Source organism: Ranitomeya variabilis, chromosome 3, assembly GCF_051348905.1.
Source record: "Ranitomeya variabilis isolate aRanVar5 chromosome 3, aRanVar5.hap1, whole genome shotgun sequence".
Lineage (NCBI taxonomy): Eukaryota > Metazoa > Chordata > Amphibia > Anura > Dendrobatidae > Ranitomeya > Ranitomeya variabilis.
The window spans coordinates 116291306-116750132 of record NC_135234.1 but is presented as its reverse complement, the minus strand read 5'-3'; the positions used below and the strand labels follow the sequence as shown (position 1 = coordinate 116750132).

The following is a 458827-nucleotide window of genomic DNA, read 5'->3' as shown; positions in this document are numbered from 1 at the left end:
TGCCTTATGAATGGGGTTGGGACCATCAGTTGTGTTGTGAAGAAGTCTGGTGGATACACAGCTGATAGTCCTACTGAATAGACTGTTAGAATTTGTATTATGGCAAGAAAAAAGCACCTAAGTAAAGAAAAACGAGTGGCCATCATTACTTTAAGAAATAAAGGTCAGTCAGTCTGAAAAATTGAGAAAACTTTGAAAGTGTCCCCAAGTGTAGTTGCAAAAACCATCAAGCGCTACAAAGAAACTGGCTCACATGAGGACCGCCCCAGGAAAGGAAGATCCAGAGTCACCTCTGCTTCTGAGGATAAGTTTATCCGAGTCACCAGCCTCAGAAATCGCAGGTTAACAGCAGCTCAGATTAGAGACCAGGTCAATGCCACACAGAGTTCTAGCAGCAGACACATCTCTACAACAACTGTTAAGAGGAGACTTTGTGCAGCAGGCCTTCATGGTAAAATAGCTGATAGGAAACCACTGCTAAGGACAGGAAACAAGCAGAAGAGACTTGTTTGGGCTAAAGAACACAAGAAATGGACATTAGTCCAGTGGAAATCTGTGCTTTGGTCTGATGAGTCCAAATTTGAGATCTTTGGTTCCAACCACCGTGTCTTTGTGTGATGCAGAAAAGGTGAACGGATGGACTCTACATGCCTGGTTCCCACCGAGAAGCATGGAGGAGGAGGTGTGATGGTGTGGTGGTGCTTTGCTGGTGACACTGTTGGGGATTTATTCAAAATTGAAGGCATACTGAACCAGCATTGCTACCACAACATCTTGCAGTGGCATGCTATTCCATCCAGTTTGCGTTTAGTTGGACCATCATTTATTTTTCAACAGGACAATGACCCCAAATGCACCTCCAGGCTGTGTAAGGGCTATTTGACCAAGAAGGAGAGTGAAGGGGTGCTACGCCAGACCTGAACCCAATCGAGATGGTTTGGGGTGAGCTGGACCGCAGAGTGAAGGCAAAAGAGCCAACAAGTGCTAAGCATCTCTGGGGACTCCTTCAAAATTGTTGGAAGACCATTTCTGGTGACTACCTCTTGAAGCTCATCAAGAGAATGCTAAGGGTGTGCAAAGCAGTCATCAAAGCAAAAGGTGGCTACTTTGAATAACCTAGAATATAAGACATATTTTCAGTTGTTTCACACTTTTTTGTTAGGTATATAATTCCACATGTGTTGATTCATAGTTTTGATGCCTTCAGTGTGAATGTACTATTTTCATAGTCATGAAAATACAGAAAAATCTTTAAATGAGAAGGTGTGTCCAAACTTTTGGTCTGTACTGTATATATATGCAAGTAAATTTTTATTAGTTTTGAAACATTTTTGAGAAAGGAAGAACAAGATATCCAGATCAGAACATTTGAACCCCAACATTCCCCCCCAACATCCAACCACCCTTTCAAACACAAGTAGTACTCGACCAGAATCCAACTTACAGTACACATAGGAAAATCCATAAAGTCCAAAATCCATACATGTGTTTTGACACTGTGGCAGGCAGTCCGGACACATAGAGTATCTTTTAAGGCTCTTCAGCACAACTTTAAACAACAATAATTAATAGCTACGTCCCTCCAAGGAGACCAAAGTTTGTCAAAATATGCACTTCTTTTCCTTTTGGAATATACTCCCTTTTCATCCATGATGAGATATTTTACATGTTTGATGTATTCCCTGCGGGATGGAGGTCTCTCTGACACTCAATTTTTAGCAATTAGTTTCCTGGCTGCGAACAGCAGGTGTGCAATAGAAATGTTCACCACTTCTTCCACACGCAGCTCATCAATGTATCCCAGAATACAAATCTGGCACTGTACATTCATAAGCCAATTCTATAAGGTTAAGAACCACAATCCAAAATGTATATAATTGCAGGCAAGACCATAACATGTAACATTCCTGCTTCCGCCCAGAACAGCATGGCGTTTAGAGTTGGGTCTGATGCCCATTGGTGATCTGTATGCTCTATGTATGACATACAACTGTGAATGTTTACCAGGTTCACTCTGTGACAGACTGGGGGCATTTTCTAAGGCTAGGTTCACATTGCGTTAGGGCAATCCGTTTAGCGCTAGCGGATTGCGCTAACGCAATGTTTTTGTAGGGGCTGCGTTTAGGGGTCGCGCTAACGTCCCCGCTCTCGCAGATCCCCGATCTGCGAGAGCGGGGAACGGACCTCGGGCGCGCCGCGGACGCTGCAAGCAGCGTCCGAGGCTCGCTACAAAAGAACGGCACATCGCTAGCGCGAGCCGAAAACGGCACGCGCTATGCGCTACAGGCAAAATTTACATTGCTGTCAATGGGTGCGCTAACGGACCCGTTGCACAGCGTTAATTGCGACATTTTCGCCGTGCAACGCTGTCCGTTAGCGATCACCCACTAACGCAATGTGAACCTAGCCTAAGATAGAGGAGCACTTGTCCTCAGAAATGACCCCCAACTCTAATTCCCACTTTTGTGTACCCAGCAAAGCAACTGTTTTCAGAAAAATAAATTGCAAGTCATTCTATATGCAGGAAATTAGTCCTTTAGTGGCCCCTTTTGAGCATCTAGTGTCTAAAGTAATATACAGTTAGGTCCATATATATTTGGACAGAGACAAAATTTTTTTTAATTTTGGTTATAGACATTACCACAATGAATTTTAAACAAAACAATTCAGATGCAGTTGAGGTTTAGACTTTCAGCTTTCATTTGAGGGTATCCACATTAAAATTGGATGAAGGATTTAGGAGTTTCAGCTCCTTAACATGTGCCACCCTGTTTTTAAAGGGACCAAAAGTAATTGGACAATTGACTCCAAGGCTATTTCATGGACGGTTGTGGGCAATCCCTTCGTTATGTCATTCTCAATTAAGCAGATAAAAGGCCTGGAGTTGATTTGAGGTATGGTGCTTGCATTTGGAAGGCTTTGCTGTGAAGTAAACATGCGGTCAAAGGAGCTCTCCATGCAGGTGAAACAAGCCATCCTTAAACTGCGAAAACAGAAAAAAACCATCTGAGAAATTGCTACAATATTAGGAGTGGCAAAATCTACAGTTTGGTACATCCTGAGAAAGAAAGAAAGCACTGGTGAACTCATCAATGCAAAAAGACCTGGGCACCCACGGAAGACAACAGTGGTGGATGATCACAGAATAATCTCCATGGTGAAGAGAAACCCCTTCACAACAGCCAACCAAGTGAACAACACTCTCCAGGAGGTCGGCGTATCAATATCCAAATCTACCATAAAGAGAAGACTGCATGAAAGTAAATACAGAGGGTTCACTGCACGGTGCAAGCCACTCATAAGCATCAAGAATAAAAAGGCTAGACTGGACTTTGCTAAAAAACATCTAAAAAAGCCAGCACAGTTCTAGAAGAAGATTCTTTGGACAGATGAAACCAAGATCAACCTCTACCAGAATGATGGAAAGAGAAAAGTATGGCAAAGGCGTGGTACAGGTCATGATCCAAAGCATACCACATCATCTGTAAAACACGGCGGAGGCGGTGTGATGGCTTGGGCATGCATGGCTGCCAGTGGCACTGGGTCACTAGTGTTTATTGATGATGTGACACAGGACAGAAGCAGCCGAATGAATTCTGAGGTATTAAGAGCCGTACTGTGTGCTCAGATCCAGCCAAATGCAGCAAAACTGATTGGTCGTCGTTTCATACTACAGATGGACAATGACCCAAAACATGAAGCCAAAGCAACCTAGGAGTTTATTAAAGCAAAGAAGTGGAATATTCTTGAATGGCCAAGTCAGTCACCTGATCTCAACCCAATTGAGCATGCATTTCACTTGTGAAAGACTAAACTTCAGACAGAAAGGCCCGCAAACAAACAGCAACTGCAAACCACTGCAGTGAAGGCCTGGCAGAGCATCAAAAAGGAGGAAACACAGCGTCTGGTGATGTCCATGAGTTCAAGACTTCAGGCAGTCATTGCCAACAAAGGGTTTTCAACCAAGTACTAGAAATGAACATTTTATTTAAAATTATTGAATCTGTCCAATTACTTTTGGTCCCTTTAAAAACAGGGTGGCACATGTTAAGGAGCTGAAACTCCTAAACCCTTCATCCAATTTTAATGTGGATACCCTCAAATGAAAGCTGAAAGTCTGAACTTCAACTGCATCTGAATTGTTTTGTTTAAAATTCATTGTGGTAATGTCTATAACCAAAATTAGAAAAATATTGACTCTGTCCAAATATATATGGACCTAACTGTATTCCTGCAACTGTCCGGAGCACAGGTATTAGTCCATCTGTGTAGGGGACCGTCCATCAATGTGGAAGAGAAGACTACGTGTCACCGGACAATATAATATACAGTATATACATATGTATGGCATATATTATTATCTATCTACTAACCTACCAACCTATGTTATATCTATATATCTATACAGTATATGTATACTTTTCTATTTCATAATCATCATATATCTATAATGTATCCTCCTACTTTGTATCTATATATTTGTGTATTTAATCTAATATCTATCATCAATTATCTATCTATCATCTATTATCTATCTATCATCTAACTATCAATGGCCCCATCACTCAACTGAGACAGCCCTGACCAAAATTACTAACGACCTACTTACAGCCAAAGCTAACGGACAATACTCTGTACTCCTCCTTCTAGACCTGTCCTCTGTTTTCGACACAGTTGACCACTGCCTCCTACTACAGATACTCTCCTCCTTTGGCATCAAAGACCTCGCCCTATCCTGGATCTCCTCATACCTTTCCAACCGCACATTCAGCGTCTCCCACTCCCACACTACCTCCTCATCCCGCCCTCTCTCTGTTGGAGTCCCCCAAGGCTCTGTCCTAGGACCCCCTACTCTTCTCAATCTATACACTTGGCAACTCATAAAGTCTCATGGATTCCAGTACCACCTTTATGCTAATGACACTCAGATCTACCTCTCTGGCCCAGACGTCACCTCCCTGCTGTCCAGAATATTGGAGTGTCTATCAGCCATATCCTCCTTCTTCTCCTCTTGCTTCCTAAAACTCAATGTGGACAAATCTGAACTCATCATCTTTCCTCCATCCCACAGATTTTCCTTACCTGACCAATCTATCGCAATTAACAACATCACACTTTCCCCCGTACCGGAAGTCCGCTGTCTCGGAGTAACCCTTGACTCTGCCCTGTCCTTCAAACTGCACATTCAAGCTCTGTCCACCTCCTGTCGCCTCCAGCTCAAAAATATCTCCATAATCCGTCCTTTCACAACCGTCAATCTACTAAAATGCTTGTGCATGCCCTCATCATCTCCCGCCTTGACTACTGCAACATCTTTTGAATGTGGCCTCCCTGCTAACACCCTTGCACCTCTCCAGTTTCTCCTTAACTCTGCTGCCTGACTAACTCATCTCTTTCCTCGTTACTCCTCCACTTCCCCCCTCTGCAAATCTCTTCACTGGCTCCCATTCCCTCAGCGTATCCAGTTCAAATTACTAAAACTAACCTACAAAGCCATCCATAACCTTTCTCCTCCATAAATTTCTGAACTAATCTCCCAATATCTTCCCTCACGTAATCTCCAGTCCTCCCAAGACCTCCTTCTCTCCTCCACACTTATTCGGTCCTCACCCAACCGCCTCCAAGACTTCTCCAGAATATCCCCCATCCTCTGGAATTCAGTGCCGCAGCACCTCCGACTATCAACCACATTCGGATCCTTCAGACGGAACCTGAAAACTCATCTCTTCAGGAAAGCCTACAGCCTGCACTGACACCGCTGTCTCCTCATCACTACCGAAGCTACCGCCTCACCAACACCAACAGCTCCTACAACCCTCAACCTATTGTCTCCTTCCCCATAATCCTGCAGAATGTAAGCCCGCAAGGGCAGGGTCCTCGCCCCTCTGTATCAGTCTGTCATTGTTAGTTTGATTACTGTAAGTGATATCTGTAATTTGTATGTAACCCCCTCTCATGTACAGCACCATGGAATCGCGTATCATCCATACAAAAGAGGACCACCTGTTGGACCTATTTCAAACAGACGTGATAATAAGGTAATAAATCTCAGTGATCATGAACTCACTGCATCTGATTTGTCTCTCTTGGGTAGGGGTCTTTCTTTCTCTCCCACGCCGGGGTTCGACACTTTTGGAGCCATCAAGGATTTGCATATTTTTGCTAGGTCATTGCTGTTTAAAAGACATTTTTATAATGATGATTTTCACAAATTGTTTCCAACAGAGGAGGAACAAGAGGCTGTGAGAATCCTGGAGGAGTTATCTGAGGAACATGCTAACCCAGGAGGTAAGATTCCCCCATCCATCCGTCCGCATTCGACTAGATTTCCCCCATTTTCCTCTTGTCCCAGCATTGATCTATTTGTCCGGGTGGTGTCCAGTGAGTTCTTGGGTATTCCTAAATTTTCTAAAATAGATAATCTAACGAGGGAGGAGAGGATTCGACTGGAATTCCTTCAAGAATTGCCAGATGTAGTGCTGAAGCCGGCAGATAAAGGTGGTAACATCGTTGTCTGGCCTAAACAAATGTATGAGAGGGAGGCATTTAAGCAGCTTAACAACACTGCCTGTTATAGGAAATTAACTTATAACCCCCTCTCTGCATTTACGGCAAAATTAGATTCTATTATAAAAAAGGCCTTGGACAACGAGGTTATCACTAAGGACCTGGCTTCAGCGCTACTAGTAAAAGAGCCTACTATCCCTACCCTGTACCTCTTACCTAAAATACACAAGAACTCATTGGTGCCACCCGGTCGACCTATTGTATCTGGGAGGGGAAATTTTCTCGAGCATGTTAACGCATGGATCGACTACTACTTACAGCCACTTGTTTCCTCCTTGCCTTCTTTCTTGAAGGATACTGGTGATTTTTTGCGTGGGATCGACGGACTGTGTTTCGAGAGGGATACTCTTTTGGCTTCCGTTGATGTTGAATCCCTCTATACCAACATCAAACACCGTGATGGCATTAAGGCGGTCCGGTTCTTTCTGGATTCTTCCACACTTGCCTTACCTCTGAGGGATCTCATCATGGAGCTATTGGAGTTTACTCTCACGCACAACTTTTTTGTCTTCAAAGGTTCCTTTTACCTACAGATCCAGGGGACAGCCATGGGGGCGGCCTTTGCGCCCTCCTATGCCAATCTGTTCCTGGGTCTGTGGGAGAGGGACCTATTCCTGTCCGACGAACAGGGGTCGATTGAGCGTGTCCTGTTTTGGGTACGCTACATCGACGATATCTTCTTCGTTTGGCAGGGCACCTCCGCCGACCTTACGCAATTTATCTCCGGTTTAAACAGTAATGACCTAAACATACGTCTCACCCCGGTGTGGGATATGAGGAAGATTGATTTCCTGGATGTTACCATTTGCAAGGATGCGGAGGGGATGCTTCAAACTGACATCTTCAGGAAGCCTACTGCTACTAATTCCCTCCTGCATGCCTCATCCTGTCATCCCTCCCATATGATTAGGTCTATCCCTGTTGGTCAATTCCTACGTTTAAGACGTATTTGCTCTAATGAACAGGATTTTGAGGCTCGGGCAAAAGAGTTAAGATTGCGTTTCCTCTCTAGAGGATATAGTGGACGCAGCCTGAAAAAAGCCTATCATAGAGCTAAACATTCCGACAGGGATGACCTTCTTTATGGGAGGAACAAGGATAAACCAATGAGAGACAGTCAGATCAGATTTATTACATCTTTTCATCCCCAACATAATTCCATGAGGGCAGCCATGAGGAGAGCATGGCCCTTTCTGCAGGCTGATTCGATTTTAAATAAAATTCTCCCGGCCCGTCCGTTACTTACGTTCCGGAGGGCCAGAAATCTCAAAGATCAGCTCACTCGCAGTCACTATTGTGGGCAGCCGGCGACTACATTCCTCAGCAGTGGTGCCTCGCGGAGTGGGTGTTCCCCCTGTGGTAAGTGTGTTGCCTGCCCCAACATCGAGCGGTGCTCCTCGTTCTCTAACTCCGATGGCACTAAGATCTACACTATTAAGAAATATATATCATGTACCTCTAGGTACGTGATATATTATGCTAAGTGTCCTTGTGGCCTTATATATATTGGCTTAACTACACGTCAGTTAAAAGTTAGAGTGAGGGAGCACGTTCTTGGTATATTGGCGGCGGCAGAATGTGAAGATATTACCACTCTTAAAACACTACCCAGGCATTTCAGGGACGTCCACTCCTGCGATGCAACACTGCTGAAGGTCAGAGGCATTGACCTCCTTAATATTAATATTAGGGGTGGTGCCCTTTCTAAACGCCTTGCCCAACTAGAAACGAGGTGGATGTGGACTCTACGGACCATCCATCCTGATGGTCTGAATGAGAACATCTCGTTTGCCCCATTTCTGTGATCCACTACCCTGTTGTGCACTTTGTGACGTCCTGGGTCATGTCCCGGTCATTTTATATTACTTGTTTTTACTCTCCTTGTATAATGTTTTTATTTTCAGTGTGTGCTTTGTCTTTGGTGCTCATTTTTTTGTTATTACTTCGTTTAGTATTTGAATATTATGAACATTGGAATATCAATGGATCCCTCTATCAAGAATTGTTCTGCAGCTACGTGTCAACTTTATTATTATTTTTATTTATTGTGTTTGTGTCCATGTTTTATGTGTATGTAAATGTATGTATATGAGCGTGTAGATATATGTGTAGATGTATATATGTATATATATATATACATATATATGTGTATATATGTGTATCCTTTTTTGTCTGTATATTTCTGAATCTCTTGTTTGTATTGGTGGTTATACATTTCTTATTGTTAATCTTTGGCTGCTGTTATTATCTGTAATATAACATCCTGTGCATTTTGTTTTGGGTTCCTTTGGGGTTCCTTTGTATCATATGGATGTATATACTGCAACATATGGTGTGTATTGTTAGTGATCTTCTTTATCCTGTATAGACGGTATATTGGTTGTATTTGCCCATAGTGGTATGTCTGCAGGATCTCGTCGCCTATAGCACAATACTGTATTGCGGTTGTACATTGGTGATTTCTGTTTTGCATCCCTTCTCCCCCCTCCCCCTTCTTTTTCATCAATTGTGTTCATTTTTTCATTTTGTTATGCATTACTGCTTGTATATTTCCCCTTATCATTTCCCTCTTTCAATATGGCACCCGTACTATTCTGTTGCCATGTGCGCATGCGCCTACCTCTCTGCGGTGTGAGCGCTCCTGCTTGCCGTCCTGGCACATAGTCACGTGGGGCCCTGCGTGTTCTTGCTGCCGGCGGACATGTTGGATTCGTCTGTACCGCTGATACGCAGGTGCAGCGTGTTTGCACCTTTATGACTTTTTTACTATGATATATAAAGCACACTTTTCTGATGATTCCTTACCCCCTGAGGAAGGAGCGCTTGTACCGGCTCCGAAACGTGCGTTGGGTTCGGTCCAGCTGTCCCACCAGCATACTGGTCCTGCAGTGTTAGGTATGTAAACCATGCTGATCTGGTAATAATCTTTTGATATGATGTGCAGCATATACCCAGGATGGAAATATCCACTAAATTAGCATTGCCTTGTATTACCATGGGTATTTATGTTATGGTACTCTGTATTATATTGTATCCCTGCTAGTGACTTGTTTGCTGGTGAGCACCTGGTCCCAAATTGTACTTGGTCGTGTCCCAGCGGCTGTACCCTTCTTTCATACCAATTGTTTGTTCCTGTCTGGTGTTTTAATGGCTATCTAATAAAATCATTTTTAGGATCTTTATGGCTGCTTCTTTTCCTTTGTTCTTGCCTGTCCTTCAAACTGCACATTCAAGCTCTGTCCACCTCCTGTCGCCTCCAGCTCAAAAATATCTCCATAATCCGTCCTTTCACAACCGTCAATCTACTAAAATGCTTGTGCATGCCCTCATCATCTCCCGCCTTGACTACTGCAACATCTTTTGAATGTGGACTCCCTGCTAACACCCTTGCACCTCTCCAGTTTCTCCTTAACTCTGCTGCCTGACTAACTCATCTCTTTCCTCGTTACTCCTCCACTTCCCCCCTCTGCAAATCTCTTCACTGGCTCCCATTCCCTCAGCGTATCCAGTTCAAATTACTAAAACTAACCTACAAAGCCATCCATAACCTTTCTCCTCCATAAATTTCTGAACTAATCTCCCAATATCTTCCCTCACGTAATCTCCAGTCCTCCCAAGACCTCCTTCTCTCCTCCACACTTATTCGGTCCTCACCCAACCGCCTCCAAGACTTCTCCAGAATATCCCCCATCCTCTGGAATTCAGTGCCGCAGCACCTCCGACTATCAACCACATTCGGATCCTTCAGACGGAACCTGAAAACTCATCTCTTCAGGAAAGCCTACAGCCTGCACTGACACCGCTGTCTCCTCATCACTACCGAAGCTACCGCCTCACCAACACCAACAGCTCCTACAACCCTCAACCTATTGTCTCCTTCCCCATAATCCTGCAGAATGTAAGCCCGCAAGGGCAGGGTCCTCGCCCCTCTGTATCAGTCTGTCATTGTTAGTTTGATTACTGTAAGTGATATCTGTAATTTGTATGTAACCCCCTCTCATGTACAGCACCATGGAATCAATGGTGCTATATAAATAAATAATAATAATAACTACAAAATTATGTAACTTGCACTGAGCTTTAAATGCATTGTTTAAATTGGAATTATTGAAATAAACTACTTTCAGGGGGGTGAAATTTCTCTGGTAAAGGTTCAAAGGTTTTGAGTACATCATTACTGATTAACTGGTTAACATAAAATTACCATAGACCTCCAATTTCCAAATTCAGATAATTTCGCAAATTTTGAGAGATATTCGTTATTCCTTATGGATGAATAGATCGTAAAGAATTCTATCTATCTAATTTGTTTAACCTTAGACCAAACTTTACTAATAAGGTCCGACGTAGGGAATTTCGTGAGGCCTTTAAAATTCCCAAACTGCTCTCCAGAGGTCTCCCATCTACCCCATTTTGAATAATGTTGCTTATTGTGTCTTTTGGTAACGCCTCGTTCCCAAATCTTAGGTGCTGGCACTGGGCCGCTACAAAATATATAACAAAAGACTGACTGTCACTTCCAAATAGAAAGTTTGTATCTGTACACAACAGTTATTAGTAGCCATCAAGTAAAAAATATAACCACGTGTTGGGTAACCCAAGGCCTCCTTCATCCTTGGGTCTCTGTAGAGTCTCTAAGCTGAGTTTGGATTGTCCCCGTGCGCCAAAGTAGGTCTACATAGAAAAAGTATGTTTATCTTGTGAGATCGATTTGGGGGTAACCAGCCAGGTGCATTGTGAAGTATCTCCAGTGCTGAGACATCAGTACTAGTTTAATATGATTAATTCTTCCTATCATCCATAGTTGCAATTTGTACCATGCCACTATTTCATTTTTTTTTTCCATTAAGGGGAGTAAGTTATTTTTCCATAATCTATAAGAGAGGGTGAAATTATAATTCCCAAATGTTGGAATTGGGAAACCAACTTCACCTGCGTTCGCCATTTTGGAATGAGCAACCGGGCAATCTAGTGGACATAGCACTATTTTTTCCCAATTGATGTTAAGACCTGATAAATGACCAAAGTTTTTAAGAATGTTCATAACATTAAACAGTGAGCTATCACAGTCCCCAAAGAAAAGTAAGATATCATCTGCATATAATATGATTTTCTCATTTATCTGCCCATGTCTAAACCCCGCTACTTTTGGAGAATTCCTTATCGTTGCTGCCAAAGGTTCAATGCGAATATTAGCGGTAACAGAGGGCACCCCTGCCTTGTACCTCTGTGTAGACTAAATCGCTGAGATAATGCTCCATTTGCTTTAATTTTATCTGTAGGAGAAGACTATAACAATTGTACCCAGGATATAAAAATAAGCCCAAATCCCATTTTTTTGAAAATCCACCCATAAGAACCTTCATTCTACACTGTTGAATGCTTTGGCAGCGTCTAAAGATAACACTGCCGTTTGTTCCTTACTGTCAGCTGAAAGTTGCATATTTAGGAATAAGCGATGGAGGTTAATTGCAGTGGATTTATTAGCCATGAAACCTGTCTGGTCTGGGTGGAATATTGTGGCTGGGATTCCAGAGAGTCTGGTAGATAAAATTTTGGCTAACATTATACTGTCTGCTGTTAATAATGAAATAGGCCTGTAAGACTCAGATAATTGATGGTCTTTGCCTTTTTTGGGAAGTAGAGTAATTATCGCCTCTTGCATAGAAGGCGGAAGGGAACCCTCTGATAAGGAATGGTGAAATACTTATAGTAAGTTAGGAAACAATATATTAATGTAGCTTTTATAGATCTCAGCTGGAATCCCATCTGCTCCATTAGCTTTATCTCCTGGCATATCTTAGAAGACTTTCTAATTCGTCCAAAAGTCAAGATCTATCCAGAAAACATTTATTTTCTTCAGTCAATGAGGGCAATTTGGCTATATCCAGAAATTTCTGAATATCTCCTTCTGTAGATTGAGTATTTAAGGAGTTTAAAGATTAATAGAATGAAAATAAAACTTCTAAAATCTTACCTGTAGAATTTACCAAGACACCATTATCTGAATATCGACTATAAATATGAGATAATAAATGCCCCAATCTTTTCTTGTCCTCAAAAAAAGGCTACTTTATGAAAAACCCTTTTTCCTTTCCATTTTTTTGTAAAAGTGTCTGATTACCAAGTGTTTGGGCTTCTTTTAACCAGTTTTATGAGGAGGATGAAGGACTTTCTACCTAATGAATTTCAGAATTTCTAAGTTCTTGAAAAACCGCCTGATGTGCATTTTTGTTTTGTAAAATTTTAATTTTACTCAAATAAGCTTAGGACAATAAAAAGACTAGTGACCCAATTGATAAACAAAGTATCAGGTATACCCAAAAATTGGGTTAATAAAATATAACTTTTCATACATCATTAAAAATTTAAACAAAGTGTGAGGTGCTAATAAAAAAAGGTGAACAATAAAGTAGCCGGCTATCAATGTACAAAACCAGTACCAATATTCCCATCACATGCAGAATACAGACATAGAAGGGGTAAAGTGTATAAATCGAGGGTAGAAGAAAGCTTATTGCAAACAACCAATGACGTATTGATGCATTTACCAGCCCTAATATTTCACCCTTTGAGGTGATGTACAAGGCCTTCCATATACCATAGGGGCACAATGCCTTATAACCACACAGGTAACTAATGTCCAATTGCCCAGTCTCAGTTTATGTCTGTTAGTTTGACCAGGACAAAGGATTAACAGGGTGGTCATAAGTCAAAAAGAATGAATTGACTTTAAGCCTCCATTATCCAATAGTCCAATCCCAATGCATAACCATTTAAAAGTACAAAAAGGAAAAATAGTTATGCTCAGACCTCAGTGTCTTCGGGACCATCTGGGTAATATAATGAAAAACACAAATATATGCATGAGGTGAGATAATGTTCTTTTCACTTTCTTATTATTGCCCCAATAGTGCTCACTAGAACCTTCAGTAGTAAAGAAATTCTTGCGTAACCAATGCCATCAGTATGTTTTGCAACAATAAGGTTGGGAAGGTCTTGAGACAGCTCATTGGTTTTATCCATAATGAGATGTTTCTTGTGTGGCACCTTTGTAATGAGGCAGCTTTTTATAGGTCATAAATTGAACTAGCTGATATTATTGTTCACTAAGTGGCAAGATTGCTTTCTAATTACTGATAGATTTCAGCTGGTGTCATGACTTTCCATGACTTTTTACACCTCTCTTTCTTCATGTGTTCGATACTTTTCCTTTGTCATTTCTCATTATTACATCTAACTTAATTTTTGGACATCTATGGTTTGATTTCTTTGCTTGTGTGGATTAGATGGGTTGTTACCGACATCTGATGAGAATTTCAAGTTAATAGCACCTTTAGAAATATATTTACCGTATTTTTCGGACTATAAGACGCTTTTTTCCTCCCAAAATGTGGAGGAAAATGGGGGTGCGTCTTATAGTCCAGATATATTGGCTCTGGCTGTGGTGGGGAGGTGGGGGAGCGGTATCGGAGGAGCAGCGGGTCACAGAGGCAGGAGCCGGCAGCTACAGCTAACTCCTGTTCCCGCTGCTACAGAGAAATGAATATGCACTGCATTCCACGCCCATGGGCGTGGAGGGCAATGAATATTCATTTCTTCTTGGCATCCTGGTATGATTGATTGGCCCCATCCCCTTCCTGGTATGATTGGCCCTATCCCAGTCCTGGTAACCATGGCCCCATCAGAAAAGATTAAAAAAAACAAACCTTTACTCTTACCTTCCTCCGCTTCCTCGCAGTCGCAGCACCCTGCTCCAGTGCCAACAGCTGCTTAATGCTTGTAAGCAGCGCATGGCAGGGACATCATGCGCTGCTCACAAGCAGAGCACAGCTGCCGGAATACTCAGCAGACTTTCATCTCAAATCTGGACGCACCCTTTAATTATAAAAAGAAGCCCTGCAGCCAATCCTAACAGCCTTAAATATACTCACTGTCAGGATTGAGCTCTGCTTGCACAGCTGCCCCTTTAATATCCCTAACATAAATAAAAATATGAGAATTAGTCAGTATAACAAAAACATTTACATCCAGGTACCTTATGATGATGTCGTCTTTGGAGTCGTTCTCATTCTTTTCTTCGTCATCTTGTCCAGACTCCATGAGTTTTCTCATCCACAGCTGTCTCTGCAGACTTCCATCTTCTCCGATCTGATGCAGCACATCCCCACACGATACCCTTAAAGATAGCAATGTCATTATAATGCTCCTGAATAAAAATATCTGCCTTACCCTGAGCCCCTGAATAAATAATTGCCCCTCTCTATATTCCCTGCACAAAATATGACCCCATACTGTCCCTCTTATGGTACATGCTCTCCACACTGCCCCCTCCTTTCCATACTTCATGCTGTTCTCTCACACTGGGTCACCCCTATAGGGCCCAGTCTCTATACTGTGCCCCCTTATCACACTCCCCTTTCTTGGTATATTGTTGCCTCCTGGCTATGCCCTTACACTGTTCCCCCATGCTACACCACCCCACACTACTCAGTTTCTATTCTGTGCCCACTCATACATTTTCCCACCATACTGTCTCCTTGCACGTTTCCTCCTCCCTCATACATTTACCTTCTCTCTTGCCATACTGCCTCCTCACACATCCCTCTGACTTCCCATACTGTGTCCGCACCCATCCCATAACCCTCACTTCCCATACTGTGTCCTCATACATTTTTCCCTCGCTCCTCATACTGTATCCACACCCATACAACTACTCACCATACTGTGTCTGCACCCATCCACCCATACATGCCCCCCTCCCCCTAGATACACCTCTGACTGTTGCTGTGCGGGAGGAATCTCCTGTACTGCAACATGGTGTCGGGTGCCTCTGACCTTCTGGACCCCTGACCCGCCAGGCCTGGTCACAGCGGCGACCACTGCAAATGTGGTAATTACGCCCCTGGGGCCAATCAATCATACCAGGAACTGGATAGGGCCAATCAATCATTCCAGGAACTGGTTGGGGCCAATCAATCATACCAGCAAGGGGATGGGGCCAATCAATCATACCAGGAACTGAACTCTAGGGCCACCTATTAGAAGCAGTGATCCTAAAAGTCAATATTGACTTTTTAACAAGCCTTACCATATGACTCAGGATAAAAGTCAAACCAGAATTTCAATTTGCAGACAAAGTGTTTCAAGGTGTTGCCGATCATCAGTGCAAAGTATGAGATCTGATTTGGCTAGGTGAGAGGCTCTGGACTGTGGTCTAAGGGGTAACGTTTAGACTTCTAATCCTCTTCCTCTCTAAACAAAATTAAAAGTTTTTCACAACTGCAGACATCCCGGTTAGGGAAAATTCTTCTTTATAAAATTATCTCACTAGCCAAGATACAATACATCTTCACAAACATTCCCTTGCTTATTCCAATAATGCAAAACGTGCATTGGGGCTGACAGCATTTGACCCTTAGTGGAGTTCATGGGCAAGACCTGTGTTACATAGCATGTTCCTCACTGATTATGCTCTATTAAAAAGATATATACCCTTTAAACTTGGTTTATTAATATATATTTTTCCATTGCTGACTTTTCACTTGTACCTCCCAATTATGGTTGCTGACTTAGCATTATCGCTATATAAATCTGTATCTGAGGCATCAAGTGGTTATATCACTAGGGAGAAATATATTGGTTAGGCATGAACCATATGAGAACTGGCACTTTATAGAAATTGCTGCTATTCTACTGGTCTTCCCATCCACTTAAATACTTTGGGTCTTTTTGCTTTACACTCATGTTCCAAACTGTCTATTTTGTCATTATGTCTATTATTTTATCACTAGATGGTAGCCCGATTCTAACGTATCAGGTATTCTAGAATATGTATGTAGTTTATTTATGAAGATTTTAGAATAATACATTGAATACACAGGATTCGGCTGGCCGTGACCAATTAGCGAAGCGTGGTTCAAATCCCGCGCCAATTCGGACTGCGCCTGTCGCTGATTGTTCGTGGCCGGCCATGTAGTATATAGCACAGCCATGTAGTATATAACAGCCCGCGTAGTAAATAGCACAGCCACGTGGTATATTGCACTGCCACATAGTATATAGCACAGCCAGGTAGTATATTGCACAGCCCACGCAGTATATAGCACAGCCCACGCAGTATATAGCACAGCCCATGCAGTATATTGCACAGCCCACGTAGTATATTGCACAGCCCATGTAGTATATTGCACAGCCCACGTAGTATATAGCACAGCCCACGCAGTATATTGCACAGCCCACGTAGTATATTGCACTGCCCACGTGGTATATTGCAAAGCCACGTAGTATATTGCCCAGCCCACGTAGTATATAGCACAGCCCACGTAGTATATAGCACAGCCCACGTAGTATATTGCCCAGCCCACGTAGTATATAGCACAGCCCACGTAGTATATTGTACAGCCCACGTAGTATATTGCACAGCCCACGTAGTATATTACACAGCCACGCAGTACATTGCACAGCCCACGTAGTATATTGCACAGCCCACGCAGTATATAGCAATGCGGGCATCATATCCCTGTTAAAAAAAAGAATTAAAATAAAAAAGTTATATACTCACCTTCCGTTGGCCCCGGTTCCAGGCGAAGCATTTACCGATGCTCCTCGCGCGCTCCGGTCCCAAGAGTGCATTGCGGTCTCCCGAGATGATGACGTAGCGGTCTCGCGGTGTAATGCTGCTATTAACCCTGTGTGACCAACTTTTTACTATTGATGCTGCCTATGCGGCATCAATAGTAAAAAGAGCTAATGTTAAAAATAATAAAAAAAATAAAAAATGGTTATATACTCACCATCCGTCGGCCCCTCGGATCCAGAACCGGCCTTTCCCGCTCCTTGCGACATTCAGGTGACCGCTCCATACATTGCGGTCTCGCGAGATGATGAAAAAATCATAAAAAAGCCAGACTGGAATTTGCTAAACTACATGTTGACAAGCCACAACGCTTCTGGGAGAATGTCCTATGGACAGATGAGACAAAAATGGAACTTTCTGGCAAGGCACATCAGCTCTATGTTCACAGATGGAAAAATTAAGCATATCAAGAAAAGAACACTGTCCCTTCTGTGAAACATGGAGGAGGCTCTGTTATGTTCTGGGGCTGCATCTGGCACAGAGTGTCTAGAATCTGTGCAGGGTACAATGAAATCTCAAGACTATCAAGGGATTCTAGAGAGAAATGTACTGCCCAGTGTCAGAAAGCTTGGTCTCAGTCGCAGGTCATGGGTCTTGCAACAGGATAATGACCCAAGACACACAGCTAAAAACACCCAAGAATGGCTGAGAGGAAAACATTGGACTATTCTGAAGTGGTCTTCTATGAGCCCTGACCTAAATCCTATTCAGCATCTTTGGAAAGAACTGAAACATGCAGTCTGGAAAAGGCAACCTTCAAACACAAGACAACTGGAGCAGTTTCCTCTTGAGGAATGGTGCGGAAGTCTCATTGACAGTTAAAGGAATTGTTTGATTGCAGTGATTGCCTCAAAAGGTTGTGCAACAAAATATTAAGTTAAGGGTACCATCATTTCTGTCCAGGCCTATTTCATGAGTTTTATTTTTATTTTTAATTCTGTGGAAGCATGGTTGAAATGCAATGTCTGACTTTCATTTGTTCATTTTCATAGATTTTTTTATTATTACTTTTGTTAGATTCAAGTTATTTCTGTGACCATTGTGGGTTTTTCTGTCATTAAACGAGGGATACCAACAATTTTGACCATATATATATAGTTCATGCCAGTTTCACTATGAAGCTGTTTTAATAAGAATGTCCAACAAAACAGACGTGTTCTGTATAACTGAAATACAAAGCTGACTTGGTTATCAGTATGAGAATATGTGACCTATCCAGCACAGTCTGATTTTGAAAGGCTAACCTTGTTTTGCAAACTTGACGTTATGTAATGTGCATAACTATTTTGGTTTAGGCGTGTGTAGAGGCCTCATGGCTGAGTGACACACTTTTGACTTAAATACGACATCCTTTGGTGGAACGGGCAAAGGCAGATGCCATCACTTTATTATGGTGCCTATGAACCCATATTTCTTTATCACTTTTTAATTCCAAAGTTTTACTTTAAATAAGTTTCTTATTCAAATCACATGTGATGATCAAATCTTTGCTAGGAGAGCATGTTTCCATATCATATTCCCTTGCCTCATTCAACAGCAAGTCCTTTGCAGAATATTTTAAAAAACAAATAAGGTTCTAAAAAATATTATCAAGATTGTTAACAATATTAGAGCTCATTCTCTTACTGAAAGGGTTATCCAAGAGTTGATGGAAGAGTTAGATGTGTAGCCGGACTACTCCTGCATACAGAGGCTCTTTGGCTTTCAAGCAACTTCTGACAGCCACTGAACCATTTTTGAAAGATCAAGGTGAAGAAACATTTGTGGAAATCCTACAAGATTCTCAGTGGTTGGAAGATGTTGCCTCTTTTGGTTGATATGACATAAACATGTAATAACTAACATTTCACGTTCCAGGGCAAAGTGAGCATCTATTGAAAATAATTTGGAAATAAAGTAAAATTACTATAAAATGGAATTTTAAGAGAACAATTTGAGGAAATGAAATGAGAACTGACACATTTTTTTTATTTTGAAAGCACAAATAGAATCAGGAACACACACAGCCTGCAAAGTGAAGTGGCATATGAACATCACCTTGACTGTAAAGGAAGAATTTTGAAAAATTGTCTGTCTTTCAATTGTTAGATTTCCATTTTCAGAATGTTGAGGTTGAAGAACTCTTATTTACAATGATACTAATTTCCTTATAGAACAACCTCGACCTGAAATAAAACGTTGACACAAAAATTATAGTCTTCCTCACCAAAAGTATCCCCATACTAAAAATTGATGGAAATTCCAACTGCATTCTTTTTTTTCAGTTATTCTTTTTCGGCATTAAACACAATAAAAAAAATAAATAAAGAATATTGACAAAATTAAAAATAATGTAATCTTTCAAAAATAAATACATTCGATATCGCTGTCAGACTTTCCTTTTGATTGTCCCTTTATACAGCGACTTCTTGAAGCTTTCACACCATTCACTTATATACTTGTGTCAAAATATGGTAACAAGTAGTTGTTCAGTCCCTGCCAATTTACAATAGTAGATCTGCTTGCTTTGGACAAGGGCTATCCCTGGACCTGTGCATGTATAATAAATTAACATAGATAAGAGAAAATGGTGATAAATACTAAGTTATTGTTGAAGAACATTACTTTAGGATATGTGGAAGTATTGATGTGACTGAGAGAAGTTTTACAAGCAATCTCAAGTACGGAAAATAATATATTGCATATCTGTGCCTTTGGAGTTTTATAAATAAACTTTCTTTATATGCTATTATATTAATAGACCTTGATTTTGTTTGTCTAAGTCTATTACCAACAGGATTTGTTAATTTTGCTGGGATGATAATATTGAGCATGCATCTGTAATATACTCTAATATCTCAATATTAGGTATGATGACTTACGCTGCTGTAAAATACTATGTAAAAAAAGAACATGTTACTGCCCATAAATGTTTAAAAGACCTTGTGTAATTCTGAAACTGAAGTCCTATTTTTACCTTTGATTATATTGTGCTCAATTAGCGTTATCTTGGCTCCATCTCTAGTGCTAGCATTTGTTATCTTTAAGGTACCGTTACACTAAACGACTTACCAACGATCACGACCAGCGATACGACCTGGCCGTGATCGTTAGTAAGTCGTTGTGTGGTCGCTGGGGAGCTGTCACACAGACCGCTCTCTCCAGCGACCAACGATCAGGGGAATGACTTTGGCATCGTTGAAACTGTCTTCAACGATGCCGAAGTCCCCCTGCAGCACCCGGGTAACCAGGGTAAACATCGGGTTACTAAGTGCAGGGCCGCGCTTAGTAACCCGATATTTACCCTGGTTACCATTGTAAAAGTTAAAAAAAAAAACAGTACATACTCACATTCTGATGTCGGTCACGTCCCCCGCCGTGAGCTTCCCGCACTGACTGTGTCAGCGCCGGCCGTAAAGCAGAGCACAGTGGTGACGTCACCGCTGTGCTCTGCTTTATGGCCGGCGCTGACACAGTCAACCCTGTGGACGCCGGGGGACGTGACAGACATCAGAATGTGAGTATGTACTGTTTTTTTTTTTAACTTTTACAATGGTAACCAGGGTAAATATCGGGTTACTAAGCGCGGCCCTGCACTTAGTAACCCGATATTTACCCTGGTTACAAGTGAACACATTGCTGGATCGGCGTCATACACGCCGATCCAGCGATGACAGCGGGTGATCAGCGACCAAGAAAAGGTCCTGATCATTCCCATCGACCAACGATCTCCCAGCAGGGGCCTGATCGTTGGTTGCTGTCACACATAACGAGATCGTTAGCGGGATCGTTGCTTACGTCACCAAAAGCGTGACGTTGCAACGATATCGTTAACGATATCGTTAACGATATCGTTATGTGTGACTCAGCCTTTACAACCAAACCTCAATTAAAGCGTAATCCAACCAAGATAGTTTTGTACGACTGTGGGGAGAACTTTTTTGGTTGGGAAAGATTGACATAACTTGTAGAACTCCTTAAACAGCTTGGCTGACATACACATGTCCCATATTTCCCAAATCATCTGTTTTCTAACAATAAAAACCTGAGAAAAATGTTGATGTGTTTAAAAAAATACTAATATGTAATAAAGGAGAGCAATGATTAGGATGCAATAATTAGGGAAACATTACACACCTTAAAAAGACAAAGATGATACTGCATTATCTCTGAAATGAGTAACAGAAAACACCAAAATTATCTATATTCAAGCACTGGTTTGAAAGGGTTTATTGACCAACACACTTATTCTTGGCATGTGGTATATACACTGTGGGAACGATTATTAGGCAAATTGTATTTTTGATTATTAATTTTATTATTAAACAACTACAGTGCCATCAGTCAATCCAAAAAGTTAATACACCTGAATATTTAAAACAATAAAAGTGAGCTTGTAGCTAATATTTATATGTGCATAATGATTGGGCAAATATTAGTGTGCAGAATTATTATGTAAATAAATGAAAAATGTAAATTTTCTCATCTCAAGTATTTATTTTCATCTGCTAAAGTGAGAATGATACCCAAACTCAAAATGTACAAAAATATATTTGGGCATTTAAAAAAAAATATCAGTGACCAATATAGCCCCCCTTATTTTCAATAACAGTCATAAGTCTTCCAGCCTATTAGTTTTGTAATCCATTTACAATCAACCTTTTGGGCAGCACCAACGAAAGCCTCTCACACACTGTTCAGAGAGGTGACTGTTTTAGAAGGGACTACAAGTTCTCACCAGGGTTTAGATTGGCTGTGATTATATCTTATCTAATAATGAGGGAAATGAAAGAGGGGATAGTGTGTGAATAAAATCTAACTTATTATTTCATTTAAAATAGATATAATTTTATTAGTAAGTGGTTGACTAAGTGTATAATGGATCACTGTCATAGTTACATAGGTTGAAAAAAAGACCTAGGTCCATCAAGTTCAACCTTTCTCCACTAATTATACATTTTATCACTAAATTAACTCTAACCTACAATGTTATGTGTACAGAGGAAGTCATGTAGCCCTTTTTAAAAAGCTGTTATAGTTTCTGCAATTGCTACCTCTTGTGGTCAGCATTTTAGTCTGACTGCTCTAACTGTAAAGAACCCTTTCCTCTTTAACTGCCGAAATTGCCTCCCTTCCCCCCGTAATGAATACCCCCTGGTCCCAAGTTTGGTCCTTGGAAGGAATAAGTTATGTGCCAGTCTTTTTATGGACCACCCATGTATTAATACATATAAATCAGATCGTTTCTAAGCTAAAAAAGCCCAACTTTTCCAACCTCTCATCATGAGAGCCCTTCCATCCCTTATAAAAATCTACTTGCCTGTCTTTGAACTGACTCTCACTTCTGAATATTCTTTATAAAATGTGGATACCAAAACTGGATCCCATGTGCTAGATGTGGTCTTACAAGTGATTTATAGAGCCTAACAATACATTGGGATCAAGGGATTTTATTTTTTTGCTTTTGCAGCTGCTGCTTGACATTGAGTACTGCTGCTTAGATAACTTGTAACCAGAATATCCAAGTACTTTTCCTGTTCTGTAGTCCCGAGTACACTACCATTTAATGTATATGCAGCAATAGGATTACTGGTCCTAAGTGCATTACTCTAGATTTATCAACATTAACCCCTTAGTGAAAGAGCCAATTTTGACCTTAATGACCAGGCCAATTTTTGCAATTCTGACCACTGTCACTTTCTGAGGTTATACCTCTGGAACGCTTCAACGTATCCCACTGATTCAGAGACTGTTTTTTGTGACATATTGCACTACATGTTAGTGGTAAAAGTTATTCGATAAGATTTGCGTTTATTTATAAAAAAAATGGCAATTTTCAAACTTTTATTTTTTTGTGCCCTTAAATCAGAGAATCATGTCACACAGAATAGTTAATAAATAACATTTCCCACATGTCTACTTTACGTCACTACAATTTTGGAAACATATTTTTTTTGTTAGGAAGTTACACGGGTTAAAAGTTGACCAGCGTTTTGTCATTTTTCCAACAAAATGTACAAAACCAATTTTTGTATGACCACATCACATTTGAAGTGACTTTGAGGGGTCAATATGACAGAAAAGTCTCAAAATTGACACCATTCTAAAAACTGCACCCCTCAAGGTGCTCAAAACCACATTCAAGAAGTTTATTAACCCTTCAGGTGCTTCACGAGAACTAAAGCAATGTGGGAGGAAAAAAATCTTTAACCTTTTTCACAAAAAATGTACTTTAGACCCAAACTTTTTTATTTTCACAATTGTATCAGGAGAAAATGGACCACAAAATTTGTTGTCCAATATCTCCTGAGTACACCGATACCCCATATGTTGAGGAATTCCAATGTTTGGGCGCATGGCAGGGCTCTATAGAGAGGGAGCACCGTGTGACTTTTTGAATGCAAAATTGGCTGGAATCGATGGCGGGCATCATGTCGCGTTCCAAGACCCCCCTGATGTGTCTAAACAATGGAAACCCCCAAATTCTAACTCCATCCCTTAAACAGCCCGAAACTCAACCTTAACCCCAACACACCCCTAACCACAACCCTAACCACAACTCTGACCCCAACACAACCCTAAACCCAACAGAACCCTAAACCCAACACAACCCTAACCTCAACACAACCCCGACCCTAACTCCAACCCAACCTTAACCCCAACACAACCCTAAACCTAACACAACCCTAACCACAGCTCTAACCCCAACCCTAACTGTAACCACAACCCTAATTGCAAATAATGAAAAAATAATAATTTTTTACATTTTATTATTTTTATGTAACTAAGGGGTGACAAAGGGGAGATTGAATTACAATTTTTTTTTATTTTGATCACTGTGATCGGGTCAATCACAGTGATCAAAAAGAACCAATAGGAAAAATCTATTGTTGCGGGGTACCAGCCGGCAGATCTTGGCGGGCACACTGCGCATGCGGCCGCCATTTTCTTCCAGAAATATGACGCAGAGGAGTGGGGGACAGAGCAGGAGGATCAGGGGATGGTGGAGGTACCGGGGGGTCTCGGGGGACCCCATTTCTCTATCCTATGGTATATGCTAGATCGTATCAGAGGAGAGAGAATTGAATGGAACACCAGACTTTTTTTTTGTAATTGCTGTTATTCAGTGAATAATAGTGCTAATAGTTTTAAATGTCTGCTGGCAAATGCAGGAAGTCTTGCAAACAAAATTAATGAATTGGAGACTTATGTCTGTCACAGATTACGATTTGGTGGGCTTTACGGATTCCTGGCTTGACAAAAACCATGACTCGGTGACAAATGCAGCGCCCCAGGGTCCTGGTCGTTGCAGTAATACCATTCTCCTCTAGGGGGGAGTGATGTTACGTTTGGAGGCAAAGAAGGACAACTGCATCCAGGTATCACAAACATGCAACACATTTCGCACTCCAGGCCACCAGGGGGAGCTATGTTCCTATTTATTAGGGCACTCTTCACACTTAGGTAAAACTGGTTGCCTGGGGAGGAATTTAGTTAGTTGCTGGCTGAGCTTCGCTCAGGTAGTTGGCCCCTGACAGGGGTGGGAGCCTGTCAGAGATCGAGACAGAAGGACACGGAGCTGTGCCTGCCCTAAGTGCGGCAGCTTCTAGAAAGAGACACTGAAGGAGAACTGTATTGAGAGGGTGAAGAAGTCGTAGCAAAGGAGTGGAAACCAGGAGGAGTTCTGCCCTACACAGGCTGCCTCCTTCTGAGGCGCAGGATCCCGGTAGCCGGAATACAGAGGGAGCAACGATCCTTTACATCTTGCTCCAGAGATTGGTAGGTCAGCTAATTTCACGTTACCTGTTCGCCACTACACCCAGGAGGCAAGGTGGCACCCCTTAGAGGCTGGGGCATGATAGAGTCCCTGTAAAACGCCTCAAGCCACCAGTCATACGGGTTTGTCCTATCCATCTGGGGGACAGAGAGAGAGACATAACATCTACAACATCTGTGAGGACCTTATGAGAAGCTTAGCAGTAAGGGACTACAACACCATGGCGCTAGAGGAAGGCTACTGATTTCTACCTGGATAAGGGAACTCTGGACTTGCCTCCAAACCGGCCGGACTCTGTCTGCCCTGTGATCTGGTGCTCTGGACTGTGGATGCTGAAGCCTTCAGTAATAAAGGTAAAGAGACTGCAACCTTGTGTCCTCGTTCTTCTCTGCGCCTCTCACCATCCACCATCTACACACTGGGAAGCCCTGGGGACATACTTCACCTGTGGGAAGGTATACCATCTAGCTGCCATAACATCACCCCAGCGGACCCCTTAAAGCAGCGTCGGTCACCCTGACCGAATACCACAGGTGGCGTCATGAACATTTCCCCTTTAAAGACCTTTCCCTTTTACAACGGACATCCCAGGGCCACAGACTGGGTCAGCCACCGTGACATCCCCCTGTGAACCGAAGGACCCGGTACCGAATACCCCCGCTGCCCTTGGGGGCGCTCCACAAAAAAAGAGGATTGCAATACATTTAGAAAGTACAGGAAAAACAAAAAATGTGGAGGGGTATGAATTTTTGTTAAATTCAAATTAAGACCTGTGCTCAGTGACAACATTGCGGGAACTGCGACAATGTAGAGTCACTATGGGTAAACGTACATGGGGATGGCAATAATGGAAACTGTTATTTGGAGTTTGCTGCAAGCCTCCTAATGTAGCTGAACAAGTAGAGGATTGAATTAAAAAGGCAGCATATAATTCATTCTAGATGTGGCTTCACAAGTGATTTATAAAGGGGTAATAATACGTTGGAATCGTGGGATTTTCTCTTTCTTTTTATGCATCTTCTTAAATTCTTGTTTGCTTTTGTGGCTGCTGCTTGACATTGAGTAGTGCTACTCAGCTTAATTGTAACCAGAATACCCAGGTCCTTCTCCTGTTCTGTAGTCCCAAGTATGGTCCCATTTAATGTATACGCAGCAACAGGATTACTCCATCCTTGGTGCATTAATCTACATTTATCAAGATTAAATCTAATTTGCCAAGTGTTTCACCATTCAGCCATGTATATCGTTTTGCAATATTGAAATATCAAGGTCAGATTTTAATATCCTACATAGTTTGCTGTAGTCAGCAAAGGCTGACACTTTACTCTCAATCCCATCCACTAGGTCAATAATAAAGAGGTTAAAAAGAATCAGTCCTATCAAAGATCCCTGCGGACCCCACTGCTGACTATATCCCATTTAGAGAAAGTACCATTTATGACAACTTTGTTTTCTGTCATTTATCCAATTCCTTACCCATCTACATATAGTCTCTGTCAGTCCTTGCTTCTCTGTATTCAGTATAAGGCTGTTATGTGGTACAGCATCAAATGCCTTTGCAAAGTCCAGATAAATCACATGAGCCACATTATCAACATCTAGATTTGCACTTACCTCCAAACAGAAACCGAACATGTTGATCAGACACGACTTATCCTTCATGAATCCATGCTGGTTGTCAGTTATTATATTATTCTCTGCAACATATCTCTGCAGGTCATCTCTTATAATGCACTCAAAAACTTTGCACACTACTGATTTCAGAATTACCAGACATAATTGCCTGTATCCACCTTCTTACCTTTCTTAAATATCGATACCACATTAGCCATCCTCCAATCCTGTGGCACCACCCCTGTTACAAGAGAGTCTAAGAATATGCGATACAATGATCAATCAATTACTGAGCTCAATTCCCTCAGTATCCATGGATGAATGCCATCTGGGCCGGGGGATTTCTCATTGTTTAATTTTCTCAGACGCAAGCATACTTCCTTTTGTGTTAAACTACCATATTTTTCCAACCATAAGATGCACTTTTTTTCCTCCAAATTTGGGAGGAAAGTGTGGATGCATCTTATGGTAGGGATGTAACATGTGTGGAGGGGGGGCAGCGGCTAGTGGAATCGCACTAGGATCCCACTTTCAGGAGGCAGAAAAATGTCCCCGCTGCCAGGAATCCAGCACTGGGGAAACCACATGGTCCCGATGATTAAGTGCAGTGAATATTCATTAGCCTCTTCCCCACCCACCTGTCAGCTTGAGCAGTGAGCGGGGAGCAGCAAATGAATACTCCACTTAAGCAGCGGACACACATGGTTTCCCCCCGCTGGATTCCTGCAGCAGCTGGGGAGATCTGTATCCAGTGGAGGAGGGGGCAGCAGCAGGGGCCAGAGGGGACAAGATCGCCGCATACCTGCCTGGGCTGGATGCTGAGTGCTGGGCATAAGGACCTGTGTGATGTCATGAAGTGGGCGGGCTGGAGCATCACATGATGGCACAGAGCCCTCCCTCTTCTGATGTCATCACAGGTCCTTCAGACTCCCCACTAGAATCTGCAGGCTTCCTCTTATGACCTGTGCTGTGGAGAGGCAACAAGAGGGAGGGCAGTCATGGGATGCTCCAGCTCTTTACCTCACCACAACGTGCCTGGCTGGCTGCCACAATTAAGGGTACTTTCACACTAGCGTTTTTGGCTGTATGTCGCAATGCGTCGTTTAGGAGAAAAAACGCATCCTGCAAAGTTGTCTGCTTTGTAACTAAGTTAAATGTAACTTTTTTTATGCCGAGGGTCCGCCAAAACACGACGCAACCGTCGCACGACGGTTGCGACGTGTGGCTATACGTCGCAATGCGTCGCTAATGTTAGTCTATGGGGAAAAAACGCATCCTGCAGACAACTTTGCAGGATGCGTTTTTTCCCCATAGACTAATATTAGCGACGCATTGCGACGTATAGCCACACGTTGCAACCGTCGTGCGACGGTTGCGTCAATGTTTTGGCGGACCCTCGGCACAAAAAAGTTACATGTAACGTTTTTTTGTGCGTCATGTCCGCCATTTTCAACCGCGCATGCGCGGCCGAAACGCTGCCCCCTCCTCCCCGGACATTACAATGGGGCAGCGGAAGCGTCGTAAGACTGCTTCCGCTGCCCACGTCGGGCATTTTTTTCACAGTATGCGTCGGGCCGACGCAGCGCGACGGCCCCGTACCGACGCTAGTGTGAAAGTAGCCTTAGAGGTTAGTCTTTACAACACACAATAAAGCACTCTGCCACTCCTTTGGTGAACTATAACTCCCAGCATGCCATAGGATCTGCAGGACATGCTGGGAGTTATAGTTCTCCCATGGGATTTTAAAGCAGCACTCCAGTGTTATTTTGCAGTGCTGGATTGGGGCTTTCAATATAAGCCCTGTGCCCCCATTCTTATACTCACCCTCCAGCGTCTTCATATAGTACTTCACAGACACCACACTGGTCCCGCAGCTTCCAACATAATAACATACAATAACACCACATATAATAGTGTCAAGGTGAAAATATACTTTTTGTACTTTTATATTTTTTTATACTGTGAAACAATAAGTTTTCCCTTGCTAATGCAAATGTAACTGTATTAAAGATGGCTGCCAGTGTTTATTCTTCACTTCAGTTTAGAATCTGAAATGTTGAGTTTCATTTCTTTTGAAATCGAAACTTGGAAATAGAAAGAAGAGGAGGAATCCACCAGAAGACGTCCGACGAATCAGAAAGGGATTGAATACTAGATGTATACTGCTTAAACCCCGCCTATTGCATTCCTTTTTAGTACCGTGTATTTGGAAAATAAAGTTCAGTTGCTATGATCGTGGCTGACACATATAGTCACATGAGCATGCACTGAGATTGAACCAGCTACCTGTCTGACTCATTCTTACCCGGTACCACATGCTTATAGTTTAATTTGGAATGACTGGTGAATGAAGGTTATTATTGTCGTTACGACCCCGACAATTTGGAGCCCAACGGGGGGCGTGGCCAGCGATCCGAGACCCCCTGGACCCATGCCTGGATGTCTGTGGATGATACCCGTAGTGGCTGACCTCGAGGACTGATCACCCTCCGCACACGGTAAGTGGCGATCATGTACACTGTATATGTCACACTTGCTAGTGTCTCAGCCGTTATTGGTTTGTCTGTGGTCTCCTTGGGTCTGGGAGGTGACCGGTCGAGTGGTGAGACCGAGCGCGATCCTGTGCCACGCTCTGAACCAGCAACTGAGAGACATCGCATCCGGCGCATCCTCATGTACACCACACCTCCTCCACCGGTCATTGTACTCCGTTCAACCACCCTACCCATGACTATTGTTTAGTAGTGAAGTGGACTGAAAAATTGAGCCAGTTGTAGATTGTGGGGCAGCTTAGAGAAAGGGATAGGAGACGCAGCCTCTGTGATATTGTGCTGACAGGTAACTAAGGCATTCCGAGAGGGGACCACCTGTCCAGATAGGTAACTAAGGCGTTCCGAGAGGGGACCACCTGTGCTGATAGGTAACTTAAGATGTTCCGTGAGGGGACCACCTATATTTTTGTGGAGGGGTCTCATTAGGAGGCTGCCTCCCAACGGTTGGAATATCGTGGCAGGATAGTCTGTAATCACTGTTGTTCAGGTTAGGGACAGACAGGAAACATTGAGCGTGAGGCTCTTTTCCTAGTACGTCGAACGTGAGGCTCCGTACTATATATATATATATATATATATATAGAACACAGTGTTGACATTGCTGCCAGTGGTTTACTGCAGAAAACCATAGTATTCTGTAAGAGTCATGTTGCGTCTCTTAAAGCAGAAGAAGTCAGTGCCCCACAAGTTAGATGAGGATGCTGTGGAAGTCAAGGCAATAGTAGAGTCACGGGAGGGAAAGAAGGCAGTCAAGAAGCTTATCTGCGAGTTGCGCGAAGCTTAAAGAACAAAGGATGAAAAATAGGTTGATGGAGAGGGAGGATCAGACAATGTAGAACCCGTGTTTGGTTATAAAGTGCCTTTGAACTGTGAACTTACAGATTGTAAAATGGCCGCCGTGCCACTAATGATGAAAACGCAGTCCCAGCCACCGCCCTGTAATGGTGGCGGGACGAGCTCTCCAGAAGCGTAGGTGTGTCCTGTTTGTGTTGTGCAGAATCCAACCTGGGTGGAAACCTGCCGTGTGTGTGCGTACGGACCGTCCTTGGGGCTCCGCCCAGACCACGGAGGATCATAGGAAAGTTTTGTAGAAATTAAGTCTGAAAACTGCTGCAATTTGTTACTTTGTAGAAGAAACGGAGCTTTTTATCAGTGCTGTGTAGGAGAGGGGAGGGGCGTGTGAGCCCCTGCGCGACCTGCTTGAAATTTCTCCCTTCGGTGCTGTGGGCTAGAGAAAGGGGGGCCATGTATTGCATTCTAAGTTTTCTCTGTCCTTGGTTTAGTACACGCTGAGAGATTTATGTTTAAAGCAATAAGTACTGTATGAAATTGGAAGTGAAATAGACCTGTGCTTAGTCTTAGAGGAAAACTTGTAAGTAATTGAAAGATTGGTAAAAGATTTACCTGCTTATATATAGCAAATTGAAGATCAACAGGGGGGCTCCCTGTTGGATAATATGGTCCCTCCCCAGCTTCGTTATGTCAATTTTCAGACCAAGAGCTTGTTTTAATCGGTGTAAATGGCAGACCTCCCAGCCCGAAAAGGCCCCTACATCTCCTCTTCCCGTGAAACCTTCACACTTACAAGGCCAGACTTTCCAGGAATCTGAAGTTTGGTTCCCTGTCATTCACGTTACTACATCACACCTCAGGAATCCCAGGTTCTTTTCTCAGTAGGGTATGGGGACATAATTACCCACCAGATAGGAGCTATAGTGAACCCAGCTAACTCTACCCTGTCACATAGAGGTTGTTTGGCCCAACAGATAGCTAAAAAGGGAGGCCCAGTCATAGCCCAAGAGTGTCAGGCCTACCTTGCCACTTATGACCCCTTGCATCTAGGAGACGCTAGGTCCACCCAAAGAGGGAATTTGCCCTGTGATATAGTGTTACACACTGCAGGCCCCGTATATGATTACAAGACACCCGAGCACTGCCGTACAGTATTGCAGACTGCCTTGCAGACAGAGCTCACCTATGCAGGACATGCTACAGGTGTGCTGGCTCAGCTTCATGGAGACAAACAGAGACCTGTTGCTTATTACAGCGGCCGCCTGGATACGGTGGCAAGAGGAAGTCCCTTATGTGTTTGGGCTGTGTTGTCTGTCCAGCTGTTGCTACACATCTTCAGAGATTGTTTTGGATTACCCACTGATGGTCCACACCCCACACGATGTATATAGTATCCTTAACCAAGTACAACCTGGCCACATGTCCATGGCTGGACAGCTGCGACTTCAGTGTGCTATTCTCATGCCTACTAATGTGATTTTGAAAAGGTGCACTGTCCTGAACCCCGCTACTCTTCTCCTAGTTCCTATGGATCCAAAGGGGGGAGGAGTAGGTGACATGAGCAAGGACACTCTTTTTCTTTCTAGAATGGATCCAGAGGAACAAGATTAGGTTTCCAAACCACATGATTGTCTAGAATTGATGTCTCAGGAAACGGCTGGTCTCTAGTGTGCCTATTCTAATGCTGATTTTGAGCTTTTTGTAGATGGATCCCGTTACCAAGATGACCAAGGATGCTACTGTACCAGATATGCTGTGGTCTCAGAACATGAGGTAATCAAGGCAGAGTCAATGCCAGCTCATATGTCTGCACAAGAAGCAGAGCTCAAGGCGCTTACAGAAGCGTGCAAACTAGCAGAAGGTAAGACTGTAAATATCTACACTGATTCCAGGTATGCTTTTGGCATTGCACACGGTTATGGGCCTATCTGGAGAGCCAGGGCTTTCCTGACAGCAAATGGCCACCCCTTTGAACATGCTGAGGCAGTCCAGCAACTTATGAATGCACTACAGCTTCCCACCCAAGCAGGCATCATAAAGGTAAAGGCACATACCAAAGGCACTGATGGATGGACAAAAAGTAACGCACTGGCAGACCAGGCTGCCAAGAAAGCAGCAAGCACTCCTGTAGCCTCTAAAGTACATCACCTTGACACCCCACCATCTCCACGTGTTTAAAGACATCTTAGCCCGGTTACAAGAACAGGCAAGTAAGGAGGAGAAAAATAGGTGGCAAAAGATAGGGGCTTGCTCTGATACCATCACTGGACTATGGGGGAGGGGTGAAAAGGTCTGCCTACCACAGGTACTGTACCCAATGATGGCACAGGTTCTGCACGAGAATGTGCACCACTCGAGGACGGCCATGTGTGACACCCTACAGAAACAATGGATTGCCCCCGGGTTTTCCACCTGCACAGAAAGGCAGGTACAGATCTGCATGATATGTGCCACACATAATCAGGGTAGGACAGTGAAAACCCCATCCAAACACACTCCCCGGCCCCTTTAACCAATTCCAGAGACTGCAGATTGATTATGTTCAGTTGCCCAGGGTAGTGACGTATGAGTATGTGTTGGTCTGCATTGATTTATTTTCAGGTTGGCCAGAAGCCTACCCAGTTGCCAAAGCTACGGCTAAGACAATGGTGAAGAAACTGATGGCTGAGATCATATGCAGGTATGGAGTTCCTGAAGTCATTGAAAGCGATCGGAGTTCCTATTTTACTGGAGAGATCATGTCAGAGGTAATGGCAGCACTGGGGGTAAGTCAAGCATTGCATACTCCATACCATCCACAGAGTAGTGGAAAGTGGAGAGACTAAACGGAACTCTTAAGCTTAAAAATTCAGAAGGCAATGACAGAGACTGGTAAACCATGGACAGAATGCCTTCCTCTAGCTTTGTTTTCAGTAAGATATACCCCAAACAGGAAGACAGGACTGTTACCGTATGAGATTCTGTTTGACAGGAGCCCCAGTCTTGAATGTTTCTTTCCACAACAGTTGCAGCTCAAGTACCAGGAGTTGACTAGCTATGTGCAGGCCTTACATGGATACCTTGCCAAAGTGCATTTAACTGTCTTCAGTTCTCTTCCAGACTCAGACAAGGTTCATGGACACCATCCCTTTGTGCCAGGAGACCTGGTGTATGTGAAAAAGTTTGAGCGCAGAGATTGTCTCCAGACAAGATTTGAAGGACCACACACGGTGATCCTGGTCACCCCCCACTGCAGTAAAACTTGAAGGAAAGAGCACCTGGATTCACGCTTCACACTGTAAAAGAGACCGAACCAGTGTTTAGTCACAGAAGTGACTGAAGGGAAATGTTGCTGTTGTTTTTGATCCTGGAAATGGAAACCATCCTCGCCCCTACCTCTTCGGCCTCTATTGTCAATAAGAATTCTGGCCCCACTATTCTCTGGGTAAACCTGACAGCCCCGGTGAATATCTGGCGATTTGATTTCTGTGATGTAGTCAAGTGCCTCGAGACTGAACGGGTGGTAGAGGGGATCATCCAGTTTTATATGTGTGTTACCAGAAATGACAACAATAACTTATTATTGGACAGATGCTGCCTGGAATACAGGAGATGATTGGGGATATAAACCTAGCGAAGCCACGTTCCCTAAGGATGGGACGGTAGGAGTCTTTGTGAGAGAATGCATCTAACAGCCCTTCTGCAACCACCTAGAAGCTGTAAATGGGGTAAAAGCTGTCACCCCCTCCTCCTAAATCTTGAAAGCCCCCAATCTGCTGATCTGCAGACGTTTGTACTGGGAAGGCATTATAATTATGTATTTAGTAGTGGATATTATGGGAATTTAGGCCATATACAGCTCCAGGATATTAGCTTCAGACCAACCAAGGCCCCTGTTACCAGTACGGTTAAAGCAAGCCCAGGTGAGCGTTTGCAAAATGTAGTTAATGAAGTGATCCCCATTCCAGGTCTCAGTTGGCGAGAAGTTTTCTCCGTAGAAACACAAACAGCCCCAAGGAAAAAACCTATGGTTAGAATGGGTGAGATACAATGTAAGAGTCCAGAATACCTCTGTAGGATGTATTGCTTGTGCTGCTGCGAATACACACCTATACACACATGCATTGCTTTTTCCTGATGACAACACCACTGCCTGTGTCATGAATCTGTTGAAAGGTTTGAAGCCCACTGATTGCCCAGATTACGTCCCACTAATTCATAAGGAACCCAGACTAAAGGTCCCAGGAGAAGTAACCGTATTAGCTGACAATTACACCTGCTATAATTCCCACGACACCACAGGTACACCAGTAGAGAACTCCGAGACAGGTTTCTGCAAAGAGAACAGTCCTCTAGATACTGATTTGCTAATCAAACATACACAATATATGTACGACATTTATTGGTTATGTGGAAATGGTAAGCTCCGTCCTAGGTTGCCTAATGCCTGGACAGGCCAATGCACCCTTGTTAAACTAGCCATGCAGTTCAAGATTTTACCTTGGGATCCAGAGGTACCTGATGAACCTACCAGAAAGAGGAGAAGTCTCAATCAGCTCCACATGAGTTATGAAGAAGATCCACTAGTATATATTGATGCCATTGGAGTGCCAAGGGGGGTGCCTGACCAGTTTAAAGCCCAGAACCAGATTTATGCCGGCTTTGCTTCTATAGTACCACAGATGCAGATTAATAAAAATGTTGAATGGATCAATAATATATATATATTACTGAGAACAAAGATTTGTTAATTATAGCTGTGATGCCTTTCAGGATATAGTTGAGGACATGGGCCCTAACGCTTGTATGACCCGTGCTGCAACCCGACCTAAGAGAATTACACTGAATCCTGTCCAGACAAGATCACATGTAGTGATATAAGAAGCCGACACAGGATTGTGGTTGGTGGATAGTGGGGATATTAACTTTTAGGAGTAGGCTGACAGTAATCCTTTTGGGAAGGAGCTGTAGACCAGCATGTCATGTCACTCCCACCACCAGAGAACCAACCACATCAGGTAGGGTAAGACAGATACAGGAGTATTATCCCTGGAGGCCCTCTGACTAGCTAGCTACGCAAAACAATTGGCTGACCCTGAGAACCAACCTTTCTCATTCTACAGACAAATAATGATCATATGATGGACGTATAAGTGCACCTAGGCAGGCCTAGGTAGTTAGTGAGCACAAAAACAGGTGACGTGCTAGGACGCAAATTAAGACTTTCTACAGATGTGACAAAGGAGAGAGTGTAGAGCTATACTTTGGACGGTTACAGCTGAAATGGGAAGATATGGAGTACAGTCCCATAAACCCATTTGATGTTAGAGTATTGGTAAATACATTCATTGACGGTATGACCAAAGACTTACGAGACAAAACATAGACAGCCAGACCTGAATGGCGAAATGTAGATCCAAGAGACCTGAAGGTTGCAAAAAGATGTTGAACAAATTAGGACAATAAGACAACGTGTCATGTATGCTGGAGCAGACACATCTTTCTTCTCCAGTTGGTTAGGTGGGATCTAGGGATTCCTTCAATAAGTTTGTTTGATACTAATTGCCCTCCTTATAATTGAATTGATAATCCTCTGTTGTGTTATTCCCTTCTATAAAAAGGTTATTGCCAAAGCAACTCCGACTGGCACCTTCCTCTCAAGAGAGTAGACAAAACCCCCCATTCTCAGATGATGCTAAGAGATTTAGTTTAGGGACAGTGGGAGAACTCCATGTGAGGTTAGTGAAGGGTTCAGCTGCCTGGAGGCCTCTCGCTAGGGGAGAGTTTCTGAGGTATCTGGATGAAGAAATCCACCTCCCCTTTTCCCATCACATGGACAGTCTCGAAGGATCTTTCTTTAAGGGAAAAACTTAGTGTTTAGGGGGGATTGTCAAGGTGAAAATATACTTTTTGTACTTTTATATTTTTTTATACTGTGAAACAATAAGTTTTCCCTTGCTAATGCAAATGTAACTGTATTAAAGATGGCTGCCAGTGTTTATTCTTCACTTCAGTTTAGAATCTGAAATGTTGAGTTTCATTTCTTTTGAAATCGAAACTTGGAAATAGAAGAGGAGGAATCCACCAGAAGACGTCCGACAAATCAGAAAGGGATTGAATACTAGATGTATACTGCTTAAACCCCGACTATTGCATTCCTTTTTAGTACCGTGTATTTGGAAAATAAAGTTCAGTTGCTATGACCGTGGCTGACACATATAGTCACATGAGCATGCACTGAGATTGAACCAGCTACCTGTCTGACTCATTCTTACCCGGTACCACATGCTTATAGTTTAATTTGGAATGACTGGTGAATGAAGGTTATTATTGTCGTTACGACCCCGACAATAGTATGTTATTTATGTTATTAAGTATTTTACCACATTTTTTTTGCTTAAAATATTTTTTTCCCTATTTTCCACCTCTAAAACCTGGGTGCGTCTTATAGTCCGAAAAAATACAGTAGTTACATTAGGTGGGGAACTTTGATTTTTGACTTGTTGAAAGATCTCTGTAACAGACCATTCATTGGTGAACATTAGAGATGTGCGAACTTGTTTGGAAAACATTCGTCAACCTCAAATTTGGCACAAACATAGCACATTCGGATTTGTGTTCAGATTCCTGAGCATTTTTCCTCAAAGTCTAATGATTTTGTTAAGACTTTGGCTAGGATAGTGGTGCTGTATGAAGAGCAGGGAAGACTTGTTTTATGAGGGGAGGGGTAGTGTATAGGTTTTTAAACTAACTTAATGTGTGTACATTCTGGCAGGAAATCAGGGCACAGAAACCATCCACAACGTCCAGACACAAGGGCTTCTGTAATTGTCTGCCAAAGTCACATGTTCCTCTCCATATAAAAAGCGGACGTGTTCTGCTGGCGCCATTTTCTCAGTGTAACAGTGCAGAGAGGCTGCTCCTGCTGCAAGTTGTCATATAGTTAAATAGGATCCTGCCCTGTGTGAAATTGACCTTCCAGCATCTAAGGGTACCGTCACACATTGAAATTTTCATCGCTGCGACGGCACGATCCGTGACGTCGCAGCGATCGTATGAATATCGCTCCAGCGTCGTAGACTGCGGTCACACGTTGCAATCACGGCGCTGGAGCGATGCCGAAGTCCCCGGGTAACCAGGGTAAACATCGGGTAACTAAGCGCAGGGCCGCGCTTAGTAACCCGATGTTTACCCTGGTTACCAGCGTAAACGTAAAAAAACAAACAGTACATACTCACCCGTCGGTGTCCTTCAGGTCCCTTGCCGTCTGCTTCCTGCTCTGAGTGCAGCCGTACAGTGAGAGCAGATCGCAGCACCGCTGTGATCTGCTCTCACTTTCCGGCCGGCACTCAGAGCAGGAAGCAGACGGCAAGGGACCTGAAGGACACCGACGGGTGAGCATGTACGGTTTGTTTTTTTTACGTTTACGCTTGTAACCAGGGTAAACATCGGGTTACTAAGCGCGGCCCTGCGCTTAGTTACCCGATGTTTACCCTGGTTACAAGCGAAGACATCGCTGGATCGCTGTCACACACAACGATCCAGCGATGTCAGCGGGTGATCAAGCGACGAAAGAAAGTTCCATACGATCTGCTACGACGTACGATTCTCAGCAGGATCCCTGATCGCTGCTGCGTGTCAGACACTGCGATATCGTAACGATATCGCTAGAACGTCACGAATCGTAACGTCGTAACGATGGAAATTTCAATGTGTGACGGTACCCTAACTAGTTTGTGCTAATAGTGTTGTGCGGAGGAAGATATGATGTGCACACTGTAGAGTTCAGGAAGGGAGGTGCTGGCTGGACATCCAAAGTCAAATATACACGAAAAACAGCCGCACTCAAGTCTTTGCGTCTATGTAGAAAATTTTAGTTGCTTTTATTCATGTGCACAGGCACCACCAAATAATTTCTAAAGAAAAAGGCGGGTGATTGCGGACAACAAGGTTAGGTACAGTTCAGGGGTAAGGTGTCCGTCTCATTGGTGATGCATCCCCTGGTATGTAGCGTTGTAGTTCTCCAACCCTAGGTGTTTAGTAGTTTAGTTGTCCAACCCCTGTTGTCTAGTAGTTTAGTTCTCCATCCTCTGCTGTGTAGGGGTTTAGTTCTCCATCCCCAAGCACCCTGCAAGCTTTGGGGATTCCAAGACTTGTGGAGCTGCCCCTTCCCCACAGCCACTCAGCGCCCAGTCTCCGAGATTTAACGCCCCTGGCCATGCTTGTTTGTCTAGGAGTCAGTGGTGAAATGCACCCTGGCATAGATTTTTTTCAAAGAACGGGTGATGTCTGCATCATGCTTGTGTAGCGCCGGCACAGATTTCTTAGATAAGTAATGGTGACTGGGCAACAGGTACTGGAGGACTGCGACACGCATCAGCTTTTGGAAATCATCAAAATATACCAGGCAGAAAAGCAGCATTTCCGTTGGCAACAGATTGGAGATGGCAAAGTTCAAGCTCTTACCTCTGCCATGTGTAGGAAGAAAAAATCTTTTGCATGACCACAACTGCAGAACCGAGGGCACTGCTGGACTGTGAATGTGGTAACAAAGGGAGTCTTTTACCAGCTCGTCATATCCTGTATTTGTAGTGTCCAGCACGCACGGAACAACATTATGACCAAACGTGAAGTCCAAGGAAACGTAGAAAAAATTTCTCAATCTGTGCAATGATATTATGTGCCATTACTAGGCTCCTTTTTCCTCCATATATTTTTATATTTTGTTCATATTGATTACACAGGTCAACAAAAAAAAATTTTTTTTCTGGTGTCCAAAATATTTTAATGAATTTGGGGTATTTTTGGGGTGCTGATTCTGAATATGCTATCAGTTTTGCCAGATTGGCTCAAGTTTTTGACATTTTTGGTATCTTATTTATAGCACTTGTTGGTAAATGCGACGCATCATCTCATTAATTTCTTTGGATTAGTACTTGAACTGAGCAGTTCTCAATATAGTTTTGTGTTAATTAGTGTTCTAAAAGTTTGTTCATAGCTTGATTTTTGCACTAACTTTATGTTGTTGTCTGTTTTCCAGTGAAAAGCATGAACTCATCAAGAAGAACTTGTCTTAACGATCCAGACTCATTCTGTTACATTTGTGGTGAATACACACTGCCAAAACATAGAAGAAACATAACAGACTTCGTAAAAAAAGTGTATTTTGCCTATTTTGGGGTTATGCTTGGGGACCAAGACAAGTTTTGGGCACCACACATAGTGTGCAAAGCATGTATCGAATTATTACGAAAATGGAGCAAAGGACAAAGAAAAAGCTTCAAATTTGGTGTTCCAATGGTGTGGAGAGAGCCAAAAAATCATCATGATGACTGTTATTTCTGTGCAGTGCAAGTGCAAGGATTCAATAAGCATAAGAAACGAAAATGGGAGTAACATGGAATCTGCAAGAAGGCCTGTCCCTCATTGTGAAGATGTGCCTGTACCTGTGTTTACCATAAATAACAGTCATCATGATGATTTTTTGGCTCTCTCCACACCATTGGAACACCAAATTTGAAGCTTTTTCTTTGTCCTTTGCTCCATTTTCGTAATAATTCGATACATGCTTTGCACACTATGTGTGGTGCCCAAAACTTGTCTTGGTCCCCAAGCATAACCCCAAAATAGGCAAAATACACTTTTTTTTACGAAGTCTGTTATGTTTCTTCTATGTTTTGGCAGTGTGTATTCACCACAAATGTAACAGAATGAGTCTGGATCGTTAAGACAACTTCTTCTTGATGAGTTCATGCTTTTCACTGGAAAACAGACAACAACATAAAGTTAGTGCAAAAATCAAGCTATGAACAAACTTTTAGAACACTAATTAACACAAAACTATATTGAGAACTGCTCAGTTCAAGTACTAATCCAAAGAAATTAATGAGATGATGCGTCGCATTTACCAACAAGTGCTATAAATAAGATACCAAAAATCTCAAAAACTTGAGCCAATCTGGCAAAACTGATGACATATTCAGAATCAGCACCCCAAAAATACCCTAAATTCGATGAAATATCTTTGGCACCAAAAATGCTGTTGACCAGTGTTATCGATTGTTTTTTTTTTTTTACATATATTTTGTTGTGCTTTTTCTGTTTTGTATTCGAAACGCGTTGCCAAGTTGTTTCCTGTCCCACACCAATTGCTATGAACTTTGGAGCCATGTTGTCTTCTGCTCCTTGCTACAGGTTATGGATTTTTTATGTCTCCAATAAAGTATTTTTATATTTTTATAAATTGTTGCCAGAAACTGGAATTTTTTCTACTTTTATTGTGAATGAGGTGCAGGCAGAGATGTTATGGTGATTGAGAAAGGTGTGACATTCTTGTGTCTAAGATCTAAGAGGATGAAGAGGCAGCAGATGCGATTGATGGGGTGGCTGGTGGGCAGCTAGGCCGCATTTTGCACAGTTAGATTCCCAGATTAACGCATGTTGGTCACGCATGTAGTAGTCAAATTATTGCAATTTTGCCTCTACAGATTCTTTTTTTTTTTTTTTTTTTTACAAAGTTGGCAGATAACATGAGTTAGGTCATCGTTTTTGGTCTCAAAAAGGCCCAGGCTAGGCAACCCTTGGGTCCCATGCGAACTGCAGACCCGCGACTGTTGCTGGCCAGTCAGAGTTCTGGCTGAGGAAGCAGTGCTTGTCGTGGTTGCATCACTCTGTGTCTGTTTGGCAAGCCGCAACTTAACCTCCTCTGCTGAGCTACTCCACTACGTGCCTCTGAGTTTACAACAAGTGGGATCTACAACCTCATTATCCTCTCTATTCTCCCACCTCTCACCCTGAAAGTCACCCTCCTCCTCTTCCTGCCCTGACAGTACAGTACAGTCCGTGTGCACCTCAGGTATCTGACTCTCATCAGTATCACCTCCACCCCCAGGGTAAACATCTGGTGACTAGGGTCTGGATTCTGCTTGGACCCTACTTCGTACGGCCCCAGATTCAACTAAAAAAAATTTTGTGGACATCGGTGCAGATGCTTTTCTCCTCTGAGAATCTTTGGAGCAGACTTCTGATGCCCTTGGAATAAAATCTGTGAACATCTCTGCAGACAAACCCATTTGTGGTTCCCCACAGTCAGTTGGGTGGTTGGAGAGTTGTGACACGGGGGGAAACAAGGGTAATTGGGTTGGCTCCTCTGAGGACTGTAATGTGTGTGATGTTAAGGTAGAAGAGGATTGGCCACTCGATGCAGTGCTTGCACATGCTCTTTCTGGCCCTCATATACAAGGCGTAGATGAGGGAGTCCCACAAGCTCGCTGCCAAGGGTGATCCCTAGACTCCGATCTCTACTTCAAAACACATATCCATGCCATTTCCACTTCCTGACAACTATAACTCAAAAATATTTCCCGGATCCAATCATTTCTTAATCAGGAACATGTAAAAACCCTAGTCCATGCACTCCATCTCTCACCTCGACTACTGCAAGCTCATGCCCTCCCGTCTAACAATCTCGCACCCATCCAATCTATCCTAAATTGTGCTGCCTGACTAATCCACATATCTCCCTGCTATTCCCCGGCCTCTCCTCTCTATCAATCCCTTCACTGGCTCTCCATTACCCAGAGACTCCAGTTCTAATCCCGTAACCTTGACATACAAAGTCATCCACAATCTGTCTCCTCCATACAGCTGTGACCTATTCTCCCAGTACTTACCTTCACGCAACCTCCAATCTTCACAAGATCTCCTGTTCCCACAATCGCATACTAGATTTCTGCCATACATTCCCTCTACTCTGGAACTCTCTACCCCAAAATATCATACTCTTGCTTACCATGGGAACCTTTCAAAAGGAACCTAGTAGGCTGTAAGTCCTCACGGGCAGGGTTCTCTCTCCTACAGTACCATACGATGACTTGTATTAAGATTATTGTACTGATTTTCATTATGTATACCCCTTTTCACATGTAAAGAGCCATGGAGTAAATGGCACTATAACAACAAATCATAATACCGCTGTGCAGCTGCCAAAGAAAGGGAAAAAAAGCTGTTAATTATACTATTTCTACTCTGGGGAAATTGATGCCACGTTAGTGGTGTGTGGCAATAATTTGGGAAAATGTTTGTATTCCAAGTTGGGTCTCCATGTGTGTTGCTTGTAGCAGTAGGGCTCCCAGACCGGGAGCCTGCACTTACATTCAGTCAAATACCTGTTACAATCCTTAAATGTTTCTAACCATAGTAGTTGGTAACGAAATTGATATTTGTGCCACCTGAGTGTGGCTGAGCAGAAAAGCAGTTTGAGCTGTTGCATAAGATATCTGGGCTCACAGCAAAGCAGGCTTGTACTGGTCCCGCACCCACCTCTTCTTCATTGAAACAAATTCAAAGCTCTAAATGCTGTCACAGACCCTATTACCACATACATAGCCCATGGCTGACTGTGGGTCAATTGATGCCACTTTTACATCGGGTCTGCGCCTAATTTTTGGAAATGTTTGGACTCCAAGTTGGATCTCCAGGTGTGTTGCCTGTATTTGGCAAATCTCTCAGAGCAACAGGCCTACACCTGTCACTCTTCTGCCTGTTACTGATCAATGTTTCAGCTAGAAATGCTGGTCCAAGTCCTGTCCCATGCATCCATGCTGTGTAATTATACTATTGGTACTGAGTCAATTGATGACACTTTTCCTGGTGTTTGCCCCTAATTTGAGCTGTTTGGGAACATTATTTGGTCAGCCTAAAGGAATGTCTATGCGTTTGGTTTTGCCTTCCATTGAATTCAATGGGGTTCGGGTATATTCGGAGAACCATTCGGTGAACATCGGGACGTTCACCGAACCGAACCATGAAATATTCGCCCATCTCTAGTGAACACAGATGAAAAGTGCCTGTTTAATATCTTAGCCTTTTCTTTGTCCTCTATAATTATCGTATCATCGTGGCCGATACCATCTAGTTTTTTTTTGGAATTGATGTATTTATAATTTGAGATTTATTTTAACCCTTTAATGACCGGAGCTTTTTTCGGTTTTGCGTTTTTATTTTTGCTCCCTTCCTTCCCAGAGCCATAACTTTTTAATTTTTCTGTCAATATGGTCATATGAGGGCTTATTGTTTGCGGGACGAGTTGTACTTTTGAACAACACCATTGGTTTTACCATGTCGTGTACTAGGAAACAAGAAAAAAATTCCAAGTGCGGTGAAATTGCAAAAAAAGGGGCAATCCCACACTTGTTTTTTGCTTGGCTTTTTGCTAGGTTCACTAAATGCTAAAATTGACCTGCCATTATGATTCTCCAGGTCATTACGAGTTCATAGACACCAAACATGTCTAGGTTCATTTTTAACTAAGTAGTGAAAAAAAATTCCAAACTTTGCTAAAAAAAAAAATAAATTGAGAAATTTGCAGAGACCCGTAGCGTCTCCATTTTTCGTGATCTCAGGTTGGGTGAGGGCTTATTTTTGGAGTGCCGAGCTGGCGTTTTTAACCCCTTTCTGACATTAGACGTACTATCCCGTCGAGGTGGGGTGGGCCTGTATGACCACCGACGGGATAGTACGTCATATGCGATCGGCCGCGCTCACGGGGGTAGCACGGACGATCGCGGCTGGGTGTCAGCTGACTATCACAGCTGACATCCGGCACTATGTGCCAGGAGCAGTCAAGGACTGCTCCAGGAACATTAACCCCCGAAACACTGCGATCAAACATGATCGCAGCGTTCCTGCGGCATAGGGAAGCATCGCACAGGGAGGGGGGCTCCCTGCGTGCTTCCCTGAGACCCTTGGAGCAACGCGATGTGATCGCGTTGCTCCGAGGGTCTCCTACCTCCTTCTCTCTGCAGGCCCCGGATCCAAAATGGCCACGGGGGGGGCCTTCCGGGTCCTGCAGGGAGGTGGCTTACAAGCGCCTATATATATTTACATGTGTAAAAAGAAATATTTACATGTGTAAAAAAAAAATAAAAAAAATTCCTAAATAAAGAAAAAAAATATTGTTCCAATAAATACATTTAAATACAATAATTAAATACAAATACAATACAAAAAAACAAAACAATAAAAGTACACATATTTAGTATCGCCGAGTCCGAAACGACCCGACCTATAAAACTGTCCCACTAGTTAACCCCTTCAGTGAACACCGTCACAAAAAAACGAGGCAAAAAACAACGCTTTATTATCATACAGCCGAACAAAAAGTGGAATAACACGCAATCAAAAAAAAGGATATAAATATCCATGGTACCGCTGAAAACGTCATCTTCTCCCTCAAAAAACGAGCTGCCACACAGCGTCATCAACGAAAAAATAAAAAGTTATAGTCCTCAGAATAAAGCGATGCAAAAATATATATTTTTTATATAAAATAGTTTTTATCGTATAAAAGCGGCAAAACATTAAAAAAATGATATAAATGAGGTATCACTGTAATCATACTGACCCGAAGAATAAAACTGCTTTATCAAGTTTACCAAACGCGGAACGGTATTAATGCCCTCCCCCCAAAAAATTCATGAATAGCTGGTTTTTGGTTATTCTGCCTCACAAAAATCGGAATAAAAAGCGATCAAAAAATGTCACGTGCCCGAAAATGGTTCCAATAAAAACGTCAACTCGTCCCACAAAAAACAAGACCTCACATGACTGTGTGGACCAAAATCTGGAAAAATTATAGCCCTCAAAATGTGGAGACGTAAAAACTATTTTTTTTCAATAAAAAGCATCTTTTAGTGTGTGACAGCTGCCAATCATAAAAATCCGCTAAAAAACCCGCTATAAAAGTAAATCAAACCCCCTTCATCACCCCCTTAGTTAGGGAAAAATAATAAAATGTAAAAATGTATTTATTTCCATTTTCCCATTAGGGTTGGGGCTAGGGCTACAGTTAAGGTTAGGGTTGGGGCTAAAGTTAGGGTTTGGATTACATTTATGGTTGGGATTAGGGTTACCGTTGGGATTAGGGTTTCAGTTAGAATTGGGGGGTTTTTAGGCAAATCAGGGGCTCTCCAAACGCGACATGGCGTCCGATCTAAATTCCAGCCAATTCTGCGTTGAAAAAGTAAAACAGTGCTCCTTCCATTCTGAGCTCTGCCGTGCGCCCAAACGGTGGTTCCCCCCACATATGGGGTACCCTTGGGAAAATACAAAACTGGGGGCTAAAAAATCATTTTTGTGGAAAAAATAATAATTTTTATTTTCCCGGCTCTGCGTTATAAACTTCTGCGAAGCATTTGGTGGGTCAAAGTGCTCACCACACATCTAGATAAGTTCTTTAGGGGGTCTACTTTCCAAAATGGTGTCACTTGTGGGGGGTTTCAATGTTTAGGCACATCAGGGGCTCTCCAAACGTGACATGGCGTCCGATCTCAATTCCAGTCAATTTTGCATTGAAAAGTCAAATGGCGCTCCTTCCCTTCCAAGCTCTACCATGCGCATAAACAGTGGTTTACCCCCACATATGGGGTATCAGCGTACTCAGGACAAATTGCACAACAACTGTTGGGGTCCAAATTCTTCTGTTACCCTTGGGAAAATAAAAAATCGGGGGCGAAAAGATCATTTTTGTGAAATATGATTTTTTATTTTTACGGCTCTGCATTATAAACTTCTGGGAAGCACTTGGTGGGTCAAAGTGCTCACCACACATCTAGATAAGTTCCTTAGGGGGTTTACTTTCCAAAATGGTGTCACTTGTGGGGGGTTTCAATGTTTAGGCACATCAGGGGCTCTCCAAACGCGACATGGTGTCCTATCTCAATTCCAGACAATTTTGCATTAGAAAGTCAAATGGCGCTCCTTCCCTTCCGAGCTCTGGTGTTCGCCCAAACAGTGGTTTACCCCCACATATGGGGTATCAGCATACTCAGTACAAATTGCACAACAACTTTTGGGGTCCAATTTCTTCTGTTACCCTTGGGAAAATAAAAAATTGGGGGCGAAAAGATAATTTTTATGAAAAAATATGATTTTTTATTTTTACAGCTCTGCATTATAAACTTCTGTGAAGCACTTGGTGGGTCAAAGTGCTCACCACACATCTAGATAAGTTCTTTAGGGGGTCTACTTTCCAAAATGGTGTCACTTGTGGGGGGGTTTCAATGTTTAGGCACATCAAGGGCTCTCTAAACGCGACATGGCGCCCTATCTCAATTCCAGTCAATTTGTCAAGTCAAATGGCGCTCCTTCCCTTACGAGCTCTGCTGTGCACCCAAACAGTGGTTTACCCCCACATATGGAGTATCAGCGTACTCAGGACAAATTGCACAACAACTTTTGGGGTCCAATTTCTCCTGTTACCCTTGATAAAATAAAACAAATTGGAGCTGAAGTAAATTTTGTGTGAAAAAAAATTAAATGTTCATTTTTTTTTAAACATTCCAAAAATTCCTGTGAAACACCTGAAGGGTTAAGTTAATAATCTTCTTGAATGTGGTTTTGAGCACCTTGAGGGTGCAGTTTTTAGAATGGTGTCACATTTGGGTATTTTCTATCATATAGACCCCTCAAAGTGACTTCAAATGTAATGTAGTCCCTAAAAAAAATGGTGTTGTAAAAATGAGAAATTGCTGGTCAACTTTTAACCCTTATAACTCCGTAACAAAAAAAATTTTGGTTCCAAAATTGTGCTGATGTAATGTAGACATGTGGGAAATGTTACTTATTAAGTATTTTGTGTCGCATATCTCTGTGATTTAAGGGCATACAAATTCAAAGTTGGAAAATTGCGAAATTTTCAAAATTTTCGCCAAATGTCCGTTTTTTTTTTCACAAATAAACGCAGGGAATATCAAAGAAATTTTACCACTATCATGAAGTACAATATGTCACGAGAAAACAAAGTCAGAATCATCAGGATACGTTGAAGCATTCCAGAGTTATAACCTCATAAAGGGACAGTGGTCAGAATTGTAAAAATTGGCCCGGTCATTGACGTGCAAACCACCCTTAGGGGTAAAGGGGTTAATGATACTATTTTGGTGCAGATTCGTTCTTTTCATCGCCTGTTATTGCATTTTAATGCAATGTCGCGGCGACCAAAAAACCTTAATTCTGGTGGTTTTAATTTTTTTCTCACTACGTCATTTAGCGATCAGGTTAATTCTTTTTTTTTTATTGATACATCGGGTGATACTGAACGAGGTGATGCCAAATATGTGCAGGTTTGTTTTTTTTTGTTTTATTTTGAATGGGGCGAAAGGGGGGCGATTTGAACTTTTAGGGTTTTTTTTTTTTTTTTTACTTTTGTCATGCTTCAATAGCCTCCATGGGAGGCTAAAAGCTGGCATAGCCTGATCGGCTCTGCTACATAGCGGCGATGTTCAGACAGCTCCTATGTAGCTGAATTACAGCATTGCTATGAGCGCTGACCACAGGGTGGCGCTCACAGCAATCTGGCATCAACAACAGAGGTCTGCAGGAGACCTCTGGTTGTTATGCCGACACACTGCTGACCCCAGATCACATTTACGGCCGGAAGCGCTTGTTAAATGCCGCTGTCAGAGTTTGACAGTGGCATTTAACTAGTTAATAGGCGCGGGCGGATCACGATTCCGCTCGCGCCTATTGCGGGCACTGGCAATTTCTCTGTAGATAACATTTATTACTCCTTCTCACTTCCCTAATTTCCTTGCACGTCCCAGCCCACCCGAAATCCTCATTAACTCCTATTGTCTCACTTTCTCTTTTTATCCTCTTATTTGTACAACTTCCCTCATCCTAGATCCTAGTTTATAAGCTTCTCCATCCATCTGAAATGTTGTTTCCCCAGGACAGCTGCACCCTCCCAAATGAGGTGAAGCCCAACCTAACCGCAGAGCCTGTAGCTGACGGATAAGTAGGCCCAGTTCTCTATGAACCCAAACCCTTCCTTCCTGCACCAATTTCTAAGCCACTTATTTCCATAAGCTCACACTCTCTTTCTAGTGACACTTGTTGCACAGACAGTATTTCTGAAAACACCACCTTGGAGGTCCTGGCCTTCAGCCTCTCTCCTAGTTCCCTGTAATCATTTTTAAGGACTTTCCACCTTCTTCTAACTTAGTCATTGGTACCAATGTGCACCATGACTGCTGGGTTTTCTCCAGCCCCACTCAGAAATCTTTCTGTCTCATATGCAATATTTTCCCGAACCAGAGCACTCATTCGACAACAAACTGTTCGGAATAAACAGTCCTGACAGCATATGACATAAGAAGACATACACAGGATTTATTACCAAAAAAACAATTAGGGCGCTTTGTTTTTTTTCTTGTTGCTCCGATCTCATTAATTTACTTTATATGTTGATACATCAGACATTTCTGAACGCAACGACATTAATTGTGTATTTTTTTGTTTTATTTTTAATGGGGCAGAAGGGGGGTGATTTGTTTTTTTTTAGTGTGTTCAATAGTCCGTTTAGGAGACTTGGAGCTGCGATCTTCCAACCACGGGCTGGCGATCACAGAAGTATTGTGATGAGAGGCATAGGAGTCTTCTGCAGACCCCCAGCTGTCATGACAACCCAAGGGCGTGTGTTAAATGCCACTGTCGGTGATTCACAACTGCATTTAATTAGTTAACAGCCGTGGGTGGATCTCTGATCCACTCGCAGCTGTTAGGGTATGTGCACATGTAGGTGGGATGTCTGCGGATTTTTCCGCACCTGTTTTTGTAAATCCGCAGGTAAACCGCACTGCGGATTACCTGCGGATTTACTGCAGAATTACCGCGGTTTTTGTGCGGATTCCACCTGCAGATTCCTATTATGGAGCAGGTGTAAACCGCTGCGGAATCCGCACAAAGAATGAACATGCTGCGGAATAAACAATGCAGCGTTTCTGCGCGTTTTTTTCCGCAGCATGTGCACTGTGGATTTTGTTTTCCATAGGTTTACATGGTACTGTAAACTCATGGAAAACAGCTGCGAATCCGCAACGTCAAAACCGCTGCGGATCCACAGCAAAATCCGCTATTAAGTGGAGGGAAAGATGTGGGCTTAGCGGCAGAGCACGCATCAAAAGGTAGGGACATTGCCAATGACTAATATACGTCATTGGTCACAAAGGAGTTAATTCTATCCTGGACTTCACAAAGTGACTCTTGCCTCACCATTTTTCTAAGGGCTAAACAACTCAAGATGTATAAATATACATTTTTGGCATTTGAAAAATATAGTCACCCTTCTTTTCAAGTCATAAGCCTCCCATTCATGGAGTGTATTAGTTTCTTAAACTGTTGACGATCAATTTTTTTTTGGACAGAAGCAACTATAGTCTCCCAACTTTAGGAGCGGTGTACGGTTTTCTTTCACCATAAATCTTGTGTTTAAGAAGGGCCTACAGGTTCTCAATAGGGTTTAGGTAGTCAGTGATTATGGATATCTTACATTTGTGTTTAACAGCAGGTTTAATAGGGATCTATTTCGGATCCAAAAAAGTCTGTTATATTGAGGAGCAATGCCAAATGACACAGCGCACGAAAAAGAGCAGGACTGCTTATCAACACACTGAATGACCCATCTTGTCCTGTACTACACATTACACACAGACCACAAATACAATTAAATCAACTGAAAAATTGCCCAATTTCCTTTAAGGTGGGGTTACAGGAAAACTAAACACATCTCTTCACTTTTTTTTTTTCATCAGCTTGCTGTCAAAAGACCCTTCTAATATGTAGTAATTTTCTAAAGTAGACAAATAGAGAAGTAAACATGAAAATTAGCTTTATGTGCCATTTACATGTGGCCTAGTTTCGCTTGTCACTGTAGTTATACTTGTAAATGTGATTGCCTCTAAGGCCATTTGCACATGTTGAGCATTTGGTGAGTTTTTTACCTCCAGTATTTGTAAGTCAAAAAAGGTAAAAAAAAAAAAACAAACAAAAAAACCTCACCAAATATTCAACATGTGCACGTGGCCTAATGTGTCTTTTTTCTAAGGGTACCGTCTCACAGGGGCACTTTGGTCGCTACGACGGCACGATCCGTGACGTTCCAGCGATATACATACGATATCGCTGTGTCTGACACGCTACTGTGATCAGGGACCCCGCTGAGAATCGTACGTCGTAGCAGATCATTTGAAACTTTATTTCGTCGCTGGATCACCCGCTGTCATTGCTGGATCGGTGTGTGTGACACCGATCCAGCGATGTGTTCGCTTGTAACCAGGGTAAACATCGGGTTACTAAGCGCAGGGCCGCGATTAGTAACCCGATGTTTACCCTGGTTACCATTGTAAATGTAAAAAAAAAAAAAAAACACTACATACTCACATTCCGGTGACTGTCACGTCCCTCGCCGTCAGCTTCCCGCACTGACTGTGAGTGCCGGCCGTAAAGTAAAAGCAGAGCACAGCGGTGACGTCACCGCTGTGCTGTGCTTTACGGCCGGCACTGACACAGTCAGTGCGGGAAGCTGACGGCGAGGGACATGACAGTCACCGGAATGTGAGTATGTAGTGTTTTTTTTTTTTTTACATTTACAATGGTAACCAGGGTAAACATCGGGTTACTAAGCGAGGCCCTGCGCTTAGTAACCCGATGTTTACCCTGGTTACCCGGGGACTTCGGCATCGTTGGTCGCTGGAGAGCTGTCTGTGTGACAGCTCTCCAGCAACCACACAATGACTTACCAACGATCACGGCCAGGTCGTATCACTGGTCGTGATCGTTGGTAAATCGTTTAGTGTAACGGTACCCTAAGGGTACGTTCCGATGATCAGTGTTTGTTCAGGCTTTCACACAGCTGAATTTCTGCATGAATCCCACACCTCACCTCAGCTCACATTTTTTTTGTCTCTCTTTGGTATGTTAGATTAGATGTGCAAAGATATAGATATATAGATATGGGGTAAATAGATACCTGTGAGATATATAATTAGTGCAGTGTGTGTAGGTTACTGTACCTAATAAATTTTAAAAATTACATGGGCCCCCCTTATTTTTGAGAACCAGCCAAAGTAAAGCAAGTATGGGCTTATATTATCAGGATGGGGAGGTCCATGGTTGTTGGGCCTTTCCCAGCCGAAAAAAAATACAAGCCCGCAGTCATTCCATATCACAACTGTCATCACCCCCAAATACCATTATCTCTATTGCCACTGCATCAGGGCAATCGGGAAAAACCTGGCAAAGCACTAGAATTGGTGCATCTCATGTGATGTGCCAATTCTGGGACAGCTGCAGGCTTGTATTTTACAATGGGAAGGGCCCAGTAACCAGGGACCTTCCCCAGCTGATAATCTAAGCCCTCAGCTATCTGCTTTACCTTGGCTGGTTATCAAAAATAGGGGGGACCCCACGTCATCTTTTAAAATTATTTATTAGGTTATTCCAAGCTAAAAACACCTGCGTAAACGCACTTACAATGCATGTGCTTTTTTTGTAAAGTGTGGATTTACTGCATCTAATGCAAGTATATAGGGAAATTCCACACAGAAAACTGAACATTCCTGCAAGAGAAATTGACATGATGCGCCTCGGAAACCCACATTGCAGGTGATTTTACGCAGCGTAAAAAATAAGCACAGATGGCATGAGATTTCTATTAATCCCATCCACTGTGTTTGTACTGTACAATGCAGTGAAAATATGCTGCGTCTAGAACGCTAGTATTACTCATTGTGGACACAGCCTATCTTCTCAATATCCTTTTTGGGATACCAGTGTAAGACATGTAATGACTGACAGTCTGCTCTCCTGATGTACATGTTGCAAACTAGCTACTCCTCCTTTCATTTAAAATAATCACTGGAGGTAGATTCTCAGGGAGATCTATGTCCAGCCCATAGATTTTAACAGCTCATTTGCATATTAAGAAAAATGTCGATTTCTCAGGAATAAAACATTGGCTCACAGATTAAGATATTTTATTAAACTTTCTATGACCTACATGCCTATATAGATGGCTTTGGATGGTTGACAGATTCCCTTTAAAAGTATAGTTACAGAATCTAGTGGAACATAGCCACTTCGCTTTTTGTTTGTATCTCATGGTTTATTCTGCCTCTGACCCCATCTGATCAGTATTCTATTTTGCAAAGTCTGCATTGTGGAGATAATCTGCAGACCTCCTGTCATTGGATTTAGTTTCAGCTAAGTCAGACCTGCATTCCCCAAAAAAACACATGAGTCCTGGGAAACAAAGTTCACGTCAATGAACCCATGATGCTTTGTGTAAGCGTCACTATGAGATGCGTTTACATTTTTCAGTTGCACCCCTAATTATTTATAGGGCATCATAGTAGTTCTATGGTCAATCATCTCCTTTTTTTAAACATGGACCCATTATTACAATTGCTCAAAAAGGAGAGAATCAATATTATAATTGATTTTAAAGCAAAACCAATATGGTTACAACGAAGGAAAAAATACAGAGAAAAGGCCAAAATTGTGAAAATATACTTTATTATATTAAAATGTATTTGCGTTTGTAAACAATGAACATGTTGCAACACCGATGGGCGTCACTTAAAATTTCCAAACAATTCATAGGCGTTAACCCAACCTTCCAAAACAATTTTACTTATTTTCTCCTTCAAACATGCAAAAAAAAATAAAAAATAAAAATAACATTAACACAGAAAGCATCAAAATGCTGGCCTTGTGGTACAAAATGCTGGTCACAAGTACAAGTAATGGCTCTGATGTCAGGAGAGACAAATAACGACAGTGGGGATGGAATCGGGTGCTCTCCGGCGGGCTACATATATATCACTCTGGCTTTACACCAACACGGTCTTTTTCTGCTCCACACAGATAGGATTTTTTGTAAACAAGTAAAAGTTCAACCATTAAAATAAGGCAAAGGAACATTCAGTTTTTCCAACATGCACACAACATAACAAAGCTATTTTCCTTGAAAATGAGTAAGCGCTATCAAGTCTCGCCGAGGTCGCTATTTTGGCGTTTATTCTTTCTTTTATTGGGTTGAGCAGTTATAGCAAAAATATTACTTTCTGCACAGCACTTCCCAAGACGTGGCATAAAACACAGTGCAAACATTCCTTGTTGTCCTAAAAGACATGGCCACCTATCAAGTGCACAAGTTGACGGGTCCAGGGATCCACCTAAGTAAATAGCATGGAAAAACTTCCAGAATCCAGGCTTTCAGTTCCCCTTTGTAGTACAATCTGTTTCCTGTTCTCACAATGAATTCAGATGCCATCCATGTACATTCATAGTGATCTCTTGCTGTCACAGACATCAAGAAACTTCTCATAAGCCATTTAACAATAATACTATTTAGAAGCGGCAATGCTGACCAATACCAGACAGGCCAGCGGATGGACAGAAAGACAAATGCTCATCACCACTTCCACATCATGAAGGGGTATTATTGCTGTATGACAGCTTGGACACACCAGGCCATATTTACAAGTTCTTTCCAGAGGAACCTAACTTTTTAAAGAGTTTTCTCCCTTTAGAGAAGAAGCTTTTTTTTTTCTTTGTGGAGGCGATCTCTTGATGCAAATCATCTTTTTCACAGTTCTCCTTAATTTCGACCACTTGCTCATTTGGTTCACCAGGAAGTGAATTTGGCTGCTCAATGTCTCCGTCAAAACTAAACTACATGGACAAGATGCAAAAGGATAAAAATTATAGAGGAAATTGTCAAAAAGTATTAAAAAGACACTGCAGTTACTATATGTATGCAGGACGTTTCTCATACACAATTTGATAGTATTCTCTAATGCCAGGTGGAGAGAAATATCAAGAGGAATTATACCAGCATTAAAACACTTTGTTGCTTTTAGTTATCTTATTTAACGATTATATTGATCACGTAAGTTAAATCTTATAACACAAACACCAAAACATAAAAAATGATATATCTCCAAGCAATATTGCCAAGAAGAATTACAATGGCCACATAGTCACTATTCTTCATCAGTTGATACAATGGTCATGTAGGCACTATTCTCCATCAATTGAGACGTTAAGAAGACCTTTGTGTTTTTTTTTTTAACTAGGACTTGATCCAGTAACAACCATTGAACATACGCTGATTAAATACATTATTATTTTTACATCTACTGTGCTATAATAATTAGGTCAACGGACAGTCTGGGTAACACAGGTGTGACTACGTCATCTACAGAAAAGAAAGGAAAGGAGAGGAGAGCAAAACAGGTTTATTCTACGTGTTCTCACTTACATGTCTGTCTGTCCCTTTCTGTCTAAATCTATCACTTGCTTCTTCTTTTCAACCTCTGTGGATCCCAAGAATGACACATACAGGCACAGACAAAAAGATAATATCAATTATAGTGAAAGCAGCAGGATGATAAGACCAAATGGTGCAGATCTATACCACGTATTACTGTGGTGAATCCGCCCTATTTGTGCTTGAAATATGAGCATTTTAACTTTCTAGTTTGCATTATAGATTATTGCTATTTTTATTAGAAAAATAAAGGTAAGGCCCTGTCTAGCACATTTCCCGGGCAGTGTATAAGTATGTACACTTTTTGGCCACCCACTGTTTTGCTGCATTACATAACCTAACTGCATTATGAGACATAAGCTATTAATCTGATACAGGTCATCTCACCTCTTTTACGCCTTTTTTATGGACTTTTCTTGGACACTTTGATTCTGTAGTCTGAGTGTGTGAGATTTCCAAGTAATTGGATGGCACGAGTCCCTGTTGTCCATTTAATTCCCCCTGTTTATTTTAAATGTAAAATTAAAAATTATTATCAGACACATATAATTAATCAAAACAAATGTTCTCAACCAAGCTTAGTTACTGAACAAGACAGGTTTACAATGTAGCCTGTAAAAAAAAGCATGGGGAACCCACAGGAGCCCAGTACTTTTCCATTCAGGGTCGGTTTTAGACAAATTGGGGCTGTAGGTAAAATTCAAAGTAGGGTCCTCAAACCTGAAATATTCCACCAGCCACATTGTCCGTAAAAGAACAGAAAACATTGGCATAATTGCTGTCTTTTTGTTCATCCAACCTCACAAACACGATAACAGTGGGCTCATTGTGTAGGGAGCAGTGACTAACAGCCGCCTGAACTGCCCCGGTTACTGCGACTTATCAGCTCCCTGCACCACCCCAATAACTGGAAGAGAGCGACGGCAGGGAGAATATAACCTTATTTTCTCACTACAGCCAATTCTCCAGTAAGGTGGCCAGTTATGAGTTAAACACTGTTTACTTGCAGATTACCACTATATTTGCTAGTAAGTAGCATTTTTTTCATGGTGAAAGCTTCCTTTCAAAACTTGAAACCTCCCTTATCGCCTCCACCCATCTGTTTCATTATTCAATTTTATTTCCTTTTCTTTGTTCTAGAAGAAAGTGCACCTCTTTTCTTTTACATTAATCTAAACAATAAAGGGGTCAACATACATTTTAGCAACATAATTATTCATATAGAAGCATAGGAAATATAGCTCACATAATAAAATCCATCTTCATCCATTGGTCCAAACACTGTGATAACATCTCCTGCAGTAAAGCTCAGCTCTGCCTGAAAAAAAAAAAATAAAATTAGACCATCAATCTATATATATAATTGTCTATGGGTCACTTCCGTCTGTCTGTCCTGGAAATCCCACATCTCTGATTGGTCGAGGCCGCTAGGCCTCGACTAATCAGCGACGAGCACAGTCTGGCCAAGAATTAGTCCATCCCTACTTCCGTCCAGTCAGTACCCGGCGCCCCGCTCCATACTCCCCTCCAGTCAGCGCTCACACAGGGTTAATGGCAGCGTTAACGGACCGCGTTATGCCACGGGTAACGCACTCCGTTAACGCTGCTATTAACCCTGTGTGACCAACTTTTTACTATTGATGCTGCCTATGCAGCATCAATAGTAAAAAAAAATCTAATGTTAAAAATAATAAAAAAACAAAAAACCTGCTATTCTCGCCTTCCGTTGTCCGCCGAAGTGCGCGCGGCTGCCGCCAGCTTCCGTTCACAGAGATGCATTGCGAAATTACCCAGAAGACTTAGCAGTCTCGCGAGACCGCTAAGTCATCTGGGTAATTTTGCAATGCATCTCTGTGAACGGAAGCTGGCGGCAGCGGCTCGCGCATCGGGACAGCTTCGCTGGACGACGGAGGGTGAGTATATAACTTTTTTTTTTTTTTTTTAACAGGGATATCGTGCTCACACTGCTATATACTACATGGGCTGTGTTATATACTATGTGGCTCATACATGCCTGTCCTTCTGTCTGTCTGTCACGGATATTCATTGGTCGCGGCCTCTGTCTGTCATGGAATCCAAGTCGCTGATTGGTCGTAGCAAAACAGCCACGACCAATCAGCGACGGCCACAGTCCGGCGGAAAAATGGCCGCTCCTTCCTCCCCGCAGTCAGTGCCCGCTCCTTACTCTCCTCCAGTCTGCTCTCACACAGGGTTAAATGGCAGCGGTAACGGACCGTGTTATACCGCGGTGTAATGCAGTCCGTTACCGCTGCTATTAACCCTGTGTGACCAACTTTTTACTATTCATACTGCCTATGCAGCATGAATAGTAAAATGATCTAATGTTAAAAATAATTTAAAAAAATAAAAAATCGTTATATACTCACCGTCCGTCGGCCCCCGGAGATCGACAACAGGCCTTTCCCGCTCGCGACGCTCCGGTAACCGGTCCATGCTGCGATCTCGCGAGATGATGACGTGGCGGTCTCGCGAGACCGCTACGTCATCATCTCGCGAGACCGCAATGCACTCTTGGGACCGGAGCACACGAGCAGCGTCGGTAACCGCTTCGCTTGGATCCGGGGGCTCCGGAAGGTGAGTATATAACTATTTTTTATTTTATTTTTATTTTTTTATAACAGGGATATGATGCCCACATTGCTATATACTACGTGGGCTGTGCTATATACTACGTGACTATACAACGTGGGCTGCGCAATGTACTGCGTGGGCTGCGCAATGTACTGCGTGGGCTGCGCAATGTACTGCGTGGGCTGCGCAATGTACTGCGTGGGCTGTGCTATACACTACACATACATATTCTAGAATACCAGATGCGTTAGAATCGGGCCACCATCTAGTCTACTATATAATTGTCTAAGGGGTACTTCCGTCTGTCACGGATATTCATTGGTCGCGGCCTCTGTCTGTCTTGGAAATCCAAGTCGCTGATTGGTCGTGGCAAAACGCCCACGACCAATCAGAGACGGCCATAGTCTGGCAGCGAAATGGCTGCTGCTTTACTGCCCGGCAGTCAGCGCTGATCGCTCACACAGGGTTAATGCCAGCGTTAACGGACCGCGGTGTAACGCACTCCGTTAACGCAGCTATTAACCCTGTGTGACCAACTTTTTACTATTGATGCTGCATATGCAGCATCAATAGTAAAAAGATCTAATGTTACAAATAATAATAATTAAAAAAAAGAGGTTATTCTCACCTTCCGACGTGGCGCGCTGTCCTCGGCAGTGCAAGCGGCAGGTTCCGGTGCCAAGGATGCTATGCGAGAAGGACCTGCCATGACATCACGGTCATGTGACCGCGACGTCATCACAGGTCCTGGGACCGGAAGCTGCCGCGTGCACAGGCGCCAGGACTTCAAGGGGCCTTCGGAAGGCGAGTATATGTTTATTTTTTATTTTAAGTCTTTTTTATCCACACATATAGTGCCCACATTGCTATATACTACGTGGGCTGTGTTACATACTGCGTGGGCTCTGTTATATACTACATCTCTGTGCTATTGTAGCTGTGCGATATACAACGTGACTGTGTTATATACTATGTGGCTGTGCAATATACTACGTGCCTGTGCAATATACTATGTGGCTCTACAATATACTACGTGGCTATGTTATATACTACGTGGCTCTGCTATATACTACGTCTACGTAGCTCTGTTATATACTACGTAGCTATGTTATATACTACGTCGGTTGTGTTATATACTACATCACTGTGCAATATAGTACGTAGCCTGTGCTATATACTACCTACATATTCTAGAATACCCAATACGTTAGAATCGGGCCACCATCTAGTATGAAATAATCACATATATTATAGATCTTGTGTTTTCTCTAAATGCAATGCATAATGTGTAAAACAATGGTTCACTATACAAATTATCTACACAATGATATTAAAATAATAGTTAAATATTAGTAATATTTGCATAGTACAAAAAACATACCGCAGCACTTTACAAGTCAGAGGGTACAAGCATTAGCAGAACAAAACAAATAAACATAGGAGTAAGGGGGCTCATCATAACATCTCATCCACATAAACTGCCTTTAAGACCTATACATGCCTTACCTCAGCATCAAGATTGGGAGAGTTTTCTTTTGGATTGTAATCAAATATTGCCACCATTGTGATAGCGATGCTCAGATTGGACCTGCAGGTCTTTGGTTGTAAGCCTAATGACAACAGACAAATCTAGTAGTTAACAGGCGACCAAGACTAAAGAAGACAAACAAAGTTACACATTCTGGGGAATTCTGCTATCCCTTTTGCCACAAAACTGGAGCAGAAAATCACACATTTTTGCATAATACACAGTTATGCAAAAATTTTGCAACTTTTATGCTAGTTTTGCCAACTTTTTGGGAAGTGGATAGAGCTTGTAAGAGGGCTTCACTTTAATTTAATGGCCAATAAATTGACTATAATGTAATGCGTAATGTGTAAATTATAGCAGAAAGGTACTGCAGTACATTTCGGACTCTGGTGCAAGGCAGCTGAAAGAACTGGGAAACAAGGACTAACCAGTACAATACCCAGGTGAATCGAGAGCGATTGCAGTACTATCTACTCCTATATTTAGAATTGGGGATTTATCAGGGTTGACCTATAGTAAGATATCCAAAGGCAAAAAGATGGGGTCTCTATCATAGTTATAAATTAAGGGAAGTGACAAGAATAGTACAGGCCAACTGTGTGGACAACAGACTCCACCATCATGAGGATCAGTATAAACACTGACACCTATATGCATTAATACACTGCTAGGTGCAAGTAAAGGCCCAAACCACTGAGTGTATATCACAGTGTATGGCTATATAAATCTTAACAGTGCTAAATCAGCATCTGATCTCCCCACTGTTTCTCATCATATTATCCTGCCGGAAAGGAGCAGAACCTCCATGTTTTTCAGAAGGACGTGTGAGTTTCAGCTCACTTTCTAATCCAAAACCTCTTATAAAAACCCTCTGCACATAGTCTGCACATTCTGGTATTTTGAAGATTGTTTGGTCCTATTTTTTGGGGGGCATCAGATCAATGTTATTACACAGAAATGGTCTTTTTTTTGTTTTTTAATTAGAACAGCAGCCTACTGCTATTGTAAACAAAATAAGTGCGATGAACATATAATTGTGCTGTAAACAGGAGAGGAGACGGAGAGCTTGATTTTAATTTAATGGGCCTCTGAGTATTAACCCCTTCACCCCAGAGTCAGTTTTCAACCAGGCCAAAGTTTACCATTCTAATCAGTGCCACTTTTGTGGTAATAACTTTGGAACGCCTCAACGTATACCACGGATTCTGAGACTGTTTTTTGTGACATATTGTACTTCATGATAATGGTAAAATGTGTTCAATATGATTTGTGTTTATTTGTGGAAAAAAAAACAATGGAAATTTGCAGAAAATGTAGCAATTTTCAAAATTTAAATTTTTGTGCCCTTTAACCAGAAAGTTACACAAAACAGTTAACATTTCCCGCATGTCTGCTTTACATCAGCACAATTTTTGAAATACTTTTTTGTTAGGAAGTTAGAAGGAATAAAAGTTGATTAGCGATGTTTCATTTTTCCAAGAAAATTTACAAAACCATTTTTTAGTAACCAGATCACATTTGAAGTGACTGGGGGGCCTATAAAACAAAAAATACCAACAAGTGACACCATTCTAAAAACTGAAAGTCCTCAAAACCACATTCATTAAGTTTGTTAACCCTTCAGGTGCTTTTTTACAGGAATGAATACATTGTGGAAGGAAAATATTATCCTTTTTTTTTTTTTTTTTTTACTTTTTCACAAAAAGTTTACTTTAGTCCTTTTATTTTCACAAGGGTAACAGGAGAAATTGCACAAGTTTTGGTGTCCATTTTCTCCTGAGTACGCCAATACCCCCCATATGTGTGGGAAAACTACTATTTAGATGCATGGCAGGGCTCGTAAAGGAAGGAGCACTGTTTGAACGCATAAATAGCTGGAATCGAGAGCAGACACTATGTTGCATTTGAAGAGCCCCTGATGTGCCTAAACAGTAGAAACCCCCAATATTTTGGAAACTAGACCCCTCAAAGAATGTATCTAGATGTGTGGTGAGCAACTTGAACTCCCAGGTTCTTCACAGAAGTTTTTTTATGTAGAGCTGTGAAATAAATAATAAAAAAAAATAAATCACATTTTCAGACAAAAATGTCCTATTAGCCCAAATTTAGCATTTTCATAAGGGCAATAGGAGAAAATGCACCATAGAATTTGCTGTGCAATTTCTCCGAGTACGGCGATACCAAATACGTGGAGGAAAACTAGTTTTGATGCACAGTGCAAAGCTCAGAATGGAAGAAGCGCCATATTGGAGTTCAGATTTTGCGGGAATAGCTTGAGTGTGCCAGGTCACATTGGCAGAGCCCCTGATGTGCCAGAACAGCAGAAACTCCCCATAAGTGACATCATTTTACAAACTACACCTCTTAAAGATTTCATCTAGATATGCTGTGAGCAGAAATTTATACCATTTTGGCTGTGAAGAAAGAATAATTCTATTTTTACAGCTAAAACTTTTTTTTTAGCATTTTCAGATTTTACATTTTCACAAGGAGAAATGTGTGAAAAATTTTGGTGCCATTTTTACCCAACTTCTGCTGAACGTAGGAATTCCCCATATGTGGCTGTGTAGTACTGCTTAGCCATATGGCGAAACTCCTGGAGCACAGATTTTCCTAGAATAACTTGCAAACTCCATATACAGAGCCCTTAAGTGCTAGAAGAGCAGAACCCACCCCTCAAGTGACCCCATTTTGGAAATTATGCTCCTTTGGTAATTTATCTACAAGTATCGTGATGATTTGACTCCATGGGTCAGTAGTGTAGCTACCGGGGGGGGGGCAGAGGCTGCGCGCGCCGATACAGTTGCCTTCTGCGGCAGAGCAGGGAGAATCGATCTCCCTGCTCTGCCGCTATGGGGCCTCTGAGCAGGCGGGGGCCCTGGTGCCAGCAGTGGGCCCCCCACCTGTCATCGCAGGGTCAGCTGTACCGGCATTTAGCAGATACAACTGACCGCAATGATGAGGGAAGGAGCGCTACGCTACGCTCCTTCCCGCATCATCCCCCTGTCAGCGTCTGACGCTGACAGGGCGCGATGAGTCACTGCCCGGTGCCGAGACGAGTGGGAGCTCAGAGCAGAGCAGGAACTAGGAAGAAGAGAGGTGAGTATTTAATTTTTTTAAGGGGTGCTGCCTTATAGAACAGGGCCTGCCTATGGGGGGGTCTGCCTAATACTACAGGGTCTGCCTATGGGGGGGGTCTGCCTAATACTACAGGGTCTGCCTATGGGGGGTCTGCCTAATACTACAGCGTCTGCCTATGGGGTGGGTCTGCCTAATACTACAGGGTCTGCCTATGGGGGGTCTGCCTAATACTACAGGGTCTGCCTATGGGGGTCTGCCTAATACTACAGCGTCTGCCTATGGGGTGGGTCTGCCTAATACTACAGAGTCTGCCTATGGGGGGTCTGCCTTATACTATAGGGTCTGCCTAATGCTACAGGGTCTGTCTATGGGGGGGTCTGCCTTATACTACAGGGTCTGCCTTTGGGGGTCTGCATTATACTACAGGGTCTGACTATGGGGGGTCTGCCTAATGCTACAGGGTCTGCCTAGGGGGGTCTGCTAAATGCTACAGGTTCTGCCTTTGGGGGTCTGCATTATACTACAGGGTCTGCCTATGGGGGGTCTACCTTATAGTACAGGGTCTGCCTATAGGGGGCTGCTTTATACTACAGGGTCTGCCTGCGGGTGCTACCTTATACTACAGGGTCTGCCTATGGGGTGCTGCCTTATACTACAGAGTCTGCCTATGGGTGCTGCCTTGTGCTATACAGTCTGCCTATGGGGGGTGCATTATACAATATAGAGTAGGCCTATGGGGAGTGCATTATACTATACTGAGGACTATCTGGTGCATTATACTATATTGAGGACTATCTGGTGCATTATACTATATGGAGGCTATCTAGAGGGGCATCATACAGTGTGGGGATTACAGTGTTGGAGCCATCAGTTTGGAGGCTACTAAGGGGTCAGTATACTGTGTATAAGAGAGCATCATGCTGTGTATAGGGGAGCTATACAGGAGGCAGACTCGGGACATTATTAAATGTAAAGTGGGCACTTATTGTTATAGGGGAACTCAGTTTACTGTGAGTATCAAAGGGGCACACAGGACAATATTACTTTCTAGGGGGCAAAATATGGGCACTGTTTTCTAGGTCACTTGCACCTGGCATTGCTATATTATAGAGGGGTGCCTTAGAATTTAGAGGGCACACAGAACCACACAGCAGGGGCAGTAATAAGGACACATACGGCAGCAGCGGCTCAGTATTGGGGTATCAGGTGCAGTAATAGGGACACATACGGCAGCAGCGGCTCAGTATTGGGATATCAGGTGTAGTAATAGGGACACATACAGCAGCAGCGGCACAGTATTGGGGTATCAGGGGCAGTAATAAGGACACATATGGCAGCGGCGGCTCAGTATTGGGGTATCAGCAGGATGAGGAGTTTGTGCAGGTTGTGAATAGATGGTGATGGGGCTGGAATATGAGAAGTGAAATGTGTCTTTGTTGTATTCTCTGCAGCCGAGTCATTGCTGGATGAAGTTGTCATGTCGGTCTGGGCCAGATGGAAAAGACGGGAAAAGTGACGACTCCATCAAAAGAACGTCAGCAGTAAGTCATTATCTGTAACTGTGCTGTGATCTATGTTCTGTAGGGCAGGTATCTACCACTGACCATATGGCGGTAATATCAATGTTGGTCGTTATATAGAGATTATCTTCAGTAACAGTGCGGTCATCTGCTGAGGTTCTCCTCCACTATTAGGGCGCATCACCGAGTTGTAATCAAGGTTACCTGGTTAGGGGCCCACTCAGAAGCTTCGCCCCCCCCTGAGCCAAAACCCTAGCTACGCCTCTGCCATGGGTGTTTTCCAGAAACAAGCAGCAGCGGAGGTTGCTGAATGAAAATTGCAAACCTGCTATTGTAATGCCCCTACATTGTAGTGCCCAGCTCCTGCTTCTAAGGACATACACCTGTAAATTAGGCAGGATCTCATAGCTACAGAAATGCTGAACATGTGGACGCTAAATGTGGTTTAGGCCCACTGTTTGACTCAGAACAGAGGGGGCACTTGGAAATGCAGAATTTTCTGGATTTCTTTTGGAGGGCGAGGAGCCAAAGCGCTTTTCCAGAGTCTTTGTACTAAAAGTAATGAAGAAGCACTGTATATTTTGGTTAACAGATGATGCACCTGAGTGGAGACTTTTTTTGTGGATTGAGTTAAAACTTATTGGGAACATTTTACATAACATTTGGGATCACATTAATCTGGCGCTTTACACTGAGCACTTATATTAGGGTTTCGATCTAAAACTCTGAATGATGCGATTCAGATGAAACCCCCAAGGGATCTATCCACTATAATGAGGCAGCAGAGTTCATCTTGACTCTGTTCAGCGGTGTAGAACCAGAGTGGGAGACTGCACTTTTACACACGCCTAAAAAGATGGACACTAGTGACGAGCGAGTATACTCGTTGCTCGGGTTTTCCCGAGCACGCTCGGGTGGTCTCCGAGTATTTGTTAGTGCTATTTCGTTTTTGTCGCCGCAGATGCATGATTTACAGCTGCTAGACAGGCTGAACACATGTGAGGAATGCCTGTTTGTTAGGGTATTCCCACATGTATTCAGGCTGTCCAGAAGCCATAAATCATGCAGCTGAGGCGACAAAAACTAAATCTCCGAGAACTAACAAATACTCGGAGATCACCCGAGCAACGAGTATAGTCGCTCATCACTAATGGACACCGGCAGGACACAGTGCCTCCATCTGCCTCATTATAGGGAATCTTCCACCTGGGGTTCTGTCTGAATCACAGATTTCAAAGATTTACATGGAAAACCAGGTGTAAGCACAGAGCGCAGGATAAATGTCTGTTGGTGGTTCAATAAAAGTATTGCCACGCTGTTTTACCATCACTCTGTGTTGTCCGAATAGTATTCTGCCCACAGGAAAGGAATACTTGTGTTCAGTGGGATGAGCCTTGGTCCATGCAGTCTTTCTAAAGTCAACTAGGCCAGCAGATGAGAGCACCCACTAACGTTCATGTCTCGAAACTTGGTGGCAGCGTCGGGATACTACTTAGCCCTGCAGATCTGCAGGGGACTGGTGTTTGTAGACACTGTCCAAAGGCTCCTAAACCATGAAGGTAGATAGACAGTCCCAGGAGACAATCGGTGAGGCATACATAGCAGGTTTTGGCGCTACCATGTTCAACCCCACTAGTTTAGCTTTGGGAGGAGCAACTGAAATGATATGCAGCCGCAACAAGAAACGGAGAGTACATGAGCTGTGCCAGCTTCAGCGGATTGAATACTGGGCCACCGATACTTGGTCAGATTTGATACAGGAATTGGTTCATTAGGTGCCCAGAATGACGTGGCGGTCGATGAAAACTCCACTAAGGTTGACCCAGAGGAATTAAACTGTTTCCCAAGTCCAGAATCCAGTGGTAGTCTGGAATCAAATACCCAGTCTCAATCATCCCGAATCCAGGAATTGTTGATCACATTGAAACCCGGAGCCCAAACCAAGGAGAGGGCTTGTGTTATAGAAATGGTTTGGGGAATTTCAGTACCCCTACCGCCAGCACCAGACCCTACTTCCATGATGGCCCACCACCAAGGAAATCATCTTCGCTACAGAGACATGCCAGTGTTTAATGAGTACAACACAGAAATTGATGAACATCTGGAAAGCTTTAAGATCCTGACGATCATGCACCAGGTGCCCACTGTTGATTGGAGAAAATACCTGTGGACTAGTTTGACTGGCCGGGCATAGAATGCTGTCCGATAGCTTGGGCCTCAGGACCACCTGGACTATTAAGGACACCCTGTTGGCCCTTTTTGCCATCACCCAAGAGTGATATTGCACCAAGTTCTGGGCTTTGTCTTGCCAGGGGGCATCCTATGTAGAATTTGGCAGTCAACTCCAATGGCACTGCAACCAATGGCTTGAGAGTCTGGCTGCCCACTCTGCTGATGTCCTCAGTGACGTGATCATGCTTGAGCAACTTATGGAGAAAATGACCCCAGAAATACGAGAGTGGATAGCCGACCGGAAGCTTGACACTCCAGAGCAAGAAGCCCGATTGGCCGACGAGTTTACACCCAATTGACCCCATTGGAGACCAGATATGCCCACTGATCCCAGGAGACACCTTAACAAAGAATTTGAGCAACCAAAGCCGTTCGAGCAAGACTATCCTGCTACTCAGCAGAAACCCCACCAGGACAAAGGTTTACAAACAGGACCTCTTATTTGCCCAACCCATGGCATTGTTGTTATACGTGTGGTCACCTTGGGCACATGGCCAAGGATAGTCTACAGGGTCAGGGCCCCGGCCTGGAGCCTGTCTGCCAACACAGCTGGTCAACGACTGCCAAGAAGAACCATAAGGGTCTGAGGGATGTTACCCCTGAGATACACCAGCAGTGGATGAAGTGATATACCCTGTCCACACTGTATGGCAGATTGACCACCCTAAACCAGCTAATCTCCATCACCGCATCCAGCCGAAAAAGAATAATGATAGCCAAGCCCAAGGACTTCAGAACACTGGGACTCCTATCAGCCTGGTCAACCAAAATACTGCCCCCCCAGAATGCCATTTGCCAGGTCGCCAAGTGTCCATCTCCTGGACTGGGGATCAGCACTCAGGGAATGGGTGCATTTACGTGGGCAATTTAAGGGCCCTTATGTGGGAAAAGGAGTTGTAGGATTTGCTTCACTGGTACAGGCAGATCCGTATCATCAAGCAGAAGAATCGTGGGGGAGGTGGTGTCACATAATTTGCCTTCATCAGCTTCCAGGATCCGCAGGATGCGGAAGACGCTGTGTTTGGATGCAATGGACGCGAGTTTGTTTCTCGTTGGTTACGTGTGGAGTTTCCCAGGTCAAGCCGGAGACCAATAAGAGGATTTGGAGGGCCCTGCAGGAGGAACAAACCCCTGTTCCAGCGAACTGAATAAAGAGTCCTCTTCTTAGAGCTTCCCCCATCAGGGAGCTGGCAGGCTCTGAAAGATCATATGAGAAAAAGCTGGAAATGTCTGGTATGCTGATGTACACAAGGACGGAATGGGAATTGTGTCGTTTATTCGCAAAGAAGACATGGAAAATGCTTTGAGGAAACTGGATGATACAAAGTGTCATTCCCATGAAGGTGAAACCACTTGTCTATGTTGAAAGAAATGATGATGCACTGTCTCCAACAAATGGAGACAGTTGATCAGAAGTCTATCACGTCTGGCTAATTAAGAAGGCGGAGGAATGTGACAACACAGCATTTATTTGTAGCTATGCCAGACGTATAATTTCAGTAGGCCCATATATATGAGCTATTGTTCATACGAGTCTGAACACGGACTCTTGTTGTAGATTAATTTGATGTTTGTTAATTGTTGAATGGCTGCTGTTTACCTATTGAATCAGTCCTTGCAGCTTATTGCCCCATTATCCTTGGGGGACCCTTGCAGGGTTATTGAACAATCAATGTTTTCTGATATGTTGATTACTAGTGATGAGAAAGTGTACTCTATGCTCGAGTTTTCCCGAGCATGCTCGGGTGGTCTCCGAGTATTTGTAACTGCTCGGAGATTTAGTTTTTGTTGACACAACTGCATGATTTACGGCTGCTAGCCAGCCTGAGTACATGTGGGGGTTACCTGGTTGCTAGGGAATCCCCACATGTATTCAAGCTGTCTATCAGCTGTAAATCATGCAGCTGAGGCAACGAAAACGAAATCTCTGAGCACTTACAAATACTCGGAGATCACCCAAGCAACGATTACACTCGCTCATCACTATTGATTACCCTATGTACCAGTTCATGCAGCTTGTTGACCTGCAAACATTGAAGAATTATCTAAACGGATTAATTGAATACTCGACTAATGAGAGGTGACCTCATCCCACCTTCCCCCCTGACATGTGGATGATAGCCTGAAGGACAGATGTGGGTATAAAAAGAGACTCATATCCTTCTAGAGGGAGACTTTACAGAACAGCAGCCAGGCATCAACTGGAGGAATACAGATTTGATCCACTGCCCATCACTGAGCCCATGGAGACGTTTGGAGCACCCAAGTTGGGACAATCAGGTCACTTGGCCACATACCTCACTGACCTGTCCGATTCCTAAGCTTGACGTTAACTTCTCTGTTTGGCTTCCCATCAAATGAGGGGTGCCACTGGTGGGGGTAGTCAGCCCTCGAAGCCCCAAAGTCACAGCTGCTCTAATCCCGGTGAGCCAGCGGTAGGGTGATGCTCCAATTTGCACCATCTTGTGGATTTGCTGGGACAGTTCTATAACTTAGTTGGTGGTTCAATAATGTATTGCCACACCCTCACCTTGTGTTGTTCGAGTAGTATTGGGGCCATGGGAAAGGCATACGGGCATTTAGTGGGATGAGCCCTGGTCCATGTGCTCTTTCTAAACACAGCAAGACCAGTGGTTCAGAGCACCCACTGACCCTCATATGTCTCAAGCATCCTGTCAGGCATCTTGACTGTGCAATCCTCTGTGCAGTCAAACTGACAGGACTCTGGGTGGAGCCAGACTAAAGAAGAAGATAAATATGAACATTCATCTCAAGTCAGCCTAACAGTTTGAATGCGTCTGTCTCAGATGCAGTCCGTCCTACTGAATGTCCTGGCAGCTGCCATGTTTAAAATCCTGACAGAGTGCAGTAGATAAAGCACACCTTTTTGCTATATGAAAAGGTATTTAGAAAAATGCTCTGCTTTACGCTACACAGTAGATGCCAGTAGTGAGATCATGGAGGAGAGCAGGGCTCTGTGTCATGTGTCTCACAGATGAAAGCCTGTTCTTACCTTTTCTGGGGAGTGTACTTTTTTTTCCCCTCTATGACACCCCCTGTTTATAAAATAACCGCCTCCAGAGAAGAATCTCTGCTAACGCCCACTTGGAGTTAGCTTGTAGAGTCTAGATCCTAATTTATGGCAACATCTCTGCAACTGCTATGGATCAGAATGCATGTATGGTTTTATCGTTTCTAGAGAGCAAACATGAGCAAAAGAGAATCCTCATTTTAAAGGTCAGTTAGTGCTCTAACTTTCATATATGTGACACACAAGGCATTTATTTACAATTTTATAAATGTCCCATATGTTAATGCCCCTTTAGGTTTCTTTGCGGCCCTTGTAATTGATTCAAACTGACACTGTGGTCCTTGGACCAGAAAATACTGTGCACCTAAACCCCTGTGGAATGTGCATACCTTCTCTGCGTCCAGGCAAAGAGCTGAAACGGTGTTCAAAGTCTGATTTGCATGGGGGGCGTGGCTATGTAGTCCAGGAGAAAGGACGCACCTCTGGAGAGCTCCGGTCATCCTGAATAATCCTGCCATAAATTCCCCTGTTTCACCGGCTCCACCGGCTGGAGAGGAGCCCTTAAGATCACAGGAGACCGGTGACCCCTGAAAACGGCGGTTTTGGAGCCCGGAGACGCCGGGAAATGAAGTGGCCTGGACGGGCAGTGTGATCCCCAGGCTGCGGCGGCCATCTTGGGCGCGTGTTCCACTTCACAGGGACGCGGCGCCGGCGGTTGCTGAAGCCGGACATATCTCCCTTGGAGAGAGCGGGCACCTGCGCTGGGACGGGAGCGCTGTGGAACACTGAAATACAGGTGCTGGGTCCGGAGCGGCGGGCGGCACCCGGGAGGCGGCGGCCATTACTGCAGCGTGCTCTCCAGCAGCAAGGAGAGTGACGCTCCATGATAAGACAGCGGCACAATCTGGGAGGTGAGCGCATTATAGTAACAATAAAGGGGTAGTGCGGTATGTGCCCTGGAAAATTGGGCTCTGCACCCCCCTTGTCTGACAAGCCCCTATTTGTGCCATAAACTTTGGAGGGATTAACCCCTCCCTATCTGCTGTGCTGCCTGTGGAGGCTGTGGGCTGCTCTGGGACGTTGTGCCTATTAAACCCTGTGCTGCTGTTTCTGTGAGCATCTGAAAGGTCCCTTGCCTAGCCGATGATCTTCCTGGGAGCCATCTCAGTATTTAATATTGGCAGATCAGTTGTTGAAGAATAGATCAGCTATAACTATATGTGTGATCCTTCTGTGGGGTCCTTCTGCTAACCACCATGCAACATTCTAAAGGAGCGGGGGCTGCTGTGAAATTAAAGAAATATTCCAGAGAAAGCACCCCTGATAATGTGCGCACTCTCAGAAATAATCCCACGCAGCACCAACGCAAAAATTGTCCGCCTGACAGTAATGAGGAGGGAGAACAGGACGAACTAACTCTCAAACAAGCCTCTGAGCAACTGATGCAGGCCATTTCCCTCACTAGATCCTCTCTTACTGAGAAAATAGAGGACGTACATACTGAAGTTGGTCGCTTGCGACATGATATGCAGGCTATGAGAGGGCGCATCTCGGAGGTTGAAACAAGAGTGTCTCAGATAGAGGACACCATTACCCCTATGGAAGCTAAGTTATCAAAGGCCACCGGGTCCGTGAACGCCTGGAAACAAAAGGCAGATGACTTGGAAAACAGACTGCGCCGTAATAATATTCGAATAATTGGCTTGCCGGAGCGCACGGAGGGTCAGCAGCCTGAACAATTTCTTGAAGACTGGCTGAAAACCTCCCTGGGAGATGGATTCTCCTCAACGTTTTCGGTGGAGAGGGCCCATAGAGTACCAACGAGGCCTCTCCCCGCTGGAGCCCCACCCCGGCCTTTCTTGGCGCGTCTTCTCAACTGCAGGGACAGAGATGCGATACTCCGCCTGGCGAGGCAGAAGGGCCCTATTAAATTCAATAACGCCACTATATCAATTTTCCCGGATTTCTCTATGGAGCTCCAAAAGCAGCGAGTTCGATTTGTGGAAGTTAAGAAGCGGCTCAGGGATAAAAGCATCCTCTATTCCATGCTCTACCCGGCTCGGCTCCGTGTTGTCCATGAAGGCTCTTCCCTGTTTTTTACAGATCCGGCGGAGGTAACCGAATGGTTACGTACATACAAGGTGTCTAATGTGCCGGACTCCTGAGCAATCTCTCTTATCCAATGGCAATATAATTGGAGCTCTCCGTACAGGGTGTTGAGTTTACCAACAATACCGAACGCTGATTCCAGTGAGGGTATCCCCTTTTCTGATTGACTGTAGGAGTGAAAGATTAAACTCCTCTACTGTTCAAGTTTTATTTTATTTGGGTTTTTATACCAGTTTTGATTTTTTGATGTGTTTAATAGTCGCCATTGATAATTCTGTGCTCTGCGTGGTGTTCCTGATCTCTACACAAGCTATGGTGTATAATATTCTTTTTCTCAAGTGTAGCTATGGGATCTGAGATTGTGTATATGACTTGGAATGTGCGGGGAATTAAGACTCCCCGTAAAAAAATCAAGGTATTTTCACAAATTAAGCGATATCACCCCCATGTTGTAGCACTTGTCGAGACACATCTGACCAGGGACACAGCTAAGTGTACACAAAAGCCGTGGGTGCAGTGGTCCCTCCATGCATTTCATACCAGTTACTCAAGAGGGGTCTCTCTGCTAATCCATAGAAGTGTTAGATGGGAGGCCAGGGAGGCAAGACGAGATCCCGAAGGTCGCTTCGTTTTTGTACATGCTTTTATTAATACTCGGGAATACGTGATACTGTGTATCTATAACCCACCCCCAGCTAATATATCGGTTCTCCGTATGGCAATGGGATTCTCCCTAAATTATCCTGACGCTAGTATTATTTGTATGGGAGATTTTAACTTAGTCATGGATAGTTCCTTGGATAGATTGAGACTGGGGGATGGGATATCTGGAGGCCCTTCTGTTCAATCTTCTTCTCCGTTGGCACTGTTTATGGGTGGTAGCGGATGGCTGGACTTATGGAGAATTCGTCACCCTGGGATAAAGGATTACACTTGCCATTCATCAACTAGGCGGTCTCTGTCTCGTATAGACTACATATTTGGGTCTAGCGATGTGGCGTTGTGGGTAGATAGTATTGAGCATGGCAATAGGGGGATATCGGACCACAGTCCAGTTATTCTTAAACTTAAATATGGTCAATCAAATAATTTTATACCTTGGAAATTGAATCCCTTCTGGTTGAAATTAATAGATTCTAGCGATAGAACGGTAGATCAGTTGAACTGTTTTATCCTCACCCACCCAGATCCCTCAAATCTTGGTCTGTTCTGGGATACTTTAAAAGCATATCTAAGGGGATGTCTGTCCTCCACTATTTCCTATATTAAAAGAATAACGGCGGGAAGGGATGATGAGATGGAGCGACAGTTGAAGGAATCCGAGGCCGCCTATGTAGCCAACCAAACTAGTGGCAACAGGGTAGCTTGGCTCACTTCCCAAAGGCTATATACCCAACATATAGACACAAAATCCAAACGTAAATTGTTTTTTACCCGTCAATCATATTTCGAATTGGGGAATCAAGCCAGTAAACTATTGGCCTTTTTAGTACGCCAACATAACACATCCAATACAGTATTGCAGATTCGGGCACCTGATGGTTCATTGGTATCTTCTACTGAGGAGATCCTCCAGTGTTTTCATGATTATTATAAATCTTTATACAAGTCTAATAGTGGTTTGGGTGTTCCTGAATGTGTAGACTATTTATCGGACATAGCATTCCCTTCATTAAGTTCAATTCAGCAAGCCTTTATGGAGGCTGAGTTTACTTTGGAGGAGGTTGAGCAAGCTATAATGGACATGGCCACCGGGAAGGCCCCTGGACCTGATGGGTTCCCTATTGAACTGTATAAGAAGTATCGAGGTCAATTGGCACCACTTTTATTGAAAGTACTCAGGAATATATGGGAGGGAGAGACGATGCCCGAAACATTCTATGATGCAAACATTATTGTACTTAAAAAAGAAGGGAAGGATCCTCTGGAATGTGGATCGTATCGCCCCATATCACTAGTAAACGTAGATTACAAAATTTTCACTAAAATATTGGCCACTAGACTAAATACGCTCATATTGGACCTTATACACCCAGATCAAACTGGCTTTATGCCCGGGAAAAGTACTTCTATCAATATCAGGCGAGTCCAATCGGTGATTCAGTACAGCTCTCTAGAGCCAGACAATAGTTGGGCGCTGGCATCGCTGGATACGGCCAAGGCATTTGACTCCCTCGAGTGGCCTTTCCTCTCCGCGTGTCTGCAGAAGTATGGTTTTGGAGAGAAATTTATTAGGGGGATAGACACGCTGTATAAGAATCCCAGGGCGCGTGTAATCGTGAATAATTCCATCTCTGAATCTTTTGCATTACACAGGGGAACCCGGCAGGGGTGCCCTCTATCCCCAGCTCTCTTCGCCCTTGCGATAGAGGCTTTAGCAATACGCATAAGATCCTTCCCGGATATTAAGGGAATAAATATTGCAGATCGTACGGATACCATTGGCCTATATGCTGATGATATGATAATATTTATGGATAAAGCAGAAGAAACCCTACCACAAGTGATAACAACCATAGATAAATTTAGCAAATTTTCCGGCCTATATATAAATTGGGATAAATCTGCCCTGATGCCTCTATCTCATACTTCGGCTCCCTGCCTCGGGATTCCCACTTCGCTACCTGTGGCTTCCAACTTCAAATATCTGGGTATTCATATGTCTCAGTACAGTCGGTTAGACCTACAACAAAACATTTACCCATTGCTGGATTTGGTCAAGTCTAAATTTATAACCTGGGGTAGACTCCCCCTCTCTGTCGCAGGCCGCATTAATCTAATTAAGATGATACTGCTTCCCAAACTTAATTACTGCTTTCAACATAGTGCTGTACCAATACCCAAATCATTTTTTGCAAAATTAAACTCCTTAATCACGTCCTTTATATGGGGAAAGGCCAGACCCAAACTCAAATTATCTATTTTACAGAGACCAAAAAAGGGGGGTGGGGCGGCTTTACCAGACCTCTATTTGTACTACCTTGCCGGACAGGCTAAGGCGATAAGTAAATGGATGCCTGATAGCTCCTTGCCTAATTCTGAGAGTCATTTAATTCATTCTGCCCGGATTGATTGCCCGCTGGGATTTCTAGAGATGGAGAAAGTTGGTACTTGTCGTCTGTTACCTATGCTCCGGCTGGCGAGATTGATATGGAGACAAATAAAAAGAATTATTAAATTTACGGATGTCATAGCCGAGATGCCACTGTGGAACAATGGTTATATACCTGAATTACTAAATCACCCATCCACTGATTTCTGGGTCTCCCATGGTGTTCTCTCGGTGGGCGATATACATAACCAGGGGATTTTTGTAACCTTTGAACAATTACGAAATAATTACAACATTCCTAGGTCCCAATTCTTTAGGTATTTGCAGCTGAGGTCAGCTTTTCAATCATATATACGAAATGTGGGTACGGGTCGGGCGATCTCTTCTTTGCCTTTAATAGGTATCCTCAAATCACAGGGTCCTCAAGGACTTATATCCTCTCTATATACATATCTATTATCCATGGGAGATGGGTCGGTCATCAACTCTGTCAAGGGGAAATGGGAGGAACTCCTTCCCGATGTACTGGGAGAGGATTGGGAGGATATTCTTGAATCTTCAACTAAAGTTTCCCCTTCAATCAATAATAGAATGACCCAATTATATATCATATATCAGGCCTATTTAACCCCGGCACGTCTCTTTAAAATGGGCCGCTTGCATTCGTCAGATTGTTTGCGATGTCATGTGCCCGATGCTGATTTTGTTCATATGATTTGGAGGTGCCCTGTAGTCCTTCATTATTGGAGAGAGGTGACGACATTATTAACATCGTTATTGTCGATCCCTGTCCCACTTGAACCGTTAACCTGTCTGTTCGGGGTGTGGGATACGGAGACCTGGGATCATCACACTGGGATCTTTCTCCGAGAGACGCTCTTTTTGGCAAGGAAGGTATTGGCGTTAAGATGGATGGGTGGCTCCCCCCGACCCTTAGAGTTTGGATCGATCTGGTGAATTCAATTATCCCATATGAAAAAACAATGTATCAAAATAGAGGATGTCCAGGTAAATTTGAGAAGATATGGGGCAAATGGAACTCCTCTTGTCATACTCTATAGTCTGCACTGACTAGACATCTACATAGGAGGGTGGGCTTGTGGTTTTTGGGGACATTGCCCATAGAGCAGGATTTAAATCTGTTTTCTCTTGGCGACTTACTGTTACTGTTAGTGGTTAAAGTTGTTAAGTTGTATAATAGGTATTTTTCTTATAAGAATCTAATGATTTACCATGCACATTTCATTATCTTTGTAACTTCTGATATGATGTTGTTCTACAACTATTTGTATGTCATGGTATAATTGATGATAATTGCAAATGTGTGCATTGTTTGTTTATACTGAATTAATAAACGAATTTAAAAAAAAAAAAGTCTGATTTGCATGTTGCATTAGGTTGAAAAACACTAGATGCAACCTAGTGCTGGTCTATAGGCCACAAAACTAGGTCTACATGAAAGAACTTTGACATACTCTGATACTTGTGTTGAATAGAGAAAGGATTAGGACTGAAGTTAGTGGGGTTACCGGATTCCATCCTGCATTTAACAAGAGTAACTATATTTGGTGTGAGCATATTTATTTATCGAAGGACACTTTAAATATTAAAGATATAGGTAGGGAAAGAGCACAAAATGGTGCTGTATCTTTTATAATAATTGTTGGCAAAGTCATCTGGATAATTCATTATAATTTATATTTTATAGTATGTATTAAATGATCAGGTTACTTTTGATTATTCTCACAAAATGGCGACATGCTCTACAAATACAAGGATATTATTTTTGGAGACCGTGTTGATGTGTGAGGCTATGTGAACATCATCTATTGGTTAGCTATAAGGGAAGCCCACTGGATATTGACCTTGGATACCAAATATGCCCGATGTATGAATTTCAAAAATAATTTTCATTTATTAGTTATTATGTTTCAAAAAGAATTTTCTGATACGTGCAGAGGTTGATATTTTGTGAAGTATTATTGTCATTCTATTTGTTTTAAGAATTATTTTGATATAGTTATATGGTGGTAATATGTGCATTGTTTTTGAAAATATAAAAAAATATATTTTCTTTTTTCTTTTTGGTATGTTTATAGGTTAACTATTGTACCACATTCATTGTCTTATGGTTGACACCTGTATTGTTTGCAACTTCCTCTGCAGCATTGATTTGAGCTCCACCTATTGTTTTTGCTCATTCACTGCAAGCCGAGTATAAAATTTGTTTTGTTACATGTTATCTCAGTTGTCCTATGAATAAGGACTGGTATACACCAGAAACGCGTCAGGTTTCATTTTTTATCATGTTTTAAAGTTTTTTCTAATAAATAGTAACTTTTATTCTCCTGTTGGACGTGCCGGTGGATTTCCCTTTTCTCTTTTTTACCTTTGCTTGTGATCACCAATGGGTGCGGCACCCCTCAGGATGGATCCCGGCTGACATATGGACTTGAAATTGGCAACGTGGTGAGCTTTCTACACTTCCCCTCCCTCCTATGTTATTGGCTATTTTAATAGTATGACACATTTACCTTCTGCAATATTCTCTTCGGAACCAGATGAACGTTGTACTGAGAAAAAAGAAGAAAAAATGGCAATTAATTTATACAAGATCACTGAAATATAATGTCCGACTATGGCAAGTTTATTTCAAACGAGACTATGGTCAAATATTCCCTGTGTGTAATTGCAACTAACAACCCCCCCCCTCCCCAAACTACCAAATAGAAACTGAAAAAAGCACCTGCAAGTTCTCGTGTGTTCACTGGTCAGCTTGATATACTGCACAACTCCTCAGAAACAGGAGATGTCAGGACAGGAATAGTGATGAGCGACTACACTCGTTACTCAAGATTTCCCGAGCATGCTCAGGGGTCCTCTGAGTATTTTTTAGTGCTCGGAGATTTAGGTTTTATTGCCGCAGCTGAATGATTTACATCTGTTAGCCAGCATAAGTACATTCGCTAGCAACCAGGCAACCCCCACATGTACTTATGCTGGCAATCAGATGTTAATCATTCAGCTGCGGCAAGAAAAACTAAACATCCGAGCACTAAAAAATACTCGGAGGACACCCGAGCGTGCTCGAGAAATCTCGAGTAACGAGTATATTGGCTCATCACTAGTCAGGAACTTTCTATCGGGACACCCTGGAGGCTGATTTCTTTCAGGAACCTTTATATTTATAGGTTTGTTATAATGCCCGTGACCATGGCCATTTTCAAATCCGTGCCCCTTTTTATGTAAAACAAACTGTTGCTGATAAGTCAGATACTTACAACCGTATTTATGGTTCGTATATTTTTGCCTTTATTTTTCTTACAAAAACCGTGGATTATCAAAAAGGTGCATAAGCCTTAAAGGAAGAAAATTCACCCTACCCCTTCCCCCCAGATATATACCAGGGGCGGACATACCATTGATGCAACCTGTGCAGTCAGTCAAGGGCCCGACAGGTAAGGGGGCACCCACAAAGCGGTGAGCAGCTACTGTCATAGACAAGTTAATAGACTGAAAGGGGCCCATATACTGTCCTTGCACAGAGGCCCTTTTCTATCTGTGTCTGCCCCTGATATAAACAAAAAACAAGAAACTAACAACCCTGTACTGTACTGGCAGATGGATGATTTAATGACACCATATTTTGGTCAATAGCCAAGTAGTCGCAATTCTACTTGAAGCATTTACAACATGCACAGCACAATGACGCACAGACCTTTCTTGGAGCGCCGGGGCTTTGGAGGAGGAATAGCGAAGCGGCCTGAAGGAGGAGCATGAGGAGGAGGAGGAGAAGGAGAAGCAGAGAAAGCGCCGATAGCTTAAAGAAATAAAATAAAAAAAAGCAGCACAGACAAGCAGTAGACTGTAAGCAAAGGTCTTACAGGAACAGCAAAAATACATAAAAAACAGGCAAAATACACAACTAAGCATATAAAGCATTTAATGAAATAGCGATCCAACACTTTGCGTAAAAAAAACAGAAACAAAATCTTCTTGCAGGACACATTGTAAAAGGCAAGCCCTAAGCATATTTAATAAATTGCCGGTTTATAGCGTAAGCCTGTTAATCTGGCTTCCCCAACCCACAGGCACTGATGGACCACTTCATTGTATGAAGTATCACAGCAAGAGGACCCTCCAATAGAGAAAAAGAAGGAAAGAGGGGATGCTATTTAAGTGTAGCAGGTGTTGAAAGGGAATGTAGGGGCTATCCGCTCACATTAGCGTGTTGTGCAGATGAATGAGCACAACTCCTTAAGAAGCCTTGAATAAGACTTGTGGATATACCTTAGCAGCAGGCCCCTTGGTCTGGAAACCGTATCCTCATGTCTGGACTCCAAGATTCCCAAAATTATTTAACCCCTTAATGACAGCCAATGCGTCTTTTAACTGACCTGAGATATAAGAGAATAGCCTCCCCATACAGGTGACAACCCAGCAGCTATTGGCTGTACACTATAGCTGACAACTTGCTGCATCAGCCACAATCAGTGTTTGCACCGTAAAAATCTGTTTAACCCCTTAGATGCTGCTGTCAATAAAGACTACATCATTATAAATGGTTAACAGAGTGTGGTGGCTTCCTCTTTATCCCAATTGGTGCTCTCGGATCATGATTGTGTGGTCCTGATGTTTGCCATGGCAATTCATGACCAAATAGCGGCCTTAGAGTCTGACCGCTGTTGTAACCTGTTCAGAAGTTAGAGATATTTAGGTGGTAAAAATACACATTTTAATTTCTGTTATGTCACTTTGCATTAACTCCTGAAAAGCAACTGAAGGGTTAATAAACTACCTGACAGCAGTTTTCAATATGTCAGGGGGTGTTTTTAAAATGGTATCACTATTGGGGGTTTCCAATATATAGGACGCCTAAAGTCACTTCAAACATGGATAGGTCCCTAAAAAAATAAATTTTGTACATTTCCTTGAAAAAATGAAAAATTACTGCTACATTTTTAAACCTCCTAAAATACTAACAAAAAGAACACTTTACAAACGGTGCAGATGTAAAGTCGACATGTGGGAAATATTATTTATTAATGTTTTTCTATGGTATGACTATCTGGATTAAAGGGATAATCATTTAAAGTTAGAAAATTGCTAATTTGTAAACATTTTTCTCAAATTTCTGATATTTTTTTATAAATAAACACAAAACATATTGACCTAAATTTACCATTATCATAAACTATAATGTGTCATGAAAAAACAATCTCAAAATCACTGGGATATGTTGAATCATTCCAGAGTTATTACCACATAAAGTGACATTGATCAGATTTCAAAAATTTGGCTCCGTCACTAAGGGGTTAATAATAGTAGACTAGGTCCAAAGAGTTAGACTGGCATCAGCACTGCCGAGCAGATGTGATGACAAGAATCACAATGTGTGTACAATAGCCTGAAGGGTACAAGAATGCCATACTTTGTTCCCAATAGACGCATAATGAGTTTTGGCTGAGGATTTCAGCCTTCATCAGGTCCTCAGCCTAAATGCGCACTACATCTTTTAAGAATAAAGGATAGCATTCGTTTATCCATGAGTACCTCATTTCATCACATATACTCATCAGTGACCATCGTGGTCTAACTTATAAATTCGTGAGGGCGGAGGGCACTGCTGAATATATAACTGTTGGGGCTCACCGTGGACTTGGAAACATAATGTTTGTATCCGTTTTTCTGTGTGATGTATCTTTTTGTGTGTTGCATTATTTTTTGTAAAAGCTTACTAATAAAAGATTTTGTATTTTTTACATATGGTTGTGGTGCTCCCTTCCGTGTGGACTTGATCTTTTTCTATGGGTTAAGTCATCGTGGTCTAACTTGGTACACTTGTTCCACCATATTCCTGTACATCTGTACACAGTGGGTGTGGGAGGTGTGACTCTCAAACTCCCTCTGACTAAACCTGAAAGTTATATTTTTGCAGTTAAATACTTGGACAGATATCATCATGGCACCCTATTTCCTGCACTGGCTTATCCGACAGCTGCTGACAGATTCCCTTTATACAATGAATTGCGTAGCACACTAATCATATGTCCCAGACAATATGCAAAGATTTTTGGGCCCATGGCTGGTGCACGGTGAGAACTGACGGACTGTTACCGTGAAGGGCTGCTTTGCTCGACTGAATAAGCCTTACAATTTAATTTCAATCACTTGTGAAAAAAAATAACTAGTGAGAATGTAAAAAACTAAATTCATAGTTTATCATTGATCCAAAATGATAATCTCACGGTAAAAATATGATGACCAGTTCTATATTTCTCACATTAAGGCCATGTTCACACTTTGCGGGTTTTACCGCGGATCCGCGGCGATTTTGATGCTGAGGGTCCGCAGCAGTTTCCATAGCGTTTCCATTTACATGCAAACCCTATGGAAACAGCAATCCGCTGTGCACATGCTGCGGGAAAAACCGCGCAGAAACGCAGCGGTTTACATTCCGCAGCATGTCACTTCTTTGTGCAGAATCGCTGTGATTCTGCACCCATAGGAATGCATTGATCTGCTAACTTCCCGCATGTGGCTGTGCCCACGATGTGGGAAGTAAGCGGATAATGTGCAGATGGTACCTGGGGTGGAGGAGAGGAGACTCTCCTCCAGGCCCTGGGAACCATATTAGTGTAAAAAAAAAGAATTAAAATAAAAAATAATGCTATACTCACCTCTCAGCGCTGCACGCGGCTGTCCGGTCTCAGGGTTGCTGTGCGAGCAGGACCTGCGGTGACGTCGCGGTCACATGACCGTGATGACGCCGCGGTCACATGACCGTGACGTCACGAAGGTCCTTCTCGCACAGCATCTTTGGAGCCGGACCGCCGCGTGCAGCGCCGAGGAGATCAGAGGGTGAGTATAACCATTTTTTATTATTTTTAACATTACTATTGATGCTGCATATTGCTGCATATGCAGCATCAATAGTATAGGAGTAAACCCGCAGCGGAAACCGCAAAACTAACCGCGATAAATCTGCAGGGATAACCGCAGCGGTTTTGCAATGCAGATTTATCAAATCCGCTGTGGGAGAACCCGCAGAGGTCACATGCAAAGTGTGCACATAGCCTAAGAATGCCTGCCGAGATTCATATACTGCTCTGAACGGCGTGACATTGCCAGGTATTTCTTGGTACAGCTTAGCCCAGTGATGTTAGCTGATTCACGGATGTTCCAGCAGATGAACTAGTGGGGAAATAGTCCACACAACTTGCTCTGGAAATGGGAGTTACCTAGTTGGGTAATCTACACAGACTGAACTCTTACCATTTATATAAACTGCTACAAAGACAAAAATAATGTCGGAATACATTTATCACAGAAAGTAGCACTGACGGGATGATGCAGAAAACTTGCTATGCAAGGTTACTGTATCCATCCTTACACTGCACATTATTTTGATTAAACATTTGTACATTGATGGATGTAAGTACATTAGGGTATGACTGAATGGACTGTATTCTTTGGTCAATTCTGACAAGTGAGATTAGTTGATTAACTCTTTCTTACCCATGGCCAATTTAAGCTTAGTTTCGTTTTCCATTGCCGAATAATGGCTTGTTTGTTTTTGTGAGAGAAGATTTCATTTCATTGGCAGCATTTACATTTACCATAAAATGCATTAGAAGATTAAAAAAAAGTCTCTGTTGTGGGTCATTCACTCTGCAGTAAAAATTACATTTTTACTTTATATAATTAAAATATAAATTTAACAAAGTCAGTGTTGGCCATTGAAATTAAGGGGTTACTATTGGGATCAGAGCTGGTGCCTATCGCGGCAGCTATCTAACCACCGTCATCTGGTCCACAGCTCCAAAGCCTCCTCCATATAACTCATTGCCACTTTCGGTATACATATATGGTGGATGTTAGGAAGGGGTTAAAAATAAGATGAACATTATGTGTCCTACTGTTAAGCCCATCAGCGATCAGCTAGCAGTAAAGAAGCACAGAAACCTTAGAAAGTTGACCAGCAATAGGGGCCAGATCACTATAAAAGGAATTCAAACCCTCCCCCACCCTAGCATTTTTCGTGTTTTGATACCTTACAATCTGGAATATCACAGGTTGTTTTTTAGGGTTTGTATCAGTTCATGTAAAGAACATGCCTACAACTGTGAACATTTGGTTTTCTTTTTATTGTGAAGCAAACAACAAATAGGACAAAAAAAGTGAAAACTTCAATGCGCATATTTATGTATCCCCCATAAAGTCAGTACTTTGTAAAGCCTCCTTTTGCTGCAATTACAGCTGCAAGTCGCTTTGGATAAGTCTCTGAGCTTTCCACTGGGAATTTTGCCCTTTGCAAGGGAAAACTGCTAGAGCTCCTACACGTTAGATGGCTTCCTCTGGTGAACAGCAATCTTCACGTCTCACCACAGATCCTCAATTATATTAACCCCTTAATCCCATATGACGTACTATCCCGTCGAGGTGACCTGGGACTTAATTCCCAGGGACGGGATAGTACGTCATATGCGATCGGCCGCGCTCACGGGGGGAGCGCGGTCAATCGCGGCCGGGTGTCAGCTGACTATCGCAGCTGACATCCGGCACTATGTTAGCAAAAGAAGTATGGAGCGCACTCACCGGAGTAGAATTTTCATGCTTTTATTCGGACATAAAAAAAACTAGGCAGGAAGAGATGTGGAGACAAACAGACGACGGCCGTTTCGTGCAGACGGCACTTCAACGGGTCCTGACATTAACAGAAGTAGGGAGGGTTCTTTTACCTGTGTGATTCTAGTCACTCCTCCCACTCCCTCACGTATTGCAGCAGTGCGGAGGTGTCTTGTTTTTGATTTATTACTATTGTGGACTCTTTTTTCACCCCGGGCACGCTGTATTAGATCTCTAGTTTGGTATAATTAAGTCTCACCCTATTCATTGGTGATTAATCACCTGCTGCGATTCCGAAGCATGGAATCTGATGCCGGTGAGCGCGCTCCATACTTCTTTTGCTATCGTTGTGTACTGTGAACTATTTTTTTGGATGCAGCACCCAGGTGTATATGGGGTTATATCATTACGGCCATAAGCAGCTAAGAAGGGTTAGAGACATTAGGGTCTAACGTATTGCAGCAGTGCGGAGGTGTCTTGTTTTTGATTTTATTACTATCCGGCACTATGTGCCAGGAGCGGTCCCGATCAAACATGATCGCAGCGTTTCGGGGGCATAGGGAAGCATCGCGCAGGGAGGGAGCTCCCTGAGACCCTTGGTACAAGGCGAGGTGCTCACCTTGTACCGAGCGTCTCCTCCCTGCAGGCCCCGGATCCAAAATGGCCGTGGGGCTGCATCCGGGTCCTGCAGGGAGGTGGCTTACCAAGCGCCTGCCCAGAGCAGGCGCTGGTAAGCCAGGAGCAGTGCACGTCAGATCGCTGATCTGACATAGTGCATTGCAAAGTGTCAGATCAGCGATCTGACCTTATAACATGATGCCCCCCCCCGGGGGCAATGTTATAGAGTAAGAAAAAAAAATTTGGTGTGTAAAAAAAAATAATTCCTAAATAAAGAAAAAAAAAATATTGTTCCCATAAATACATTCCTTTATCTAAATAAAAAAAACCAAAAACAATAAAAGTACACATATTTAGTATCGCCGCGTCCGTAACAACCTGACCTATAAAACTGTCCCACTAGTTAACCCCTTCAGTGAACACCGTAAAAAAAAAACAAAAAAAAACGAGGCAAAACACAACGCTTTATTATCATACCGCCGAACAAAAAGTGGAATAACACACAATCAAAAACACAGATATAAATAACCATGCTACTGCTGAAAACGTCATCTTGTCCCGCAAGAAACGAGCTGCCATACAGCGTCATCAGCGAAAAAATAAAAAAGTTATAGTCCTCAGAATAAAGCGATGCAAAAATAAAAACTATTTTATAAAAAAGAATTATCGTATAAAAGCTCCAAAACATAAAAAAATTATATAAATGAGGTATCACTGTAATTATACTGACCCGAAAAATAAAACTGCTTTATCCATTTTACCAAACGTGGAACGGTATAAACGCCTCCCCCAAAAAAAGAAATTCATGAATAGCTGGTTTGTGGTCATACTGCCTCACAAAAATCGTAATAAAAAGCGATCAAAAAATGTCACATGCCCAAAAATGTTACCAAAAAAACGTCAACTCGTCCCACAAAAAACAAGACCTCACATGACTCTGTGGACCAAAATATGGAAAAATTATAGCTCTCAAAATGTGGTAACGCAAAAAATATTTTTTGCAATAAAAAGCGTCTTTTAGTGTGTGACAGCTGCCAATCATAAAAATCCGCTAAAAAACCCGCTATAAATAGTAAATCAAACCCCCCCTTCATCACCCCCTTAGTTAGGGGAAAAAAAAAAGTATTTATTTCCATTTTCCCATTAGGGTTAGGGCTAGGGTTAGGGTTGGGGCTAGGGTTAGGGTTGGGGCTAGAGTAAGGATTACACTTACGGTTGGGATTAGGGTTAGGGGTGTGTCAGGATTAGGGGTGTGGTTAGGGTTATGGTTAGGATTAGGGGTGTGTTGGAGTTATGGGTGTGGTTAGGGTTGGGGTTAGGGGTGTGGTTGGGATTAGGGGTGTGTTTGGGTTAGGGTTTCAGTTAGAATTGGAGGTTTCCACTGTTTAGGCACATCAGGGCTCTCCAAACGCGACATGGCGTCCGATCTCAATTCCAGCCAATTCTGCGTTGAAAAAGTAAAACAGTGCTCCTTCCCTTCCAAGCTCTCCCGTGCGCCCAAACACGGGTTTACCCAGACATGTGGGGTGTCAGCGTACTCAGGACAAATTGGACAACAACTTCTGAGGTCCAATTTCTCTTATTACCCTTAGGAAAATAAAAATTTGGGGGGCTAAAAAACCATTTTTGTGGGAAAAAATTATTTTTTATTTTCACGGCTCTGCGTTATATACTGTAGTGAAACACTTGGGGGTTCAAAGCTCTCACAACACATCTAGATAAGATCCTTAGGGGGTCTACTTTCCAAAATGGTGTCACTTATGGGGGGTTTCAATGTTTAGGCACATCAGGGGCTCTCCAAACGCAACATGGTGTCCCATTTCAATTCCAGCCAATTTTGCACTGAAAAGTCAAACGGCGCTCCTTTCCTTCCAAGCTCTGCCATGCACCCAAACAGTGGTTTACCCCCACATATGAGGTATCAGCGTACTCAGGACAAATTGCACAAGAACGTTTGGGGTCCAATTTCTTCAGGTACCCTTGGGAAAAAAAATTGGGGGCGAAAAGTTCATTTTTGTGAAAAAATATTTTTTTATTTTTACGGCTCTACATTATAAACTTCTGTGAAGCACTTGATGAGTCAAATTGCTCACCACACATCTAGATAAGTTCCTTACGGGGTCTACTTTCCAAAATGGTGTCACTTGTGGGGGGTTTCAATGTTTAGTCACATCAGGGGCTCCCCAACGCAACAAGGCGTCCCATCTCAATTCCAGCCAATATTTCATTGAAAAGTCAAATGGCGCTCCTTCCCTTCCGAGCTCTGCCATGCGCCCAAACAGTGGTTTACCCCCACATATGGGGTATCGGGGTACTCAGGACAAATTGTACAACTTTTGGGGTCCATTTTCTCCTGTTACCCTTGGTAAAATAAAACAAATTGGAGCTGAAGTAAATTTTTTGTGAAAAAAAAATTAAATGTTCATTTGTTTTTAAACATTCAAAAAATTCCTGTGAAACACCTGAAGGGTTAATAAACTTCTTGAATGTGGTTTTGAGCACCTTGAGGGGTGCAGTTTTAAGAATGGTATCACACTTGGTTATTTTATATCATATAGACCCCTCAAAATGACTTCAAATGTGATGTGGTCCCTAAAAAAAAATGGTGTTGTAAAAATGAGAAATTTCTGGTCAGCTTTTAACCCTTATAACTTTCTAACAAAAAAAAAAAATTTGTTTCCAAAATTGTGCTGATGTAAAGTAGACATGTGGGAAATGTTACTTATTAAGTATTTTGTGTGACATATCTCTGTGATTTAAGGGCATAAAAATTCAAAGTTGGAAAATTGCGAAATTTTCAAAATTTTCGCCAAATTTCCGTTTTTTTTTCACAAATAAACGCAGGAAATATCAAATTTTTTTACCACTATCATGAAGTACAATATGTCTCGAGAAAACAATGTCAGAATCATCAGGATCCGTTGAAGCGTTCCAGAGTTACAACCTCAAAGGGACAGTGGTCAGAATTGTAAAAATTGGCCCGTCATTAACGTACAAACCACCCTCGGGGCTTAAGGTCTGCGCTTTGACTAGGCCACTCCAAAACATTTACACGTTTCCCCTTAAACCACTTCAGTGTTGCTTTGGGTCATTGCCTTGTTGGAAGGTGAACTCCGGTCCCAGTCTCAAATCACTGACTAACAGGTTTTGCTCAAGAATATCCCTGTGTTTCGCACCATCCATTTTCCCCTCGACAGGGACTATCTTCCTTGTCCCTGCTGCCAAAAAACAAACCCACAGCATGATGCTGCCACAACATTTCACAAAGTGGATGGTGTTATTGGAGTGATGAGCGGTAGTGGTTTGACGCCAGACATAGCATTTACCATGGTGGCCAAAAAGTTCAAGTTTGGTCTCATCTGACCACAGCACCTTCCTCCACACATTTGGCAAACTCAAACCGAGCCTTACAATTTTTGTGTGTAACTAAAGGCTTTTTTCTGCCCACTCTTCCATAAAGGCCACTTCTATTGAGTGTACGGCTTATTGTGGTCATGAACAGATTCTCCAATCTCTGCTCGGGAACTCTGCAGCTCCTTTAGGGTTACTTTTGGTCTCTGTGCTGCCTCTCTGATTAATACCCTCCTAACCGTGGCTGAGAGTTTTGGGGGGCGGCTCTCGTAGCAGGTTTGCTGTGGCACCATGTTCTTTCCATTTGATGATAATGGATTTGATGGTTCTCCAGGGGATCATCAGAGATCAGGGATATTTTTTATAACCCAACCTTGACTTGTACTTCTCAACAACTTTGTCCCTAACTTGTTTGGAGATTTCAATGGTCTTCATTGTGTATAGTTAGTGGTAGAGATGAGAGAACTTATTTGAAAAACCTTCTCCAATCTCAAATTTGGCACGAATATAGCAAATTGGGATTCGTGTTCTGTTTCCCGAGCATTTTTACTCAGAGTCGGAAAAATTTGATCACAATTCGTTAAATCATGGCGTTTCAGCTAATGCTTTTATTATGACTTTGGTTAGGATAGTGGTGTCCTATGATGAGCGGGGGGGAAGACGTGTTTGATGAGGGGAGGTGATGTGTCTAGGTTAGAGGAGCTGCAGAGTGTAATCATTTTTTTTCTTAAATAACTTAATGTGTGTATGTTCCGGCAGCCATGGTGCTCTGGGGATCATCAGAAATTGGGATATTTTTTTTTTTTTTTAATAACCCAAACCAGACTTGTACTCCTTAGGAACTTTGTCCCTGACTTGTTTGGAGATCTCCTTGGTCTTGATTGGTCTCTTGCTTAATGGTGTTGCAGCCTCTAATGCCTTTCGGAAAAGGTGTCTATATACTGACAGACCATGTGACACTTAGATTGCACACAGAAGGACTTCCTTCACTAATCATGTGACTTATGAAGGCAATTGCTTTCACCGGAAATTTTTAGGGGCTTCATTGCAAAAGGGGTGAATATATATGCATGTGCCAATTTTTAGCTATTTGATCCTATAAATTTAATTTATGCCTATATTTTTCTCTCTTCACCAACTTAAGACTATTTAGTGCTGATGCATCACACGCAAATTGGAATACAAAAATATTTAAACACAGGTTGTAATGAAACAAAATGGGTTAAAAGCCAAGGGGGAAGAGCGGTTATTCACTCTTTACTGTGATCTGAACCGAGGGGAGGACCCTCTCTACCCTATATTAACTCAAAATTCTCTAATAAGGTACAGCTTGTAAATCTGGGAAGTTCCTTTAAAAATAAAAACTAATTTACCTTTATTTCAGCTTTGGGAGGTAACAAAATAACATTCATTGCATTTAATGACTTGTCCCTATTTTGCCCTGAGATAGGAAACAGCAGCATTGAAAGTACAAGGTAATAATCTTTATTTTTATATTGCGCTATCATGTTCTGCAGCGCTTTAACATACATCATCACTGTCCCCAATGGGGCTCACAAGCTAAATTCCCCATCGGTATGTCTTTGGAGTGTGGGAGGAAACCGGAGAACCCGGAGGAAACCCACCAAACACGGGGAGAACATACTAACCCCTTGCAGATGTTGTCCTTGGTGGGATTTGAACCCAGGACCCCAGCTATGCAAGGGTGCAGTTGTAACCACTGAACCACCGTGCTGCCCATAATATCATGTAATGTGAAAGTAATATTAAAGGGGTATTCCCAACTCCAAGATCCTAACCCAATATGTAGTAGGTGCAATAATAATAATATCAGCAGCACATAACTCCAATTATAAATGTAGCATAGTTCTTCTGATTCGCTATGTCTCTTTCCTGATGTGCAGGCATTGCTGGACCTTCGGTATCCATGGTTACGACCACTGATATAATGTCAGTTATCTAGTAACTAGTGATGAGCGAATATACTCGGTACTCGAGATTTCCCGAGCACGCTCGGGTGTCCTCCGAGTATTTGTAAGTACTCGGAGATTTACTTTTCGTTGCCGCAGCTGAATGATTTACATCTGATAGCCAGCTTGATTACATGTGGGGATTCCCTAGCAACCAGGCAACCCCCACATGTACTTATGCTGGCTAACAGATGTAAATCATTCAGCTGCGGCGATGAAAACTAAATCTCCGAGTACTTACAAATTCTCAGAGGACACCCAAGCGTGCTCGAGAAATCTCAAGTTCCGAGTATATTCGCTCATCACTACTAGTAACCTATTCAGGAGACTTAGGGAATCAAAAAAACTATACTACATTTCTAATTGGAGATAGTAGCTAATATTATTATTATACTTACTACACTGTGTGCAAAATTATTAGGCAAGTTGTATTTTGATCACATGATACTTTTTATACATGTTGTCCTACTCCAAGCTGCTCAGACTTGAGAGCCAACTACCAATTAAGTAAATCCGGTGATGTGCATCTCTGTAATGAGGAGGGGTGTTGTCTAATGACATCATAACCCTATGTAAGGTGTGCTTAATTATTAGGCAACTTCTTTTCCTTTGGCAAAATGGGTCAGAAGAGAGATTTGACGGGCTCTGAAAAGCCCAAAATTGTGAGATGTCCTGCAGAGGGATGCAGCAGTCTTGAAATTGCCAAACTTTTGAAGCGTGATCACCGAACAATCAAAACAAGAGTTTCATGGCAAATAGCCAACAGGGACGCAAGAAGCGTGTTGGGCAAAAAAGGCACAAAATAACTGCCCATGAATTGAGGAAAATCAAGCGTGAAGCTGCCAAGATGCCATTTGCCACCAGTTTTGCCATAGTTCAGAGCTGCGACGTTACTGGAGTAACAAAAAGCACAAGGTGTGCGATACTCAGGGACATGGCCAAGGTAAGGAAGGCTGAAAAACGACCACCTTTGAACAAGAAACATAAGATAAAACGTCAAGACTGGGCCAAAAAATATCTTAAGACTGACTTTTCAAAGGTTTTATGGACTGATGAAATGAGAGTGACTCTTGATGGGCCAGTGTGGGTTTTCCCAGACTTTTTGTTAGGCTTTGATTGAGACATAGTGTAGCCTTGAGGAGAGCGCTTACTAGCAGGGGAAAGGTTAAGCTATGTTTCTGCAGCTTACCAAGGTCGTGTGTCTTGTGTCCCCGGGGGAGGTCCGCAATGTCCACAGAAATCACTCCCTGAAGCTGTGATTCAAAACGCTGGAGCAGCGCTGCAGCATCAGCCTGTGTGGTGTCCAAATGTCCAAAGATGGCCGCCGAGATCAGGAAGAGAAGGCGCTTCTCGCAGAACGTGAAGTGCCAGAGAGAGTGTGCGGCGGTAACTGCCGGTGGGCGGAGTCAACGTTCCAGCCTGGAAGAGGGAAAAACCGGGGGCTAAATTTTAAGCTTGCGGCCTATAGCGCCGCTACCGCTATTTGTGCGACGTGACCCATGGACTCGGGCTTTAAGGTATCTGCGGACCTCCCTTATCCCAGGCACCAGGACCGACCAGCACCTCGGCCCCGCAGGTGTACTCACGGTAGATGCGGTGGGCCGGTGCTCAATCCACCGTCGCCATAGTCAGGGAGGGGGTGGAGAGCTTCTGCCGCCTTCCATCATCCGTTATAACAGTGGTGATGCAGTGGGGGGCTGCACGGACGCCATAAACATCATGTCCGGCTATGCACCTGGCGGCTCCAGGAGAGGTAAATGGAGGGTTACTCCATGTGGTCGCCTGCTATGGTGGGGGGAGATCGGAACGCAAAGGAAGTGTCACCCGTAAAGTGAGCTCAGGGCTGGCATCCAACGGTGCAGGAAAGGGTACGGGGAGGGACGCTCCGCGTTCTTGCCTGCTGATGGTTCGGGGGAGATCGAAACCTAGAAAGGGTCCATCGCCCCCATTCGCTCCGTTAAGGGAAAAACAGAATAAAATAAAAATAAAAACGGTGGGGTCTGAAAGCAGACCCAAGTGCCTCCTACAGACACTAAGCAAGAACTGGTTCACTTGGAGCCAGCAGGAGGGTGTATACTGCAGGGGAGGAGCTATTCTTTCTGTATTACTTCGTGTCCTCCTAGTGGCAGCAGCATTACACCCCATGGTCCTGTGTCCCCTAATGAGGCGTAGGAGAAATTTAAATGTTGAAATGCTCCCAATGTTATAAAATCATCAGATATCGGGGGTTTGGAGCAGGAAAAAAAGGTACGATAACATAAAAATTATGTCTGAATTAGGCCTGAACAGCCAAGAGAGGAAAAAAGCTTAAATCTATTTTAACGGCATGTACTAAAAAAAAAAAAAGACTGGTTATGTTTTATAACAATGGCCAGGTCATGAACTGGAAACTGAAACAAATTGTGTCACAAGTTAAAGTTAATTCCGGGAAAGATTCTGCCAGTCTAAGAGGACCTCGACAGTAATAAAAATAAATCCGAATGTAATGGTAGATAATGTTTGGACAGTCAATGCCGATATTTACATCTACATCTAGAAACTTAAATATCATCACATCAATCCAAGAGATAGTTGCCCTCGGAAAATAATAAAGGCCTCGTATGCGCACAAGATGAATGAACGTTTCACTAAACAGCACTGACGAAAAAGGCGGATAGGAGGCTGGAACAAGTCCCACTTTTGTCTTGGATGCACTGATAGCCGGCAAGTAGTCTGAGAAGTGGATTACACAACAGAACATGACGTGTGTCCCAGAAGCAGTTTTTCAACAGTACAAAGCCAGGCAACATATATTGCTTATGCTACTGTGAGCAGCAGCAAGACCTAGACATGCTACCATGGTCTGCTCTGTGTCCTGACTTGTTTCCCCATCGAGCACGTCTGGGACAACACTGGATGGCAATTGCAAAAGGGGCTGCCAGGAACAGATGCTGAGGATTTGCCTGCCCAAGTGCATTCTGCCTGGCAGAACACTCCTCAGACAACCATTAATAACCTCACTGATGGCAGCCAAACCGTTTAACTGGGTGTATGTCTGTGTGCACCTCAGCATGAGGCGAGAGGTTTTGAAAAATGTGTTTCCATTATTTCATCAATTGCATATCATTACCATGCCTATGTGAAGGAGAGAATGGCTAATGAAATCAATTATTAAACCTTATATAAGTCAGTTCAGATATGGTGTAGCAAGATGGCGATTGTGTCCTGGAAACACCCTGGAAGGAATCCTTGGAATGCAGGAGTGAAGACACTGAAATACACCAAGACACCATATTTGGAAATGAAGTTGGAATGGACCAATCATAGAGTGACACTAGCTGATCAGAAGTTGTGCAACACCCATATCCTGCCTGTAGCAAGGTTCTTTGTCCTGAAAATAAAGTTTCAGTTGTGTGCCATCTTTGGCTGAGACAGGAGTGTGTATGTATCTCAGTATCTGATACATTCTTGGCCTCTAAGCGCACACGCAGCTTATATTTGGTGAGGTACGAGCAATCATATAGATCTCACTTTAAGGGATCACCCTTACACCTATACATGCCGTGATTTCCATAATTCCATGACTTTCCTCTTGGCGTTACAATTTGAATGTTGAGGAGTGTATGTATATAGAACATATAAGTACACCCATAAATATATACACACACAAAAAAAACCCTGTAAACAATAATTTAATCAGCATGATTACAAGATTAATGGGCCAAAAAAACAACACCATACTGTGAATTACAGACAAACTGCACCTTATGCAATATGAATGAGACCATGAAGGAGAGAACTTACCCATGTCATTGAGTGGAGAGGCTGCTGTCAGGTGACCCTGCTTCAATAGCTGCATTCTGGCTTCTTCACTCTCAATATGCAATTCAGAGACCATGTTACAAGGGATGTATCCAGTCCTTTCCTCACATTTTCCTTGATAGAAGCCATCTGAATCTTTATCCCCAAACACCTGCAAACAATACAACTATTTATTTTTTTATTAAGTTGAAGCTGGCTGTAATTTTGTATTGATTTGCAGGAATGACTGTGAGCCAATACAGGAGTTTTAGAGACTTTAAAAACGTTACATAAAATTCACTTTTGCAATACCTGTAAAATCTGTCCCTCTTTAAAGGGAAGTTCTTCCATATAAGCCTCAGGATTTGGGGACATCGTCGCTGGATGGTAATCAAAAAGGGCAACAAATAGCCTTGCGGAAGCTGCATCCAGGTCACTAGAGGGGCAGTTTCTATCTTCTAACATTTTTTCTTGAAAATACTCCGGCTGTGTAGAATGTATGACATCTGACCAAGAGAAAACAACATTGCTAAAGCCCCCACACAAAACCACTTACAATAACCGATACCAAAGAAGAATCCTGAAAAATATACCTGACTCGGAGTCTGAAGTCAGGTGGCTTGTAGTTTTTCTGTCTGATGCCATGTGCCTGGTAGGACTGAGATGTAATTGCATTTTCGTGTCTTCAGGCAAATCCTCCTATAGACAAAGCAATAGAATAAACAAACAAGTTGTGTTCTCTACATAAGATTACAATTTGGATGAGGCTGAGCTGAGAGCAGCACAAACAACCAAAATGTACTTCAAGGAACTAGGATTTCATACAATACTCCTCCATGAAAATTGACATCAATCTTGCTTTATGAATTACTGGGGGATCAGAAAAACAAAGGATTTCTATTGACGGTAGATCTTTTTGAAATAAAACAACTTATTTATAGTAAAGAAAGACTTTGTCCTATTAGTCACATATTGACTTGTTCTGATATCAATACAAAAGCTGAGATCTGTAATGATCAGTGACCAGTACAGGAGACTGAACACTATTTTAATTGTGTTTTTTTATTTTTTTTTGTATGAGAAACATAGTTATAGTCACAGGGAAAAACAGTCTTACTAAATTTTGTCTCTCTGTGTATTGGAGTTTGACATCCAGGACAAAAACTCTGATTCCAGCAAGGACTCGCTTATAATGAGGCTGTGCGTTGTGATTTCAATAAAATCAGTGTTCTCAGCACTGGAAAATATCACTACATGACAAGCTGCCTCATGCCTCCTAGTCATGCTGCTCTGTGTAACCCCGCCACCAGCACTGATTGGCAGCTGTGTACACTCTACATTGCCAAAAACCGGCCAATCAGTGGTGTGGGCGGGGTTATAGTGAGCTCTGCATTCAGTGATTGCATCAAAATGACAGCATGCAGGCCAATAAGTGACACATCACTGGAATCAGGGCCTCAGCCCCTACATCATACTGCTATCAGATTACATAACAAAAAGCTGCTTTAACCTTCAGGAGGAATAACTGAGGGATGGCATAAAGCAGAGTTGTAAGACATGATGCTGCAGGATTGTTATTCATGAACAAACACGTCAGAAGTGGCTTAGGTTCTTTTTAAGACTACAATCTACATATACGAACGATAGAAGTTGATTATGTAAATTTTTCAATAAGGAATATTGTACGCTTAATGGTTTTTAATACATCGCTCTACAAAGCACTTAAAGCAAAGCAGACAAGATCACACAGCAGAAGCCCCAAAATGCTTTATTTTCCCAGGTCGCTGGCTTTTCATAGCATATAAAAAGCAAACTAGGCAGAGATGGAACGAATAAAGCTGCAGCCACTACATAACGCATCTAGACACCGGGAATAAAGAAAGCCGCTGAGCACATCACTGTAAGCACTGGGGATACAAACGTCACCTTTCCATCACTTTCCCATCGAATTGAACGCACACTTCTACTTGCTGCTCTGGACATGGGATCATCTTTATTGCAGCTTGGTGAAGCTAGTCCAGCCTTGGGAATGGAGGGGGTTTTCTTAACATATTGCCCTGCGCTCTGTTCTTTAACTGGTTTCTTCACATCATTTTTCCTTCTGGTGTACTGGATAGGCTCAGAATAACCAGAGCTTTCACTCCAACCTTCTCTGTCAGTCTGAGAGCCATCTTCCCACAGGTCAGCTTTGGCCCTGTTAGTAATATGGACTGGGACTGATGGCTCATCCTCGTCTTCCGTATCATATTCAACATCAATTTCTAAATGCTTACTGCTGAAAGAACTGGGAGCTTTTGGTTTATAATTAGTGGACCCGGGCAGGCGACGCCGTCGAGAAGGTTTATTTTTCAGGCCTTTGTGGTTGATTTGGACAGAGTCCCGTGCTGTACCACCAGATACCGGCTCCTTCAGTTTGCAGGATCTGGAGTTGTAAAATACACCTTGACTAGAATTTGTGGCCATTCGGCTGCAGTGCTCCCGGCTATCATTCTGCTTTTTTCGGTTCGGCTCTGTGAAATAACAAGCTTTATCAATATCATAGCTGGTCCTTCTAGGTTTCCACATTTGGGCTTCAGAGACCGGAGGCCTTGTGTCTGATGAAGACTGATAAACACAATTCTTTGATTTCAGACAACAATCGTCATCAAGAAAGACACTGTCGTCCCCGCATTCCATTTTCATGTTGTTCGTGACACTCATTTTAATGGCAGTCTCAGTGGGTACATTTACACAGCTTAAAGTTCCTGGTTTTGGGGAGAAGGCTCTATGGGAGTTTCCATATGGATACTTCTGGGGCTCCATGGTAAGGTGCAAGTTCTTAGAAACACTGCGAGGAGAAAGATCGTCATCTTCGTCTTCTTCTTCTGTCACCTCCGGGATGCTAAATAATTTTTTACTGCAATGTTTCTGTAAAGGTATATCCAAAATCCTTTCAAGAATTTCCTCATCGCTGTCTGTCTCACAATAGTCGAACTGCATAAAGTTTCAAAAGGGAATCACAAAGCAAAATTATGTAATGTAAAAGCGGTGAACACAGTAGAAATTTACAAATAAAAAAAAATCTGGGTACGGGTACTGGTGGCAACACTTATTATAGTATGTTGTCAGACTAAAGAAAACTCGGCCATGTAGGATTTCTGTATGCACAATACTTTTGTTCTTCAGGGAAGCAATTCCCTCTTATTGTGGCAAACACCTCACCCTTGGGCAACCGTTCATGTGTATTATGGGGTCATGAAGAACAGCTAATGGCCAAATAAGTATGGCTAGCCCTATAGAAGTCACAGTCCTCGTGTGAAAAGACAATTTGCTAGACTGTCTGCATTGTACATTGAATGGAATATGTCAGTAGGATTTCTTAAAACATATCTCTTATGGATGCCATGGCATCGAGGGTAATATGTCAGCCTATGTGCTCATGTTCTTTAAAAAGAAAAAATACCGGGGTATATTATATATAGTGCTGTATGCGTATAATATATGTGATCAAACCCCTACATCAACAGTATTAAAAGGGGTTGCCAGGATTCAAAAAACAAGGCTTCCTTTTCCTAATCCCAGTGCCACTCCTCTGTACTGATTTGTATTCTGGTATTGTAGTTTTGTAACCTTCTTATTAAATACAGCAGAGCTGCAATGCCAAGGGGAATCTTTTTGGTAGTCGGCAGCCATGTTTTTATAATTATAGAGAACCCTAAATAACGTGGTCAAAATGCATTTACAAATATCTGCTTGTAAAAGATCAAGATTTTATGCTTCTATTGATAAACCGCATACCTTTCCAGAACTGGCTCCACCTGTGCTGGTTGGTGTTGATCCCAATTTTTTGGCACTAGGAACAACAATGCAATCTTCTTCCACCTCCTCCTCTTCCTCCAGGATATCAGAGAGGTTAGAACTACGGCTGTGATCATGAAGTACACTCGGATGTGGGTCCAACTGTAATTTCAGTGGGAAAAATAAAAATAGGTGATCCGCACTTCTCTTGGCAATGCTATGCAAGTAGTAAATGCTCTGCAATAGTCACGTTAACCCGAAACTGTGAAAGATTTAAATCACAATACTGTTCCTTTTTTAAGATAAAATAGCGCTGATACGTTTAACATTAAAGTGTCAATAAGCTTTAAAAGATAAAAAAAAAAGATCCAAAGCAGATATTTTAGGGGACACCATGTAAGGCGAGCAAGTCTAACAATACTATAGTAAAGGGGTGGTCCAAAGGCAAGTTATTTTCATTCTAAATCTCTATTTAGTGCCAGAATCTAAACTATTTTTTCATTTACTTGCATTAAAAATAATCTCTCCCTTCCTAACTACACTAGAACTGCTTTTCTATTTTTCTCCAATTTCTTCTTTGATGAAACTTCATTTGAAAATCCCAGAGAAAACTGGGATACTCAAACGAAGCGTCATCAGGGGTAGAGCCCATTGCCGCATCTCCTGTCCCTCCCGGAAACAAAGCGTCATTAGAGCGTGCGCTGTCATTGTGCGCATCGCACAGTGTACATAGACTAGCCCAGCCCCTGAAACAAGCATCACTGATGCACTGGAATTCTCAAACAAAGTGTCATCAGAGTGCGTGTGGTCATTGTGTACAGTGTGCAGGGACTACCCCAGCCACCGAGATGAATATTACAGATGCACTGGGATTCTCAAACAACACGTCACCAGAGCATGCACTGTCATTGTGCACATCGCACAGTGTGCATGGACTAGCCCAGCCCCCGAGACGAACATTACTGATGCAATGGGATTCTCAAACGAAGCGTCATCAAAGAGGAAATAGGGGGAAAAATAGAAAAGCAGTTTGATAGGGTAGTTAGTAAACAGTAGGGAATTTGTAATGCAAGTGTATTAGAAAATAAATTAAATTATGGCACTAAATAGGGATTTCGAATGCAAATTACTTTGCCTTCGGACCACCCTTTTTAGGTTTGCCACTCATATAATTTTTTAATATGTGAGTGAAGACTCAGAATTTTTCAATATTTCAACCACAGTTTAAAAATTTGTCCTATACTTTCCATGGCTACTAACCTCTGCTTCATAACTTGACTCCTTATTCTCATCTCTATTTATGTCAAGAAAGTCTGCAATGGAAACTCCTCGGCAGTTTAAGTTGGACGTTTCCACTTCTTCGTGTAACCCAGTCTCTGGACTCGAGCATTCCTCTTTGGCAGCTATGTTTATCTCCAAACTGTTCTCGTTGCACCAAGCTATACCCATCGGCAGGCCACTCATATTTCCTTTGTCACTTAGTTCAGGTTCTTTGGTGTTTGGAAGTATTTTCTAAAGGGGTTTACACATGGTATTTAATAGAACTGTGAAAATGAAACGTGTTTAACCCAAATAAAAAAATATTTGTTATGCTTTGCTTATATAGCACCATCATATTCCAAAACGCTTTACAGACATTATTTTCACTATCATAATTCATTGGGGCTCACAATCTAAATCTGTCAGTATGTCTTTTGCATGTGGGAGAAAACCAGAGAACTCGGAGGAAATCCACACAAACACTAGGAGAACATACAGACTCATTGCAGATGTTGTCCATTGTAGAATTTGAAGCCAGGACCCCAGAGCTGCAAGGATGCAGTGCTAACAACTGAACCACCATGCTGTACGCATTCTTTGACGGGAATAACGCAGAGTGCTTAGAGATTTCGCACCTGTGCAGTGAAATGGGATCTTGCGCATGCGCAGTATGCTTTGCCCAACTGCGGGCAAAGCTGAAAAGCAGTAGATCGCCTGTGTTTAGCAGGGGCGATCGGATAATCGTAGCTTCTAGTCTCCCATGGAGACTATTGAAGCAAGTGAAAAGTAACACATGGCGATACCAATTTTGTAATATATATATATATATATATATATATATATATATATATATATATATATATATATATATATATATACATACATACACATATATATATATATATACACATATATATATATACACATTTGGTATCGCCACGTTCAGGATCGCCCGATCTATCAAGCTATGAAAAAAAGAATTAATCCGATCAGTAAACGGTGTAGCAAAAAAAAAAGTCAAAACGCCATAATTACGTTTTTTGTTCAATGCAACATTGTATTAAAATGCAATAGAAAAAAAAGAAAAATATTTCAGCTCACCCAATAGAAGCATTCGTGGTAATCCACTTAACGTCCAAGCATGGAAAAACGTCTCTGTCCGACGTTGAGGCTTGTATACAGGAGAAAAAAGGGATCCAGCTCCAGCAACTGAAGTTTTAGAGCACCGCTAGTGCTCGAAACGCGTCCAGCAGCTACATGGTAGCCTTCATGCGAATGGTGTAATTGATCGCCTGTAAGCAGTTTTCCAAATTGTAACATGTTGAAATAAATTTTGATATTTTTACTTCTGGAGCTGGATCCCTTTTTTCTCCTGTATTAAAATGCAATAACAGACGATCAAAAGGTCTCATCCACACCAACATGGTATCATTAAAAACATCAGCTTGGCTCGCAAAAAAACAAGTCCTCACCAAGCCCCAGATCACAAAAAATGGAGATGTTACGGGTCTCGTAAAATGACGCAATTTAAAAAAAAAAAAAACATTGGAATTTTTTTCACCATTTAAATAAAAAACAATCTATACAGGTTTGGTATCTACATACTCGTAATGACCTGGAGAATCATAATGGCAGGTCAGTTTTAGCATGTGATAATTATGGTAAAAGAAAAAAAAAATAGTTGTGGAATTGCACTTTTTTGCAACTTCCCCGAACTTGGAATTTTTTTTCCCAGTTTAGAATACATGACATGGTAAAACCAATGGTGCAGTTCAAAAATACAACTCATCCAGCAAAAAACAAGCCCTCACGTGGCCATATTGATGGAAAACTAAAAAAAGTTATAGCTTTGGGAAGAAGGGGAGTGAAAAACAAACACAAAAACAAAAAAGTGCTGCAGTGTGAAGGGATTAAACCAGATCATTATATCACACAAATAGTTAATAAATAATATTTACCATACTTTACATCAACAACAATTTTTAAACTTTTTTTTCTTAGGAAATTAGAAGGGTTGAAAATTTATCTTCAATTTCTCATTTTTTCAACATTTACAAAACCAATTTTCTTTTTTAGAAACCACATCATGTGAAGTGACTGAGGGGATTTATATGACAGAAAATACCCAAACGTGACACCATTCTAAAAACTGCACCCTTCAAAGAGCTCAAAACAACACTCAAGAAGTTTATTAACCCTTCAGGCGCTTCACAGGAATTAAGGCAATATGGAAGGAAAAAAATAGGCGTTAGACCTACCGGTAGAGTCCATCCTGACAGCACCCTGGAGGACGTCCTCCTCCCCTTTGCTGGGACAGGAAACACACGAGAGTTTAAAAGGTCATGTCCCACCCCCAATCCTCAGTGTTGTAACAAGAACAGCCTCATGGAATGCAAGAAAATACTTTAATGATAAATAGAACATATTACATCATATGTCAGAAACACCTTACACATAGCTCCCAACCGTCCCTCATTGTGCGGGACTGTCCCAGATTTGATGCTTTGCCCCGCTGTCCAGCGCGGGACGCTCTGATCCCGGAGACAGCAGGAGAAACTGCCGTCACACCCCCTTTTGTTAGGCCACGCCCCTCGTATGTTCCCGAGTCTCCCAGTGTGCATCACTGTTCAGAGAGGGAGAGAGAGGGGACACTTCTAGTTTGAGCATAGCTCCTTTGAGGTACGTAACAGCCGAACACAGCCTGGGTGCCGGCGGCAATGTAAGCAGCAGACCAGCAGTGGACTGGAGCTAGTAATAATGTCTGGCTAGTAATCGTGCGTGGAATGAGTGGGGCTGAGCAGGGAGGGATGGACACACTCACAGCCTCCCTGTTTGCCTCGGCTGCTCAGTGCTCACTGCTGTTATTGCAGAGCGACAGATGCAGATCAGTGAGTGAGTAGTCGATGTCACAGATCGATGACTCACTGACACTCCAGTCAGTGCATTTCAGAGGAGGAGCAGCTGCAGCTCCCTGGGAGAGGGTGACGACGCTATTGTGGCTCCTTTTTTTCCCCACGCAAAAAAGGGCTAAGCCAAAGCCCCTGTGACAGTCTGACACTGTATCATCATGTGCTATAATGAGACAGCAAATCATGGCACAATTAAGGTGGGTGTATGGAGCGGAGCCGTGTGTGCGCGCGAGGTGTATGGAGCGGAGCCGTGTGTGCGCGCGAGGTGTATGGAGCGGAGCCGTGTGTGCGCGCGAGGTGTATGGAGCGGAGCCGTGTGTGCGCGCGAGGTGTATGGAGCGGAGCCGTGTGTGCGCGCGAGGTGTATGGAGCGGAGCCGTGTGTGCGCACGAGGTGTATGGAGCGGAGCCGTGTGTGTGTGTGCGAGGTGTATGGAGCGGAGCCGTGTGTGTGCGAGGTGTATGGAGCGGAGCCGTGTGTGCGCGAGGTGTATGGAGCGGAGCCGTGTGTGTGCGAGGTGTATGGAGCGGAGCCGTGTGTGTACGAGGTGTATGGAGCGGAGCCGTGTGTGTACGAGGTGTATGGAGCGGAGCCGTGTGTGTATGAGGTGTATGGAGCGGAGCTAAATGTGTACGAGGTGTACGGAGCAGAGCTGTGTGTGTATGAGGTGTATGGAGCGGAGCCGTGTGTGCAAAGTGTAAGGAACGCAGCCGCGTGTGTAGGAGTAGCTATGTGTGGCCATTATATGTTACGAAGTATGTGCGGCCAATATACAGTATGGAGCATCATGTGCGGTCATTATACAGTATGGAGCATCATGTGCGGTCATTATACAGTATGGAGCATCATGTGCGGTCATTATACAGTATGGAGCATCATGTGCGGTCATTATACAGTATGGAGCATCATGTGCGGTCACTATACAGTATTGAGCATCATGTGGGGCCATTATACAGTATGGAGCATCATGTGCAGCCAATATACAGTATGGAGCATCATGTGCAGCCATTATACAGTATGGAGCATCATGTGCGGTCATTATACAGTATGGAGCATCATGTGCGGTCATTATACAGTATTGAGCATCATGTGGGGTCATTATACAGTATGGAGCATCATGTGCAGCCAATATACAGTATGGAGCATCATGTGCAGCCAATATACAGTATGGAGAATCATGTGCAGTCATTATACAGTATGGAGCATCATGTGCGGTCATTATACAGTATGGAGCATCATGTGCGGCCAATATACAGTATGGAGCATCATGTGCAGTCATTATACAGTATGGAGCATCATGTGCGGTAATTATACAGTATTGAGCATCATGTGGGGTCATTATACAGTATGGAGCATCATGTGCGGTCATTATACAGTATGGAGCATCATGTGCGGTCATTATACAGTATGGAGCATCATGTGCGGCCATTATACAGTATGGAGCATCCTGTGCGGTCATCATACAGTATGGCGCATCATGTGCGGTCATTATATAGTATGGAGCATCATGTGCGGCCATTATACAGTATGGAGCATCATGTGCGGTCATTATACAGTATGGAGCATCATGTGCGGTCATTATACAGTATTGAGCATCATGTGGGGTCATTATACAGTATGGAGCATCATGTGCGGCCAATATACAGTATGGAGCATCATGTGCGGCCAATATACAGTATGGAGCATCATGTGCAGTCATTATACAGTATGGAGCATCATGTGCGGTAATTATACAGTATTGAGCATCATGTGGGGTCATTATACAGTATGGAGCATCATGTGTGGTCATTATACAGTATGGAGCATCATGTGGGGTCATTATACAGTATGGAGCATCATGTGCGGTCATTATACAGTATGGAGCATCATGTGCGGCCATTATACAGTATGGAGCATCATGTGCGGCCATTATACAGTATGGAGCATCATGTGCGGCCATTATACAGTATTGAGCATCCTGTGTGGTCATTATACAGTATGGCGCATCATGTGCGGTCATTATATAGTATGGAGCATCATGTGCGGCCATTATACAGTATGGAGCATCATGTGTGGTCATCATACAGTATGGAGCATCATGTGTGGTCATCATACAGTATGGAGCATCATGTGGGGTCATTATACAGTATGGAGCATCATGTGCGGTCATTATACAGTATGGAGCATCATGTGCGGCCATTATACAGTATGGAGCATCATGTGTGGTCATCATACAGTATGGAGCATCATGTGTGGCCATTATATAGTACTAGATTGTGGCCCGATTCTAACGCATCGGGTATTCTAGAATATGCATTTCCCCGTAGTATATGGACAATGATGATTCCAGAATTCGCGGCAGACTGTGCCCGTCGCTGATTGGTCGAGGCAACCTTTATGACATCATCGTCGCCATGCTGTGCCCGTCGCTGGCGGCCTCGACCAATCAGAGACGCGGGATTTCCAGGACAGACAGACAGACAGAAAAACCCTTAGACAATTATATATATATAGATGGAGCACTGTGTGGCCATATTTTTTTGTTTATAATTATTGTATATGAAACAGTGTGATCAGCAGTGCTAAATGGGTGTGACTAATTATGAATGGGTGTGGTCATAGGTGTGGCCTAAAATTTGCCGCACCGCACGTTGCGCACCGCAAACTTTGTCCCTCTTTCCCATCTTCAAAAGTTGGGAGGTATGATTACATCATGCATATAAATACCAAATCAGGGAGGGAACAACCAGTGCTGTCAGGATGGACTCCTGGAAACATAATTACCGGTAGGTCTAATGCCTATTTTCCAGGACGTCCCTCCTGACAGCACCCTGGAGAGTACCAAAGCACCTCCTCAGGGTGGGATTACCGCTTGGAGAACCTTTCTCCCAAATGCAGTATGTTGACCAGACAAAACATCAAGTTTATAATGTTTACAAAAGGTATTGGCACTAGCCCATGTTGCTGCCTTACAAATCTGCTCAAGAGAGGCGCCTGCCCACTCGGCCCAAGAAGTAGCTATCCCTCATGTAGAGTGTGCATGAAGACCCTCCGGAGGTGGGACTCCTTCGGACTGGTAGGCCTCAGAGATCACAGACGTGATCCAACGAGCGATAGAGGCCTTCTTTCCCTTATTCTTTCCCCAAACAGAATGAACAAATTTGGGTCTATCCGCCATGAGCTGGTGGCTGCTAGGTAATCTAAGACTGCCTGTCTGACATCAAGGGAATGAAGGGCTTTTTCTTTTGCGTTAGCGGGGTTATTACAAAATGAAGGTAACACAATTTCCTGATTTCTGTTGTTTGCCGATCCTACTTTTGGAATAAATGAGGGATCTAGTTTAAGGATTAAACGGTCCTCTCTAATCTGTAGGTATGGGTCCCTTGTACACAGGGCCTGAATTTCCCCCACTCTTTTGGCCGTGGTGACTGCCACTAAAAATGCTGTTTTACGTGTGAGGGTTGATATGGGCATATTATCAGCCGAGGCGTATGCGTTTTTACATAGGAATCTGAGGACCAAGTTGAGGTCCCAGGGAGGCGTCAATTGCCTAATGTTGGGGCGCAACCTCTGAATAGCTCGTATAAATCTGACCACCCACGGGTGAGATGCTAAGGGATAGTCAAAGAAATTGCTAAGTGCCGAGATCTGCACTTTCAAGGTGATTGGTTTAAGACCGTTGTTGAACCCAGCCTGCAGGAAATTTAGGATTCTAGGTATGTCAGGAGTGTCTGCCGCAACCTCAGACCTGCCACCCTCCAGACAAACGCTTCCAGATCTTTAAATATATTGCCGATGTGACTGGCTTCCTGCTGGATTTAATAGTGGCTATCACTTGATCTGATAAGCCTCTTGCCTTCAGGATGTCCCCTTCAGGATCCATGCTGAGAGATGGAGTTTCTCTGGATTCGGGTGATAAACTGGACCCTGGTGGATTACATCCTCCCTGAGAGGATTACATCCTCCCTGAGAGGAAGCTCTATTGGGTTCTCGATCGCCAAGTCCGCTAGCAGAGGGAACCAGCTCCTTCTTGGCCAGTATGGAACAATCAAGATAACCTGAGCTCGATCCTCCTTGATCTTTCAGAGAACAGCTGGGATCAGTGCCAGAGGTGGAAACGCATATAAGAGGGGTTCCGTCCAGTCCTGGCTCAGGCCGTCTACCCCTTCCGGGAGGTCCAGTGGGTTCAGAGAGAAGAATCTTGAGACCTTCGAGTTTCTTCTGTTTGCAAACAGGTCTATACTGGGAGTTCCCCAACGAAGACATAAATCCTGGAAGATATCCTGGTTGAGTTCCCACTCTGTTGCGAACACCCGCCTTCTGCTCAGGTAGTCTGCTATGACGTTTTGAGAGCCCTCCAGGTGAATTGCAGAAATACACTCACCGGCCACTTTATTAGGTACACCTGTCCAACTTCTTGTTAACACTTAATTTCTAATCAGCCAATCACATGGCGGCAACTCAGTGCATTTAGGCATGTAGACATGGTCAAGACCATCTCCTGCAGTTCAAACCGAGCATCAGTATGGGGAAGAAAGGTGATTTGAGTGCCTTTGAACGTGGCATGGTTGTTGGTGCCAGAAGGGCTGGTCTGAGTATTTCAGAAACTGCTGATCTACTGGGATTTTCACGCACAACCATCTCTAGGGTTTACAGAGAATGGTCCGAAAAAGAAAAAAAATCCAGTGAGCGGCAGTTCTGTGGGCGGAAATGCCTTGTTGATGCCAGAGGTCAGAGGAGAATGGGCAGACTGGTTCGAGCTGATAGAAAGGCAACAGTGACTCAAATCGCCACCCGTTACAACCAAGGTAGGCCTAAGAGCATCTCTGAACGCACAGTGCGTCGAACTTTGAGGCAGATGGGCTACAGCAGCAGAAGACCACACCGGGTACCACTCCTTTCAGCTAAGAACAGGAAACTGAGGCTACAATTTGTACAAGCTCATCGAAATTGGACAGTAGAAGATTGGAAAAACGTTGCTTGGTCTGATGAGTCTCGATTTCTGCTGCGACATTCGGATGGTAGGGTCAGAATTTGGCGTAAACAACATGAAAGCATGGATCCATCCTGCCTTGTATGGAGCATCTTTGGGATGTGCAGCCGACAAATCTGCGGCAACTGTGTGATGCCATCATGTCAATATGGACCAAAATCTCTGAGGAATGCTTCCAGCACCTTGTTGAATCTATGCCACGAAGAATTGAGGCAGTTCTGAAGGCAAAAGGGGGTCCAACCCGTTACTAGCATGGTGTACCTAATAAAGTGGCCGGTGAGTGTAGATGGGACCGAATTTGCCGCCCAGCGAAATATTCTTCCTGCTAGATCCTGGAGCAGATGGTGTCTTGAGCCCCCCTGATGTTTCAGGAAAGAGACCGTTGTCACATTGTCGGATAGTATCCTGACATGACAATTCGCAAGAGTGTATCGATTTCTTCTCAAGGCCTCCAACACCGCATACAGCTCCTTGAAGTTGGAGGAGCTGTGAATGACATGTGCTGGCCACCTTCCTTGTAGGATCTTGCCCTTTAGATGGGCTCCCCAGCCCCATGCACTGGCATTTGTAGTGACTACCACGTAGGGGGAGGTAGACCATAGTACTCCCACTCTTAGGTTCTCTGGTTGTGTCCACCAGAGGAGAGACCTTCGTACTGGATTTGTTAGCTTCAAAATACTGTCCAGTGAATACTGGCGACGATCCCATTTGGAGAGGATTAACCTCTGCAGAGGTCTTGAATGAGACTGTGCCCATCTGACGCATGGTATACAGGCCGTCATTAGACCTAGTATTCTCATAGCCATCCTTATTGAGGCTCTGTGCTCCAGTAGGAGCCTGATCTGGGTCTGGATTGCCTCCAGTTTGTTTTCGGGCAGTAGGGATATCCTGCTTCTGGAGTCTAGACACACTCCCAAGAAGGTCTTCCTGTGTTCCGTAGTCAGGTCGGACTTCTGCCAGTTTATGACCCATTCTAATTGTTCCATTACCAATACAGTCCGTCTCCTGTGGGCTGATAGTGTCTCTGGCGATCTTGCTACAAGGAGAAAGTCGTCGAGATATGGAACTATTATGATTCCCTGGTTTCTCAGGAAGGCGACGATCTCCGACACCAACTTTGTGAATATACAAGGTGCTGAGGCAAGCCCGAAGGGAAGGCATTGAAACTGGTAGTGACAGGTCTGGGACGGCAGAGCTACAGCAAACCTCAGAAGCCTCTGAGATAAGGGGTGGACGGGAACCTGATAATAGGCACTCTTCAGGTCGAGAGTGCACATCACAGCGTCCTGGTCTATGAGGTGAATTGCTGATCGTATGGACTCCATACGGAACCTTTTGTACCTGACCCAGACATTTAAAGGTTTCAGATTTATTATCGTGCGGGAGTCGCTGGATGGCTTTGTTATGGAGAATAGGCCTACTTCTAGTGGCGGGACCGGAATTATGACTTTTGAAGAGAGCATCTCTTGCAAGTCTAACAGAATGGCAGAGCCCCGCGTGACCACCGTAGGTGCGCTGTATCTTTCTGGAGGAGGGGAATAAAGCTCGATACTGTATCCCTCCGCCACAGTCCGAAGGACCCACTGATTCTGGGTGATTTGGGCCCAACTCTCTGCAAAGTGGCGGAGCCTTCCCCCGATATATGTGGCGTCATTGTGTTTTGGACTTAGAGGAGGGGCTGAAGAAGAAACTCTTGTTCTTATTGCCCTGGCTACAGGAACCCCTATAAGATCCTCTATTGGATCTACCCCCTCTGAAATCATACTGTCTCCTGAAGGGGAATCCTTTCCGAAAGGACTGAGACCTCTTAGGTTTGTCCTCTGGAAAACCCTTCTTTTTATCTGAGGCAGACTCTAGAATAGTATCTAGAGACGGACCAAATACTCTTGACCCTGAAAAGGGGATTGAGCAGAGCTTGGTCTTAGAGGCATTATCTCCTGACCAGGATCTTTGTCAAACCGCCCTTCTAGCTGCGTTAGATAACAAGCCGCTTCTAGCTGAGAATCTAACCGACTCTGCTGTCATATCGGACAGAAAGGCATTGGCAGATTTCATAATAGGAAGGGAGCTCAATATGTCAGACCTCGGGGTTTTATTGGACAGATGCTCTTCCAATTGCCCCATCCATAGGTACTTAGATCTGGACACCGAAGTGGCTGCTATGTTAGTCTTAATTAGGGCCGCAGAAGATTCCCAGGCCCTTTTTAGAAGTATGTCAGCTTTTCTGTCCATGGGATCGCGCAAATTTGATGAGTCCTCAAAGGGTATGGCTGTCTTTTTGGCAACCTTTGCCACCGGAACGTCTATTTTGGGTATCTCTTCCCATAGCTTGACTTCCTCAGGCTCGTATGGTAAGCGAGCCTTAAAGTCACGAGACAGTACCAGCCGACATTCAGCCTTTTTCCACTCTTCCAGTATCATAGCTTTAATATGCTCGCTAACAGGAAAGACTTTGTCGACGTGACATAAGTCCCCCAAACATCAGGTCCTATCTGGATTGTGGCTTAGATGTCTCTTCTATCTGCATTGTGCTTCGCACTGCCTGCACAAGTTCATTCGTCTCCTCCGCCTGGAAGAGGTATTTCCTATGGTAGTCCTGGCTCCCTGAGGGGAGCTCCCCCTCTTCTTCTGAGACTGAGTCCTCTGGGTCAGACCTGTCCTCAGAACTAAACTCCGGCTCTTTCAAGTCTCGCTCCCGTCTGGCTCTCTTGCAGCCAGGGATGGGGCTGGACTGCCCTGTAATACTGGACAAGGAAGCCTGAACTTCTTCCCGGATTAGGGACCTCATCTCAGATAAAAGCGAAGATTGTTCATCCCTCATAACCTTAGATGTGCAAGATGCACACAAGGATTTGCCATAGGATTCCGTGGCATATAGCTTCACGTGGCATATAGGGCACCTGCTGGACTTTGCAGAGACCTTGCTGGGTTTCTTAGCTGGAGCTGGAGCGGGGGGGACAGCGAGGGTTCCTTATCCTTAAATGACATAAGATAGGGAGTAAATAGGATAGGCCTGCTTGGGCGTGCAGTGAGGGAAGTCTGCGCTATGCGCACTTACCCCTTCCTCGCCTGGCATGTCTCCTTCCATCCTTACAGTAGGTAGAGTAGTCTCCGTGCTCCGGACACTTGGATAGGAGTGCCTCTGCTGCTATGCGTTCCAGCGCTGGAGCGCACGCACTTCCCCGCTTAATGACGCCACCGGAAGTGATGTTGCCGGATGCTGTGATATCGGAAGTGAAACGGTTCCCTCGGAGTTCCCGGAAGACGCCGTGCAGGGCGAGACGCCGCTCTGAATGCCGTGACTCCCTGCCACCTGGAACCGCATCCGCAGCCGAGAGCCTCCCTCTGGGAGGAGCGGCTGCCACCAGGAGCATCGTCCCACTCCTGGTCTTTGGAGCAGAGTGACTCCCCACCTGGAGAGTTTCTACCCTGAGCCACTTGACAGGGGGGAAGGGTATTGGCAAGCCGCACTATGCCCCTGAGCTCCGGTAAGTCTGCGCAGCTTCTCTCGTGCGTCCCTCCTTGCAGGGACAGGAAAAACACTAAGGATTGGGGGTGGGACATGACCTTTTAAACTCTCGTGTGTTTCCTGTACCAGCAAAGGGGTGGAGGACGTCCTCCAGGGTGCTGTCAGGAGGGACGTCCTGGAAAATGTAAATTTTACTTTTTCACACAAAAATGTTATTTTAGCCCCAAATATTTGGCATTTTTACAAAGGTAACAATAGAAAATGGACTGTACAATTTGTTGTGCAATTTATCCTGCGTACACAGAAACCCCATATGGGGTGGAAAACTGCTGTTTGGAAGATTATTTGACTTTTGGGGCGTAAAATTGTCTGTTAGCGAAAATGGACGTCTAGGTGAATAGTGTGTATTTTTAACCCTAAGGCTATTCATAGAATAGTATAACATTAGGCTGAGTAAATGAATGTTTGCTTTGGCTCCAATTTTGTACTTTTAAGAGGGATAATAGAAGGAAATGAACATTACAATTTGTTATGCAATTTCTCCCGAGAACGCCAATACCCAGTAAGTAGTCGAAAACTACTTTTGAGGCACAGTGCAAAGCTCAGAAGGGAAGGAACGCCATATTATAGCGCAGATTTTACTGTTATGGTTTGTGGCTACCTTGTCACATGGGCAGAGCCCCTGAGGTCCCCAAAAAACAGAACCCTCCATAAGTGACCTCATTTTACAAACTACACCTCAATTAATTTATTTATGGGTGCAGTGATCATATTGACACCACAGGAGTGTCATAGGGCCTTATACCATTGTGCGGTGAAGAAAAAATAATTACAATTTTTCTTACAAGAAAAATGTGTTTTAACAGCAGATTTTACATTTTCACAAAGGGAAATGGGTAAAAATGGCACTAAAATTTGTCACAAAGTTTCAGCTGAACTTGGCCATACCCCTTATGTGGCTGTACTCTACAGTACTGCTTAGACTTTGTTTGACTCCTGGAGCACAGATTTTCATAGAATAGTTTGCTTGATTCCATATACAGAGCCTCCAAATGCTAGAAGAGCAGAATCCCCCCTCAACTGACCCCATTTTGGAATTTGCACCCCTGTGGGAACTTATCTACAGGTGTAGTGACCATTTTGACTCCATGGGCATTTTCCAGATACAAGCAGCGATGGATGTTGCTTAGTGAAAATTACAAATCTGTCATTGTAGTGACCAGTACATTGTAGTGCCCATACATTGTGCCCAGCTTGTGCTTCTGGAGACATGAACCTCATAAATTAGGCGGGCTCTCACCACTACAGAAGTGGCAAACGAGGACGCTAAATGTGATTTAGGCACACTGGGGCTCAGAAGGGAGGGGGCAATTGTATTTGGGAGAGCAGAATTTGCTGGACTTAATTTTTTTCTTTAGGTGGCGGTGAGGAGGCATTTCACTTTTCCAGAGCCGTTGAGCTACCAATAACATGGAAGCCCCCTATATTTCCATTAACAGGTGACAGACCTGAGTGGGGACTTTTTTGTGGCTTGAGTTGAAGCTTTTACTGGAAACATTATCCATAACATTTAGGATCACATTTATTCTTGATACCAGATTTATATTCGGTTTGGCTGCTGTTACACACTAAAAAAATACTTTTATACAAAAAATAGTTTTTGCATCATTATATTTTGAGAAAGATAATTTTTCTATATTTCTGCAGGCATGTGCCAGTTTGTTTTTGCGGAACGAGTTTACTTTTTATTGGTTCCATTTTTGAGTACATATTTCTTGATCGCTTTCTATTCAGAATTTAGAGAGGCAGAATGAACAAAAACAGCAATTCAGGAATTGTTTTTTGAGAATTTTTTTTTAATGCTGCTCATCCTGTGTTAAATCTGATAAGATAGCTGTATACTACGGGTATGATTACAGCAATACTACATTTATATAATTTTTTTATGTTTTGCTACTTTTACACAAAAACTATTTTATAGAAAAATAATTGATTTTGCTTTATTCTGGGAGGTATAACCTTTTTATTTTCCATTGATAGAGCAGTATGGTGGCTTGTGTTTTTGGGGGGATAAGAGGTCTTTTTAAGGGATACTATTTTTATTTACATTTGTCTTTTTAATTGCGTTTTATTCAATTTTTTTGTTTGGTGATATGATATGATATGATATGATGGTGATTTGCCTCTTTTTTATTCATCTTTTTAATGGTGTTCACTGAAGGGGTTAAGTAGTGGGACAGTTTTATATAGTTCTGGACATGGCAACACCATATTTGTTATATATGTGTACTTTTTTAATTTAAGTAAATACAAGTAATTATTGGTTTACAAATGTGTTCATTTTTTGTGATTTTTTTTTTTAAATGGTTTAAAAAAAAAAACAACCTTTTTTTACTTTGTTACTTAGTCCCTGTATGGGACTACAACTTTTATTTATCTGATCGCTGGTCAGTTTTAGACTGACAGATCACCTGTTAGACTCAGTCAGCAGCAGGGATTACCAGGCCACTGTTGTTGGCAGACCCGGATTTGACCTCAGGCTGCCATGATAACCCATAGCTGCCCAACGCCCTCCCCCTTTGACAGTGAAATGGCAAAGGTTTAATGTGGATAAATGTAAGGTTATGCATTTGAGACAAGGAAACAAAATGCCACTGAAAAAGAGTTGAGTGTATTGGTTGACAACAAACTCAACTTTAGCGACCAGTGCTACACAGCTTTTGCCTATGCAAATACAATAATGCATTACCAGAGGCTCATGACAAGAACATAGTTTTGCCTGTACATGTAAGTCATTAGTGCGGCCACTTTTTTTTTTTTCTTTTCTTACACTGGAGCACAAAACTGCACACAGTATTGTAAGATGGAAAAAGCTGAACTAGAGTGGGAACAGAGAAGAGTGACCAAGGTTTTTAAGGGAATAGGTGAACTGCAATACCAAGACAGGTTATCAATCTTGAGGTTATTCAGTTTGGAAAAACGAAGGCTTAGAGGGCAATCTTATTAAAATGTACAAATATATGAAGGGAAAGTACACAAAATATCTTTCTAATTATCTTTTTAGGCTAAGTACACACGTTGCCGAATTCTGCAACTCCTGCAACGGGTATATCGGATGCGGAATTGGCATGCGTTTTCCCGCTAAACACTAGCGTTTTACAAGCGTAATTAGCTTGCAGAATGCTAGCGCTTTCCAAGCAATCTGTAGCATCGCTTGGAAAACTGACCGACAGGTTGGTCACACTTGTCAAACAGTGTTTGACAAGTGTGACCAACTTTTTACTATTGATGCTGCCTATGCAGCATCAATAGTAAAAAGATCTAATGTTAAAAATAATAAAAAAAATGATTATTCTCACCTTCCGACGTCACCCGATCTCCTCAGCGGTGCACGCGGCGGCTTTCATTGCCAGGGATGCTGTGTGCGAAGGACCTGGGATGACGTCACAGTCACATGACCACGACATCATCCCAGGTCCAAAGCACAAGAAAAAGAGCCACCAAAGCATATGCACACCACCAAAATTATAATGAAAAAATACATACGCTTTATTGGTAACATAATTAAAAACAATTAAAAACCATAAATAACGCTAATTAGCTCATGAAGGAGGCCATGAAGCCACCAGGGGGAGTGGTTCTATCTAGTAGGCCACTCCTCACACTCTGGTAAAACTGGGGGTTGGACAGGAAGACAGGCAGAAGTAGCTGGGAAGAGCTAGTGAGAGGACCTGTCAGGGATGGGATCCTGGCAGACTCCTAAGAATAGCACAAACCAGTGACAAACGGGGATACAGCAAAGAAGTGATAGAACCAGAAGGAGTCGTGCTGTAAGATCGAGGCAACATCCTTCTGAGGGGCAATAGTCGGTGACCGGAACGCCGAGCAAGTAAGAGACTACAAGCATTACTTCAAACCACGGCCGGACAGCCAATTATAGGTTGTCTGTCTCACTAAAACACCTAAGCAAACAACGGAGGCAGCTGTGGGAGAGGGGCGACTCTAGAGTCCCGGAAGAACTCCAGGCCTACCCCGTCATACGGGTGCGTCCTAGCCATATCATCTGGGGGACGGAGAGAACGAGCATCAGAGACAGACAGAAGCAGTTGTGAGGACTATCCCGGGGTGCTCAGGGGAAGTGACTTTGGAAGTGACGAAGCTGTCTTTGAACAGCGATACGCGTTAGGCTTTCCCTCTGATGTAACTTGCTCCTTGGTTGCACAGCTTCATGGCCTCCTTCATGAGCTAATTAGCCTTGATGCCCTGAGCAGCGTTTGACTGCTTCTACATGGTCCCTCATTTTAACAGCGCAGGTGATATTTGTCCATGTTTCAGACATTTTCCTTTGCTTGTTCTGGGGCACTTTCTGGCCACATGCTTTATACCTGTCTATATTGATACTTTTTGGAGGTCATATGACATATTTGGGCTGTTAGTACTACTGGGCTTTGAGTACACTCATTTATGCATTTATTAGCTGCTACTTTCTTGAATACGACCTGCTGAGCATCACACGGACTACTAGTAGTCAAATTGCTATCATTGTGTGCACAACACTGGTTTATTGTTACAAATCATGTACATGCTCCATTATTTGATGTGAGTTTTTTGTGACACAGGTTTGTCTTAGGAGTATGTTCACAGAGGGAGTTATTTATGGTTTTTAATTGTTTTTAATTATGTTACCAATAAAGCTTATGTATTTTTTCATTATAATTTTGGTGGTGTGCATATGCTTTGGTGGCTCTTTTTCTTGTGCTTTGAATTATTCCATGTATTAGCCACTATTTTTGCACCCCCACATTTGATTCATTATATCATTGTGGTGCGCCAGCTATCCAAATTGTATCATCCCAGGTCCTTCGCACACAGCATCCCATCCCTGGGAACGGCACCGCTGAGAGGCAGGAGGACTCCGGGGGCCATCGGAAGGTGAGTATAACACTATTTTTTATTTTAATTCTTTTTTTTTTTTTTTTTTTAACAGTGATATGGTGCCCAGTCCGTGGAGGAGAGTCTCTTCTCCTCCACCCTGGGTACCATCCGCACATGAACCGCTTACTTCCCGCATGGTGGGCATAGCCCCATGCGGGAAGTATGCGGATCAATGCATTTATATGTATGCGGAATCCCTGTGATTCCGCAAAATTAATGAACATGCTGCATTTTTTTCCGGAATGCGTTTCCGCTCAGGAAAAAAACGCAGCATGTGCATACAAAATGCGGACTGCATTCTTTTAATAGGATGCTAACTGTGAGCGTTTTTTTCACGGTTTTATCGCGTTTGGATAGTGAAAAAACGCGAAAAAAGCGCAAAAACCCCGGAACGTGTGCACACAGCCTTAAATCTAGGAATGCAAGTACGATACAGAATCTTTACTATACAAGCAGTGAGAATATAGAACGCTCAGCCATATGATGTCGTGATGGTGGATTCACTTATAAAGTTTAAGGAGGGCCCGAATGACTATGTGACGGGACACTGATCCAGGGAACAAGTCTGATTGCACGGTGGCTCAGTAGTTACCCCTGCAGCCTTGCAGCGCTGGGGTCCTGGGTTCAAATCCCACCAAGGACAACATCTGCAAGGAGTTTGTATGTTCTCCCCATGTTTGCATGGGTTTCCTCTGGGTTCTCAATTTCCTCCCACATTTCAAAGACATACTGATAGGGAATTTAGATTGTGTGCCCCTTTGGGGACAGCGATGATAATGTATAAGCAAAACATAATAATATTGATTGCCATATGTGGAGTTAGGAAGGAATGTTTCCTCTAATATGGGGCAATTACCATCTACGAGGGGCGTTCATTAAAGATTTCTCCTGACCCATTTCTATTTATCACAGGACACTGAACCTGCACATGTGTAATGATATACGTCTCTATAGGTTATGTGCCAGTTTGCAACTCAGAACTATTAACGGTCCTGATTCTACAGGAGTTGAAGTGGTGTGAGGTTTGATAATGGACCCAGTGGAATACAGTAAAGTCATCAAGTTTCTTTACTTGAAAGGCCGCACACCAAAGGAGACGTTTGAAGAGATAAAAGGTTTATGGCGATGATTTCCCATCATATGACGTAGTCAAGAAGAGGCATCATCAATTCAAATGTGGTCAGACTTCGGTGCAAACAGCTCCAATTCCAGGGTGACCCCACTCTGCTATTGATGAACACACCATCCACCAAGTGGAGGTCTCCATTTTGGAAATCGCCACCTAGCCCAAAATGTCAAGATTATTGTGGGGTCCATAGTAAAAAATCATCCAAGACCATCTTCACATGCATAAGGTATCCGCTCGCTGGGTTCCCCCCGGCCGCTCACACCTTTTTAGAAGCAGGAACAAGTCGAATGCACTCAGGCTCTATTGACGATGTGCCACGGAAACCAGGAGGACACAACAGACTGATCACAGGATGAAAGCTCGGTCCATCACTATGATCCTAAGACTAAAGTCCAGTGGCCACAATGGAAGCATCATGACTCACCGCTTCCAAAGAAGGCACGTGTCCAGTCCTCGGCAGGCAAGCTCATGCTCACAGTATTTTGGGACCAGCAAGGAGTAGTATTGATGGATTTCCTAGCAAAGGGTACCATGATAACTGGGGCATACTATGCCTCACTGCTGCGGAAATTGCGGGAGGCCATCAAAACCAAGAGACGTGGCATGCTCACCAAAGGTGTCCGCCTTCTGCAAGACAATGCACCACTTCACAATGTTGCCCAAATGGAAGCATGATCCTGTGGCTTTGAAATTCTACCGCATTCTCCTTACTCACTCGCACCATCAGACTTTCACCTCTTTCCAACAATGACTTTTTTTTTTTTTTTTTTTAAGGGAAAGCATTTTCCAGATGATCAGACTCTGATTTCTGAAGAAGTCACAACATGGCTTTCGGAGCAACCTGTTGAATTCTACAAGCGAGCTGTTTACAGTTGCTTAAAGAGATGGGAGAAGTGCATGTCCCTAGGTGGCACCTATGTAGAGGTGACTAACAACTGTGCCAAGTTTCATTGCTCTCAGTCCACAGGAAGTGGGTCAGGGGACCCACTTTAATGAACGCCCCACGTACCTCATGGGGTTTTTGCCTTCCTCTGGATCAAGATGTTAAGCTATAGTTTGAAATTGATTGATTTGTGTCTTCCTTCAGCCTTAAAACTATAAAACTATTCATGCCAATTGGATCCACTATGATACAGATAACTGCAAACAGAGAGACAACACAAGGAGATGGCTATGGATTGTTCACCAAATCTAACAAATGAAGGCACTTGTAGAGGAGGAGAAACAAGACAGTCTTGGCTCCTCCATTTAAGTGATCAGCAGGGTCTTGGTAACAAATCCAAACTGATTGACATGTTCCTAGCGCCTCAGAAGTTTGCTAAAATGATAGGTACCCACTAAGGATATGGACAACTTTGAAGGCATTTGTTTTTATTTAAATGCATGTAATTTGGGCTACAAATCATTTTTACAATTGAGTTTCATAAAACATTTGCAATGTTTGCTATATAACCATTTATCTTTTTTGTTGTACTATTAATGGCTGCAAAAGAGACAAATAAGAATTTGTCAGTCAGATCTTCTGCCAAAGATTTTGTAACTCTTATGTGTCCTTGCGGAACCCTCTGTCAGCTGATTTATAGACCCATAAAAGCAGACAGGTGTACTGTATGTGTCCATATTTTATGTCCATGTGACATCCGTGTTTATGCATCAGCAGTTTAAAATGTAGATGATCAAATACAGTTTCCTAGGTCAATAATGGAAATTTATCTGTAAAAGTCAGATGCAATCTTTCATATGGGATCCGATTTGTTTTGTGCACCCAAAGACTTGAATGGGCACGTCTCATTGGATATACAGAAGAGAATCGTGCGTGTTGCGACTTTTTTCACATGGACACTCTGTCATCTGAACAGCCCTATTGAATTACACCAGTCAGTGTGCGGTTTGGTCTAATTTCTTACTCAGACTGCACATGACCATATAATACACTCTTTTGAAAGAGCCCTTAATGTGCCCATATATCAGCTTGGAGGAGAGGAGAAAAGAGTTACAGCACTAAAAGCCAAAAGGTGCAAAATGCAAATATTTTTAGCCTAAAATACATGCTTTTAAGTCCAAATAAAATGACCCCTATAGTGTCCATATCATTTAAATGTATGTCAATACATTCAATGGATTTATAGCTGTATATGAGAAAAAATAAAGCTCCAATTACTAAACACATATAGGGAGAGCTTAATCACCACACAATTATGAGCCAATATGGCAATAAAAGGTGAAGCGTTACTTAAACTGCTTGTAACATGAGTGGACTTTCAGATTGTAGCATGATGCGTACCTGACTGTGTTCTTGTGGTGCGGTGGCTCCAGGCTGTAGTGTGTGTTCAGGTCTGGCAGCTTCAGGACCATTGCTAGTGACTTTGTCCTGTGTACCTCGACATGTTACTTGTAACTCAGCAGGTTCTGAACTGGAACAAGGTCCTTGGCAGTAACCTGGGGAAGAGCTGAGTGCCGGGACCCGCACTGGCAGAGCGTCTACACAGTCATCTCTAATACAGTTTATAGGGATGGAGAAATCAGCTTGGGAAGCAGAGGCTGGTGGATTATGAAACGAACAAGGAGACGATGTAGTAAGAGGCATAGGAGAAAATCTTTCAGATTGAGAAGACAGGTTTTGCCCTGATGCTTGCTCACATATAAGGCTAGTGTTAGAAAAGGTATGTGACAAGGAAGGACTGTCAGGGACTTTTACAAAGGCAGAGGGTATGTGAGCTGGCACTGAGTCCATGGATTCTCCGCTGGGGGACATGGTTCTCACAGATATTTCCCGAGACACCTGCAGGAGTTGTAAGTGAGAGGCTCCCACTAATACACTCCCAGCCGTAGGAGACGCGACTTCAAGTACCTGAAACACAAAGGAGACTAGTAAAGTGCAAACTATAGAAATGCATCACTTAGGACTAATATTATTTGATATAAACAATTATTAGGCTCCTATGACCACTTTTGGATCTGCTTTTATTCAGGAACAGAAACTTTTATCTTCTTTCTTAATTTGTTTGAAACTGTAGTATTGGGCATGTCCGCTCCAAAGAGGAGAATCTACCTTTTGTCCTTCGGCGTACACTGCATAGCCAGTCACTCTGACCCCATTAGATGTCCCCGCTGCGTCTATTGTTACTGGTAGCCAAGTGATCAGCAAAACACCAGGTTTTGGACCCATCTCAACCTGGACGTCAAGAGGAGCATCCGGAGGACCTGTACATTTGCAAGAAAAAATATAAACATGCAGAATGATAATACAAATATACATATTTTTAATAAACAAACAAAAATTGCCAAAATGTGCCAAATGCCAAAATGTATGAATTAAGTCAACTGAAGGAGATTTAATTCCATATACGCATTAAGTCAACTGAAGGAGATTTACTAAGGTAAATGCACCTGAACTCCTCCAGCAACAAAAACCTAGTAAACTATTCAGACTTATTATATCTATGACTTGTTATGTTTTAGACTAAATTGGATTGCAGTAAAATGTGTCTGATTAACCTCTTAAGCCTCCTATGACCTATATGGGCATATAGGTCATAGGAACCTGAATAAAATGATACCTTAATATCTGAGATCCGTTAAGATCTATGGGCCGGACACTGATCTACCTGACAATCTGCCTCTAAAGATTAAATGAAAGGAGTTGTCAGTCATTACATCATGCACACTGGTAACTTCTCCTTTCATTTAAAAGAAGCTCTGGAGACAGAATCTCGGGGAGATCTATGTCTGGCCCATAGATCTTAATGGCTCATTTACATATTAAGAAAAATATGGACTTCTCTGGAATAAGATATTGGATCAGAGATATTAAGGTATCATTTTATTCAGCTTCCTATGACCTGCATGCCCATATAGAGAGCTTAGGAGGGTTGATCATACTGACAGATGCTCTGTAAGGACACAGACATTTGATTTTTGCTTTCACTTTTCCCTCCACTTCTTTCCAGAATCATAACTTTTTATTTTTCAATTGACCTAGCCATATGAGGACTTGTTTTTTGCAAGACGGGTTGTAGTTTTGAACGACAGCATTCATTATACCATATAATATACCGAAAAACAAGAAAAAAATTCCAAGTGCAGTAAAAAGGTGAAAAAAATGCAATTCTGCCATTGCATTCCTTTTAGTCCTTCCACTTTTTGGAGTGCGGTTAAAATTACCTGGCAACATGGTCCTCCAGGTCGATATGATTATAGTGATAACAAACTTGTATATTTTCTTTATTTTAACAGTAAATAGAAATTCCGAACTCCATAAAAAAAATATTTTTTTGTAGTAATTTTCTGGAACTCTGAACTTTTCTTTTTAACTTCTCAATTGATGGTGTGGTGTAAAGTCAATTTTTGTATTTGCAGAGCTGTCGCTGATCGCTTATTTTATTTGTAGCGGAGGTGTGGTAACAGAAAAACGACAACTCTGACATTTCACTTTATTTTGATTTTATGACGTTTACTGTACAGGTTAATTTTATATTTACAGGCTTGCCCAGAAATAAATAGTGATACATAGGTTTATTTTCTACTTTTATTTATTTACTTTTGGATTGGAAAAAGTGTGCAATTTTAAATTTTTATTTTTTTAATATTTGAAAAAAAAATAGGTATTTTTTCATTAGTTTTTACTTTAAACTGTAATCTTCATAGCTTGCACTATTTATTGCAATACTACACTATTGCAGTACATAGTAGAAATTACAATCTCCTATGAAGTCCAGTCTACGGGAGTAAAAAGAGGGGGACCCAGCGATATATATTGGCCCCTGCAATCTCGATTGTAGCGGGTTAGGAGTGGAAGGAGGAAGGAGGGCGATTGGCGACTGGAACATTAGCATCACGTGACTGTGCCACTTAAATAAATGTTTCTAATTACTTAAAAAAAAAAAAAAAAAAGTGGAAGAAAAGTAACCATATTTCATTTAGTCCTTTACCTGCAGCAGGAGTTGTCAGTTGCATAACTGTGGTCTTTGGCTCTCTTCTCTCCAGAGGTAACTCCAAGGGAATTCTCTGGGGTCGGGCTTCTACTTTGACATTATACATGGTGCTAGGCCTCAAACTGCTAAACGTGTACCAATATGTCCCCGCCTTAGTCAGGCCACAGCTCTCCTCATTTAGATACAAGGCATGTGAATAGTTGCTGTTACTTGGCTGCCACGTAATCTCTGCAGACGTAGCGGACAGGCTGCGAACACGGAGCTGTGTCGGTGCGAGTGAGTAGCCATGGCCAACCAACAAAGTGCAACGCAGCCGATCTGAGCAGCCACTGTCTGTCATGCTCTGTACAGAAATGCGATAAGTACGAGTTTTCAGCTCAAGTTTCTCAATCAAGGCTTTAGTTTGTCCTCCACAACAAACATTCTGTCGAAGTTCATTATCCACATAGATATTATAACTTCGGATATTTCCACTGCCTGCTGCTACAAGAGGAGGCTCCCATCCAACCACTATGCTACGAGCAAGCTGTTTAATGAGGGTCAGCTTTCGAGGGTAAGGCACGGCTGAGACATCTCTTGCTCCCTCACTATTTCCTTGCATTGGCAATGGGCTGAGGCTGCTTCCATCATCATCTTCTTCACTTCTTTCTCGACTGCTTACACTCAAAAAACTAGTGTCCTGTCCAGAACTCTGTGACAGCTCATTGGTTTCAGCAGGGTGGAAGGCGATCAAGTCATCGTCAGAAACACGTTCTACAAAGTTGGAGGGAACAAGTCCACGCCTCCCATCCATTAATTCCCCTATAAAGACAAAACAATCAGTAAAAAACAAACAAAAAATCCCATATAGAATAAGAGTTGGATATTTTACATTACATATGCCCCATATCTTTCAACACAATTTCTACTCGCATTGGGCAATATAAACACCTTGTTGATGTTTTACATTTTTTATTACTATTAATGAAATTGTCTGGTTTGGACACCACCATCTATGATTGTAGATCTCACAGGACTAACTTATTGAGTAATTATTATTAGGTGGCATATTTTTTCGTTGCTAATTTGGCCATAGGAAAGGAGGCCTGAAAATATGCTTATAACACATGCTCATCTGGGGTGGATATGCTTTGTTCACCAAAAATGAATCTCCTAAAGCAGAATAAGAAACCAGAACTCCCTATTCCCTAAGGGGTACTAATGCAGGGAAAATAAAGAAATAACATGAATCCATTACAATCAATTGTTACTAATTGAATATATATGTCCTGCACAGCCATAGCTGCTCAGAGAGGACACTTTAACACAATATGCCCGATAAAAACGGACATAAAAAAGGGAGTGTAGAAGTAATTGTAAAAGAAAAGGACAAACAAGCAATTTATTTTAAATTAATGCCTTTATTGTAGCTATCCTACCTTCATAAAATCCATCATCATCCATGTCTCCATAGATGTAAATGTATTCCCCTGCTGTGATGGGGAGTTCTGCTTCAGGATTTTCATTGGGACCATCAAAAGGATTGTAGCTATAAAACATATTAAGAATAAATTGTACAAAACAGTGAAAAGAAGCCCTAATAGAAGTCACATACAATAAGCTATGTAAGCTGAAAGTGATTTGGGAGCTCATTATAAAAAAAAAGCAAAAATCCTAGTAATTCACAAGGAAGTATACAACTAAGGCTCCTTTTCGCCTACTACAAAATGACAAGATACGTTAACTTGTTAATTATACAAACACTTTGGGGAAATGAAAACTACAAAACAGGAAAAATGGATGTTGGCCATAGCAACCCATTAAAAACATTAGTTTTCCAGTGGATCTAAAACCTGATGTTCCTGTTGGCAACTTCTCAATAGTGATGAGTGAGTATGCTCGATACTCGGGTTTTCCCGAGCATGCTCGGGTGATCTCCGAGTATTTGGGCGTGCTCAGAGATTTCGTTTTTGTCACCGCATTCACATGATTTGCGGCTGCGAGACAGCCTGAATACATGCAGGGGGTTGCCTGTTTGTTAGGAAATCCCTAGATGTATTCAGGCTGTCTAGTAGCTGCAAATGATGCAGCTGCGGAGACAAAAACCAAATCTCTGAGCACGCCAAAATACTCAGAGACCACCCGAGCATGCTCGGGAAATCTTGAGTAACGAGTATACTCGCTCATCACTACGCCTCAACTTTTACGTTGGTGAGTTTTTTTTTTTAAAGGATTTTTTCAGTCAGTACAAACTACTGCCAGCGGAATGAAATAACCAGGAAAGTATTGGCGCTCCCAAATCCATGCTTCCTGGTCCCTGCTTGTCTGATTCACAGGTGACAACGTAGTGTGCCGACATGTGACTGCCACAGCCAATTATTGTCTGCAGAGGTGACATGTCAACATCACTGAAGTTGCTGCTGAAGCCAGTGATTGGCAGCAGTCGTCACATGTCGTGACAACAAGACAAATCTGGATCCGGTTGAACCGAGACCAGAAAGTGAAATTCATTATTTTCTGCCCTATATTTTTTTGTGCATCGCTAACAAATTAATCTTGAAGACATTAATATCACCTGTATCGAGCAAGAAAAACTTGCAACTTTGCACTGGAGTGGGTTTCTGGTTCGGGATTTAATGAAACACTGTCTGCCTCCAGCTCTTCCATCTCACTGGCAGTGTCCACCTGTGAAATATTAGGAGCAAAGTGAAGTTCAACAAAAATGTAGACAATAAAAAAGTATACATCAAGTATAAAAAGGATTATCTAGACGTGCGTTAGTGACTATATTCTATCCCAGTAAACCACCCTGTACAATATAAACAGTCCCTGGTCTTCATAACACACCGATCTCTAAACAAAAGTGACAAATGTGTTTTACTTCTGGGGTGGGACAGGACTTGGAGCTTTCATGTGTGGACTCTGATTTTGATGGCGTGCGTGGAGCGTCAAGATTTTGTTTTCCTTTGGCAATCTCCTGATTTGGGGACTCAACATTGCCAACATTGTGGCTTGGTGCTGGTGCTTCAGGTCTTCGTTTTTTCTTGCCATCTTTGATCTTTCCATCGACTGTCAAGAGAACAGAATGGATTATATCTGTAACCGATCATGAAATAATTATGACCCCTATGACTCCAAGCACTCACCACGGACTAATAGTCACTATTAGTGTGGCTATTATTGTCTAATGATCTATATGAAGTCAACAGACATTACTAGATTAAGTCTTTCCTAAAGGCAATATGTCAGAAGGTTTCTGCTATGTAATCTGACAGCAGCATGAGGTAGTGACAGAGATCCTAATTACAGCGATGTGTCACTTACTATACTGGGTGCAGTAATTATAATAGAATCACATTTTTCTCTGCTGCAGATCTAGCAGAGCTCAGTTGTTGAGCTGTGTACAATCCCAACCCACACCACAGCTTTATGTATACATTGTATAGTGGCAGAGAGCTGCTAATCAGGGGTGTGTGGTTAGACTAGGATACATGAGACCAGTTGTCGCGTAGCAATAATCTCCTGCTGATAAAACACTGATTGTACCGAAACCGCGAAGCACATCCCAGTAACACATCACTGTATCGCCGAAGAGCCCTCTGCTCCTACATTATGGCGCTCTCAGACTACATAGAAAAAACCTGGTGTTATATTCCCTTTAAAATGCCAGAGTTCAAGATGCAGAAAGATATTATGATGCAGAACAGAATAACTTGAATCTTAAGTATACAAATTCCTTGCTTTTTGTGGCATTAAGTCTTAACCTTCTGCATTATGATATTTTTGTTGTGTGTTAGTTTAAAGGTCACCTGTCAGTAAGATCAATAACCTCACAACGCATATATAGGGCATGCAGGTCTCAAAAACATAGGAGGGGGTTTGATGAATTTACATTTCAATCCGTTACGGCATTCCCAAGTAATATCCTTTTCTACAAGTATATATATAAAAATGTGGCATTAAGTGCTCTGGGAGCGGCAAAGCACCTAAAAAGGACACCTATACAAACAAAATGTGCAAAATAAAATAAATATGTATTTTATTACTAGTAATTGCTAAGTACAATTGATACACATACAAAATCAGACATTTAAAATAATACAATAATTAAGCATTGAATATAGATACTAAAAAAAAAAAAAGTCCAAATAATCAATGCTTTAAGGCAATGATCGTAATAAAAGAGGGTGTTGGTGTCATAACTGAAGAATATACGCAGTGGCATCAATAAGACCTCACCTATGAGGAACACACCTGACGCACATTCCTTGTAGGTGCTGTCTTATTGAGAAAGGAACAGAAAGTGAAGCAGCCGTTGATTGGCAGCAAGGCTGACATGACAATGTCACACAAGCCCCGTCACAATTTTTAATACATTCATACCATCTCACAATATGTCAATCCAGCCAACATGTGCTCCCTACCCCAGCAATGTAACTAAACTGAACTGGGCCATTTTTAGCAATACTGCCTCCCCATTCATTGTCTATGAAGGAGTACAGCACTCAGCAATGGTCATCAGTCCCACAGACAATAAGTGGAACTTCATAGCACATGCACGGCCGCAGCTCCATTCAAAAAGGGGGAAGGGGAACACAGGTTCTTATGATGGGACCCCAGAAATTTCACACTGATCATTTATCCTGTGGAAAGGTGATGAGTTGTAATTGAGGCACAACCCCTTCACATGTGCAGCATTCGTGCATTACATTAACCACATAGGTGATGCATGCTGGGAGGAGATAATTTATCATGTGGTGCTTTTTCTGTGAACAAAGAACAATAGCCAAAGCCAATCATAACCCCACACCAACACCAAGTGGTATTTACACAACATGTCCTGCATTTCAGTACCATCCACTGAGAGATAAACAAAGCTGGAACTGCTGCCTTCCAGGCTAATGTCTACCCAACTGATCACATCCCAGGAGGAGAGCTCATCTAGAAGAAAGGATAGGGTATTAACAGCTAGGACAACTTGTCGTCACTGAGCAGAAAACATGAACAGTCCACTATCATGGCTTACATTCATTACTAAGCCAATAGATAACTGAGCAAATGCTGATGAATCCTATGGAGCAATAATTAATTTAGGTTGGCTTCTGTTGGGGTTCCGATGTCTTGGATTATCAATGCAAACCACACTATTGTTATGCTATGATCACACTGAGTTTATATATTGATTTTGGAGTGAATTCTGCTTCAAAATCCACATAAAAAAAGCTTCAAATACTATTGTACAAGATATTGACTTCAAATGGGAAAACCACACTGCTGTTCATTCAGTACATTTTTTCTACACAATGTTTTGAAAAAATATCCTGCAAAGAAAAGAAAAAAAACGTATACGATTACAAACTTGGAAGCCACAGGACCAGTGCAGAAGCGGTCACGTGACTAGACGAGTGTGTCAGAGAAACATCCAATAATGTTCATCTCGTCACTTGACTGCGGTAGTCCTGTGACGTCTGAACTCAGCAGACACCGCTTTCGGAGAAGGCACAGACTCCCAAATTGCTCTGCACTAGATCTGCAGAGGCCTCCATTATTTTAAAACCATTCATAATGGGGAAAAATATTTTTCACTGTCAGACAACCCTTATAACGGGGTATTCCCATCTCAAAGATCCGATCCAAATAAGTAGTAGGTGTAATAATAATAATAATATTTGCAAATCCCTCCAATTAGAAATGTAGTATAGTTCTTCTGATTGAATATGTTCACTTACCTCATGTAAAGGGCATTGGAGTAGCTGAGGTATCCATGGTTATGACCACTCATAGTGACAATTAGTGGTTGTAACCATGGATACCTAACAGGTAAGCTATTGCAAAGACCTGCACATGGGGTAAATGACATAGCGAATCAGAAGACCTGTGCTACATTTCTGACTGAAGGTATTTGCTAAACGTATTATTATTACACCTACTACATACTGGGATACACTCTTCAGATACCCCTTTAAAGTAAAGTCAAAAGGCTGCAAAGAAAAAAAAAGTGACAAAAAAAAAAAAAATCTGATTTCTGATGGGAATTTTTTGTTAAAAAGCACATCGCAATTTCCCACCACAAAGGAAAAAAAAAAAAAAAAGGACTCAGTGTGACCATTCCCCTGTAGTGCGCGCACACTGTATAAGAGCCGCACTTGTACATTATACAGTAACACATCAGTACAGTAAATACAGGTGCTTCTCACAACATTAGATCATCAAAAAGTTAATCTATTTCAGTTCTTCAATACAAAAAGTGAAACTTATATTACATAGAGTCATTACAAACAGTGATCTATTTCAAGTGTTTATTTCTGTTAATGTTGATGATTATGGCTTAACTCAGTAAAGTAGAATAATTAACAAAAAACACCTGCAAAGGCTTCCTAAGTGTTTAAAAAGGTCCCTTAATCTGTTTCAGGAGGCTCCACAATCATGGAGAAGACTACTGACTTGATAGATGTCCAGAAGGCAGTCACTGACACACTCCACAAGGAGGAGAAGCCACAAAAGGTCATTACTAAAGAAGCTGGCTGTTCAGAGTGCGGTATCCAAGCATATTAATGGAAAGTTGAGTGGAAGGACAAAGTTTGGTAGAAAAAGGTGCACAACCAACCGGGATAACCGCAGTCTTGAAAGGATTGTTAAGAAACGGCAATTCAAAAATTTGGGGGAGATTCACAAGGAGTGGACTGCTGCTGGAGATATTGCTTCAAGAGCCACCACACAGAGACGTATCCAGGACATGGGCTACAAGTGTCGCATTCCTTGTGTCAACCCACTCATGACCAATAGACAACGCCAGAAGCCTCTTACCTGTGCCAAGGAGAAAAAGAACTGGACTGTTGCTCAGTGGTCCAAGGTGTTGTTTTCAGATGAAAGTAAAGGTCCCAGAAACTGGAGGAAGAGTGGAGAGGCCACAATTCAAGCTGCTTGAGGTCTAGTGTGAAGTTTCCACTATCAGTGATGGTTTGGGGAGCCATGTCATCTGCTGGTGCAGGTCCACTGTGTTTTATCAAGACCAAAGTCAGTGCAGCCGTCTACCAGGAAATTTTAGAGCACTTCATGCTTCCTTCTGTCGACAAGCTTTTTGGAGATGGAAATTTCATTCTCCAGCAGGACTTGGCACCTGTCCACGTTGCCAAAAGTACCAATACCTGGTTTAAAAACAACAGTATCACTGTGCTTGATTGGCCAGCAAACTCGCCTGACCTTAACCTCATAGAGAATGTATGGGGTATTGTCAAGAGAAAGATAAGAGACACCAGACCCAACAATGCAGACAAGCTGAAGGCTGCTATCAAAGCAATCTGGGTTTCCATAACACCTCAGCAGTGCCACAGGCTGATCGCCTCCATGCCACACCGCATTGATGCAGTATTTGATGCAAAAGGAGCCCCGACCAAGTATTGAGTGCATTTGCTGAACATACATTTCAGTAGGCCAACATTTTGGATTTTAAAATCATTTTTTCAAGCTGGTGTTATAAAGTATTCTAATTTACTGAGATAATGACTTTTGGGTTTTTATTGGCTGTAAGCCATAATCATCAACATTAACAGAAAGAAACACTTGAAATAGATCACTGTTTGTAATGACTATATGAGTTTCACTTTTTGTATTGAAGAACTGAAAGTAAATACATTTTTTATGATATTCTAAGTTTGTGAGAAGCACCTGTATAACACATGAATGCAGGCAAGTTAGCTAATCACCTCTTTCTTGATTAATAGGGGCGAGACCTGGGGTAGAACAAGACTGTGGTGGAGGCAATTCAGAAGTCACCAAGGTCGAGGTTAGAAGATCAATGTTCCCAGTTTGCAGACGAAATCTCTCCAGCTCTTGGGATAGTAAGCTGAACTGTTCTGTCTGACTGCGACATTTGTCTTCTAGAAGCTTCACTTTAGACTGGAGAAAAAGTTGAAATGCCAGTTAACAGCAGGTAAACGCCATGGTAATGTAAAGGTACCTTCACACTAAGCGACGCTGCAGCGATACAGACAACGATGCCGATCTCTGCAGCGTCGCTGTTTCGTCGCTGTGTGGTCGCTGGAGAGCTGTCACACAGATGGCTCTCCAGCGACCAACGATGCCGAAGTCCCCTGGTAACCAGGGTAAACATCGGGTTACTAAGCGCAGGGCCGCGCTTAGTAACCCTATGTTTACCCTGGTTACCAGCGTAAACGTAAAAAAAAAAAAACACATACATTCCGGTGCCCGGCGTCCGCTTCCCTGCACTCCTCCTGCATCCTGTGTCAGCGCCGAACATCTCCGGCATCTCCCACAGAGCAGAGCGGTGACGTCACCGCTCTGCTTTACGGCCGGCACTTACACAGGATGCAGGAGGAGTGCAGGGAAGCGGACGCCAGGCACCGGAATGTGAGTATGTGGGGGTTTTTTTTACGTTTACGCTGGTAACCAGGGTAAACATCGGGTTACTAAGCGCGGCCCTGTGCTTAGTAACCTGAAGTTTACCCTGGTTACCAGTGAAGACATCGCTGGATCGGTGTCACACACACTGATCCAGCGATGTCAGCGGGAGATCCAGCGACGAAATAAAGTTCTGGACTTTCTTCTCCGACCAACGATGTCACAGCGGGATCCTGATCGCTGCTGCGTGTCAAACACAACGATATCACTAGCCAGGACGCTGCAACGTCACGGATCGCTAGCGATATCGTTTAGTGTGAAGGTACCTTAAGCCTCTATAGCAGGGGTGTCAAACTGCATTCCTTGAGGGCCTCAAACCATGAGTGTTTTCAAGATTTCCTTAGCATTCCACAAGGTGCTGGAATCATTCTGTGCAGGTGATTAAATTATCACCTGTGCAATACAAGGAAATCCTGAAAACATGACCTGTTTGCGGCCCTCAAGGAATGCAGTTTGACACCTCTGCTCTATAGGACTCTCAACATGCAGTCTTTGATTAAGACAGTTAAGAAAAGTATAAAGTAAATTCTTATAAATCATTCTCTTTTGCATTCACAAATACGACTAGCGAAAATTACTGCATTAAACTGCATCCAAAACACTTAATATTCTGAAAGGAGGAGATACAACAACTCTGAAAAACAGTTGCACACTTTTTACCTTACCTGTAAAGTATCCAAAGTACTCTGCGCATGAAAAGGAAGAGAAAACATGTTAACTACCTGCATAATTGTGAAACATTTAATATCAAAATTCTGGAGAATTTGTGAGAGACTAGAATTACCGCATATAAAAATTATACTTCAACTAATTAAAATGTAATAAGATTTGCTATTTTTCCACAAGACACACTACAATACCTCCAGAAGCTGAACAGCGCCTTCATGTTCTTTTTTAGCTTCAACTTGGGCCTAGAGACAGAAAATGAACCATTTTATTTTGGTTATTAAAACTTACATTTTACTTGTGAAGTAAGCACAGAAAGGATTTCTTCCAACAGTCACAAAAACTCAAACTGTCATCAGTAACAGATAAGTGGTCACACACACTGACGGTTAAGTGACACGTTGGGTAAAACATACGGTACTTTATTTCTAGTGATTTTCCTTTTTTTCTGATGAATATCCATTTTTACAAAATTATGAAATCTTGCTGTTTTTACAGTGCAGTTGTCGCAATCATCACAGGCAAGATTAGAATGAAACATAGACTAAGTACAGAGATAATAAACCATACGGAGGATCAAACCATTCTCAACATAAGACAGTCACAGCTCACCTCCTCCCCCTTCCTGCATGCCTAGAAACCTCTCTAATAGAAATCAATGAACACCTCCAGTATACTTTCCTATGGTTCATGCAGCTGCTGTAAATGTGGTTCTCTCTAAATGACTAACAGCAGTTCAAGCAAGATGGCTGACCCTAAGGTTATGTGCAAAAATATATAATTATCAACAACCACAACATAAAAACAGGTTAGAAAAAATATGTATTTGTCACACATTCTTGTTTATTTTCATTCTCTACCTTCTTCCCGACGTGTGAACTACACTGATATCACACTGTAGGTGTCAGAGTATAAATGCAGGCTCAGGAGTTGAGCTTGCAGCTTACCCAATTGATGCAGCTGTATGTAAGAGCAGTGACCAGAGCTAAGCTGCAGTTGCTGCCGTTATCTCTGACAGTGACATTTAAAGCCACAAAATCCCAGGGGCATGCCAGCAGAGGTGCCCATAAGCTCTCACGATAGGTAATTGCTGGCTGCCAATGGGTTGCCTGGCATGGCAGCTGGGGTTCTGCTGAAAGTCCCCGTGGACTCCTTTGTTAGAGGTTGAGAAAATCGAATACATGTTAGTAAAAAATACATGTTTTGCATCACCGTTTCTGTAAAAATCTCATCAAAATTGTCGTTCCTCCCATTAAAATGCAACTAAAAGTGATCAAAACATTGTATGTAACCAAGAATGTTATCAAGGTGTTAATAAAGTCTGCTCACTAAGCAAAAAACATAAGCAAAAAACACAAGATCCTTACATAAATCAATAGATGGAAAAAACGAAAAGTTACAGTTTTCAGAAAATAGAAACAAACATTTACATTATGTATGTATCACATTACACATATATATATATATATATATATATATATATATATATATATATATATATATATATATATATATATATATATATATATATATATACTAGATTGTGGCCCGATTCTAATGCATCGGGTATTCTAGAATATGCATGTCCCCGTAGTATATGGACAATGATGATTCCAGAATTCGCGGCAGACTGTGCAGTCGCTGATTGGTCGAGGCAACCTTTATGACATCATTGTCGCCATGGCAACCATTATGACATCTACGTCGATACTGTGCCCGACGCAGGATTTCCATTATGACATCATCGTCGCCATGCTGTGCCCGTCGCTGATTGGTCGAGGCCTGGCGGCCTCGACCAATCAGAGACGCGGGATTTCCAGGACAGACAGACAGACAGAAAGACAGACAGACAGACAGACGGAAAAACCCTTAGACAATTATATATATAGATACACACACACACATATATACATATACACACAAACACACATGGCTACATTGATGGAAAGAAAGGTTAAGGCTCCCGAGAGAAAAAAAAAAGGAAGACAAGAAAGCGCAAACCAAAAATTGTCAGGAGTGCGAATGGCAGTGCAAAACAGACAATTGGCATGATTGCAGGAGAAGAGACTTCAGTACATGTCGTGTGGTTTTCTGACTTGTCTGCTTGGCTGCCTGACTTTGATACAGGCTTAAAGGCTGCGCTCATTCCATTCCCAGCAAATGACTGTTGTGTTATTCAGCCATTATCTGCCTCCAACCATTGATAGTGGCATTTACAGCGTGTGTCCAGAAGCACACTGTTCTAATCGCTCACTGACACCCGTCACACAATCACGATGCGCTGATGGGTTGCTGTAACAGCCAGGGGTATACTGAAGACCTCCATGCCTGTCATATCAGTACTCCTATGAAAACCAGCCTTTGGGAGTACTAAGATTGTTGTCATATACAATAACACTGCAGTATTGCAGTATATAAAGTAAGTGATAGGAGACTTGAACCAGCAATCACCCAAAGGGGGCTGCAAAATACAGCGAAAAGTTTAAAAAAAAAACAAACAAAAAAAAAACTAAAATGGAGTTTTTGAATATACCACCTTCTTTCTTAACGGAAAGGCAATTTTTTTTTTAAATACATATGTGATATCATAATGACCTTAAAAGTCAGAAAAAAAAGCCAGAACATCAAATTTCAGATTGTGAGCTAGCAAAACACAAAAAAAAATGTCAAAAGAGGTGAATACTCTCGCGAGCCAGTGCAAAGACTGGATGTCAGGTGTATGGACATTTCTGCTTGTTTCTTTTTTCGTTACCTGGAAAGTTTTGTGGTCTTAAATAAAAGTTCATTTGCACCAAGAAGTTCCGTGCCTGTGTGAACACTACCCAGCTGCCCGAGAGCCCTCAGTGCAGACAGATTTGTAGACAGATTAAGCAGTTTTTGAGAGGGAATAGTCAGTGCAGGGAAAGAAGTGACTAAAGTGGGGAAAGAGTTTATTTTTCTCTAATAACATATTTTGTCTTACAAAGTTTTGCATCTTGTCTGCGCCATTGATTTATTTAGTAATAATAATAATAAAATAAGTTATTGTCGCTATTTAATAATTGTTACTCACTTGCTGGAGCCGCTTTACTTCCTCCTGCCTTTTCTTCAAAGCTATTACAGCATCTTCATGATCTTTCTCCAGCTGTTGCCTTCTCTCCGCCACATCTCGCATGTGCTAGAACAAGTAAGGTAAACCAGTCAGTGTCTCCGGTGCCTGACTATTTAGTGAAACATTACAAGAAAATCCCCTACTGACCAAAGCAGCTAAGTTTCCCTCTTAGGCAATTGATTTCAGGTTTTACTAAATACCTTGTGGTTTCCCTGCCTTATATTATTTATTACCCCGACTATGAACATTTTCTTAAAGGGACTCTGTCACCTGAATTTGGAGGGAACAATTTTCAGCCATAGGGGCGGGGTTTTCGGGTGTTTGAGTCACCCTTTCCTTACCCGCTGGCTGCATGCTGGCTGCAATATGGGATTGAAGTTCATTCTCTGTCCTCCATAGTACATGCCAGCATGCAGCCAGCGGGCAAGGCAAGGGTGAAGCAAACACCCGAAAACCCCGCCCCTATGGCTGAAAATTGTTCCCTCCATATTCAGGTGACAGAGTCCCTTTGAGGCTGTGAGGCTGACCTTAAATGCATTGGGGTACCAGATGTTTTAACTCCTTAACGACATGCATTGTACATGTACGGCGCATGTCGTGTCCCTCCCTTTGATGTAGACTCTGACGCGGAGCCCACATCTTTCCTAGCATATTTCAGCTGTTCAAAACAGCTGACATGTTGCCCCTAACAGCGGTGGAATCACGATCCACCCGCGTCTGCTATCCCGTTAAATGCCGCTGTCAATTTCTGACAGCGGCATTTAATGTGATTACGCCGGAAGCGAGTCACTAATCCCGCCCATCGGCACCCGTGTCACATCGGGTCGCCGATGGGTTGGCATGACAACCCGGGGTCTGCAGGAGACCCTTGTGGTTGCCATGGCCAGATTGCTATTAGCGCCGCCAAGTGATCAGCGCTCATAGCAAGTGAGACTTCTGCTACACACAGGAGATCTGATCATCACGTCTGTGTAGCAGAGGCGATAGGACAACTGCAGTTTCTAATCTCCCATGGAGACTATTGAAGCATGCAAAAAGTAACAAAAAAATGTTTTTAAAAATATTAAGAAAATAAAATATAAAAGTTCAAATCACCCCCATTCAAAATGAAACCTTAAAAAAAAAAAAATCACATATTTGGTATCACCATGTTCAGAATTGCCCAACCCATCAAGCTATGTAAAGAATTAATCCAATCTGTAAATGGAGTAGCAAAAAAATTAAAAAAAAGGCAAAACGCCAGAATTAAGTTTTTTTGGTTGCCGCAATATTGCATTAAAATGCAATAACAGGCGATCAAAAGATGGTATACACACCAAAATGGTATAATTAAAAACGTCAGCTCAGCACTCAAAAAATAAGCCCTCACCCAGACCCATATCACAGAAAATGGAGGAGCCACAGGTCTCGGAAAATGACGCAATATTTTTATTTTATTTTTTTAACCAATTTTGGATTTGTTTTCATAATTTAAATAAAAAACAACCCTGACATGTTTGGTGTCTACGAACTCAAAATGACCTGGAGAATCATAATAGCAGGTCAGTTTTAGCATTTGATGGACATGGTAAAAAACAAAATCTAAAAAACAGTTGTGGAATTGCACTTTTGTGCAATTTCACCGCACTTGGAATTTTTTTTCCCGTTTTCGAGTACACGATATGGTAAAACCAATGGTGTCGTTCAAAAAGTGCTACATCCTGCAAAAAAGAAGCTCTCACAGGACCATATTGACGGAAAAATAAAAAAAGTTCTAGCTCTGGGAAGAAAGGGAGCGAAAAACAAAGGCAAAAATGAAAAGGGCTGCAGCGTGAAGGGGTTAATTTCAGAGATTGTATTTGCACCATACACTCAACTGGGATTGTTAGTTGTGTGTCCATTCATCTTTCCTTGGTTTATGCACTGACTTATTGTGGCAAAGTCTGATCGATAAGGTTATCATAATCATCTAAATCTATTAGAAGAGAAATGGTGTATGAGAAATTAACACACCAAAGTTTATGAAGAGCTCATGCTTATAGCAGAGACCATGAGGCCATGTTCACACTTTGCGGTTTTTACCGCGGATCCGCGGCGATTTTGATGCTGCGGGTCCGTAGCAGTTTCCATAGCGTTTACATTAACATGTAAACCCTATGGAAACCGCAAACCGCAGTGCACATGCTGCGGGAAAAACCGCGCAGAAACGCAGCGGTTTAAAACCCGCAGCATGTCACTTCTTTGTGCAGAATCGCAGCGATTCTGCACACATAGAAATGCATTGAACCGCTTACTTCCCGCATGGGGCTGTGCCCACGTTGCGGGAAGTAAGCAGATAATATGCGGGTGGTACCCGGGGTGGAGGAGAGGAGACTCTCTTCCAGGCCCTGGGAAGCATAAATAGTGTAAAAAAAAAGAATTAAAATAAAAAATGATGTTATACTCACCTCTCAGCGCTGCCCGCGGCCGTCCGGTCTTCGGTTTGCTGTGCGAGCAGGACCTGTGGTGACGTCGCGGTCACATGACCGTGATGACGCCTCGGTCACATGACCGTGACGTCACGAAGGTCCTTCTTGGCACAGCATCTTTGGAACCGGAGCGCCGCGTGCAGCGCCCAGGAGATCCGGAAATCGGAGGGTGAGTATAACCAATTTTTATTATTTTTATCATTACTATTGATGCTGCATATTGCTGCATATGCAGCATCAATAGTACAGGAGTAATCCCGCAGCGGAAACTGCGGAACAAACCGCGATAAATCTGCAGGGATAACCGCAGCGGTTTTGCCCTGCAGATTTATCAATTCCGCTGCGGGATAAACCTGCAGAGCACACCGCAAAGTGTGAACATGGCCTGAAGGTCACGGCTGAACAAACCTCAGCAGAGAGGTAGACAGTTTTCAAAATGTCTATGAAAGTTTTTATTGCTGAGCTACTAAAAGGGAAACTTTGCCTGAAAGTTATAACAGGTTCCTAATAGTCTTTTTCGATCTGTGTGTGTTACTTGAAAATAAATCAACCTGAATTTGAACACAAACCTTAAGCACTTGCTCCAGGTTCTCCAGCTTGCTTTGCAATCTATGAATCTCCTCAAGAGCAGAATCCCGTTGCTCAGTCACTTCGGTTAGATGTCTCTTCAAGTCAGCATTTTCAGATTCGACCTATAGGAAAAAAATGAACAGTCAGACTTCGGGCAACAATCAAATGAATTAAAAATCCTGTGCATTTTTGGACCATGGAATTTGCCCTGGTGACTTCTTAAAGATACCAATAACCAGTCTATGGTTGTTCTCTTTATTTAAAAAATTAGTAGGTGCCCAAAGACTGATGACTTTTCTAACTAATTAGGGCCCTTTTACATTATGTTTTTTTCCTACATCATGGTGCCCACCTCCAATAGGAGGAATGTACATGGATGATTATGCACAAAAGAGCACATGGTGACTTGTCTGCATCGTTATAGTCAATGGCCCCATCGGTGCATTTGCCCGAAACCAGTTTTGGGGAGGTGCAGACATAAGCCCCAATGGTGTCACTGAATGTAGGAATGAAAAAAAAAAATCACAATGTTAAAGGGCCGTTGTACTTATCATCAAAGGGGGCCAGAAGCATTCTTAATGCCACCATAAAGGGCATGACTTTCTAGTAAAAGCGGAGTTCAACCTTCCCAGCCTACAGAGCAGAATCCCACATCCCTCTGTGGCTGTCCTCACTCGCCGCTTGCAGTAACCCAGCGCTGCTACATACGTTACTAAGAAATGACCAAACATTAGATGCAGCACTGGGGTAGTGCAAAGCACAACAGCTCGCTATATCACAGCGCATTTACGATCCACAGTTGCCAAATTAACAACTGAAGCCAACTCTAATGGATACTTGGTGCCTTTGTGCTACTTTTCTATTGTAAAGCAAGAGGACGATTTATGGGCTACTGGAAGGTTATATTTGTAGCACCGCAGCATTAGAGTAAGCGCAGATAGTTACTTCTAAGTGAACTTTGGAGGAGACACTTGGTGACTTTTTCCAGTAGAAAATCAACGTTGAGCTGTGAGGCCATGTGGCTTTCGATTGTTATGAAGAAAGACTTTGCAGAGTTTTGGTCTCTTTCATTTCATCTGCTCAGCTGTTTTGAAAGTGTATTACAACTCAATTACTCTATTTATCTGCATAAATTAGAAATTGTGCTGACCTTGGCTGCCCTCTTTACTCTGCTGCAGAGCCTTGACCTTTCTTCCACAAGACATGCATTCTCCGCTTGTACCTCCTGAAGCTTCAGTTCCTGTTTCCAAACAAAAGTGAGAAAAATAATATTAGGTGAATGTTGTGAATGTTGTGAATATTGGTTTATGGTATACACTTTATGGTCTGAGTGACCAGTTCATATCCTCTCAATATGTTTTGTTTCGCACTATACAGTATGTTTCTGCACCTTCTTGTGGGAGAGGTGAACTGTGTTCTATCAATACAAAACCCCATCTGAAATAACTGCGTAATAAATCCACCAACATGACTCAAGGAAAGAAAAAGATTTTAGTTAAAGGGAATTTGTCAGCAGATTTTGTTATGTAATATGAGAGCAGCATGATGTAGGGGTAGAGACCCTGATTCCAGTGATGTATCACTTACTAGGCTGTTTGTGGCAGTTTTGATAGAATCCATTTTCTCTGCTATACATGTAGCAGTCTCAGAAGGCTGAACTGTGTATAACCCCACCCACACCCCTGATTGGCTGCTTCCCATGTATGCTGTGCAGCAAGCTGCCAATCAGTGGTGGGGGCGAGGTTACACAGATGAGCTGGACTGTAATCTTCTGCTGATAAAACACGGATTGCATTGAAACTAAAGCTGTGGAGCAAATGACATCCACAGAGTCAAGCTCTCTGTCCCTACATTATGCTGCTCTCTGATTAACTAGCAAACACCTGCTGACAGATTCCTTTTAATAAAATATCACAATGCACTGGACATAGTATCATGTACAAATGCCACATGGAAATCAAAAGATTTATAAAAGAGGCTGATGGATTCTGTTGCGATTTCCATGAAATCTTTCAGAAAATCTGCAGATGTGAACAGAACTTTAGCTCAATGTGGTTTTAATGGATTTCCAATTTTTTTCCCTTACACCTTGCATACAGACAGGGGCGTAACTACCGCGGTCGCAGGGGTCGCAATTGCGACGGGGCCCGCAGTGCTTAGGGGCCCGCTCAGTCCAGCAGACTGGGCGGGCCCCCAAGAACTCTGAGCTACAAAATGGGCCGCCGGCCCTTAAAATAAATCTTCTTTACAGGCCCTGGTGCGCGTGCACTCTCTCAGTGCATGCGCGATCACGGGTGGGACTGCACTTGTCCCGCAGCAGAGCCCCTCCACCGCAGAGAGCGGCACACCACAACTATGGCTGCAGCTGCTCTGTGCGCACAGGACCTGTGATGAGGTCACAGGAGGGGAGGAGTCGGAGTCACATGATTAAGGGCTTCCGTGTAGTGCAATGCTGGTTGTCATCGTGCTGGAGGAGGGTAAGCTTTTGTGTGAGGTCAGGAGGGGTTTGTGTGGATATAGCAGAGCAGTGTGTGTATGAGGTGTACAGAGCGGAGCTGTGTGTGTATGAGGTGTACGGAGCGGAGCCGTGTGTGTATGAGGTGTATGGAGCGGAGCTGGGTGTGTATGAGGTGTACGGAGCGGAGCCGGGTGTGTACGAGGTGTACGGAGCGGAGCCGGGTGTGTACGAGGTGTACGGAGCGGAGCCGGGTGTGTATGAGGTATATGGAGCAGAGCCGGGTGTGTACGGAGCGGAGCCGGGTGTGTACGAGGCGTACGGAGCGGAGCCGGGTGTGTACGAGGCGTACGGAGCGGAGCCAGGTGTGTACGAGGTGTGCGGAGCGGAGCCATGTGTGTATGAGGTATATGGAGCGGAGCCGCGTGTGTATGAGGTGTACAGAGCGGAGCCGTGTGTGCAAGGTGTACGGAGCGGAGCTGGGTGTGTACGAGGTGTACGGAGGGGAGCCGCATGTGCAATGTGTACGGAGCTCAGCCGCGTGTGTAGGAGTAACTATGTGTGGCCATTATACTGTAGGCAATATCATGTGTGGCCATTGTACAGTATGGAGCATCATGTGTGGCCATTGTACAGTATAGAGCACTATGTGTGGCCATTGTACAGTATGGACAGGGGCGTAACTACTGCGGTTGCAGCGGTCGCCATTGCGACCGGGCCCGGGAGGTCAGGTCAGAGCAGGGCCAGACTGGCCATCGGGCACTTCTGGCAGTCATGGGCCGCTCGATCCGCCTCCCCCCGCTGCCGCCGACTCACCCCCCCTGCCGTCGCATTCAACTATACCGGCGTCTATGACGCCAGTACAGTTGAATACAATGACGGAGGAGTAAGCGTCTACAGACGCTCCCTCTCCCATCATTCCCCGCTCTGCCTCTGACACTGCGGGTGCGCAATGACGTCATTGTTATGATCTGGTGGCCTAGGAGCGGCATGAGACGTACTCTGGAGAATGTGGTAACTGTACTGACCGCAGACCCTGGACTTAACACCGCAACTAGAAGTAGCCGTGGGATGTACCTACCAATCCTAGACACCTCGACACAGCCGGAGGACTAATTAACCCTATAGATAGAAAAGGGAAAACTATCTTGCCTCAGAGAAAATTCCCAAAGGATAGGCAGCCCCCCACAAATATTGACTGTGAGAGGAGAGGAAAAAACATACACAGGCTGAAAACAGAATTTAGCAAAGGAGGCCAATCTAGCTAAAATAGGAAAGATAGGACAGAGAACTATGCGGTCAGTATTAAAATACTATGAAATGTCCACCACAGATAATACAAAAACTCCACATCTAACTAAAGACATGGAGGGTAAATCTGCCTCTTCAGAGATTCCAGCTTGGCTGCATAAATCCTTACACAGATAAAGCTGGACAAGAAAAAACATGCAATGCACTGAACAATGAGGCCCACAACATGTGGGCAGAAAAACAAGCAGAACTTATCTTGTAGAAATGAACTGCAAGCAGGAGCGACCAGGAAGGGATGTGAATCCTCCAGAAACAATGAACAACTGGCACTCACTAAAGGGTGAAGCCAGACTAAATGGCCCCGTCCGAAGTGGACGCACCTGATGACTGCTGTGAAGGACAAACAGCAGCACTACCACTTATAACCACCGGAGGGAGCCCAAGAGCAGAACCCACAACAGAATTCACAACACGTCATATCATCGCGCACCTGCTGTGTCCCGGGCAGACTGCAGCCGAGCCTGAGACCGGAGCAGGAAGCAACGCTGGCAAGAGGAAAGGTAAGGAGAGTGGTTTTTTTTTTTACTGGACTGTGGGGGCATTCTCGGGGGGGGGGGGGGGGGGGGGGGGTCGAGAGATGCGGGCTGTGCTGGATAGACCACTGTGCGGGCTGTGCTGGATAGCCCACTGTGCGGGCTGTGCTGGATAGACCACTGTGCGGGCTGTGCTGGATAGACCACTGTGCGGGCTGTGCTGGATAGACCACTGTGCGGGCTGTGCTGGATAGACCACTGTGCGGGCTGTGCTGGATAGACCACTGTGCGGGCTGTGCTGGATAGACCACTGTGCGGGCTGTGCTGGATAGACCACTGTGCGGGCTGTGCTGGATAGACCACTGTGCGGGCTGTGCTGGATAGACCACTGTGCGGGCTGTGCTGGATAGACCACTGTGCGGGCTGTGCTGGATAGACCACTGTGCGGGCTGTGCTGGATAGACCACTGTGCGGGCTGTGCTGGATATACCACTGTGCGGGCTGTGCTGGATATACCACTGTGCGGGCTGTGCTGGATATACCACTGTGCGGGCTGTGCTGTATATACCACTGTGCGGGCTGTGCTGAATAGACCACTGTGCGGGCTGTGCTGGATAGACCACTGTGCGGGCTGTGCTGGATAGACCACTGTGCGGGCTGTGCTGGCACCCAACACGATGTTGCAGTGCAGGAGATTCCTCCTGCACGGCAACAGTCCGAGGCGTATCTAGGGGAAGGGGGCAGCCGGGGCACGTGAGAGACAGGAAGCAGCTCCAGTCATCACGATGAGACAGCTTCTCAGTCTGTATTTTTCCCCCCTCATACATCTCATGTACGTCTGAATGAGATCGTATTTAAGAGAAAGCCAAAATAACCCCGGGACAGAAGGCGAGAGCAGGGGGGAGGTGCGGGACAGAGCCGCTTTAGTCAGGAGAAGCTGAGGAGCTGCAGCCGGTTTACATCAGCCACCCCTGTACCAGAGAGGAGATTGTGAGTTGTGTATATGAGCTGGTATCTCTGGTGTGTGTGTGTGTGTGTGATATCTTTAGTATGTGTGTGTGTGTGTGTGATATCTGTAGTGTGTGTGTGATAACTGTAGTATGTGTGTGTGTGATATCTGTAGTATGATGTGTGTGTGTGATATCTGTAGTGTAGTGTGTGTGTGATATCTGTAGTATGTCTGTGTGTGTGTGTGATATCTGTAGTGTGTGTGTGATATCTGTAATATGATGTGTGTGTGTGATATCTGTAGTGTGTGTGATATCTGTAGTGTGTGTGTGTGTGTGTGTGTGTGTGTGTGTGTGTGATATCTGTAGTGTGTGTGTGTGTGATATCTGTAGTATGTGTGTGTGTGTGATATCTGTAGTATGTGTGTGATATCTGTAGTGTGTGTGTGTGATAACTGATGTGTGTGTGTGATATCTGTAGTATGATGTGTGTGTGTGTGATATCTGTAGTATGATGTGTGTGATATCTGTAGTGTGTGTGATATCTGTAGTGTGTGTGATATCTGTAGTGTGTGTGATATCTGTAGTGTGTGTGATATCTGTAGTATGTGTGTGTGTGAGGCAGCGGCGTAACTACCACGGTCGCAGCTGCAAACGGCTCTGGCAGGTCAGGGGCCGTGTGTCCCCTTGAGCCTGTCTCCCTTATGCTTGTGTCCCCATGTGCCAGTCTCCCTTGCCCATTAGTCCCTGTGTGTCCCCATGTGCCTGTCTCCTATGTCCCCTTGTGCTTGTGTCAGTCTCCTTTGTCCCCTTGTGCTTGTGTCAGTCTCCTTTGCCCACTAGTCCCTGTGTGTCAGTCTCCCTTTCCCACTTGTCCCTGTGTGTCCCCTTGTGCTTGTATCCCTTGTTCCCTTGTGTCAGTCTCTTGCCCACTAGTCCCTGTGTGTCCCCTTGTGCCTGTCTCCCTTGTCCCCTTGTGCTTGTCCCTTGTCCCCGTGTGTCCCCTTGTGTCAGTCTCCATTGCCCACTAGTCCCCTTGTATCAGTCTCCCTTGCCCACTATTCTCCATGTGTCAGTCTCCCTTGCCCACTAGTCCCTGTGTCCCCGTGTGCCAGTCTCCCTTGTCCACTAGTCCCCGTGTGCCCCTTGTGTCAGTCTCCATTGTCCCCTTGTGTCAGTCTCCCTTGCCCACTAGTCCCCTTGTAACCTTCTCCCCTGCCTCCTAGCCCCCATGTGTCCCCTTGTGCCTGTCTTCCTTGCCCCCTTGTGCCCTCTCCCCTGCCTCCTCGTCACCATTTGCTCGTGTCTTTCTCACTGCCCCTGTATGGAGGGGCTGCATTATACTATGAGGGGGGCTGCATTGTATTCTATGGGGGTTACATTGAATTTTATGGCGGGGGGGGGCCCCATTTGGAAGTTCGCACCGGGGCCCATAACTTTGTAGTTACGCCACTGCATACAGATATAGTGATACATAAAGCGGATATCATACAAATATTCAGATGAATATATTAATGTTTAGTCATGTGGATATTGGATGGCAATGTGTCCGTGAATACACACAGATGTGCCAATATCAGGATTACACAACACAACAATGAGATGTACAGGAAAAGCGACAGTCTCATGTATGAGGGTTTTAATATCACCTTTGCCCTAGTCCAGGAATGTCAAACTCAAATACACAGAGGGCAAAAATACAAAAATGTGGACAAAGTCGTAGGCCAGCCTTCATATACAGCGGGTACAGAAAGTATTTAGTCCCCTTTAAATTTTTCACTCTTTGTTTCATTGCAGTCATTTGGTAAATTCGAAAAAGGTCATTTTTTTTTCTCATTAATGTACACTCTGCATCCCATCTTGACTGAAAAAAAAAAACACACAGTAATTTTTGCAAATTTGTTAAAAAAGAGAAACTGAAATATCACATGGTCATAAGTATTCAGACCCTTTGCTCAGACACTCATATTTAAGTCACATGCTGTCCATCTCCTTGTGATCCTCCTTGAGATGCTTCTACTCCTTCATTGGAATCCAGCTGTGTTTAATTAAACTGATAGGACTGGATTTGGAAAGGCACACACCTGTCCAGCGTCGGACTGGGGTGTCTGGGGCCCACCAGAGGAATGGACTCTAGGGGCCCACCCTACAGCTATATGCAAATATCTGTCATTATAGTGGAGCATCGGCTGTAAAACACCGGCGGCTGCTGCACATCTATCGTGTGCCCCAATAACTGGGATGTATAATTACGGTAGTTTACATTAATGGGGTTCTTGGTTAAAACAAGTTATCACTGATCCATGGGCTCCACAGGATAGGTGATCGCTTAGATCCGACCATTAGAAACTGCACCGATCGGAAGAATGGGGAAGTTTTATCCCTGACAGGACACTTTTATCACTATTTTAAAATGCAGCGGCAGGTGGGATTTCTGACCGCAGCTCCATTCATTCTCTTTGGGGCTTCCAGAAAAAAACAAGTGCAGCCACTGAGGGAATGAATGGATCAGTGATCTAGTCGGACATGTCACTCCAGTCTAATGGGGATAAAAAGTTCCACATTTTGCTGAATGGGTCCAAGCAGTCAGACCCCCACCAATCAATACGCTATCACTTATCCTGTGGAGAGGTGATTACTTTTTTCCACAGGAAACCCCCTGTAAGTGCATCTCCGCCGCTGTGTACAAAGCATTAAAACTCTAATGGAAATAAAGAATCTTCTCCTAATTAATATCAGTGAGAACAAATGACCGCCATACACAACACAATCCACTATACCAAGACAAATATTACCACATACAGGAAGAAATACCACCACACCATGACCAGACCACATAGTGACCGAATAATACTACATACAAGGGACAAATACCACAACACCATTTCCAGACCACATATTACCACCACATAGTGACTGAATACTACAATACTGATCAGAAAAAAAAAAAAAAAACACACACAATACTATCACCATAAGGCTGCCGTCACACTAGCAGTATTTGGTCAGTATTTTACATCAGTATTTGTAAGCCAAAACCAGGAGTGGAACAATTAGAGGAAAAGTATAATAGAAACATATGCACCACTTCTGTATTTATCACCCACTCCTGGTTTTGGCTTACAAATACTGATGTAAATTACAGACCAAATACTGAATGTGTGACGGCAGCCTAAGTGACATTATACACAGGAGATCTGTACTTAGTATGCAGTGCCTGTGTAGAGGTAATACAGAGATCACTGGTGACATTATACACAGGAGCTCTGTATATAATGTATAGGTAATACAGTGATCACTGGTGACATTATACACAGGAGCTCTGTATATAGTATACAGTGTATAGTGTCAGTGTATAGGTAACACTGAAGGCCCCGTCACACATAGCGATTTACCAACGATCACGACCAGCGATACGACCTGGCCGTGATCGTTGGTAAGTCGTTGTGTGGTCGCTGGGGAGATGTCACACAGACAGCTCTCCAGCGACCAACGATCAGGGGAACGACTTCGGCATCGTTGAAACTGTCTTCAACGATGCCGAAGTCCCCCTGCAGCACCCGGGTAACCAGGGTAAACATCGGGTTACTAAGCGCAGGGCCGCGCTTAGTAACCCGATGTTTACCCTGGTTACCAAAAAAAAAAAAACAGTACATACTCACCATCTGATGTCCGTCAGGTCCCCCGCCGTCTGCTTCCTGCTCTGACTGAGTGCCGCCGTACAGTGAGAGCAGAGCGCAGCGGTGACGTCACTGCTGTGCTCTCACTTCTCACTGTACGGCCGCACTCAGTCAGAGCAGGAAGCAGACGGCAAGGGACCTGACGGACATCAGATGGTGAGTATGTACTGTTTTTTTTTTTTTACATTTACGCTGGTAACCAGGGTAAACATCGGGTTACTAAGTGCGGCCCTGCGCTTAGTAACCCGATGTTTAGCCTGGTTACCAGTGAAGACATCGCTGGATCGGTGTCACACACACCGATTCAGCAATGTCAGCGGGACCTCAACGACCAAAAAATGGTCCAGGCCATTCCGACACGACCAGCGATCTCGCAGCAGGGGCCTGATCGCTGGTACGTGTCACACATAGCGAGATCGCTACTGAGGTCGCTGTTGCGTCACAAAACTTGTGACTCAGCAGCGATCTCGCTAGCGATCTCGCTATGTGTGACGGGGCCTTGACTCACCAGTGACCTTCATCTTTCATCCAGCCAGGACTCGTCTCTGCAGGAAATAACACAGTTATCTCGAGCTCCGCTTGCAGAACACATTAGCAGAACACATTACTTAATTTTTCACAACTTCTACATTACACCACATGAAGAAAAAAAGGCGATATAGTGTCACTCTACACAGTAACAGGACCGCCCCCCCATTTAAAACAGTATACTCAAAAAATACAATAAATACATCACTGCAGTAATAATATCCCTTAATTAGCCCCTATGGTAATAATATTCCCCACCCTGGCCCCGTTTATCTCATTCCTGGCTCCAGCCATATGGTCTCCCATCCTGCCATCATGAGTATCCATTCTACCCCATATGATCTCTCCATCCTGCCCCATCTGTCTCCATCGTATCCATCCTGCCCCATGATCCAATCCTGCCCCATGTCTTTCATTCTGCCCCGTGTCTCCAATCATGTTCCGTATCTACATTCTGCCCATGCCTCCAGTCCTGCCCCAGTGTGTCTAGCAATCTGCCCCAGTGTGTCCAGCATATTACCCCAGTGTGTCCAGCATATTACCCCCAGTGTGTCCAGCAACCTGCCCCAGTATGTCCAGCATATTGCCCCAGTGTCCAGCAATCTGCCCCAGTGTGTCCAGCATTGCCCCCAGACAGTGTGTCCAGCAATCTGCCCCACTATGTCCGGCAATCTGCCCCAGTGTATCCAGCATATTACCCCCAGTGTGTCCAGCAATCTGTCCCAGTATGTCCAGCATTGCCCTCAGACAGTGTGTCCAGGAATCTGCCCCAGTATGTCCGGCAATCTGCCCCAGTGTGTCCAGCAATCTGCCCCAGTATGTCAAGCATATTGCCCCAGTGTGTCCAGTATTGCCCCCGGACAGTGTGTCCAGCTATCTGCCCCAGTGTGTCCAGCATATTACCCCCAGTGTGTCCAGCAACCTGCCCCAGTATGTCCAGCATTGCCCCCGGACAGTGTGTCCAGGAATCTGCCCCAGTATGTCCGGCAATCTGCCCCAGTGTGTCAAGCATATTGCCCCAGTGTGTCCAGCATTGCCCCCCGACAGTGTGTCCAGCATATTACCCCCAGTGTGTCCAGCAATCTGCCCCAGTGTGTCAAGCATATTACCCCCAGGTTGTCCAACAATCTGCCCCAGGTTGTCCAACAATCTGCCCCAGTATGTCCAGCAATCTGCCCCAGTGTCCAGCACTGCCCCCAGTGTGTCCAGCAATCTGCCCCAGTGTCCAGCACTGCCCCCAGTGTGTCCAGCAATCTGCCCCAGTGTCCAGCAATCTGCCCCAGTGTGTCCAGCAATCTGCCCCAGTGTGTCCAGCACTGCCCCCAGTGTGTCCAGCAATCTGCCCCAGTGTGTCCAGCATTCTGCCCCAGTGTGTCAAGCATATTGCCCCAGTGTGTCCAGTATTGCCCCCGGACAGTGTGTCCGGCAATCTGCCCCAGTGTGTCCAGCAATCTGCCCCAGTGTGTCAAGCATATTACCCCCAGGTTGTCCAACAATCTGCCCCAGTATGTCCAGCACTGCCCCCAGTGTGTCCAGCTCTGCCCCCAGTGTGTCCAGCTCTGCCCCCAGTGTGTCCAGCTCTGCCCCCAGTGTGTCCAGCTCTGCCCCCAGTGTGTCCAGCTCTGCCCCCAGTGTGTCCAGCTCTGCCCCCAGTGTGTCCAGCTCTGCCCCCAGTGTGTCCAGCTCTGCCCCCAGTGTGTCCAGCTCTGCCCCCAGTGTGTCCAGCTCTGCCCCCAGTGTGTCCAGCTCTGCCCCCAGTGTGTCCAGCTCTGCCCCCAGTGTGTCCAGCTCTGCCCCCAGTGTGTCCAGCTCTGCCCCCAGTGTGTCCAGCTCTGCCCCCAGTGTGTCCAGCTCTGCCCCCAGTGTGTCCAGCTCTGCCCCCAGTGTGTCCAGCTCTGCCCCCAGTGTGTCCAGCTCTGCCCCCAGTGTGTCCAGCTCTGCCCCCAGTGTGTCCAGCTCTGCCCCCAGTGTGTCCAGCTCTGCCCCCAGTGTGTCCAGCTCTGCCCCCAGTGTGTCCAGCTCTGCCCCCAGTGTGTCCAGCTCTGCCCCCAGTGTGTCCAGCTCTGCCCCCAGTGTGTCCAGCTCTGCCCCCAGTGTGTCCAGCAATCTTCCCCCAGTGTGTCCAGCAATCTTCCCCCAGTGTGTCCAGCAATCTGCCCCAGTGTGTCCAGCAATCTGCCCCAGTATGTCAAGCATATTGCCCCAGTGTGTCCGGCAATCTGCCCCAGTGTGTCCGGCAATCTGCCCCAGTGTGTCCAGCAATCTGCCCCAGTGTGTCAAGCATATTACCCCCAGGTTGTCCAACAATCTGCCCCAGTGTGTCCAGCACTGCCCCCAGTGTGTCCAGCTCTGCCCCCAGTGTGTCCAGCTCTGCCCCCAGTGTGTCCAGCTCTGCCCCCAGTGTGTCCAGCTCTGCCCCCAGTGTGTCCAGCTCTGCCCCCAGTGTGTCCAGCTCTGCCCCCAGTGTGTCCAGCTCTGCCCCCAGTGTGTCCAGCTCTGCCCCCAGTGTGTCCAGCTCTGCCCCCAGTGTGTCCAGCTCTGCCCCCAGTGTGTCCAGCAATCTTCCCCCAGTGTGTCCAGCAATCTTCCCCCAGTGTGTCCAGCAATCTGCCCCAGTGTGTCCAGCAATCTGCCCCAGTATGTCAAGCATATTGCCCCAGTGTGTCCGGCAATCTGCCCCAGTGTGTCCGGCAATCTGCCCCAGTGTGTCCAGCAATCTGCCCCAGTGTGTCAAGCATATTACCCCCAGGTTGTCCAACAATCTGCCCCAGTGTGTCCAGCACTGCCCCCAGTGTGTCCAGCTCTGCCCCCAGTGTGTCCAGCTCTGCCCCCAGTGTGTCCAGCAATCTGCCCCAGTGTGTCCAGCAATCTGCCCCAGTGTGTCCAGCAATCTGCCCCAGTGTGTCCAGCAATCTGCCCCAGTGTGTCCAGCATTCTGCCCCAGTGTGTCCAGCATTCTGCCCCAGTGTGTCCAGCATTCTGCCCCAGTGTGTCCAGCATTCTGCCCCAGTGTGTCCAGAATTCTGCCCCAGTGTGTCCAGCATTCTGCCCCATGTGTCCAGCATTCTGCCCCATGTGTCCAGCATTCTGCCCCATGTGTCCAGCATTCTGCCCCAGTGTGTCCAGCATTCTGCCCCAGTGTGTCCAGCAATCTGCCCCAGTATGTCAAGCATATTGCCCCAGTGTGTCCAGTATTGCCCCCGGACAGTGTATCCGGCAATCTGCCCCAGTGTGTCCAGCAATCTGCCCCAGTGTGTCAAGCATATTACCCCCAGGTTGTCCAACAATCTGCCCCAGTATGTCCAGCACTGCCCCCAGTGTGTCCAGCTCTGCCCCCAGTGTGTCCAGCTCTGCCCCCAGTGTGTCCAGCTCTGCCCCCAGTGTGTCCAGCTCTGCCCCCAGTGTGTCCAGCTCTGCCCCCAGTGTGTCCAGCTCTGCCCCCAGTGTGTCCAGCTCTGCCCCCAGTGTGTCCAGCTCTGCCCCCAGTGTGTCCAGCTCTGCCCCCAGTGTGTCCAGCTCTGCCCCCAGTGTGTCCAGCAATCTTCCCCCAGTGTGTCCAGCAATCTTCCCCCAGTGTGTCCAGCAATCTGCCCCAGTGTGTCCAGCAATCTGCCCCAGTGTGTCCAGCAATCTGCCCCAGTGTGTCCAGCAATCTGCCCCAGTGTGTCCAGCACTGCCCCAGTGTGTCCAGCACTGCCCCAGTGTGTCCAGCATTCTGCCCCATGTGTCCAGCATTCTGCCCCATGTGTCCAGCATTCTGCCCCAGTGTGTCCAGCAATCTGCCCCAGTGTGTCAAGCATATTGCCCCAGTGTGTCCGGCAATCTGCCCCAGTGTGTCCAGCAATCTGCCCCAGTGTGTCAAGCATATTACCCCCAGGTTGTCCAACAATCTGCCCCAGTATGTCCAGCACTGCCCCCAGTGTGTCCAGCACTGCCCCCAGTGTGTCCAGCTCTGCCCCCAGTGTGTCCAGCTCTGCCCCCAGTGTGTCCAGCTCTGCCCCCAGTGTGTCCAGCTCTGCCCCCAGTGTGTCCAGCTCTGCCCCCAGTGTGTCCAGCTCTGCCCCCAGTGTGTCCAGCTCTGCCCCCAGTGTGTCCAGCTCTGCCCCCAGTGTGTCCAGCTCTGCCCCCAGTGTGTCCAGCTCTGCCCCCAGTGTGTCCAGCTCTGCCCCCAGTGTGTCCAGCTCTGCCCCCAGTGTGTCCAGCTCTGCCCCCAGTGTGTCCAGCTCTGCCCCCAGTGTGTCCAGCTCTGCCCCCAGTGTGTCCAGCAATCTGCCCCAGTGTGTCCAGCAATCTGCCCCAGTGTGTCCAGCAATCTGCCCCAGTGTGTCCAGCACTGCCCCAGTGTGTCCAGCATTCTGCCCCAGTGTGTCCAGCATTCTGCCCCAGTGTGTCCAGCATTCTGCCCCAGTGTGTCCAGCATTCTGCCCCAGTGTGTCCAGCATTCTGCCCCAGTGTGTCCAGCATTCTGCCCCAGTGTGTCCAGCATTCTGCCCCAGTGTGTCCAGCATTCTGCCCCAGTGTGTCCAGCATTCTGCCCCAGTGTGTCCAGCATTCTGCCCCAGTGTGTCCAGCATTCTGCCCCAGTGTGTCCAGCATTCTGCCCCAGTGTGTCCAGCATTCTGCCCCAGTGTGTCCAGCATTCTGCCCCAGTGTGTCCAGCATTCTGCCCCAGTGTGTCCAGCATTCTGCCCCAGTGTGTCCAGCATTCTGCCCCAGTGTCCAGCACTGTCTCCAGTGTGTCCAGCATTCTGCCCCAGTGTCCAGCACTGTCTCCAGTGTGTCCAGCATTCTGCCCCAGTGTCCAGCACTGTCTCCAGTGTGTCCAGCAATCTGCCCCAGACTATTACCCCCCCCACAGCGCGCCGGGCTTATGTCCTCCTTCATCCCCCAGTACCCCCGTCCCTCATACTCACCTGTCCCACACACTGCATGGCCGTGCCGACATCCCTCGCGCTCTGTCCCGACTCCCGGCGGTGGCGCAGCATCTTCTTCCTGCTTGTGCGGTCATGTGATACTGCTGATTAAAGTCATGAATATGCGCATATTCATAACCTTAATGAGCGGTACCATATGACCGCACAAGCAGGAAGAAGATGCAGTGCAGAGCAGACGTCGAGACCATCACTGGAGCAGGGTAAGTATCGTCTTCAAGGAGAGTGGGTGGGGGGCGGCCGGGGGGGGGGGGTCTTCTGGAGCAGTGGGGGGCCCTGGAGCAGTGGGGGCCCTGCCAGCAGGTGTCAGTGCCTGGGCCCACTGGAGGATCCTCCGGTTCTCCGGTGGGCCAGTCCGAGCCTGCACCTGTCTATATAAGACCCCACAGCTCACAGTGCATGTCACAACAAATGAGAATCATGAGGTTAAAGGAACAGGCCAAGGAGCTCAGAGACAGAATTGTGGCAAGGCACAGATCTGGCCAAGGTTGCAACAGAATTTCTGCAGTACTCAAGGTTCCTAAGAGCACAGTGGCCTCCATAGTCCTTAAATGGAAGAAGTTTGGGACCACCAGAAGTCTTCCTAGACCTGTCTATCCAGCCAAACTGAGCAATCGTGGGAGAAGAGCCTTGGTGAGAGAAGTAAAGAAGAACCCCAAGATCACTGTGGCTGAGCTCAATAAATGCAATAGGGAGATGGGAGAAAGTTCCACAAAGTCAACTATCACTACAGCCCTCCACCAGTTGGGCCTTTATGTCAGAGTGGCCCAACGGAAGCCTCTCCTCAGTGCAAGACATATGAAAGCCCGCATAAAAAAAAAACACATGGAGGACTCCCAGACTATGAGAAATTACATTCTCTGGTCTGATGAAACAGAGATAGACCTTTTTGGTGATAATTCTAAGCGGTATGTGTGGAGAAAACCAGGCACTGCTCATAACCTCCCCAATACAATCCCCACAGTGAAACGTGGTGGTGGCAGCATCATGCTATGGGGGTGTTTTTCAGCTGCAGGGACAGGACGACTGGTTGTCATTGAAGGAAACATGAATGCGGCCAAGTACAGAGATATCCTGGATGAAAACCTCTTCCAGAGTGCTCTGGACCTCAGACTTGGCCGAAGGTTCACCTTCCAGCAAGACAATGACCCTAAGTACACAGCTAAAATAACAAAAGAATTGGCTTCAGAACAGCTCTGTGACCATTCTCGACTGGCCCAGCCAGAGCCCTGACCTAAACCCAATTGAGCATCTCTGGAGAGACCTGAAAATGGCTGTCCACCAACGTTTACCATCCAACCTGACGGAACCGGAGAGGATCTGCAAGGAAGAATGGCAGAGGATCCTCAAATTCATGTGTGAAAAACGTGTTGCATCATTTCCAAGAAGATTCATGGTACTAGCTCAAAAGGGTGCTTCTACTCAATACTGAGCAAAGGGTCTGAATACTTACGACCATGTGATATTTCTGTTTTTCTTTTTTAATACATTTGCAAACATTTCTACATTTGTTTTTTTTTTCAGTCAAGATGGGGTGCAGAGTGTACATTGATGAGAAAAAAATGAACTTTTTTGAATTTACCAAATGGCTGCAATGAAACAAAGAGTGAAAATTTTAAAGAGGTCTTAATACTTTCCGTACCCACTGTATATGCAAAAAATGTCTACAATTAAGGAAGTTTCCTTATCATTAAATATCATGATGAACCTTTTCTTATTGAAATAAACTTAAAGCGAACCTGTCAGCAGGATTGTGCACAGTAACAGGTTGTTGCTATTATACTGATTAAAATGATACCTGGGGTGAAGAAATCTGTCTTGTGGTTCTTGTGTAATCAGTGTTAGATGTTTTCAGTGAATGAGATGCTGGTGCTTCGGGGTGGGACTGTAGGCAGGGTCAGGGTCGCACTGGCTCACCGGAGAACCGGTGGATTCTCTGGTGCCCAGGCACTGACATCTGCTGGCATAGTGGCCAGCAACTGACTAAGGCCCTCACTACTCTAGAGCCCCCCAGAGAGTGGCTATGAGGCCCCTGAGTCAAGGGGGCCCACCCTGTGCCAGTGGAGCAGCAGCGGGTGACAGGAAGCCAAAAACTGTCCCCGCCGCTAAAGAGAAATGAATATTCACGCCTGTGGGCGTGGAGAGGAGTGAATATCATTTCACTTTAAGAGCGGGCAGCGTTAGCTGCAGCCAACACTGCCTGCATGTAAAGCCCTACCACCACTGCACCACTCTCTCACACTCACACACAAAGCATCGCACCACATACACACACGCACGTCTCGCAGCACATCCCGGCGTTCCTGTCTGAGACAGCGCAGCTGGATGATGCCATCATTCAGCGCGCGGCTGTTTCAGACAGAAAGCTGCCGGAAAGGAAGAGGCTGCCTGAATGTGCTGCAAGTGGTGAGTGGTGCTGTGTGTCTGTCTGCGTGCGTGTGTGTATGTGGTGCGATGCGGTGCTTTGTGTGTGTGAGAGTGGTGCGGTGGTGTGTGTCTGCGTGCGTGTGCGGTGGTGTGTGTCTGCGTGCGTGTGCGGTGCTGTGTGTGTGGTGCATTGGAGATTAGCAATGATGGGGTGATGGGGAAGGATGATGGGGTGATGGAGAAGGAGGCAATGATGGGGTGGTGGAGAAGGCAATGATGGTTGTGGTGGAAAGGACAATGTTGGTGGTGGGGGAGGCAATGATGGAGGTGTTGAAATGGGCAATGATGGGGGTGGTGGGGTAGAAAGCAATGATTGTGGTGTAAAGGACAATGATGGTAGTGGTGGAAAAGACAATGGTGGTGGTGGAATGGGCAATGATGGGGGTTTTGGGGGAGAAGGCAATGATGGAGGTGGTGGAAAGGGCAATGATAGGGGTGATGGGGGAGAACAATTATGTAGATGGAGAGGGGGCTGCATTATACAATATGAGGGGGCTGCATTAAAACTTTATGAGGGGGCTACATTATATTCTGTGGGGGGACTGCATTATTCTCTCGGGACTACATTATATTCTAGGGGGCTACATACTATATGAGGGGGCTACAGTATACTCTATGGGGGGCTACATTATATTCTGTGGTAGGGCTGCATTATTCTCTCAGGGGACATATTCTGGGGGGCTACATCATACTATATGTGGGGGCTACAGTATACTCTATGGGGGGGGCTTACATTATATATGAGGGGTGCTGCATCATACCCTATGAGGGTGCTACATTATATTATATGGGGAGCTGCATTATACCTTATAAGGGGGTTGCATTATATTTTGTGGTGTGCTGTATTATATTCTATGAGAGGGGGCTGCATTATATTCTATGAGGGGGGCTACCTCAACCCCTGCTACATAATTAAGACGTGTACTACCTTATATTATACCATGATATTAGCGTGTTTACCACACAATTGGTGGTCTTGTATTTCTTTCTATGTAGCTACATAGTGGGCCCCAAGAATGATTTTCTCTGGTGGGTCCAAGGTGCTCCAGTCCGATGCTGGGCAGGGTCTTATCTTCCTCATCATAGAAAGACTGTTTGTGCATCGGAGCGGCCTGTGAGCAGGTCTTTCCTTGGTTTCTCTGCCTTAGAGCAAGATGATAAGACTCTGCCTACAGTCCTGCCCTGGAGCATGGGCATCTCATTAACTGAAAACTTTTTAACAGTGATTACAGAAGAACCACAAGACGGATTTCTTCACCCCGGGTATCATTTTAATCAGTTTAACACTGCCAACCTGACAGTTTCTGTAGGTTACTTCGCAAAATCCTACTGACAGGTTCACTTTAAAGGGTTTGTCCCACGAACAAAGTACATTTTAGTTAATAGATCTTAAAATAAAATGAACAATCAAAAATGGGGCATACTGGAATATAATATGTTCTGCAAGAGCAGTAAAACGCATATGTCCCAATTTAAATATGTAATCACAAAGGATTAAAAAAAACCTTGAATTAATAAATACGGATAATAAAGTATGATCGCAACAAAAGTACTTTCCCATGATACTCCACATAGTACTCTACAAGCACGATATGATGACCCTGCTGTACCCCCCCAGCAAAGTATGGTGACCTATAATGCGCCCCACTTAATCCTCTATAAAGTATAATGGACCCACATAGTCATCCATACAGTATAATTGACACCACATGATTCTCTATACAGTTTAATGAGCCCCACTTTGTCCTCCATGTAGCATAATAGGGGGGACGGTCCCAGCATCACGGGCCAAATATAATTATCCTGAGAGCCAGATTTGACATATGTGCTCTAGTAAATGCACAGCCACAATACAATGTTGTAAATTGGTTTAACATCACATTATCTTTACTAAAGTCAGTCCAAGCCTGTTATAATAAAACTGCTCCGCCAGGCACACCTTACTGTAATTACATATTTCCTTTCATGTCTAGATTTGTTACTAGGGTGACAGTGCTGATATTCCAGACATCAGAGAAAACCTAATAAAAAAAAAATTGGCTGCTGCACAAAGAAGAAGAAATTGAGCAAAATCTGTCACGCATATGCAGTAATAAGAAAGTAAGCGATAGGAATATTAAATTGTATAGCTGTTAAAAAAATTTTTTTTAAAAATGGACAGATGATATATTTCCATTGATATACTAAACAAAAAATGTGATCAAAGAAATGGGGCAGAATCACATGCTTTGTGCAAATTAGACTCTTGAAGATAAATTCTCATTAAGGAATTCCGTTCAATGAGGTTTACTTTATCAGGCTCAAGTACCAAAATAAAGTAACGGTCCTGGCACGCGATGAATTATAAGTGGTGTAAGTGACAAGAAGGCTATATATAACAAGCAGCCCAAGGAGCCAGTCTTCGTGCCCACTGGTGAAACTAGAACACCTGCAGGAACAACATTTCGCTATTTTCCAAAACAGATCACATAGTATCAGCAGAAAGTATCAGTTTATCTGCCTTTATAATGGCTTCTATACATTCAGCCCAATGAATCCATGAGGGTAAAAAAAATTCTCGACAACAATCCTCAGGGCCATTATTATGCACTGCGTCGATCCATTGCAGAGATGTTCCTCCCAATTGTTGATTTTGTGCCCAATTAAGTTAGATCTCTGCTTACAGTCCAGGTGGGTGTTTCTTCAGTCTTCTCTGTGGCCTACACTTTCATTCCTCCCTCCCACATGCTGCAAATCTCAGCTTACGTGAAGCTGCTAGACCAGCAGATGAGCTGCGATTGGTAGTGATTGCAAAAGGAATGGTGAAATCAAATGCCCCAGAGAAGACTGAAATGTGTACTAAAATTCAGTCAAATTTACCATCTAGCAGGAGACAGTGGACTTTCAGCTATATATCTGGCAAGATTAGTCAATCTGCCCCATTCTTGATATGGAAATAGTAGGACACAGAGCATTTAAAAGCCTGGTGGATTTCTGCAGCATGCCACTGTACTGTGCAGGTAAACTAGTCCTGCGATGCATGCACTGCACAGGTAAACTAGTCCTGTGATGCATGCACTGTGCAGGTAAGCTAGTCCTGCGTTGGATGCACTGCATGTAAACTAGTCCTGCGATACATGCACTGTGCATGTAAACTAGTCCTGCGATGCATGCACTGTGCAGGTAAACTAGTCCTGCGATGGATGCACTGTGCATGTAAACTAGTCCTGCGATGCATGCACTGTGCAGGTAAACTAGTCCTGCGATGGATGGACACCACATGTAAACTAGTCTTGCGATGAATGCACTGTGCAGGTAAACTAGTCCTGCGATGGATGCACACCACATGTAAACTAGTCTTGCGATGCATGCACTGCGCAGGTAAACTAGTCCTGTGATGGATGCACTGTGCAGGTAAACTAGTCCTGTGATGGATGCACTGTGCAGATAAACTAGTCCTGTGATGGATGCACTGTGCAGGTAAACTAGTCCTGCGATGGATGCACACCACATGTAAACTAGTCTTGCGATGCATGCACTGCGCAGGTAAACTAGTCCTGTGATGGATGCACTGCGCAGGTAAACTAGTCCTGTGATGGATGCACTGTGCAGGTAAACTAGTCTTGCGATGCATGCACTGTGCAGGTAAACTAGTCCTGCGATGGATGCACACCACATGTAAACAAGTCTTGCGATGCATGCACTGCGCAGGTAAACTAGTCCTGTGATGGATGCACTGCGCAGGTAAACTAGTCCTGTGATGGATGCACTGTGCAGGTAAACTAGTCTTGCGATGCATGCACTGTGCAGGTAAACTAGTCCTGCCATGGATGCACACCACATGTAAACTAGTCTTGCGATGCATGCACTGCGCAGGTAAACTAGTCCTGTGATGGATGCACTGTGCAGGTAAACTAGTCCTGTGATGGATGCACTGTGCAGGTAAACTAGTTCTGTGATGGATGCACTGTGCAGGTAAACTAGTCCTGTGATGGATGCACTGCGCAGGTAAACTAGTACTGCCATGCAGGCACTGCGCAGGTAAATTAGTCCTGTGATAGATGCACTGTGCAGGTAAACTAGTACTGCCATGCAAGCACTGCACAGGTAAACTAGTCCTGTGATGGATGCACTGCGCAGGTAAAATAGTCCTCTGATTCATGTACTGCGAAGGTAAACTAGTCCTGCCATGCATACATTGCGCAGGTAAAATAGTCCTCTGATTCATGTACTGCGCAGGTAAACGAGTCATCGTTTTGAAGTAATGGGTCTTTTGCTCTACAGCAGAAAGCGCTACCAAAAACTGGGGGTAAAAGAGAAAAAGCAGAAGGAAGGAATTCAGGAATAATCTTCCAATGCGACGTAGGATGATGGTATCTGAAAGGTTTGCACACTTGGTTGCATTTGGTATACCAATTGGTAATATGTAGATGACCACTGGGACATATAAAAAACAGACAGAAAAGAAATGCTGCGTATTGAGCATCATACAATGTAATCTAATGGAGCCAGTTTAGTACTTTATCATTACTGTCTTTTATCTCATGCCAATAACGGTACTCGCCAAGTGCACTTGCATTAAATACACTTCTATTTATTGATGTATTTGCAGAATATCTGGAAAGTTAAGCAGCACTGCTGCTTCAAGTGCATATCCTTAAAATAAAAGAATCCCCCCAATAACTACCACCAATATTTAATATATATTGAATATCAGCTATTCAGCTCAGTTATCCACGTCAATTTTTATGAAATTGGAGACAACCAATAAGCCGCAGATACACTGAGATGTCACTTTGCTTTTTCAGGATCATTACATCTCCTGTTCAGGTGTCACAATTCAATAATCTGCAGAGAGACGAGTGTGATTATATTGGATGATCTGTGACAAATTTCCTAAGAAATCACTTAAAGTGTTTGTCCATTACCACTTTGAAATGACTGAGGGGGTCAAAAAAAAAAAAAAAAAAAAAAAACCTAAACAAGACCCCATTAACCTTTAAGGTGCTTCACAGGAACTAATTCAAAGGGGGAATGAAAAAATGAAAAATTACAGTTTCCACTAAAATGTTGAGTTAGCGACAACTTATTCATTTTAACAAGTGTAACAAAAGAAAATGAACCCACAATTTGTTACATAATTTCTTTAAAACCCATTTAAAAATCTTAAAGCTTAGGGAACAGCAGAACCTCCCCCCTCCAAGTGACCCCATTTTGGGAACTACATCACAAAGCATTCATCTAGGAGGGTAGTGGGCATTTTGGACCCACAAGTGTTTCACAAGCGTTGTAGAATTGGGCTGTGAAGATGCAATTTTTTCCATTAGAGTGTTCATTTAGTCCCACATTTTTAAGTCCCACAAATGGTAATAGAAGACCACAATTTGTAATCTTTCATAAACGCCACAGTACCCCAAATGTGGTCTGAAACGACTTAGCACATAGTAGGGACTGGAGGCTATTTGCCTATTAGCACAACTAGAGCTGGATTATATGGTGGACACAATGTTGCCTTTGTAGAACTCCTGAGGTGCCAGAACCGCAGAAACCCATCAAGTGCGACACAATTTCAAAAACAACATTCATCAAGAAAGTTATTTCAGGGTGAACTGAGCATTTTGCACTCACAGACGCATCACAGAATTTTATAACATAGGGCCATGAAAAGACAAAATTATGATTTTTTTACTAAAAGGTGATAACTTTGGTATCACTATAATCGAACTGACCCAAAGATTAGATTTATATATACATTTACTACTATTTACACAGCAAAAGCTTTATTTTATTTTTTTACAAAAAAAAATTGTTTTTTGAATTGCCATATACTGATAGCTAACTTTCTCCTGTTTTTGTTTGTTTGCCGACAGAACCGTATGAGGGTTTGTGTTTTTGCTGGACTAGATGACATTTTTAATAATACCATTTTTTGTTATATGTATGACTTTTCAATCACTGGACTCAGCGCTACCAATAGTGTTAACTTTTTGTTTAATTTTGTTTTTTTTACTTAAGAACAGTATTTGCAAAATGAAACATTTGCCTTTTTACTTTTTGAGTATAGGTCACTGCTTGACTTTCCATTGACCACCATTGGCACCACACAATTGTGTTGCAGTGGTGCCCATGAAGAGAAAGAGGGAGCCCCTACCCCCTCACAACCATCTACATGCCACGGTTGTTACTGACTGCGGCATGTAAGGAGTTAAACAGGCATGAATGACAACAGATGGTGCCATCCACTGATGTTCACGGCTCTGCTTCTGTACCAGCGCCATCACCACGCTGCACATATATGGCGCTTAGTGGGATCTAGTGATGAGCGAATATACTCGTTACTCCGGTTTCTCCAAGCACGCTCGGGTGGTCTCCTAGTATTTGAGAGTACCCGGAGATTTAGTTTTCGTCGCCGCAGCTGCATGATTTACGGCTGCTAGACAGGCTGAGTACATGTGAGGATTGCCTGGTGGTTAGGGAAATCCCACATGTATTCAGGCTGTCTAGCAGCCGCAAATCATGCAGCAGCGGCGATGAAAGCTAAATCTCCGCGCATGCCAAAATACTCAGAGACCACCCAAGCATGCTCAGGGAAACCCGAGTAACGAGTACACTCGCTCATCACTAGTGGGAACTCCTTCCCTGATGTGCTTTACTTATTCTGCGGATGTTGGGAAACTGTTAAATGGTTCTTTATCTGCAATAAAATGAGTGTTTCAATCAAGTAATTACATGTGAATGCACTTTACTATATATTGGGAAGTTTTCTTATCAAGTTATGATAATATATATATATATATATATATATATATATATATATATATATATATATATATATATATATACACACACATACACACACATACATATACACACGCACATACATATATACAGACAAACAACACCTCTAACATAAAGCTGGAGGCACATAATACAGGATCCAACAGTGACTAGATCGATGGTCACAGCACCATGCAAGCCTGTGCCCTGCACAATGGGCTCTGCAGGTCACAGAGGATGTGCTTTAAATGAGGTGTAATTATAAATATGACATAAAACAGACCAGAATCCGGAGACTCCACCATTATCCCAAAAATGCAAGATGGTTAATGAAGGCAGATACATTTATTTGGACTTGCAAAGGAATTTTTCTCTTAATATGGGGCAAATAGTATCTGCCTCAAAGGTTGTTTTTTTTTTTTTTTGCCTTTTCTAGATCAACATGTCAGTTAATATGGGTTAAACTCGAGGGACTTGTCTCCTTTTAACCTTGAAACAATTAAAATATGACGTTTTAGGGTATGTGCACACGCTGCGGACTGGTGTGCGGATTTTTCCACACTGATTTTGATAAATCCGCAGGGCAAAAACACTGCGTTTTTCCTGCGGATTTATCGCGGCTTTTGTGCGGATTCTACTGCGGTTTTTACACCTGCGGTTTTCTAATATGGAGCTGGTGTAAAACCGCTGCGGAATCCGCACAAAGAATTGACATGCTGCGGAAAATAAACCGCAGCGTTTCTGCACGTTTTTTTCCGCAGCATGTGCACAGCGGTTTTTATTTTCCATAGGTTTACATGGTACTGTACACCGCATGGAAAACTGCTGCGGATCCGCAGCGTCAAAAACGCTGCGGATCCGCAGTAAAAACCGCAACGTGTGCACATGGCCTCAAATACTGTTCGATCACCATCCAGAGTGCCAGAAAATGTGATAATCCATAAGGTTCTTTTATCTGTGGATTACAAATTTTACTGTCTGTGAAATAGTACTAGTCACTGACATTGCAGGATGAGAAATAGTCATGAACAATCTTTAAAGGCAACGTAAAAGAGATTTTGAGATAAAATAACTACAAGGCTCAGAATATACAGGAATACACGAGATATTTGACCACAGATAACACATGTAATTGTGTAAACAGCAGATTTCCTGCTTGTACAAAACCCTATTAGCGGAGCCAACCTACATTATGAACTATGAATCAGCATAATAAATAGATGTACAGAGCAATGTTCCTCATTTAGTTCGCTTCTAAATTACTAAACAATTAGGCTAAACATTTAGAATAGAATAATAAAACAGCATTATAAATTGATTAATGGAAACTACCATAAGTATAAAAATTACTACTACATTTTGTACACTTGAAAAAAAAAAAACCAAAAAACGTGAGCAATTCCTATAGTAAAACAGAACGTTCTAAAAGTAACAGGAAAAAAACAAACCATATATTTATATGTAAGGCCCTACACTACGTTACCTTCATTACTTATGTTTGTTTATATACCTCATTGTAAGGGCGCAGTCAGATGGCCATAGAAATCAGCAGGGAGTGCATAGACTGGCCGGCGGCTCTCCCTACCTGAGCGGGATAGCTGCATAGAAATAAATTAAGCTGTCACTTTCTGGCAGGGAGAGCAGCCAGCCAGTCCATGCACTGTATTTGGATCTCGGTCCGATTTATATGGCAGTCTGACTGCGCCCTGAGACAAGTACACCGCCACATGGCTCATTAGAAAAACTGTGGAAAGGTGCGGCCGCATTTCCACTGAACTCAATGGACACTATGGAAACCTACAAGTGCTCTCCTAGGTTTCAATATTTCAGACACAGTCTCGTCTCTGGAAAAAGGTGTTTTTTTGTTACGATTCATAAAGGATTTTACAACTGATAGAAAGTAACAGATTAAACTTTTTGCCTCCAAAGCCTGAATGATACAGCAAAGACCCTAGCAACAACAAAATACATGTAATACAACGGTATTTGGTGCAGATCTAATGTCAGCTTTGGGTCACTATTTCAGGCACAGCCCTTTATCTCAGACTGAAGAATAATGACAATTTTCTGCATTAAAATACCACATTTCTTTATGTATGGAAAGTTGTTCCAAGTGAATGGTTCATAACTGTATGAAATCTTATAAGAGGAAAAGATTGCATTTCTTAAGAAATTCCATACTGCGACCTCAGTCATATGTACAGATTATCATTACATTACCAAGCAGAGTGATTTCCTTACCAATTCTTCACATCTCTTCTGCTTCTTTGTCACCTCTTGCTCTAAAACTTCACATTCTTTCCGTTTTCTACTTAATTCAAATTCCTGAAAAAATAAATAAAAAAAATATATAAAACATCACAAAGTACAATAGCAGCTCTACAGGTTTAGTGAATGTTTGCTTATACAATTATGCAGAGGCAGGCGCTGGGCCTCTCTGACGTTTCCCGGCGCCTGCGCACTGCAGTACGTTGCTCTGCCCTCAACAGGACTCAAAGTACGCATGTGCCGGAGCCGCGACAGGAAGCAAAGAAGAGGACGTCATCGTATGAAGATGGGAGGTGCCGGACCCGGACTGCGACGCCCATCGGACCAGACCGCCCCTGGGTGAGTATAATCTAACTTGCTTTTCTTCTCTTTCAGGTTACATCGGGAGCTTATCTACAGCATTCCAGAATGTTGTTGATAAGCCCCTGATGGCGGTGGCCTAAGGAGAAAAATGGGGTGACAAATTCCCCTTAAACAGAGGACAACTCACTAAACAACTCACAACCCACTAACCATACATTACAAGTGACGTGCAGCCTGACACAGCACCCAGATTGCCAAGCATTACTGAATGGTTTATCTGAGAGCTGGATTGGCCCTGTGCTGGCAGCAGAGGAAAGGAAAGCAGCTTGACAGCAATTGATCTAATTTGTGTCACTGCAATTATAATTGCTACTGTTTTGTTCATGTCTGAATAGTTTTAGTTTTTTTCTTTAAAGTGGACAATTTAAAAACTAGACTAGTTGGGGATACTTAGAGATATAAAAAAATAAATGCATTTTCTGTTAGCTAACCACTGCGTTGATATTGGATTTCATTTTTATATGGACCTGAAGTTATGGGAGTAACATAAAACCTTCCGTTTTATGCAAATATTTTGTAGCAGTAATCGGTGCCAGAATGTACTACTGTTTCTTGAAACGCTCTTAAAGGTAATCCGTCACCACATTTGACCCATCTAAACTATTAATATGGGCATACATATAGACTGCTGAGGAGAGTGATATCTGTATGCCTCAAATCAGATGCCTTGTTAGAGATAAATCCTCTGTTATCACTTTATAAAAATGGCCTTTTCCAGGCTTTGGGGAGGATGGTGCCTGGAAGATACCTCTGCCTCCAGAGCTTATTTTACATGAGTTACCAGTGTGATGTGTAATGGCCGCTCTCTGTTCTCCTGATCTCACTGTAGAGTGGCTGTAATATTACTGCAATACAGCAGAGCTGAAAAATGTGATTGCAAGAAAACAAAGTTCAGTTCTCCTGTTCTGTGTTAGTTACTTGTATTACACTGGCAACTCACCCTTCATGTAAAGTAATCTCTGGGGGCAGTCATCTTCCAGGCAGTGTCCTCAGAGGTCATTTATATAAAGTGATTAGATGATGATTTATCCACAAGGCATCATTTGATATGAGGCATACAGGTACCACTCTTCTCATCAGACTATAACCCGTATGTCAATATTAATAGTTTACAAAAGGTCAAATGTGGTGGCAGATTCCCTTTAAACTGTGTATACATATATCCTACAGTATATGATACATCCTCCTATTATTTCTGAGAGTATATACTGTTTTGTTTACAATCAGGTTCATGTGTTGACAAATAGTCTAGTGAGGTCAGCTACTTGATTTTTACTGGGTTTTTTTTTCGTTTTCAACTCATTGATATGAAAGGGTTGGTCTCATCTGGGATATTTTTGTCCCATCTACCTACATGTTTCCATTAATTACTATTTGAAAGTTCTGAAAATTGACGAAAACTATTATTCTGATTTTCCAAATTCCCATACAAGTTAAAGGATATATCTGGGACTTTAAACAAAAAGGCAGGTAGCTGTTAACAGAGGCAACTGCCTGTCTGTTATACCCAGAGCCGGTCATTAACTGCTCCTGCCAGATATTCACCTCCTCCCTGCCAACATAGCAGCAGTTGCTCTTCCTGCTGACAGGGCCGGGCTACTGGCACCATGCTGATAGACAGTTGGCACATCGCTGCCTAACTGGCTGAAGCCGGCTGTCAATCAGCATGACACCAGTAGTCCCGCCCAGTCAACAGGAGATAATCTGCTGCTCCGATGACCGGAGTAGCAGTATCTCTGGCAGAAGCAGTCAATGACCGGCGTTGGGTGCAACAGGCAGGTAGTTACTTCTGTTAGCAACTACATGCCTTTTTTATGTTCTGGATATCCCCTTTAACAGATATTGACAAGTATTGGCCTTTTTATTTAGTGTCCTAATATTCTGTTTTTGTATAGTCTTGCACAAGGGGGTGTGGCTCACAGGATAATTATGCAGAGCAGCCTACAGACAGGCCCCCATAAAATCCTGTGAGCAATGCCCTCTTGCTACACATCATAAAAATCATCATGTTAGGATGCTATATATAAATGCCTATATCTCTAGGACCGTTTGGCGGATTTGGAAAAAAAAAAAAAAATGCGTAAATGTGGCTTGTGTCTATGATAACAGGACAGGACACCTGGCAGTGTATGACAATGTTAGGCAAAATTCTTTTTCTGTTGACGATCCTATAAACATGCAGCCTAGCAAAAGATGGAGCTTGCATGTTTACTTAATTAATGAGAAGATGCTGCACACATTGTCAAGATGCTCCACTTTAAAAGGGATTTCATAAACGTAGGTTTATGGCCTCTAAAAACCAGGGTTGAGTTAAAATAATAAAATCTGAAGGTACTCCCTTTCCTTGGGTTCAGTGGTGGCTCTTCACCGCCGCTCCGGTGGCTGCAGCAGTGATATCATGATTACAGAGCAAATCATCACTGCAGCCAATCACAGAGCTCAGAAGCTGTGCATATATAGGCGGCACAATACGCTGAGGTGTTATGCAGTGGTCATATGTGTGGTTGTTGTGAGGTCAATGCTACAGCCAATAAACTGAGAGGGGAGCAGTGCCGAAGAGCAGATGCTGGACTCGGTGAGGGCGAGTATCATCTGATTTTATTATTTTAAATGGAACCAGTCAGCCGACTCATGCTATGTGATGCTATCAGATGATACTCGAACTCACTGGATTGTTTTAATAATGCCGATTATTGCAGCATTTTCCCAGTGCATGCTATTGCAGTGTTGTCCAAATGAAAGTAAATGTGACAACGTTGCAATACCCAAACATCTGCTACTACGGTAAGTAGAGTGTGCAGGTCGGACCCATTGCACAAGGGTCATTGTTCCAATAAACAGCCAACATTCGAACCCAGACTGATCTAATATTGATGGTCTATCCTAAGATAGGTCATCATTTTTCAAAACCCCTTTTTACATATCTTCACAGATGCTTTTTTAAAAAAAAATATGCAAAAAAGTATGTAAAAGGAGAAAGATACCTTTGTGTTTTCCATGCTATTTTCTGGAATTTTCACTGTGCTTTTCTTTTCATTCACCTCCCCGTAAAAAGGTGTTTTAGAACCAACATATTTTTTTTTTACTGCTTTTTATTGCCATTTTCATTACAAGTCATGAGATTCATTAATAATGTGATTACAAGATTTCTCAGAATCATGAGTTGTGAAAAGAAAAAACTAAAGAAGTTTTAAGTAAAAAAGGTCACCTAAAATGCAGTTTGTGTGAAAGCATAAATATTCTATGTATTTTTTATTTCAATTGCTTTCATTTTTCATTGCTAATCAAATGAAAAAGGAAGAAAAGGCATTGGACATTGGCCTGGTGTGATCCAGAGTAGAAGACTAATAAGTAGCGGATGACAAAAGATCCATAAAGAGGTGTCAGGGTGAAATGGAAAGTGGTGGAGTGCAATGGACGGGGGCAGTCCCCAAACTATTTTATAAAGAATAGGGGACCCCCATCCTGCCTGGACGTCTATGAACCAATACAGTAGGACTTGGCATACTAGGGGGGATATTTTTCAGAGAAGCATTGAGAGTATGCAGGGGTGATAACTTGGGCGATTTCAGACTTGTAGAGAACCTTAGGAAGGAAACCGCTTACAGACATACATCTTTCAATGCTTAACCAAGTCTAAACCTTTTACAATAATTTTGCAAAACAAAGATAATGTTTCTCGATGTAGTCAAAGTTTCTGAAGATTTCCAAGATTTAATAGGCGTTAACAATGGTAGATGTCGGGAGCTCATCAGACTGGATAAACCGGCTAAGCAACAACAGGTATCCTTTAGTGTATCCACAACACCAAATACTGCTGGCACACAGGGAGTAGAGCTGAGCGAGTTTGATCGGGTCAGGGCTTAGGGTCACATTGCGTTAGGGCAATCCGTTAAGCGCATAGCGCTAGCGGATTGTGCTATCGCAATGCTTCTCTAGGGTCCGCGTTCGGCGTCCCCGGTAGCGCAGATCCCCGATCTGCACTAGCGAGGAACGGACCTCGGGCGCGCCGCGGACGCTGCAAGCAGCGTCCGAGGTCCGTCACTCAAATGACGGCACATGACGGCACATCGCTAGCGCACGCCCAATGTGGGCGGGCGCTAGCGACGCGTTCACCATTACAGGCTATGGCGGCGTTAACGGACTACGTTAACACCGCGTAATGCCGCGGTGTAACGTAGTCCGTTAAACGCGGTCACGTAACGCAATGTGACCCTAGCTTATTCAGCAAGCTATAGCGAATAAGCTGCAGAGGGAACCCGGATACCAGGAACGCTCCGGCTGATCAGCTGTTCGGCTCCGCAGCTGCATGTGTCACAGCTGTGTCACTGTCACAACACATATATGGAGAACCCAACACACAGGCTCTTCATGTATGTGTTGTGATAGTGACACAGCCGCGACACATGCAGCTGCGGAGCCGAACAGCTGATCAGCAGGAGCGCTCCAGGTATCCAGGTTCCCTCTGCAGCTTATTCGGTAAGCGCTATAGCTTGCCGAATAGCAGGGACCCGATCAAAGTCGCTCAACTGTAATAGTGAGAAGTGTTAGAAGGAGAAACAGAAAGATAATAGAATAGGCCAGATTTGTATATCTTCATCAACTTCGTTTTCATCTGTAAGGACCATAGTTTTCGTACTGGAGTTCTTTTAAAGTGTATCTCTTGTATCCTCTTACTCTACTTAAAAGAAGCAACAGAAAAACCTTTCAGGTTATTTTATCCATGTCACCACTTATGGAATTTGTCTCTAAAGAGAATAGCTATTCCAGACTGCAGCCCCTGGTAAACAACTAATCTTGCCGATACAAATCATGACCGTCCAGGCACAAGTAGTTTTACATGATTGCCTTTTCAATGAACAACTGTACATAGAATACAAGAAAGTCTCATATTGGCTATAAAGCGAGCCATTATTACAGAGTATCCATTCTGTCTCATAGAAGGAAAGCACAGAGTTGAGGACACCCCCACATAACATCCATATACACTTAGTGGGCATATGGACAGAAGCGCATTTCTTGAAACAACCTCTTTAAATCGAAGGATACAATTTTTGATAAAAGGATGATGGAAATCAGCATTAGATTGTAGCACTGGTAAATATGCATCTCGCAGTGTAATGCACTAAGCTGCAGACATTACCATGCCAGAGGTCTAAACTATTGCACATAAACTCCTACAGGTTACATTAGATTTGGAAAAAAAGGTGTCCTTGACAGAGAAGACATAACTGATGCTAAATGGGTCATAAGCTACTATGAAAAGAATTTTATGAAAACTATTTTATGATTTGCGTATATATATATATATATATATATATATATATATATATATATAAATATCTACTATATAATTGTCTAAGGGTCACTTCCATCTGTCCTTCTGTCTGTCTGTCACGGATATTCATTGGTCGTGGCCTCTGTCTGTCATGGAAATGCAAGTCACTGATTGGTCGTGGCAAAACGCCCACGACCATTGCCACGACCAATCAGCGACGGGCACAGTCCGGCGGCAAAATGGCCGCTCTTTCCTCCCCGCAGTCAGTGCCCGCTCCATTCTCCCCTCCAGTCAGCCCTCACACCGGGTTAATGCCAGCGTTACCAGAGCGCAGTGTAACGCACTCCTGTTACGCAGCTATTAACCCTGTCTGACCAACTTTTTAGTATTGATGCTGCGTATGCAGCATCAATAGTAAAAAGATCTAATATTACAAATAAGAATAATAAAAAAAAAGGTTATTCCAACCCTCCGACGTCGCCCGCTGTCCTCGGCAGTGCAAGCGGCAGGTTCCGGTGCCAAGGATGCTATGCGAGAGGGACCTTCCATGACATCACGGTAATGTGACCGCGACGTCATCATAGGTCCTGCGCTCATACCAACCCTGGGACCGGAAGCTGCCGCATGCACCGCACACCGGCGCCAGGACTTCAAGGGGCCTTCGGAAGGTGAGTATATGTTTATTTTTTATTTTAAGTCTTTTTTAACCACGCACATAGTGCCCACATTGCTATATACTACGTGGGCTGTGTTACATACTGCGTGGGCTCTGTTATATACTACATCTCTGTGCTATATACTAACGTGGCTATGTTATATACTGCGTGGCTGCTATATATTGCGTGGGCTGTTATATATTACGTGGCCAGTGTTCTATACTGTGGGGGCTGTGCTATATACTGCATGGCTGCTATGTACTGCGTGGGCTATGCGTGGGCTGTGTTATATATTACGTGGCCAGTGTTATATACTGCGGGGGCTGTGCTATATACTGCGTGGCTGCTATGTACTGCGTGGGCTGTGTTATATATTACATGGCCAGTGTTATATACTGCGGGGGCTGTGCTATATACTGCATGGCTGCTATGTACTGCGTGGGCTGTGTTATATATTACGTGGCCAGTGTTATATACTGCGGGGGCTGTGCTATATACTGCGTGGCTGCTATATACTGCGTGGGCTGTGCTATATATTACGTGGCCACTGTTATATACTGCGTGGCCTGTATTAACACAGCAGGTATTCTACAATATGTATGTATGTATGTATGTATGTATGTATGTATGTATGTATGTATGTATATAGCAGCCACATAGTCTATAGCACTGGCCACGTAGTATTTGTCTGCTATATACTACATGGCTCCTATATACTACGTGGCCTGCGCTATATACTATGTGGCTGCTATATACATACATACATATTCTAGAATACCCGATGAATCGGGCCACCATCTAGTATATTATATAGGACTGTAAGGACACGGCTTGACTAGGCCCGGATTTGTCTGCACATCCACAGATCCCGAAGGTTATAATAGCAGGACAGCAATTGTCACTCTACTTGTAATTACGTTGCAAGAGAACTATTATTCACGATCTGATCACCACGGTAACTTTACAGATTAATGATTGTACAGCAACACTGCTGTCCTTCACCCTATGGTAAAGGATGCTCCCTAACAGGCGGCAGAAAGGACTATTGTGTTCCTATCTCTGTTACCAGTTCACCAAATGTGCATTTATTCGTAATCTAGTTGCAATCTTGATGATTATCACCTTCAACAGTACAAATTGTTGTTGCAGTCTCTATCTGAGGCCTCAAAAAACTCTGGTCGGACAGTTAAGAGACATTTATTTATGGCTTAATATTATGTCGCTACCTTCATCCAAACCTCGGCTACAAAATGCAGAAATGTTCCTACCTGGAAGTCTGGTATGTCCGGTTTGATGCCGGCAATCCACCAAGAAGTAGAGTTATGCCCTACCTGCTACAGCAGCCCAATCCTCACTGCTACCACAGCAACCAAAGGGATTAAGTGGATGAGACCACAGTACAGGGGAGAAGGGCACACGAGAGATGACAGCGTGTCAGGTACATAAAAAGGGCACAGACTCGGGCTGTAGCTACACTTCTGCACTAACGCAGATCCAAGCCTCTTGGACGAGATGGACCTCCATAGCCTTACATTTTTATTTATCTCCTGACAACATCTGCTGTGCTTTCATACATAGTGGAACAAGCTTAAATCCCTAAAGGCTGTCCTTAGCAGGTGTCATGACTGACAGCACGCAAAATCCTCTTCTGCACTACACAGCATCTCCAGAGCGGCTTCTCTTAGGGAAGGCTTTGCATGTCACCGGCCAGACTTTTATAGGAAGCAGCTCGGAAATACAAACTAGCTTCCTATAAAGCACAAAACACCACTGGGAGAGGAAACAAGCAAAGGGAAGGTGCCAGAAAATAACAGACTGCTTTTTTCATTATTATTTTTCCCTTTTATAGGATTAAACCCTTCCTGTACCAGAAAACTTCCAGCTACACTTACATCTGAGCTGCTTCAGAGAAGAAAGAAGGAGAGTGATAATAGAGTTTAATTTAGGAATCCTGGATACAATAGTACATTTCTTTAAGAGACCCTAAGTAAATAAAAAAAAAATAGTTTACTCCTATGTATTGACAAGCGTTATATCCTAAGGGCTTCAGGCATGGAGCAATATGATGTGGCAGCAAAAAAGACCAAAAATGAGGGGGGTAAGAGAAAAAAAAACGCTTTTCACAGACCTTCTTCTCATGTGTGTCAACAAAGTTGTAAACGTCACACACAATGCAGCTGATGTACAACTGAAGCTCAGAAAAGGGGGTGAGCAAGGCTATGTAATGGCTATTTTACAGTTTTTAGTAACATAATGGCATACTATAGTGGTATTACATGGTGTTGATCGCTTTGAGCAATGCCATACTGTCAGTCAATATTTATAGACAATTCATTGTAGTGAAGATCCCTATATTTCTGGTGAGGATACAAGTTTATTTCTGAAGCCCAAAACCAGTAATGTGCCCCCATAATAGGGAAAGCACCAGTCCACCTAAACTTTAGCGAACATTATGTATTTTTTTAACTACAGTAATATTTCCATTGGAGCCAACCATGATGCTCCATAAGCTAGTGCAACTGAACAACTTTACATAGGGATATCTGACTAAATACAGGGTGGAGCGCGGTAATTTGCTGATTTGGGAATTAAATAAAAAAATTATGATCATTAGAAAAATTTATTTTATATTTTAATTATACTGAACAGTAATGAAATTTTTAAATTACATGGTTTTAAATAGTGTATCTGGCAAATGTCGACCTTCGCTATCCACACACTGCTGCATACGTTTTCTGAAGTTTTCATGAACTCTAACAAGCATGTCCACTGGTATTCTGCCAATTTCAGCTTCAATATTGTTCCTTAGGTCTTCCAAGGTGTTGGGACGGTTGATATACACCTTAGACTTCAGGTAACCCCAAAGGAAAAAATCGCATGGGGCTAAATCTGGTGAGCGTGCTGGCCAGTTCACATCTCCCCTCAAAGAGATAAGCCGTCCAGGAAACATTTGCCTCAAACAATTCATGGTAACCCTCGCTGTGTGTGCAGTGGCACCATCCTGTTGGAACCATGTATCCTCTAGTTCCATTGCCTCAAGAGCCGGCTGAAAATAATCCTGTATCATAGACAAGTACCGTTCGGAGTTCACAGTTATGGCACGACCGTTATCCTGAAAAAAGTAAAGACCAATGATGCCTACTCGTGATATGGCGCACCACACAGTGACGCGGTCCGAATGCAGAGGTCTCTCGTGAACTTCTCTGGGGTGTGTTTCACTCCAGTAACGCATATTTTGTTTGTTTACACACCCACTGAGGTGAAAATGTGCCTCATCAGAAAAAAACACAATTGCGTCACGGGGTATCGTTGCTAACATGTCTTCACAATAGGTCCGCCGTGTCAAATAGTCCCGTGCTGACAATTGTTGGACCACGCACATTTTATACGGGTGAAAATTCAGTTCATCATGAAGAATCCGGTGGAGAGAACGTCTTGAAATGCCAAGAGCAAATGATTGCTTCCGAGCAGAGCGTTTCGGAGATTGCAGTACTGCTGCTCTAACTCTCTCGATGTTTTGTGGTGTTGTAATCCTTCTCTCAGGTCCCCTTCGTACACATGACACATTCCCTGCTGTTCTGAATGCATTCACCCAATTTACAATTGATTGCCGTCCAGGAACACGTCCGCGTGGAGGAACAGCGAATTGTAAACGAAAAGCACGCTGCACTGCAATGATCGAGTGGGCATTTGAAAAATACGCTTCAACACAAAATGACCTCTCCTCACGTGTCCACTGCATGATGGCAACTGAAAGGCGGAGGAATACAAATCTCCCATCAGCCACTGTAAGCCACACCCACTCTCCCCTCTCTTCGACCGACAGTTCCGCCACAGCATGCAGTGCAAAAAAGCAAATTACCGCGCTCCACCCTGTACTTAGGAGTGTACATATCATCCTCTTATGCGGCCCTGTATTCTAGCAACTTCCCCACCCTTTTTAAAGACTTAAAGTATTAATCAAGTGGAAATCTCTTTCTGTCTCTTTAATAGGCCATATTGCAGCAGTTAAAATGGCTCTACTCTCTAAATTATTATATTTTGAGACCCTGCCAGTGGGGGTCCAAATGGAGGAACTCAGGTCTTTACAAGCACGGATAATGTGGTTTATTTGGAATGATAAACGCCATAGAATTTCTAAACAGATCCTCACGACTAAATCTGCATGGAGGCTTGTCAGTTTCTGACGTCACAAAGTAATACTGGGCTGTGCACTTGGACGGATATAGAAAAGTTATGGCTAACTCCAGTGCACCCGAATTCTCTGTTGTGGTCAGCCCAAACCATTCAGCTTTCGACCCCCCTACTAGGTCTAATACAACACACCAGGACAATTTGGCACTCCTGTAAGAAAAAGCTTGCCCTGGCCTTACCCAAATCGTCAATGACCTCCTTTATCTTCCAACCTTAGATTCCCAAAGGCATGGAACCCCAAATGGTGCAGCCATGGATTTCAGCAGGACTGTCCAGATATGCAGACCAGGTTGATAGAGACTCATTGGAAATCCACTTGTTGGATTACTTCAAAACCAAATTTCCCTATAACTAATAGGGAGTTTGTACAATATATGCAGATTAAGCATCTAGCGCTCTCTCTTTTTGGTTCCAACAGACTTTAAAAGATTAACCCCTTCACCCCGAAGCCTGTTTTCAACTTCCTGACCAGGCCATTTTTTTAAATTCTGACCACTGTCACTTTATGAGGTCATAACGCTGAAACGCTTCAACGGATCCTGGTCATTCTGAGACTGTTTTCTCGTGACATATTGTACTTTATGATAGTGGTAAAATTTCTTTGATTTGACTTGTGTTTATTTGTGAAAAAAACAGAAATTTGGCGAAAATTTTGCAATTTTTGAACTTTGAATTTTTATGCCCTTAAATTAGAGAGATAGGTCACAAAAATTAGTTCATAAATAACATTTCCCACAAGTGTACTTTACATCAGCACAATTTTGGAACCAAAATATTTTTGGGTCAGGAAGTTATGAGGGTTAAAATATGACCTGCAATTTTTCATTTTTTCAATAAAATTTAGGAAACCATTTTTTTTAGGGACCACCTCACACTTGAAGTTACTTTGAGGGGTCTATATAACAGAAATTGCCCCAAAGTGACATCATTCCAAAAACTGCACCCCTCAAGGTACTCAGAACCACATTCAAGAAGTTTATTAACCCTTCGGGTGCTTCACAGGAGCTGAAGCAATGTGGAAGGAAAAAATAAACATTTAACTTTTTAGTCACAAAAATGATCATTCAGCATCAATTTGTTTATTTTCACAAGGGTAAAAGGAGGAAATGGTCCAATTTCTCCTGAATACGCCGATACCCCATATGTGGGGGGAAAACCACTGTTTGGGCGCACAGCAGGGCTCGGAAGGGAAGGAGCGCCTTTTGTCTTTTTGAACGCAAAATTGGCTGGAATTGAGAGTGGACGCCATGTTGCGTTTGAAGAGCCCCTGATGTGCCTAAACATTGGAAAACCCCCACAAGTGACACCATTTTGGAAACTAGACCCTTTAACGAACTTATGTAGCTGTGTGGTGAGCACTTTGAACCCCCAGGTGCTTCACAGAAGTTTATAACGTAGAGCCGTGAAAAAAAAATCTAATTTTTTCATAAAAATGATCTTTTAGCCCCAATTTTTTTATTTTCACAAAGGTAACGGGAAAAAATAAACCGCTAAAGATGTTGCACATTTTCTCCTGAATACGCCGATACCCCATATGTGGGGGAAAACTACTGTTTGCGCGCACGGCAGGGCTCAGAATGGAAGGAGTGCCGTCTTGGATTGCAGATTTTGATGGAATGGTCTGTGGGCGTCATGCAGAGCCCATGATGTGCCTAAACAGTGGAAACCCCTCACAAGTGACCCCCATTTTGGAATCTACACCCCTGAATGAATTTATCTAGAGGCATAGTTTTATAGTATTGATTATAATGCTTTTTGTTTTACTGGTGTATGAATTTATAATGTGGAGTTATATGTAAGATGTGCGGGGTACATCAGATTTATAAAAGTGTGTTGTGTCAACAAGTTATAAACTAATTTTTTTTAATTTGTGGAGGTGTGGTACGCTTTGAAACAATCCTTAATGCAAAGGCCAGGTTTCTCAGGGCAGGTTTCACATTGGTAAATTGTGTCCTTTCGGATTCCCCTCTTGGAGCATACTCTGCACCGTTTTTGTGATCGTCCTGTCCTAGCTGTTTGGGGAACCTGTCCAGGGAAATGTTGACCTGGGACAATACGGGCACTATCAGATTCAGAAGTACTGGGGCCCTCACCTCCCCGAGTGCCAAACATTAGGGCCTTGATGACTTCCTCCTGAAACTGAAGGAAGGTCCCCGTATTGCCTTCAGATTGGGACAACACAAAAGCATTGTACAGTGCCATCTGTACAATGTGCACGGCCAATTTTTTGTACCATACTTTGGCTTTTCGTATGGCACTGTATGGATGGAGGTCCATCTGGCGTATGATGACATGGGATTTTGGGTAAAAAATTGCTGGGCATACAGGTTCGTCTGGGCCACAATAAGATTTATTATTTCCTCACTGAAAAAGAATTTGAAGAAGTCAATTTCAGTGAGGCCAGTGGTGTCAAACTGGATTCATGAAATCCGGAATGACGGGCTGAAAATTTTCGGGGGGGGGGGGGGTGCAATCCATACGAGATCGATTGATGCAGGAGTTGCCGGGGTCCTAGGGCGCCTTGTTGGGGGTCCTTCCTCACCAGATGAGGAGGATGAGGAGGAGGAATAGAGGAATGTGGGATCTTTCTCACTGGCTGTATCCGTGTCGGACGCAAGGATGGCGTAAGCCTCCTCTGGTGAATAGCGCCTTGTTGACGAATGGGCCATTTTTATTTTTTTTCCGAAACCCCGGGGATATGTATGTAAGTGGTGCTTTTACACATGTAATGTGTGGGGCTTGTGTATAGGGTACTCTTTATTATAACAAAACAGAGAAAAAAAGAAGTAGAGAGGTAAAATGTAGAAGAAAAAATGTAAAGAAAAATCAGATTTTAAAAAAAAGTTTGTATAAAAAAACCCCCAGACATTCACTATACTAATGCCCTCCCTATAAATTTATCTGACGCAAATTCTTTTTTACAAAAGAAAAACGGACGTCACCAACAATGTGACGCACGCTCCCCTAATGCACTCGCTAAAACGTTAATCGACGCGACTAATTATTTTTTTTTTTTACAAAAGAAAATCGGACGTCACCAACAATGTGACATACGCTCCCCTAATTCACTTTTTATGTAAGAAAAAAAAAAAGCTACCTCCCTACCTATAAAACTACTCTGTACTTTTTTTTTTTCTAAAACAAGATCGGTCGTCACTAACGCTGTGACGCAGTCTGTACTAACACGCTACCACTAAAACTACGCTGTACAATTTTTTTTTCCTCTAAAAGAAGATCGGTCATCACTAACGATGTGATGCCGGCTACGCTACCTTGCTATATCTAAAACTATGCTGTACTAACTACTATTATTTTTTTCTAAAAAAAACTTGGACGTCGCTTAGATTGCGAAGTCCGCTACACTAACTACGGTAGCTAAAAACGAAAAATCCCCGTGGCGCAGTCTCTGATCAGCAGCGATACTGATCAAAGCGCTGCCGACACAGGAAGAGCACGAATGCTCTGCGCGGGACGCCGCGCACAGGAAAAAAGTGCAAAAAAGTGAGCAAAAAAAATCAATTGGAGGGAGGAGGGGGAGGGGGGGTAGTGAAACAGGGAGAGGGGATGGGAAAGGGGACGTCAAACACTGACGCTGGCTACAGTACTTTGCTGAGCCTGAAACTACACTGTACTAACTACGATTATTATTTTTTGTAAAAAAAAAAAAAAAATAAAAAAAATCGGACTTCGCTCAGTCTGCGAAGTCCATTACACTAACTAGCTAAAAAATAAGTCTTGTGGCGCAGTCTCTGATCAGCAGATATACTGATCAAAGTGCTGTGGACACAGGAAGAGCACGAATGCTCTGCACGGGACGCCGCGCACAGGAAAAGAAGCGCAAAAAAGTGCGGAAGGAGAGGGAGGGGGGGTACTGGAACAGGGATGGGGGGATGGGAAAGGGGTGGGGGAGGTGCTGCTGCTGTGATCACAGGCCTCACACAGCAGGCAGATGGCAGCAGAGAGCACAGAGCACGAAGCTGGAGCAGGAGATCAGCACAGGAGGGCAGGAGATCGCTGGGTTGATCACACTGGCCACCAATGTAAAATCAGGTAAGACAGAGGGGTTTGGAGAACCGCTCTGCACGACAAATCTGAGAGAAAGATGGCATGCAGGGCTGTGATTGGTATTTTAAACTAACCCCTTTGGAGCTGATTGGCTAGAAGCTATTGTTCAGCCAATCAGCGCCATAGGGGTTAATCAGGTGAGGTGACGTGGGGATCACCCCACCTACTGTGACGGCTGTGATTGGTGTGACGTCACACAGCACCAATCACAGCCTGTCACATGCTTTTTTTTTTTTAACAACTTTATTGTCAGCTTTGCTGTGATTGGCTGGTGAAAGTTCACCAGCCAATCACAGCGATCGCCGACGCGGGGCGGGCGGACCAGCCCCTCGTGGTGATGTGCCAGGATGGCCTGCTGTTAGAAACAGCAGCCATCCTCACCCGGCCACCGCGCGATGCAACGCGGTGACCGGAAATAGCAGCACCGTACTAGTACTGCGGTTTGCGGGAACACAGTTCCCGCAGTGCAGTACTAGTACGGCGCATGTCAGGAAGGGGTTAAGCAAGAGAGGCCCCTCTACTAAAAGGCTGATTTCAGATATTTATGGGTTAATTAATTCACCTCAGACTGATCCCCCAAGTAAAGCACTCCTACATGACTACCTGTCATGTAGGAGTGCTTTTTGGGGAGGGAGTTACCACTCCAGACTTGGCAGAATATCTGGTATAAGGCGGCAAAAGCCTCCATGTGTACATTGTAGAAGGAGAATCAATATAAGATTTTGATGTACTGCTATCACACTCCAGAGATTCTCCATAAATGTAACCCCTTTTCCGGATGTCTGCTGGCGCTGTGGACTGACCCGGGGATCGTTGACCCATATCTACTGGACTTGCTCCAAAATAACTGAGTTTTGGAAGTCAGTCAAAACCCCGAAACTAAAAGTTCCATTAGAGCCATCAGTATACCTCCTTAACACTACTTATAGGGGATGGGGAAAAATTCTGCTAAATTACTCCTTCATTTGCTGACAGCAGCTAAATGTTTGATAGCCTCCTTTTGGAAGCAGACTAACCCACCTTCTCATCAGGATCTATTGGGAAGAATTGCAGATGTAAGGAATATTTGACGGCCATTTGAAATGCAAAGGTGGATCTCTTTCAAATTGAATGGTCTCCTTGGGATTATTTCTGGGCCCATTACATTAGCTAGCCCCCCCCAAGAGATCTTTTCCTTCCTGACATATGGTACTTTATGATAGTGATAACATTTCTTCTATACGACTTGCATTTAACTGGTGAAAAACAATTTGAATTTTAGCAAAAATTTTGACAAGTTTGCAATTTTGAAACTTAACTCTGATTTATTGGCAAAAAAAAGTCACAGAAAATAGTTAATAAATAACATTTTGCACATGTCTACTTTACATCAGCACAATTTTTGAAACTTTTTTTTGGTTAGGACGTTGTAAGAGTTAAAAGATGACGAGCGAGTTCTAATTTTTCCAACAAAATTTACAAAATCTTTTTTATTTTTTTAGGGATCACATTACATTTGAAGTGACTTTGAGGGGTCTATATTCTAGAAACTGCAACAACACATTCAAAAAGTTTATTAACCCTTCAGGTGCTTCACAGGAATTAACCTCTTAAACCCCAAGGGTGGTTTGCACGTTAATGACCGGGGGAATTTTTACAATTCTGACCACTGTCCCTTTATGAGGTAATAACTCTGGAACGCTTCAACGGATCCTGGCGATTCTGAGAATGTTTTCTTGTGACAAATTGTACTTCATGAGAGTGGTAAAAATTTTTCGATATAACTTGCGTTTATTTGTGTAAAAAAAAGAAATTTGGCAAAAATTTGGAAAATTTTGAAATTTTCAAACTTTGAATTTTTATGCCCTTAAAACAGAGAAATATGTCACACAATATAGTTAATAAATAACATTTCCCACAAGTCTACTTTACATCAGAACAATTTTGGAAACAACATTTTTTGTTAGTAAGTTATAAGGGTCAAAAGTTGACCAGCGATTTCTAATTTTTACTACAAAATTTACAAAACCATTTTTTTTTTAGGGACCGCCTCACATTTGAAGTCACATTTAGGGGTCTATAAGGCAGAAAATACTCAAAAGTGACACCATTCTAAAAACTGCACCCCTCAAGCTGATCAAAACCACACTCAAGAAGTTTATTAACCCTTCAGGTGTTAACAACATGGAAGGAAAAAATTAACATTTAACTTTTTAGTCACAAAAATGATCTTTTAGCAACAATTTTTTTATTTTCCTAAGGGTAACAGGAGAAATTGGACCCTAAAAGTTGTTGTCCAATGTGTCCTGAGTGCGCTGATATCCCATATGTGGGGGGGACCACTGTTTGGGCGCATGGCAGGGCTCGGAAGGGAAGGAGCGCCGTTTGATTTTTTTCAACCTAAAATTGGCTGGAATTGCGATCGGACCCATGTCGTGTTTGACGAGCCCCTGATGTGCTGAAACAGTGTAAACCCCCCACACGTGACACCATTTTGGAAACTAGACCCCCTAATGAACTTATCTAGATGTGTGATGAGCACTTTGAACCCCCAGGGGCTTCACAGAAGTTTATAACGCCCGGGCGTGAAAATAAAAAATCATATTTTTTCCACAAACATGATCGTTTAGTCCCCAATGTTTTAATTTTGCCATTGGGCAGTGAAGAAAAAAATACTTATGGTACATTTTTACCACCAATTTTTTGTTTTAGCCCTATATTTTACATTTTCACACTGGGAAATGGGTACAAATGGCACCAAAATTTGTCCCACAATTTCTGCTGAATGTAGAAACACTCCATATGTGGCTGTACAGTGTTGCTTAGCCATACAAACGGACTCGGGAGGGTCAAAGCACCATTTGCCTCCTTGAGCGCAGATTTTCCAGATACAGAGCCCCTAAGTGCTAGAAAAGCAGAATCTCCCCTCAAGTGACTTGATTTTGGAAATTATAGCTGATTGGGAATTTATCTACAGGTGTAGATAATTTTGACGCAATGAGTGTTTTCCAGAAACAAGCAGCAGTGGATGTTGCTGAGTGAAAATTGCAAACTGCCGTTCTAGTGACCAGTATGATGTAGTGCCCCTGTACATAGTGCCCAGTTCATGCACCTGTAAATTAGGAAGGCTCTCATCACTACAGAAATGCCAAACATGTGGACACTAACTGCTGCATAAGCACACTGGGGTGCTCAGAATTGAGGGGGCATTTGGATTTAGGAGCACAGAATTTACAGAATTCGTTGTTTTGTTTTTTTGAGGGGGTGGGGGGTTGTTGAGGAAGGGGGCATTTTGCTTTTCCAGAGCCTGTGTACTACAAGTAACATGGAAGCCCCCTATATTTTTATTAATTTTATTGGTAACATTTTACATAACATCTGCGCTCTATGTTGAACACCAACACGGTGATTTCCATCTAAATCTCCAGGTGACTTGATTCAGATGAAACCCCTCAAGGGAGACACTCACTATAATGAGGTAGAAGAGTTACTCTAGACTCTTTTCATTTGTCCTTTTCTTCTGAAGTGCACAAAACTGTGGCCCAGGGCACTTTTATGCACACCTAAAAAGATTGACAGCGCTGGAACATAGGCCAGACGGCGTCCACACTGTCTCAATCTGTTTCATTATAAGGAATCTTCCGATAGGGGTCCTGTCTGAATCACATATTTCAGAGATTTACACAGAAATCCTGATGTAAGCGCTCAGTGTAGAGCGCAGGATAAATGTGAGCTGAGCTTTACTGAGGTCATTGGAAGGCAGAATGAACAAATAAACAGCAGGTGAAGAATTGTTTTTATTTTTTTACATCGTTTCTCGTGTGGTCTAAGTGATTAGACGACCTTATTCTTCGGATCGGTGCATTTACAGTGATACCAGATTTATATTGTTTTTTTCTGTTTGGCTGCTGTCACACACTAAAAGACGCTTTTTTTGCAAAAACTAGTTTTTGCATTGCCATATTTTGAGAGCTCTATTTTTCCATACTTCGGCCGACAAAGTCACATATGGGCTTATTTCTTGTGGGACGAGTTGACGTTTTTATTGGTACCATTTTCGGCCACATGACTTTTTGATTGCTTTCTATTGCGATTTTTGCGAGACAAAAAGACAGCAATTCAGGAATTGGGAATTTTTAGTTTTTTTATGCCATTCCGCATGTGGTAAAACTGATAAGGCAGCTTTATTCTTCGGGTTAGTACAATTACAGCAATACCACATGTATATAGTTTATGTTTTGGTGCTTTTACTCAAAACCTATTTTATAAAAAATATATATATATATATTTTTGTATTGCTTTATTTTGAGGGCTATAACTTATTTTTCTGTTTGAGCTGCATGGCGGCTTGTTTTTTTGCAGGACAAGATGACGATTTCAGAGATTTATTTACATTCGTCTTTTTTATAGAGTCTTAGTCCACTTTATGTTTGGCAGTATGATGATAAAGCATCTTTTTTTACTGTGTTCACTAAAGCTAGTGGGACAGTTTTATAGATTGGGTCATTCCAGACGCGGAGATACCAAATGTGTACTTTTTTTTGTTTTTTTCCAAATTTATGGGTGCAATATATTATTATTTTTTAAAATTCAGTGATTTTTTTCTTTTTAAATATTTTTACAATTTTTTTTTTTTAAATTTGTCCTACTTAAGGGACTAACTTTTTGTAGTCTGACTGCTTGTAAAGCATAGCATTGCAGGAGCTTTGCTATGCTTCACAAACTGTCAGCGTTACACTGACAGACAAACATGCCACATGCTCTGAGTATGATCCAGTGGCGCTGGAGTTCACCGGCATATGCAGTCTATTGAGGTCTCCAACACAGCTGAATGTGGATCCCAACGAGCGCTGTAGTCTTCAGGCTTCACAGGCGAGTGAGGCCCAAAAATTAACCCCTTCATGACCTTGCCGTTTTTTGCAATTCTGACCAGTGTCCCTTTATGAGGTAATAACTCAGGAACGCTTCAACGGATCCTAGCGATTCTGAGATTGTTTTTTCGTGACATATTGGGCTTCATGTTAGTGGTAAATTTAGGTCGATAATTTCTGAGTTTATTTGTGAAAAAAATGGAAATTTGGCAAAAATTTTGAAAATTTCGCAATTTTCACATTTTGAATTTTTATTCTGTTAAACCAGAGAGTTATGTGACACAAAATAGTTAATAAATAACATTTCCCACATGTCTACTTTACATCAGCACAATTTTGGAAACAAATTTTTTTTTTGCTAGGAAGTTATAAGGGTTAAAATTTGACCAGTGATTTCTCATTTTTACAACAAAATTTACAAAACCATTTTTTTTAGGGACCACCTCACATTTGAAGTCAGTTTGAGGGTTCTATATGGCTGAAAATACCCAAAAGTGACACCATTCTAAAAACTGCACCCCTCAAGGTGCTCAAAAACACATTCAAGAAGTTTATTAACCCTTCAGGTGTTTCACAGCAGCAGAAGCAACATGGAAGTAAAAAATGAACATTTAACTTTTTAGTCACAAAAATGATCTTTTAGCAACAATTTTTTATTTTCCCAAGGGTAAAAGGAGAAACTGGACCACGAACGTTGTTGTCCAATTTGTCCTGAGTACGCTGATACCTCATATGTGGGGGTAAACCACTGTTTGGGCGCACGGCAGGGCTCGGAAGGGAAGGAGCGCCATTTCACTTTTTGAATGAAAAATTGGCTCCAATCTTTAGCGGACACCATGTCGCATTTGGAGAGCCCCCGTGTGCCTAAACATTGGAGCTCCCCCACAAGTGACCACATTTTGGAAACTAGACCCCCAAAGGAACTTATCTAGAAGCATAGTGAGCACTTTAAACCCCCAGGTGCTTCACAAATTGATCCGTAAAAATGAAAAAGTACTTTTTTTTCACAAAAAAATTATTTTAGCCTCAATTTTTTCATTTTCACATGGGCAACAGGATAAAATGGATCCTAAATTTTGTTGGGCAGTTTCTCCTGAGTACACCAATACCTCACATGTGGGGGTAAACCACTGTTTGGGCACATGGTAAGGCTCAGAAGGGAAGGAGCGCCATTTGACTTTTTGAATGAAAAATTATCTCCATCGTTAGCGGACACCATGTCGCGTTTGGAAAGCCCCTGTGTGCCTAAACATTGGAGCTCCTCCACAAGTGACCCCATTTTGGAAACTAGACCCCCCAAGGAACTCATCTAGAGGCATAGTGAGCACTTTAAACCCCCAGGTGCTTCACAAATTGATCCGCAAAAATGAAAAAGTACTTTTTTTTCACACAAAATTTCTTTTAGCCTCAATTCTTTCATTTTCACATGGGCAACAGGATAAAATGGATCCTAAAATTTGTTGGGCAATTTCTCCTGAGTATGCCGATACCTCATATGTGGGGGTAAACCACTGTTTGGGTGCACGGCAAGGCTCGGAAGGGGAGGCGTGCCATTTGTCTTTTTGAATGGAAAATTAGCTCCAATCGTTAGCGGACACCATGTCGCGTTTGGAGAGCCCCTGTGTGCCTAAACATTGGAGCTCCCCTACAAATGACCCCATTTTGGAAACTAGACCCCCCAAGGAACTTATCTAGATGCATAGTGAGCACTTATAACCCCCAGGTGCTTCACAGAAGTTTAAAACGCAGAGCCGTGAAAATAAAAAAATAATTTTTCTTTCCTCAAAAATGATTTTTAGCCCAGAATTTTTTATTTTCCCAAGGGTAATAGGAGAAATTGGACCCCAAATTTTGTTGTCCAGTTTGTCCTGAGTACGATGATACCCCATATGTGGGGGTAAACCACTGTTTGGGCGCACGGCAGGGCTCGGAAGGGAAGGCACGCCATTTGGCTTTTTGAATGGAAAATTAGCTCCAATCATTAGCGGACACCATGTCGCGTTTGGAGAGCCCCTGTGTGCCTAAACATTGGAGCTCCCACACAAGTGACCCCATTTTGGAAACTAGACCTCCCAAGGAACTAATCTAGATGTGTGGTGAGCACTTTGAACCCCCAAGTGCTTCACAGAAGTTTATAACGCAGAGCCATGAAAATAAAAAATAATTTTTCTTTTCTCAAAAATGATTTTTTAGCCCACAATTTTTTATTTTCCCAAGGGTAACAGGAGAAATTGGACCCCAAAAGTTGTTGTCCAGTTTCTCCTGAGTACGCTGATACCCCATATGTGGGGGTAAACCACTGTTTGGGCACATGCCGGGGCTCGGAAGGGAAGTAGTGACTTTTTGAAATGCAGACTTTGATGGAATGCTCTGCGGGCATCAGGTTGCGTTTGCAGAGTCCCTGATGTGCCTAAACAGTAGGAACTCCCCACAAGTGACTCCATTTTGGAAACTAGACCCCCAAGGGAACTTATCTAGATGTGTGGTGAGCACTTTGAACCCCCAAGTGCTTCACAGAAGTTTATAACGCAGAGCCGTGAAAATAATAAATGTGTTTCCTTTCCTCAAAAATATTTTTTTAGCCCAGAATTTTTTTATTTTTGCAAGAGTAACAGGAGAAATTGGACCCCAAAAGTTGTTGTCCAGTTTCTCCTGAGTACGCTGATACCCCATATGTGGGGGTAAACCACTGTTTGGGCACATGCCGGGGCTCGGAAGGGAAGTAGTGACGTTTTGGAATGCAGACTTTGATGGAATGGTCTGCGGGCATCATGTTACGTTTGCAGAGCCCCTGATATGCCTAAACAGTAGAAACCCCCCACAAGTGACCCCATTTTGGAAACTAGACCCCCCAAGGAACTTATCTAGATGTGTGGTGAGCACGTTCAACCCCCAAGTGCTTCACAGAAGTTTACAACGCAGAGCCGTGAAAATAAAAAATCATTTTTCTTTCCTCAAAAAAGATGTTTTAGCAAGCAATTTTTTATTTTCACAAGGGTAACAGGAGAATTTGGACCCCAATATTTGTTGCACAGTTTGTTGTGAGTACGCTGATACCCCATATGTGGGGGTAAACCACTGTTTGGGCACACGTCAGGGCTCGGAAGGGAAGTAGTGACATTTGAAATGCAGACTTTGATGGAATGGTCTGCGGGCGTCACATTGCATTTGCAGAGCCCCTGATGTGCCTAAACAGTAGAAACACCCCACAAGTGACCCCATTTTGGAAACTAGACCCCCGAAGGAACTTATCTAGATGTGTGGTGAGCACTTTCAACCCCCAAGTGCTTCACAGACGTTTATAACGAAGAGCCGTGAAAATAAAAAATAATTGTTCTTTCCTCAAAAATTATGTTTTAGCAAGTATTTTTTTATTTTTGCAAGGGTAACAGGAGAAATTGGACCCCAACAGTTGTTGCCCAGTTTATCCTGAGTACGCTGGTACCCCAAATGTGGGGGTAAACCACTGTTTGGGCGCACGTCGGGGCTTGGAAGGGCGGGAGCACCATTTGACTTTTTGAACGCAAGATTGGCTGGAATCAATGGTGGCGCCATGTTGCGTTTGGAGACCCCTGATGTGCCTAAACAGTGGAAACCCCTCAATTCTAACTTCAACACTAACCCCAACACACCCCTAATCCTAATCCCAACTGTAGCCATAACCCTAATCACAACCCTAACCCCAACACACCCCTAACCACAACCCTAACCGCAACACAACCGTAACCCTAATTCCAACCCTAATCCTAACCCTAATCCCAACCGTAACCCTAATCCCAACCCTAACCACAACTGTAACCCCAACACACCCCTAACCCTATCCGTAACCCTAACCACAAGCCTAATCTTAACCCTATTTCAAACCCTAGCCCTAATTCCAACCCTAACTCTAATTCCAACCCTAACCCTAAGGCTATGTGCCCACGTTGCGGATTCGTGTGAGATTTTTCCGCACGATTTTTGAAAAATCTGCAGGTAAAAGGCACTGCGTTTTGCCTGCGGATTTACAGCAGATTTCCAGTGTTTTTTTGTGCGGATTTCACCTGCGGATTCCTATTGAGGAACAGGTGTAAAACGCTGCGGAATCCGCACAAAGAATTGACATGCTGCGGAAAATACAATGCAGCGTTTCTGCACGGAATTTTCCGCACCATGGGCACAGCGGATTTGGTTTTCCTTAGGTGTACATGGTACTGTAAACCTGATGGAAAACTGCTTCGAATTCGCAGCGGCCAATCCGCTGCGGATCCGCGGCCAATCCGCTGCGGATCCGCGGCCAATCCGCTGCGGATACGCTGCCGATCCGCTGCGGATCCGCTGCGGATCCGCTGCCGATCCGCGGCCGATCCGCTGCCGATCCGCGGCCGATCCGCGGCCGATCCGCTGCCGATCCGCGGCCGATCCGCTGCCGATCCGCTGCGGATCCGCTGCGGATCCGCGGCCGATCCGCTGCGGATCCGCTGCGGATCCGCGGCCGATCCGCTGCGGATCCGCGGCCGATCCGCTCTGTGTGCACATGCCATAACCCTACCCCTAACCCTACCCGTAACCCTAACCCTACCCCTAGTTCTAACCCTAGTTCTAACCCTAACCCTAGTGGAAAAAGAAAAAAAAATATTTTCTTTATTTTATTATTGTCCCTACCTATGGGGGTGATAAAGGGGGGGGTTTATTTATTATTTTTTTATTTTGATCGCTGTGGTAGAACCTACCACAGCGATCAAAATGTACTTGTAACGAATCTGCCAGCCGGCAGATTCTTTGGGCGCACTGAGCATGCGCCCGCCATCTTGGAAGATGGCGGCGCCCAGGGAGAAGACGGACCGACTTCGGGAGGATCGGTAAGTATGAGGGGATGGTGGGGGGGTGGATCGGAGCACAGGGGGGGGGATCGGAGGACGGGGGGAGCGGACAGGAGCACGGGGGAGCGGACAGGAGCACGGGGGAGCGAAAAGGGGGACGGAGGGGGGTACCGGACAGAACGGAGGACTGGGGAGGAGATCGGGGGCGGTGGGGGGGGCCAGAACATGATTTCCAGCCATGGCAGATGCTATTGCAGCATCGGCCATGGCTGGATTGCAATATTTCACCATTTTCATAGGTGAAATATTGCAAATTGCTCTGATTGGCTGTTGCACTTTCAACAGCCAATCAGAGCGATCGTAGCCACGTGGGGGCAAAGCCACCCCCCCTAGGCTGAAGTACAACTCCCCCTCTCCCTGCAGATCGGGTAAAATAGGAATTAACCCTTTCACCCGATCTGCAGGGATGCGATCATTCCATGACGCCACATAGGCGTCATGGGTCGGGAAGGGGTTAAAATGACAATCTCGGATTACTCCAACAACAGTCTATTGTGGATTACTGAGAGCGCCTAGTGAAGAAGCTCAGCTACCGGGACTGAAACAATTGGGACTTTGTGTGTTACACATTTTTGTCCGGAATTTTTTATCATTATATCTCTTTATGTGGCAATTGCTAGTGCCGGAAAGCAAGAACCGCAAACATTGTTCTACTAGCTGCACCTCTACTAGCTGCATATTGCCAACCACAGTAACATATGTGGGGGTGAACAAAGGAGTTAGTGTCTGGTACCAGAACATCAGAAACAGATGAAAATTATGAAATTTATAAAAGGCACACTTTATTTTTACACATATGGAATTATTTTGGGCATAGTGCAATATAAACTAAAATTCAGTTCTCACAATGCTGATCACTCTTACATGTTGGAATATCATCGCCAAACTGTCAACACAGTTTATTGAGTGTGATCATGCACGTAAGACCCATATAACAATTCTTTGAAGAGATTACCGTATTCCTGCTCCTCTCCATTGTGTGTTCATCCTATAGCAGTTTGGTCTATAGTTTAATATAAAAATCTTATAAAATGTGTACTGTGTAATGGCTGTGTCTGACCGTACAGGAACATGGTCTGATCATACCACAGCTACTGGGCAGGGGAGAAAGCAAAAGGGTATACAGACAGGACAGCAGGGGATCGCAAATAATTCTTTCTTTGAGGTAAAGCTTTGTTTAAATAGAGGCAGTGAGATGCTTTATCTCATAGAAAGAAAAATTTGTGATCCCCTGCTGTAATGTCTGTATATTCTTTGGCTCCCTCCCCTGCCCAGGAGATGTGGTATGATCAGACCATGTTCCTGCAGGTTCAAACAGAGCCATTACACATGACATAGAAGGGGCACATGTATAAGATTACCTCAGCACAGGAACTTTTTTTCTTAAACATGCTATTGTGGAAGTTATTTTTATTCCAAGAACTATTAATTAAAATGTATCGTATTTTTTCGGACTATAAGACACACCTTTTTCCTCTAAAAATGTGGAGGAAATTGGGGGGGGGGGGGGGGGGTGCTGTGGCTAACTCCTGTGCCTACTGCTAAAGAGTATTATTCACTGCACTCCACGCCCATGGGAATGGAAAGCTGTGAATATTCATGTCTCTGTAATAGCGGACACGCTATTAGCTGTAGCCGCCGGCTTCCTGCAGCTGCCGGGCTTTCATGTGTGCCCACTACTTAAGGGAGCGAACATTCACTGCTCTCCACTCCCATAGGCGTGGAGAGAAGTTAATATTCATTGATCTTTAATAGTGGGCACAGGAGCAGCAGCCGCCATCTCCTGCAGCTGCTGGGCTATGACATGTGCCCACTATTAAAGAGAATGAATATTCACTGCTCTCAGTGAATATTCATTCCCTTTAGTAGTGGGCACACGTGAACGCTGGGCAGCTGCAGGAAGCCGGCGGCTGCGGCTAACACTGTGCCGACTATTAAAGATCAGTGAATATTCACTGCTCCACACGCCTATAGTCCCAGCATGAGGAACAGTGAGTATTCTGGCAGCTGTCCTCTGCTTGTAGGCAGCGCATGACATCACGGCCATGCGCTACTTACAAGTATATATCAGCTGCTGGCATCGGAACAGGAAGCTGCGAGGGAGCACAAAAAGTTAAGTAGAATGGTTTTTTTTTTTTTTTAAGTTTTTCTGATGGGGACCATGCATACCAGGATGGAGATGGGAGCCCTGTACAACAGGATAGGCATGAGGGGGCCATACATATCATGATAGGGATGAGGAGGCCATGCATACCAGGATGGGGATGAGGGGGCCATGCATACAAGGATGGGAATCAGGGGGCCATGCATACCAGGATGGGGATGAGAGGGCCATGCATCATACCAAGATGCGGATGAGGGGGCTCTGCATACCAGGATGAGGATGATGGGGCCATGCCTACCAGGATAGGGATGAGGCGGCCATGCCTACCAGGATATGGATAAGGGGGTCATGCATACCAGGATGGGGTATGAGGGGACCATGTGTACCTGGAATGGGGAGATATATATACCAGGATAGGGGATATTAGTACAGAATTGATCACATTTTTGCTTCATTATTTTTTAATAATTTTGCTCATCTAAAACCTAGGTGTGTCTTACGGTACGGTGCATCTAATAGTCCGAAAAATACAGTACTTTGTTCGTGGGAAAACCCTTTTGATTTACACATAAATCCATTATGGAGTATGAAATGTATAACCTGCTCTGTACTATGGCATAAAAACTCAAACTTTAACTTATGTTACTTACTTTAACTTATGGCTTACTTATGAAACTCACTTATCAGATAAAATCGAACACAAATAAGCCCCCGTGTGAATTAACCAAGCATTGTGAATTATTTAAACCATTATTGCACTCACTTGTAAAGGCTAGAAACAGAGCAAATCTCAGTGGACTTGACGAATACTTTATTCTTTTCTTATTAATCCAGGATTTAATCCTCAAGCAAATCTCAAAGTTTAACCTTTATCTGTTTATAATTAGTTCAGAAATCCTTCCAAAGTTTTTATCTAAGCAGATCTTCAGACATACAAAATACACACTGGCTTTGACCACCTATGTAATGCTAGATTTGCCAACATCATACGATCATGGGGGTGGGGGTAGAGGAATCCCTCCCTCACTTCTGTTTCAATCTACTGTAGTGTGTAAATAAAGGTGCTCTTACACATTAAGCAGCCGACAACGAACCAGCTACTTCTCCCAGACCCCCGATACTTGGCTCAGCAGAGCATGCATGTGTTCTCAATGCAGAGGGAACGGTAAGTTGATGCTGGAAATTTAGGTGCTTGGCTCCTGATAACAAAAGGAACGGGCATGATGGATTTCCCCTCTTCTTTGATTGCCAGGTCTGGCTTCACCAAGCAAGAGAAGGGCACGGATAGATGGAAAACCAGAAGGAGGGAAGGTGTATATAAACGACTGGCCCCGCCATGGAGCACCGAGTGCCTGTACTTGGTTTGGACAGTCATTCTGTGCTGACCGTCCCTTTAACACTCAATACTCTGTAACCCTAGAAACGTTTTTTGACTGCAAATTTCTCTCACCTGAACAGAGTCAATCGATGATGCCATTAAAGAATTTTCCAGATCCCTTGTGTGTTGCTCTGGAGAAACCAGTCTTACACACATTGCTTGGGCGAGCTTTGGAGAACTATGAGCCTCAGATCTTGACAAATTAAGAGATTCTTTCAAGTGTTTCATAGCGATTTGCTTCTGTAATCGTAGAACTTCTTTCTGGGACTCATGTAACAAACGATTAAAGTCACTCAGCTTCAAGTAATTTGGAAAATCCTGCACAAGACACAATCCATTATTAGTACGTGGAGTTATGTAAATTAAAAGCAGTAAGCACCAGCAACTCTCCCTGCGAAAAACATGAAAGTTCAGCCGAAATAAGCCCTCAAGGATATGGGGGAGTCAGGGGAAACGTCTGTCAGCTGAACAAATGAGCCTCCGACAGCTTTATCATGGGTATGACAAGCCAAGAGGGGTTTTCCCATGAAAAAAGTAAATTTTAATCATTAGCGCTAAGAAAAAAATGTTCCACAATTGGAGGTGTTAAAAAAAAATGTTCCGGTGTGTAGATAATCTTATAAATGTGCCCCTGCTGTGTACTGTGTAATGGCTGTGTCTGACCGTACAGGAACATGGTCTGATCATACCACAGCTCCTGGGCAGGGGAGGAAGGAAAGAGTATACAGACAGGACAGCGGGGATCACAACTAATTCTGTGAGGCAGAGCAATTATATCTCAGAAAGAATCATGTGCGCTCTGATGCTGTCCTGTGTGTACACTCTTTTGCTTCCTCCCCTGCCCAGGAGCTGTGGTATGATCAGACCATGTTCCTGTACGGCCATTACACAGCACACAGCAGGGGCACATGTATAAGATTATCTCAGCACAGGAACATTTCATTGTAACACATCTAATTGTGGAACTTATTTTTATACCAAGATCTGTTGATTAATATGTACTTTATTTGTGGGACAATCTCTAAGATCAAACACATTTAGTATTGTTAGATCAGAAAAGATAAGAAAAACGCAAGGCATACATCAACAAGCCTCAACATTAGCCCACATATAATATATACAGTGGTGTGAAAATGAAAACGTTTTTTTCCCTTTCCTGATTTTTTTTCTATGTTTGTCACACTTAAAAGGGAACCTGTCAGCAGGATTGTGCCCAGTAACCTACAGACAGTGTCAAGTTGACGCGGTTATACTGGTTACAATGATACCTTGGTTGCTGAAATCCATCTTGTGGTTGTTCTTTAATCTGTATTTGTATTTAATGAGATTAACTTAGATACCTAAAGGTACCGTTACACTAAACGACTTACCAACAATCACGACCAGCGATGCGATCGTTGGTAAGTCGCTGTTTAGGTCGCTGGGGAGCTGTCACACACACAGCTCTCTCCAGCGACCAACGATCAGGGGAACGACTTTGGCATCGTTGAAACTGTCTTCAACGATGCCGAAGTCCCCCTGCAGCACCCGGGTAACCAGGGTAAACATCGGGTTACTAAGTGCAGGGCCGCGCTTAGTAACCCGACGTCACCGCTGTGCTCTGCTTTACGGCCGGCCGGCGCTGACACATTCAGTGCAGGGAAGCCGCCGCCGGCGGGGGACGTGACAGACATCAGAATGTGAGTATGTAGTGTTTTTTTTTTTACTTTTACAATGGTAACCAGGGTAAATATCGGGTTACTAAGTGCGGCCCTGCGCTTAGTAACCCGATATTTACCCTGGTTACAAGTGAACACATCGCTGGATCGGTGTCACACACGGAAAACATAAATTACTCAAAAACTAAAAATATATTTTATTAAATATGATTTAAAAACCACAACCCTGTGGCTGTCCCAAAAAAAACCAAAAGAAAAAACACCAAAAGAAAAAACTGTGAAAAACTTGGTGAAAGGGAAAAAGGTGCACCCTATATGCTGTCTGACGTTACAGTCTGCCTATCTGCGGGGGTTGGCACCCTATGGGATGGCGTTGTGGCGCCCCCGCTCCACGACGGCTCGCCCTGGGGTCCCTATAAAGCCCTAAACAATGAGTAGGGCCCCTCTACCCACACAATCGTGTACTAAAGGACCCCTGCGGACTAATACATAGACCAAGCTAACGTCTAGGGAAACCTATATCCCACACCGTGAATATAAAAACAGTTTGAGCACATGCAGACACAGGCTTATGGCAACGTGCGTTTTTAAACAAATGCCGCTTATTGATAACTACTCCCCCAGGTTTGTTGGGGATTATGATAAATCAAGCATAATAGGTAGCAGCGTATATTTGAAAAAACACACGGATCTCTTGCTTAGGCTGACGTGGATTTTTGTACATTTAGATGGATCACCCTCAGTTGAGATTTTATCAAATAATCACCACTGACATCGATATTATCCGAAATGGTGCTTATATACTACACCACAAAACATTGCCATCCAGGGGCTCAGTGCATAAAGAATAAATATTCATACTGATGGCCCATCATACTCCGATATATCCCCTCCCTGGGATATCTATCACCACCATTAATATCAGATAATGCACTTATATATGATGGAAACAATGCCCTTTTACATCCACAAAAAAAACTTTGCCATCAAATTCAGGAAGAATATTATCAATTTGCGAACCACCACATTAAATACTCATCGTGGGGTTCATATGCCGTGAAGTGCCGTCCGCCTTGTCTCTGTGTCGCCTCTACGCGTTTCGCCTCTCTGGCTCCTCAGGAGGCTAGATTCAGTGCCATGTGTCTCGATGGTTGATAATCCTTTGGGACGCTGATAATGTTACCTCATTTTAAATGGAGCCGCAGACGCGTCCCGTGTATGTGCTTCCTGTCATGAGACCGGAAGTAGCGTCACTAGAATCAGGAATCATTTACTGCGCCTGCTCCATAGTGGAACGCTCAGACGATCCCTGCGTTTCACCCGGATCCTTCCGCGCTTGCCCAGTAGAGGTAGGGGAGTATTATAACCACACCTCCCACCTACGTATTTATTTTCCAGGATTAGGGACAGAAGAGAGCGAGAAGGCCCTTACACACAGAAATCAGCCAATGCGCCTGCTCAGAATGGGACGCTCGGTCGATCCCAAACCATAAGCCCCATCTTCTTCGCGCATGCGCTTTAGGCTTGTTAATGTCGGAAACCCCAGCTTTACTAAAGTAGTATACCTTTTTGTGTCAATTGTATTCACATCTGATGTATACAGAATCGCAAGTGCTTAAAGAGGCCGATTCCAACATGGACGCTATATTATATGAACTGCATGCACTTAAGCAGATACTGAGATACTAACTAGGATGGAGGATATTTAGAATTAAATCATAACAAATAAAGAAATAGACCATCATTTTAATTTATTCGATACATCATGATGGTCCCAATAAAGGATTGGCCCTATATATATATACACATGAGTCAAACCTAACAAATTCGCTACTTTCTCCACTCACGGGTAATACGCAATCTCGTTACGGCTCGTAATCAATGAGGATTTTTATCATTCAGATGAAATACATACTAATCTATGTGTGCCCCTAAAAAATAGGAGCCAAACAAGGGTCGAGAGCTAGACCAGGTCCCTATATATGACTTAGAGTCCCTAAAAAACATAATTACACAGGATTGATGTCTGCATTTAAAGGGGCAGAACCCTACAGGAAGCAGGTGAATGACTGCTGTTCATTTATCCCCTTAGGGGACATAGTGTCCATTCTGAACGTCCACTCGCATTCCCTCTGTAGGATTACCCTATCCCAGTCTCACACACACCGATCCAGCGATGACAGCGGGTGATCAGCGACTAAATAAAGTTCTCGACTTCTAGCTCCGACCAGCGATATCACAGCGGGATCCAGATCGCTGCTGCGTGTCAAACACAACGAGATCGCTATCCAGGACGCTGCAACGTCACGGATCGTCGTCGTTCTCGTTGCAAAGTCGCTTAGTGTGAAGGTACCTTAAGCAGAGCACCACATAAAGACCCCCACAGACCACCCTGAAGCACGAGATTCTCATTAACTGAAAATTGCAAATACAGATTAAATAACCACAAGGTATCCTTTTAATCAGTATAACCGCGCCGACCTGACAATGTCTGTAGCTTACTTAGCAAAATCCTGATGACAGAACTTCCACTTTGTTTCAGATCACCAAACAAAGTTACATAAGTAAACACAAAATGCAGTTTATAGATGAAAGTCTTTATTATTAAGGAAAAAGAAATCGAAACCTACAGGGCCCCCCAAAACATAAATTAAGTTTATCACATCTTTGGGAAGCTGAGTCCAAATACCCTAGCCACCTCCAGGACTGATTACTGCCACACCTATTCTCAATCAAAAAATTACTTATATAGGACCTGCCTGACAAAGTGAAGCAGATCAAAAGTTCCTCAAAAGCTAGACATCATGCCCTGATTTAAAGAAATTCTGGAACAAATGAGAAACAAAATAATTGAGATCTATCCATCTGGAAATGGTTTTAATGCAATTTCTAAAGTTTTGGGACTCAAGGGACCCACAGTGAGAGCCATTATCGACAAATGGCGGAAAAATGGAACAGTGGTGAACCTTCCCAAGAGTGGCCGGGCCACCAAAATTATACCAAGAACACTGGTACAACTCATCCAAAACGTCACAAAAGACCCCACAACAACATCCAAAAAACTGCAGGACTCACTTGCCTCAGTTAAGGTCAGTGTTCATGATTAAACCATAAGAAAAAGACTGGGCAAAAATGGCCTGCATGGCAAAGTTTCAAGACTAAAACTACTGCTGAACAAAAAGAACATAAAAACGAGTCTTAGTTTTTCCAGAAAACATCTTGATGATCCCAAACACTTTTGGGAGAACACTCTGCGGATTGATGAAACAAAAGTTGAACTTTTTGGAAGGTGTATGTCCCATTACATCTGGCATGGAAGTAACACAGCATTTCAGAAAAGTATCATCATGCCAACAGTAAAATATAGTGGTGGTAGTGTGATGGTCTGGGGCTGTTATGCTGCTTCAGGACCTGGTGTGGTAAATGGAACCATGAATTCTGCTGTCTACCAAAAAATCCTGAAAAAGAATGTCCGGCCATCTGTTTGTCACTTCAAGTTGAAGCACACTTGAGTTATGCAAGACAATGATCCAAAACACACCAGCAAGTCCACCTCTGAATGGCTTAAGAAAAACAAAATTAAGACTTTGGAGTGGCCTAGTCAAAGTCCTGACCTTAGTCCGATTCAGATGCTGTGGTGTTATGGAAATGAGATCTAGATGAAAATATATATATTTCCATCACAGTGGCATGACCTTAAAAAGGAGGTTTAAGCTTGGAAACCCTCCAATGTAGCTGAATTACAATTCTGCAAAGATGAGTGGGACACAATTCCTCCAGAGAGTTGTAAAAACTCATTGCCAGTTCTCGCAAAGGCTTGATTGCAGTTGTTGCTGCTAACGATGGCTCAACCACTTATTGGGTTTAGGGGGCAATCACTTTTTCAAATGGGGCCCTGTAGGTTTGGATTTCTTTTTCCATTAATAATAAAGACCATCATTTATTAACTGCATTTTGTGATTACTTGTGTTATCTTTGTCGAATATTTAAATCTGTTTTAGGATCTGAAACATTTAAATGTGACAAACAGGCACAAGAATAGGAAATCAGGAAGGGGGCAAACACTTTTTCACACCACTGTAGGCAAGTTGCCATTAGTGTAGATTTCATTACATGGAACTTATTGATGTTAGTACCATAGAAAAATCTGTGATGCCCATGCAATTATTCAGATCATTCACAGAAATTTAGCTCTCTTATTAGCTTTAGAGATTGGAATTTTACCGACACATCCTACAAGGGGCTGAAGAGTAGAGTATAATGTGTCCACAAAATGATTTATCTGAGGAATCATCAGAAAATGTTTTCCTAGTTGTCAGCAGCCCTTGGCCATCTTGGGTGATACTATAGCTTTTATGCCTACTGTCACAAAACAGCTGAGGTTAGAAACAAAATTGGAGCGGAATGTGAAAACCACATTCCCTGCTGCGCTTTGAGAGAAATGCCTAGCAACCACATCCCTAATTACATAAAAAGTCACCAGTACAAAACTCTACAGCTATAAATAAATATAATGAATGCTTTTGTAGCCTTCAAACATCTTCATCAAAAGGCTTCTGCACCGATTACATAAGATTATGACCGCAGAAAAGGCAAACAGACACCTGCGGATCTACAGATCTGCAAATCTGAAAAGCACTTTACAAAGTTAAAGGGCTACAAAAATGAATCAGTCTATCACCATAATCTTTACATGCAGACATGATTGTCTATTACAGCTGAAGATCGCATTGCCCTGTAAAAAAAACAACAAGGTTTTCAGACACCCGTCAATTACATTTTTGCCATCTGTAAATATAGTGAGCAAATGAGCATTGTCTTGAAAAAGTATTCATACCCTGTGAACTCTTCCAGATTTTTTTTTTTTTCACAAAACACCCACAATCTTACCGTACATGTATTTCATTGTGATTTTATGTGGTATATCAACACTGATTAGCAAGTATTTGTGATGGCTAAAAGGAAATTATCCACTGTTTTCTAATTATTGTTAAAATATAAATCTCAAAATTGTGATATACATTTGTATTCAGCCCCCGAGTCAATACTCTGTAGAACCATGTTTTGCTGCAATTATTGCTGAAAGTCTTCTGGGGTCTGTCTCTACCACCTTTGCACATCTAGAGGCTGAAATTTTTGCCCATTCTTCTTTGCAAAAAAAACCTCTAGCACAATGAAATTGGATAGAGAAAAGCAATATTCTAGTCTTACTACAGATTCTCAATGGGATTAGGGCCAGACTGTTGACAGATCAGAGAAACTTCTTCCACATGCTAGATGTGCTCCTTAAATGGCATGTGGAAGAAGGTGCTTTGCTCAGATGAGACCATTGTAGAACTTTTGGGGCTAAAGGTAAAATACCATGAGTGGCACGAAAACTAGCAGTGCACATCACCCTGAAAACACCATCCCCACCATCAAATATGGTGGTGGCAGCATCATGAAGTAGAGATGATTTTCTTCAGCAGGGACAGGGAACCTCGTTAGAGTTGATGAGAAGATGGATGGTAAAGGGCAATCCTGGAGGAAAACCAGTTATAGACTGCAAAATACTTGAGAGTGGTATGCAGGTTCAACTTCCATCAGGACAACGACCCTAAACATCCTGCCAGAACTACAATGGAAAGGTTTAGCTCAAAGCATATTCCTGTGTGTGAAATACATAAGCTACTTACCGATAGCGGTGTTTTTTCAGGAGCCCATGACAGCACCACGAGAGAGGGGATCCGCCCTCAGGGACAAGAAACCTACAGACATAAAATGGTGGTACCTCTCTCCCGCATCAGTTGGTTCCAGAGCATGAGAGGACCCCCTTGGTTAGTAACACAGATACAGCATAAACTATGGTACAATTCACCATGTGAGTGAAAGTAGGATTTAAAGGAAAAACTAAAGTGTTGAGCCATCCGAGAAAGAATAGGGTAGGGAATATAAGGGTGCTGTCATGGGCTCCTGAAAAAACACTGCTACCGGTAAGTAGCTTACGTATTTATTCAGTCGCCATGACAGCACCACGAGAGACTTTCAGAGAAGTAAGGAAGATTTAGGGAGGGATAACTGCCTCAAGCACCCTTCTCCCAAACGTGAGGTCGGAGGAGCCACCCAGATCCAATCTATAGTGTTTAAGAAAGGTAGATGGAGAAGACCATGTGGCTGCCTTACAAATGTCTTCAATCGACACCTCTGATCTCTCCGCCCAGGATGTTGCCACGGCTCGAGTGGAGTGAGCTTTTATACCTTCTGGGATCTCCATGCCACCTGCTGTATAAGCGAGAGAGATCGCCTCCCTGATCCATCTGGCTAGTGTGTTTTTAGATACTCTAAGACCCTTTCTAACTCCCTGATAAGATATAAATAAAGAGTTATCTTTTTTCCAGGTATTTGTAACTGAAATATATTTAAGACGTCATCTTCTTACATTTAAAGAATGAAATTTATGTTCCTTATCATTAGTAGGATTAGAACAAAATGAAGGTAGGACCACCTCTTGTAACCTATGAAATCTTGAAGCAACTTTTGGAAGATAAAGGGGATCAGGTTTCATAATAACTATCGTACCTAAACTGCATGCATGTATGGAGGTTGTCTAGATAACGCTTGTAGATCACTAACCCTTCTTGCGGACGTGAGTGCAACTAAGAGGGCTGTTTTAACCGACAGGATATTTATTGGGATAGTATCAATAGGTTCAAATGGGGCTTGCGTTAAAGCTGAGAGTACAAGATTTAGGTCCCATAGAACTATTTTTTGTTTAATGACTGGTCTGCATCTAGTAACTACCTTGAAGAACCAGGATATCCAGTGATTGCTGGCTAAGTTAGAATTGTATAGCGCCCCCAGAGCCGACACTTGAACTTTGAGAGTGCTTGTGGCTAAGCCAATTTCTAGACCCTTTTGTAAGAATTCTAAAATTTGATTAATACAAGGTTTCCGGTCAATTTGTGCTCCTGAAATTGATAGGAATTTTTTCCAAATCCTGACATATGTTTGTCGTAGAGGTTTTCCTACTTTTTAAAAGTGTATTTACAAGATCTCGAGAAAACCCCTTCCCCCTTAGTAATGACCTCTCAAATTCCACGCTGCTAGGTGTAAATTGGCTACTCGTGGATGGAGAATTGGGCCCTGGGAGAGGAGATCTGGTAATTCTGGGAGAATCCATGGTTGGGTAATAGACATCTTCCTCAGCCAAGGAAACCACAACCTCCTGGGCCAGAATGGGGCTATCAGGATTACTCGGGGCCTGTCTTCCCGTATTTTCCTCAGAACTATTGGAATTAAGTTTAGAGGGGGAAAGGCATAAGCGAGACTTAAGTGCCAAGAGATTAGAAGAGCGTCCACTGCATACGGGTTGTCTCTTGGATTTAAGGAACAGAATTGGTGTACTTTTTTGTTTCCTCGGTTGGCAAAAAGATCTATTTCTGGACATCCCCATATTTGCACGATCTGATTGAAGATGGTCAAATTTAGTGACCAATCCCCCTGTCTGTTTGTTGCGGCTTACATAGTCGGCCATGGTATTGAGCTTTCCCTTTATGTGAAGAGCCGTAAGAGAAAGTAGGTGATTCTCGGCCATCTGAAAAATACGATCCGCGACCTCCATTAATGAACCGGACCGCGTACCTCCTTGATGGTTAATATAGGCTACGGTTACCTGGTTGTCTGAGAACAGCCTGACGTGTCGACCCTGTAGGGGTATAAGAAAACTATTTAAAGCACGTTCTACCATTAACAATTCTTTTAGATTGGAAGATGAGTTTTGTTCAGATTTGTGCCCCCCATCCCTTGGGGCTAGCATCTGTAGTTATTATATTAGTTACATGATTTGTCCAGGGAACCCCTCTACGTAAATTTGGTATGTGTGTCCACCAACTTAATGAATGAATAGTTTCAATGGACAGTGAAAATTTGCTGTCAAGATGAGCTCCTAGTCGACGAGAATTATGTAGGACATCCCACTGTAGCGTTCTGGTGTGATATTGAGCCCAGAGAACCGCCAGAATACAAGATGTAAGTGAACCCAAAAGTGACATTGCTCCTCTTACGGAGACTAATGGATGGCTAATCATCCTGGTGGCCAGCTGTTGGATACTATCCACTTTTGAATCTGGTAGGCGACATTCCTGCTGACTAGAATCTATGACAAGACCCAGAAATTACTGTGGTTTTAAGGGCTGTAAACAAGATTTTTTGAGATTAATGATCCAACCTAATCGGTGCAACGCCGCTATCACCTTCCCTAATTGGTCTCTGCAATGTGACTCTGAATGTCCCACATCAATAAATCATCTAGGTAGGGAATTATTAATATGTTCTGTTCGTGAAGGTGCGCCATAACCTCTACCATGATCTTAGTAAATACACGGGGTGCAACTGCGACTCCAAAGGGAAGTGCCCGATATTGAAAGTGTTCTACTGTGCCAGCAAGTGAAACCGCCACCCTAAGAAAGCGTTGATGATCTACGTGTATTGGGACATGATAATAGGCGTCTTTTAGATCTAAGACAACCATGAAGCAATTGTTAAAGAGAAGCTTAATTGCCGTCTTTACAGACTCCATTTTGAAGGACGGAACCAGCAAAAATTTATTCAGGCCTTTTAAGTTGATGATGGTACGAAATGATCCGTCAGGTTTTTTGACCAAGAACAAAGGGGAATAGAACCCCTTATCTCTTTCTTCCGCGGCTACTTTAATCAGAACCCTTTTTTGCTGAAGTTCCTGAACTTCCGACTCCAGTGCCAATTGCTCTGCAGAGGAAGAACGGATAGGCGTCAATTTAAATTTGTCCTGAGGAACTCGATGGAACTCGAACATCAGACCCGCTTCAATAATATTGAGAATCCATGGGCTATTGGTGATCTGTATCCAGGCCGGATGGTAGGCTAAAAGCCTACCCCCCACCTGGTCCGTCAGTCATTGTGGTTTTTTAAAGTCCCGAGAGGAATTAAACATATATCCTCTACCTCTTCTCCTATTGCTGTCATATCTGGTTGATTCTCTGTTTGATCTTCTGCGGTTAGACCATCCTCTGTTGTAATCCCGTCTATAAAAGGGTCTCCTTAAGAAAGGAAATCGCTTTTTATTATCTCCGGCCTTTTCCAATAGTTCATCCAGAACTGTTCCAAACAAATGAGCTCCTTCACAGGGAATGCTACACAGCTTTGATCTGGCCTGTAAATCTCCTGGCCAACATTTTATCCACAGCGCTCTACGGGCTGCATTAGATAGGGCTGAAGATCTGGCGGCCAATTTAACAGAATCCGCTGACGCAACTGAAAGGAAAGCTGCTGCATCCTGAATTATAGGCATGGAAGATAAGATCTCATTTCTGGGAACCTTATTTTTGAGTTGATCCTCTAGGTGGCCCAGCCACACCATTAACGACCGAGCTGTGCAAGTGGCTGCAATTGCTGGCCTCAGGGATCCTGCTGATGTTTCCCAAGCACCTTTAAGGAAGACGTCAGCTTTCCTATCCAGTGGGTCCTTTAGATTTCCTAAATCTTCAAATGGAAGAGAGGTTTTTTTGCACGCCTTGGCCACTGCTGCATCCAGTTTTGGGGCCTTGTCCCATGAGGATGATGCTTCCTCATCAAATGGATACCTCCTTTTGAATGCTGGTGGAAGCGAACCCTTCCTTTCGGGTTTCTTCCATTCCCTTTTAATCAATGTTTTTATCTTATCCACTACCGGAAAAGACCTTCAGGATTTCCGATCTATACCCTTGAACATTATGTCCTGAATGGAGCATGCTGACTGTGTCTCATCAATCTCCATTGTGTTGTTGACTGCTTTAACCAGGTGGTTAACCCTATCGAGCGACAGACAGGCCTGGCTGGATACTATGTCCCCCGACGAGGAGGAGGATGAGAGGGAATCTGAGCTCAGTTCACCCGAGTCTGAATCTATATCTGAGACTGGGGACGTAACTTCCTTCCTCTTTTTGCCATCCGTTTTCTGAGACCTGGATTTTATAGAACCTCTGACTTCTTGTCTAACCATCTCTCTTAGCGTACAAGTAAGGTCAGGGGCCTCTTCCTCAATTAAGTGTTGTATGCAGGATCTACATAATCTCCTTTTATGCCCATCTGGGAGCGGTTCCCCACACTCGGCACACTCCCTATGTTTGGCCTTGGTAAAACATTTCCTCCCCTAGCAAGGAGAGAGGGAATATAAGGGGGATAACAGTCAGTAAGTGAACTTCCACGTAGATCACTTACCCAGCCCTGCAGCGAGTGGTACCGTAGACGGGGGGTCCTTCCTAGCCGGTGATTCTTTACGGCTTGAGGACTTGTTCGGTCTTGACTTTTGAGTCTCTTTAGCTCTACCAGCGCGACTACTGCCACTAGAACGGCGCTGGGAGATCACCTGAGACTCTTCCGAAACCTGAATCTGCTGCTGCTTGTCCAGCTGCTGTGCTCCCTCTGGCGATTCCATCTTAAGAATGGGTCAGGAGCACCTTGCAGCCCTCATACACTACTTTAAATACGCCCTCAAGGTACCGCCCCCGGATGGGGGTCAGCAGGATCTCCAGGTGGCTTGCCCGGTACCATGAACTGATAGATAAGGTGTGTTATCCCCTCTCAGGGCCACGCCCCTGTCGCCGACCAGGGAGATCTCCGCCCCTTCCTGGGACCAAGCCCGGCTCGGATGCCGGAGCGCTGCCATCGGCTGGAACGGCGCTACTGCGCATGCCCCGCCGCGTCATCAGGCCGCGCCGCCTAGTCGCATCATCCGGACACGCCTCTTCCTGTCGTGACCGAGGACGCCAGCACCGCCCGGACCGACGCACACGCCCCCAGCAGGCTGCAGACAGACCCCAGAGGCCTCAGCAGGCGCGGCCATCGAGGGAAGACCCCACATACTTGCCAGGTACCTGCGACGATGGACCACATCGGAAGCCAGGCCTTTTTACCCAAGGCTGCTTCTCCCTGCTGTCACCGACACCAGCCAGTTCCCCTGCCATGTGGTGCTTCCAGCATCCTGATCAGGCCGAGGTAAGGGACCCCCGCTACCTGCACCGTTCTGTCAGGAGTGGGATATCTTCTTTTTCTTCGACCTTCTTCTCAAGGCCTGCCTGAAGAGGTTCCCCTGTCAGGGACAGGAAACCAACTGATGCGGGAGAGAGGTACCGCCCTTTTATGTCTGTAGGTTTCCTGTCCCTGAAGGTCGGACCCCCTCTCTCGTGGTGCTGTCATGGTGACTGAATAAAAGCCCAGTTACAGTCCAGGCCAAAATCCCATTGAGTATCTCTGGCAAGACTTGAAAATTGCTGTTCACAGACACCTCCATCCAATCTCATTGAGCTAGAGTAAGTGTGTAAAGAAGAATGTGCACAAATTTCAGAGCGCTAGATGTGCAAAGCTGGTAGAGACATACCTCAAAGATTTTCAGCAGTAACTGCAGCGGAAGGTGGTCCTGCAGAGTATTGAGTCAGGGGGACTGAACATAAATGCATGTCACAATTTTCAGATTGATATTTTTCAAATAATTAGAAAAGAGTATCATTTCCTTTATACTTCACAAATACTTGACTTATACTTGGGTGTAACATGAAAAAAAAGTGGAAAAGTTCACTGCAGTTCCCATGTTCATGTATTCATATATTGTACAGGTGCATATAACAAAATTAGAATATCATCAAAAAGTTAATTTATTTCAGTTCTTCAATACAAAAAGTGAAACTCATATTATATAGAGTCATTACAAACAGAGTGATCTATTTCAAGTGTTTATTTCTGTTAATGTTGATGATAATGGCTTACAGCCAATGAAAACCCAAAAGTCATTATCTCAGTAAATTAGAATACTTTATAACATCAGCTTGAAAAAATGATTTTAAAATCCGAAACGTTGGTCTACTGAAACGTATGTTCAGTAAATGCACTCAATACTTGGTCGGGGCTCCTTTTGCATCAATTACTACATCAATGCGGCGTGGCATGGAAGTGATCAGCCTGTGGCACTGCTGAGGGGTTATGGAAGCCCAGGTTGCTTTGATAGCAGCATTCAACTTGTCTGCATTGTTGTGTCTGCTGTCTCTCATCTTCCTCTTGACAATACCCCATACATTCTCTATTGGGTTAAGGTCAGGTGAGTTTGCTGGCCAATCAAGCACAGTGATGCTGTTGTTTGTAAACCAGGTATTGGTACTTTTGGCAGTGTGGACAGGTGCCAAGTCCTGCTGGAGAATGAAATTTCCACCTCCAAATAGCTTGGCGGCAGAGGGAAGCATGAAGTGCTCTAAAATTTCCTGGTGGACGGCTGTGCTGACTTTGGTCTTGATAAAACACATTGGACCTACACCAGCAGATGACATGGCTCCCCAAACCGCAACTGATTGTGGATACTTCACACTAGACATTAGAAAACAAGGTCCCAGAGTCTGGAGGAAGAGTGGAGAGGCGCACAATCCAAGTGTAGGTCCACTGTGTTTTATCAAGACCAAAGTCAGCGCAGCCGACTACCAGAAAATTTTAGAGCACTTCATGCTTCCCTCTGAGCCAAGCTTTTTGGAGATGGAAATTTCATTCCCCAGCAGGACTTGGCACCTGTCCACACTGCCAAAAATACCAATACCTGATTTAAAAACAACAGCATCACTGTGCTTGATTGGCCAGCAAACTCGCCTGACCTTAACCCCATAATCTGTGGGGTATTGTCAAGAGGAAGATGAGAGACACCAGACCCAACAATGCAGATGAGCTGAAGGCTGCTATCAAAGTAACCTGGGCTTCCATAACACCTCAGCAGTGCCACAGGCTGATTGCCTCCATGCCACGCCGCATTGATGCAGTAATTGATGCCAAAGGAGCCCCGACCAAGGATTGAGTGCATTTACTGAACATACATTTCAGTAGGCCAACATTTCGGATTTTAAAATAATTTTTTCAAGCTTGTGTTATAAAGTAGTCTAATTTACGGAGATAATGACTTTTGGGTTTTCATTGGCTGTAAGCCATAATCATTAATATTAACAGAAATAAATACTTGAAATAGATCACTATGTTTGTAAAGACTAATATAGGAGTTTCACTTTTTGTATTGAAGAACTGAAATAAATTAACTTTTTGATGATATTCTAATTTTGTGAGAAGCACCTACATGTATTACAGTATCCTAGTCATGGATTGCTATACGTCATCCTTAGTGGAGAAGACAGCACACCATACAGAAGAATTTGTGATCGCTACAGTAGCCGCTATGGAGGGTTTCCGTGCCACTTACCTTCCCACCTGACAGCTTAGCCTGCAGCTCTTGGCACTCTTGCTTTAAAGTTTCAATCTGTTTGTCTTTTGCTAATAAAGCACTAGCCTGGTCACTCATATCCTTTGCTCGCTGGCGTGCGAATGCCTTCTTACACCGCTCCAAACTGGCCCCCCTAAGGTGTATTGGAGTATTGACCTACGAGTTAAGAGAAGGTGATGAAAGCTATGGCTTGAATTATTCATCTATTGTTGGAGAAAAGCTGACATATTAGTAAGCCGGAGATAGGATTTTATGAAAAATGACCTGACACGTTTGCATGACGACTTTCCCCAGAGGGTAGTACGCACCATTTTCAGATTTGCCTCTTGAAGTTTATGAGCTCTTTCTTCCAAGCGTTTGGCTATAATTGCAAGTTCTGCGTTTTTCCTCTTTAGCCTTTTCACCTTCTCCTCAGTCTCAGGAATGCTGCTTTTTCTCTGAGAAAGGTAAATTGAATATTTTAGTTTTAAATGGAATCTGTCACCAGGTTTTTGTCACCTAATCAGATTAGCAGCCTTGTATAGAGACAGAGACCTGGATTCCAGGGATGTGTTACTTACTGGGCTGCTTGCAATAGTTTTGACAGAATCACAATTTTATCAGCAGATCATCACTAGAGGACTGGTAAACTTGCTGTCATGTAGTCCTCCATATTCGTGAGCACTGAGTAATCCCGCTCCCACAACCGATTGCCAGCTTTCTGTATACACTTTGCATAGGCATAAAGCTGCCAATCAGCGGTGTGGGCGGAGTTATACAGAGCTCGGCATTCAGAGAACTGCTAAACCTGCAGCAGTTAGATCAGTGATTTTATCAAAACTGCAGCAAGCAGCCCAGTAAATGATATATTGCTGTAATCAGGGTATCCACCCCTACATCATATTGCTCACAGATGGAGCAGCAAATACCTGGTGACAGGTTCCTTTTAAGAAACATGTAAATATAAGTGTGTAACCACAGCAATGTTATACACACTATGGCACAAGAGATAATGGCTAACCACTGGCCAAAGAAACATTTTCTAGTAAGACTGACTTCTGGCTGATGTTAAAGAGTATTCTTATCCCAAACACATGTATGGACTATGCACAAAATTGAATACTGAAGTCTATAGTAATAATGGAAAGAGCCATGCAAACTATCCTCAGCTGTTCCCCAACTACTATAGGCCTTAATGGGAATCATATTCCTCACCAATCGTTATTCCGATGCCTCTGCCTTGTGCCAGTCATTACACTGGTTACCCATCCACTCCAGAATCCAGTACAAACTTATTACCCAAAGCACTCAATGGCTCAGCACCACCCTACATCTCCTCCCTGGTCTCAGCCTACCACCCTACCCGTGCCCTCCGCTCCGCTAATGACCTGAGGTTAGCATCCTCAATAATCAGAACCTCCCACTCCCGTCTCCAAGACTTTACACGTGATGTGCCAATTCTTTGGAATGCACTACCCAGGTTAATACGATTAATCCCCAATCTCCACAGTTTTAAGCGTGCCCTAAAAACACATTTGTTCAGACTGGCCTACCGCCCCAACGCATTAATCTAACTATCCCTGTGTGGCCCATTCACAAAAAAACCCAAAACAAACCATAATCAGGTTCCTCGCATCATGTTCTCATACGCTTTATACATTTAATAGCCCTCTGTGTCTGTACTGTTACATATTTAGGCTGTTAACTGGTTCATGCAGCTTTACAGGAACACCCGAGCCTTACACTATGGCTGGTCCGAACAACAAAAGCAATTGTTACCATCCACCTCTCGTGTCTCCCCTTTTTCCTCATAGATTGTAAGCTTGTGAGCAGGGCCCTCACTCCTATTGGTATCTGTTTTAATCTGTGTTTATTGCTATGCTGTAATGTCTATTGTCTGTACAAATCCCCTCTATAATGTAAAGAACTGCAGAATATGTTGGCGCTATATAAATAAAATTATTATCATCTGAAAGTAGGATCAAACCTCATAAGCCAGATATATGGACATGCAAACTGTAGGAATTAGAATAAAATAATACTTTGACATCTGTAATCCGATGTCCTATTCTAGAGAATTCCATGTCAATATCTAAATCAGCTGGTAAGATCTATGGGCCGGACACAGATCTCCCCGAGAATCTGCCTCCAGAGCTTATTTTAAATGAAATGGGGCATTACCAGTGCGAGACATGTAGATCAGGAGAACGGCATAACAGTCATTAGATTAGTCACCAGATTCTCTGGGAGATCAGTGTACAGCCCATAGATCTTACCAGCTCACATAGATATTAAAGCGCCACTCCAGCGTGTTTTTTTTTATTGCACCGCTGGAGTGGTGCTTCAAATGTAATTCCCTTGTCCCATACTGTCGCCGTCTTCATAGTTTTCCAGCATCATTCGAGTCAGTCTCCGGCAAAAAGCGACCTGCCGGCAGCTCCAGTGTTTCATGCAGATGCGCGGCACACTTTTTCAAAACAGGTCTATGAGATCCTTGTTCTGGCTCTCATTGAGAGCTTGTAACGTAACTTCTGATTTCTGGCCAGTCAGAAGCTGCGCTCACAAGATAGCGTCGTGGGACCGAAAAACTGTGAAGACGCCCGAGTATTTTACCGGGGGCAGGGGGCCTTATGTTAGAAGCACCTCTCCAGCGCTGAAAAAAAAAAAAAGCGCTGGCGTGTTACTTTAAGAAAAACATGGAAATCTCTTGAATAAGGTATCCGATTAAAGATGTAAAAGTATAATTTTATTGAACTTCCTATGACCTGCATGCATGTATGTATAGACAACTTAGGAGCGTAGATCATACAGACAAGATTCCCTTTAAAGGGCCACTGTCACCCCCTCCAGCCGTTCTAAACTAAAAGAGCCACCTTGTGCAGCAGTAATGCTGCAGTCTAACAAGGTGGCTCTTTTAGTTTTTGATTCAGTTATTACCTCAATAAAGCGTTTTAAAAATTGGCCACAAATACCAGATTTTGTACCTGGAGGCGGTCCGAATCGTCCTCTATGAATCTCCCAACTGCCGTCACTCTTCTCTTCTGCGGCGATGGTCGCCGCCCCCTGAGCGCTGTTTCTTCTTAAATCCGGCGCCTGCGCTGTGCGTGCCTGCCTGGGGCCTGCGCAGTCTTCATTGTCAGTCACAGCTCAGATGCAGGGTGCCTGACTGCGCCTGTGCGGCCACCCTGTTGCTTAATCCCCACCCCGCACTGTGTTATTCATTATGCACAGTGCGGGGCTGGGGTTCCTGGGCATGCGCAGTGCGCTGTTTAGACGCTCCCCAGCTCAGACGCTCCCCAGCTCAGATGCTCCCCAGCTCAGATGCTCCCCAGCTCAGACGCTCCTCCAGCTCCCCCGCCTTCCCAGGAACCCCAGCCCCGCACTGTGCATAATGAATAACACAGTGCGGGGCGGGGATTCAGCAACAGGGTGGCCGCACTGCCCGCACAGGCGCAGTCAGGCACCCTGCATCTGAGCTGTGACTGACAATGAAGACTGCGCAGGCCCCAGGCAGGCACGCACAGCGCAGGCGCCGGATTTAAGAAGAAACAGCGCTCAGGGGGCGGCGACCATCGCCGCAGAAGAGAAGAGTGACGGCAGTTGGGAGATTCATAAAGGACGATTCGGACCACCTCCAGGTACAAAATCTGGTATTTGTGGCCAATTTTTAAAACGCTTTATTGAGGTAATAACTGAATCAAAAACTAAAAGAGCCACCTTGTTAGACTGCAGCATTACTGCTGCACAAGTTGGCTCTTTTAGTTTAGAACGGCTGGAGGGGGGTGACAGTGGCCCTTTAAATCAAGAGGACTGTGAGGAAGTGTAGCCACTTATACATTGAATTGCAAGGTTACAATGGTCAAACACTCAAGATCAAGGGTCTTCTGTTTGCCTGACAGTGAAGCCAGTAGTTATAACTAACACTTAAACTGGTTATTCCACAAAGTACATTTTAAGTAACAGATTTTAAATAAAAATAAACTCTATAATTGGAAGTATTTAAAAAAAATGTTCCTGTACTGATATAATCTTATAGATGTGCCCCTGCTGTGTACGGTGTAATTGCTGTGTCTGACCGTACAGGAACATGGCCTGATCATACCACAGCTCCTGGGCAGGGGAGGAAGCAAAAGAGTATATACAGTCAGGACAGCAGGGGATTACAGCTGATTCTTTCTGTGAGGTAAAACAAGTTTTTGAACAAGCATGGAAAGGTTTCTCCTTATAGCATTTGTGATCCCCTGATGCCCTGTCTGTACACTGTTTTGCTTTCCCACCTGCCCAAGAGCTGTGGTATGATCAGACCACGTTCCTGCACCATCAGATACAGCCATTACACAGTAGGCACACATTTATAAGATTATATCAGCGCAGGAACACTTTATTTTACCACATTCAATTGAAAAACTTATTTTTATTCAAAGATCTATTGATTACAGTATACTTTGTTCATGCGACAACCCCTTTAACATAAACCTCAGCCTTAGAGTCTGTACTGCTGCCACTGAAGTGCATGAGAGCCGCAAGCCCAGGGCAGAGCAGGTGTGGTACTTGTGTGACGGGAGGGAGAAGTGTTGCTCTTTTATTATTTATTTTTTTCATTATTTGACAAATTTCCTAATGTGTAACTACTGGAAGAGTAATTCTAATGAAAGAGCAGGGCACTATTGTGGAAATCAGATCCCACTGACTACCATGCAAGTGGACTAACCCAAATTAAAGCACGGCTTATAGTAGCCAGGATTACCTTACATGAACAGAGTCCCAGTGCCTGATCACACATTGCACATCACATTCACAATTCTGATCTTTTAGTACCTTCTCCAATCATAAGAGTACATTTTTTATTGCAGTCAGTGGCATCACCAGAACAACTTTAACTTGAAATAAAACACCATAACTTGTTTCACTGCTTCACCAGTCACAGCTTTATTGGCAAGTGAAAAGGAGAAAGCAACTATAATAAACTTATCTTGACATAAGAGTTAAATGTAAAACGTTCTGTGGTCTAAGGATATCAAAACTGACTTTTTGGAGTATAAAAATTGAAGTTTTCCGGGCTGAGAATAGTCTGCAGTCATTCTATGCGACTGTCGAATCTTGACCCTGTGTGATACACACGCTCTCACAATTAGGCCGGAGTCACACTAGAGAGTTTTATGGACGTATGAGAGGCGCAAAAACTACGCATTGCACACGGACCAATGATTCTCTATGGGGCAGCTCCTATCTGCCGTATATTTCTCAGCCGTATTTTACGGGTTGAGAAAATCGCAGCATGCTGCGTTTGTCAGCATATTGCGCAAAAAATCCACCAATGAAAGTCTATGGGGGCGAGAAAAATACGGATTACACATGGACCATGCGTGTGACTTGCGAGAAATACGCAGCGGTGTTCTATAGAAAAGCCGGCGATTCAGTGCGGTTACAGTAAAATCACACTGACAGAATAGAATAGATAGAATAAATGTCTACACATAGTATAGGTATATATATATATATATATATATATATATATATATATATATATATATATATATATATATATATATATCAGTGAGACATATATTTATATTTAATACAGCGCTAGATAGCATAAAAGCCAGTAATTCAATTGCCAGCTTTTCCTATCTCCTTGTGAAACCCGACAGGATATGAGACATGGTTTACATACAGTAAACCATTTCATATCCCTTTTTTTTTTTTGCATATTCCTCACTACTAATGTTAGTAGTGTGTGTGTGCAAAATTTTGGGGCTCTGTTAAAATAAAGGGTTAATTCACGGAAAAAACTGGCGTGGGCTCCCGCGCAATTTTCTCCACCAGAGTGGGAAAGCCAGTGACTGAGGGCAGATATTAATAGCCTAGAGAGGGACCATGGTTATAGGACCCCCCTGGCTACAAACATCTGCCCCCAGCCACCCAAGAAAAGGCACATCTGTAAGATGCGCCTATTCTGGCACTTAGCCTCTCTCTTCCGATAATCTCGCCGTACGGATGGCATACGGAGGTTTACATGTGCAAAATACGCAGCCACACCCTGCCTACGGATGACATACGGATCACTGTTTTGGGATCATTTCTGCGTATTACGCATGTAAAATATGGACCGTATTTCCCTACCCTGAGTGTGACACCGGCCTTATATTCCCATCACGACTCGTGTGTGGACTAAACTCTTATCCACTTCTCTCTTTAGAACACTGAGAGAAACAGAAGAGTCCAGTCTGCATCGCCCCCTCACATGGGGAACACAGCAGAATCATGACAGTGTGCCTCACACATCGCACAATTTGGTAGTCTGAGGACACAAGTGACTGTAGACTATTCCTCCCTGACAGAAATTCCTAAAATATCTCCCACTATGGAACACATTTGTCCCCCTCTAGAACAAGTAAAGAAAACCTGCTGCAGTCTAAGTGGAACAGTAAAGATTTTAATACAACACTGCAATACATGAACCACGGCTGCACACGAACAGTCTCGATGCATAATTGGCAAGTAAAAGTCTCAGAATTGAAATCTGTGGCTGGATAGTTGTTTACTCACGGTTCTCATGCTATAAAAAAGAAAAAAAATGGCAAAATGGCAGTGCAAATATACAACAAAACAAGAGGCTGATACTTCTATTTTTTGTTTAACAATGCTGAAGAATATAGGCGATTCTTCATTAAATAAGGTTCTTGACAGGACCATGAAAACAGCCCGTTCATGGATATTCAGAATACATACTAGGCCCCGTACAGGAATAGGAGATGTACATGTTCTCTAAACAGCCAATTATGGAAATGAAAAGTCAATGAATATTAACAAAAAATCTCACCAATATAATATTTTCTTCTTTCAAATCTTTACAGCGCTGCTCCAACTCTCGTAGTGCGCTCAGCAAATCTGACCCTTTTGCTGAAGGAGAAGGTTCACTGATATTCTGCACAACATATCAGAACATTAATATTGCATCATAATTATATTACATGATTCAACCAGTAATGAAACAAATGATTGGATTGTTTTTTTTGGGTCTCCACTTTGATACATTACATGTGCAATTTATAAAATGTCTGCTCACAAAAAGTGATCATGTTGTATTTGTCGCAGTTCTCGCAGGGCTGCCTTGGTTTAAAGACTGATGCAACAATACAGCTTCACATGCACGTGCCACATTCCATGTATTTGATGATATATGGAGAATGTATTGTTGTAATCTGAGTGGCGATACTATGTAACAAATTACAGATGCTTTCTCTGCGGAAAATCCTCACATTATCTCGGTCGCCTGTAAGTCTGAACAATCGTGGTGATAAAAATCCAGAAAAAAATTTAGTCAAGACATGAAATAAATGAAAAATAATTGTTGTAATAAATAAGCTGAGCTGTATGTAGGGATAAAAAAAACCTACACAACATATGTAAGTAAAATGGTTATCCTCCAATTGCACCTATAAAAGGATTTGTCTAACAAATGAGCATTCGACGCATGAGGCTGCCAGGTTACAGAATCTCCCAAGCTGGCTATATTCGCGCATTACCGTTCCTTCATCCTATCAAAAATTAAGAACTACAGGTCTTCTTCTTGGAAAGTCTTAATATCGATGAATTTGAACTTTCATGCATATTTTATTTAAAAAAATGTTCTTTCCCACTATGTTTCACAAACATATACATTTACAAACATGATGGCATCAGGTTTAATGGAAGGTGTTTGAGGAAGCAGAGGTTGGAACGTTTTAGAAAACTTAAGTTACATGTACCAGAATTTCTTCTGCCTTTGTCTATATTTTTCAACAAAAGATCTGCCAGAAAATACAGTAGCAGCAAATCTCATTCACTGTAAAATTTTCTGTGCAGCATATCAATTTATGCCGCAGTTTGTTTGCAGATTTTCTCCATTAAGTTTAGCAGCATGGCCAAACTCTGTGAGCATGGATCATTTTAAAATAAAAACACAAAAACCAAACAAAAATAAACCCACTACACACATTGTACTTGAAAGTCAAGTGTACATAGATCAGCGGGAAACGTTGCCATGAGAGTGCCGATGGAGATGAACATGAGTCACGATTCATCAATTCTGGCGATCTTCACCCCAGTCTAGATGACTGGGTGCGGTGGAGTTCGAGGCTCCTGATTCATTACGTGATGCAAGCTTCTTAATCCCTTAGTGACCGGGCCAATTTTTTTTTAAACTCTGACCAGTGTCACTTTATGTAGTAACTCTGGAATTCTTTAACAAGTCCCAATAATTTTGAGAATGTTTTTTGGAGGGGCTAATGAATCAGGGGAGTCACATAGGGGTGTGCGCTATATGTGCACCTCGCCACAAATCTTACTCCAGTCCCTACTGAAGAATTGTGGCATAGCGAATGGCGCTGCTCATCATGAATTTGACAAGCCGCAGTCGTCAGGCCCCCCGTCCTGCCCACCTTTGTTGGAGCAGGGCAAAAATGGTGTGAGAAACCCAAAAGTTGCAAATTTTATGACTTTGCAAGCTATTTATGCCACATAATGAATCAGGCCCATACTGTTCTTGTTTATTGGACAAGATCAGTACTTCCATGTGAGTAGCAACAAAATACGAATAATCTGCCCCAAATTTCTCTGACTTTACGAGTGAAAGTACCCTTAGTTTGAGATATGCAGAGGATATAACAGCAGAGTTTGTCATGTCATCAGCACAAAGATAAATCTAGAAACCAAACGTACTGGGATTATATAAAGGTAAAACAAGAGGGGCCGAAAACTGAACTTCAAAGAACCACGACAGAGTAGTGAATGGAAGCATAGCTGCCATAGATCATTGTATTTGACTTCCAATAGATCAGTGGTTCACAAATAGAGACTATGAAGAGAATTTAGTTGTGGATTTTGAGCCTGTATCCGGATTACATCCAACATGGGGGTTTAGCCAACATTGGGGGGGAGAAGGGAGAGAAGCCTTTTTGAGAACTGAGGTGGCAATAGCTGGGAAAAAGAGGTTCAGAGGCATCTGATTTGGTTAGAATCTATTCACCCGCTGTAGATTTTGTTGAGATGAATGGAGCAGTAGTAGAAATTGCTGCTGCATATGAATCCACTCTTACCAGGAAAAATACAAAGAAGCAGGACGGAACATAGATGGATTGTTGAACCATTAATTTATGCTCTGTGAAAATACAACAGCCTTTTTGCCTCTTTTCTCTCCATTTCAGATTTCTAATAATATTAAAATTTTATTTATTTTGTGTAAACCATTATTATGAAAGACGTAGTGATTTAGAAAGGTCTAAAGAGAGGAAACTGCAGATTTAAGCGGGTCTATGACAGGTCTCATGAAGACAAACAACCAGCGAGTACGGTACTTGGATTTTAGTTCTTTGGTTTTTTTAATGAGAGCAGTTTTTCAAAAGAACATTGTTAAGACTGACTAATACAATATACAGCTAAACATACAAAACAAAGGATTCCTGATTGTAACGAGTAACTAGTAACGACCCTTGTGCCAACCATACAGAACGTGCCAGCATGAGCAGATTTTTCTTGGCTCCAGCCTGCTAGTTCATTAATAAAGCATGTTCTAATGTAAATCTCAGACAAATGTGCTCTTGTTGAAATTTCAACCACAGCTTCACTTTGTGGCCAGGCTCTCACAAATTACTTTTATAAAACTATTAATACAGCAAAATAAAATATGTCCTGTACGTATAAAACAACCAGATTAATCAAAACCAATTAAAGAAACAGTCATATAATAACCTGATTTATTCACTTGGCCTAACCACAAATAAAATGATTTGTAGTTTCCTAAGGCTCTGTTCACATTTTTTTTTATCTCTACTGATCTGTAAAAGGCAGAACAAAGTAGGGTCCTCAGCTATTCACTGAAGTATAAATTAAGGGAGTCTGTCACTCCAAAACATGATTTAAACCATTTAGTCCTACGGATATTAGGACAGAGACATGATTTTATTTTCTATGTAAATGAGGGCCCCTTAATCTGTATTGCAGATATAAGTTTTATAAGGACTAAGTTGCCTACAGGACTGTAGACGTAGTGTTTAAATCGTGTATTGGGAGTGATGATCCTTTAGGAGTCTAAGTCAGTGAAACTCAATATCGGTCATGGCTTTTGAAAAACTTGAAACCATGATGCTAGTATGAACAGAAGTTCTGTTCTCTAGAGATGAGCAAATAGATTTGCACCACTATAGAATGGAGTCCTTGTTGGTACTCCCTGGCAGCCAGGTCAGAAATGATGGAGTCCAGGGCACGTCTTACAATCACAAGGCTGCTGACAAAGCTTTAGAATTCTCCTCTTGAACCCTTTCCATTTTTAGTTTAAGGGTCAGCGCACTGTGCAAATGCTCCGTTGTACAGTACAAACACAGTGGATGGGATTTATAGAAATCCCATGCCCAATGGGCTTCTATTTGACATGGCGCAAACTCACCCACGGTGCGGGTTTACAAGCCGCGACATGTAAATTTCTGTTTAGGAGAATATTATGTATTGGATAGAATAGATATTTATTGGATGCAGTAAATCCGCAGGGTTCAGTGAACACATGCAGAATTACCTGAGTGAATATATGCTGCGTCCAAAGCGCTGCTACTTCCTGATCATGGGAACGTAGCCCAAGAGCTCGCTAGCCTTCAAAGAGAAGTTGATAAAGCAGATAAAGCTGTGAAAGGATTTAAAAAATTACCGAAGAATTGGATATCTATTTCACAGTCTAGAAGATCATTGAAAAGTGGAGACATTTGCCCAAGCCAGGTTGTTCTAATAATATTAGATGTAGAAAAGAACAAAAAAATATCTGGAAAGAAGTTTTCGAGACTCCAAAATTTTAATCACTGGGCCTTCCGGTAGCAGTTAATATTCATGTCAAATTAATGTCAAGGGTATAGCAATAGAAAAAGGCTGAACAGATTATTATCAACATGCATACATGAAAGAACATCAGGGTCACACGAAAAAGTTTGTCCATGAACATCTAGAAAGCACCAGGACTTTTGTAACAATGTAATCTGTACAGACAAGAATTAGGCTATGTGCACACGCTGCGGATTTTGCTGCGGGTCCGCAGCGGTTTCCCATGCGTTTACAGTACAATGTAAACCTATGGGAAACGCAATCCGCAGTGCACATTGCTGCAGAAAAAAACGCGCGGAAATGCAGCGGTTTACATTCCGCAGCATGTCAATTCTTTGTGCAGAATCCACAGCGGTTTTACACCAGCTACATAATAGAAAACCGCAGTGGAATCTGCACAAAAACCGCGGTAAATCCACGGTAAATCCGCAGTAAAAACGCAGTGTTTTTGCCCTGCAGATTTATCAAATCCGCTGCGGAAAAATCTGCAGTGGAGCATTCTACGTGTGCACATACCTTTAGGGTAGTACCAGAAGACATGTCTGGTAAAAACAGAACACAGCAGTTCACCAGAATAGAATACTAATTTTACAGTAAAATGATGGAATATGGGTGGCTTTACCTGCATGGTAAAATGGTTAAATCGATACCTGAGTCTAACCATGATGTACTTTTGAAAGTACATAACTCATTTAAAGGGAACCTGTCACCCCCAAAATGGAAGGTGAGCTAAGCCCACCGGTATCAGGGGCTTATCTACTGCATTCTGTAATCCTGTAGATAAGCCCCCGATGTATCCTGAAAGATGAGAAAAAGAGGTTAGATTATAGTCACCCAGGGGCATTCCCCGCTGCGGTCCGGTCCGGGGCCTCCCATCTTCTTACGATCACGTCCCCTTCCTGTCTTCACGCTCCGGCGCAGGTGTACTTTGTCTGCCCTGTTGAGGGCAGAGCAAAGTACTGCAGTGCGCAGGCGCCAGGAAAGGTCAGAGAGGCCCAGCGTCTGCGCACTGCAGTACTTTGCTCTGCCCTCAACAGGGCAGACAAAGTACGCCTGCGCCGGAGCGTGAAGACAAGAAGAGGACGTCATTGTAAGAAGATGGGAGGCCCCGGACCGGACCGAGACAGGACCGCCCCTGGTCTAACCTCTTTTTCTCATCTTTCAGGATACATAGGGGGCTTATCTACAGCATTACAGAATGCTGTAGATAAGCCCGTGATGCCGGTGGGCTTAGCTCATCTTCAATTTTGGGGGTGACAGGTTCACTTTAACAAACAAATTTGATGGGACCAGAAGGAGTAATGTCTAGCAGTGTCACATCACCTCCAACTCTCATTACTGGTATGATGATCTCAGACTTGGGATGCCATTGGTGACATTCTTCATACACATTCTTCATGGCAAATGCACTGAGCAAATGCATTTGACTTTCCCCATAACCATCAAGCCCTGTACAGTTACAATTTTGGTGGGATCTTGACTGTGTTCTCAAAAAGTGTAGAAAACATCAGCAGAATACAAAAGTACTGATGCTAAACTGATACTCTTGAACTGCTCTACAGTATTATCAGATTTGTTGGATTATCTGATGCTGAAATAAACCAGTTTACAGTGTTTTGAAGACTATTTGGAGCAATTTTCGGGGAAAAGGTCATAAGAAACACCAAGGTAAAAGAGGAACAGATTTGAGACATTCCCATTTGCATACAAGCATTTTTCTGTTTAATGTTCCTCATGATAGCTATCAGTTCACCAAGACATCCTGGATAATCCAGATTTAGGCCGGGGTCACACATGCGTGTTTTACGGACGTAAGAGCGCAGAAACTACGTCCATAAAACTCGCATTACATACGGCACAATTATTCTCAATGGGGCTGCTCCTATTAGCCGTATATTACGGTTCAGTATTATACGGCTTTCTACGGCCATACAAAATCGCAGCATGCTGCTTTTGTCAGCGTATTGCGCAAAAAAATCGCCAATGAAAGTCTATGGGGGCGAGAAAAATACATATTCCACACGGACCAGCAGTGTGACTTGCGAGAAATACGCAGCGGTGTTAGTGATAAGTCGGTAATTCAATTGCCGGCTTTTCATTTCTCCTGCACAAACCCGACAGGATATGAGACATGGTTTACATACAGTAAACCATCTCATATCCCCTTTTTTTTTGCATATTCCACACTACTAATGTTAGTAGTGTGTATGTGCAAAATTTCAGCGCTGTAGCTGCTAAAATAAAGGGTTAAATGGCGGAAAAAATTGGCGTGGGCTCCTGCGCAATTTTCTCCGCCAGAGTGGTAAAGCCAGTGACTGAGGGCAGATATTAATAGCCTAGAGAGGGTCCATGGTTATTGGCCCCCCCGTGGCTACAAACATCTGCCCCCAGCCACCCCAGAAAAGGCACATCTGGAAGATGCGCCTATTCTGGCACTTGGCCACTCTCTTCCCACTCCCGTGTAGCGGTGGGATATGGGGTAATGAAGGGTTAATGCCACCTTGCTATTGTAAGGTGACATTAAGCCAGGTTAATAATGGAGAGGCGTCAATTATGACACCTATCCATTATTAATCCAATTGTTTGAAAGGGTTAAAAAACACACACACACATGATTTAAAAGTATTTTAATGAAATAAAGCTGCCCGTCTGACCTCAGATGCAGTCTCGCAGACTGCGCATGTGCAGCCACCCAGCTTGTGAATCCCAGCCCCGCAGTGTGTTATGCATTATGCACAGCGCGGGGCTGGGATTCACAAGCTGGGTGGCCGCACAGGTGCCGTCTGCGAGACTGCATCTGAGGTCAGACGGGCAGCGTTCACTGCACCTGCCCCAAGCAGAACAAAACAGCGCAGGCGCCGGATTTGATTTGAAAACAGCGCGGAGGGGGCGGCGCCCTGCGCCAAAGAAGCCTTGAGTGACGGCAGTGTGGCGTGTGCAGCAGGGGGGTTAAGACCTGCCTCCAGGGCTAAAGACAGGTATTTTTGCGAAATTATAAAACGCTTTATTTCTGCTTTGACTGCACCAATAACTAAAAGAGCCACCTTGTCAGAATGCAGCATTACTGCTGCACAAGGTGGCTCTTTTAGTTTCTAACGGCTGGAGGGGGTGACAGAGTCCCTTTAACTAAAGGGGTTGAACAAAGATATCCTGTAAAACGTTTAGAAATTGCAACCAAATTGCTCATTTCAAAAGTAACTGGACAAATTAACTTTATCATAAATAAAATGTTCATTTTTAATACTTTGTATGCAATGACTGTCTGAAGTCTGGATGGAAGCCATGAACGTCAAGTGACCGGTTCCCTTTAAGTCAAATCCTTAACCCTTTTATGACTGCAGACATATCCATTTGTCCAGGTCGCCTAGCACCCAACGACCTTGGACCTATGGCTACATCATATCTTTAATGCGGCACTGTGACCACAGTCGCGGTGATCGCATTAAAGCTCTGGCGCTATCTTACCTCAAGGTACATAATGCCATAGTCCCGGGGGGGGGGGGGGGGGTGACGCCCCCCGCCCCCGTAACTATGATCAATGCGATTGGCTGTTCAATTCTAAATCCGGTGTCTGAAACACTGATGTCCAGCCTATGATCGGTGCGGTAAGAGCACACATCATAGGCTGGTGCCTCACAACGCCGCCGTCACCAGGGCCAGCTCTGATTGGTGCATCGACGATGACATCGATTACACCAATCAGAGCACACAGACGAGGTGTGACCTGCAAGTGACCGCCCTGTACTTACTCATTCTAGCTCCGGATTTGTACAGGACGGTCACTGTCTGTCTGTGCACCGTTCTGGGTCTTGTGGTGCCACTGAAGCCTGTATCATCACAGATCTTTCTGTTACTGCTGCCTGATCATCACTGCCCCTGCTGAAAAGAAGAAGAAAGAAGAGTAATTGTTCACTCCTACAGTATTTTTTATGAATTGAGCTCATGTCAGCGTGAAAAAAAATCATCAACCGTGTGTCCATCCTACAGCAGTCAAGCAATGATCACTGAATCACATCAGTGATCAACCTCCAGTTATTGTCTTTTTATCTTTTCTTTCCTAAATAAAAAAAAATAAAAGTTTACACCATGCACTCACACACAACTGAATACAATTTGGTACTCACACAAACACCACATACGTAAAACAAAATGTGCTTCTCGTCCCAATCACTGTATTCAATGGAGGAGGCATACACTTTGCTTCAAAGTAAAAAAGGGGGGGAGAAATGTCTATGTCCAGACCTGGTCAACCTTTATCTGTGCTGCCCTCTCTGGTGCCATGGGAGTGATTCAGAAATGCTTCAGGTACAGCTTGCATTTAATGTGGTCTTGCTTTTTAGAGGCCGTAATGGCACAGCGAATATAAAAAACGTAGAGCAGGACTGCCCCATTATGAGAATGCCATGAAGTGGCGGGGTGGCTCAAAGAATTGATCAATTGTTTGCTAAATGTCTCATTTTTGAAACTCAGTTAGAAATCAATATGTGCATGTGCACATTATGTTTTGCGTTCTGACCACAAGCAACGCTGGCTTCTCCCCCTTTTTTACTTTAATACACTGCTTGCCTCTGACACTGATAATGAGGGAGAGGATCCCACCTTCCTTTATTTTTCATCCTCCTCCTCAAGTGATGCTGAATCGCTATGCAGCCACCCCAGGACAGAAACTGAACCAGCGCCCACCGTTACTGACCTCATATGGACTTCACCTCCAGAAGATTATGAGCCACTGATTCCTGATTTTGTGGCGCAATCATGAATCAAGTTTGACACCACCGGCCTCACAGAAATGGACTTTTTCAAAGTCTTTTTCTCTGAGGATTTTGTAAACCTCATGGTGGGCCAAACAAATTTGTACGCCGAGCAGTTTTTGGCATAACACCACTCGTCCATCATTTTCTAACTGCACTCCTCTACATGCAGTAGAAATTATGACGTTTTGAGGCCTAGTCTTTCACATGGGGATACTGAACAAGGGAGAACTTCAGCAATATTGGAGTGTTGACGTTTTGTATAACACGCCAGTGTTCCACATAGCCATGATCTGTAAATTTTGAGACCCTCCAAATGCACAGTGTCCTTCCCGAGACGACCCCAACTTTGACAATCTTTTTAAAGTTTGGCTGGTCATTGAACACAGATGGTCGGATTGAACCCCCTGAATGCCCCCCTGCCCTGGGAGTGAGAAAATTGTGTGGGATTTGGTGCACCCACTGCAGGATCAAGGTTATCACAGACGTAGATACCTTTTATATCAGCATCCCACTCTTTAAGTCACTCTCTACGCAAAACTACTGCAGCCTGCGGTACTGTCTGTAAAAATCAGAGAGGCCTCCCTAAGACGTTAAATGGGTAGCTGCTCAGGAAAGGTGAGAGCAGAGCCCAATGTAAGGACAACATGCTGGTAGTCAAGTACAAGAGGGATGTCCTTTTCTTGACCACCATACATGGACCCCAAAACCGCACGAGGTACCTCTACACAGGTCCACAAATCATACTGTGTACTGGGGTACCACAAGTACATGGGGGAATTTGATCTCTCTGATCAAGTCCTCCAGCACTACTGTGCCATGAGAAAGGCCAAAGTGTGGTACAAGAAGATGTCTGGGCACATTGTACAGATGGCAATGCACGCACAATGCTGTTGTGCAATCACAATGTTCAGGCCTGACTGCTATGTCGTACCTTCAATTCCAGGCCCTAATCTTTGGACATCAGGAAGGAGAGGGCTTCAGTACTTCCGGAAGGCGTTACAGAAGGGGGCTATGCAAGAACATCACTTAATGCGAAACCTGCCCCAATAAACCTGGACTGTGTATAAAAGAATGTTTCAGACTGTACCACACATCCATGGACTACTAAGTTCATTTCCAACTCACGTACGCCAACCTAACGAATGCTGCACAACGCGCGCATGCCACTACATTATAAAATTCACAAACTAGGAAACAGTAGATCAGTTCCAAAATGGGGTCACTTGTGGTGCGTTTCAACTATTTAGGCAGATGAGGGTCTCTGCAAGCGCGACATGACACGCGCAGACTATTCCATCAAAGTCTACATTCCACCCAAAACGTCACTCTTTCCCTCCAGAGACCCGAAGTGCACCCAAACAGTAGTTTTCTCCTACATATGAGGTATCAGCGTACTCAGGATTAATTGCACAACAGATTTTGAAGTCAGTTTTCTCCTATAGCCCTTGTGAAAAATTTTTTGGGCTAAAATAAACTTTTGGGGAACAAAATGTGATTTTTACAACTCTACGTTATAATTTTCTGTGAAGCACCTGGGGGTTCAAGGTGCTCACCACACATCTAGATAGAATTCCTCAGGGGGTCTAGTTTCCAAAATGGGGTCACTTGTGGGGGGTTTCCACTGTTTTGGCACATCACTGTCAGGTCCCTCATGCCTCCAGTACCACCAGCAGTTGTGTCTACATACAGTAGCTAAATACCCTGCCTAACAGCCCCTTTACTTCATTACACACAACCAGATCTTTAGAAAACATACTTCTAAATTCCATTTATGATCTGTAAAATGAGGCCATTGACTAGTCGATGTGGTGTTAGAGTCCCCCCAGACTAGTTGGCCCACTTAGCATGTTATTATGCCCCATCACTTACAAGAGCCAGAGTCATCATCGTCAGCTATATACATACCTCGCACATGCACACGGCTTCTTTCCCTCACTGTATTGATCCTATGAAGTTAGGAGAGATTTAAACTACAGCAATGTGGGATGTGATATATACGGCCAGAAAACAAACATGCAGCTAATAGATTCTCAAAAGAATTCTGAAGAATTACAACCCCTGGCAAAAATTATGTAATCACCTGCCTTGGAGGATGTTCATTCAGTTGTTTAATTTTGTATAAAAAAAGCAGATCACAGACATGGCACAAAACTAAAGTCATTTCAAATGGCAACTTTCTGGCTTTAAGAAACACTAAAAGAAATCAAGAATAAAAAATGTGGTAGTCAGTAATGGTTACTTTTTTTAACCAAGCATAGGGGAAAAATTATGGAGTCACTCAATTATGAGGGAAAAAATTACGGCATCACCCTGTAAATTTTCATACCCAAAACTAACAGAAAAAACGTACTATCCTTAAAACGATATTTTATTATTAAATTGTCTAAAATCCCAATAGATAAAACTCAAATGTATGCAATCAACATCAGCCAACTGGGTTGGGTAAGCTAGAAAAATAGGGAGAAAATAGCAGATAAGCCTGACACAGTCCCTGTAGGTGGCCCTAAAGTGCTTTAACCTACCTACCAGCGGAGGTTGGCACCCTAGATTTCGATATGGCGCCCCCGCTCACCGTCGACTGTCCCTCCTTACCCTAGTAGGGTCCTACTTGCTACCCACACCCAGGTACCCACAGACATACACACACAAATTGACCAATAGGTCACACTAACCAAAAAACGTGAAAAAGTGAAAAAAGAAAAAAGTGAACGAAAAATTCTAAAAACACTGCAGACATTGCTGCATAAATGCACTAAATAGCATGTACCCCACAGTTACCTCAAAAAGATTTTTTTGAAAAAATAGATAGTGCAGAGCTATGGGGTACAGCCGGGCACAGTTGGAGTGTGCTCAGTAAAATATTCGGAGGTCATAAGTAGTGAAACCTCTAATAGATGTAACAATAGGTCACTGTCTTTGTTAGTGGTTGATGACCTAAAAATCTTAGACAGACCAATAAAGCTAATGTACAGAGTGGATCCCTAAGCAAGATAGCACCCCTCCGAAAAGGTTAGCAGATATATGAGTACACTCAATGGATGTAAATATGTTGTTGGGTGATATAGATATTACACCCTAAATTGTCCAAAAATAAACAGAACAAAATATTCAACAAAAACCAAAAAACAAAATAAACCCAAATGAAAAGATTATCTGCCTTATAGGGTATCACATGTAGTATTTCTCATTTAGTTTAAGGGCTAATGCACATCAGTATACAGAAACGACTGAGAACCATCCCTATATTAGATGATCTGGTAAACTTTTATTGTTATGAGTAGCATAATAGTCTGCACTCTAGATGCCATCCGAGTTCCGCATCTTATACGTATATATATGTATATATTGTTGAATATTTTGTTCTGTTTATTTTTGGACAATTTAGGGTGTAATATCTATATCACCCAACAACATATTTACATCCATTGAGTGTACTCATATATCTGCTAACCTTTTCGGAGGGGTGCTATCTTGCTTAGGGATCCACTCTGTACATTAGCTTTATTGGTCTGTCTAAGATTTTTAGGTCATCAACCACTAACAAAGACAGTGACCTATTGTTACATCTATTAGAGGTTTCACTACTTATGACCTCCGAATATTTTACTGAGCACACTCCAACTGTGCCCGGCTGTACCCCATAGCTCTGCACTATCTATTTTTTCAAAAAAATCTTTTTGAGGTAACTGTGGGGTACATGCTATTTAGTGCATTTATGCAGCAATGTCTGCAGTGTTTTTAGAATTTTTCGTTCACTTTTTTCTTTTTTCACGTTTTTTGGTTAGTGTGACCTATTGGTCAATTTGTGTGTGTATGTCTGTGGGTACCTGGGTGTGGGTAGCAAGTAGGACCCTACTAGGGTAAGGAGGGACAGTCGACGGTGAGCGGGGGCGCCATATCGAAATCTAGGGTGCCAACCTCCGCTGGTAGGTAGGTTTAAGACACTTTAGGGCCACCTACAGGGACTGTGTCAGGCATATCTGCTATTTTCTCCCTATTTTTCTAGCTTACCCAACCCAGTTGGCTGATGTTGATTGCATACATTTGAGTTTTATCTATTGGGATTTTAGACAATTTAATAATAAAATATCGTTTTAAGGATAGTACGTTTTTTCTGGTTTTTCAACTTAATATATCCTTTCAATATTCTAGCCGGTTTTCATACCCAAAACTAACACCTGCATCAAATTAGATCTTCTCATTAGTCTGCATCTAAAAAGGAGTGATCACACCTTGGAGAGCTGCTGCACCAAGTGGACTGACATGAATCATGGCTCCAACATGAGAGATGTCAATTGAAACAAAGGAGAGGATTATCAAACTCTTAGAAGAGGGTAAATCACGCAATGTTGCAAAAGATGTTGGTTGTTCACAGTCAGCTGTGTCTAAAATCTGGACCAAATACAAACAACATGAGAAGGTTGTTAAAGGCAAACATACTGGTAGACCAAGGAAGAGATCAAAGCGTCAAGACCAGAAACTTAAAGCAATATCTATCCAAAACAGGAAATGCACAACAAAACAAATGAGGAACGAATGGGTGGAAACTGGAGTCAACATCTGTGACCGAACTGTAAGAAACTGCCTAAAGAAAAAGGGATTTACATACAGAAAAGCTAAACGAAAGCCATCATTAACACCTAAACAGAAAAAAACAAGGTTGCAATGGGCTAAGGAAAAGCAATCGTGGACTGTGGATGACTGGGTGAAAGTCATATTCAGTGATGAATCACGAATCTGCATTGGGCAATGTGATGATGCTGGAACTTTTGTTTGGTGCCGTTCCAATGAGATTTATAAAGATGACTGCCTGAAGAGAACATGCAAATTTCTACAGTCATTGATGATATGGGGCTGCATGTCAGGTAAAGGCACTGGGGAGATGGCCGTCATTACATCTTCAATAAATGCACAAGTTTATGTTGATATTTTGGCCACTTTGCTTATCCCATCAATTGAAAGGATGTTTGGGGATGATGAAATAATTTTTCAAGATGATAATGCATCCTGCCATAGAGTAAAAACTGTGAAAATATTCCTTGAAAAAAGAAACAAGGTCAATGTCATGGCCTGCAAATAGTCCGGATCTCAATCCAATTGAAAAATCTTTGATGGAAGTTGAAGAAAATGGTCCATGACAAGGCTCCAACCTGCAAAGCTGATCTGGCAACAGCAATCAGAGAAAGTTGGAGGTTAGACTGAAGAAGAGTGCTGTTTGACACTCATTAAGTCCATGCCTCAGAGACTGCAAGCTGTTATAAAAGCCAGAGGTGGTGCAACTAAATGCTAGTGATGTGTTGGAGTGTTTGTTTGTTTGTTTTTCATGATTCCATAATTTTTTCCCTCACAATTGAGTGACTCCATAATTTTTACCTTATGCTTGGTTAAAAAAAAGTAACCATTACTGACTACCACATTTTTGGTTCTTGATTTCTTTTAGTGTTTCTTAAAGGCAGAAAGTTGCCATTTGACATGACTTTAGTTTTGTGCCATGTCTGTGATCTGCTTTTTTTTTTATACAAAAGTAAACAACTGAATGAACATCCTCCAAGGCCGGTGATTACATAATTTTTGCCAGGGGTTGTAGAAATGGAAATAAAGAACAAAAACAACAAATTCTGAATGACAATAGAGGTGAAAGAGAAACCGACTACAAACTAAAATGTGTCTACAGTATACAAATGCACAGAACATGGGAAACAAACAAACAAGGAGAATTGGAGCTGCTCAGGAAGAGAAATATGCCGGCCTCAGAGAGGCGCAACTGTGCATGATCGGAAGTCTTCTTCACCTCTCTGAAGCCGACGCGTGTACAGAGAATCATAGGCATCACAAACTTGGTGGGATGATACACATCACTGCAATGCAAACCTTGAAGGCAACAAATTACAAGATGGAGGAGGTGTTGCATTGTGACCATGGGAGATTTTAACTATCCAGATATTTGTTGGGAATCTCTCTCAGGCAAAAGTAATGGGTCCAGAAAATTCTTATCTTCTCTCGCCGACAACTTCATCTTTCAAAAGGTTGATGAGAAAACAAGAGGATCTGCAATCTGGGACCTAATTCTTACCAACGGGAAGGAAATGATTGAGGAAGTAATGATGGCTGGGAATTTAGGAGGCAGCGACCATGCTATCCACGAATTTTGGATTAGAAGAGGAAGAGCAGCGAGGACTCAGACTTTAAGGCTGGACTTCAGAAAGGCAGATTTTAATGGACTCAGAAAGAGGGTAGGAAATGTCCGATGAATGGATGTTCTAAATGACAGACACGTCCTAGAAAGTTGGGAGATTTTGCTAAATTAAATTCTCACTGCACAATCAGTAACAATCCCAAAAAGAAGGAAGAATTGGTAGCATCTAAAGAGACCATGATGGATGAACACAGAACTTAATCACTTGTTAACAAGGAAAAAATAAATGTATATTAAACGGAAAGAGGGAGGCATGCCTAAAGAAGAATATAATGCGGTTTGCAGAGAATGCAGGGCAAGAGTTAGAAGATCTAAAGCCAGTAATGATGTGAGGCTTGCAAGGTAGACCAAAAGTATTTAAAAAAAAACAAAAAACGTTTTTTAGGGTATGCAAAAAGCAAAATAAAAAAAAAAAAAGATTTTTGCAGGATGAAAAGGGAGAAGTGGTCAAAAATGATGTGGAGAAACCCGAATTTTTAAATTCCTATTTTGCATCTGTGTTCTCTAAGAAAACAATTGCAACATCAATTGATCTTCACAGCGCTTTCGAAGGAATAAAAGAATCCACACAATCCATAAACAGAGGTAGTTTAGTTAATTTAAATGAATTTGAATCTCCTGGTCCAGATGAATTACATCCTAGGCTACTGAAAGAGTTAGCAGAGAAAATTGCTGAACCACTAGCCAGAATCTTTGAAAAATCCTGGAAAACAGAAGTGACAGAGAGAGTGATCAATGAGCGGAACAAGCTGCCATGAGAGGTAGTGAGTAGAGTTTAGCGAATTTTTCAAAATTCGGTTCCTATTACGATCGGCGGCAAATATTGTATTTGCAATATTCACCGAACACAGCCGAACGTTATTGGAGTCAATGGGAGTAGAAATGACTGAATCTGTTCGGAACCAATCGTCAAACATAAATTCGGCAGGAATAGGGTACCAATATGGCAAATTCAGATTCAGCGACAGATTCCGAACATATTCGCTCAACTCTAATAGCGAGTTCTCCTTCAATGGAAGTCTTCAAACAGAGGCTGTATAGACATCTGAGATGGTTTAGTGAATCCTGCATTGAGCAGGGGAGTTGGATACGATGACCCTAGAGCAGTGTTTCTCAACTCCAGTCCTCAAGACCCACCAACAGGTAAAGTTTTCAAGATATCCTTAGTATTGCACCTGCTCAAGCATTAATTCCATCACTCATGCAATACTAAGGAAACTTTGAAAACATGACCTGTTGGTGGGTCTTGAGGACTGGAGTTGAGAAACACTGCCCTAGAGGTCCCTTCCAACTCTAACATTCTGTGATTCATAGGATTATTATTTTTGCAAAAGACAAGTCGAGTGTACACGTGGGGGTTTTATAGAGGCGCACGATGCATGATCAGAAGTCTTTTTCACCTCTCTGAAGCCGGAAAGCGTACACCTGGCTTTAGAGGGATGCACAGAGGGAAAGAAGCTGCATGCTTGTGTGAGGTATGCATAGCACTGGCGATGACACCGGTGCTTGCATGTCATGTTATCACGCCCACAGATGTAGGCCACAGATGGGGCAATTGGCCTTGGAAGATCTGAAGTAACAGATGCCATTATCCCGACGAGTCAGCGGAAGGGTGAGACTCTGTAATTTGCACCATCTTGGGTACTGTGCTGTGACTGTTCTACGTGTTATCTGTCTGTTTTGTGGTTCAATAAAGTATTGCCACACTGTTTCACTGTGCTACCTGAGTAGCGTTATGCCCACGTTAAAAGGGAAAGCGGGCGTTTGGTGGGACAACCCCTGATCCATGCAGTTTCGGCTAGCGGACCGGGCCGCCTGCAGCCCCCACGTGTTTCCACATTTTTTTTGTCATTAATCAGATTGACCATGAAATCAAAAAAATCTTGTAATATGGCAATAGTCGAATACCAGTCGGTTGCTGAAGCCAACTTTCTGCTCTTCCATGCGGATTCTCCTACCCACATCTTTGCTTTCTTTGTCGGGACTGAGCCTTGATTGAGCTACGGTGTTTAGTTTAGCATAAAGGTGTGATTGTCTACAATTGGATTGAGCCACATAGTTCATGGACATCACTTGTTGGTAACTGTCTGTCCTGACCTGTAAATTTGAACTGAACTCATTGATAGAATGACCCAGACCTTGTATCTGAACAACTACAATTTTGTCTTACGGTTTGTACCTCGCACTGAAAATATCACTGGCAATACATCAGGGGTTGCTACTAACCACAACTTCGAAGATGCAATATCTAGTGCAAAATCTTCTGGAGTCCTCCCTTTAGTTTAGTAATCTATTGATCAGTGATATAGTGGGTTCAATTGCTAAATTATAATGATAGATAGCTTTTGTTTCATATTTCTCCAACCAAACAACCCATGACAACAGGACCTTTCTATACATTTATAAAAATAAAAAAAAAGAAGTCAAATCCTGTGATTCCCAGTGGGCCATGCAATGTGCTTTTAGGGCTTCAAGCCTATGCCGACAGATTATTTAAGGCGATTGAAGGATCGGTCACCTACAGACATATCAGTTTGTGGTTTTATCTCTATTGCAAAAACTTAAGTGTTCAAGTGTATAAGCACCTCCAGATAGCCATCAGTAAACCGCTAGTCCTCTCGATACAATCAAATAGCATACATCTATTTTTCATGGAACGAGTAGACTATGCCACTCGTAGACACCTCTGGCAATGGCTTATCTTGGCGAGACAAAAGCAATACGTGTATAATTTCAACATGCCAATCTGTCTTATCACCGACAATCATTCGGAGGACGAGTAGGGAGGCCCCCATGTTCTCTAGACAATCTAGCGCGTATGGAGGCTTTCATATATATGCACGCAGGTATTTGATAATTTAGTTACATTTTTTATATATCTATGATAGTTAGACTTGGCATGTGAAACAAGATGGATGTTCTCTAAAATGTAAGTAACTGAACCATAGAATTCCAGAGCAGCACTTTGGGATTAGCACTTGGTACTTTAAAGGGAAAAGGAGAAAAAAAAACATAAAATTGCCCGTAAAACGTGTAAAATGATAAATGTCAACCATTCATGAAGAATACCCAGATGCCATTATAAAAGTCATTGCTTGACATTTATTCCATCTGCTGCTGATCTAATGCAATGAGGTCATAGCGATGCTGCTCCTGCTACGCAGCATTCACAGTCCTCTACATTCGACAACACGGTTTTCCCACTTACAAATGCAAAACAAGTAAAGATGTAATACACATCCATACATTCGTCTGATTAGCGCTCACCTAATGTCAGCCTTCGGCTGCGTAACATGTTGTGTAAATGAAGGCGTACAGTTCATTTGTATGCAATGCAGCATACACAGCTTATTACAGATTCCCAGCAAGTACAGTGCAGACATGGAGGAAGGAGGAGTACTAGTTAGAAAGCACACACGGGAAATAGAAAAAAAGAGGAAGAGAATTTCAAGACCGGCTAGCATGTCAAACCGAAGTCCGATGTGGATTCATTTTATTACAGTTATTGAAAAGATTATTCCAGGTCCTTAGTAACAAAGGATAAAGCAATGACCACTATAAATTATATTCGATGTAACAAATGCACAAAAACAAACATACTTATACATATTTATATCTGTAAGCTCTCTACTAGCAAAATGCATGGCCCATAATAAGTCTACATAAGAAGTTTTTAATTTTTGCATTTGGACTTTTTAATTTTTTTAAAAAATCACGTCATGCTCCATCACTGAGCATTTTCTGACAGCACTTGTAGTATGTACACATGGCTCCAACAATTGCATGAGGCCTAACTTTATATTCCAAAGGCCCAGGAATAGCATGACCCATAACTGCACCTTTATTGCTGCACCACAAAGCCACATATCTATTGTTGGAAACTGGGGCTATAAGTGGCATCAGATTATTGAAGGATTTGGCTTTTTTTCCTTCATGGAGCAGAACGCTCGAAGGTATGTCACGTTCAACACTAAGCATTGCTATTAGGCCATGTTCACAAGCTCAGTATTTGGTATTTTACATCGGTATTTGGTATCTAATGCCAGGAGTGCAACAATCAGAGGAAAAGTATAATAGAAACAGGTCACCACTTCTGGATTTATCACCCACTATTGGTTTTGGCTGAGAAAGACTGATGTAAAATACTGACCAAATACGGATAGTGTAAACGTGGCCTTAGTGGAATATACACAACAACCCATTATAAAAGCCCCAGAAATCAGCCCATGAACTGCGCACCAGTAAATACATCCTTTCTGCATGGGTCCCTGCACACAAAACTGTCATGTACATGAAGGCCTCAGACCCAGGTCACATTTTTCTGAACCTTTTTTTACCCCTTCACAACACATGATGTATAGGTACGTCATATGTCGTGTTTCCTCCTTTGATGCGAACTGTAGCTCTGATCCGCATCTTTTCCAGCACGACAGCTGATTTGATCTCCTGTTATGTGCCTCTAACAGCCACAGCTGGAATCGCGATCCATCCGTGGCTGTTAACATGTTAAATGCCGCTGTCAATCTCTGAAAGCGGCAATTAGCATGCTTGCGGCAGAAGCTAGTCACTAACCCTGCCCATCGGCGTTCTTGTCATATGATTGCGGGGAACAGATGGGTTGGCATGACAATTGAGGGTCGGCAAAAGAACCTCGTGCTTATCATTGCTGCAGTCTAGTGGCCGGCATTCATAGCAGATTAAGCCTTCTGTGTAGCACAAGCGATCAGTCAAAGCTTCAAGCCTCCCAAGGAAACTCATAGCAAGTGAGGTATTCTGCTACATACAGGTGGATCTGATTATCGCCTGTATGTAGCAGAGCCGATCGGGTTATGGCAGCTTCTAGTCTCCCATAAAGATTATTGAAGCATGCCAAAAGTAAAAAAAAAAATATATATATATATATATTTAAAAATTTAAATCACCCCCCTTTTGTCCCATTCAAAATAAAACTTAAAAAAAATCAAACATACACATATTTCGCATTGCTGCTTTCAGATACGCCAGATCAAACAAAATATAAAAAGAATTAATCCGATCAGTAAACGGCGTAATGAGAAATAAATTAAGAACAGCAGAATTATGTTTTTTTGTGTCGCTGCAACATTGCAATAACAGCTGATCAAAACATTGTAAGTAGCCCAAAATAGTACCAATAAAAAAAAGTCACCTCAGCACGCAAAAAAACAAGCGTGTGGTGAGTTTTCCATGAGGTGAGTTTTGCACGTGTGGCGAGTTTTGCGCGTGGCGAGTTTTCAGCGGCGACTTTTGTGTTTCGACTTTTATGTGGCGAGGTTGGTGTATGTGTGGTGAAATGTGCGCTGAGGGTGGTATATGTGTTCGAGCACGTGGTAGTGTGTGCCGCATTTTGTGTGTGTGTGTGTGTGTGTTCATATCCCCGTGGTGGTGTGGTGATTATCCCATGTTGGGGCCCCACCTTAGCAACTGTACAGTATATACTCTTTGGCGCCATCGCTCTCATTCTTTAAGTCCCCCTTGTTCACATCTGGCAGCTGTTAATTTGCCTCCAACACTTTTCCTTTCATTTTTTCCCCATTATGTAGATAGGGGCAAAATTGTTTGGTGAATTGGAAAGCGCGGGGTTAAAATTTCACCTCACAACATAGCCTATGACGCTCTCGGGGTCCAGACGTGTGACTGTGCAAAATTTTGTGGCTGTAGCTGCGACGGTTCAGATGCCAATCCCGGACATACACACATACATACATACATACATACATACACACACACACACACACATTCAGCTTTATATATTAGATGAAGATTAGTGATGAGTGCAAGTGCTCGTTACAGGAGTTTGCCTATGGTGTTCGGTTACACAGAGATTATTGCAGGTGCTCGAGTGACATGTTCACGTCCCCACGGCCGCATGTTTCACATTGAGTGACTCCATAATTTTTCCCCTATGCTTGGTTAAAAAAGTAACCATTACTGACTACCACATTTTTTATTCTTGATTTCTTTTAGTATTTCTTAAAGCGATAATCAGATCACCTGTATGTAGCAGAATACCTCACTTGCTATGAGTTTCCTTGGGAGACTTGAAGCTTTGACTGTCTGATCGCTTGTGCTACACAGAACCGATGTAAAAAAAATTGACATGCTGCAGAAAATACAACACAGCGTTTCCGCGTGGTATTTTTGGCAGCATGTGCACTGCAGATTTAGTTTTCCATAGGTTTACATTGTACTGTAAACCGGATGTAAAACTGCTGCGAATCGGCAACGTGTGCGCATACCCTAACAGATGTGAAACATGCAGCCATAGGGATGCAAACATGTCACTCGAGCATCTGCAATAATCGGTGCGTAAGGCCTCTTTCACACTTCCATCTTCTGGTGTGTGTGTGTGTGCGCGTGTGTGCGTGTGCGTGCGTGTGTGTAACTTTTTTTTTTTCCCGGATTTGAAAATCCTTCCAGGCATGCTCAGAGGGGAAAAACGTTATACGTCGCTGGATTCCTGTGTGTGACGGTCAGCGACGCATCCTGCGCCCACAGGCTTCCATTATAGCCGACGGACAGCGCAGGACACGTCGCTGACCGATTTTCCGACATACAGAAAAAACGTTCCTCTGAACGTTTTCTCTCCACGATGGACTGCTATTTTCCGACGGATCCAGTGCACGACAGATGAAACGGAAGGCCATCCGTCGCTATTACAAGTCTATGGGAAAATGCAGGATCCTGCATTTTCAAAAATCGACGGATTGCGACGTGACACAAAAGACGGAAGTGTGAAAGTAGCCTAACCGAGCACCGTAGGCAAACTCAAGTAACAAACACTTGCACTAATCACTAATGAAGATAACCATTTCTTCTTCAGGTTTTGCATGCGATCCTGTGGAAAGTTACATTGTATTGTAAGCCATCATTGTTAGGAGGAAGACAATCTATTAAAGATAATCTATTGCTTAGAAGTTTAATGTTAAGGGGTTGTCCAGGTTTGGCAATAGGGTCTGCAGTCCATCTATGTGAGTGCAAACATGTGAATACTCACCTCGCGCGCCATGTGCTGTCAGGATTCTCTGGTGCCACGAGCGTGCGGCCACGTTATCACAAGTATGCAATATACATTCTCCAGGCCACATTTAGGCTATACGCACATGGTCTCACTCAATACAAGAGCAGGTACTAATGCGGAGCTGCTGTCAGTCAGTTACAGATGCCGCTCTCTATATACAGAGCAGTGACAACCTTCACCGGTACAACTCCCGTGACTGAACCTTGAACGCTGACAGGGGAATAAAGTTCATTTTCTCTCAGCAACAAGGGTCTAACTGCTGGTGCCGGGCAGATTCAGAGCTATTAACCTGCAGATTAACCCAATATTTGCAGGTTAATAGCGTTTTTTTCACTTGACAGGTTCCCTTTAACCCCTTTCCGACATCGGGGGTAATAGTACTCCGGCGCTGAATCTGCCTGCCTGCCATGTGCCTGCAACAGCAGTGGGTGGATTCGCGATCCGCCCGTGGCTGTTAACTAGTTACATGCCGCTGTTAATCTCTGACACTGGCATTTAACTTATGCTTACCAGAAGAGCGTCGGAAATCCCGACCATTGGTGACCCCATCACATGATCGCGGGTCACTAATGGGTCAGCATGACAACCAGAGGTATGCAGCAGACCTCTGTGGTTGTCACTGCCAGATAGCTATGAGTGCCAGCCTGTGTTCGGTGCTCATAGGAAGTGAGCATTTCTGCTACACACAGGCGATCTGATCATTGCCTGTGTGTAGTAGCGGCAATCAAAGTACTGCAGCTTCTAGCCTCCCATGTAGACTACCGTAGCATGCAAAAAGCTTTTAAAAAGTTTTAAAAAATATATTTTAAAAAATGAAAAAAATATCAAAGTTCAAATCACCCCGCTTTCACCCCATTCAAAATAAAATAATAAAAAAAATCAAACATACACATATTTGGTATCGCTGAGTTCAGAATCGCCCGATCAATATATATAAAAAAATAATAATTAACCCGATCACTAAATGGCGTAAAAAGAAAAAAAAAAGTAAAAATAACAGAATTATGCTTTTTTAGTTGCCGCAACATGGCATTAAAATGCAATAACGGGTGATCAAAAGATCGTATCTGCACCAAAATGGTATCATTAAAAACATCAGCTCGGTGCGCAAAAAATAAGCCCTCACCCAACCCGAGATCACGAAAAATGGAGCCACTGTGGGTATCTGAAAATGGTGCTTTTTTTTTTTTTAAACAAAAGTTTGTAATGCTTTTTCACCACTTAAATAAAAAAAGAACCTAAACATATTTAGTGTCTGTGAAAGCGTAATGACCTGGAGAATCATAACACCAGGTCAGTTTTAGAATTTAGTGAACATGGTAAAAAGAAAAAAAAACAAAAAACACTGGAATTGCATTTTTTTGCTATTTTACCGCACTTGGAATTATTTTCCCGTTTTCCACTACACGATATGTTAAAACCAATGGTGTCGTTTAAAAGTACAACTCACCCCACAAAAAAAACAAGCTCTCACATGGCCATTTTGACAGAAAAATAAAGTTATGGCTCTGGGAAGAAGGGGAACAAAAAATGAAACCGTAACAATACCTCTGGTCGTTAAGGGGTTAAAAAAATAAAAAGAAAAAAATTTTGATTACACATTCTCTTTAAGTCATACAAATAAGGCTTGAAGCACAGGCAGCAATTGCTTGGTAATAAGTACCACTTGGATATACCTTTCACTTTTGCACTTGGGTCCAAGAATAAGTTGAGTAGATAGAATAGAAAAACCAAACTAGCCTAGAACATGAATACTTGGATACATTTCTGTGGAGCAGTTACAGCCGACACTAAATTATCAGGAGCAAGCACGCTGAACTCCCAGGAGAGGTCCAAATATAGAATTTACTCCATCAGTCTGGGAACACGGAGATCATATTTATCATGTAGAAATTAGGCTGTGGCATTTTAGATAAAAATAGTCCATAATATTAGAACAGATTTAAAGAGAGTGTCACCCCTGGGATGTTTTTAACCTATTAATATGGGCATAAAGGTGAAAGAATGGTTCAACCAGTCTGTACTGTATGCACACACCTGCGGTCGTGTTGTTGAGAAATCGCCTTTATTTCTTTATGTTAATGATTTCTTCCAGGCTCTGAGGCATGCCCTGCTGGGAAGAAAACTCTGCCTCCGTGCCCTGCGAGGTGTAATGGTGGCCCCGGAATACAGTGCCCTGCAATAGTACGTTTATACATACCTTATCAGCCCTGTTAATGGGCAGTGGCTTCATTATTTTTCTGTGCAGGAGCTTGCAAAGATATGGGCATATAGCTATGACTAGTTTAACGATTCTATCCCCTGTATGCCCATATTAATAGGTTACAAATGTCCCAGGGGATGACAGACTCCCTTTAATCTTAATTCCTCATCATTCAGGTCACGTTCTCCGTTTGCTACAGACAACATAGATTGTTCTTTATTTTTACTTGGAGTTGGTCATCTTTATTTTAACAAATGCAATATTATCACAAATAGGCAAGTGCCATAAATTAAATGTGGCAGGCTCGGCACCACCCACTTATTTCGCCTTCCATACAGGCTACATAGTGCTCCTGGAAGATCATGTGATCAGACCTGTCCATAAGCCTCCTCCAATAGAAAAATAGCGTTCTCGTGTGCGATTTATTTTTTCTTTTTTATTTTTTAGCTGCAGGGGGGTGATGCTCCTCCATGGGCTGCCAAACAGGAGCACTGTGCTGTCTGTGAGGAAGAACACAGGCCGTGCTGAACCTGAAATACTTATATGTTAGAGCAGTCTTCCCCCAACTCTGATCCTCAGGAGCCAACAACAGGTTATGTTTTCCTTAGGTTTGCACAGGTGATGGAATTTTTGCCTGTGGAGGTGAACCAACGATCATCTGGGCAATATTAAGGAAATCCTGAAAACATGACCTGTTGGTGGCTCTTGTGGGCAGGAATTGAGGAACACTGTTAGAGAATGGCACAAAGCCGTGACCCCAACATATTTTTTTATAGTAAAAAGAAAATTAAAAAAAATGATAAAGTGGCCAAATTCATTTTTACAACATATATTAGTAGTAAATATACTCACTCGCTATTCCTTTGGATTGGGAGTTAAAGGATATGATCCAGAAGAACAGGAAATACCCTTACACCACTCTGATACTTCCTTACAGTTGTAGAAATAGCCGAGCGGTGTAAGGGTATTTAGATAGCAAAACAGCTGGTGTGCCAACAATGCAATGTGAGTCTCTGCAAATCGAATAGTGTGGCCCAACATACAGTACGTGATAGATAACGCTGAAAATCTGTAGAGCTGTACATATATTCAGTAGGTTGTACCGTATCTGCAGTGTAAGTCAGAAAGAAGAGGGCGGTGGGAGAGATGGGAGTAATGTGACAGCACCAGCCATCTGTCAGCACAGGGAGTGTTTGCTGTCTGTAAGCATGGATGCACACAGGTCTCCATATGACATGGAGATAGAGAATAGTAGTATAATACTACTGCTTATAAAGACTAAAATCTAATAGTTATTCCCGCTAGAGGATACACAATCAACACATCGTATAGAAAAAGAAACTATAAATAGTTATTGTATCCAAGTTGGAAAATATAGAAAACTGTTCTACGCAAAATTCATATAAGCACAGACGTATTTTGAACAACATTAGAAAAAAACTTTATTGATTTATAAAACTCATATAGCCATTAAAAAGTAGCCAATAGTGCCTTTGTCAGGGACTTCCCCTGACGAAGGCACGCTGCCAAAATGCACGCAGGGGCTGTGGCACCACCATTTGGGCTCTGGTAAGATATAATTATACTTACTTCATATTTTACCGTATGTGCAAATTGTCTATCTATTAAGTATGTACTAACTATACAGGGTTATGGGATCTGGGCATGCAATATGGTATAATTGATGCTATTGAGCTTGAGGTATTAAACATTGTCCTCTTCCTGTCCCTGGCTCTACCATGAATGTATAGATGTGCTGCACTACGTATTGATGGTCTCTTTGATGTGATAATTTTGCCAACCCTATGGTGATGCCACTTTTGCATCTTTCTGGCTCATTACAAGCACTATTGGCTACTTTTTAATGGCTATATGAGTTTTAAAAATCAATAAAGTTTTTTCTAATGTTGTTCAAAATACGTCTGTGTTTATATGCTTATAAAGACTGCAGATTCTAGTAATAAATGGTTAAAGGGAAACGGTCACCAGGTTTTTGCCTCCTAATCTGAAAGCAGCACACTGTAGAGACCAGGGCTGTGGAGTGAGAGTAGCAGTCATGGAGTCGGAGTCCATTTTGGTGGAGTTGGGAGTCAGTATAAAATGGACCAACTCCTAAAATATACAATACGTTGGATACAGCAGTACAATGCAGGATGTGCTGGAAATGTTTTCATAAGAATTTGGGAAAGTTATGAAATGTCCTACAAATATCTGTTCTGTTCCTGATCTAAGGATCTCAGCTTATAGTCTAGGTGTATCTGTGCCGCACTTTATGTACATGCTCAGTAGTGAGGCCGTGCCGTGGAGTCGGATGTCAGGGAAATTGAGGAGTCTGAGTCGGTGGTTTGGCCTACTGTCTCCACAGCCCTGATAGAGACAGAGACCCCGATTCCAGCGATGTGTCACTTACTGGGCTGATTGCTGTAGTTTTATCAGCAGGAAATTATCACTAGATGACTAGTAATCCTGCTGCCGTGCAGTCCTCCATATTCAGGAGCTCTGCATAACTCTGCCTCCGCCACCCATTGGTGGCTGTGTACACTGTGCATAGGCAGAAAGCTGTCACTCAGAGGTGTGTGGGGGGTTAAACAGTGCTCAGCATTTACAGAAATTGTAGATCTGAAACAGGCAAAACGGGGATTTTATCAAAACTGAAGCAATAAACCCAGAGGGTCCCTCTACATGCTGCTCTCAGATGACGTAGCCAAAACTGGATTACAGATTCCATCTAATAGTAGATTAAATATTTGCTTAGTCACAAAAAATAAACATAAAAGGATTTTTGGATTGCCGATGCCTCGGCATTCCCTCCCTTGACAGAGACATCAACGCTCTCACCGCCACAGCCCTGCTCCTCCCACTCCACCTCCTGCTTATCTACAGCATTCTGTAATGCTGTAGATAAGCCCCCGATGTATCCTGAAAGATGAGAAAAAGAGGTTAGATTATACTTACCCAGGGGCGGTCCGATCTGATGGGCGTCGTGGCCCGATCCGGCGCCTCCTATCTTCTTACGATGACATCCTCCTCTTGTCTTCATGCTGCGGCTCCGGCACAGGCGTACTTTATCTCTCCTGTTGAGGGCAGAGCAAAGTACTGCAGTGCGCAGACGCCAGGCCTCTCTGACCTTTCCCGGCGCCTGCGCACTGCAGTACTTTGCTCTGCCCTCAACAGGAGAGATAAAGTACGCCTGTGCCGGAGCCGCAGAGTGAAGACAAGAAGAGGACATCATCGTAATTAGATGGGAGGCCCCGGACCGGACCGTGATGCCCATTGGACCGGACCGCAGCGGGACCACCCCTGGATGAGTATAATCTAACCTCTTTTTCTCATCTTTCAGGATACATCGGGGGCTTATCTACAGCATTACAGAATGCTGTAGATAAGCCCCTGATGCCGGTGGGCTTAGCTCAACTGCGATTTTGGGGGTGACAGGTTCTCTTTAAGGCACCTACATCGGGTGGACGGTGCCTATGCAATGTTGTGTGTTCTTAAACGTCCTTCTCAGTTCTCAGGTCCCAGAGCTCATATTCTTGAATACCAGCTTGTCTATCAGTCGTGCCCACCAGCCTGTCAATCCACCGACCCAGCCTGCACCTGCCAGCGCCCATCTTCTCATCAGCCGGTTCTGTCTGTACCTGTGGTACTTGTGTGCTTACTCCACCTTCCTGCATCTATTGGACATTCCTTCGGGCCGCCCCAGCTACCCGTTCCAAGGGGGTCAAATGCCATCTATCCAAGGTCAGTCCTGGAGTAGCACCTGCACCACCTCCCTTTTCTCTCCTCGGATCTCGGTATCGTACATTGCTGCATATTCGTGGTCAGATTGGGTGAAGTTCCTAGTCACTAGTTCCTTTTTTGGCCTCCGGCACAGTGGTTCCACCACCCAGGTCATTACAATTTTACCCAATATGATACAGGAAAGATATATATCTTTGTACCATGTTAGCCAGTAGATAAAAAAATATTTAGAATTGAGAGTCCTCAGTGGTTGATACCTTTTAATGGCTAACTGAAAAGATGGTAACAAATTGCAAGTTTTCAGGACTACTCAGGTCTCTTCATCGGCCATAGAATAATGCAAAATCTGAAGTCACATATTTATACACAACAGAGCAAAGGAATGATGAAATAGATAAAACAAGCGACGTGAAACAGAACCATCATTTTGGGAGCGGGGATACAGGAACGGTTGAGGGGAGATGTGTGTCACGGAGACTGCTTTCCTCCGTGATCTAGAAACCCATAAGTTTCTTTTCAGCATACTATGTGCTGAAGGAGTTAAGTGGTCATGTTATGGGCGGGTTTTTAGTGGAGTAGGTAAAGAGATGGACAGGACGCCTACTCACCCTATCGCCATCTCAAGAGTGTGGCTTGAGAAATAAATGTCCAGCCAGTTTTTTTCCCTCTGTGTTGTGTGGAGGAAAGGAAGCCTCCATACTGTGAGAGATGCCATATGCGTTGAGTCCAGAAGTACTGGCAGGGACTGTGTATGAACAGTTTATTTTCTTTTGAGCCGGACAGGCTGTTTCACACGTAGGAAATGTGGTGCAGAATTTTCTGCACTAAATCTGCATCTCCTGGCAGAATCCGCAGGTGCAAATTTTCTGCAGTTTTTGTGCGTTTTTGTTGCGGATTTTGTGCAGTTTTTACCACTGCAGATTTTTATCATGGAGGGGTGCAGAAACGCTGCAGAACTGCACAAAAGAAGTGACATGCACTTCTTTTAAATCTGCAGCAATTCCGCACTGATTTTTCTGCACCATCTGCACAGCTTTTTACCATTGATTTACATTGTACTGTAAATCACAGTGCAGAACTGCACCTTTTCTGCGCAGAAATATCCGCTGCAGTTCTGCAGGAAATCTGCAACATGTGCACATAGCCTTAACCACCCAGAGACTTTAACCCTACATGTGCCTGTGTTCACCTGAAGGAGAAGCTAAGTGAGACAACCTTCCACAATAGGTAAAAAGTGTGAAAGTTTTATTGGTCTGTGATTGAGGTCTGGTCAGGTTGTAATGCCCACCACAAGGTCTCAGGAGTAGGGTTGAGCGACCTTAGCTTTTTTAGGATCGAGGTGGGTTTTGTGAAACCCGACCTTCTCGGATGTCGGATCGTATAACACGAAACCCAATGTATGTCAATGAATATCTCTCTCTCTCTCTCTCTCTCTCTCTCTCTCTCTCTCTCTCTCTCTCCTCCGTGCAAGGCATATGTTATTTTTGGACTCCGGAAATCACTACGTCCGAAAACGTAACATAGCACTATGATGCCGCAGGAGCCGGAACCTATGTCATCACGCTGCCCACAGTTAATTGGCTCAAGAAAATGGCGGGGAAGGCGTCATTCGAAACGCGACTTTGGCGCCAAGTTCGCGTTCCACGTGGCCGACCCACACTGGGATCGGATCGGGTTTCATGAGACGCCGACTTTGCCAAAAGTCGGCGACTTATGAAAATGAACGACCCGTTTCGCTCAACCCTACTCAGGAGCACATCAAAGGTTGTCATGAGTTTGTACTCCGAGACTCTTCTGTCTCTATGAGACTTGAAGTTACCTTTTAAGGCCGGGATCACACATACGCGTGATACGGCCGAGTCTCGCAGGTGAAATCCCTCCTCTGGCGCCGGCACTCAGGAGTGGAGCGTGCAGCCGCACAGCAATACATGGAGCTGCACGCTCCGCTCCGGAGTGCCGCCACCAGAGGAGGGATTTCACCTGCGAGACTCGGCCGTATCACGCGTATGTGTGATCCCGGCCTTATACTAGTAATTTCATGTCGATGTTGCTGTAATCAGGGATACAAAAATGTTTGGCCACAGGTAGATCTATTCTTTTCTTCTTTTATTGTGTGGCAGAGAATTCATCCTTGTAAGTAATTGCCCTGTCTCCCCTACATACAGACCCCCAGTTGGACATTTAGTACAAATAATTAGGTACACCACATTAGATGTGATGCAGCTGAAAGTACCTGGGATCTTGTAGTCCTGATGCGAGTTGGGGATCTTTATCTTGTCAATGGTCATTATAAATGGACAGGTTTTGCATTTTTTTCTGAAAGGTTCCTGTAGCTGTTGGAGAGGACAGGGATCTTTTTGTAGTAAAGGTTATAATTTCTGTGCAGCTCCCCTTAGCACCTCCAGATTTGGAATGTAGGAGACCACTCTAGTACTCTACAGTAGTCCACCTGAACAGACCTCAGGACAATAAGAAACTTTCACACTCTTGATCTATGAACCGTTCCAAAATGTATACAACTGTTTTAACCTGTCACAAAATGATAGTGCAGTTTCACCTCACTTGTCTTAGGCTACTTTCACACTAGCGTCATGCACTGTACGTCGCTATGTGACGTTGCAGCGCACCGACGCATAGTGTGGAAGCGCCGCACAACGGGGGCAGCGGATGCTGTTTTACATCGCATCCGCTGCCCCATTGTGATGTGCGGGGAGTTGGGGGCGGAGTTCCGGTCGCGCATGCGCGGTCGGAAAAGACGCTATCGACGCACAAAAAAATGTTACATGTAACTTTTTTGTGCAGACGGTCCGATGCAACACGACGCAACCGTCGCACGACGGTTGCGACGTGTGGCAATGCGTCGCACTGCGTCGCTAATTCAAGTCTATGGAGAAAAAAACGCATCCTGCAAGCAATTTTGCAGGATGTTTTTTCTACAGAACGACGCATAGCTACGTGCAGTGCACGACGCTAGTGTGAAAGAGGCCTTATCCATTTCTTTATTCCTGTGTCCTGTTGTGTATAAATATGTGACTTCAGATATTCTATGCCCGATGAAGAGACCCGAGTAGTCTCGAAAGCTTGCAATTTGCTACCATATTTTCAGTAAGCCATTAAAAGGTATCACCCACGGAGGACTCTCAATTCTTAATATTTTTCTACTCGATATGCAACATTTAACACTTTGCTAGTAAATAACAAATAATAATTTTACGGAGGAAGACCATTTTGGCTACAGGATCCTGTATAACAGAGGTTGGGCAACCTTTTCTGGTCCCAGAGAGGACATTCGTCATAGTGAACGACTTCCAAAAGCCACAATAAAACTTAAAAGGGATATAACCTATTGAGACATTTACGTCATATCAAAAGTATAAGCTGTAAATGTTTAAGAGATGCAGGTTCCTCTATGAAGGGTCCCACGTATCTGGAGAAGGAAGGGGGTCTGCTCATACTCCAGCAGTACTCTAGTGAGTAGACCTTGCACATGTAACGCTCTCCATTGAAAACTATGGATGTTCTAGTAGGTGGCTGCATTTCACAATTTCTTTAAAATAGCAGAGAGAGCTGCACACATAGGCAGCCACCACTATCTCCTATGCCTCTCTGTGGAGTGCTAAACGGGGGTCAAGGACCTAAAGACAGTTAATGCATGAAGCACCCAGATATGGCTACACGTCCTCTCTCTGACATGGAAACTATTGTAAACAGAAGATAGGGGGCTGCACCAAAAAGCAGCACGTGCAGCATGTGGCCCCCAGGTCGCAGGATGAGCATTCATGCTCTATCGAGAGCTTTTCGCTGCTCTCAGAGGTCCTCTAGTAAAATAAACACCACTTAAAACTATGTTAAAGGGCACATAAATTACAGTTGTTCTTTTGTACAGAATACAGAAACCTTAGATAATTTTTATGTCTAATTAAAACAAACAAAGCTCATCCTTTCTGGACCTAATAACATTTACAAATACTTACTGTGATCTTCACTGCAGTACAGGCAAAATGCATCTTTCCATAGTCGCAGCAGCATTGATTCAGTGGGGCGGCTGGAGTTGCTAAGCTGGCACTCCCTTTGAACACGGATTTCATGTTCCACCCATCACGAAGTGGACTCGATTATAAAACGTATCACTTTTTAATAGGGATGACTTTAAAGCAGTTATTGCACATAAGAAATTGCAGTCAAATAAGGCTCAAAAGGCTTATATCACTGTTTAATCCTCTGAAATCTCAAGGAAGCATTTCCTAGTGTCAGCTTAGAGCTTAGATACAGGCATGTGAAGCTCTCTATAAACTCCCTCCACACACAGAGTAGGAAACAAGCTAAATTAACAAGGAATTTAAAAAAAATAATAATGTGAGCTCAACAGTTTACAATAAAAAAAAAGCCTTGCACAAGCAAAGATTAACATCACTGGCGACTGCATCTACAATGCCAAAGAATTTATAACATTTACTGTATATTAATGAAACCGGTTGGGAATGGCTATGTCTACATGATTTCCATATAGTAGAGAGACGGAAATTGGAATTTCTGCAGAAATATATCATACAGCTAAAATAACACTGGGAGCGATTAATGAAATAGCACCTTATGAGATGTAACACTAGAATACATAAAGCCCTTTGGTACTTTTAGGGATGTTCAACAGTAGAAATCACACAAATGTGTAATAATGCAGTCCCTGAAATTGCGCTCTAGTGCTAGAATAGAGAACTCTTTTACAAGCAAAGTATTGGAGATTTCTACAAATCAGGCCGACATGGTCTAGAAAGTATGTACGCTTAGTCCCTTTTTGTTTATCCCCTTTTCCATGAAGCTAATCTTCGTTTTTCCTCTTTAGCATTTTCCTCCCAGTTTTCCAAGAGCCACAGCTTTTTTATTTGATCAGTATGGCAGCCTGTTTGTGTGGAGGAGCATTAGTAAGGAATTACGTAAATTGAATTTACCATATAACAGGAAGAAAACTTTGTGGGGTAAAATGGAGAGAAAAAAACAATGCAATTTGACTATTACTCCAATCATGGCAAAAATACAAAAACGCTACTATTCCGGATAGTGGTCACGCAGACTAAACGTGCGGTTACTGGGGCAAGAGGTGATTCAGGAGAAGATGTTAGATGCCAAGGTAAGAGAGGATGTGTAGTAGAAGGAAAGGGTGCTGAAGACAGAGTACAGGTCCAGGAGTATAGAAAATGTTCTGATAGCTTTGGTAGTTAGTAGGGATTTTGTAACTCTTGTTAGAGCAATTTCACTGGCGTGCTGGGGATGTGTAAAGAATGTTTTTGAACTAGTAAAAGTAGTAAAGTATAAAAAAAAACAAAAAAAAAAAACCATAAATCTGGTATTGCTATAATCGTACTGACCCGATGAACAAATCAGTCTCATCACTTATCGCACGGAGAACAAAAAACAATAATTGAATTGCTGTTTTTTGTTCATTCTGCATCTAAAAACTCTGATTAAAAAGTGATTTTTAGTGTGCGATAGCAGCAAAACATAAAAAAATATCAATGTGGTATCACTGTAATCGTACGGACCCAAAGAATAAAACAGTCTTATCACTTCTACTGCAGGGTGAAAAATGAACATACTATTCTTGTACTGCTGTCTATTTGTTAATTCTGCCTCCCAAAAATCGGAATAAGGCAAAGCTCACATTTATCCTGTATGGGTATACAGGTAATAGTATAGTTAAACCAGTCTTACCTGTGTGCCTCTTAGCTGCAGTGTAGATGTTGAGAAAAGCAGTTGTAATGTTACAGGTTTATGATTTCTTCCAGGCTCTGGGATGTATGATGCCTGGAAGAAATCCCTGTCTCCTCTCTTCATTATAATGGCACTACTGCACAGTGACTCGCCGGTGACTGCGCAGAAGATCGATGAAGACTCTGCCCATAGACAGGAGGATAAGGTTCACCTAACCACACGAGCGCAGGGCGCATTCACAGGACTACAGCGCAGCAACTGCACGTCACAGGAGGTTAGTGTGGAGGGAGGTACTATTACAATGAAGGGAGGAGGCAGGGATTTCTTCCAGGCACCGCATACCCCGGAGCCTGGAAGAACTCATTAACATATAATATTAAAACTGCTTTTCTCAACATCTAGACCGCAGCTATGAGGTATACAGGTAAGACTGATTTAACCATTCTATTACCTGTATGCCCATAGTAATAGCTTAAACTCGTCCAGGCGGTGACAGATTACCTTTACGGTAAAAATTGGCTCCGTCACTAAGGGGTTAAAAATAGAACATGTAATTATGTGATAACACCAGTAAAATATCCAAATTGGTACTGTTCACTACTTAGCCCTGAACTCTGTGATATCATGAAGTAACCTAGTCACCTACACATTTTCCCCATAGATTGGGACTTTTGTAAAAGCCACAGAATTAGGACAAACACATTGACACAGTTTTTGCAAATTATGATTTTTTTATATTTTTCGCCAGTCTTGGCCAGCTTCATCAACGGTTTAAAAAAAAAAAAAAAAGTGTAGTGACCAATAAATTGATCTTAATTTATGTCACAGAAGTGGAATAAATTATGACAAATGTATTACTATCACTGGCTGGTACTTATTTTATGCAGCCAACACACATCAGCTAAATTATGAGCCAAATTCATTAAGAGGCACATGCCAGTCTTTCATAAGGGCCAAAGTACCAGACAAGCAGCACATGATATGGGTCTAGATCCAGGCTGTCATAATGCCCTCCTGGCAATAAGAAACACATATAACATATCAATACACGACACTGAGCCTTCCTACTGAACAGAGGCTGGCACAAAAGCATGGGGAACAAATGACTGCACTTACCAACTATGGCCTTAGAGCGGCAAGAGAAGGCCCTATAATGAATAAATGATACCTTACAAGAGGAATATTTTGCACTTTGCTTAGCAGAACCCAGGAGCTCCCTGCTTTTCACTATTATGGTATGCGCATACAATGTTTTTCAGGCATATTCAGTCTGAAAATGTGCTGGAAAAAAATTTAACATAATGCACAGAAATGTAAAAATAAACATTGCTGTGTACATGTTTAGTATTTTGTTACATCTTAACAGCTTCAAGGTTTGAATACCGTGAAGCAGCTTAAAAAAGCAACATGTACATTCTTCGGGTGGCTTCATTTGGATACCGCCTGCACTATATCATTAAAAACACAAAAAGTTCCCTGTCGACTGAAAATAAGGAAGGCAAAACTATTGCATGAGAAAAAGGAAAAAGAAACGCGACAAAAGTACAAGTGTAGCTTATCAGGAAAAAAAAAAAAGCCGGCTTCTTCCTAAAGCATCTTTGCCTGGGAAACCTCAGTAGGTCTGTCGGTGTATTAAAGATGTCATTTGCACATATGTTTACATCAATGATTGGAGATCTGGTCTTTGTGGATGCAATCCAGGGGCCTACGCAGCAAAGTAGCAGCTGACTGGTGAAAAAAATGGAGTAAACAGAGGATGAGATGGGTCAGAATCAGATATGGGAACAAGGATAAAACTGCAGCGACAAATACACTATGTTCCAAATTATTATGCAAATTACATTTTTCTCAGATTTTCCTAAAAGGTTGGGGCAAATGACAGTCAGTCTAAGAAAAGTCATCACCCGTTAGAATATACATTGAATTTTATTGAGAAACCTCCCAATGATAACAGTATAATCTCCAAAATGAATAAAAACTCAAAATGCACTGTTCCAAATTATTAGGCACAGTAGAATTTCTAAACATTTGATATGTTTTAAAGAACGGAAAATGCTCATTTGTGGAATTTGCAGCATTAGGAGGTCACATTCACTGAACAAGAAAAGCTATTTAACTCCAAAACATCCTAACAGGCCAAGTTACATGTTAACATAGGACCCTTCTTTGATATCACCTTCACAATTCTTGCATCCATTGAACTTGTGAGTTTTTGGAGAGTTTCTGCTTGTATTTCTTTGCGTGACGTCAGAATTGCCTCCCAGAGCTGCTGTTTTGGTGTGAACTGCCTCCCACCCTCATAGATCTTTTGCTTGATGATACTCCAAAGGTTCTCTATAGGGTTGAGGTCAGGGGAAGATGGTGGCCACACCATGAGTTTCTCCTTTTATGCCCATAGCAGCCAATGACTCAGAGGTATTCTTTGCAGCATGAGATGGTGCGTTCTCATGCATGAAGAAGATTTTGCTCCTGAAGGCACGTTTCTCCTTTTTATACCATGGAAGAAAATTGTCAGTCAGAAACTTTATGTACTTTGCAGAGGTCATTTTCACACCTTTAGGAACCTCAAAGGGCCCTACCAGTTGTTTCCCCATGATTCCAGCCCAAAACATGACTCCTCCACTCCTTGCTGACGTCGCAGCCTTGTTGGGACATGGTGGCCATCCACTACTCCACCCATCTGGACCATCCACAGTTGCTCGACACTCATCAGTAAACAAGACTGTTGGAAAATTAGTCTTCATGTATGACTGGGCCCACTGCAACTGTTTCTGCTTGTGAACACTGTTTAGGGGTGGCCGAATAGTAGGTTTATGCACCACAGCAAGCCTTTGAAGGATCCTACACCTTGAAGTTCGAGGGACTCCAGAGGCACCAGCAGCTTCAAATATCTGTTTGTTGGTTTGTAATGGCTTTTTAACAGCTGCTCTCTTAATCCGATGAACTTGACTGGCAAAAACCTTCCTCATTCTGCCTTTATCAGCACGAACACGTCTGTGCTCAGATTCAGCCACAAATCTCTTCACAGTATGATGATCACGCTTAAGTTTTCGGGAAATATCTATTGTTTTCATCCCTTGACCAAGGCATTGCACTATTTGATGCTTTTCAGCAACAGAGAGATCCTTTTTATTTCCCATATTGCTTGAAACCTGTGACCTGCTTAATAATGTGGAACATCATTTTTAAGTAAGTTTCCTTTAATTAGAATCACCTGAAAAACTAATTATCACATGTGTTTCAGGTTGATTTCAGTGATCCATTGAGCCCTGAGACACAATACCATCCACGAGTTTATTTGAAAAACAAAACAATTAAATCTTTACGACACTTAAATCCAATTTGCATAATAATTTGGAACACAGTGTAGTTGGGTTAGAGTGTAAGCGAGCACACAATAGACTAAGGCTACTTTCACACTAGCGTTAACTGCAATCCGTCACAATGCGTCGTTTTGCAGAAAAAATGCATCCTGCAAAAGTGCTTGCAGGATGCGTTTTTCTCCATTGACTAACATTAGCGACGCATTGCGACGGATTGCCACACGTCGCAACCGTCGTGAGACGGTTGCGCCGTGTTGTGGCGGTCCGCCGGGAGCAAAAAATGTTACATGTAACGTTTTTTGCTCCCGACGGTCCGCTTTTTCCGACCGCGCATGCGCGGCCGGAACTCCGCCCCCACCTCCCCGCACCTCACAATGGGGCAGCGGATGCGCTGGAAAATGCATCCGCTGCCCCCGTTGTGCGGCGGAGACAACGCTAGCGTCGGTGACCTCGGCCCGACGCACTGCGACGGGCCGAGCCCGACACTAGTGTGAAAGTAGCCTAAGGCTGGTTTCACGTTTGCGGTTGTGTCCGCAGCGTTTATGCCGCATTTTTACCCATGTGTCGTGTTTTCCTATCTTTAACATTAGAGACGCAGGCGCCTGCGATTGGATGCTTTTTGCCGCGTTTGACGCATGCGTCATTTCGTTGTCTGCGGCATGGCGTGGTAAACGCTACATGTTGTAATTTCAGAGGAGTGAATTTGCCGCCTAGAAACGTATGCAGTTGTTAGCGGAAGGAATGCGGCGAAAAAACGCACTTGTCTATGAGAACGCATGCGTTCGCAAGCACATGTTTGTTTGCGTTTGTAAACGCATGCGTTTTTCCACAGTAAAGCTGTCTAGACACCCATAAGCCACCCCCCACATACAAACTGATAAAAGGAGGGAGTGGGCATTTGTAGGTCACTACTCAGCCGACTGGGAACAAGAGAAGAAGCTCCGAAGCTGTGACGAATCTACTTTTTGAACAATGTGAGTATCAAAGCCAATGTCTGTATTTTCTTTTTTCTCTCTCTATATGTCCTAATAATTTTGGTCTCTTTTTTCTTGCTGCATGCATCAGAATGTCATCGTCTTCTTCTGAGGAGCAACATCTTGGGCCTGAACAAGGTGGAAATGAAAGTGGAGTACTCACCTCTTCAGAATGGTAAGCATTTTTTTCTTTTTCAGAACAGTTCTTCAACTGCGGCAGAGGCCGAGCGGGAGCAGCATGGACATGTTCGTGTGGCAAGGCGGCGTGTAAGTATACCTGACTGATTGTACTCTGTTTATTGTATCCGGACTGTACTATTCTTGACTGTTCATTTCTTGACTTTGCTTATTTCTTTACCTTTTTGTTCTTGAGGTTTTTTTTCTTGACTTTAATTATTCTTGCCTGTTTTCTGTCTCTGTTTTCTTTACTTTCCTTATGTTAATGTCTCCAACATTAATGTATTTATTTATTTTCTAGGTTCCAGAATGGGATGAGGACCTCATTGACAATGACATCCTCATCTCCTTGGTCCATGAGCGAGTCCGGTTGTGGGACACCCGGGTTCCGCAGCACTCTGTCAACGTGACCTTCCGGCGACTATGGAATGAGGTGGCCCAAACGATGATGGATGGCTGGTACAACACCCTGGCACGGGTCCGCAAGGCATTTCGTAAGTATTGCAATGTGGTGTGATGCAGCAGTGACCTTGGCCAGGATCACACAACTGTGTGTGATGAGAGAAACTCCTGAGAATCCTGGCCAAAAGTGCCTTGTCCCCAACCTCTTTTTTTTTTTTTTTTAACAGTGCTCAAAGTCAGAACACGTTGGCGTTCGATGAAGGATCGCTTCAACAAAGACCTTTGTCAAGAGAGCCGGGTTTCCAGTGGTTCTGGAGCAAGGACAAGAAAATATAAGCATCATCGCATTCTGTCATTTTTGAGACCGGTCCTTGCCCAGAGAACGTAAGTATTTTTGTGGTGCATTGGATTGCCTTATCTGTATTTTTTGCTTCCACAGAAGTTGGCGCTTTTACTATTATAAATGTTTGGTACTAATGTTTTTGGTTTTTTTTTCACAGCACCTGGAGCAGCACTCTTGACCCTGGTTCTGGAGCGGTCCTTCATCAAACAGCCACGGACCCATCCCAGCCATCCAGCAGCGCACCAGCAAGTGGACCTGCAACAAAGACTGGAGTCAGGAAGCTGGTCCATCAGGTGTTCCCCTGTCCCAGTCCTGTGCCTCTTTTTTGGGGGGCTCTTTCTGGCAGAGGGCCTCGGACAAGACACTCATGCCCGAGTTTTTGCACTTAAGCTCGATCTTTCATGATGGACTCAAGGCGATGGGAGACAGACTGGATAGTGGCTTCAACCTTATGAATACACTTATCCAGGATTTCAACCAAAGCCTTGACCAAGTGAAAGCCGACCTCCAGAGGCCAGCACATCATTTTTTCAATCAAATAGAAAAGGGCATGTCAGAACACCTTACATGCAGGCTATGCAGCAGACTCGGTATTTTCAGCAGCCAGTGGTGGCATTTCCACCTGTGCCAACACTGTCACGCTTAACCTCAATGCTGAGCTCTGCTGCATACCACTGCACGGCCACCACCATTCCAAGCACTGCCGGACACCACTAGAGCGCCACCACCATGCCGAGTGCTGTTGGACAGCCCACCGCCACCACGCCAAATGCTACTCTTGCTTGGACATCCTCCACTGCCACCAGCATTGCAACAGCAGCACCCGGACCATGACAGGTCGGCCACCATCACCAGGTCCCAGCTACAGCAGCAGCACCCGGACCCTGGCATGGCTTTCACGTCCAACAGAATTCAACAACAGCAGTACCCGGACCCTGGCATGGCCTTCACCACCACCATGCAGCTGCAGCACCCGGACCCTGGCATGGCCTTCACCACCACCACGCAGCAGCACATGGACCATGACAGGTCGGAAACCATCACTGGGCCGTAAGAAATGGGCGCACCGAGGCTCCCCAGACCGCAGTGCCGATCCCAAAAAGGGAAAAAGAAGAAACAGCGGACTATCGCCATCCCTCCCCCCTCACCTCCCAATGTGTCTGTGATGTCAGGTTTGTCTCGCTCTTCCAGTGTGTCTCTGCCGTCCCATGCCTCTAGTACCATCCCTGAACTCCCTGACCCCATTAGTTTAATTGACCCTTCTCCTGCAACCCCTGCGTTGTCTTCAGCCAGACAGGCCTCACAGTTACATACCCCCCCCAGTTCCGTCACTCTACCCCAAGCCGACGCAGTTAATTTTTTATTTTTGTTAGCAAATTTCAAATTTTTTTTGCTCCCAATACTGTTTGGTTCTTTGTGTATTTCGCCACCGGTAAGACACATCGTGCGCCGAATAAACACACTGCGCCGTACACTTTGTGTTTCTGCCACCTCATAGCTCCAGGAGTTAGCCAAGTAGAACACTGCAGCTTTGCTTCTTGTGTTTGGTATGGAGCTATGAACTGTGAAAAACTAATACTACTTGTATTTTCTCCATAATCTCTTCAGTCTGCTTTATCTATGTGACGCAGACTGAAGAGACAATGGAGGTAATACAAAGCAGATCTATACTCAAATGGTCATGTGTCAAATAGTGAGTTCATGATGCACAAAACCCAGCATCTTGAACTAATTTATGACACCTGACCTGGTGAGTATAGAACTGCCTTGTATAACCTCCATTTTCTCTTCAGTCTACGTAATCTATTTCACGCAAACTTAAGAGACAATGGAGGTCATACAAGGCATATCTATACTCACATGGACAGGTGTCAGAAATAGTGAATTCACGAGTCTGGGTTTTGTGCATCATGAAGTCATTATTTCTGACACATGAACTGGTGAGTATAGATCTGCTTTGTATTATACCTCCATCTTCTCCTCAGTCTGTGTTCAATAGATAAAATGCAGAAGAGATTCAGGATGTAATAACGTCAACTACCATACCACTAACAAGTGTTTTTTAGAGGAAAGACATATGAGACTCGTTACAGGTATCAAAACACGATGTTTATTAACAACAAATATTAGTAACATTTAAAACATAACTGGTACAGACCCAAGCCCAACAGCACATTTTACCCAATATTATCTTGCCATGCCACACGTCCGATGTCATAAACAAAATAGGCAGCAAATTGTCTCCGCATGTGGGCAACTTCAACAGTTGACCGCAGAGAGTGCTGCTGGTAATCTGGCAATGGGTTTGCAACTGGTTCATCCAGTTCAATGTTGGGTCGCTCCTTAGCCATTATGTAATTGTGGAGAACAACACAGGCTTTGACAACCTCATTGACTGTCTCCATTTTTAGATTAATGGCTGTCCCAAGAATGCGCCATTTTGAGACGAGAATCCCAAAGGTACACTCAACTGTTCTTCAGGCCCTGGTCAGTCTGTAGTTATAAATCCTTTTAGTGTGGTTCAAGTCCCGACTGGAATATGGCTTCGGAAGGTTTTCACACATCACACCAACCATAACAAATGGCATCGGTGGGCCTTGAGTGTTGGGGAGAGGTCGTGGCAGGGAAAAATTAAAATTTTTGCCATACAAACGTCTGCCCATATCAGAGTTCTTGGGACTGAGTCTGGGAGTCATTGTCACAGCCAAAGGCTCTAATGTCCACAGCAATGAAGCAACAGTCCGCATCTGCCATTACCATGAGCACTACAGAAAAATTTTTCTTGTAGTTAACCCCTTCACCCCCAAGGGCGGTTTGCACGTTATGGACCGGGCCAATTTTTACAATTCTGACCACTGTCCATTTATGAGGTTATAACTCTGGAACGCTTCAACTGATCCCGGTGATTCTGACACTGTTTTCTCGTGACATATTGTACTTCATGATAGTGGTAAAATTTCTTTGATATTACCTGCGTTTATTTGTGAAAAAAAGGGAAATTTGGTGAAAATTTTGAAAATATCGCAATTTTCCAACTTTGAATTTTTATGCAATTAAATCACAGTGATATGTCACACAAAATACTTAACCCCTTCACCCCCGGAGCTTTTTCCGTTTTTCCGTTTTCGTTTTTCGCTCCCCTCCTTCCCAGAGCCATAACTTTTTTATTTTTCCGTCAATTTGGCCATGTGAGGGCTTATTTTTTGCGGGACGAGTTGTACTTTTGAACGACATCATTGGTTTTACCATGTCGTGTACTAGAAAACGGGAAAAAAATTCCAAGTGCAGTGAAATTGCAAAAAAAGTGCAATCCCACACTTGTTTTTTGCTTGCCTATTTTGCTAGGTTCACTAAATGCTAAAACTGACCTGCCATTATGATTCTCCAGGTCAGTACGAGTTCATAGACACCTAACATGACTAGGTTATTATTCACCTAAGTGGTGAAAAAAAATTCCAAACTTTGCAAAAAACAAAACAAAATAAAATTGCGCCATTTTCCGATACTCGTAGCGTCTCCATTTTTCGTGATCTGGGGTCAGGTGAGGGCTTATTTTTTGCGTGCCGAGCTGGCATTTTTAATGATAGCATTTTGGTGCAGATACGTTCTTTTGATCGCCCGTTATTGCATTTTAATGCAATGTCGTGGCGACCAAAAAAACGTAAATCTGGCGTTTCGATTTTTTTTCTCATTACGCCGTTTAGCGGTCAGGTTAATGCTTTTTTTTTTATTGATAGATCGGGCGATTCTGAACGCGGCGATACCAAATATGTGTAGGTTGGGGTTTTTTTTTATTGATTTATTTTGATTGGGGCGAAAGGGGGGTGATTTAAACTTTTATATTTTTTTTCACATTTTTTTTTACTTTTGCCATGCTTCTATAGCCTCCATGGGAGGCTAGAAGCAGGCACAACGCGATCGGCTCTGCTATGCAGCAGCGATCATAAGATCGCTGCTACACAGCAGAAATGCCGGTGTGCTGTGAGCGCCGACCACAGGGTGGCGCTCACAGCCACCGGCGATCAGTAACCATAGAGGTCTCCAGGACCTCTATGGTTACAATGTACAAGCATCGCCGACCCCCGATCATGTGACGGGGGTCGGCGATGCGCTCATATCCGGCCGCACGGCCGGATGCGGTAGTTAAATGCCGCTGTCTGCGTTTGACAGCGGCATTTAACTAGTTAATAGCGGCGGGTGATCGCGATTTCACCCGCCGCTATTGCGCGCACATGTCAGCTGTAAAAAACAGCTGACATGTCGCGACTTTGTTGTGCGCTCACCGCCGGAGCGCACATCAAAGCAGGGGACCCGACATCTGACGTACTATAACGTCAGAAGTCGGGAAGGGGTTAATAAGTAACATTTCCCACATGTCTACTTTACATCAGCACAATTTTGGAACCAAAATTTTTTTTGGTTAGGGAGTTATAAGGGTTAAAATTTGACCAGCAATTTCTCATTTTCACAACACCATTTTTTTTTAGGGACCACATCTCATTTGAAGTCATTTTGAGGGGTCTATATGATAGAAAATACCCAAGTGTGACACCATTCTAAAAACTGCACCCCTCAAGGTGCTCAAAACTACATTCAATAAGTTTATTAACCCTTTAGGTGTTTCACAGGAATTTTTGGAATGTTAAAATAAAAATGAGCATTTAACTTTTTTTTCACACAAAATTTACTTCAGCTCCAATTTGTTTTATTTTACCAAGGGTAACAGGAGAAAATGGACCCCAAAAGATGTTGTACAATTTGTCCTGAGTACACCGATACCCTATATGTGGGGGTAAACCACTGTTTGGGCGCATGACAGAGCTCGGAAGCGAAGGAGCGCCATTTTACTTTTCAATGCAAAATTGACTGGAATTGAGATGGGACGCCATGTTGTGTTTGGAGAGCCCTTGATATGCCTAAACATTGAAACCCCCCACAAGTGACACCATTTTGGAAAGTAGACCCCCTAAGGAGCTTATCTAGAGGTGTGGTGAGCACTTTGACTCACCAAGTGCTTCACAGAAGTTTATAATGCAGAACCGTAAAAATAAAAAATCATATTTTTTCACAAAAATGATCTTTTCGCCCACAATTTTTTATTTTCCCAAGGGTACGAGAAGAAATTGGACCCCAAAAGTTGTTGTACAATTTGTCCTGAGTACGCTGATACCCCATATGTGGGGGTAAAGCACTGTTTGGGCGCATGGGAGATCTCGGAAGGGAAGGAGCGCCGTTTGACTTTTCACTGCAAAATTGACAGGAATTGAAATGGGACGCCATGTTGCGTTTGGAGAGCCACTGATGTGCCTAAACATTGAAACCCCCCACAAGTGACACCATTTTGGAAAGTAGACCCCCTAAGGAGCTTATCTAGAGGTGTAGTGAGCACTTTGACCCACTAACTGCTTCACAGAAGTTTATAATGCAGAGCCGTAAAAATAAAACAAACATTTTTTTCCCACAAAAATTATTTTTTAGCCCCCAGTTTTGTATTTTCCCGAGGGTAACAGGAGAAATTGTTGTCCAATTTGTCCTGAGTACGCTGATACCCCATATGTGGGTGGGAACCACTGTTTGGGCGCATGGGAGGGCTCGGAAGGGATGGAGCGCCATTTTGAATGCAGACTTAGATGGAATGGTCTGCAGGCGTCACATTGCGTTTGCAGAGCCCTAATGTACCTAAACAGTAAAAAAAAAACACAAGTGACACCATTTTGGAAAGTAGACCCCCTAAGCAACTCATCTAGATGTGTTGTGAGTTTTGAACCCTCAAGTGTTTCACTACAGTTTATAATGCATAGCCGTGAAAATAAAAAATAAAAAAATTTCCCCAAAAAATTATTCTTTAGCCCCCAGTTTTGTATTTTCCCAAGGGTAACAGGAGAAATTGGACCCCAAAAGTTGTTGTCCAATTTGTCTTGAGTACGCTCATACCCCATATGTAGGGGGGGAACCACCGTTTGGGAGCATGGGAGGGCTCGGAAGGGAAGGAGCACCATTTGGAATGCAGACTTAGATGGAATGGTCTGCAGGCGTCACATTGCGTTTGCAGAGGCCCTAATGTACCTAAACAGTAGAAACCCCCCACAAGTGACACCATTTTGGAAAGTAGACCCCCTAAGGAACTCATCTAGATGTGTTGTGAGAGCTTTGAACCCCCAATTGTTTCACTACAGTTTATAACGCATAGCCGTGAAAGTAAAAAAAAATAAATTTCCCCCCAAAATTATTTTTTAGCCCCCAGTTTTGTATTTTCCCAAGGGTAACAGGAGAAATTGGACCCCAAAAGTTGTTCTCCAATGTGTTCCGAGTACGCTGATACCCCATATGTTGGGGTAAACCCCTGTTTGGGTGCACGGGAGAGCTCGGAAGGGAAGGAGCACTGTTTTACTTTTTCAACGCAGAATTGGCTGAAATTGAGATCGGACGCCATGTCGCATTTGGAGAGCCCCTGATGTGCCTAAACAGTGGAAACCCCCCAATTATAACTGAAACCCTAATCCAAACACACCCCTAACCCTAATCCCAACGGTAACCCTAACCACACCTCTAACCCAGACACACCCCTAACCCTAATCCCAACCCTATTCCCAACCGTAGATGTAATTCAAACCCTAACCCTAACTTTAGCCCCAACCCTAACCCTAACTTTAGCCCCAACCCTAACTGTAGCCTTAACCCTAACCCTAGCCCTAACCCTAGCCCCAACCCTAACCCTAGCCCCAACCCTAACCCTAGCCCCAACCCTAACCCTAGCCCCAACCCTAGCCCCAACCATAACCCTAACCCTAACCCTAGCCCTAGCGGTAAAATGGAAATAAATACATTTTTTAAATTTTTTTATTTTTCCCTAACTAAGGGGGTGATGAAGGGGGGTTTGATTTACTTTTATAGCGGGTTTTTTAGCTGATTTTTATGATTGGCAGCCGTCACACACTGAAAGAAGCTTTTTATTGCAAAAAATATTTTTTGCGTTACCACATTTTGAGAGCTATAATTTTTCCATATTTGAGTCCACAGAGTCATGTGAGGTCTTGTTTTTTGCGGAACGAGTTGACGTTTTTATTGGTAACAATGTTCGGGCACGGGAGATTTTTTGATCGCTTTTTATTCCGATTTTTGTGAGGCAGAATGACCAAAAACCAGCTATTCATGAATTTCTTTTGGGGGAGGCGTTTATACCGTTCCGCGTTTGGTAAAATTGATAAAGCAGTTTTATTCTTCGGGTCAGTACGATTACAGCGATACCTCATTTCTATCATTTTTTTTATGTTTTGGCGCTTTTATACGATAAAAACTATTTTATAGAAAAAATAATTATTTTGGCATCGCTTTATTCTGAGGACTATAACTTTTTTATTTTTTTCGCTGATGATGCTGTATAGCGGCTCGTTTTTTGTGGGACAAGATGACGTTTTCAGCGGTACCATGGTTATTTATATCTGTCTTTTTGATCGCGTGTTATTCCACTTTTTGTTTGGCGGTATGAGAATAAAGCGTTGTTTTTTGCCTTTTTTTTTTTTTACGGTGTTCACTGAAGGGGTTAACTAGTGATATAGTTTTATAGGTGGGGTCGTTACGGACGTGGCGATACTAAATGTGTACTTTTATTGTTTGATTTTTTTTATTTAGATAAAGGAATGTATTTATGGGAATAATATATATATATTTTTTTCTTTATTTAGGATTTTTTTTTTCTTTTTTTACACATGTGGGAATTTTTTTTTTTACTTTTTTACTTTGTCCCAGGGGGGGACATCACAGATCGGTGATCTGACAGTGTGCATAGCACTCTGTCAGATCACCGATCTCACTTACAGCCGTGCAGGCTGCAGCTTTCATCTGCAGCCTGCACGGCACCCGGAAGTAATCCCTGCAGGACCCGGATGCAGCCCCGCGGCCATTTTGGATCCGGGGCCTGCAGGGATAGGAGGTAGGAGACCCTCGCAGCAACGCGATCACATCGCGTTGCTCCGGGGGTCTCAGGGAAGCCCGCAGGGAGCCCCATCCCTGCGCGATGCTTCCCTGTACCGCCGGCACACCGCGATCATGTTTGATCGCGGTGTGCCGGGGGTTAATGTGCCGGGGGCGGTCTGTGACCGCTCCTGGCACATAGTGCCGGATGTCAGCTGCGATAGGCAGCTGACACCCGGCCGCGACCGGCCGCGCTCTCGGAGGGAGCGCGGCCGATTGTGCTGGACGTACTATTCGACCCCACATGGACGGAATAGTACGTCCAATGGCAGAAAGGGGTTAAAGTACTCCGATCCAGATCTGGCGGGTTTGATAATCCGTATGTGCTTTCCATCCACTGCTCCCAAACAGTTGGGGAAATTACACACTCTCCATTTGTAGGTAATTTCCATCCACATGTCCGCCGTGGGTAGGCGGATAAATTCATGCCAGAGAACGTTCCACAAAGCCAGGCAGGTGTCCGCAATTATTCCAGACAAGGTAGAAATTCCAAACCGGTACTGAAAGTGGAGCAATGATAAGCTCTCTCCGGTAGCCAGGAATCTGACAGAAAAAAAAAAATTACGAACAATTCTATTTATGGTGAGGTTTTGCTAAACACAAAGGAAAACACAAATAATACATGGCAGAACAATAATAATTATGACAGGCATTTGTTTAGAATTATTACATACCTTAGTGTGACCAGGAGACGCTCCTCTGCAGGAATCGCTCTACGGAGCTGGGTGTCCTGTATCCGGATGGCTCCTTGGACACAACCAAGCAAATCCTGAAAATCTCTCGAGACATCCTGGTATATTCTGGGAATTTGTCCGGGTTGGCATTAAGCTCGCCATATAGCGTGTGATAGGCTCCACGGCTCTCCCGGAGTTCAATAATGGGGTGTCTCTAATAACTCCGACGCCGTGTTCTTGTTTGTCTTTCTTGATTTCTTTGTTGCTCCCAAGCAAACGCACAGGCAAGAAACAGCTTTATATTTAAACGTGGGTTGAAATAAAAGCTCTCCATGCGAAGATCCATCATGACACAGGATACAGTACCAAACTGTGAAGATTTCAGCTGACAAAGGGTCTATATAAAGATATCCCATAACACATGCCCACTGTTGTCCCATTGGCGGTGTCTGTTTATCTAGATTTTTCTCCTGTAAAATTTTCCACCATGCAGAAAGAAAACGCAAACACATGCAAAACGCATGAAAAAGCATGTAAACGTAGCGGGGTTTTTTACCACATGTGTTAGCTTATGCGTCTAAAAACGCTGTGTTTGCACGCGGTTTATCGTGCGTTTCAGGTTGCGGCATAAACGCTGCGGATTCTAACGCAAATGTGAAAATAGCGTAAGATCACTTAGGCAATTCATGTGTCTGTTCAAAAGGACTTCAGGGGTTGAGGAGATGTCAGGACAACTGGGTCAGAGAAAATCAATCCAATAACTGCGCACTAGACCAGTGATGTCACTTGCGGTGGCGGCGCTATTCTCCTGTACACCGGGTATTCTGACACCACTTGCCGGCTGATTACTGATCTGAGCAGACAACAGACTGGACGCTGTCATTGTGCAGATCGCTCAATGCACAGATACCAGGGAGGGTCACAGCAGGCACAAGCACCCGAAACAAGCACAGCCCCTTTGTTTCAGGGAGGGGGCAGGGGCTGTGGCAGTGACTGCAGCTCCTGCCCCTGATGACACCTGCACTGGGATACTCACACGAACCATCATCACACAGAAAGAAGGAAAAAAAATAGACTAGCAGTTAGAGCAGGGGTTGGGAATCTTTTTGCTGCCAAGGGCCATTTGAATATTTATACCATTCTTCGGGGGCAGTACAAACTCCGCCCACAAAGAACATCCTGACTCTGGCACTGGTGTCAGGACGTAATCTTTCATTGTATGCCCTTCAGTGTTCAGTAGTGAACACTGCATGTGCGTGCTAACAGAGCAAGAAGAAATTAATGAGCTGATGGCAATCAAAATACACCTCCCTGCCCAAGAATGCGGTCCCTGAGAATCTGCCCAGGGGCCTGATAAAAGGTCATCGAGGGCCGTAAATGGCTCTGGGGCTTGAGGCTCCCCAACCCTGAGTTAGCTAGTGCAGTTAGGGAATGGTAAGGAATTTTTATACAAGTATATTAGAAAATGACATATTATGGCACTAAATAGAAAGGGATTTAGAATAAAATTTAGTTTGACTTCAGACCAACCTTATAAAGAGAACGTTGAATGAGAAAATGACCTATTTAGCTCAAGTTGCTGTGTTACATGTATTTTTTTGGACAATTTTTATTTCTGTATAAAAAAAAAATCGTAATCTTGCCATTTTCACACTGGCCACTGGTGATTTTTTTTAGACGTCTACTTCCTGATCTTTCAGGAAAAGTTTTCAGATTGCTCCTTTTCAGCATAGACAGGATTACAATGACCGCCAACACCTCTACACATTTAACACCGGATCCACCAATCACCATAGGCGGTCACAGCTGACGCTAGCACTCCCTTTACAGAGACGTTTGCACAGGCTCCTTACATGCTTCCATACAAAAGATAGTATCAGAGTCAATCGATTTCTGCTAATGAGCATGTAGATTTCAGTAAGCTAGAGGAAGAACGAGTCTAATAATGCCTTGGTACCTAGTGCAAAAATGGCAAGATTTCCAATGTTTATTCTTGACAGAGATTGTGATTTGGAGAGAAAAAAGAAACACAGCTAAACCCCCCCAAACAAAACTGGATTTAAATTTCTGATGACACATCTTGTTTGTTTCCTTACTGGAAAGGAAATTACAAAAATATAACAAGAAAGAACTGTGCCCTCTACAAGATTCATCTGCAATAGTATACTAAGTTCACAGAAGCAGAACTAACAAGATAACATCATAAGCGTGTGATCATTACTTTATGAGAAGAAAGCGCATTACAGACAAACTGAACCTTCCCCATCTTTTCCATTGCACAGATAACAATGATCTACTGGTCAGCAATCATGATTCTTTTCAGTGCTATATACATAGTAAAGACAGCGCAAAAACACACTTCACCCGACTCATTGTACAGAGGCGGATAAATGTATCAACTGCATAGGATATACCGTAGATCACAGACACCATATCTTCTCTTTTATAGCTTCTTCACACGATTTCTAATCATACTTCCCCTAAACACTTTCCTCCAAAGAATTTCCTTAAAGGCCTTAGAAGTGCAGTGAATGCTGTGCATGTGCAACCACCTCTCCTGTCACTATGGCACCTTTCAGAACAGGAGATTCCCACTCTAGAGAGACGGTGGCATGTAGAAGTTGGGGCACCCCTGGTCAAAATTACTGGTATTGCGAATAGCAAACTGAAGGTGAAATAATCCCCTAAAGGCCTAAAGTTAAAGATGACACATTTCCTTTTTATTGTAGGAATATATATATATATCTTTTTGTTTCTCCAGCGATCAGTCCGATGGTAGAGTAAAATATACCTTTTATTTATCCATTAAAAAGTTCCAGATTTCTTCAGTTACAATATTGCATACATTCAATCCCTTATGGACGACATGTTTCGACACCACATGTGTCTTCCTCCAGGTCCTGGAGGTATATTTTACTGTACCATTGGACTGATCGCTGGAGAAACAAAAAGTTGTTTTTCTTTACATGTCTGGATCTGTCACAATCCGTTTTCCGTGCGAACTGTAACCACAGGTTGGATGTATTCCTGTTTCTTCAAAGCGGTAATCTGGCCTTGCCAAAAACTATATAACTATAACTATATATATATATATATATATATATATATATATATATATATATATATATATATATATATATATATACATACACATATATATATATATATATATATATACATATACATACATATATATATATATATACACATACATATATATATATATATATATATATATATATATATATATATATATATACATACATACAGTGCCTACAAGTAGTATTCAACCCCCTGCAGATTTAGCAGGTTTACACATTTGGAATTAACTTGGCATTGTGACATTTGGACTGTAGATCAACCTGGAAGTGTGAAATGCACTGCAGCAAAAAAGAATGTTATTTCTTTGTTTATTTTTTTTTTTTAAATTGGGAAAAGTTTTTTCAGAGGGTCATTTATTATTCAACCCCTCAACCCACCAGAATTCTGTTTGGTTCCCCTAAAGTATTAAGAAGTAGTTCAGGCACAAAGAACAATGAGCTTCACATGTTTGGATTAATTATCTCTTTTTCCAGCCTTTTCTGACTATTTAAGACCCTCCCCAAACTTGTGAACAGCACTCAAACATGGTCAACATGGGAAAGACAAAGGAGCATTCCAAGGCCATCAGAGACAAGATCGTGGAGGGTCACAAGGCTGGCAAGGGGTACAAAACCCTTTCCAAGGAGTTGGGCCCATCATCCGGAAGTGGAAGGCTTATGGAACTACTGTTAGCCTTCCACGGCCTGGACAGCCTTTGAAAGTTTCCTCCCGTGCCGAGGCCAGGCTTGTCCGAAGAGTCAAGGCTAACCCAAGGACAACAAGGAAGGAGCTCCGGGAAGATCTCATGGCAGTGGGGACATTGGTTTCAGTCAATACCATAAGTAACGTACTCCACCGCACTGGTCTCCGTTCCAGACGAGCCCGTAAGGTACCTTTACTTTCAAAGCGTCATGTCAAGGCTCGTCTACAGTTTGCTCATGATCACTTGGAGGACTCTGAGACTGACTGGTTCAAGGTTCTCTGGTCTGATGAGACCAAGATCGAGATCTTTGGTGCCAACCACACACGAGACGTTTGGAGACAGGATGGCACTGCATACGACCCCAAGAATACCATCCCTACAGTCAAGCATGGTGGTGGCAGCATCATGCTGTGGGGCTGTTTCTCAGCCAAGGGGCCTGGCCATCTGGTCCGCATCCATGGGAAGATGGATAGCACGGCCTACCTGGAGATTTTGGCCAAGAACCTCCGCTCCTCCATCAAGGATCTTAAGATGGGTCGTCATTTCATCTTCCAACAAGACAACGACCCAAAGCACACAGCCAAGAAAACCAATGCCTGGTTCAAGAGGCAAAAAAATCAAGGTGTTGCAGTGGCCTAGTCAGTCTCCTGACCTTAACCCAATTGAAAACTTGTGGAAGGAGCCCAAGATTAAAGTCCACATGAGACACCCAAAGAACCTAGATAACTTGGAGAAGATCTGCATGGAGGAGTGGGCCAAGATAACTCCAGAGACCTGTGCCGGCCTGATCAGGTCTTATAAAAGACGATTATTAGCTGTAATTGCAAACAAAGGTTATTCCACAAAATATTAAACCTAGGGGTTGAATAATAATTGACCCACACTTTTATGTTTAAAATTTCTAAAATTTTAACTGAGCAACAAAACTTTTTTGGTTTGTAAGATTTATGCATCTGTTAATAAATCCTGCTCTTGTTTGAAGTTTGAAGGCTCTAACTTATTTGCATCTTATTAAACCTGCAGGGGGTTGAATACCGTATATACTCGAGTATAAGCCGAGATTTTCAGCCCAAATTTTTGGGCTGAAAGTGCCCCCTCGGCTTATACTTGAGTCATGATCGGTGGTGGGGTCGGCGGGTGAGCACTGTCATATACTTACCTAGTCCCGGGGCTCCTGGCACCCCCCCTGCACGTCCCACTGTCTCCGGGTGCCGCAGCCTCTTCCCCTGAGCGGTCACGTGGGACCGCTCATTAGAGAAATGAATAGGCTGCTCCACCCCCCATAGGGGCGGAGCCGCCTATTCATTTCTCTAATGAAGCGGTGCCGGTGACCGCTGATAGAGGAAGAGGCTGCGGCACCGAAGACAGGCAGGGGGAAGGAGCGGGACGCCGGGAGCAGGTAAGTATCGCATATTCACCTGTCCTCGTTCCACACGCCGGGCGCCGAGCCATCTTCCCGGCGTCTCTCTGCACTGACTGTGCAGGTCAGAGGGCGCGATGACGCATATAGTGTGCGCGCCGCCCTCTGCCTGATCAGTCAGTGCAGAGAGACGCCGGGAAGATGGCGCCGAGGAGCTGCAAGCAAGACAGGTGAGTATGTGTTTTTTTGTTTTTTTTAAATTGCAGCAGCAGCAGCACAGATTTATGTGGAGTATCTATGAGGCAATGGTGCAGAGCACTATATGGCAGAGCTATGGGGCAACGGTGCAGAGCACTATATGGCACAGCTATGGGGCAATGGTGCAGAGCACTATATGGCACAGCTATGGGCCAATGGTGCAGAGCACTATATGGCAGAGCTATGGGGCAACGGTGCAGAGCACTATATGGCAGAGCTATGGGGCAACGGTGCAGAGCACTATATGGCACAGCTATAGGGCAACGGTGCAGAGCACTATATGGCACAGCTATGGGGCAACGGTGCAGAGCACTATATGGCAGAGCTATGGGGCAACGGTGCAGAGCACTATATGGCACAGCTATGGGGCAACGGTGCAGAGCACTATATGGCACAGCTATGGGGCAACGGTGCAGAGCACTATATGGCACAGCTATGGGGCAACGGTGCAGAGCACTATATGGCACAGCTATGGGGCAACGGTGCAGAGCACTATATGGCACAGCTATGGGGCAACGGTGCAGAGCACTATATGGCAGAGCTATGGGGCAACAGTGCAGAGCACTATATGGCACAGCTATGGGACAACGGTGCAGAGCACTATATGTCACAGATATGGGGCAATGGTGCAGAGCACTATATGGCAGAGCTATGGGGCAACGGTGCAGAGCACTATATGGCACAGCTATGGGGCAACGGTGCAGAGCACTATATGGCACAGCTATGGGGCAACGGTGTAGAGCACTATATGGCACAGCTATGGGGCAACGGTGCAGAGCACTATATATATGGCACAGCTATCTATGGGGCAACGGTGCAGAGCACTATATGGCACAGCTATGGGGCAACGGTGCAGAGCACTATATGGCACAGCTATGGGGCAACGGTGCAGAGCACTATATGGCACAGCTATGGGGCAACGGTGCAGAGCACTATATATATGGCACAGCTATCTATGGGGCAACGGTGCAGAGCACTATATGGCACAGCTATGGGGCAACGGTGCAGAGCACTATATGGCAGAGCTATGGGGCAACGGTGCAGAGCACTATATGGCACAGCTATGGGGCAATGGTGCAGAGCATTATATATATGGCACAGCTATCTATGGGGCAACGGTGCAGAGCATTGTATATATGGCACAGCTTTATGTGGAGTATCTATGGGGCAACGGTGCAGAGCATTGTATATATGGCACAGCTTTATGTGGAGTATCTATGGGGCCATAATGAACGGTGCAGAGCATTATATATGGCACAGCTTTATGTGGAGCATCTATGGGGCCATAATGAATGGTATGGAGTATCTATTTCTAATTTTGAAATTCACCGGTAGCTGCTGCATTTTCTACCCTAGGCTTATACTCGAGTCAATAAGTTTTCCCAGTTCTTTGTGGCAAAATTAGGGGGGTCGGCTTATACTCGGGTCGGCTTATACTCGAGTATATACGGTACTACTTTTAGGCACTGTATATATATAGCTCTATATCTCTATATATCTCTCTCTCTCTCTATATATATATATACACACACACACACACACACACACACACACACTTTTCTAATCTTTTACATTTTAAAACACACACTTTTCTAATCTTTTACATTTTAAAAATTACAAAAAGGAAAATGGGCCTATGATCAAGGCATGGTTAGTACCTAGTAGCACCCACTTTGCAAGTATCACAGCTTATAAATGCTTTTTGTAGCCGGTTAAGAGTCTTTCAATTCTTGTTTGAGGGAGTTTCATCAATTCTTCATTGGAAAATTCTTCCAGTTTCAACTTCCAACTTTGATGAATCTGCAACTTCGCGCAGCAGTCACATTAAAGACTGATTATGCTTCAACATTACACTTCCCTTCAACATTAAAAGACTCCAAAGCAGTGCCATCAGCTCAGAACTGGCAGTAACCAGTGGGACCCAGCTACGCCCATCTGTTCTCAGTTCCGAGAAGAACTGGTCTTCATAAAAGAATTGTAGCCACAAAACATACATTTGGCATGGAAACATGCTAAGCATATCAATTGTGCATGAAAACATAGAAACTGGGGTGCAGAAAAATGGCCACAGGTGCTTTAGACTGATCAGTCAAAAATTTTAAAGAAGTACTCCCACCAAAAGTTGTTATCTTTGCAATCATATTATATAGCACTGTGTACTTTCAATTGCTCATTCTGCCTTTCTACCCAGTATTTTCTTTTCTCTGCTGTACGTAGAAACAGGAAGCTCCTGTCCCCGCATTTATCATCCCCTCTTCAACTCCTGACCCAGATGTTCCCTCTCCCCCTTCATATATATTCTACTTGTGTAGACGAAGTTGATCTACTGTTTCTACAAAGAGCTTCGAAGGATTCAGCTAATCAGTTTAAAATCACGTGAAGTCACAGACCTAATGGAAAACTGGGTAGAATGACAAAATGAGCAATTGTAAGTACAATGACTGCAAAATATTATGAGGATAACATTTTGATGGGAGGTGTGCTTCGTTAAATATTTGGCTGCAAGAGAAAGCAGGTTGTTTGTCAAGGGTTGGAGTGCGACAATGAGAATATGCAAGCAATAGTAAAGCATGGTGGAGGTTCCTTGTAAGTTTGGAGCTGCTTTTCAGCAAATGGATTTGGTCATGGTTAATGGAGTCCCCAATACTTAAAAATGCAGGCGGATAGTTATCCATCATGCAGCGCATCAATAAGACATCAGATTGGCTATCAACTTATTCTGCAGCAAGACAAAGACCTCAAATATACAGCCAATGTCATGTCCTTAAAGGGAACCTGTCATCTGAATTTGGCGGGACCTTTTTTCGGTCCGATGGGCGGTGTTTTCGGGTGTTTTATTCACCCCTTCCTTTCCCGCTGGCCGCACGCTGGCTGCAATATTGCCTTGAAGTTGATTCGCTTTCCTCCGTAGAACACGAAAAGCATTAGTGCACATGCGCCAGCGCACTATGTCCCAGAACACAGCGAAATACTTCCGGGACATAGTGCGCCGGCGCAGTGAACATGGTGAAAAAAAACAAACAAACAAAAAACCGTTGTGGAATTGCACTTTTTGCAATTTCACAGCACTTGGAATTTTTTTTTCCTGTTTTTGAGTACACGATATGGCAGTGTTCCCCAACTCTGGTCCTCAAGAGCCACCAACAGGTCATGTTTTGAGGATTTCCCTAGTATTGCACAGGTTATTGAATTCTTGCCTGTCCAGGTGATGCAATTATCACCTGTGTAATACTAAGGAAATTCTGAAAACATGACCTGTTGGTGGCTCTTGAGGACCGGAGTTGGGGAACACTGCGATATGGTAAAACCAATGGTGTCTTTCAAAAGTACAACTTGTCCCACAAAAAACAAAAATGCAGTTTTGCGTTAATTATATGCTTGTGCTTTGGGGCAGGGGCTTTATGTGGTGCACTGATTAGGTATTCATCATTATGGCTACTGACAGGTCAGTGATCTGTCATCTGCCCCCTACCCTATTTTACATAATGATTATATATCTTGGCATCGTCCAGGTTGAAAACTGTTTTTCCTTAGACATGGATTACGGCATGGGACAGAACGACGGATAGGCGAGGGATATTTTTATTTTTTATATAACTATCGGGTTAGTAATGGATAGGTGTCTTATAGAAGCCTCTCCATTACGTGGGCTTGATATCACCTTAGAATACAAAGGTGACATCAACTAGACAAATATTAACTCCAATGCCACCGCTACAGGGCAAGTGGGAAGAGCTGGGCAAAGTGCCAGAATTGCGGGCTGCTTTTTTTAGGCCGGGGGGGGGGCAATGTCCATGGCCCCTTACTAACCTGAGAATACCAGCCCCCTGCTGTCAGCTTTAGCAAGGCTATTTGTCAAAAATGGGGGGGACCCCACACCGATTTTTTTTTTTTTTTTTTTAATTTGGGGGGACCACTATTCTTGATAACCAGCCTTGCTGAAGCTGACAACTGAGGGTTGCAACCCGCAGCTCTGAGTTTTGCCTGTCTGGTTATCAAAAATACAGGGGAAGTCACACCCTTTTTTTAAAAAAATATTTTTTTACAGCGTAGGAGCTGGCTAACGAATACTCCCATCAGCTTCTCCTGCTCTCCCTGTTATTAGCAGCAGCAGGCGTCAGATGATGGGAGCAGTAGTCTCATCAGCTGACCCCAGTGACCGGAGGTAAACTTTATACCTCTGACCACAGCTGCGCGCTCACGCTGTCAAACGACAGTGTGGGAACCGTGGCTCTCTAACTGGCTGGGATGATTTCACCGCCGATCAGAAGCGGTGTTTGCCACACTGTCATGCACATGACAGAGTGGTAAACACTGGATGTTCGGGCCCCCCCCATTCAAGTGAATGGGGTCCGGGTCCTGTTCTGGTACCCGAAGATTTTGTAACTGTTTGTCCGAACCTGCCGGACCCGAACATCCAGGTGTCCGCCCATCTCTAACCACAAGGACATCTCCAAAGCGCATTTTGTATTGGCCCCTTAAGGAGGCCATGATATATATAAGTGTGTGTATAATGTGTAAAGTGCATGCATGAGAGCACTGTATGTAAACACACACCCATGTACAATATATATATATATATCTCTATATCTATAATATAACGCTGGGAGCGTCACTCTGTCCGAAGCCTTTATAGACTGCGCAAGCGCCGGCGCAGTCTGGACCCCACAGAGTGACGCTCCCAGGAGATCGCGGTATGCGTAAGCACTGAACGCACACCGCGATCTCCAACGGAGAAGCAGGGACGAGCCAGGAGGGCGAGTATGCTATATTTACCTGTCCCGTTCCAGCGATGCACGCTGCTCCATCCTCCACATCCTCTGCCTGTGAAGTTCAGTTCAGAGGGCGCGATGAGGCTCTTAATGCGCGCCGCCCTCTGACTGAACAGTCACAGCCAGAGGATGTGGAGGATGGAGCAGCGCGCATCGGTGGAACGGGGGACAGGTAAATATAGCAAGTGCCGGGGGCCTGAGCTAGCGGCGACTCCGGCACCTGACCCCCACAGCGCGCCGGTGTCCCCGCCTGCTCAGGCCCCCAGCACTCGGTGCCCAGCACAGCCACGCACAGCCGCCCGCACTCACCACAGCCGCGCACAGCCGCCCGCACTCCGCACAGCCGCCCGCAGCCCGCACTCCGCACAGCCGCCCGCACTCCGCACAGCCGCCCGCACTCCGCACAGCCGCCCGCACTCCGCACAGCCGTACTCGGGCAGTAGAGCCAGAGAGAGAAAGATGGGAGCAACATATGGCAGAATGGAAACAGGAACAGGCAGAATGGGTGCAGCACATTACAACAGAATGGGGGCACAGGATGGGAGCAGCACATGATAGAATGGGGGCACGGGATGGGAGGAGCACATGACAGAATGGGAGCGCGGGATGGGAGCAGCACATGACAGAATGGGTGCGCACACATGACAGGATGGGGGTGCAGGATGGGAGCACATGACAGGATGGGGCGCAGGATGGGAGCAGCACATGACAGAATGGGGGCACACACATGACAGGATGGGGGTGTAGGATGGAGCAGCATATGACAGGATGGGGGCGCAGGATGGGAGCACATGACAGGATGGGGACGCAGGATGGAGCAGCACATGGTAGAATGGGGGCGCAGGATGGAGCAGCACATGACAGGATGGGGGCGCAGGATGGAGCAGCACATGACAGGATGGGAGAGCAAGATGGGAGCAGCACATACCAGGATGGAGACCATATACCAATATAAATGCTCGCCACCCGGGCATAGAACGGGTTCGATAGCTAGTGTATATATATATATATATATATATATATATATATATCTCCAAGTAAATCAAACTTCTGTGAAATCAAACTGTCCACTTAGGAAGCAACACTCTTTGACAATCAATTTCACTTGCTGTTGTGCAAATGGAATAGAGAACAGATGGAAATTATTGGCAATTATCAAGACACACTCAATAAAGGAGTGAAAGGAGTGGTTCTGCAGGTGGGGACCACAGATCACATCTCAGTACCAATGCTTTCTGGCTGATGTTTTGGTCACTTTTGAACGTTGGTTGCGCTTTCACACTCGTGGTAGCATGAGACGGACTCTACAACCCACACAATTGGCTCACGTAGTGCAGCTCATCCAGCATGGCACATCAATGCGAGCTATGGCAAGGTTTGCGGTGTGTCAGCGTAGTGTCAAGAGGCTGAAGGTGCTACCAGAAAACAGGCCAGTACACCAGGAGATGTGGAGGAGGCCGTAGGAGGGCAACAACCCAGCAGCAGGACCGCTACCTCAGCCTTTGTGCAAAGAGGAACAGGAGGAGCACAGCCAGAACCCTGCAAAATGACCTCCAGCAGGCCCACAAATGTGCATGTGTCTGCACAAACGGTTAGAAACCGACTCCATGAGGATGGTCTGAGCGCCCGTCGTCCACAGATGGGGGTTGTGCTCACAGCCCAACACCGTGCAGGACACTTGGCATTTGCCATAGAATACCAGGATTGGCAAATTCGCCACTGGCACCCCGTGCTCTAAACAGATGAAAGCAGGTTCACACTGAGCACATGTGGCAGACGTGACAGAGTCTGGAGACGCCATGGAGAGCGATCTGCTGCCTGCAACATCCTTCAGCATGACCAGTTTGGCAGTGGGTCAGTAATGGTGTGGGGTGGCATTTCTTTGGAGGGCCGCACAGCCCACATGTGCTCACCAGAGGTAGCCTGACTGCCATTAGGTACCAATATGAGATCCTCAGACTCCTTGTGAGACCATATGCTGGTGCGGTTGTCCCTGGGTTCCTCCTAATGCAGGACAGTGCCAGACCTCATGTGGCTGGAGTGTCAGCAAATCCTGAAAGAAGAAGGCATTGAAGCTATGGACTGTTCCTCCCGTTCCCCAGACCTGAATCCGATTGAACACATCTGGGACATCATGTCTCGCACCATCCACCAAAGTCACGTTGCACCACAGACTGTCTACGAGTTGGCGGATGCTTTAGTCCAGGTCTGGGAGGAGATCCCACAGGAGACCATCCGCCGCCTCATCAGGAGCATGCCCAGGCGTTGTAGGGAGATCATACAGGCACGTAGAGGCCACACACACTACTGAGCATCAATTCTTTGTCTTGAGGCATTTCCACTGAAGTTGGATCAGCCTGTAACTTCAGTATCCACTTTGATTTTGAGCATCATTCCAACTCCAGACCTCCGTGGGATATTAGTTGTGATTTACTTTGATAATTTTTAGGTTTTATTGTTCTCAACACACTCCTCTATGTAATGAATAAAGATTTGAAACTGGAATATTTCATTCAGTGACACTGTGGGATTTTAGTATTCCCTTTATTTTATTGAGGTAAAGATATATACAATGTATATATATATACAGTGGATATATATATATATATATATATATATATATCTATATCTATATCCACTGGATTGCTGCGTGCACTCTATTATTAGTAGGCATATGCACTGGCACACTTACTTCATTTTTAGCTGGGAGACATAAGTGTGAATCTTTATAAGAGGATACGGGTAATACATGCTGTGGTTACTCTGCAGCCCTTTTCTCTGGCTCTATACACAGTATACTGTATATATAGACAGAAGACATTTTCCTTCTTTCTATAACAGTACCATTAGATAAATGAGCTCTTTGGGTTCCTGCACTGCTGCAGCCCAGAGGTGCTGCCTAGCAACCAGCCTGGAATCTGGGGGCGTGCCTCATTAGAACACAGCACGCTGAGCTGCCAATCGCAAGATGGCGCCTCCCATAAACTGTTTCTCGCATAACAAAATTCATGTAATTTTACTTATTCTTCCAAAGGTAATTTCATTTTTACCCTTCGCCACGACAGCACCCCACATGAGAGAGAGGGATCCGCCCCATAGGAACAGGAAACCCACAGAACAAAAGGAGGCGGTCCCCTCTCCTCCTCAGTTTAGGTTTCCTGTTCCTACAGGGACCCAGCTTACCTACAGATGAAGAGGATCCCTGGGCCATGCACCCGCCTGCGTTGGTATCTGAGGGAACGGCAGGGGCTGCGGTTCCAGAAGCAGCGGCGGGGGAGCCCCTGCTTGCAGCCTCCCCCCTCGTCTGGCCAAGCATCCACGGTCCGGGTCCGGTCACCGTGGGTCCGCCCGGCACCATGAGGACGCGCGCGCTGCTGCGGCCGGCTTAATATCCCTAGCCGCCGCATGGTGAGTGAGAGCGGCGCGCCTAACCCGGAAGTCGCTGGAGCACTTCCGGGTTGGTCCGGGGAGGCAGGAGAATGGGCGGCAGATTTAAAAATGCAGCGCTAGCGTCGGGCCGGTGTGTGTAAGATGGCTTCACCGGCCGACGATGCGCACTTGCCCGCAGTGCAACAGCGTTCTCCTAGCAAGGAGAGAAGCGCTAGGAGCAGCACAAAGAGTGGTGGTCGACCTCCAGAGAAGGGTTCTACCACCAAACGAAATCCGCCTCCAGAACCGGTACCTGTCAGCTTCACTGGGTGAGTTTTTGAAAGAGTCTCTTCCTATATGCTGATATATGTTCCTCCTGTATCTTTCCTCTAGACTAAGAAAAGGACACACAAGTCCAAGCACAAGGAATGTGCTTTATGTACGCAGCCCCTCCCGGATGATTATGTTAAAAAACTGTGTTCGGAGTGTATCATGCAAACCTTACGGCAGGAAAACATAATGACTCCATCAGATGTCAGAGCTATAATCCGGGAAGAAATGCAGGGGTTGGCGCAGACAAGTACCACCAGTACCCGTCAGCTTAGTAGGTCCAAATCTCCAGTCAGTTCACAGTCAGAGGATGTATGTATATCCTCAGGTGAAGTGGAATCCCAGCCGAGCTCATCCGAGACTGAAGGGGGACTTTGTCTTCCCAACAGCAGTGTGGACAATTTAATAAAATCTGTCAGAAGCACGATGGGGTGCTCAGATGAGAAAGAAAGTAAATCGGCTCAGGACATCATGTTCGCGGGGTTAGGACAGAGGAAACGTAGGTCCTTCCCCGTCATAAAAACTATTAAAGAAATAGTAAAAAAAAGAGTGGGATAAGCAAAATAGAGGTTTTCTACCATCATCCTCTAAAACAGAGGTCCCCAACCTTTTTTGCACCAGGGACCGGCTTTAAGCAAGACCAGTTTTCCATGGCCCGGTGGGGGTGGGGCAGGGGCGGGGCTTTGGTCATATGGGGGTGGGGTTATGGAGGGATGGAGCTTAGTGCATACTTATCATATAATTATGACATTTATAATGAGAATGTGATTCAACTTACCATAGGTTCAGAATGAGTGGGAGCACCATGCTTGTTTCCCTGGTGCTTTGCACCATTATTGCCCCATAGCTGTGCCATATAGTGCTCTGCACCATTATTGCCCCATAGCTGTGCCATATAGTGCTCTGCACCGTCCATTATTGCCCCATAGCTGTGCCATATAGTGCTCTGCACCATTATTGCCCCATAGCGGTGCCATATAGTGCTCTGCACCATTGCCCCATAGCTGTGCCATATAGTGCTCTGCACCATTATTGCCCCATAGCTGTGCCATATAGTGCTCTGCACCATTATTGCCCCATAGCTGTGCCATATAGTGCTCTGCACCATTATTGCCCCATAGCTGTGCCATATAGTGCTCTGCACCATTATTGCCCCATAGCTGTGCCATACAGTGCTCTGCACCATTATTGCCCCATAGCTGTGCCATATAGTGCTCTGCACCGTTGCCCCATAGCTGTGCCATACAGTGCTCTGCACCATTGCCCCATAGCTGTGCCATATAGTGCTCTGCACCATTATTGCCCCATAGCTGTGCCATACAGTGCTCTGCACCATTGCCCCATAGCTGTGCCATACAGTGCTCTGCACCATTGCCCCATAGCTGTGCCATATAGTGCTCTGCACCGTCCATTATTGCCCCATAGCTGTGCTGCTGCTGCTGCAATAAAAATAATAAAACACATACTCACCTGTCTTGCTTGCAGCTCCTCGGCGCCATCTTCCCGGCGTCTCTCCGCACTGACTGATCAGGCAGAGGGCAGCGCGCACACTATATGCGTCATCGCGCCCTCTGCCTGCAGTCAGTGCGGAGAGACGCCGGGAAGATGGAGACAGCGCCCGGCGTGTGGAACGAGGACAGGTGAATATGCGATACTTACCTGCTCCCGGCGTCCCGCTCCTTCCCCCTGCCTGTCTTCGGTGCCGCAGCCTCTTCCTCTGTCAGCGGTCACCGGCACCGCTGATTAGAGAAATGAATTATGCGGCTCCGCCCCTATGGGAGGTGACGTGACCGCTGAACAGGGGCGCCGCGGACCGGCTGAAAAACCCCAACGGCCCGGGCCTGGTCCGCGGACCGGCGGTTGGGGACCTCTGCTCTATAAGACGCTATCCCTTCAGCGACGAGGAGCTAAATACCTGGTCAAAGGTGCCGAAGGTTGATGCCGCTGTAGCCTCCACAACCAAACAGTCGGTCTTACCGGTGGAGGATTCAGGAGTCCTGACAGACCCACTGGACCGTAAAGCAGAAGCTTTACTAAAAAGGTCGTGGGAAGCCAACACGGGGGCGTTCAGGCCCGCCATATCTAGTACCTGCACTGCGAGGTCACTACTAGTGTGGATGGAGCAACTGGAGGAACAGATTAGAGGTAGAACTTCGAGAGAGTCAATTCTGCCGAAATTCCCTCTAATCAAAGAAGCAGTAGCATTCTTGGCTGATGCCTCTGTGGATTCGCTACGCCTAGCAGCCAGGTCAGCCGGCCTAGTGAACACAGCCCGGCGAGCACTCTGGCTAAAGAACTGGAAAGGGGACGCACAGGCCAAAGCAAAACTTTGTGCGATCCCCTGCCAGGGTGAGTTCCTTTTCGGAAAAGCGCTGGATGAACTCCTGAGTAAAGCAGGAGAAAGGAAAAAAGGCTTCCCTAACCAGTATCTTCCATCCTACAGGAGAGCCTTCAGAAGACGTCCCTTTACCAGGAACAAGCCGTTCGAACAAAGGGAGCGATGGGAGTCGAAGGACCCGAAGCAAAAAGGTGCCTTTTTTAGCGGGTCCCATAACCCGAAACGCAAATACCGCTAACCAGGAGGTGGGCGGCAGATTAAAATTCTTCCTCCCCAGGTGGGAACAAATAACATCCAGCCAGTGGATTCTGGACATTGTACAATACGGCCTAAAATTGGAATTTGACCGAATCCCTTGGGATTCCTTTATAGTAACATCTCCAAAAGGTCAAGACCAACAAAGGGCTCTGGAATCAGAGATCCTATCTCTTCTGTCTAAAAAAGTCCTGATAGAAGTTCCCCAGGATCAAGAAGGGAAGGGGTTCTATTCCCCTTTATTCTTGATCAATAAGCCTGATGGTTCATTTAGAACCATCATAAATCTCAAGAGATTAAACGCCTTCCTGCGTAATCATACCTTCAAAATGGAATCCATTAGTTCAACCATAAAACTTTTGTTTCCTAGGTGTGTCATGGCCGGAATAGACTTAAAGGATGCCTATTATCATCTTCCCATACATGCCGATCATCAAAAGTATCTAAGGGTAGCAGTCACCCTGGAAGGACAGGTTCGACACTTTCAGTATGTTGCAATGCCATTTGGGCTTTCTATGGCTCCCCGCATCTTCACTAAGGTGATATTAGAAGTGATGGCTCATCTACGTCAACGAGATACCTTGATAATACCCTACCTAGATGACTTTCTAGTGGTGGGAAACTCTATGCTTCAGTGTAAAACTCGTCTATCTAATACGATCTCGTCCCTACAGGAGTTAGGTTGGATCGTCAACTTCGAAAAATCCCGGCTGAATCCAGAAACCGTCCAGACATTTCTAGGAATCCAGCTAGACTCCGTAAGTCAGAGATGCTTCCTCCCCCAGGCAAAGAAACTGACTATACAATCAAGGGTATCAGACGCAATACGCAACCCCTACATGACATTAAGGAAGGGCATGTCTTTACTGGGGTCATTATCATTATGTATCCCTGCTGTACCATGGGCACAATTTCATACTCGTCAATTACAGTATGAGGTATTGTCGGCTCAGGGAAAAGACGGACATCTAGAAAGCAGAATAACTCTTTCCAAAGATATCTTAGAATCACTATCCTGGTCGCTAGACATGGACCACCTCTCAGAGGGTGTGCCATGGATAATAGACCCATCTAAAATAATTACCACCGACGCCAGCCCTATTGGGTGGGGAGCACATATGAAAGACAGTCTGGCCCAAGATACTTGGGACCAGGCAGAATTGTCATATTCCTCCAATTGGAAGGAGTTAAAAGCGGTAGAATATGCCTTAAATCACTTTCTTCCGCAGATTCAAGGAGCAAATGTAAGAATTTACTCGGACAATTCCACCACAGTGGCATATGTGAACCGTCAGGGTGGTACAAGGTCAGGAAGTCTAATGACCATAGCTGCAGACATCTTCCAGCTGGCAGAGACTCATCTAACATCCCTAACAGCCCTGCACATCAGAGGTGTAGAAAACATCAGGGCAGACTACCTCAGCCGAAACGAGTTACGTCAAGGGGAATGGACCTTAAACAGATCCATATTCAGTATGATAACAGAATCATGGGGGATACCACAAATCGACCTATTTGCCACAAGAGACAACCGGCAAGTAAGAAGGTTCGCTTCCCTGAACGCCATGGATCACCCAGATGTTAGACTCTCTCCACCATCCTTGGAGGTTCCAGCTGGCATACGCCTTTCCTCCGATGTCTCTGATTCCACTAGTGATCAGAAAGATCAGGAGGGAACAAGCAAGAGTAATCCTCATTGCACCATTCTGGCCGAAAAGACCATGGTTCTCTTGTCTCCAGACCATGTGCCTATGCGATCCATGGATTCTCCCATCAGACAAGAAGCTGCTGTCCCAAGGCCCCTTTTTCCACCCGCAAGTGAAAGGTCTTCACTTGACGGCGTGGAATTTGAGAGGCAACTACTAAGATCAAGAGGGTTCTCAGCAGAACTAGTAAACACCCTCTTATTGAGCAGGAAAAGATCTACCACCCTGATATATAGTAGGGTATGGAATAAATTCTTAGACTTTTACACGGTACCGTTCACTAAGCAAGTTCCAGTCACACCTATTCTAGAGTTCTTGCAAAAAGGCCGAGAGTTGGGGTTATCTGTAAACACCTTAAGAGTTCAGGTCTCGGCATTAGGAGCCCTATATGGATGCAATATAGCAGCTAATAGGTGGATCTCCAGATTCATAAAATCTTGTGAACGTAGTAAACCGGTCCATATTCCCCGTCTACCTCCGTGGGATTTAAATCTAGTGCTAGAGGCCTTAACCAGCTCCCCATTTGAGCCACTAGATTTAATACCTTTAAAAATCCTGACATATAAAGTAGCCCTCTTGGTAGCCCTAACCTCAGCTAGACGGGTTAGCGACATCCAGGCCCTATCAGTAGACCGACCCTTCTTACTGATATTCCATGATCGGATAGTCCTACAACCAGACCCCTCATACCTCACTAAGGTAGCGTCCACCTACCACAGGTCCCAAGAGATATTTCTCCCTTCCTTTTTTGATTCACCTGTAACTCCAGAACAGCATAAATTCCACACCTTAGATGTCAGAAGAGCCATCCTGACCTATATAGAAAGGTGTCAGACATGGAGGGAGAGTAGGGCTCTGTTTATCTCCTTTCAGGGCCACAAGAAAGGACATGGGGTCACGAGAGCTACCATATCTCGATGGATTAGAGATGCTATCTGCTTGGCCTATACATCAAAAGGCGAGATTCCTCCAGCGGGTATTAAAGCGCACTCAACACGAGCCATGGCTTCCTCCTGGGCGGAACAAGCAGATGTACCGATCCATTTAATATGTAAGGCCGCAACTTGGTCTACACCTTCTACCTTTTACAACCATTATAGACTTGATCTATCTACATCTTCTGATCTAACCTTTGGTAGAGCTGTTCTTAATACAGTAATCCCACCCAAATAATGAATCTCTGAAAATCTCTCATGTGGGGTGCTGTCGTGGCGAAGGGTAAAAAGCCGGATTACTCACCGGTAATGCTCTTTTAATGAGTCCACGACAGCACCCATTTACTACCTTCCCTAAGTTATGCACAGCTCTTCCTTTTAAATTCACAAATAATGGTTGTATAGAGTTTAAGATATTTATGTTGCTGAATAAGAATTAATACTAAAGCTTTTGCGGTTCCCTTTTTGTACTCTGTAAACTAAACTGAGGAGGAGAGGGGACCGCCTCCTTTTGTTCTGTAGGTTTCCTGTTCCTATGGGGCGGATCCCTCTCTCTCATGTGGGGTGCTGTCGTGGACTCATTAAAAGAGCATTACCGGTGAGTAATCCGGCTTTTTATTTACATCTACAGTGATCTTACTTTAATATATTACATGTGTGGAGGGGATAGGTGCTCGTTAACAGACGTGAAAGTCTAGAAACGCCATGCTTAACGTTATGCTGTCTGCATCATCCAAATGGATAAATTTGACAGTGGGTCAGTGATGGCAAATCCTTGGAAGGTGACAAATCTAAATGTAATAGTCAATGATATTCTGACCGTTACATACCGGGATGAAATGCTAAGACCATATATACTGAAGTAGGTCCTTGATTTCCCCCTGATGCTGGACAATGTCCCTCATGTGCCTGACTGTGGAGGCTAGTCCTGGATGATAAAGGCATTGATGTTATTAACAGACTTGAATCCAACTGAGAACCTCTGGAACATTTGTTATCAGTGGATCCAAAACCACCAAGTAATGCCCCCCCCCATCCCCCGATCAGATGTTCTCTGTGTTGGCGGCAGCTGGCCGGAAGTGCTCACTTGCCGAGCTGCTCCATTTACTTGTAGTGGCCGGGGTTTGGTACTAAAGATCCACCTCCTATTCAAATCAATAGGAGGCGAATGTGCAGTACCCCGCGACAGCCACTACCAGTAGGCGGAGCAGCTCGGCAAGTGAGCACCTCAAGCCGCCGATGACACCAATAACAGCTGGTCGGTGGGGCTGCCAGGTGTCAAACCTCAGCTGATCAGACTTTGAGGACTTATCCTAAGGATAGGCCAACAATGTAAAAGCAGTGGACAACTTCTTTAAGTGTTCCTTTAATTTTTTGGAGCAGTTTATATAAAACACCATTTACAGAATAAAATGTAACAGTAGAACATGCTAATCGTGCAAACTGAACAGTGCCCATTACCTAAACTGATCAGCCAATTCTGTGTATGCATGACTCCCAGAGACATTAGACAAATTAAACAAAGTGGGCATGGGGCCCTTGTGCAAGATATGCAGATGGTTTTGTGTGCACCACTTTCTAATTAATAAAATCTACAGAGTTGGCAGCAAGACAGTGGGCCAGTGAAACGACAAATAGAAAAAAATAATGATAATGGACAGCTTACTAATACAAAACCTGTAAGTATGATCACACACAAATTAAAATAATAGCTTATAGTGTATCAAAACAAAATATACAAAGTATATAAAAATGGTGGTAACATCACAGAAAAATTGCAAAGGAAGTATGACAGAGCACCCTATGCACAAATGACAATTAGAAAAGAGTGCAGTTAATACATAACTCCTGCTTTGTCCTCACTTTACATTGCCCCTGGAAGAAGCCATGGCGAAACGCACCTTGGGCATCACAAGTTAATGCACATCATGCACCATGAACATGGTAGATTTATGACAAATGTGTACAGATGTGACTAGGGTTTACTAGATTTTATAGGCATATTAATATTTGTTCTTACTAAATAGCATTATGCACACTATTTCCTTGGGACATTTTACCTCCATCTGTATGTTTATGATCCGATCACATTCTATAAATTTTGTGATGGTGTTTCCTTAGTCATTTTCTGTATTCTGTAGCCACTTGACTTTGCAGTGTAAACAGTATTTTTTTGGCGGGGTCATTTAATGAGTGCACTCTTTTCGGATTGACATTAAGGTGCTCTGTCATGCTTCTTTTGCAAATTTTCTCCAATGTTATCACCCCTTTTTATCTAATACTACTATATGTTTTGATACAATAAAAATATTTTAATGTATGTGTGGTTAATTTTTTTTTTTAGTTGATTTTGTGGGCACCACTCTATGTAAAAGTAATGTGGACCTGCACATACAGACATTACATAGACTTGCATTATATACTATGAGAGACATATTTAAACAATGAAGTCCACTGTTTCTCCAGTTAAGTAGAACGGTAGGCGATTGTGCAGGTGCACAAGAAACCAAATTTCTAATATTAGGTGACTAATGACACCTACTTATCAAACATTTATGATCAAATTGATATCTTAATAGATGTGTATAATGGGAACACTCCTCCATCAATACTGTTAATGGCCTTTGCACACACAAAAATATATATATATATAAGTCAGAACATAACAAATGTTGCCTTATAGGGAGGTCTGATAATGGTTACAGTAGACAGTCAGTATACACAGTTATGTGTATGCTCTGCTGAAAGAGGAAAAAGAGAGCACCCACGTACCACATGTAGCCATCAGTCTGCCAGTCACCATAATAGACAAATGGTGATTGGTAATGGCAGCTGCAGAACTTCCAATACAATTTACTGGGCAGCTCATGAATGCATTTTACTGCATCAAACAATGATATGTTACATTTCCTGTGCGGACCCTCAGGTGACCAAAATCGGTACCTTGTATAAAAATTGAGTAAGAATTGTAGGTTTTAGAATCACATGCTGGAGAGATGTCAAGTAGTCAGGGCCTAAACTAAACTTCTACCCGTGCAGTAAGTGCAGGTCCCAAACTACCATACACCACTATCTAAATGGAAAGTCAAGCTTATGTATGTAAGAAAACTAAAGAAATGCAAATAAATTAAGGAACATTAACCATCCAACCATCCTAATGAGCCACACAGATGATGTAAGAACAGCTATTACAAGCATTGTGATCTGCAAAACAAGTTTTAAAACCATGTAGGAAAATGACTTCTGTGTTCATACTTGATTATGACTACAATAACCACATAATAGGAGACCAAAGACATGCAAAACAGTAATTTTCTTTTACGTTACCGTAATAAAAAAACATTATTGAAATTCTGCAGCGATTAGCAGGCAAGATGTAAGCCATAGGTGCATGTGCATTTATTAAAACATGCAATGTTTGGCAATGAAAACTCACAGACATGATACACACACAGGCTGTGTAATGTCAGAACCGTTGTTCGGGAAACCAGAACATAACAGTCTACACTGAAAATAGCATGCAAAGAACATGTCCAGCAGTGAACTTTGAGCTGTCCATGGTTCTAACATAGGATTAGCTGTCACAGACCTCGTGCTGCTAGAAAGCACATTATTAGTGCACTAAGTAACACACAACACTATTAACAGGACAATATTAACGTCTAGCTTCTTACCGTGCAAAGAGTGTTACATTTTCCTCCATTCTCATTCACAGTGTTTACTGGATTTATCGGAGAATCAGTGCTACAAGGCCTAATCCCATTTTCCAGGGGGCAGACTGGCATTTCCTGCTCATCTGTTGGCACGGAAACACATTTAATACCCTGAAGCTTAGTCCTAGACAGTTTGGAGACGGAGACATCCAAGCTTGTAGAATCAGCAGAAATGAGATCTATCTGCTTGTTAACCAGGCTAACACAATTCTGGACATCAATGACAGGGGTGACTGCTAGCTCCATGGGTGAGTCTTTAGTGGGAAGCATTGCTGCTTTCAAGTCCACATCCATGAGCTCCATTGGCGGAGCACCATTTGCCACCTGTATCTCAAGATTCTGACCGTCCGATGGCACCTCACAAGTGGAGAACATCAAAAGGGGAACCACGCGGTTAGTCAATTCCTTAGCAGCAGTGGCGTCACACTCCGGACTTTGGATAGCACCAGCCAATAATGGGCTGTGCATGAAACTGCACCTTGCTACGGCTTCTAAAACCCATGCCTCTTCTGAACCCTCACTGGTTCTCTGCATGATGCTGTGCTGCCCATCAGTACCCATACAGAGCATCATGCGGGAGAAATTTCATCGATAAATAACCATACAGGAAAATGCATATTGAAAATGATTAATAAATAAGTCATTAGGTAAAGATTTGTTGAAAGCGAACAGTCCGGATATATGGTACAGAGGGTAACCATTGCATATTCATGAGCTAGACGATTGCTTGCATGTCACAGACGGCCGGCCAGAAAAATGTAAAAATGCAGTGCTCCTCCGCAGGAGACATATTTCATTCATAGGCAGTCCTCGTTCTTAGTAGGGAAGAAAAAAAATGCAGAAACCATGATCGTAGAGACTAGAATCCCATCTCTCCCATCTTCATGGCTTCTTCCAACCTTTTGATTAGCTTGCATTTAGGGCCTACTGATGGTCACAAATAATCCATGTTTATGCAGAGGGAGCGCTGGTTAAAGTTAACTGTGTCCTACCTCTGCTAGCTTTTCCAGTCATCAATATTAATAGAGGAGTTAAACCTACCAGATTTGTATGGAAAGCACTGGGCGACCAATGACGAAGAAGACAGATGGTTGCCATGGAAACTGAGCTGGAATGGAGTGTAATGAATAAAGGTTAGGGTGCTGCTACGCAGACGTGTCTTACATGAACCCGAACTAGCTTTGTCCCCAGACAGAAACAACAGTAAACAATGTCTTCAGGAGAAGATCTTCTCCACATAGGGGTCAATAACAGCTGAAAAACAAAGAGCCCGAGCACAGCATGTAGCCCACCATCCATTCACAGACACCCATGCAGCAGGCGCTGGCAAGAAGGAAGCATTCAATGGTAAGAATGCTTACTGCATAATAAAGCAAAGGTAAAGCAAGGAGCTTACACTCCTGATGAGATCATACTGACAGCGATACCAGACAGTCCATTACCTCCTCTACAGAACATCGGACAGGTACCCGGAACACATGCTACACACAGCCTTTATATACGTACACTAGGAATATGGCCCTAACTATACATTCAGTTTATATAGCGCTTACATACTCCTCAGTGCTTTACAGACACAATCATCACTGCCCCAATTGGGGCTTACAATCTAGATTCCCTAGCGGTAGGTTTTTGGAAAGTGGGAGGAAACTGGAGAACCCGGAGTAAACACAAGGAAACATGGGGAGAACATACAAACTCCTTGCAGATGTTGCCTATGTACACACCTGCATATTCCATGCACCTGGCCATTCATTCCTCCTTGTACTAAGCCCCAGACATCTTCGTGGCCTTACAGGAACAGGACACATACAGGAGCATAAATGTCATTACAAATCCTCTATGCAGAATTGGAGAGATGCAAATTACAATCTGCAGACATGACACCACTGTAAGTACTTGCCTTCCCCACTGCTATAAACAGAACATGCCTTCATTTTTCTTCTATCCAGAAAATACTGGAGCATGTATTCTTATCTCCTGTAAAGAAAATATTTCAGCAGACCAGCTACTTTTTCCAATAAGCACATTTTCAGAAGCACATCTGAAAAATTCTCACAATTCATTGCAAGTTTTTCGGGGGGAGGATTTTGTTGCAAAAATATCTGCGCCTGCCCTATTTATGTGAATAGAGTTTGCAGAAAACCATGTACTTTCTACCCAAACCGCATTCAGATGAATGAACCGATTTTCAGTGGCAGAAAGTTCTGCAACAAAAGTTGCCGGGTGTGAATTCATTCTTAAAAGATGTAGTCCCATGAATCCACAGAATGCAGGATTGCTAGGATTCTGACTGCTGCTGGACAATGGGCAATACCACCTGTGGGAATGGAGGGATGTTGTGCATGAGAGACCACCCCCTACATTTACTTTTATATGAGTGATGTAGGTGCCTTTCCCATCACATACTGTAAGTAACTGGAGCTCTATTCACACATGAGCTTTGCAAACCTTATTCTCTCCTGTGTGTTATTTTAGATAATCCCAGGGGGTTTGTTATCACAGGCATGTAATTACTTACACAGAGCCAATTTCACAAAATCTATTGCCATATAATAGGCAGAACAGAGTCACAGTTATAGCTTTACATAATATTTGTCTTGTAGCTGAAATATCCACGAACACTACAGAATTACTACTTGAACCGGTTATTCCCATCTTCATAGATGAGTAGTAGACACCACTCCAGCACTTTTTTTTTATTGCAGTACTGTAGTGATGCTACTATTCCAAGTTCCCTGCCCTTGTCTTATGGTACCGTCACACAGTACCATTTACATCGCTACGACGGCACGATCCGTGACGTCGTAGCATCGTATGATTATCGCTCCAGCATCGTAGACTGCGGTCACACGTTGCAATCACGGCGCTGGAGCGATGCCGAAGTCCCCGGGTAACCAGGGGGTTACTAAGCGCAGGGCCGCGCTTAGTAACCCGATGTTTACCCTGGTTACCAGCGTAAACGTAAAAAAACAAACAAACAGTACATACTCACATTCCGGTGTCTGTCCCCCGGCGCTGTGCTTCTCTCCACTGTGTAAGCGCCATAGCCGGAAAGCACAGCGGTGACGTCAGACGTCACCGCTGTGCTCGCTTTCCGGCTTGCCGGCGCTCACAGTGCAGAGAAGCTGAGACGCCGGAGGACAGACACCGGAATGTGAGTATGTACTGTTTGTTTTTTTTACGTTTACGCTGGTAACCACGGTAAACATCGGGTTACTAAGCGCGGCCCTGCGCTTAGTTGCCCGATGTTTACCCTGGTTACAAGCGAACACATCGCTGGATCGCTGTCACACACAACGATCCAGCGATGTCAGCGGGAGATCAAGCGACGAAAGAAAGTTCCATACGATCTGCTACGACGTACGATTCTCAGCAGGGTCCCTGATCGCTGCTGCGTGTCAGACACTGCGATATCGTATGGATATCGCTAGAACGTCACGAATCGTACCGTCGTAGCGATCAAAATGGCAGTGTGTGACCGTACCCTAAAACTTATCAGCCGCCAACTTCAGCTGTCACAACTCAATGTAAAAAAATTCACAGTAAATTCGATTCGCTAGGATGAATAGCCAGAAAACTGTTCACAGAAAAATCCCAAATATTAAAAAATACCTTTTATTAATTATTATATTTAAAAACTGGTGCACACAAAACCATCACCAAAGAAAAACAACATATAATAGAAAAAAGCCTTAGGGGGTGCCTAACCCTAAGGACCGATCACTCTTTTGCACCCTACCTGGCAGCGGAGGTTGGCACTCTACTTCCTGCGCCATGGTGCCCCCGCTCACCGTCGACTATCCCTTCTACTCTTGTAATTCCTGTAGGGAAGGGGTAGAAAAATAATATACTAACAATATGATACATTAATTTAGCATATAGAGGTGTTGGCCAGGGGGTATATTTATCAAAAGGCCAGAGGATATACAGTTAGGTCTATATATATTTGGACAGACAACATTTTTCTAATTTTGGTTATAGACATTACCACAATGAATTTTAAACAAAACAATTCAGATGCAGTTGAAGTTCAGACTTTCAGCTTTCATTTGAGGGTATCCACATGAAAATTGGATGAAGGGTTTAGGAGTTTCAGCTCCTTAACATGTGCCACCCTGTTTTTAAAGTGACCAAAAGTAATTGGACAGATTCAATAATTTTAAATAAAATGTTCATTTTTAGTACTTGGTTGAAAACCCTTTGTTGGCAATGACTGTCTGAAGTCTTGAACTCATGGACATCACCAGACGCTGTGTTTCCTCCTTTTTGATGCTCTGCCAGGCCTTCACTGCGGTGGTTTTCAGTTGCTGTTTGTTTGTGGGCCTGTCTGAAGTTTAGTCTTTAACAAGTGAAATGCTGCTCAATTGGGTTGAGATCAGTTGACTGACTTGGCCATTCAAGAATATTCCACTTCTTTGCTTTAATAAACTCCTGGGTTGCTTTGGCTTTATGTTTTGGGTCATTGTCCATCTGTAGTATGAAACGACGACCAATCAGTTTGGCTGCATTTGGCTGGATCTGAGCACACGGTGTGGCTCTGAATACCTCAGAATTAATTCGGCTGCTTCTGTCCTGTGTCACATCATCAATAAACACTAGTGACCCAGTGCCACTGGCAGCCATGCATGCCCAAGCCATCACACTGCCTCCGCCGGGTTTTACAGAGGATGTGGTATGTTTTGGAGCATGAGCTGTATCATGCCTTCACCATACTTTTCTCTTTCCATCATTCTGGTAGAGGTTGATCTTGGTTTCATCTGTCCAAAAATTTTCTTCCAGAACTGTGCTGGCTTTTTTAGATGTTTTTTTTAGCAAAGTCCAGTCTAGCCTTTTTATTCTTGATGCTTATGAGTGGCTTGCACCGTGCAGTGAACCCTCTGTATTTACTTTCATGCAGTTTTCTCTTTATGGTAGATTTGGATATTGATACGCCGACCTCCTGGAGAGTGTTGTTCACTTGGTTGGCTGTTGTGAAGGATTTTCTCTTCACCATGGAGATTATTCTGCAATCATCCACCACTGTTGTCTTCCGTGGACGCCCAGGTCTTTTTGCATTGATGAGTTCACCAGTGCTTTCTTTCTTTCTCAGGATGTACCAAACTGCAGATTTTGCCACTCCTAATATTGTAGCAATTTCTCGGATGGTTTTTTTCTGTTTTCGCAGCTTAGGCTACTTTCACACTAGCGTCGGGCTGAGGTTCCCACAACGGGGGCAGCGGATGCATTTTTCCAGCGCATCCGCTGCCCCACTGTGAGGTGCGGGGAAGTGCGGGGAGGTGGGGGCGGAGTTCCGGCCGTGCATGCGCGGTCGGAAAAAGCGGACCGTCGGGAGCAAAAAACATTACATGTAACGTTTTTTGCTCCTGACGGTCCGCCACAGCACGGCGCAACCGTCGCACGACGGTTGCGACGTGTGTCATTGCGTCGCAAATGCGTCGCTAATGTTAGTTAATGCAGAAAAAACGCATCCTGCAAGCACTTTTGCAGGATGCGTTTTTTCGGCAAAACGACGCATTGCGACGTAATGCAGTTAACGCCAGTGTGAAAGTAGCCTTAGGCTACTTTCACACATCCGTCTTAAGGCGTACGTCGCAATGCGTCATTTTGGAGAAAAAACGCATCCTGCAAGTTGCCCGCAGGATGCGTTTTTTCTCCATAGACTTGCATTAGTGACGCATTGCGACGTCGTGCGAAAGTTGCGTCGTGTTTTGGCGGCCGCGACACACAAAAAAACGTTCAATGTAACTTTTTTGTCCATCGGTTCCGCTTTTTCCGACCGCGCATGTGCGGCCGGAACTCCGCCCCCTCTTCCCCGCTCATCACACTGCGTCGTAAGACTGCATCCGCTGCCCACGTTGTGCTAAATTTAGCACAACGTCCGTCGGTACGTCGGGCCGACGGTTTGCGACGGCCCCGTACCGACGGAAGTGTGAAAGTAGCCTTAAAGATGGCTTGTTTCACCTGCATGGAGAGCTCCTTTGACCGCATGTTTACTTCACAGCAAAACCTTCCAAATGCAAGAACCACACCTCAAATCAACACCAGGCCTTTTATATGCTTAATTGAGAATGACATGGGTTAACCATGTGATGGCAATATTTCAATTAAAGGAGTCTATATATTCAGTAAGCTGGGCACTTTATCCCGAGCACGCTATCTGGAGGGGACCCACCCTATGTGTCTGTGACTTCATTGCTATAGGATATCTGACATCACCAAGCTATGTAGCAGTCATTTACAAAATGTGTATTTACTCCTGATGAACCTTGGTATAGAGGGGAAACGCGTCGAGTTTCATTTTTATACACATATTTTTGCGATATATTAAGCTTTTAAGGCATGGTTGCTTTGTGATATTATATGTGGGGAGAGTAGGTCTCAGGTTGTGACTTTCCTAAAATAGGGGCCTCCATCTTTTTCATTCTCAATGTGGTCTCTGTAGAATTGGTCATCATATGTACCAGTAAGATTGTTTTTTATGAGAATTGCTAATTAATTAGTATTGCACCTTAATAGCAACTACAATCCCATTCCTTTTTGCTATTAGCTTTTGTTATATCATTTTTTGCACTTTAGCATTTTTCTTTTTTTACATCCTTTAAAAGAGCGTTTTGTTAGGGTCAGTGTTGGGACAGCCGCTGAGTGGGGGCGCCACATGTCGTAAGCAATCTAGGGTGCCAACCCCCGCTGTTAGGCAGGGTCAGAACAAGGGTGATCTATATCCTCTGGCCTTTTGATAAATATACCCCCTGGCCAACAGCTCTATATGCTAAATTAAGGTATCATATTGTTAGTATATTCTTATTTTTCTACCCCTTCCCTACAGGGATTACAAGAGTAGAAGGGATAGTCGACGGTGAGCGGGGGCGCCGTTGCGCAGGAAGTAGGGTGCCAACCTCCGCTGCCAGGTAGGGTGCAAAAGAGTGATCGGTCCTTAGGGTTAGGCACCCCCTAAGGCTTTTTTCTATTATATGTTGTTTTTCTTTGGTGATGGTTTTGTGTGCAAGTTTTTAAATATAATAATTAATAAAAGGTATTTTTTAATATTTTGGATTTTTCTGTGAACAGTTTTCAGACTAGTCTTCCCAGCTAATCGAATTTACTGTGAATTTTTTTACATTGAGTTGTGACAGCTGAAGTTGGCGGCTGATAAGTTTAAGACAAGGGCAGGGAACTTGGAATAGTAGCATCACTACAGTACTGCAATAAAAAATAAATGCTGGAGTGGTGTCTAACTACTCATCTATGAAGATGGGAATAACCGGTTCAAGTAGTAATTCTGTAGTGTTCATGGATATTTCAGCTACAAGACAATTATTATGTAAAGCTATAACTGTGACTCTGTTCTGCCTATTATATGGCAATAGATTTTGTGAAATTGGCTATGTGTAAGTAATTACATAATATTTGGGATTTTTCTGTGAACAGTTTTAACAACTCAATGTAACTATGAACCAGAATGATGCTAGAACGAGTTTCTCGTAGACTTATTTAAGACCTTGTGATCGTTACCTCTGTCTTCTGGTCAGCAAGACGTTGAGATCCCAAGATGGTGGTGCAGGACTGGTATGGCACTATGAAGCTCTGAAGATGGCAGCTAGTAAGTATAATACGGGGGGCAGGAAACTTACGGTAGTTTAGTAGCAGCTCTACAGTATTGAAATAAAAAAAAAATAACCGCTGCAGTGGTGCTTTAAGCCTTTTTCCCCCACAATCACATGAGCAGTCTGGTTTTAAAAAAAAAAAAAAAAAAAAAAAAAAAAAACACATTTATACATTACTCAGTCCCCCATAATTAGACAGCATTTTAGAACAAACTACCCAATTATCCTGCAGGGGGTACTCAGCACAAAGTAAAATATTCAGCAAAATCATACTGGTGTGTAGGCTTAAACTGCTGGATCTTAATAGGAAAACCTATTGGTATGGACACCAAGAAATAAATCTGTTTTTCGGACTATAAGAAGCACTTTTTTCCTCCAAAAATGTGAGGAAAATGAGAGGTGCGTCTTATAGTCCGGATGTACTGGTCAGCTCTGGCTGTGGGGGGTGAGCAGCGGGTCACAGGAGGCTGGAGCCGGCTGCTGTGGCTAACTCCTGTGCCCGCTGCTAAAGAGAAATGAATATTCATTGCATTCCACGCCCATGGGCGTGGAGGGCAATGAATATTAACTTCTCTTTAATAGAGTCTTGGTATGATTGGCCCCCAACCCCAGTCCTGGTATGCATGGGCCCATCCTTATGATTGGCCCAATCCTTATGATTGGCCCCCACCCCCATCCTGGTATACATGGCCCCATCAGAAAACATTAAAAAAAAACAAAAAAACATTACACTTACCTTCCCGGCGCTCCCTCGCAGCGTCCTTCTCCAATACCAGGAGATGCTTTATGCTTGTAAGCAGCGCATGGCGTGGACATCAAGCGATGCTAGCAAGCCGAAAAGCAGCTGCCAGAATACTCACTGCGTGCACGCCGGGACTGTGCATGCAGAAAGCAGTGAGTATTCATTGCTCTTCAGTAGCTTGCACAATGTCAGCCGCCCGCTTCCTGCTTTTGCCGGCGGTCACGTGTGCCGCTACTTAAGAGAAATGAATATTCACCTCTCTGCACGTGAATACTCATTTCTCTTAAGCATGCACGGTTGCATGATGCGACCATACAGCCTGTCATCCCACCGCGCTCGTGCTGTCAGAACGGTGAAGGGAGTTAATTGGCTGTGAACTCAAAGGACCTATCTGACAGCACCGCAAGGAGAACTTTTTGTCACGCTCGTGGTGCCCTCAGAATGGGAATAGGAGTTCACAGGGAGACACTGAGCACAAGGTGCCTTGTGCATCGCATCATGCAATCATGCAGCCTGCCATCTTGATGTGGGACAAATGGATTAGCAGCATATCTCTGCAGAAAGGTGAGGAATATTGTTGCTTTTTAGTTTTAACTCTTTTGCAGATGACAAGGGCGTGGGTGGAATGGGCGACGTCATTAGTATGGCTCAATTAAGATTTATTAAAAAAGTCTGTTATTCTTGCAATTAAAGGACTTTATTCTGGGTGTCTGTTTTTATACAATGTGACTATGGGGTTAGTAATGGGGTCTTATTGACTCCTCTCCATTACTAACCTCAAGGCTTGATGTCACCTGACAATACAAAGGTGACATCAACTCCCCCCTCACTTGCTAATTACTGCGCATGAAACGGCGGCGCCATCTTACTGGAGAAGAAAAATTCCTCCTCCAAGATGGCGCCGCCCCCGCTTGCGCAGTAGCAGCTCTCGGATCACAGCTATGGACACTGATAGCTGCTTCTGTGCAGGCGCGGGCGGCGCCATCTTGGAGGAGGAATTTTTTTTTCTTCTCCACTAAGATGACGCTGCCGGTGCATGCGCAGTAGCAGCTATCAGATCAAAGCTATCGAAAACGACAGCTGCCAACTGCGCAGGCGCGGCGGGCGCCATTTAAATTTTTTTTCTTTTCCCTAGCTGGATGACATCAAGAAAATGTATTATTGCCGCACAAACTATGCATTTATGCTGCAGATCAGGTGCAACGGCTGGCACCTGCCTGCAGAAGCGTTTTTTGTCTCTTTCTTCAGTATGTTAGGTATTCATTATGCAAACTAGGGGGCAGGTCACTGAGGGATCAGTGACCTGTCAGCAGTCTGCATTATGAATATCTAGTCAGAGCACCACATGCACCAGCCCCGCCTTAGGGCATGAGAATTTCATTAACTACAAACTGAAAATAAAGATTACAAAACAACCACAAGATGGATTTCTTCAACCAAGGTATCATTGTAGTCAATATAACAGCGCCGACTTGACACTGTGTGTAGGTTACTATGCACAATTCTGCTGACAGGTTCCCTTTAAATTAAATTACAGAAAAATTTAGTGATGGGTTCTTTTTAAATCAATTAAAAAAAAAATCTTACCAGCAAAAGCTGCAGCCTACCAGCATTTTGTACACAGTGGCTTTGATTGGAATCAAGTGTTTCTATTGATGTCGAACAGTTAACACCTATCAATGCAGAAATGTCCTGGGAAATATTGTCGGACAGCTGATGTACTCTATTCTCAAACAAATGCCAATTTAAAGAGTCATTTCTTGCATCTAAACAAGGGACAATGTCTGATACGTCATTCTCTTGGCAATCTACGAGATTGTGTGCTTTAACTACTTCTGTCTCTGGAGTTAATTTCCATAACTTTTCAGAGGAGGGGTGTGTGGATTTATGCTCAGTCAACAAACAATCAAGCGATCTTGACCTTAACAGTGCACTTTCATGAGATTGTGGCCTCGGTCTGATATTTGGTCCCGAGAAGATGTCTTTTGGTGACCATGGTTTGGCCGTATGGCTACCAAGGGAATGGCGTCCAAATTTAATTTCCTCACAAACCAATGGCTTTGAGTTGCCTTCTAAAATAGTCAGTAAACTACCACTATTGCTGCTCAGGATATATTTAATAAAGAGGCTTTTCGCCAAGCTGAGTTCCACTTTTAGGTGCCGAATGCATGCTGCCTGGTCACCATCATACTCCCAACGAATCTTAGACAGAACATCCTGAAGTTTGCACTGGCATTCCCTGGCTGCTGGAAAGTGATGTTCATCTTTCTTAGCATGGCTAGACTTCGCTGCATAACCCTTATTCAACAACTCATCAATCAATTGCTGCTGCAGGTCTCTCGCATGTCTAATGGCTGTGTCTCTCTCTTTTTGCAGAAGTGCCTTGAGCTCTCTTAGCTCCTCATCTTTCCATCTCATCATCTGCTTTATTTCCAACTCTCTTTCACGTAAAACCGAGTCTTTTAGCTGCAGGAGCTCACGGGTTCTCTGCTGCTCAAATTTACATTTCAAATCATCCACTAGCTTCCTTTTTTCTTTTTCATATGTCTCCTTATTCCTTTTCACCTCTGATGTGCACTTTTTCTTGACTTCTTGGGTTCTTAATTTTTCACTTTCCAATTCTTTCTTTACCACTTCGAGCTCTCGTCTATATTCCTCTATTAGGGCATTTTCTGACTTCTTGGGTGAGAAACGGAAGTGGTTATTGTCTTCTTTTAACATGGTTTATCAGCATACGACAAGCAGAATTGCGCAGCATGAAGCACAATAACTTCTCAGAAGCACATATTGCTAGAAAGAGAGAAGAAAAAAAAAAAAAAAAAAAGAGTAAAATGTTATTAACAGACAGCTAACATTTCGGTAGGAAAACAGCTATTAAAAAAAGTAAAAAAATAAATAAATGTTCAAAGCAATACTAGCATTTAAATGGGTTATCCACCACCACCTCTAACTCTTGCATGGTGGAACATTGCTAATGTGGCATCTGTCAGATGCTTCCAGGTCCTGAACACACTCAGCAGGTATCATTCAATCATCTAAATCAATATGAGTGGCGCTATGGAGCACAAAGCAGTTTGTCTGCCGCAGGTGAAAACAATCACCACAAGGGATTGTAGTAGTAAAAATGAAGTAAAGAGATGATCACATAAAAATGATTACATCAGGAACCTGCGCTGGTATAACTGCCTGTCGGCAAACATCTCCTACACTGACAACCACTCTAAGATAATATACATAGAGAACTGTATTGGCAAACTGCAATGTCCAATATTGCAGATAAACAGACCAACCGGCTTTCCTGGTCAGAAAAAAAGAAAGTTCGTTCTCATCCTTACCGCAAATCCGTGGGAAGGATGTGGGCGATCCTGGATGAAGATCTGCTGTCAGAGAAAGTCCCAGGATGTCGCTTCACTGGCCGTACAGGTAACAATACATAATGTCCTTATAGGTAACACGGCAAAAGTTTCAGAGGAGAAGTCACGAACCCCCTCGGTGCGGTTAGTGCGATCGGCGCCTGCGCAGGACCTGTGAGCCGTAGTACGCAATGTGACCGCACACGTGACGGAGGGTAAGGTACGGGTGGCGATATGGACCAAAAAAGTACAACGCGTTTCGGAGACGCCTGTCTCCTTCTTCAGGTATGGTCCATACCTCCAAATAGTAGTCCTTATATAGACGCCAGCCGTACCATTAATTATTGAAACCCGAAAAGTTCTATCCCACAGTTCAAACCCTTAGGAATAAGGGTGTCTAGAGTGAAGATCCATTTGGTTTCTGATCTTGACATGGATTTGATGAAATTTCCTCCTCTCCAATGTGGGTGTACCCTTTCAATTCCCACAACCTTCATACTTTTTGCCTTTCCCTCATGTATTTCAATAAAATGCTTCGCTTTATTTATAAGAAAAGTCGTAATTTAGGTACGTATATTGCTCCCACAGTACAAAATAGATCAGTATCTATTCAAACTACCCTCTCAGAGTGTTCTAAAAGGTTTTTTTCCCTGCAAAAAATGCAATATGTGTAAAAAAACTCAAACACATAAACAAACGAAAATTGGCAATACCGAATTGGGGATTGAAGAATTTATAACGTGTTCATCTACAGGGGTGATTTACACCATTACTTGCCCCTGCAACAAAATGTACGTTGGACGTACTAAGAGACCTCTACAGGTTCGAATAAACGAACACATTCGTAATATCAATAATAAATTCCTGGGTCACCCACTCTCGTACCTTACCCTCCGTCACGTGTGCGGTCACATTGCGTACTGCGGCTCACAGGTCCTGCGCAGGCGCCGATCGCACTAACCGCACCGAGGGGGTTCGTGACTTCTCCTCTGAAACTTTTGCCGTGTTACCTATAAGGACATTATGTATTGTTACCTGTACGGCCAGTGAAGTGACATCCTGGGACTTTCTCTGACAGCAGATCTTCATCCAGTATCGCCCACATCCTTCCCACGGATTTGCGGTAAGGATGAGAACGAACTTTCTTTTTTTCTGACCAGGAAAGCCGGTTGGTCTGTTTATCTGCAATATTGGACATTGCAGTTTGCCAATACAGTTCTCTATGTATATTATCTTAGAGTGGTTGTCAGTGTAGGAGATGTTTGCCGACAGGCAGTTATACCAGCGCAGGTTCCTGATGTAATCATTTTTATGTGATCATCTCTTTACATCATTCAATCATCCCTTCAATTAGAACAGGACATAAGCAGGATACCTGCCCAAACCATTGAAGTCAGTAACAACTCATCTTGTGAAGAGGAAGGGAGAGTAGACCTTTTACAGAGCATTTAAAGATAAACTCTAAGTTTTTGTTTTAAATAAAGCTGCAACTTTAGTCTGTAAAAAAAATCTAAAATATGACCTTTTCTTTCAAGCAGTTGTGAACATATTGCACTGAAGATGTAGCAGTAGGATCCCGATGTGACACCGTTTCTGCCCCTATACTGCCTTTTTAAAGGGAACTTGTCACCAGATTCTCCCAATATAAATTGATTCCCCCAGAAGAAGGCACCCTGCTGAAACACAGGTCGAGGACCTGGCACTACACACTCAGAGGTATATTTATTAGTCACCTGTTTGCATGTCCACCATTGTTATTACTATGTGTTTTTACAATATTTGTGGTTGCCACATGCTTATATTTCCCTGCAAACATTGTCAGTATGGTTTCCATATAACCAGAGATACCATTAACTTCATGCCTCTTGATGTTGCTGTACTGCCATCCATTGGATGACTCGCATTTTTAAACTGTGTTTGATAATATCCATTTAATAAAGTTATACCTTTTCATAGTAATGGTTCTTGCTGCACATTTTTCTTATATGCTCCGTTTCCCAAAATAAAGCATGCCCACCACCTTTAAGGCATTCTGCCTAGCACAAAAAATAACTTCATATCCCCGCCTACGGTGCGATCCGATGGGCGCAGTTTGTTTGCTTCAGCGCCTCCTCTCATCCTAATCACTGTCCTCCTGCTTGCTTCATGTGGATGACGTTTCCTCCAATTGCGCTCTGGTGCAGGCGTACTTCGTTCTACCCTAAGCAAAGTACTGTAATGCACATGCGTCGGGAGAGGCCAAAGAGCCTGCAAAAGAGCACGATTGGTTGACACTATGTGGATGATGTAGGACGCTTCACCCATATGAAGAAAGCAAAAGGATGGTGATTGAAAAGAGAGCGGAGGTGCTGCAGCAAGACCAGCGACACACCTCAGACCAGACCTCACCATATGGTGGGATAAGAAAAGTTATTTTTTGTGCTATGCAGAGGGGTCCGGGGACTTACATACAGTATACTAAAATACTGTAATGAGGCATTAAAGGGAACCTGTCACTTGAATTTGGCAGGACCGGTTTTGGGTCATATGGGTGGGGTTTTCGGGTGTTTGATTCACCCTTTCCTTACCCGCTGGCTGCATGCTGGCCACGATATTGGATTGAAGTTCATTCTCTGTCCTCCGGAGTACACGCCAGCGCAAGGCAAGATTCCAAAATTTCCTGTGAAGCACCTAAAGGGTTAATAAACTTCTTGAATGTGGTTTTGAGCACCTTGGGGGGTGCAATTTTTAGAATGGTATCAATTTGGGGTATTTTTTTGTCATATAAACCCCTCAAAGTCACTTCTAATGTGATGACTGGGCTAATTTTTTTTTTTTTTAAATCTGGCCATTGTCACTTTATGTAGCAAAAACCAGGGCTGTGGAGTCGGAGCCCATTTTGATGTAGTTGGTATAAAATGGACCGACGCCGACTCCTAAAATATATAATAAATTGGGTACAGTAGTTCAATGCAGTTTGTGGGGAATATTTTTTTCATAAGAATTTGGGAAAGTTATGAAATGTCCTATAAATGTCTGTCCTATTCCTGATCTAATGTCTAGACTTTTAGCTGAGATGAATCTGTGCTGCAGTTTACATTCATGATAAGCAGTGAAGCTCCTCCTCTACAGATAAGGGGAAAAAAATAACACACACAAAGGGAAGGAAGGAATGCATTCATCTCAGAACTTCTGGAGTGAACAGGAAAGCATGATAAAGGTATGTACTTCTGCAGACAACACTGCTATGAGGGTAATATCCTTAAATTCTGTACTAATGTCCCCCATTCTGAGCCCCTTCCTGTTAAATATGTCCCTCATCCTGATATATGTCCCCCATAATGGGCTCATCCTGGTATATATGTTACCCCATCCTGGTATATACAGTATGTTCCCCCATCCTGGTATGGACATGTCCCTCATCTATTCTAGGCCCATCCTGGTATGTAGATGTCCCTCATCCTGGGACCATCCTGGTTTATATAAAAGTCTCTCATACTGGGCCCATCCTGGTATATATCACAGGTGCTTCTCACAAAATTAGAATATCAAAAAGTTAATTTATTTCAGTTCTTCAACACAAAAAGTGAAACTCATATTATATAGAGTCATTACAGACAGAGTGATTTATTTCAAGTGTTTATTTCTGTTAATGTTGATGAGTATGGCTTACAGGCAAGGAAAACCCAAAAGTCATTATCTTATTAAATTAGAATACGTTATAACACCAGCTTGAAAAATGATTTTAAAATTCGCAGTGTTGGCCTACTGAAATGTATGTTCAGCAGATGCATTCAATCCTTGGTCGGGGCTTCTTTTGCATCAATGCGGTGTGGCATGGAGGCGATCAGCCTGTGGCACTGCTGAGGTGTTATGGAAGCCCAGGTTGCTTTGATAGCAGCCTTCAGGTCGTCTGCATTGTTGGGTCTGGTGTCTCATCTTCCTCGTGACAATACCCCATAGATTCTCTATGGGGTAAAGGTCAGGCGACTTTGCTGGCCAATCAAGAACAGTGATACTGTTTTTAAACCAGGTATTGGTACTTTTGGCAGTGTGGACAGGTGCCAAGTCCTGCTGTAGACTGAAATTTCCATCTTCAAAAAGCTTGTCGGCATAGGGAACAACTTGGACCACTGAGCAACAGTCCAGTTCTTTTTCTCCTTGGCCCAGGTAAGACGCTTCTGGCATTGTCTATTGGTCATCATGAGTGGCTTGATACAAGGAATGCGACACTTGTAGCCCATGTTCTGCATACGTCTGTGTGCGGTGGCTCTTGAAGCAATATCTCCAGCAGCAGTCCACTCCTTGTCAATCTCCCCCAGATTTTTGAATGGCCTTTTCTTAAATCCTTTTAAGGCTGCTTGTGCACCTTTTTCTACCACTTTTTCCTTCCACTCAAGTTTCCATTAAAGGGAATGTCACCTTTTTTATAAGCTGCGGCCATTAAAGGCTTATCTACAGCATTCTGTAATGCTGTAGATAAGCCCCTGATGTAATCTGAAAGATAAAAACAATTTAGATTATACTCACCTGGGGCGGCGGTCCGCTCCGATGGGCGTCGCGGTCTAGCGCCTCCCATCTTCATGAGATGACGTCCTCTTCCTTGCTTCCTGTCGCGGCTCCTGCGCTGGCGTACTTTATCTGCCCTGTTGAGGGCAGAGCAAAGTACTGCAGTGCGCAGGTGCCGGGACAGGTCCGAGAAGCCCAGCGCCTGCGCACTGCAGTACTTTGCGCTGCCCTCAACAGGGCAGATAAAGTACGCCTGCACAGGAGCCACGACAGGAAGCAAGGAAGATGACATCATCGCATGAAGATGGGAGGCGCCGGACCTGGACCGCGACGCCCATCGGACCGGACCGCCCCCCCAGGTGAGCATAATCTAACTTGTTTTTCAGGTTACATAGGGGGCTTATCTACAGCATTATAGAATGCTGTAGATAAGCTCTTAATGGCGGTGGCCGCAGCTTATATACGAAAAAGTAGGTGACAGATTCCCTTTAATATGCTTGGATAAAGCACTCAGTGATTAGCCAGCTTCTTTAGCAATGACCTTTTGTGGCTTACCCTCATTGTGGAGTTTGTCAATGACTGTCTTCTGTACATCTGTCAAGTCAGCAGTCTTGCCCATGATTGTGGAGCCTACTGAAACAGACTAAAGGTACCTTCACACGAAACGACATCGCTAGCGATCCGTGACGTTGCAGCGTCCTGGCTAGCGATATCGTTTCGGTTGACACGCAGCAGCGATCAGGATCCTGCTGTGATGTCGCTGGTCGCTGAATAAAGTCCAGAACTTTATTTGGTCGTCCGATCGCTGTGTATCGTTGTGTTTGAAAGCAAAAGCAACGATACCCAGCGATGTTTTACACTGGTAACCAGGGTAAACATCGGGTTACCAAGCGCAGGGCCGCGCTTAGTAACCCGATGTTTACCCTGGTTACCAGCGTAAAAGTAAAAAAAACAAACAGCACATACTTACATGCGTCCCCCAGCGTCTGCTTCCTGACACTTACTGAGCGCCGGCCCTAAAGTGAAAGTGAAAGCCCGCTGTGCTGTTAGGGCCGGAGCTCAGTCAGTGTCAGGAAGCAGACGCTGGGGGACGCATGTAAGTATGTGCTGTTTGTTTTTTTTACTTTTACGCTGGTAACCAGGGTAAACATCGGGTTACTAAGCGCGGCCCTGCACTTAGCAACCCGATGTTTACCCTGGTTACCCGGGGACCTCGGCATCGTTGGTCGCTGGAGAGCGGTCTGTGTGACAGCTCTCCAGCGATCAAACAGCGACGCTGCAGCGATCGGCATCGTTGTCGCTATCGCTGCAGCGTCGCTTCGTGTGAAGGTACCTTAAGGGACCTTTTTAAATGCTTATGAAGCCTTTGAAGGTGTTTTTTGTTAATTATTCTAATTTACTGAGATAAGGACTTTTGGGTTTTCATTGGCTGTAAGCCATAATCATCAACATTAACAGAAATTAAACACATGAAAAGATCACTGTTTGTATTGACTTTAGATAATATATGAGTTCCACTTTTTGCATTGAAGAACTGAAAAAAATTAACTTTTTGATGATATTCTAATATTGTGAGAAGCACCTGTATGTCACTCATCCTGGCATATATATGTCCCTCATCATGGGCCCATGCTGGTACAGTGGGTATGGAAAGTATTCATAACCCTTTAATCCCTTACTGAAATCGCGATCCACCCGCGGCTATTAACCAGTTAAATGCCGCTGTCAGACTGACAGCGGCATTTAAATCGTGCTTCCCGCCATCGAGCTGGAAATACGCACACGGGTCTCCGATGTGTTGGCATGACAACCTGAGGTCTCTTGTCATTGCCGGATTGCTGTGAGCGCCACCCGGTAGTCGGCACTCATAGCAAGTCACTAAATCTGCTATAGGCCGAGGTCACACTTCCGTGTGCAATGCGAAAAACTCGCACAAGTTTCTCGCATCAATACCCGGCACCGCTGCCGGTCCTCGGGATCGGAGCATGCGGCTGCATGTATTTCTAAGCAGCTGAACGCTACGGTCCCGAGTGCCAGCGGCAGTGCCGGGTATTGATGCGAGAGACTCTGCGAATTTCTCGCATTGCACATGCAAGTGTGACCCAGCCATATAGAGGCGATCTGAATATCGCCTCTATGTAGCAGAGCCGATCGGGCTATGGCAACTTCTAGTCTCCTATGGAGACTATTGAAGCATGCCAAAAGTAAAAAAAGGTTTTTAAAAATATATATATAAAAAAAATATATATATAAAAGTTCAAATCACCCCCCTTTCACCCCATTCAAAATAAAACAAAAATAAAATCAAACCTACACATATTTTGTATTGCCGCATTCAGACTTGCCCGATCAATAAATAAAAAAGGATTAACCTGATCGCTTAATGGCGTGTCAAGAAAAAAAGTAAAAACACCAAAATTACGTTTTTTTGGTGGCCGCAACGTTGCATTAAAATGCAATAACAGGCAATTAGAAGATCGTATCTGCATCAAAATGGTATCATTCAAAAAGTAGGTCGCGTGCAAAAGCCCTTACCCAACCGGAGACCACGAAAAGTGGAGATGCTACAGATATTGGAAAACGGCGCAATTGTTTTTTTGTTTTTTTTTTAAGTTTGGAATTTTATTTTTACCACTTAGATAAAAAAGAACCTAGACATGTTTGGTGTCTATGAACTCGTAATGACCTGGAGAATAAGAATGGCAAGTCTGTTTTAGCATTTAGTGAACCTAGTAAAAAAAAGTGAGGCAAAAAACAAGTGTGGGATTGCATTTTTTTTGCAACATCACCTCACATGGATTTTTTTTGCCGCAAAAAACAAGCCCTCACATGGCCATATTGACGGAAAAATAAAAGTTATGGCTCTGGGAAGAAAGGGAGGAAAATAAAAAAACTGACAAAACTGGGTGTTAAGGGGTTAAAATTTTCACTTTCATCGCAACCATTTGGTAAATTCAAACAAGTTCATTTTTTCTCATTAATGTACACTCTGCTCCTCATCTTGACTGAAAAAAAAAATAAATGTAGAAATTTTTGCAAATTAATAAAGAAAAACTGAAATATCACATGGTCATAAGTATTCAGACAGACCCTTTGCTCAGTATTGAGTAGAAGCACCCTTTTAAGCTAGTACAGCCATGAATCTTCTTGGGAATGATGTAACAAATTTTTCACACCTGGATTTGGGGATCCTCTGCCATTCTTCCTTGCAGATCCTCTCCAGTTCCGTCAGGTTGGATGGTGAACGTTGGTGGACAGCCATTTTCCGGTCTCTCTAGAGATGCTCAATTGGGTTGAGGTCAGGGCTCTGGCTGGGCCAGTCAAGAATAGTCACAGAGTTGTTCTGAAGCCACTCCTTTTGTTATTTTAGCTGTGTGCTTAGGGTCATTGTCTTGTTGGAAGGTAAACCTTCTGCCAAGACTGAGATCCAGAGCACTCTGGAAGAGGTTTTCATCCAGGAAATCTCTGTACTTGGCAGCATTCATGTTTCTTTTCATTACCTCCACTTCACCCTCACTCCTCGTCCTGGTAACAGACATGGTGGAAGAGTGGGCCTTCTCCTTTCTTCCAACTGTTCCTTTAACTCAATTCCACCTCTACCCTCCCCTCTTTTGAAATCCACTCTGTCCGCATCTACTCTCCCTGCAGCCACCAAATGGCCTTCATATACCGACCTCTGGGCTCGAACACTGCCTTTATTGACCAATTCTCCACCTGGCTCCTTCACTTTCTGTCTGCTGACATTCCCACCATCATTATGGGTGACTTCAACATCCCCATTCACACCTACCAGTCAGCCGCCTTCAAACTCCTGTCCCTTACTTCATCTTTTGGACTTACTCAGTGGTCCTCCTCAGCCACAAACACAGACGGACACACATTAGACCTGGTCTTCACCCGTTTCTGCTCCCTATCTAACTTCACAACCTCCCCTCTCCCTCTATCTGACCACCATCTACTCACTTTCTTATCACTGTCCTCCACACCTGTCACCCATGTTCAGCAACATATAAACATAGAAAAAGACATGTTATAACGGAGATCACCAGAACAATAATTCAATACAAAATATAGATCTTATTAGAGTATGCAGAACAATCCAAACATTAAAAACATTTAAAAAGCAAGAAGTTGCCCACAAAACCGGGGAAATACCATCCCACAGACCAAAAGATGGTTTTTGGCACCTGATAGGAGAGAACTAGATAATCAACAATATTTTGTCTTTCTCAGTGGAAAGATGAACAAGCACAAAACACATCACAAATCGTGTAATAAAACACACTTCTGACAAGAAGTAAATAATCGAATTAAGTTGCTTGTATATTGAATGAGCCCTGGCTACTTGATAAGTTATTTTTATAACAAATGAATAACCTCCAACAAAGAAAGTGTACATTTCAAAAGATGTCAATGGAACGGATACATCTGAAAAGCCGGATTACTTACCGGTAATGCTCTTTTAATAAGTCCACGACAGCACCCACATGAGGGGATCTGCCCATAGGAACAGGAAACCTACAGAATAAAAGGAAGCGGTCCACCTCTCCTCCTCAGTTTAGTTTTCAGAGTACGAGAGGTACCGCAATGTTTTAGTTCAATTCATATCAGATAATGTCAATGCCTTAAATACTCTATACAGCAATCTACTTGTTAGTTTAAAAGGAAGATACCGTGTATGACTAGGGAGGGTAGTGAATGGGTGCTGTCGTGGACTCATTAAAGGGAACCTGTCACCTGAATTTGGCGGGACTGGTTTTGGGTCATATGGGCGGGGTTTTCGGGTGTTTGATTCACCCTTTCCTTACCCGCTGGCTGCATGCTGGCTGCAATATTGGATTGAAGTTCATTCTCTGTCCTCTGGAGTACACGCCAGCGCAAGGCAATATTGCCTTGCGCAGGCGTGTACTCCGGAGGACAGAGAATGAACTTCAATCCAATATTGCAGCCAGCGGGTAAGGAAAGGGTGAATCAAATACCCAAAAACCCCGCCCATATGACCCAAAACCGGTCCCGCCAAATTCAGGTGACAGGTTCCCTTTAAAAGAGCATTACCGGTAAGTAATCAGGCTTTTTACCCTTCGCCACGACAGCACCCACATGAGAGACTTTCAGAGAACCGTCAGACGGGTGGGATTACTGTGCTAAGGATATCTCTACCAAAAGCCAAGTCGGAAGACGTGGATAGATAGAGTCTATAATGGTTGTAAAAAGTGGATGGTGTCACCCAGGTTGCGGCCTTACATATTAAATCAATTGGCACGTCTGCTTTCTCCGCCCAGGAGGATGAAATGGCTCATGCAGAATGTGCTTTTATGCCCTCCGGAGGAACTTCGCCTTTTGACGAATAAGCCAAGCAGATAGCTTCTCTGATCCTCCGGGATAATGTGGCTTTTGTGACCCTATGTCCTTTCCTTTGGCCCTGAAAGGAGACAAACAGAGCCCTACTCTGCCTCCAGGCCTGAGATCTTTTTACATAGGTCAAGATGGATCTTTTAACATCTAGAGTATGGGACTTTTGTTGTTCTGGAGTTACTGGAGCCTCAAAGAAGGAAGGGAGAAATATTTCTTGTGACCTATGATAGCTAGACGCCATTTTAGGAAGGTATGAGGGGTCTGGTTTAAGGATTACCCGATCTTGAAATACTAACAAGAAGGGTGGGCCTACAGAGAGGGCCTGGATATCGCTGACCCTTATGGCCGATGTTAATGCTACTAATAGAGCTACCTTATATGTCAAGATATTTAAGGGGATAGAATTCAGCGGTTCAAATGGGGCATTAGTTAAGGCATCAAGGACTAGGTTCAAGTCCCATGGTGGTAAACACGGAATGTGGACCGGATTATTTCGCTCACATGCCCTAATGAATCTGGCGACCCATCTGTCTACTGCTATATTGCACCCATACAGGGCCCCTAAGACTGAAACCTGTACTCTTAAGGTGTTCACTGATAACCCCAGTTCTCAACCTTTCTGTAAAAATTCTAGGATGGCCATGATTGGAGCTTGTCTAACAAAAGGTTCTGTATGAAAATGTAAGAATTTGTTCCATACTCTGCTGTATATTAGTGTAGTAGATTTTTTCCTACTCAATAAGAGTGTTTACAAGGTCCTCCGAGAAGCCTCTTGAGCTTAATAGCTGCCTCTCAAATTCCACACCGTCAAGTGTAGTCCTTTCACTTAAGGGTGGAGGAATGGTCCTTGAGATAGCAGTTTCGGGCCTGATGGAAGAATCCAAGGGTCGCATAGTGACATGACTTGGACACAAGAGAACCACGGTCTCTTCGGCCAAAAGGGTGCAATAAGGATCACCCTTGCTTTTTCCCCTGATCTTCCTGAGCACCAGTGGAATTAGAGCCATCAGAGCAAAGGCATACACTAGGTCGAACTTCCAGGGATGCTGAAGTGAGTCCAACATGTCTGGATGGTCTATTTGTTCAGGGAAGTTAACCTTTTTAACATGTTCTCTGCCTTACGGTCTAGAGGGTCCGGTAAGACCCCAGAATCTTCCACTGGCAGCACGGACTGTTTTGATGTGGATGCTACCGCGGCATCCACCTTGGGAACCTTAGACCCGGAACTTAGTTCTTCATCACTAAAAGGGTAGCGCCTCTTAGAGGATGATGGTAAAAAACCTTGCAGGTTCTGCTTATCCCATTCCTTCTTAATCAATTCTTTTATGGTTGAGATCACTGGAAAGGTTCTACGTTTTTTCTTGGCCAACCCAGCAAACATTATGTCCTGTGTGGATTTAGATCCTTTTGTATCAGGGCATCCCATCGTATTCCTGACAGATTTAACTAAATTATCAATGCTACCATCTGGGAGGCAAAGACAACCTTCATTTTCAGATGAACTTGATTGAGACCTTGGAGTGTCCGAGGATTTTTCCTGCATGTCCTCTGAATCTGAGCCTACTGGTGAGAGAGATCTACTAGGAAGATGTGCACTTGAACTACTGGTGTGCCCCAAAGCCTGCATTTCTTTCCGGATTATGGCTCTTACATCCGTTGGTGTCACTACCCTTTCTTCCTGTAAGGTTAGACTGATGCAGTTGGGGCATAATCTTTTAATATATGAATCCGGGACGAGATGAGTGCATAGAGCACATTCTTTATGTTTGGACTTGTGTGTCCGTTTCTTATTCTAAAAGAAGAGGGGAACATAGGGGGAATAGATCAGCATATAGGAAGAGGATTTTAACACTCACCCAGTGAAGCTGAAAAGGTACCGCTTCTGGAGGTGGAGTCTTAGGCCTGCCTGTGGATCGCTGTCCTGTAGGGCGACCACTGCTTTTTGTGCTGCTTTTAGCGCTTCCCTCCTTGCTGGGAGGACACTGCACTGCCGTAGGTAGGCGCACTTCATCGGACGGTGAAGCCATGCTGATACACAGCGCCACCATCTTTTTAAAATTGGCACCGCATCTCCTGCCTCCCCAGAAGTAATCCGACTACTTCCAGGTTAGACGCGCCGCTCTCCTCACCGCGCGGCAGCCGCTGCAAGCTTTGAAAAAGCAGGCCGCTGCAGCACGTGCGTCCTCATGGAACCGCGCAGCCCACCCCGGACCCTGGATCGGTGGACAGACGAGGGGGAAGGCTGCAAGCAGGGGCTCTCCCGTTGCTGCATCTGGTACCGCAGCCCCTGCTGTTCTCTCGGATACCACACGGGAGGATGCTTTTGTTTCAGGAATCCTCTTCATGCAGGTAACTTGGGATTACTATAGGAACAGGAAACCTAAACTGAGGAAAGGAGGACCGCCTCCTTTTATTCTGTAGGCTTCCTGTTCCTATAGGCGGATCCCCTCTCTCATGTGGGTGCCGTCTTGGCGAAGGGTAAAATACCCAATACTGTGATGGAGTGCAATTGTTAACCATAATGACAGGGTCCTTGCATCATAACCAAAAAAAGGACCCATTACCCCAAAACCAGTCCCCTTATCTTCAAAAGGTGTTATATCAGAAGGGAAAAGAATGAGTAAAAAAGAGGGTACATGAAAGGAGGTAAGGGATAAGGAGTCTTAATAGACAACATAGAAGTCAGAGTCTCTGCTCTAAGCACAGTATCACAATAGAGCACCATACTTATTGAGCGTAGCCAGGTGAGGAAATCAGTCCGCGGGGACTGTTTTTGGGGTGATGCAAGGACCCTGTCATTATGGTTATCAATTGCACTTCATCACAGTATTGGGTATTTCAGATGTACTGAATCTGTTCCATTTACATCTTTCGAGATGTACACTTTCTTTGTTGGAGGTTATTCATTTGTTATACAAATAACAACTTATCAAGTAGCCAGGGCTCATTCAATATACAAGCACTTTAATTCGATTTACTTCTTGTCATAAGTGTGTTTTATTACACGATTTGTGATATGTTTTGTGCTTGTTCATCTTTCCACTGAGAAAGAAAATATTGTTGATTATCTAGTTCTCTCCTATCAGGTGCCAAAACCATCTTTTTGGTCTGTGGGTTGGTAATTCCCCAGTTTTGTGGCCAACTTCTTGCTTTTTAAATGTTTTTAATGTTTGGATTGTTCTTCATACTCTAATAAAATCTATATTTTGTATTGAATTATTGTTCTGGTAATCTCCATTATAACATGTCTTTTTCTATGTTTATATGTCAGTGGTTTTTCATGTTTTGGTAGATCCCAGATTTCGTGATGTACGTATTTGTGGTGGTGCCCTCCAATTGGTTGTATATTTTGCCATGTCCAGCAACCCCCGCAGAAACCTTGCACATCTAGTCCCTCGCACACTCTGACTATTCATGCAGTGTCCTCCATAGCTTCACTCCACGACACAGACACTATTTTCTACAATGCCACTCTGGGATCAGCCATCGACTCGGTCACCCCTGTCATGCATAGCAGAGTGTGACGAATCAATAGACAACCATGGAACAATAACATCACTAAAAGGCTTCGGCAAGTTTCCAGAATTGAAGAACGGCGTTGGAAGAAAATGCAAGAGGATTTCACTGCACTCAAACAAGCAACACTCACATTCAAATCAGCTCTTACCTCTGCTAAACAGGCCTATTTGACATCCTTTGTATCTTCTTTATCCCACAACCCCAAACAGTTGTTGAACACCTTTAACTCCCTCCTCCGCGCACCACTGCCCCCCTCCAACCTCCCTCATCTCTGCTGAGGATTTTGCCACGCACTTCAAAAATAAGATAGACCAAATAAGGCAAGTCTTTGTTGTCCGACCATAACCCATTTGTATGCCAGACCAATGCCCTAACCCCATAACTTCCCTTTCCAAAATCACTCAAGGACAGCTTGCTCATCTTCTCTCCAAATCACACCTCACCACTGGTGCACTTGACCCCATCCCATCTCCTCCTCAACCTCACCACACTAATCCCATCCCTAACCCATCTCTTCAATCACTAACTTCTGGTACCTTCCCCTCTGCTTTCAAACATGCCACAATCACACCTATCCTCAAAAAGCCTTCCGTTGACCTGAGCCCTATTGTCCAGCTACCGCCCCATATCTTTGCTCCCATTTGCTTCCAAGCTACTTGAGCAGCACATACACGCTGAACTTTCCTCTCACCTTGCATCTAACTCGGTCTTCGACAACCTACAATCTGGCTTCCGTCCCCACCATTCCACTGAGACTGCCCTGACCAAACTTACGAACGACTTACTTGCAGCCAAAGCTAACAGACAATTCTCTATACTCCTCTTCTTCTTCTAGACCTGTCCTCTGCCTTCGACACAGTTGACCACTGCCTCCTACTACATATCCTCTCTTCCTTTGGTGTCAAAGACCTCGCCCTATCCCGGATCTCCTCAAACCTCATCAACCGCACATTTAGCGTTTCCTACTCCCATACTACCTCTTCATCTCGTCCCCTCTCTGTTGGTGTCCCTCAAGGCTCTGTCCCAGGACCTCTTCTCTTCTCAATCTATACCCTCTTGGCCTGGGACAACTCAAAGTCCTATTGCTTCCAGTACCATCTATATGCTGATGACACTCAGATCTACCTCTCTGGCCTGGATGTCACCTCTCTGCTCTCCAGAATCCCAGAGTGTCTATCAGCTATATCCTCTTCCTTCTCCTCTCGCTTCCTCAAACTCAATGTGGACAAAACCGAACTAATTATCTTTCCTCCATCTCGCACACCTTCCCTACCTGATCTATCACAATAAATGAATTCCCACTTTCCCCCATCCCGGTAATCCGTTGCCTCCGAGTAACCTTTGACTCTGCCCTGTCCTTTAAACCGCACATCCAAGCTCTCGCCACCTCCTGTCGCCTCCAAATCAAAAACATTTCCAGAATCCGTCCTTTCCTCAACCCTCACTCTACCAAAATGCTTGTGCATGCCCTAATCATCTCTCGCCTCGACTACTGCAACATCCTCCTTTGTGGCCTACCCTCTAACATTCTCGCACCCCTCCAGTCCGTCCTTAACTCTGCTGCTAATTAATCTCTCTCCTCGCTACACTCCTGCCTCCCCTCTTTGCAAATCCCTTCACTGGCTACCCAATTTCCCAGAGTATCTGGTTTAAACTATTAACACTGACCTACAAAGCTATCCATAACCTTTCTCCTCTGTATATTTCCGAACTAATCTCTCAATATCTTCCCTCACGTAATCTCCGATCCTCCCAAGACCTCCTTCTCTCCTCCATGCTTATTCGCTCCTCACCCAATCGCCTCCAAGACTCCTCCCAAATATCCCCCATCATCTGGAATATTGTGCCCCAACACGTCCGGTTATCCACCACATATGGATCCTTCAAACAGAACCTGAAAACCCATCTCTTCAAAGAAGCTTACAACCTGTAATGATCACACGACCACCTCAACACCATTGGAGCTACTGCAACCCCCGACCTACTGTCTCCTTCCCCACAATCCTATAGAATGTAAGTCCGCAAGGGCAGGGTCATCTCCCCTCTGTATCAGTCTGTCATTGTTAGTTAGTTTTGTTTACTGTAAGTGATATTTGAATTTTGATGTAACCCCGACTCATGTACAGCACCATGGAATTAATAGTGCTATATAAATAATAATAATGACAACCAGTCGTCCTTTCCCTGCAGCTGAAAAACACCCCAATAGCATGACGCTGCTAGGAAGACTTCTGGAGGTTCCAAACTTCTTCCATTTAAGGAGGCCACTGTGCGCTCTTAGGAACCTTGAGTACTGCAGAAGTTCTGTTGTAACTTTGGCAAGATCTGTGCCTTGCCACAATTCTGTCTCTGAGCTCCTTGGCCAGTTCCTTTGACCTCATGATTCTCATTTGGTATGACATGCCCTGTGAGCTGTAAAGTTTTATATAGACAGGTTTGTGCCTTTCCAAATCAAGTTCTATCAGTTTAGTTACACACAGCTGGGCTCCAATAAAGGAGTAGAACCATCTCAAGGAGGATCACAAGGAAATGGACAGCATGAGATTAAATATGAGTGTCTGAGCAAAAAGTCTGAATACTTAAGACCATGTGATATTTCAGGGTTTTTTTAAATTAAATTTGCAAAAAGTTTTTTTCAGTCAAGATGGGGTGCAGAGTGTACATGAATGTGAAATGAACTTTTTTGAATTTACCAAATGGCTCCAATGTAACAGTGAAAAATTTAAAGGGGTATGAATACTTTCCATACCCACTGTATATACAAGTCCCTCATCCTGGGCCCATCCTGGTATATACTGGCCTAGCCGACCGCTGTGCTCTGCAAATGACTTTCGACTAACCTCTGCACTAATCCATACCTCCCACTCCCGTCTCCAAGACTTTTCCCACGCTGCGCCAATCCTCTGGAATGCTCTACCCCAAGAAATTAGGACCATTCACAATTTGCATAGCTTTAGGCGAGCCGTCAAAATATATGTTCAGTGCAGCCTATCACGTTCCCTAATAAAAGTCATTTTATTTGTAAGGGCGCGTGTAGCCGAATTCACCATCTCCATCTATCCCCCATCCCCTGAAAATGGCTGGACCAACATTGTAAATAAGCTCCTGTACTTTGTATCTCCCCCACCTCATTGTAGATTGTAAGCTCTCACAAGTAGGGTCATCTTTTTGTGCTTTAACTATTGTATTGTTAACGTTGCTACTTATGACTTGCGTTTGAAACTGCTAAACTGTAAAGCGCTGTGGAATATGTTGGCGCTATATAAAGATTATTATTATATACAGTTTTCTCACTCTGGGCCCATCCTGGTATATACAGTTTCTTCATCCTGGGCCCAATCTGGTTTATAGTTTCCTCATCCTAGGCCCATCCTGGTTTATACAGTTTCCTCATCCTGGTATATATATATGTGTCCTTCATCCTGAGCCTACCCTGGTATATATGCTTCCTGTTATGCCGCACACATAAAAAAATAAACAATTCAACTCACCTTCCCTCTTCTCCCCAGGCAGAAAACGTCCCTCTTCTGATGCCGGCAACTGACGAGCAGTACATGACGTTGCTGCCAATGCGCCCACAGTCACAGGCATGTCGAAGGCAGGAGTAGGGTCGCCATTGCAGGAAGCTGGCGGCAGCAGGAGGAGTGAATTTTACTTTTTCCATTAAAAGGAAATTAACATTCACTGCTCCCCATGCCCATAGTCCCGCCCACCTCTCTCTGACTGCTTCAGTGATAGTAAAAACCTTCAGGGTATGTTTCCATAGTCAGTAAACGATGCGGGTTGGACGCTGCTTGCATCTGCAGCGTCAAACCCGCAGGGCCAGATGTTACAGCATAGTGGATGGGATTTCATGAAATCCCATCTCCACTATGTGTCCTGAGACGCCTCCAGCTGCCCTGCGGAAACTGACATTACGTAGCATCTCTGCTGCATAAATTATCTATTCACTATCATTAAGGCCCCGTCTCACACAGCGACGCTGCAGCGATACAGACAACGATGCTGATCGCTGCAGCATCGCTGTGTGGTCACTGGGGAGCTGTCACACAGACAGCTCTCTCCAGCGACCAACGATCAGGGGAACGACTTCGGCATCGTTGAAACTGTCTTCAACGATGCCGAAGTCCCCCTGCAGCACCCGGGTAACCATGGTAAACATCGGGTTACTAAGCGCAGGGCCGCGCTTAGTAACCCGATGTTTACCCTGGTTACCAAAAAAAACAAACACTACATACTCACCATCTGTTGCCCGTCAGGTCCCTTGCCGTCTGCTTCCTGCTCTGACTGAGCCGCCGTACAGTGAGAGCAGAGCGCAGCGGTGACGTCACTGCTGTGCTCTCACTTTACGGCGGCACTCAGTCAGAGCAGGAAGCAGACGCCAAGGGACCTGACGGACATCAGAAGGCGAGTATGTACTGTTTGTTTTTTTTTACATTTACGCTGGTAACCAGGGTAAACATCGGGTTACTAAGCGCGGCCGCGCTTAGTAACCCGATGTTTACCCTGGTTACCAGTGAAGACATCGCTGGATCGGTGTCACACACGGTGACACATCGGTGTCAGCGGGACCTCAACGACCGAAAAAAGGTCCAGGCCATTCCGACACGACCAGCGATCTCACAGCAGGGGCCTGATCGCTGGTACGTGTCACACATAGCGAGATCGCTACTGAGGTCGCTGTTGCGTCACAAAACTAGTGACTCAGCAGCGATCTCGCTAGCGATCTCGCTATGTGAGACGGGGCCTTTAGATGCGGTAAAACTGCATTATCTTCTTAGTCATATGCGTATTAAGTGTGAAAACGCAGCTTACTACGCATGTGTTCTACTTTAAATAATGTCTTACCTTGTTTCAGCCGGAAGTTCGCGTACACTGCAGTTCTCACGAGCTGAGCTGACCGCGAGAACTGCCGTGCACGTGACCGCCAGGGACAGGGTTACCTTCGGTCACTAGCCAAATTCTCATGGTCAGCTGACTGCGAAAACTGCAGTGCACAGTCCCCAGCGGTCACGAGTTACCTCCGGTGATCATCTCTGCTGCGTCTGGATGTCAGGCTGGATGGTGGCATAATGCCACCGTTCAGCCAAAGGCATCCAGATGAAGCAGAGCTGGACTCGTCATGGGACATTATGGATTATCTTCTCGGTCGACAGGTATGGTATACTGTTGCTTTTTTATTTTATTTCTCTTACAGGAGTTCTAGGGCTGCGGTGGAATAGGCGTTCAGTAAGTATGGTTTAATTGAGATTATTAAAGGAGTCTGTGTTTATTATTATAATTAAAGGACTTTATTCTGGCTGGGTCTATATTCACCATATAACTACAGGATTAGTAATGGATAGGTGTCTTATAGAAGCTTCTCCATCACTAAGCCATGGGCTTGATGTCATCAGACAATACAAAGTTGACATCAACCCCACTTGTCACCCCTACATGGCAAGTGAGAAGAGCTGGGTAAAGTGCCACAATTGGCCCATCTTTGAATGTGCCAATTGTGGGGCGACTGGGGGCTGCTATTTTTAGGCTGGTGAGGGCCAAAATCCTTGGGCCTCGCCAGTCTGAAAATACCAGGCTGCAGCTGTCTGCTTTTCCCTTGGCTGGTTAACAAAAATAGGGGGACCACACAGTTTGTTTTGGATGGGATCCTACTATTTTTGCTAACCATCCAAGGTAAGCAGACTGCTGCAGCCTGGTATTATCAGGCTGGTAAGGTTCATGGATATTGGGTCCTTACCAGCCTGAAATAACAGTCTGCTTTACTCTGGCTGGTTAAAAAAATATAGGGGGACCCACGCCATTTTAAAAAAAAATTATTTATTAACCCCTTTCTGACCTCGGACAGATTAGTACGTCCAAGGTCAGTACCCTCGCTTTGAGGTGGGCTTCGGCGGTGAGCCCACCTCAAAGCTGCGACATGTCAGCTGTCCTCAACAGCTGACATGTGCCCACAATAGGCACTTGCAGAATCGCAATCCGCCTGTGCCTATGAACTAGTTAAATGCCGCTGTAAAACATTTAACAAGCGCTTCCGGCCATCCGTCCGGAAATGCGCACACCGCTGACCCGTCACATGATCGGAGGTCAGCGGTGCGTTGGCATGACAACCAGAGATCTCCTGGAGACCTCTATGGTTGTTGATGCCAGATTGCTCTGAGCGCCACGCTGTGGTCGGTGCTCATAGCAATGCAGTAAATCTGCTACACAGGAGCGATCTGAGCATCGCTTCATTGTAGCAGAGCAGATCAGGCTATGCCAGCTTCTAGCCTCCCATAGAGGCTATTGAAGCATGCCAAAAGTAAAAAAAAATGTTTTAAAAAATATGAAAAAAAAATATATAAAAAGTTCAAATCAACCCCCTTTCACCCCATTCAAAATAAAAAAAAATTTAAAAAAATCAAACCTACACATATTTGATATCTTAAATTTGTTAACTCTTGTTCAGAAACGCCCAATCTATCAATAATAAAAAAAAAATTAACCTGATTGCTTAAGGGCGTAGTGAGAAAAAAAAAAAAAAAAAAACGCCAGAATTACGTTTTTTTGGGTGCCGTGACATTGCATTAAAATGCAATAACGAGCGATCTAAAGAAAGTATCTGCACCGAAATGGTATCATTAAAAACGTCAGCTCGACACGCAAAAAATAACCCCTGACTCAACTGGAGATCACGAAAAATGGAGACGCTACGGGTATTGGAAAATTGCGCAATTTTATTATTTTATTTTTTTAGCAAAGTTTGGATTTTTTTTTTTACCCTTTAGATAAAAAATAATCTAGACACTTTTGGTATCTATGAACTCGTAATGACCTGGAGAATCATAATGGCAAGTCAGTTTTATAATTTAGTGAACCTAGCAAAAAAGCCAAACAAAAAACAAGTGTGGGATTGCACTTTTTTTTGCAATTTCACTGCACTTGGAATTTTTTCCCGTTTTCTAGTAAATGACTTTGTAAAACCAATAGTGTAGTTCAAAAGTACAACTCGTCTTGCAAAAAATAAGCCCTCACCTGGCCATATTAACAGAAAAATTAAAAAGTTATGGCTCTGGGAAGGAGGGGAGCGAAAAATGAAACCGCAAAATGCTCCGGGGGGTCAAGGGGTTAAAAAGGAAGGGACATCTCTCTGTGCTTTCGTCCACTTCCTGTGTCATGTACTTCTGGCTGTGTCACAAGATTCACCATTATTTAAATTAGTACACGTGTAGTTAGCTTCTTTCCCGCACTTAATACGCATGTGACTAGGAAGATAATGCGGTTTTACCGTATCTAATGATAGTGAATGGGTAATTTACGCAGCTACTCAATACTAATAAATACCGCGCTCCAAGGGTTTAAAGATAGTTGGAAATAAACCAAAAGTTAGATGCTAATTCACTTTGGACCGGCAAATTTAGCAACGTGTAGAGGGAGTGTACAGTACTATTGTCAAAACAGCCATTGGCTACAACTAATATAACCAACAATTTAAAATAGCTTACAATTGGTACGTGCATTAAATACAATTAACCCCTTAACGACCGCCGATACGCCTTTTAACGGCGGCCGCTAAGGGTACTTAATCCACAGCGCCGTTAATTAACGGCGCTGTGGAAAAAGTGAATAGCGCCCCCCAGAGTCGGATTTTCTCTGGGGTCTCGGTTGCCGAGGGTAGCCGAGACCCCAGAGAACATGATTCGGGGTTTTTTTACCGACCCCCGAGTTGCGATCGCCGGTAATTAACCGTTTACCGGCGGTCGCAACAAAAAAAAAAAAAAACGCGATTTGCCGTTTAATTTCTCTGTCCTCCGATGTGATCGCACATCGGAGGACAGAGAAATGTGGTCCCCGATGGCCCCCAATAGCCCCCCAATACTTACCTACCTCCCCCGGTGCTCCTCGTGTCTCCCCATGGGCGCCGCCATCTTTTTTCCGGGAAAAAATGGCGGGCGCACGCGCAGTGCGCCCGCCGCCCGGCACCCGGATGTTCTTTGGGGTCTCGGCTGCCGGGGGTAGCCGAGACCCCAAAGAACATGATCGGGGTCGGTTTGCACCGACCCCTGCTTTGCGATCGCCGGTAATTAACAGTTTACCGGCGACCGCAAAAAAAAAAAAAAAAGCGATCAGTTATTTCTCTGTCCTCTGATGTGATCGCACATCAGAGGACAGAGAAATAGGGGGATTCGGGGACCCTATCATACTCACCCGGGGTCCCTGGGTCCTCTTCTGTCTTCTCCTGCCAGCCGGCTTTTTCATCATGGCGGGCGCATGCGCAGTGCGCCCGCCATCTGCTGCCATCTGCCGGCCGGCAGGAGAAGACAAGTTGGGGCTAAAATTAGGGTTAGGGTTAGGGTTAGAGTTAGGGTTAGAGTTAGGGTTAGAGTTAGGGTTAGAGTTAGGGTTAGGGTTGGGGCTAAATTTAGGGTTAGGGTTAGGGCTAGGGTTAGAGTTAGGCTACTTTCACACTAGCGTTTTTTGGCTTCCGTCGCAATGCGTCGTTGGAGAAAAAACGCATCCTGCAAAAGTGCTTGCAGGATGCGTTTTTTCTCCATTGGCTTGCATTAGCGACGCATTGCGACGGATTGCCACATGTCGCATCCGTCGTGCGACGGATGCGTCGTGCTTCGGCGGACCGTCGACACAAAAAAAACTGCATGTAACTTTTTTGTGCGACGTGTCCACCATTTCCGACCGCGCATGCGTGGCCGGAACTCCGCCCCCGCCTCCCCGCACCTCACAATGGGGCAGCGGATGCGTTGAAAAAACAGCATCCGCTGCACCCGTTGTGCGGCGCTTACAACGCTAGCGTCGGTACGTCGGCCCGACACACTGCGATGGGCCGAGTACGACGCTAGTGTGAAAGTAGCCTTAGGCTTCTTTCACACTTGCGTCGGTACGGGGCGGTCGCAATGCGTCGGCCCGATGTACCGACGCACGTTGTGAAAATTGTGCACAACGTGGGCAGCGGATGCAGTTTTTCAACGCATCCGCTGCCCAGTCTATGTCCTGGGGAGGAGGGGGCAGAGTTACGGCCACGCATCCGCGGAAATGGCGGACGCGACGTACAAAAAAAAGGTTACATTGAACTTTTTTTGTGACGACGGGGGCTAAAGTTATGGTTAGGGTTGGGGCTAAAGTTAGGGTTGGGGCTAAAGTTAGGGTTAGAGTTGGGATTAGGGTTAGCGTTTGGATTAGGGTTGGGATTAGTGTTACGTTTGGGATTAGGGTTGGGATTAGGGTTAGGGTTGGGATTAGGGTTAGGGGTGTGTTGGATTTAGGGTTTTGATTAGGGTTATGGTTAGGGTTGAGATTAGGGCTGTTTTGGGGTTAGGGTTGTGATTATCGTTAGGGTTGTGATTAGGATTATGGATCGGGTTGAGATTAGGGTTAGGGCTGTGTTGGGGTTAGGGTTGGAGTTAGAATTGGGGGGTTTCCACTGTTTAGGTACATCAGGGGGTCTCCAAACACGACAGCCAATTTTGCGCTAAAAAAGTCAAATGGTACTCCCTCCCTTCTGAGCTCTGCCGTGCGCCCAAACAGTGGTTTACCCCCACATATGGGGCATCAGCGTACTCGGGATAAATTGGACAACAACTTTTGGGGTCCAATTTCTCCTGTTACCCTTGTGAAAATAAAAACTTGGGGGCTAAAAATCTTTTTTGTTGGAAAAAAATATATTTTTTTATTTTCACTACTCTGCATTATAAATTTCTGTGAAGCACTTGAGCTTTCAAAGTTCTCACCACATATCTAGATAAGTTCCTTAGGGGGTCTAGTTTCCAAAATTTGGTCACTTGTGGGGGTTTCTACTGTTTAGGTACATTAGGGGTCTGCAAACGCAACATAACGCCCGCAGACAATTCTATCAAAGTCTGCATTCCAAAATGGCGCTCCTTCCCTTCCGAGCTCTGCCGTGCGCCCAAACAGTGGTTTACCCCCACATATGGGGTACCAGCATACTCAGGACAAATTGGACAACAACTTTTGGGGTCCAATTTCTCTTGTTACCCTTGTGAAAATAAAAATTTGGGGGCTAAAAAAATCTTTTTTGTGGGAAAAAAAATATTTTTTATTTTCACTACTCTGCATTATAAACTTCTGTGAAGCACTTGGGCATTCAAAGTTCTCACCACATATCTAGATAAGTTCCTTGGGGGGTCTATTTTCCAAAATGGGGTCACTTGTTGGGGGTTTCTACTGTTTAGGTACATTAGGGGTCTGCAAACGCAACATAACGCCCGCAGACAATTCTATCAAAGTCTGCATTCCAAAATGGCACTCCTTCCCTTCCAAGCTCTGCCGTGCGCCCAAACAGTGGTTTACCCCCACATATGGGGTACCAGCATACTCAGGACAAATTGGACAACAACTTTTGGGGTCCAATTTCTCGTTACCCTTGTGAAAATAAAAACTTGGGGGCTAAAAAATCTTTATTGTTAAAAAATATATATTTTTTATTTTCACGACTCTGCATTATAAACTTCTGTGATGCACTTGGGCATTCAAAGTTCTCACTACACATCTAGATAAGTTCCATGGGGGGTCTAGTTTCCAAAATGGGGTCACTTTTGGGGGGTTTCTGCTGTTTAGGCACATCAGGGGCTCTCCAAACGCGACATGGCGTCCGATCTCAATTCCAGTCAATTTTGCATTGAAAAGTCAAATGGCGCTCCTTTGCTTCCGAGCTCAGCCATGCGCCCAAACAGTGGTTTACCCCCACATATAGGGTGTCGGCGTACTCAAGTCAAATTGTACAACAGCTTCTGGGGTCCATTTTCTCCTGTTACCCTTGGTAAAATAAAAATTTGGAGGCAAAAAGATCATTTTTGTAGAAAAAATGCGATTTTTTTATTTTCACGGCTCTACGTTATAAACTTCTGTGAAGCACCTGGGGGTTTAAAGTGCTCACCACACATCTAGATAAGTTCCTTAAGGGGTCTAGTTTCCAAAATGGTGTCATATGTGGGGGGTCTCTACTGTTTAGGCACATCAGCGGCTCTCCAAACGTGACATGGCGTCCGATCTCAATTCCAGCCAATTCTACATTGAAAAAGTAAAACGACACTCCTTCTCTTCCAAGCTCTGCGGTGCGCCCAAACAGTGGTTTACCCCCATATATGGGGTATCGACGTACTCAGGAGAAATTGCACAACAACTTTTGTGGTCTAATTTCTCCTGTTACCCTTGTGAAAATAAAAATTTGGGGGCAAAAAGATCATTTTTGTAGAAAAAATGAGATTTTTTATTTTCACGGCTCTACGTTATAAACTTCTGTGAAGCACTTGGGGGTTCAAAGTGCTCACCACACATCTAGATAAGTTCCTTAAGGGGTCTAGTTTCCAAAATGGTATCACTTGTGGGGGGTTTCCACTGTTTAGGCACATCAGGGACTCTCCAAACGCGACATGGCATCCGATCTCAATTCCAGCCAATTCTGCATTGAAAAAGTCAAACGGTGCTCCTTCAATTCCAAGCTCTGCGGTGCGCCCAAACAGTGGTTTACCTCCACATATGGGGTATCGACGTACTCAGGAGAAATTGCACAACCAACTTTTGTGGTCTAATTTCTCCTGTTACCCTTGTAAAAATAAGAATTTGTGGGCGAAAAAATCATTTTTGTGAAAACAAATGCGATTTTTTATTTTCACGGCTCTACGTTATAAACTTCTGTGAAGCACTTGGGGGTTAAAAGTGCTCACCACACATCTAGATAAGTTCCTTGGGGGGTCTAGTTTCCAAAATGGTGTCACTTGTGGGCGGTTTCCACTGTTTAGGCACATTAGGGGCTCTCCAAACGCGACATGGCGTCCGATCTCAATTCCAGCCAATTCTGCATTGAAACAGTCAAACGGTGCTCCTTCACTTCCAAGCTCTGCGGTGCGCCCAAACAGTGGTTTACCTCCACATATGGGGTATCGGTGTACTCAGGAAAAATTGCACAACAAAGTTTGTGGTTAAATTTCTGTTTTTACACTTGTGAAAATTAAAAAAAATGGTTCTGAAGTAAAATGTTTGCAAAAAAAAGTAAAATGTTCATTTTTTTCTTCCACATTGTTTTAGTTCCTGTGAAGTACGTAAAGGGTTAATAAACTTCTTGAATGTGGTTTTGAGCAGCTTGAGGGGTGCAGTTTTTAGAATGGTGTCACACTTGGTTATTTTCTATCATATAGATGCCTCAAAATGACTTCAAATGTGATGTGGTCCCTAAAAAAAACATGGTGTTGTAAAAATGAGAAATTGCTGGTCAACTTTTAACCCTTATAACTCCCTAACAAAAAAAAAAATTGTTTCCAAAATTGTGCTGATGTAAAGTAGACATGTGAGAAATGTTATTTATTAACTATTTTTTGTGACATATCTCTCTGATTTAAGGGCATAAAAATACAAAGTTTGAAAATTGCAAAATTTTAAAAATTTTCGCCATATTTCCATTTTTTTCATAAATAATCGCAAGTAATATCGAAGAAATGTTACCACTAACTTGAAGTACAACATGTCACGAAAAAACAATCTCAGAATCAGCGGGATCCTATAAAGCGTTCCAGAGTTATAACCTCATAAAGTGACACTGGTCAGAATTGTAAAAATTGGCTCGGTCATTAAGTACCAAATTGGCTCTGTCACTAAGGGGTTAAGGTAATCGGATAAAGAACCCATGCGCTTAAATATGGAGTCAGTCAGTTGGGGCGGTAACCCTGAGGAAGGAGTGCGGTACACTCCGAAACGCGTTGGTTTGCTTTGTGTCCCAAACGAGACTCCGTTGGCTTGTGACGTCACACGCTGCCTAGCAGCGCCGGCCATTATTCCAGTACAACCAGGATCGTCTCCGGCCGGGACGGTTCCTGGCTCTGTACTGTCTATCGGTACCCGGTCTTCTCGCTGGATAAGCGGCATCGGCGTGTTCCCTGCTTATCGCCACCGCTCTCAAAGGACCACCTTCATCGGTTCATCGCGGTGGGGCACCTTACACATCTGGGACCACTTTCACCTTAAGCAAGCAGCTAAATCAGCATGGTATAGTATGTGGTTCTTTATCCGATTACCTTAATTGTATTTAATGCACGTACCAATTGTAAGCTATTTTAAATTGTTGGTTATATTAGTTGTAGCCAACGGCTGTTTTGACAATAGTGCTGTACACTCCCTCTACACGTTGCTAAATTTGCCGGTCCAAAGTGAATTAGCATCTAACTTTTGGTTTATTTCCAACTATCTTTAAACCCTTGGAGCGCGGTATTTATTAGTATTGAGTGGTTTATTTGTTGTGGCAGAGTGTGCACAGATCTGCCTTAATACCTGCAGCACTTGGGCTGGTCTTCTTAGTAGCGCCAGTGTGTTTTATTGTTGTGTGTTTTTTCAATTTACGCAGCTACATAAATTGACATGCCGCGGTCTGGAAAGACTCGCCACATGTCCGTCTCGGCGGGTGAGCCGCGGGCATTGGTGTACACATAGTGGGCATGGGATTTCTCAAAATCCTATCCACTATAATGCAACATCTGGAAGCTGCAGGTTGGAAGCTGTGGATGTATGCAGCATCCAACCCGCAGTGTTTACAGAAAGTGTGGGAACATACCCCAATATATCTGCAAACAGGAAATCACTTTTTCTTTCCTTCCCAGAAGCCAACTTTCAGTTAGCTTTATTTCAAGTGACTAAAAAAACGCATGCAATGAAAAAAAGCATCAAAACGCATGTAGAAAAAACGCATCAAAAACACATGTAAAAAAAATGCATAAAAAACGCAGGTCACCTGCCAGTGACCTCAGATGCAGATTTGGTGCAGATTTCACATGCATCAAATCCTGAGCCATTCCTGATTGTGTGCACATACCCTTAGTCATTTACTATCACTGACAGAGGGGTGGGCAAGGATTATGGACACGGGGAGCAGCAAATATTCAGTTTCATTAACTGCCAACACAAGTGGTAGCCCCAGCAGCTGGCTCTCTGCAGCAGTTACCCTCCTCTTACGCCCCCTCCAACAAGCCAGGTATGTTCAGATTATAAGACGCACCGCACCCTCAATTCCCCCCCCCCAAAAAAAAAGAAATGCTGAAGTGGTGCTTTAAAGTGTTGCACCATTTGCCTTTTATCCCCTCCGTGTTGCACTATTGCTACAAAAGGATTTATCTGACAATCTGCTTGTTCTGTCAGAATTTTCCTCTTAGTTGATTTATGACCACATAAGGCTGTGTGCTCACGTTGAGTTTTTTATGCGTTTCTGCCGCAGCGGAAACGCATAAAAACCACATTCCCATGCAATCCTATGGGATTCCGCAGTTGATGTGCCCATGCTGCGGATTTTCCCGCTGCGGAATCACATAGCGGTAAAATCCGCAGCATGTTCATTATTTCGGCGATTCTGCAGCCATAGGATTGCATTGAAAGGCTCACTTTACGCATGTGGCTATGCCCACCATGACCATGAGAATAACCAGATCTTTTATTATTTTTAACATTCTTTTACTATTGATGCTGCATAGGCAGCATCAACAGTAAAAAGTAGGTCAAACTTGTCAAGCACTATGCAGAAGTGTGACCAACCTGCCAATCACTTTTCCAAGCGATGCTTCAAATCGCTTGGAAAACGCAAGCATTCTGCAAGCTAAAAACGCTTGCAAAACGCATGCGTTTTACCCGCAGCAGGGAGTTGCCGAAATGCTGCGGACATTTCCGCAACATTTCTGCAACGTGGGCACATAGCCTTAAAGTTGAGTGTGCACTGAAGGGGAAAGATAAAAGAGCCTGCAAAAATTATTTTTGGCCCCAAACACAAATACCGTATTTACGTTATAAAAAAAGTTCCCAAAATGTGGACAACAAAAAAAAAACAACTTGCCGGAGCGTGAATACAAGAGGACGTCATCGTAAGAAGAAGGGGGGCCCCGGACCGGACGTCCATCGGACCAGAACCGGACCGGGACCGCCCCTGGGTGAGTTATAATCTAACCTCCTTTTCTCATCTTTCAGGATACATCTGGGCTTATCTACAGCATTACAGAATGCTGTAGATAAGCCCGATACTGGTGGGCTTAGCTCACCTTCGATTTTGGGGGTGACAAGTTCCCTTTAAACCTTCAATAACTTGATGGCTAAGTAAAATACATTGTAATAATTCTGTAGTGAAGTGCACAGTCATTTTACCAGTCTCCTGTAAAGGCCTTACGGTGATGAGGGTATGTTTCCATATGCCGGAATGGCTGCGCTTTGGACAAGGCTAGTGATGAGCGAGTATACTCATTACTCGAGATTTACCAAGCACGCCCGGGTGTCCTCCGAGTATTTTTTTTAGTGCTCGGAGATTTAGTTTTCATCTCCGCAGCTGAATGATTTGCATCTGTTAGCCAGCTTGATTATATGTGGGGATTCCCTAGCAACCCACACATGTACTTATGCTGGCTAACAGATGTAAATCATGCAGCTGCGTCAACAAACTAAATCTCCGAGCACTTACAAATACTCAGGAGACGAGCAGCGTCCAATCCACAGTAAATACTGCTGTAATCTGACACGTGGAAACAAACCCTGAGGGTGACCATGGTAGGCACAGGAGTATCAGGTCTTCAACTGCAATGACAAACCGGGGTCTGCAAAGACCGCCCCACAGCCTTGCCAATTAGACGCGGTGGTCCCTATTAACTGCAGAATCTGTAAGTATACTCAATAGGTAACACAGTCAGAAAAGAGCCCCTGTTCAAGAACAGTATATGGGCCCTTTACAGTCCAACTGTTTTGCTATAACAGAAGCTGCAGCTTTGGAGGTGGACGTGAGGCCCCTTTACCTGGTAGGACCCTATGCAGCTGCATCAATGGTCTGTCCACCTCTGGGCATACTGGCTGTAGTGTACTGAGGACTACAGGGTATAAGCACCGGCTGTACTACAGCCATAGTTCCCTTCCATTAGCAGTTTGGCTCTTACTAGCCACATGGAGCGTCCATACTCCCTACTCCTAGATTTCCATCTCTGGTCCAGTCACATTGCACTGTCCGGCGATGGAGCCAAAACATTAGGAGCCCACACGGCTACTGCTACATGCTGGGGCTGGTGGAGTCGCCATTGACAATTACTGTATTATTGACTTCCCCTCCCCCACCACAGTCCAGGTGAGGCACCAGTGCCCTGGACTAGTCAGAGGCCCCAAAAAGGCACTTCACAGCAACCAGCGTGGCCACAAGCTGGGGGCAGCTCAAGAAGCGTTATTACTAGCGAGGTATAAGGATGATCAGTACAAGCGCCATTACTTGCGCTCCTCTCCGGTCACTCACCTAGCCCTCCCCAAATGAGCGCGCCCCTAACGGAAACCAACAGTCCGGAGGCGCGCCCCTGTGTGGCCGCTTTACGTGTCTGCGCTTTCCCGCCAATGACGCTCATGGCCGCGCCTGGATCTCCGAGTCCTCACTCGACTCGCGCTTCCCTGTTGCAGTGCAATGGACGGAGTGGACGGGGCAGACAGCTTGTCCAGAGCACAGCAGCGGGGCTGCGCCGTCCTGAGCGACACTCGTGCACTACCATTCCAGACAGAGTGTATGTTTTGCTCCTTGTATTTAATGAATATGTAACAAGCCGGGTGTTTTACCTCACATTATGTTTCACCATGGTATATAATGAATATGTAACAAGCCGGGTGTTTTACCTCACATTATGTTTCACCACGGTATATAATGAATATGTAACAAGCCGGGTGTTTTACCTCACATTATGTTTCACCACGGTATATAATGACTATGTAACAAGCCGGGTGTTTTACCTCACATTATGTTTCACCACGGTATATAATGAATATGTAACAAGCCGGGTGTTTTACCTCACATTATGTTTCACCACGGTATATAATGACTATGTAAAAGAAGCCGGGTGTTTTACCTCAGATTATTATGTTTCCACACACTATATAATTAATATGTAACAAGCCGGGTGTTTTACCTCACATTATTATGTTTCCACACTATAATGAGTATGTAAGGCCTCTTTCACACTTCTGGCGCCCGTCAAAATCTGTTAGCGCAACGTATCGATGTGTTAAAAATAGTGTAAAACGGTTGCAACGGATCCAGGTTTTAGACGGTTCTGTGAAAAAACAATCTGTTACATCCGATCCGTTTTTTTTTGACGGATTCGTTTTCCATACCTCCAAATGGGAGGCTCCCAAACGTAATTGGCTACTGGAAAATAATGGAAACCTATATAGTGAGTGCTTTAACACCCCATCTTTGAGAGGGTTTAGAGCAAGTGGCAGAAATGGAAGGAGTGCTAGCAAATATTGTGACCATCCATGTGTTGGGTTGAACAATTAATAAAATGTTCAATTCTCTAGTTGCCTACTCCTGGCCTAATGGATATTGATCATGTGCGCACTAAAGAAATACACCAGACAGACACAGTCAGATGTATACTCTCCTTGATCAATCTGTGACTCAGCTCCAAGAAGGACTTTATTTGGCTTAAAACACAAGCTTATATATTTCCTGTAAGGGGGCTCGGTTAGCTCTAAAATGGGAGTGATCGAATGTATTTCATTGGTTAGTGGGTTGGGCAATGAGCAAGTCCATGGGTGTATCCATGAAGTCATCAGGGTGGGTTGGTCCATGAGGTCATCAGGGTGGGCGTCACTGTGGGTGGATCCATGAGGTCATCAGGGTGGGCGTCATCTTGTATACTAGCACATGGTCTGCTGATACAGGAAATTGCAGCCATCTTTAGGGTCTCATTGATCATCTTGGATATCAGCACATGGTGTACTGATACAGGAAATGGCAGCCATCTTTAGGGTCTCACTTTGATCTGAGGAAACTTATGTACGGTTAAACAATACACATTATGGGTTGCTTCTCTCAATCTCTTATGTCTTATGTCTTGAGGTTAATTAAGTATTTGATCTTATGGCTCTCCTCAACACATGCATCTATCCATCAGGCAGGTTTCTGGCAGGCTTCTTGTATGCTTCTTGCTGGCACATTGAGGAATTAAGCTACATGGCAGGTTTATATAGATTTGGGGCTGTCTGGCCAATTGGCTACTAAATATTGATTTGGAGCATGCTCGGATCCTGCATCCATAGGCTTCCATTCTAGCCAACGACATATGCTGCAGGATCCGTCGTGGCACGTTTTTCCGACGCAGACAAAAAAAAGTTTCATTGAACGTTTTTTCCAGACGATTTCAGATTATTATGTTTCCCCACACTATATAATGAATATGTAAGAAGCCGGGTGTTTTACCTCAAGGCTGCCGTCACACTTGCAGTATTTGGTCAGTATTTTACATCAGTATTTGTAAGCCAAAACCAGGAGTGGGTGATAAATACAGAAGTGGTGCATATGTTTCTATTATACTTTTCCTCTAATTGTTCCACTCCTGGTTTTGGCTTACAAATACTGATGTAAAATACTGACCAAATACTGCTAGTGTGACGGCAGCCTAATCGCTTAACCCCCGGAGCTTTTTTTGGTTTTGCAGCTTTATTTTTTGCTCCCCTCCTTCCCAGAGCCATAACGTTTTTATGTTTCCTTCAATATGGCCATGTGAGAGCTTATTTTTTGCAGGGCGAGTTGTACTTTTGAACGACGCCATTGCTTTTACCATGTCGTGTACTACAAAATGGGAAAAAAATTCCAAGTGCGGTGAAATTGCAAAAAAAGTGCAATTCCACACTTGTTGTTTGTTTGGCTTTTTTGCTAGGTTCACTAAATGCTAAAACTGACCTGCCATGTCATTACGAGTTCATAGACACCAAACGTGTCTAGGTTATTTTTTAAGTAAGTGGTGAAAAAAATTCCAAACTTTGCTAAAAAAAAAATAATTGCCCAATTTTCCGTGACCCGTAGCGTCTCCATTTTTCGGGATCTGGGATTGGGTGAGGGCTTATTTTTTTGCCCGTCGAGCTGACGTTTTTAAATATACCATTTTGGTGCAGATACGTTCTTTTTATCGCCCGTTATTGCATTTTAATGCATTGTTGTGGCGACCAAAAAACCGTAATTCTGGCATTTGGAATTTTTTTCTCGCTACACCATTTAGCGATCAGGTTAATCCTTTTTTATTATTGATAGATCAGGCGATTCTGAACGCAGCGATACCAAATATGTCTATGTTTGATTTTATTTTTATTGTTTTATTTTGAATGGGGCAAAAGGGGGGTGATTTAAACTTTTTTTTCATATTTTTTTTAAAACATTTTTTTTTACTTTTGCCATGCTTCAATAGCCTCCATGGGAGGCTAGAAGCTGGCATAGCCTGATCTGCTCTGCTACATAGAAGCGATGCTCAGATCGCTCCTATGTAGCAGATTTACTGCATTGCTAGGAGCGCCGACCACAGGGTGGCGCTCACAGCAATCCGGCATCAACATCCATAGAGGTCTTCAGGAGACCTCTGGTTGTTATGCCAACGCACCGATCACCCCCGATTATGTGACGGGGGTCACTGGTGCGCGCATTTCCTGCCGGATGGCTGGAAGCGCTTGTTAAATGCCGCTGTCAGCGTTTGACAGCGGCATTTAACTAATTAATAGCAGCGGGTGGATCACAATTCCACCCGCCACTATTGCGGACACATGTCAGCTGTACAAAACAGCTGACATGTCCCGGCTTTGATGCGGGCTCACCGCCGGAGCCCACATCAAAGCAGGGAATCTGCCATCAGACGTACTATTCCGTCCGATGGCAGAAAGGGGTTAATGTTTCCCCACAGTATATAATGAATATGAAAGAAGCCGGGGTGTTTCACCTCACGTCATGTTTCCCCACAGTATATAATGAATACATAAGAAGCTGGGTGTTTTACGTCAGATTAGTAAATGTCTCCACAGCATAATCCGAATTGTGTTAAAGGGAAGGACTGCGTGCAGCAGCCGAGGAGAGGGGTGGAGTGAGTGAATCGAAGCCACGCCCAGTTCTGCCAGGATTGGATGGTGAACGTTGGTGGACAGCCATTTTCAGGTCTCTCCAGAAATGCTCAATTGGGTTTAGGCCAGGACTCTTGCTGGGCCAGTCAAGATTGGTCACAGAGTTGTTCTGAAGCCACTCCTTTGTTATTTTAGCGATGTGCTTAGGGTCATTGTCTTGTTGAAAGGTGAACCTTCAGCCAAGTCTGAGGTCCAGAGCCCTCTGGAAGAGGTTTTCATCCAGGATATCTCTGTACTTGGTCGCATTCATGTTTCCTTCAATGGCAATGGCTTGTCCCTGCAGCTGAAAAACACCCCCATAGCATGATGCTGCCACCACCATGTTTCACTGTTGGGATTGTATTGGGCAGGTGATGAGCAGTGACTGGTTTTCTCCACACATACCGCTTAGAATTATCACCAAAAAGGTCTATCTTCGTCTCATCAGTCCAGAGAATTTTATTTCTCATAGTCTGGGAGTCCTTCATGTGTTGTTTTAGCAAATTATGTGGGCTTTCATATGTCTTGCACTGAGGAAAGGCTTCCGTTGGGCCATTCTGCCATAAAGGCCCGAGTGGTGGAGGGCTGTAGTGATAGTTGACTTTGTGGAACTTTCTCCCTTCTCCCTACTGCATCTCTGAAGCTCATCCACAGTGATCTTGGGGTTCTTCTTTACCTCTCTCACCAAGGCTCTTCTCCCACAATTGCTCAGTTTGGTTAGACGGCTAGGTCTAGGAAGACTTCTGGTGGTCCCAAACTTCTTCCATTTAAGGATTATGGAGCCTTGAGTACTGCAGAAATTATGCTGTAACCTTGGCCAGATCTGTGCCTTACCACAGTTCTGTCTCTTACCACAGTTCTGTCTCTGAGCTCCTTGGCCAGTTCCTTTTGACCTCATGATTCTCATTTGGTCTGAAATGCACTGTGAGCTGTGAGGTCTTATATAGACAGGTGTGTGCCTTTCCAAATTAAGTCCTATCAGTGTAATTAAACACAGCTGGACTCCAATGAAGGAGTAGAACCATCTCAAGGAGGATCACAAGGAAATGGACAGCATGTGACTTAATTATGAGTGTCTCGCGCAAAGGGCCTGAATACTTATGACCATGTGATATTTCAGTTTTTCTTTTTTAATAAATTTGCAAAAATTTCTACATTCCTGGTTTTTTTTCAGTCAAGATGGGGTGCAGAGTGTACATTAATGAGAAAAAAATAAACTTAATTTACAAATGGCTGCAATGAAACAAAGAGTGAAACATTTTAAGGGGTCTGAATACTTTCTGCACCCACTGTATCTTTTTGAGACTGTCACACTTGGGTCATGAGACCCGTGGCCAGTCCATGATCGCACTGAGAACCACGGACGTCGGCAAAAGCCCTCAGTCCTCATTCACACTTATTTTTGCATTAGGGCTGCCTCATACTAGCGTATAACATGGCCGAGTGCTGTCTGATGTTTTATCGCATAGTACTCGGACCAGTGTTATTCTATGGGGCAGCTCAGATCTGCGATCGCAGCAGTGCATTTGATATTCAGATCACACTCGCCCATTCAAGTCTACGGGTGCGTGCGAAACATCGGACTGCACTCTAATATCATCCGAGTGCAGTCCAATTACCACTGACCCAGGTGATGGAGAGAGGGAGTCGGATCACACTAAACTGACACTCAGATCAAACTCTGACAAAGTTTGATCCGAGTGTCGTTAGCATAATCAGCCCGATTCCCTGGAACGAGACACTATATGCTCGTGTGACCTCGGCCTTATGCCAAAGCCTAGTGTGGAATTTACAGAGAAAAACTATAATTGAAAGATTGACACTTGTGTTTTGGAGACACTCCCGGTTTTGGCATACAAATACTGATGAAATACTGATGCAACAATATGAACTTGTGAATTAAGCCTTAGGCTATAGTCACACGTTCCCTTTTTTTAGGCAAATTTTAAGCTGCATTTTACAGTACCAGCAAAAGCGTTGAGATTTCAGAATTCTCATGCACAGACATTGTTTTTTTCCTGGCTGATTTGGAAAACTGCATTTTTTTTAACTACTGCATGTCACTTCTTCAAGCATTTGTTCAGTGATTTTGCTGCATTGTTTCCCCTATAGAAATTAATGGGTAAGTGCAAAAACACAGGCATCAGGTTGTACTGTGTTTTTGGTGCAAAAACCTCAGAGGGAATCTGTCACCTAATTTTGGGCCCATAAACTGTGGCCACCGCCATCAGGGGCTTATCTACAGCATTTTGGAATTCTGTAGATAAGCCCCCCGATGTAACCTGAAAGATAAGAAAAACAAGTTAGATTATACTCACCCAGGGGCGGTCCTGTCAGGTCCGATGGGCGTCGCAGGTCCAGGTCTGGCGCCTCCCATCTTCATACGATGTCGTCCGCTTCTTTGCTTCCTGTCGTGGCTCCTGCGCAGGCGTACTTTATCTGCCCTGTTGAGGGCAGAGCAAAGTACTGCAGTGTGCAGGCGCCGGGAAAGGTCAGAAAGGCCCTGCGCCTGCGCACTGCAGTACTTTACGCTGCCCCCAACAGGGCAAATCAGTACACCTGCACAGGAGCCACGACAGGAAGCAAAGAAGAGGACGTCATCGCATGAAGATGGGAGGCACCGGACCTGGACCTGCGACGCCCATCGGACAGGACCGGACCACCCCTGGGTGAGTATAATATAACTTGTTTTTCTTATCTTTCAGGTTACATCAGGGGACTTATCTACAACATTACAGAATGCTGTAGATAATCCCCTGATGGCGGTAGCCGCAGCTTAGGCTACTTTCACACTAGTCCGTTGGTATGGGCCGTCGCAAACTGTCGGCCTGACGTACCGACGGACAGTGTGTTAATGTAGCACAATGGGGGGCAGCGGATGCAGTTTTTCAACGCATCCGCTGCCCCATTGTAATGTCCGGAGAGGAGGGGGCGGAGTTACGGCCGTGCATGCGCGGTCGGAAATGGCGGACACGACGCACAAAAAACGTTACATGTAACTTTTTTTGTGCCGACCGTCCGCCAAAACACGACGCATCCGCCGCACGACGGATGCGACGTGTGGCCATACGTCGCAATGCGTCGCTAATGCAAGCCTATGGAGAAAAAACGCATCCTGCTGGAAACTTTGCAGGATGCGTTTTTTCTCCAAAACGACGCATTGCGACGTACAGCAAGCGACGCTAGTGTGAAAGTAGCCTTATAGGCCCAAAATTAGGTGACAGATTCCCTTTAAGGAAGTTGCATTTTTGTTTTTGGGGGGCACTAAATTTTGTCAGCATGCACAAGAGACAACAAAAACGCAGCAAAAAAACCCCTCAGTAAATATGCAGCAAAACATGCTTTTTGTAAGCAGCTTCTTTACTGCCAAGAGAGCAGGTTTTGCCTGCATAAAAAAGCAGCATAAACTGTGTGAACATAGCCTAAGGTTGTGTGTATATGTGACTAAGAGATGGCGGTGTGCTCACATTGTATTTAAAACAGAAAAACGTTTCCTGAAGCGTCTTTTCTGACTTCCTTTTGGACACTTTTTATGGGAGATAATTTTCTTTTAATCATTTCATATAACAAAGCAGCAGATTCCAATTGGAAGCTGCCAGAAGAATGATCAGATCTGTACTATTAGGCCGGGATCACACATAGGCCGGCGTCACACTGGCGTTTTAAACAGCCGAGTGCAATGCGATAAAAAAATCACACTGCACTCGGACCAATGTTAAGCTACTCCCACCAGCCGACTTTTTGTCGGCCTTTTTCCCCGGTCCGAGACAATTGCAGCGTGCTGCGATTGTCTCGGACCGAGGAAAACTCTCGGCTCACTCGCACCCATATAAGCCTATGGGTGCGAGTGAGACAGCGCACACCACTCGGATATCATCCGAGTGATGTGCGTTATAAGCGTACCCCAGCAATGGAGGAGATGGAGAAATTCAATTCTCCACCTCTTCCGCAGCTGTGCTCCGATCCTCCCTGTGCGAGAGAATCGGAGCACAGACGCATGACACTCGGCTGCTGCGAGCAGGAGCCGAGTGTCATTAGCATATCGCATCCGATGATCTCGCATCGGATGCAATACGCCAGTGTGACGCCGGCCATACGCGAGATACAGCGGAGTCTCGCAGGTGAAAACTGAGCTCTGGCGCAGGCACTCCGGAGCGGAGCGTGCAGCCGCACAGCAATACATGGAGCTGCACGCTCCGCTCCCAAGTGCCGGTGCCAGAGCTGGGTTTTCACCTGCGTGACTCCGCCGTATCTCGCGTATGTGTGATCCCGGCCTTAGCCACGTCACAGCTTTCGAAACCTAAAGTGGTTAAATTATTTTTACAAAAGACGGGTCATGTGCACAAGTTGATTTGATATTGTTCTGCAATTGTTTATTCTTTTTGCCATTTTTACAGTCTGAAGTTGCGGTCACAATATGGCACCACAGGACCAGAGCGATACTGAAAAAAGACACCACACCAGTTGTGAAATAAATCTCCGCTGGAGTGGTGCTTTAACCTCCCGATATGTGCCGCATATATACGGCACTGCTGGAGCTGCTTTCCCGTAAATCGACGTATTTATATGGCGTGATGATCGCGCGGGCTTAGTTTGAGCGCGCTGCGATCAAATGCGGGTGTCAGCTCTGTGTGAGAGCTGACGACCTGCAGCAACGCCCTTAGTAACAGCAACATCGCGGGGCATCTCAGAGGGAGGGATCTCCCTCTGTGCACCCATCGGCACCATGCGATTGCGATCACTTTGTGCCGATAGTCTCCATGGTAACCCTGGACCGAAAGATGGCCGCAGGGTCACCCAGGGTCTGTCTCCTGTAAGCTCATGCTCAGAGCTGGAGATTCCATGCTTCCTCCCTGCATGTGAGATGCTGATCTAAAGCATGGCTATGTGCACACGTTGCAAATTGGTGTGTGGATTTTTCCGCACTGTTTTTGCAAAATCCGCAGGTAGACCGCACTGCGGATTACCCACGGATTACCCACGGATTTACTGCGGTTTTTGTGCGAATTTCACCTGCAGTTTTACACTTGCGGGTTCCTATTGAGGAGCAGGCGTAAATCACTGCGGAATCCGCACAAAGAATTGACATGCTGCGGAAAATAAAACGCTGCGTTTCCTCACTTTTTTCTGCAGCACACGGATCCGCAGCAAAATCTGCAACGTGTGCACATAGCCTAATAGATCTGTAATCTGTCAGTGGAAAGTTGACATCCCATCCTAGAACAATGTAAAAAATAAATAAAAATTGTAAAAATATTTTTTAAAAATCACAAAATAAAGAACAAAAAAAGAAAAAAGCTTAATCCAATAAATACATTTATTTATGTACAAATAAACAAAAAAGTACACATATTTGGTATCACCACATCTAGAACGACCCACCATATAAAACTGTCCCACTAATTAACATCTTAAGTGAACATCGTTAAAAAATTAAATAAAAAACGCAAAAAAACTATCATCATACCGCCAAACAAAAAGTGGAATAAAACGCGATCAAAAAGACGAATGTAAATAAAAATGGTATCTATGAAAACGTCATCTTCCCCCTCCAAAAAGAAAACTCACACAGCTCCGTCAGCAGAAAAGTAAAAAAGGTAATAGCTCTCAGAATAAAGCGATGCAAAAATAATTATTTTTTCTATAAAATAGTTTTTATTGCGTAAAAGCGCCAAACCATTAAAAAGATAAAAATTAGGTATTGCTGTAATCATACTGACCCAAAGAACAAGGGTATGTGCACAAGTTGTGGATTCAATTGCGGATTTTTCCTTGCGGATTCTGCAGAATCAATTCTTGAATTGCTGGTTTTTGTTCATTCTTCCTGTCAAAATTAGGAGTAGAAAGAGATAAAAAAAAATGTCATGTGCCAAAAATGGTACCAATAAAAACGTCAACTCGTCCCACAAAAAACAAGTCCTAACATGTATGTCAGCCGAAATATGGAAAAATTATAGCTGTCTAAACATGGGGATGCACAATAAAAAGCATCTTTTAGTGTGTGACCACAGCCAAACATGAAAAAAACTATATAATTCTGGTATAATCACTAAAATCGCACCGACTTGAAGAGCGGCGTAAAAAAATAAATAACACCAATTCTTCACCTGCTGTTGATTTTTTTCATTCTGCCTCCCAAAGATTGCAGTAAGGCCGGCGTCACACTAGGCATATGAAAATACGGTCCGTTTTTTACGGCCGTAATACGCAGTAATTGTCCCAAAACACTGTTCCGTATTCAATGAGAGGATGCGATTCTTACGCACAAATTTATCCGTGTGTCATCCGTATGGCATCCATATGGCTTCCGTACGGCGATTTTTTTCTCGCAGGCTTACAAAATGGACATATCATGGATCCATCGGCTCACATATTCTTAAAAACATATATACAGTCTATATATATATATATATATATATATATATATATATATATATATATATATATATATATGTCAGTGAGACACATACATATATATATATATATATATATATATATATATATATATATATATATTTAATTCAGCGCTAGATAGCAGAAAAGCCGATAATTCAATTGCCGGCTTTTCCTATCTCCTTCACAAACCCGACAGGATATGAGACATAGTTTACATACAGTAAACCATCTCATATCCCTTCTTTTATTACATATTCCTCTTAACTAATGTAACAAGTGTCTCTGTGTAAAATTTGGGGGCTCTAGCTATTAAATTAAAGGGTTAAATCCCGGAAAAAATTGGCGTGGGCTCCCGCGCAATTTTCTCCGCCAGAGAGGGAAAGCCAGTGACTGAAGGCAGATATTAATAGCCTAGAGAGGGACCATGGTTATAGGACCCGCCCTGGCTAAAAACATCTGCCCCCAGCCACCCCAGAAAAGGCACATCTGTAAGATGCGCCTATTCTGGCACTTAGCCTCTCTCTTCCCACTGTAGCGGTGGGATATGGGGTAATGAAGGGTTAATATCACCTTGCTATTGTAAAGTGACATTAAGTCAGGTTAATAATGGAGAGGCGTCAATTATGACACCTATCCATTATTAATCCAATATTACGAAATGATTAATAAAACACACACACATTATTAACAAGTATTTTAATGAAATAAAGACACATGGTGTTTTAATATTTTATTATACTCTTAATCCACCTGAAGACCCTTGTCACCTGAAATAAAGTTAAAAAAAACAACAACAATATTCCATACCTTCCGTCGTTCAGTCTTGTCCCACGCTGTAAATCCATCTGAAGGGGTTAAATCATTTTACACCCAGGAGCTCTGCTAATGCAGCTGTGCTCCTGACTGTAAAACTTGGTGAATGAATGGAATGCAGGGGAATGTACTGTAATTACCCCGAGTCGCGGTGATGCGCCCTCTGCTGGATGAACTCATGAACTCAAGCGTGAGACAATATTCTGAAAAGTTCCCAGGCTCGAGTTCATATGAGTTCATCCAGCAGAGGGCGCATCACCGCGACTCGAGGTAACTACAGTACATTCCCCTGCATTCCATTCATTCACCAAGTTTTACAGTCAGGAGCACAGCTGCATTAGCAGAGCTCCTGGGTGTAAAATGATTTAACCCCTTCAGATGGATTTACAGCGTGGGACAAGACTGAACGACTGAAGGTATCGAATATTGTTGGGTTTTTTTTAACTTTATTTCAGGTGACAAGGGTCTTCAGGTGGATTAAGAGTATAATAAAATATTAAAACACCATGTGTCTTTATTTCATTAAAATACTTTTTAATAATGTGTGTGTGTTTTATTAACCATTTCGTACTATTGGATTAATAATGGATAGGTGTCATAATTGACGCCTCTCCATTATTAACCTGGCTTAATGTCACCTTACAATAGCAAGGTGACATTAACCCTTCATTACCCCATATCCCACCGCTACAGGGGAGTGGGAAGAGAGAGGCTAAGTGCCAGAATAGGCGCATCTTACAGATGTGCCTTTTCTGGGGTGGCTGGGGGCAGATGTTTTTAGCCAGGGGGGTCCTATAACCATGGTCTCTCTCTAGGCTATTAATATCTGCCTTCAGTCACTGGCTTACCCTTTAATTTAATAGCTAGAGCCCCCAAATTTTACACAGAGACACTTGTTACATTAGTAAAGAGGAATATGTAATAAAAGAAGGGATATGAGATGGTTTACTGTATGTAAACCATGTCTCATATCTTGTCGGGTTTGTGAAGGAGATAGGAAAAGCCGGCAATTGAATTACCGACTTTTCTTAAATCTAGCGCTGAATTAAATATAAATATATATATATGTGTCTCACTGACATATATATATATATATATATATATATATATATATATATATATATATATATACCTATTCTATATGTACACATTTCTTCTACCTATTCTATTCTGTCAGTGTGATTTTACTGTACACCGCACTGAATTGCCGGCTTTTTTATAGAACACCGGTGCGTATTTCTCGCAAGTCACACGCATGGTCCGTGTGTAATCCGTAATTTTCTCGCCCCCATAGATTTTCATTGGCAGATTTTTTTGCGCAATACGTCCGTAAAACTCGCTAGTGTGACGCCGGCCTAAGGCTCGTCTCGTGTGAAATTAAGGGTGGGGTTAGCAAGAGCAGAAATGCAAAGCACTCCTGTAGGATCATCCTGATCACATGGGATGAGCTGCTGTCTGCCTCCTCAAAGTGAGGACACAGTTATAGAAAGGCGAGTAGAGAGAATAAAATGTTTTGCTGATCACTGAAGGTTCTACAAAACATAAAGCTGCTGCTGTCATACAAAATCCTTGATTTTTAAAAATCCCTAGCAAACACAAAAGATGAACTACCTGCAACCACCACCAGAGGGAGGTTACTGTCTTCTGTTTTATAGATAGTTATCTATATATATAATTGCCTAAGGGGTACTTCAGTCTTTCTGTCTGCAACTTCTGTCACGGAAATCCAGCGTCTCTGATTGGTCTGGCCAGCTGCCTGTCATGACTGCCGCGACCAATCAGCGACGGGCACAGTCTGATTAGTCCCTCCCTACTCCCATGCAGTCAGTGCCCGGCGCCTGAATACTCCCCTCCAGTCACTGCTCACACAGGGTTAAAGCCAGCGGTAACGGACCGCGTTATGCCGCGGGTAACGCACTCCGTTACCGCTGCTATTAACCCTGTGTGTCCCTAACTTTTACTATTGATGCTGCCTAAGCAGCATCAATAGTAAAAATATGTAATGTTAAAAATAATTTTAAAAACCCTGCTATTCTCACCCTCCATCGTCCGACGATGTGCTCGCGCCTGCCGCCATCTTCCGTTCCCAGAGATGCATTGCGAAATTACCCAGAAGACTTAGCAGTCTTGCGAGACCGCTAAGTCTTCTGGGTAATTTCGCAATGCATCCTGGGAACGGAAGATGGCGGCAGGCGCGCGCGAATCGCCAGAGCTTCGGTGAATCCCGGCGGGTGAGTATATAACCATTTTTTATTTTAATTATTTTTTTTTTAACAAGGATATGGTGCCCACACTGCTAAATACTACGTGGGCTGTGTGATATACTGCGTCGGCTGTGCTATATACTACATGGCCAGTGTGATATACTGCGTGGGCTGTGTGATATACTGCGGGGGCTGTGCTATATACTACATGGGCAGTGTGATATGCTGCGTGGGATGTGCTATATACTACATAGGCAGTGTGATATACTGCGTGGGATGTGTGATATACTGCGGGGGCTGTGCTATATACTACATGGGCAGTGTGATATACTGAGTGGGCTGTGTGATATACTGCGAGAGCTGTGCTATATACTACATGGCCAGTGTTATATACTGCCTTGGCTGTGTGATATACTGCGGGGGCTGTGCTATATACTACATGGGCAGTGTGATATACTGCATGGGCTGTGTGATATACTGCGGGGGCTGTGCTATATACTACATGGGCAGTGTGATATGCTGCGTGGGCTGTGCTATATACTACATAGGCAGTGTGATATACTGCGTGGGATGTGTGATATACTGCGGGGGCTGTGCTATATACTACATGGGCAGTGTGATATGCTGCGTGGGCTGTGATATATACTACATAGGCAGTGTGATATACTGCGTGGGATGTGTGATATACTGCGGGGGCTCTGCTATATACTACATGGGCAGTGTGATATACTGCGTGGGCTGTGTGATATACTGCGGGGGCTGTGCTATATACTACATGGCCAGTGTTATATACTGCCTTGGCTGTGTGATATACTGCGGGGGCTGTGCTATATACTACATGGGCAGTGTGATATACTGCATGGGCTGTGTGATATACTGCGGGGGCTGTGCTATATACTACATGGGCAGTGTTATATACTACGTGGGCTGTGTGATATACTGCGGGGGCTGTGCTATATACTACATGGGCAGTGTTATATACTACGTGGGCTGTGTGATATACTGCGGGGGCTGTGCTATATACTACATGGGCAGTGTTATATACTACGTGGGCTGTGTGATATACTGCGGGGGCTGTGCTATATACTACATGGGCAGTGTTATATACTACGTGGGCTGTGTGATATACTGCGGGGGCTGTGCTATATACTACATGGGCAGTGTTATATACTACGTGGGCTGTGTGATATACTGCGGGGGCTGTGCTATATACTAGATGGGCAGTGTTATATACTACGTGGGCTGTGTGATATACTGCGGGGGCTGTGCTATATACTACATGGGCAGTGTTATATACTGCGTGGGCTGTGCTATATACTACGTGCCCTGTGTTATATACTGCGTGGCCTGTGTTATATACTACGTCGCCTGTGTTATATACTGCGTGGCTGCTATATACTGTGTGGGCTGTGTTATATAGTATGTGGGCTGTGTAATATACTGTTTGGGCTGTGTTATATACTGCGTGTCCTGTATTAACGCATCGGGTATTCTAGAATATGTATGTATGTATATAGCACAGGCCACGTAGTATTTGTCTGCTATATACTACATGGCTCCTATATACTATGTGGCATGTGCTATATACTATGTGGCTGCTATATACGTACATACATACATGCATATTCTAGAATACCCGATGCGTTAGAATCGGGCCACCATCTAGTATCTTATATAAGCAGTATGCAGTAAGGTCTTCTGCACTCTCTAGAGGTGAATACAGGGAGACAGAATTTTAACATGCATGTTTATGCAGGGTATTTGGAGCTCCATATCAGAAAAACAGATCCATGAATGCTTTAAAAATAATAAGACCGATTTAAAAAAATAACCTTGGTGTGCAAGGTTGAAAATTTATTTTATACTATATCGTGATCTCCCAACTGCCAATGATAGTTAAGATCATTTAAGAATGGGTCATTCGGTACAGGAGAGCCTAAAGGATTCAGGACATTTCCACAACCCTCCCACGGGACTGAAAGTAGCAGAGACAATGTGAAAGTCACATCTCATTTAAAGATTTATTTCAGCTCGTGGTTTCCTGTCCTCTCACTAAGTTACGGTACAAATATCTTTCACAATTTTGTCAAATGTTTAACCCTTTATATCTTTGTGTATTAACTGTGAGTACCGCAATAATTCATACAAATAAAATAAACACTAATAAAAATGGAGGTTAAAGTAAGATAAGTAAAATTAAAATATATTGTATAGATTAGTATTCCCATGTTTATGGCTTATAATAATATTATCCTCTTTGTCTTTTTCATATTAGGCCCTTTTCACACATCAGTTTTTTGCGATCAGTCGCAATCCGTCGAATTTTGAAAAAAAAAACGATTGTCTGGCGGCCGGAGACGACGGACAAAGTAATGTTTTTTGTGTACGTCGAAAAATCGGACAGCAACGGATCCGTCACCGTCTGTCGTTTGCTCGAATGGAAGCCTATGGGTCCCGGATCTGTCAAATGACAGAATCCGGCGACGGATTCCGTTCTTTTTAGCGGAGCATGCTCCGATTTATTTAGGATCCAATTAGCCAGATCCGTCGAGAAAACGAATCCGTCTCATCAGTTTTTCACAATCGAGCCAACGAATTGTGACTGGCGGCAAAAAACTGATGTGTGAAAGGCGCCTTAGATTAATAACCGCAGAGCATTCTGTCAGGACTCTGAGCATTTTGATTACCTTTTGTGCATTACTGCCCTTTTCCAAGATGGCGTCTTTGGTCTCATGTGCAATGTCTTCCTGCTATATAACTCCACCCCAGCCTTTAGTCTGTGCTAGAGTATTCTGCCTTGCATGCAGCTCCTGACGACTCCCTGGCTTTGCACCTGCACCTGCAAGTGCTCCTGTGAACCTGTGTGGAGATGCTGCTACTCAGCTCTGAGTTTCTGATGCATACATCGGTTTCCAGTAATCCTCCATCTGGCTGCTTGTGCTTGTTTCCATCTGCATTTGCTGGACATGTAAGATGTTGCTGCTCTGCTTAAGGCCGGGGACACACTTAACGTATAAAAAAACGGTCTGTTTTTCACGGCCGAGAATCGCACAAATGTTTCAAAAACAGTGATCCGTGTGCAGTGCGAGGATGCAATTTCCTCGCATCAAATGATCCGTGTGACATCCGTATGGCATCCGTATGCCGAGATTTTCTCGCAAGCTTGCAAAACCGACATCTAATGGATTTATGTGCTCAAATGTTCGGGAAAACATATATACAGTATATATATATATATATATATATATATATATATATATATATATATATATATAATGTCATTGAGACACATATATATATATTCTGTATTTATATTTCATTCAGCGCGATATCTGTGAACAGCCGGTAATTCAATTGCCGGCTTTGCATTTCTCCTTCACAAACCCGACAGGATATGAGACATGGTTTTCATACAGTAAACCATCTCATATTCCCATTTTTTTTGCATATTCCACACTACTAATGTTGGTAGTGTGTATGTGCAAAATTTGGCCGCTGTAGCTGCTCAAATAAAGGGTTAAATGGCGGAAAAAATTGGCGTGGGCTCCCGCGCAATTTTCTCCGCCAGAGTGGTAAAGCCAGTGACTGAGGGCAGATATTAATAGCCAGGAGAGGGTCCATGGTTATTGGCCCCCCCGTGGCTAAAAACATCTGCCCCCAGCCACCCCAGAAAAGGCACATCTGGAAGATGCCCCTATTCTGGCACTTGGCCACTCTCTTCCCACTCCCTGTAGCGGTGGGATATGGGGTAATGAAGGGTTAATGTCACCTTGCTATTGTAAGGTGACATTAAGCCAGATTAATAATGGAGAGGCGTCAATTATGTCACCTATCCATTATTAATCCAATTGTTTGAAAGGGTTAAAAAACACACACACACATGATTAAAAAGTATTTTAATGAAATAAACACAGCGGTTGTTTTAATATTTTATTGCTCTCTCATTCCATTTTCAGACCCTCGCTTGGCAAAACAATAAACACACAATATACATACCCTCTCTGATGAACTGTCACGTCCCACGAAGTAATCCATCTGAAGGGGTTAACTAATATTACAGGCAGAGCTGCGATAATCCACTCGCTCGTGCCTGTAATCCCCGGGTGCTGAAAGGAAAGCAGTGATGTGTACTTACATTCAGTCGCGGTGATGCGCCCCTGCTGGATGTTCTCATGAACTGCAGCCTGGGAACTTTTCCCCAGGCTCCAGGTCATATGAGGACATCCACCAGGGGGCGCATCACCGCGACTGAAGGTAACTATAGGTCATTGACCTACATTTCCTTCAGTCGCGGTGATGCGCCCCCTGGTGGATGTCCTCATATGACCTGGAGCCTGGGGAAAAGTTCCCAGGCTGCAGTTCATGAGAACATCCAGCAGGGGCGCATCACCGCGACTGAATGTAAGTACACATCACTGCTTTCCTTTCAGCACCCGGGGATTACAGGCACGAGCGAGTGGATTATCGCAGCTCTGCCTGTAATATTAGTTAACCCCTTCAGATGGATTACTTCGTGGGACGTGACAGTTCATCAGAGAGGGTATGTATATTGTGTGTTTATTGTTTTGCCAAGCGAGGGTCTGAAAATGGAATGAGAGAGCAATAAAATATTAAAACAACCGCTGTGTTTATTTCATTAAAATACTTTTAAATCATGTGTGTGTGTTTTTTAACCCTTTCAAACAATTGGATTAATAATGGATAGGTGTCATAATTGACGCCTCTCCATTATTAATCTGGCTTAATGTCACTTTACAATAGCAAGGTGGCATTAACCCTTCATTACCCCATATCCCACCGCTACAGGGAGTGGGAAGAGAGTGGCCAAGTGCCAGAATAGGCGCATCTTCCAGATGTGCCTTTTCTGGGGTGGCTGGGGGCAGATGTTTTTAGCCACGGGGGGGCCAATAACCATGGACCCTCTCCTGGCTATTAATATCTGCCCTCAGTCACTGGCTTTACCGCTCTGGCGGAGAAAATTGCGCGGGAGCCCACGCCAATTTTTTCCGCCATTTAACCCTTTATTTCAGCAGCTACAGCGGCCAAATTTTGCACATACACACTACTAACATTAGTAGTGTGGAATATGCAAAAAAAAGGGGATATGAGATGGTTTACTGTATGTAAACCATGTCTCATATCCTGTCGGGTTTGTGAAGGAGAAATGCAAAGCCGGCAATTGAATTACCGGCTTTTCTATAGAACACCGCTGCGTATTTCTCGCAATGCACACACATGGTCCGTGTGTAATCCGATTTTTTCTCGCACCCATAGACTTGCATTGGCGAGTCTCGGCCGAGATACGCTGACAATCGCAGCCTGCTGCGAGTTCCCTCGGATCCGAAATACGGTGGAGAAAATATCGGATGATGGGAGCTGCACCATAGATTAACATTGGGCCGAGTGCTATGCGATTTTTTATCGCATAGCACTCGTCCGTATTACGGTCTAGTGTGACCCCGGCCTAAACCTGAGACTTTTACCCAGGCCTCCCTGGTTGTGCTAAGATATTGTTGGAACTGCCTTATAAGCATATCTATCTGTGTTTGGACTACCAAGGACTTATTCGTGTCAAGTATCCTCAAGAATAATTGTGCTTCATAGACTTTCTGCGTGATTGCATTTTCCTCTGAAGTTTCCTATAGACTGTTAAGCTGAGTTTAATATTTACACCAAGTGTTGTGGACTTGAGTTTCTCTCTGCACCTGTTTGAATCACCGTGTGATAATATAGACTTTACCACTTATAAAACTGTGTCCTGTAGTTGTCTTGTTCCATGCAAAGAGTCTCCTGAGTTATCCCTTATAATCTTTACATATTCAGATTTTGTCCAGATTGACTGAGAGTGAAATGCTAAAGGAGATAGCCTGACTGTCCCATTCTAGCAGTTCAGGGGAAAGAATGATAAGGCATGTTGGGTTTCAGCATAGCTGATGCTTTGTAAGATGCAAGAAATGTGCTGCTAGAAGTACTTGGCCACAACCGATGCCCTCACGTTGGCTTGACTGTGAAAGTTTATATGGGAGTTGTTCTGTTCATGGACTAAGGGCTCATTTCCACTGGCAAGGAAAACGGACGAGTGCAATCCGAAAAAAAATCGGATTGCACTCGGACCAATGTTATTCAATAGGTGTCTTTTCATTTGCGATTTTTTTCTCAGCCGAAATCGGACTGAGAAAAAAATCGCAGCATGCTGCGATTTGCTGCGAGTCTCGGACGAGACTCGCCAATGCAAGTCAATGGGTGCGAGAAAAAAAACGGACGGAATACGGACCATCCGTATTCCGTCTGTTTTTTACGGATACATCACCATTCTGTGGCCTAGAACACTGTCCATGGTCCTGTAAATGACTGTAGAAAAATAGTTGCAGAGAAATAAAACGGATTGCATACGGATGTCATACGGATGTAAAACGGATGGTGCGATTAAAAATCGCATTGCACTCGCATTACACTCGCATGACAATCGCATACGCTACATCCCTTTTTTCGGTCCAGATAACGGACCGATTTGTCTCTCGCCAGTGGAAATGAGCCCTTAGACTGAATTTCATTAGCTGAAAAAAGTTACATGTAGCATAATTTGATTATGAGCTTAACCCCTTAAACCCTTCAGGTGCTTCACAAGAACTAAAGCAATATGGAAGGAAAAAATGAACATTTTATTTTGTTCATAAAAAATTTACTTTGGAACCAACGTTTTTATTTTCACAAGGGTATGAGGACAAAATGGACCACAAAAATGTGTTGTGCAATTTCTCCTGAGTACACCAATACACCATATGTGGGGGAAAGCCACTGTTTGGGCGCATGGCAGGGCTCAGAAGGGAGGGAGCACTGTTTGACTTTTTGAATGCAAAATTGGCTGGAATCAATGGCGGGTGCCATGTTGCGTTTTTTAGACCTCTGATGTACCTAAACAGTGGAAACCCCCCAATTCTAACTCCAACCCTATCATAGCCCTACCCCTGACCCTAATCCCAACATTAACCACAACTGTAACCCCAACTCCGACAACACCCTAACCCCGACACCCCAACCGTAACTCCAACACAACCGTATCCCCAACACAACCCTAACTCGATCCCTAACCCCAACACCACAACCGTAACCCAAAACGCAGGGTGGATAAAAATCAATGTTTTTTTTAAAAAAATCAAAAAAATCGGATTTTTTTGATTTAAATCGGATTTTTTTTATTTAAATCGGATTTTTTTTCAATAAACTGCTTTTTGAGGAAAATATTTTACCATCCAAAGGTTCTTCCATCATGAGATAAAGCTGAGTTGTTTAACTCAGTAGAATAAAGGCTGTATATGTGTAACATTCACAATGCCATGCTCTTCCAGAGGTTTCTGTAGGATGCTGACTATCCAACAAGTTTGGGCATGTCAACTGAATGGAAAAAGAAACTAAACCAAAAGTGAAACCAAGCTAGAAGTGTGGAATTAAAGGGGCAGTATGAACAAAATGTGGAGGCTATTAATAGTTTATACAATTAAGACATGCTGCTTTTAAACACCTACCTATTGCCATATATTAAAACAAAAAAGATTTTTACTTACTTTGGGGTCCCCCCCTCACCCTGGCGTTAGATCGTTGCCCCTAGTTTCGTCCGTGTAACTATGGGCGCACATGCGCACTGCTCTCACTTCTCATTTTAATCGTGATTTATATTAAAAAAACCCTTTTGATTTAAATCAGTGATTTAAATCATGATTAAAATCATGATTTAAATCGATCCGATTTAAATAGAAAAAAATCTTTTGATTTAAATCGTGATTTAAATCATGATTTAAATCGGCGTGATTTAAATCAATCCACCCTGCCAAAACGTAACCCCAATACAGCCCTAACCCCAACACAGCCCTAACACTAGCCACAACCCTAGCCACAACCTTAACCCTAGCCCCAACCCTAACCTTAACTGCAAAGAATGGCAAAAAAAATACATTTTTATTATTTTTACCTAATTAAAGGCGTGATAAAGGGGGGGTTTATTTACTTTTTTTATTTTGATTGCTGTGATAAGGTCTATCACAGTGAACAAAATGAACCAATAGGAAAAATCTTCTATTGTTGCCGAGTGCCCACCAGCAGATCTCGGCGGGCGCACTACGCATGCGCCCACCATTTTCTTACAGGAAAAAGATGCCAAGAATGGCCGAGATTGGGATTGTCTCCTGCCATACCTACTGTTCTCCATCAGGGAAGTCCCACACGCCTCTACGGGGTTCTCATCTTTCAAGCTGTTATATGGACGGCACCTCTGGGGACTTCTAGATGTTGCCAAGGAGACTTGGGAAGCAGAAGTTACACCCCACTGGAACGTCATTGAGCATGTGGCCCAAATGCAGGACCAAATCGCAAGGGTGATGTTGATTGTGAAGGAGAATCTCCTTCAAGCCCGAGAAGCCCAGAAGAGGATCTACAACTGGGCCGCGAGGCTGCGATAGTTTAGCCCTGGGGACCGGGTGTTCGTGTTGATCCCCACTGTGTAAAGCAAATTCCTGGCCATGTGGCAAGGAACATATGAGGTGGTTAAGAAGTTGAGTGATGTCAAATATAAGATCCACCACCCAGGGAGAAGGAAGCCGTACCCAGTGCACCACATCAACCTGCTGAAACCATAGCAGGACAGAGATCCGGTAGAAGCAACGTGCCTAGGGGCCCATCCTGAAGCCAAGGTCGAGAATGTCACAGAGGAAGAGACACTGTTGCCAGCCCAGAAACAACAGTGCCTTGAGCTGCTTCAGAGGAACCAACACCTGTATTCAGAGTTACCAGTATGTATGCAGATGGTGGAACACAAGATCCTGACTGAACCAAATATGAGGGTGAACCAAAGGCGGTATCGGATTCCTGAAGCTCGCCGCGAGGTGATCCCCCAAGAGATGAAGAGAATGTTGAGCCTGGGTGTCATCGAGGAGTCAAAGAGCGGCTTGTCCAGCCCTATTGTCCTGGTGCCAAAGCCAAATGGAGAGTGGCGCTTCTGTAACGATTACAGGAAGCCCAATGAGGTGTCCAAGTTCGACGCTTATCCGATGCCCCGGGACAATGAGCTTATTGAGAGGGTAGGGTCAGTCAGGTACATAACCACTCTGGACCTAACAAAGTGGTACTGGCAAATTCTCCTGTCTCCAAGTGCCGAGGAGAAGACTGACTTCTCTGTGCTTTCAATATACACGGATGCTGTTCAGACTACAAGAAGCCACAGCTTCCTTCCAGAGGGCTATGGACCAGATACTAGTCCTACACAAGAAGTATGCCACCGTTTACTTGGACGGCATCGTGATTTTCAGCCTGGATTGGGGAAGTCACCTGCAGAAGGTCCAGGCGGTACTCGATGCACTAAGGAAAGTGGGGTTTACCATAAACCCAAAGAAGTATGCCATCGGGAAAGAGGAGGCAAAGTACTTGGGCTATATCATTGGAGGTGAGATAAAGCCGCAAGTAGACAAAGTGGAGGCAATCCAGAAGTGTCCACTGCCAATCTCCAAAAAGCAGGTCAGGGCGTTCCTCAGAATTGTGGGATATTATCGGTGATTTATCCTGAATTTTGCCGCCATGATAGCTGCCCCCTGACTGATCTTATCAAGGGGACAATGTCGATGATGGTCAAATGGTCTTCTGAAGCGGAGATGGCATTCCAGGAGCTGAAGCTCGTCCTGTGCAGACAGCCAGTTTTGGTCGCACTAGACTTCACAAAGGAGTTTGTGCTCCAGACGGATGCCTCTGAAATCGGTTTAGGAGCAGTGCTGTCACAGCTAATAGATGGCGACAAACACCCAGTCCTTTACCTGAGTAGGAAACTCTCCTGTGAGAAGAACTATGCCATTGTGGAGAAAGAGTGCTTGACCATCAAGTGGGCAATCGACACCTTAAGATATTACCTTTTAGGCAGAAGGTTCTGGTAATATCTGATCATTCACCCCTGAGATGGATGAGGGAAAAGAAGGGAAAGAATGCCTGGGTAACTAGGTGGTTTCTGGCGCTCCAGGACTTCAAATTCCATGTTGAGCACAGACCAGGGAGGTTGCATGGGAATGCACATGCCCTGTCCAGAGTCCTCTGCTTAGCAAGTGACGGTACCAAAACCTCCGGCTTTGCGCAGAGAGGGGAATATATGACAGTCACTGATGAAGTGATGGAGGGGAGATATGTGTCACTGCACATGATGGCGTCAGTGATGTGAAACCAGATTAGTTTCCTCCAGCACACTACGTGTTGAGAGGATTAAATAAATTATGTTATGGGCTAGTTTTAGTGGTCCTCCATAGAGCGGGTGGGAGGGGGTCACCCGTATCTCTACCGTATCTCCACCAGCAGTGTCCTGACAGGACCTGTGTGATGTCGAGTTCATGTGATCAATCACATGATGGAGGAGTCACATGGTCTGGGCTTCAATGGCTGACTGCCAGAGCTTCCAGTGTTCAGTGAGAGCCTGGAGAGAGAACACTCCAGAAAGGTGTGTGCTCAATCTGAACCGTGGGACTGGTATTGTGGCGAGCACTCTTGCTGAGATCCGAGATGCTGGTTAAATGGGATGGCAATTCCCGTAATAGAGTAATGTTCAATCACCACACACTCTTGATAGATGCTTGTGAAGACTTTATTATACAGATGTAGATGCAGCGATAACACAATTCATAAATTAGGAATTGGTGCAGGGATAGAGAAAATGGTGAGGCGACAAGAGCATAACGTTTCAACCCTCATAGGGTCTTATTCATATAGTTGCTGTTGGCACAGTTCACTGAATGGTGTAAAGGATATCCGGCTTGCAAAAGGACACCTGGGTCCTGGGTAGGTCCGGTGCACCATCGCCTTGGATTGCAGACTACAATCACCGTTCAGTGATCTTTGCCAACAGCGACTACCGTATATACTCGAGTATAAGCCGACCCGAGTATAAGCCGACCCCCCTAATTCTGCCACAAAAAACTGGGAAAACTTAATGACTCGAGTAATATGCAGCCATGGAGAGACCTCAAAATATATTTACCACATGAAGAGACTCGAGACCTGAAGGACCCCTACGCGGGGGCCCCCGGAAGAAGAATTCACTCGAAACGCACGTAGGGGTCCTTCAGGTCTCATGTCTCTTCATGTGGTAAATATATTTTGAGGTCTCTCCATGGCTGCATATTACACCCACAATTATTAAGCAGTGCTGTTAGGTGCTTTAGTTTGGACATCTAGTACCAACGTTAGGGTTCCACCCTTGGTACTATTACCTTTAGTCCTTCATATCATCTATATGTGAGGTGATTTGTATGCACGTAGCACTTTCCATATGGGTGCTTTCCCTTAGGTTTTCCTCATATATACTTCCCACAATCATTGTGTTTATTTATGTGATATGTAGCCTTTTGTGGCATATATAAAATTTGCATTGTTACCGACACTTTCATATTACTATATATCTACATGTGACCTGTTTTAGATCGGGGGTACTTTTTTACATCATGATTGAATTGTGTATTATAGCTTGAGGTTTTCTATTTGTTTGAATTAATACATTGATATGTATTTTTGAACTATACATTTTTGTGGCCTGTCTTAATTTATTGGGCGAGGTCTTTGTGTGTCTATCTATTGAATGTGTTCTTTTTCATTTTTTATGGACTAATAATGTATACCCAAGTGACATAACAGTAATGAAGAAATGTATTTTTACCATCTAAATGTTGATAACTTCTGAACAGGTCACTACAGCTGGCAGTCTCTAAAGCCACTATTTGGTCGTGAATTGCCATAGCAAACATCAAGACCACACAATCAAGATCTCAGGGTGCCGATGGGGTTAAAGAGGGAGCCCCCACACTCTGTTAACCATCTAGATGCTGTAGTCATTATTGACAGCAACATTTAAGGGGTTAAACGTTTATGGTTGGTTCCATCACTGACCGTGGCTGATGCAGCAAGATGTCAGCTATAGTATACAGCTGACAGAGCTGCTGGGTGGTCACCTTTATGGAGATCCTAGTCTCTTAAATCGCAGGTCAGTAAAAAGACATATTGGTAGTCCCTAAGGGGTTAAGACTAGGTAGTCAAGTCAAATGAAGGTCAGCAAGGCAAGAAAAACTCAATGTCATGTTCCTGGGACCAATTCATGACTTTAGGACAACCTTTGACCTGTGCAGCATTGTCTTGCTGACAGTAATATTTTGCCATGGTGGAAACAGCTTTTATAAACAGATGAATTTGATCAGCCACAATGCATATGTAATCACTACTGTCCAAACGTCTATCCACGTATATCAGTGGACCCAAATGTATTAAGAAAATTTTCCCCAGAGCACTTCTACAATCCTGAATTGTGGACACCTGACAGGCAGGGTTCATCGGTTCATGCTGCTTGTGCCAAATTTTCACCCCTTCATCAGTAGGTTGCAACATAAATCATATTCATATGACCAGTCAATGTTTGTCCACTGCTCAATCCAATTTTTGTGCTTGTTTGCTAGTTAGTATCCTGCCTTTTTGATTCCTTTAGGCAGCATTGACATTCATACTCGTCATCTGTGCTAAGTAATGATGAGTTCTGCTCCAGCCTTGTATTTGGCTTACTGTGCATTGCATGTTCATTAGAACAATTGTTGAATCCCCCTCTGTCTCTATAAATCGATGAGACAAGTGCATAGGATCACATTTCTTTGGATATTATTCTTTGTTCACAACATTCTTAGTATAAGGCCGGGGTCACACTTGCGAGTTCAATGCAAGAAACTCACGCGAGTCTCTCACTTCAAGTCCTGGCACTGCTGCCGGCACTCGGGAACGTGCTGCATAGAAATACAGGCAGCAGCACACTGTGGTCCCGAGTGTCCGCGACAGTGCCGGGACTTGATGAGAGACTTTCTCGCATTGAACTCGCAAGTGTGACCCCTGCCTAATATCAACACTGTTACATGAAGAAACCCCACAATGTTTCCATTTTTGATAAGCATATTACCCAAGCCCATTTTCCCTACACAAGGAATGGGCAACACTCTTAATTAATTAGTAGAACCATATTGATCATACGGCAATTATGCAGCATAAAGATCAGAAAGTGTTTGCACAATAGTAATAAAAGAAAAATATTTTATTTCAACAAGAGTTAAAAATTTCACAAAACATAAATATTATTAAAAAAAAAAGAAAATAATGAAAATCGCCTGGACAAAAATTATGGTACTCTTAACTTAATATTTTATTACACAACTTTTTGAGGTAAATGCTGTAAACAAATGATTTCTGTAATTCTCCATTAGGCCTGGGTCACACTTTCAACTGCAATGCGAGAAACTCACGCAAGTCTCTCGCCTCAATACCCGGGACTGCCGCTGGTACTCGGGACCGGAGTGTGCGGCTGCATAGAAACACATGCATAGAATGCATGCAGTGGCACACTCTGGTCCTGAGTGCCAGAGGCAGTGCCGAGTATTGAGGCGAGAGACTCGCACGAGTTTCTCGCATTCCAGTTGCAAGTGTGACCCTGGCCTTAGACTTCTGCTCCTACCTACAGGTATTTTGGCCCCACTCATCATGAGCAAACTTTTCCTTGTGTTTCAGGTGTGTTGGTGCCTTCTCCAGACTGCAGGTTTCAGCTCCTTCCACAGATATGCAATAGGATTTAGATCAGGGCTCATAGAAGGCCACTTCAGAATAGTCCAATGCATTGTTCCTTTACCATTCTTGGATGTATTTAGCTGTGTGTTTTCGGTCATTATCCTGTTGGAGGACTCATGACCTGCAACTCAAACCAAGTTTTCTGACAATGGGCAGCATATTTCACTTCAAAATGCCTTGATAATCTTGAGAATTTATTGCACCCTGCATAGATTCATGACAGCTTGTTCCAGATGCAGCAAGGCAACCCCAAAACATAATGAATTCTCCAGGTTTCACAGTAGGTACAATCAGGGCCGGCGTCAGCACCCGGCGTACCCGGGCAAGTGCCGGGGCCCTGGCGAGATGGGGGGGCCCATTTACGGTGAGCAGCTGCAGCAGGAATGCTCACCTTCGGGAGTCGGGACCGTCACCATGGATACGCAGAGTGAGTCACATCCGGGCCAGGCCTGGGACTGAGTTTCACGCAGCTGCAATACTCACCAGTCACCGCCGGCGCCGCCATCACCATGGAGACGAGTCACTTCCGGCCGGCGCTCGCTGCAGTCGCTCGCTGAGGCCAGGATTGCTGCTCGGTGTGTTCCGTGGCTGCTGCTGGTGAGCGGCGTCTTGGCTGCTGTGCTGAGCGCGGCCTCGGCGGACGGGAACGGTGTCCCGAGCAGGAAGCTGAGGATGCAGTACACGGCGGGGCCGCTGCTGAAGTTCCAGATCTGGTGAGTAGACATGACGGGTGTGCGCACAGCGCCCGCTCCCAGCACCGTCCTGCGGGGTCACCTTGTCCCCGGGGGATAGCAAGTGGTCCCGACCTGACCCAGCATGGGAGCGGCGGGGAGAGCTGCGCCGCTGAGTAATGGCTGCACGGAGAGGCCTGTGCTGCAGTGCTCTCAGTGTGCGAAGGAGGGCGCTGTGACTACGAGAGGCTGCTGAGCGGCCCGTGCTCCAGGGTCAGCACATCACAGCAGCCGCCACCATTGTCCTTACCCCAGAGTGATGTCCCCTGTGGGCTCCTCGGCAAGCTCTGTGGCAGCCTGTAAGGGCATTAAGGTGCAGGTGACGAGCCGCGCCCCCCTAGTGTGGAAGAGGGGTGTATGGGGAGCCGGGCCCCCCCAGTGCATTAGAGGGGTGTGTGGGGAGCCGGGCCCCCCTAGTGTGGAAGAGGGGTTAGTGGGGAGCCGGGCCCCCCTAGTGTATTAGAGGGGTGTGTGGGGAGCCGGGCCCCCCCAGTGCATTAGAGGGGTGTGTGAGGAGCCGGGCCCCCCTGTGCTATATACTGCATCTGCGTGGGCTGTGCTATATACTGCGTGGGCTGTGCTATATACTGCGTGAGCTGTGTTTTATACTGTGTGGGCTGTGTTATATACTGCGTGGGCTATGTTATATACTGCGTGGCTGTGTTATGTACTACGTGGCTGTGCAATATACTACGTGGCTGTGCAATATACTACGTGGCTGTGTTATATACTGCATGGGCTGTGTTATATACTACGTGGCCTTTTATATACTACGTGGCCTGTTATATACTACGTGGCTGTGTTATATGCTACGTGGGCTGTGCTATATGCTACGTGGGCTGTGCTATATGCTACGTGGGCTGTGTTATATGCTGCGTGGGCTGTGCTATATACTTCGTGGCTTTTGTTATATGCTACGTGGGCTGTGCAATATATTACGTGGCTGTGCTATTATGTGGCTGTGTTATATACTACGTGGATGTGCAATATACTATGTGGCTGTGCTATATACTACGTGGGCTGTTATATATGCTACGTGGGCTGTTATATACTACGTGGCTGTGCTATATTTCTCTGCTGTATCTGTGCATCATGAATTGTGGTATGTGTTAAAGAGGGGGGCCCACTGAGACTCTTTCGCCCGGGGCCCTCAAAAACCTGGAGCCGGCCCTGGGTACAATGTTTTTTTCTTTGTATGCTTTATTTTTGCATCTGTGAACATAGAGCTGATGTGACTTGCAAAAAAAGCTCCAGTGTTGCCTCATCTATCTGAAGAACATTTTCCCGGAAGCTTTGTGGCTTGTCAATATGCATTTTGGCAAATTCCAGTCTCACTTTTTTTACAATTTGCTTTCAACAGTGGTTTTCTCCTCAGTTGTCTTCAACAAAGTAAATTTTTGCCACTACAGCAACCTATTGTGCAATCTGACACTCATATATCTTGACCTTGGAGTTCACCTCCAATCTCTTTGAAAGTTGTTCTGGGCTCTTCGGTTACCATTCGTATTATCTGTCTCTTCAAACATCAATTTTCCTGTTGCTGCCATGTCCAGGGTGGTTGGCTGCAGTCCTATAGACCTTAAATGTCTGTATAATATGTGCAAAGAGCAAAAAGGGAGGGATTTAGCAAAACAAACACCAAAAATGTTTGAGGATGAGGTTTAAAGGTCCCGAATATGGCATTCTAATTGTTGAGCAAGAAAGCCCCATAAAATTCTAAATTGAGCAGACCATGAGGTCTTCTTACACATGGACCCTCTGCTGTTTATATTTGCACACTATTTTTTAAAGGCTCAGGAAATATACAGTCCTTGACGCCTCAAAAAAAAAAAGTGAAAGCTCTGCAGTATGACAGATTGGATCAATGACCCTTTTCAGAACTATTGGCTTACCATGCTCTATATTGTATTTCCAAAAGTATCTGGTAAATCCGCTATCATAGCCCACTGACAAATATACACTGATAGTTATCTATAAAATCTGTCCTTTTTCTCAGTAACTGCTAAACATGTGGTAATAAATTTGCATAATTATGTGTTCCAGTAGAAAGATAAGAAACAAGTGAAAATGTTCTCTGAACATTCATTCAAACCACTTTTTATGAAATTGCAATGGCTTTGAACTTTAAAAAAATTATATTCTTTTTATGGAACATATTTTGTGGGTATGCAAAATCTCACATTGGCAGGTGCTAAAGTCACATCCTTATATCTTTTTTGTATTCGGTGTTACTGGTAGTGTGGACTGAGTGACTCAATCTAAGATCACAAGTCAGTTTTAATCCAATAATAAAAATGCTAACTACCAAACTGTAAATCTAGCAGTTACATTTCTATTCCCAATGTAGAGTCTAATGTTATGGACACATTTGGGGACAAAACTCTTTCATTTATTTCAAATGCACATGAGACTTAAGTTCTCTGGGAGTGTTAAAGCACTTTCTGAGGCTGTGCCTCCCTGGCTGTAAACTTCCTCAGCTCCAAACTCTTCTGTTTGACTGACAACTCACTAGCTATACTGCACAACCTGTAATCTGTCCGAGGAAAGAGATCTGAACAAGAATAGAGCCAGGGAGGCAGTGACTTAGGAAATGCTTTGATACAGCCAGAGCACTTAAGCCTTATAGTCAATGGAATTAAAACAGCATTTTTTTTTTCAGTTAGGGAGCAACAGATTACAGGTAGGAACAGATCAGTAAACAGAAGGATGACATTATTTAAGAAAGCAACTGGTCCATTTGAACAGTTAGGAAGGGTGTATCGTTCTGACAGATTCCTTTTAAAAGTGAAGTTGAGATGACAACAGGGTCTGTAATTTTACCATTGTTTTCCCGAACAATCTTCTAAGCTAATTTAGGACCACATCAAAGTTTCAATATTTTATACACGTCTCAGCCTTTAAATTGCAACACCAAGGAGGAAAAGTCATGGAGTTATATAAATCACAGGATCAAGATAACTGTTATTTACATGCAATTGAAAGAAAAAATGGAAACAAAATATTCGATGCATCTTGATTTATTCAGTATCGAGTCTGAGCGCCACGTGCAGAAATACACATACTTAAACACCTTGGCATGTAATCAATGAGGTTATTAAGCACTTCACTACATTTGACATACCTACCATGGTCGGATAGGGGTTCATGACCGATTACGTATAGGTATGTCAGGACGATTGTGTGCTGCACAGGAGCTGTACCTGCACGATTACTGCCGGGACATCAGCTTACATGATAGCCGAGACCGGGCTCTCACAGCCAGTAGAGGTACCCATACCGTACCTGACTGTTTAACCCCCTAAATTCCACAATCGATATTGATCACAACATTTAGGAGGCTGGGAGAGGGAGGGGGCTGCCTCTCCCGTCCGAAGTCCCCGCGATGTCATTGTGAGGGCCTGATCATCGTCATGGCAACCCGAGGTTATTCATGACAACATCTGGGTCACCAAGCTATTGAAAATCTTTTAGACCATGCTCCAATCACAGTAAGGCTCAGCTCACATTTATCCTGGACTCTACACTGAGTACTTACGCCTGAGCTTTCCGTGTAAACCTCTGAAATACGTGATTCAGATGGAACCCCCAGCGGAAAATTCCCTATAAAGAGACAGACGGAGACACTAAGTACGCAGTCTGGCCTATCATCCTTCAGTGTCCGTCTTTTTAAGCATCCATAAAAGTGCAGTCGGCCACAGTTTTGTGCACCACTGAAAAGGACACCGCTGAACAGAGGCCTGACGGAGTCCAGAGTAAGGCTATGTGCACACTCTGCGGCGTGCTCTGCGGGTTCTCCTGCAGCGGAATTGATAAATCTGCAGGGCAAAACCGCTGCGGTTATCCCTGCAGATTTATCGCGGTTTGTTTTGCGATTTCCGCTGCGGGATTACTCCTATACTATTGATGCTGCATATGCAGCAATATGCAGCATCAATAGTAATGTTAAAAATAATAAAAATTGGTTATATACTCACCCTCTGACGTCCCGATCTCCTCGGCGCTGCACGCGGCGCTCCGGTTCCAAAGATGCTGTGCCGAGAAGGACCTTCATGACGTCACGGTCATGTGACCGCGACGTCACCGCAGGTCCTGCTCGCACAGCAACTGAGACCGGACAGCCGCGTGCAGCGCTGAGAGGTGAGTATAGCATCATTTTTTATTTTAATTCTTTTTTTTATACACTATTTATGCTTCCCAGGGCCTGGAGGAGAGTCTCGTCTCCTCCACCCCGGGTAGCAACTGCACATTATCCGCTTACTTCCCGCATCGTGGGCACAGCCCCATGCGGAAAGTAAGCGGAACAATGCATTTCTATGGGTGCAGAATCGCTGCGATTCTGCACAAAGAAGTGACATGCTGCGGGTTGTAAACCGCTGCGTTTCTGCGCGTTTCTTCCCGCAGCATGTGCACTGCGGTTTGCGGTTTCCATAGGGTTTACATGTTAATGTAAACGCAATGGAAACTGCTGCGGACCCGCTGCATCAAAATCGCCGCGGATCGGCGGTAAAAACCGCAAAGTGTGAACATGAACATAAAGCACCAAAAAACCGCAGTCAAAATTGTCTAATTATTGCAAACATAGAAAACACTTTATTGAAATAAAAACACAGGTATACAGCATGGCAGGAAAACATCCCCTATACCACCCACACATACATGTCCATTAAGGGACCGGATCAGGGTGCATGGTCGCTTATAATTCACAAAGATACCAAAAATCCAAGTGGAAAAACATAATCATATAGAGACATCTAATTGTGGTATCCGTGACCAGATGGTTTGGAATCAAATAATCCAAGTACATACCACAGTGATGAATGCACAACAGTCCGGTCCTCCCCGACGCGCGTTTCGGCGCTCGGCCTTCCTCAGGCCTTCCCCCTGAGGAAGGCCAAGCGCCGAAACGCGCGTCGGGGAGGACCGGACTGTTGTGCATTCATCACTGTGGTATGTACTTGGATTATTTGATTCCAAACCATCTGGTCACGGATACCACAATTAGATGTCTCTATATGATTATGTTTTTCCACTTGGATTTTTGGTATCTTTGTGAATTATAAGCGACCATGCACCCTGATCCGGTCCCTTAATGGACATGTATGTGTGGGTGGTATAGGGGATGTTTTCCTGCCATGCTGTATACCTGTGTTTTTATTTCAATAAAGTGTTTTCTATGTTTGCAATAATTAGACAATTTTGACTGCGGTTTTTTGGTGCTTTATGTTTGTGGTCTATCTATATGCAGTTGTCTATCTATGGTTCAGGTCTGTCCTGATTGCTTCACTGCTTTACTATTTGAATGGATATGAAAAATAAGGACAGAACATGTACTCTACTGATTTGTATCAAAGTGTGAACATGGCCTAACTCTGCTGCCTCATTATAGTGAATAGATCCCTCGGAAATTTCATCTGAACCACATCATTCAGAGATTTAGATGGAAACCCCAAAGTAAGTGCTCAGCGTACAGCGTTGAATAAATGTGATCCGAAATGTTATTTAACCCCTTAACGGCCGCCGATACACCTTTTAACTACGACAGTTAAGGGGTTTATTCCGCAACGGTGCTGAGAAATAAGTATAGCGCCCACCAGCGTCAGAAAATTTCCAGGTCTCAGCTACTGGAGGTAACTGAGACCCAGGAGAACATGATTCGAATAACGGCGATCGCAAACAAGTCTGATTTTCCATTTCTCTCTCCTCTGATATGATCTAGCATACCAGAGGAGAGAGAAATGGGATCCCCTGAGCCCCCCGTACCTCTGGCATCCCCGTACCCACTGGCTTTGTACCACGGCCTTCCACATCATCTTCCCGGAAGAAAAAGTCAAACGGTGCTCCCTCCCTTCTGAGTCCTGCCATGCGTTCAAACAGTGGCTTTCCCCCACTTACAGGGTATCGGTGTACTCAGGAGAAATCGCACAACAAATTTTGGGGTCCATTTCTCCTCATATTCTTCTGAAAATAAAAAAAAATTGGGTTTTAAAGTTAATTTTTTGTGGAAAAAAATAAAATGTTAATTTTTTCCTTCCACATTGCTCTAGTTCTCGTAAAGCACCTGAATGGTTAATAAACTTTTTGAGTGTGGCTTTGAGCACCTTGAGGGGTGCAGTTTTTATAATGGTGTCGCTTTTGGGTATTTTTTGTCATATTGACCTCCCAAACTCACTTCAAATGTGAGGTGGTCCGTAAAAAAATGGTTTTATAAATTTTATTGGAAAAATGAGAAACCGCTGGTCAAATTTAACCCTTATAACATCCTAACAAAAAAATATATATTTCCAAAATTGTGCTGATGTAAAGTAGACATTTGGTAAATGTTATTTATTAGCTATTTTATGTAACATGACTCTTATTTAAGGGCACAAAAATTAAAAGTTTGAAAATTGCACAATTTTCAAAATTTTTGACAAATTTCCATTTTTTCCATAAATAAACGCAAGTCTTATCGAAGAAATGTTACCACTAACATGAAGCACAATATGTCACGAAAAAAGTCTCAGCATCAGTGGGATACGTTGAAGCGTTCCAGAGCTGTAACCTCATAAAGTGACAGTGGTCAGTATTGTAAAAATTGGCTTGGTCACTAAGGGGTTAAAATGTTCCCAATAAAAGCTTAAACTCAGTCCAAAAAACAAGTCCACCCTCAGGTCTGTCATCTGTCAATTGAAATATAGCGGGCTTCAACTGTACTGGTAGTACAAAGGCTCTGGAAAAGCGAAATGGCTTTTCACCCCCCAAAATAAATCTAGCGAATTCTGTGCTCCCAAATCTAAATGCCACCCTCCCTTCTGAACCCCACAGTGTGCCTAAATCACAGTTAAGATCCACGTTTGCCATTTCTGTAGCAATGAGAGCCCGCTTAATTTACAGGGTCTGTGTCTGCAGAAGCAGGAGCTGGCTGTGCACAACATACAGGCACTACACTGGCAAATTTACAATTTTCACTCAGCAACTTTCAATGCTGCTTCTTTCTGGCAAACACTCATGGTGTCAAAATCATCACTACACTTGTAGATAAATTTCTAGAGGGGTGTACTTTCAAAGATGGGATCATTTAAAGGGGGATTCTGCTTTTCCATGACTTACGAGCTCTGTATATGGAGTCCGCAAACTATTCTACAATGATTTGTTCTCCAAGAGTCAAATACTGCTTCTTCCTGCCCGATTCTTACCGTGTGGCTAAGCAGTACAGTACAGCCACATATGGTGTATTGCCACGTTCAGCAGAAATTGTGTGACAAACTTTTGTCCCACTTTTACCCTTTTCCCTGTGTGATAATGCAATATATGGCGCTAAAACAAAATTTTTGTGGTAAAAATGTAATTACTTTTTTTTCACCTCCCAGTAGTATAAAATTCTATGACAGAAGTGTACTAAATATATTATACTCACAACTGGTAGAATGCAGGGTGGATATAATGCCCACACAGGTCCACATAAGCTTCCTGACGTTTGTCAGTCAGTGCCGGGCGTGCTTGCAGTAGCCGTTCGCAGTGCTGTAATCGGTGACTGTAGTTTCTCCAAGCACAACTGCATGACTGAAAACTGGCGGCTGACGTAAAAATAAAGTTAATTTTCTACCTGGTACCGCATTTGTTAATCCACCACCATGACAAGGTAGACTTTTTTGGCCGGGCCCTACGCTACTGTAACTTACTAAACATTTGTTAAATATCCAATACAATTTCAGTATATTTTTATTTTTAAAATATTTAAAATGACTAATAATATCACAAACAAGGAACAAATACCTCCGCATCATGATCTGACCACATATTACCACCATATAGTGATATAGCACATACAATTAACAAAAACCACCACACCATGACCAGACTACGTATTACCACCACATAGTGACCGAATAATGCTACATACAAAGAACAAATACCTTCACACCCTGTCCAGACCACATATCACCACCACAGTGACTGAATAATAGCACATACAAGGAATAAATACCACCACACCATGACAAGATCACATTACCACAACATAGTGACCGAATACTACAATACTGATCATTAATAAAAGAAAAACACAATACTAATATCACCATAAGTGCCATTATACACAGGAGATCTGTACTTCGTCTACAGTGTCAGTGTACAGGTAATATACACTCACTGGCCACTTTATTAGGTACACCATGCTAGTAACAGGTTGGACCCCTTTTGCCTTCAGAACTGCCTCAATTCTTCGTGGCATAGATTCAACAAGGTGCTGGAAGCATTCCTCAGAGATTTTGGTCCATATTGACATGATGGCATCACACAGTTGCCGCAGATTTGTCGGCTGCACATCCCTGATGCGAATCTCCCGTTCCACCACATCCCAAAGATTTCATGTTGTTTACGCCAAATTCTGACCCTACCATCCGAATGTCGCAGCAGAAATCGAGACTCATCAGACCAAGCAACATTTTTCCAATCTTCTACTGTCCAATTTCGATGAGCTTGTGCAAATTGTAGCCTCAGTTTCCTGTTCTTAGCTGAAAGGAGTGGTACCCGGTGTGGTCTTCTGCTGCTGTAGCCCATCTGCCTCAAAGTTCGACGCACTGTGCGTTCAGAGATGCTCTTAGGCCTACCTTGGTTGTAACGGGTGGCGATTTGAGTCACTGTTGCCTTTCTATCAGCTCGAACCAGTCTGCCCATTCTCCTCTGACCTCTGGCATCAACAAGGCATTTCCGCCCACAGAACTGCCGCTCACTGGATTTTTTTTCTTTTTCGGACCATTCTCTGTAAACCCTAGAGATGGTTGTGCGTGAAAATCCCAGTAGATCAGCAGTTTCTGAAATACTCAGACCAGCCCTTCTGGCACCAACAACCATGCCACGTTCAAAGGCACTCAAATCACCTTTCCAGGACGTCCCCCTGACAGCACGCTGGAGGACGTCCTCCTCCTCCTTGCTGGGACAGGAAACAACACGAGAGGTTAAAAGGTCCCACTCCGCCCCCTTTCCTTTAGTGTTTTTTCCTGTCCCTGCATGGAGGGACACACGAGAGATCAAGCTTACCGGAGGGCTCAGGGGGATCGTGCGGCTGGTCCAAAATCCTTCCCCCTCGTCGGTAGCCCAGGGCACATACTCCCCGGGTGGGAGTCCCTGCGTCCAGAGACCAGTCGAGCGGACGCGCTCCTGGGTGAGCCGCTTCCTCCCAGGGGGAGGCTCTCGGCTCAGGCGCCAGGAAGGACAAGAGGCGCCGGCGCCAGGATGGGCGCAGAGGTCCGCATGCTCTTATACGAGCAGGCAGGGGCAGCAGAAACCTCCCGGCTTCAGCGTGCGTTCCACTGCGTGGAACGCGGAAGTAAGTAATATAGCGCTTCCTGTGACGTCAGCGGCAGCAGAGCGGGTACATTCGGCGGCAAGGTATGCGTTCCACAGGGTGGAACGCTAAAGCGTATATAAAAAGGCGCCAGATTTAAAAATAGGCGCCGGCGTTCTACAAGTTGAAGTGAGCTTCACATTAACCAGGACGCAGGTGCATGCAAGTGAAACAGCCGGAGAGGAGGTCTGCAATGCCAGAGACAAGGGGTAAGTGCAGCAGTGCTGCAAAATCCCTATATACATATATCTACCAGGAGATGTTCTATTTATATGATATATATATTTATATTTAAACAGAGGATGTGGATCCCAGGAGTGAGGAGACTGGGGTAAGTGCGCATAGCGCATATTACCTTTCTCACTTATTCCTAAGTCACTAAGATGTGCTCATTCTTATACTTAGGATAAGGAGACTCAACAGACATCCCTGTCAGTGGCAAAAAAGTCAGGCAAAGCACTGACAAAGTCCAGACGATGTTCCATATGTAATGCTAAATTACCAGAGGCACATAAAAAGGAATTATGCGAGTCCTGCATTTCCAGAGTTGTAAGAGAAGAACAACCATCATTACTATCTGAAATGAGGTCTTTAATCCGTGAAGAGGTACAAAATTCATTGGCTTCCATGACACAGCGGTACCCCTCCAGCCCAGGTCGGAGCCGTAAAAGGCCACGGTTGGATCTGGACCAAGATGATGATGAAGTGCTTTCTAAAGAAGAATCTGATGGTAGAAGTTCGGATCAAGAAGAAGGAGAGCTACCATTAGAGGAACAGGATCAAGGAAGAAAATTTCTATTCCATGTGGAAGAGACGGAAGATCTAGTGCAGGCGGTGAGAAATACAATGCAGATGAAAGAAGAACCGCGGCCGAAATCCAGACAAGATTTGATGTTTGGAGGACTGACATCACAAAGACAGACGGTATTCCCTGTGAGTGATCACCTCAAACAGATGATATTACAAGAATGGAAAGATGCTGAACGTAGACTGATAGTATCGCGAGAATTTAAAAGTCGTCTACCATTTGATCCAGAAGACATCAAGGCATGGGAGGAAATTCCGAAGATCGACGTGCCTATAGCCAAAGTTACTAAAAAAACGGCTATTCCATTCGAGGACTCTTCTAGTCTTAGAGACGCTATGGACCGCAAAGCAGATATTCTGTTGCGCCGTTCATGGGAGACGTCGGCAGCACTGATAAAAGCTAACATTGCAGCCACATCAGTAGCTAGATCAATGTATTTGTGGATGGGGCAGTTAGAGGAACATTTGATGAATAAAACCCCACGGGCCGATTTAATTTCCTCCCTACCCATCATAAAATCTGCCACAGCCTTTATGGCGGACACATCAGCAGAATCTGTTAGATTTGCGGCCAGAAATAGTTCGTTATCCAATGCGACTCGTAGAGCTATATGGCTCAAATCTTGGTCAGGGGATAATGCATCAAAAAACAAATTATGTGCTATTCCCTTTTCAGGGTCCAAGGTATTTGGACAAGCATTAGACGATATTCTGGAATCCGCATCAGATAATAAAAAAGGTTTTCCTGAGGAAAAACCGAAAAAATTCCAGCCATTTCGGAAGAGACCTCCACCTCGAAGTTCCTATAAATTCAAGCAGCCAGAGTATAGAGAACAGTGGAGACCCAGCAGAGGTTCCTATAGAGGTGCCTATTCTCAGAACCGAAGGGGAAGAAACTCCCTGTTTGGGTCAAGCCCTAGATCTAGGAGACAATGACGCCATAGGTATAGGGGGCAGGCTCAGTCTCTTTCTGGACAACTGGAAAGAAGTCACAAAAAATGCCTATGTCCTAAAAATCATTTCAGAGGGTCACAGGATAGAGCTCATATCCCCAGCACCACAGAGGTGTATCCCACCTACCAAGGTGGCAAAAGATTCACCAATGTTCATAGACATTCTGAAGTTGTTCAGTTCTCAAGTTATAGTGCGGGTCCCCACAACAGAAATAGCCAGAGGTCACTACTCTTCACTATTCTCAATCCCAAAGCCATCAGGGGAAACACGCACAATAATAAACTTAAAACCATTGAACGTCTATGTAAAATACAAAAGATTCAGAATGGAATCAATAAAAACAACGGTCCATCTCATAGACAAAGATGCGGTAATGTGTACGCTCGACCTAAAAAGCGCGTATCATCAGGTTCCAATCCATGCAACATCTCAGGAGCTTCTGAGGTTTTCTGTAAAGTTTCCGGACCAAACCTGCCACCTTCAATTTCAAGGTCTCCCGTTCGGCCTGGCGTCAGCACCGAGGATATTTACAAAATTGGTGGCGGAAGTGGTGGCATACTTAAGAAACGAAGGAATTACAATAATTCCTTATCTGGACGATTTTCTGCTGGTAGCCAGAACAAGAAACATCTTAATCCTACACAGAGATCGAGCCATTGCAGTCCTAAAATATCTAGGTTGGGTCGTGAATCAAGAAAAATCTCACATGAAACCCGAATCTCGGAAGGTATTTTTGGGAGTTCTTCTAGATGCCACCACAAGACAATCCTTTTTGCCAAAAGAAAAACAGGTGTCAATAAGAGCATTAATCATGGAATTCATAAAGCACCAGGTCACTATAAGATCAGCCATGAAGGTCTTAGGGAAGATGACAGCCTGTATCACTTGCGTAAGGTGGGCACAGGCTCACTCAAGATTGCTACAGGATCAGGTTCTCTCGGCATGGGATCGACGTCAGTCATCACTGGACAGAGTAATCCACCTATCAAAGGCAGTAAAAAAGTCATTGCACTGGTGGACACAATACAGCAACCTAAGAGTGGGGGTTCCATGGACCTGTACCCCATGTGTGGTGATCACTACGGATGCCAGCCAGTGGGGTTGGGGAGCCCATCTAGAAGGATCATTCGTCCAGGGCAGATGGCCAAAGGATATCAGTCGAAGATCTTCAAACTACAGAGAGCTTTACGCTATTTGGGAAGCTCTAAGAAGGAATCACTCCCGCTTAAAAAACCAACATGTGAAAATCTTAACGGACAACATGACAGCAGTATCCTTCATAAGACACCAAGGAGGTCCCAGATACAAACCACTTCAGGAATTGGCACGGAAAATATTTTTTTGGGCAGAAAACACAGTCCTGTCAATCACAGCAGTCCACTTAGAAGGATCTCAAAACGTCCTGGCCGATTATTTGAGCAGGAAAGAAGTCTGTCCCACAGAATGGGAATTAAACCAAGAAATCTTTCACCAATTATGTCATCGCTGGGGGACTCCCAGGATAGATCTATTCGCTACAAGAAAAAATTCAAAGGTGGCCAGATTCTATTCCCTCAACCCTACGGACATACCAGAAGCAGTCGACGCCTTGAGTCAAATATGGGTCGAACCACTATCCTATGCTTTTCCCCCAACAGCACTCATTCCGAGGGTCCTCAGGAAGATTCAGGAAGACCAAGCAACAGTTCTGATGATAGTACCATTCTGGCCAAGAAGGAGCTGGTTTCCGTTGTTAGGAGCCATGGCGATGGACAGTCCAGTCAGTCTTCCTCTATGGAAGGACATGATTCATCAAGGACCAGTGTTACATCAAAACCCGGAACGATTGCACCTTTCAGCATGGATCCTGAGAGGGACATCCTGAAATCGCGAGGGTTATCTGATGAAGTCATCTCAACGATCCAAGCTAGTCGTAAACCAGTAACTTCATCAATTTATTACAAAATTTGGAAGAAGTTCTGTATGACAGGTGGCAGGTCGGCCGGAATGTCAGAAAACCCGGATGTGCCCAGAGTTCTGGATTTTCTCCAATCGGGATTCAATATGGGGCTGAGACCTAGTACCCTTAAAGTACAAATTTCAGCACTTAGCACATTTCTGGATTATCCATTAGCCTCTCATCCGTGGATAATGAGATTCATAAAAGCTGTCCAGAGATTACGTCCCACAGTTAGGCAATTAACTCCCCCTTGGGATTTAAATTTAGTACTCCGAGCCCTATGTAAAGATCCGTTTACCCAGAAAGATGACATGCCCATTGCAATAAGAACTTGGAAAACAGCCTTTTTGGTAGCTATTACGACAGCCAAAAGAGTAGGGGAAATACAAGCTCTGTCAATTAGGGACCCGTACCTCCAGGTTCGTGAGGATCATATAATCCTAAAACTAGACCCATCATTTATTCCCAAAGTAGCTTCAGTACAAAACAGAAATCAGGACATAATTCTACCCTCCTTTTGCAATAAACCCTCTAATACAAAAGAACAATCTTTACATTCTCTTGATGTCAGACAGGCAATACTAGATTATTTAGAGGCCACTAGTACTTGGAGAAAGGATCCCAATCTTTTTGTCCTGTTTGGGGGTAAAAATAAGGGTAAAAAAGCATCCAAAACATCTATAGCTAGATGGATCACTACAGTAATTTCAAAAGCCTATGTGTCAGAAGGGGTAGATTGTCCTGTGGGAATAAAAGCCCATTCAACTCGGGCCATTTCAGTGTCATGGGCCGAACGGGCAGGGGCATCATTAGAACAAATTTGTAAAGCTGCGACTTGGGCCAGTGTGAACACATTCTGTAAACACTACAAATTGGATGTGTTAGCAAACCAACAAATGTCTTTTGGGAGAAAGGTTCTCCAGGCAGTTGTCCCACCCTAAAGGAGTTTCTTTGGTATTCTCCAGCGTGCTGTCAGGGGGACGTCCTGGAAAATGGGTATTATACCTACCGATAATTCGGTTTCCAGGAGTCCATCCTGACAGCACCGTTACTTCCCCCCCTTATGTATACTATGTCATATGCTGTAAATATGATTTGGTTAATAAAATTCAATTGGTATCTATCCATGGTGTGGTACTTGTCAAAACACTAAAGGAAAGGGGGCGGAGTGGGACCTTTTAACCTCTCGTGTTGTTTCCTGTCCCAGCAAGGAGGAGGAGGACGTCCTCCAGCGTGCTGTCAGGATGGACTCCTGGAAACCGAATTATCGGTAGGTATAATACCCATTTTCTTCCCCATACTGATGCTCTGTTTGAACTGCAGGAGATTGTCTTGACCATGTCTACATGCCTAAATGCACTGAGTTGCCGCCATGTGATTGGCTGATTAGAAATTAAGTGTTAACAAGAAGTTGGACAGGTGTACCTAATAAAGTGGCCAGTGAGTGTACAGTGATCACCGGTGACATTATACACAGGAGCTCTGTATATAGTGTCAGTGTACAGGTAATACAGTGATCACTAGTGACATTATACACAGGAGCTCTGTGTATAGTGTATAGTGTCAGTGTACAGGTAACACACTGACTCACCGGTGACGCCTCTAGTTGAAGTACTTCATCTTTGCTTTTCATCTTTATCCAGCGCACACCGCCATCACTTCTTCCAGCCAGAACTCATCTCTGCAGAAAAAAACACATATCTAGAGCACATTCCCCAATTTTTCCCCAACCTCTACGCCAGATGAAGAAAAAAGTGACCGTGTTACCCTGCACAGTAACAGGACCACTCCTGCCCCACACTGAAAACAGTATCCTCAAAAATACAGTGCTCAAAAAAATAAAGGGAACACTTAAACAACAGAATATAACTCCAAGTAAATCAAACTTCTGTGAAATTAAACTGTCCATTTAGGAAGCAACACTGTTTGACAATCAATTTCACATGCTGTTGTGCAAATGGAATAGACAACAGATGGAAATTATTAGCAATTATCAAGACACTCAATAAAGGAGTGGTTCTGCAGGTGGGAACCACAGACCACATCTCAGTATCAATGCTTTCTGGCTGATGTTTTGTTCACTTTTGAATGTTGGTTGTACTTTCACACTCGTGGTAGCATGAGACGGACTCTACAACCCACACAAATGGCTCAGGTAGTGCAGATCATCCAGGATGGCACATCAATGCGAGCTGTGTCAAGAAGGTTTGCTTTGTCTGTCAGCATAGTGTCCAGAGGCTGGAGGCGCTACCAGGAGACAGGCCAGTACACCAGGAGATGTGGAGGAGGCCGTAGGAGGGCAACAACCCAGCAGCAGGACCGCTACCTCAGCCTTTGTGCAAGGAGGAACAGGAGGAGCACTGCCAGAGCCCTACAAAATGACCTCCAGCAGGCCACAAATGTGCATGTTTTTGCACAAATGGTTAGAAACTAACTCCATGAGGATAGTCTGAGTACCCGACGTCCACAGATGGGGGTTGTGCTCACAGCCCAACACCGTGCAGGAGGCTTGGCATTTGCCACAGAACACCAGGATTGGCAAATTCGCCACTGGCGCCCTGTGCTCTTCACAGTTGAAAGCAGGTTCACACTAAGCACATTTGACAGACATGACAGAGTCTGGAGACGCTGTGGAGATGGATCTGCTGTCTGCAACATCCTTCGACATGACTGGTTTGGCAGTGGGTCTGTAATGGTGTGGGGTGGCATTTCTTTGGAGGGCCACACAGCCCTCCATGTGCTTGCCAGAGGTAGCCTGACTGCCATTAGGTACCAAGATGAGATCTTCAGACCCCTTGTGAGACCATATAATGGTGCAGTTGGCCCTGGGTTCCTCCTAATGCAGGACAATGCCAGACCTCATGTGGCTGGAGTGTGTCAGCAGTTCCTGCAAGATGAAGGCATTGAAGCTATGGACTGGCTCGCCTGTTCCCTAGACCTGAATTTGATTGAACACACCTGGGACAACATGTCTCGCACCATCCACCAATGTCACGTTGCACCATAGACTGTCTAGGAGTTGGTGTGTAACAACCCTGCCGGCATCACTGCATGGCCTTCCATTCCCCACCTGCCTGTTACATCAACTCACTCACCCAGTGCCATGCTGTGAGATCTGTCTGCTGCCGGCTCCATGCCATGTGCTTCATGGCGGCTTGCTCTGTGTACACTTCCTGGCTGTGTGCATAGGGGGGCAGCGCCAGCCACTCCGGATTCTTATTGAAACTGTGTGCACCTCCCTGGGGTGTTCCTGGCCAATAGCCTTGAGGCCTCTGATACTTAAGGCAGCCTCACCCATTGGAGGATGCCTGAGCAAACTATTCCCCTCAGTTAGCATTTGCTATTGAGCTGCCAGGTCGTGTCTGTTTCCTGTCTCAGAGGGCTGCAATACTGCAGGCCTTCATCTGTGTTCTGTTTGTGTATCCGTGTCCGTTCCTGTCTGAACTCTGGTCTATGTCCGTTCCTGTTCCTTCTTTGTCATTTATCATTTCCCACTCTGCTGTGTGTACCTCCACCTTATCTCTCTGCTCTGCTTGCCACTATCAGTGGTTCTGCATCTCTCTGCTCTGTTCTGCCACAACCTGTGGTTCTGTGCTTCTCAGCTTTCCTTGCCACAACCTGTGGTTCTGCACTCTTTTGCTCTTGGCGTTACCTCCTGCGGTTCTGGCTCTTGGTTCCGCCTCCAGCGTCTCCGCTCTTGGTTCTGCCTCCAACGTCTCTGCTCTTGGCTCCGCCTCCAGCGTCTCCGCTCTTGGCTCCGCCTCCAGCGTCTCCACTCTTGGCTCCGCCTCCAGCATCTCTGCTCTTGGCTCCGCCTCCAGCGTTTCCGCTCTTGGCTCCGCCTCCTGCAGCTCCGTCCTTGGCTCTGCCTTCTCCTTCTCTACTCTCTGCTCTGCCTTCTCTGCTCATAGCTCTGCCTTCTCCTTCTCTACTCTTAGCTCTACCTCCTGCTCTTACTCCGCCTCCTGTGATTCTGCTTTGCTTCCACTCTTGCTCTATCTTTATTCTGCAACTTGCCGTACTGGTCTCTACCTGTTTCTTTATGTTCTCCAGTCTGAACAGGTTCTTACCTGTTTCCATACAACCATCTGAATACCAGTTCCTACCAGAGTATCAGTCCTGTCTGCCAGTGCCAGCCGTGCCCGCCTGTCTGCCTGAGTGCCAGCCGCGCCCGTCTGCCTGCCTGTATCTCCGTCAAGCCAGTCCGCCCGTCTGGGCCTCTGCCAAACCCATCTGTCAGCCAGTGCCACAACCGTGCCTGCCTGTGTCTTGTCCCTGGAGGGATCAGCATCCACAGCCGACTCCACCCTGGAGTGGTACCTGGTAGCTTCCTATTGCACAAGTCTGTCCTCACCATCAGAGGCTCCAGTGAACACCTAGGAAGCTACTTAGTTACGCCCCTTCCAGGGAAGTTCGGTCTGTGGTCCAGTGGGGCAACACCCCCAGGCGCCCGCGCCAACCAGTCTCGGCGCGTGCGTTACATGGTGGATGCTTTAGTCCAGGTCTGGGAGGAGATCCTTCAGGAGCCCATCCGCCGCCTCATCAGGAGCATGCCCAGGCATTGTAGGGAGGTCATACAGGCACGTGGAGGTCACACACACTACTGATTATCATTTCCTTGTCTTGAGGCATTTCCACAGAAGTTGGATCAGCCTGTAACTTCATTTTCCACTTTGATTTTGAGCATCATTCCAACTCTAGACCTCCGTGGGATATTAGTTGTGATTTACGTTGATCATTTTTAGGTTTTATTGTTCTAAACACATTCCACTATGTAATGAATAAAGATTTACAACTGGAATATTTCATTCAGTGATATCTAGGATGTGGGATTTTAGTGTTCCCTTTATTTTTTTGAGCAGTGTTATATCCTTTAATTAGCCCTTACAGTAATATTATCCCACATTCTGGACCCCACGTGCCCTACCATTCTGCCTCATGTCTCTCCATACTTCCCTCATGTCTCTCCAAATTGCCTCCATAGTCATCCCTAATTGTATAATGTACCCCATAGTTATATATAGCAGTATAATGCAATCCCATAGTAGTATAATGTACCCCATAGTCATATATAGTATAATGCACCCACATAGTGGTATAATGCACCCCCATAGCAGTATAATGCAGCCCCATAGCAGTATAATGCACCTTATAGTAAAATGCACCCCCAAAATACAATGCACCCCCATAGCAGTATAATACACCCCATAGTATAATGCAGCCCCATAACAGTATATTGCAGCCCCATAGAAGTATAATGCAACCTATAGTATAATGCACCCCAATAGTATAATGCACCCCCATATAATGCATCTCCATGGCAGTATAATGCACCCCATAGTAGTATAATGCACCCTTATAGCAGTATAATGCACACTTATAGCAGTGTAAAGCACCCCCATAGAAGTATAATGCAGCCCCTTTCTCTCCCCCACCCCCATAGTAGTATAATGTGCCCCATACCGTGGCATTACAAAATAAAAGGTTTCTCCTTACCAGGCCAAGCTCCAGCGGCAACCTCTTCTCCAATTCAGATGAGGCGCACAGCGTCGTTCCTGCTTATGACAGTGACGTCATACATCGGCGACATGTGCTCTGACATCAGCTGCCGGTCTGTGATTGGCTGGTGACTGTTAAATGTTGCCATGCGAGAGGAATCTACTGCATGGCAACAGATTTTAACTGATTGTGAGTCGGAGGGTGCGTGATCAGGTACTGAGTCTGCAGAATCCTGCCGCTTGGGCCCAGTGAGCTCATCGGTCCCCATATGCCAGTAAGGGCAGTAATGCCCTGATGGCTGCCCTGATCATGATCAGCAGCTCCCAACTCAACACAATTTCCCCACAATGCCTCTTACACAGTATGATGTCCCCACTAAGGCTGTCACACAACATGATGTCCCCAAGTACTGACTTAAAAAAAACGTACTTTTCCATGTTCAACCGCTGCTCCTGATTGTGCACTGAGTACACTGAGGCTCTGTACAGCGGGCACAATGTAGTGACGTCATCACACCTGCTCAGCGCACAGGCTCAATGGTGGAAAAGGGAACTAATGGTTAAAGATACCTGTGAAATTAAGATGCCTTGTAGAGGACACCACAGTTTCCATGGCTTTGGCTGTGGGTTGCACAAGAACAGCCTAAGGGCTAGATGTGGCCCACAGGCCGCACTTTGCCCAGATCTGATCTAGACTATTAACAGTGGCTTTCTACCCTCCAACAACTCACACGATTTTCTCTGGCCTTTTGTCCAACAGATAATCAGGTGCAACTGCAGCAAATGTGCCTGAAACACTTCTCCATCATAGTGAACAGCTTTGGAGCTGTATTGTTTTGTGCTGCCCAGCTCCTCACAAAGAGAATCCTACACTGTGTTACCACTAGCTAAACTTTACAGCTCCCTACCAGAATGGCCCATTGCTTTGCTCTGAATTCAACTCCTCTTTCTGTCCAATTATATTGAGTAAAGGCTTAGGCATATGTCCCTGCAAATAGGTCCAATCGTGGACCACAATGCATGGACAGGTCTCGAGGCTGTCACGCTCAGGCCAGAAGACCAGAAACAGAACCATTCTTGTTCATTGTCTAGGTCAGGTTACAGCTCATCCACATGTCAGTGAATACCAGGAACATCTCATAAATGAGAGGTTCTATTTCTGGGAAAAAAAGTCCAAACTCTTTCTTTACCGTGCTCAATACTAATCACTAAATATTTCCTGTTTTATAAGATTTTTAAATGACTGCAGTATGCAATCTCTGCCAGCGTATGTACAGTCCTGTTAACAGGAAAAATAATTCAGTGTGGCAGTCTTGTCACAGCCATAAAATTACATAGTAGGCAAACAATAGTGATGTGCACCATGATGAAATAGGACAGATAATAGAGTGGCTTATTAGGCGACACAAATTTGGCTTAGGGGTGCATAAAATAAATTCCGATCTTGTACTCTAATATTGCTATCAGCTACAGTCTAATCTGTGTTTTGCCTGAGCTACAATGTGCACACATCAAAGTTTCCACTTAGCTGATGCAGGCAGAAGTGCAACCTACTTAGTATTTTGCTTATGCCATTATTTTTTTGGCTGCACTGTTAACCACTTACCCACTGAGCTGTGTTGATAGCTGGCCATCACTTCCTAGTGGTGTATTGGTTAGAATAAAATTTGTCAGTTTCTGGTTTTGTATTTCTTCAACAAAAATATTTGCATCTATTTTTCCACCATCAAAAAAAAGGAAAATGTTGGTTGTTTGCTTGGTCAGTAATGATTTAATTCATTAAACAATTGTGTTTAGGCAGTGAATCCTATAAGTTGCTTTAAACTATAGCAACACAGAAGAGACTTATTCCATATTTTAAATTCCTTTGTTTACTGTGGTGTAGTAATAGAAAATCTATTAATCTTTTTAATCATTTTTATTTACTACTAGCAGTCATAAAAACAGTTTTTGCAGAGATGTATTGTAGTTTTGCTATGTTAACCAAAAAATAAATAAAAAAGCTCAATGCTTTCATGTTAAGCACAAATTTGTCTTTGTAAACCTTGCAATTTCTATGCTGAACTTCCCATATGCCATACAATTGCATATGTCATCCATTGACTCATTTTGAAAGAGCAAAAATGGTCTACCATGTAAAATACATATTTGTTGATGTAAAAAGAAGAAGAAAGTGACACTACTGCTCACGTAAATTTACCGCTATACACTTTCAGGTTAAATAAAATACGAATCAAAGCTAATGTTCCCATAACTGCCACATATAATGTATAAGGCTTATAAGGAATCACCCATATTTTATTAATTTTTATCAGTTTCCATATGAAATATAAAATGTTACTTGCTTAACTAACAAGAGGTTCTCCGCTTTAGTCCAGACTCTTCTTAAACAAATCTTTAACGACAATGCATTATAGTCTTTCTTGGATTTTCCAACAATATAAAGTGAACCAGCCAAATAGAAAATACTATCCAGTGTGCTTTGTACTTTCTTCATTTGTAGGCTATGAAGTCAAGTGAGCTGTCCAGACAGCTTTCTGTGTATGCACACTTATATAAGAATGGCTGACAACCACGAAAAAAAGAACCGCCCACTTGGCTGAGAGCAGGGATTCATTTGCATGCAGATTGGACTGCATTTGAAATTTGACAGGTTTCCTTTAATGAACTATCACCTCAGACTAAATTCTACAGTTCCTGTAAGCAACATTAAGAAAAAGAGCTTTATTAGGATAGTTTTATGCACAATTTGAACTTTATTTTTTTTTATATTTTTTAAATGATAATGCTATAAAAAGGTTTACAACAAATTAATGTTATCTTAATAACCCGAAAAAATACAGTTATTCCTGTTGAAAAAAAACAACAAAAAAAAAAACAACAAAACCTTGAAATAGACAGAGAGCCAATGCACTTAACGTTTATTGGGGACAAAAAATCAACATAATCAAAATTGCAAGTAAAGTGTAATGAAATAAAATGGTTTCAAAATCTTCTATGTCTATGACACATTCTTTAAATGAAGGAGATTCTTCTTTGTCTGTTTTCCAGGTGACGTCTAGTAGTGCCCAGTACACTTATCCATAAAGTAGGAAACACTACAGCGTTCAGTCCTGTCTAGTAGTGCTTTCTACTTTATGGGTAACTGCACTGTATGTCAGTCTTCATATTCGGCCAGATTGTGTCTTCCCTCAGTTGATGTCGGATTTTAGTGTTTTATAACAGTTTAGATGGCTTTGAAAATCCCTTTGCATAAAACATTTCTACATTAAAAAAATCATTATCTCAACATTCAAGAAAAAAAGCGTAAACAAAATTTGCACAGAAAATGATATAGAATGTGTACAGTGCAACCTCCAAACACAGTCTAGATCACTGTCTACTTTAATGTACGAGACAAATTATATTACATACATGTCATGAAATCAATGTTACAGTAGTCAATATATGGAAGGGGTTTCCACCGGGTGTCCTCCATTTCTGTAGATGTCTTGTAGCGTCCAGTACACTCATCCATAAAGTAGGAAACACTACAGCGTTAAGGCATGTCTAGTAGTGCTTTCTACTTTATGGATGGCTGCACTGTATTTTCATACTTCTATTTCTTCATATGGTGTTTCCAAGATGGCTGATATGGTGATCCTTTCCAATCAGATAACACTTACCAAAGGAAAGATAGTATTGCCAGAGTTGGATATGTCCTGCAGAAAAACAAAAATAAATCAGAACTGTTACGTCCAGTTTATGTAGCTTGAATGTTCACATTGCATAAGTCTTACAAAAGCGAAATTTGTAATAAAATATGTCAGTTGTACATGAAAATAAAATCAATTAGATAAATCAAGCAATATCGTAATTAATAATGTGATCCGCTTTGCCATATTAGGCACATGAATTAAATCCGCCATGTTGTTGACTTTCCTCTCTCCCCATCTCACAAAAAGTTTTATAAAATAAGGCAATACTTAATATTGTAGGCTCTAATCAAAACTATTTTGATCCAAGGCCCTTTTCATTGAGCTAGTGCAGCAATTTATGAAGGAGTAATCGGATTTGCTGGTGTCTGTGGGGTTGTCAGACTACGTCAGCATTTCTTCTCAGGGGGAAATCAATAGACTAGCCAGCCTGGATTTGTTCCTAGGCGTTTATCATGTCTGGTCTCAAGATATCTGAAGCAGGAGGAATCTGATGACAGACAGTAACTTTCTCCTCCAATATGCTTATCTATTTTTGTGAGCACTAAATTATGTTAGAGAAAAATTGCTAAATGTTTATAGCATCAGAACTCTGGATGCCGAAAAATGATGCTGAAAGCTGCAGGGAAAAGTTACATTTTTAATATAAGGAAGAAAAAAATTGTACATTAAATTTTTCTAGTACATTTTGGTGGAACTACATAATCTTTGTAACTGTGTTTAAGCAAAAAAAAGTCTATAGATAGGAAAATATTGAAGAATTTAGGTTTATTGCTTCCCTAACAAAATACATTAATAAAAGTTACAGCATGAAAATCTTCAAATATATAAAAGAAGAGTACATTTAGGCTTTTGATGGTAGAGCAGGTTTTAAAGTATTTCTGATAAGATGAATTTGCTTTGTGAACATTAAAAAAAATTATTGTAAACTCAAATTTAGTCTGGAATAATTGTGCCCTCTTTTCTTATGAACATTTAAAGTTACTCTATGCTTTCCTGCCCCCGTTGTGCAACAGGTGTAAAGTTCCCAAAGCAGGCCACTTGTGTACCTCTAGTTTTTGAAGCCACATGTACATTACCCAGGTGGCATCTTCAACGGTTGTAGACTTCCTGAGCAGCTGAAATAAAAGTTCCATCAGCGATCTGCATCGTTAATCCTTTAAGTCAGTTAGTCCGCACCCTATAAGTGAAGAGAAGCTTAGCCTGTGTATCAGTTTGTCAGATCACTACCTCCCGCCAAACGGGGTTTCACTTCTGTTTTTTTTTTTTCCCTCTGACTCACACAAGTCCTTATTTATGAAGCTTGTATCTTCAGCTAGAACAGTGCAAGACAGGAAATGGTGGCCATTTAATACACGCCATAAAACAACAGTTTGCTGTATAGGCTTCAGACTACCTATGACATATTAGGTCATTAGTCATTTTTATTGGCATAACAATTAATATAATGCAGATTTAAAAAGTAATATCCTAATCTATGTAATGACAAAGTGAAATCTTTATGCTAAAGTTGTATTGACGATACGGGTATCACACCTTCACTAAAGGAATGTACGAGCTGTAAGGAAGAATGTACAAGGACGTCCGTCGCTTATTTGTACCATTAAAATAAGGGCTTATTTGTTTCACTAAAATATTGCAATTCCCTCTGCCTGAAGCATGTAATTATGTGTATTGCCAGCTACCAGTAGTCTCATGATACAGTCTCATGATACAGATTATCACTAGCGATTAATAATTTGTATTGCTCGATTTAAAAAAAATCTATATTTTATAAGAATGGACTCTGACTCATTAAAAGTAATGCAATATAATTAATACAAAGCATCCAAACAGGGCAAAGATTATAAAAATAATTTTACCATAGACTCTATTATAGAAAAGTAATGTTTCAGAGGCATGTTACAGTTACAAGGTTTACAAGTATTAGTCATCCCTACATATTAAATAAAGGAGGCATGTCCAAGTAGATATTAATGTGTGTTATAACTGTTAGCGAACTACAACAAATAAATAAGTTGGCTGACAGTTGTCATCCCCAATTCTTTAATTTGGGGATTTAACTTTGCTGAACTTAACTACCATATTGGGGCAGTAAAAGGAAGAGGCCTTATACACCACTAATCTCCAGGGCAATAAAAAAAACATCCATCTTTTCCCCCAAACATAAGTCCTTTGCTAAGAGTGCTATGGGCACTAGATTGGCCGTGAGTTTTACCAACTTTGTACCAAATCCACTGAGAGACAATGGGGAATTTTAGTTTGCTAAAGTAAACTCTTGGTTTGTATCACACAAATTATTACGTTTCTGACACCACTATTTAAGGAACTTTCTGAAGTTTGTGTGTGTGGTTGTCTGCTACTTAATCTTAATATTTCATTAAGGAAGTTGCATTGTGATGCCAAATAACCCATTGCGCTTAGTAGATTATACTATTTTATAATGTGTCAGGGACAATGCATATTGTTTAAAAAATATTAAAAAACAAAACACAGCTTAGAAAGTAGTTTTTGTTTTGCAATATTAGTTTTCAGCTTCTTTAATGCATCAAAAATATAAATATTTTCCCTTGAACTTTAAAATGTCAAGTCATCCAGCAAGTGTATTTTACAGATCATGATCATGAGACGAGAGCTTCTTTTTTTTTAAGAGGACGCTCTAACGAAACAGGAAGAACAGATGATTAGTTACCTAATTGTTCCTAAAGCAATGCAACACATCTCAGTTCTAAGATCTAAACTGCAGCGCCAACTTTCACTAGCAACATTTTTACTTGATATGTCGATTTAATATATAGATTCCATCACATTTAAATTAGGCAAGTTCTTATTTAAAGAAAAAAACAAAACTATAACCGAGCTATCAAATGTGCATAATGGTAACATATTAAGTTACCCGTTGTTCACCACCCCTATACATGCACTTACTGTTCACTGCTTCGGTTGCAGGGGGTGCTCCGTCATAATCCAGTGCAGCTTCAGCTTTGCCTTCACTGGGGACCGATGGGTAAAAGGATGGAAAGCAGGCCAACCTCCCCTTTTAACCTTTCCCAATGGCCAACGTCATTAACCACAGATAGAGGAACTAGATCTAACTCCACCCATTCACCATACAGCGAAACGTTAATGTCTGAAGAGGGGCCGCTGTGTGTCGCAAGTGATGTCTTAAAGGAATGACACAATCAAAAATATATATCACAAAAAAGTTATATATACAGTATATATATAAAGTAAGATCTGGAAACGTAGAGAAATGTAGTCGTAGATTTAGAGGAACTCATCCAAAAACCCTTTGGATACATGGGAGTTGTTTACTGTTCTATAGGATTACTTTCACCCAAAATAAAACATCTACTAAACATTAATACATGAGGACAATATGTACCGAAAATACTAGCTACAAAACGCACCCAAGTGCTGAACACTACAAACATCCAAGATTATAAAAGCTTTCTGTCCCTGGCTTAGAAGGAAAGCCAAAAGGAAACTAGGCCTGAATAATCCATTGCACAACCTGGCCTACATAGGTGTCTAGTACTAGTACAACATATGGCGTACACAAGACAAGGGAACAAAATTCCAGCTTTTTACGCAAAGCCTAAAAGCAAACTAATATTTACTTCCTTGTGGGGAAACTCCGTTGACTGCCAGTTCAAGCTGAGCCCCATCCTTTATTCATCTCTGATGTGACACAATGTAGAGATAATTATCAAACCCAACCCATGCAAAAGGAAGAAGGATCCAAGACGGCATGCAAAGACCTGAAGATGAAGAAATGGCAGCTCTATATACATAGGACATTTAGGTGTGCAATAGGGGGAAGGATTACAGTGACAGTCAGCAGTTGTACATGGAAGCTGCTAAAGATACAACTTATCTCCTCGAGCAGCCTCCTCCACAACTTGCTGTGGTTTGCATTCACAGCACAGTGGAGCAATGTGGGGGGTGGATGAACACAATACGGTCAGGACACAGGACCCTAATAACTACAAAAACACTTTGTATACAGCAAATACACAATGGATAGCAAATTTACTGTTTCTTAATAGAACTGGCCAAGTAGTGAAGGATGTGTACTCAGTACGTTCCATATTCATCCTGTGTTTAGGATGTGCTTCTAAAGTGGTGGCACCTGGCATCTTTCAGGTTAAATATATCTGTTCAAGTTTGCAAAATGTGATGAAAATAAATGGCAGGTGAATGGTGGGAGGTCAGTGACTAGGTTCTCCTTCTTGTCTGCTGAGGGGTTTAGAGAAGGGCAAACAAAAGTGCTACAACACCAATATTTCCACTGAAGCAAGGTAGAAAGTAAAGTATGATTGTAAGCCGGTGAGCAGGACCCTCTTTAGTCTTGGAAATTGTAGAATGTGTCTTATTTTTCTCTACATGTTCCTCCTGACTTGCAAAAGCGCTGCAGAATATGTTGGCGCTATAGAAGTAAATTATTGGAATCAAACATAAACTACCTCATTGGGAATAGGGTAGAAAAAAAACAAGAAAAAAATGTAAAAGAAAGAAAGAGATATCCATAGGAAACCTAAAACCTTATGCACATAATTTAGACTGTCAAAGACTTACAGAACTTCAGTAAGTAATTCAATTACTTTTCTAATTTTATGCCACCAAAATGAATGTTTTAGTCCTTCCAGTACCTTGTTCAGCGACACGGGTGGACATGTGTGTAATGGAGTGGCTAACTCATATTATAGATTGTGTCAGTATTTTGTTTTGCAAGTTATTAAATCATAATTTTCCTTTCACCTAAAACCTGTAGAAAAGCATGAGCTTTTTACCCTCATGCTAAACATTTTAAATTGCATTTTAGAGCACATATTAGTCCAATATGTCCAGGAATAGTCCTGAATCCCATTCTTGTCATCCGTTTTATAATTAGTCAGTTAGTGTTCAACAGCATTCTGCCAGCATTATAGGTGCTGGAATTACATTTCCCTCACTTTGCAGGATGTCTGGAAGTGAAAGTCTACCCTTCTGTTTTGTTTGTATGTATGTTGACATACAGGAGAGCAGGAGTAGAGACACAATGGAACTTTCACGCTTTCGGTTTCTCTGCTGCTAGAGTGGATTACAATTAAAAATATGCAATTAGACAGAAGGGAGCTCCCTAGTCACAGGCACGTTGGAGAAGTTTTGCAAGGGTAATAATTTTTAAATAAAGTGAATTGCAGATTGTTCATTTAGTACATTATGAAATTATTAAATGATACTTTATAGAGGTATTTCATTTGGAAAAAAATATCACCATCTTGTGGCTAGGTGATAACTGCTGGATTGGTGGATGTCCAACCACCGGACCCCCACTGATCACTAGAACTTTTCACTGTTACAATGTAGCAGCAATGTGCATACTCGCCTGCAGCACTATTCACTCTATGGAATTGCTGGAGAAAGCCATATTACAGCGCTCCAGCAATGGAAAAAAGCTTCTATACTTAATGAATTTAGGAACCAGCCATTGTCGTGTTAAAAAAAGAAAAAAGTTCAAATTTCCGGCTGCTTTCAACCTTATGCCAGAGCAACACTACCGTAGAATACGACCGAGTGCTATGTGAGAAAACATTGCATAGCACTCGGGCCAGTGTTAACCTATGGGGCAGCTCGCATTTATTTTCTCAGCTGTATTCGGCGTGCGTGTAAAGTCGCAGAATGCTGTGATTGTCACCGAGACTCGTCAATGCAAGCCTATGAGTGCGAGAAAAAAAATCGCACAGCACTCGGACCATGCGAGTGCTGTCTTATTTTTTTACGTACTGTTGTCCTTTGAAAAGCCGGCAATTCATCTATATTCTATTCAGATATATACACATAGAATACATAGATATATAGATGTCAGTGACACACGCATATATATGTATATATATTACATAGATAGAAGAAAAGCCGGCAATTCAGCAGCTGCGTAGTGTAAAATCACAGTAGGAGCCAACAGGATGGAAGAGATGGATTATGTACAGTAAATACAAATAGAATAGGTAGCTATATAGATGTTAGTGACAGATTAGTGCAGTGTGTGTGCAGCTTACTGTACATGTATTTAATTAATGAAAGATAATTTTCCTGAAAAAATGGCGCGAGCTCCAGCTTAATTTTCGTAACCTGCAGAGGGAAAGCAGATGGCTGGGAGCCGATGTTTATAGCCTGGGAAGGGGGTAATACCCATGGAGCTTCCCAGGCTATTAATATCAGCTCACAACTGTATAGTTAGCCTTTACTGGTTATTAAAATGGGGACCCGAAAAAAAATGATGTATGGTCCCCCAATAATTAATCACCAACAAAGGCTATGCAGACAGCTGCGGACTGATATTATTAGCCTAGAAAGGGGCCATGGATACTGACCTTTCCCCTGGCTAAAAACATGAGCTCTCAGCCATCGCAGAAATGGCGCATTTCTAAGATGCGCCAATTCTGGCACTTAGCCTTGCTTTTCCACTTACCCTATAGAGGTGGCAAGTGGGGTGATAGTTGCCCCAAGGTTAGTAATGGAGAGGCATCAATAAGACAACTCCATTACAGTTGTGAGCTGATATTAATAGCGTGAGAAGCTCCATGGGTATTACCCCATTCCCAGGCTTTAAACATCGGCTCACAGCCATCAGCTTTCCCTCTGCTGGTTACGAAAATTATGCTGGAGCCCATGCCATTTTTTTCTGAAAAATTATCTTTTATTAAATAAATACATGTACAGCAAGCTGCACACACTGTACTACTGTATGTAATCCATCTCTTCTATCCTGTCGACTCCTGCAGTGATTTTACAGTACGCGGCTGCTGAATTGCCGGCTTTTCTTCTATCTATGTATGTCATATACAGCTCTGGCAAAAATTAAGAGACCAATGCAAAATTTTCAGTTTGTATGATTTTTCTCTTTATACAGGGTTGGACTGGGGTGTCTGGGGACCACCAGGAGAATGGACTCCAGGGGCCCACCCTACAGCTATATGCAAATATTTGTTAGTAGTTATCCTGATTATAGTGGAGCATTGACTGTAAAACACAAGCAGCTCCTGCACATCTACTGTGCGCCCCCATAACTGGGATTTAGAATTACGGTAATTTACATTAATGGGGTTCTTTGGTTAAAACAAGTTATCACTGATCCATGGGCTCCACAGGATAGGTAAGCACTTAGGTCGGACTATTAGAAACTGCACTGATCGGAACAATGAGGAAGTTTTATCGTTGATAGGACACTTATCCCCATTTTAAAATGGAGCGTCAGGTGGGATGTCTGACCGCCACTCCATTCATTCTCTTTGGGGCTTCCAGAAAAAAACAAGTTTAGCTGCTGAGGGAATGAATGGATCAGTGGTCAAGTCGGACATGCTCTCCAGTCTAATGGGGATAAAAAGTTCCACATTCTGCCGATTGGGTCCAAGTAGTCAGACCCCACCAATCAGCACGTTATCACTTATCCTGTGGAGAGGTGATTACTTTTTTCACAGGCAACCCCCTGTAAGTGCATCTCCGCTGCTGTGTAAATAGTATTTATTCTCTAATGGAAATAAAGAATCCTCTCCTAATTAATATCAGAGAGAACAAATGACCGCCATACACAACACAATCCACTATACCAAGACCAATAATACCACATACAGGAAGAAATACCACCACACCATGACTAGACCACATAGTGACCGAATAATACAACATACAAGGGACAAATACTGCCACACCGTTGACCAGACCACATAGTTAATTTGCATTTTATTGAAATAAGAATTTGATACAATAGAAAAACAGAACTTAAAGTGAACCTGTCAGTAGATGTCAGGTCGGCGCCGTTATATTGATTAAAATACCTTGGTTGCTGAAATCCGTCTTGTAGTTGTTGTGTAATCTGTATTTGCAGTTTTCAGTTAATGATATGCTTGCGCTTTGGGGCGGCCTGTGGGCAGAGCTTTAAGTTGTGCTCTGCTTACAAATGCATCTGCATGGCTTAAAACAAGTCACTGCTCCTTCAATGACCTGCCCTCTATTTTATATAATGCAAAAATATTGTTGGCGTAGAAGAAAAATTATACTTCAGCAAAATGGTGGCAGCTGCGCAGTAGCATCTATCGCTTACTGGTAGATGCTACTGGGCAAGCGCCGCCGATGTCTTTTTGCTGCAGCCAAATTTTTTTTTTCTTCCAGGAAAATGGCGCCCATGGCGGTGCATGCGCAGTAGCATCTATTGTTTGCCAACAGATGCTAATGCATAAGCGCTGGCTCCATTTTGCTGCAGTTAATTTTTTTCTCTCAAATGCGGTAGCGGCGGCAGCATTTAGCTGAAGAGAAAAAAATTGGCTTCAGCAAAATGGCGCCAGTGGTGGTGCTTGCTCAGTAGCATCTATCGGCAAGCGATAGATGCCATAGCGCACGGGCCATCACCATTTAGCTCAAGTAAAAAAAAATTCTAAGCTAGCAATATTCTATTCATTATGTAAAATAACGGGCAGGTCAGTGATGGATCAGTGAATTGTCATAAGCCCGTAAAGCTATATATGCAAGCAGAGCACCACATAAAGCCCCGCCCACAGTCGCCCCACAGCCCCACCCCAGAGCACGAGAATCTCATTAACTGAAAACTGCAAATACAGATTAAACAATAACCACAAGACGGATTTCATCAACCAAGGTATCATGTTAATCAGTGTAATGGCGCCGACCTGACAGTATCTGTAGGCTACTTAGCAAATTCATGTTAACAGGTTCGCTTTACTAATTGGTATAGAAACCTTTGTTTGAAATTACAGAGGTCAGATGTTTCTTGTAGTTCTTGACCAAGTTTGCACGCCATGCAACAGGGATTTTTTTCCCACTCTTCCATACAGATCTTTTCCAGATCTTTAAGGTTTCGGGGCTGACGCTGGGCAACATTGAGTTTCAGCTCCCTTAAAAGATTTTCTATTGGGTTCAGGTCTGGAGACTGGCTCGGCCACTCCATGACCTTGAACTGTTTCTTACGGAGTCACTCCTTAGTTGCCCTGGCTGAGTGTTTCAGGTCATTATAATGCTGGAAGATCCTGCCACGACCCATCTTCAGTGCTTTAACTAACGGAAGGAGGTTGTTTGCCAAAATCTTGAGATACATGGCCCCATCCATCCTCCCTTCAATACGGTGCAGTCGTCCTATCCCCTTTGCAGAAAACCACCCCCAAAGTATGATCTTTCCCGTTCCACTCTCTGCTCATTCTCCTCGATCTTTCTGCAGCTTTCGACACTGTTGACCACCCTCTCCTACTCTCTAGGCTCCAGTCACTAGGCATTAAGGACACTGCTCTCTCCTGGTTCTCTTCCTATCTTTCTGAACGCTCCTTCAGTGTTCTGTTCTCCGGCTCCCCTTCATCTCCTCTTCCTCTCACTGTCGGGGTACCTCAGGGCTCAGTCCTTGGCCCCCTTCTCTTCTCCCTCTACACGGCCCCAGTTGGACCGACCATCAGCAGATTTGGCTTTCAGTACCATCTTTATGCTGATGACACACAACTATACACGTCAGCCCATGACCTTACCCCCGCTGTACTACAGAACGCCACTGACTGTCTGTCTGCAGTCTCTAACATCATGTCCGCTCTCTATCTGAAACTCAACCTCTCCAAAACTGAACTTCTTCTGCTCCCGCCTTCTACTAGCCTCCCTAAATCTGACATCTCCCTCTCCGTGGGTGGCACCATAATAACGCCTAGGCAGCAGGCACGCTGTCTGGGTGTTATGTTTGACTCCGATCTCTCCTTCACCTCCCACATACAATCTCTTAATCTCTTGCCCGCTCGTGCCGCTTACACCTAAAGAACATCTCTAGAATATGCCCTTTTCTCACCATGGAGACAACAAAAACTCTCACTGTCGCCCTAATCCACTCCCGTCTGGACTACTGCAACTCTCTATTAATTGGCCTCCCCCTCTCGCGACTTTCCCCTCTTCAGTCTATCCTTAATGCAGCAGCTAGGGTCGTCCATCTGGCTAATCGTTACTCGGACGTGTCCGCTCTTCGCCAGTCGTTACACTGGCTGCCCATTCATTACAGGATACAATTCAAACTACTTGTTCTCACCCACAAAGCTCTCCACAGTGCAGCACCCCCTTACATCTCCTCCCTCATTTCTGTCTATCGGCCTAGCTGACCGCTGCGCTCTGCAAACGACTTTCGACTAACCTCTGCACTAATCCGTACCTCCCACTCCCGACTCCAAGACTTCTCCCGTGCTGCGCCAATCCTCTGGAATGCTCTACCCCAAGATATTAGGACCATCCACAACTTGCATAGTTTTAGGCGCTCGCTCAAAACTCATTTGTTCAGAGCGGCCTATCACGTTCCCTAATCAGTCATTTTAGGTTTGTGTTTGTGTAGCCCATTCACTATCTCCATCTACCCCCCACCCCCTGAAGATGGCTGGACCATCATTGTAAATACATCATTGTAAATACACACCTGTGCTTTGTATCTCGCCCACCTCATTGTAGATTGTAAGCTCTCACGAGCAGGGTCGTCTTATTTTGTCTTATTTTGCTTTATTACTGTATTGTTAACATTGTTACCTATGACTGTTGTGTTTGAAACTGTTAAACTGTAAAGCGCTGCGGAATATGTTGGCGCTATATAAATAAAGATTATTATTATTATTATTACCATGCTTCACGGTTGGTCCAGTGTTCTTGGGGCTGTACTCATCCTTCTTCTTCCTTCATACATGGTGAATGAAGTTGATATCAAAAAGTCTGACCACATGACCTTCTCCCATGCCTCCTCTGGATCATTGAGATGGTCATTGATGAACTTCAAACAGGCCTGGACATGTGCTTGCATGTTCAGGGGGACACTGTGTGCCCTGCAGAATTTTAATCCATGATGGCATAGTGTGTTACTAAAGGTAATGTTTGAGACATTGGTCCCAGTTCTCTTCATTTCTTCAGTTCAGTGACCAGGTCCTCCCATGTAGTACTGCGCTGATTCATGTCCTTTCTCAGAATCATCCTTACCCCACCAAGCTGCTTGCCTATTGCCCTGTAGCCCATCCCAGCCTTGTGCAGGTCTATCATTTTGTCTCTGGAGGCCTTAGACAGCTCTTTGGACTTGGCAATGGTGGAGAGGTTGTAGTGTGATTGATTGTGTGAACAGGTATCTTTTAAACAGGTAACAAGTTCAAACAGGTGGAATTAATATAGGTAATGTGGTCAGAGTAGGAGGACTTCTTAATGAAAAACTAACAGGTCTGTGAGAGCTAGAATTCTTGCTGGTTGATAGGTGATCAAATACAGGTCCTTCTCAAAAAATTAGCATATAGTGTTAAATTTCATTATTTACCATAATGTAATGATTACAATTAAACTTTCATATATTATAGATTCATTGTCCACCAACTGAAATTTGTCAGGTCTTTTATTGTTTTAATACTGATGATTTTGGCATACAACTCCTGATAACCCAAAAAACCTGTCTCAATAAATTAGCATATTTCACCCGTCCAATCAAATAAAAGTGTTTTTTAATAACAAACAAAAAAAAATCAAATAATAATGTTCAGTTATGCACTCAATACTTGGTCGGGAATCCTTTGGCAGAAATGACTGCTTCAATGCGGCGTGGCATGGAGGCAATCAGCCTGTGACACTGCTGAGATGTTATGGAGGCCCAGGATGCTTCAATAGCGGCCTTAAGCTCATCCAGAGTGTTGGGTCTTGCGTCTCTCAACTTTCTCTTCACAATATCCCACAGATTCTCTATGGGGTTCAGGTCAGGAGAGTTGGCAGGCCAATTGAGCACAGTAATACCATGGTCAGTAAACCATTTACCAGTGGTTTTGGCACTGTGAGCAGGTGCCAGGTCGTGCTGAAAAATGAAATCTTCATCTCCATAAAGCATTTCAGCCGATGGAAGCATGAAGTGCTCCAAAATCTCCTGATAGCTAGCTGCATTGACCCTGCCCTTGATGAAACACAGTGGACCAACACCAGCAGCTGACATGGCACCCCACACCATCACTGACTGTGGGTACTTGACACTGGACTTCAGGCATTTTGGCATTTCCTTCTCCCCAGTCTTCCTCCAGACTCTGGCACCTTGATTTCCGAATGACATGCAAAATTTGCTTTCATCAGAAAAAAGTACTTGGGACCACTTAGCAACAGTCCAGTGCTGCTTCTCTGTAGCCCAGGTCAGGCGCTTCTGCCGCTGTTTATGGTTCAAAAGTGGCTTTACCTGGGGAATGTGGCACCTGTAGCCCATTTCCTGCACACGCCTGTGCACGGTGGCTCTGGATGTTTCCACACCAGACTCAGTCTACTGCTTCCTCAGGTTCCCCAAGGTCTGGAATCGGTCCTTCTCCACAATCTTCCTCAGGGTCCGGTCACCTCTTCTCGTTGTACAGCGTTTTCTGCCACATTTTTGCCTTCCAACAGACTTACCATTGAGGTGCCTTGATACAGCACTCTGGGAACAGCCTATTTGTTGAGAAATTTCTTTCTGGGTCTTACCCTCTTGCTTGAGGGTGTCAATGATGGCCTTCTTGACATCTGTCAGGTCGCTAGTCTTACCCATGATGGGGGTTTTGAGTAATGAACCAGGCAGGGAGTTTTTAAAAGCCTCAGGTATCTTTTGCATGTGTTTAGAGTTAATTAGTTGATTCAGAAGATTAGGGTAATAGGTCGTTTAGAGAACCTTTTCTTGATATGCTAATTTATTGAGACAGGTTTTTTGGGTTATCAGGAGTTGTATGCCAAAATCATCAGTATTAAAACAATAAAAGACCTGACAAATTTCAGTTGGTGGATAATGAATCTATAATATATGAAAGTTTAATTGTAATCATTACATTATGGTAAATAATGAAATTTAACACTATATGCTAATTTTTTGAGAAGGACCTGTACTTATTTCATGCAATAAAATGAAATTTTAATTATTTGAATCATACAATGTGATTTTCGTATCTTTTTTTTTCTCCCAGATTCTGTCTCTCAGAGCTGAAGTGTACCTAAGAAGCAAAATTACAGACCTCTCCATTCTTTGTAGGTGGAAAAACTTGCAATATCGGCAGTGTATCAAATGCTTCTTTTCCCCACTGTATTATACTTTTCCTCTGATTGTTTCACTCCTGGTTTTCGCTTACAAATACTGATGTAAAAAAATCATCAAAACTGAACGTTTGAACGTGCGTTAGCATGAGTGGTTTCTTTATTTGTTATATTTGCTCCTGTGCTACTTCCACCATGTACCACTGTGGCCTGTTTGCCTTTTGAAGTGAACTATAACTTTAACCATTTATTGGTAAGGCCTTTTTTCATTGATGCGTGTGAAAGCACTCACAGGATATGTGCACATGACATCTTTTAAATTCGGGAGAACCTGCCAACTTTTTAAAGCAGTACACACTTCAGGAAGCACCTTTTCATTCAGCGTTTTTAAAACTCTGCTAAACTATTTTTTGCCTGTCTCTTTGAGCTCCCCGTTGACTTCTTTATTTAGTTTGTGGCACTTTCCAAGAGGAAAACTCCTGAAGGATGGTCAGGTGACTAGTTTTAACCACTTTGCGTCTTTTGAAACTTGAAGTGGTGAAAAGACTGAACACGTGAACAGCTTGTGTTTCTGACACAGAAATGCCTATGTTCATTCTTTTGAGTGTTTTTACAGGGCTTTTTCAGGAGGGTTTCAAAGTGGACCCACCTGAAAAAGACATTCAATATGAAAGGGATTGGAAATTCAGTGAGGCATATGTGGTAAAATTCAAAAACAGATGAAGTCACCAGCGGCACACTGACTAACACGTTTTGGCTAAGAAGCCTTATTCGTGGTAGCCATGAATAAGGCTCCTCAGCCGAAACGCGTTGGTAAGTGTTCTGCTGGTGACTCCATCTCTATTTTAAATTTTTTTCATTTTTGATGATAAAGTTTTTTTCTGAATTTTACCACATATGCCTCGCTGGATTTCCAATCCCTTAAATATTGAATGCTGAAGATCTTGCCTTGCTCCAGGCCATCCGCGCGGGACTTCTCATCTGAATTCCTACAACGTGGTGAGCTGACTTTTCTTTCTTATTTTTTCACCTGAAAAAGACGTTGCACCACATTCACACATCTGTGTGATCTTTATCTGTTTGGGAAACAGACTATTATTTTCTCAGTTGTAATTCTAAATGCATGTTTGTTTGTTTTTTTACTGAAGACACGTTTGTTCAAGGCCAACAAAAGTTGTAGTTTTTTTATTCAAATTGAACATTATTCAACGGATTCGTGAGACACAGAAAACAAAAGTATTACATAGATCCTCCTTGACTTGTATGGCCAAGTTCGATCTGCAAACACAGTTCAGAATTGGACCTGCTCAGATTCTCATGGATCTCACGCTCAGATCTGTGATTTTCACAGATGCGTGTATAGATCTATGAAACTCTAGGGGTCCATGTGCTGTACCACATAAATATATCACATGTATGAATAAGTGTAGACTAAGACTTGTCTCTGAAAAGTCATCCATATTGCATTTGTTTTTATACATCAAGTTCAAAATGTATATGATCAAATAAAGGGTCCTATGTTCATAACTGCAATGTAGCCGTGCTTGGATAAAATATGGTTGTTCCGTATGTGATCCACATGATTTTTTGTGCACCCATAAACTTGAATAAATGAGTCTTATGCACAATACGGAAGAGACTATTCACATGCTATACTATATGTTTAATCTTACATCTTCTTTCCAAAAGCAGCTAAATTTTTTGTGGATGAAGCTGTCCAGACAGACGTAATCATTAAAGACATCAAAGAAGGCCTGGTTCCAGAGTTCCCATGTGCTGCATGCTTTTACCTCTTACCTAAGGTACACGAGAAATTGTTGAATCCCCCAGGTCGTCCCATTGTGTCAGGAAATGGCAGTTTATGTAAATGTGTAGGAAAATTCTTGGACCATTATTTAAGACCTATGGTGGAAACATTACCATCATATTTGAAAGACACAAATGTATTTCTTAACAAACTGGAAAATATATATATGGAAGAAGGTATTTGGCTTGTCACCCTTGATGTCGAATAACTAACTACATCTATTCGTCATTGGCATCTAAGTTCTCAAAACATGTTTTGCAATGACCAATGTAGATTCTAATTTGATCTCTTTTTATCTCAACCCTTCTAGAATTCTCTTTGACTCACAATTTATTTTTTTCAAAGAAGCGTGCTCGCTACAATTACAAGGTACCGTATTGGGGGCGGCCTTTGTGCCATCCTACGAAGACCTATTTTATGTCTATGACAGAGAGAAAACTTCATTTCAAACCACCTTCCTCTAATTGATAAAGTACTATTGTGGACTTGATTCACACATGATTTTTTCATCATCTGGCAGGGGTCTGAAAGTGAGCTGAACACCTTTATTTAAAGTCTTTCCAAGAACCATTTGAACATCAAGTTAACCAGCTCCTACAACCAAACCACAATAGACTTTTTAGACATCAGGATTTCGAAATGCACTGAAGTATTTAGAAAAGACACTGCAGTAAACTCACTTCTACATTCATCCTCCTCGCATCAATCACACTTGATTAGGGCAATACCAACTGGACAATTCATACACACATGCAAAGTATGTTCATCTGATCACTCTTTCTTCAAACAGACAGGATATCTATCAAAGAGATTTGAAAAGAATCTGTATTTAAGAAGAAACATCAAGGAAGGCTTCTGAGAGAAGAGACCTCCTATGTCCAAAAGATACAAATCTACTTCCTCCTAACAGAGACAAAAAAAAAACCTCAAGGCAAGGTATACATATAAATCAAGAAAAATGGGGGGTATTTTTACCATCACCACTATATGTACACCAAATGGACAATGCGACGGACAACTCGGAAATTGAAATAGTAAACAAAGAAAAAAACGAAAGTGTCCAATAATTTACTATTGATTATTTTGGCTATATTAACTTTGCCATTTATCTATTGTGATATATTTCTCGCATGCTGCCATATTCTGCAATTTATGTCGTCCCCTGGTTCAGTGCCCTTCTTGGTATTTTGGTTCTCACTCTACCCCACGTTGTTGCACATCCTTTAATAAAACATTATTATTATATAGTAAATTATTAGACACTGCTTCATATCCACGTACAACAATAAATGGTATGATATGAGACAAGCCCTTCAGAAGTTCTGGCCCATTCTAAGGACAGACCAGCTACTCTCTAACTATACGAGCGAGTATCCCTATATCACATACAAAGGAACGAAGAATTTGAAATATATGCTAGTACATAGCTACTATGAAGGACAAAAAGTGGAAAGGGCCTTTGGATCAAGAGGACTGCATAGCATTCCCAAATATGATGCAAACTTCTGCTTTTAAGTCTAGTGATGGAAGAAAGGAATTTAGAATCACAAGACACATCACTTGCGCAATGGCCGGCGACCCTGCATGGTGTCCCCTTCTACCTCCATGCAGAGATGCCGGCTTACTCACCACCCCAGCCCTGCTTTATGCTGTGGGAGCTCTTAAAGGGGCGCTCATATTGCTAAATGCCCTCTCCCTGTTGCTGTGTGGCATTTAGCATAATGTGTACACCTCCTGGATGGCTCTCAGCCAATTGCTTGCTGGGAATCATCCTGTATAAAAGACTCCCTCTCTCATAGGGAGTCACTAATTAACGAGTTTAGTCATTAGGTAGTGTGGTGTTCTATCAGATCAGTTGTGAGGTTTCCTGGTCCTGGTACTGCCAGTTTCCTGAACCCGAATCCCTGGTCCTGGTGTGGCCAATGCCTGAATGTTGTGCCCTTCCAAATTAAGTCCTATGCAAAAATTTCTACATTTGTTTTTTTTTCAGTCAAGATGGGGTGCAGAGTGTACATTAATGTGAAAAAATATGAACTTTTTTGAATTTACCAAATGGCTGCAATGAAACGAAGAGTGAAAAATTTAAAGGGGTCTGAATACTTTTCATACCCACTGTATATATGATTTCTTCTGATATAATCTGAGAGTTTCTTTTTGCACATATTCTGAACATATTGACTTACACTTTATGTAATGCACTTTAGTTCACACCATTTAGCACACCTTTAATATGGCTATGGGTTTTACCTTGTTGCTTCACCTATATGTATGCAGTGTCACTTTATATAATGTGTTTACACCCCTTTTTCCTTTTTTCCACTACAGGTGATCTTTTAGCCCTTTAGAAGTCTCCCTATGTCTGCATCAACCATATTGAATTCCACTGATCACTACAATTGCGAGTGGTCTTTCAGTCCTTTAGAAGTCTCACTATGTCTAATAAATCACATTTAATTTCTCCGATTACTATATATGCACATGGGTATTTGTGAATTGTTTAGGAATGAACCAGACAGGATTCTTTTGATCGTCATCTGTGGTACACAAGGAGGTATGTGGAGGCACACAGTGTGTCAGCAATTCCACTTAGGCCGGAGTCACACTACCGTATAACACGGCCTTGTGCTATGCAATAAAACATCACATAGCACTCGGTCCAGTGTTATTCTATGGGGCAGCTCAGATCTGCAATTATTTTCTCATGCTGATTCGACATGAGAGAACAATCACAGCATCCTGCAATTGGCAGCGAGACTTGGCTCACTCTCAGCCATACAAGTCTATGCGTGAGAGAAACATCGAACTGCACTTGGATATCACCCGAGTGCAGTGCGAATCACGCCGATAGCAGAGGAGATGGAGAAATTACTTTCTCCGTCTCCTCCGCAGCTGTGCTGCGATCCTATGATGTGAGAGCATCGGAGCACTGACACTCGGCTCCCGCTCGCAACAGAGCAGGAGTCGAGGGTCCTTAGCATATCGCATCTGATGCTCTCATATTGGGTACTATAGTGTGACTCCGGCCTTATACTCACCCTTACGTTGTCTCTCCAGTGGTGTGCGCTCAGCTGGTCGTCACTGCGCCTGTTTTCCTTGATGACACATCCCTTGGCCTTTCCTCTCCCCGCCCTCACATTGACCTGTTTGGTGTGGGGAGATGACGTCTGGTGCTGGTGCAGCACCCCAGAGTCCTGGTTGTTGCAGTGCTGTGGCTCCGCCACTACGGGGAGCTATGGTGCGTCTGATTGCACTAGGGAGTTTCTCTGATCAGGTACACTCACACCACACTTCACACTCCGGCCACCAGGGGGGGTGGTCCTATCTAGTAGGCCACTCCTCACAACTCTGGTAAAACTGGGGGTTGGACAGGAAGACAGGGAGAAGTAGCTGGGAAGAGCTAGTGAGAGGACCTGTCAGGGATGGGATCCTGGCAGACTCCTCAGAGCAGAACTAACCAGTAAACAACGGGAATACAGAAAAGGAGAAATACCAGAAGGGGTCTTGCTGTTAGACCGAGGCAACATCCTTCTGAGGCGCAAACAGTCGGTGGCCGGAACGCCGAGCAAGTAAGAGACTTTAAGTACATTGCAAACCACGGCAGGGCAGCTAACTACAGCTTGGCTGTCTCACTTAACACCTAAGCAGACAACGGAGGCAGCTGTGGGAGAGGGGCGACTCTAGGGTCCCGGAAGAACTCCAGGCCTACCCCGTCATACGGGTGCGTCCTACCATATCAACTGGAGGACGGAGAAGGAACAGTAGAGACAGAAAGAAACAGTTGTGAGGACTATCCCGGGAGCTCAGCAGGGAAGAACTACAACACACAGCGCTAGAAGGTAGATACTGATTCCCACCTGTAAAGAGAGCTCCTGATGTGTCGTTGGACCGGCCGGTCTCTGAAAACCCAGTTAACAGCGCTCTGGACTGAGGTCTCCCACATCTTCAGTAAAGAGGTAAAGAGACTGCAACCTGGTGTCCTCGTTATTTACCGTGACCTGCACCCCACAACTGCACCGCTATACCACCGTTAACAGCACCTATTTGCAACGGACGTCCCCCACTGACAGACAGGGCCACGGACCGGGTCTAGCCACCGTGACAACCCCAGGACTGAGGCCCGGCTCCGGGTACCCCTCGGCCCTGCGGCGGTGTGGGGGCGCTCCAAATCTTGGCGTCACGAACAGGATCTACTTAAGCCTGAAGAATCAGGTCATGTGTGCCTAGAGACTGTGATTTGTCGTGCTTGAACTGTACTTTATTGAGAGAACTGTGTGCTACTGCTTGCCGCGGAAAGTTACCGCCAAAATTCGCCATTGCCGCGCGCGGAGGGAGGAGCCTTAGCTACGTGGGCGGGATCGGCCAAAAGAAGCGCGGAACGGAAAGCGTGGTGAGACGCCAATCCCGGAAGAGGAACTCCGACCTCCAGCAGGTTAGTGGGAGGAAGGGACGGCCATGTCCGAGTCGGGAGGAGAGGAGGTGGCGGTCGCAGCCGCGGACGCAGGGGCAGCTCCGGTCCCCGCAGCGGGCGAAGCCGCGGCCCTAATACCGCCACTGGCTGCCGCAGAGCCCGCTGCCCCCATCAGCCAGTCGGACACCGCCGCTAACGCAAAAGCCATAATGCCCTTCTCCATGCCCTACCTGCCCGGAGCGACCTGGCTCCCACGATACTCTGGGGAGGCGCATACATTCACTGACTTTAAAGAAGGGCTCTGCAGCCTACTCGAGTTCTATCCCCTAACCGAGCCTCAGAAGGTCCATATGATAACCGGTCAACTCTTTGGGGTGGCTCTGAGAGAAGTGAAATCCTGGCCCGCTGAGGATAAAGGAACTGCACAACAGATTTTTGCCAAGCTTAAAGCCACCTTTGATACTCGCACTGCCACAGAGATTAAACTGACTTTCTATGGATGCAAACAGAGGTCGCAGGATAGCTTACGGGACTATGCCCTTAATCTCCAGGAAGCGATGCGGGCCATTAAGCAGAGTGACCCCGGCAGCATGCAGGATGAGGATAAAATCCTGAAGGAGCGGTTCATCGAGGGGCTCCTGTGCAGTCACCAGCGGGGCCAATTGCACTTCCTGGCCATGCAAAATCCAGACTTGACTTTTGCGCAGTTTAAAGATAAAGCTATCCAGGCATTGCAGGAGCGGCAGCCCAGCCGCGCAGTGCCACCCAGGCGCCCCGCTCTCACCTACCACCAGGAGGTGGCATCGGATACCCCAGTTGCCGCGGAGGCCGACGCCCAGAGCTTCGAGGACGACTCCCCTGCAGGACTCCGTCTCCAGATGCAAGAGCTAACCAAGAGCGTTGCTGCCCTGGCCCGGACGGTGCAGTCCCTACAGGAGGCCCCCAAAGAGAAGATCCAGTTGGCTTCCAGCCCGGAGGATGTCCCTTGGATGCGACGGAGGAGGACTCCGCCGACCAGGAGCCGGCCCGACGATCGCTTCCACCAGGATGGACGACCCATCTGCCGCCGCTGTCATCAGGTGGGCCATCTTGCAAGGTACTGTCCTTTAAACGAGCAACCCCTGGGGCAAAGGGCCAACCCCCAGGAGTAGGACGGTCAGGCCCGCAGCATTGGAGAACCAAGTATATTGGAGGACGACCAGTTCTCCCTGTAGTGATTGATGGAATCCCCTTGAATGCTTTGCTGGACACCGGTTCTCAGGTGACGACTATACCTTACGTGCTCTACAAACGGTATTGGGAGGACGCTGATATTACTCGTGGCCCTGACGATGATTTCACCATAATCGCCAGTAATGGTCAGCCGTTGCCACAAGTGGGGTATAAGGAGGTCACCATCAAAGTGGGGCGGGTGGAATTGAAAGCCCAAGGGATTGTGATTGTAGATATTGATCGTCGAGAATGTAATCCCATGATGACTCTTGGTACTAATGTTATAGAAAATTGTCTTGCAGAAGTGATTGTTTTGTTGCAACAGGTGGCAGAAAACGCTGGCCACAGTGAGCAACGTGCCCTGCAGAAGGAAATCAGAGCTCTGATGCAGAGACAGCAGGTAGAGCTGACTGGTGGTGAGATTGGTCGTGTCACTGTAAGTGATTCAAACCCCATCGCAATACCTCCCAAGAGTGAAATGTTAATATGGTGTCGAGCAGCCATAGGCCTCAGGGGTAAGGACTACCAGGCCTTGGTGGAACCTGTATATTCAGACAATAGGCCTACTGTTCTGACAGCCCGGGGGGTGGTTGACGTCCGACAGGGGAGAGTGCCCGTACGTGTCCTCAATTGTGGGGAGGAAGAGGTCCACCTAACCAAGTATACCACGCTCGCCAAATTGTTCACTGTCAATAATAGTGTAATACAGACACCTGAACCCTTGGTCCCGTCAAACGTGGCGGAGAACAAAGGTTCTGCAGAGCACTCGAAAGACTGGTGTCGGGAACTGCATGTGGGCACTGACTCCACCCCGTCTCATCAAATACAGGGGGCTTACAGGGTGGTACACGAGTACGAGCAGGTATTCAGCAAACACCCCTCAGATTTTGGGCAGGTGAAAGGGATCCAACATCACATCCCCACGGGAGATCATCGACCCATAAAAGAGAGATATCGCCCTGTACCCCCAGCTCATTACCAGTGTGCCAAGGACATGTTGCGGGAAATGAAGGAGGCTGGGGTGGTGAGAGACAGCTGTAGCCCCTGGGCAGCTCCGTTAGTCCTCGTTAAAAAGAAAGATGGTACAATGAGGATGTGTGTTGATTACAGGCAGTTGAATCGCATTACACATAAGGACGCATACCCACTGCCCAGGATAGAGGAATCTCTGGCTGCTTTAAAATCTGCTAACTACTTCTCTACCTTAGATCTCACCAGTGGGTACTGGCAGGTTCCTGTAGCGGAGGCGGACAAGGAGAAGACGGCCTTCACGACACCAATGGGTCTCTGCGAGTTCAACTACATGCCCTTCGGACTGTGCAATGCTCCAGGAACGTTCCAGAGGATGATGGAGTGCTGCCTAGGACACATGAACTTTGAAACTGTGCTGCTGTATTTGGATGATGTCATTGTCTTCTCTAAGACCTACGAAGACCATCTGAAGCACCTGGCCGAGGTGTTCGAAGCCCTGTCCAAATTCGGCTTAAAGGTGAAACCGTCCAAGTGTCATCTGCTCAAACCTAAAGTGCAGTACCTGGGCCATGTGGTGAGCGCTGAAGGAGTGGCCCCAGACCCCGACAAGGTCACAGTGATCAAGGACTGGCCAAAGCCTAGTGACCTCCACGAAGTCCGGCAGTTCCTCGGGTTGGTAGGTTACTATCGGAGATTCATTAAGGATTTCACCAAGAAGGCCGCACCCTTGCAAAATCTGCTGGTGGGCCAACCAAAGAAGACCAAGGGGAGGAAAACCCCCTTTGATTGGAACGAAGAGCTGGAGGAATCCTTCACCTGTTTGAAGTCGGCACTGACGGGAGAAGAGATACTGGCTTACCCCGAATACGATCAACCGTTTGTGCTGTACACAGATGCCAGTAATGTGGGATTAGGAGCCGTGCTGTCCCAGGTTCAGAACGGCAAAGAAAGGGTGATCGCTTACGCCAGCAGGAAACTCCGTCCCACGGAAAGGAACCCTGACAACTATAGTTCCTTTAAGCTGGAATTCCTGGCCCTCGTCTGGGCAGTGACAGAGAGGTTTAAGCACTACCTGGCCTCCGCGAAATTCACTGTCTTCACGGACAACAATCCGCTAACGCATCTGGGTACTGCCAAACTCGGGGCTTTGGAACAGCGGTGGATGGCCCGGCTGTCCAACTATGATTTCACCATCAAATATCGGGCAGGACACCAGAATGCCAATGCCGATGCTCTGTCCCGAATGCCCAATCTACCAGAAGTGGGAGAAGACCCGGAGGCACTTGAAGAGGTGGAGCTGCCTGCCTTCCATCGCCCCAAAGCCACTCAGAACTCTCACCATGTGAAGAACAGGCACAAGAACCAACCGGATGCCACGCTGAATCCCCTGCCCCACCACGGATGGGCAGAAACCCAGGATAGTGACCCCGCGGTCCGTCAGGTGAAGGAACTCTTGACGCAGGCTGGGTTGCACCCTGGCCCAGATGATCCACAAGAAACTCAACAGCTGTGGAAGGGGAGAAGCAAACTGTTTATCCATGATGGCAAGTTGTGCAGGAGGAGCATCGACCCACGTACTCATGAATTGGTGTGGCAGATAGTGGTGCCAAGGCGAGATGCGCCCATGGTTCTGGGAGCCTACCATGATGGAGCCGGACACTTCGGATGGAGGAAGCTGGAGAAGCTGCTCCGAGGGAGGTTCTATTGGATTGGCATGAAGAGAACCATTGAGAAGTGGTGTCGAGAGTGTGGTCCGTGTAGTCTGCGAAGGAAGGACCGTGACAGTCAACGGGCTCCCCTGCGGCCTATCATCACCAAACGGCCGCTCGAACTGGTCGCGCTGGATCATGTGAAGCTGACGCCTAGCCGGTCGGGCTATATCTACGCCCTTACCATCGTGGACCACTACTCCAGGTTTTTGGTGGTTGTGCCTGTCAAGGATCTAACAGCTAGGACTGCCGCCAGGGCCTTCCAGCAGCACTTTTGTAGACCCCATGGCTACCCAGAGAAAGTACTGACCGATCAGGGGCCTGCATTCGAAGCGGAAGTGTTCCAAGAATTCTGCCAGTTGTACGGGTGTAAGAAGATCAGAACTACACCGTACCACCCCCAAACCAACGGGATGTGCGAGAAGATGAACCAGGTAGTAATCGATTTATTGAAGACCTTGCCTGTGGAGGAACGGAACCTGTGGCCGACAAAGTTGCCTGACTTGGTGGATATGTACAACCACATCCCAGTAAGTTCCACCAACTGTACTCCAGCATACCTGATGCGAGGAAGGTCTAGTCGGTTACCCGTTGATCTGGACATGGGGGTCCTAGTACCCGAAGATACCTCGCCGGAGGCAGATTGGGATACAGAAAGGCAGCGAAGATACCGCGAAGTACAGGAGTGTGTGGAGAGAAGTCTCGCCCAGGCTAGGCAGAAACAAGAAAGGGACTACAATCAACACGCTCCTGCGATTCCCCTGTCACCTGGTGAGCAAGTGCTTAAACGAAAGAGGAGGTTACACAAGCTTGATGACCAATGGGAAGCGGAACCGTATACCATCTTGCCATCCGACTTCGACAACACTAAGGTCTGTCTCATCAGCAAGGACAGAAGGGAGACCTCGACAGCGGTATCCAGGGATCACCTTAAGGTCTGCCCCGATAAGTTGAAAGAGAGGGGCACGGCCCCAGAAATCTCCCCGCCGGTGGAAAAGGAGAAGATGTTCCATACTGTCCTTGGTGACTTTCCCCAGTCCTGGACTCAGATAAATCAGGCCATCGCGGTACCTGTTCTAACGTTTCCACAGCCGGACCCACCAGAAACAATGGTGGTACCAGATCATCCGGTCCCGCAACCTCAACAAGCCTTGCCTGAAGAAGCCATGCCAACCGTTGAACCGGCAAATCCTCCCTCTGCTATCAGTGAGCCTGCCGTACCCACTGTTGATAGCAGCAGCTCTGAGAGCCCCAACCTGCCAGTGCTACCCAGACTCACTAGAAGTGTAGTTAGAAAACAGCGCACTACACCAGCGGTAGCAAGCATAGCGGGCCCTGTTAGACCAATAGCAACCCCTGCGCTGCGAAGGTCCACACGCAGCACTCAAAATCAAACTCCCCTCCGCTACAAAACTTGGAGGTATTGATAGGGCTGCTATGTAATTGAAAATGTTTGTATGCATATCCTTTTGTTACAGGTTTTTAAATGGACACTAGAGTAATGGACGGTGAATTGCTCAAAAACTTCCACAAGGGGGGCCCCTTTGTTTACCCGGGGTCCCCGCTGTTTCAACCACTGAACTGAGAGTCATAAACTGTGCATGACCAAACTTTCGCAACGTTCAAGAATCCTCACCTCCCGTAAAGGGAAGCTCTGTTATGTTCAATTGTTATGCTATTTCAAAAATTTGTGTGTTTTCTGTTAACATGTATTATTGTTCTTGTTTTCCCAGTCCCGGAGTACTGGATTTAACCGGGGGGGAGTGCAGCACCCCAGAGTCCTGGTTGTTGCAGTGCTGTGGCTCCGCCACTACGGGGAGCTATGGTGCGTCTGATTGCACTAGGGAGTTTCTCTGATCAGGTACACTCACACCACACTTCACACTCCGGCCACCAGGGGGGGTGGTCCTATCTAGTAGGCCACTCCTCACAACTCTGGTAAAACTGGGGGTTAGACAGGGAGAAGTAGCTGGGAAGAGCTAGTGAGAGGACCTGTCAGGGATGGGATCCTGGCAGACTCCTCAGAGCAGAACTAACCAGTAAACAACGGGAATACAGAAAAGGAGAAATACCAGAAGGGGTCTTGCTGTTAGACCGAGGCAACATCCTTCTGAGGCGCAAACAGTCGGTGGCCGGAACGCCGAGCAAGTAAGAGACTTTAAGTACATTGCAAACCACGGCAGGGCAGCTAACTACAGGTTGGCTGTCTCACTTAACACCTAAGCAGACAACGGAGGCAGCTGTGGGAGAGGGGCGACTCTAGGGTCCCGGAAGAACTCCAGGCCTACCCCGTCATACGGGTGCGTCCTACCATATCAACTGGAGGACGGAGAAGGAACAGTAGAGACAGAAAGAAACAGTTGTGAGGACTATCCCGGGAGCTCAGCAGGGAAGAACTACAACACACAGCGCTAGAAGGTAGATACTGATTCCCACCTGTAAAGAGAGCTCCTGATGTGTCGTTGGACCGGCCGGTCTCTGAAAACCCAGTTAACAGCGCTCTGGACTGAGGTCTCCCACATCTTCAGTAAAGAGGTAAAGAGACTGCAACCTGGTGTCCTCGTTATTTACCGCGACCTGCACCCCACAACTGCACCGCTATACCACCGTTAACAGCACCTATTTGCAACGGACGTCCCCCACTGACAGACAGGGCCACGGACCGGGTCTAGCCACCGTGACAACCCCAGGACTGAGACCCCAGAGGCCCGGCTCCGGGTACCCCTCGGCCCTGCGGCGGTGTGGGGGCGCTCCACTGGCAGCATGAGCGCCCAATTCTAGCCACTGTTTCATTGGTTAGGACCAACATAAATAGGAGGTACTGTAACCCCTACTTCACCCCTCGGAAGTAGTCATACGCGAAACGCGCCTCAGGGGTGTTCTTCTGGCCCACACAGGTTGCATATATCTGCATGCCCATGCTTTATTGCTTCATTATCTCTAATTCCTTTGGGCATTGATCTATTTATTATTCATTGTGTTTGCTCTGCTGTGGAACTATTTATATCAATTAGGATATATATATTTTTTAAGTTTTTTGCATGCATTAATGTACCTGTTTTGGTAACCACCTAGGATTTTTAATGATATTTTTGCACTGTGTATTGAGCACATACGTACATGCCCCTCTTAAGAATCCCACATACATTTTAACACAGACAGCACATGTATGTATAATACTGATTCAGCCTTTTGGCACAGTTCCCACAAGGCAAAAATATTTTCTGCTGCTTACTTGCTTAGGGAAAATCGTGTTTTTTCTTTTTTTACAGTGCCAGCATAATATGACATAATATGACGTTTTAAGGTTCACAGCAAGTAAATTTATGCTACAGATGTACATGCAAGTATCACACGTCGCAATGTAAAGAATGACATGTGCAGATTCCCTGCACCTTTTTCACAATAGTATCCATAGCGGTAAATACCATTCCTGGAGGTCCACCATAACCTAAGAGAACTATATAGCTGTGTGCATGAGACTTGATGCTGAAATTCACCAGCAAGTTAACAATATTCGTACTAAATAAATTGTGCTGCCATAGCTGGGGATACACTGATGTCTTCATAATTCCTCAGTGAATATTTACACCATAAAAATATGGCTATACTCTCAAGGACAGTACAAATGCACCTGTGAAGGATAAATTAAAGGAAGCAGGTATAGTTTTCTTGGGACCCCATAATCACAGCAGTGAGCCCATCAATAGTAAAGCCAGGATTAAATTTAACGCTGAGTGGTTATCACTGGGTCTTTTGTATTTGTACTTTTCTTCCATAAGCTCTCTAAACATATTTTCCCATGTGCTTTAGGCTTCTTCCCTTCGGCCGGTGTCACACTAGAGAGAAATACGGACGAGGGAGAGGCGCAAAAACAACGCATTGCACACAAACCAATGATTCTCTATGGGGCAGCTTCCATCAGCCGTATATTTCTCTGCCGTATTTTACGGGCTGAGAAAATCGCAGCATGCTGCGATTGTCAGCGTATTCCTACAAAAATACGCAATGAAAGTCTATGGGGGCGAGAAAAATACGGATTACACACGGACCATGCATGTGACTTGCGAGAAATACGCAAGACTTTTCCAGGTGACAGGAAATGGGCCAAGCCATTATCAGGAAGCTTAGACATGCTAATTAGCTCAAAAACCGCTCCAGACATCCCAGAAGAACGCCTCCACGGAGTCCTGCAGCATGTCTTCATTAATTAATGTGGAGATGCTTCTTGTTCTGGTCCAAGAAAGGCCAGAGCTATGGGACCAGAGAGATGCACACTACTCCGACCGGTCCAGAAAAGAGGCGGCATGGAGGAGTATATGTGGGCTTCTATTTTCGGATTTTACAGACCGTCCACGTGAGGGACAGCAACAAATAAGTAAGTTCACTCATGTTTTTAAAATAATATTTGGAACTGCACTGAATAACAGGTTTTCACACTATCTCCTTAAATCATAGTATGATGTATTTTATCCTACTATTATTATTAACTAGATGGTGGCCCGATTCTAAAGCATCGGGTATTCTAGAATATGTATGTACGTCGCGCTGTGAGTGGGGGTTAAATTCCGCGCCAATATCGCTGATTGGTCGCGGACAGCCGGGAGCGACCAGTCAGCGAAGCGTGGTTGAAATCCCGCACCAATTCGCGTCCGGACTGCGTTTCGCTGATTGGTCGCGGTTGGCCGGGCACGACTAATCACCGAAATGGTGTTTAAATCCAGCGGCAATATCGCTGATTGGTTGCGGCAGGCCGCGTAGTATATAGCACAGCCACGTAGTATATAGCAGCCATTTAGTATATAGCACAGCCTCGTAGTATATAGCACAGCCCATGCAGTAGATAGCACAGCCACGTAGTATATAGCACAGCCACGTAGTAGAGTATATAACACCGCGATGTAGAATATAGCAGCCACGTAGTATATAACACAGCCCACGTAGTATATAGCACAGTGATGTAATATATAGCAGCCACGTAGTATACAACACAGACCGCCACGTAGTATATAGCAGTCACTTAGTATATAGCAGCCACGTAATATACAGCAGCCACATAGTATATAGCACAGCCACATAGTATATAGCACAGCCCAAGTAGTATATAGCACAGCAACGTAATATACAGCAGCCACATAGTATATAACACAGACAGCCATGTAGTATATAGCAGTCACGTAGTATATAGCAGCCACATAATATATAGCAGCCACGTAGTATATAGCACAGCCACGTAGTATATAGCACAGCCAACGTAGTATATAGCAGCCACGTAGTATATAACACAGACAGCCATGTGGTATATAGCAGTCACATAGTATATAGCAGCCACGTAATATATAGCAGCCACGTAGTATATAGCACAGCGATGTAGTATATAGCAGCCACGTAGTATATAAAACAACCCACGTAGTATATAGCACAGCCACGTAGTATATAGCAACCATGTAGTATATAACACAGACAGCCACGTAGTATATAGCAGTCACGTAGTATATAGCAGCCACGTAATATATATAGCAGCCACGTAATATATAGCAGCCACGTAGTGTATAACACAGCCCACATAGTATATAACACAGCCCACGTAGTATAACAGAGCCCACGTAGTATATAACAGGCCACGTAGTATATAACACAGCCCACGTAGTATATAACAGGCCACGTAGTATATAGCACAGCCCACGTAGTATATAGCACAGCAACGTAATATACAGCAGCCACATAGTATATAACACAGACAGCCACGTAGTATATAGCAGTCACGTAGTATATAGCAGTCACATAGTATATAGCAGCCACATAATATATAGCAGCCACGTAGTATATAGCACAGCCAACGTAGTATATAGCAGCCACGTAGTATATAACACAGACAGCCATGTGGTATATAGCAGTCACATAGTATATAGCAGCCACGTAATATATAGCAGCCACGTAGTATATAGCACAGCGATGTAGTATATAGCAGCCACGTAGTATATAAAACAACCCACGTAGTATATAGCACAGCCACGTAGTATATAGCAACCATGTAGCATATAACACAGACAGCCACGTAGTATATAGTAGCCACGTAATATATATAGCAGCCACGTAATATATAGCAGCCACGTAGTGTATAACACAGCCCACATAGTATATAACACAGCCCACGTAGTATAACACAGCCCACGTAGTATATAACAGGCCACGTAGAATATAACACAGCCCACGTAGTATACAGCAGTGTAGGCACCATATCTCTGTGAAAAAAAGAATTAAAATAAAAATAGTTATATACTTGCAGCGCCCCAGAGTCCTGATCGTTGCAGTACTGTGGCTCCGCCGCTAAGGGGGGCTATGGTACGTCTGATGGCACTGAAGGAGTTCATCTGACCAGGTATCACAGACACCAATACATTTCACAGTCGGGCCTCCAGGGGGAGCTAAGGGTACTATTCATTAGGCCACTCCTCACATACTGGTAAAACTGGGGGTCAGGCAGGAAGTTAGAGAGAAAGCTGACTGGGTTGGAACCAGGCAACACCTTGTGGCAGAGGGTGTTGTGGGGGAAGATTCGGTAGGGTCCCTGTCAGGTTTGGGACCCTGACAGAGGCCTGGCAACGAGAGAGAACGTCACGGGACCGTGCCTGCTCAGCATAGCGGCGGTGCCCTAAGAAAGGATCAGAAGCGAGATATATTGTGCTGAGTGAGAAACGAGATCAAAGCAAGAAGGAGAATACCAGTAGGAGTCGTGCTGTAAGACCGAGGCAACATCCTACTGAGGCGCACAACCGGCGGCCGGAACGCCGAGGAAGTATTTCTACATATAGCTTCAGGCAATACTTCAAACCAACGGCAGGACAGTCAGTCACAGGGGGGCTGTCTCACCTAAATCACCTAAGAAGACATAGGGGGCAACCTGTGGAGAGGGGCGACTCTAGGGTCCCGGAAGAGCTCCGAGCCTACCCGTCATACGGGTGCATCCCAACCATAACACCGGGAGGGACGGATTAGCAGAACATCATCTAATCGAGTCGTGAGGGAACACAAGAAACAGACACAACAGTTGTGGGGACTTTCCGTAAGCACAGCAGGGGAGGACCACAACACATAGCGCTAGCAGGAAGGCACAGATTTCCACCTGCAAAGGAGAACTCTGGAGGTGCCATCGGACCGGCCGGACTTGCGCAGCCTGGTGAACCGCATTCCGGACTGAGGACCCAGAGACCTTCAGTAAAGAGGTAAAGAGACTGCAACCTGGTGTCCTCGTTATTTACTGCACCGCACCACCACCACTATCCACATCTATTACTGTACGCCCCTCAGCAGGGTCTCGGACCGGGTCTAGCCACCGTGACAACCCCAGAGCAGAGACTCAGAGGCCCGGTACCGGGTACCCCTCGGCCCTGCGGCAGTGGGGGCGCTGCATACTCACCCTCCGGCATCCAGCGAAGCTGTCCCGATGCGCGTGATGCTGCCGCCAGCTTCCGTTCCCAGTGATGCATGGCAAAATTACCCAGATGACGTAGCGGTCTCGTGAGACTGCTAATTCATCTGGGTAATTTCGCAATGCATCTCTGGGAACGGAAGCTGCCGGCCGCATCGCGAGGAGCGGGAAAGCTGCGGAGGCGATGAAGGTGAGAATAGCATTATTTTTTATTATTTTTAACATTATATCTTTTTACTATTGATGCTGCATAGCCAGCATCAATAGTAAAAAGTTGGTCCGGGATGGGCGACACACTGGCGCTGACTGGAGGGGAGTAGGGAGGGGGCACTGACTGGAGGAGAGTAGGGAGGGGCCAATTCGCAGCCGGGCTAAGCCTGCCGGCGCGACCAATCAGCGACGCGGGATTTCCGTTACAGACAGACAAACAGATGGAAGTACCCCTTAAACGATTATATAGATAGATGAAGATTATGTTTTAAAAATACAGCTTACTAGGCCACATGACTGTGTCAAATCTCACTAAACTTGTTGATCCACTGTGCGAAATGTCCTTATACATTATTTTATTGTCTGTCATTGCAGTGGAAGATGTTATGAGATGCTGGCGCAGCATCCGCGACCAGTATAGGCGGGAACGTCAGCAGCGGACCAGGAGTGGTGCTTCCGCACCAATAAAGCGGAAGTACATTTATTACGATCACCTTGCTTTTCTGGATTCCAGTATGGATCTCAGACCGTTCATACATCACACCACATTACACATATGTATTTTATGGTCATGTTTTATTTATTTTTTTATTTCAAACTTTCATAACAGAACTCAGTCCAACCTCACTGAGAGGGAGACAGGGTCTGATTCTGAGGCCATTATCGATCCGGTCAGGGAAGGTGAAGAGGTGGCTGGCCCATCTTCTCAGCCTTCCAGCTGCATCCCTGAATGTCCTCCTGCACCAGGCCTAGAAACTGCACCAGCACCCACAGCTACACCAGCACCCGTCAGCCTGGAAGATCCAGGAAACAGCAGCAGCCCTACTGTTCCTCTGGAGGCCCCCCCACAGCCTGCTGTGATATCCCGCCATGGCCGACGAAGGAGTGAGAACCCTGCCTCAGATACCAGGAAGCAGGTTGATACAGGGGTTCTCAATTATCTGTCCAGGGCTGCCCAGGATGACAGTGAGGAGGCATACGCAAACAGTGTGGCCCGGTACCTTCGGCCCTTACCCCGCGAGGTGAGGCTACATGTGAGAGTGTGCATTCATATCCTTAATTATGCATGCACACCCCCAATACCCCATATGAGGTCTTTGAATTCTTGGAGGGTTGGCAGCTATCACCCCCTAACCTCATGAGACTTCCAACCAACCCACAAGAGCATGGTCAACAGGGATCGGATGCACCTCCTCCACGTGTGCCTACACCTCAACCCAAACCTCAAACATGATCGCAGCGTTCTGGCGGCATAGGGAAGCATCGCGCAGGGAGGGGGCTCCCTACATGCTTCCCTGAGACCCTCGGAGCAAATCGATGCGATCGCGTTGTTCCGAGCGTCTCCTCCTTGCAGGCAATGAATCCAAAATGGCCGCGGGGCTCCTTCCGGGTCCTGCAGAGAGGTGTCTTGCAAGCGCCTGCTAAGAGCAGGCGCCGGCAACCCTGCAGCACTACCTGTCAGAACGCTGATCTGACACAGTGCTATGCAAAGTGTCAGATCAGTGATCTGACACTATAGCATGATGTCCCACCCTGGGACAAAGTGAAAAAAAAATCCTAAATTGAAAAAAATATATATACTGTTCCAATAAATACATTTGTTTATGCAAAATAAAAAAAACCCAAACAATTAAAGTACACATATTTAGTATCGCCGTGTCCGTAACGACCCGACCTATAAAAGTGTCTCACTAGTTAACCTCTTCAGTGAACACCGTAGAAAAAAAAAACAAAAAAAAACGAGGCATTACACAGGTCTGCAAAAAAATTTTTTTTCAAGAGCTGTTTTGGTTATTCCACGTAATGTTTGTTTTTAAGTGCGCTGAATCCGAAAATGACCTCCGTTTTGTCATAGGACATCACTTTTTCTGACAATTTAAGTAACTATGTTAAATAAGACAATACCTCAAAATAAATGAAAATAGACTCATAAAATTAATTTTTTTTTACAAATGTTTCATGAAAATCATTTTTTAACTGCAATGAGCTCACTAACACACACTAAAATCGATTCTTCTTCCCTGTGAGGCTTCTCTTGGTACATTTACGCTTGTGAGTAGCACCTGGAATGTCTCTCTGAAGCGTCCAACAGTAGTCTGCCATCATTGTAATGCTCCATCTTCCCTGGTATCTTCTTTCCATCTCTTTAATGTCCTGGTGGAATCGTTCACCTTGCTCTTCACTCACAGCTCCCAAATTTTCAGGAAAGTTGTCAAGGTGGAGGAAATGCACTTTCAAACTCATCAGGCAACCTAAAGCTTGAAATGCTTTCAGCATTCGTCCGAAGATTTTTTTGTAGTCAGGGTCTTGTATATCTTCAATGCATTGATGTGAATTAATTAATAGTAATTTTGACTTTCAAAACCCTAAGATAAAAAAATACCAAAAATTGAGAAAAATATACTAAATTTGAAGAGAATTTAGCATTTTGTGGCAAATCCTGACGTCCAGGATTTTTTTCAATATTTTTTTTTCGTTTTCAGCACACCAAAATACATGGAAATTAGATGAAAATAATCAAACAGCTTTTTAGTCGCAGACCTGTGTTATCTAACAAAACCGAACAAAAAGTGGAATAACACGCGATCAAAAAGACGGGTATAAATAAACATGGCACCGCCAAAAATGTCATCTTGTCCAGCAAAAAACGAGCCACCATACAGCGTCATCAGTAAAAAAATAAAAAAGTTATAGCCCTCAAAATAAAGCGATGCAAAAATAATTATTTTTTCTATGAAATAGTTTTTATTGTATAAAAGTGCCAAAACATAAAAAAATGATATAAATGAGGTATCACTGTAATTGTACTGACCCGAAGAATAAAACTGCTTTATCAATTTTACCAAACGCGGAACGGTATAAACGCCCCCCCACCAAAAGAAATTTATGAATTGCTGTTTTTTGTTCATTCTGCCTAACAAAAATCGGAATAAAAACAAAAAAGCGATCAAAAAATGTCACGCGCCCGAAAATGGTACCAATAAAAACGTCAACTCGTCCCGCAAAAAACAAGACCTCACATGACTCTGTGGACCAAAATCTGGAAAAATTATAGCTCTCAGAATGTGGAAACGAAAAAAATATTTTTTGCAATAAAAAGCATCTTTTAGTGTGTGACGGCTGCCAAACATAAAAACCCGCTATAAATAGTAAATCAAACCCCCTTTTATCACCGCCTTAGTTACGGAAAAATGATAAAATTAAAAAAAATTTATTTATTTCCATTTTCCCATTAGGATTTGGGGCTAAAGTTAGGATTAGGGCTAAAGTTAGGGTTGGGGCTAGAGTTGGGGTTAGGGTTTGGATTACGTTTACGGTGGGGTTAGGGTTTGGATTACGTTTACGGTTGGGTTAGGGGTGTGTCAGGGTTAGGGGTATGGTTAGGGTTGGGATTAGGGGTGTGTTGGGGTTAGGGGTGTGGTTAGGGTTGGGATTAGGGTTAGGGGTGTGTTGGGGTTAGGGTTGGAGTTAGAATTGGGAGGTTTCCACCGTTTAGGCACACATGACGCAACATGATGTTCTATCTCAATCCATACAATTCTGCGTTGAAAAAGTAAGGGTATGTGTCCACTTTCAGGAAACACTGCGTGTTTGACGCTGTGCAGAGCCGCAGCGTCAAACACGCAGCGTCCAGATGTTACAGCATAGTGGAGGGGATTTTATGAAATCCCGTCTCCACTATGTGTGGTAACACGCACCCGGCGGCCCTGCGATTCCGGACATGCTGCGCGTCTTTTAAGATCGCAGCATGTCCGTTTACCTTGCGGCGACGCTGCGCCGCCGCAAGGTAAATCACAGGGCCCTATGTGTGGGGTGCGATGATGCCGGATGTGTGCAATGAACACATCCGGCATCATCGCGTCACAGAAGGTTGCGGAGCTTAGGGCGGAGCGGGTTTGCCGCTCCGTCCAAACCACCGGCCATCCTGAAAATGGACACATACCCTTAAACGGTGCTCCTTCCCTTCCGAGCTCTGCCGTGCGCTCAAACAGTGGTTTACCCCCACATATGGGGTATCAGCGTACTCAGGACAAATTAGACAACTTTTGGGGTCCAATTTCTCCTGTTACCCTTGGTAAAATACAAAACTGGGGGCTAAAAAAAATCATTTTTGTGGGAAAAAAAGATTTTTTATTTTCATGGCTCTGCGTTATAAACTTTAGTGAAACACTGGGGGGTTCAAAGTTCTCAAAACACATCTAGATAAGTTCCTCGGGGGGTCTAGTTTCCAATATGGGGTCACTTGTGGGGGGTTTCTACTGTTTAGGTACATCAGGAGCTCTGCAAACGCAACGTGACACCCGCAGACAATTCAATCAAAGTCTGCATTCCAAAGCGCCACTTCTTCCCTTCCGAGCTCTGCCATGCTCCCAAACAGTAGTTTTCTCCCACATATGGGTTATCAGTGTACTCAGGACAAATTGTACAACAAAGTTTGAGGTCCAATTTCTCCTGTTACCCTTGGGAAATTAAAAAATTGGGGGCAAAAATTTTTTGTGAAAAAAAAGATTTTTTATTTTTATGGCTCTACATGATAAACTTCTGTGAAGCACTTGGGGGTTCAAAGTGCTCACCACACATCTAGATAAGATCTACTTTCCAAAATGGTGTCACTTGTGGGGGTTTCCACTGTTTAGGCACATCAGGGGCTCTCCAAACGCGACATGGCGTCCTCTCTGTCATGTCGGACGCTATTCACACTAGGGCGTCCAACAGACAGTGGTAATTCCACATTCGTCCACTATACGCTCAGTGCCGCCGGCTAGACTTTATCCCGGTTGTCCGGGGTTAATCTAGCTGGTAATCAGGTTGGAGGCTGGGTCACACCCGTGGCCTTTAAATAGTCATTCTGGACTCTGGGCGTCGCCGATTAGAGCTTGTGTCTTGTGCCTGGTGATCTTGGTCTGGAGTGGTGGTCTAGGAGAAGAAATATTGTATCTGGTGGTGTATTATCCTTTGTCATATTTCTCCTTCCTATATTTGTATTTGTTTTACCCTGTGCACATTATCGTATTTTCCTGTGTGTCTGCGGCGTGGTGCGTTTTTAGTTTTCCCTATCTGTGCTTTCTGTAGGGGTTGGTGTGTGGTCTAATCACTGGGTGGCAGGTGGAGGTTTCAGCATAGGACTGAAACAGGAGTCAGGGTCAGGCCTGGCGGCCCAGACAAGCACACCATCAGTGTAAATTCTGGGAGAGGTACAGACAGGGTTTTCCATAGTCTGAGGGATATCGCAGGGGCCCGGGTTATCAGCTGTAGTCTACCCAGTACCCGCATGACACTCTCAATTCCAGCCAATTTTGCATTGAAAAGTCAAATGGCGCTCCTTCCCTTCCGAGCTCTGCCATGCGACCAAACACTGGTTCACCCCCACATATGGGGTATCGGCGTACTTAGGACAAATTGTACAACAACTTTTGGGGTCCAATTTCTCCTGTTACCCTTGGTAAAATAAAACAAATTGGATCTGAAGTGAAAAAAAGTTAAATGTTATTTATTTTTTTTTTTAAACATTCCAAAATTTCCTGTGAAACACCTGAAGGGTTAATAAACTTCTTGAATGTGGTTTTGAGCACCTTGAGGGGTGCAGTTTTTAGAATGGTGTCATACTTGGGTATTTTCTATCATATAAACCCCTCAAAGTGACTTCAAATGTGATGTGGTCCCTAAAAAAAAATCGTGTTGTTAAAATGAGAAATTGCTGGTCAACTTTTAACCCTTATAACTCCCTAACGAAAAAAAAATTTTGTTTCCAAAATTGTGCTGATGTAAAGTAGACATGTGGGAAATGTTACTTATTAAGTATTTTGTGTGACATATCTCTGTGATTTAAGGGCATGAAAATTCAAAGTTGGAAAATTGCAAAATTTTCAAAATATTCGCCAAATTTCCATTTTTTTCACAAATAAACTCAAGTAATGTCAAGGAAATTTTACCACTAACATGAAGTACAATATGTCATAAGAAAACAATGTCAGCATCACAGGGATCCATGCAAGTGTTCCAGAGTTATAACCTCATAAAAGGGACAGTGGTCAGAATTGTAAAAATTGGCCTGGTCATTAATGTGCAAACCACCCTTGGGGGTAAAGGGGTTAAATTAAAAAAACCAACACACACAGTAACTTAAATGAAAAAAGGATATTTATATAGCCAAAAATGTTAAACTTATAACAGAGACAGCATGCTCTTGCCAGGGAGTAGCACCCTGAGGTGTAACAAAATAATTAGTAAAGATATCACGAACTTTTAGTCCTGAAAGTGGACAACGCTGAGGGATGACATGTGGTGTAGGCCTACCCACATTGCCAAACACACACACACACACACACACACACACACACACCTTCAGCACCATCAGATGAGGAGCATTCATGAAGTCGGGCGAAATTATGTAGGACCATACAAGCTTTGATGACCTCATTTATGTTGCCTTCACTCAGCTGAATGGCTAACTGGAGGACCCGCCATTTGCCACAAAGAATACCAAAGGTGCACTCCAGTCGCCGTGCGCATGATAAACGCTAGTTAAATATCCTATGCCGGTGGTCCAGATTTCGACGGGGATATGGCCTCATTACATGTCTGGTTAACTGGAAGGCCTCATCTGCCACAAGGACATACAGCACAGATTCTTGATTGGAGCCTGGAAGTTGACGCGGTGGTGGTAGGTCCAACTAGTTGTTGCGCAGCCGCTGACCCATAATGAAAGAATTGAAGACTCTAGAGCAGGGGTGTCAAACTGCATTCCTCAAGGGCTGCAAACAGGTCATGTTTTCAGGATTTCCTTGTATTGCACAGGTGATCATTTAATCACCTGCACAGAATGATTCCAGCACCTTGTGCAATGAGAAGGAAATCTTGAAAACACGCATGGTTTGAGGCCCTCGAGGAATGCAGTTTGACACCCCTGCTCTAGAGTCTCCAGTTCTCCCATAGGCCCCAATATCTACAATTATAAACCTGTAGTGACTGTCAACCTCAACCAACAACACTAACGAAAAATATTGTTTATAATTATAGAAATGGGACCCCGAGTTCGGCGGCTTACGCAAACAGATGTGTTTCCATCAAGGGCTCCAATACAATTTGGAAATTGACAATGCTCCTAAAACCCACACGCAATCCGCATCCAGTCTTCCATCTTGGGCACAAGCATGACCAGATGATGAAGTGTGGACCAGATTTCCGCACACGAACATCGGACTATGCCGGAGAAAGTAGACCTCCCAATCAAAAATTCCAGATGTAGGGCAGCATACGAAAGGCCAGTTGTCAGGAAGCTGAAAGCAGACAAAAATAAAAATTACAAGGTTTGAATGATATAGAACATTCCTATAGACCACAAGTACTGTGTGGAACTAACAAGCCAGGCTAGCAGTACCTTCAAAAATTAACACTGGCTATATGAATTTAACATTAACAACATATTCTTACTACTAATTTAGTAGAGTTTTTACATATATTAATAATAAATTTACATCAGCTGCTAAGCATAACTAACTAACACATTTATTAGAGACACATCATCAACAGAGTATGTGAGGCAGAGGAATACATACCGTAAAGTAAGACGACGCTCCTCTGCAGATATATATTTCAGCATCCTGGTGTCCTGAAAGGTGATCCCAGGGTGCACTGTCTCCAACAAAATATCAAAGGTGGTAATACTCATACGACAATATTGGAAAAACTTGTCAGGATGGGTCCGCAGAGATGCATAGAGCCGGTGGAAATGGACATTAGTGACGCGTTGCCTCAAAAGCAGGTGGACCCACAATCGTCTCTTCCTCCTCGGATCCACTATCACTGGGTATGGTTGGCCAAAGCGGCGTGACAAAACCCAGTTGTATAAGACACGCTCAGTTGGGGTGAACCTAAGTCTGTCTGACATGTTGCCAACAAACCACCAACACACCAACAGAAGCACAGCAACAAAATGGCCAGATTAGAGGCTGCCAACTGTAGTATTGGCAATAAATAGGTTTGTGAATGATGATTAAAATTAATTTCAGGCCTCAAAACCATTAAATGTCCATTTAGGAAAGTTCAGAGAAAAAAAACGCTATATGGATGCAATACGGAGGATTACATGTGCAAAATACGCAGCCACACCTTGCCAACGGATGACATACGGATCACTGTTCAGGGAACATTTCTGCGTATCTTGGCCGTAAGAAACGGACCGTATTATTATACGTTAGGTGTGACGCCGGCCTTCCTCTACCTCAGCTGCTGGAATCATAGCAATTGTATCACTTGCTATTCTGATAGTTAATGGGGTATCTCACAAATGAAAGATAACCCATATCCAAAGGATACTGGTCACTGGGGTCCCGGTTGTTGAAACAGCTAGCATTCCTAAATGGGGTTTTGTTCAACCTCCACTCCATTCATTGTATACCGTGAAATGCCATGTGCTGTACTCTTTCTCTGGTAGTCTCACATACAAGGAATAGGATTAGAGGATAACTTTCAATTTTGGCAATGCCCCATTAAAGCCTTGCTGGGTGTAGAAAGTCACTACAGCTGAGAGGACTAATTTGCAGAATGCTGGGCAAATGTCAGGGTTACGCGGCTGCCGGACAGGAGACCTGTGAACCACCTCTTACCTTCTGGAGTTCCCGGCACTTCTTCTGATTAGTAGGCATGTTGTCATGCATGAATCACTATGCAAAGAAGAGATAGTGACAGGCCAACAAATCAGAAGAAGAAAAGGGGATTTTGACAGGTAGATGCTTTACAGGACTCCAACCAGGCACCCATGCATTACTGCCATGGCCACCAGATGTCGGTCCTGCGGATTGATTAGCTCTTCTCTAAAACTCCTTAGTGTAATATCAGGATTAGTGATGAGTGAGTGTACTCGTTGCTCGGGTGTTCTCCGAGTATATGTAACTGCTCGGAGATTTAGTTTTCGTTGCCGCAGCTGCATGATTTACAGCTGATAGTTTGCATACATGTGGGGATTCCCTAGCAACCAGGCAACCCCCACATGTACTCAGGCTGGCTAGCAGCCGTAAATCATGCGGCTGCGTCAACAAAAACTAAATCCCCGAGCCCTTACAAATACTCGGAGACCACAGGAGCAACGAGTACACTCGCTCATCACTAATCAGGATATATTAGGATATAGGTTTAAGTACAACCATGAAGCAAACAACGCTGACCAATAGTCAATTGTAAATAGATTAACTGTAACTAGATCACAAAATGGATTGCTGAATGCAGAGAGCGACCAGTTCTGCACATGCTAGCTTTAAAGAAGTGATTGTAAAGATATGCCGAATGTTGACTGTAGGCTTGGTAGAGCTGGTTTCCTGCCCCCTCTCTGAGAAAGCTTCTCTTTCTGCCTCCCGCCTGACCGCACAGGAAGTGACAAAGCTTACGCCTTGCCGGTTTTCGGGCAGCCAGTTTAAGAGAAGCTGTTGTACCCATATATGGAAATACAAGGCGCCTTGTAATGTAACCCTTTGTAACTCCCACAAAGTCGTCCTCATGTTCAAGAAGGCGATCTGAAAGCTAGGAGACTAGAAAGAAATGTAAGAATAAGGATATTGAAACCTACATGAAATCATGTGTGGGCGTCTGCACTCATTCAGGAATAAACGTCCTGCTCTGTACTATTTAGGGGGAGGCCGGGGGAGAGCGTTTATGCCTTCAGCAGCAGCATCTTTCAGTTTAGCTCTCATAGTAACTGTTAGCCACTTCCTTTCCACAACCCTAGCAGATGAAGACTTGTAACGTCCATGTGGTAGGAAAGGGGTTAAGAGCGAACCGTGGCGCCGTCTGCAGTTTCACACTTACGTGCTGTTCAAAATGACAAGTGTCCATCAGGGTCCGGAAAAGAAGCAGCGGTGCAGATCTCTGCAGGTTTATACTGACAATATGACAACAATCTGAATAGGAAATTTACCATAAAAAAAAAAAGTTTAGAAATGTAAACTTTTAAAGAACATCTTTATTGGTATTTTATCAATCACGAACAGTAAACCCATCCCCATAGCTCTCTTCTGGTTTCTATTTGTTTGATGTAGGTGCAAAGACATAACGTCCCAGTATATGAGGTGCACTCAGCGGCACAACCCTCCCCCAGGGAAACCACAGTTTCAGCAACACAACAGGAAAATAAAACCAACGGAAGAGAAGACACAGACATCAACCCAATCTCTGCTCCAGCCCTTCTCTTGCAGTCACGTCTTGATGGCAGTGTCTCTGGATTTGTAAACCACACCACGGCTCTTCAGCTCACGTACAATACCTGTAAGAAAGTCAGACTGTCAGGGAGAAGGTGGAAGGCATAGATTCTGCCTGTAACAGGAAGTAAAGCGACACCATCCACCCCTATAAAGGGAAACAAACCCAACCATATCATATCATATCATGTCCCCATAATGGCTGGTACAGGATCCAAAATACATAAGTACAGATCTGTCACCAGATTTCAGAATACAAACTGCATACATTACTAAATGGATCCCTTAATCCTGATGATGCCAATGTACTTACTCTGCAAACAGCCCCCCTACATGAATTTTCAAGCTGTGTGCTTACCTCAAGATTGTCGCCTCATTTCCCTTCCTCCTGTTTTCCATACCCCTTCTCCCTGTTAACCCCTCTCTTCCTTTATAATCCTCCTCCTTTATAATCCTCCCCCTCTAAAAAAAATGTTTTCCTATTGTGGCCGAATGTTTAAGTCAATGGCCTGATATCATAACTTTACGGTTGTCTGTAGTGAGCAAGAGCAGGGGCAACCAAATTTCAACTCCCGCAGCAGTTACTGTATGTGAAGCAGCCCCTCTAAGCTGTATTATTTAGGAATCATGTCTTACAAAGAATTACGTTGGGAAACATTTACCTTGTGGAAGTCGTCCTGTGACAGACACTGCATACACTCCAGGTTTGAAGTTAGCTGAGTGGGAGAGAAAGCAAATGTTAAGTATATCAGATTCAGAATGAACACTGCCATACACAATTTCCCTGCTGATGCCGATTTGTCCCGAAGTTTAGTTAACTGGCAAAAATACAGTATCTAATGCCTTACCCACCGCTGAGGAGCACTGCAACTTTCACGCAAAGTTGTATGATACGGATTGTCAAACATTTCCTCAGCTATACAGTTGCTGAGAGCCGACTGCTGCCAGTCACGCCATGCCAGTTTCACCTCAGCCGGCGGAATAGGTTTTCTATAAATATATTTAGGTGAACCCTTTTTGCAGTAAAACAAAATTTGCCTTCTGGCTTGTTCCAATTTTGAAAACAATATTGTAGCATTTTTGCTCCACTGCCCGTACATGAATGGTAGATTTGGAAGGGACCTCCAGGGTCAGTGTCCAACCCCCTGCTCAATGCAGGATTCACTAACTGTCCAGCCTCTGTTTGAAGACTTCCATTGAAGGAGAACTCCCCACCTCTCGTGGCAGCCTGTTCCACTCATTGATCACCCTCACTGTCAAAATGTTTTCTCTAATATAATTAAAAAAAAAACCTTCTACTATAATAAAATATCTAAACAATATCTAATCTAATATCTATATATCTAATCACAGCTTAACAGATTCATATTAGTTACCAGTACATATACAAATTTAGGGTAATAGGTCAAAAAGTATATATAAAACATAAGCAAAAATGTAGGCAGCACTTCAAAGAGTAAATTATTTACTTGCCCGTGTGTAAAATGGCAACTTTTCGGCTCATAGGCATCTGGGCCTTTGGCAAGCTATACTACAGTGAAATGGATGCGGCTTGTTTTTCCTTTTTTTAAATGTATATATATATCTATATCTAAATTTATTTAGAAAGCCCACAGTGACAAATAATACCAGAATGCACTTACTAATAAGGTGAAAAAGCAGCCACAATGTCTGTGCCAGTAAGTTATGAGAGCACTGCAGCAGCCAGAACAGTGATGAGGAGCAGGAGTTCAGACTGCCCAAGAATTTCTGGAAATAGCCATGTACAGCTATGTGATAAAAAGCCGCGATGAAAGTAAAAGCAAATAAGCCTCAACCATATCTAACGTTCATGACAAAAGTCAGTGTCACCCCTTCTCTCAAAAGGATGTAAGTATATGGGATCCGCATGTGCGGATGAAACTCAGGAACTGGGTACGTGCACACAAGGTCCTTTTCAAGCGAAGAGGAGGGTGCGGTTGATGGAAGACAAGCAGGTGGGAAGATGGTCTTAAAAGGACTGTCCAAACCAAGTACAGGTGCTCGGTGCTTCATGGCGGGGCCAATCACCTTCTCACTGGCTTGTTTTCCCTCTATCTCCTCCTCCCCTCTTTTTTGTTTGACAACTCTGGCTTCAAAGCGCGAGAGAAGGGCAGAGATAGAGGGAAAACAAGCAGGTGGGAAGGTGTATGTAAATTACTGGCCCCGCCATGGAGCACCAAGCGCCTGTATGTGGTTTGAACAGTCATTCTGTGCTGGCAGAGTCCATTTATATACCCCTTCCCACCTGCTTGTTTTCCATTTATCTCCACCCGTCACAGGCTCGATGAAGCCACAACGGTCAAAGAACAGAGGAGAGGGTAGTGAGGGGAGGAGATGGAGTGAAAATAAATAGGTGGGAAAATGCACTTAAAGGGAACCTGTCACCCCAGTAAAAGAGCCACCTTCAGCAGCACTAAGGCTGCATTCTGTGAAGGTGGCTCTTATGTTTATTATCCCTAGGAACGCTGAAATAATCACTTTTATAAATTTCCCGCCAAATCTCTATTGAGTCAGGGAGGTATGTTTTCTCCCGCTGACTCAACCGCCTCGCAGCCGTCCATCATCCCCCTCTGTCCTCCGTGCGCCGCCTCTTCTCTTTCTTGTGACTTCACCGGTGCCTGCGCTCTGTAATCAATTCTCGGCCATGCGCCGTGCACGCTACCCGTGAACTTACATCAGGTGCCTGCGTGTAGCGGAGGCCCCAGATCCCGCCCCGCAGTGTGTTAAGATGTATTCACACTGCGGGGATAGGAATCGGGCACCTGCGCAGTGGAGCGGGGTCACCGTGCTCCATTCAAGATAGTGCCGATGTCTCGCAAGACTTCGGCACTTCTATAGAGGAGAAATACTAATACACAGTTCTTCCCAAGCTTCTAGCAAATGTATTACAGTACTCACTTATTCTCTGCCACTTTGATACCCAGCTATCATCAGGGCTCATCATAGCAACAATCCTGTATGTATAAAAATAAATAAATATAAATTCAGGCAAATGTAAATCTCATATACTCAAATTAGTGTTGAGTAAAGCAGAAGATTGTGCAAGACTGTTGTAGAAGCGAAGTATTATCAGACATGGATCAGACCTGGAGGGTGATGGCCTATTTTTTCATTGCCTCTTTCATTTTAGAGCCTTGTTTTCTCTCACATGTTTGTGGCTATGCAAGTTCAGAGCTTAGTGGGCATTCCTGTGAAGCGAAGTATTATCAGACATGGATCAGACCTGGAGGGTGATGGCCTATTTTTTCATTGCCTCTTTCATTTTAGAGCCTTGTTTTCTCTCACATGTTTGTGGCTATGCAAGTTCAGAGCTTAGTGGGCATTCCTGTGAAGCACTTCCCCTTTCACTACTCCAAATATTATATGGCATGGGGGTTGGGTTATTGCAGTTTGTCAGAGCACAGACCATATTGTGCCACCAGAGAATAAACTATACACATATTGCCGAGCACTGCATGAGCAAGGAGTCTCCATGATCATGAGTTTAGTGCCCCACAGTGTAACAATGTTCTCTCTATGAATACCCAAAGGGTGAAAACTTCTATCAGTGACTGAAAGATGAAAGTTGGCAGGGTTAAAGAAGTTGTCCACTATTTTTACATTGATGACCTATCCTTAGGACATCCGTCACCCCCGCCGATCAGCTGTTATTGGAGTCACCGGCCGCTAGTTCTTACTTGCGGAGCTGCCCATCTACTTGTAGTGGCCGGGGCTTGGTACTGTACATCCGCCTTGTATTGAAATCAATAGAAGGTGGATGTGCAGTACCCTGCGGCAGCCACTACAAGCAGATGGCCTGCTCCGCAAGCAAGTACTTCCAGCTGGCAGCTGCCGCCAACAGCTAACCTACGGGAACGCCGGGTGTCAATCCAACCGATCAGACATTAATGACTTTTCCTAATGACCCTCCCAAGGTCTTGGGCCGTCACGTTGATATGAGTGCATTAACGATGTAGCCAATGACTGAGCTCAGCCACTGTGCTAATGTAGTGGGAACAAGCTGCTGAGCTCACAGATTGGCTACAGAGGAGGTGGCTACAGAGGAGGTGACGCCATTACTGCAGCCAAACCACCAAGAGCCAAGCAGCAGTGTGGAACCAGCCCGGGAATCAGAGAGAATGAGTACCTGTTCTGATTAATTTACAAATTGAAAAAACAGATTTAGATAACAAAGCACAGTGTTAACCAAATAAAACACCTGTGCCCATTCAGGGAATTAATTCTGGGAAATCCAGTGCAAAAATATCAATAACCCATATAAAGAAAAAATTATTTAAAAAAAACTCCCCCGGAAGAAGGCACACAAGCCGAAACGCGCATAGGGGTTGTGGCACTGCAGGTCTGAGGTAATTATGTTTTACTAACCCTTTAGTTACTCCTCCGGCCTTTAAATCATGATTTGTTTGGTGATATTCACCATTGGAGTTACTTTAACTTACAATTTAAAGGGAATCTGTTACCCCAAAATTCGCCTATAAGCTAAGCCCACCGGCATCAGGGGCTTATCTACAGCATTCTGTAATGCTGTTGATAAGCCCCCGATGTAACCTGAAAGATAAGAACAAATAGAATTAGTCTTACCGGTAATTCGGTTTCTAGGAACCTTCCACGACAGCAAGTTGTATCCCCGCCATAATGGGGGACAGGAAACACAAAGAGGTTAAATACCCCTCCCCTCCCTGCAACCAGCAGTGTTTTTTTCTGGACACACTAGCATGAGTAGTTACCACCAAAGTGCAGGAATCATCCAATAAGAAAATCAGATAGGGAGGGAAATTAGTGCTTTCGTGGAAGGTTCCTAGAAACCAAATTACCGGTAAGACTAATTCTATTTTCTCTAGTCACCTTCCACGACAGCACAGAATCGGAGTAATACAGACAACTAATTTCTTAAGGGGGGGGTGGGGTTTGGGGGGACTACAGACTGCAGAACTCGTTTGCCGAATGTTAAATCCCTATTAAAACTTAGTCTGTAGTGTCTGGTAAACGTATGGACAGAAGACCAGGTGGCGGCTCTGCATATCTGCTCAGTAGATGCGTCCCCTCTCTCTGCCCACAATGCTGATACTGAATGTGTAGAATGAGCCTTCAGTGATGCAGGAGATAGACTCTCTGATGAGTATGCCAGGCAGATAGCTTGTTTGATCCAATTGGCGATCGTATTCTTAGCCAACTTCTTGTCCTTATTTCGTCCTGAGGTCTGAATGAATAAGTTTTGGTCAATCCTCCAGCCCTTTGTTTGTTGTAGGTAGTAGAGAACCACCCTGCGAACATCAAGGGTGTGAAAGGCTTCTTCTTTCGTATTAGAAGGATGAAAGTCCGAGACTTCTTTAGGCATAAAGTGGATCTAATCGGAGAATAATGCTATCTGCAGTAACTGTTAAGTAGGGCTCCTGTATGGATAGGGCCTTCAGATCCCTTACATGTCAAGCGGTAGTAATTACTTACAAAAAAGACAGTTCTAAGGGTAAGGTTTTTGTTTAAACTGTTAAGCACCATATTTAAATCCCAGGGGGAATTCGACTACAAAGCCTAGGTCGGATTTATCTGCTGAGGTCATGATACACTTATTCCAGCGATGACTAGCCAAGTTCAGGTCAAAGAAAGAGCTAAGAGCTCACACCTGTACTTTCAGGGTACTAGGTGTAAGACCTAGATCCAGCCCCTTTTGAAGAAAGGATGAAAGGGATCAGGAACATTCGGAGAACACCAGTACTCTTCCAAACCTTGCCATAAATGGCGTTGGTTACTGGCTTCCTACTATTCTGGAGAGTTTGTATCACTTCATCTGAAAGCCCTTTAGCTTTTAGGATTCTGGCTTCAGTAGCCAGGCCGCAAGATTCAACCTGTGAAGGTACGGGTGTGACAGGGGGCCCTGGTGAAGGAGGTCAACTCCCTGGGATAGAAGTAGCGAACCTTCCTGGGCTATGTCCATTAAAGGGCTGTACCAACTTCTTCCTGGCCACATGGGAGCAGTCAGAATCATGGTTACCTGATCTCACCATATCTTCTGTGGCGCCCTTTTAGAATCGAGATCGGTGGGAAGGCATAGGCCAGGTTGAACCTCCAAGGGTGAGAAGAGGCGTCTAATCCTTGTGCTCCAACTGCGGGACTGAGGGAAAAGAACGTTCTCACCTTCGCGTTCTGGCCACTGGCAAATAGATCCACATCTGGAATTCCCTATCTTGACACAAGGGATAGAAAGACTGCTTGGTCCAGGCACCACTCCCCTGGATGGACGTCCTTTCTGGTGAGGAAGTCCGCCTGGGCACTGGCGGACCCCTTTAGACGGACCGCTGTGATGGACAGATGTTTCTCTGCCCAGGAAAAAATTCTTGCAGCGATTGATTTCCAGCTGGCGTTTTTCGTGCCTCCCTGGTGTCGGAGGTAGGCCACTGTGGTCACATTGTCAGAATAGACACGTACATGATGACCTTGTACAAGGGCAGATGCGGCTTTCAACGCCTCCTCTACTGCCTTCAGTTCTCTGAGGTTTGGGGAACTGGATCTGATGTCTGGGGCCATAACCCATGGAAGTGGGTTTTCTCTACCACAGTGACCCAGCCTCTCTGACTGGCTTCTGAAGTGAGTATCTTCAGGGAAAGCTGATCCCACCTGACTCCCCGCTGGGGGTTCCGGTAGTTTAGCCACCATGAAAGAGAAGACTTCACATGACCGGGAAGGGGAACTCTCCTGGTCAAAGAATTTTGATGCCTTTTCCAAGACAGAAGAACATGAGTCTGGAGGACTCGTGTATGGGCTTGAGCCAAGGAAACTGCCTGGATGCATGATGTCAGTGATCCCAGGATAGACATTGAGTCCCTCAAGGTAGGAGCCCCCTGGTTTCTGAACTTGGAGATCCTCTGAAAAAGATTGAGTTGACGATCTTAGGGCAAGAAGGATGCTTTTTTCCCTGAATCCAAGAAAATTCCCAGGAATTTCTTCCTTGATGAAGTATGAAGATCCGACTTCTCCAAATTTGGGATCCAACCCAGGGATTCCAGGATCTCCAAGGTTTTTCCCACATCTAAATTTAGACGAGGGATAGATGGTGCAACGACGAGAAAGTCATCTAGATACGGAATGATGCAAATCCCCTGATGACGAATGAAGATTACTGCTTCTGCGATAATATTGGTAGATACCCGCGGCGCTGATGAAATGCCGAACGGGAGGACATTGAATTGGTAATGGCTGACCATGGGAAACTGCAAATCTGAGGAACTTCCGTTGATTGGCACATGGTAATAGGCATACTTCAGATCTATTGTAGCCATTACCCTATCCTGTCCAATGAGTGGGATTGCTGATACACCATCTTGAATTGTCTGTATGCAATTACTTGATTCAGGGATTTCAGATTGATGATGACTCTGTGCTTCTCTGAGGGTTTCTCGACCAGGAATCTAGGCGAGAACAGTGCCCTCTGCCTAACTCCTGTAAGGGTACTCGAGAGCACCTTGAATATCTAACAGTAAGGAGTCTTGAAGGTGTACACTCTGTAGTGAGGTAATTCCCAGGCATTGAGAGGGGGAAAAAAACCTCTCAAACTTTAGTTTCAACCCGTCCTGAATGGTACGGAGGACCCACTGGTTTGTAGAGATGGATTGCCAATGAGGGAGGAAGCCAGAGAGTCGACCCCCGACAGGAGAGCAGTCATTGTTTGTCAGGAGTTTGCTGGTAGTGGGGGACAAGGATATTTTTGCCCTTACCACCCTTCGGATAGCTCCAAGTGCCCGATTTGCCTTTCCCTTTATATTCCTTCTAGGGAGACCGATCTAGGGAGGGGCGAAAAAACCATTTTTAGGGTTTTTCTGCTCAGGGAGTGATTTCTTTTTGTCCATAGCTTTTCCTAAAATCTCATCGAGAGCTGGACCGAAAACATAGTGTCCCTGAAAGGGAATGACAAAGCTTAGCCTTAGAGGTTACATCGCCACTCCATGACTTCAGACACAGAGCTCTCTCCTAGCTGAGTTGGAGAGGACTGCGGATTTCGCTGCTACACGTACAGATTCCGCAGAAGCATCGGCTTTCTGAAGGAGGGAAAGCGTCAAGTATCTCTTCCCTAGAAGTTCGCTGAGTAAGGTGGTCTTCTAATGTACAGAGCCAGCAAAATAGAGATCTAGCGATACAGGTGGAAGCCACGTTTGTCTTTAGCAGATTAGTGGAGCTGTCCCAGGATTTCTTAGTAAGCTCTCGATTTTACGATCCATGGGATCTTTGAGCTGAGACGAGTCCTCGAAAGGAAGAGTCGTCTTCTTAGCCACTCTGGACACCCGAACATCCACTTTGGGAATTTCCCACCTAGGGGGAAACGATTTTTTAAATCTGACGGGACGCAAAGCCCTTTCTCAGGGAGCCCATTCCAGAAGGATAAGGCTTTGGATGCTATCGTGTATGGGAAAAAATGATAATTACTTACCGGTAATTTGATTTTCCAGAGCCATGACAGCACCGCATTAGTTCCTCTCAATGTGCGGTGCTGTCATGGGGAAGGGAAAAAATGATACTTACCGGTAATTAGATTTTCCAGAGCCATGACAGCACCGCACATTGAGAGAAACTAATGTGGTGCTGTCATGGGGAGGGGAAAAACCTGATTTTTTTTTTTCCTTTAGGTTTCAACTACCCAAACATCTCATCCCCCATGGTGCTTCTCACCATACTAATCAATTCCCCCATATCTTTAGAGGAAAAATAATATTTTTTATTATCGGACTTGGGGGTGGAAGTGGAACCCTCATTCTCCCAAATTATCCTCCGAACCTGAGGTACGGACTTCGCCCGAGTCTGAGGCAGATTCCACAGGTGCCATCTTCCTTTTCTTCTTTTTTTTCGCTTTTTAGAAGGAGGGGCTTGTAGTACTGGGGCCTGGGAAAGGGCGGACATAGAGGGTTGAACCTCTTGCTTGATGAGGGATTTGATGCTGTCCAACAGGGAGGGCTGTTCGGCATGCAACACATCATCAGTGCAGGGCTGGCAAAGCTTCTTATATGCTGATGGAAGCCTGGTAGCACATACCCCACACTTGCGGCTGGGCACTCCTTCTTCAGAGCAGGGTCCATAAGGCCATAACCCAGACAGCAAGGGACCTTCATCCATTACTTACAGTAGGAGGGTGGACGCTGGGCTCTGCAGAGGCAGAAAGGGAGGGTTTTGTCACCGTCCATGGTCAGTCCGTCAACAGTCACAGATGGACACAGACAATGGGCCTTACCTGGAGGCATCCCCCGACAAGGATTTATATAACCTAAGTCCCAGCATTTGGTGTTTGTGCTCCTCCTCCTCCAGGTTCCCCGAAGGGAATGCCCCAATCATGCGAGTGGCTCCGGAGTACACCCAAGACACGCCAGGAGCGCGTGCGTTCCACCCTGGAACGCACCAGGAAGTGAACCGGAAGTTCGGATTAACGTTAGTTCCGGTATGCACGGACTCCAGAACCAGCCGGCATGTGGAGAGGAGGATGCCGGGGAGCTGCAAGAGGACCCCAGCCGCACATCACCGCTCCGCTTTACCCCCCCCCCCCCCCCCAGGAGGCGCAGGAGGGGCAGGAGAGGTCCCAAGTCGCATGGAGATGGGAGCACGGAGGAGGAGAGCGATGCCCTCGACCTCGGCTGCCCGGCATTGAGTAGGTAAGCTTAGTGTGCTCCAGATCGCCGGCTATGGCAGCACCATTAGAGAACCTCTTCATGCCCCATAGGGGACAGGAAAAATACTGGTGGTTGCAGGAAGGGGAAGGGTATTTAACCTCTTTCTGTTTCCTGTCCCCATTAGGGCGGGGAGACAACCTCCGACGCTGCAGTCGTGGAAGGTGAATAGAAAAAGAAGTTATATTATAAATCACCCAGGGGCGGTCCCTTGACCTTTCCCGGCGCCTGCGCACTGCAGTAATTTGCTCTGCCCTCAACAGGGTAGATAAAGTAAACCTGTGCAGGACCCGCGGCAAGAGGCAAAGAAGAGGAAATCATCGTATGAAGATGGGAGGCGCTGGACCCGGACCGCGACACTCATCGGACCGGACCGGGACCGCCCCTGGGTGAGTATAATCTAACTTCTTTTCCTTATCTTTCATGTTACATCGGGGGCTTATCTACAGCATTACAGAATGCTGTAGATAACCCCCTGATGCCGGTGGCCTTAGCTTATAGGTGAATGTTGGGGTGACAGATTCCCTTTAATATGGTTGTGTTGGTAACTGGAATCAATACTTATGTCCTTGCCTCTGACCTGCAGCTACTTTTGGTTGTCTTCACTGTCTCAGAATCCCGAAATATTGATATAGTTATTGGTTTTTAATACAAAGGTATTTAATAAATAAAAAAAAATTGAAAAAAGTAGAAAACACTTTAAAGAGGCACTCTCAGCAAAAATGTTATCAGCTCATTCTTTCCAAGTACATATGTGATGTATTGTAGGTGTATTAAAACTACCGACTGCCGCCTTCCCTGAATTCCAGCATCCTCCTAATCTTTGCCGTCTCACTTAAGGACTGCTGTGTAGGCGGGTGCAATTTCCACCAATGTAAGCCTATGAAGCCTTCGGTGTGTGATCTGGTGAACCTGAAGTCACGTAATCCAAAAGACCTGAGCGATGGTAGAAATAAAGGAATATGGCAATCGTTAAGTATTGTAATGCGCCTACACTGTCTCACATTATTAATAAGTGAACACTGTTTTTGCTGGGAGTGCTTCTATAACTCATTAAACCAAAGACTACAGCACATATCAGTGGGAGGACTCCTGCCTCAGATCACAATTTTTCACCCATGATTTTATGAAATCAACAACTTGACAATAAGTGACATAGCTATGATCAAGAGGTCTGTCTCTACATTATGCTACCTTCACATGTGTGCTCCAAATACATTCTGACTGAACATTTAACCCCTTTCTGACATTGGACGTACTATCCCGTCGAGGTGGGGTGGGCCCGTATGACCACCGACGGGATAGTACGTCCAGCACGATCGGCGGCGCTCACGGGGGGAGCGCGGCCGGGTGTCAGCTGACTATCGCAGCTGACATCCGGCACTATGTGCCAGGAGCGGTCACGGACCGCCCCCGGCACATTAACCCCCGGCACACCGCAATCAAACATGATCGCGGTGTGCCGGCGGTACAGGGAAGCATTGCGCAGGGAGGGGGCTCCCTGCGTGCTTCCCTGAGACCCCCGGAGCAACGCGATGTGATCGCGTTGCTCCGAGGGTCTCCTACCTCCTTCCTCGCTGCAGGTCCCGGATCCAAGATGGCCGCGGCATCCGGGTCCTGCAGGGAGGGAGGTGGCTTACCGAGTGCCTGCTCAGAGCAGGCGCTTGGTAAGCCTGCAGTGCTGAAAGTCAGATCGGTGATCTGACAGAGTGCTGTGCAAACTGTCAGATCACCGATCTGTGATGTCCCCCCCGGGACAAAGTAAAAAAAAAAAAATTCCAGGTTTGTAAAAAAAACATAAAAAAAAAATTCCTAAATAAAGAAGAAAAAAAAAAAATATTATTCCCATAAATACATTTCTTTATCTAAATAAAAAAACCAAAAACAATAAAAGTACACATATTTAGTATCGCCGCGTCCGTAACGACCCCACCTATAAAATTATATCACTAGTTAACCCCTTCAGTGAACACCGTAGGGCTGAAAAAAAAAACACGAGGCAAAAAACGACGTTTTATTATCATACCGCCGAACAAAAAGTGGAAGAACACGCAATCAAAAAGACGGATATAAATAACCATGGTACCGCTGAAAACGTCATCTTGTCCCGCAAAAAACGAGCCACCATACAGCGTCATCAAAGAAAAAATAAAAAAGTTATAGTCCTCAGAATAAAGCGATGCCAAAATAATTATTTATTCTATAAAATAGTTTTTATAGTATAAAAGCGCCAAAACATAAAAAAAATGATATCAATGAGGTATCACTGTAATCGTACTGACCAGAAAAATGAAACTGCTTTATCAATTTTACCAAACGTGGAACGGTATAAACGTCTCCCCCAAAAGAAATTCATGAATAGCTGGTTTTTTGTCATTCTGCCTCACAAAAATCGGAATAAAAAGCGATCAAAAACTGTCACGTGTCCGAAAATGTTACCATTAAAAACGTCAACTCGTCCCGCAAAAAACAAGACCTCACATGACTCTGTGGATCAAAATATGGAAAAATTATAGGTCTCAAAATGTGGAGACGCAAAAATTTTTTGCTATAAAAAGCGTCTTTTAGTGTGTGACGGCTGCCAATCATAAAAATCCGATATAAAAAAACGCTATAAAAGTAAATCAAACCCCCCTTCATCACCCCCTTAGTTAGGGAAAAATAATAAAATTAAAAAAATGTATTTATTTCCATTTTCCCGTTAGGGTTAGGGCTAGGGTTAGGGCTAGGGTTGGAGCTAGGGTTAGGGTTGGGGCTAAAGATAGGGTTAGGGTTGGGGCTAAAGTTGGGGTTAGGGTTTGAATTACATTTACAGTTGGGATTAAGGTTGGGATTAGAGTTAGGGGTGTGTCAGGGTTAGGGGTGTGGTTAGGGTTACCATTGGGATTAGGCCTAGGGGTGTGTTTGGATTAGGGTTTCAGTTAGAATTGGGGGTTTCCACTGTTCAGGCACATCAGGGGCTCTCCAAACACGACATGGCGTCCGATCTCAATTCCAGCCAATTCTGCATTGAAAAAGTAAAACAGTGCTCCTTCCCTTCCGAGCTTTCCTGTGCGCCCAAACAGGTGTTTACCCCAGCATATGGGGCATCAGCGTACTCGGGACAAATTGCACAACAACTTTTGGGGTCCAAGTTCTCTTGTTACCCTTGGGAAAATATAAATTTGGGGGGCTAAAAATCATTTTTGTGGGAAAAAAAAAAGATTTTTTATTTTCACGGCTCTGTGTTGTAAACTGTAGTGAAACACTTGGGGGTTAAAAGTTCTCACAACACATCTAGATAAGTTCCTTGGGAGGTCTAGTTTCCAATATGGGGTCACTTTTGGGGGTTTCTACTGTTTGGGTACATCAGGGGCTCTGCAAATGCAACGTGATGCCTGCAGACCAATCCATCTAAGTCTGCATTCCAAATGGCGCTCCTTCCCTTCCGAGCTCTGCCATGCGCCCAAACAGTGGTTCCCTCCCACATATGGGGTATCACCATACTCAGGACAAATTGGACAACAACTTTTGGGGTCCAATTTCTCCTGTTACCCTTGTGAAAATACAAAACTGGGGGCTAAAAAATCATTTTTGCGAAAAAAAAAAAAGAATTTTTATTTTCACGGCTCTGCGTTATAAACTGTAGCGAAACACTTGGGGGATCAAAGCTCTCAAAACACATCTAGATAAGTTCCTTAGGGGGTCTACTTTCCAAAATGGTGTCACTTGTGGGGGGGTTTAATGTTTAGGCACATCAGGTGCTCTGCAAACGCGACATGGCGTCCCATCTTAATTCCAGTCAATTTTGCATTGAAAAGTCAAATGGCGCTCCTTCCCTTCCGAGCTCTGCCATGCGCCCAAACAGTCGTTTACCCCCGCATATGGGGTATCGGCGTACTCAGGACAAATTGCACAACAACTTTTGTGGTCTAATGTCTTCTCTTACCCTTGGGAAAATAAAAAATTGGGGGCAAAAAGATAATTTTTGTGAAAAAATATGATTTTTTATTTTTACGGCTCTGCATTATAAACTTCTGTGAAGCACTTGTTGGGTCAAAGTGCTCACCACACATCTAGATAAGTTCCTTAAGGGGTCTACTTTCCAAAATGGTGTCACTTGTGGGGGGTTTCAATGTTTAGGCACATCAGGGGCTCTCCAAACGCAACATGGCGTCCCATCTTAATTCCAGTCAATTTTGCATTGAAAAGTCAAATGGCGCTCCTTCCCTTCCGAGCTCTGCTATGCGCCCAGTGGTTTACCCCTACATATGGGGTATCGGCGTACTCAGCACAAATTGTACAACAACTTTTGGGGTCCATTTTCTTCTGTTACCCTTGGTAAAATAAAACAAATTGAAGTTGAAATAAATTTTGTGTAAAAAAAAGTTAAATGTTCATTTTTATTTAAACATTCCAAAAATTCCTGTGAAACACCTGAAGGGTTAATAAACTTCTTGAATGTGGTTTTGAGCACCTTGAGGGGTGCAGTTTTTAGAATGGTGTCACACTTGGGTATTTTCTGTCATATAGACCCCTCAAAATGACTTCAAACGAGATGTGGTCCCTAAAAAAAAATGGTGTTGTAAAAATGAGAAATTGCTGGTCAACTTTTAACCCTTATAACTCCCTAACGAAAAAAAATTTTGGTTCCTAAATTGTGCTGATGTAAAGTAGACATGTGGGAAATGTTACCTATTAAGTATTTTGTGTGACATATCTCTGTGATTTAAGGGCATAAAAATTCAAAGTTGGAAAATTGCGAAATTTTCTAAATTTTCGCCAAATTTACGTTTTTTTTTTCACAAATAAATGCAAGTTATATCGAAGAAATTTTACCACTATCATGAAGTACAATATGTCACGAGAAAACAGTGTCAGAATCGCCAGGATCCGTTGAAGCGTTCCAGAGTTATAACCTCATAAAGGGACAGTGGTCAGAATTGTAAAAATTGGCCCGGTCATTAACGTGCAAACCACCCTTGGGGGTGAAGGGGTTAAGGGCCCCTTTATGGGATTGGGGAGGATGTATCCTGTGGATAGATGATAAAGGGCAATTAACCCCTTCATGACCCAGCCTATTTTGGCCTTAATGACCTTGCCATTTTTTGCAATTCTGACCAGTGTCCCTTTATGAGGTAATAACTCAGTAACGCTTCAACGGATCCTTGCGGTTCTGAGACTGTTTTTTCGTGACATATTGGGCTTCATGTTAGTGGTAAATTTAGGTCGATAATTTCTGAGTTTATTTGTGAAAAAAATGGAAATTTGGCGAAAAATTTGAAAATTTTGCAATTTTCACATTTTTAATTTTTATTCTGTTAAACCAGAGAGTTATGTGACACAAAATAGTTAATAAATAACATTTCCCACATGTCTACTTTACATCAGCACAATTTTGGAAACAAATTTTTATTTTGCTAGGAAGTTATAAGGGTTAAAATTTGACCAGTGATTTCTCATTTTTACAACAAAATTTACAAAACCATTTTTTTTAGGGACCACCTCACATTTGAAGTCAGTTTGAGGGTTCTATATGGCTGAAAATACCCAAAAGTGACACCATTCTAAAAACTGCACCCCTCAAGGTGCTCAAAACCACATTCAAGAAGTTTATTAACCCTTCAGGTGTTTCACAGCAGCAGAAGCAACATGGAGGGGAAAAATTAACATTTACCTTTTTAGTCACAAAAATGATCTTTTCGCAACAATTTTTTTATTTTCCCAAGGGTAAAAGGAGAAACTGGACCACGAATGTTGTTGTCCAATTTGTCCTGAGTACGCTGATACCTCATATGTGGGGGTAAACCACTGTTTGGGCGCACGGCAGGGCTCGGAAGGGAAGGAGCGCCATTTGACTTTTTGAATGAAAAATTGGCTCCAATCTTTAGCGGACACCATGTCGCATTTGGAGAGCCCCCGTGTGCCTAAACATTGGAGCTCCCCCACAAGTGACCCCATTTTGGAAACTAGACCCCCCAAGGAACTTATCTAGAAGCATAGTGAGCACTTTAAACCCCCAGGTGCTTCACAAATTAATCCGTAAAAATGAAAAAGTACTTTTTTTTCACACAAAATTTCTTTTAGCCTCAATTTTTTCATTTTCACATGGGCAACAGGATAAAATGGATCCTAAAATTGGTTGGGCAATTTCTCCTGAGTACGCCAATACCTCATATGTGGGGGTAAACTACTGTTTGGGCACATGGTAAGGCTCGGAAGGGAAGGAGCGCCATTTGACTTTTTGAATGAAAAATTATCTCCATAGTTAGCGGACACCATGTCAGGTTTGGAGAGGCCCTGTGTGCCTAAACATTGGAGCTCCCCCACAAGTGACCCCATTTTGGAAACTAGACCCCCCAAGGAACTTATCTAGATGCATAGTGAGCACTTTAAACCCTCAGGTGCTTCACAAATTGATCTGTAAAAATGAAAAAGTACTTTTTTTCACACAAAATTTCTTTTAGCCTCAATTTTTTCATTTTCACATGGGCAACAGGATAAAATGGATCCTAAAATTTGTTGGGCAATTTCTCCTGAGTACGCCGATACCTCATATGTGGGGGTAAACCACTGTTTGGGTGCACGGCAAGGCTCGGAAGGGAAGGCGCGCCATTTGACTTTTTGAATGGAAAATTAGCTCCAATCGTTAGTGGACACCATGTCGCGTTTGGAGAGCCCCTGTGTGCCTAAACATTGGAGCTCCCCTACAAGTGACCCCATTTTGGAAACTAGACCCCCCAAGAAACTAATCTAGATGCATAGTGAGCACTTAAAACCCCCAGGTGCTTCACAGAAGTTTATAACGCAGAGCCATGAAAATAAAAAATTATTTTTCTTTCCTCAAAAATGATTTTTTAACCCACAATTTTTTATTTTCCCAAGGGTAACAGGAGAAATTGGACCCCAAAAGTTGTTGTCCAGTTTCTCCTGAGTACGCTGATACCCCATATGTGGGGGTAAACCACTGTTTGGGCACATGCCGGGGCTCGGAAGGGAAGTAGTGACATTTGAAATGCAGACTTTGATGGAATGGTCTGCGGGCGTCATGTTGCATTTGCAGAGCCCCTGATGTGCCTAAACAGTAGAAACCCCCCCTAAGTGACCCCATTTTGGAAACTAGACCCCCCAAAGAACTTATCTAGATGTGTGGTGAGCACGTTCAACCCCCAAGTGCTTCACAGAAGTTTACAACGCAGAGCCGTGAAAATTAAAAATCATTTTTCTGTCCTCAAAAAAGATGTTTTAGCAAGCAAATTTTTTTTCACAAGGGTAGCAGGAGAAATTGGACCCCAATATTTGTTGCCCAGTTTGTTGTGAGTATGCTGGTACCCCATATGTGGGGGTAAACCACTGTTTGGGCGCACGTCAGGGCTTGGAAGGGAAGTAGTGACATTTGAAATGCAGACTTTGATGGAATGGTCTGCGGGCGTCACGTTGCATTTGCAGAGCCCCTGATGTGCCTAAACAGTAGAAACACCCCACAAGTGACCCCATTTTGGAAACTAGACCCCAAAAGGATCTTATCTAGATGTGTGGTGAGCACTTTCAACCCCCTAGTGCTTCACATAAGTTTATAACGTAGAGCCATGAAAATAAAAAATAATTGTTCTTTCCTCAAAAATTATGTTTTAGCAAGTAATTTTTTATTTTTGCAAAGGTAACAGGAGAAATTGGACCCCAATAGTTGTTGCCCAGTTTGTCCTGAGTACGCTGGTATCCCATATGTGGGGGTAAACCACTGTTTGGGCGCACGTCGGGGCTTGGAAGGGAGGGCGCACCATTTGACTTTTTGAACACAAGATTGGCTGGAATCAATGGTGGCGCCATGTTGCGTTTGGAGACCCCTGATGTGCCTAAACAGTGGAAACCCCTCAATTCTAACTTCAACACTAACCCCAACACACCCCTAACCCTAATCCCAACTGTAGCCATAACCCTAATCACAACCCTAACCCCAACACACCCCTAACCACAACCCTAACCCCAACACACCCGTAACCCTAAATCCAACCCTAATCCTAACCCTAATCCCAACCCTACCCACAACTGTAACCCCAACACAACCCTAACCCTATCCTTAACCCTAACCACAAGCCTAATCTTAACCCTATTTCCAACCCTAGCCCTAATTCCAACCCTAAGGGTACCGTCTCACATAACGATTTACCAACGTTCACGACCAGCGATATGACCTGGCCGTGATCGTTGGAAAGTCGTTGTGTGGTCGCTGGGGAGCTGTCACACAGACCGCTCTCCAGCGACCAACGATGCCAAGGTCCCGGGTAACCAGGGTAAACATCGGGTTACTAAGTGCAGGGCCGCGCTTAGTAACCCGATGTTTACCGTGGTTACCAGCGTAAAAGTAAAAAAAAAAAAACGTACATACTCACATTTCGGTGTCCTTCAGGTCCCTTGCCGTCTGCTTCCCGCTCTGACTGAGTGCCGCCGTACAGTGAGAGCAGAGCGCAGCGGTGACGTCACTGCTGTGCTGTGCTCTCACTTTCCGGCCGGCAGACAGTCAGAGCGGGAAGCAGACGGCAAGGGACCTGAAGGACACCGAAATGTGAGTATGTACGGTTTTATTTTTTTTACTTTTACGCTGGTAACCACGGTAAACATCGGGTTACTAAGCGCGGCCCTGCGCTTAGTAACCCGATGTTTACCCTGGTTACAAGCGAACGCATCGCTGGATCGCTGTCACAACGATCCAGCGATGACAGCGGGAGATCCAGCGACGAAAGAAAGTTCCAAACGATCTGCTACGACGTACGATTCTCAGCAGGGTCCCTGATCGCTGCTGCGTGTCAGACACAGCGATATCGTATGGATATCGCTGGAACGTCACGGATCGTACCGTCGTAGCGATCAAAGTGCCACTGTGAGACGGTACCCTAACTCTAATTCTAACCCTAACCCTAAGGCTATGTGCCCACGTTGCGGATTCGTGTGAGATTTTTCCGCACGATTTTTGAAAAATCCGCAGGTAAAAGGCACTGCGTTTTACCTGCAGATTTACAGCAGATTTCCAGTGTTTTTTTGTGCGGATTTCACCTGCGGATTCCTATTGAGGAACAGGTGTAAAACGCTGCGGAATCCGCACAAAGAATTGACATGCTGCAGAAAATACAACGCAGCGTTTCTGCACGGAATTTTCCGCACCATGGGCACAGTGGATTTGATTTTCCATAGGTGTACATGGTACTGTAAACCTGATGGAAAACTGCAACGAATTCGCAGCGGCCAATCCGCTGCGGATCCGCAGCCAAATCCGCACATGCCATAACCCTAACCCTACCCCTAACCCTACCCGTAACCCTAACCCTACCCCTACCCCTACCCCTAGTTCTAACCCTAACCCTAGTTCTAACCCTAGTGGAAAACGAAAAAAAAAAAAAAATATTTTCTTTATTTTATTATTCTCCCTACCTATGGGGGTGATAAAGGGGGGGGGGTATTTATAATTTTTTTTATTTTGATCGCTGTGATAGAACCTACCACAGCGATCAAAATGTACTTGTAAGGAATCTGCCGGCTGGCAGATTCGGCGGGCGCACTGAGCATGCGCCCGCCATATTGGAAGATGGCGGCGCCCAGCGAGGAGACGTACGGACACCGGGAGGATCGGTAAGTATGAAGGGGTGGTGGGGGGGTGGATTGGAGCACAGGGGGGGTGATCGGACCACAGGGGGGGTGAATTCAAACAAGGAGGGAGAGGACAGGAGGACGGGGGAGCCGGCAGGCGGACGGAGGGGACCGGACCCCATAACGGAGGACTGGGGGGGCGATTGGTGGGTGTGGGGGGGTCACTTAAGTATTTCCAGCCATGGCTGATGATATTGCAGCATCGGCCATGGCTGGATTGTAATATTTCACCATTTTTTTAGGTGAAATATTACAAATCGCTCTGATTGGCAGTTTCACTTTCAACAGCCAATCAGAGCGATCGTAGCCACGGGGGGGTGAAGCCACCCCCCCTGGGCTGAAGCACCACTCCCCCTGTCTCTGCAGATCGGGTAAAATGGGAGTTAACCCCTTCACCCGATCTGCAGGGACGCGATCATTCCATGACGCATACGCTGCGTCATAGGTCGGATTGGCACAGACTTTCATGACGCAGCGTATGCGTCAAAGGTCGGGAAGGGGTTAAATTTAAGAATATCATGATCAAATAAATACATACCCATCAAAAGAGGAGCTTGTACAATCATACACCATCTCCCTATTTCCCTTCATCTGTAAGTAGGCATCACAGTTATCACAGCCATCATATTCAAACTGGTCAATGGTCTGCAAAAGGAATGAGCATATAGTTAGAAATACGACAACCTGTCAACTTAGTACTTGTGAAAATGCTGAGAAATAAGAAAAAAAATGTCTCCTCTTACTGGAATGGCTCTAATGGGCTAAAAATAAGGATAATATGATAATTTTTCTATAATTTAATATGAATGTTCTCCAGAGATGGCAATTAGGGGTTAACATTCTGCCACTAATTCTGGCTTCCAAAAGACAGTCATGAAGGGATCTCTGGTCTATGTACACATGATACCGACATAAACAGGATAACGTGTGCAGCAATCTAAAAAAATAAAGGTTTGTTCTAGGTCCTTGGATGAAATGCCAAAACTTTATTCAGTAATTATTAAATTATTAAAATTCCATAGCACTCAATATAAAGAAACCACAAGGAAGGAAATGGCATTGAATTTTGACAGAACTCCTGTGATCTTAATTAGGACTTTATTATTTCCTCCTTATATTAATAGCATTCCTTAAATTAATTTATTTTAGCCATTTACATAGCGCCATTAATTCCACAGCGCTTTACAGACACTATCAGCACTGTCCCCATAGGGAATCTAAATTCCCTATCAGTATGTCTTTGGAGTGTGGGAGGAAACCTACACATCAACCAATAAATACTGTATAGGCTGCACCTTAATTATGATACAAAACAGCTGCCACGGCCCAAAGTACTAGAGACGCAACACAGATGACGATAACTGAAAAAAAAGTATTGTATAAAATCATTCTGTATTGAAATATGTCTAAAACAATAAACAATTAAAAAGCAAGATTGCCTCAATGGGCAGCACTAGGCAAGAAACCACCATGTAGAAACAATGTCGTATAGTAGTAGATGTTTAGGCAACATGTTTCCTCAGGGGGTGTGTGAAGAAGCAGGGTGAAACATGCGTTGGGGCTCGGGTCTGCACTGGACACGTCCACGGTTCTTACTATCCTTCACTGCTTATGTGTCTAATTTGTTCAATATAACGCTGTCAATGAGGGTTATATTGTTCCCCTTTACCCTATTTTATGTGGAGATACTTTGATCTCTTAGCACTGTGCACTTTTTGAGATATTTGTTGCCGACTGGTAAATCTCAGCTAGAGACAGCTGATGTCTGTGGTATGTGTATACTTTGACTGGCATTTAGTACTCGCCTTAAGGATAGACGGTGTCCACAACCTTGACATTTTTCCTCTCCTGCACATATGAGGGCTAACACAGCATCTGAGATCAGCTTAACGCTTTATGGATGTATGTACCTAATAGACCTTGTGGTACTTTACATATAGCTACCTTACACTAGTTATCCTTTGTAGACTTGCCAGTTTTGGGGACACAAAAATAAATGACATACTGCCTAAACATCTACTACTATACGATGGCTTCTTACCTAGTGCTGCCCATTGTGGCAATCTTGCTTTTTAATTGTTATTTTACACATATTTCAATAAACAATGATTTCATACAATATTTTCTTGGAGTTAACTGCATCAGGTTTGAGTCTCTCTTTGGGAGCTGTTTCGATTTCCTCCTTATCTGTAATGCTTACATGCTAAAAAGGAATGTTAACACATTTAATACATCATTGTAAATACACACCTGTACTTTGTATCTCCCCACCTTATTGTAGATTGTAAGCTCTCACGAGCAGGGTCGTCGTATTTCGTCTTATTTTGTTTTATTACTGTATTGTTAACATTGTTACCTATGACTGTTGTGTTTGAAACTGTTAAACTGTAAAGCGCTGCGGAATATGTTGGCGCTATATAAATAAAGATTATTATTATTTCTCTATTCTTATTTATATATAGAACCTTTCATGCCATGTGACTGACCTGTGATTGTGGGATGGGATAGACAGAGCCTGTGGCCTCCTTCAGATCAGTTTTTGTCTTCTTTTTGACAAAAAATAAATACATGCACCGCTCTCCATGAGTGGGCTGGAACCAATCACATTTTTCTGTGTGGACAATTGTATATGTAGCAAGCAAGGACACCTCATCAGCACCGCGGTCGCAGCACCGAGGAGCCGCTGGGGTCACATGTTATGGCCATATAGCTGAGGCATGGCCATACACAGCTAAGGCTTCTTTCACACTTGCGTTGGTACGGGTCCGTCACTAAGCGTCGGCGCGACGTACAGACGCATGTTGTGAAAATTTGGCACAACGTGGGCAGCGGATGCAGTTTTTCAACGCATTCGCTGCCCATTCTAAAGTCCCGGGGAGGAGGGGGCGGAGTTCCTTCCGCGCATGCGCGGTAGGAAATGGCAGACCTGACGTACGAAAAAACGTTCCCTTGAACGTTTTTCGTGACGACAGTCCGCCAAAACAGGACGCATCCAGTGCACGACGGACGCGACGTATGGCCATACGTTGCAATCCGCCGGCAATACAAGTCTATGGGCAAAAAAACGCATCCTGCGGGCACATTTGCAGGATCCGCTTTTTCCCCAAAACGACGCATTGCTAAGGATGCCAAACGACGCAAGTGTGAAAGTAGCCTAACGGTGCTTTCACACTAGCTTCGTACTAAGCACGTCGCAATGCGTCATTTTGGAGAAAAAACGCATCCTGCAAAATTGCCTGCAGGATGCGTTTTTTCTCCATACACTTACATTAGCGACACATTGCCACACGTTGCATCCATCGTGTGATGGATGCGTCGTGTTGCGTCGGACCGTCAGCACCAAAAAAGTTACATGTAACTTTTTTTGTGCGTCGTGTCCGCCATTTCCGACCACACATGCGCGGACGGAACTCCGCCCCCTCCTCCCCAGACATCACAATGGGGCAGCGGATGCATTGAAAAACTGTATCCGCTGCCCCTGTTGTGTATTTTTTTCACAGTATGCGTCGGTAGCCGTACAGAACACAACCTTACAGAACCCAACCTGGGACGTGTACAGCCTGCTGCAATAGGAGCACACATAGGTGCACTGCTTTGGGCCAGACTGATGAATACAGCAGAACAGTATGCTGCTGGGGCCAGCACAGCCCCTCTATCCCAATGAAGGCCGGCTACCCACGGGTCACACATCAGCCCTGGAAAATCCCTTGAAGTGTTAGAGGTCACGTGACTTAGAAGGCACCTCCCTGTGTAGGGCGCTCTCCTGCGCGCACACAGCATTTATCAGCACCACAAATCCACAACGAAGCCCTCACCTTCACCAGCGAGCACAATAAACACGCTCTCAGGTGCCTCAAATCTTTCGGTACAGTTTCCAACGCCATCACTGCCCAACCCGGAAACACGTCACCGCTATCACAGGAAGTGTAAAGGAGTTTTACAGAAGACGGGACGTCTCTATGGTGTCGTGCTGAGGACGCTCTACATCAGCTCCAGGAACTCTATAGTCTGCACAGCTGGTAAGCCGCCCGCGCTGTGTGCAGTCACGTGGGGTGATCGACGCCGCTGGTGACTAATGTAGTGTCAGCTCTGTGGCGGCTGCAGACACCGGACGTGTGGGATGGCTGCCAGGGGCCAATAGAGGACTGCAGGCTGTACGGTGCTGGAATAGGGCTTCTGTGCATGAGGCTTGTACTGCTGTCTGCCATGTGGAAAGGCAGGAAAACGTTGGGAATCTCCCAGAATTAGCAAACTTCCCGAGTACAGCCTAAGGGCGCAGTCAGACGGCCGTATACCGTGACCGCGTCATGTATGGCTGCACAGCCGCCATGCTGGGGTCCCAGCCACCGACCAGCCCGTGCACTGCGATCGTCATCAGTGTTAGGCTATGTGCACACGTCAGGCTTTTTCATCAGGTTTTGTAGCCAAAACCAGGAGTGGGTGATAAATGCAGAAGTGGTGCATATGTTTCTATTATACTTTGCCTCCAATTGTTCCACTCCTGGTTTTGGCTACAAATCCTGAGGAAAAATCCTGACAAAATCCTGACGTGTGCACATAGCCTTAGGGTACGTACACACCTTGCGGAATGGTGTGCAGATTTTTCTGCACTGATTTTGGTAAATCTGCAGGAAATCCGCGCTGCAGACTTGCAGTGTTTTTTTTTTCGCGGATTCCTATACAGGAGTAGGTGTAAACCGCTGTGGAATCCACACAAAGAAGTGACATGCTGCGGAATATACAACACAGCATTTTTTTACGCAGCATGTGCACTGTGGATTTTGTTTACCATAGGTTTACATGGTACTGTAAACTCATGGAAAACTGCTGCGAATCCGAAACGTCAAATCCGCAACGTGTTCACATACCCTTATATGGCCGGCTTGTTATACTGTACTAGATGGTGGCCCGATTCTAACCCATCGGGTATTCTAGAATATGGATGTAGTTTACAGCCACGTAGTATATAGCACAGCCACATGGTTTGTAGCACAGAGACGTAGTGTATAACACTGCCCATTCAGTATATAACCCAGGCCACGTAGTATAGAGCACAGCGATGTAGTATATTGCCCAGCCACGTAATATATACCACAGCCACGTAGTATATAGCTCAGCCCATATAGTATATACTGTAGCACAGAGATGTAGTATATAACACAGCCCATGCAGTATCTAACACAGCCCACGTAGTATATAGCAATGTGGGCACCATAACCCTGTTAAAAAGAAAATGAAAAATAGTTATATACTCACCTTCCGGAGCCCCCGGATCCAGCCGAGGTGTTTACCGATGCTCCTCGCGACGCTCCGGTCCCAAGAGTGCATTTCGGTCTCGCGAGATCGCTACGTTATCATCTCACGAGACGGCAATGTATTGACTGGAACGTCGCAAGGAGCGGGAAAGGCCTCGGCTGGATCCGAGGGTCCACGGAAGGTGAGTATATAATGATTTTTTAAAATTATTTTTAACATTAGATCTTTTTACTATTGATGCCGCATAGGCAGCATCAATAGTAAAAAGTTGGTCACACAGTTAATAGCAGCGTTAACGGACTGCGTTACACCGCAGCATAACGCGGTCCGTTAACGCTGCCATTAACCCTGTGTGAGCACTGACTGCGGGGAGTAAGGAGCGGCCATTTTGCCGCCGTACTGTGTCCATCGCTGATAGGTCGTGGCCTTTTTGCCGCGACCAATCAGCGACTTGGGATTTCTGTGACAAACAGACGGAAGTGGACCTTAGACAATTATATAGTAGATGGAGTAATATATGGGTTCATTATACTGTATGGAGCATTGTATGGGGCCCATTATACTGTATGGACCATTGTATGGGGCTCATTATACTGTATGGAGCATTGCATGGGGCCCTTTATAATGTATGGAGCATTGTATGGGGCTCATTATACTGTATGGAGCATTGCATGGGGCCCTTTATAATGTATGGAGCATTGTATGGGGCTCATACTGTATGGAGCATTGCATGGGGCCCATTATACTGTATGGAGCATTGCATGGGGCCCTTTATAATGTATGGAGCATTAGGCTATGTGCACACGTCAGGATTTCTTGCAGAAATTTCCTGAACAAAACCGGACATTTTCTGCAAGAAATCCGCATGCGTTATTGACGCGTTTTTTGTGCGTTTTTTTCCGGAGCTTCCCAATGCATTAAATAGTGGGAAAACACGAAAAATCCACAAAATTAATGAACATGATGTGTTTTTTATCGCGATGCGTTTTTTTGGCGGTAAAAAAAACCCATCATGTGCACAAAAATTGCAGAATGCATTATAATTGATGGGATGCATATGTATGCGTTTTTATTGCGGTTTTATAGCGAAAAAACGCAAAAAATCCTGAACATGTGCACACAGCCTTATAGGAGGCCCATTATACTGTATGGTGCATTATATGGGGCTCATTATAATGTATGTAGCATTATATAGGGCTCATTATACTGTATGGTGCATTATATGGGTCTCATTATACTGTATGGTGCATTAGGGACCTAATGGGGACCTTGCCTCAAGGACATATCCCGGTGTGCGCCACCTTTGGATCCAGCAGCGGTAAGATTAATTTAGACCACTTATACTTATGTCACTTAGACTTATATACTTATGTATCATTAGAGTAGTGGTCTCTTGCCTGTAGTGCTATGCATGCTGGCTCCACGGGTGCTGCACACCTGGTGATTCCTACCCACTTATTTCCATCCTGGTTTTATCATGTTTTTCACTTTTTCTACTAAGTAATTATGATGTATATGTACCAATAAAGTATTTTTCTATCTTTATACTCCTGGGTTCTCTCTTGTTTTCATATGGCTTATATGGAGTTGGTTTCTTATGGTGAGGGGCTACTTGGCACTATTTAGTGCTTTGTCATTCCTCTCAGTATCAAGTATGTCGCCTGGTTTTGATATTGTATGGTGCATTATATGGGGTTCATTATACTGTATGGAGCAATATATAGGGCTCATACTGTATGGAGCATTGTTTGGGGTCCATTATACTGTATGGAGCAATATATGGGGCCCATTATTCTGTATGGAGCATTATATGGAGCTCTTTTTACTATATGGAGCAATATATGAGGCCCATTATACTGTATGGAGCAATATGTGGGGCCCATTGTACTGTATGGAGTAGTATATGAGGCCCATTACTGTATGGAGCAATATGTGGGGCCCATTATACTGTATGGAGTAATATATAAGACCCATTTTATGGTATGGAGGACTATGTGGTGCCCATAATACTGTATGGATGATGACACTGTTCTAAAACGAAAAGTCTGCAGTCACTCTGTGTGTCCAATCTGAAAAGTTATCTCCACACAGAGATTTTGAGCTCAACAATGCAGAAGCTGTGAGCTGGCTAAGTCCCCAGAACAGCGGCCCCAACACAGACCATTGTGACCTCCGCCCCTCTAGAAGTCCTGATCATCGACTACCTGACCGTAGGACCAGCGCATCTTGGCTATGAACATTGTCTGGTGATGACCAACCATTTCACCAAGTTTGCTGTGGTAAATAGAGATCAGACTGCCGAATCAGCTGCACAGGCCATCTGTCGAGATTTCATCCCCGTGTACGGCTGCCCGAAAAGGATCCACTCTGATCAAGGCGCCTGTTTCCAGGGGCAAATTATGGAAGAGCTACACCATTTGTACCAGATCGGGAGGCCCAGAACTACTCCTTATCACCCTCAAAGGAATGTTTACCCTGGTTACCAGTGTACATGTAAAAAAAAAAAAACACTACATACTTACATTCCGGTGTCCGTAACGTCCCCCGGCGTCTGCTTCCTGCACTGACTGTGAGTGCCGGCCGTAAGGCACAGCACAGCGGTGACGTCACCGCTGTGCTCTGCTTTTACTTTACAGCCGGCACTCAGTCAGTGCGGGAAGCAGACGCCGGGGGACGTTACGGACACCGGAATGTGAGTATGTATTGTTTGTTTTTTTTTTACATTTACGACGGTAACCAGGGTAAACATCGGGTTACTAAGCGCGGCCCTGCGCTTAGTAACCCGATGTTTACCCTGGTTACAAGCGAACGCATCGTTGGATCGGTGTCACACACACCGATTCAACGATGACAGCGGGAGATCCAGCGACTAAAGAAAGTTCCAAACGATCTGCTACGACGTACGATTCTCAGCAGGGTCCCTGATCGCTGCTGCGTGTCAGACACTGCGATATCGTATGGATATCGCTGGAACGTCACGGATCGTACCGTCGTAGCGACAAAAGTGCCACTGTGAGACGGTACCCTTAGTTAAATAATCGTTATACAGTTTATATTGCATCCCTTTTCCCCTGTTATCTCTCTGCCAGGAGTTCATTGCTGTTGAACAATTAAATAATAGTTAACCCCTGCTCTATGCGTCTGTCGCTCCATCCAAGCACCTGTGTGTTACAGGGGCACATTTATAAGATTATATTAGCACAGGAACACTTTTTTAACACATTCAATTGTGGAACTTTATTATTGTTCCAAGATATATAAATTAAAATGTACTTTGTGTGAGAACCCTTTGAAGGCAATTTGGATTATGACGTACATAAAATCCTGGACTCTCATATAGTGAGCGGGTCTGTGCATTGTCTAGTACATTGGAGAGGTTATGGCCCAGAAGATAGATTCTGGGTTCTGGCAAATATAATCAATCCCAAAACTCTGATCAGGAAATGCCATGTTCTATTCTTGAATAAACCTAGTCCTAAGAGTGCAGAGGTTCTCATAAAAGGGGGGCGGGATACTGTCATATCTCCTCCGGGACATGGTTTTGCAACTGTCACCGGACGCCACCATGTTCCTTCTGCGGACAGTGTTGATGATTGAGGACATGTTGGGGCCAGAAGCTCTGGACTTCAAAGGCTCTCTCCAGCCAGTAAGATTAGGGTGGCTGAAACCTGTAGTGCTCCCCACTCTGGAAGTATTGGTGTGTGTTGTCCAGCAGGAGTAATCACCCTTCATTGGCAAATTGTAAAGCCCTATACATTACTAAAACTCGCAGCTCACTTTTGGTAGCTCCCAGATGTAGTTTGTTCCTCCTCTGGTTTGCTGTTGCTTTTCAGCTCCTGTTTTGTTTATTGGCTTCTTGTTCTCACCCCGGCACATTACTGACTAATCTTGCATTTTCTTATTTTGTATCTTTTACTGCCTTCCTGGTTCAGACCCAGCGATCTGACCACTGCTGCCAGCCTGCACCATCGGCCAGCAGCCTAACCCGTGGCTCCAGCCCAGTGGCCCCTGTGTAAGTTGAGATCCCTGTAAGGGATGAAGACCAGGCCACCTTTTGGGATCTGGTAAACTGAGTGACTAGCGCTAAGCCTGTCCCTGGTAACCATTTTTAGAGCTGTCTGGCGACCACTAAAAGAATCCATGTTCTAGACCTTGTTTAATCAATCATACAGCTCCAATTGTGTCAACAGCAACATATTAAAAATTGTTCCAGATTTCTAACATTATTTTAGAAACCACCAGACATTTCTTCTGTGGGGTTTCCATTGATGTGACATGCTACAAAAGCATTTTGTGTAAGATGATGTGCAGGTTGACACCTTTTAGACACAATCACCCTAAAATGTATATTGGTCAATGGAACATTTTGTAAGACAAACGCAACCAGTCTAGTGTTAGTGGGGGTTGTGGTTGGGAGGGAGCCTGGCTTGTTTCTTTCTACAGGCCCAGGAAACTGAATCTAGATCACTGTGGTGACCTCAGCACTGTGTAGGGTAGGCTTTCAGCAATAAAAAGTATCTTGGTGGTGAAGCAGTTAAAGCGTTGCTTAGATGAGCCCTGTGTAATCACTTCCCTTGTGTTGTATATAGAGAGAGGAAGGAGTGGTTTGTCACAGACTATCTGTGTACACTAGCAGGAGATATAGAGAAATGAAAGCTCGGTTCAGGGTCAGGGCAAAACCGTTTTTCGTTATCAACCTGTTTTTGCCTGTATTACATATATAATGTGTATTTGTATGTGATATATAAATAATGTATGTACACATGCATGGTGATACTTTTATTATGCTGTATCTCGCACTACCACTCCACACAGGGCACTTTAGGATCCCAACAGTCGGATTCCCAGCAAACCTATATTTATCATCTATCCTGAGGTGTGATAAATGTTCTTTATATATGATCTGATATTTAAATATCATTAAAGTCAATGGCCCTTCCAGCGCAAATGTTCGAATCTCGGGTTTTAGTTCAGGCGTAAGCCCCCACAGCACTGATGAGTGGATAAAAAAGTGAAGTGAACATAGCGTAAACCAAGAAGTGAATTCAAAATGTGTGGCGTTATAAAGGAACGACTTGCACTTCTCTGTCTCGCTGAATCCACTTCTAAAAAAAAAAACATTAAAAACTGCAGTGGTTTTTTTTTTTTTTGGAAAACTGCTGTGTTCGTGTGTAAAGATAGCCAGTGTCAGGACCTCTTATTGATAGACTTTCCATTGTAAATTATGCCTGGTGACTAAAGCCTCGGTCTAGACACCTTATCCTATATATTACTCAAATTATTTGGGCATTTGGAAAGTGTACGGAAACAAAGTTCTGAAGTGTTCACTTTTTTAGCTACTTCCATTCTGATACTTTGATGCGTATATACCCCCAGCGTCTCCTGTGATGCGTATATGCCCTCAGCGTCTCCTGTGATGGGTAAATGCCTCCAGCTTCTCCTGTGATGCGTATATGACCCCAGGGTCTCCTGTGATGCGTATATGCCCTCAGCATCTCCTGTGATGCGTATATGCCTCCAGCGTCTCCTGTGATGCGTATATGCCTCCAGTGTCTCCTATGATGCGTATATGCCTCCACCGTCTCCTGTGATGCGTATATGTCCCCAGGGTCTCCTGTGATGCGTATATGCCTCCACTGTCTCCTGTGATGCGTATATGTCCCCAGGGTCTCCTGTGATGCGTATATGTCCCCTGGGACTCATCTAGTGATGCGTATATGCCTCCACCGTCTCCTGTGATGCGTATATGTCCCCAGGGTCTCCTATGATGGGTATATACCCCCAGCGTCTCCTGTGATGCGTATATGCCCTCAGCGTCTCCTGTGATGCGTATATGTCCCCTGGGACTCATCTAGTGATGCGTATATGCCTCCACCGTCTCCTGTGATGCGTATATGTCCCCAGGGTGTCCTGTGATGGGTATATGCTTCCAGTGTCTCCTGTGATGCGTATATGACCCCAGGGTCTCCTGTGATGCGTATATGCCTCCAGCGTCTCCTGTGATGCGTATATGACCCCAGCATCTCCTGTGATGCGTATATGCCCTCAGCGTCTCCTGTGATGCGTATATGACCCCAGCGTCTCCTGTGATGCGTATATGCCTCCAGCGTCTCCTGTGATGCGTATATGACCCCAGGGTCTCCTGTGATGGGTATATGCCTCCAGCGTCTCCTGTGATGCGTATATGCCTCCACCGTCTCCTGTGATGCGTATATGTCCCCAGGGTGTCCTGTGATGGGTATATGCTTCCAGTGTCTCCTGTGATGCGTATATGACCCCATGGTCTCCTATGATGGGTATATGCCCCCAGCGCCTCCTGTGATGCGTATATGACCCCAGGGTCTCCTGTGATGCATACATTCCCCCAGGATCTCCGATGATCCATATATGCCTCAGCCCCTCCCCCCTCATGTGACAAGGTTCGTTAAAGGGTCAACATTGACTTTCAGGATTGGTACTTACTATAGGTGACACTAGCCTCTCTGGTGATTTTATATGTGTTAATGGCAGACCCAGACCATTAGGATGAGAAGACATGGCATTATCATGCATGTGCTCCTTTTCCTAAAGGGTTAAATGGCGGGTTAGTTTCTTGCCAAAGTTTTCGAGCTTTTACCTCCATGTGGAAGAGACTATGGGATTGGTGTTTTGTGTTAGCCAGTGGGCTTGGAGGCTTGCTGATAGGGCATGTGCGTTTGTAAATAAGGTGGAGGGGTTTAACCCCTTATTGAGCAAGAAAAAAGGACAGAAAAGCACTACCGTAATGCCTGCACACTACACCACACAAATATAATAAAAGAAAAATATCAAACTTTATTTGGCACACAATAACAAAAGAGCATAAAACATAAGTAAAACCATATGGGAACCCCAGTCATGGACCCCCCACAATAAACCATATAAACATATGTAGGATGCCGAATAAATCAATCAAATAAATACATAACAAATATATGATAGCATAAAACACATATAGACATGTATATGTATCCAATGCACCCAAGACAATATATAGATATGATAATACGGTGGACCCCCAAGATGACCCTGGAAAAAACTCAGAGCAAGTAATAACATGCGTCGGTAGGAAATTCCTGCATGAGTGTCACCTAATAAACGTGACACTCATGAAGCCGTACAGGTTAGGGAAGGTTAAGGAAGAAGTGTCACTTTATGTGGTAATGACTTTGGAATTCTTCAACAAATCCCAGTGATTTGGGGTTTGTTTTTTCGTGGCACATTATAATTTATGATAATGGTAAACTTAGGTCAATATGTTTTGTTTATTAAAAAAAAAAAAATGTAAAAAAAAGTGCAGTTTTCAAACTTTCAGTGATTATTCCTTTAAACCAGATAAATATACCACACACAAACCTTAATAAATAACATTTCCCACACGTTTGCTTTACATCAGCACCATTTGTAAAACGTTATTTTATTTTGTTTGCATTTTAGGAGGTTTAAAAATGTAGCAGTAATTTTTCATTTTTTCAATGTACAAAATTTATTTTTTGGGGGACCTATCCAAGTTTGAAGTGACTTTGAGGGTCCTATATATTGGAAAACCTCCAAAAGTTATACCATTTTAAAAACAGCACCCCCTGACATACTGAAAACTGCTGTCAGGTAGTTTATTAACCCTTCAGGTGATTTTCAGGAATGAATGTAAAAGTGGCATGACAGAAATGAAAAATTTTATTTTTACCACCTAAATTTTACCACCGAAATGTCCACAACTTCTGAACAGACCACTGTAGCCGGAAGACTCTAAGGCCACTGTTTGGCCGTGAATTGACATGGCAAACATCAGGACAACACAATCATGATCTCTGGGTGCCCATGGCTTTAAATAGAAAGCCCCACACTTTGTTAACCATTTATATGATGTAATCACTTTTGGCAGCAGCATCTAAGGGCTTAAACAGATATGGACGGTGCCAACACTGATCGTGGCTGATGTAGCAAGTTGTCAGCTATACTGTACAGCCGACAGCTGCTGGATTGTCACCTGTATGGGGATGCGATTCTCTTATTACGCAGGTCAGTAAAAAGACGTATTGGCGGTCATTAAGGGGTTAAAAGGGCTGGCCGTGCTCAGGATAGTGTCTATCCTCAGTGCTTATACAAGTAAGAGTGCTGCTATACCTGTAAAGATGGAGGCCTTGATGGTAGAACTCTGCAGTTGTATGGGGGGGAAAAGGTGCCATGGCATGTCTTCAGCGCTGCCTTGCTGGACCACCAGAAGATGTGCCCGGGCCGAGCTTCACTTCCAGACTAACGAGAACAGGAAGAGCGAGCTGCAGCAGCCGAGGCGGAAGACACGATGGCGTCATCCGTTGGCGCGGGTATGTGCATCGGCTGCCAAAGCAGGATCCTCTATTCCCCTTCGGCAGTTCGAGCACGGAGAACCTCCAGGAGGCGGCGAGAACACAGAAGTGCAGCGGACACCTCCCCACACGTCGGGGTCCGGCTGGTCTCCATCGACTACCGGCTGGAAAGAGCTGGTCTTGAGGCTGCTAGTCTGCAGGCTGAAGAGCCCGCAGCAAGAGAGATCTTCAGGCGTGACCAGAGACATTTCTTAGGTAGGTGAATATAGTCCTTATGCACACTACACACTAGAAAAATTGTCTGCAGTGTTAGCATCACTTAGAAATTTATTGCAACCCCCTGCTGATTTGTCTAAATCAGCCAGTGCTCTAAGGCCCTGGGTGTAGCTGAAGTATGGCAACACCTAGATAATGGCCTAGCGACTGAAAGGGGGTAGCAGGAATCCATAATAACCTCAATAGCATCTGGAGTTAAAGGGGTGGGTTAGGATTGTTATAAAGAAACGCTAGTCTGTGCAGTATCACCCCTGTGGAGTGGAGCTGCACCCTGAAGTTGTGGAGAAGATAATTGAAGGAAATAGCAGAGGGAAGAGTGGTGGGCCTCTTTAAGGAGCGGCCATTTGAAAATTTTCATCTTTCACCTTCGGGGGTAGTTCCAAAAATGGAACCAAATTCATTCAGTTTAATTCATCACCTGCCATACCCTTATGGTGCCTCTTTGAATGATAGCATTGACGATAGTTTACCGTATTTTTCGGACTATAAGACGCACCGGACTATAAGACGCACCCCAAATTTGGGGTGAAAATTGCAGAAAAAAATATTTTTTATAAGATGGGATCCGTCTTATTGTCCGAATTTAAGATCTCTTACCTGAGGGCTGGCGGTGGCAGAGCAGGGTCACAGGAGGCATGGTGGTGGCAGAGGTGAGGTGATGCTGAGGTGCGGTGGGCGGAACGGCGTGCACCTGAACAGGGTCCCATCCTGCTTAGGTGGGCGACGCCATAGCCTGGTGTCCATGGGGAGGTTGCTGTGGCGGCGGCAGATGTGCGGTCACTTCCTCAGGTGGCAGCAGCCAGGGTCCCTTCCACATTTGAGGTGACGCCACAGCAGTAGTGAAGGAGAGCAGCAGAGCTGGGTGGTTTTCCCGGTGGCGGTGGGCTTACCGGCATTGTGGCGGCGACAGAGGTGCGGGCACGATGTGGCACGGTGAGCTGTATGGCGTGAGCAGGTCCCATCCAGTTTGAACTTGTTAAACTGCCCATATCATGGAATTGCCGCTAAATAAAATATATATTTTTAGGTTCTCACCATTGTGCAGATATTGGCTTGAAAAGTTTAGGTTATAATAAACCCTACCGGGCATTGACCGACCACATGAGAAATAACCAGGTACGCTTTATGAGAGGCTAGTAAATTGCTGTACTTGGTGTTCCAGTGCCCCGATTCTGATGGTTCCTGCCATTTTTTCTAATTCTTGTAGTGATGATGCCATCAAATGCCCAGCAAGTAACGAGCACAGGTTGTATTCTTATTAGAGGACTTGTGCACAGTATTTTCTGGGCTTCTGACATCTGTACCACTCGTTCTTTGAATCTCTCAACGCCTCATGTTAGATGGGGTGGAAGCATATACCTGGATAACACCTTGGATGAGTTACGGTATTTTCCGGTGGCCATCTTGCTGAGGCCGCGCGTGCGCAGATTCACTACTCTGCGTCCCAGGGCTTCAGGATAATGGCCGCCGCGATCTCAATCTGCGCACGCGCGGCCTCCCGCGGCCATTTTCCTGAAGCCCTGGGACGCAGAGTAGTGAATCTGCGCACGCGCGGCCTCAGCAAGATGGCCGCCGCCACCGGAAAATACCGTAACTCACCAGCGCTGCTGCTCTCCATCAATACCGGGCCGCGGATTCACCTCAAATATGGATGGGACCTGCTCACGCCATACAGCTCACCGCGCCACATCATCCCCGCACCTCTGTCGCCGCCACAATGCCGGTAAGCCTGCGTTCCGAATATAAGACGCACCCCCCATTTTCCTCACAATTTTTTTGGGGAAAAAGTGCGTCTTATATTCCAAAAAATACGGTAATTTCTGTCACATACATCTTTTGATAAGGCAGCGGAGATAGTTAAAAGTTTTGGGCCTGGGGTGTTGATGGCAAGGCCAATGTGGAAGCAGCGTATAGATTGTTACCAATTCATCCCAGTGGTTTCAATTCTTTGGGTTTCCAGTTTGATATTGTTTTCTATGTTGACAAGTGTTTGCCTATGGTCTCTTCGGGATCTTTTTTACTTTTGCTTCTTTTATTGAATGAGTAACAGCAGTGCAGTTTATGAACGGTGGAATAGCGTATTATTTGGGCGATTTTTTTTTTTTTTAATTTGTTGGCCTGTGTGATTTCAGTGTTTAATGAGCTTCTCTCTGCATTTCAGTTAATTTGTAGAGATTTTGGTATTCCACTGGCGAGGGAAAAGACGGTTCATCCAGGTATAGTGATAGATACGAGCAAGGGCGAGTTTTGCTTACCGTTAGCTAAGATAAATAAATGTAGGAAAGCATTATTATTGCTTGAAAAAAAAAAAAAAATGACAGTAAAGGAGGTAGAGTCATTACTTGGTTTATTGGCTTTTGCATCTAGAATCATGCCGATGGGCAGGGTATTTTGTAGGCGCTTTGCAAGCACATATTGCAGGAATTAGGAATCCATGTTTTCACGTGTGGGTGTCCAGGGAGATAAAGGATGATTTAGATGTTTAATTAAAATTTTTGGAATCTTTTAATGGACAGTTTTTTTAGGCTTGATCCTTTTACAACAGATGAAGAGTTAAATCTATTTAGGGATGTAGCCTTGGCTATAAGTTTTGATATTTTTTGTGGTGGTAAATGGTATGCATGCAAGTGGTGTCAGACTTGGTGTAATACTAGTGTTTTGAACAATATGGTTTTACTGGATTTATTTACGGTACTATCTTAGTAACAGTGGTCATTTAGGGTAGGCAGCTGATGAACAGGAATTTAATCATTAAATCAAGCGGTAGGGGTGTGGTTTTTGCTTTGAACTGTTTATCAAGTAAATGTGGTTTAGTGAGGAACTTCTCAGGTATTTGGTGTTATGCTTAGAATGGAACATTTTGGTTAAAAGCAGTAGAGCTTGATAAGAAATATAATTCGGTTGCTGAATCGCTTTCTCATTTTCAGTTCGAGAAGTTCTTCAATCTCGCACCAAGCACCAAGCAACTAGGAGAGAAATGTCCGGAGTAACTTTGGGGAATGATTTGGTCATGATAATGGATTTATTACAGCAGTCTATAGCTGGTTCAACCTGGAAAGGTTACTTGGCGGCTTGGGATTCGTGGTCCTGACTTTGTACTGTTAGGGAATTAGATGCTGACAGAAGTTCTGAACAGGCTGCTTTAATTTTCGTTTTATCATTTTTGACAGAGGGCTTGCATATTCAACAGTAGCAAAAAACCTGACCGTTCTTTTTATTTTTTATGAAGATTCTCAGGCTATGACCTATTAATGATTATTTTTTAATTAAGCAGGTGTTAAAAGGGTATAAGAAAAAGAACATTGTCCTTGATGGTAGATGCCCGGTTTCTCCCCCGAAATGTGGATAAATTGATGCACAGTTTCATTTTCAAGGTTATGATAAATTTGAAGAGCTTTTGTTTTCCACAGCGGCAGTGCTAATGTTTTTATGGGCCCTGAGGATAGGAGAGTTGTTGCCCAGAGGCTGTCAAGGTACAGAAGGTTTTCCGTGGCAGCATGTCACGGTAGGGGCAGACACATTATTAATTTATATAGCTAAATCTAAAACAGACCAGATGGGAAAAGGGTAATCGTGTAAAATTACAATGCTTGTCTGGGAAAGGAATCTGTCCGGTCTGTATGGTCAAGAGTTACATGGGTTTACGCCCAGTAAATGGGGATAAATTTTTACTTCATCGGTCTGGTAAGCCTCTGACGCAGTTTCAGTTCAGAAGAACTTTCAATAAATGTTTTCTCAAAGTTGAATTTGGAAAATAAATATTTCTCCATTCATTCTTTCCGAATTGGTGCTCCAACGGAGGCTGCCAGATTAGGTTTAAGTGAAGAGGTGATAAAGAGATTGGTGAGGTGGGGCTCAGGATGTTATCAATTGTATATTAGGAAGTGAAGAGAATCTAACATTTTTGTTATAGTTTTCATAGGTGTAAAGGTACCTTCACACGAAACGACTTTACAACGAGAACGACAACGATCCGTGACGTTGCAGCGTCCTGGATAGCGATATCGTTGTGTTTGACACGCAGCAGCGATCTGGATCCTGCTGTGATATCGCTGGTCGGAGCTAGAAGTCCAGAACTTTATTTGGTCGTCAGGTCGGCGTGTATCGTCGTGTTTGACAGCAAAAGCAACGATGCCAGCAATGTTAAACATGGAGCTAACGACCTGTGAGAACGATAAGTGCGTCACCGCTACGTCACAGGATCGCTCCTGCGTCGTTCTGGAGCTGCTGTGTTTGACATCTCTACAGCGATGTAAACAGCGACGCTGCAGCGATCAGATCGTTGTCATTCTCGTTGTAGAGTCGTTTCGTGTGAAGGTACCTTTACTGTTTGGATCCTGAGACGCTCCTTTGTGCACTGGGCGAAGTGGAGAGCACAGCATCGATGTTATGGGCCTAACCTGTCATTGTACTTTGACAAAGAATCTTTTGGTTTGGGATCAGAGGACAAAGATGACAAGGCCTGCTGGAACAAGGGACCCTGATGTGTGAAAGATCTCCATCCCCCTGTATAATCATTGTGCATTTAGGAGGAAATGACATCTGCAAGCTAGGTACTCTCGATTTATTGTTTCAATGAAAAAGGGTCTCTTAGAGCTGAAAAAACTGTCAGGGGGTTAAGATTATATTTTTTGAGATTGTATCCTGGCTTATTTGGGTTAAGTCCATAGACTTAAAATTTTGCGACAAGATACGTAAATGGTTAAATAAGTCCATAAGTAAATGCCAATGATTGGAGGTTTTTCTTTTAGACACGTTGACTTGGAAGGAGGATTGCCAAGCCTTTTACATGTTTATATATCTGAGAGGGGTAATATATTTAATTTGGATCTACAGGTGATGGTCTAATTGGTAAAAGTTTAGGCAAGATGGCCGGGTGGGTTAGTCATTCAAGGAACTGAACCAACAGCAGGTATTATAAAAGGTAAACGGGCTTGAGCTTTTGGCGAAGCTGCGGTTGGTTTAATCACTTTATTACAGAAATTAGTGTTTGGTTATTTATGTATTTAACAATTGGTTAATAAAGGGCCGTGGCCAAAATAATTTTCCAAAAAGTCAATGTGTATTTGTGTATTTCTTTTTAGGTATTGTTATAAGAGTAAAGGTATAATTAATGGTTTATTATGCATTGTAACTCCAATGCCGCCAATCGTCACGGTGGTCTCACCGGCCAGTAGGCCATCCTCAGCAGAATTATAAGGGGAAAGTTGTGGAAGGGATACAGGATCAGAATGTCTCAATGAGCAGCGTCTAGATCTCGGATGCAGCAGGAATAAAGCATGCTTTTACTGGAGCAGTTGACTATGATCATTACAGCTCTCTAGTTATTCAGTACACTGAGACAACAGCCCCTCATGATGTGATGAACCCAGCTCTTTTCTGGCAATGTGGAGCAGCTCTCCTCACTCCCGTTGCATATGGCACTGGCAACTAAGGATTGTATTAAGACATCCTTAGTCTGATCCCTAACTGATGTCTGGTAGTTGGGCACTTCTTGAACCACACAGGACACTAGTGCATGAGGCTGCACAGATTTTGCTGTAGTCCAGGCAGCGACCACAGCAAAGGCACAGGATGGCCTCCTTAATCTTCAGTATATATATGCCCCCAGCGTCTCCTGTATTCAGAATTTATTGCTGTATTCAGAATTTACTGCTGTGAGTTCTTTTCAAAATTCATAAGAATTTACTCCAGATTAACCCAAACCTGGAAAAGCAGTTTCATGTAGTAACATCATCGATATCACCTAACATAACAGCCAGCCATCAAACTAGGGTTGAGTTAATTGTTTGATCAAATATAGCAAAGTACATTTTAAATTTATATCTTTTTACTGGCCGCTGAAGGATGGTATAAATATCCAAAGGTCTTCAGTAGAAAAACGTTCCCCACCCCTGCTGTAGATAATCTGAAGACAACAAATCTTACACTGTGAACATATGCCCAAGCAGGGGGAATCGCTGACAGTTTGGGGCGCCTGTGCAAGAAATCTGGTTACCAGCGAAAGGTCACTGGTTTGAATCAAGGAGCAGCCATAAAGAAGATTTCTCAAGAAAACAGAAACAGCATAATCCAACTCATTGATAGTGCTCTCTCGTCCAAGAAAGTTGCCAAAACTGCATCATGTGAGTTCCATAACAGATGGAAGAATACAAAATTTAGTCCATCCATCTATTCAAAAGTCAAGAGGTGGATGTCCAGGCAAAATATTGGAGTCAACAAGTTGGCTCATCACAGGGTCTATCAGTTCTGGTGTGACTAACATGGCAGTGGAGGTGGCTCATATGCTTCCTAATAGTGAGATCACAGATGTCCATGCAAGCACAGCCAAAGGCATTGGATACTTGACCTGAATCGATTGTGGTCTCAATGCTGATCTATATGTGAGTATCCTACAAGATGAGTTACTTCTTACACTCAAGTACTATGGATATGAAAAGGACAACATTATGTTCCAGGAGGACAACCTCGAGATTGATCAAGAAATAGTTCAATAACAATGAAGTAGAGGTGCTGGATTGGCCCCATAGTCCACCGACCTCAACTTAATTGAACACTTGTGGGAAGAGTTGAAGAAAAAACTGTATACACTTTGCCCACTGACAAAGACATGAACGATCTATAATTTTAAAGGTAGGTTAATTTTAACATTGAGAGATAGAATATCAAAAATAAAATCCAGAAAATCACATTGTATACATTTATATAAATGTATTTGCATTTTGCAGTGAGAAATAAGTATTTGATCCCTCTGGCAAACAAGACTTAATACTTGGTGGCAAAACCCTTGTTGGCTTACCCAGCAGTCAGATGGTTTTTGGAGTTGATGATGAGGTTTGCGCACATGTCAGGAGGAATTTTGGTCCACTCATCTTTGCAGATCATCCCTAAATCATTAAGATTTTGAGGCTGTCGCTTGGCAACTCGGAGCTTCAACTCCCTCTATAAGTTTTCTATGGGATTAAGGTCTGGAGACTGGCTAGGCCACTCCATGACCTTAATGTGCTTCTTTTTGAGCCACTTTTTTGTTGCCTTGGCTGTATGTTTTGAGTCATTGTCTTGCTGGAAGACTCAGCCATGACCCATTTTTAAAGTCCTAAGATAAGATAATGAGTCGCATACACAAGCCCAGAAGGTGTTACTTCTGTAACGCTTAAAAGATAGAACAAAGCTAAAGTTCTTACCACAAAGCTAAGCTGCATTTACACCGAAAGATTATTGTGAACGAGAATTCTTAAGAACACTCATTTCATGATAATCTTTCAGTGCAGACAGGCTGATGATCACTCGATGAACAAGCAAAATGCTCCTTCATGGGGTCAAACGACCTTTTGTACAGCACAAAATATCGTTCTTGGTGGTGCATCGTTTGTGAACAGGACACGCGCTTCTGAGGAAAATGGTGTATGTGTACTGAACAATCTAGTGTAGATCTCTCCGTGCACATCATTTACCGTGGACTACCTGTTAAAACCATCTCCGATCGGTAACACTTGTTTACTAATTGACGGTCCTTTATTGCCGTCCTTGTAAATGGACCCTAACTGTTGGCACATTAAAGTGAGGGTAGAAATCCTCCACTGGTAACACTGTAGCAGCTGAAGACACTGCAGAAATGATTTCTTAAGTGTAATTACATCCATGTGATATACAGTTACGTCCAGAAATATTTGGACATTGGCTACATTTTCGTGATTTGGGCTCTGCGGGCCACTATTTTTTACTTAAAATCAAACAACTGAGATGCTATTAAAGTGTAGACTTTCAGGTTTAATTAAATGGGTTAAATAAAAATCCTATTAAACAATTAGGAATTGCAACCATTTTGTACAAATTAACTTTACCATAACTAAAATGTTAATTTTTAATGCTTTGTAGAGAATCCTGTACAATGACTGCCTGTAGTCTGGAAGAAGCCATGGACATCACCAATTGATGTTTCCTCCTTTGTGATTCTTTGCCAGATCTTTACTGCAGCTGATATCAGTTGTTCCTTGTTTCTGCCTTAAACTTTGTCTTAAGCATGTGAAATGCTGCTCGATGGGTTGAGATCTGGTGATTGACTCAGTCATTGCAGAATATTTCACTTCCTTGCCTTAAAAAACTCCTGGGTTGGTTTCCCAGTATATTTTTCTGTCATTGTCCATCTGTACTGTGAAGCGCTGTCCAATCAACCTTGCTGCCAGTGGCGTAACTTGAAACTCATGGGCCCCAATGCAAAAGCTCCAACAGGGCCCCCAAATATTTTAAATCTTTAATAGCAATAGTCTTTTTCTATAGGCCAAAGGGATTTTTAGGGCCCCCAAGGCTCCAGGGCTCGGGTGCGATTGCAACCCCTGCACCTGTTGTAGTTACACCCCTGCTTGCTGCATTGCGACAAATCTGAGCATAAAGTATCGCCCTGTACACTTCAGAATTAATTCAGCTGCTTCTCTCTTCAATCACATCCTCAATAAACACTAGTGAGACAGTGCCATTGAAAGCCATGCATGCCCAAGCCATCACACTGCCTCCGCCGTGTTTTACAGAAGATGTGGTGTGCTTTGGATCATGAGCCGTTCCAATCCTTCGTCATACTTTCTTTTTCTTCCCATCATACTTTCTTCTTCTTCCCATCATTCTAGTGCAGATCTTGGTTTCATCTGTCCAAAGAATTTTTCCACAACTGGACTTCTTTAGTGCTTTTTTTTCCAAGTCTAATCTGATCTTTCTATTTTTAAGTCTGATTAGTGGTTTGCACCTTGTGGCGAACCCTCATTATTTCCTCTCATGAAGTCTTCTCTTTATGGGAGATTTAGATACTGAAACTTCTACTTCCTGGAGAGTGCTCTTCACTTTGGTGGATGTTGTGAAGGGGTTTCCCTTCACCATGGAAAGAATTCTTCCATCATCCATCACTGTTGTCTTCCATGGATGTGCAGGCCTTTTTCGAGTTTCCAAGCTCACCAGTGCTCTTTTTTTTTTTTTTTTTTTGCAGAATGTACCAAACCGTTTATTTGGCTACTCAACATTTCTGCTATATCTCTGATGGACTTCATTTATTTCTTCTAAGCCTAGTGATGGTTTGTTTCGCTTCCATTGAGGGCTCCTTTGATTATGTGTTGTGGGTTCACATCAACAGCTTCCAAATGCAAATGCCACACCAGGAATCAGATCTAGTCATTTTACCTGCTTTACCAATGATGGATCAATGAGGGAATAGCCCATGCAACCCATTAAAGAGCGTTTGAGGTAATTGTCCTATTGCTTTTGTTCCCTTTTACAAATAGGCATCCACGTATTAAAAAGCTGTAATTCCTAAACACTTATTCAAATTAGGATGTAAATTAGGATGTGAATGTCCTCAAATTAAAGCTGAGAGTCTGCACTTTAAGCTCATATTAATTATATAATCTGTATCTTGAATATGTTTTGATCAATAAAATGCCAAAACTTGTCATTGTCCAAATATTTCTGGACCTAACTTTATGAATGTGTCAGACTCAGAATCATTGTGTGCATGTAATATAACTTTGGAAAGTGCCTATGTGCCACAGCAATACAGATGTATCGTTTATCATTTCTGCTGGATCTATCCTGTAGCCCTTAGACTCTGTTTCATCAAACTGTCTGGACGATTGTTCAGTTCTGAGATAAGCCAGTAAGTAAAATGTCCGAACAGTAGAAGGATTGGTAAATTGCTGAGGAGAAGATGAAGATGACATCTGTGTAGCTTGTTCTTGTAAGAACCTTCTAATTTGAGTGTTGGAGAACAATTGCGTTGGCGTACAATCTTCTGCTGGTTCGATACATTCTTTGCTGAACAATCATCGTTGGTTTACACAAATTATGATTTATCCTTCCTTTTCTACAGTCCTAAAATTCTGTAAACATTAAGATCTGGACTACACTGCAACATTTAGTAATTTACTACTGCTACTGACTGATTGTAACTATTAAATGGCACTAGCCCACCCTATTATATACAACACAAATGTATGGCTTTGGAAAAGAGCTGTTGCTAAATAGTTAAAATTGATCAGTAGCGCTACAAAAAGTTTGTAGCAGTGTAACCCTGGCCTAAATGGTATTTCCGTCATAACAATGAATTACCCACCCAGAGGATAGGTTGTACCTACTAGAACAATGGATGGGCAGCCCCTCGATCAAGATCACCAGAATAAGGAATTATTGGAGATCAATAAGTAAGGCTTAAGTTTTTGTGTTTTTCTTTGACAGCATGCAAAACATTATCAGATTTGTTGCAGGTAATCCTTATTTAATTGAAGAGTGGAGAAGAAATATCCTATTGTGAATTTTACTGACTGATCTTCAGAAAAGTACAATTCTTTCTGTAAATAGCGCAACACAACTTATATAACAAGTGGTTTCTCCAAACTCAACACAAAATGCCCCTTGTAATCACTACTGCAGGATTATACGACCCCTGCATTGTAAGCTTCTTTAGTCCTTGGTAGAGCTCTTCTGTCTGTTGTGACCTGCTACAAATGTAATGTAAAGCCAAACATCAGCTTCTGACAGGGTTCCTGAGAATTGAAAGATAGCCGACAGCACATCAGATATGTGGATGCAAGTCCTAGTTCCACTGGACCCAATGGAAGAATTACATACCAAGGAAGAAGTGAAGGACACCATCCAATCTGGGTGAAATATCAAAAATTCTTTATTTTGCCAGATGCCAGATGTAACGTTTCAACCATACAAGGTCTTTTTCAAGCATGAGGGTTCCTGAGAAATCTGAAGTAGAGCAGCTGTGATGGCTATTTCGGCCTCTGTGTCAAGAGGGAGACCTATGAAATTTCAGGATTCGTTTTTTTTTTACATAGGAAGTGACATGGAAAATTGAAAAAAAAATGATAGAAATAAGGTTTTTGACCATTGAAAATGTAAACATTTATTTGTGGAGCCAAGAATGGTAAGCCACCGTTCTCAGATTGTAAGCTTGGAAGCAGGCTCTTCTCTCCTCTTATTTGAATTGATGAATAATGTTTTGCTTTGCAATTTTTATATAGTTCGTACATGTCCCCTCTTATTTGTGAAGTGCTGCGAAATATGTTGGCACTATAAAAAATACAATTATTATTGCATGGGACTTCCAGTTACATGTCATGCATTGGACTGCACATTCTCATTGGAAAATTTCTTACATCTTCCTTATGAGAAAGTTCCATTATATATAAAAACTAGCTGTTTCCAGCCAGCTAATGCTCGGCATGCTCATTGTTATCTAATTAACGCTGCTAGTGATTAAACTAAAGTAAATAATGACAACATTCAATAGCGCTTACGCAGGTGGTAAATTAACTTAAAATGAAGTCAGTAACAATAATAATAATTAAAAATCAGAATAATACATTTTATTCATAGTGTAAAATCAAAAGCAAACTGGATTCGTGTGGTAATGTGGGAGGATGGAGCCTCGTGTGGTAATGTGGGGGGGCGGGATTATATGTGGTAATATGGTGTGGGGGCGGGATTATATGTGGTGGGGGGGCGGGATTATGTGTGGTAATGTGGTGGGGGGGCAGGATTATGTGGTAATGTGGGGGGGCGGGATTGTGTGGTAATGTGGTGGGGGGGCGGGATTATGTGTGGTAATGTGGTGGGGGGGCGGGATTGCGTGTGGTGTGGATTGTGTGTGGTAATGTGGTGGGGGGCTGGATTGTGTGTGGTAATGTGGTGGTGGGCTGGATTGTGTGTCGTAATGTGGTGGTGGGCTGGATTGTGTGTGGTAATGTGGTGGGGGGGCGGTATTGTGTGTGGTAATGTGGTGGGGGGGCGGTATTGTGTGGGGTAATGTGGTGGGGGGGCGGGGGTGGGATTGTGTGTGGTGATGGGGGCGGAGCTACTGTGCAGGGGGCGGGATTAGCAAGTAATCACGGTGCCATATATATAGATTAATATCAATCCACTGAGGGTACAGTATAAGATTTGTCATTGTTTTATAATCTTCCCTCAATCATCTCTTCACCAGTCCTTAATAAAGAATCCACAAGCCTTCAGCACGGTAAAGCACATCAAATGTTTCATAATGTGGCCTTAATTCAATCATTCAACTAGCACATACAGTAGCATAGCTACCCGGGAGGAAGAGGGTGCAGTCTCCCCAGGCCTCACTCTCGGAAGGGCCCATCAGGTGCTACTGTTAATTACTCATGTCTTCCTGCCCTACCACAGAGATTATCTCCCTGCAGTCCCACCCTCTATTCTGTAGACCACATGTCCATACCTCCCAACTTTTGCGCGCCGCGGCAAATTTTAGGCCACACCTCTGACCACACCATTCATAATTAGTCACACCCATATCCACGTCCCAACCACACCCATTTAGCACTGCTGATACCACTGTTTCATATACAATAATTATAAACAAAAAAATATGGCCACACAGTGCCCCATACTGTATAATGGCCACACATGATGCTCCATACTGTATGATGACCACACATGACGCTCCATACTGTATAATGACCACACATGACGCTCCATACTGTATAATGAACACACCTGATGCTCCATACTGTATAATGACCACACATGATGCTCCATACTGTATAATGAACACACCTGATGCTCCATACTGTATAATGGCCACACAGTGCTCCATACTGTATAATGACCACACATGATGCTGCATACTGTATAATGACCACACATGATGCTCCATACTGTATAATGACTGCTCATGATGCTCCATACTGTATACTGGCTGCACATGATGCTCCATACTGTATAATGGCCACACAGTTCTCCATACTGTATAATGATCCCACATGATGCTTAATACTGTATAATGACCCCCCTCCTGTATGCATGGCTCATATTCCCCCCCCCTCCTGTATGTATGGCTCATATTTCCCCCCCCCCGTATACATGGCTCATATCCCCCCCCTCCTGTATGCATGGCTCATATTCCCCCCTCCTGTATGCATGGCTCATATTCCCCCCTGTATGCATGGCTCACATTCCCCCCCCCCGTACGCATGGCTCATATTCCCACCCCCCTCCTGTATGCATGGCTCATATTCCCCCTGTATGCATGGCTCATATTCCCCCCCCCCCGTACGCATGGCTCATATTCCCCCCCTCCTGTATGCATGGCTCATATTTCCCCCCCCCTGTATGCATGGCTCATATTTCCCCCCCCCTCCTGTATGTATGGCTCATATTTCCCCCCCCCCGTATGCATGGCTCATATTCCCCCCCCCCTCCTGTATGTATGGCTCATATTTCCCCCCCCCCCTGTATGCATGGCTCATATTTCCCCTCCTGTATGCATGGCTCATATTTCCCCCTCCTGTATGCATTGCTCATCTCTTCCCCCCACGCTCCCATCTTGAATGGCGCAGCTTACCGTCCTCCTTCATCCCCCGTCCCTCATACTTGCCTGTTCCTCACCGCGCGGCCATCCCTCTCGCTCTGTCCCGACTCCCGGCTCAGCACCTTCTTCCTGGGTGAGCGGTCAGGTGATACCTCATTAAGGTCATGAATATGCGCATATTCATGACCTTAATGAGCGGTACCATGTGACCGCTCATTCAGCAGCGCTGCAGAAGCCGAGACCATCGCTGGAGCAGGGTGAGTATCGTCTTCAAGGAGGGTTTAGGCGGGTGGGGTCGGTCGGGAGGTGACCCAGCTTTCATAAAAAAAAAAAAAAAACAGCCACAAACCTTGCTCAGGTGCCGCCCCCTGCATTGTCCCCGCCCTAGGCACGTAGTGCGGGACAACTAATGTCCCGCCCGGGATCGCGGGCCTGACTGTCAAAATCAGGACAGTTCCACGGGATGCGGGACGGTTGGGAGGTATGCATGTCGCTTTAAGCCTGCGGTCTACAGAACAGCAGGTGATGTGCCGGTGTAAGCACACAGGACTTCAGAGTGAAGGCATCGCGCCATGTCGGGACTCTGATGTCCTGTGTGTGCAATGACAACGCATTCATCCACCCGCTCTTTGCCGCAGGACTCATCATCCTGGATTAGGTGAGTATAGGATGTTTTTTATTTTATGTAAAACGTGTGGTGGGACTGTGGGGGCATCATAAAGTATGGGAGTCTCTCATACATTGTAAGGACTTCTGTGGGGTTGCCCTCATACAGCATGGGACCTAATGCGGGGCCATTATACAGCATGGGAGCTAAAGTGGGGGCCATTATATAGGG

The 458827-nt window shown here is 43.9% G+C and overlaps 2 protein-coding genes and 2 long non-coding RNA genes across 12 annotated transcripts; 1 reads left to right on the top strand and 3 right to left on the bottom strand.

Moving 5' to 3' along the window:
- Window positions 1–52237: 52237 nt before the first annotated feature.
- TSPOAP1 (TSPO associated protein 1) lies at window positions 52238–321089 on the bottom strand. Of its 9 annotated transcripts, none has more exons than XM_077294576.1 (32): window positions 320962–321089; window positions 289585–290787; window positions 209295–209399; window positions 202801–202929; window positions 202472–202648; window positions 187664–187909; window positions 159815–159898; window positions 135216–135305; window positions 134065–134187; window positions 131010–131114; window positions 128152–128202; window positions 127957–127977; window positions 126577–126769; window positions 123725–123811; window positions 121752–121939; window positions 121446–121555; window positions 120310–120419; window positions 118889–119692; window positions 117010–117161; window positions 116242–116808; window positions 96544–96795; window positions 95284–95445; window positions 93433–94479; window positions 92100–92205; window positions 91819–92012; window positions 91510–91678; window positions 75694–75732; window positions 58110–58213; window positions 55258–55329; window positions 54399–54512; window positions 54003–54057; window positions 52238–53413 (listed from the first exon to the last, which is right to left on the bottom strand). In XM_077294576.1, the coding sequence occupies exons 2-31, from the start codon at window positions 290716–290718 to the stop codon at window positions 54034–54036; spliced, it is 6759 nt and encodes a 2252-aa protein (XP_077150691.1). In that variant the 5' UTR covers window positions 290719–290787; window positions 320962–321089; the 3' UTR covers window positions 52238–53413; window positions 54003–54033. The 9 variants fall into 9 exon arrangements, with proteins under 9 accessions (XP_077150691.1, XP_077150689.1, XP_077150690.1 ...); XM_077294574.1 differs by lacking the exons at window positions 54003–54057; window positions 320962–321089 and adding exons at window positions 76878–76979; window positions 320477–320946; XM_077294575.1 differs by lacking the exon at window positions 54003–54057.
- On the top strand, window positions 321076–386311 carry LOC143815421 (uncharacterized). Its single transcript, XR_013223747.1, has 4 exons — window positions 321076–321220; window positions 383508–383568; window positions 385264–385376; window positions 385692–386311. It is a non-coding gene; the product is annotated as an uncharacterized LOC143815421 (long non-coding RNA).
- On the bottom strand, window positions 369760–373575 carry LOC143815418 (uncharacterized). Its single transcript, XR_013223746.1, has 3 exons — window positions 373489–373575; window positions 371610–371740; window positions 369760–370566 (listed from the first exon to the last, which is right to left on the bottom strand). It is a non-coding gene; the product is annotated as an uncharacterized LOC143815418 (long non-coding RNA).
- Window positions 386312–411262: 24951 nt separating the features above from the next.
- On the bottom strand, window positions 411263–434804 carry SUPT4H1 (SPT4 homolog, DSIF elongation factor subunit). Its single transcript, XM_077294573.1, has 5 exons — window positions 434625–434804; window positions 431348–431454; window positions 414437–414492; window positions 412180–412233; window positions 411263–411582 (listed from the first exon to the last, which is right to left on the bottom strand). The coding sequence occupies exons 1-5, from the start codon at window positions 434691–434693 to the stop codon at window positions 411515–411517; spliced, it is 354 nt and encodes a 117-aa protein (XP_077150688.1). The 5' UTR covers window positions 434694–434804; the 3' UTR covers window positions 411263–411514.
- Between the last annotated feature and the right edge of the window lie 24023 nt (window positions 434805–458827).

What these genes read in the sequence shown, in the direction of transcription:
- SUPT4H1 (XM_077294573.1), bottom strand. Translation starts at nt 434,693, where the DNA reads ATGGCGTTGGAAACTGTACCGAAAGATTTGAGGCACCTGAGAGCGTGT. An exon ending in ATCAAAGTGGCAGAGAATAA is followed by an intron (nt 412,234 to 414,436) that starts GTGAGTACTGTA and finishes TCTCCCACTCAG; the next exon opens with CTAACTTCAAACCTGGAGTG. An exon ending in CACAGGACGACTTCCACAAG is followed by an intron (nt 411,583 to 412,179) that starts GTAAATGTTTCC and finishes ACTTTCTTACAG; the next exon opens with GTATTGTACGTGAGCTGAAG.
- TSPOAP1 (XM_077294574.1), bottom strand. Translation starts at nt 290,718, where the DNA reads ATGTTAAAAGAAGACAATAACCACTTCCGTTTCTCACCCAAGAAGTCA. An exon ending in GACTTCAGACTCCGAGTCAG is followed by an intron (nt 92,013 to 92,099) that starts GTATATTTTTCA and finishes TCTCTTGGTCAG; the next exon opens with ATGTCATACATTCTACACAG. An exon ending in CTCTCCACTCAATGACATGG is followed by an intron (nt 76,980 to 91,509) that starts GTAAGTTCTCTC and finishes TATTTCTTTAAG; the next exon opens with CTATCGGCGCTTTCTCTGCT.